The sequence below is a fragment of the Suillus discolor genome, assembly GCF_016758755.1.
Source record: "Suillus discolor strain FC423 chromosome Unknown F5147scaffold_2, whole genome shotgun sequence".
Classification (NCBI taxonomy): domain Eukaryota; kingdom Fungi; phylum Basidiomycota; class Agaricomycetes; order Boletales; family Suillaceae; genus Suillus; species Suillus discolor.
The window spans coordinates 317,350-804,701 of NW_024541249.1; the positions used below are offsets into that span (position 1 = coordinate 317,350).

The 487,352-nt window shown below is 46.4% G+C and overlaps 157 protein-coding genes across 157 annotated transcripts; 79 read left to right on the forward strand and 78 right to left on the reverse strand.

Annotated features, from left to right (window-relative positions):
• The first annotated feature begins 4,781 nt into the window (after window positions 1–4,781).
• On the forward strand, window positions 4,782–5,772 carry F5147DRAFT_117057 (uncharacterized protein). The gene is made up of 5 exons (XM_041428098.1): window positions 4,782–4,908; window positions 4,971–5,280; window positions 5,378–5,390; window positions 5,447–5,660; window positions 5,722–5,772. The coding sequence occupies exons 1-4, from the start codon at window positions 4,905–4,907 to the stop codon at window positions 5,612–5,614; spliced, it is 495 nt and encodes a 164-aa protein (XP_041299403.1). The 5' UTR covers window positions 4,782–4,904; the 3' UTR covers window positions 5,615–5,660; window positions 5,722–5,772.
• Window positions 5,751–8,168, reverse strand: F5147DRAFT_117066 (uncharacterized protein). Its single transcript, XM_041428099.1, has 2 exons — window positions 7,747–8,168; window positions 5,751–7,678 (listed from the first exon to the last, which is right to left on the reverse strand). Exons 1-2 carry the CDS (start codon window positions 8,033–8,035, stop codon window positions 6,216–6,218), a joined length of 1,752 nt encoding a protein of 583 aa, XP_041299404.1. The 5' UTR covers window positions 8,036–8,168; the 3' UTR covers window positions 5,751–6,215.
• Window positions 8,169–12,155: 3,987 nt separating this feature from the next.
• Window positions 12,156–13,153, forward strand: F5147DRAFT_563808 (glycoside hydrolase family 23 protein; the record flags this gene model as incomplete). Its single annotated transcript, XM_041430697.1, has 6 exons — window positions 12,156–12,252; window positions 12,310–12,516; window positions 12,570–12,712; window positions 12,774–12,887; window positions 12,944–13,002; window positions 13,057–13,153. Coding segments are annotated over 6 exons (717 nt in total), but the record flags the coding sequence as incomplete, so codon positions are not given.
• Window positions 13,154–13,507: 354 nt separating this feature from the next.
• F5147DRAFT_795461 (phosphoprotein phosphatase) lies at window positions 13,508–16,187 on the forward strand (the record flags this gene model as incomplete). Its single annotated transcript, XM_041443155.1, has 14 exons — window positions 13,508–13,667; window positions 13,729–13,863; window positions 13,917–13,962; window positions 14,014–14,161; window positions 14,209–14,269; window positions 14,317–14,562; window positions 14,620–14,757; window positions 14,808–14,923; window positions 14,977–15,001; window positions 15,054–15,249; window positions 15,330–15,399; window positions 15,453–15,546; window positions 15,601–15,689; window positions 15,741–16,187. 14 exons carry the CDS (start codon window positions 13,508–13,510, stop codon window positions 15,852–15,854), a joined length of 1,638 nt encoding a protein of 545 aa, XP_041299406.1. The 3' UTR covers window positions 15,855–16,187.
• On the forward strand, window positions 15,976–18,670 carry F5147DRAFT_664710 (uncharacterized protein; the record flags this gene model as incomplete). Its single annotated transcript, XM_041435034.1, has 10 exons — window positions 15,976–16,082; window positions 16,143–16,439; window positions 16,495–16,568; window positions 16,616–16,683; window positions 16,737–16,780; window positions 16,830–17,142; window positions 17,192–17,586; window positions 17,635–17,706; window positions 17,754–17,939; window positions 17,990–18,670. The coding sequence occupies exons 1-10, from the start codon at window positions 16,020–16,022 to the stop codon at window positions 18,665–18,667; spliced, it is 2,190 nt and encodes a 729-aa protein (XP_041299407.1). The 5' UTR covers window positions 15,976–16,019.
• Window positions 18,671–23,226, reverse strand: F5147DRAFT_664713 (uncharacterized protein). The gene is made up of 12 exons (XM_041435035.1): window positions 23,048–23,226; window positions 22,548–22,985; window positions 22,436–22,493; window positions 21,444–22,383; window positions 21,127–21,390; window positions 20,908–21,079; window positions 20,681–20,857; window positions 20,558–20,623; window positions 19,891–20,510; window positions 19,495–19,843; window positions 18,932–19,445; window positions 18,671–18,881 (listed from the first exon to the last, which is right to left on the reverse strand). The coding sequence occupies exons 1-12, from the start codon at window positions 23,072–23,074 to the stop codon at window positions 18,805–18,807; spliced, it is 3,702 nt and encodes a 1,233-aa protein (XP_041299408.1). The 5' UTR covers window positions 23,075–23,226; the 3' UTR covers window positions 18,671–18,804.
• A 102-nt stretch (window positions 23,227–23,328) lies between these two features.
• Window positions 23,329–26,127, reverse strand: F5147DRAFT_664718 (cytochrome P450). Its single transcript, XM_041435036.1, has 13 exons — window positions 25,956–26,127; window positions 25,804–25,898; window positions 25,654–25,742; window positions 25,556–25,599; window positions 25,363–25,500; window positions 25,161–25,296; window positions 24,796–25,097; window positions 24,682–24,748; window positions 24,352–24,627; window positions 23,989–24,300; window positions 23,903–23,935; window positions 23,825–23,853; window positions 23,329–23,767 (listed from the first exon to the last, which is right to left on the reverse strand). The coding sequence occupies exons 1-13, from the start codon at window positions 26,098–26,100 to the stop codon at window positions 23,568–23,570; spliced, it is 1,866 nt and encodes a 621-aa protein (XP_041299409.1). The 5' UTR covers window positions 26,101–26,127; the 3' UTR covers window positions 23,329–23,567.
• Window positions 26,128–27,218: 1,091 nt separating this feature from the next.
• Window positions 27,219–27,933, forward strand: F5147DRAFT_795481 (uncharacterized protein; the record flags this gene model as incomplete). Its single annotated transcript, XM_041443156.1, has 4 exons — window positions 27,219–27,271; window positions 27,359–27,421; window positions 27,472–27,497; window positions 27,550–27,933. 4 exons carry the CDS (start codon window positions 27,219–27,221, stop codon window positions 27,810–27,812), a joined length of 405 nt encoding a protein of 134 aa, XP_041299410.1. The 3' UTR covers window positions 27,813–27,933.
• Window positions 27,934–28,073: 140 nt separating this feature from the next.
• Window positions 28,074–28,747, reverse strand: F5147DRAFT_767068 (uncharacterized protein; the record flags this gene model as incomplete). Its single annotated transcript, XM_041440834.1, has 2 exons — window positions 28,074–28,407; window positions 28,467–28,747. 2 exons carry the CDS (start codon window positions 28,745–28,747, stop codon window positions 28,074–28,076), a joined length of 615 nt encoding a protein of 204 aa, XP_041299411.1.
• A 251-nt stretch (window positions 28,748–28,998) lies between these two features.
• On the forward strand, window positions 28,999–31,450 carry F5147DRAFT_117459 (uncharacterized protein). Its single transcript, XM_041428100.1, has 10 exons — window positions 28,999–29,314; window positions 29,371–29,487; window positions 29,537–29,620; window positions 29,675–29,740; window positions 29,788–29,851; window positions 29,903–30,222; window positions 30,270–30,557; window positions 30,613–30,767; window positions 30,818–30,995; window positions 31,044–31,450. The coding sequence occupies exons 1-10, from the start codon at window positions 29,147–29,149 to the stop codon at window positions 31,275–31,277; spliced, it is 1,674 nt and encodes a 557-aa protein (XP_041299412.1). The 5' UTR covers window positions 28,999–29,146; the 3' UTR covers window positions 31,278–31,450.
• A 985-nt stretch (window positions 31,451–32,435) lies between these two features.
• On the forward strand, window positions 32,436–34,896 carry F5147DRAFT_664733 (uncharacterized protein). Its single transcript, XM_041435037.1, has 4 exons — window positions 32,436–33,079; window positions 33,135–34,254; window positions 34,305–34,464; window positions 34,517–34,896. Exons 1-4 carry the CDS (start codon window positions 32,811–32,813, stop codon window positions 34,630–34,632), a joined length of 1,665 nt encoding a protein of 554 aa, XP_041299413.1. The 5' UTR covers window positions 32,436–32,810; the 3' UTR covers window positions 34,633–34,896.
• A 342-nt stretch (window positions 34,897–35,238) lies between these two features.
• On the forward strand, window positions 35,239–37,408 carry F5147DRAFT_625170 (uncharacterized protein). Its single transcript, XM_041432666.1, has 7 exons — window positions 35,239–35,609; window positions 35,657–35,844; window positions 35,894–36,122; window positions 36,172–36,369; window positions 36,421–36,518; window positions 36,570–36,650; window positions 36,705–37,408. Exons 1-7 carry the CDS (start codon window positions 35,316–35,318, stop codon window positions 37,144–37,146), a joined length of 1,530 nt encoding a protein of 509 aa, XP_041299414.1. The 5' UTR covers window positions 35,239–35,315; the 3' UTR covers window positions 37,147–37,408.
• F5147DRAFT_664735 (snRNA-activating protein of 50kDa MW C terminal-domain-containing protein) lies at window positions 37,409–39,027 on the reverse strand. The gene is made up of 5 exons (XM_041435038.1): window positions 38,814–39,027; window positions 38,532–38,762; window positions 38,023–38,484; window positions 37,798–37,971; window positions 37,409–37,746 (listed from the first exon to the last, which is right to left on the reverse strand). The coding sequence occupies exons 1-5, from the start codon at window positions 38,981–38,983 to the stop codon at window positions 37,506–37,508; spliced, it is 1,278 nt and encodes a 425-aa protein (XP_041299415.1). The 5' UTR covers window positions 38,984–39,027; the 3' UTR covers window positions 37,409–37,505.
• Window positions 39,028–39,555: 528 nt separating this feature from the next.
• On the forward strand, window positions 39,556–40,509 carry F5147DRAFT_117557 (uncharacterized protein). The gene is made up of 2 exons (XM_041428101.1): window positions 39,556–39,696; window positions 39,759–40,509. Exons 1-2 carry the CDS (start codon window positions 39,659–39,661, stop codon window positions 40,402–40,404), a joined length of 684 nt encoding a protein of 227 aa, XP_041299416.1. The 5' UTR covers window positions 39,556–39,658; the 3' UTR covers window positions 40,405–40,509.
• A 645-nt stretch (window positions 40,510–41,154) lies between these two features.
• F5147DRAFT_756946 (uncharacterized protein) lies at window positions 41,155–43,237 on the reverse strand. Its single transcript, XM_041440361.1, has 14 exons — window positions 43,107–43,237; window positions 42,859–43,043; window positions 42,760–42,794; window positions 42,546–42,711; window positions 42,372–42,433; window positions 42,228–42,325; window positions 42,097–42,176; window positions 42,039–42,046; window positions 41,835–41,978; window positions 41,768–41,783; window positions 41,668–41,710; window positions 41,604–41,612; window positions 41,514–41,551; window positions 41,155–41,463 (listed from the first exon to the last, which is right to left on the reverse strand). The coding sequence occupies exons 2-14, from the start codon at window positions 42,888–42,890 to the stop codon at window positions 41,307–41,309; spliced, it is 888 nt and encodes a 295-aa protein (XP_041299417.1). The 5' UTR covers window positions 42,891–43,043; window positions 43,107–43,237; the 3' UTR covers window positions 41,155–41,306.
• Window positions 43,238–43,406: 169 nt separating this feature from the next.
• Window positions 43,407–46,064, forward strand: F5147DRAFT_601846 (uncharacterized protein; the record flags this gene model as incomplete). The annotated part of the gene is made up of 3 exons (XM_041432239.1): window positions 43,407–44,088; window positions 44,134–44,218; window positions 44,264–46,064. 3 exons carry the CDS (start codon window positions 43,407–43,409, stop codon window positions 45,918–45,920), a joined length of 2,424 nt encoding a protein of 807 aa, XP_041299418.1. The 3' UTR covers window positions 45,921–46,064.
• On the reverse strand, window positions 46,065–48,208 carry F5147DRAFT_664753 (putative 2-methylcitrate dehydratase). The gene is made up of 7 exons (XM_041435039.1): window positions 47,746–48,208; window positions 47,583–47,693; window positions 47,244–47,460; window positions 46,966–47,194; window positions 46,669–46,913; window positions 46,274–46,612; window positions 46,065–46,219 (listed from the first exon to the last, which is right to left on the reverse strand). The coding sequence occupies exons 1-7, from the start codon at window positions 48,083–48,085 to the stop codon at window positions 46,138–46,140; spliced, it is 1,563 nt and encodes a 520-aa protein (XP_041299419.1). The 5' UTR covers window positions 48,086–48,208; the 3' UTR covers window positions 46,065–46,137.
• A 437-nt stretch (window positions 48,209–48,645) lies between these two features.
• Window positions 48,646–50,183, forward strand: F5147DRAFT_664758 (uncharacterized protein). The gene has a single exon (XM_041435040.1). The coding sequence runs from the start codon at window positions 48,944–48,946 to the stop codon at window positions 49,889–49,891; it is 948 nt and encodes a 315-aa protein (XP_041299420.1). The 5' UTR covers window positions 48,646–48,943; the 3' UTR covers window positions 49,892–50,183.
• An 813-nt stretch (window positions 50,184–50,996) lies between these two features.
• F5147DRAFT_117661 (uncharacterized protein) lies at window positions 50,997–51,871 on the forward strand. The gene is made up of 8 exons (XM_041428102.1): window positions 50,997–51,152; window positions 51,231–51,247; window positions 51,298–51,317; window positions 51,373–51,385; window positions 51,440–51,478; window positions 51,534–51,568; window positions 51,627–51,640; window positions 51,691–51,871. The coding sequence occupies exons 1-8, from the start codon at window positions 51,080–51,082 to the stop codon at window positions 51,732–51,734; spliced, it is 255 nt and encodes an 84-aa protein (XP_041299421.1). The 5' UTR covers window positions 50,997–51,079; the 3' UTR covers window positions 51,735–51,871.
• A 55-nt stretch (window positions 51,872–51,926) lies between these two features.
• Window positions 51,927–54,173, reverse strand: F5147DRAFT_625184 (uncharacterized protein). Its single transcript, XM_041432667.1, has 7 exons — window positions 54,094–54,173; window positions 53,958–54,038; window positions 53,824–53,906; window positions 53,442–53,773; window positions 52,779–53,388; window positions 52,181–52,728; window positions 51,927–52,131 (listed from the first exon to the last, which is right to left on the reverse strand). The coding sequence occupies exons 1-7, from the start codon at window positions 54,124–54,126 to the stop codon at window positions 52,094–52,096; spliced, it is 1,725 nt and encodes a 574-aa protein (XP_041299422.1). The 5' UTR covers window positions 54,127–54,173; the 3' UTR covers window positions 51,927–52,093.
• An 826-nt stretch (window positions 54,174–54,999) lies between these two features.
• Window positions 55,000–56,771, reverse strand: F5147DRAFT_664769 (ribonuclease H2, subunit B). The gene is made up of 8 exons (XM_041435041.1): window positions 56,669–56,771; window positions 56,515–56,607; window positions 56,332–56,466; window positions 56,199–56,272; window positions 55,956–56,145; window positions 55,731–55,904; window positions 55,602–55,683; window positions 55,000–55,554 (listed from the first exon to the last, which is right to left on the reverse strand). The coding sequence occupies exons 1-8, from the start codon at window positions 56,700–56,702 to the stop codon at window positions 55,254–55,256; spliced, it is 1,083 nt and encodes a 360-aa protein (XP_041299423.1). The 5' UTR covers window positions 56,703–56,771; the 3' UTR covers window positions 55,000–55,253.
• A 38-nt stretch (window positions 56,772–56,809) lies between these two features.
• On the reverse strand, window positions 56,810–58,590 carry F5147DRAFT_117783 (uncharacterized protein). The gene is made up of 3 exons (XM_041428103.1): window positions 58,470–58,590; window positions 58,169–58,412; window positions 56,810–58,109 (listed from the first exon to the last, which is right to left on the reverse strand). The coding sequence occupies exons 2-3, from the start codon at window positions 58,247–58,249 to the stop codon at window positions 56,964–56,966; spliced, it is 1,227 nt and encodes a 408-aa protein (XP_041299424.1). The 5' UTR covers window positions 58,250–58,412; window positions 58,470–58,590; the 3' UTR covers window positions 56,810–56,963.
• F5147DRAFT_117811 (uncharacterized protein) lies at window positions 58,380–59,194 on the reverse strand. The gene is made up of 3 exons (XM_041428104.1): window positions 58,951–59,194; window positions 58,470–58,888; window positions 58,380–58,412 (listed from the first exon to the last, which is right to left on the reverse strand). Exons 1-2 carry the CDS (start codon window positions 59,077–59,079, stop codon window positions 58,568–58,570), a joined length of 450 nt encoding a protein of 149 aa, XP_041299425.1. The 5' UTR covers window positions 59,080–59,194; the 3' UTR covers window positions 58,380–58,412; window positions 58,470–58,567.
• A 42-nt stretch (window positions 59,195–59,236) lies between these two features.
• Window positions 59,237–59,917, reverse strand: F5147DRAFT_117841 (uncharacterized protein). Its single transcript, XM_041428105.1, has 3 exons — window positions 59,758–59,917; window positions 59,661–59,706; window positions 59,237–59,608 (listed from the first exon to the last, which is right to left on the reverse strand). Exons 1-3 carry the CDS (start codon window positions 59,785–59,787, stop codon window positions 59,394–59,396), a joined length of 291 nt encoding a protein of 96 aa, XP_041299426.1. The 5' UTR covers window positions 59,788–59,917; the 3' UTR covers window positions 59,237–59,393.
• Window positions 59,715–61,765, reverse strand: F5147DRAFT_664775 (uncharacterized protein). The gene is made up of 4 exons (XM_041435042.1): window positions 60,447–61,765; window positions 60,294–60,385; window positions 60,052–60,238; window positions 59,715–59,999 (listed from the first exon to the last, which is right to left on the reverse strand). Exons 1-4 carry the CDS (start codon window positions 61,666–61,668, stop codon window positions 59,857–59,859), a joined length of 1,644 nt encoding a protein of 547 aa, XP_041299427.1. The 5' UTR covers window positions 61,669–61,765; the 3' UTR covers window positions 59,715–59,856.
• Window positions 61,766–62,554: 789 nt separating this feature from the next.
• F5147DRAFT_832307 (Pre-mRNA splicing Prp18-interacting factor-domain-containing protein) lies at window positions 62,555–64,645 on the forward strand. The gene is made up of 6 exons (XM_041443808.1): window positions 62,555–62,596; window positions 62,648–62,770; window positions 62,825–63,531; window positions 63,585–63,933; window positions 63,987–64,388; window positions 64,453–64,645. The coding sequence occupies exons 1-6, from the start codon at window positions 62,581–62,583 to the stop codon at window positions 64,530–64,532; spliced, it is 1,677 nt and encodes a 558-aa protein (XP_041299428.1). The 5' UTR covers window positions 62,555–62,580; the 3' UTR covers window positions 64,533–64,645.
• Window positions 64,646–65,984, forward strand: F5147DRAFT_664784 (uncharacterized protein). The gene is made up of 2 exons (XM_041435043.1): window positions 64,646–65,443; window positions 65,497–65,984. The coding sequence occupies exons 1-2, from the start codon at window positions 64,705–64,707 to the stop codon at window positions 65,721–65,723; spliced, it is 966 nt and encodes a 321-aa protein (XP_041299429.1). The 5' UTR covers window positions 64,646–64,704; the 3' UTR covers window positions 65,724–65,984.
• F5147DRAFT_117897 (heterokaryon incompatibility protein-domain-containing protein) lies at window positions 65,897–68,205 on the reverse strand. Its single transcript, XM_041428106.1, has 3 exons — window positions 68,188–68,205; window positions 67,987–68,131; window positions 65,897–67,932 (listed from the first exon to the last, which is right to left on the reverse strand). The coding sequence occupies exon 3, from the start codon at window positions 67,894–67,896 to the stop codon at window positions 66,298–66,300; it is 1,599 nt and encodes a 532-aa protein (XP_041299430.1). The 5' UTR covers window positions 67,897–67,932; window positions 67,987–68,131; window positions 68,188–68,205; the 3' UTR covers window positions 65,897–66,297.
• A 1,752-nt stretch (window positions 68,206–69,957) lies between these two features.
• On the reverse strand, window positions 69,958–75,595 carry F5147DRAFT_664795 (SNF2 family N-terminal domain-containing protein). The gene is given in 16 exon segments (XM_041435044.1): window positions 69,958–70,471; window positions 70,523–70,680; window positions 70,739–70,796; window positions 70,847–71,622; window positions 71,680–72,163; window positions 72,214–72,349; window positions 72,405–72,561; window positions 72,608–73,060; window positions 73,109–73,308; window positions 73,365–73,403; window positions 73,462–73,570; window positions 73,622–73,738; window positions 73,758–73,928; window positions 73,979–74,560; window positions 74,614–75,099; window positions 75,235–75,595. The coding sequence occupies 16 exon segments, from the start codon at window positions 75,448–75,450 to the stop codon at window positions 70,270–70,272; spliced, it is 4,344 nt and encodes a 1,447-aa protein (XP_041299431.1). The 5' UTR covers window positions 75,451–75,595; the 3' UTR covers window positions 69,958–70,269.
• A 3,367-nt stretch (window positions 75,596–78,962) lies between these two features.
• F5147DRAFT_601871 (HAD-like domain-containing protein) lies at window positions 78,963–80,826 on the forward strand. The gene is made up of 5 exons (XM_041432240.1): window positions 78,963–79,656; window positions 79,709–79,813; window positions 79,871–80,020; window positions 80,075–80,173; window positions 80,225–80,826. Exons 1-5 carry the CDS (start codon window positions 79,084–79,086, stop codon window positions 80,480–80,482), a joined length of 1,185 nt encoding a protein of 394 aa, XP_041299432.1. The 5' UTR covers window positions 78,963–79,083; the 3' UTR covers window positions 80,483–80,826.
• Window positions 80,827–80,924: 98 nt separating this feature from the next.
• Window positions 80,925–83,594, forward strand: F5147DRAFT_664809 (uncharacterized protein). Its single transcript, XM_041435045.1, has 6 exons — window positions 80,925–81,142; window positions 81,200–81,280; window positions 81,327–81,463; window positions 81,519–82,882; window positions 82,942–83,155; window positions 83,203–83,594. The coding sequence occupies exons 1-6, from the start codon at window positions 81,007–81,009 to the stop codon at window positions 83,473–83,475; spliced, it is 2,205 nt and encodes a 734-aa protein (XP_041299433.1). The 5' UTR covers window positions 80,925–81,006; the 3' UTR covers window positions 83,476–83,594.
• A 566-nt stretch (window positions 83,595–84,160) lies between these two features.
• On the reverse strand, window positions 84,161–86,586 carry F5147DRAFT_767086 (cytochrome P450; the record flags this gene model as incomplete). Its single annotated transcript, XM_041440835.1, has 13 exons — window positions 84,161–84,345; window positions 84,403–84,431; window positions 84,489–84,521; window positions 84,579–84,633; window positions 84,686–84,876; window positions 84,921–85,196; window positions 85,248–85,314; window positions 85,366–85,661; window positions 85,716–86,016; window positions 86,064–86,107; window positions 86,155–86,246; window positions 86,302–86,396; window positions 86,457–86,586. 13 exons carry the CDS (start codon window positions 86,584–86,586, stop codon window positions 84,161–84,163), a joined length of 1,794 nt encoding a protein of 597 aa, XP_041299434.1.
• Window positions 86,587–87,102: 516 nt separating this feature from the next.
• F5147DRAFT_664817 (nucleophile aminohydrolase) lies at window positions 87,103–88,939 on the forward strand. The gene is made up of 10 exons (XM_041435046.1): window positions 87,103–87,236; window positions 87,300–87,406; window positions 87,494–87,592; window positions 87,645–87,726; window positions 87,777–88,007; window positions 88,060–88,099; window positions 88,153–88,360; window positions 88,416–88,783; window positions 88,846–88,872; window positions 88,923–88,939. Exons 1-8 carry the CDS (start codon window positions 87,130–87,132, stop codon window positions 88,517–88,519), a joined length of 978 nt encoding a protein of 325 aa, XP_041299435.1. The 5' UTR covers window positions 87,103–87,129; the 3' UTR covers window positions 88,520–88,783; window positions 88,846–88,872; window positions 88,923–88,939.
• Window positions 88,918–89,168, reverse strand: F5147DRAFT_767088 (uncharacterized protein; the record flags this gene model as incomplete). Its single annotated transcript, XM_041440836.1, has 2 exons — window positions 88,918–88,964; window positions 89,006–89,168. 2 exons carry the CDS (start codon window positions 89,166–89,168, stop codon window positions 88,918–88,920), a joined length of 210 nt encoding a protein of 69 aa, XP_041299436.1.
• On the reverse strand, window positions 88,955–89,712 carry F5147DRAFT_664837 (uncharacterized protein). Its single transcript, XM_041435047.1, has one exon. The coding sequence runs from the start codon at window positions 89,493–89,495 to the stop codon at window positions 89,196–89,198; it is 300 nt and encodes a 99-aa protein (XP_041299437.1). The 5' UTR covers window positions 89,496–89,712; the 3' UTR covers window positions 88,955–89,195.
• Window positions 89,713–90,062: 350 nt separating this feature from the next.
• On the reverse strand, window positions 90,063–91,345 carry F5147DRAFT_741997 (TFIIH subunit Tfb4/p34; the record flags this gene model as incomplete). Its single annotated transcript, XM_041439519.1, has 7 exons — window positions 90,063–90,226; window positions 90,283–90,418; window positions 90,475–90,600; window positions 90,656–90,813; window positions 90,862–90,903; window positions 90,954–91,102; window positions 91,152–91,345. The coding sequence occupies 7 exons, from the start codon at window positions 91,343–91,345 to the stop codon at window positions 90,063–90,065; spliced, it is 969 nt and encodes a 322-aa protein (XP_041299438.1).
• A 128-nt stretch (window positions 91,346–91,473) lies between these two features.
• Window positions 91,474–93,343, reverse strand: F5147DRAFT_118261 (male sterility protein-domain-containing protein). Its single transcript, XM_041428108.1, has 8 exons — window positions 93,239–93,343; window positions 93,003–93,177; window positions 92,664–92,945; window positions 92,576–92,613; window positions 92,351–92,530; window positions 92,221–92,297; window positions 92,100–92,173; window positions 91,474–92,048 (listed from the first exon to the last, which is right to left on the reverse strand). The coding sequence occupies exons 2-8, from the start codon at window positions 93,153–93,155 to the stop codon at window positions 91,587–91,589; spliced, it is 1,266 nt and encodes a 421-aa protein (XP_041299439.1). The 5' UTR covers window positions 93,156–93,177; window positions 93,239–93,343; the 3' UTR covers window positions 91,474–91,586.
• A 385-nt stretch (window positions 93,344–93,728) lies between these two features.
• Window positions 93,729–95,470, reverse strand: F5147DRAFT_795582 (uncharacterized protein; the record flags this gene model as incomplete). The annotated part of the gene is given in 8 exon segments (XM_041443157.1): window positions 93,729–93,891; window positions 93,941–94,056; window positions 94,196–94,321; window positions 94,341–94,355; window positions 94,382–94,639; window positions 94,690–95,078; window positions 95,132–95,189; window positions 95,375–95,470. 8 exon segments carry the CDS (start codon window positions 95,468–95,470, stop codon window positions 93,729–93,731), a joined length of 1,221 nt encoding a protein of 406 aa, XP_041299440.1.
• Window positions 95,471–97,474: 2,004 nt separating this feature from the next.
• Window positions 97,475–100,192, forward strand: F5147DRAFT_664850 (phospholipase B). Its single transcript, XM_041435048.1, has 9 exons — window positions 97,475–97,963; window positions 98,028–98,232; window positions 98,293–98,533; window positions 98,586–98,753; window positions 98,811–98,945; window positions 98,995–99,173; window positions 99,222–99,446; window positions 99,499–99,876; window positions 99,926–100,192. Exons 1-9 carry the CDS (start codon window positions 97,507–97,509, stop codon window positions 100,056–100,058), a joined length of 2,121 nt encoding a protein of 706 aa, XP_041299441.1. The 5' UTR covers window positions 97,475–97,506; the 3' UTR covers window positions 100,059–100,192.
• Window positions 100,193–102,254: 2,062 nt separating this feature from the next.
• F5147DRAFT_625219 (kinase-like domain-containing protein) lies at window positions 102,255–103,621 on the forward strand. The gene is made up of 6 exons (XM_041432668.1): window positions 102,255–102,381; window positions 102,440–102,526; window positions 102,577–102,882; window positions 102,934–103,059; window positions 103,114–103,222; window positions 103,275–103,621. The coding sequence occupies exons 1-6, from the start codon at window positions 102,331–102,333 to the stop codon at window positions 103,415–103,417; spliced, it is 822 nt and encodes a 273-aa protein (XP_041299442.1). The 5' UTR covers window positions 102,255–102,330; the 3' UTR covers window positions 103,418–103,621.
• A 2,836-nt stretch (window positions 103,622–106,457) lies between these two features.
• On the forward strand, window positions 106,458–109,126 carry F5147DRAFT_601890 (amino acid/polyamine transporter I). The gene is made up of 16 exons (XM_041432241.1): window positions 106,458–106,485; window positions 106,514–106,755; window positions 106,809–106,855; window positions 106,919–106,973; window positions 107,036–107,116; window positions 107,174–107,240; window positions 107,290–107,322; window positions 107,374–107,467; window positions 107,518–107,619; window positions 107,670–107,761; window positions 107,809–107,871; window positions 107,925–107,995; window positions 108,042–108,078; window positions 108,133–108,280; window positions 108,329–108,641; window positions 108,690–109,126. The coding sequence occupies exons 2-16, from the start codon at window positions 106,636–106,638 to the stop codon at window positions 108,987–108,989; spliced, it is 1,623 nt and encodes a 540-aa protein (XP_041299443.1). The 5' UTR covers window positions 106,458–106,485; window positions 106,514–106,635; the 3' UTR covers window positions 108,990–109,126.
• F5147DRAFT_664889 (uncharacterized protein) lies at window positions 109,025–113,235 on the reverse strand. Its single transcript, XM_041435049.1, has 14 exons — window positions 112,606–113,235; window positions 112,408–112,557; window positions 112,225–112,357; window positions 111,833–112,076; window positions 111,668–111,754; window positions 111,571–111,611; window positions 111,434–111,512; window positions 111,081–111,234; window positions 110,790–110,950; window positions 110,390–110,751; window positions 110,070–110,319; window positions 109,794–110,014; window positions 109,582–109,705; window positions 109,025–109,529 (listed from the first exon to the last, which is right to left on the reverse strand). Exons 1-14 carry the CDS (start codon window positions 113,093–113,095, stop codon window positions 109,329–109,331), a joined length of 2,697 nt encoding a protein of 898 aa, XP_041299444.1. The 5' UTR covers window positions 113,096–113,235; the 3' UTR covers window positions 109,025–109,328.
• F5147DRAFT_118707 (uncharacterized protein) lies at window positions 113,236–114,401 on the forward strand. The gene is made up of 3 exons (XM_041428109.1): window positions 113,236–113,537; window positions 113,589–114,040; window positions 114,100–114,401. Exons 1-3 carry the CDS (start codon window positions 113,328–113,330, stop codon window positions 114,101–114,103), a joined length of 666 nt encoding a protein of 221 aa, XP_041299445.1. The 5' UTR covers window positions 113,236–113,327; the 3' UTR covers window positions 114,104–114,401.
• Window positions 114,402–115,909: 1,508 nt separating this feature from the next.
• On the reverse strand, window positions 115,910–117,757 carry F5147DRAFT_647544 (HAD-like domain-containing protein; the record flags this gene model as incomplete). The annotated part of the gene is made up of 5 exons (XM_041433210.1): window positions 115,910–116,116; window positions 116,168–116,266; window positions 116,324–116,473; window positions 116,536–116,640; window positions 116,696–117,757. The coding sequence occupies 5 exons, from the start codon at window positions 117,755–117,757 to the stop codon at window positions 115,910–115,912; spliced, it is 1,623 nt and encodes a 540-aa protein (XP_041299446.1).
• A 410-nt stretch (window positions 117,758–118,167) lies between these two features.
• F5147DRAFT_664903 (uncharacterized protein) lies at window positions 118,168–119,869 on the reverse strand. Its single transcript, XM_041435050.1, has 7 exons — window positions 119,750–119,869; window positions 119,605–119,701; window positions 119,473–119,552; window positions 119,100–119,423; window positions 118,897–119,049; window positions 118,513–118,845; window positions 118,168–118,459 (listed from the first exon to the last, which is right to left on the reverse strand). Exons 1-7 carry the CDS (start codon window positions 119,789–119,791, stop codon window positions 118,337–118,339), a joined length of 1,152 nt encoding a protein of 383 aa, XP_041299447.1. The 5' UTR covers window positions 119,792–119,869; the 3' UTR covers window positions 118,168–118,336.
• Window positions 119,870–119,983: 114 nt separating this feature from the next.
• Window positions 119,984–122,180, forward strand: F5147DRAFT_625233 (leucine rich repeat domain-containing protein). Its single transcript, XM_041432669.1, has 2 exons — window positions 119,984–121,688; window positions 121,740–122,180. The coding sequence occupies exons 1-2, from the start codon at window positions 120,032–120,034 to the stop codon at window positions 122,051–122,053; spliced, it is 1,971 nt and encodes a 656-aa protein (XP_041299448.1). The 5' UTR covers window positions 119,984–120,031; the 3' UTR covers window positions 122,054–122,180.
• A 212-nt stretch (window positions 122,181–122,392) lies between these two features.
• Window positions 122,393–123,721, forward strand: F5147DRAFT_664907 (ADP-ribosylation factor family-domain-containing protein). The gene is made up of 6 exons (XM_041435051.1): window positions 122,393–122,498; window positions 122,573–122,638; window positions 122,688–122,738; window positions 122,791–123,042; window positions 123,092–123,167; window positions 123,219–123,721. The coding sequence occupies exons 1-6, from the start codon at window positions 122,471–122,473 to the stop codon at window positions 123,292–123,294; spliced, it is 549 nt and encodes a 182-aa protein (XP_041299449.1). The 5' UTR covers window positions 122,393–122,470; the 3' UTR covers window positions 123,295–123,721.
• F5147DRAFT_664910 (pyridoxal phosphate-dependent enzyme beta subunit) lies at window positions 123,720–125,309 on the forward strand. The gene is made up of 6 exons (XM_041435052.1): window positions 123,720–123,924; window positions 123,977–124,107; window positions 124,162–124,276; window positions 124,334–124,733; window positions 124,793–124,984; window positions 125,045–125,309. Exons 1-6 carry the CDS (start codon window positions 123,820–123,822, stop codon window positions 125,179–125,181), a joined length of 1,080 nt encoding a protein of 359 aa, XP_041299450.1. The 5' UTR covers window positions 123,720–123,819; the 3' UTR covers window positions 125,182–125,309.
• Window positions 125,310–125,915: 606 nt separating this feature from the next.
• F5147DRAFT_118857 (uncharacterized protein) lies at window positions 125,916–126,930 on the reverse strand. Its single transcript, XM_041428110.1, has 3 exons — window positions 126,534–126,930; window positions 126,199–126,485; window positions 125,916–126,139 (listed from the first exon to the last, which is right to left on the reverse strand). The coding sequence occupies exons 1-3, from the start codon at window positions 126,589–126,591 to the stop codon at window positions 125,990–125,992; spliced, it is 495 nt and encodes a 164-aa protein (XP_041299451.1). The 5' UTR covers window positions 126,592–126,930; the 3' UTR covers window positions 125,916–125,989.
• Window positions 126,931–128,002: 1,072 nt separating this feature from the next.
• F5147DRAFT_118872 (uncharacterized protein) lies at window positions 128,003–130,942 on the forward strand. Its single transcript, XM_041428111.1, has 7 exons — window positions 128,003–128,206; window positions 128,253–128,356; window positions 128,408–128,662; window positions 128,710–128,902; window positions 128,953–129,031; window positions 129,080–129,142; window positions 129,204–130,942. Exons 1-7 carry the CDS (start codon window positions 128,072–128,074, stop codon window positions 130,820–130,822), a joined length of 2,448 nt encoding a protein of 815 aa, XP_041299452.1. The 5' UTR covers window positions 128,003–128,071; the 3' UTR covers window positions 130,823–130,942.
• A 1,528-nt stretch (window positions 130,943–132,470) lies between these two features.
• F5147DRAFT_795623 (uncharacterized protein) lies at window positions 132,471–141,280 on the forward strand (the record flags this gene model as incomplete). Its single annotated transcript, XM_041443158.1, has 10 exons — window positions 132,471–132,780; window positions 132,837–133,499; window positions 133,556–135,879; window positions 135,934–136,008; window positions 136,071–136,196; window positions 136,247–137,851; window positions 137,899–138,039; window positions 138,093–138,623; window positions 138,662–140,000; window positions 140,055–141,280. The coding sequence occupies 10 exons, from the start codon at window positions 132,471–132,473 to the stop codon at window positions 141,278–141,280; spliced, it is 8,340 nt and encodes a 2,779-aa protein (XP_041299453.1).
• Window positions 141,281–141,853: 573 nt separating this feature from the next.
• F5147DRAFT_832332 (uncharacterized protein) lies at window positions 141,854–143,439 on the reverse strand (the record flags this gene model as incomplete). The annotated part of the gene is made up of 2 exons (XM_041443809.1): window positions 143,193–143,439; window positions 141,854–143,134 (listed from the first exon to the last, which is right to left on the reverse strand). Exons 1-2 carry the CDS (start codon window positions 143,424–143,426, stop codon window positions 141,854–141,856), a joined length of 1,515 nt encoding a protein of 504 aa, XP_041299454.1. The 5' UTR covers window positions 143,427–143,439.
• An 84-nt stretch (window positions 143,440–143,523) lies between these two features.
• F5147DRAFT_564596 (uncharacterized protein) lies at window positions 143,524–143,970 on the reverse strand (the record flags this gene model as incomplete). Its single annotated transcript, XM_041430728.1, has 1 exon — window positions 143,524–143,970. A coding segment is annotated over one exon (447 nt), but the record flags the coding sequence as incomplete, so codon positions are not given.
• A 1,657-nt stretch (window positions 143,971–145,627) lies between these two features.
• Window positions 145,628–149,923, forward strand: F5147DRAFT_664938 (glycosyltransferase family 2 protein). Its single transcript, XM_041435053.1, has 21 exons — window positions 145,628–145,764; window positions 145,817–145,903; window positions 145,959–146,901; window positions 146,952–147,059; window positions 147,108–147,407; window positions 147,457–147,616; window positions 147,673–147,755; window positions 147,806–147,828; window positions 147,881–147,987; window positions 148,040–148,053; window positions 148,109–148,152; window positions 148,205–148,436; window positions 148,486–148,506; window positions 148,560–148,696; window positions 148,748–148,893; window positions 148,951–149,053; window positions 149,110–149,134; window positions 149,184–149,426; window positions 149,474–149,500; window positions 149,557–149,685; window positions 149,738–149,923. The coding sequence occupies exons 1-21, from the start codon at window positions 145,664–145,666 to the stop codon at window positions 149,786–149,788; spliced, it is 3,084 nt and encodes a 1,027-aa protein (XP_041299456.1). The 5' UTR covers window positions 145,628–145,663; the 3' UTR covers window positions 149,789–149,923.
• F5147DRAFT_664943 (uncharacterized protein) lies at window positions 149,924–151,291 on the forward strand. The gene is made up of 2 exons (XM_041435054.1): window positions 149,924–150,152; window positions 150,201–151,291. The coding sequence occupies exons 1-2, from the start codon at window positions 149,943–149,945 to the stop codon at window positions 150,804–150,806; spliced, it is 816 nt and encodes a 271-aa protein (XP_041299457.1). The 5' UTR covers window positions 149,924–149,942; the 3' UTR covers window positions 150,807–151,291.
• A 30-nt stretch (window positions 151,292–151,321) lies between these two features.
• Window positions 151,322–153,123, forward strand: F5147DRAFT_664950 (uncharacterized protein). The gene is made up of 3 exons (XM_041435055.1): window positions 151,322–151,853; window positions 151,908–152,378; window positions 152,434–153,123. The coding sequence occupies exons 1-3, from the start codon at window positions 151,529–151,531 to the stop codon at window positions 152,985–152,987; spliced, it is 1,350 nt and encodes a 449-aa protein (XP_041299458.1). The 5' UTR covers window positions 151,322–151,528; the 3' UTR covers window positions 152,988–153,123.
• A 536-nt stretch (window positions 153,124–153,659) lies between these two features.
• F5147DRAFT_664953 (major facilitator superfamily domain-containing protein) lies at window positions 153,660–156,381 on the forward strand. Its single transcript, XM_041435056.1, has 13 exons — window positions 153,660–154,006; window positions 154,058–154,118; window positions 154,168–154,292; window positions 154,344–154,451; window positions 154,516–154,624; window positions 154,679–154,743; window positions 154,797–154,875; window positions 154,935–155,085; window positions 155,137–155,173; window positions 155,226–155,409; window positions 155,585–155,726; window positions 155,791–155,822; window positions 155,883–156,381. The coding sequence occupies exons 1-13, from the start codon at window positions 153,794–153,796 to the stop codon at window positions 156,227–156,229; spliced, it is 1,653 nt and encodes a 550-aa protein (XP_041299459.1). The 5' UTR covers window positions 153,660–153,793; the 3' UTR covers window positions 156,230–156,381.
• A 21-nt stretch (window positions 156,382–156,402) lies between these two features.
• On the reverse strand, window positions 156,403–158,532 carry F5147DRAFT_664957 (tRNA guanosine-2'-O-methyltransferase). The gene is made up of 10 exons (XM_041435057.1): window positions 158,163–158,532; window positions 157,867–158,111; window positions 157,736–157,809; window positions 157,564–157,680; window positions 157,458–157,514; window positions 157,345–157,411; window positions 157,156–157,293; window positions 157,027–157,105; window positions 156,752–156,974; window positions 156,403–156,694 (listed from the first exon to the last, which is right to left on the reverse strand). Exons 1-10 carry the CDS (start codon window positions 158,366–158,368, stop codon window positions 156,539–156,541), a joined length of 1,362 nt encoding a protein of 453 aa, XP_041299460.1. The 5' UTR covers window positions 158,369–158,532; the 3' UTR covers window positions 156,403–156,538.
• Window positions 158,533–158,691: 159 nt separating this feature from the next.
• F5147DRAFT_832337 (uncharacterized protein) lies at window positions 158,692–161,037 on the reverse strand. The gene is made up of 2 exons (XM_041443810.1): window positions 160,435–161,037; window positions 158,692–160,379 (listed from the first exon to the last, which is right to left on the reverse strand). The coding sequence occupies exons 1-2, from the start codon at window positions 160,666–160,668 to the stop codon at window positions 158,736–158,738; spliced, it is 1,878 nt and encodes a 625-aa protein (XP_041299461.1). The 5' UTR covers window positions 160,669–161,037; the 3' UTR covers window positions 158,692–158,735.
• A 285-nt stretch (window positions 161,038–161,322) lies between these two features.
• Window positions 161,323–163,112, reverse strand: F5147DRAFT_119073 (uncharacterized protein). Its single transcript, XM_041428113.1, has 16 exons — window positions 163,100–163,112; window positions 162,831–163,047; window positions 162,758–162,767; window positions 162,685–162,704; window positions 162,600–162,632; window positions 162,448–162,544; window positions 162,366–162,394; window positions 162,278–162,308; window positions 162,193–162,225; window positions 162,065–162,141; window positions 161,957–162,011; window positions 161,809–161,901; window positions 161,647–161,757; window positions 161,555–161,595; window positions 161,476–161,492; window positions 161,323–161,417 (listed from the first exon to the last, which is right to left on the reverse strand). Exons 2-16 carry the CDS (start codon window positions 162,879–162,881, stop codon window positions 161,360–161,362), a joined length of 756 nt encoding a protein of 251 aa, XP_041299462.1. The 5' UTR covers window positions 162,882–163,047; window positions 163,100–163,112; the 3' UTR covers window positions 161,323–161,359.
• Window positions 163,113–163,750: 638 nt separating this feature from the next.
• F5147DRAFT_664986 (uncharacterized protein) lies at window positions 163,751–164,644 on the forward strand. The gene has a single exon (XM_041435058.1). It carries the CDS (start codon window positions 163,770–163,772, stop codon window positions 164,637–164,639), a length of 870 nt encoding a protein of 289 aa, XP_041299463.1. The 5' UTR covers window positions 163,751–163,769; the 3' UTR covers window positions 164,640–164,644.
• Window positions 164,645–164,751: 107 nt separating this feature from the next.
• On the forward strand, window positions 164,752–165,632 carry F5147DRAFT_119213 (uncharacterized protein). The gene is made up of 3 exons (XM_041428115.1): window positions 164,752–165,024; window positions 165,079–165,245; window positions 165,294–165,632. The coding sequence occupies exons 1-3, from the start codon at window positions 164,958–164,960 to the stop codon at window positions 165,402–165,404; spliced, it is 345 nt and encodes a 114-aa protein (XP_041299464.1). The 5' UTR covers window positions 164,752–164,957; the 3' UTR covers window positions 165,405–165,632.
• A 1,447-nt stretch (window positions 165,633–167,079) lies between these two features.
• F5147DRAFT_119174 (uncharacterized protein) lies at window positions 167,080–168,741 on the reverse strand. Its single transcript, XM_041428114.1, has 8 exons — window positions 168,511–168,741; window positions 168,410–168,455; window positions 168,231–168,353; window positions 168,136–168,177; window positions 168,045–168,081; window positions 167,794–167,990; window positions 167,538–167,734; window positions 167,080–167,486 (listed from the first exon to the last, which is right to left on the reverse strand). Exons 1-8 carry the CDS (start codon window positions 168,544–168,546, stop codon window positions 167,247–167,249), a joined length of 918 nt encoding a protein of 305 aa, XP_041299465.1. The 5' UTR covers window positions 168,547–168,741; the 3' UTR covers window positions 167,080–167,246.
• A 924-nt stretch (window positions 168,742–169,665) lies between these two features.
• On the reverse strand, window positions 169,666–172,902 carry F5147DRAFT_665006 (uncharacterized protein). Its single transcript, XM_041435059.1, has 5 exons — window positions 172,359–172,902; window positions 172,226–172,294; window positions 172,094–172,175; window positions 171,632–172,045; window positions 169,666–171,572 (listed from the first exon to the last, which is right to left on the reverse strand). The coding sequence occupies exons 1-5, from the start codon at window positions 172,877–172,879 to the stop codon at window positions 170,103–170,105; spliced, it is 2,556 nt and encodes an 851-aa protein (XP_041299466.1). The 5' UTR covers window positions 172,880–172,902; the 3' UTR covers window positions 169,666–170,102.
• Window positions 172,903–173,972: 1,070 nt separating this feature from the next.
• On the reverse strand, window positions 173,973–175,398 carry F5147DRAFT_665009 (uncharacterized protein). Its single transcript, XM_041435060.1, has 5 exons — window positions 175,283–175,398; window positions 174,979–175,225; window positions 174,478–174,930; window positions 174,205–174,421; window positions 173,973–174,154 (listed from the first exon to the last, which is right to left on the reverse strand). Exons 1-5 carry the CDS (start codon window positions 175,291–175,293, stop codon window positions 174,096–174,098), a joined length of 987 nt encoding a protein of 328 aa, XP_041299467.1. The 5' UTR covers window positions 175,294–175,398; the 3' UTR covers window positions 173,973–174,095.
• A 341-nt stretch (window positions 175,399–175,739) lies between these two features.
• F5147DRAFT_742013 (mitochondrial import inner membrane translocase subunit Tim17/22) lies at window positions 175,740–176,530 on the forward strand (the record flags this gene model as incomplete). The annotated part of the gene is made up of 5 exons (XM_041439520.1): window positions 175,740–175,771; window positions 175,822–175,921; window positions 176,003–176,189; window positions 176,251–176,373; window positions 176,493–176,530. The coding sequence occupies 5 exons, from the start codon at window positions 175,740–175,742 to the stop codon at window positions 176,528–176,530; spliced, it is 480 nt and encodes a 159-aa protein (XP_041299468.1).
• A 1,521-nt stretch (window positions 176,531–178,051) lies between these two features.
• On the forward strand, window positions 178,052–181,713 carry F5147DRAFT_625274 (uncharacterized protein). The gene is made up of 7 exons (XM_041432670.1): window positions 178,052–178,987; window positions 179,038–180,382; window positions 180,438–180,539; window positions 180,590–180,848; window positions 180,905–180,979; window positions 181,026–181,118; window positions 181,163–181,713. The coding sequence occupies exons 1-7, from the start codon at window positions 178,137–178,139 to the stop codon at window positions 181,339–181,341; spliced, it is 2,904 nt and encodes a 967-aa protein (XP_041299469.1). The 5' UTR covers window positions 178,052–178,136; the 3' UTR covers window positions 181,342–181,713.
• F5147DRAFT_742014 (uncharacterized protein) lies at window positions 181,681–183,207 on the reverse strand (the record flags this gene model as incomplete). The annotated part of the gene is made up of 2 exons (XM_041439521.1): window positions 181,681–182,967; window positions 183,016–183,207. 2 exons carry the CDS (start codon window positions 183,205–183,207, stop codon window positions 181,681–181,683), a joined length of 1,479 nt encoding a protein of 492 aa, XP_041299470.1.
• A 110-nt stretch (window positions 183,208–183,317) lies between these two features.
• Window positions 183,318–185,467, forward strand: F5147DRAFT_665025 (Rad9-domain-containing protein). The gene is made up of 7 exons (XM_041435061.1): window positions 183,318–183,410; window positions 183,460–183,671; window positions 183,727–183,886; window positions 183,937–184,167; window positions 184,221–184,327; window positions 184,386–185,222; window positions 185,276–185,467. Exons 1-7 carry the CDS (start codon window positions 183,377–183,379, stop codon window positions 185,300–185,302), a joined length of 1,608 nt encoding a protein of 535 aa, XP_041299471.1. The 5' UTR covers window positions 183,318–183,376; the 3' UTR covers window positions 185,303–185,467.
• Window positions 185,468–185,486: 19 nt separating this feature from the next.
• F5147DRAFT_119392 (ABC1 family-domain-containing protein) lies at window positions 185,487–188,257 on the forward strand. Its single transcript, XM_041428116.1, has 14 exons — window positions 185,487–185,852; window positions 185,907–186,047; window positions 186,110–186,146; window positions 186,201–186,420; window positions 186,470–186,533; window positions 186,584–186,906; window positions 186,961–186,973; window positions 187,021–187,235; window positions 187,293–187,320; window positions 187,369–187,585; window positions 187,637–187,673; window positions 187,725–187,837; window positions 187,889–188,129; window positions 188,231–188,257. Exons 1-13 carry the CDS (start codon window positions 185,579–185,581, stop codon window positions 188,034–188,036), a joined length of 1,830 nt encoding a protein of 609 aa, XP_041299472.1. The 5' UTR covers window positions 185,487–185,578; the 3' UTR covers window positions 188,037–188,129; window positions 188,231–188,257.
• On the reverse strand, window positions 187,653–188,836 carry F5147DRAFT_665030 (transcriptional Coactivator p15-domain-containing protein). Its single transcript, XM_041435062.1, has 5 exons — window positions 188,670–188,836; window positions 188,542–188,607; window positions 188,360–188,483; window positions 188,215–188,306; window positions 187,653–188,165 (listed from the first exon to the last, which is right to left on the reverse strand). Exons 1-5 carry the CDS (start codon window positions 188,751–188,753, stop codon window positions 188,106–188,108), a joined length of 426 nt encoding a protein of 141 aa, XP_041299473.1. The 5' UTR covers window positions 188,754–188,836; the 3' UTR covers window positions 187,653–188,105.
• Window positions 188,837–188,941: 105 nt separating this feature from the next.
• Window positions 188,942–201,058, forward strand: F5147DRAFT_119474 (uncharacterized protein). Its single transcript, XM_041428117.1, has 22 exons — window positions 188,942–189,047; window positions 189,115–189,411; window positions 189,476–190,579; window positions 190,638–190,704; window positions 190,756–190,935; window positions 190,990–191,111; window positions 191,160–191,639; window positions 191,697–191,988; window positions 192,043–192,519; window positions 192,576–192,695; window positions 192,747–192,815; window positions 192,864–195,522; window positions 195,573–195,746; window positions 195,807–195,816; window positions 195,865–196,155; window positions 196,206–196,296; window positions 196,343–196,406; window positions 196,455–196,588; window positions 196,637–198,778; window positions 198,830–200,202; window positions 200,255–200,437; window positions 200,490–201,058. Exons 1-22 carry the CDS (start codon window positions 189,009–189,011, stop codon window positions 200,940–200,942), a joined length of 10,821 nt encoding a protein of 3,606 aa, XP_041299474.1. The 5' UTR covers window positions 188,942–189,008; the 3' UTR covers window positions 200,943–201,058.
• Window positions 201,059–201,925: 867 nt separating this feature from the next.
• F5147DRAFT_119536 (uncharacterized protein) lies at window positions 201,926–203,699 on the forward strand. The gene is made up of 9 exons (XM_041428119.1): window positions 201,926–202,204; window positions 202,270–202,498; window positions 202,551–202,613; window positions 202,666–202,731; window positions 202,785–202,964; window positions 203,019–203,089; window positions 203,140–203,206; window positions 203,256–203,301; window positions 203,358–203,699. The coding sequence occupies exons 1-9, from the start codon at window positions 202,073–202,075 to the stop codon at window positions 203,515–203,517; spliced, it is 1,014 nt and encodes a 337-aa protein (XP_041299475.1). The 5' UTR covers window positions 201,926–202,072; the 3' UTR covers window positions 203,518–203,699.
• Window positions 203,493–205,317, forward strand: F5147DRAFT_119505 (DNA-directed RNA polymerase II, subunit 3). Its single transcript, XM_041428118.1, has 7 exons — window positions 203,493–203,770; window positions 203,820–203,869; window positions 203,922–204,043; window positions 204,094–204,286; window positions 204,340–204,419; window positions 204,468–204,722; window positions 204,802–205,317. Exons 1-7 carry the CDS (start codon window positions 203,679–203,681, stop codon window positions 205,258–205,260), a joined length of 1,251 nt encoding a protein of 416 aa, XP_041299476.1. The 5' UTR covers window positions 203,493–203,678; the 3' UTR covers window positions 205,261–205,317.
• Window positions 205,318–210,322: 5,005 nt separating this feature from the next.
• On the forward strand, window positions 210,323–212,297 carry F5147DRAFT_601961 (uncharacterized protein). Its single transcript, XM_041432242.1, has 5 exons — window positions 210,323–210,793; window positions 210,854–210,898; window positions 210,956–211,066; window positions 211,121–211,815; window positions 211,866–212,297. The coding sequence occupies exons 1-5, from the start codon at window positions 210,656–210,658 to the stop codon at window positions 212,119–212,121; spliced, it is 1,245 nt and encodes a 414-aa protein (XP_041299477.1). The 5' UTR covers window positions 210,323–210,655; the 3' UTR covers window positions 212,122–212,297.
• Window positions 212,298–213,231: 934 nt separating this feature from the next.
• Window positions 213,232–214,481, forward strand: F5147DRAFT_665058 (uncharacterized protein). The gene is made up of 5 exons (XM_041435063.1): window positions 213,232–213,423; window positions 213,475–213,528; window positions 213,583–213,792; window positions 213,843–213,951; window positions 214,006–214,481. Exons 1-5 carry the CDS (start codon window positions 213,409–213,411, stop codon window positions 214,308–214,310), a joined length of 693 nt encoding a protein of 230 aa, XP_041299478.1. The 5' UTR covers window positions 213,232–213,408; the 3' UTR covers window positions 214,311–214,481.
• Window positions 214,482–214,749: 268 nt separating this feature from the next.
• Window positions 214,750–215,688, reverse strand: F5147DRAFT_756991 (glycosyltransferase family 1 protein; the record flags this gene model as incomplete). Its single annotated transcript, XM_041440362.1, has 6 exons — window positions 214,750–214,819; window positions 214,869–214,969; window positions 215,044–215,271; window positions 215,325–215,479; window positions 215,538–215,608; window positions 215,636–215,688. 6 exons carry the CDS (start codon window positions 215,686–215,688, stop codon window positions 214,750–214,752), a joined length of 678 nt encoding a protein of 225 aa, XP_041299479.1.
• A 586-nt stretch (window positions 215,689–216,274) lies between these two features.
• Window positions 216,275–218,717, forward strand: F5147DRAFT_767127 (uncharacterized protein; the record flags this gene model as incomplete). The annotated part of the gene is made up of 11 exons (XM_041440837.1): window positions 216,275–216,375; window positions 216,436–216,805; window positions 216,856–216,898; window positions 216,953–217,046; window positions 217,110–217,242; window positions 217,289–217,487; window positions 217,543–217,722; window positions 217,778–217,942; window positions 218,000–218,108; window positions 218,163–218,219; window positions 218,282–218,717. 11 exons carry the CDS (start codon window positions 216,275–216,277, stop codon window positions 218,715–218,717), a joined length of 1,887 nt encoding a protein of 628 aa, XP_041299480.1.
• A 139-nt stretch (window positions 218,718–218,856) lies between these two features.
• F5147DRAFT_625300 (uncharacterized protein) lies at window positions 218,857–220,420 on the forward strand. The gene is made up of 4 exons (XM_041432671.1): window positions 218,857–219,125; window positions 219,174–219,379; window positions 219,439–219,521; window positions 219,581–220,420. Exons 1-4 carry the CDS (start codon window positions 218,872–218,874, stop codon window positions 220,253–220,255), a joined length of 1,218 nt encoding a protein of 405 aa, XP_041299481.1. The 5' UTR covers window positions 218,857–218,871; the 3' UTR covers window positions 220,256–220,420.
• Window positions 220,421–220,625: 205 nt separating this feature from the next.
• F5147DRAFT_625304 (mitochondrial carrier) lies at window positions 220,626–222,122 on the reverse strand. The gene is made up of 5 exons (XM_041432672.1): window positions 221,829–222,122; window positions 221,747–221,774; window positions 221,524–221,695; window positions 221,031–221,453; window positions 220,626–220,977 (listed from the first exon to the last, which is right to left on the reverse strand). Exons 1-5 carry the CDS (start codon window positions 222,036–222,038, stop codon window positions 220,842–220,844), a joined length of 969 nt encoding a protein of 322 aa, XP_041299482.1. The 5' UTR covers window positions 222,039–222,122; the 3' UTR covers window positions 220,626–220,841.
• A 1,192-nt stretch (window positions 222,123–223,314) lies between these two features.
• Window positions 223,315–227,791, forward strand: F5147DRAFT_119822 (SNF2 family N-terminal domain-containing protein). Its single transcript, XM_041428120.1, has 11 exons — window positions 223,315–223,431; window positions 223,492–224,758; window positions 224,813–225,292; window positions 225,343–225,427; window positions 225,482–225,713; window positions 225,764–225,898; window positions 225,950–226,117; window positions 226,172–226,609; window positions 226,663–226,782; window positions 226,842–227,044; window positions 227,099–227,791. Exons 1-11 carry the CDS (start codon window positions 223,387–223,389, stop codon window positions 227,415–227,417), a joined length of 3,492 nt encoding a protein of 1,163 aa, XP_041299483.1. The 5' UTR covers window positions 223,315–223,386; the 3' UTR covers window positions 227,418–227,791.
• Window positions 227,527–228,257, reverse strand: F5147DRAFT_563929 (snare-like protein; the record flags this gene model as incomplete). The annotated part of the gene is made up of 3 exons (XM_041430700.1): window positions 227,527–227,791; window positions 227,843–228,175; window positions 228,226–228,257. The coding sequence occupies 3 exons, from the start codon at window positions 228,255–228,257 to the stop codon at window positions 227,527–227,529; spliced, it is 630 nt and encodes a 209-aa protein (XP_041299484.1).
• A 74-nt stretch (window positions 228,258–228,331) lies between these two features.
• F5147DRAFT_601979 (uncharacterized protein) lies at window positions 228,332–229,750 on the reverse strand. The gene is made up of 7 exons (XM_041432243.1): window positions 229,366–229,750; window positions 229,262–229,315; window positions 229,105–229,208; window positions 228,877–229,054; window positions 228,698–228,820; window positions 228,573–228,632; window positions 228,332–228,523 (listed from the first exon to the last, which is right to left on the reverse strand). Exons 1-7 carry the CDS (start codon window positions 229,456–229,458, stop codon window positions 228,395–228,397), a joined length of 741 nt encoding a protein of 246 aa, XP_041299485.1. The 5' UTR covers window positions 229,459–229,750; the 3' UTR covers window positions 228,332–228,394.
• An 89-nt stretch (window positions 229,751–229,839) lies between these two features.
• F5147DRAFT_625311 (uncharacterized protein) lies at window positions 229,840–231,541 on the reverse strand. The gene is made up of 7 exons (XM_041432673.1): window positions 231,185–231,541; window positions 231,039–231,131; window positions 230,764–230,985; window positions 230,619–230,707; window positions 230,347–230,569; window positions 230,196–230,282; window positions 229,840–230,145 (listed from the first exon to the last, which is right to left on the reverse strand). The coding sequence occupies exons 1-7, from the start codon at window positions 231,447–231,449 to the stop codon at window positions 229,961–229,963; spliced, it is 1,164 nt and encodes a 387-aa protein (XP_041299486.1). The 5' UTR covers window positions 231,450–231,541; the 3' UTR covers window positions 229,840–229,960.
• Window positions 231,542–233,770: 2,229 nt separating this feature from the next.
• On the reverse strand, window positions 233,771–234,241 carry F5147DRAFT_767134 (uncharacterized protein; the record flags this gene model as incomplete). Its single annotated transcript, XM_041440838.1, has 3 exons — window positions 233,771–233,879; window positions 233,938–234,077; window positions 234,137–234,241. The coding sequence occupies 3 exons, from the start codon at window positions 234,239–234,241 to the stop codon at window positions 233,771–233,773; spliced, it is 354 nt and encodes a 117-aa protein (XP_041299487.1).
• Window positions 234,242–236,122: 1,881 nt separating this feature from the next.
• F5147DRAFT_564018 (uncharacterized protein) lies at window positions 236,123–236,281 on the forward strand (the record flags this gene model as incomplete). The annotated part of the gene is made up of 1 exon (XM_041430703.1): window positions 236,123–236,281. A coding segment is annotated over one exon (159 nt), but the record flags the coding sequence as incomplete, so codon positions are not given.
• Window positions 236,282–241,255: 4,974 nt separating this feature from the next.
• On the reverse strand, window positions 241,256–242,173 carry F5147DRAFT_665081 (uncharacterized protein). Its single transcript, XM_041435064.1, has 2 exons — window positions 241,663–242,173; window positions 241,256–241,637 (listed from the first exon to the last, which is right to left on the reverse strand). The coding sequence occupies exons 1-2, from the start codon at window positions 241,732–241,734 to the stop codon at window positions 241,461–241,463; spliced, it is 249 nt and encodes an 82-aa protein (XP_041299489.1). The 5' UTR covers window positions 241,735–242,173; the 3' UTR covers window positions 241,256–241,460.
• On the forward strand, window positions 242,129–243,423 carry F5147DRAFT_665084 (uncharacterized protein). Its single transcript, XM_041435065.1, has 3 exons — window positions 242,129–242,458; window positions 242,508–242,603; window positions 242,656–243,423. The coding sequence occupies exons 1-3, from the start codon at window positions 242,165–242,167 to the stop codon at window positions 243,151–243,153; spliced, it is 888 nt and encodes a 295-aa protein (XP_041299490.1). The 5' UTR covers window positions 242,129–242,164; the 3' UTR covers window positions 243,154–243,423.
• Window positions 243,424–244,841: 1,418 nt separating this feature from the next.
• On the reverse strand, window positions 244,842–245,564 carry F5147DRAFT_563939 (DUF1168-domain-containing protein; the record flags this gene model as incomplete). Its single annotated transcript, XM_041430701.1, has 2 exons — window positions 244,842–245,204; window positions 245,253–245,564. 2 exons carry the CDS (start codon window positions 245,562–245,564, stop codon window positions 244,842–244,844), a joined length of 675 nt encoding a protein of 224 aa, XP_041299491.1.
• Window positions 245,565–245,793: 229 nt separating this feature from the next.
• F5147DRAFT_665091 (ribosomal protein S8e/ribosomal biogenesis NSA2) lies at window positions 245,794–247,034 on the reverse strand. Its single transcript, XM_041435066.1, has 6 exons — window positions 246,965–247,034; window positions 246,899–246,904; window positions 246,781–246,842; window positions 246,244–246,728; window positions 245,973–246,191; window positions 245,794–245,920 (listed from the first exon to the last, which is right to left on the reverse strand). Exons 1-6 carry the CDS (start codon window positions 246,965–246,967, stop codon window positions 245,913–245,915), a joined length of 783 nt encoding a protein of 260 aa, XP_041299492.1. The 5' UTR covers window positions 246,968–247,034; the 3' UTR covers window positions 245,794–245,912.
• F5147DRAFT_665094 (Yip1-domain-containing protein) lies at window positions 247,018–248,168 on the forward strand. Its single transcript, XM_041435067.1, has 4 exons — window positions 247,018–247,425; window positions 247,480–247,625; window positions 247,679–247,860; window positions 247,925–248,168. The coding sequence occupies exons 1-4, from the start codon at window positions 247,137–247,139 to the stop codon at window positions 248,112–248,114; spliced, it is 807 nt and encodes a 268-aa protein (XP_041299493.1). The 5' UTR covers window positions 247,018–247,136; the 3' UTR covers window positions 248,115–248,168.
• F5147DRAFT_625322 (uncharacterized protein) lies at window positions 248,169–259,145 on the reverse strand (the record flags this gene model as incomplete). Its single annotated transcript, XM_041432674.1, has 22 exons — window positions 248,169–249,666; window positions 249,723–251,279; window positions 251,340–251,683; window positions 251,735–254,290; window positions 254,341–254,529; window positions 254,580–254,695; window positions 254,743–254,864; window positions 254,914–255,511; window positions 255,561–255,773; window positions 255,826–255,936; window positions 255,985–256,168; window positions 256,219–256,392; window positions 256,440–256,711; window positions 256,764–257,037; window positions 257,087–257,305; window positions 257,353–257,512; window positions 257,569–257,994; window positions 258,053–258,195; window positions 258,246–258,472; window positions 258,525–258,707; window positions 258,766–258,936; window positions 258,989–259,145. The coding sequence occupies 22 exons, from the start codon at window positions 259,143–259,145 to the stop codon at window positions 248,289–248,291; spliced, it is 9,774 nt and encodes a 3,257-aa protein (XP_041299494.1). The 3' UTR covers window positions 248,169–248,288.
• Window positions 259,146–259,431: 286 nt separating this feature from the next.
• On the forward strand, window positions 259,432–259,749 carry F5147DRAFT_120034 (uncharacterized protein). The gene is made up of 2 exons (XM_041428121.1): window positions 259,432–259,626; window positions 259,684–259,749. Exons 1-2 carry the CDS (start codon window positions 259,450–259,452, stop codon window positions 259,699–259,701), a joined length of 195 nt encoding a protein of 64 aa, XP_041299495.1. The 5' UTR covers window positions 259,432–259,449; the 3' UTR covers window positions 259,702–259,749.
• F5147DRAFT_601995 (uncharacterized protein) lies at window positions 259,447–260,794 on the reverse strand. The gene is made up of 4 exons (XM_041432244.1): window positions 260,627–260,794; window positions 260,328–260,571; window positions 259,684–260,269; window positions 259,447–259,626 (listed from the first exon to the last, which is right to left on the reverse strand). Exons 1-3 carry the CDS (start codon window positions 260,669–260,671, stop codon window positions 259,797–259,799), a joined length of 762 nt encoding a protein of 253 aa, XP_041299496.1. The 5' UTR covers window positions 260,672–260,794; the 3' UTR covers window positions 259,447–259,626; window positions 259,684–259,796.
• Window positions 260,795–260,802: 8 nt separating this feature from the next.
• On the reverse strand, window positions 260,803–262,686 carry F5147DRAFT_665105 (uncharacterized protein). The gene is made up of 6 exons (XM_041435068.1): window positions 262,590–262,686; window positions 262,431–262,510; window positions 262,192–262,360; window positions 262,048–262,135; window positions 261,729–261,985; window positions 260,803–261,671 (listed from the first exon to the last, which is right to left on the reverse strand). The coding sequence occupies exons 3-6, from the start codon at window positions 262,334–262,336 to the stop codon at window positions 260,959–260,961; spliced, it is 1,203 nt and encodes a 400-aa protein (XP_041299497.1). The 5' UTR covers window positions 262,337–262,360; window positions 262,431–262,510; window positions 262,590–262,686; the 3' UTR covers window positions 260,803–260,958.
• Window positions 262,687–262,698: 12 nt separating this feature from the next.
• F5147DRAFT_665107 (histone deacetylase clr3) lies at window positions 262,699–265,766 on the forward strand. Its single transcript, XM_041435069.1, has 17 exons — window positions 262,699–263,222; window positions 263,310–263,598; window positions 263,648–263,661; window positions 263,708–263,846; window positions 263,892–264,004; window positions 264,052–264,179; window positions 264,244–264,433; window positions 264,488–264,517; window positions 264,575–264,686; window positions 264,735–264,782; window positions 264,832–264,898; window positions 264,949–265,047; window positions 265,097–265,164; window positions 265,215–265,294; window positions 265,347–265,453; window positions 265,502–265,589; window positions 265,641–265,766. The coding sequence occupies exons 1-17, from the start codon at window positions 262,874–262,876 to the stop codon at window positions 265,727–265,729; spliced, it is 2,010 nt and encodes a 669-aa protein (XP_041299498.1). The 5' UTR covers window positions 262,699–262,873; the 3' UTR covers window positions 265,730–265,766.
• Window positions 265,767–269,711, reverse strand: F5147DRAFT_602002 (carbohydrate esterase family 9 protein). Its single transcript, XM_041432246.1, has 18 exons — window positions 269,114–269,711; window positions 268,981–269,060; window positions 268,805–268,927; window positions 268,623–268,755; window positions 268,547–268,569; window positions 268,442–268,493; window positions 268,247–268,388; window positions 268,137–268,184; window positions 267,989–268,076; window positions 267,819–267,937; window positions 267,608–267,761; window positions 267,542–267,553; window positions 267,080–267,488; window positions 266,851–267,024; window positions 266,535–266,790; window positions 266,257–266,477; window positions 266,085–266,208; window positions 265,767–266,034 (listed from the first exon to the last, which is right to left on the reverse strand). Exons 1-18 carry the CDS (start codon window positions 269,575–269,577, stop codon window positions 265,834–265,836), a joined length of 2,823 nt encoding a protein of 940 aa, XP_041299499.1. The 5' UTR covers window positions 269,578–269,711; the 3' UTR covers window positions 265,767–265,833.
• Window positions 269,712–269,789: 78 nt separating this feature from the next.
• F5147DRAFT_120127 (restriction endonuclease type II-like protein) lies at window positions 269,790–271,360 on the forward strand. The gene is made up of 7 exons (XM_041428122.1): window positions 269,790–269,901; window positions 269,954–270,057; window positions 270,119–270,218; window positions 270,270–270,305; window positions 270,358–270,398; window positions 270,455–270,626; window positions 270,680–271,360. Exons 1-7 carry the CDS (start codon window positions 269,797–269,799, stop codon window positions 271,169–271,171), a joined length of 1,050 nt encoding a protein of 349 aa, XP_041299500.1. The 5' UTR covers window positions 269,790–269,796; the 3' UTR covers window positions 271,172–271,360.
• Window positions 271,304–275,052, reverse strand: F5147DRAFT_795771 (uncharacterized protein; the record flags this gene model as incomplete). The annotated part of the gene is made up of 8 exons (XM_041443160.1): window positions 271,304–271,811; window positions 271,875–272,160; window positions 272,218–272,376; window positions 272,429–272,573; window positions 272,632–272,893; window positions 272,955–273,050; window positions 273,099–273,850; window positions 273,908–275,052. The coding sequence occupies 8 exons, from the start codon at window positions 275,050–275,052 to the stop codon at window positions 271,648–271,650; spliced, it is 3,009 nt and encodes a 1,002-aa protein (XP_041299501.1). The 3' UTR covers window positions 271,304–271,647.
• A 1,046-nt stretch (window positions 275,053–276,098) lies between these two features.
• Window positions 276,099–279,240, reverse strand: F5147DRAFT_665122 (uncharacterized protein). The gene is made up of 6 exons (XM_041435070.1): window positions 279,035–279,240; window positions 278,782–278,958; window positions 278,612–278,727; window positions 278,343–278,562; window positions 277,453–278,294; window positions 276,099–277,400 (listed from the first exon to the last, which is right to left on the reverse strand). Exons 2-6 carry the CDS (start codon window positions 278,861–278,863, stop codon window positions 276,357–276,359), a joined length of 2,304 nt encoding a protein of 767 aa, XP_041299502.1. The 5' UTR covers window positions 278,864–278,958; window positions 279,035–279,240; the 3' UTR covers window positions 276,099–276,356.
• A 204-nt stretch (window positions 279,241–279,444) lies between these two features.
• F5147DRAFT_625337 (OPT oligopeptide transporter protein-domain-containing protein) lies at window positions 279,445–282,963 on the reverse strand (the record flags this gene model as incomplete). The annotated part of the gene is made up of 22 exons (XM_041432675.1): window positions 279,445–279,702; window positions 279,754–279,890; window positions 279,942–280,209; window positions 280,264–280,338; window positions 280,397–280,447; window positions 280,500–280,532; window positions 280,581–280,624; window positions 280,675–280,770; window positions 280,819–280,916; window positions 280,972–281,166; window positions 281,204–281,371; window positions 281,424–281,481; window positions 281,535–281,566; window positions 281,621–281,668; window positions 281,724–281,886; window positions 281,937–282,066; window positions 282,121–282,146; window positions 282,196–282,264; window positions 282,314–282,408; window positions 282,459–282,566; window positions 282,620–282,642; window positions 282,702–282,963. The coding sequence occupies 22 exons, from the start codon at window positions 282,961–282,963 to the stop codon at window positions 279,563–279,565; spliced, it is 2,319 nt and encodes a 772-aa protein (XP_041299503.1). The 3' UTR covers window positions 279,445–279,562.
• A 709-nt stretch (window positions 282,964–283,672) lies between these two features.
• Window positions 283,673–286,035, reverse strand: F5147DRAFT_665132 (P-loop containing nucleoside triphosphate hydrolase protein). The gene is made up of 10 exons (XM_041435071.1): window positions 285,955–286,035; window positions 285,887–285,893; window positions 285,394–285,834; window positions 285,201–285,341; window positions 285,098–285,149; window positions 285,009–285,047; window positions 284,899–284,963; window positions 284,271–284,853; window positions 283,976–284,223; window positions 283,673–283,916 (listed from the first exon to the last, which is right to left on the reverse strand). The coding sequence occupies exons 1-10, from the start codon at window positions 285,962–285,964 to the stop codon at window positions 283,754–283,756; spliced, it is 1,749 nt and encodes a 582-aa protein (XP_041299504.1). The 5' UTR covers window positions 285,965–286,035; the 3' UTR covers window positions 283,673–283,753.
• Window positions 286,036–286,213: 178 nt separating this feature from the next.
• Window positions 286,214–287,476, forward strand: F5147DRAFT_665134 (uncharacterized protein). Its single transcript, XM_041435072.1, is given in 4 exon segments — window positions 286,214–286,323; window positions 286,392–286,796; window positions 286,816–287,031; window positions 287,084–287,476. The coding sequence occupies 4 exon segments, from the start codon at window positions 286,249–286,251 to the stop codon at window positions 287,318–287,320; spliced, it is 933 nt and encodes a 310-aa protein (XP_041299505.1). The 5' UTR covers window positions 286,214–286,248; the 3' UTR covers window positions 287,321–287,476.
• A 39-nt stretch (window positions 287,477–287,515) lies between these two features.
• On the forward strand, window positions 287,516–289,771 carry F5147DRAFT_665136 (chaperonin Cpn60/TCP-1 family). Its single transcript, XM_041435073.1, has 11 exons — window positions 287,516–287,587; window positions 287,644–288,041; window positions 288,116–288,242; window positions 288,290–288,365; window positions 288,420–288,497; window positions 288,553–288,641; window positions 288,693–288,950; window positions 288,999–289,365; window positions 289,387–289,388; window positions 289,421–289,524; window positions 289,580–289,771. The coding sequence occupies exons 1-11, from the start codon at window positions 287,561–287,563 to the stop codon at window positions 289,626–289,628; spliced, it is 1,575 nt and encodes a 524-aa protein (XP_041299506.1). The 5' UTR covers window positions 287,516–287,560; the 3' UTR covers window positions 289,629–289,771.
• A 185-nt stretch (window positions 289,772–289,956) lies between these two features.
• F5147DRAFT_564305 (adenylylsulfate kinase) lies at window positions 289,957–290,765 on the forward strand (the record flags this gene model as incomplete). The annotated part of the gene is made up of 5 exons (XM_041430718.1): window positions 289,957–289,984; window positions 290,036–290,121; window positions 290,169–290,318; window positions 290,371–290,575; window positions 290,632–290,765. The coding sequence occupies 5 exons, from the start codon at window positions 289,957–289,959 to the stop codon at window positions 290,763–290,765; spliced, it is 603 nt and encodes a 200-aa protein (XP_041299507.1).
• On the reverse strand, window positions 290,490–291,731 carry F5147DRAFT_120356 (uncharacterized protein). Its single transcript, XM_041428123.1, has 3 exons — window positions 291,469–291,731; window positions 290,617–291,421; window positions 290,490–290,566 (listed from the first exon to the last, which is right to left on the reverse strand). The coding sequence occupies exons 1-2, from the start codon at window positions 291,613–291,615 to the stop codon at window positions 290,873–290,875; spliced, it is 696 nt and encodes a 231-aa protein (XP_041299508.1). The 5' UTR covers window positions 291,616–291,731; the 3' UTR covers window positions 290,490–290,566; window positions 290,617–290,872.
• A 491-nt stretch (window positions 291,732–292,222) lies between these two features.
• Window positions 292,223–293,220, reverse strand: F5147DRAFT_564159 (kinase-like domain-containing protein; the record flags this gene model as incomplete). The annotated part of the gene is made up of 2 exons (XM_041430713.1): window positions 292,223–292,396; window positions 292,456–293,220. The coding sequence occupies 2 exons, from the start codon at window positions 293,218–293,220 to the stop codon at window positions 292,223–292,225; spliced, it is 939 nt and encodes a 312-aa protein (XP_041299509.1).
• A 102-nt stretch (window positions 293,221–293,322) lies between these two features.
• On the forward strand, window positions 293,323–295,339 carry F5147DRAFT_665145 (UDP-3-O-glucosamine N-acyltransferase). Its single transcript, XM_041435074.1, has 7 exons — window positions 293,323–293,466; window positions 293,512–293,630; window positions 293,690–294,161; window positions 294,209–294,476; window positions 294,534–294,682; window positions 294,731–294,834; window positions 294,891–295,339. The coding sequence occupies exons 1-7, from the start codon at window positions 293,387–293,389 to the stop codon at window positions 295,016–295,018; spliced, it is 1,320 nt and encodes a 439-aa protein (XP_041299510.1). The 5' UTR covers window positions 293,323–293,386; the 3' UTR covers window positions 295,019–295,339.
• F5147DRAFT_665148 (uncharacterized protein) lies at window positions 295,317–296,527 on the reverse strand. Its single transcript, XM_041435075.1, has 5 exons — window positions 296,436–296,527; window positions 296,083–296,380; window positions 295,768–296,028; window positions 295,589–295,712; window positions 295,317–295,536 (listed from the first exon to the last, which is right to left on the reverse strand). Exons 1-5 carry the CDS (start codon window positions 296,484–296,486, stop codon window positions 295,494–295,496), a joined length of 777 nt encoding a protein of 258 aa, XP_041299511.1. The 5' UTR covers window positions 296,487–296,527; the 3' UTR covers window positions 295,317–295,493.
• Window positions 296,528–296,614: 87 nt separating this feature from the next.
• Window positions 296,615–300,769, reverse strand: F5147DRAFT_665151 (uncharacterized protein). The gene is made up of 11 exons (XM_041435076.1): window positions 300,163–300,769; window positions 298,715–300,080; window positions 298,193–298,666; window positions 297,999–298,145; window positions 297,748–297,947; window positions 297,589–297,697; window positions 297,427–297,537; window positions 297,308–297,376; window positions 297,218–297,262; window positions 297,159–297,170; window positions 296,615–297,101 (listed from the first exon to the last, which is right to left on the reverse strand). The coding sequence occupies exons 1-11, from the start codon at window positions 300,720–300,722 to the stop codon at window positions 296,763–296,765; spliced, it is 3,432 nt and encodes a 1,143-aa protein (XP_041299512.1). The 5' UTR covers window positions 300,723–300,769; the 3' UTR covers window positions 296,615–296,762.
• Window positions 300,770–300,828: 59 nt separating this feature from the next.
• On the forward strand, window positions 300,829–301,187 carry F5147DRAFT_120453 (ribosomal protein L34-domain-containing protein). Its single transcript, XM_041428124.1, has one exon. It carries the CDS (start codon window positions 300,856–300,858, stop codon window positions 301,168–301,170), a length of 315 nt encoding a protein of 104 aa, XP_041299513.1. The 5' UTR covers window positions 300,829–300,855; the 3' UTR covers window positions 301,171–301,187.
• Window position 301,188: 1 nt separating this feature from the next.
• On the reverse strand, window positions 301,189–303,679 carry F5147DRAFT_120455 (clasp N terminal-domain-containing protein). Its single transcript, XM_041428125.1, has 3 exons — window positions 303,616–303,679; window positions 302,921–303,564; window positions 301,189–302,866 (listed from the first exon to the last, which is right to left on the reverse strand). The coding sequence occupies exons 1-3, from the start codon at window positions 303,628–303,630 to the stop codon at window positions 301,435–301,437; spliced, it is 2,091 nt and encodes a 696-aa protein (XP_041299514.1). The 5' UTR covers window positions 303,631–303,679; the 3' UTR covers window positions 301,189–301,434.
• Window positions 303,680–303,779: 100 nt separating this feature from the next.
• Window positions 303,780–304,801, forward strand: F5147DRAFT_625361 (ribosomal protein S13). Its single transcript, XM_041432676.1, has 4 exons — window positions 303,780–304,030; window positions 304,081–304,214; window positions 304,264–304,517; window positions 304,570–304,801. The coding sequence occupies exons 1-4, from the start codon at window positions 303,992–303,994 to the stop codon at window positions 304,611–304,613; spliced, it is 471 nt and encodes a 156-aa protein (XP_041299515.1). The 5' UTR covers window positions 303,780–303,991; the 3' UTR covers window positions 304,614–304,801.
• A 1,296-nt stretch (window positions 304,802–306,097) lies between these two features.
• Window positions 306,098–308,212, forward strand: F5147DRAFT_665155 (HMGL-like-domain-containing protein). Its single transcript, XM_041435077.1, has 6 exons — window positions 306,098–306,415; window positions 306,467–306,688; window positions 306,743–307,138; window positions 307,189–307,486; window positions 307,542–307,614; window positions 307,672–308,212. Exons 1-6 carry the CDS (start codon window positions 306,187–306,189, stop codon window positions 307,885–307,887), a joined length of 1,434 nt encoding a protein of 477 aa, XP_041299516.1. The 5' UTR covers window positions 306,098–306,186; the 3' UTR covers window positions 307,888–308,212.
• Window positions 308,213–309,031: 819 nt separating this feature from the next.
• On the reverse strand, window positions 309,032–310,939 carry F5147DRAFT_767160 (uncharacterized protein; the record flags this gene model as incomplete). Its single annotated transcript, XM_041440840.1, has 5 exons — window positions 309,032–309,304; window positions 309,421–309,670; window positions 309,729–310,090; window positions 310,143–310,532; window positions 310,595–310,939. The coding sequence occupies 5 exons, from the start codon at window positions 310,937–310,939 to the stop codon at window positions 309,032–309,034; spliced, it is 1,620 nt and encodes a 539-aa protein (XP_041299517.1).
• A 76-nt stretch (window positions 310,940–311,015) lies between these two features.
• On the reverse strand, window positions 311,016–311,492 carry F5147DRAFT_767161 (uncharacterized protein; the record flags this gene model as incomplete). Its single annotated transcript, XM_041440841.1, has 2 exons — window positions 311,016–311,237; window positions 311,262–311,492. The coding sequence occupies 2 exons, from the start codon at window positions 311,490–311,492 to the stop codon at window positions 311,016–311,018; spliced, it is 453 nt and encodes a 150-aa protein (XP_041299518.1).
• Window positions 311,493–311,741: 249 nt separating this feature from the next.
• Window positions 311,742–315,405, forward strand: F5147DRAFT_742048 (uncharacterized protein; the record flags this gene model as incomplete). Its single annotated transcript, XM_041439522.1, has 11 exons — window positions 311,742–312,287; window positions 312,317–312,718; window positions 312,782–312,850; window positions 312,905–313,106; window positions 313,159–313,387; window positions 313,441–313,573; window positions 313,630–313,805; window positions 313,869–313,965; window positions 314,017–314,473; window positions 314,528–314,637; window positions 314,746–315,405. The coding sequence occupies 11 exons, from the start codon at window positions 311,742–311,744 to the stop codon at window positions 315,403–315,405; spliced, it is 3,081 nt and encodes a 1,026-aa protein (XP_041299519.1).
• A 615-nt stretch (window positions 315,406–316,020) lies between these two features.
• On the reverse strand, window positions 316,021–317,660 carry F5147DRAFT_767164 (uncharacterized protein; the record flags this gene model as incomplete). The annotated part of the gene is made up of 9 exons (XM_041440842.1): window positions 316,021–316,090; window positions 316,182–316,324; window positions 316,373–316,519; window positions 316,567–316,752; window positions 316,811–316,848; window positions 316,898–317,075; window positions 317,309–317,365; window positions 317,417–317,518; window positions 317,649–317,660. The coding sequence occupies 9 exons, from the start codon at window positions 317,658–317,660 to the stop codon at window positions 316,021–316,023; spliced, it is 933 nt and encodes a 310-aa protein (XP_041299520.1).
• Window positions 317,661–317,692: 32 nt separating this feature from the next.
• On the reverse strand, window positions 317,693–318,554 carry F5147DRAFT_767165 (uncharacterized protein; the record flags this gene model as incomplete). The annotated part of the gene is made up of 2 exons (XM_041440843.1): window positions 317,693–318,145; window positions 318,195–318,554. The coding sequence occupies 2 exons, from the start codon at window positions 318,552–318,554 to the stop codon at window positions 317,693–317,695; spliced, it is 813 nt and encodes a 270-aa protein (XP_041299521.1).
• A 386-nt stretch (window positions 318,555–318,940) lies between these two features.
• On the reverse strand, window positions 318,941–324,974 carry F5147DRAFT_767166 (uncharacterized protein; the record flags this gene model as incomplete). The annotated part of the gene is made up of 15 exons (XM_041440844.1): window positions 318,941–319,431; window positions 319,460–319,583; window positions 319,643–319,683; window positions 319,777–319,806; window positions 319,860–320,357; window positions 320,438–321,718; window positions 321,990–322,160; window positions 322,213–322,274; window positions 322,309–322,555; window positions 322,806–323,810; window positions 323,884–324,064; window positions 324,116–324,139; window positions 324,193–324,209; window positions 324,257–324,410; window positions 324,465–324,974. The coding sequence occupies 15 exons, from the start codon at window positions 324,972–324,974 to the stop codon at window positions 318,941–318,943; spliced, it is 4,836 nt and encodes a 1,611-aa protein (XP_041299522.1).
• Window positions 324,975–325,320: 346 nt separating this feature from the next.
• F5147DRAFT_767167 (uncharacterized protein) lies at window positions 325,321–325,631 on the forward strand (the record flags this gene model as incomplete). The annotated part of the gene is made up of 3 exons (XM_041440845.1): window positions 325,321–325,472; window positions 325,534–325,541; window positions 325,594–325,631. 3 exons carry the CDS (start codon window positions 325,321–325,323, stop codon window positions 325,629–325,631), a joined length of 198 nt encoding a protein of 65 aa, XP_041299523.1.
• Window positions 325,632–328,028: 2,397 nt separating this feature from the next.
• F5147DRAFT_647595 (uncharacterized protein) lies at window positions 328,029–333,701 on the reverse strand (the record flags this gene model as incomplete). Its single annotated transcript, XM_041433211.1, has 25 exons — window positions 328,029–328,119; window positions 328,171–328,340; window positions 328,436–328,594; window positions 328,656–328,805; window positions 328,856–328,932; window positions 329,044–329,224; window positions 329,372–329,407; window positions 329,474–329,491; window positions 329,601–329,744; window positions 329,801–329,916; window positions 330,054–330,105; window positions 330,159–330,290; window positions 330,351–330,389; window positions 330,451–330,479; window positions 330,958–331,183; window positions 331,240–331,483; window positions 331,527–331,556; window positions 331,586–332,093; window positions 332,146–332,389; window positions 332,460–332,491; window positions 332,604–332,647; window positions 332,939–333,036; window positions 333,084–333,465; window positions 333,519–333,529; window positions 333,588–333,701. 25 exons carry the CDS (start codon window positions 333,699–333,701, stop codon window positions 328,029–328,031), a joined length of 3,327 nt encoding a protein of 1,108 aa, XP_041299524.1.
• An 829-nt stretch (window positions 333,702–334,530) lies between these two features.
• F5147DRAFT_742050 (uncharacterized protein) lies at window positions 334,531–337,092 on the forward strand (the record flags this gene model as incomplete). The annotated part of the gene is made up of 9 exons (XM_041439523.1): window positions 334,531–334,611; window positions 334,747–334,950; window positions 335,155–335,701; window positions 335,796–335,797; window positions 335,890–335,941; window positions 336,056–336,379; window positions 336,400–336,440; window positions 336,519–336,687; window positions 336,737–337,092. The coding sequence occupies 9 exons, from the start codon at window positions 334,531–334,533 to the stop codon at window positions 337,090–337,092; spliced, it is 1,776 nt and encodes a 591-aa protein (XP_041299525.1).
• Window positions 337,093–337,805: 713 nt separating this feature from the next.
• On the reverse strand, window positions 337,806–338,054 carry F5147DRAFT_528179 (uncharacterized protein; the record flags this gene model as incomplete). The annotated part of the gene is made up of 2 exons (XM_041430040.1): window positions 337,806–337,950; window positions 338,008–338,054. Coding segments are annotated over 2 exons (192 nt in total), but the record flags the coding sequence as incomplete, so codon positions are not given.
• Window positions 338,055–339,377: 1,323 nt separating this feature from the next.
• On the reverse strand, window positions 339,378–343,477 carry F5147DRAFT_742051 (uncharacterized protein; the record flags this gene model as incomplete). The annotated part of the gene is made up of 8 exons (XM_041439524.1): window positions 339,378–339,412; window positions 339,807–340,204; window positions 340,254–340,402; window positions 340,461–340,617; window positions 340,675–340,868; window positions 340,919–340,987; window positions 342,863–342,906; window positions 343,459–343,477. The coding sequence occupies 8 exons, from the start codon at window positions 343,475–343,477 to the stop codon at window positions 339,378–339,380; spliced, it is 1,065 nt and encodes a 354-aa protein (XP_041299527.1).
• A 978-nt stretch (window positions 343,478–344,455) lies between these two features.
• On the forward strand, window positions 344,456–346,493 carry F5147DRAFT_767172 (uncharacterized protein; the record flags this gene model as incomplete). Its single annotated transcript, XM_041440846.1, has 6 exons — window positions 344,456–344,770; window positions 344,824–345,191; window positions 345,249–345,380; window positions 345,437–346,292; window positions 346,338–346,426; window positions 346,481–346,493. 6 exons carry the CDS (start codon window positions 344,456–344,458, stop codon window positions 346,491–346,493), a joined length of 1,773 nt encoding a protein of 590 aa, XP_041299528.1.
• A 4,714-nt stretch (window positions 346,494–351,207) lies between these two features.
• On the forward strand, window positions 351,208–352,070 carry F5147DRAFT_647600 (uncharacterized protein; the record flags this gene model as incomplete). The annotated part of the gene is made up of 5 exons (XM_041433212.1): window positions 351,208–351,378; window positions 351,592–351,645; window positions 351,690–351,730; window positions 351,815–351,933; window positions 351,982–352,070. The coding sequence occupies 5 exons, from the start codon at window positions 351,208–351,210 to the stop codon at window positions 352,068–352,070; spliced, it is 474 nt and encodes a 157-aa protein (XP_041299529.1).
• Window positions 352,071–353,735: 1,665 nt separating this feature from the next.
• F5147DRAFT_647601 (uncharacterized protein) lies at window positions 353,736–355,327 on the forward strand (the record flags this gene model as incomplete). The annotated part of the gene is made up of 9 exons (XM_041433213.1): window positions 353,736–353,769; window positions 353,820–353,842; window positions 353,882–353,922; window positions 353,969–353,994; window positions 354,033–354,108; window positions 354,306–354,364; window positions 354,465–354,703; window positions 354,756–354,827; window positions 354,926–355,327. 9 exons carry the CDS (start codon window positions 353,736–353,738, stop codon window positions 355,325–355,327), a joined length of 972 nt encoding a protein of 323 aa, XP_041299530.1.
• A 5,475-nt stretch (window positions 355,328–360,802) lies between these two features.
• On the forward strand, window positions 360,803–361,009 carry F5147DRAFT_564460 (uncharacterized protein; the record flags this gene model as incomplete). Its single annotated transcript, XM_041430725.1, has 1 exon — window positions 360,803–361,009. A coding segment is annotated over one exon (207 nt), but the record flags the coding sequence as incomplete, so codon positions are not given.
• Window positions 361,010–361,068: 59 nt separating this feature from the next.
• F5147DRAFT_767177 (uncharacterized protein) lies at window positions 361,069–361,302 on the forward strand (the record flags this gene model as incomplete). The annotated part of the gene is made up of 2 exons (XM_041440847.1): window positions 361,069–361,121; window positions 361,170–361,302. The coding sequence occupies 2 exons, from the start codon at window positions 361,069–361,071 to the stop codon at window positions 361,300–361,302; spliced, it is 186 nt and encodes a 61-aa protein (XP_041299532.1).
• A 1,838-nt stretch (window positions 361,303–363,140) lies between these two features.
• F5147DRAFT_767178 (uncharacterized protein) lies at window positions 363,141–363,780 on the reverse strand (the record flags this gene model as incomplete). Its single annotated transcript, XM_041440848.1, has 3 exons — window positions 363,141–363,329; window positions 363,388–363,690; window positions 363,739–363,780. 3 exons carry the CDS (start codon window positions 363,778–363,780, stop codon window positions 363,141–363,143), a joined length of 534 nt encoding a protein of 177 aa, XP_041299533.1.
• A 9,206-nt stretch (window positions 363,781–372,986) lies between these two features.
• On the forward strand, window positions 372,987–373,643 carry F5147DRAFT_767179 (uncharacterized protein; the record flags this gene model as incomplete). The annotated part of the gene is made up of 1 exon (XM_041440849.1): window positions 372,987–373,643. One exon carries the CDS (start codon window positions 372,987–372,989, stop codon window positions 373,641–373,643), a length of 657 nt encoding a protein of 218 aa, XP_041299534.1.
• Window positions 373,644–384,217: 10,574 nt separating this feature from the next.
• Window positions 384,218–385,221, forward strand: F5147DRAFT_647606 (uncharacterized protein; the record flags this gene model as incomplete). The annotated part of the gene is made up of 6 exons (XM_041433214.1): window positions 384,218–384,385; window positions 384,459–384,500; window positions 384,553–384,774; window positions 384,827–384,918; window positions 384,946–385,145; window positions 385,196–385,221. The coding sequence occupies 6 exons, from the start codon at window positions 384,218–384,220 to the stop codon at window positions 385,219–385,221; spliced, it is 750 nt and encodes a 249-aa protein (XP_041299535.1).
• Window positions 385,222–386,561: 1,340 nt separating this feature from the next.
• F5147DRAFT_767183 (uncharacterized protein) lies at window positions 386,562–387,368 on the forward strand (the record flags this gene model as incomplete). The annotated part of the gene is made up of 1 exon (XM_041440850.1): window positions 386,562–387,368. The coding sequence occupies one exon, from the start codon at window positions 386,562–386,564 to the stop codon at window positions 387,366–387,368; it is 807 nt and encodes a 268-aa protein (XP_041299536.1).
• Window positions 387,369–388,753: 1,385 nt separating this feature from the next.
• F5147DRAFT_563758 (uncharacterized protein) lies at window positions 388,754–389,797 on the forward strand (the record flags this gene model as incomplete). Its single annotated transcript, XM_041430690.1, has 1 exon — window positions 388,754–389,797. The coding sequence occupies one exon, from the start codon at window positions 388,754–388,756 to the stop codon at window positions 389,795–389,797; it is 1,044 nt and encodes a 347-aa protein (XP_041299537.1).
• A 4,002-nt stretch (window positions 389,798–393,799) lies between these two features.
• Window positions 393,800–394,390, forward strand: F5147DRAFT_647609 (uncharacterized protein; the record flags this gene model as incomplete). Its single annotated transcript, XM_041433215.1, has 1 exon — window positions 393,800–394,390. One exon carries the CDS (start codon window positions 393,800–393,802, stop codon window positions 394,388–394,390), a length of 591 nt encoding a protein of 196 aa, XP_041299538.1.
• An 894-nt stretch (window positions 394,391–395,284) lies between these two features.
• F5147DRAFT_544209 (uncharacterized protein) lies at window positions 395,285–395,812 on the forward strand (the record flags this gene model as incomplete). The annotated part of the gene is made up of 1 exon (XM_041430296.1): window positions 395,285–395,812. A coding segment is annotated over one exon (528 nt), but the record flags the coding sequence as incomplete, so codon positions are not given.
• An 814-nt stretch (window positions 395,813–396,626) lies between these two features.
• On the forward strand, window positions 396,627–397,454 carry F5147DRAFT_647611 (uncharacterized protein; the record flags this gene model as incomplete). The annotated part of the gene is made up of 1 exon (XM_041433216.1): window positions 396,627–397,454. One exon carries the CDS (start codon window positions 396,627–396,629, stop codon window positions 397,452–397,454), a length of 828 nt encoding a protein of 275 aa, XP_041299540.1.
• A 3,639-nt stretch (window positions 397,455–401,093) lies between these two features.
• On the forward strand, window positions 401,094–402,477 carry F5147DRAFT_767189 (uncharacterized protein; the record flags this gene model as incomplete). The annotated part of the gene is made up of 2 exons (XM_041440851.1): window positions 401,094–401,780; window positions 401,830–402,477. 2 exons carry the CDS (start codon window positions 401,094–401,096, stop codon window positions 402,475–402,477), a joined length of 1,335 nt encoding a protein of 444 aa, XP_041299541.1.
• Window positions 402,478–403,357: 880 nt separating this feature from the next.
• On the forward strand, window positions 403,358–403,885 carry F5147DRAFT_564263 (uncharacterized protein; the record flags this gene model as incomplete). The annotated part of the gene is made up of 1 exon (XM_041430714.1): window positions 403,358–403,885. A coding segment is annotated over one exon (528 nt), but the record flags the coding sequence as incomplete, so codon positions are not given.
• A 3,625-nt stretch (window positions 403,886–407,510) lies between these two features.
• F5147DRAFT_767191 (uncharacterized protein) lies at window positions 407,511–408,122 on the forward strand (the record flags this gene model as incomplete). Its single annotated transcript, XM_041440852.1, has 1 exon — window positions 407,511–408,122. The coding sequence occupies one exon, from the start codon at window positions 407,511–407,513 to the stop codon at window positions 408,120–408,122; it is 612 nt and encodes a 203-aa protein (XP_041299543.1).
• A 2,944-nt stretch (window positions 408,123–411,066) lies between these two features.
• On the reverse strand, window positions 411,067–411,439 carry F5147DRAFT_767192 (uncharacterized protein; the record flags this gene model as incomplete). Its single annotated transcript, XM_041440853.1, has 2 exons — window positions 411,067–411,285; window positions 411,338–411,439. 2 exons carry the CDS (start codon window positions 411,437–411,439, stop codon window positions 411,067–411,069), a joined length of 321 nt encoding a protein of 106 aa, XP_041299544.1.
• Window positions 411,440–412,144: 705 nt separating this feature from the next.
• Window positions 412,145–414,690, reverse strand: F5147DRAFT_742053 (uncharacterized protein; the record flags this gene model as incomplete). Its single annotated transcript, XM_041439525.1, has 10 exons — window positions 412,145–412,530; window positions 412,584–412,695; window positions 412,834–412,889; window positions 412,970–413,101; window positions 413,160–413,428; window positions 413,459–413,536; window positions 413,589–413,701; window positions 413,749–414,093; window positions 414,174–414,304; window positions 414,642–414,690. The coding sequence occupies 10 exons, from the start codon at window positions 414,688–414,690 to the stop codon at window positions 412,145–412,147; spliced, it is 1,671 nt and encodes a 556-aa protein (XP_041299545.1).
• A 3,380-nt stretch (window positions 414,691–418,070) lies between these two features.
• On the forward strand, window positions 418,071–418,226 carry F5147DRAFT_547693 (uncharacterized protein; the record flags this gene model as incomplete). The annotated part of the gene is made up of 1 exon (XM_041430350.1): window positions 418,071–418,226. A coding segment is annotated over one exon (156 nt), but the record flags the coding sequence as incomplete, so codon positions are not given.
• A 573-nt stretch (window positions 418,227–418,799) lies between these two features.
• Window positions 418,800–419,731, reverse strand: F5147DRAFT_647616 (uncharacterized protein; the record flags this gene model as incomplete). The annotated part of the gene is made up of 4 exons (XM_041433217.1): window positions 418,800–419,173; window positions 419,226–419,400; window positions 419,435–419,464; window positions 419,621–419,731. 4 exons carry the CDS (start codon window positions 419,729–419,731, stop codon window positions 418,800–418,802), a joined length of 690 nt encoding a protein of 229 aa, XP_041299547.1.
• A 665-nt stretch (window positions 419,732–420,396) lies between these two features.
• Window positions 420,397–420,851, reverse strand: F5147DRAFT_564506 (uncharacterized protein; the record flags this gene model as incomplete). The annotated part of the gene is made up of 2 exons (XM_041430726.1): window positions 420,397–420,553; window positions 420,610–420,851. Coding segments are annotated over 2 exons (399 nt in total), but the record flags the coding sequence as incomplete, so codon positions are not given.
• Window positions 420,852–421,494: 643 nt separating this feature from the next.
• On the reverse strand, window positions 421,495–421,857 carry F5147DRAFT_564337 (uncharacterized protein; the record flags this gene model as incomplete). Its single annotated transcript, XM_041430721.1, has 1 exon — window positions 421,495–421,857. A coding segment is annotated over one exon (363 nt), but the record flags the coding sequence as incomplete, so codon positions are not given.
• Window positions 421,858–423,511: 1,654 nt separating this feature from the next.
• On the reverse strand, window positions 423,512–423,712 carry F5147DRAFT_545496 (uncharacterized protein; the record flags this gene model as incomplete). Its single annotated transcript, XM_041430319.1, has 1 exon — window positions 423,512–423,712. A coding segment is annotated over one exon (201 nt), but the record flags the coding sequence as incomplete, so codon positions are not given.
• An 8,460-nt stretch (window positions 423,713–432,172) lies between these two features.
• F5147DRAFT_767197 (uncharacterized protein) lies at window positions 432,173–432,714 on the reverse strand (the record flags this gene model as incomplete). The annotated part of the gene is made up of 2 exons (XM_041440854.1): window positions 432,173–432,348; window positions 432,606–432,714. The coding sequence occupies 2 exons, from the start codon at window positions 432,712–432,714 to the stop codon at window positions 432,173–432,175; spliced, it is 285 nt and encodes a 94-aa protein (XP_041299551.1).
• A 5,474-nt stretch (window positions 432,715–438,188) lies between these two features.
• F5147DRAFT_647618 (uncharacterized protein) lies at window positions 438,189–439,423 on the reverse strand (the record flags this gene model as incomplete). Its single annotated transcript, XM_041433218.1, has 6 exons — window positions 438,189–438,237; window positions 438,327–438,374; window positions 438,415–438,434; window positions 438,646–438,782; window positions 438,905–438,940; window positions 439,288–439,423. 6 exons carry the CDS (start codon window positions 439,421–439,423, stop codon window positions 438,189–438,191), a joined length of 426 nt encoding a protein of 141 aa, XP_041299552.1.
• A 1,126-nt stretch (window positions 439,424–440,549) lies between these two features.
• F5147DRAFT_767198 (uncharacterized protein) lies at window positions 440,550–440,928 on the reverse strand (the record flags this gene model as incomplete). Its single annotated transcript, XM_041440855.1, has 2 exons — window positions 440,550–440,737; window positions 440,781–440,928. The coding sequence occupies 2 exons, from the start codon at window positions 440,926–440,928 to the stop codon at window positions 440,550–440,552; spliced, it is 336 nt and encodes a 111-aa protein (XP_041299553.1).
• Window positions 440,929–448,946: 8,018 nt separating this feature from the next.
• On the reverse strand, window positions 448,947–449,108 carry F5147DRAFT_564411 (uncharacterized protein; the record flags this gene model as incomplete). Its single annotated transcript, XM_041430723.1, has 1 exon — window positions 448,947–449,108. A coding segment is annotated over one exon (162 nt), but the record flags the coding sequence as incomplete, so codon positions are not given.
• Window positions 449,109–451,695: 2,587 nt separating this feature from the next.
• F5147DRAFT_647619 (uncharacterized protein) lies at window positions 451,696–452,840 on the forward strand (the record flags this gene model as incomplete). Its single annotated transcript, XM_041433219.1, has 7 exons — window positions 451,696–451,841; window positions 451,862–451,904; window positions 451,954–452,049; window positions 452,084–452,105; window positions 452,143–452,201; window positions 452,431–452,553; window positions 452,607–452,840. The coding sequence occupies 7 exons, from the start codon at window positions 451,696–451,698 to the stop codon at window positions 452,838–452,840; spliced, it is 723 nt and encodes a 240-aa protein (XP_041299555.1).
• Window positions 452,841–458,405: 5,565 nt separating this feature from the next.
• Window positions 458,406–458,891, reverse strand: F5147DRAFT_563770 (uncharacterized protein; the record flags this gene model as incomplete). Its single annotated transcript, XM_041430691.1, has 2 exons — window positions 458,406–458,507; window positions 458,532–458,891. 2 exons carry the CDS (start codon window positions 458,889–458,891, stop codon window positions 458,406–458,408), a joined length of 462 nt encoding a protein of 153 aa, XP_041299556.1.
• Window positions 458,892–458,930: 39 nt separating this feature from the next.
• On the reverse strand, window positions 458,931–459,098 carry F5147DRAFT_536892 (uncharacterized protein; the record flags this gene model as incomplete). The annotated part of the gene is made up of 1 exon (XM_041430168.1): window positions 458,931–459,098. A coding segment is annotated over one exon (168 nt), but the record flags the coding sequence as incomplete, so codon positions are not given.
• A 6,270-nt stretch (window positions 459,099–465,368) lies between these two features.
• F5147DRAFT_742054 (kinase-like protein) lies at window positions 465,369–466,857 on the forward strand (the record flags this gene model as incomplete). The annotated part of the gene is made up of 4 exons (XM_041439526.1): window positions 465,369–465,438; window positions 465,492–465,763; window positions 465,820–466,299; window positions 466,783–466,857. The coding sequence occupies 4 exons, from the start codon at window positions 465,369–465,371 to the stop codon at window positions 466,855–466,857; spliced, it is 897 nt and encodes a 298-aa protein (XP_041299558.1).
• Window positions 466,858–474,993: 8,136 nt separating this feature from the next.
• On the forward strand, window positions 474,994–475,342 carry F5147DRAFT_564157 (uncharacterized protein; the record flags this gene model as incomplete). Its single annotated transcript, XM_041430712.1, has 2 exons — window positions 474,994–475,047; window positions 475,139–475,342. Coding segments are annotated over 2 exons (258 nt in total), but the record flags the coding sequence as incomplete, so codon positions are not given.
• Between the last annotated feature and the right edge of the window lie 12,010 nt (window positions 475,343–487,352).

Below are 487,352 nucleotides of genomic sequence, written 5' to 3' on the forward strand. Positions count from 1 at the left end.
TGGTGATGGGGTCTATGCTTCACTCACTCTTTACTCACTTAATTTCTCTACACTCACACTCTAGTCTCCGTACAACTTCCCCCTACTATACCGTAATGAGGAATTCCTACATGTGAATGACAACCCGTCCAACCACCTATAACTGTATGTAAGATTCCACACCTTATACTGTAAACGTCTGCCAGGTCCCCGTAAGTCGACGTTTTTGACCCTTCACGTACATGTGTTGTCTATTCTAGCATTTCCCGTCTAGTTTCTAATCTCCACCGCTCCCGCGGCTTTGAACCATGTCTCCGATGATCACTGCAGAACACCGGGCGCTCCCTCTCCCATTTGTTTTCTTGCAGACCAGGTTCCAAACTGCGCACTGTGACACTTATCTTGACACTTTCCTACGGCCCGTAAAGGGCAGCCTGTTGCTCTATTACTCAATAAAACCAAACGCTCAGAAAACGTGACGGCGTATCCGATCGCTACTTATAACACGTTTCAACAACACATGGCATGATTGACCGTCATCCATAGAACGGTAGTTAATACATGTGCTTCAGAATGTCATATATCACCTGGATGCATACGATACTCGATCAATGAACCAAACGCCGCTCAATTCCGGGCTCACTGAAAACCAATGGAAAACCATATATGATTGCATGATCTTCTAGCCTGATAATAATAATAATAAAGGCGCTGGAGCCTACTACTATCCAATTAAAAACTTGGCATCAGCATCAAAACGAGGCTGAATACCGATTTGGTCTCAAAATAAGGTACCGAGAAACTGAAGTCGAAGGTGCTGTTACTGCGCCTCCAAGTCTCCGCACCAGTCATGACGTGGAATGACAGTTGCCAAAGAACAGCACTGAGTGGTCAGGTCGCTAAAGATTCTCAGGCAAGGTACAGTCTTGCACTCTCCCTTCTCATAGATATACAGATCACGTACAATTAACAGCCATTTCTATGCTCCTATTGCCCACACTGTCACTTAGAGTCCGCTCAAAAAGACTCGGCATTCCGCAGAGGTTCTGTCTCCCAGGCTCTCAACTTTGATCGATTAGAATATCGAGTATTATTAGCCACCTCATCAACAGTAAAGACTCACGTCCAACATCAAGTTTGGGATCCCGGCGGTGACAACAGGCGTGGGGGAACGAGCTAACGAAAGAAGGTCGCGCCCATCGAAGCGGTTTGGATATACACACATGACAATCATTCGAACGTTTTCGTGATAGAGATACAATTGGCTTGCGTCCACGAGAACCCACAACAATACCTGTACCACAGCAGTCTCTTTGATGGATCCTGGACGAGCTGGGAATCTGATCCGCTATTTACATAAGCGTCAGACGTCGACGCTCGGAGTGTGGAAGAGTTCTGAAAGGATCAAATGTGTGCACAGTTTCTGTCACACGATATGAGATGACAGTAGTGACTGCGGATCATTCTTTACCTGAGGGCTTTCCGCACGCTCTCCGTAGCAATGATGTGTGCAACCGTTACCATTGGCGCTGAGTCTGGGAGAGCTGGCAACGTCTTTCACACCAGCACCGATATCTATCTGCAACTCCGCGGTCACGTCAGCGTCGTTGAGTGTAAAAGATGGGTCCTGGCGATCTGACAGGAACAGTCCCCTTCTTGATTTGCCTAGACGTCGCATGCCGACGGCGAGTAATTTGTCGTTACTGAATTCTACGGTTGAGTAGCGCACGATGAGTACTAATTGTAAAATTTTGACAGGGGGTATAGAGGTCGTGGATAAGGTGGGACATTTTGAAGTGTCAAGTTCATTGCTTGGCACACTGATCCAAAAACGGATTGCACCATCAGGACGGCGGTGACCGGATGACTACCTGATACAACTTGGGCTCGACAACAATATTTGTTGAATGTGGTCACTTCTAACGAAATATCTTCTTCGCGTTCGCGGAAAGCTTCAAGATGAATATGAGTGAACCTTGCCTCACATCCGCTTCTACTGTATAACATCATCATTTGAGTTTGCATGGGAAGAAGATTCGTACCTTGAAGTCTAAGTACCGTCATAGTATTACATACCTTTAACTCAACTATGTACAAGCGCTGAAGGAAAGGAGATGTGTGACATGGCAATCCCATGTTCGCCACAATGGTTTGTTGCAAAGTGGCGGTGGTCGGGTCCTGGCGGAGTTCAAAACTTTACTGGAGCCTTAATTTGTCTTTCACGGTGTTTGATCCATCACTATCAGGTTGTACTGAGTACTACTTTGCGACTCGCCGAGCTTCACTCTACAGAACTCAATTTTCAAACTTTGTTACTTATAAGCGAACGAGCGTTTATAAGAAGTCGTGCGATGGGCCTTTAATAGCGTTTGATATCTCTTTATCTTATCTCGTACTAGTACTCACTCACGCATCATCAGATTTTCAAATATCCAGTTCAAAAACTCTCAGGTAAATCTTCGTTATCTTTGTATCATCTACCGTCACACACTTGGCATTCACTACCATCTCAGCAGAACGTGATAAATGCATCAGGAATATACAGCATGTCTGCCAATTGTTTTGACGTCTGGTGGGAGTACCTTCTTCAAACTTACACCGTCGCTTCCTAGCATTTGATTTTCCTCAGAACGGTTAGTATCACTTGCAAAATCTTGTCCTAAAAGTGCCATACCGCTCAAGCCCGGGCTGACTCCTCGTGCATGAATAAGTTATTGGCGTCCCTGCCAGTCTTGACATCAGGTTGCAGAACTAGAAGTTCAACCCTTGGTCCTTTACGTCGACCCATAACGAAGTTATTTTATCTCAGCGATTCTTGAGGCTACTGCCGCGAGACTTGCCATACGGCACGTACCGGTTTTGGAAACTTATGACCAGACTTATCAGAAGCCTACACTCATGTTTTGCAGGGCCACGAACGTCAACGGCATATGTGTTGTCCTATGTCGAATACGTCTCTGAATGGAAATGGGACCCTCCGAAAAAACGGCATTCATGTCAGTCGCCGCACGGTCTCAATTCACCAAGGAAGATCTCCGTCGGTAGCGCAGTATTCCCAGAGAACAGCATGGGGTCCTGGTTCGATGCTCTCACTCGAGCCTTTGACTCGCTTCCCTCACCCACCAATTGCTTCCACTGCTAACCGCACTGGTTTCAGTCAGGAACCTCCCTCATTTCCTGTAGAAGAACAGCCCTTTTGTTTAGCGATATCCCTCTGCTTTGCGGCAGATTCGTTCGACCGAGAGGGTACTCCTTCTCAAGTTTAAAGATATCGAGGACACTTAACCGAGGACTTCAACGTGTGCTTCGCATTATCTGGTGGGAGAACAAATAATATGAATATGTGTATGTGCTTCACTATGCTACTGCTTTCTAACTATTAGAACAAACTAGCTGTTTGCCCGAGTCATTCAGACGAACTTACATACGAGATCGTGACGTCTGATTTGGCGGCTGGCTAGCGCCCATACAGGCGCCCAGTATGGGTTTCTGTTACGTCGCGGTCATCCCAAGAAGCTGGTCAAATGAAAGAAATTGTCGTATAGGGTTTTTTCAGTTCCCTGCATCCATGTCACAATTCGTCTAAGGAAAGAAGCTGTCGGGAGTACTCGTCGCACGGGCGGCTTTTGTCGCTAAGCTTCAAGCTCACACTCACTCCACACGACTCACACCCTCCCCCTCATTTGTATTACCACATAGAGAAGACACGATCGACGGTGCTCAACTCAAATGCTATCGCCTTCCGTAAGGTCAGGTTGCTATGGACTACGCTGCATGCATATGGCAAGAGACAGTTTACTGGCGATGAGTCTAGCGATATTTCACTTTGCACGGACGTGTCACTCTCGGTCACCTGTTGGGACTGCTATATCATTTTGATAGGCGAAGGTATTCCAGAAAATGTGATTATTTGTGTCGCTCTCTAATGTAGTCGCAGGGTGCCTTGTTAAACCCAATATTTGCCTCCATCTTTACTGTAAAAACTGAACAGGACTGTCGAGTTCTCAGTGAAAATGGCTATCTTCGAGTTCTCTCCAATCATGAAACAACACGATCTTGACAGTGAGATTCTGAAGTTAGCATCAAACTCAAAAAGCATCTACTGGGCAATGGTACGTCGTTTTCACAGGAGAGCGCGTGAGATTCGAATCATTGACAATCTTGTAGGGGAAGGTTGGAACCACTTATCGGAGGATGGTCCCCCGTTCCTAGAAGACTGATTATCCCCGCAATATTGGAAATCTGTTGGATACATGGTATAATTTTAGGAACTCCGAGTCTTCTCGGTTAGATTTCTTCAATATCCTGAGGAGCTGAAATCCTCCACAAGCTGTGGGAGGTAACCAGATAACTTGGCAGGGGGGTACTCCGCGGGCGCGACATGGCACAGCAAAGTTACATCAGTATGTTGCCTTGTAGCGCACTGCAATGAATCTGATAAGACTTGAATAGAGATTGAGGTCACATGCGATAAAACACTGCATGCAGCCAATACCTTTGACAGTTCGTGGCACTAAACTCCTTCTGTCAAGCGATTATCTTTCGGCTGGCTCACGATGAGTGCGGGGAAATCTTCAACTTTCTCGCGATAACAAGTACAGAATGATGCAATGAAACCTTGAAATGTTGACTAGAACGCTCTTGGGAGCAATCCCCGTCTTTCACCCGACTATCCTGATATTTTTAAGACACAACGAACAGACCATTGTACCTAATATACCCGAACAATCCAACGTTTGCCCACACTAGATGCAAGCGCCCTATTCCCTATGCAGGCATCGGCATCTTGATTAATGCGGCGAGCCCGGCCGAACATGTACCCCACCTCCGCCTCGTGGGAATTCTGCGCCCCACCACCGACTCGGTTCGAGTCCAAGCGAGTGCACCCCCTTTTCCGTTCCATCGACCGTTTCCTGTGATCATTCATGGGTATTTCAACCGAATATTCTCTCAGTATTAACCATTGAATGATCTTTCCATATATTTTTCAGCTTCAGAAGAACAAATCGTTCTAGACGACGCGCACGTCCCTGGCGAGGACGCGAAAGATGCATTCGATGGAAAAGTAGCCGAATCGATCAAAGAGTCGATCAAGAAGTCACGGCGCTCTTGGAAAATTCACCATGAGTCTTCAATGTGGGCCAGAGCAGCGGGTCTGAGCGACGATGAACTCACGAGCTTCTCTCGAGATGATCTCGTACAAATCCGAAACGGACAGGCGAGCTACGGACACGTTATCTTTGGGAAGTTGAGGCTTCCTGCTGTTAATGATAAGCTCGGTGAGGGATATATTCACGTCAGGTGCGGGTTCTTCCATTCGAATTTCTACTGCGAGGTCTTGGGGTTTTTTTTTTTTACGGTTGTTGTGAATATTGACTTATGAGTTGCTGTGGTCCAGGATCCACCACGAGGTGAGCATTTCATTCCGTCCGTGGTGATTTATTACTTCTCTCATGTTAATCGTCAGGGAGTTTCCGGATGGAAACTACATGCTATCCATCACCTCACAGCATCCTTTGACGAGGATGGTCATCCTCACTCTTGGCGTGCCATACATCCTGATAGCTACCCTTTGGAGTTCTTTGAGTATCACTCCGAGCTTCACGAGGCCCCACAACGTTCCTCTCATCGGTGAATTTCGGAGTTATCAGGGAAAGAAAGAAGGGTGTGATGGTTATTTTGTACGATATGTCGTTGTAACGTCCGCGGAGCGTGTTTTGTACTAATCTCTCCCTGCAATAGTTACGTGTGATTGATTTGATTGCTCGTCGCCCTCAGAGGGCGTTCACCCGCGAGTAAGTTGTCCCTGCTGTCTTATCGCCGAATGGGTAAAGTAGCTACTATAGACGGTCTCCGTCACATTAATATCTGCCTGGTACATGAAGCAAGATGACGAGACATGTCCAACCTAAGGTTAATGACTCTAGAAAATGGAGTCTAATGAAAAAAATTGGACTGGTCCCGCAGCGTCTACTCGCGCCTGTTGATGCTCAAAGCAAGTCTATAGGGTATGGTTATATACTAGTACACAAGACAGGAGGACCCAAAGTGTTCATGGTGAAGCAGATGCCGCTGCACTCCCAAAACAACAAGACATAAGCACATACTCGGACAGGCAACAAATAAACTATATGTACAGAAGGAATATGAACAAGACAGAAAAATAGAGACGCATAGGCATAATTGATCAAACTGGTTAGCACAGCAAACACGTAGGTGTCCATGGGCGATAGTAGTCAAAAAGCATATACCGATGGCCAGGATTCGTTGTGCGATACTGAAAGACCCGCTGCAAAATATGACTGATCCTCATCGTGACTCCGACACACATCGTTCGGCATCGAGTAGATGAACGGAATCGGTACCGGCTGCAACATCTTGTCGTTCTGCACGCTCGAAAAAGCGGCGAACTGACAGGATGGCGGCGGCGGCGTTGACATGTCCATGAAACTTGACATCTGAATAGTGCGATCCCCAAGCGATGAGTCTGTGGGCGTAGGCGAGTAGCTGAGACCAGGCGTCGGTGGACTGATCTCGGAGTCGTTCGGACTGTTATCCATTCCCAGACTCGATTCGGTTGGCATCCACCGCGAAGTCTCAACGGCAGACGAAATCGTCGCCGAACATGAGTCCTCGCGATAGGTGTGTGCGGGTAGCGTGGCGTGCCGCCTGAGACCCACACGAGGCCTTGCCACCAGAGGTGAGCCCACTGATATCGGTGATGATACAACGGGGCTAGTCTCCATAACCGACTGCGTTCTCGGACTGCTCCTGAGCAAAATGTTGCTTTCACTTTTGCACTTTGTGAGAGCGCGTCCAGTAGCAACCGGCGCTGTAGGCAGCTTGCCAACCCAGAGGCGCCACTCAAGCGCCTCACCCAGAGCACGTTCGCAACGGCCAATCTCCCGTGGCGGAAGGCCCGAAAGTTTAGCCCATGCACGATTCGAGTAACAACGATCTTGCATGAATTTCGATGCAAGAATGAGTGACGCGAGGAAAGTGCGGCGAGGACACAGAAGCGGCGAGGGAAGTGGAGGAAGCGGCGTTAAACAGCCACTACTCTGCTTAGGCTTGTGAGAAGACACCTTTTCTGCGTCGAATACCGGCTCTGCAAATACAGACTCGAGTGTAACAGGATTGATGCGAATAGTATCTAGCAAGCCATTGCCTGCCGATGTTTCCGAAGAAGAACTAGGACCATCAAGGCCAGCGCCAAATGCGCTGAACTCGCTTTGGACGATGCGTTCAATCGATTCCTTTTCGCAAGTGGACCCAGGGTAACCCTTCTCCTGCGAGACCAGCTCTGGGACCTTGGCGCGGATAGCTTCCAAGTAACAAAGGGCTGTCTGTAGAACGGTGCCTGACGTGCGAGAACGACGAAGAACCTCATGAACAAACCCTTTCATGGGCGCAATGTCACAACGCAGTGCCTGATCTCTCGAATCGGGCGTCAGGGGTGTCTCGGGGGATTGCAGGGAGTACGGATTTGGGATACATGGGGCGGGCGTGGGAGAAGACTGTGTCGTTGGAGATATGGGAGAGGGGAGCTGAGTATTACGTCCGTGGAGCGGAATACTGGGGATGGATGCAAGAACGGAGTCGGTAGAAGCGGTAGGCACAGTCGGACGAGACGATGTCAAAAAGACAAAAGGTATATCCTGAGGGTTCCATATTTCGCATATTGATCCTACAGCTTGATCTAATGGCGGATACAGATCCCGAATTTGAGATTGGAGGCCAAAAATGGCTAGTGAAGGTTGAACTTACCAACTAAACCAGTGACATATTTCGATTTCTGGGAGTCGCGGAGCTGATATTCTCGGGGATGAAATTGAGGATTTCGCTGTCGTTCTTGTTCATAGACTGATGCTGATAGAGGTGAAGGTGTGATGGATGATACAGATGAGGCGGGAGTGACGAGATATGAAGGAGATTGGCGTGAGGAAAGTGATGAAAGGGTGGCATAGTAGGGTTGCCAACGAACCCGAGTGTGCGAATGTGATGTTGTTGTTGGTGGCCCCCGATGGGCCAGAGAGTGAGCAGCGGCACGAGCCATAGAGATGAGCAGATTGAGAAAAATAAGGCGTGGAGAGACGAGAGAGTAAATATTAAGACGAGATAGACGAGCTTGAGCGGATTATCTAGAAAGACTTGACTGCAGCATTAATGGAGTTTACTTTGGTTACTTTGGAGCTGAACGTAAATTTGGAGGCTGGCTTGTAGACGGGTGTGGAGATTGAGTGAAAGAAACGGGGAATTACTGGGGAGCACATCGTGACTCCTTTGAGGAGGACTATCTAAAGTCTGAGACTTTAGACTATCCTAATAGTTATATAGCCTTGTCGAAAAGGCTATAATAACACAGAAATATACTGAGTGGGGAGGATCTGGAAGCAAGGATAGCAGATAAAGCCTAACTAAAGGACTTGTAGGGCAGGCGGTACCTTCAGGTTCACTGGCAGGCAGGGCGTTATATAAACTGAAGGAGTCACTGGGTACTCGAGGACCCTGATCACCTAAAATCCGGGGTCCGACTTGACTCATACTAACTATACCCACAGTGACCCACTCACAAACATATCAAATTAACTTGCTGTTCTCCCAACCTGTAGCCTTGCAATACGTCCTAGAAGATCATCAAGAGCTTTAGACTAGCTGTACGCACATCAATGGCTTCCTTGTACTACCTGTACTATTCCCACGGTCCTCAGGGCCCGCCTTCGGAAATCGGGATTGCGCCTTCCCGCGCACCGGTGGCAGTGTTACTTTCTGCTACTGCGCACAGGCAGTACATAGCTCCTTGGGCGTAAGTGAAATTCATGCGCTGCCTTGTAAATTTTATTGTTCTTGCTCTATCTGCCTTGTCCCTCCCACCCCACTCGTTTTGTTATGCCACGTCAAAGAATTCACACTCAACTGATGTATCACAGGGTTATTCTTAATAAGGGTGAAACACCTATTCGTCTCCTCTATCGGATCTCCAGTAGCCTGTCCCCTATGTGTCTTTTTGTCCATTCTTAATTCTAATTTCTGGCCTAGTGACTCTCCTTGACTCTGAGACCACGCAATTATGACGCCTGCCAGCCTGATCACCTGTGACGTCCGATCGGGGATATCCTCCGAGGAGCCCGTCCGAGTCACTTCCCCCCGTGTTCCTCTTTCCGTGAATGTCCATTTGCCGTCCGGAAGTCTCAGTAGATCTCGACGTAATCCTTCATCCGTCCCCCATGTGTTTTTTGACTCAGCTAGCGTATCATGAGCGTTTAAATTGGTACATACATGTCCTAGTAGTACTAGTATTGTGGTTTGCACGTGGAGGGGGCGTGCCAATAATCATAAACCTTGTTTCCGACCATATCGTAGTCGACTTCTTGTCCCGCGACCATCGCAGTGCAGTGCTGGGGATTCAAGTACTATCTCAGTTGACTTGGATAGCTGTATGTATACGTGATACGACCTTCTACAGCTAGACAATTCCTATCGTTGTGCATTGATCAACAGGTACTACATATCCTATTAATATGTAAAACATTACCTCAGAGGCAACTCGTTGACACCTCACGACATCATATTCACACCTCACCGGCCACCAACGGAGAGCGCAGCTTCCCATCTTCACGGAAAAAAACATCCATAATGGCCGACCAGTGAACGTCGGACTAACGGCTTACGTCGAAATTCACAATTTCAAACGTGTGGCACGTCCTTGTGGCTCCATAGAATTGCCCTCTGGACAGAGATCGGAACCGAAAAAAATTTGCCTCCTTGAACAGTGGATGATCCGGAATTCGGAGCTTGCACGGAAGGCTCGTTGTTTACCCAACGAATTCGAACCTGAAAATTTTGATGTTCCGGGGCCTGGTTCTTCTTGACGTTGACCTACTATGCCTGTCGAATTGTAACACGTATGTAGGATACTCGTACGACAAACATCTCCACAACTTTCTGGCGCCATATCTTGATTTTCAAACGTTGGCGCTCGGCAACTGCCATTGTTCAGTAAAGGTGTTTGCCTTGGTTGGTGTGCATTCTTGGCGCTGACCATTTAAATGCGTCTCAGCTATGGTGTTGCGTTTGAATTTTCGTCAAGCCTCTGCGCCCGAGGTTAAAAGTTGCCTGGAATGGTAGCTGCTCCAAACAACTTGTCAGGATCTTTCCGAGGTGCCGAGCAGCACGTGAAACCGGAGCGGAGCGCATGGAGCATTTGCACCACCTGTGGTAAAAATGTGGTGCGCTGGAAGATTGTGACTCACACTTCAAACATCCGAACAGAAAATAACCCAACCCGGGAGCCGTTCGGGCTCAGGAGGCTGTGGAATAACTTGAACTGGCCTGCCATACATGGTCATCACCTGTGCCTAAACCTATGCAGGTACCCGGTACCGCGTGAGCCCGCATGAAAGACAGTCCACCAGGAACTCTCAGCCTGAGAGTTAAGGTGCATGGACATGGGTGTACGCCGTACGGATCCGCTCAAAGTTGTAATCTCTCAGGCACATTAGGAGAAGAAGATCGCAGAAGAATGTAAAAACGGTGACAGAAAACTGTTTTATGCAGCATGCAGATAGGAAATAGGGTGTATGCGCCCGATGCAACCTAGGTCCCAGGACGAGTCAGACTGGCTCGGATCCGACGCGTGTGATGGCAGTGACTGAGTGGTTGTAGATACGTAGAAGGCTTACCATATATAGGCACCCGAACAAACAACTGCGACGGGTTGGCAAGAAGGAACAGGTGAGAACGTGGCGCAAGAAAACGCTCGACTCGATACGTACTATGCCGAAACCCGTATCTAAGAAGCATTCAGATAAGTAACTTGAGAGAGCGATTCGCCGTGATGTACATGATACGTATCGTGACGACTAGCAAAATCCCTCTCGTCAGTTGTCTTTGGTGACCGTTTGGTAAGCTACAATCGAATAACCGCTACACGCGACCACCCTTACCTGACGGTCCGAAGGCCTGACCTACTGAATATCACAACAAAAACAAAGTAACAAAGTCATAGGTGTCTACATACTCGCCAGTGAAGCGGCACCATGTTCCGGCTCGGCCGCAGCTTCGACTTGTCTTGCATGGGCCCCCTTGCCGTCTCCATTGCATAATTTAACATAATGGATGGTCTAATTTGTATCCAGGCAGAGCGCATTGTCATCATATCCGAGTCAATGTTTCCAATTCATTGTCTCAGAGCCACTTTCAAGTCTCCCGAGATAGTGTGGGCTGGAGACCTGTGGTACCGGCCGGTCTCAGACTTGAAGCTTGAAATGTGAGTTCTTGTTGGAACCGGGAGGATTCATGTCAGGCTGACACGGATACAGCTGTAGTGGGGTGGATGCAGACATTGTAGAGCCGTCAATTTTCACTCCGGACGACGATGACGATGACGGCCACCCCCGCTCACATGTGGACCTGCGCTTGAAGCACGCTAACATTTTGCTTGAATGCTACGTGACCCAATGGTCCCAACAACGCAGTCGCTATTTTGCCCTGAAGTTGGTCCAACTGTTCTTTATCTTCGCTCATCTTTTGAGCTCTACCCCTCTCTCTGCTTATCGTCCAACCAGTCCGCTCGTTTGTCATTATCTACTGGCTGCGATGAAGCTTACCGTATCGTTTCTTGCTGTGTTCACTATTGTCGCCGTTCAAGTTGTCGTCCAAGCAGGCCACAGCTTTGTAAAGCTTCCTGCGCAGCGGGCTGCGCCGTGGAGATATGCCGCTATTTCCGCTCGAAATGAGGGTGGCGATAGCACACCCAAACTGCTGCGGAGGAATTGTAAGGGGAGACCGGTTAGTGGTGTTTCAAATTCGAATGATGGCCGCGAAGAAGCTTATTGTGGTTTCTATGCTCTTGTGTAACTGTGCACTGGTGACTGTAGATTAGCTCGGGAAGTCCTGCACCATCGCCTTCTGTATCATTTGCAGGTTCACCCTTAGCTTCGGCTTCTGAATTAACTATAGTATTGACCAGCACATCAACCCTGACTGTGCCTGCAACATTGTCACTGGCTTCAGCGTCAACTCCAGGATCAACTACGGCTCTGCCTGCAGCATCGTCACCAGCTTCAGCTTCGAGCACAGCATCAACTACATCGACCAAGGCTCTGCCTTCCGCGTCGTCACTAACATCAGCACCAACACCTCCTGCAACTTCATCAGCCCCTCAGCCCTCGACATCAGACAATGGACCCACTAACAACTCTGGAGGTGGGCCAATTGATGGACTCGTCAACGTCATCTCTTCCAAAAGTTGTGGATCTAGCGGTGCAACCGGTACGACTTTCCCGTATTGTAAGCGAAGGGAGTATACTTGCTGATGCACTTTACCAGAGGAAGTCACTGCATTGAGTGGTCCCAATGGCCATATAAATTTTCTGACCTGCGGCATCAACGGGACCGGATGGAACCCACCCTTGATCAATATTAAGGGTATCGTCACTGTTGACCTGTCGGCGGTCGCGTACCAAAATGATTCGGCATTCGCAAACTGCCAGGACTTTGTCGCGACATTTGAGCATTATGGTAGCCAGTATGGAAGTCGGTGCCATTTTCCAAGTCTTGCTACTTTTCCATCTGACGTTGCGTGACAGTCCCTGCTATTCTCCTTGCGTCTTTTGCCATGCAGGAGAGTTCATGTATACCGAGCACCGTTGGTGGAGCTGGTGAGCAAGGTTTGATGCAGCTCACCAGCGACAAATGCGTTGGTGCTCCCAATGGTGATTGTATGGACGTTGTAAGCCATGCCGTCATCGTGTCAGACATGTCATCTTGATCACATCCATATTTCTCCCCAGGATTTCAATATCGGTGCTGGCGCCATGTTCTTCTCGCAACTGCTTGACGAAAATGATGGCAACCTTCTCTCCTCCATTGGTCATTACAACGGCTGGTTCCAGGGAATGACTTATGTATTTATTTTGTTGCCATAACTTTAGAGATACCGGTGCTGACTGTATGCGTACAGGCGAATGCAACTGCTGCCGCCCATGGTGGCAACTGCAGGGAGCAAAACAACCTCGACTAGTAAGCCTTTATTAATCTCCGTGTTGTGTGATTTAATTTTATATATTGAAATAGCTTGCACCAGTTCTTGAACGGTTGGTGCCAGAACATCAACACCTATGAGCACAACCCTCCTCTTGGCGAGTATTTCAACCTGAATGTCTGTAACTAAGCAACGTTCCATGGGGACTATTTTTGCTTTCGCTGGGACATTATCATGGACACCATTTATTAACATCAAGCAAGAGTTTAAATCTTATACCACTTATTACCGCATACACCCATACCCGCTTTATGGTGGCGTTGTCACCCCTTCCCCGTGATCTCACTTATTTTTTCTGGTTAATGCGAAGCTTTTTTTTCGCGAATCTCTAGCCCAAGCTCAAGATTCCGATAAATAGTTAATGTAAAGCCACCGATGCGAATTTCCTTTCTCAGAAAATTTCAGGTCGGGGGTGATTAATGAACTGGCCAGTACTTGCAGATCGCGACGTACGCTTCTTAACTAGTGAGCGTCTTTCATAACATGGGTGATTCATCGTCAACATCGTCTTCTGCGCCTGCATCGACTGTGCTATCTTCTCTTCCCTCCCCAGAAATTCAAACTTTGAGTCTAGGAGATGTAACCGACGAGGATCGGGCGAAGGCCGCTAAGATCAAGACAGAGGCAAATCAAGCGTTCGCAAGTGCGTGTTGAACATTGGCATTGCATTCGTGATGCTTAAGTTGTCGCGATCTGCTCAACAGGTCATAATTTCGTGGAGGCCGTTAGACTCTACACCCAAGCCATAGAACTAAACCCGTTAGATGCGACGTATTGGTGCAATCGCGCTGCAGCTCGGACAAAACTAGAAGAATATGGGTTCGCGCTCTTGGATGCTTGTAAGTCGCTGGATATGTCAGTCTAGGTGTTTTAGCATCTCACGCGACTGCAGCAAAAGCCATCGAAGTCGATCCCAAGTATGCCAAAGCCTTTTATCGGTATGTGATAGGTTGCGGGTGCAAATATCCGAAGTTAAGCGCTCGTATCAGCCGCGCGACGTGCTATCTACAGATTGTGAAACCTCAACTAGCGGTGGCGGACTTCAAGAGAGTCGTCGCGCTAGAGCCTAGAAACACGGTCGTCCAGTCACAGCTCACAGCTACTCAAAAGCTCGTGCGCAGAATAGAATTTGAGAAGGTGTGTTTGACGCTTCATGTTAATCTTGTCGCTGATCTTCCGGGTAGGCGATTGAGGTAGAAGGGGAGAAAGATCCAGTAGAAAGATGTCACGAAATCATTGCGGAAGGTCAGCTGTTCGATTCTCCGTGAATTCTGCGTTTTCATTATTTTCAGGCGGCTGTGAGGTCGAAAAAGCCTATGCTGGTCCACAATTGAGTACTGGGGCTGACGGGAAATATGTGATGACGGAGGAGTTCATCAAAGGAATGATCGAGTGGTTCAAGGCAGGCAAAAATCTTCCAAGGCGATACGCGTGGGAGGTTATTCTTGGAGCATACTCGCATTTTGTGAAAGAGGAAAGTCTGGTCGACTTGGAGCTACAAGAAGGCGTAACATGCGACGTCATTGGAGATGTTCACGGTCAGTCTAAGCGCTGTAGCGCCTGATATAGAGTTGTGCTTACTGTGACTATTCTAGGCCAATTCTACGATTTATTGAAACTATACTCGTTGACGGGTACTCCCACCGAGAATCATTGTCTTCTCATGAATGGCGATCTTGTTGATCGGGGATCGTGGTCCGTTGAGGTTATTCTTACTGCTTTTGCGTACAAATGTGAGTATGTGAACTATACGAAGGGCCTTGATACTGAAATTATGTATAAGGGTTATACCCCACACGCATGTTCATCAATAGAGGTAATCACGAAGCAAAAGACATGAACCGAACATATGGCTTTGAAGGCGAAGCAAAGCATAAACACGGAGAACAAACATATAAAGTCCATTCCCTTCGTTCTCCTTCTGTTTAAAGCACTCACAGCTTCTTCAACAGTTGTTCGCTCACGTTTTCACCACTTGTAAGTATTTATAGATCTGCTAAGTTCAGTCGATTGACCGTTGGCTCTGCAGTACCATTGGCAACACTTGTGAGCGCCACCAAAGCACCCACCAAAACAAGCACTACAACGATACTATCACCAAAAGGGCTCAAGAGATACTTTGTCGTGCATGGCGGGCTGTTCAGTAAAGATGGTGTTACCCTAGATGAAGTTCGCAAAATTCCTCGAATTGGACGGCAGCCAGGTCAAGACGGTTTAATGTGTGCGTACCCTCCCACTCTTCCAACTGTTACAACTGACACGCTTCCAGCTGATGTGTGCATTTATGCTGTACTCATGCTTACAGGCACTTATTTCCATTTCAGCTTCTCTGGACTGATCCTCAAACACTTCCTGGTCGCGGCCCAAGCAAACGTGTATGTGTCGGTTAGCTGCCCAATAGCTGTGAGGCTCATAACTTCCCTTCCAGGGTGTCGGCATTGCTTTCGGTCCTGACATCACGAAGAAGTGGTGTTCATTGAATGGCATTACTTCTATCATTCGGAGCCACGAAGTTCGCCAGGGTAAGTGTTCTTCGTCACTTTACTAAGGAACATGACTCCAATTTGGGTTTGCAGATGGGTACGCCGTAGAACATGATGGCCTCTGCACAACCGTCTTTTCAGCCCCAAATTATGTGGATCAAGTGGGTAATAAGGGAGCGTTTGTATGTCCATACACTGTTCATCCAAGGCTTCAAATACTCACATCTTGCTAGATACGAATAGATGCAGAAGGAGACCAAAAGTACTTCCAATTCGAAGCGACACCTCATCCGCCAATGAAGCCGATGGCATATGCGCAAGGAGGTCTGGCGAGCTTGATGATGTAGATTTTCATGGCGAATCTTACAGGGATTTATGGACATGGACTAGAACGATGTAATGGATGCGGGCGCGTGGGAATCTTACTTGTAGTTACCAGTCGCCTTTTTGGAGCTTCAAACTAGTAGTGCTTAACATACTCTTTCACTTGACTTTGAGATTTCTGAAGTGCAATGGACAAGACGAAATCAAGATTGGCTGCCTTCTTCGATGACGACGAAGAGTCTTCGTTCCCAGTGCGACGAATAGACATTATTTATGTCCTTGAAACACTTACCAATCGCTTCGTACATTAGCAAAAGACTCTCGATGACACGAAGTTGTCGCAGTACGCGCAAGGCACTGTTCGCAAGTCCCGTCGAGAAAAGGAGAAGGAAGCTGCGGAGGCCAAAAAACGAGAGGAGGAAGAGAGTGCTGCCAAGGCATATGCTGATTTCATTGACGCGTTTGAAGGGGAAAGTGCGGACAAGCGGAAGACTGGTTCAGGATTTGTTCGCGCATCCGATGGCACGAAAGTGTCTTATCAACCACCAGTCAAGGGTGTCGCGGAATCCTCGTCGCGCAGCAGGCCAGTTCGATCTAATGAAGATGAAGTATGTGAACTGCTTCATGCGAGCAACATCTACTTGTGCTTATATTCTTGACCAGTCTACCGCACCAGGTGGTGCACCGAAGCCGAAAGGCAAACGAGCCATGGATTCATTTCTCGAAGAGATCAAGAGGTACTCTAGTTCTTACTGTCATGTGCATTACTTCACCATCCCTTCAGAGAACAGGCAATGCGAGAGGCTAGGTATTCCCGTTCCTCCCATGGGCGGTCAGTGACTGCATTAGCAGGTGCGTTTTCATTTGCTTTTATTGCCTTTAAGCTCAAATGTATTGCATTGCAGCATATGAAGGGCAGAGTGGCAGCAAGGACCGCGGTGATCCTGAGGTGAGCGCGAACACCTTTTCGTTTGTTCGTCTTCCGATTTCTTTCGCAGACTTCCAATCTTTTTGTGGCCAATTTACCCTCCAATGTCACCGAGCAATCTCTTGGCACCTTTTTTGCGCGTCACGGTCCTGTTGGCTCCGTAAAAATTATGTGGCCACGAGGAGATATTGTTGCTGGTCCGGGTGGTGACATGACTGCTTCGCGCCGCAATAGAAATTCCGGATTGAGTGGGTTCGTATCCTTCATGAAGCGTAAAGATGCAGAAGCTGCTCTGAGGGAAGTTGACGGCCTTGATTGGGGAGGTTCGATTCTTCGTGTGGGATGGAGCAAAGCTGTGCCTATGGCTGCAAAAGCTCTCTACGGTAGAGGTCATAGCAATTGCCTTCAGCTTTTTTTTCACATACCTTACAGTACCGAGCAGGACATCAAGGTCGAGATCAAGATCGCGAGGACACGAACGTAGGGGCAGGAGTAAGTCACATTCGCCAAGGCGTCACTCCCGATCTCGCTCTACGGATCGCTATCGGTCCTCTAGACGTTCCCGCAGTCGTTCTTTGAGCGACAGTCGCTCACCTCGTCGGCGACGGCGCTCATACAGTCGTTCACGCTATGACAGCCGCAGTCCATGCAGACGGTCACCCAGCCTTTCGAGGAGGCACGAGTCTGAAGATGAGGCATCTGCCGTCACCGACACGTTCATTCGTGCTGTGGCTGCCGAGGTCAAAGGCCATGGATCTGAGTACGAGGAAAACCTTCGTGAATGGGAAAGGAACAATCCCAGGTACTCTTTCATGACGCAGCGCAAGGTATGTCAAGATATCTCCTTGGTGAGGGCGTTGACAGACTGCGAAAAGCACCGACGGCACGCATTCTATAAAGGTCTAGTTGAGCGAGACGATTTTACGGGTGCAGAATTTGACGACGAGGTGTGTGCGTTGCTTTCTCTCAGCGAACCATGCTAAACACGTGCCAGGGTTATAACTCAGCCTACTCTACTGATTCTGCGGAAGAGTCGGAGCAAGAACGAACTCGCAAGACTGTTCTAGGCAAGCTAGCTCGCAAACGATTCGAAGCAATGCTTCGTGGTGTCACTGGCAAGAGAGGCGAGCTCGCTCGTTGTATGACATTCAGCTTGGAGCACGCGGAAGCTGCTCGTGAGGTATAGTCACAATTTCCATCGGAAGAAGTGCTCTGTTCTAACTATGTTAGGTATCAGATATCATCATCTCTTCACTCTTGGTGGATGGTACACCTGTGCCACGCAAGATTGCTCGGTTGCATCTTATCTGTGACATTTTACACAACTCGGCAGCCCCAGTACCAAGCGCATGGAAGTTTCGGCAGGAATTCCAGTCTCGCTTGGGTATAGTGTTCGATCATTTCGCCGCCATTTATCATTCTTTTCCTGGTCGGATCACCGCGGAAACATTCAAGAAGCAGATCACAGCCGTAGTAGACATTTGGGAAGACTGGATAGTCTTTGCTCCAGACTTCACTGCAGAACTGCGTGCTAGGCTGGATGGCACCACGCAGGCTGATTTGAACAAGCCGAAGGCAGAAGACGATGCTAGCGTTGCTGCAGCCGAGGCGCAATCTTCGTATGTTTCCAAGTTCAAAGCGAAATCTTTCCAGCCTGCGCAGGAAATAACCGAGACAACCCCTGATGTCGCGGACGATACTAATGATCTCGATGGCGAACCGATCGAAGACATGGATGTAGATGGAGAGCCGTTGGATGTGGATGGTACACCTCTTGATGACGACGTTGACGGCGTTCCTCTTGATCACGGCGAGGACCCTGATGTCGACGGCGAGCCGATGGAAGACATTGATGGATCGCCCATTGATGCAGATGATGTCGATGACGTTGATGGTATCCCTCTTTGAGAGGTTTAATATTCCAATATCCGTCCCATTGTATTGCAGAGAATATCATAACAAGATAGTGTGTGGTTTGTCAATGGTTTAAACACAACAGCATGATGTACACCTAAAACCCAACATCAATGGACATGATTGACATCTCAGTGGCGTGGAGGACGCCCAGAAGATGTTTGCTTCAAGATAGCTTCTTTGGCAGCTTCGACAGCAGATTCAGACCCTACAGTACAATGTCAAACCAGTGATCTTGCATGGATAAACCCGACTTACCAATAATGATTATAGTACTGTTTTCCCTGCCAACTGTAATGTCAGCGCCTGTCTCATTTCGAAGGCGAGCGACGTTAGACCCCTTTGAGCCCACGATTCTCGGGAATGCAGAGCGATCAGGGAGAGTCAAAAAGCCCACACAGGTCATGGCAGCAGCCTGCGCAATAGCTTCCTGGATAAGGCTCTGGGCCCGCTCCAGACCAGCAGCATCGTTGCCCTTCAAAGTCCACTCCGAGTCACCTTCCTCAGCGTCCAAGTAGTTTTCGGCGACCTGCCAGTGGATTTCGATAGATGGCGCATCCTCAGAATCATCAATGCGGGCAGTCGTAGAGCCATTTTGAGGGGGAACAGCAGGGACTGCTGGCTTCTGAGGTTTGCCAGATTGCTCGACGGAAACCCCGAAGTTGCGCAAAGTACGGAAGAAGTGGCCCTGCTGTGAAATGGCGTGATGATACTTCAGTGGTACTGAGACAATCGCTGTCATGACCTCGGGAGCGGCAGGCTTCACGTTGGTCTGCGAGGAACATAAGAAGCAAAAAAATTATAAAAGAGGTGTTCTATACCTTGAGTTCTTCAAGCGCCGCCTCGCAGGCTTTGCGGGCACCAGAGACCTTGACGATATTGGCCGGATCGACGTCTGCCATCTCACTTGCATTTTCGGGGTCACCAAATTGATTGTATGAGCGTGACCCAGGGAACTGTACTTGAACTCCAGTGCGGTTCTGAAGATCATTCAAATGTTGGCCACCTCTGCCGATCAAGTTACGGTGCTGTGACGCAGGGACCTCCACAGCCAAAACAACACGGTCACGCAATGTGGCCACGATTTTCTCGAGTTCCTCTTTGACCTTGTTAACCAACTTGGGCTCTCCACGGAGGCGAACCTCATCAGAGGTTTCATCCTGGCGAGGGCTGGGAAGATGTTAGCAAACGCCAAGACACAAGTGGAACAAACATACAAACGGACAAGGCCAGCTTGGAGTTTAGTGTCAGACGGACCACCACACCTGCTGATGAGATCTTTCAAACCCTGCCCACCAGCACCTATGATGTTACGGTGGAACTTGCGCTCAATGACCAGGGATGTCGTGGTTTCCTCGCCCACTTGATCGGCTATAGCCAGGATGGCGGTCTTCGCAGCATTAATTGCGTCCTTTGTACCACGAACTGTAATTTGCGTGAGAGAACCGATCCCGTCGTTGGTTTTATCGACATCAATTTGAGCTCCGGTGACATCCTTGATCTCAAGGATGCTGGCACCACCTTTGCCAAGGATACGAGAGACTGAACGAGTGGGAACATCGAATGTGAGAACCTTGTTGTTTTCCTTCTCAAACTCCAGAGCGTCAAGCAATTCAGACTTTGCGCTAGCAACGCCCCTCTTGCCACCCTTAATGAGGACCTCATCAGGTTTGAGTTGCTCCCTGGTCTTGCCCTCCCCGTTCTCGCCGGATGAACGAGGGAATGTGATCTTGACACCATAATTTTCCTCCAGCCGAATAGCATACCTGCCACTCTGACCAATGAGCTGGGCGTGATACTGGTTGGGTATTTTTAAGACTTCAAAAGTCTCATCAGCCTGGGGGAGTGTCAGAAATGGGAATATCGAATGATGCCACGACTTACGAGCCTCTCAACTTGAGATAAAATCCGTTTTTTGGCTTCTTCTGCATTCTCCTTGCGACCTGTGATCTGTTTGCAAATACAGTGAGAAATAGGGAGAGGAAAGAAGGCAAGTGGAGCGACTACCTTGACCCTGGATTTCTGGTGAGTGGCCTTCTTCTTCTTGCCTGCCTCTTTTTCCTTTTCGTCTTCGTCCGAGAAATCAACCTTAACACCGAGAGAGTCGCGAAGTTTGTTGACGCCTGAACCCTGTGCGCCGACGACACGGCCAACATACTCCCGATCAATGTCGAATTCGATGGACTATGTGGAATGGATCAGCCAGAGCAATAACTACAACATCTAATACCCACATAACTGCTGACAATGGCATCATTCTTGGCATCCTCGACGACCTTGGAGATCTCGTTGACGGCACGATCGACGTCGACGCTGGCGCCTCGGACAAGGATGACATCCTCATCAGATGCGTCACCAACTTCTGCGCCAACCTTGATAGAGAGCGTTGTGTCTTCACCAATAATGCTGAAACACATTTGTAAATACAGTCACCCCATGTAAGGCGAACTCACGCATTCAAAGTGGTGCCTCCTTGACCGACGACGGCTTCGTGCCAACGCTTCTCGACCGAGATTTTCTGACTTTTCACATCGGCAAATTCCTTGGCCATCTTGAGGAGTTCTTCCACAACATAATCCAAATGCTTGCCTTTCTCCACGGGCGAGGGGGACGCCGAGGGAGAAACAGGATCGTAAACCAACAGGACCTCTGATTGCTCGCCGGACTCCGGAGGGAAGAAGACTTGGACATTGTGTGCCTCGTGGAATTGCTTCAATCTAGTCATATTGAATCAGCTTCGTACTTCAGCTATATCGCAAATTGAACGCACTTCTTGGCATTTTTACCCTGGATAACGCGGTGGATGAGCCAATCAATCGAAACTTCCCTCGTCGCACCGATGAGTTTCCCAATGAACTGAGAGATCTGTTTAATCACCGCGTCCACCGCGGATTTCTCGCCAGCAATGTCGATATTGAGAACTGATGCTTGGGCAATGGTGGCAGGAGACGGTGTAAAGATCGAGACATCAGGATGATCGTTAGCCAAGGTTGCCTCGTAGTCGACCCGTGTCATATACGTGAGAAGTTGCTTTGAAACCGCCACGGGACCAGGTAGAGGGAACTCGTGGATGAATTGCGAATTTGCCTTGACCATGACAGTACCCAGACCAGTGGGAAGATCAACTGCCGAACCCCACACCGTGACCTCGTCGCTAGGATCCTCCGGAGAAGCGACTTCAACCAAACATTTGGTCTGCGCCAAAATGTCATCGACCGCTTTACCAGTAAGAAGACGATGCTGGCGCTTGGGTAAAGAGATCTTCAGGTTGGTTATGCTTGTCTTGAATACTTCGATGGTAGCTTTGATGGTCTCGGCGACACGAACGACGCCCTCGCGATCTCCACTGACAGTGATCTCCCGCTCAGGTTTATTCAAAGCGAGATCGACATAATGACCTTGAGATTCCTCCATGAAGTGGTTGCGACAAGTAAGGATGAAAGGTAGAATGTGAGCCGGAATGTCTCGAACTTTTTGAGTACGTTGTGAAGGTCGAGAAGCGATGATCTCATTGAGCATTCCCTGAGCTTCCAAGGCAAGCGGTCGCGGGCCGATGATAGTGACGGGTACCATAACCTCCTCTTCCTCGTCGCCTGGGAGGGGGGTAGTAGTTCCGTTTGTTTCGCTTGCGTTTCCGTTGGGGGTACCGTCCTTGGGAGGAATGTCGACCTTGACACCTGTAGCGTCACGAACCTTCTTGAGAGTCGCGCCTATAATTATGAACAGTAAATACATGAAATGCTAACGAGTGTGAAGCCTTACCCTTGGGTCCGATTATAGCTGCAATAGTAGACGCGGGGGCATTCAAAATCAAAGTAACCTAATAAAGCGATTAGGATACAGGAAGAGGTAGCTCAAGATTTGTGTGATGTACCACAGGGCTCAAAGCAGCTAGCAAGTGACGCTTAGCCTTGTCGAGGTCCTTTTGAGTCTCACCCTTCATGTGAAAGGTAGTCTGCCGACTCTGATTTGTCGATGCCTCTATTCTAACCCTGTACTTTGCCATGACCTGCTTCATAGCTTCACCAACCGAAGTTTGTTTAACATCCTTGGCGGGAAGCTCGGCTTGAGTGACCGTGAAATAATCTGTGATGACTGGTGTGGATTTGACAGTAGCCTTGATGCGAGGGCCAGCATCAGAACCCCAGGCAGACTTTGCAGGTGCAGCAGCAGCAGGCGCGGAGGTGGCGAGAGTCGGGAAATCCGCTTGCGAGTCGGCATCAGTAGGGACCTGAACGACACGTTTGGGCTTGGATGTCGCCTCCCCAAGAGAGGGGAACGGGTCAGGAGCTCCTTCGAGTTCGTGTCTCTTCTAACATTACAAATAATATCCATCAGGCCAATACGTCGGTACACATGGATAAACTGACTGACCTGGAGTTCAGCTGCGGTGAGTTGCATGTTTCGAGGCTTACGGGTGTCCAAAGCACAGAACCTATGACGAGAAATACCTGCGTTGAACTAAACTCAACGCGTAAACAAAAATCCAAAAAATTAAGAGGGTAGGAAACAAGTAGGGAAATGTGTTGGTAAACCGGAAAACGACGGACAACGTGTCGAAGCCCGAATGGGTTTTCGCCTAATAGGAGGTTATATACGTGCGAAACATCACATCACTACTAATTTTGTTAAACTTAAGTAAAACGACTTACGGAATTGATTGTGACCTCGCACTGCAGGCTCGTATGCGATGAAGAGGTTCATAACCATGGCTTTCTCGATTCCCTTTGTATACACATTGATATCAATTTTAAATATATATACTGTAGTAGCGGTAGAGTTAAACCAACTAGTAACCAGTAAGCATGCACAATGTTTGAGAATAAATATTATACAGAGCGTCAGAGCATATACCAAAACACAGAGCATCCACACCACGAAGATAAATACAATCCTACCAGTTAAAGTCTTCCTCTTGCACCAGTCGAAAGTTGAGAGGAACCGCAGGAGATACCCCATCTCCAGCTGGTGGGTTAACGACAGGTGTATGAAATGCCTTCAACTTCCACTCAATTTCTTTGATATGTCCGTTGGCATCCGGATCAGTTGGGAGCAAAAAATGCAGACGAAGCACGACCGCGGCAATGATTTGCTCTGATGAGTCAAAGATTGGTTAGACTCGACAGCCATACGCAACGTGTAAGAGCTTACTCATTTCCATTTCGGCGAACTTGAACCCGCTGTAAATACGACGTTAGTACGCAGATGGATGTCATGGATTTGACTTACATGCAGGAACGACTGCCGCCGAGGAAAGTCATCCTGCGTATGGTCAGCGAACGCACTATGTTATGACCTAACAGATAAGAACTGACATGTTGGAATAAACACCAGGATACTTGATGCCATCTTTAACCCCAAGGATAGGTGCGGATAACTTCGATAACGGTACGTCGGCACTATCGGGGGGTATATCCGTGCCTAGCCCATCCTTTCTCCCCAGGGAAGAAAGCCATCGCTCAGGCTTCCACTCATTCGCATCATCACCCCACAAAGTTCGATTGCGGTTTGCAGCTAAAATAGAGATGACAATGAACATATTTTCATTTAGCGCAATGGAAGATATTTCTGCTCCGGATGACGAGCGAACAGGGAATTGAAGAGGAAGAGTAGTTGCCTTGACCACTCTGTCGATATATAAACTCAGCTAATAGTTCTGGTGATAATGAACGACATACTTTCGGCCCATGTGCGGTAGAGAAGGATAAAGCCGCAATGTCTCTCTGACAACTGCGTCGAGGAATGGGAGATTTATTAGCGCATCGTATGACAAGTGAAGGAGTGGATTGTCGTGCTCGGAAAACGAAGGACCTTCCTGTGCGTGAGACGCAGACTTGATGGCATCACGAATTTCACTTCTCAATCGAGCTTGGGCGAGTGGGTTCTTGGCGAGTAGGTAAACGCAACGAGACAGAGCGGAGGTAGTCGTATCTAGGCCAGCAAATACCATAACACTACAATTAGATGAATTAGAGCATTTTCATGTTTATGATGAGCGGGTGGCTTACTTCATTTGTCCCAATAGCTCGGCATCGGTGAGTTGCTCTGAACTGGAAGACGCAGAGTTTGCGTTGACTGTGCATACCTTAGTAACATATGGACCAGAACGTTTTGGAACTAACGCATGATGTCCATCATATCTTTCCTCCTACCCGATTTGAGATCATCGACTTCAGGCTGCACATTAGTCGGGGATAAAGTAACTGGTGTCTCTAGTGCTGCCTTTTTCCCCGCAAAAGCTTTCTTGCTACCACTGTCCATGAGTTCAATGATTCGTCGCATCTCTCGTACATCTTTCATCTTGTTAGTGGGAATCCAGGGCGCCGTGACCAAATTCACAAGCTTCCTTATCCAGTATGATGAGAAGTTGCGCATAACCATAGGCACAATTGGCCGGAAATACAATAGCTTTGATATCATGGGGCTGCATCATCAAGTCAAAAATCACTGCCGCCGTGAGAGGATTGCTGTATTCCATACCACATACCTTATCTTCCGGAGTGCTTCAGTATATTCGTCGTTTCCCGTATCTAAAGTATTGCTTGGATAACCAAGAATCGCCTGACAAACGCCATCAAGTGCACTGCGAGATAGCAAAGGGAGCACATCGATCTCTTTGTATGCTGTTTCAAAAGAGTTAAATAAAACCGCCCATGTCGATGTATAGTTTTGCATGTGAACGGACTTACATCCATCGTCCGGAAGTTTAGATGCGACGATAGAGGTCAGCTTGTGCGCAATAGGTTGCAATGTAGGTAGTAATTCTCGCATGTTCGAGGTCGAGAAGACAGGGTTGAGTAGCTTGCGCTGTTTTCGATGCTGCTCTCCTATACATGTTATTAGATACCTCTCATGGATCCCTGCCGTAATGTGATCTCGCACCGATAGTGGATATTAGACCATCTCCGAATATTGCCTTGTTGTTCCTTTACAATGCGAAGTCAATATACTAGGCTGTGAAAGAGCAATAGAATACTGACATGATAAATACATCAGGTTCTTCAAAGCTATGCTGATCTTTTATGATAACATGATACAATGCCAGTGGATCAGATAGATACACTACTTCCTGCGGAGAGCAGCATTCACAAGGATATTGCAGAGTAGCGGCATTTCACATCTGAACTTACCCCGTATAGACTTGATAGCTTGAGCGCACCGCCATACTGTTCAGCCAATTTCACGGAATAGTCAAGGCCACATTCGAACAATTTCCGGACGTTCCCTGCCAGCATCCCCAAGTCAGCCACATGATAAGAGGAGTGTAACCACGGTCAAGAACCTGTCAGCCAGTGGGCCTCCTTGGGGCCATCAAGGTCAACACTGTATTTTCTTGATGAGCCTCCAAACGTCTTCCAGAGAGCAAGCACTGAGAGGATTCCAATTCCGCCGCATGTCACAGTGACTTGCCAGTGGGACAGCGACATCTTAATGGAGGTGTGGGTATACAATTCAAAGCTGTACAAACATCATGATCGACTGCGAGGTATTTATGCACACGCGTCTGCAGGACCTTCTTCTTGTAATGAAGTTGAACGTTCCAGGAGCTGTCCCAAGCATATGGCAGCGCTCATTCTACTGGTATTAGACGTAATCATTTAGATCCGTTTTCATGTGACAGAAAATGATACCGATGAACAAGGAATTGAATTGAGACTTGACTTGAGCTCAATTTGAGCTTGAACATTTCGCATGGAATCGAGCACCAAGAGCTCAGAGTGACAAATTAAGAGTAGTGTCACGCTCTGCTATCTTCATCCTTCTCTCCTTATAATATTTGACAGAACGCCGTGACTAGCCTAAGTATACGTACTATCACGGTAGGTGTAGTCCAACCATGTATGGGTAATTGGGCCCTGACGGAGTTCAAAACCTAACCTCGTCCCGGTGACCGGGGCGGCAATTTTGTACTGCTTCGTGCACTGTTGACGACGACACACAGCTACCAATTCTCGAACCCATACATCTAACTGCCGGATTGGCTGTATATGGTTTTATTTTAGCTTCCAGTATTAGTTGCTTTCAGTGCAACTCGTCCACACAAACGGTCTGAATCAGAATGGCCATTTGCTTCTGATTTCCGCAGAATGATACATGTTAGCGCACCGGATGAGCAAATGAAATCTCTGTACGAGGTATTTATGTCCTTCTGTGATGCGATTGATGAATTCTGCCCCTTCAGTACTCCGCCACTGATGTAACGACCACATGAGTCAGATAGACCCACTACTTGCCCACCAAATATTGCCTCCACATGCTGTGCTAACTTGAAAGCACCTGACTTCAAACAGAACACTTCCACCGACCTCGTCTGTCAACAAGCTGTTAACTCTTCCATACATATTGTGTATTCTTTGCTATCATTGCCTTCGCTGATAGCGCTGACATCTCTCAAGGCACTGATCTCCATCACCCATTTGCGCGTGCAACACTAAGCGCTGACTCGGAGCACTCGACATCGGAAATACCGGAAAGCTGCGCCCAGAAACCCATACCGTTCATCGTCACGGTCCCCTTCACCCTCCACATTCTCTTTGACATAGCCATGCTTTTCCCAGATCCTCACAGTCTTGTCATCCTCCATTCTGTGAGGATGCTGTGAGCGAACGTTACAGTATGCGCTTCTTACTGGTACCTTCCGTCTAACCATACCGTCACTGCCGGTCGATTTCTGTTGTGGAACAGCAAGACTGGGCGCGCTGTTCAGCTTAAGGAGAAGAATGCTCACGTAGTCGAGATTATCCCTCCGTGAGTGACACTATTTGTTCCGTTGTCGTCGATCTCATTGCCGGTTAAAGACTCGTCGAGTCGGAGTTGCACGATTGTGAGTTCCCTTCCTGTTTTCCGTATCTACTGTCCCTTGACCTGCGCGTTAGTCGAAGGTACAACGCAACGTCTATCCAATTTCTGGCTTTCGCTCGAAGAATACACGAAGGTGATGATGGAGAGCCTTGTTCGGGGTGACCCATACATTCCAGCGGGGATGGTCATTGAACAGCACAAACAGTTTGAGGAAGGGAAGTCGGAGGCTGCAACGAAGATGCATGAGCATTTTCAGGTCAATGACTCAGAGATAAAGCACACGTATTGGAGCGTTTGGAACGTAGTTTTCCTCTGCAATCAAGCTCAGAGCGTATAGTGATTGCCATTCAGCTTCTTCCCTCAAGAAGAATTCTCTTGAATTTGGGAGTGCTGCACTGCTGGAATACAATGCAAAAATCTGAGTCCCAATTGGAAAAACTACGTTGCATATAGCCTGAGTGAAAGTACTCAGGGTCCTGTAAACCAGTCACTACAAATCTTCTGGATGCGTGATGAACAGTATTGCCTACTCAATGTAGTGTTCGTCAATTTGACGCATCTCAAGTAGATATATATATATGTATAGATGCCAAGATACTCAATCCAAACGGTTCAGCGAAAACTGCTCCGTCTTCTGGAACAGCTCGCTCATGTCTGGAACTGGTACAGGGACACCAGCGGATACGGGGTGGATTGGCTCCTGCTCGTCGTCACCAACCACTCTCATTGTAAACCCGTTCGGTACGTTCGGCAATCGCACTGAGCCCAAGTTTCTCTGTCCAGGACGCTGGAATGGATTAGATGCGATGGGGTATTCTTTGGGCCGCATAAGATTGTAAATCTCCGAGCCATTCATGCCTGCTGAGTGTAAGCGAGGGAGGGCATGGGCAATGATCTGGGAATTGCATCTCTTTGAAGTTCGGCGGATTGTTCTGCGTATTCGGTGACGGCAAAAGGCGTATTATCAGTGTGACAGCACAAGGTGACGAACTGCCAAGCTGGGTAACTAGTAAGCCCAGCATTCAGACCGACGATAGCGTCTGGTTTGCTTCCTAGGAGCAAAGGGAGCCGCGGGTCCCAATTTTCATGATCTCCATGAAGAAAAATGGATACAATGCTGGTTCCGCAAGATGCAGGGCTGGTGTAGGTGTAGAGGATTGTTATAAGTGTTGTGGCGGTGACTCCAATCGAAGTCCGTCGTGCTGAGCGCTGATGTCTGTAGGCTGTAGGAAGTGAAAGCGCGCAGATGGGTTGGAGGACATTCACAGGCATAAGTGTTGAAAAAATGGCAGATGATGTGCGCAAAGAACGTGAGCTCGACGAATGGGACAATGGAGCAGGACAATGAAGACGATAATACATAGAAGGAGCTTCGTACTTCTCTCCGACACAGTTTGTAGAGTCCAACCTTTACATACTAAATAACGTCAGTCGAATGGTAAACCGGTGACAGGTCACATGCACAGCATCACTCCGTATGTCTTTCCTGTTCACGTGACCTGTAGTGATATCCGACGTGGAACCTGCGATTACTTATTAGATATATGAAGGCATCACTTTCAGAGTCCCAGTTAACGACGAAGGCAATTTACAAACTCCAAAGCATACACACATTCTTTACTAGCCTCCCAGGAATCTTTCCCACCACTATACAGACTCCCAGCTCTTCACATGCTCTGTCTCTGGCGTAGAGCATATCTGGCTCTCGCATTCTCCGCGTTGGCCGCTGTAGGCGTCAGCCCAAGTTCATTTCTTGGAGACAGCCTTATACGACACAATCCAGTTCAGAATGTTCTTGAACACGAGTCTGTTCGTGGAGAACCACTGTGTCAACATTCGGTATGTGGTACTTATGTGTACGATTGGACATATCATTCATCCACGTGTCTCTGTAGACAACTGGTCCGATAGAAACTACCTTATGTGATTATGAGACGATAGAAAGTGTAAATGGGGAGCTATATAGTGTGCTCAGCGAGTTAGTGCAGATGCCATTCTTCAAGTATTTCCAGGTACGTTCTAGACTCGGACAGCTTCGAGCACCACTCAATCGTTCATCAGGCGGACCTCTATCGTGAATGCCCTTTCTGGCAAGAGAATGGGTTCTGTATGAATAGGGAATGTGGTATCACTACTGTAGATGAGGTATACCCAATTTGTCATCTCATTTAAGTTCACTCAGCTGAAGTCCTATTATAGAGTGAGATACCAGAGAAGTGGAGAGCGGCGGCTCTGAGTAAGATAGAATTGCCACCTTTGGAAGAGGTAGGTCTCGCGCATTCTGTTAGACGACGTTTTCATAATTTGTACAGCGTGTCCTTCTACCTGGATGCTATTATCGCGATTCTGATTTTTGTTTCCTTGATGATATGACAGGTGCGTATTTCACCATATTCTGGTTTTTGTGTGATGACGATTCTTTTGTAGAGGGTGAATACGTCGACCTGACACTAGTCCCCGAGCGTTATACGGGTTACGCAGGTCCTTCTGCGCATCGGGTCTGGAAATCGATATACGAGGAAAATTGCTTCGGCCTTTCAGAGCTGAACCTGTTGACTACTCGTTCTCCCGCACAAGTCACACTTCCTGATACCCTTACCGATGTCTTACGAGAGCCTATTAACGGAGAAAACGCAGATGGCGAATGTCTTGAGAAGAGAGTGTATTACAAGATTGTATCTGGGTTGCATGCATCCATCTCAACTCATATCTGCCTGGAATACCTTAATCAAACAACCGGAGAGATGGTATGCAGTCCAGTTGAATTTCACCCCTAGCTCATCATATGTGACAGGGCCCTAACCTCGAATGCTTCGTCACCCGCATCGCCTCTCATCCTGAGAGACTTCAATATATTTACTTCAACGCTGTGCTCCTCCTACGCGCCGTATCACGCATCGGTCCGTACCTACGTGACTATGACTATTGTTCAATGTCTATGCCCGCGCCTCACGACCACGTGCTCCCGGAAGACATCCAGGAGGAAGCCAAAACACTTGGGACTCTTAGCAAAGTCATCGATATTGCAGAGCATGTCGGTAAGTTTGACGAACGGGTGTTGTTCAGAGGCGAAAACGCGAACGTGAGCGATATTTTAAGATAATATTCATGCACTGAAATCTTATCTGTCTTTCTAGATCTTGAAAGAAGAGTTCAAAATGCATTTCCGAAATGTTTCGAGGATCATGGACTGCGTTGGATGTGACAAGTGCCGTTTATGGGGCAAAGTCCAAACTACCGGACTCGCAACCGCGCTCAAAATTCTCTTTGAGATGGACGAGACTGCTCTTGAGTAGGTAGTTGACGCATAACCCTTGCATAAGCTAACCTCCTTCAAATCAGTCCGCACATAAATCATCATCATCTACAGCGGTCGGAAGTTGTTGCCCTTATTAATACTCTACATCGCTTCAGCGAGAGCTTACAGGCCGTGGAAATCTTCCGAGATATGTGGAAGAAGACTGCCGAATCCGATGCCAACCACCTCATTGAAGAGGCTGAAAGGGCTGTTGTTGGCAATGTATGTTCTTCGTTATGTTCTTATTGCGGCACTCACAGGCCGCCTCAGCCACGGAAGTCGCCTACACACGAATCAACGCAGGCATCAACGCCTAGAAAATCGCATACTCTTCATTCACCCTCTCCTTCACCCTCATACACAATATCCCTGGAAACGATGCAGCGCTACCTCCGACGATTAATACGGAGGTGCAAAAAACACACTCTGTCTTGCTTTAGCATATTCTTGCAGGTATGGCAGCAGTTACATAATGCCATGTTTCCGTTGCGGACAGAGCTATGAACTATCCGGACTTATTTGTTTAATCTAATACAGAATCATTTACGAGATATAATATCTTTGTGATAAGCAATATCACGTATTGCTCCGCTTTCATTTGGTTGGAGATAACACTTCCTATTATCTTCATGGTTCCCACCAAGCTAGCTCCCGTTTGATATCGATACTTAGCAGCCACCACTCGTGGTAACTGTGTCTACTGGCGTGGAATCGTGCTCGATGTCCGGAAGTATTTCAATATCGACAGATGAGCCATCAATAAGACCTTGCGAATCGAATGCAGGCGCGGATGCTTATATCAGTGAGTGATTCTGTGGCATGCAGCACCCCATCTCAGATTACTAGCTAATGGAGGGGCTTCATCGACACTTGTGGATCGATAGTCAATGTGTTATCAGTATTGATCATTGCAGAGACGAGATGCCTACTCTTGCGGGCGGACCAAGGGAATTGGGGGACATGTCAGGATGGAGTTACCGTGCGATGCCAAGGACTCACATCTGCGCCCTGAACGTACAGTATAACAACCCTGGCGAGATGAGGAGGATCGCAACGGTTTCACCGAGCTTCACCAAGTGACCCTGCGCGGGGAACAGACACCTCAATCGAGCTCGCTGATACTTCGCCTGCGCACTAAGTGTTCAAAGTGGAAGTCGAGATCGCTAGTCTGGTCAAGGAGTGGAAATGATCTTCGCGAACTGAATGCTGAACTTTGAAATGTTTCACTCAGTTATATAACATCAAACGTTGAACGAACCGTATATGGGCGATGGTGACACATGACGATATTATCACCCTTAACATGCAGCCCTTAGCGTGCACTGAAACAAGTGAAAATAGATTTGCCTTCTGATCCTTAGTGCTACGAGTACTACACCAGTCGTCCCTCCAGTCTCCGAAATACCCAATTTATGCTCCGAGGGTTTATGCGTGCGTGTCCGTAACGTTATAATGATAATCCGAGCAGAACGTTGGTAAAGAACGAGTACTAAATTACTAAAACCATATTACAGGCTGTTGTGCTAGAACAACTTCGACTCCAAAACACATGTTTTTGGGCGTCCTTCGCCGTGATGGCGAAGATAAAACGTACAAGCTAAGATCCCATTTCAAGATAACGCGTAAATGTGCATGCTGTCATTCGGGATCAATGAGGTTTAACTACAATAAATTTGATGTCTGCCAGCCTAACTCGTCCCTGACCCTCTTTTTCTTTAACGGCCATATTCTAACCGTTGTGCTCATATAATCGTGACCTAACCCCATTTTTGCCTATATAAACCCCAAGTATCTACTGACTTTTTCCCCAGCTTCTCTGCTCTAGTCATCCACATAGTTGTCTTCATCGTAGCTTCTGGTGTCAGACACCTTCATACTCAAGAGTTTTCCGAGCTCTTTGCATGTACTCGAACCAACTTGGTAGTCCCCACAACCCCCACCGAGGCTCCAAGCACTCCTGCGCAGGCTTTTTAGCTGCTCATTGACTTCGTCTTCATCGTTTTTGGCCCAATTTCACTCGTATATATACTCACCGCAATGTCTACTCAACTTCCCGCCACAAACTCTTCGGGTTACAATACCCCCGATTCTGAATTGGAGTCGATCGTCCCAATTCATCCAACCGCCGTTCGTCGCCCTAACTACATCACTGTTCAGTCCGAAAATACCGTCTACACCGACGACCATATCATCGCAAAGTACCTCAACCGTGGTGCTGATGTCGTAGTCTCAGATGGCCAGTTCACTGTTTTGCCTACTGTCAAGCCTTATGAGTTCCAAACCACCCGCAAGGTTGGCAAGACTGGGTATGTCATTTATTGATTTACAAATATGCTACCATCTGACGTGGACGCACAACAGACTTATGATGATCGGTTTGGGTGGTAACAATGGCTCCACTCTCTGCGCGACCATCATCGCGAACAGGCACCAGATCGCTTGGCACACCAAGGAGGGAATTCAGCAGCCTAACTACATTGGCTCTGTCCTCCGTGCATCCACCGTTCGCATTGGTACTGAGCCGAGCACCGGTAAGGAAGTCCACGTCCCCGTCTCCGACGTGCTTCCCATGGTACACCCCAACGACCTTGTTCTTGGTGGCTGGGACATTTCCGGCCTGCCCATGGACAAGGCGATGGAACGTGCTAAGGTGCTCGATTATGATCTTCAGCGCCAGGTCAAGCCGCATATGGCTCTGCTCGGTCGTCCCCTTCCTTCCATCTACTATCCCGACTTCATTGCTGCCAACCAGGAAGCGCGTGCAGATAATGTCGTCCCCGGCACAGACAAGCAGGCTCATCTCGAGCACATTCGTGCTGACATTCGCCGCTTCAAAGCCGAGAACCAGCTTGACCGTGTAGTCGTATTCTGGACTGCGAATACGGAACGCTACAGCGACATCATCCCTGGCGTCAATGACACGGCCGACAATGTGCTTGCTGCGATTAAGACTTCCCACTCGGAGGTGTCTCCCTCTACACTCTTCGCTGTTGCTGCCATTCTCGAAGGCGAGCCGTTTGTTAACGGCGCTCCTCAGAACACGTTTGTGCCTGGTGTCATTGCCTTGGCTGAGCGTGAGAAGTCTTTCATTGGCGGTGATGACCTGAAGTCTGGTCAAACGAAGCTGAAATCGGTGCTTGCGGAGTTCCTCGTGAACGCTGGTATCAAGCCGCTCTCTATCGCGTCATACAACCATCTTGGCAACAATGATGGGCATAATTTGAGCGCGGAGCCTCAGTTCAAGAGTAAGGAAATCAGCAAGAGCAGTGTTGTGGATGATATGGTGGATGCCAACCGTTTACTCTACAAACCTCCTGTTGTGGGTGCAACGGGCAAGGCGGCCAAAGGCGAGCACCCTGATCACATTGTGGTGATTAAGTACGTGCCTGCAGTTGGTGACTCGAAGAGAGCAATCGACGAGTACTACTCTGAGATCTTCTGTGGCGGGAGACAAACCATCAACATCTTCAACGAGTGTGAGGTATGAAACGCGTTTTTTGATATGTCACCAGATACTTATTGCTGTTGCAGGACTCTTTACTTGCGACGCCTTTGATTCTCGACTTGACTATCCTCACTGAGCTGCTTACTCGTGTCAAGTACCGCGGAGAGGGTCAGAATGATTTTGCGCCCCTTCACTCTGTCTTGTCGCTGCTCTCATACATGTGCAAGGCGCCTCTCGTTAAGCCTGGTGGGCATAGGTTCCGCTTATAGTCCATCATCACGCTAATGCACGCTCCCAGGCACTGATGTCATCAACAGCCTCGGCAGACAGCGTAACGCGCTCGAGAGCTTCTTGAAGGCCTGCATTGGGCTCGAGGGTAACAGTGATCTGCTCTTGGAGACTCGTATCTGGTAAACGTCTACCGTCTTTTCCTTACTACCATTGAGTAGACCTGGTTTCAACAACCGAATCATGTTTTGTCTCGACTTCTCGGTCTTCAACTGACCTCCAGCGTCATTCTTCTCTATTAGTACGAGCGAATAGATCGTAGCGTTGCGTTCCAATATGATCTTAGCTTTTCATTTTATATGCCGATGTGCGACTCGTGACGTGGCTGGTATATATATATCGATGCACATCGATGTTGTGCAAGAAGCAATACAAAAGCAATAGCAGGGCGCTGTAGTGTGTGATTTGTAAGGATTCTCTGTAGTGGGCGTCTGGGCTTCGAAAACGTGCTAACGTGTCCAGCCTTCAGTTACCTTGATGATCAACAGAAAAACTGCATCTTGTTAGGTGACTCAAGCCGGGCCGTCTAAGATGGCGTCGCCATATCTACTAGGCTACGTCTTCGGGTTTGACGTATACTCCCAGCTCGAATATGACATATCCATTAGCCCATCAAAAATCCAGTGATGTCGGCGTCGCGATTCGCGCGATATTAGTCCTGGTGCCCTGAGATGGGCGGTGCTATTACGTAATAAGAAAGTCCTAGTGCCGTCAACTCTCACGCCCGAGTGAGTTACCACTACCTTTCGCATCGTTGTTCTTTTCGTCGCTTTCACCTTCGTTAACGGGCCATATGTGAATTCGAAGGGATGATAATACAGGACGAAGACGACCTCCTAAATTCAAAGGATCCTCCCGTCACAACTCCCGCCCTTCGTTATCCAGAGCGCGCGGCAGGCCGTCGTCCATTCAGTCCTCTGCCTGACTATGAAACCTCTCAGGCCTTGGCCTTCAATCATCTCAACAACGACTCCTTGATCTCCTTTTACAAATGTCCTCCAAAGCGGCGCTTTGTCGACTCCAGGTCCTGGAGGGCTGGCATAGCCGCTTTGGGCATGTATATTATCCTTTCAATCGTCATTGGCATACCCCTCATCGTTAAGGTCAGTATCTCTATTTTATGCGCTACCTGTCTTCTCAAACTACTCAGACCTCCCAGGAAAACACTAAACCATTCTCCTACACCTCTAACTATGCTGTTCCCTGGCTAGAGAAGATCACTACAACACACTACGTCACAAATATCAACAACCTCTCAACCTCCCTTGCAAATGGAAGTTGCAACGGATGGGCCACTATCGGAAAACTCGACGACGCGCAACATTCTATGGTTGGACAGTGCGTTTACGTTCAATCACTGGGGGAACAAACATGACTCTCTTTCTAGGCTTCTAAATACCGTATCACCTGACGGTCGATTCAGCATCACATCGAATGCATCGTACCCGAGTAGCATGAATATTGTCCTCGGTGATCTGTTTGTCGGCATAAACCCCAATACCTCCGTGACCGATACAACCATATCGGTCCAGATGCAAGCATCCAATGATGACCTCTTCGACCAGACACAGGTTTGCTTTGCATTGTCAAACAACGCCACTGGCCTCGCTATCTATGTATGTAGCGTTATTCTGCTGCAACGAATCCCATACTGACATGAAGCAGATACCAGATAACATGTCCTTCAACGATCAACTACTCTTTAACATCACACTGCTGTACCCACAAACATCCATAACTGCTCAAGTCGACTCTTTTGCTACTTACCTACCTTTCTTCACTCAAACGTTTGGCGATTTTGGCGGCTATGTCAATTTCGAGAAGGTTTTTATAGAAGGACCTGTTTCCAGAATTTTTGTCAGTGTAAGTGGTCATGTTTATACCTCATGCATTTATTTTTCATTTGCTTTGAAGTCTATCGAAGCCAGCGAAATACTGGTTGAAACATCTTTAGAGCCAATTTTTGGTCAGTTTGCAGCTTCACGTTCCCTTACTGTGAGCACGATACAGGCGTATGTATTCTCCTCATCTTTGAACGCATGCGGCTGATACATATTTTATAGACCTATCAATGTTAACGCCTCCCTCTTCAATGATCCAGACTCGAATTTCCCAACATATCTCGAAGTCAACACTGGCAATAGGTTCGTGGCTCATAAATTCAAAAAAATTCTTCTCGACCAAACACTTTTTTTTAGCAACCTGACGGCCAACGTCACGCTAAACGCGCCCAACAGAAGTCCTCCCCAGCGTCCGAACTTCATTGCAAATCTGCGTACTTTTTATGGCCAAGCTACAGCGAGCTTCGTACATGATCCGACATCACCACCAACGGCTATAAAGTTGCGCCTGGAGAATGACCTTGGTCCAGTCGATGCCATGTTTGATCAGTACTTTCAGGGCTTTTTTCAGGCCAACGCGAAACTAGGCACTGTGTTAGTGACTCAGGGTACTGCCTCTTCTTTGGATCCATTCGATGCGACTTTGGTCCGCAACTTCTTACCGAATTATGTTTCTGACACACGGACATATGGTTGGATAGGCTGGGGACTAGACTCAGGGGGCATTCTGGAGGAGCAAATTGGTGAAGTGGTCGTGGAGACCTCGATCGCAAATTGCACTTTGTTTTTTGACGGTTGAGGTCCGCACCGCTTTTATTCTCTTTAAGGCTCACTTGGGTTTTGTGGTTCGCATACACACAGACTATTCATCGATCTACAGGCTACCACACATTCATCGCTCGTTTGAGATGCTGTGATCTTTTTGCACTTCAGTGTACTATCATTTTACTTATCATACCTAGCAACGTACATAATAGAAGCAGCAAAAGCCGGACATGTGCATGAATCATGATCCTATCTGAATCATCGTTAATGGCCGTTTGTTCAGGAACATTGACTTTTGGGGTTATGGGGCTCAGCCCATTAATTTTCAGGGTCACTTTGTATATACTAGGACCTACATCATGTTCGGGTTTCGACTCTCGACCGGGTCGACCCTCATTGATTTATGAAAGGTATTACTAGGGGTACAACCATCACGCCTTCATCATTTTTGGGAGGACCCATCGTGCGCCAACAAGGTGCGCACAAGAGGCACGGACTTTCACCGAGACGCATGTCACCCACGATCGAATGTACAGCTGGGACTTTCGCACAAGCACGACAGAGATCTTGAACCGTTGGGGCGAGGTGGAGCATCAATGGATAGCCTGACGGCGGATCTGAAGCGTGGGCGAGTCTGTATATGATATTTAGGGATTTTATGGGGTTAAAACGGAACGGTGCATGCCTGATCTGATCGATGACGAAAAAGTGTTCGCAATTGCCTTGATGCAGTATCCAGTAAGGTTGGTGAATTCTCAACGTGAGCGCGTTGAAGGTGGTTTCACTGACAGAGGTCGAGGCTTTTTTGATTTGTAGCCGTTTGTCTTCAGGCGATTTTTGAATGTGAGCTATTAATTTTCTGTAGAAGGGGAGTTAGGAATCTGTTGACAACGGCGCTGTTCTAACATACTCCGCATAATCGGCAGTTGTTCTGCCATCTCCGTAGATAAGGTCCTCAATGCAGAACAAACACCCTGCATGCTCTCCTGTTTGGTTGGTGATATTATAGCCAGATACATCTCCTTCGGCGTCTAGCTCTTCCACTGGCATATCACTGGAGGCGCACGGAAGGATGCGCAGTAGATCACCCAATGTTTGCGTTGACAGTACAGCGTGTTGTGAGGAGCGCGTTAAAAAGCTTGGAAGATAAGATATACGGTTGTAAACTGTTAGCGAAATAACAGCGTTTGGATATGAAATTGAATCGGGGCTGGTGCTCCTGAGAGAGTCTGGTGTCGAGCTACGCGTCGCGCCGACATCCCCGTGATCAAGTATTTGGAGGACGCCTGTTCCTGTCTTCTTGGGTGCGTCGAGCGCGTTGTAGTCAGAATTTTTAGCAGCACGCATACAAAGCGCTGACTCCACGGTTAATCTGCGCAGAGGTAAGAAAATAGTGATAATACAGTGGAAGATACATACCGCCAACACCTGAGGTTGACAGCGTCAAGCTTCTCTTGGAGCTGTAGTGATTCTGGGGAAGATTCGCTACCTTCTGGAGCAACATGACGTTTGCGCTTTCTTCCTTTTGGCACCGGTACATCTGCTTGGCCGCGCACGGACGCTACTGTGGACTCATGCTGGCGCAGTACGTGCGCTGACAGTACAGGGTTATCCCATACTTGTTCAAGAGATGACTTGAGGTCTGAAATGCTACTCTGATATGCAATGAGCGCTAATATGGTGTAGTGGGGAGAGGGGCACCTTTCATTGATCTCTGCTTCGACAACATTTCTGTACTCGGGAGTTAGTTGCTCCCATGAGGCATTGGTAAAGGATCCTGATAGCACTGCAGAATTTGCTTGCTGTAAAAAATCTGCGACATTGATAGGCTGCGATGGTGGGCCAAAGGAAGAGTCGAAACCGCGACTCATATCAAGTATTAGGGACAGAGATTTAAAGTTGACTTGATGCTGCCAGCCTGCAATGATGCGGCTGCATTGCGGCAGTCTTTAACATTTAACTTCAGATCAACACGTGACCTAGACTCGGACGTCGCGTCGCGTCTGTCAGTCGTCATTGTCAACCTCCCCCGAGTGCCAACGATCTTTTATCGTCGCATCTGACCGTCATCTGCGTGTCACGGACGATTATATTTCGTTGTCTTGGTCACTGATCGTTTGTTGTTTCTTGCTCTCTTGCTATCCCGCTGTCTCGCTACCTCGCCGACTTGTTATCCCGTCTAGTTCTCTCGTCGTCTTTCTCTCGCTATTCTTCTCTCTCGCTGTTCTCGTTCACCCAATGTCGCGCGCCACTGGTAAAGCAGATATCTTCGCCAACAGAATCTCGTTTTTATTATCTCTCTTTCTAGATTATAGAAAAGCTCGATGTTGGCCACATTGATTAAAAAGATATCCTCTCACTCTCTCGAACCTCGTCCTCGCTGGCGTTGCCTCTATCTGAAATAGAGACCTGCGCACCCGCCGCTCCTCTACTACACCCGTCTTTCCCCTCCTGACCTCCTCTCAAGCTATTCGATACTCTTATACCCGCTCGTCTAGCTAATTTGCACATAGTGGACCCATTCCACGTCGGACACTTCAAGCATCATGAATGACCTGCATTCAAGCTTGATAGCGTGGCATCGGTAAGTCTCGTTTCTTCAACTTCTCTGAGCATTAGTTCAACTCTCACTCATCATTTCTTTAGTCTGACCACAGTCGCTGTTTCTACTGGATGGCGGATGCGCCACCATCTCCCCGTTCTTTTTCTATTTACGCCGCAGGACTGTCATCTGACGGCCGTCGTTCTTTCTACCGGATCGCGTATGTGCCTCCCGTTTCACTTTTTCTTTTTCCTCACATCTATCGTCCGATTCGTCCGACCAAAGTCACTCATTCATATGCTCCTTTCACCTTTCTCTTTCTTATTATCGTCCGACCCAAGTCACTCCTTCGTATATCCATTTCACCCTTCTCTTTCTTATTATAGACCGGCCCAAGTCACTCCTTCATATACCCTTCTCACCTTTCTCTTTCTTATTATCGTTCAACCAAGTCACTCCTTCGTATACCCCTTTCACCTTTTTCTTCATTTTCCGATGCCTATCTCTTCTTCCAAGCCTCGAGCCCGCCAGCTCACTCTTTCACTCTGTCCGGACCCTAGAAGGACCTGCCCCATTCACCTTCGCCCATTCGCGCACCGCGGTTTACACGCAGCTTCAGCCTATCATTATTTCTGCCCCAGACTTCGTTCATTCGCACACCACGATTTACATACAGCTCCAGCCTCTTATTATCTCTACCCCAAACTTCGCCCATTCGTGCACCACGGTTTACACGCAGCTTCGGCCTAAGTATTCCATTATGTCCTGGCTTCGCTAATACGCCCACTACGGTTTTTTTAGCTCCGGCCTATTTCATTATTTCTGCCCCGGACTTCGCTCAATCGCGCACCACGGTTTACACGCAGCTCAGCCTATTACGTTACGACTTCTTTTCCACACCGACGCTTCGCCTCGAACAGATCTCCATCCACAACATCGTTCACTCGAGGCTCATAACCATGCCTGGTCCGTTCACAACTCATCTTATACCTCTATGCATTATGACATTTCATGACTCACGACACTTTATGACGTACGACACTTATGACCTCCGATACTTTCTTATTCATTGTCCAACCCATGTCACTCCTTCATATACCCTTTTCTCCCTTCTCTCTATGCCACCTTTCCTTTATGTCCTATGCCTTATGCCACCTTTTTTCCTTTATGCCTTATGCCACCTCTTCCTCTATTCATGCCTTTATGTCACCACATGAAAACAAAACGCGATTTTCAAACTTCGCACTATGACATCAGGGCAGCTCAGTGGCCCGGGCAGTAAGCACTTCGGTCTTAATATGCGATGGCGAGACGAGAGACAATTCCTGCTACATACATCCGCCAGCCATCGAAATTTCAACATCACTGACAAAGGACAATGAATGTCTTCTCAACGACATACAAGAAACAACCCGTTTGTGTCAAGTCTACGAAAGATGAGCGATCAAAAGTTATGACGTTATGGATGAAAGCGTCCATAATTTAATTGGTCAATAATCAGCCAGAAGTAACATAGATTTTAGGCACGCATAGCCGCCAGCACGAGATGCAGCGTTGTCCACCACCCTGTCACACTGCGCTGCCTTCGAAAAAAGGTTTGGAAATAACTTTCACTCCCAGCTTGGCATCCAGATACAAGATTCAATACTAGCCTACCAATAGTGAGAGGATATAGCGGACTGTACATCTACCCTGGTGGTAAGGACATCGAGGCAGTAGTCGTCGTCCCGGACGTTGGTGGAGAAAATACCAGTGTGAATGGTCTTGTGCAGGTTAAGCATCAGCCGAGAAATGAGAGTAACGGATATACTGGAAGTAATATTTTAAATCGATCCGTATTTGTCGCATTGAGCACTCACCAGCTTGTGAAATTGCACAGACTGCCTCTGATAGCGACCTTGCTAATTGTCACGAAATAGTCAACAGAAGGTGCGAGTTTGCATGCTCACTGAACCAGACTGATTCAAGCTGTAAGCGCTGTGCAGCTCTATCGATATCAGTTTGTTGACTCACATAGTATGTCAGGATGTTTGGTATATGAATCAGTGCCATAGCTCTGAAGGCAGTATCCGGATCAAATTCGGTCGAATCATGAGTTCAGTAGCAACCTTACCCAAAATACATCGCACCTGTGTTCCATTAATTCAATGTTCACAATACAGATACAACGAATGATTCACCATCCTGAAATATGACATCCATGATATTTCTCGTAGTTGTCAGAGATAATCGTGGTAAACCCCTAGTTTTGCAGATTCTGTACACTGTGAGGACGAAGATAAGTAAATCAAAAACAAAGAAGGCCACCCATGCCAGCCCAATTCCTGTATTTGGATAAAGTCATGTTATCGAGTTGCATGAAATGGGACCTAGAATTCACTGACGGGCGGCTCTGCAACAACATTTAAGCAGGCGTGCAGAATGGCGAAGAGGATGACATACGTTTCTGCTGTATATACTTCATAACAGCCGATTCCTGGCAAGATTGCTGCATCACCTGAAACTTGTGCAAAAGTGACGGCCTAGAAACAATTAGTATGCTCCAGAGTCCAAAGTCCTATGCATGCACGTACACAAGCTACTCCCCCAAGAGCAATGATAATGATGGTCATCCAGGTAAGCAGATGTTGGCTACAGCCGTAGAGAGCATAAGTGCGCATAGCCATTATAACTGAACTTTTTAACATGTGAACTTCTCGCAATAAACTTTTGCTCACTGCAAATGATGATTCCTTGGAAGAAGATGTCCAGTTGTCTGGATATCGTATATTTCGAACAACTGGGTCTTTATTGAGCAAAACAACAGATATTCAAGGAACCAGAGAGAAACTAACGCCTGCAGAAAGAAGCCGTGAGCCCACAAGTCGAGTACATACATAACGAAATATAGAACCTCGTCTGAAACAAGAAAGAGTTCTACGACCATACTGCAGATAATGCCGAGAAGGGCGAGATAGCGATTGAGCAGAAATAACATTGCAGCTAGTCCTTTTGGGCGACGCCAAATGAAAGCGAATTCTTCTGGTAGAGTCAACACATGGTCGTATATCAGGATACCTACAATATCATGTCACGGTCCTAAAGCTAAGAGGCGCCAAAACTTACTGTTCCCTGCCAGGACGGCGTAAGTGCACAACGATCTGAAGGTACTTATTCAGTCACTAGCATCAGGATATATGGCAAATACATGCGTGTATCACTCACATCTGTTGTGCGTCCAAGTCAGTAGCAAACATTATGTTGAGGCAATATTCAACAGAAGGCGTTAAGAATTTGCGGCGACCCGTTAAATGTATCAGCCGGGATGATTTTGATGGTCCTTCCCACAATCTCAGGCCTCAAGTACTAGCCTGAGCTAACTGTAAGCTAGTGTCATGTATGCAGCCAGCCTGCAAGTAAAACACATGCGGTCAACTTCGCGAGTAAACGACTCCAAAACATTCTGGACATACTCATATAATGCTGCGCATGGCATACCGCTTATGTGCTCCGAGTCCAGTTCGGTCGGTGTATCACTGATCTGTGTGTGAATGGTGTATCAGCAAATTATGAGCCGCCATCATCGTTACGATGATCGCGCTCGCTCGGAGTCGATCCGAATTCGCAAAATGAATTTACGTAAATAACGATTATTATGCAAAGAATATATAAATTCGAACTTACCTTAGCTATCCCAGGTCGCGCCCTTTGCTTGCTACCTGAACAACCTCGGTCGTCCCTAGGCAGACGCAACGTCTTCGCGATCCTGAATCATGGGATATCTGAAGGAGTATATTGATCGAGGAGTGCAAACTTCATGTTCCTCACAATCAGCAACAGCACCAGACTTGGCAGCGGTTGGTGCTCCTCAAGCTCCCTTCGATGACTATGACTCTGGGCCGCTTTTACACGAGTTCACGATCGGGTTGCCATTAATCGACCCAGAATTATCTCCTTCACATTTTTCTGTTCATGATAACAACGCATATAGTCGGTCCAATCTCCAGCATAATAGCCCCGTTAGCCCCATGTGCGCACCCTTGATATCTCGTCGCGTTCCTAGGCGCAAACTATTCCTAGTCGAACGTCACCCAGAAGGAAAAACCGTCGAAAGACGCGTGATTTCTATGCCGGACGACATGTCGGCGCAGCATATCAAGTTGGACTCTCAAAATAGCATGCGGGTGGTTTCCATGCCCGAGTATCTCGCGGCTGCTGTTGACCTGTCTCTGGATTCGATTGAGTCTCCTTCCGCAGGCGCATCCTTCGGGTCCTCGTACATTGAGAAACGCCATCGAGTCAGAGTTTGTCCCCCGCCTTCAGATGTCCCGCACACGCCTTCTCCACCGTCATCTCCCGAGTCGATCCTCATCATCGACAGTCATGCCCAGCTTCCTGATGGATTCCTTCGACGAAGACTTTCCAAAAAGACAGCCTCACCCGGACATGGTTTGTGTTGACTAATAATTGCGACGCTGAGGTTCATTTTTCTCCATGTAGGCTGGGCGACATGGGCAAGTTCTCCTCCCCGCCCTATCCCAGCACTTCATGGTCCGCTTTCTCTTCCATATGCCCGCTGTCCATCGTAAGTGAAATATGTAATGAACGCAAAGTAGCTTACCATTTCTAGGGGAGCTGAAGGAACGATCATCGAAGAGCCAGGCAACGTCTCTCGAATGATATGGGGCTTAGGCCAAGACGAATCTTGTCAATATCGTGGTGATAGCGAACATACGGATGACGACATACGTCATAAGTCCGCCCCTCACTCCCAGGTCACACCTCAAACGCAAAAGAGACACGTACTCCAGAAACCTCATCAGGTACGAGCGGCTGCGAATAACAAGAAAACATTCAAAGGGGTCGCTAGCGGAGGAACTTCCACTGTTCATCATCGCCCTGACCATGAACGTCGCATTCATGGACACTCACAGACACCCCATCTGCGTGAGTCAAAAGCTGAACCAGCCATTAACGGACTTCCTTTCTCGGGTTCTTGGCGGTCCGAAACTGGTATACCGACTGTTCGCGAATCGGGGGCCCACAAAATAGGCTTTGGCTCATCGTTCAACGATCAAAAACTTCTCTTGGATTTGCAGCTCGCATTTGCCCAGCAGTCGCTTCAGAACACTGCACTCAGTCAAGCTTATCCTGAAGGTCTCAAGCCCGTTTTTCCGGTTTCGAATCATTCTCATGCCACTCCGGTTTACCCGAAAATCTTCGTGGAACCGCGTCTTAATGAGGTGGTCAATGCGGCACAACGTCAGTCCGCCATGGAGATTGCCCAGCAGTATCGTCAACGTCAGGAGTTCCGTCTCAAGCAACAGGCCGCTCTACCTACTCCGCCAAGTTCTTCCTCTCCCCAGTGGTCATCAAACTTCTCGCCTTATCAGTATCCTTCCGTATCTCCGGAGATGGACATGCAAAACACATTAGGTCTATCTCATCACACCCAGCAAGTACAATACCCCTTCTTGGATGCATCCCACCCAGCCAGGCACTTGTACGATCGCCAGGATAACAATGCCGAAACTCATTTCTTCGATGTAGATGGAAATGGCGGCTACGCTTCTGTGCTTTCGCGTCATGACAGGGACGTCCCTTCTGCAGTCCATCGGCATCCTTCGGATATCCCTGGTGGTCTTGCCAACTATTTGCGCGATATGCAGACATTGTCTTCTCAGCAGCCTCGTTATGCTGGTACCGCCGAACTTCCGCTGGCGGCAGCAGCTCGCCACCCCGTCAGTACTGGTCGTACTGTTGTTTCCGTTGCTCCTCCCTCACCTGAGTCGCCTGGGTCACGGTCTCGAAGTATTTCCTATCAGCAACCCAGGTCTGTCCCCCTTGCGCGGTTAATACAACGCCGACTGTCTTCTGTACCGGAAGAGGAGCTCAACGGTCCTGCGGACACCTCGTCTGTGTCTGCTTATCGATTCACCGATTATCGCCCGCGCAGTCTTTCCTCCTGTGATTATTCTGACGACAATATAACACCTCGCAGGTACCACCAAGAACAGCACCTTGGTGTTCCTGCTGTCAGTCATGCAAGCGTTCCTAGCCCGGACTCTGTTGACGAATATGAAGCCCAGCCGTACTCGTTCCTTCATGGAGCATCGCCCGCAAAAGTCCGTCTTCCTTCGGCGCAGGAACAGGAAGAGTACCTTGATCAAACCCGCGTACAATCGCGGTCCAAGGGAGGGGGAGTCGTGGACACATCACAGCAGCTCAAGAAAAAGTCGCGCGGGAGGAAAACAAGGAGCGACGTGTGTCCAATTTCCGCTCGATGACGTCTCTACTACTGGACTGCAGCTTTGGATTTGTTCTTTTCATCACGTTTGTCTCCTTCCAGCATCGTTTTCATGTCTTTTTTCGCGGATTCCTCAGGGACGGTCATAGATATTCATCTTGCACGCATACTGTTGATAGACGGACTTGGGCAGATCGCACATGTATTAATTTCATAGCCAATTGTTATTGAATCGCACTACAAGTACATGTACCATTTCACGGCTTAACGAATAGATCAGTGAACTTATCGACTGGCAACCTGGACAGCGACCGCGCATCAGTTACAGTTGCCAGGATCCTTGTGGGTCGGATCAGTACTCAGTACTAAATTGCATAAAGTACGCTGACTCACTTCTGTTGGTGGGCCTCATTGAAATGTGCGGAGATGTGCCTCTTGAACTTCTCCATGAGAAGAGGGATACCTTCCTCGCGGCGACGCTTATGTCCTACAGGGTACTCGACCTCAACCTCATCAAGAATTGTGCCGTCGTTCAATTCGACGAGGAGTGCATTTCCAATAGAGCGCTTTGATGGTTCATGATAGTTCACTGAGAATGTATTGTCCTCCACGCAGTGAATTTTGGCGCGTAGCACATCGATACGGAGATCCGCAGCAGATGAGTCAGTGTACGAGTTCGAGGTTAGTTCACCAAAGATAAGCGGGTATGCAACCATATAGCTGATTGCGTGGCTTTAGAGTGACACGTGAGCGGATTTGCACCGTCATGGATAGGTTGGGATACTTACTCTCGGTCAGCGAAGTTGTCCAAGGGACCTTGCTTGTCAATGATGCGAATGGCAGCCTCCTGTGTACGGATGCGCACGCTCTTAATGTCGTCTGAGGATTTGCCGAGTGCTTTGAGCTGCTTGTGGATGGTATGTGCGGCCTCGACTGCGGTTTGGGCATGGAATTCGGCGGGATACGAGATCTTGAACAGGACGTTTTCCATAATGTATGAGCTGAAGGGCATTTGGAACTCAAATGGCTTTCCCTGGAAGTCTAGTTCAGTGGGGTGGAACTGCTGTACTTTTGGGGTATCTTACTTTGAAGAGGACGTCGTAGAAACCCCAAGTCTTGGCGGTGAGGACTGAGGGGAGACCAAGCTCGCCCTTCTTGACGAGAAGAGCGAGGTTGACGGCACGGGAACAGGCATCACCTGCTGCCCACGACTTGCGAGGGCCAGTGTTTGGTGCATGACGGTAAGTACGGAGGGATTGACCATCGACCCATGCTTGCGAAACGGCGTCGATCGTTTGAGAGTGTGAAAGACCGCTGCGTGTACCATCTTAGTTGTTGCATTCAACTCCAAAGGTGCACTTACAGGAGTTTGGAGACAACAGCGGTACTGGCAACTTTGACGAGCACGACGTGATCGAGACCAACGCGGTTGAAAGAGTTGAGCAGGGCAAGGCCACCTTGAATCTCGTGTGCTTTGATCATGCCCTCGAGAATGTCGCGGACGGTCAGGGGTTGTCCCTGGCGAGCGAGGTGGTCCGCAACCGCAAGAATAGCACCCAAGTTGTCTGACGGATGGCCCCCTAGAATGTGGAGTGAGCTCATATGCAAGATTTATCACGCATTCGCACTGCTCGACATGAGAGTCGTGTACCGATCTATGCATCTGGCTTGATAGCGAGCGGTTCATTATTATCCTACTCACATTCAGCAGCGAGGAAGCAGTCATTGAAGTCCAACCAGCGGATGATTGTGCCAATATTGAATGCGCCACGAATAGGATCCAGCTGGTAATTCGTTCCGGGAACCTTGGTGCCTGTATCCAACAGTTCAGCAATTTATCATTCATTCATATACGGATGTCGCACCATTAGGCACGACGGTGCCTTCTACAACGGGTCCAAGGAGCTTGGTACACTCCGGGAAATTCAAACCCTCCAGTCCACATCCGATAGTGTCTATGAGACAGAGTCGTGCAGTTTCGAACGCAAGGTCTGAAGTGACCTGGTAGTTGTGAACATAGTCTGCAATGTCCTTCAGGACCTTGTCCGGCTCAGGTCGAATGGTAGATTCTCCGTGGTGAACAGACATTGGGCGTGCAGCAGCTCGAAGGATCAGGTTACTTGAGACCCCAAGTGATGATCGATAAGAGATGGAAGCACCGATCGACCGGTTGAAAGACCGTGGCACACGCCGAAATAACAACATCACTGAGCAAGGAAGAAAGGACGGTCCAAGTTGCAAGTCGGTTCAACGAATCCAAGTGCTCGCTTCCCGTGGGCAATAGATTCGGCTATACCGTGTAAACTAAAACACATGTTCGCATCATATGATCCCTGGGAGGCACTTTCATTGTCGCTTCCGAGACAAGTTGTCTATACATAAAACGAATGCACCGGAACTTGTACAGCGTATCAAAGTACTACTATGCACGTCGCTGCCGCATATTTTGCAAACGGATTGTAAGGTGAAGTGCGCATTTTAGTATGCAGTCTTCCTTGATCTTAGTAATATTTGTCCCTTTAGCAGCCCGCGTACTCTCATGTTATGGGCGACGCGAGGGCAATGGAATTATTGCTTCATGCCCTATCTGACTTTTGCGAGGTTGTCAAGCCCATCAAGTATGATATATATCTCCTCTGCAGGCTAGGACAAACAATCAATTAATCACTGGCAAGCACATTGCCATTTACACAACTTCAGTTCATGATCTCTGCCTGGCACGAAGGAACTACTAGATATCGATATATTCGCTCAACAAATCGAGCGGTATTTCACAGCGTTATACAAATTTTCGGAGAACCCCACTAGATGATCGTCCCTTCCTGGTAAGTGTATGTATTCTGCCAGCAATACTGCCGCATACGAAAACCCCACACATACGTTGCACAACAACATTGGTATGGAAATAATTGCGTTCGCGAACCGTGCACACGGATCATGATGCATAATGGTGTTGCCCCAATGCGTCGTGCTTATATTGCAGGGCCGCTTGGATATACTGAATCCTGATTTAAGCTTCTCCGTCGCGTTTTCCCTTTCGACGGTTTACTCAAAATTTTCTTCATGCCATTCTCTACCGCGGCATCGTCCACTGTCGCTCTCGAGCACCAACACATCCTTTTATCTCCAACTTCTCCCATCAACCTTCAAACTTTTTCAGATGTGCGTGACTCGGAGGAGGCTGCCCAGAGCATCGCACTCCGCATGATCACCAATGCGTGCACAGTGGACGGTGTCCGCATCGGTATCCACTATTCGAAGGAAGACAACAGTGACTGTTTTCGACTTGTCGCTTCCCATATATCCACCTGTCTACCTTTATCCCCATATCTCTTTATCATAGCAACCACCAGTGTGTCGCCAACAAGTGTTGGTAGTGATGCCTGTGTTTCAGACGCACTCATCATCTGCGGGTCAGATGAGGATGACATGCAGCGGGCTGTGCTTCTCGCGTCTTCCAAATTTCCAGGACGAGTAGATGCAGTCAACAACAAGGGCACTCTCATTGCTCAGGCTGCATCCATACGGCAAATTGGCTCCTCGACATACCACGAAGCCGCCTTGTGGGACATATTGTTCAACTCCGTGCAAACCCACAATCCTCATGCTCCTCCCCCCGGATCTCGCAGCATCGACCAAATTCTCTCCGACGCCCGGGCGAAGCTCGAGCGAATGACGCCCCAACAAGCTTACGACGCACTTCACGATCCCACATACCCGGTGCCCGTTTTTCTCGTGGATATCCGCCCTGCTGCAGAGCGCGGTCGTAAAGGCGAGATCCACGGATCTCTTATCGTCGAACGAAACGTTCTAGAGTGGCGTTTTGACCCACGCTGCGAAGCGCGATTAACAGTTGCAGATCGCTATGATTCGAAGATTATATTGTTTTGTCGTGAAGGGTACACCAGCTCATTGGCTGCGGCGTCCCTGCATGAGCTTGGGTTGTTGAATGCGACCGATATAGTGGGCGGTTATGATGCGTGGATCGCGGCTGGTCTTCCATGTCAATAGGCTATTGATGAGGAAAGCTATCAAGTCAGTCGGCCATCGTTTGAGTCTAGTGATGTAATTGATGGGACATGCCTAGATTCAATCAACAGAGGACTTTTATGAATTGTAACCAGCAGAGATGACACTGCAGATGCGGCGGCCAATACTGGGTGTAGGGTGGCTGGGGATCTGTGCATGACCGATATCATTGCTTGGCGAACTTGAAATAGCAAGCTTGAGAATGTTTTTTATTGTAACTTTATTGTGTACAAGACTCTCATCCGGGACACATCACATACACGTGATCGCGTCACTAATGTTAATGAATACCTTCGAAGGACCGAAAGACTTTACCAAGACATAGCATCACCAGCGCTATACTTCACAAGAGGTGATGTGACTGATCAGATCAATCAAGTACTGATTCATTGCCACAGCATGGCCAGAAATCATTAATCAGTACTCAATGATATTCGTGTTACAAAATGTGTTCACATTTGGTGCCAATACTACTGCACCCCTGGCTGGTACCTCCTGGACCAGATCAAGAAGAGGTTCAAGTACGCCGACTTCTACCGCACCACCTGGTCAGCTTGAGGACAGCATTAACGGTTCGTCTCTCTCTTCCGCCTCATGCTTTCGTACACATAGCTGACGAACGTCGAAGTCAGTGTCATCTTCTGCGACCTCTTCACCTCCACTATGCCCCCTCTCTTTAGTTCTCATTTGTCGACTGCGAATCATCCCCCATCCCACCTCCCTGACTGCGTTTCTTCCCCATTCCCAACTGTCCTTACTCTTGTTTCTTGACTCCCGGTTACGTTCTCGCTGTCGTTGGTGCATGCGCGTGTCTTGCTCGTTGGATCGCCGTTCAAGTTCGTTTCTTTCTTCCATCTCATCTTTTCGCAATGATCACCGACGACCTCAACCTCCAGGCCTTGGCGAACCTTTCACGCTTCGTCTGTTCCCTCGACTTTGTCTCGGTTCTCTACTCGTTATTTATCAGTTGGTTGTCAGTAACAACGGATGCTTTGATCGTTGAATCGTTGCCTCGATATGTTTCTCCCTGCGTTGTTCTTTCGTACATATGATTGAGAACGTTGACACCTAGGTCCTGGATGCGTGGACTTGTACGTACATATATAGCACGAATGTCACCGCTATACGTTTACCAAACTCACCTCTCACCCACACCCATTCTTCAACAATATGACCATTGTCTCAAATGATCCCACTTGGTGGCCGTCCATCCATGCATATCGTTTTTCCAGCTATTTTGGAGGTTCGTGGAGAGCAGTCGGATGTTGAAGCTGAGCGCTGACTCGGATGTCTCAATCTAACCTTGGCTCCGGTATCGCAGTTGCCGCTTTTGTTGGGGTGAGCACGATATGATTAAAGGATTACTGATATCTTACAAGTATTTTCAGCACTCACATTCGGACAAGAGGTATGTCGATGCCATGACCGGAGCAGCCATCTCGCTAAGAATCCTTTTATACTAGGTCGAACCCATCTGTGAGTAGACCCTCATGGCAGAGGGAACACACATGAAAATACGCTTATTTACAGAGACAACGCTGGTATCTAATGACAGTGCTGCATCTCACTGTATGTAGCTTGTTTGTCGTAGTTGCCATTGTGTGCTGACTTGAAAGTATCCTAGGTGCGCTACCTTGGAATCCTATCTGCTGGCACTGCGTATGTTCGGAAGGCTAAACATTTGGTATTGTGCTAATCGTATATCTCTTATAATCAGTTTGTCCATGGTTGGTATGTCTCCTTAGTACATTGGATATCTCTACTGTACAAACGAAGGAAAGCAGTGTACAGAACGGGAAAGTCGAGGAGCGAGATATGTATATAGGCGATGTCGCCGGAGCAAGTTTCAATTCGCTCCTGCTTCTAGATCTCATCTTTGAGACTCGTAAATTACCTCTCGTTGTATCAGAAGCACTATATGGGATATTGACTTTTGTCATATGATGTGACTGCCTTGTAGTAGTTGTGGGATCCAGTAGGTGAGGCGTCTTCAGGATAAAAAGCAGCGAACTCTGGCTACGCCGTGAAAAGAGCATGTTTGATTGAGACGAATACGACTCATGTATGTTCCAATACAATGCTAGACATAATTTACAAGTTGGCTTTTGTAGCACCAATCTATACCCGAAAATAATGATCTTGTAATGCGATGCTATACTCTAGTCGTCATGGTATTGTGAGCACTCATATCAGTGAAGTTGTCTCAAGTAAGAGAACGATACCTAAAAACACGGTAAGCACCATCAAGATCGAAATTATAGTTGAACTCACTGTGCACGATGGAAGGTATACTCTGTGTGGTCACGTCCACAACCAGATCTGCTTTCTTGGGTGCCTCATACTCGGTGTCAACACCAACGAAACCCCTTATCTCTCCGCGACGCGCTTGAGCATAAATGCCCTTGCGGTCAGTGCTCTCGCAATGTTCGAGAGGTGTCGCAACATGAATCAGGAAAAAGTTCCCTCCTGCGCCGCCATTTTGGAGAATAGTATCCTTCACTAACGCTCGTGACCGTTCTTCAGGGGCTATAGGTGAAGCAATGACAGCGGCCCCCGCGCGGGCCAGTTCGCCTGCTACAAAGGATATGCGTTGCAGGTTCTCGTGACGCTCGTCCGGTGTGAAACCTAACTTGACGTCATCATCTCGTATGGTCTCGCCAAGGAGAAGGGATACGCTGCGACCGCCCTGTTCGTTGAGTGCGACTTGGAGGGCCTTTGCAATGATGTTCTTTCCAGAGTTGTAGAAGCCAGTGAGGCAGAGAACAAAGCCCTGCTTGTTCCTTGGTGGGTAACTTTCTCGCAACCTCGTCACCACAGCCCTGATGCGCTTGTCAAATTGATGCGTAGTATTCCAAGAACGGGAACGTACTCGTAACTGAACCAGTCAGGGATATGCGCCCCTGACTTTAGTCGCCTCCGCAGCTCCGTGCCAGAGATATCCAGAGTCTGCGCTCCAGCAGGTATTTCGTCCACCGGCTGATACTCATCGGTAGAGGGGAGGTATGTCATCTGTTGGAATGGAACCATCTCTATTTCAATTTCATCTTTGTACTTCTCAACAAGTTCCTGTGCGTCATATGGGCCGTAGAAATCTTTACCCTGTGAGTTCTTGCCTGGTCCAGCATGGTCACGACCGACAATGAAATGCGTTGCACCAAAGTTCTTTCGGATAATTGCATGCCATACTGCCTCACGAGGACCTGCCATGCGCATTGCGAGAGGGAGGAGCGCAAGGTGACCCATTCCATTCGGATACTTGGCCATGATGGCTTCATATACGCGGACACGAGTATAGTGATCGACATCTCCTGGCTTTGTAAGACCGACGACAGGGTGGATTAGGACGTTCGCCTGATGTTGGCGAGCAGCACGGACAGTGAGCTCACGGTGAGCACGGTGCATCGGGTTTCGGGTCTGGAAAGCGACAACTCTGCGCCATGCAAGTTTTTTAAAGTGGGCACGGAGTTCAGTAGGGGTGTCTGCCAATCCTTTTTTTAGCAAGGTAAGTAACCCCAACACTGATATGACTTACATCGCAGAGCAACATAATCAAAGTGTGAGGGCGCCTGTATGGCTTGTACCTTCCCTCCTACATAGAAAGGTTTGACGCGGTTGCGGAGGTACGCGACGGAAGGGTGTGCTGGATCATCGGCACCAAAAACAAGAATAGACTCCTTGACGCGGTCATAGGTGTAAACGTCATCAACGGTGATAATTGCAAGTGCTTCGTCATCACGAGGATCTCGGAGAGTAATACGAGCGCCAGGCACTATGCTGAGACGCTCGATATCAGCAGAAGACACGTCAAGAGTGATAGGCATTGCAAATAGTGTGCCGTCAGATAGTCGTAATGTATCGACGACGCTGACAGGATATTTCAGTGTGACTTTCTGTGGCTTGGATATCTCTGCTACCTTGTATAATCAGCTTCGTTCATGAAGCCTTCTAATGGACTGAAGCCGCCATTTATGATTAGTTCGAGATCACAGAGTTGACGCTATTCAAGATTCACATTCAGCTTCAAGATAGTATCACTTGAGAGACGAACCTCTGTGAGCACAATGTCCTTGAGCTTCGCAGCCTCATCCTTGAGCTGCCCTGATATCGGCTCATCCCGTGAAACAAGGTCCTGTATTATGCATAGATGTTAGATCGCGTACGGCGCGTAGATACAAAAAACGTACCTTCAAAATTCCGCCATGAGGGGTGCTGGCCATTTCTAATATTGTAACTGGGTATCAAGCTATGCAAACCAATAATGAGAGTTTAAGAGCTTACATATGAGCGAAAACCTCGGTGATTAGTTATGCAGCCTGCTATCTGCGATGAGACGATATCACGCAATCGTGAGCTAGTGGCATGATGACGAATACTAGAAACGACTTAGTAACTTCGGAAGATGTAACGGCTTGCAGATTTACTGCCAGCTGAAGCCTTTCGCTGGTGCATATGACCGGTCATATGACGGATTGAACAGTTTGCAATAAATATACTCAGATACTACCAGGCTCTAAATTAAGTTGGTTACGACGATATACCTGTTACATAAGCCATGCCCGGTCGACTCGGAATCCCCTGGTCATCGACATCGATCACCGCTAACTATCTAATAGGTTTCTGCATTCTTCTGGGTGGTTCAAGCTTTACTTATATGTCAAAGATAGAACGGATAAATAGAAATCCGTGCACAGTGGGAGTCAGGCATTGAGCTACTCCGCGGGATACTCTGGCAGGCCTCCAAGGACTCGATCGCCGTTCCCATGCATCCGTCTCATGCTCGTCACCCGTCCACGTCGACTTGATCAACACCTGTGGTTTAGGCAAGCCTTACGAACGGAATGGTCTGTTCTGGTGACCCTCATGCGTATCTTGACACGTGTGCTGTGTTCGCAATGCAATATTTGTTCTACATACAGGTTCCAATTGGAGTCTGGAGTGTTCTATTTCTCACTGAATTAGGGTCGGAGCATTCCCCCCTCTGATGATACCTCAAATGACAGTGCCAAGTATTTGTCAAATGCCAGTCTCTCACCGATGCCAACATAATGTATTTGCTCATGGCATGTTAACAATGATTTTAATATATCATAGTTTGTAATGAAGACCTTGCTCGAGACAAACAAGGAAAGCAACACTCGTGGCAGCCTGATGGGTATTCACATATTTCCAAGAGCGTTCCCGAATAGTAATCGTCAGTGACTCAGTGTGAAAATGTACTTGCGGAGGCCATGAGATCGGAGGAAGAAAATAAATAACATATTATCTTCCTGAGCTAACAGATCCAACCGCGGCCTAAGCATCATGGCGTGTGGCCAAGCGTGAGGCGCATGACTCGAAGTTGCAATTATCCAGCTTTCTTCGTGAAAAATGTGGACAACTTTGACATCCCTGCTACATTGGCCTTCTTCAGCTTCTCTACACCGTGTGACGACTTGGCATCTTTTTTCTTCTTCTTATCTCCTTCGTCAGCTGCGTCAGCGTCAGCACTCGCAGTAGCCTTGGTATCTTTTTTCCTCTTCTGATTTTTATCGCCAGCTGCGACGGATTTTGCAGGCTTTGCTCTCTTCTTGGTGTCGGGAGCTACGGCGAGCAAAGCGAGTTCTTCATCTCTGACCATTTTCACATGAGCGTCCAGTTTGGAGAGACTAATGACCTATCAGTATCTGCTAGTCAGAGTAAACGAGACACATACTCGTAAGACGCAATCAAGTGCTGCAATATATCCCGGGGGAGGTATTGCGATAGCAACTCACAGGCTAACTTGATCCGTCCCACTGGATAGAATATGTCAGCTAGAGACAAACGGTGGAAAATAACGCACATTCAAGTAGTTCCTCTTTTCCATCATCCATCAGACCATCCTTCGCAAGGCTCCGTACCAGAGTGCGAGACATCTCAGCAACCCTGGGGTCGGATAAGCGTCCTACTTTTCCCTTGAGATTTTCCAGCACAACGTCATGAGAATATCTGTACACAGTAATCTCATCCGTTATGACTTGAGCACAGACATATTAATAAGTGGTTGTGCGACACTCTAAACACTTACTCTTCACGTCGCAAACACGCTTTATAGAGGACTGGACAAGATCCAGAGACAGAAAGGAAATGATGTCATCTGCGGAGACATTTAATGACGGATCCTTCTGAGCATCTTTCTCGGAAGCATCAGCAATCGTCGCAGAGACTTCCTCTATGATATCCTGCATGGGCCGGAAGTTGCCTTTCGATCCGTCGCGCTGTAAAACAAACATCGTCCTAGGGACTAGCACAACGTGTATGAACAACATACCGCTTGTGGAACACGCAAAAGATACATGAGCAAAAACATGGGGTCCATAGGCGTCATCACTATGAGCTTTCCATCTGAACACCTGTGCGTCAGGAATACATACGATTGGGACACCATGATCTGTACAACGCACCAGCAACAACTCCCTCTCCTATGAACCAGGTCCGCGCATTTGTCGGGGATATAGCTTGCACCTCTAATATGGAACTCTTCTTTGTGGTATCATCTTGTGCGTGTTGATCATGGAGAAAGAACAGTGAAGCGACACCTTGTCGTTGTAAGCGTCGAGAACGACATTAGTCGTATATCGACTAACCTGTACGCGGGTGTGGAAGTCTTAGAAATCGAGTCGCATGGCCGGGAGGGCGATTTTCTTGACTTAGTCGCGCAGTCAGTGTGTCAATAATGTCTGTACGGAATGGCAAGACACGTCGATATGGAAGCTGGTGTGGACAAGGCGAAGAGCTTACCAAGTGGCAGTATCGCAAGGTGAGTCGACATCATGAATGAGTCTTCGACGGTCTAGTATTGTATCAATGAGGCCTGGGTATATGTATAAAGTTGCAGTGGTATTCAGTGAAGACTCAGATTTGTTCGCGTTGTTTGCGTGTTGTTTTGCATGACTGCCATTTAGGGACACCCCCTTATTGGCGGTAGTAGTGGCAAGAAACACATCTGCATTACAATGCTACAGGAACTTATACGCTATCACAAGTCGCTGCGCTGCCCACGCTCACAGAAACAACGCCCGTAACGTCCAGAATATTAGATGGGCAACCCGTTCCAGTAATAGGGGGATCGGCCGCTGTTCCAGGGGTAGACGCCGTTGGGCTGGTAGGAGCGGCCGTACCATCCGGAGCAGCCTGTGGCGTCGTACCGCCGTTGATAGTAGCATCTGGGACGGTCTGTGGCGTCGTACCACCGTTGATAGTAGCATCTGGGACGGTCTGGGACGTCGTACCACCGTTGACAATGCCATTGGGAGCAGTCTGGGGCGTTGTACCACCGTTGATAGTAGCATCTGGAACAGTCTGGGGCGTCGTACCACCGTTGATAGTAGCATCTGGGACGGTCTGGGGCGTCGTACCACCGTTGACAGGTGCCATTGGGAGCAGTCTGGGGCGTCGTGCCACCGTTGGCGGTACCATCTGGGGTAGTCTGGGATGTTGCACCTGAGGGTGTGGATGACGCTGCTATTCCGCTCGCCTGTGTGCTATTAAGGCTGTCCGACGCGTTGATGTCCGCGACAGGGCTGGTGCCGTCGACAACTAGGATCGGAGATGCCGCAGTGGAGGGAGTGGTAGGTGGAGGTGGGTCGGACTGTGGTGTCGCAGGTGCACTCCCGTTGTCAGATGCGTTGCTATCCGCAGGACCGGTGGTTGCAGCTGCGTTTCCAGAGGGACTGCTTCCCGCAGGGTTGGCAGGAGTTCCGTTGGAAGCGTTGCTGTTGGCGGGACCATCGGTTGAAGTTCCAGATGTCGTGGACCCAGTTGCACCTCCAGGTGTCTCTGAAGGTGTATCCCCCGGAGATGCAGGACGAGCGACAGAGTTGGCAGGTGAAACGGCAGGTGTAAAAGCTGCAGGGGTCGTCGAAGACCCAGCAGCGGAAGAGCCTGTGTTCTGATCACCTGACGCTGAAGAATTCTGCGGAGGGCCTCCTGGATTGGTTGTACCAGCCATGCTATCACTCCCTGCTGGACCGCCGAAAGCTCCAGAGGAGCAGCCATCTTCCTTACGAGCAGCAAGTATACCAGAGTATGAACGACCAAACTCGTGGCACCAGACTAGGAGGTCGATGAAAGTGCGCTCGGATAGTCCGGCGGGAGGGTTGAGTTCTCGTCTGCCAAGGAGCACGAGGGCGTGCCGAGGGTCTGGATAAGTGACGTCTGCGATGACACAGGAGGAAGGTGACTGGTAGGGCGAAAAAGTCGAATCAACAGTGCATGAATAATGGAGGTTTAGGTACTTACATATTGGTGATGAGTGGTAACTTCAAGAGGCACTGCGAGCACGGCAGGGAGCACGAGAGCGAGCATTGAAAGGGAGCGCATTATGAACGAATGTGGGGTAGCAGATGCAAGCAACGAGTGTAAGAGAAGAAGTTGAAGTCGAAGAACAAAAATGGATTGGGTCGGAGAACGTGAAGAACAAGCTTTTTTATGTATCAAGCTCAGTGGCTGACACGGACTGCTCGATCATCGTTGGCTGACAGATCTATTTTGGAACGACGTCAACGCTACCCGTTGGTGTAAACAAACCAAAATACGTTACATGTAAATATCTTTTTAGGTTCGTTGTATTCTGTGTCAACAATCTACTTATAAGTCTGGGCCTCTGTCATGGATATGACTCTTCGCGTGGTGGTACGGCTATATCGACGTTCGCCTTGGTGCAGCAAGTAAGAGCTCTTGTGCAGCCTTTAGGAATGGTATCGAGTACGAGCCACGAGAGAGGTCAAAGGATTCGTGAAATAATCGTTGTGAATGAGTGGATATAGCCGACTCAAGAAGCCCCATAGCTCGACCAGATTGTTTTGCACACTGGGTGTGCCAGTAAGGACCAGCAGGACACGTCAGTGATATGAAAAAAGGAAACGCCTTACTAAGTTGGTACAGGGAACCTACTATACCCCGGACTTTGTTGAATCGTTCCTGACGCTGTTCTTGAGTCGATCTTATGACCATAGTATTCTAGAAGATCGATTATCATGGTGTCATCAGCACCAGCCTCGCAAGACAGCTATGAACCTTACCGCTTGTATCTTCTGCTTTTTTCTGAAAGTTTGTGCCATTGTCGATGCCAGAAAAGTATGTGTGATTGATTGCGTGACTAGTAAGTCTAAGCGGTACTTCAACATGTTGAATGCTCCGATCAAAAGCATTGTTAAATATTAAATAGATTAGATAGATGCGGCTCACTACTCCTAGCTGAGCTGAATATCATCGTCATCCAATGACGCTGAGGCCCTTCTTTGCGACAGCCCAAACGATGTACTTGGTTTTCCTCGCGAATTTATAAACATAGAAAGTGCGGGCCGCAAACGAGAGATGCAGACATATGTGGTACGATGATCTCCTTGTTTTATTTGGTGGCGAGCAATAAGTTTATATTATGAAGATGGGGCTCGACGGAGTCGACTTGGAGGACAAGATAGAGGACACGCTGTTCATCAAGTACAGCATCGACACAGTGTTTTCAAGCTACCTCGCGTCGCGGTATCGAGTTCGCCAGTACACCTATTTTTTGGAGATGCTGAAGCGTGAGGAAAACGCATGGGCGCAGAGAGTTAAGGAGGCCAGCCGTCTGATGCCGGATTACAACCCTGCCATGGAATGGGTAGTCTAGAGATGATCGATTATCGATATCCACGAACAGCATCGGGCCATTCTGAACCTTTCTGTGACTTCCTGCTGGTCAACTTTTATTTTAGTAACTCATTTCTGGTCATCTGTATCTACGTACCGGTTTTGACCATGGAAGTGTATGTCACTTTGCTCGTCACATTAGTCTACCTCTCAGGCTATTTAATATGACAAGAGGCTACACGCGTACTACGTACTGACAACGCCAACATGAGAACACGTGACATTCAGTTCATCCGATCATCATTTCCCCCTGAAGCCGGCCGTGCGCAGCATTAACGCACAGCCAGACTAGTTTAAATTTTCCCATGTAGATCTGTCGACAGAGATAAATGAATAACTTCAAAAATGGGGGAGATAGTAGATGCGGCGGACCGGACACTAGAACCAGCGTAATCACAATCCATCTTGACCTCCTGCAGTTCATGATCGCTCGTCCCTGTGTTGAAAACCATCAATACATCATCTATATGACCATACATTTACCCTACCAGCATGACAAACAGGTCCGTCCGCCTTGTGGCCCCACCACATTACGTGACTCAAAGGCGAGTCTACGAGGTTGGCGAGCGTCTGGAGGTGGCCGTATGCAGCTGGCTGGGGGCCGCGGGGTCGGCGCAGTGCGATTAGGGTAAAAAAACAGGCACATATAAACAGTGCTATACATAAGTTCCAGATCTGAACGAGTGCATGAGAATGTTGTAGTAGTCTCACAGGAGCAGTAAATGCGAACCTGGGCTTCAAACATGTAGACCTGTAATTGTCCATGCAATGTTCCATCAATAGCGTCGGTGTTTACGGTGATCGAAAGCCCAAACATCCAGTCTGTTATAATTGATGATGGTATTCAGCAACACCGAACAAAAGATATACACAGGTGACTCACGCAGGAAAGGCTTCACGACGAAAAGTATCAGACAAATTGGATAAGCAAAAATCGACTTCAGCGGGTTTATCGTCGGTCTAAGTCCTTTCTTCTTGGTAGCGCATCTCCACTGGCTTTCATCTCGAATGACGTTCGCGATGAGCTCTGAGCAATGCAGCGCCATTGTTAACGGTCCCTGGATAACTGCGATGTTGATAAAGAGCAGAATCCACACTAGAAGATCGGCACCCGGCATATTATACCAGATGGAAACCTCCTGTGGCTGCAAGAACGACCATGGTATTTGTGGGGAATGGTAGGAGATCTTGACATAGGAGACGAGTACGGCCCATCCAGCGCATGCTACAACGACCCCCCAAAGAGAAATGACAACTTTTCGGATGCTGGTGTGAGCACGCCATGCAGAGAGTTGTGTCTTTGACGGCTTCACAGGACATGCGTCAATGCCCTGGTCAGATACACAACACATGCACCGGGAATGAAACCGGGTCAATTTCTTGTCGTGGACCAGTGCAACGGTCACATCGAAAGGTGAGGAGCTCCATGTCAAGACTTCGACTCCCCATATCCCCCTAAATGCAATCACCACCTGAAGAAGGAGTGCGACACCCAGAACAAGGAGAGGCAACCCTGTGATGGCAGCAGATTCCGTAATCGAGAAGTTGACAAATACAACAAGTGAGGATGAGGAGTAGGATAAAATGAGAAGTAGGGCCATGGTACCATTGAGCAGGGCGCCATTAGGATTTCTTCTACCACGAGCTGCGGTCATAATGCGCAGATTGGTGTTGAAATGAAGCCGACCTTCTGAGGCTAGCGCAGAGCGCAGCGAGATGCTGTGGACAAAGCCAGTGGACTCGGTGCATAATGTAACAAGTGCATTTAGTATCAGCGACAATAACTCGACCTGCAGGGATTTCTGTAGTTCGGTGCCACCGAGTCTCATCAATGGAATCACCCCAGAAATTCCGCTAATTGTTAGAATGACAACCCCTGTAATAATACAACAGACGCTGATGATACTTGAGAGCACCAGTCCAGCAGTGGCATATGTACGACTTGTCAAACCGCGGTCATAGACATCAGTTCCCGTGACAGCAGTAAGCTCTGTGTCAGAGTTATCTGTGAGATTCAGGAGTGGTTCATAGGGAAGAAGACGTAATGGATACCAAATTTTCACGATGGGTTTAGAAGAAGCTGGCATGAAAGGAATGGAAAACATTGCGGCCAATCCGGATTCCGGACGCAGATTAAGTATGCACTCTTTGGCAAAGGGCCGCCCTTGTTGGAAATTCCCTAGCTAGCGCCATCAAAAATTCAAAATATGACAGCTGTCATATATTGATGTAACTGAGGCTCAGCACCGCGTCGCAGTCGTCACGGTCACTCCAATATGGAAAGAGGGTGACCGCGAGGCTATACTGTGATATCGAGTCTCGACAGCCCTCCGGGCATCCCAGGACCTCCATCAGTTGGAAAAGCAAGGATCAGAGGGAAGTCAACAGAATGCGAACCATGTAAAGATCACATTCGATGGCTTGTGAGATGATGATCCGCATCACGAGCTAAAAACTCAAGACGTTGCGGCTCGGACAGCCCCGCAAGTACGACACGATGTCACGATGAGAAGTTGCATCAGCCTCACGGAAAGATGAGGAAGAATTTGATTTCGGCATCACAAACATGTACGCATAACATGTCACGAATATAATCCCTGCAATGCACAGGGAATCCACAAACTGCATGCGCATGCGCGATCATAGCATATTGCTCTTTAGTAAAAAGAGAGAAATTAATTGCCGTAGATTGGGTACAGCAACCGACAACAAATGACCCACAGGATACTGCCTCAATGCTGATAGGCGGACTCGAGAAATCTCGAAAAACTTGCGTAGAACGCATGATGACACCACAGACATCCTGTCGTCGCAGAACTCTCGATCGGAGATGACAAGGGAAGCTGGAGGAAGCAACGATGAAGATGACGATGTTAATGACCATGAAGTCGAAAACGCTCTGCGGTCACCGCCATGAATAGCGTGAGACACTACTTCCATAATGAATTTGTAAGATATCGACGTACAGGGCACTTTCATTGAAGTATTCCTCACGAACCATTAAAGGTCGCAACAAAATGGCTTCATCTTCAGGTATGTAAAACTATTTGAGAAATAAGTTTGTCTCAAATTGTCTTGTTTCAGCTGTCGGAAAGCTTTCCCGTGAGGAGTTTCGACGCCAAAAGGACCTCGATGCTGCCAGAAAAGCAGGAACTGCTCCTGCAGCTCTGGACGAGGAGGGACGGCCTATCAACCCTCACATTCCTCGTGAGTTTATATTATATAGACTTATGTATCGAGTAATCTCATTCTCTATCACAGAATACATCTCGCAAGCTCCGTGGTATCTTGACACCGGCGCACCGTCACTAAGCCATCAACGTCGGCCATTCGACGATCGCTCTGCAGACAAACTCGACAACTGGTATGACCGTGGTGCGAAGGCAGGACCTGCTGCAAAGAAATACCGAAAAGGCGCATGCGAAAATTGCGGCGCAATGACCCACAAGAAGCAGGACTGTCTCGAGCGTCCTCGGAAGAAGGGGGCAAAGTTCACGAACAGGAATATCCAGGCGGACGAGATCATACATGACGTAGCGACGGGATTTGATGCGAAGAGGGATAGGTGGAACGGGTATGATCCTGCAGAGCACAAGAAAATCTATGAGGAGTACGAAGCTGTTGAGGCAGCACGTCAGAAACTGAGGGAGGAAGAGATTGACAACCAAACAACAACAGATTTGGCTGCGGTACGGAAGCTGGCGAAAGCTGGAAAGAAGGAGGGAAAGGAAGCTGATCCTGACTTTGGTTCGAGCGATGAGGAAGACGCCGACGACGACAAATATGCCGATGCTGCCGATGCCGTAGGACAAAAACTCGACACGAAGACTCGCATTACAGTTCGGAATCTGCGCATCCGAGAAGATACCGCTAAATATCTCATAAACTTGGACCCAGAGAGTGCATACTACGATCCAAAGACTCGCTCAATGCGTGACGCTCCCATGAAGAATGTGCCTGCAGAGGAGGTATGCGTTCACGCTTCCTTCCTTGATTCAGCCCTAATTGATCACTATGTCAGGCGAAATTTGCTGGGGATAATTTCTTTCGGTTCTCTGGCGAGGCTCCTGAAGTTCAAGAACTGCAGCTTTTCGCGTGGCAAGCGGCAGCTCGAGGGAATGATGTTCATCTCAACGCCAATCCCACTCAAGGTCAACTTCTTCATCACGAATTCAAGGAGAAGAAAGAGATGATGAAGGACGTCAACAAAGTCAGCATTCTGGCAAAGTATGGTGGCGAGGAGTACCTCGAACATGTGCCAAGGGAGCTCATCAATGGGCAAACGGAAAATTATGTCGAATATTCGCGGACTGGCCACGTTATCAAAGGGAAAGAACGTGCTAAAACGCGGTCAAAGTATCCAGAAGATGGTGAGCTTCTACTTTCTGATAGTTGCGAGATATGGTGTTAACACGAGTTTCAGTTTACGTTAATAATCATACGTATGTGTGGGGCTCGTGGTACGACCTTTCAAGCAGTACCTGGGGCTATGCATGCTGTCATTCGACCATCCACATCTCATATTGCGCTGGTGAAGCGGGCAAGGAAGCTACACAGGCTTCGACAGCCCAAGCCTTGCTTGCATCATCACAGGCTCAATCAGAGCCCTCTGCCCAGGACAACGAGGTGAGAGCCCGAATAGAGCAAAATTACTCGAAGAAGCGAGTAGGCGAAGGGGACGTCTCTCTAGATAAGGATCGGTTAGCGGAGGCCATCAGCGAGGAGAAGAAGCGGAAAGTCAGAGGAGACAAGGATGATGATCGATCTAGCAAGAAGATGAAAGGCTTGCAGAGCAGTAGCCACGATGTCACTGAGGAGGAGCTTGGTATGTGTTTAATTTTCCATACTTTGCGATTGGACGCCTTCTGATGTGGCCTATCATCTTGCAGAGGCTTATCGAATGACGCGCCGGAACGCTGAAGATCCCATGGCAAACTACGTGGACAGCGAAGATGTATATACGCGATAATGTATTTTACCTTGCTTTCTCCTTGCTCTCTCCTATTCTTTATAGCATATTCTTTGGAATTTTGTATTTGTCGAACGACGTTTGGGTCTATGTATTTCACACGAAGTCGAACAATAAGCGAATACTAAAGCTGTCGGGACGCCGTCATTCATATGAATGTTAAGTCTTTCCCATGACATTCTCAACAGCGCCTGCCCTATTATTTGGTCTGGGCGTACGCATTGTTCTCAACAAGTTCTCGAGCACTGCTGATGCCAGTGCTGACGAGGCTGTCATCAGCGATGTCATCCTTCTCGGCGTCGTCCAAGGCGTCGCACTATATTATACTTTAATGGAATATTCTGATCTCGCGTTCGTCGTTGCATTCGGCATCGCTGTCAAACTCGTCATCGAGTTTATGATGCTCCACGACGTCTCCAGGTGCGCGACCACCTTACTCGGTGTCGCCCTTGGCGTCCTAGTCACCGACATCCTATCGCAACTCATCGAGGACGGATACTTTTATGACTTTCACGGAGACTCTGTTCACGACAAAGAGAGCACATATACCTCAAAACGAAAGCGTCTCGTCAAATTCCAGTCTAGCACAGAATACCAAATGATACCCCCCAGTCGACCACCGCGCTCCCGCAAAACCGAACCAAGTCAACGATGGCGCGCACCACCTTCGCTGACATCCACTTCTAGCATCGATCCCAACCACACCATGAGCCCGCCTGAACGGGAGTTGGCGATGCTACGCGCAAAGGCGTCGTTAGCGGATAGTGAGCGGAGGCGGTTCAAGGAGGAAAAGAAGTGGGCTGAGTCGCAGGGGAACTTTGCGCGGGTATCTCAGATGAGTTGGCAAGTGAAACGATACACTGCTCTCACGCAGAGTTTCACTCGGGAAGCGGATGCAAAATTCCTTGAAGGTGAGACATCTATCCACCTTTTCGATTGCATGTTCAATGGAACGGCTTTCTAGTGACTGCGATGAAACAACAACTGCAGCTGCAGCCTGCCGCTGTTGACGCAATTGCTCCACAACCCTCAAACAGACATCAGGTCGATCGGCATACAAATCATTCTCGACAAACAACCCAGGAAGTTGTGATTGATAGGCAATCCACGGTTACAGTAGATGTTCCAAGGAGGCATCGGAGGCAGAGTTCTGGGACCTTGAAGTCCGCAATGCGTCTTCAAGTACGATAATGACATGACGAGTGCGAGTACGAGTAAGTAAGATACTCCTTCTTAGATGCTAGACCTGACGTTGTAAGGAGATCACATTACGATCCTGCAACCATCACCGCCTATTTACTTGAGGGCTTTTCTAGGACTTCTTTGTATCATTAGATCTGTTCTTTTTTGGCATAGTGCAGAGCCGTCTCAGAAAATCAAATGTCCTCTTGGTCGGAGATGTAGTTGCAATTTGGTTGCAATTCCAATTTGTCTGCATTTAAGTAACATGTATGCATACAGAAAGTTCCGCGTTAGCGTGCGCTAAATATAGACGTATATATTTCAGTGTATACGTGTAGGTGTGCAAGTCGCTCTCAGGCTAATCCGTAGTACAGGGTCCGTCGGGCCAGCAACACGAGCGAGCTCCTGTGGTGTTGGCCCCGTTTTTTTACGCTTGTGGGAAGCACTTCGAGGAAATCATTCATTCTCCCCCATTCAGCCTCAAATCGTGCTAATAGCGGCGGCATCCTAGTCGGCGGAGTAAGGAGAGATCAACTTAGACTCATTAACTTCAAATACTACCGACCACCTTCCATTCTTCCAACTACAGCATCTCTAGCATCCTGACATCCATCATATTCTCAATCGAAGCCATGTCCTTGACGCATGCCATGATACGGTGATCCGACGCAATCCTCTTGTACTCCCAACCACGCTGCTGCGCAACCAACAGTGCAGCAAAAGGTTGTCCGAGGCGAACGATTAACCTCAACGCTCGCGAATGAGCGTCCATCTCATTTGGTTCATTTTCTCCGAGAGACTCGTCGGGTGAATCTAACGACGATGGGTGTAGGGCCTCCAGCACACTCTGTGCATCGTCCGAGAAATCAGGCAGCCCGAGATCATGGCGGTCCCATGGACGGATGAGGAAGAATTTCTGTGGAGTGGGCTGTGCCGGCGAGAATTGAGTCAATGTGTTTTCTGTGGTGATCAACAGGTCTTGGAGCCCATCTGCCTCAATGTCATAAGTGAAATATATCCCGTGTTGACCGTGTCTCTGCCTGACTTTTGTGACAGGAAATGCGATGCAAGGCAGTAGCAATCTGTAGTTCGTGAAACGAGGGACACTGAGGTTGTCGAGCAGGGTATACAGTTTCGAAGCTAACTCCACAGCCACGGTATTTCGCAGCTTGGAGACAGATGTCCGCATCTCGTCCCCTGGTAGAGATGACAATGTGAATGGTGGAGCTTTGTACGAGGTAACATCAGCTGGGAGACAGCTATTGAAGTCGGATGCTTTTCCGACCCAGTCCAGGACGGTAATGTCGCCCGACCGACCGACAATCTCCTGCAAGAGCCGACCGAGCGCGTTTTGTTTCGTCTCGCCGTATATGACAGGTAAGTGGACACCGAAAATATCAAACAGCGAGTATACGATGTCTTCCTGTAACGTGGTGACACGCGTTGACACCCATTTCAGCTTCTCGCGGGCGTCTCTCATCCCCGGACGGAAGGCGACGAGGGCCCGTGTGTTTATGCCTGTTGAATTCTCTAACTCCTGCATAATAGTGGCAGACTTCTTGTGGTTACCAGAGTGGTCATTGAGATAGAGGGTCCAATCTGCACGGTAGAAGAGAATAACTCGAGGAGCAAGGAATTCTTGAACAGTCCATCCTCGTGTATTCCAATCACTGTTTGCCAGTGCGCCCCACTCCGCCGAAGGTGAGACATCTGACAGGTAGACGATCGTAAGAGCTGATTGGTGATACCAAACGAACATGGAGTTGACCGATCGTTGAAGTTCAACATTGTTGTTCTGGTCGATGCAGCACGTATCGCTCCAAGCCCAACGATAGCCCAGATCGCGAGCCTTTTTGCAGAACTTCTGCAGCTTCTCTATGCCGCCAACTCCATACAACTCGTATACGACCCTGCCTTGGATGTTGTGCAGCAACGGCTCCTTGCTGTCCCATCTATGCGATAACATGACCCAACTGAAGAACTTCGCGACCGCCTTATTGATGGGCTCCGTGTTGAGGGGCGCACGCATCATTGACGCATACAAAAGCTTCTTGTACTCCGTACTGTTCATGAAGATTCTTATTTGTGCCTCTCGGATCGCATAAATATCCGGTGGATGTCTCGAGTAGACGAAGTGGGGCACTTTCCAAACGAGTGTGAACGGCTCTTCGAATAGCATCATCTACTTTGGATTGCTTGACATACTTCTGATGAAGCTCTGCAAAACGAGTAAGCAATCTTCAATTCAGCGGGTGAGTTCTTCAGGGCTTACGTCGTATCTGTGGGTCGGGTGTATCATTCAGCTTGGAGAGCATGCTGTCCAAGGCCTCGATTGCTTCGTCATAGCGTTGTCCCGTGTGAAGCGCTTTATGCTTCATCTCGTACCCAAGATATGATGAGGGGTTGTTTTCAATGACCTGTGGATCAGCAGTGTCAGCACAGTTTCTAGAACAATGATAGGTGTCATCTGCACCTTTTCTGCGTCAGAAAGGGCCCCTCGATAAAGATTTCTTCCGAGCGCCCAGTGCGCAAAGTAGGAGTCGTATGAAGAATCTAGCTGTATCGCTGTGGAAAGTACGTTCTCGACCAGCCAGACCCGAACCTTTCCATCCTTGCTTCCGTTCATAAGCAGTTCTGCATTTGAAGAAATTGCAACGCAAGTAGCCACGACGGTGTGGTTAAGGGCCTCTCCTATCTGCTGGTGTGTTTTTGTGCACCACAGCCGCACGGTTTTGTCGTTCGAGGCAGTGGCAATGAAGGAGCCATCAGAAGATATGGCGAGCGAGTTAAAGCGCTTGCGACCGGAAGCTTGGCCGATCTGGTGTCCATTCGACGAGTTCCAGAACTGGAGTTTATTGTGTGATATGGAGACAAGTTGCTGGCCATCAGGTGACCACACGATGCCTCGAACTGGCGAGGATACTGTTAGTGGCTCAGCGTAAAACCGGAAAAGTCGCCTGAGGTTATCGGTGCGCCGAACATCAATGTAGCCGCTCGATGATGCACACGCCAGTTTGAGTCCATCTGGACTGAATGCTACTCCCAACACCGCAGGATCTGAAAGGTTGCGACGTCTTGGCCTCCGTCTACGGCTTGCCAAGACATCACAGGTCTTTGCATCCCATATATGGACCTCATCATCGCTCGGCCCGCCAGCTGCGAGTCTCTTGCCATCAGGCGAGAAGCACACCGACTTCACCGGCATTGACCACAGTTCATATAGCATCTGCATTCTCTTGACGTCCCAGACGACGATACCGTAAGATCCAGCACTGACGATTAGCCTGTCATCTGGGGAAACGGCGAGTGATCGCACACTGCCACCTATGATGCGTCCCTCTGGCTCGAATAGTCCTCCAATTGATGCTCCTGTTTCCGCATCCCAAATTTGCAGGGTGCTGACTGATGAACCAGTGACGACTCGTCGATTGTCATTGAAGACCGCGACTGCCTTCACTTTACTTGTGTGCCCTTCTATCGTACGCATCAGCGCCGGTTGTGTTGTCTGTGCACTGGCAGGCCGTGTAGGCCATACTTTGAGATACACTTTTTTGGCTATGTCAAGCAACCCCAACATATTGCGTTAGCCTATGAGGAGCGTGCTTAAGGGATGTTGGTGTTAGTAAATGGTTAGACTTCGGTAATCTAACCTATGCAGGCGCTCACCAGTCACCAGGGTTGCTGACTACTTGGCGCGTGAGGGACGTTCAAACGCGGATTTGAAAGTCTCCAATTTGGGGGTTTCAAACACTCTGCCCTAACGCCATGACTAACGACAGTATTTAAGCCAAATCGGAACGGTCGAAAACGGATAGGCTAAGGAACGGAGAGCGTAGCTGTGAACTTTGACAGGAATGAGATTGAACAGATGGGCCGCCTTGTAGGCAACACAACCGTTACATTAGCTGTGTAGTACTATTACCACGCTGTCATGCCAGCTATGGCACGGATCTCTTCCACACATCAGCGCCCTTTTTCATGCAGGCTCTTTCATTCTGCACGTACGATTGAATAGTAATGCGCATCCAGCGAGTGTAGGGACGGTCACCAATTCGAGTGTAACAGTATCAGCATGGCATACGTGGAGGCTCCAACGATAATGGCAGATGCGTAACAGCGCTAGCTTCCATGCCGAAAATAGACCCAGTCTTCGCAGGGGTTATGATACAGTGTATGCATTATTCCAAGAGCCCGAAACTTTGAGAAAGTTGGCGCAGTTCTGGAGGCTCGGACGGATGGACATCGAGAAAAGTTGACAAAGCAGAGTTGGCAAAAGAGGGAGGATAGTGAGACGTGGTCCCGTGGAGTTCAGTTTTATGAAATCAATTTTTGTACAGTTCATTTTGCTGTAATTGGGAGCCGCAGAAATCAAAATTTCATCGCGGTCGAGAATGTAATTGATAATTTGATACATGCATCATAAAGGATAAAGGAATCGTGGAATATTGCAACCTGACTTAAAAAAGTTAATTGTGATAGCCAGAGAGCGTGAAAGCAAAAACACGGGTAAGATCCAAAGCACAAGAGTGAGTATGAGTAAAATATTAATGAAGTACTATCGATGGGCTTTGCCATTGGCCTTCGTCGTGGTAGATGGTGTGCCATTGCTCTTGCCACCTGTAATGGGCCGAGGCTTCTTAGCAGACGTCGAGGCTTCCGCAGACGCTCGTGGTGCAGCTTCCTTCATCACCATTTTGGCATGAATGTCTTCCAATTTCGACGCCTTGACTTTCTTGGGCCAGAAAAGTGTCACGAAACTGTGGTCAAAGATGAACATCCATACAACTAGTCTAGGTTTTAGTACTCACGCCCAAAGATGTCGACGCCATCGTTCTCGGTCCTCTCCAGCGGCTTGTTTATTCTGAAGAACAATCTCGATGCGTCGTCCAATAGCGGCTAAAGAATCTTTGAGAATGGCAACTTTGTCGTCGCGAGGCATGTCCTCGCCGGACAACTTCAGTTGTTTCTACACAAAGAATTAACGGTGGTTCGAACATCACAAGGAACTACTTGGAACTACTTACCAACTGCTTCTTGACTGGTCTCAACTCTTCTTTCGTCGCAGCCTCATCCATCGATGGGCTAAAATTGTGTCAGGATCCATAATACTTATAGTCTAGCACGAGACTTACCATTCGTCCGACGATTCGGAGTCCGTGAAGGTGGGAGTAGGCCGTCTCTTGCGTCGCTTCGCTCCACCATCATCGATGGATGCCACGGCCTCGCTCTCCGCGCGCCGTTTCCGGCCGATCGGAGGTGATGATGACGACGATGCCACAGCTGTTGGGGGAGGAGTGGCCGAACCCTTCAAATGACCCTTATTCCGTAAAGAGCTCTCGTACGAACGTAGCTTCTCATCATGCTCGCGAAGTAGCCCAAGGAGGAAGTCACCTCGCCGGACGAGGTGAATAGCATTGGGAATTGGCCGAGTTGTCGCGTCTTCCCCCTTCTTGCCTTCCTCCAAAAAGAATTTGCCTTGGAGGCCTAGCCGCACATCCTTCGCCATGGCCTCCCAGTTGCCGAACCCATATATGAAGGCGCCAACAAGAAGCATCGCATCCTCTTGCGGTCCCCACCGCCCGGACCAGTTGAGAGTCGGTCTGATGTTCTCAATCGGAATGGACCAATTGTAGAGCTCCTCCGTACTCAACTCGCCCAAAATATTGTTCAGAATGCGAAGGTCGCGATACCGTGATAGCACGGTCTCCGCGTTGATGTTTCCGACATTGCGGAAAGTAACCAGGACGGCCTTGCTCTTCTGGGCATTAGTCAGGGTCTCCCCTGCCGCCATACGTTCCCGCTTTTCCTGGTTATTCTGCTCGACAGCTTGCGTGCAAACTTCGATAATCTCGTCGGAGACGTCCATGATCATGGCCTTGTGCTTGTCGCCAAGTTTAGATTCATTGACCTACAGAGGAAACGCGGCTCGTGAGTTCTGATTTGTGAGAAACGACAATCTACTCACAATAACATCGTAACGTTGACGAATGTCGCCCCAACGCTGCAAACTTCGAATAAGAACGCGGACGTCTCGCTCTTTAAGCTCCATGGCCTTTTGACTAGCAGTCTTTCTCTGGGGTCCTGGGATTTTGGGTTTCTTCGGAGCAGGCGCTGGTGCAGGATGATCGACATCCATGCCCTCATAGGATACAGGTGCATGGGTGCGCTTGCGATCCCTGAGTTCCGCCGCAACCACTTCGTCAGCCTTCCGTTCATCCTCCTCTTTCTCAAACTTGTGCCGCTCCTCAATGGGTATAATGTCCTCCCAACTCATGTCATTCTTTACGTCGCTCACGGCAGCGAATTGAGCGAGGAAGCCTTCACCACCAAGCGAGGCGCCGCCATCGCCGCCAGCGGCCATTGTCTCATGGTCCTCGGCGCGGTTGAGAATGTCATCAAGGTCCATCTCGTCAAGCTTCTGGTTCTGTTGCGAGTCGTCCTTGTCGAACCTGGAAATAGGGTTAGCGGAGCGCCTGACCAGGGGAACACCGTTACTCACATCTTCTGGGCACCATATTTCAAAACTGCAGTGAGCTCGTCTTTGCTAAGATTGTCAGGCTTCGTGGAATCCTTGACCTTCTCGCCTTTTGGGTTAGAGCTCAGATGTGCCTGTGAAGTGTCCATTTGATTGATGACTAGCATGATATAGGTGAGATCAAAAGTGGATTAGATCAAGATGTTACTACTCACTGGCATACTCCAACACCATCTTTTTCTTGGCCCTTTCGAGAACGTCCTCCTCCATCGTGTCCTTACTGACGAAACGGTAGACGCTGACATGGGACTTTTGCCCTATACGATGAGCACGTGCCATGGCTTGCAAGTCGTTTTGAGGATTCCAGTCGCTCTGGAAAGACGTCAATCATACGTATGTCACACAATGACCCACATACATCAAAAATAATGACAGTATCAGCAGTCTCCAAATTAATACCGAGACCGCCTGCACGGGTCGACAACAGGAAGGCAAAGTCGGGCGATCCGGGTGAATTAAAATGCGCAATTGATCTCTTCCTCGCATCTGAGGCGACCATGCCATCCAGACGTTGATGTGGGTACCCACGAAGACTCATGTAATCACTCAAGATGTCTAACATCCGGACCATTTGACTGAAGATGAGCACACGATGACCATCTTGCCGAAGGCGTACGAGGAGCTTGTCAAGGAGAACCATCTTTCCGCTGTTCATGACAAGGCCTTTGAGAGTGTCATCGTTAACATCAGTGCGCACTTCGGCACCGTCGAAGAGATAAGGGTGATTCGCAGCTTTCTTCAGCTCCATGGCAATGTTCAGAAGACTGATGTTGTTATTCCCATTCGCACTCTTCACCAACCCCTGGAAGTTCTGGACGAGGATTAGCGAGAGTTAATAGCCAGTCAAATATAAGCCTACCTTTGTCAGGATATTCTTGTAGAAATGCGTCTGCAAGGCAGACATTTCTACTCGAAGGATGCGCTCACTCTTTGTAGGCAAGGAAGTAAGGACATCACGTTTCAGTCGGCGGAGCATGAGTGACTCGAGTTGTTGATGCAGCTCCTTGATCTTGGCTTCGTGGTCCGCGTCGTTAAGGTCGAATTCGTTGGTCAAGGCGACTATAAACATCTCCTCAGCCACAGCGACAACAATAAAAATACGGCACAGAACGTACACTTCTCAGGCATCAGGAAGTGCATCAATGAAAGTAACTCTGCACACGATGCGACGTCAGCAAAAAATTGCCAAAACTCAGTCGTATCAACACGCACCCTTGACATTGTTTTGCAGTGGCGTGCCAGTGATCAATAGCTTCGACGCAGCGGGGAAGGACCTCAGAGCCTCATACAACTGGCTTTCTGAGTTCTTGAGCCGATGAGCCTGAAACGGCCATCAGTGACTATTCTAAGATATTCTGCATTTCTATCTCACCTCGTCGACAGCAAGCGCCTGCCACTTGATGTCCGCAAGCTCCTTTGCGTCCCTGAGAGTAAGCTCGTATGTCGTCAGCAGAACATTCATCTTCAGTCGTTTGTTGGAGGGACCGAACTTCGTACGTCCGAATGACCTCACGTGCAGGAGCGGTTCCTATGTAGGTGATGACATTCAGATCAGGTGCCCACGCCGCAAACTGCGATTGCCAGGCAGTGATAGTGGAAAGCGGAACGATTACAAGGAATGGTCCATATTGGTGCATTTCATGAAAGAGGTAGGACAGGAAAGAAACTGTCTGTACGGTCTGCGCACAACGTTTTAGCATTCTGAAAGGCAAAAAAAAATCCAATATACCTTTCCGAGACCCATTTCATCGGCAAGGATGCCGTTCTCGCCTTTACTCCACAGATACGCCAGCCAGTTCAGTCCAGTGAGCTGGAAGTCCTTCAACTCACCACCCGTCGAGGTGATGTAGTCAGGATCCTTCTCAATCTTCTGGAATGATGGCCGCTGGTTACGCGCGTAATTAATGCTCTTGTAAGGGAACTTTGCCTCAGCCTCTCGTTGTCGATACGCCTCAATTTGAGCCTTGGCGATAGGGCGCACTTCCTCCTGCGTTTCCCATGTACAATGCTCATAATTGAGCCCAGTCCATTTGCAAAAGTACTCTGTCATGCCCTCTGCACCATCGCGGTGCGAGACAATGCGTTCGACGACCTTATAGGTCTCGAGCTCCTCCTTTTCGCGTTCTTTTTCAAGAAGCAATGCCTCAGCATCTTCCTGAGAGATGCCTGGTGCACTGAGGCGAGACTGGTACATCTTGTAAGCTTTGATATAGTTGTCAACACGCTTGAGGCCCTTGAAGCGTTTGAGAAATTCGTAGGTCTCATCAGTGTTATGCAAATGCGAGAAATTTTTCCACTTGATGTGAAAACGCTTTGAGATATGTCAACAACAATCTGCTTGCCCAAGATGATTCTGGGACTTACAACATTATCAAACCAGATGTCCTCAGGATCGTCTTCGCGGCCCTCATCTCTGCAATGACTCAAGACAGACTCGATCTCATCTTCCTCTTTGAACTGCGCGGTAGGATCGACATAGTACCCTTGATCGACATCCTCTTCTGATAGCTCAGCGAGAGCTTGGACATCATCAGTATAATTGGGAATCTTGCCGCCTCGACTGGAGACGCGGATTTCGTCTCCAGAAACACGAGGCCGTTTCTTCTTCTTCGATCTAGACCCATAATCTGAATCTGAATCTGAGTCGTTGTTCCGGGAGATGGCTGTACAAAAGCTAAGCACGAGCTCCACCGTGGAAACAGGGTGCACACCTTTAGGTCTTGGTGCCGACGATGACGGCTGTGATTTCTTTTTTCTCTTCTTCGGAGCTTTCTTTTTGCCGTACTCGTCATCTGCATAGGAGCCATCGTCCTCGTCCTCCTCGTCCTCCTCGACGTTATCTTCGTACCCCTTGGGTACAATGGTCAACGAACTCGGAAGGAAAAGAGATGATAAAATAACATACCGACTCTTCGACATCCTTTGAAACATGTAGATGACCTTGAATAAAATTGGAATTACTAACATATGATATATGAGACTTACGGAGCCTTTTGGGGTGTAGGAGGATGGCCCAGCAATAGCGAGAGAGGTAGTGTCATCGATGTCCTCTGCATCGCCATCAGCATCTGCGTCTGGGTCTTGGTCTTGGACATTATCGACAGGAGTGTGATGATTGTTGACTTGTTCATTCTCAGAGTCAACCTGCATAGAGTCATCACTGTCGTAATTGAGGTTAAGAGCGTCGGGATTGAGCGCCATGGTGTCGACGCTGTGATGGACAGTGGAGGGAGAGGATGTGGTTGGGGGTAGAGAGGGGAGGGAAGAGGTCGTCAAGGATCTTGTTGACGAAAATGTTCACACGTGTGGCCATCGCTACGGACAACGCCGGGCAAGGCCCCATCGTCACCGCTCATGGCATTGGTGAAATCCGGGTTGGGGCATAACATTTTGGAGTAAATGTTGTCAAAAACTTAAATTTTGGATATAATTGTGTATAAAAGTTTATTGTTCTATATATATTTTATGAGCAGTTTATGGTTAAATTAATGCGCCATTGTCATCAAAATTTATCGTGTTGAGCATGGCGGTCTTCGGCCATCGAATACAGCATCATGCCACCCAGTTCACGGCTCCCACAAACCGCATCAAGCACAATATTAACAGCATCCTTGTTATCTGCCGCAGCCAACCTAACCTATATCGGCTGTTGCTCAACTACCTGGACTGGACTGTGTCATATCATCATCTCGAGCGTTGGATATTGTAGTTTCTCAGCTTGATTCACCTGATCATGAACCCTACCTTGTCCACATCGCCAGAAATACCCATGGCCAAGCCATCATTACCTCTAAATCTCCGCCAAATCCACGCTCCTCGGCCTGCAGTGCTCGCCGCCGAGGAATGTCCCCGAAAGTCTAAAGCCAGCAATCGAACATGGTAATCATATCTTGTTACACCCACGTCACGTCATGATCACTACAGGGCCTGTTGACCGCAGTCATTTTGTAATAAATAAATTGTATAACACGTTGCTCCCCACACCATGCCTTTCTCAGGCACCTCTATGCGTTCGTCGAAGCATATAATTCCAGTGCCAAGCCATCCAATGAACAATCATCTCGCCTTTTGCGCATGCCCCTTCATCGCCGCGTTGCGGAACCTATACCTCATCTTGGGTTACACTCACCACATCACCAGCGCTCATCACATAATATACACATGCGGCTGCTCGCTGTACGGCGACCAAACCATTGGTCTCTTCCCTCGAAGGACCATCAAGAACGAGACCCTGGCAGCTTTCCTACTAGATCCGGCAACGTCGTATCGAATGTTCCACCAGGGCCGAATTTCGATGGGACTGCCCACTGATCTGCAACGCCTTTTTGGGTCTTTCACGGCCGTCCGCCAGCGTTGCTGAACTATTTGCAATTCAATTCTTGGTCACGTGTGCTGTCGCCAATTTAGCTTGCTCGCTGACCCCAACGATGAACACATCAATTTTCGAGTTTTTTCTCGCCCCTTTAACTAGAGGACCCTCTAACACCCATGTTACGAACAATGTTTACGCGCCACGCTAATTTTGCGACGATACCCCTTCAGGTCGTCTAGATCGTCCCAAAGCTGGGCTTATCGCTCTAACGACGTGGCATGTTCAGCACTGCGTTCTTGTCCCAAGTAGCCCGTGATCACCTCCTTTGAGAGCCTTGATCATCACCTCCTATCACATCCCCTTCGCACGAATATGGTGGCACTGTGTGTTGAACTCTATGACCCTGGATAATTGATCATGAATATAGACCAAAGACACGCATGCCCTAGGCGAGATCCGAAATCTTCATGCTCCACAAAATAGATCCAATAACGTTGATTTCAAATCGGCGCTCCTCGCACGAGATCATAATCAAGCGCTTGTAGTACGAGAACACGAACCGCAAGATAAAGTAAGTGCATGTGGCCATTGACTAAATTCACAGATAGCATGTGAGAGTCAGCAGGCTCGCTGCGATACGTGTAGGGAGTCCGCCAAATTTCAGGAATGTGACATGGTGACATCGACATGTCGTGCTTGCTTCCCACTATCTGCACCTGACGGACAGACGTAATCTAGCTCGCTTGCTTTCTACCTCTTCTATAATTTCTCAGTCTAACCCTAGATTACACGATATAATCAGGCTCACAACGGATTGGTATTCAGCAAAGTAGAGAATCTGTGACAAGCAACAGCGCTGTTAACTGCTTCACCGGCTCCGTGGGAGACACCCCATTGGTGAGGAGATCCATCCGCGAAGGCAGTGAAATACCCCTCTAACAGCGATTATACATGCTTAGATCTATCTTAAGACACTTTCAGAGCAGACAGCTGGATTCTAAAGCCCCGCAGGCAGCGTCAAAGACGGTTGCCGCCAGTATAATTCAGGATGCGGAGAAGGGTTGGTGAGTGGGCATAAGGTACTTAATGACGCATTCAGTGTTGAGATTTACCCAGAATAAAACTCGGTGGAACCGTTGTCAAAGGTACCGCAGGCAACACTAGTATCGGCCTGCCTATGTTTGTAGAGCCAGGGGCTACAAGAGCATGCTTAACACTCAGGTAAACGCAATAATTTGGTTATTGTTTTTTTTTGCTGATGCTTTGTTCTCAGAGTCAAGCGAAGGTCGACCTTCTCCGGGATGCTCAATGCTGAAGTCTACAGTTCCCCACAAGACTCTGAACTATAATCACCAGGCGGAGGAGTGTGCCGAAAAGCTCAAGAATGTCATGGACAGACCAATTCGATAACACCACGAATGCACACGTCTCCTATATATCTACTGGGTCCGAAATATGGGAACCGAGGAAGGGTGAGATCGACTGCTTCGTTTGCGTGGTACTGGCGGCACTCTGGCCGGAGTTGGCAAGTATCTGAAGGAAAGGACGCAAATATGGCTCATCGATCCGCCTGGAAGTGTCTTATACGAACATGTCAAATCTGGTGGAAATCTCGTATTTTCTGAAAGTTCCATCACAGAAGGTTAGACTTATCCTGTGTATTATTGTGATCGTGATGGCTGGACGTTCTATCATGTCCAGTGATCGGTTAGGGCCGTGTCACAAGTAATTTGGCACTTTTGTAATGACCTCGCGGGGGCACCTCACATACGGACGAGAAGGTGATATTCATGTTGTGTCAATTTCTTAATACTGAAGGCTTGTATGTAGGCGTTTCCTCGGTGCTGAATGTCGTTGCAGCTGTGGAACTTGTACAAAAGTTGGGGAAGGGTAAGGACAGCAGTTAACCGTATTTCAATGCCCAAGCCGAAACTCAGTTTTGTCTACCAGGCTCTCAAGTTGTAATAATATTGTACAATGGGCCAGTGCTAGGGAACTGCATGGGTAGACCCTGGGGTATGAGTTGTGACACCTGCACCCACACCCCAGGGAATACTCATATCCACCAAGCAGGTGTGGGTGAGGCCTTCTAAGGGCTGATGCGCCCTTAGCATGCCAGTGCTGGAATAGGACATTTTGGTGATGTACATTGCAACACTGTTATAACATAGGTTGACTAAAGGTAAATGTGATTGTGGTGATGGCGAGTGCTTTCACTAGTTGGAAGTCGATTATGCGTGCTTGGCAAAATCCGGAGTTTTCCCTGATGGTAATCATATCAAATTGTGTCACCGACAAAGTTTTCGGGATTGGGGATGCCATCAGGAAATCGGGGAGTCAGTGGTATGACTAGGCGGAGTTTAGAAACCTTAGTCAGTTAGTCAGTTAGCGGAGTGTTACTAGTCAAACTTCATGTGGCATGTCGGGGAAGTGCCAAATAACTAACTGATAAGGTTGCTGATTCTACCAAGTACTCGAACGAGACTGAGTCTACAGGGAGTTCTCAGAAGAAGGAATCCTTCATGACGAAACTGGTCCGCAAGCTAATGCCATGCAATGCCCCTAGCGATCACGCGCATGCGACTGACGTCGATAGTCATGATTCCGTGCAATACAAGATCATTGACTCGGCAGCCAGCAACAGCTCAGCGCCACCGGCCGGCTCCAATGAAAAGCAGGATGAAGTTAAGAAGGAACGGGAAAGGCCAACTTTCCCAGTAATTATCGACTCGGAAGCGTCCCCTCTCTCAACGCAAACCACCCTCACAGAGGTTGACGTTGACTTTTCCCTCATGCCAACCAAGGCCTTCTTCCCCAGGTTTGAAACAGAGGGGATGACTAGCGGAGCAGTCAAACCTCCAGGATCGACAGGGACAGATACATTCTCGCCTTTACAATTTTCTCCATCATACACATCATCGAGGGGTACCAAATCACATGCTGAAGATATCTCACATACAGCGACAGATTCTGAAAACAGTGTCACAGACCTTAAAGAGGGCCACAGGGAAAAGCAAGTACCTGAAATCGAAGAAGTAGAACCGATGGAGGATGCTCTTATCCTGGATGGAGGTACTGGCATCCCGATAGGGCCCGTGAGCCTTACAATATTTTCATAGACTGCGGCTGATATTTGTTAATCGCTAGGATGGTGTACCACACCCACTTTTGCCCCCAATATCATCCCAACACAAGGGGCGTAAATGTCTCGTCCTTGACCTCGACGAGACCCTTGTTCATAGCAGTTTTGGGGTAAGTATTCCACCTTACATTGTATGCTATTTCTGACACATTCCTTTGGACTTTCAGTCTCTTCAACACGCGGATTATATTGTACCAGTGGAGATTGAGTGTCTTTGGCACGATGTGAACGTCATCAAGCGTCCGGGTGTGGATGACTTTCTGAAGAAGATGGGCGAAATATATGAGGTGGTGGTATTCACCGCCAGCGTGAGCAAGGTCTGAGGGTGTTGTTCTATGTGCATTAACGTTGTTATTCATTTTCATTTGCAGTTTGCGGACCCGGTCCTAGATAAGCTAGACATTCATCAAGCAGTGTCGCATCGACTATTCAGAGAGAGTTGCTATAGCCACAATGGAGACTATGTCAAGGTAATGGACACATGCTTCCTGCATGTTTCGCTGTTCGCTTACTCTATCTAGGATCTCTCCCAGCTGGGTCGCCCGCTTGCAAGTATCGTCATTCTGGACAATTCTCCGGCATCATATACTTTCCACCCCAATAATGCGATCCCTGTTTCTTCCTGGTTTAATGATCCACATGACACGGAGCTCACTGATCTCTGTCCTTTCCTTGTGGATCTTGGCGGCGTAAGAGATGTTCGTGGGGTCTTGGATGCTGATCTCAGTATGAGTGATGGAGTATTGGATCTAAGGAAGAAGAAATCAAGAAGGCTGTGAGCTGCGACTGCTTTGACCTCGCAATTTTAATGAGATATTATCTGGAACATCATATTGACATCTGGTTTGGGGCTGCGATTTTTCCAGTGTTGGGTGCATTCGTACGACGCCGATCGTTACCAGTAATTCTTGCCATCAAGAGCAGCTAACCATATTGCGATATATCTTCTACTTGCATAACTAGTATTAACATTGTAACATTTTCCTTCCTGGATCTTTATTTCTGTTTTCATTTCACACGTACGGCGATGCCTGTCTTATCTTGTTCGCACAAAATCACGATATATAACGAACTATCATAATTGTAGTGTTAACGCTACATACTCACGACTGTATCTGCTTGCTTTCCTCAGTCCTGCCAGGTTGCGCGAGACGCGTCTGTTTTCAATCACGTGAGTATCATAACCCGCGACGCGTTTATTGATCTATGTTTGAGCTATTGGACTGAACCTACATACTAACCAGCGGTCGTCGTGACATACCCCACTTTACGGGGACCGAACGTATCATAAAGTCTACGAGATATGTCATTTCCCAAGGGTTCACGTTTTGCGACAGAGAAAAGTACGTGTCTGGGTCCTTGTAACGACACGCAGTTCATCATTCCCATTCTTGCAGTTTCCAATGCTCCAGGACCAGATACCTACAGCCTGCAAGAAGGTACGTGAAATAATGAACGCACTTGTATTATTTCTCTTACATTAATGATACGATAAGACCCGCTAGACGCGAACAAACGAGGTTCATTTCTGAACAAAACCGATCGTTTCTCGAAGGAGAAGGTATGCAATGTCCCAGGTGAGCTTGACGATTCTGTGGCGGTACAGCACCAATATATTCACAGCACCAAATTTATACAATTCTGTGCCGAGAGCTGTGCAGAAAGCATTAGCTGCTAAACATGCAAGCGACGATCGATACACGATACTATTGAAGAAACTGGAAGACTTGGAAAAAGTACACGCTGATGGTAAGAAGGCGGTAAGATAGTATTTTGATCGCTTTCCAAACTCTGGACTCAAGCTGTGTTACACAGCATCAAACCGAAATCGAACGCTATAAATTCGAAGTTGCTCGTCTTTCGAAGACCAGCTTGGAGCAGGGTGAGAGACTGGACAAGCTCAAGAAACATAGCGAAATACTCGAATCGCGAATCCAGGAGTACAAGAAGAACAATGCTGCTGATCAAACCGAGCTGAAGGAGCTACGTGTCAAACTTCGCACGTCCGAACATGAGCGCACACAGCTCGTCAGCAAGCAAGGGGAGAGCAGCGAGACGAAGAAAGCACTGCAGAGTCTCGAGGCAAGGAGGAAAGACGAAATTCAGGAACGTGAGAGGAAGATTGCCGAGTTAGAAAAGGCTGTATCTGCAGAGAGGAAGAAGAGAGAGATTTTGGAAAGCTGTGTCAACGAGGCGAAAGGAAAGGCGGATGAAGAAGCACAGAAATCACGCGACATGATGATAACAATCCAAGCAAAGCTTGACACGGCTAATAAGGACTGCAAAGATGCTCGCCAAGCACTTACATCTCTGCGAGGGCGAACCGAGAACCAAGAGAACGATTTTGCAGCTCGACTGGACCAATGCCGTTCCATCCTTTCTCGTGTTGCGGAGGAGTATGGTCGCTTGGCCACAACAAGCGTCGCTGCATCAAGTCATGCCACACTTGTGAAGGACCATACCGCACTTCAATTACGTGCATTCCGGTTGGAACGAAAACTAGCAAACTCAGAAGGTCAAGTTGTTGAGCTCGCCAACCTCGTCCGCCACACTCAGGAAGAAAATACGCTCTTGTGTCAAGAACTGCGCGACACTCGGGAAGAAGCGGCTTTCCACTTGCAAACCTTGCAGGAGAACCAAGCTGTCTTCGGTTGCTGTTCCCACTGCACTGCGCTTCGTGAACTCCTTTGTCTGGAGGGAGACATCCACCAGGGCGAAACAGACATATCTAGAGAAACCATAGCGGTCCAGGAAAGTGCTCTGGCGTGCACTAGGACTATATCCGATTTCTATCGCTCTCATATTGACGAGCTACTTTCAGAGTGTTCTTGCCTTCAGGGCATTCTCGAGAAGCAGCATGAAATTGACCGTGCACTCATCGACCAACTTGGTCGTAACTCAGTCGAAGTGGATGTTGTACGGGCTGAGCTCACAAAAGCACAGGTTGAAATCACCACCGGACAGCGCGCTCTGACTGACGCCCAAAATTCTTTGACGGAAGGTCGTGCAGAACAACATATGTTGCAGCGTCGAGTAGAAGAATTCGAGAATAATATGCGAGACATGGCGACGAGCCACACACAAGCTTTACAGAGGGAGCGCGACACTTCTCAGAAGTTGTCGGTTGCACTCCACGTCAGCAAGACGGCTGAGGACGCTCTCAAGGCTGATATCGAGCAGTATGTACCCCGCCGCCTGTACTCAAACTACAGACAATTGACCTGAGAAACCTACACAGGTTGCAGGCAGAGCTGGCAGATTTGTCGCGTTTCCAGGAAGCATACTATAACTTGGTGGATGAGACTGAAGCACTAGTGGCGAGAAACAACCTTGCAGAGGAAGAGGCCGAAAATCTCAGCAAGTTTAATGCTGAAATTCTCGGCCATAAAAATCCTGTTCAGAGGATTCTATACGTCGACAGGATTCGTCGGGAGCTCTCCGAGGTCAAGCAGGTATGCATCTTCATCGTCTCGCCTTTTACTTGACTTACAGCTACCAGAAACTACTCATGTGTATCCGCGACCGGGACGCCATATCTGCAACGAACGAGGACTTGTTGCATGAAATCATGATGTACAAGTCCGTCGCGGTTCCAGGAGATAGCAAACCTCGGACGAATTTAACCCGTGTGACACGACCTCCCCTCATGAGCCAGAGCATGAATGTCGTGGCAGCGACTTCCATCCCGCCTTGTGTTGCGTCAGATGCATTAATTAAAGCGACCGTTCTAGAACACATACCAGGAGATATGACTTTGGATGAACTAATATAAGGTACCATATAATTTATCTACGATGTGTATGTAAGTGTGACTGATAGACACTCGTCTCAAACCCATCAAATATTCATCTGAGTCTATGCAAAGCTCCTGCGGTAGATCTATTCACAACAGCCAGCGTATCATGTAGAGTATGTAGTAAAGGCGCTAGTGCAACTAGCGGACGGAGACACGCTCAGTACGTTCGAGAACAATACTAAGTATATTTGACTGTATCTACCTAGCGGACAAAGACACGCTATAGATTAGCATCAGTAAGAGCAAGACGAACAAAAGAAGAGAGTCTGCATACCTCAGTACGTTCGAGAACAATACTGAGGTGTTGTATGGAGCGATTCGAACTAAATACGCAAGTCCAAGAGATTAGGTAAGGTTACTGGAGGAAGGACGAGCGGAAGGTCGATGCAGACGAGAAGCCAAGTGCTATGAGGATCCGAGAAGGAGATTGCGATACATGTGGTGTCGAAGATGATAAGATCAAGAAGGTAATGTCAACTCTAAAGGTAAATGAGAGAAACAAGGTCAAACGTCAACATACAGTACAGCAAGACATGTACCAGTATCGAACTCGAATATAATAATCATATAGACGAGAGCCTTACATCTCCTTCACCACCGTGAACTGCCATGCACTGAGCCACGACGTCCAGATCACTCATGGAATCAACTATTCAAATGATCATTCTCGGACAAGCTGCATGCTCAAAGGCAGGTGAGGAGTTTCGCCATCTCCTGCAGGTGCCTTCACTACCGGTATGTGGAAACCAGTCATTTTCCAGTGTATCTCCTTCACATTTCCGTTGTGGTCGGGTTCTGACGGCAGGGCAAAGTGAATGGCTGGCAGAAGAGTGGCCAACACGTCCTCTGAAATGCAAGCTCTTCAGTGCAAAGACCTAATTACCGACATGTCAGATATCTCACTTATTTCCATTTCGGCAAATTTGAAGCCTCTGTGGGAGTTACGCATAGTGAGAACATATTCAGGTTCAGGAAGATTGGCATCTTACATGCAGGAGCGATTGCCTGCGAGGAAGGTCATCCTGAAGGTCGTTTAGCGAGACGCACGTGACATTTTAAACCGACTTCTTGCGACACACATAGATGAATAAATACCCGGATATTTCACTCCGTCCTTGTCCCCAGGTGAGACCCCTAAAAGAATCTTGGTGAATAACTACGTCTCATGACGTGCGCAAAATGTAACCTTGAGAAGATTTGAGCCATCTATCAGGTTTCCATTCTGACGCATCTTCACCCCAGGCAGCTTGATTATGATTCGCAGCAAGGATGGATATGACGAGTCTCTGGTTCTTAGCCACATGGATTACATCGATCTCTTCACCAGATGCAGACCGAACTGGGAATTGTAATGGGACTGAGGCTGATTCTGTAGTTCTTCGAAAGCGTCAGCAGGTACCATCTCTCGACACTAAACTAACCTTCGAGTGAGAACAGGCAACGATGGATAGAGCCTTAATGTCTCTCGAACAACTGCATTTAGTAAAGGAAGATTCATCAATACATCATATGACAGCCTGGCGGATCCGCTTTCATCTTTGGCGTGCGAATGGTCAAGGTCAGGAACTTGAGATGCAGCCATAGCACCACAAATTTCTATCCTCAGTTGTTCCTGGACATGAGGGTGCTTAGCAAGCATGTACAGTGCACGAGCCACTGCTGCCGTCGTCGTCTCGAGACCAGCAAAAATCATGACGCTATCCAATTGAGAGGTCAGGTTTAGCCACAGGGAAGCAACTAGAACTGACTTCATCTGTCCCAAGAGCTCGGTATCACTTAGTCTATCTACCTCGGAAGATGAGGCGTTTGCCTTGACTGTACGTGTCCCACGTGAGAATCAATACTATATTGCCAATAATTACTCACCCATAATAGACATCATATCTTTCCCCGCTGTTCCTCCCAACGTGTCGTGGGCCCGTGATAGGGGAGGGGAGGGTAGCTGCAGCTGCAGCGCATCCTTCTTCTCTTGAAAGATGGCTCTACTGGCTGAGTCCATGATTTCGACTATGTGGCGTAGCTCTCTGAGATCCCTCATAATTTGCGTCGGCAGCCAACTTATCGTCAGCCAGTCTAATATCTTTTTTCGCCAGTAAAGAGAGCAATTGCGCATAACTATCGGAATGATAGGACGAAATATCAGGGTTTTAGCGATGAATGGACTGTGAGACAGAGCATGTTAAGGGATGATTTCACTGGCAGGTTAGCCTACGCACCCTAACATTCGTAGAGCATTTGTATACTCGTCCTCATTTCCTGTCTCTAGTGCAGCTGAATGGTAGCCCAGCACGCCCTCGCAAATACAATCCAGAGAACTGCGGGAGAGCCAGGGTAACGCATCGAGTTCTACGGACTCCCTGCATCGTGCATGATCATCCTCACTGCGGGAAGAAAGATTTGACACGAGGATAGATTTTAGCTGATGGGAGATGGTTTGAATAACGGGCAGGAGCTCCCGCATATTGACAGTGGAGAACACTGGATTGAGCTTTTTGCGCTGCTTTCGGTGCTGTTCCCCTGTACTAGCAATGAAAAAAACCACGATGTTTACCAACAAGATTTACCTAGTGTCGAAATAAGACCGTCGCCGAAGATAAGCTTATTGCAACTCGAGGAGGGTCAGTAAAGGAAGTTCGAGCAATACTTAACTCTTACGACAAAAAGCTGTCATTTTCTTCAAATGTATGCTGCTCCTTGACAAGGATATGATGGAGCGCGCGTGGGTCTGACACATATAGCCATTCCTCCTGGGGTCTTCACATCAATAATCATGTCTTATGCAGGGTAATGCATAACGCGTACTCCAAATAATGCATGGATCCTAACAGCTCCACCAAATTCTGCAGCAACGTCTAAGCAGCGTTGGAAACCGTCCACAAACATCCACTCCATGTTGCCTGCACCGATGAATGTGAGCATCCAATATGTCACTGGACTGGTCGCTAGAGAAAACTGACCTTTCCACCAATGTTGCTTTTCTGGGCCTGCAACATCTAGGGCGTTTGCCTTTCTGGAGGCATGTCTCCGAACAAGCTTCCATGCTGCAAAGGTAAGCACACTGTATCCAATAAGTTGAGCGAGAGTCATCCTGTGATAAGGTCAGTATGTAGTTGTACTACTACCACACGGCCACACTGGTTGGCGCGATGATGGAAGTTCAGAACACGATTGTCGAGTGCTTAAGAGACATAACAGTCGAGACCTGAATTCTCCGAGCCTACTCGGGGCAATAGTCGGTTCATTATTAGTTCATTATTGATTTGTTATCCGGTTTACGTACACGTCAAGCGAACCGTGACATTTCGAGGGTAGACTCCTGTCAAGCTTGATGTTGTTGCACTGGCTTTTCAGCCTTGCATGTTCTGTTGCCTGAGGATAGTCCAGAATGGTTGCGAATATACCGAGCTTCCCTGACGGCAACCTTGGCTTACGTCGTACGAGTACTAGTGCTATTAGTTTGTACTTTTCTTTCGGGAGAACGGAAGGTATCCGAAACTTTTCCGAGGGTCCAGGACAACTTGAATGTTTAATTGCTTTTCCTTTCTTCGGTAGCAACATCACGTGACGATATATGGAGAGGAGTCCTCTACCTTAGGCCTTAGAGTCACCTCATCGATCATCGATCGGGTAATGATGCAGGCGCCGATGAAGGAACGTTGTGTATATGTCGCAGTGCACGGAGGGGCAGGATATCATGGAGTTGCGTCAGAACAAGTTGTCAAGAGTGCTTTGAAACGGTAATGACAGAAAACTCCGCGATACTTATCATCTCAAACTCATCCGAGTCGTAACTGCGCTAGTGCTTGTGCTCGAGCTTTGCGGGGATCACCACTAGATGACTCCTCTGCCCTTTCGGTTGTAGAGCGAGCCATAGCTGTTCTTGAGGATGATGAATACCTCAACGCAGGTACGACTCGGAGTTCTCGTGGTCCTCACTTGCACTCATCACAATAACGTTCACTGTGTCCGATCTTCTGCAACCTTTTACTATCAGGTTATGGTTCCAATCTCACAATCGACGGCACTGTAGAATGTGATGCGGCTGTCATGGACGGCTTGTCGGGAGATTTTGGCAGCGTTGGTGCTGTTCCAGGTTTGGCGACCTCCGTGACGACTTATCTTGCTGGCTGACTTTAGAAAGGCAGGACTAAAAAATCCAATAAAACTGGCATCGGCATTGTTGAGGCACTCTAGAGAACCTGACCCTCTTGGGCGCATCCGCCCCATGTGAGTAAAGGTGCCCCTTTCATGGAATGAGAGTCCTGAGTCCTGACGAGGACTCTGGTCGCATCCGGAGCACACTCGTTTGCATTATCGCAAGGTATCCAAACCGTTGCTCCAAATGAAATGATATCACCGCGAGCGACACACGAGTGGCAGAAGTGGAAATCGCGACTGGATCACTCCGCTGATGGCGACCCAGGGAGTTTGCCTCAAGACGCTATGCAGGACACGGTTGGCGCGGTAGCCTGGGATGATGAAGGCAATCTCGCTGCTGGTGTTTCAAGGTATGTTCTCAGACACGCTTCTAATGATTGAAGAGTCACAAATGGTATTTAGTGGTGGGCTGCTTCTAAAATATTCTGGTCGTATCGGCGAAGTAAGTCTACGGGCAATCTGACACGATATGGTGTTCGGGACTGAACTGGACAGGCAGCTACCTTTGGAGCCGGGTGTTGGGCGCAGCAGTCGCGCACTGAACGTTCTGGGATGGCATGCAGTATTTCTGGAGCAGGGGAGCACATAATGCGAGGCGGACTGGCCCGTGTGCTTGGCGAAGCCTTACAGTCCCAGCAATCAGATGATGGCGAGCTTGACACCCACCACGTATTGCTTCGAATATTAAATCAGCAATTTACTGGTAAGCTTGCGTACTGCAGCAATCTGTGTTGCTCAACAAATCGTGGTCGTCATAGAACCATTGCATCAACGAGGGGAGCAGATGCCGAATGCAGGAGTTTTGCTGTTAACCAAAGAACAAGGCGAAGATGATGAAGTAGTGCGCAAGTCATCCGCATAGTATCTTATTTGTTCGCCAGACATATTTATTGCACAGCAAGGTTATGGTGCGCGTTCACTACAGAAAGCATGGCGGTCGCGTACGCAAACACCACCAAACGCTCACCTAAGGTAATACTGGCATACAAAAATGACGGGTTGCTGATTATGACCATGTGCAGGCATCCATTTTGCGTCGTCCAGCATTGACTGACTCTGCCGTAAATGCAGACAAGTCGTCAGTGTTCATAACTGCACTGTCCATTCACCGGTAGCATCGTCCAGTCTGCATACGGAGGGTAGCATTGTGTCAACGAATGCAATATATGATCTCAGTACATAACTCACGTGGTGCACTGTTTTTTAGAACTAAACGTTGAGTCAGACCTCTATCCCCAGATAACGGACTAGGGGCGCACATTAAGTAGCTATTGGATCTTCAGAATCTGTGCTATGGGCCCGAGCTTCTGGTGACGGGAGCGTAAGGTGGTCCACGCCCTGTGCGCACCGGTAATGACATCGAGGACACGCTTGTCGTCTAGGGAGACGCGGTTGCGCAGCGCTGGAACTATGCCTGCGTTGTTCAAGTCCCAGTTCCTGGCGGCCAGAGGCTCGCGTGTCGCATCAGGGCGAGCAACCGTACCTGGAGTGTAGCCCTCAAGGAGGTTCATGTGGAAAACCTCCAGCATGAGTTCGGATCACGAGGTCCAGTTGTTCTTCGCTCTGTCCAGGAGCTCAATCTTGTCGAGATCGGCTTTCGAGATACGACACGCCGTAATGGAGACAGCTGATGAGGTAGGATAGTACGCGTACGGTGTGTTAGGCGCAGGGGGAGCTGGAACCGACGGAGTGGCTTGTGGCATGAAGGGAGGCACTGCAGAAGGTGCTGCAACATTAAGCAGGGGCTGCGGGTTTGTGGTTCCACCAAGATCGGTCCTCGCACGAGTATGGGGGGCCATTATGATGAGGGAAGAGGTTAAGGTGAGTTGGGGTGTCATGGTACAAGCCGCGAGGTATATATATGCGCGACTTGAGGATGCCTCGAAGAAGCGCTCCCAATAAGGGAAGGATAATGGTCTGAGCGCGGGGTATCAGTACGCGCGCCTGCCAATGAAAACACGCGTTTGACACTTGTCAGAACGGCGCGTAGAGGAGGACTTGAGAGGCCTATAAGTAGTCTGACGCGTCTAGGGGTTCTGACTCCTTATGCGGAGTCAGGGCTCATAAACTTTTAGAACTAAACGTTAAGTCAGACCTCTATCCCCAGATAACGGACTGGTATTAATGTACCTAAATGTTAAGTCAGACTTAGGTACAAGTTAGTGCACGGCGGGCGAGAGACAAAGTAAGAGGCACACCCTCTATCCCCAGATAACGGACTGGGGAAAGAGGCTGGTTATATATAGTAGTAGTAACATTCCAAATGTTCAATCTCCGGCTTCGCGTCGACATCCAAGCTCCAACACTGTTATCTGCCCATTGTCATCGGAGACTGGACATCCCATTCGGTGGAGTGGAAGTTGGACGAGGCGATGCCGCGTTGTTCAAGTTGGCCAGCGGAAGTCCTATGCGTGAGTTTGCAGGAGTGAGAATGGGGCGAGCAGCATTGAGTCGTTTGAGTGTATTGATAGGGAACTTCGTTCTGTGTCCGTTAGGGTCAGAGTGGGCAGCCAGGGAACGAGGGTAGCTAACCTGCATGTGGAGCAAACTGGGAGTGGTTGACAGAAAACTGCAAGATCACAGGCTCCTTAGAATTCAGTGACAAAGCATAGAGGTGATGCGCACTAGATAAACAGACGGAGCAGACAAAACCTATGTCTACAATGTTCTTGTGACAGAAGCACGCAGCGCGGAAATCAATCTTGTCTTGCTTTGGTACAGCTAGAATCTTGCGAATGGATGTTGGTGACAGGAAAGACATCTATGACAATGATAGCTGATGAGCGACAGGATTGGCAGACGATGAGATAAAATTACAATCAAATATTGCAGGAGTGCATCTCGGCGTTCGAGGTAGATGTAGGACCCGTTCGTTAGGTGAGCTGCTTGCTGCAAAAATACGGTATCGGGTCCGTAGACTTTGCACACGTCAATTGTCACTTTCTGTTCCGTATCGCAGTCAGTCAAACAATGTGTTGCTAAAGGGCGTGAGACATGCCAGTTTTTGTGCGGAGAAGATAGCGTTCATAATCGGGATGTACGAAGAAGACAAGTCAGGGGAGACTGAAAGGATTAAGATGCGAGGGTCGTGGACGATCGATGGGTCCTCTGCGACACCGGCCGTCGTTGATGAGGGATGTGTGATGCGGTTGATGTCTGAATATGAGTTAGGTTGTTGGTAGCGACACATTCCCTTTCACGCACAACACAGCGCCTTCGTCACAGCGCCTACCAATGCACATGAAGCTGTGATGCAAATGAGACGACATAAGGCAGGTCAAATGTCCATCACTCACGTTCTTCCTCGAGCTCTCCGATGGCATCAAACTCATTCATGATCCTCTGTACAACTGTCGAGTCTACAAGCTTGAAAGGCAGATACGAGTTAGCATCCAATGAGGGCACGTCATCTGAGAGCAGCTCCGTGGATGAATAGAGCAACACACTGTTCGTCAGAAGTTCATAAAGCACTCGCTTCTGAAGATAGATCTCACCTCTTCCCAGGAAGCGCGCCAAAGACTACAAGTGAGTTCTCATGCTTGGACGCGATATGCGCATTCAGAAATGCGAGAAGCTGCGAGAGGAACGTCTCGATGGAGAGTGGATACTGGTTTGAAGTTTGCGCAGAGAGGTGCCATTGCGTTGGAGATAAGTCTACTATAACGGATAAGTGAGATGCTTTCTCCATGGCTGAAATAATGCATGTCAAGTATTTTGTCGAGTTTGGTGCATGGCTGGTACTACCTGGACCGTACAGCCACAACATGCAGCCATCAAGTTTGCTTAAACCCTAAGTACGTATCTAAGCGTACGATATCTGAATCTCTATCTGATGATCAACTGACGACTCGTGCGGTATACCAGTAATGCAAGGGCGAGGTGTTTATAACGAAGTTCATTTAGCATTCACGAGCTTGAACCGACCGCTCTCAAGCCAAAAAACCTGTCTCTCTCCAAGCAGCTACCCACTTCCCCACCAGTCCATCATCAGCAATAGGTGCACTCCTGAGACTCTTGCTTGCTTTCTCACTTTGCACTGTCAGTAATGGGTACCGCGTAACCAGTTCCTCTTGTCCGTATTTGTTCTCAAAGAAGGTCAACAGCTTCCGGCTTGGGTTATTCACTTCGTCAATAGGGCTAGCGCGCAAAGCCTTGATCCACTCGTGCCTCGGGAGGGCTTTAAATTTCAGGCCGGCGTGTTGGAGAGACGAGAGGACGGACGTCCACGGCACAAGCTTTGGGTGAATCACGTTCCAAACAGGGCACTCTCCCAAGGGCAAACGTTGAGGGGGAACGTTGACCAGATCGATGATAGCCTTTGCTGCGTAGTCCACTGGGAGCCATGAGACTGACTCATCGAGATCGGGAAGAATTCCGATTGTATCTGTGCACTGCCACGGAATATAACAATCACATATATCATCGATAACGGGTTTTCATACCTTGATGATGAGTGAAATAGCCTCCGTCTCGTTCCACACGCCATTCTGAGAGTCTCCCACCATTTGGCCAATTCCTGCACGCGCTTCAGTGACTATTTCTCCTATGGTGAACATGTCTCACGTAGCACGCCCGCCCGAATAGGTGTCTGCTGAGAGGCAACTTGACAGAGCTTCTCAGTGATCCACTTCGATTGCGCACTGACTGAAGTCAGAAATCTGAGTGTCAACTACGCGAGGCATGAGCTGCTCACTAGCCCAACCCCTGAGCGACAGAGGGATCGTCCGTAATGGCTTCTGGGATTGAGTCTGGTCCTTGCCAAGCTGCGACGGCACTGATCGAAGATGCGAAGTAAAAGTCTGCTGGTCGGGGATGAGGCGATGCCAGTGCAACATTAATTAAATTGACGGCTCCACGGATGTGGGGTTCGAAGCTATTGCTCTGTTAATTAATATTCATCGAATCGAGGTGGACTTGCCTAGAAATGCCAAGGTTGAAGTTGACCGCCCAAGCGTTCTGCACACAAGATCGACGAGAATGAACCAAGTAGTGTCTTTGATGCTTACATGAATGATCAGCGTTGCTCGTGTTACAATCTCATTGTACATGTCTGTCTTAAGTCCAAGCTTGTCGGTAGACAGGTCGGAAGCGAGAGCTTTGACACGCGTTTGAACCTGCTCATAGCGAGATAATAGCTTCCTTGTCTTCATAGAAGCTGTTATGCGACTAGACGCATCTGCATCGTCCTTTGCTCTGCACAGACAGTAAACAGTGGCCACAGAAGGGTCCGAGAGTAGTTCATCCAAAATATATGCTCCGAGAGACCCAGTCGCACCAGTCAACACAACCTACATTAATATCACAATCAGACGTAATTTTTTTGGAAAGTGCAACAGGGAACTTACAACGCGAGGGGTAACTGAGTTACTTGCGGTCCCATTTGTTCCGTTGGCATGAGCCTTTTGCGTATAAGCGAAAGAGCTGTACTTCTTAACAAGTTCCCGCACGATCTCGAGCGAGCTTCGTTGTGCTAGAGCACCTTCATTGCCAGAGGACATCGCAATCAGGAGTCGAGCGATCCTGTATGTTTACTTTAGCCAAGGCTATATACAGCGTCATGCACATGAAGGGATAAACGTACTGCGTGATGGAAGGATGTTCGAAAACAGTGTTGGGGGCCAGCTTCTTGCCACCTAGGTAGATCTCCTGCAGCGTTATTCAGCTTACAAGCAGCAATCAGCAGAATGTTTGAGCTGACTCTCTGGATAGGTGTTTCGTATTCTGCTAGACTGCAACGAGTCTAACCCGAAATCGAAGAGGTCAGTATCATCTTTAGGCTGTCGATAGGTCTATCGACCGTCTTGCCGATTACATCTCTAATGGCCGTCCTAGCATCTGCCTCAGTTGATCAGTCGTCTCTTCCCATCCTCGTCCATGTCAGCCCTCTAGTCGTTTATAGGCCTCATCGATGATGCCTTCGAACTCCTTGTACACCCGTGGTCTGATTATACTGCCCTTATCAGCACGAGGAATCACTGTGCCATGAAGGGAGAAATACAAGTGCTTCCGACGCAAGCTGTGAATGCGAAGGAGCCTCAGCATTAGCAAGGGCGACGATAGGCGCGACAAGCTTAGGCGAGCTCTGAAGCAGAGCAGTCTTTTGCAATTTCGGTTGGAAGAATCAAAGCTCCAATTTGAATGCGGCCGGCACCGAAGATGATGGCATCCGCAATATAGGGAGATGAACGAAGTGTGAGCTCCATCGGGACAGGATTCGTCTTCTCGCCAGTTAACCTGGGCATATTGTTAAATAAAAATCATCTTGATTTGGTTTGATATCCACACCATGACCAGGGTGTCATCGATTCGCCCCATGAACTTGTATGCATCTGGGATGGTGGGATGCTTGATAAATAGATCTTTCGTTGCGTACGACCCATCGGGTCGGTTGCTCATAACCTTCGCTGGCAATTAAGACGATATAATCCAATGGTAGTATATATACTTGCCTTATGGGGCCAGCCATCTAAAACGAGCAGCTCATAGGTATCCCCGCCTAGAGGTTCGAATCGCAGATAGTCGTTCACATTCGAATTACATGTGGTCCCTTAGCGCGCGTCCAATTCCAGCCCTTATCGGTCTCGAAGTCCCGGAAAGACGTCATGAGCTGACCCGTTTCAGCTGCATTGAAAAGAGGTATGCCGAATGTCAAGTTTCTCTCAACCTGTCGACATATCACTCACTAGAACCATAATGGCCTACCAAGCGGACATCCCTCGTTGACAAGGAAGTCGCCGAGCTCGTCGGGACATGGACTACCGCCGAACATGACAAGCTTAAGGCTCTTGAGGACTTGTAGACCTTCAGTGGTCTCAGCGAGGAGTTTCAATGCTAGAGGAACGCCAAATAGTGCCTCCACGTCCGGAGCTTGCTTGAGAAGCTTGATAACGTTGGTAGACGTCAATGGCATTGATCCAGTTGGGAAGAGGTACAGTGGTTTTGTAGCACAGATTGCACGATAAAGATTGGCGTGGCCGTGCGCCTGTTCAAGGCAAAATAAGTGAATTCTGGTAAGAAATACATACAACATACATGATATAATGGCAAAGTCGTTAAACTTGCAAGACCAAAATTCATGAGGGAGTTGCCGACGGCCGCTTTGTTGGTTGCAGTAATCGGCTTTGGGAAACCAGTGGACCCGCTCGAGTGGATGACCGTGACTGGAAGAAGATATTCATCCTCCCACTTTAATGCAGGGTCCCATCGCGTCTTCTCTGGATGCAAAGAACGAGCGGCTGAGCCGAAGACGTCAGATGAAGGCTGGTTGATGATCGTCACAGAACTGGGGTTACTGAGATGTGTAAGAGCTGCTGCCGCGGAAGGTAATAGCGCATCTTGCACTATCACGTGGGTTGCATTTGTCACAGTCAACAGGTGAGCAATTGCGGAAGGAGAGTTATTCGGCGATAAGAAAAGCACGCCTGTAGAAAGATTGGCAAAGTCAGAGCAAGACTTCCGTGTGTTGTGCACTGACAGTAGCCCATTCGATAAAGTGCCATCTCGGTGACTACATAACTGATGTTGCTGACTGCCTAGAAGTCCAACAGTCATCCTACTGGTGACATCCCCTTTGGAACGTCCATTCAACAGTCCATTGTCCCGTAGGTGGTGGGCAAACAAGGACGCTGAAGCATCAAGGTCGGCCAGAGTATACTTGACATACTTCACGGCTGCTGTGAGTTTCACACACAGAATTTAAACAGTATGTCGTACTTACATTGAGGTTCTTGTCTGGTATGCCTAAGATCTCAAGGTTTGGGTAATCGCGAGTGCGTTCAGCTATAAGGTGATTGAACGAATATATCGTGGACATGATACTCAGGTTTTTCGGTCACTGCTAAAGGGTATCTGAAAAGTATCGCCGTTATTGCGGCAACTTCAGACCTGTTTTAAAGAGTCAGCTCAGTAGATTGATTATGCAGTATTTGAACCGACGATTTCCGATGCTCTCCAGTATCGCGGACATGTCACATGGCGGCCGTAATGGGGGCCGGGCTGGCGGTCCGGCCAGGCAACGCACTTGACCACAACCACCTAGTTTAGTCCTCTCAAGGTCCTCTAACATTTTCCGAGCATTGTGCGCTCTCACGACAGCAGTCAAGATGTCAAAAATTGTGCGTCTACGGTCTATCATGATTGAAGACCAGGCACTCTTACAAAGCTTTGCTATACCTCAGAGGTACCGACATGCGTCCACTCCTCTCAGTCGACGAAGATTCGTGGTACGACAAAGGCTTTGTGAACACAACGCACGTTTGAGTTAGTCCACACTGGTCATAGTATACGAACTCACTTATTTCAGTGTGATTGCTTGAGTGCTACATTGGATTCGATCTGACTTATAAATAATCGGCCAATGATCTCTCCTGGCATTCGACATTGAAGTTGACAAGTCCCTCCTTTTTGAATAGCGGGTGCCTAATAAACTGACAAAGGTGAACGGAGGTCTTCCGATTGGACGTAAAGAAGTGAACCATCAGCAACTCGCAACTTGGATTGGTGAAGCAGTTCGATAGATGGGCTATTTCCACACCCTGCGGGAGAAATGCTGGAGAGTCATACATGGCGCTCGATTCTATCACCCGGCGCCATTTAAGCATTAGCGCATCTGTAACCGGAGCTGTACGTTTTGAATCGTCGGAGTGAGCCGTCGTGGGACGAACTATAGATCTGATAAAGGTCGGATTTGTCTCAGACTCGAGGATCAGCAATTGCTGGTCAATAGACAATGGTCATTTGGAGGAAAATGGATAGGGATGGATGTGACATACAAGTTGCTGTCTTGGCATGCTAGACAGCAGTGTCCCTGTCAGATAGAGCGTCGGTAGCTGTCGCAGTCATGGACTTGAAGCCCATCAGTTGAACTTTCAGAAGTAGTGGCACCAAGTTACCAAGCAACTAGTGGCGACCACTAGTATAGAAGGTCATTAGTCAGTAGCTCTCAATCGGTTCAAGGTAGTCCAAGGATCTGAGAGCTCTTCCGGGCCCTGGCAGGTGGGCGACTCATGATCATCGTTGTATCAACAGTCAAGTCTCGGGACAAAAGACCGTCGGAGAGTCCTCGGTTCCCAGAAGCTGCGTCACTTTAAGGTACGCGACTATCTCCTTCAATTCAGTTCAATTCCCTCGTTCAATAAAAACTTATATTTCTTCGTGTAGTCCTTATCGAAGCGCCCACCAGCTGCCAGGGTTCACACCGTTGGCATGGCCTCCACTCATTTACCCCTTTGGCTTTAAACATATGAACACTCTCGACGCCGCCCACTGTCGACCGTCATCAAAATATTATATTACATAACATATCACATGTATGTAGTAAGCCCCGGGGCCAAGTATCCGCAACACGCAACGATTAGCGAGTCATGATGCATGATGGTGGATTCAAGCCCGATGCTGTCCACCCATCTCCCCTTCGGACAATTACAGGATAGTGTGGTAATCGAAATAGGTCTCTGTGTGAGTATCTGGGACTGGGTGTAAGCACACTGACCTACTAGAGTCCCCATAATCTACATAATTAGTCTACTAGTACTGTCCGGCCAACTTGTGATACTCAAGTACTATTAGCTTTCAGTATCACTGCGTAACAGTTAAGCAGACTCGGAAGTCGGCTGTCGTGAAGTGTCGGGGGTTATTGTACACGCAGCGCAGCTTGAGCGGCGATTGCTCGTGAAACAATTAATTGCAGGGAACCAAAAAATTCCGACGAGGACGTGAAGATTGTGGCATCGCTTCGAGTGCATAGGCCACATTCTAGTGACACAGCCGGTCACTTCACATCTAACACCGCTTTCTTTCAAATAATTTTAACATTCTCGACAACAGCGCGATGCAGTGTAGTACACCTCCATGACTTATCCTGGGATATTCATATCTCTCCAGCTCGCTCTGCATATCATATTATCCTGTATCCTGAGTTTCACTGTCGCCCAGAACCCAGTCGATACATATGCTCCGACAGTCAATGTGAATTGTCCAGATACACCCAACTCGCTCGTGCGGACCTTCACATCACAGACTCAGATTCTGAACGCATCAGAAACGGATTATATTGCGTCCAGGGAGTCCTATATAATCTCAAACGCGTGGTCTAACTGGCTTGGCAACGCGTCAGATATTGGATACGACTTCGAAAGTTTGGAAGGAAAATTTCCCAGAATTGGCATCGCCGTCGGAGGCGAGGGATACCGCACGGCACAATATGGCGCAGCAGTATTGTCAGGGTTGGATTGGAGAAACACCACCGCCAGAGAGGTGGGGACCGGAGGACTGCTGCAAGTCGCGTCTTACCTCTCGGCTTCGTCTGGTAAGTATCCTATCGGACAAATGCCCATTGCCCACTTTGATGATGCTCACCACCGGTATCTTAGGTGGTTCATGGCTACTCGGATCACTTCTGATGAACGATTGGCCCTCAATCAATGAACTAGTTTATGGGAATGGAGAAAATCTTTCGTCATGGATGGTAGACATTGACTTGATTGTGCCATCGTCGCCATCAGTCAGCGATGGAAATAACCAAGAGTATTGGGGCAGTATCCTGGCGAGTGTCGAATCAAAGGCAAATAATGGACTGTACGTCACTTCATGGGAACATTGTCATCAATCATTACGCTGATCTCTCTGCCTTTTCAGTCCTACCAGTGCAACTGACTTATGGGGTCGGATGATTTCATATCACTTCTTGAACGAAACTACGCGAGGAAACTTCTACACCAATCAGACTGGCCACGGCGCTGGTCAACTATGGTCCCAAATGTCTCTCCTACCGAATTTTCAAAATTACACAATGCCGTTCCCGATAGTAGCCACTGACTCACGCAAAGCGGGCTCAGGGATAACCACGAATGTCCCCCTGAATTCAACTGTTTATGAGGTCAGTACTTAACACATAAGTGCAGGAACGCATCTAGACATGAATGGTGTAGATTACACCTTTTGAGTTCGGGTCGTGGGATCCCAGTCTTTCAGCCATGCTACAGCTGAAATTTGCTGGGACTTATTTGACAAACGGTCTTCCGGCGAACCCATCAGCTTGCGTTGCTGGTTTCGATCAGGCGAGCTTTGTTATGGGTACAAGTTCCAGTTTCTTCAATGTATGTCATGTTATTACCTGGGAATTCCTCTGTTTTCGACCTGACTTACTGTTGCAGGCGGTCTTAAATGTTACCGACGGCAACTTTGGGTTTGATACCTCTGATGGAGATGAACAAGGCATGAACTTTATTTTCAATCAGTTGTTATCGCATATGCCTTCCAATGCCATGAATGCAGCCAATTGGCCTAACGTTCGTATCATTATCTAGACTCGCAACATCCACCTGACTGTATCTATAGCCATTCAAAGGTGTCAATCCTGGGACTTTTCAAGACTCATCTGCAGACCAGCTCGAACTTCTTGACGGAGGTTCAAACTACGAGAAAGTTCCCCTTAGCAGCCTACTTGTTAAGGCTAGGGGACTGGATGTAGTAGTCGTCGTTGACGGTAGTGCGGATGATCAAAACTATTGGCCAAAGTGAGACCAGCCGGCAATGTACGATTAATAAATACTAACTCCCGCCAGTGGTACATCACTGCTAACTACCTTCGAGCGGATATCATCAGTGCTCTCGTCTTCGCATCAACCGATGCCACCCATACCTGGAACTGCTGCCCAGTTTGTTTCCACAGGCGTCAATATGCGCCCAACGTTTTTTGGCTGTAATCTCACTCAAGGTCAACCAGATTACCCCATCATCATATATCTCCCTAATGCGCCTCCGTTGTCTGGAATCGCGCCAGCCACGAAGTACGCCACACGTCTTACATCGTTCAAAGATAATGCTGATATCATCTTGCAGCACTGATGATACACAATTTTCCTACACATCCAAGTTCACGGCCGTGTTCATAAATCAAGCGTTCGGGAATGCCTTGGGTGGCTTCGAACCAAACGCAACTTCTCCGGATCCGTATTGGGGGCGATGCTTGCAATGCGCGGCAATTGATCGCGCAGTCACTCCACGATCAGATATCTGTTCGCAATGCTTTGCGCGGTATTGCTACGATCCAAACAATCTTCCAAGCCGATCAGAACTCCCAGACAGACAACTTGTATTCGTGAACCCTGATCCTAGCGGTCTGCAGAAAGTTGAACAATGGTTAGAAGGCGACAAGAGTTTATTGGCAGGATTCATTGTTGCCATCATAGTGGGTATTGCAGGGATTGTCGGTTTCATGTGAGTGATGACAGCTATCTGAACTTGATGACTTAGTGATTGTACGTAGTTTCTGGTGGCGGAGGAGGAGAGCACGCATGTCTAGGTATTCTCGTGTCGACGAGCTCCGAGAGGATGACGAACCTTGGAAGTACTATGATGGTAACTCGTTGGAATTGACGCGTCGAATGTCGATAACATGATACTCTGAGGTTATCACACCTGTATCACATATACTATGCTTCATGTTGTAGGCTACTACTGGACACTGGTACTGTTGTCATTATATACCCCGGAGTCGCACTAATAACACGTTAATTAACATGCTCGATGCGGCCGTCTATATATAGTACACATCGTAGACAAATCCCGATTGATATGATGTTGATGAGATCGATGGAGGGCGACGCGGTGGTCTTCCGACTCCGTGAGAACATTGTTTGTCAAGAACTTATTCATATCCACACTGCACTACTTAGCTACGCTGCAAGTGCTGTTTGCATATCAATTATCAATTATATTCCTTATTGACCGCCATCACGCGTCCGACCGCTTGACTCTTGCCTTCTAACGCCGTCATTCCGTCATGCGGCTGTCAAGAGTCGTTCGAAGGTACACCAGTTAACGTGAAGCACCTTCTGCTCAACATAAATTACACACTACCTCGAGCTGTGAACCGCGGATGGTTGGGGACTATCACCAGCAACCAACTTTACAGCTAGGGCATCAGCTTGAAATCCATGAAATTTGAGGATGCAAAAAGATTACATAGGACCTTCCGAAGACACTCCTTTGCAAGCCCTTACTCTGCGCCGACAACAGCGGCTTGGAGCCCCCTGTGTGGAAAAGGAGGGGAGAAATAGCGGACGTACCGTTGAACTTTGATGGCGGCTGGCGTATTAGTTACCTACTAGTGAGTCTAAAGTTTCTCCTTCTCCCCGTCCTGAGTCCTCATCATTGCATTGCGTTTACCTGTGAAACAGGTAGAGCACCAACATGGCGACCTATGGTGACCGCCGCAAGCAGATTGAGATACAATATTCATTCTCAAACTTCAAGGGCGTTTTGACCCCATAGTTCGACAACAATAATGATATCGTCCACTTAGGTGAAACAAGATCTGAACATGGTTTCACAAGCATACTTATAGTAAAGCTATGGAACATCTTCACGCAAATTCTTTTCCGCATGAAATTTTATTCGCTCGCCCTCGGTATCAACCTGCCCTCGAGTTTTGCTATGGCATCTCATTGAATTTTCTCTTCTCTTTCGTGTCCTCTGATTCATATTCGGCCACGTTGCACTTGCTCCTATGAAAATACAGGCGATAGAAGTTAGAACTTGCACCTCGAGCAATGACCGAACTCGTACACAAATCGGGAGTCGCCGACTCGGTGGACCATCGCCATTATCGCTGCACGGCTCCTGTCACAAGAGTACCCATTCTGAAAGGCCCGCGGCACGAATGAAGAAAAAAACAGAAGTCAAAAATATGTAACAGCTGCCATGCCTGACAACACTCAGTACTTGACCAGATAGTCATGCTATCGGTACTGAGAGCGCTTACATTATTTCGGATATGTTTCTGCGGCATCATGTTGTTTTGATGGCGTAAATCTCATGGGACGCCCTGCAACTGGTGAGGTGTGCCAATTTGCCGTCACACAATACGCTGATACTCAGTTGGGGTGGTGAACGATTCATTTGTGTGCCGATAATTGGCATCTAACTGTGGTAACAACGTGCTTTGATTGTTCCACATTGTACGCTTCCACAGATTCCCCCTTCATGCTAGTCACCCTCGTGATTGACACCACATGCCATGGTACAATTTGACCACCGCGATCAAGCTGTGGGTGCCTTAAGACAATCAGCCCATCCACAGCTCAACATTTCAAGATGCGCTGTGGTCCTGCCAGACAACTCTTTAAGTAGCACGTCTGCTCAATCCCTTCTTTCCATCGTTTTACCCTTTTCCTCATTACCAAGCTGCTTGGCGATTATTCCTGTCTAGGCTCAAAGGTCGCTCTGAATTTGATCACTCCTTCATCTCTATCAGCACCCCAATTATCGAGTGCTTTGCCCGAAGTGCCCGACGTCATGCCTCTCCCCGTGCCTCCCATCTCTCAGATTGTGGGGGGAATCAACATCAACACGGCATATTTGACTTCAGATCCTCTTCACCCTCCTTCTCACTTCGAGCCGGCCAATCCTCCAGGCGCAGAGGTATCCACCCCGCAACTCCCTCTACTGCCATCCGTGAACGGTCCCTTTCGTATCTGGCGCCTTCTGTCAGCGGGAGGTTTTGCCAAAGCTATCGGAGCTGAAGACGTAGCATCAGGTCGCTTGCTGTGCCTCAAGGTTTTTAGGAAGGACACACTCAAATATGGTACAGGAAAGGGTCTCCTGAAAGAGTTGGAGGTTTACAAGCGTCTTGCGTCCTCGAGGCAGTGCTGTCCTGCAACGATATTCTTGATGGAATTAGAGATGTCCTTTCAGACAAAGGAAAACGTTTGTTTCGTCATGGTATGTGCTTCTCCCCTGTGCGCCATTTGAGCTGTTTTAATCTGTTGCAAATACTTAGGATTTAATGGCGAATGATCTAACATATTATATGGACCTCGAGTCTGCACATTGCGTCAAGAATGCTCGCAGATGGAGCGCGCAACTAGTAAGTAGCTGTTGTTCTTGGTTTTCAATGTCTCACCACTCCCTCTGAAGGCGCTTGGCATCAATGCTTTACACAACATGGGCATCATCCATCGTGATATCAAGGCAGAGAACGTTCTGATCGATATACGACAGAACGTGCGTATTGCTGACTTCGGGCTCAGTTATATCGGCGAGCCAAAACCCCTGAATCCATGGTGGGATTATTCATCCAGCGTCAAGGGTACTGAACATTGTATGGCGCCTGAAATCCTGCGCAACATGGAAGAACCGGATTCTATAAAATACGGGACGCCCGTGGACTGGTGGGCATTCGGATGTGTCCTGTACCAGCTTGTTTTGCCGCCGGCCCATAAGGTACGTGTTGTGTCTTGCTTAGTCGCTATCTTACTGATATAACCCCGCCAGGAGCTCTTTGATGGGAAGGACTCTATAATGAAATATGTTGCTTGGCACTGTGAACATTACGGAACATTCGACTTGTTCCCTGCGTTTCATCAACTTGATTCCCTTGTAGCTGATTTGCTCGTAGGGGTAAGCTTTTTACTGTCTATGTTATAACGCTGCCACTTACCTATACCGTGATAGTTGCTCCATCCCCTTTCCATAATGCGGTACGGGTTCCGACAGATTACCAGTCACTGGTATTTCTTAAACGATGATGGCACATCGGAATTTCACGGGGCCTGCTCTCGCGGTAGGTTAAATTTGATTTATCTGCGGAACATAGTACTTACAACTTATTGCAGCTCTCCAGCGCGAAGAAGAACCAGAGATGCTACCGTACTTGTGGGATGAGGAGACTAGTGCCCAACCAGCAAATATCTGGTGCGCCCAACCTCCTGGGATGTTTATGCTTCCAAATGTGGATTGGAGAAAGCCCGGGCCGTGAATCATTTCTTTCCTATGATGCTTCCAGTTTGTGACGATTTCATCACGACTTTCTCTATATCAAGCTCTTGATTATACTGCGCCTCCCTTGCTACAAATTCACATTCATTTAGTACCTTAGTGTCCGTAGTTTCTATGTTTCTGTTTGCATACATCTTTGGCACTCTTTATTCTATTGTGTCTTTCTTTCTTATCCCAAGGGGTCGGTGGAATGGACTGAATGTTTTACTCTCTAACGATAGCTGATTCGGAAGATTGAGAGTAAAGCCTGGCGCGCATGATATTGCCAGAGTACGATGCTTGACTCAGGCTGTATCCCCATTAGAAGGTGTGTTGACCGTGGCTAGAATATTCATGTTATCTGTATGGCGGTAGTAATGACCCGCGCATTGATAAAATAGATACCATCCTCACACTGCGTGTTATCAAAATTTTCTGACGGTAGATACCTGGCTGGCATTAATGTGACCCCAGGGTCAAGTTTTAGCCATTTCTGGCGCCAGCTGCAGCTACCATGGGTCCAAACCGATCCACTTGAGCACACCACCAATCGTTCGAGCGCTCCAGATGAATCTCACATTCTCTATTCTTACATAGATGCGTCTGTGTCCCTCTACTCTCCCTTTGGGCATTCGATTTAATCTTTACTAATGTCTGCCACGGTCGTCCAAGAGCTTCACTTGCACTTACCGTCGTTCGAGTGCTCTTGCATTCCTTCAATTGCAGACTGTCCAGGCAGAGTGCCCTTTCCATTCAAGGGTAACATGAAAGTAGCTGTAAGCTTTCAAGCGGAGGTAGAACTTTTGAAGCGTTCGGAAGTCGACCGGAACCAACGTTGTCAGCCACAGACGCCGCCAGTAGAGATACTCAGGATATTGATTTAAACATTGATCACTTCACTAAATACTACGACGAAAACTTTTGTATGTCTCCTTGAAATAACACCAAATAAACTTAATCAACGCCACCACGAAAGCGCGAATAAATAAAAGCAAATTCCCCTGCTCCTTGGAGAGTACTACTAGAGAACCGTTAACTTCACCGAGCATCACACACTATTGCCAGTCGATATATGCACACGCTCTTGGAAAGCGATTGAGGTCATGCCGGTTGCTGCATCAGAGTTGGCCAGGAGCTCAGCGTGATATTTTCGAACGCTAAGAATCAGGCGTGGTCCCAGCACACACATTTGCCCGACTAAGAAAATTTGAACAGATCCAGAATCAATCTGAACTTCCAGGGAATTTTGGTCCTATAGAAATGATGAGCCATGGTCGCATGCAGAGGTCAGTAAAAGATTGACATACTACCGTTGAGAGTGCTGGAGAGAAATCATATACGAGCTGGAAGCAAGACGTAGCAACAAAGCTACCACCACCGAACCCTCAGTAAGAGGGATAATAATCACACCATGAGCTCACCTCACAAAGTAAACCACGTGAGCTTTCACCAATACCGTGAAACAGTCCCCGGTAATACTTCCTGTCGAATATTGTCGCAATTCGCTGAAGTATTTTACAGCAATCCAGATTGCGAGACATAGTGCGAGGACCTCCCACATAGCTCCGAGTATCCAAATAATGAGATCCAGATGCAAGTCATCTTCTCCAAAGTCAATCGAGCACTGATGAATGCCGGAGAGAATGAGTTCCTCTGGTATTCATCAATGAGCACTATGCACATTTATCTTTATCCACAATTAAGCGTACCTCCTGAAAGATGTAGAGTTATCATTACAACGGCCACTCCGTTAAAAATGTTGTCAGCCAGGAAGATGACACTGAGAAATATCAGGATCTTTCTGGATCGTTGATACATGGCATATAACCGAGTGATCACGACGACTTGCGGCATGTTTCAGTCAAGGAAATAACTGTCGCAAGTGCCAAGCTCACCCCCCAGTATTGAAAATACCAAACCACCGACACAATACTGTACGATGTACGAAATAATGCCTAACGAACCCAGTCAGTGACAAGCATCGGGTAGCACACACTCCAAATGGACTCACATCTGTGGCAGTATAATGTGACAGTCATTAATGAACTAAGAAGTAGTAAAGAATCACACTGACCCCTACAGGACACCACGGTCAATTGAAGGGGGATGGTAGGCATCTGTACAGAAAACTCACTGTATCTGTTAGCGAGATGGTTGGAAGACAGTCTGTATGCCGTTGGTTGGGAGAAGCGAAGGCAGCGAATATACTAAGGAGACATACTCAACATAGCCACACTGATTATGAGAGATAGACAATCAATACGACATTGATTATTTGACCTTGCGAACATACGCAGTACATAAGATTCCAAGGTAGCGCACCTAGGATACGTTCAAGTCAGCATAGCATGGAAACTACAACGAATAAGCCGCATACACCGAGATACAGAACTGTCATTAGGGACCAACGTTGCCCCTGGAATTAAATGTATATTCATGTGTGTTCCTCTGACATGATACTTCACTCACCCAGATTAGTTCGACCTAGTATAAGACCATTGTTAGCGAGATGGCCGCCCCAGCCATAGCATTGACATACCTCCTGTCCGAACAAAAGTGCTGAAATAGTTCCAGGATATCAGTAGTCCTTTAATATCGTCATGCTCACCCCAATCATATGTCACTCCAACAAAAGTGGCAACTGCAAAACCGCAAGGTTAGAATGAGTCAGCTTCAACATTCAACTGCTCTGCACGAACCTACAAGATAACTGGAGTAACGATATCCGTTTATGGTCGGCCACAAAGTGGGATCGTTTAAGACTATGGTCATATTGGTAGAGAATGAGTGTGGCCCGTGAGAGGCAAAGAGTCAAGTTGGTGGACGTACTATGGCAATGAGATATACCATGTGCTTTAAGTACCAAAACGAGGTCGAGAGATTATATCCGTTGCTGCAGTGCACATTACCCAAAGTAAGTATTTTCGTATGAAGAAAGATGAATTCAATCCAGGTGCGTAACATAAATGTTGGTCGTGAAGCAGTCAGTGTACTCTGCCTCCATCATCGGACTTTGTATCACATGCCAAAAATGGCAAGTACAGGTGTCCGAGGCTCCGCGGTCCGGACCGTAAGTGGGCATAAACTTCAGTTATCGCAGAACCACATGTATGCATCAGGGAATCTCAGTCGTTACGGCAATGTGGATACTGAGGGTGATTCCCCGTCGACTATTAATCTCAAGGCTGAGTCGAAATCACCTATTTGCAACCGTGCAATATGACAACTCCGAGAGCTTCAGCGGTTTCCAAGTTGCACTCGCAACCAAGTGCAGATGAGATGACCCTCGCCAAGCTAGGATACAAGCAGGAGTTTCACAGGGAATTCACTCCGCTAGAGGTGAGCTTGATTTCAGACTCTTCCGTGTACGCGACACAAGCTAACAATTGCAGGTGGCTGGACTTGCATTCAGCTTTGTTGGAGTGGTTCCTTCAATAGTGTAAGCCGTTACTATGACGCAAGCCAATTGAAATCCCATCGCTAATGATAACAATTCGTTCAGTTCTGTGCTCTTCTATACAATACCAAACGGTGGGCCTTTCGCGATGGTTTGGGGTGTAAGCTTTCATCATAGGTGAGGATTCCTGTTTCGTAAACATCTCACTTTTCCTCTGTGCAGTGGGCATTTGCTTGCCCCTTTATCATGTGCATTGGGATGGCGATGACGGAGCTCGCATCAGCAGCACCTACTTCTGGCGGCGTATGTCATTGACGCCGTCGCTGTTTCACACTTGACTCAACTGTTGACACAATCTAGCTATACTATTGGACTTACTCTCTTGCTTCTCCACGATGCCGCAATTTTCTGTCGTGGATAGTTGGCTGTAAGTTCTGCATTTTCATGCCACATGCAGCCAGTCCTGACATCTGCAGATTCGAATACCATAGCGATTATCACAGGAGTTGGTAAGACGGGTTCCATTTTTTCAACAGTCTCCCCCTGATCACGCGTGCTAGCTTCCGTAAATTGGGCTTGTACAATTCAAATCATCGCAGCAATCAGTATCGCCTCCTCTGACCAGGCGCATGCGACTACCAACCAGCAACTCTAGTAAGCTCGTCCTCATGCAGGCACGACACTCTTCATATTGGTTGCTATAGTGGTATATACGCAGCTTTGTTTTTGTCACAAGCTGTCATCGTGAGCCTCGGTACCAAAGTTTTGGCAAGGTTGCAAAGACTATTCACGTTGGTGAATGCATGGTAGGTGTTGCAGAGTTCGTCCATGATCATTGTTTCAAATCCTCCAATAGCCTTTGCTTCATAATCATTATCACGCTTCCGATCGCGACGCCACCGGATTATCGGAACAGCGCAAATTTTGCGCTACGGGAATTCACCAACTGTATGTTTCATCGTCAAATTACGCTCGCAGCTCACAATTAGTTGTAGTGGCTGGCTGGCCATCCGGATTCGCATTTATTTTGAGCTTAATGGCTCCTCTGTATACAATAGGTTAGACCATATTCTCTCGAATCATTGCTCCATGACCATCTTTAACCCACCAGGGGGTTATGATACTAGCGTTCACATTAGTGAGGAGGTCTCAAATGCCGCTATGGCAATACCATGGGCAATAGTAAGTGACACTAGAAATGATCGATTGTTGTATTTATCCCAGTCAGGTCGGTTCTATTGCCGTATCAGCTGTCCTTGGTTGCGGTATGTGAAACGAATGACATATCACTCTGATATTGATGACATATTCTAATCTAGGAGTCAACATCTCCCTTACCTTTTGCATGGGCACTGATGTCGGCAGCCTCCTCAATAGCCCTATTGGCCAGCCCATGGCACAAATCTTATTCAATTCGCTCGGGCAGCAAAAAGCCCTGGCTCTATGGTGTCTCATTATTATAGCAGAGTACGTTTTAGTGCCGTGTAGCATATTCCCAACCTAACCATAGAGCAGGTACATGGTGGCATCGAACTGCCTCCTGGTCGGCTCTCGCCAAACGTTTGCATTTGCTCGTGATGGAGCCCTCCCCTTTTCGCGGTATTTATACCGGATCAATCGCTACACAGGAACACCCGTCAATACGGTTTGGTTCGACACCGTCTGCGCTCTGGCAATTGGACTTTTGTCGTTCGTAAGCACCGAAGCCATCGATGCGGTATTCACAATTTCTGTTACCGCATCGTATATCGCATACATAACGCCGATCACAACCCGCTTTGCGTTCAAGAATGATTTTAAACCCGGTCCATTTCATCTGGGGAAACTTGTGAGTTGATCGGCAGCGATGTATTCTTGAACTTATATGTCTGTGCAGAGCTTTCCAGTCGCTGCGATCGCCGTGATATGGATGGCTTTCATGATGTTTGTTTTCTTCTTTCCCACAACCCCGCAAACGACAACACAGCAGATGAACTATACGGTTGTGGTACTTGGGGGGTTCATGTTTCTGGCGATTTTCTGGTATTATTGTCCGGTGTACGGAGGCGTGCATTGGTTTACGGGACCCATATCCAACGTCATCAGAGGTGAAAACAGATATGAAGATTCGATATTGGAGAAGAAGGAACAACATCATGATGATGCAGATATCTCTGTTCAACCGGTGGATGTATAGGTAGTGTTCGTATACCATCGTGAAATCATCTGTATGCCAAAATGTAATCGTAAGGCGCCAGTTCCCGACTTCGCCGACCGCCCATATTTGTCATCACGTGTCGTATCAGTGCCTTAGTTAACAATAGATCCAACTGAAGCTGCATTATTGGCAAGTCAGGTCAAATTTCCAGCCATATCCAAGGTATCCTTGAGCTTTGCTGATGTCGCGTCGTTTTCACGATTGTCTGACAGGGTGTGATAATGATCATCGTACCAATACACTCAGTATTGATTGTCAGTTGCTATACATTTGTACAAACATGAAGTTCAGACCCTACGAATGAAACTCTGACGCTGCTCACACGAACAAATCTGTCCGCCCCAACGTCTCCGATATAACCCCCACCACCTTGGCTTCAAACTCAAACACATCCCCACCACGGTACGCCACAAGGTCCTGAGGCATCTCCCTCTGCACTCCAAGCGCCTTCTCGAGGTTTGTCGTGGCGAGCGCGAGAGCTGTTGTGCGATCAATAGTACCATTAGACGTGAGGAGCGACTGGAATTAGTGTTAGGAAACATGTCATGAGAAGAGATCCAACACAACACACCCAACCGACTTCGAAACGTGTATTCCGGGCATTGTACTCATCAATGACTCCAATGGCTACATTGACACCTGCCTTCAAAAGCGCAGTGACCAGACTCTCCTGCGTGATCGGCGGGCCAGCAAGTCTATGTGATCGTCAGGTTAGCATCCTTAGTTGCAAACGAGAAAAAAAACGAAGATAGGACTAAGACGAAAGGGCACAAGGATACTTACAACCTTCGCTGCTCCCAAGTCGACGGGTATGGCTTGCTCTGCGTGACGATCACGCTCACACCTGCCCTTGCAATCTCATGCGCAAGGAGATGAGCCTCAGTTGCCCCTGCAAAGGTCAAATGAAGCTCCCTCCCGGAATGAGCCTCGTATTCATTCTTAAGTCGGAGCAGGGTCGCCATGATGTCTGCACTCTCAACGTCCAAAACGAGCGTCGTTTGACCCTTGACTCTAGACATCAGTGTTCATTCAACGTGGGAGGGGTAAAAACATGCCAACCTTTCTGACACTTCTGAGCACCTCATCTCCACTCTCCCCGAACAACATGTTCCTAAGTGCCGCTACCTGCGTGCTCACACCAATCCTTGAAGACATACTTATGCCCACATGCAATGCTACTTCACCAACAATGCTTGCACTCTCCACGCGCGCATGCACAGCTCCAGGTGAGAATGCAGTAGATATACCCCGCAGGAAGGTACCAGAGGGCGCAGTGATGGCCGTTGTAACGCCTCCGCGATAGGCTAGTCTGCAATCCAAGAGGTAAATTCAGGGTAAGAGCAGACGGATTGGATGTGAAGAATGGAAAGTGCACATACAACAAATTCTGGCCACCAAACATGAGCCCATCCTGGGCTCTCACGACCTTATCACCCAACACGGCAGGAAGATCCTCGTCGAGGAGGTTATAAACGCTTCCATCATTCGTGCTTGGCTCTAGCCTAATCTCCATGAGCCCCAGCGGCGTACCAAAGCTCGTCAGTCCAGGTGTGATCGTGCCGCCTTCAAGGTCCACGATATCGACGGCCCCTTCTGCAAAATCCGAGCATTGACCAACACACACCAGTCGGCCATCTTCCACGCCCACCGATCCCACCTTCTCAGAAACATGTACAACCCCAGTCGAGCCCCCACCTCTCATGTAAAGCCCCGAGACATTCACGAATAACGCCCCTTTTAGCTCCGAGGTTCAAGAGGGGGAATGCCTTCATGCGCGACGGCTGCCACCTTCTCAGAATCGAAATCGGACGTGCGTGGGGACGTGGTGGGCCCCTTGGCGACATGGCGGCCGGGAAGGGAGAGCTGAGGGATACCATCAATGTAGACCTGAGTGGGCGTTGCAGCAAGTGAAAGTGGATGGGAGGACCAAATCACAACATCTAGTTCCGATTAGACAATTAGACGGATCTTTCATATATCCAGACTGCGAGCATGACGTACCGGCATCATATCCTGCAATTCAACCGAAACTTAAATTCTTCATTGAACTTATATAGTAGTCTTACATACCTGCTTTGAGCATTCCAATCCGATGGCCCATCCCCATGGCAGTAGCAGGAGTATACGTAACGGAGAGGAGCGCGAGTGCGGGGTCAAGGCCATAATAGTGCGCTTGGGCGGCTTCGTGCAGGAGGTAGCGGGAGTTGACAACTGGGTGGTCAGACTGCAAGTACAAGTTAGATCGAAGTTTCATGATGGAAGTGAGTGAAAACAACATGCGTTAAGGATGGAGAGAAAGATGAGTAATTCATGATCATTATGTAAAATATACATACGAGTTGCGTGGCTCCAGACACGAGTACATGTATAGAAGAGCATAAATAAAGGAGGCGGGGTGAAGAAGTACTCAAGGCGACATTTACCTTCGTAACAACATTGATTCCATGCTCCGCCAGCACGCGTGGTGCGAACTCCGATCCTCGATATGCCTCGCGTTTCTTCCTTCATGCAAGATCAACCGCATCAGCAGATTTGCAGGAGTCAATCCATATATATGTACCGGAAGTTGGATGCAAAGAGTGCTATGGCAGGTGTGCCACCCTAGTGGAAATGAATGTCATTAGAGGAAGTTGAGAACGGGAAGAGGAAAGACTCACCCAGGTCTTCTTCAACAACTCCGGAACGAGGTACGTTTCTCCAGCATGATGGAACGATGCTACTGGGAACTCGAACTCGTTCGTAAGCTGTTCATGCCCATACATTGAGCAACCACATGCAAATATAAATTAGAAAAGAATTATTCTAAGAAGATTTGGACGCACACGGACGATTCCGTCGAGATCAACTGCCTCATAACAATGTACGGAAAGCTTCACGCGTCCTCGGAGCACATCGACAAGGGATTCCCATTGCAAGTCTTCAGGAAATGTCTTTCCTGCGACATCGTCCCAGGAACCAGACTCTGCTTTGGCGCAGAAGTCGTCTTGAATACCACGCAGCTTTCTGGCATGGTCGTAAGCAGCGCGAAAGTTCCACGCAGAGTCAAGGCGAGTTATGTCATAAGCACTGGAGGGGTTTTCACCTTATGAGCGAGTGAGCAAGGATTATGATAATATTCGTCAGAACATACTGCATGCATGTCTGTTAGATATTGTTAGAAGTGAATGGGATACATATAAGAAAAGAACGAGGAAGTAAAAGCAAGACAACATACTTCATGTGTCGCCAGCGGGGCGTGAGAGAGCGGTCAAAGTGAGAACCATTGAGGGTGTAAGGAGGCTCAAGGAGCATGGAAGAAGGTGACCGGTCAGCTGTGGGGCGCAATTTCATGATAAATGCCTGGCCGCCTAGTTTAAGATCAGTATTCAGACAAAGTATAGAGTGAAACAACGCTGACCGATATTGTCCGCGCTACCAGGGAGAATTTGCGCGGTGGTGACACCTCCAGCCATAGCGAGTTCGTATGACGCGTCATGGGTGTTCAGGGCATCGATACTGCGCAGCCAGGGCAAGATGGGGGCCTTGTAAGAGTTCGTATCATCTGTACCTGCAGGACATGAGATCCTATTTCTATGCGGATCGCAAATAAACTCACCATCTAGCTCGGGCGCACTGCCGACCCCAATATGGGAGTGCAAATCTACTATACCAGGGGTCACCCATGCTCCATGAGCATCGACAATCTCCAAGTTCACGTTCTCCGACTTGAGCTGTTGAATCATTGAAAGAGGAACATCACCGATGACAACACCGCGGTGCATGAGCAGGTCGCCAGTGAGGACTTCGTGCCCATCATTGGCGGCTGTCCAGATAGTAGCGTTGCGCACGAGAACAGGTTTCGTGTTCTCTGCGTAGCGGTCACTCTGTGTCCGTGCATGGAAATGGGGTGGAGGCCCGGGTTTTGCGTGTGTGTAGGCACATTTGGAAAGGATTTCGGAGCGATGGTCGAGCTTGTATGAATCGGATTGAGAGAACGCGGAAGACCGGAAGGTTAAGATTGATGAACGGAGAAAGATGAACAGGGCGAAGGTGATGGTGATGGTGAATAGGACTGGGCGAGCCCGGCGCCACTGTGAGCTACCCATTATGTGAGAGGGTGCCACTGGCAGGCAAACTTGACTCTGTCCATCGTGATCAACACTATTATGGGATGGTTAACATTGATCGTGGCCCGTGGGCAAAATCCTAAGGCCCGTCTCAATGCGGAGATCGAAATGAAAAGGAGCCTCAAGAACTTGTGCCAGGTGCGCGTACATGGCCTAGTCATGAAATCGCACCGTCCTTAAATATTAAATCGCAGGCCGTCCTTTACTCTCAATGTCAGAATATTGGGTGTCCCGCAAACGTCACCACTGTAAGTATTGTAATATCTATATCGCAGACGATGTTCCATCCAGGCAACACCACGAGAATGGAGTCCGTCACAAAGGCAATGTCGAACGGTTTGTACGCGGGCTGTACAAGGCTGGCGAGAAATCTGTAAAGGATAGGGACGAAGAGACGCGTGAGATGGAGAGGATTAACAAAGTGCGTTTGTATCCAATTCGCATATATATTCACTAATAAGTTACGCTTCAGGCCGCGACCGCCGCATATGCTCAAGACGTAGGTGCTGGACTTGGGGGGGTCGGGCCGTCCTCACGTGGTGCTCCTGTTGCAGCACCTGCGCAAAAGAAGCTTCAAACAAATCCATATGCTAACTACTCGACGCCTGCATCGCTAGGATACGCTGATCCTGATGCGGAGCGGGCTAAGGCAGCGGCGGATATCAGTCGAACGATGGGCTCCGCAGGAGACTGGCAATATGTCCAGAATCATACATCGGGATTTCCTGCACGGAATGAGGTTCCAAGCGTCAAGGGTAACAAGAAACGTGAAGCCCCGGTGGATGATATCGAGGGTGGGCATATTTTCAAGCTGAGGAAGAAGACGGTTAGTATAGGATTGGGGGAGTTGTATGACCCGGGAGTTATCAAGGTGAAAGTGAAGACGGAGTTTATGGTACCGCAGCCTGCTCCGTCGAAGACTCTGTGAGTTACCTTTGATTATATATGTGCATATAATTTTGACTAACCTGTTTACTACATAGTTGATTGATACCATCTCGTCCTTTGCTATGTTAATTACCGTGTTTCTCATCGATCGTGTTTGTTTCAAGATGAGGATACTACCTTTCACTGTTTCGTGGTCTCCGCTCATACTTCCCATCCGCGCTAGGACGCGATTCGTTGGAATTCCTGTTATAGGCTTTGGAGTATTCGGTGCCTGGACATAGGGAGGACGGGGTCACATTGCCTGCAAGTGTACTGAGGGCAATAGGGTTGACGGAGCTTCAGCAGAAGGCCGCACGCATACCAAAGGACCTCTGGAAGCCGTCATATCAGAATGCCGAGAAGGAGAACGTCGCAGTCTTGAATTCCCGTCGGTCCAAACGTCCTGCAATGGGTCCTGCTGCGTCTATGCCTGCCAAACGAGCTCGTGTAGCTACTCAACCACTTCACACTGCCCGTACATTAGTTGTTTGATCGCTCCGTTCATTTCGCTATCTCCGCCATTAGTTTCTGAACCGCTGATCGATGATTTCACGCAGCTTCTCAATTTTTTCATACTCGGCCTCGGCCTCGACTTCACGCTTTACAATTGTTTTCATGTAGTCTACAACCTGCTTGACTCGCTATCCTACGTACTTATGGTGCTTTGCATGTCCTCATTCAATTTACACGGTGCTACACCTCTTGATTCAACCTCTACTAACCCGGCCGAACATTTTGATCAGTGGTTATGCAAGCTACAAGTTTTGCGGTGGGTTTATGAACACGTTGAGGTGGTCTGCATTGGGAACTGATCCTAGACAACGCTGCTTTCCGCTTGCCATACATACCTGGATGATCGATTCGATGATCGACGATCAATAAACGCGTCCCGAGTCCTGATGCAGACAAAAACCAGTCACATCCCATGACTTCAACAGAGCAGAGAAAATATAATATATAATCGTGGATATGTAACATGATCATAGAAGTTCGTCAGGATTTCGTGCTTTTCTGTGTAAGGGAGATAGAAAGAAGGCTTGGGAAAAAAAGGAAAGAGTGGGAAGGAAGGAAGGAAAGTGGTGCGTCGCCGAGTGCAATAAACATTCAATAAAACAAGGAAAATGCTAAGCTACAGCGACGCGAGTAAAAAAAATGAGGTGTGTGTATCGCGATACTTTTAGCCGCAAGATGGAGATTGCCAGTGACGATCGACGTGTATGAATGCATCCATGAATGGGAGAAAAACCGCCTGTAGATGGTCAGATACGTGGTCGAGGTCTGAGATCAACAAAGGGACGCACCATAAAGGCATGCGACCATACCACGGAGGAATGGACAGGGAAGAGTACGAAAAGATGCGAGTAGCTACTTCATATAGAACCAGCCACAGAGCAAGAAATAATAGAACGAGGCAATAATGTCAAATGGTAACACAGAAGCGATTACGTGGAAGAGTTTCGATGCAAGAACATACGTGGAGTGAGATGGAAGAAAAGGGTATCGTCATCAAAGTTTTGCCAATACACTTGGGCATTGAAAGTCATGTTAGATATGTAGGGTATATTGGGCATGGGAAATCGTAACAGATGCAGGATGGGTGAAGGGGGTCATGATGAGGGCAATGCGGAGAGGGCGGAAGGAGAAAAGATCGCATAATCGGCCAAAGGCGCCATCGAGACGTAGAGCAAGGATGCGATAAAACTTGTGGGATAGTGCACAACATTGGGATATGAAGTGCGTTGCATTGACCTGTAATAAAAAACAGGAGAGCTTGACCAGCATCACAACACTCAAAGAATTTGTGCTCGCGAGCCTACTGCTCTCCTGTAATGTTCCTCTTCCTCGTATCTCATGTACCCACTACCCCTACAGACCGCCATCCAAGACACCCCGAACATCTCTCACTTCGGCAAGGTCCGAAAGGAAAGGACAAAGATCGGTGAGTTCCGTGTCATGCGGGTCATTGAACCACGATGAGACAGGGACCGCATTGTTAGGGTGAAAAATGTATGATGCTGGAGAGTTGTCCAGAATGATGGTGTCCGCAATAGGACGGCCCAATTGAGAAAGGTCCTACATAGAGCAAGTTAGCGACGAAACATACGGGAAATATGCTTCTATTACCTTAACATAGTTCCCCTTGTGATTATAACAACTCTCTCTGAATAATCGATGTGACACCACTTGATGAATGTCTAGCTTATCTAAAACTGGGTCTGCATACTGTACACGATAAAAATCAGTCAAAAATATCAAGGAAATAAAAACGACCCCTCGAACCTTGCTTAAGCTAGCAGTAAAGACCACCACCTCGTAAATTTCGCCCATCTTCTTCAGGAAATTGTCGACCCCCGGGCGCTTGATCACGTACACATTGTGCCAATGATACTCAATTTCCACTGGAACAACGTAATCCGCGTGTTGAATGGACTGTAGAGCGGCCGAAAAAACGTGTCAGAAGCAGCACTAGATCGAGAAGCCGAAAAATCCACCTTAAAACTGCTGTGTACAAGGGTCTCGTCCAAGTCAAGAACGAGGCACTTGCGCCCCACGTGGTGGGGGGCTATCGGTGGCAGGAGCGGGCGCAGTTCGCCATCCTTATTTTGAAACCAAATCAGTGTTAGCGTCATCAAGAGGAATTAAAAAACTCACAGGCCCTATCGGAATACCTGCACCTCCATTGAGGATCAGAGCATCTTCGTCGTCTTCCTCCATCGGTTCCCCTTCTTCCACTTCGGGCTCCTCCGGTTCCCCGTGACCCTCTTCGTCCGTGAAGCTACCCTCTGAATCGGTTGCTGTATGCGAGGTATCTCCAGCATGTGATGGGGTGCTTGCAGATGATGTGTGTGATACATCTACAGGAGTTGATAGTGAGGGGGAGAAAATGTCTGTACCAGTCGATCCTGGAGGTTGGACTGCCCCGCTGGTCACCCCCTCTGTTTCAGATATTGGGAGGAGAGCCTTGGTTGGCGTGGGGGGTACAATAACCTCGATTTCTGCGGGGTCGGTTTCCATTGCAGGAGGGGATACCTCTACCACAAGATTTGGCTTTTCCCGTTCCTGTTCCTTCACTTCAACCTGCTTTTCGCTGGGCGCACTGGTATCGGCTACGGGCGCTGAGGCACCGTTGACCGCGTCAGTGGCCTTGGGTCGCGTGGCGTCGTCGACATCGACCTCAATCGCATGTGTACGATCATTGGGAGCGACACATGGCACGAGTTTGCGCACGAGTTTGGCGATGAATGATTCCTTTTTCTGAGAACCTCTGACAGACTTATTTTCGTCTCTGGTATGATTATTGGAAGTAGTCTTCTCGCGTGCAGAGCTAGACGAAGCAGTTGAAGATTTAGTAGTTTTTGACGCAGGTTTGACCTTTCTGGAAAACCGACGAGCGGTGCTAGACGTAGCGCTGGTAGAAGTTGTATTGGGGTGGGTCTGGGTTGTCGTAGCTAAAGAACCCTTGTCCTTGTCTTTCTCCTTTTCACTGGGCTTCACGTTTTCGCGTTCGCCTGGTAAACCGAAGGTAGAAACGGTGTTAGAAGGGTTTGGGTTAATATCCTTGTCCGCTTCCGAAGACGATGTAGGTGACTGCTCGTGCGCTTGCGCACTAGTGTCTACGCCTGTAGAGCCATTCCCGATGGCTGGCGTTTGAGACGCCTGCTCGCGCGTCTGAACGTCCTTGTCGTCCGCTAGTGGCGAGTCTTGGGATGCCATGGGATGGAAGACTAGAACAAGCTGTGAAAATAATTGGTAACTTTTCAAACCGAGTAACAGTAATGATGCTTGCGGTATTGAAAAGCTTTTGGGTATGCTGGGGAAAAGGAAAGAGAGGAAGGATGAAGGACGAGAAGGCGGCCAAGCAACACACCACAACAACATGCGGATACTGTCTGCTTGTACGTTATAACATTCACACGCGGTAAAACACACGGCGCACGCTGTCTATACAATGTTTACATTCAAATTTTGATAGACTCCGCGGGCTGCAATTTATAATGCTCTCACTGAACTTTCATAGGTAGGGCCAGGGTACGTCGATTATACGAGAAACGCTTATTGATGACCTCTCTCCGATCACCCCGCGAGCATGTCAGGTCACGCAACTTGAGTCTAAGCCGAGGTGAGGTATTCCTTCAATAATAAATAAATCACAAACTAATCTTGGATCAACTATACACCGCTTTTCATTTTGATGCAGCTCCATCCAGTTGTAGCTTAGGTAGCTTGATTCAGCTTTGAATTACTACATGAACCATAACAATGCAAAGAACTCCACAAACACGTCACAGCCCATCATTGGTCCTCCTCGTCATCAAAACCTGTCTCAAACAAGTAATTGGCTGCCAGTTCCTCATTCTTATCACACGCTAGATATGCCTCAGCAGCTTTCTGGCGCGAGAAACCCAAAGCCTCCAACTGTAGCCACGTACAATAAGCGCAAGTTCAGGACGCGTGCGGAGGGAACTTACCCGACCAATCGCAGCCTGCTCCTCCGGCGTAATATGTATTACTTGTGCGCCGGGTGGCATAGCACCATCGCCTTCAGCATCGTCACCCCCATTCAGCAACTGCATTAATGCTTCAGGGTTATTTTCGAATATTTGTCCGAGTTGTGGATTTTGCTCCATAATTTGCTGAACCAACGGCGCAAGCAGATTTGGGTTGGTTTGGACTAACTGACGCAATTGCTGAAACTGGGGGTGGTTTCGAAGGGCCTCTAGATCAACTTCTCCAACCCCAGCTCCCGCACCAGCGGTTGCTGTACCTCTGCCACCAGGCTGTTGCTGTTGTTGCTGCGCAAGCTACGTTTGCGTTTATGAGTCCGGTTGAAAAAAAGAAATCAGGGTACTAACTTGAAACAAATTCTGGGGTTGACCAGTTGGGGCAGGTTGGACTGCAGGTGCGGTAGGTGCAGGTGCGGAGGGAGTAGTAGGTGCTACACCCCCCGTCTGCGCTGGTCGCGTAGCAGGGCCTGCTGCTTCATGCATGAGATGCGCAGGAATGCCCTGTGGTTTAGATGAGTATCAGACAAATAAAATGAGTGATATTGAACTACCGTCATCAAGTATTCGACAGCACGATCAGGGTTGTTAAAACTGGCTCTCAGAGCGCGAATGACTTGTTCACGTTCAAAACCCATCTCAACCATATTATTGATTGTCGACTGGAGCGCTTCTCCAGTCAAAAAGCTGCCGTCAGCCGTTATAGGTGCTGCCGCGGGGGCAGCAGGAGGTGCAGATGGCGCAACAGGTGCTGGTGCTGGTGTTTCAGGGGCTGGTGCTAGAACCTGAGGTGCTACTGGGGCAGGTGCGGCAGCCTCAGGCTGTGGCGTCGATGTCGAGGCAATTACCGGGGGAGGTTGAGCTGGCGTAGGTTTAGACTACGATCACGGTGAACTTGACATCTGACAGGTGGAAACCACTGCAAACCTTCGAAACCATCAATACCAAAAAGTCCTTTTCCTTGATCTCGCACGATGCAACTGTCTTGTCATCTGTAAGAATCTTGCCTGCGATGCCGGATGAACACTGTGATGCTGTGAAATGACTGCAAGGCCGTACCAGAAAAGATGAGCTTTTGGCTTTCTACAGAATGGCCCTGTGTGTTTGATATCTTCTGCTTCAAATCTGCGATGGTTTCTGACCCCTCGGCTTCGAGCTTTATTCGCGTAAGGGATTGTTGAAGACAATAGGTAACGTTACACACCTGGAACATCTTCTGCTGGAGCGTCTTTATCGTTAACTTCATGATGGGCAATTAATGATCTAATACGACTACGATCAAGATTTGGTCTTTGAGCTTGTCGATGTCTTACTGATGATGATGAGCTTCAAGAGCAGACTGACGCGTTTCAATCTTGTCACGATATGTTGTCACGACGTTATGTCACAGAATGGGGTATGCGGGGTCCTACTTAGACAGGTTTCCGCTCGGCTGCCTGGCTGCCTGCTGGTCATAAGGCCTATCTTTCTATTCACCGTAGTCATCATGGAACCACAGCCAGGCGACGATTATCTGCGCAGAATCGCAACATTCATCAGAAACAATGAGATGGGACTAGCAGAAGCTGGCTTCGTTCGACGAAGGCGTATACAGCGTCCCTCTACCAATAACACCTCTGTCTTCAATCTCGCTGGTTGGTTTTCTTATGATTCACAAATGCCATCACCTGTTCTTCCGAAACCTGTTACATTCAATATCGACACGCACAGACTATTTTACATTCTTATGCGCTTAGAGGCGCTTGGAATTGACATTGGCACATTAGATGTGAGGGTCGACAATCCCTCAAAGCCGATGCATTACACGCACATCGATCTGTACCCTGATTCTGACAATTCCGACACACTTTCTCTCGCGTCATTTCGCTCGTCCCTTTCCGCCGTATCTGGTTTGTCCCTTGGAGTAGGGTGGTGGGGAAGACAGGAGCCGCAAACCATAGATGCGGAGCTCAAGTATATTTACAGCTCTTTTACAAAGCTCCCTGCTCTATCCATCAGGGCACCAGGCCCGAAAGTCATCGCCGAGCTTGCAGGTGAACCACCCAATCAGAATGCACTCCCACTTGACGCATTCAAGAATATTCAGACCTTGGAGTGCGTTGATATAGACCCACGGACATTACTTGGGTGGGATAGGCTGGCGGAAAGTCTACGGAGTTTAACAGTTCAGCGCAGTGGCCTGGAGGACGTCACTGATATCTTTATTGGTGCCGTGCTGGATGACCAGGCTCGAAGAGATGGTACCACGAGCGACGTGAGAAGCAGACGCATACCTCGTTCACAACGCTCTTTCCAGAGTACTCGCCTACCCGAGTCCGTTCCCGAAGATGATGAAGACGATTTAACACCTCCTGTGCCTTCACCTGCTGCTCCCCTCTCGCCCTATAAATGGTCATTATTGAAGCACTTATCGCTGGCAGATAATGCTCTCGCTTTTCTTCCCACTGACCCCTTACCATACCTCACCTCGCTTAGCTATCTCGACCTATCATCTAACCTCCTCGTGTCTGTGCCGCATGGTCTTGCCACACTGCATAACCTCGTCTCCCTCAACCTCTCCGATAACATGATTGATTCGGTCCTTGGTATTTACACGCACCTTGGCCAAGTTCTCAATATCAATCTCTCCCGCAACCGGCTTGAATCTATTTGTGGCCTCGAGCGTCTAATGGCACTTGAGCGCGTCGACTTGCGCTCAAACCACATAGAGGAGAGCGCTGAGATTGGGCGACTGGCAACATTACCTAACATCATGGAGGTATGGATTGAAGGGAATCCGCTCACCGAGTACGAGGACAACTATCGCACCGCATGCTTTGACCTTTTCCTGAAGGAGGACAAGTACATCAAGCTCGATGGGGCATCACCAGGGTTTTATGAGAAGCGCAGTCTCAGTGCATCACTGTCTGACCAGCCGTTATCAGTAAACACGGTTGAGACTCTCCCCTCTCCGCCTGTCGTACCAGTAGGCAGTCCGAAGGCGATGGCACCCTTTTGTACAGGGACGCATAATGCCATGGACACTCCGCTATCTGGACCCTCGTCGCCATCTCATGGTTCTCCTATGCTAACAGGTGCTGTTGCAGGGAAGAGAAAGCGGAAAGTCAAGCGCATCGTCGACCTGGCCCCTGTGCATGGAACAGGTGAGGCACTTCTTTAAATATTTAGCATTCACTAGACTTACTGTGTTTTAGATGGTCAGTCTTATTCCTCAAATAAAGGAGGTACTATAGCGCCGCCAGGGATCTCTGTTGGCCCCGCGAGCTCGCTGCGCTCACCGTCGGCCACTGTTCGTATACTACGTCCACATTCACCGAATGGCAAATCAGGCTACCAAAGAGCGAGCACGGTGTTTGATTTACCAGACGAGGGTCAGAGTCAGAGTCAGATACGAGATGCAGAGCTCTATCGAGCGCGGATGCAAGCCCTGCGTTCTGACATGGGAGATGGTTGGCTAAAGGTGTTCAGCCAGAGTCAGACGCCATCACCAGGAGTTGCTGCGGGTTAGATTTCTTATCATGCTGGTAATTTAGTAGGATATACCCATCTTGCATGTATCCATTGGTCTGGACTCTTCCATTAATATTGTACTATCGATAATCTCATTACATATCACTACACTGGCCGTGGTCCTATCCCTGCTTGACTCTTATTTTAAGTTCTTCCGCATTTCCGGCGAGGAAGCACGAATAAAACTAGCAATATAACGTGTATCAGAAGCGGGTTTTCATTTCATCACTGGAAGCTGCTCGAAGCGATGGTCGTACATGGAAGGCATTGCAAGGAGGTGTTCGGGGTCTGAAATGGCGTGTGTTTACTTCCAGTGTTTCTTTTCCTGGTTTACCTGCTTTCAGTCTTTCGATACCATTGCTTGTGGCACTAAACCCGCCTCTGTCGCTCTTTACCTTTGAATCTATATATCATCATGGGAGCTAACTTGTCAAAGGCACTCGGTGAGTGTTTTGTCCCGGGCGTGGTCGAAATGATGTCTATCGTGTGTAATTCCACTGAACGGCATGTCTAACAGGCAGATTGTTCGGCAACAAGGAGATGAGGTTGCTGATGCTTGGCCTTGACGCTGCGGGGAAGACAAGTGAGCTGACTTTGTTCGTTTGCTTGCTGTGTTGAACATTTTGCCGCAGCTATTCTTTACAAACTCAAATTGAACCAGTCCGTGACCACCATACCTACGGGTAAGTACCCGTGTACTATGGGTCAGCTTGAAAACTTATGATGCGCATTTAGTTGGCTTCAACGTGGAGACCGTCACCTACAAGAATGTGAAATTCAATGTCTGGGATGTTGGAGGCCAGGACAAGATCCGACCGCTGTGGAGACATTATTACACAGGCACCCAAGGGCTTGTGTTCGTCGTCGACAGCCAAGACCGAGAGAGAATCGACGAAGCAAAGCAGGAACTGCATCGCATATTGAGCGATAGAGAGATGAAGGAATGTCTATTACTCGTGTTTTCGAACAAACAGGACCTTCCCGGAGGTACGGCGACCTTTTTGTACTATTGGATAAAGGCTAATTTCTTCTCTAGCTATGTCTCCTGCCGAGGTAACAGAAAAATTGGGTCTCCACCGCATGCGGGATCGCTCGTGGTATGTCCACCCAAGGTCAGTATTTCGTTCGCGCCGGGAGAACGTTGCTTACTCCATGTGCCGCAGTTGTGCCACGACGGGTGAAGGATTGTTCGAAGGCCTTCAGTGGCTGAACCAGAACGTGAAGAAACGCCAGCCATGAACGATACAGCAGAATACGCAAGACCTTGATACCCTCGTCCATACCACCTACTTCGATTCAGCTGTGTCTTCGCCTCTCGTTGACACCCACGTTATGCTCTCTATTATGGCCTGCACGACTCTGCATGTATGACAGACTACCTATTCTATGTCTGAGCTTCTTCATTCAGCCCTGCCCTTTTTTCTTGCTCTGTTCTAGATTCATCTGAGCGCTTTTCTGTTCTTCGGGTGTCTTTATCTCTACATCTTAATGGATAGTTTTGCTCTTTGATGTGACGATATATTCCTCTTCATACATGATTACCGTATAATTCGCCATATGGGCATAGCGAGCAATGAGGATATCGATAACCCGCATTATAATTAAATTCACTTGCCAAGTCTCACTGTAAATTATAATACCCAGGAATATAGACACATGATGACCTCTAAATGCCGTGCTCGCCATCAGGCCCGCTCCATTCTCTCATGGATGACTACTAGTGTGCGCCACCTCTTGCATAATTGTTCCTTTCTCTGAATTATCATGCTATCGGCTTTGCGACGGGCTATTATACAACAAACTAGAGGATTTGCGACCAACAACATCGCTGTTGACGGTTTTACCGGTGCAGTGGGAAATACACCATTGGTGAGGAATCACCGCGCAACGACAGTGGAATCCTTTTTAACACCATGATCAGATCTATCTCAAGACGCTGTCGGAGCAAACGGGAAGCAAGATATATGGAAAGGCTGAATTCCAAAATCCTGGAGGCAGCATTAAAGACCGTGCCGCTGTTGGTATAGTTCTGGATGCGGAGGAGAAGGGTCGGTGAGTGGGAGTAGCACGTAGTGCGATAAGTACTAACGTCGAGGATGTACGCAGCATAAAGCCCGGTGGAACCGTTGTCGAAGGTACCGCAGGCAACACTGGTATTGGTCTTGCCCATGTCTGTAGAGCCAGGGGTTACAAATGTGTTATATTCATGCCTAACACTCAGGTGAAGTACACCCAACTACCTGGTTACTATCTCCTTTACTGATGCTTTGGCACTCAGAGCCAAGAGAAGATTGACCTTCTCAGCATGCTCGGTGCCGAAGTGCACCCAGTACCTGCGGTGCCCTACGAGAATCCATTGAACTATAACCACCAGGCGAAGGAGTATGCTGAAAAGCTGGAGAATGCCATATGGACAGACCAATTTGACAATACCGCCAATACGTATGCACACTATATCTCTACTGGACCCGAAATATGGGAACAGACGAAGGGTGACATCGACGGTTTTGTATGCTCAACCGGTACTGGTGGCACTCTGGCTGGAGTTGGCAAGTATCTGAAGCAAAAGAACCCCAAGACGCAGATATGGCTCGCCGATCCGCCTGGCAGTGTCTTATACAAATATATCTCTAGCGGTGGAAAACTCGTTGAGCGTGGCGGAAGTTCCATCACAGAAGGTGAGACTTTTTCTATCTGGAGTCGTCATGGCTGAGCATTCTATTCTGCAACCACACAGGTATTGGTCAAGGCCGTGTCACAAATAACCTGGGCACATTTGTCAATGACCTGTCGGGAGCTTTGCACATATCGGATGAGAAGTCAATATCCATGGTGTACCAGCTTCTTGATAGCGAAGGTTTATACCTAGGTGCTTCCTCGGCCTTGAATGTCGTTGCAGCTGTTGAACTTGCTCAAAAGCTAGGCAAGGGTAAGTACAGAGGTCAACTACATCTCATTACCCATATTAAAGCTCGATTCTATCTATCAGGTTCCAAAGTTGTGACTGTACTGTGCGATGGCGCATATCGATACCAGAGTCGTTTGTTCTCCAAGAAGTGGCTAGAGTCGAAAGGGCTAGGAGATGCTATACCAGAATATCTGAGGAAGTACACAGTTCTAGATTGATCAAATTGTTGTTATTACATTGATCTATCATGGTCTTGGAATTCTGGGCATGCCGATCTGAACTCTGCCGAGGGGCTGAGAGATAAGTAACAAGGCCATTCCGTATCAGTCCGTTTAGGAGGTCTTTATCACGCAAGGTTGTCGATGCAGTGTTCACCTCACGTCCCCACCTGACTGGGCAACCATAATGGATACAGGCCATGCATTCACTGGCAGGCAGTATGAAATCACTAGTAGATTAATTCGCTGATCAAGTATTCAACATTGTTTGATTGTATTCATGTTCACTTCCAGTTAAGCGATTTTTACGAAGGGGCAGCAGGGGTCAGCCTTGAGGCTTTGAAAGCCATAAACTTATGCATGGCAACTGGCCACCTTATTTCTCGCGTTTCCTCGGAACTCGTCGGTTTTATAGCGCGGCGAATACTGTCAGATAACGTTGCGCATTATATCGTTGCACTCTGGACTTCTTCCATCTGATATCTGTAGAAGGGGCAACCTATGATTAAAATCCCATGGTTCACGATTGGTGCTCGTGTCTTGAAGAATCTGCGATCCATCAGCCGCAAACGCCCCACCTGTCGCTCATTTGTTGGCGTTTTCAGGGCGCACTTTCCAGCGTAGGTTACATCCATTTTGTCACCTGACAACGATACGCACCGCAAGAAGCACCACTGGTGAAAAAAAAACCCCTTTTGAGTTGGACATATCAAGCACGCAGCAAATAACACAACCTGATCTAATTTGCGTTGTGATATATCAACACCATGATTAAAAGAACGGCTAGACGTCGCATAAGTTTCCGGTACTACCCGGCCGTACTATGCACCCTCTGTGTTAGATACCTTCCCTTGTTGGATTCATAATTTCTTGACGAGTAATCTCTGAGATTTGAGAAGTGAGCCGCTACCTCATTCCCAAATGTCGTATTGATATCTTCAAGCGAAAGTCCCTTCGTCTATTTCAGTGTCGTCAAGAAATTCAAGCGATTAGGAAGTTCGAGCGCGTTAGGCTTACCTCTAGGAAATGTCGCCATAAAATCGTGACATGAACCTGCTTCAAGGAATACCACAGTCGAAAGCAACGGGCCGAACATCGAGAACGCCATTCCCTGCGAGCGGATGTGGGTGGGGAAGATCTCAGAGCAGTGCACATATAAAGTCGCTTCCATGCCTCCTGCGTAGAAGAAGATAAAGAACACGCCAAGAGATTTTCCGCTAAGCGATTATTGATGCCCATGTGTTCGGCGTATTCTAGGCCGAACGTGATCATGAGGATGACCATACGTCCAATCATTCCAATGACTATATCGGCGTATAACAAAATGATAGGCAAAAGTCAAACAAACGTACTGAGGAGATGCACTCGTCCAACGAAATCCATGACAAAGGATGCAAGGAATGTCGCCATTGTTGCAGCCGTAACATATAGTGCACTGAGGATCTAAACCAATTCCCCGTTAAAGCCCAAGTCGTTATACAAATTAACTATGTAGTCTGTTCCGGGTTTATCAGTGTGTCGACAAGACAGGGAAAAGCATGGGAGGTATACGAGATGACCATTACACCAAGTAGCTTGGGGAGAGTATTGCGTGAAGAACCCAATCATCATCCTTTCACGGTACGATGCCTTGCTATACATCTGGCGGGCGCCACCTACAGCGATGCATGCATGCAACTACATTTCTACGTGTTTGACCAGTTGATGGAAATCTTTTTGGGCATATGAAACCTTGTCGGCGTCCGCAATATTTCCGTCGACATGAAGGCGAGAGATAATATCCTGACTTTCTGCATGGCACCTTGCATAAGTACTTCATGAATTCATCAGCTGAGGAATCCTAAATACACAATAATACAACTTACACCAACGCGAGGACTCGGAAACCGATAGACTGCAGCAAAATAAGCCAAGGAGAAAGATACATCAGAGAGCAAGACAGAAGTGCCACTGAAAGCTGAGTGCGGAGGAAAAAAAATCCCGCACACTAGTCTAGATACCCTAAAACGACCCAAGCCCCTTGTATTGTATCATGGTCAGATCGTCGGTTCGGGTAATAAAACAACAAATGCCATGTTGGCTAACGAGAAGGGCCACGGGAGGGGAGATTTCTTCCTGGAAAATAGGTATGAGAAAAACGAGCATTCCAATCCTACATACAGTGATGAAATGTGCCACGAGAAGCATAGCAACATTAATTGAGTCTGCTTGAAGGGCTCCGCCACTGATGCAAATCAGAGCAGCAGTGTTCATAGTAATCTTACGACTGTGCTTGTCGTACATGTAACCAACTGTGAGGGCTACAAGGATGCCTCCAGCATCGCTTATTGTATAAATATTGAAGTGCTGAACAAAACCAGGCTATCCATGTATTGAAGATAGCACTGAAGCATAGCCGTATGTGAGACTTCCGAGGGTCAAAACCAAAATTATCCGGGTATTGATAGTGACCATCGTGCATGGTGAGCGGTTCAACGTGGGCTGAGGAGTAATAAAGGCAATCTGAATCACTCACGGTGACAAACTTCTTATGTTTTCAATAAAATGCCATTTTATGACATGCCAGTGAGGGCCCGGCGTAGAGCCAATCAGTGTCAGCTGAACAGCGGTGAAAGGTATTCTTGAATTATTAAACGCCTGGAAAGGAGGAATGTCCGAGTTACTGACCGCTGCTGCTTTCATGCCATGTCCGACACAAGACCAATGTTATACGGATGCCATTCCGAGGTAAACAAAGGAAAAGGTGTTAGATAATAGAGACCGGCCACCGCCGTCGTGACAAAATCACAACTGTGACAACACGCGTGACATACCGCGTTGTGTTTGTTCAGTCAATTAGGCCTTAGGAGCTCGCGCTCAAAGGACGTCCGCTTTCACCTTTCGCGTCGTGATGTCCGAGTCCATTCCTGTCCAATGGATATCGCAGTATATAATCAAAGTTGCCGAAACGTGTGGAAAGTCATTTACTGATGTCCCTCTCGAAGCCATATCACCTAGCAAGAAGAAGAGAGTTCAAATACTCGAAGTACGTACTTCTGCTCATTTTATGCTCTCAGCACTGACTGCTGCAGTTTTTAACATACAACCCAGACGCAGCAATATGGGGGAGAGTGTCCGATAAGGAATACAGTATTCCCGTGTGTTTCACTAAAGACGCCGTGTTGCAATATATGAAGTGAGTTGCATACTTGGCTCTTGTCAACTTCTATTTGACGTATTGCTACAGGGATTTGCAAGGTCGAAGGCTCACAGAAGCAAAGCATGCTATCTTCTTCATCGGGCAATTTCGCCCCATCTTCGTACGAATTCCTGTTGGGAACAATCGTTCGAATTTGAGCGAGGTCCCTCATATAGCTCTAGAAGCTGGTGTTGTTAAATTTGTTGGCTCTGGTTTGGGCGTTTTCGGTTCACCGCAGGACGTTGAAATGAACTCTCGAGTGAAGGCATGGGTCCGCGGACTCCGACAAGGCGGCAATGGCGGGTGAGTATCAATAAATCTTCGCATGAGCATTTTCTAAACTGCAACAGGGATGTCCTAATGCGTGTTCAACCAAATGCAGCAGATTCACAACTCCAGGAAATCTGTCCAGCCATAAACCATGTGGAAGCACCTCCCATAATGCTTCAGGCTCGGGAACCAGAACACAATTCACCCCATGTCTCGCCAGAACGTCCTGTCCGAAGGGCCGATCTAATGAGGGAATATCGCAAGCGCTGGGCAGTAAGTTTGTGGAATTCGTGAGAATTCGTTCGTTCAACCGTGTTTATCAGCGTATCGAGAACTTGAAAGATATCTGGACAGCTACAATAGATCCTGGTGATGGTGACGAAGTGCAAACGCTCGCTGGTGGTACGTGTGCAACTTATTACATACATCATAAGCTTGATTCACGCGTAGAACAACCTCAAATGGGCCAGCCTCCTGTCGAAGAGTGTGTACCTCCTGATAATGTGGTCGTTGGTAAGCCCCACGTCACAACCACAATGCATTAGCGGGAGCGTTGACTATAACCGAAATACAGTCGCAAGATCTCAACCCTGTACCCCACCGCGCACATGTACACGTACACCTGAGCAAGACATAAATGAGCAGACCACACCCAGAACCTCAGAATGGCCTTCATCTGCGCCTGGAAGCCCTACTGGAGTGCTGCCATCTCCAGCTCATGATGGAGACGACGATATTCCAAATCACTGTGTAAACGCAGGAGCTTCGCCGGAGGAAAATGGTCCTTTACACGAACCATCCACACCCCCTGCTACTTCGCCCCTTCGCCCGCCCACACCCGCGCAGCGCATTAGACGGTCAAGTCTTCATCCATCCCCTTCAGATTCGTCCCCCATACCTGCAACACCTTCCTCATTTCCTACCCACATTCGTAGAAACATAAAGCGAAGAGTTCCTCACCCTGGTGTACCGCTGTTACCAGCTGATCACTCAGGTCCAACTCAGATTCTCGTCCCCAATTCTGATACTTCGGGAACTCAATCTCAGTCTCAATCTCAACCACAGTCGGAACCTTCATCACAACTGTTCACTCAATCACAGTCATATCGACCCCCGTTTCCATCCCAGCTGACGCAAGAATTCAAGCCAGGACCAACATCGACACCCGCTGCTGTCAAACAGAGCCTCTCAGGCACAGATCGTGGAGCTTCGTTAATGCCTCCAGATGACCAACTCGGTCATTGGGGCGGTGATCGTGCTTCTTCTCCGGGTGTCATCAACTGGGACGTTCATGAGAATCTCGGTCATGGCGATCATCAACCATCCGACACCGACCCACATGCACATCAAGTCCTACAACAATTGACGACTGAAGATCCTGATACGATGGATGTTGACCCGGTTGATGGTATTGAGATTCCCGCTGTTGTGCATACCACTCCCTCACAAGCACCCGGAGACCCATTGGACAGACACAAACCCATGAGGGACACCTCACCGCAACCCTCCGATTCGTCTATGCATTCATTGTTCTCTGGTTCCCCTAGCTTTTCACTATCCCAGTCCGAAGTCATACCCCCCATTGTACCCCGAACAACCTCAGGCGAACCAACAAGCCAGGCCCCTTCACACGATGCAGAGGCTTGGAAGGCACCCAGTTTCATGAGCTCTCGGAAGGGTAAAGGCAAGGCTATAGAAGTGCTTGACAAGACATCCGGGATATACAAAAGAAGACGGGAGTCGCCCACATTTTCGTCTCCACTCGCTTCTCACAAGCGCAGAAAAAATGTGGCGGATGAAACGGAACCTGGGCCTGAGCCCGCAAGACCTGTCAATGAAGACGAAAGAGTAATATCCACCGTCCCAAACGGGAAGAGCAACCACGCCGTCACATTGGATATTAGGCAGTCACACGAAGAGACTCCAAACATCAAGCAATCATCTTCACGTAGGATATCCAAAGATTTAAGCCAAGTACGGGACGCGTTGCTCTCCCAGGGCATCGACAAGAAGCGTAGGATACGTTTGATGGGCTACCAGGTCGACTTTGATAATATCCCTGTCAAAGCTGAATCTCCCAGTCCAATGTTGAGCCTGGGACGTTTGCATGCCATCTTGCTACGAACCGGAAGAGTACGAACGCTTGGTGACGTGGTGACCAGAGATGGGAGTATATTTATGAAGTCTGATTAATTTGAATCATGTCCTGTTCAAAATCCACGTTGATTAGGCAATACATGGGGAGTTGGATGCTTTGATGCTACTAACAATTATCTTGTGATTGGTTCACTAAGTTCCAGGACCATCTGGTACCTTGTCATCCTCGGTTCATCCTCAATCCCTGAGCAAACAAAGTACCAGTATCGACGTTCTCACATCATTCACACCGATAAGACCCAACCGCTCGCATGATTATTCACGTTTCGTCTTCCCCCCCCCCGTCTCTTGCTTCACTGCATGTTAATCCGCATCTTGCTCAATTTTCTTTTGTTATTGTCTTTACTTCATCAGAGTTAATCCTTGGATAATATATTCATGCAATATTACTGAATAAATCTTAAAATGGTTGGGCTGGACTGAGCGTAGCTAAGTTATAATGTGCAGATGGAGCCGCTGGGTGGGCGGGACAACTGTTCGCGAATTCAATCGTGTCAAACTTGGAGAGGGAAAAGAGCAATTGATTTCTGCTAGAACGTTAAAATTAATCTACATGTGTATGCATGATTGATTGTGAACAAAAGAATGTTGAGAGCGAAAATGAGGTCGAGTAAGTTCGAGCTTGTCGTCAAAGCCACACACCTCCGAGTCAAGGAGTCGGAGATAATTTACCTTCACGTCCATGATGGGCGGGCGGCGCCATCAGATGTTACCCTACTTCGATCTCCACCTTGAAAGCTGCTTGGTTGCAACCTGAGGAGCGTTCCTTGGAGAACATGTATGCACCACGTAGTAAGTCCTAGCTAGGGTTTTTCGATCCAGACAAAGTGGGAAGGACTCGGATTCCTACTGGCCAGTAAGAGTGGAACGTATTTAGGCAGGCAAGACCCGATGCATCTAGAAAGACGTATAAGAAAATTTTCGGGGTAACAATGAGGCATTTCAGAGTAGACGGCCTGGAGCCATGTGTAGCGCTTAATTAATCCTCAGTTCCAAGGATAGTTCTCCGAACAAAATCCTTAGTGCGGTTCGTGAAGCTGACTTGGTTTGGATGAAGGTAAGGCTGTGGGGTATAAAGTTGCTGCGATGGACGGATGGGAGGAGTGCGGCTAAGAGTGAATTGGACTCGGCTGATCATAGTACACAGGTAATAAAGCTTCGCAAACTTAACGAGTTTCAATCGTTCTCTTGACTCCGTGTTACGGTTCAAGTCTGACAGCAGACTCTAGTTACTGTTCCCCAGTCCCATCATGATAGTCTATAGTATATATAGACGATCCAAATGGAAGGAAGTTCCTTATCAAACCCCTCAGGCCTGCATGATAGTTCAAACGTTCACGGCGCACGCCCACATGTGCACAGCCTTCAGGCCTCAAGGTTACCTCGTGACCAGGCTGGTCGAGTGGCCTACGGCAGAAATTACAACATGGCCGCCCCATATCAAAAAAATTTGCGTAGGCTGAATGGTTACGAGTCTAGCCTCGACGCCTCGACGCTCATATCGATGGCACTCCTCAGATCTCATGTGAAACTTCTGTGATGCATTGTACTACACAAGGCTTCTCGGATCCAACCCTAGTGACTCGGAGGCGCGAGGCGGATGAGCGCCTACTAGAGGTCCCTTATTAGAGTGGCCAAATTTCACTGTCAGTGGCGAATTTCTTTCTCTCATCCCATTGGTAATATGGCTCAATATACAACAGTAAATCGTCTTTCCAAGTCAAAAGATCATCCTGGTCTGGAATATATCATCAATCACATATTTCCTCCCCTCAAGTTACCGCAAGGGAGCAACCAATCCCTTGAGAATGACCTTGCCCTATCTCAGGCAGTACTTGATGCTGCTATCATCTTCAGTGACCAGCTGCCGTCCGATAAGCTGCTGCTTTGGACGAGCAGCTTGAAAATGCTTCACAATCTCAAAGATTCAATCAGATCCGACGTGATGTCTGCAAAAGAAGTCGAATCTCAAATCAACGCTATGAACGCTAAAGGTCTGTTATTTTCATCTCATTCGCATTCTTTTTCTGTATTGAATATCAATTTTCAGATGTCCTTGTATATATGATTCGCGCGCAAAACGCTGCGGTGGTCATGAGAAAACTCGAATCCGAGACCATATTCGAGTCATTTGAGGTCTCTCCTGACCCCACCGCAGTGATGGGCGCAAAGGGAAAGCTGATATGTTCTTATCCTGGACCTGCCATCAGAGTCCCAGACATGAACGTTGATAACGCTACCTTTCCCGCCGAGCTGGCGAATTTTCTCGTTCACATGGATCAAGATGTACTCGATGCAGCAGCGACGAGGACAAAGGCTAACTGTACTGTTCTCGAAGAGAGGGACACCACACATCCGCGATATATCACAGAGCTCCTGACCGGTATACTGCGTGGCCTCGGGAGCATCGCTGATATTCCTCGCATCCGCAAGCGCATCGGAGATGATGTGCTGTGGGACAGCGTGAAGTTGCCGTGGAGGCGGTCTCCACTTTGGCTTGTAATTCGTGTTGCCTTACAGACGACTCTGGAGCGCAGTGCTCTCGGACGAACAACGTATAAATCGTTCATACTGTTCTTCATGGCAAGGCTCATGACCCTTGCCCTCGACCATGACTTATCGAATGACATTCTACACTTCATGTCGACAAAGATTGCGCGCCGCCTTTTCAAGCTTGGACCCTCCTCATCTCTGGAGTTGTCGCAGATGGTCAGTAAGATTGCCGGTGATGTAAGGAGCGTCCTAGAGGAAAGATGGAGATCTGTTCAGAGCGTGCAACGGGCCTCGCCTCTTTGGGCTCCCAAGACCCTCCGAGTCTTACGAGATACTCATCTTTCCTTGAACACGAGCCGACAGTACATATACCATGCTTTGCAGAACCAGCATTCCTCCTCCCGAGCAACCCCAGCCACCACACACGCGGGACAATCAATAATTTCCTTGACACCGAAGCTAGCTTCCTGATAGCCGCCCATGCCGCAGAACCGTCTCTTACACTCGTAGACTTCGAGACCGCTATTGGATCAGGGATCGATGACTGGGTGGCGCGCATTCCACTCAGGAGTGTCGATTCCGCATGCGTCTCGATTGAGGCGTGTGCATCCGCGTACTCTTCGAGAGCGCTTACAGCTTATAAAGGAAACCCAGAGAATTTGTCTATCATGCTTCTCACCCTTTTTGAGCTCTGGGTAGCAATGGATAAACTCGTTGTTGAAAAAATTCCACTCCTGGCAGAATACTCCCCCGAAATCCCATTGACGCTTTTGGAGCGTCTTTTAATCCGCAAAGCCTCTGTCCTTGGTCGTTTGAAGAAATTGCACACCTACCTGAAAGCTCGTCATTGTCAGGCTTCCAGCTGTCTGTCGGTATTTACCGATGATGACGACGAATCGTTCGCGGCGCAATATTTTCACCGGTCATCCAAGCTGCAGAGTTTGAAGGCTCGTATCGAGGCGGATGGTCGGAAACAGCGGCAGGAGAAGTTAACCGAACTTCGGACCCTCCACAGAAGGTACCGTGACCTAACGACGCGCGCAGCAAGTTTAGAGCACGAATACGGTGTCAACTCCCGCGGCTGGGATTACCACAAGCACTGGCAATGTGAAAAGTGTTACGTGGAGAAGGAGATGAATTCCATGGAAATTACAGTCTACGAGTGGCCACTACCAGAGCCTGAACAGGAGGCGATTGTGGTGGTGTTTGAGTTAGCATGCCCCATTGCGTTCGACATGTGGAGATCCATGACAATTCATGTCTTCGTTGATATCTGCACTCCAGAAAAGATTTCCTCCACTTCCCCCTTCATGACACTGCCTGAATATAATGCCTTGAGGCAATATCGCACGTGTCATCCAAGACAAAGGCTCACTTTGGCGTCAGAGGCCAAACCTTTCTCCAGGTCTCATTACAGTGAGATTCGCATTTCTACGCTAAAAACCGAAGTCTGTGTGAACAACGGACTCAATTTTTGGCCTTTCGACACAACGACAGGCGCATGGGTGGCAGATATACCGCTAGAATGCGATGTCACCAAGTTGTGCACTTTCCTTCTTCCGAAGGGACCATATGATGGTTTGCAGCAGTACCTTGCAGGGACATCCCACACGTCAAACCAGGTCATGGCCAATCAGGCAGATTGTCACAAAGACGTGACCATCCACGAATTCATCGCGTTTGGAACCTTGCGGAGTGGACCGCATTTGCAATGGATGAATGTGCTGCGTGAACTCCATGCAAGGACGCTCAATTTTCGACGTGAGGAGATCCATCTACTGTTGGCCCAAGCTGTCTCACAGGCCGGCCCATTTTCGTCCGACGACAGCCTTATTTGGCATGAGGAGTTGAACAGCGTGCCCTTCCTTATTGCACTACTTGGAGAGCTGGAGGAGTTGATGGCGAGCGTCGAAGGAAATTGGTTGGAAGCTGTCACGATCGACACTATCATCATGCTTGTGTGCCGCGTCTTGTCCTCGACTCAGGAAGAGAGTGTGAAAAGTCGTGGACACACGCTCCTTCGAAGGATACGAACTGCGACTTTTACGTTGCTGATGCAACTATCAGGGAAAATGCAAGCCAGCAACGACGAGGCGGTCAGCCGGGATTTGCAAGGGCGTGTTCGGGATATGGCAGTCACCTGTCGTAGCACTTTCGATGTCGATGGGGACGCTTCACTCCTCCTGACGTCGAACGACGACATCAAGATATTTGTATATTGTGCGGTCATGCTTTATGACAACACTCCAAGCCAACTCGACAATCTTTCACAATATTCCAAGCTACTGCTAGAGCGAGACAATAGATGTTGCCACGCATTAGAACCCATTATCCGTCAATATGTAGAGCACCACAGGGAGGGCCTTGATTGCGCCATAGTCAAGATTTGGGACAGCTACAGACCAGGAACTCCTTGGAGGGCACTTACGGCTCCGAATTCTCGTTGGCTCATGACACAAACTGCGCCTTCACATTCCCAACTACCACAGGACGTACACATCGATTTGATCAGCGGATGCTTGCTTATCGACGGGAAACAGCTGGGGAGGCTTCCTTCAAAAATAGTGCAACATCCTACTTACCAATCGATCTTCGGCGGTGTGAGTCTTTGAAAGTTGTAGCTTTGTTGGCACAAGCTCACTTATCAACTACAGCAAGTTCTGGACATCATTCCAGCTGATATTCGTGGAATGGAATATGCGACGCGCGGGAACTTCTGTGACCATCAGGTCAGTGGTCAGTCTCGTTGCCATCACTCAGTAATTAAAGATGCACTCGCTTGTTCCTGAAGGTGTCTTTCGCTCTCCTTGACTCGAACGATCTCATCATCCGTGCGAAGCATATCAAACATGACTCACCTATCCTCCAACTCATTCCGAGCCACAAATTCGTGGAAGACCTGCCAACCCCCTTAGTCGTGGGCCATACTCATTGGCTTAACCTGCAGACGAACGAAAGTTTATGAAGCTTCGCTCTCGTGACACAGACCTTTTGCGCGAGATCAGTTCACTGTCAACTAGGCGCGTCTGGTACCCTATTCATCTTCAGAAGATGCAGACAATTTCGTGGTCATGCCTTGCGCCCCTTGCACAGCACCATGGTTTTCATCCAGCCGCAAAATCTATCATGGATTACGGAATGAAGCTTTCGACTTTCTCAGAAGGGTCTGCAAACCTTCAGGAACTTCCACGATTCACCAACCACCTTCTTGAGCGCGCCTCAGTTCGTGCCTCGGCAATCTATCCTGATCAGTTCTCTCTTTCACTTCCGCTCGGTGATACAGATGTCATCTATGCTTCACGTGATATTCCCGACAAGGTCGCAGAAGAGAGAGCATTCCAAATCACCTTCATGGTGCATCAGTGGTCATGCAAACTTCCAGTGCAACAGAATCTCCTTGATTTGTTGACTCAGTGGCAAGATGTCCAGGGTATTGGCGAGCCGCTCAGCTTGCAGTACTCCAAAGACTGGCTTCAACCAAGTTTCCCTGATGTCTTCCTTTCCGCGTACGATTGCTGTCGTAAGGCTACAAAGAAAGACATATCTCGGCTGGTATTCACCCTGGCTTCATTATCATACAGCTTGTCGGATGATCATGCTCTCGTGCCAACACTCCTAGCCTTCGCCACCGTTCCCAAAATTCGCAGCCTGGGAGGCCCTCCAAAGTTCACCTCCTATGATCTCTCGGATGGCTTCATGCTGTCCGATACGAGATTGGACGATATCATCAGTTCGTACTCCAAAGATTACGAAAACAGCCAGGAGAGACAACTGCCTGCAATGCCTGGCGAAGATGAAAAGACTCTGGGGAGGCGTCGTTATTCAGCTTTCGAAGACAGGTGTCGCTCTGAGAAACAAGTCATTCTCAGCAAAGTTCAGAATGCCTGGCCATGCGAAAATCCTCCGGCACTTGATACGCTGCAAGCGAAGTGCTACAATCTCAATGAATTGTCAGGGAAACTTTCCCCAGTATTTCGCAGCTGTTGGCGAAACCGTTGTCTGGAGCTACACCTGGATACCCTGCAGGAGACGCTCAGACCATTCTACACGCCAAATCCTCCTTCGAAACTACCCTCTCAATATGATCTCAATTCTTACCTTGAGGACTCGCATGTTGCATCACCGGCCTCATCTGTTGATGCCAAGTACCTGTTCAATAGAGATCCGCCTGTGACAAGCATGTGTGGGTCTTCGCAATTTCTGCCCAATGCCGATCGGAGAGATTTGGTATCTTCAGACTCCCGAGTCGCAGCAGGGTTGCAACAGCTGATCAACGATTTTCGCACACGAGGAAGTGACAAGTTTTGCCGCAAATATGCTGACGATCTGTACAAGAGCAGGTCGATTTACTGTCACGAAGAGATTGTTGCCCCACCAGATTCTACGCCATATACAATGGAACTACTGCTCGAGAACCATCATCTCCATAGCCGGCAATTCCAAGACCACTTGCATCTATCACACACACCCTCTCCCCCGCCTCTGCTGCTGAGAACACGTTATATAATGCTGGATTATGGCCTCGAGTTACACCAAGTTTCCTTTTCACACGCATGGCTTCTACAGCAGGAAGTCATTTGGGGAAGGCTTGGCGTGCTGCTCTTATCCAGCTGTCACAGATACTTTTGCAACTGCAACGCTCGCGAAGGCTGTTGGTGTTTGCTGCCAACACAAATTGGGTCGAGTTCTTCAAGGAGTTGGAGAGCGAAGGATGTGTAGGATTTGATCCAGAGCTGTACCCTGATTGGCTCTTAATACAGGTACGCTATAAAAAAAATCGATCATGGATGGTAACTGATAGTGTCATCCTCAGATTGAAAGTCAGTTCTTGGCACGGCCGGTCCAGGTCAAGGTCGCGCTGGAGATGATGTCACCATGCACAGGAGGAAATACTTCTCTCCAACTGAACATGGGCGAAGGCAAATCCTACGTTATCGTTCCCCTCATAGCAGCCGCACTTTCTGATGGCCACAAACTGGTCCGAGTAATAGTGCTGAAGTCGTTGTCGGCTCAGATGTTTCAACTCTTGGTCGAACGACTAAGCGGCCTCGCACAAAGGCGCATTTTCTATATCCCATTCTCCCGCGCACTCTCTATCAACTCATCGAAGGTGCAAATATATCGTGACTTGATGCAGGAGTGCATGGATACCAAGGGAATCTTGGTTGTGCAACCGGACCATATTCTCTCATCCCAGCTGATGGCTGTCGACCGTCAGCTTTCCCCTCAGATTGAAGCTGCTGAAGACATGCTGCAGACTCAGTTTTGGCTCCACAATCACACATGCGACATCCTGGATGAAAGCGATGAAATTCTGCATGTCCGCTACCAGCTGGTGTACACTGTGGGTCTCCAAAGGCCACTTGAAGGTCATCCTGAAAGGTGGACGACAACGCAACAAGTGTTGAGTCTTGTTGGAAGCATGCCGCTCGGCTCATGAGCGAATTTCCGTCTCATTCAGAAGTGTTCACTCCTGAGCATGGAGGGCTCCCCTTCGTTCGCGTCCTGCACTCGACAGCAGGTGAAGCATTAGTCCAATGGATTGCAGAGGATGTCATCAATAGCGCGCTTGAAAACATCAACTTCGATCAAGCATCTCCCTATGTGAAAGAAGCTGTTTGCCGCTTTGTCGCAACTGAGAAGATATCCAGCGCTTGTGTTAGCACAGTGAAGAATTGCTATGGAGACACTACGGTCTGGCCAGGCCTCCTAGTCCTGCGTGGATTGCTGGCATGTGGTATCTTGGTGTACGCCCTCAAAGAACGTCGCTGGCGCGTGGACTATGGCCTCACCCAAAAACGAACGAAGCTAGCTGTGCCATTTCGCGCAAAAGACATGCCCTCGCTACGGGCGGAGTTTGGCCACCCAGACGTTGCTGTGACCCTCACGTGCCTGTCATACTATTATGGGGGTCTCACGCTCCAGCAGTTGATGTTGTGCTTCGAGCTCCTGCTCAAGCAGGATAATCCTACCCTCGAGTATGAATCTTGGGTTGCTAGACTTCAGTGCATCCCAGAAAGTCTGCGTCAACTTAGCGGAATCAATACAGAATCCGCAGAGCAGCTCTGTGACCTTCAACGACTGTTCGAATTCAACAAGGCGGTCATAGATTTCTACCTGTCCCGAGTAGTCTTTCCCAAGGAAGCGAAGGCATTCCCCAGCAAGCTCACCTGCTCCGGGTGGGATCTCGCTCAAGAGAAGAGACATATCACCACTGGCTTTTCCGGTACCAATGACAATCGTTATCTTTTACCAAGCTCGATGGTGCAGCATGACCTCGATTACCAACGCAGCACGAATGCCCGCGTCCTGGCATTCCTTTTGTGCCCAGAAAACAATTGCTACAGACCCATACCGTCTGGCCAGAAGATACAACATTTCATTGATACCTTAATCGCACAAATCCCCGAGGTCCGCGTGCTCCTGGATGTTGGTGCGCAGATGCTGGAATTGAAGAATCAGGAATTGGCCGAGACATGGCTTCGAGGCAAATGCGATGCCCAAGCCGCAGTCTTTGTGAACGATGACGATGAAATCGTTGTTGTCAGTCGGGATGGGACAGTGGAGCCCCTTGTGTCGTCCCCCTTTGCCCAACAGCTTGACCAGTGTGTGGTCTATCTGGACGACGCGCATACCAGAGGAACAGATGTTAAGCTGCCTTCTGGCTTCCGAGCTGCTGTCACACTTGGTCCAAAAGTCACCAAAGACCGCCTGACGCAAGGTCTGTGATTCCAGAGTTCATGCGTATCAATTTTGACAATAACCAACGACACAGGATGTATGCGAATGCGGAAGTTGGGCAATGGTCACTCGGTGATGTTCTTCGCTCCGACGGAAGTTGACCGAAGCATTCGCTCGGCGACTCAGAAGGCTGATACAGACCGTGTCGACATTGCGGATATCCTGCACTGGGCAATGCTCGAAACCTGTCTTGATATCCAGGTGCGTGCATCACACTGGGTTCAACAGGGATCAGATTTCAGTATACGACATTCCGCATGGGCTAAATTATCACGTACCTCCACTTCGATCTCCACCCTGAAGACCGCCTGGTTGCAGTCTGAGGCGCGTTCATTAGAGGATATGTACGCACCACGTAGTCCTTTGCAGATATCCCACGTTTGGGCTGCAGACATTCAAAGAAAGTGCAAGGAGCTTGGAGTTCTGACGGGACCAAAAATGAACATGGATGAGGAACAAGAAAGGGAAGTAGTCCATGAGGTGGAGAGAGAACATCAAGTTCAAAGACCATCCAAAGTGCAATCTGCAGCTCAGGACTTGCATGCGCACGTTCGCCAATTTGTCAGGACCGGTCGAATTCCTAGAAAGTCCCCTGCATTCATTCCGGCGCTATCTAGCCTCATCAACACTACTGCTGAATTTCACGAGGCCAATCAGTGGGCGCACAATTTTTTAGTCACCCGTGACTTCGCTCGTACGGTGGAGACTGTCCTTACCATGCAGAAAGCAGATGAATACCTGCGGCCCGTCAATTGGATCGTGCTCGGTGACGTTGGAGTGCTGGTAATCATGAGCCCGAACGAAGTGGATGCACTGCTGCCTGATATCCGCAACAGCAAGGCAGTTCAGTTATGCGTATATACCCCTCGGACCACAAACACGATGAAGGCATGCGATGATCTTCGACTCTACCGTGTTCCTTCGACGTCACATCTGACATCATCGGAACCGCTGATTTGCCAGCTCAACCTTTTTGCGGGTCAACTCTATTTCTCCAGTTACGAGATGTATCTCCGCACTTGCAACTTCTTAGGGCTCAACGCGCCGGATTTGAGGGACAAGGACTTGATAGCCGATAGTGATGGATTCATTAGGAAGAATCGCCCTTCTGCCCGAGCATCGTGTTCGTTCAAGCGATCCCAAGTTCCTCCGCTGAAGGAGTTGTTTGGAATGAGAAGGAAAGGCATGGGGTATTTGCCAACTCACCTCGGAAAGATGTTCAATGGCCGCATTCTGACCGAGGGGGATTTTCTCGACTGAGTGCCAGGTCTGTTTAACGTAAGTTTTAGCGCCTTTCTGCCAGGGCCTTACTGATTGCAATTCTTCAACAGCAATCGTGTCAACACTGGTCTTCATCATGATGTAATTTTGTGGTGAATGTATTTGTAGTCGAATTCGTAGTGGATCTGAAACACTATACATCTTGCTGCGTCATGTACCTCCATGTCAATCAGAATGTATGAAACAAGATTGACTCATTCAAAGCACAAAACAAAGCAGGAAATACGATACAGTACGATGATGAAGTGCAGACAGCCACCGGAACGATATGAGACGAGAGAAAGTGTCCATTCATCAGACCCACAGTGATCCTGAGTATCCATGAAGTCCAGCATCCGGCCCGTATTGCAGTGATAGTACGTCGCGACGTCGTTCCAATAGCCGGTGGAATAATTACGACTGCATCTCTATGGCTGACCATTTGTATGAATCGGCACGCAGCAAAGCCAGTCACCATACGACATATGAGCGAATCCTTATGTACTTCGGTGCAAGGTAAAACATAGCGCATTTGGGGCAAAAGACGATTCTCCGAATGAGCAAATCCCACACTCAGGACTCCGCATCTGTTCCTATGATATCGCCGCCAAATGTAGAAAATTTGAGATATCCAAGATGCTTGTTGACCTCGGCCCATTCCTTGTAGAAGGCTACGGGGGCGGCCCAACAAACTCGTTGGGTTGGAATTCGGTCGATGCAAGGGAGGACAGAATAAATGATGCGAGCGACAGTTTCCGCATCCTTTATATCAGACTGGCACAAGTCCAATTTTTGTAGGGTGGTATGCTGAAATGACTCAGCTGCAGGATCGATATCGATATTCACGGTGTCCATTAATATGTGCAGCGTATGCAGGTGGGGACATAGACGGAGAGCTGCGAATAGTCCGCGGAATGTGACTGTAGGTGGCATCTGCGAGTCCACTAATTCCAGCGAGCGGATGTGTGGCCAACTTGACATGACTTCCAAAAGAAGGTTGTTGTCAATGTGGATGCAATGATGTAGATAAAGCCGCACAGTCCGGAGACGGGTGAAACAGAGAAGTTGTGTAACCGCTGCTGAAGAGTCAAACGAGTGCTCCTGGACCTTTGAAAGACGGGCGGATATGCTAATATGTTCAAGAGTTTGATTTGCTTTGCACTTGGATAGCGCACGAAAGAGCTGCTCAGCCTCTGCGCAAGGCAAAACATCGGCAACCATCTCAAACTCTCTGAGCGAGGGGAATTCCGAGTGTTGCATGACTGTGATAGCGTACGCAGCCGTGTTTACATCGAAAGAAAGATTCGTGACATTGAGGAAATGTGCGAAATTGACAATATCTCGGTCCAATGACCAACGAGAGGCATTGCGCGGTTCATAGACTGACACTTTAAGAAGGCTAGGGAGGTCGGAGAGGTGCTTCCATGCTGCCCAGTCGAGAGGTGGACAGGACAGAGTTACAAGCCGCTTGCACAAACGGACACTGTCAGATAGAAGGGTCCGATTATCTGCTGACTGCCGTTCCCATTCAGGCATCTGGAGAGATAAGTGCTCCAAAGCGACACAACGGGTTGCAAGAGATTTAAAATCCGGATTAATGACAGATAGGACACAACGGCTCAGCGTAGGGGACAGAAAGAGATACAAGTATTTATGTCGAAGACGTTGGACTATAAAGGCCAGTGACAGCAGTCTCGGGAACATGCATGTCTCAATGGGGAGGATTGCGAAAAGGTGAAGATCCGCGCTGCATGATATACGTAATGAGCGCACACGGGCGGTGTGATGCAGAAATTGATGGGTTTCTTGCTCAGATAATGGGTCCACGCCTTTAGACCAATCCAAGGAAAGCAGCTTTTTGGAAGCTCAGTGAGCCAGTAAACAGGAATAAGTGCGACTAGTCCGGACTGACCTTCGACCCAGTCTGATATATCAATTGATGTAGCCTCGGTACACAGCCTAGCAGTGGTGTTATGCCATCCAAATCAGCCCAAAGCAGATCCATTGCGGGCTCGTGAAAGGCTTTGCATGTCCTGGCAAGCGCTTCAAGGGATGATTTCTTGCCAACATTTTGTGAGCCTATATTTTCATTCACATGCGCGAATATCGCCGAGAGGACTTCGGAAATAAGTAGAGCTCGATGCATGCGTTGTGCTTTGCAACGTTACCAGTAAACCGTCGATGCCAAGCGAGTTCCTCTTATGCAATGGCACGTGACAAAACATATATGTACAAACAATGTTTCAAAAAACAACCTTTGCTAGCTCCGAGAAATGGATCTGATCACATGCGAAGTCTCTGGAGTAGACATGTATACAAAGGAATTGCAATAATAGACAGCTAAAAGCACACAACACTAGGTGACCAAAACAACATGGAACCACACACCGGTATAACGAAACCGATTCCGAATCGGTCTCTTGAGTGCCAAGGATGCCCTCCGAGAGTCCGAGTACCGTCCATAATACCGTCCTCCAGATCCTTGAACATTTTCTCATAGAGACGGCGTTTTTGTGACAACATCGTCGACCTTCCAGAGTGCCGATGACGTTCTTGAACCCAGAAAACTGCAGGTCAGCTGCGAGGTGGATAACCTCATCGAGTGTCCGCTCATCACCGACAGCGGTATGACACGCCGATAAGAATGTGAAATCAGCTTGTGGTGCACTGTTCTCCATGAGATCAAAAATAACGGGAGAGCTTTGTCCCTTATGGTGAAGCGCAAATCGTATGGTTACTCGCGGTCCTGCTTTCTATGGCAAGCGAGATGTACCTAGGTGTTACAGCTTCCAGTGAACTTGGCTTCGTCATCGGACATATTGATGAACTTGACGTTGGAGGAAACAAGTTATGTACAAGCTCTAGTAGGCTCGCTGTTGACAGCAGCGAGCGTCGTGCCTTGCCCTGCGCCCGGTTGACCTTGCCCGAATTCTGCAAAGGACGGCGGAGTCACACGCGTCTTTTTGCACTCTGATCAGAGCCGAGAGTATGGGCGTGTAAGAGCAGACATAATAATTGTCCTCTAGGCATAATTTCCGCCCAGAGCATGCATGGAGCGGAATGGAAGTGAAGGACAACCTTCGCAACTTTCAGATCACGCTGGAGTATGTTGACGATGGGTAGCATGAACTCATCCCATATAATCTGCAAGAGTGCTATCAGCTTCCTCCTTGGCTCCGTTGAAATTATGATAGTTGCGTGATGTATTGCCTTTACAAAGTCGTCTTTGAGCGTCCCGAGATCTGCGAGAGTAAGAGATACTAGAGGGGGACGTGACGAGGCTCTCCTGATGCCAGGACGATAATGGTATTGCACGAGTACCGACTCGCGATGAGGATGGTGGCATGCCACTTATAACTTGATACAATGGTGAAAGGAAGAATCGCAAAAAACCTCGAAGATTGCAGATTTTAGTTACCGTGTCGTTTCATCGCGTTATAAGTGTCCGGTATTCTTGTTGCTTCATTAACAGCAGCTCGGTCTGTGCTAATAACGAACCTTTGGGCGTCAGACAGGCTCTTGCTAAACTCTGAGAACTTGTGAGTTAGACTTGGACTCGTAGACTCGAGGTGTCAGTGACCACTGCTGGTCACAGCCCTGTTCCAGGAGCCTGACAGCCTTGCATGGATTATTGCGCAAGGTAGGAGATGTTGCATCCTGAGGGATTTCTCCTATATCATGAAAGGCAGAAGCAGCTTTGTGCTGTGTCGGACGATCTCGTCATCAAATATCTGTCAAAAAAAAACCCCAGGTATCGATAGAAGTCTGCGTAGAGAGCCCATTGATTAGCCCGCATACGCACAGGAAATACTCGAGTAGGCTGGCTTGATGACAGTCTGAAGTTCTCCACTCCGAGTGCTAGATGAGCAGGAAGGTCAGCAATTCACTTACACAAGTAAGTTGGGTGATGTCTGTCAAGCAGAATCCTGAAAAGCTGAGTGCTCATAATGAATCGAGAAGCAAGTTAGCCCCTTTGAAGTGGCCCTGAGCAAGGATTTACATCCCATCGTGACGGAGCACAGAGAGAATAGAAAAGCACGTATGACTCGGGGACAACACAATTTAGTCGTGCGGCAACTGGGATAAGCATTATAATCTGACGACAACAAAAGCACGGTATTTGTTGTCGAGTCGCAAGCAGCGGGGTAACCGACGATGGTTCGTTTGGATTCAAATTAGTAGTTGCTTTTCAAGAAGTCCATAGCTATGGTGTGATTCAAACTTCAATGAAGTTGGAATGCCATTAATGAAGTGACTATTTTATATAATGCTGCGCTTACTTGCAAGCACGTGACCAAGACGCGACATGAACCTGTCACAGCCGCGTTACATCGTCCTTGAACATTTGCACCGCAGCCCACATTTCGGTTTAACAGCTCAACGATGCCAGGAATGAAGCGCGCAAGAAAACCAGTGCCAAGCATATCAGAAGAGGTCAGCGAGGATACAGATTATCAACGACCATCCATAAGTTCAAACAACTCGTGAGTACTCTGTGCACTGACAAATGAAGAATGTATTGATGCATATGTGTAGTGTGGACGCGTCATATGTATCCATCAATCAACAAGTAGACGAAACGCTCATTCGCAATTCAGTTGGTTCGCACGAGTATACAAATAGGTAATGTCCTGGCGGCGTACTACGCGAATCACATTCTGACCGTGCGCGAAATCAGTGAAGCATACTTCGAGCAAAGTGCTGCAACAAACAGATCTATTTCCTCTAATCCTCGTCCGCCTCCGGAAAGGTATCAACCGGGGCAGCTACTTCCAACGATCATGACCGGGGAAACATTGGATCTTGAGGACTCGTACACAACTGACGGACCTACGTCTTCGCAGGGTCATGACCCTTTCTCAGACCACCACATACCCACGCAACCCTACCAGCAAGCCCCATGCACTCAACTGTCTCCTGCACGAGGACTCCCTCAACCACAATCGAATACATCACATGAACATCTCGTCGCCACTCCTTTCAGTTCTACCCCAACTATCTATTCAAATTATGGTACAGGGCCATCGAGCAGCTCTGTCGATCATTTCCAGCATGATACAGAAGCATATGCATCGGGTAACTTCACCCGCTCCTCCTACCTGCCCCCCAGATCACGGTCGCCCACACCGTTCATGGATGAAGACTACAAACTTGATTCCGACAACAATACTCATTATACGGGATATTCCCAGGCTCGCGAGTTTAATCCTTATGAAGACGAGAAGACAGCGTACAATGACGAGTATGATATCTCGCGGTATGCTGACGTTCCCGGCACCGTAGAGTACTACGACGATGGTGAAAAGACCCCTGATGCTTCAGTTGGATATCAAGAACCAGAGACGCCTGTCGAAACTCGTCACTTTGGACCTGCACCCGTCGGGCGCGTTCGTAGACGCCTGAAAAAGAAACGGGTGCAACTGACAAACGGCAATCTCGTCGTAGACCTCAATGTGCCTCCAAAGCTCGTCCTCCCTTACAGAGGGGAGCCAGAGATGACCAAGACGCGGTACACAGCGGTCACTTGCGATCCCGACGATTTCGAGAAAGAAAAGTTCTTTCTACGGCAGAACGAGAACGGCCGCACAACTGAATTATTTATTGTTATCACTATGTATAATGTGAGTTCAAGGGTGGTTGAGACATCTACTTTTCAAACCCGTTATTGCAGGAAGATGAGGTCCTCTTTTGTAGGACCTTGTATGGAGTGATGCGCAATATAGCACATCTTGGCTCGCGCAAGAATTCCCAGACATGGGGACCGGATGCCTGGAAAAAGGTGATCACTTCGCTATCCACGCTGCTCTACCCTTCTCATACCCTCCAGGTTGTCGTTTGTATTGTGGCGGATGGCCGCAAAAAGGTTCACCCGCGTGTGCTTGACTGTTTGACGCTTCTTGGAGTTTACCAGCCTGGAGATCACATGAAGAACAAAGTTAACGACAAGGAAGTCACTGCGCATCTTTTTGAGTATACGACTTCCTTTGCATTGGATCCGAACCTTCACTTCAAGTATCCAGATAAGGGTATCGTACCAACGCAAATTATGTTTTGCATGAAGGAGAAGAACCAGAAAAAGATCAATAGTCACCGATGGTTCTTCAATGCCTTTGCGCCCATGTTACAGGTAAGCGGAAATGTCATTAAAGACAGTGTAAAGCTCACTGTATACTTAGCCCAATATCTGTGTGTTGCTCGACGTCGGAACACGCCCTGGCAATAATAGCATATATCGGCTGTGGAAAACATTCGACGTCAACTCAAACGTTGGTGGCGCTTGTGGTGAGATCGCAGTATACAAAGGCAAGAATTGGCAGTACCTGCTGAATCCCCTAGGTTCGATAGTTCTTTCGTTCGATAATGTCGCTTCTTGACATCTAGTGTCTTCCCAGTCGCAGCTCAAAATTTTGAGTACAAGCTTAGCAATATTTTGGATAAGCCAACCGAAAGCATGTTCGGTTACATCAGTGTCCTGGTATGCTGATGTGCTGAGTCTACCGTGAATGATCTAACTGATGACCACAGCCTGGGGCTTTTTCTGCTTATAGGTATACTGGAGTTACCAGTTATCAGCAATGCCCATCTTATAGCTTTACACAGGTATATCGCTTTGGCAAATAACAAGGACGGAACAGGTCCTTTAGCTTCTTATTTCAAAGGCGAAGTTCTTCACGGCCACGACACCGACATATTCACATCAAACATGTGTAGGTCTTTGCATCAGGCTTCTTTTGCAACTTCCCTAATGTTTGAGCGCAGATCTGGCAGAAGATGTATGCCTCCTTGCTTCCGGATGATGCTGTGTGCTGAGATTATTTCAACCCCCAGCGCATCCTTTGTTTCGAGCTCATAGCGAAAGCAAATTCGAATTGGTAACGCTCAACCTGTCATGAATTTGCACTCCTAACTGGGTGGTTTCAACAGGGTGTTGAAGTATGTTAAGGGTGCCATTGGTGAAACCGACGTGCCAGATGCGCTACCAGAGTTTATCAGCCAGCGCCGACGATGGCTAAATGGCTCGTTTTTTGCAGCGGTATATGCTGTGGCACACGTAGGGCAAATTATGCAGTCTGGGCACAGTTTTAGTCGAAAGGTGACCCTCATGATCGAGACCGTTTATAATATTATCAACATAGTATTTTCATGGTTTGGAATTGTAAGTGTTTCATAGTTGTCCAGATGAAATGCTGACGGACAAGTGCCAGGGAAATTTTTACCTTTTTTTCGTCAGTTTCAAGGTCATTTATGAATCGGAGCAGAGATTGAGTCGTTCTCACAGGTCGTCCTGAGTTCGTCATTAGAAGACAAGTCTTTTGGCGTGCCCTCCATCAGGTATTTCAATGCCGTAGTTCAGTATTTTTTGGCTTCGATAATCATCGCCTGCTTCCTCTTGTCCATGGGGAACAAGCCTAAAGCGTAGACATTTCCTTCGACGTCCAAGCCGCGTTGATGTTGACATCTAGACAGGGCTCATCGTAAATACCTGCTAGCCTCGCTGTTCCTTGCGGTCCTGATGGTTTACCTCATCATTGCATCTGTGCTATGTGGTATGGCTGCATATAGCCAGGCTGGTGGAGGTGTGGTCCTTCTGAGCGTGGCAGTAACCTACGGAGGTGAGTATCATTTGCTACGTTGTCCTTTCGCCTTGTGATTAACTTCGATTTGCGTAGTGTATATCCTTAGCAGCCTCCTGGCGTTCGACCCATGGCACATGTTTACCAGCTTCGTGCAATACCTTCTACTGAGCCCGACATACATGAACATCTTAAGCATGTATGTCGTTTCATCGACTCGGTTGTGAGCGTAATAATCACTAACACATTCAAAAGATACGCGTTTTCGAACCTCGATGATGTAGGTTAGAGCCTGCACTAGTCGGACATCTAATCTGACGGCGTCCTAGATATCATGGGGCACTAAACAAGATGCAATTCCAGACGCGGACCTCGGTGCCGCAGTACAAGACTCTCATTCTCAAGTCGATATTGCTATGCTTGCCGAAGCTGCAGACGTGAACGGTATTTACGAGGAGTCAATCGATAACCTGAAATACCGGAAACCTACAAATAACGACAAGGGCAAGGTAATTACGGAGCGAGAACGAGAGATGGCAGCTATCGACTACTACGCCAACGTCAGAACCAATGTGCGTTGGTTTCATCGATTCAAGAACTGGAGGCTAACATTTCATAGGTGCTGTTGGCTTGGGTGTTGTCGAATGTGAGTCCGTCGAATCGGAATTTAGACCATGTGTTGATGAGATGTCTTCCTGGCAGGGCGTACTCTTGCTTATCATTCTCTCCGGTTCTGATCTATCAAGTACTTTCAATCCAGACGCAGGCGTATCACGGACGAAGGCATATTTGATATTTATCCTTTCGTTTGCGGCAATCACTAATTCAGTGGTGTGTATTCCATGTTAGCCTGGTCGGACGAGAACTCAAAGTTGGATTTTAGCGCCTCGTCGGCTCAACCTTATATCTGCTGACAAGGATATTCACCGCATGACGAAGCGGATCTCAGTCTTACAGAAAGTAGAAATCGCACCATCCTTACATATGTAGAATATCATTATGTTAAATCCTGTTCAGGCATGTGTGCAATGGTTCGTCACACGGTGTCACGCGGTGTCTTATCACTTCGACTTTAGTCTCTGACCGCGATGTCGGAATATTGGGTATCACATAAACGTTACCACTGCAAGTATTGTAACATCTATATAGCAGACGATGTCCCATCTAGGCAGCACCACGAGAATGGAATGCGTCATAAAGGCAATGTCGAACGTTTTGTACGCGGGCTGTACAAGGCTGGCGAGAAAGCTGTGAAGGATAGGGACGAGGAGAAGCGTGAGATGGAGAGGGTCAACAAAGTGCGTTTACATCCAATTTGCATATACATTCACTAAGTTACACTTCAGGCCGCAGCTGCCGCATATGCTCAAGATGTAGGTGCTGGACTTGGGGGAGTCGGATCATCGTCTTCACGTGGTGCTCCTGCTGCAGCACCTGCACCAAAGAAGCCTCCAACAAAACCAAGCAATCCGTACGCTAACTACTCAACGGCTGCATCGCTGGGATATGCTGATCCTGATGCGGAGCGAGCTAAGGCAGAGGCGGATGTGAGGCAAAAAATGGGTGTCGCAGGAGAGTGGCAGTACGTTCAGAACTATACATCGGGATCTCGTGCACCGATACGGAATGAGGTTCCAAGCGTGTCCGAAGATGCCAATGGAGAGACGACAGGGTCTTCTGAGGGTAACAGGAAACGTGAAGCACCGGTGGACGATATCGAGGACGAGCGTGTTTTCAAGCTGAGGAGGAAGACAGTTGGCATTGGATTGGGAGACTTGTATGACCCGGGCATTATTCCTATCAAGCTTAAGGTGAAGAAAGAGGAATCGACGGAACCGCAGCCTGCTTCATCGAAGACTGTTATCGAAAATATCAAGGCGGACGACATACTACCTACTGATTCAAAGGTGAAGATAGGATGGAAACGTGCAGCATTTCAACCGGCCGCCTAAGTACCATAGTGTTTGCTCCCGTTGAGAACTGACTTGCTGCTGAAATCAATCACATAGTCGTTCTCCGAACCTTGAAACTATCTTCGGTCGACCGTTTTGGACAAGTGATATTACTCTCGAATTCCAAGTGACAGCGAACTGAAAGATCTTGCTTACCACGCTGATCATGGCAATGCTGGCGAGTTTCCTGTTGCTGGAGATCATCGTGCCCAAAATACACCTGTCTAAATCAAGCGACATCATTTTTGATCTTCTCAGTCCCTTCCAGAACTCCCTCCTGTTGTCCACCAGCGCGCAGGCAGTTCCGGTATCAAACACTTCGTAGGCTATGCACATGTGGCAGTGTACAAGGTTGGGATGAAAACCGCCCAACAGTTGTGATCATTCGTCCAGATGGGACCTTTTGTTACTAGTGCTCGGTGGGATTGATAGGCGAGGGACCGACTTTAAAATATAGTATTCGTGTGTATAGCAGCCTGAGCAGGTACTAATGATCACGGCATGTTTGCTTGACCGTCTTAGCTGCGAGCGTGCAATTGCACCCGAGGCCAATACACAATCTTATCTTTGTGACTCGCCACGTACGGTTCCGGGTTGCAGTTGAATTCCGTCTCTGAAGTTACAAATAGTGAGTCGAAAACAAATATCATTCTCCAGCGTATGTATTCTGCAGGCTCAGTTCTTAACCCAACAAACACAGATAACAATCTAGTACTGGCGGTATGGCTGAAGCGCCGAGCACCACAGTCCCACTCCCTATCGTAGCCTGTGACTCGGAGCCTGCAGCTTCAGAGTCATCCATTCCGTCAATGGCCGTACCATCACTTGTACTGCCAGGTGCAAAGCAAATAGGCGACGTTTCGTCTCAGGTGCCAGACGACGGCCCCGTTCCGCTCTCGTTTCCTGCAATCTTGCGCAACCCAAAGCTCGTGGATCGATATGCCCACCTCCGCGAGCACTCGGTCGCTGCGCCCCCCAAGGCCTCAATTTCTAAGGCACGCCGGGACGAACACGAAGGGAAGCGCTGGATACGGAGGAGGGAAAATGGTCCGTCGTGCCACTATTCACATGCAAGTCACACATTGACATTTCTCCTTCTAGCTAAATTTACGAACAACCCTCATGTCGTGCCACCGTCGCGCGGTGATCATGCGGTACCGGTACCCTCAAAGCTCTCCACCTTTCCCATCCCCTTACCTCCGTATCTTCCTCGGTCAATTGTGCTACCGTCTAGTGTTCCAGGCTCTCGGGATCCTGCGAGTGCTTCCGCTGGACTGTTTTCCCTCTCGCTGAAGGGCGCCCGACGAGCATTGAGAGCCAGACCAGGCGCCCGGAATATAGTAGACGCGATTGAAGGTCATTTGTGCGCCTGGCTCGAGGGAGGGACGTACCCGGGAGAGGACCAGGGCATTGTTTTTCCGGGGGAGAAAGTGGGAGGGAGGGAAGATGTACTAGAGGTAAGCAGACGGCCGCTCGATCTTGTGTGGGTTGTTGGGAAGGATGGTGCGGATGGTGCGTTTGAGAGGTATGTAGTACATTGTCTGGCTCGGTGGTATGGTGTTGTTAGCTTTAGTAAGTGATCGACTGGACTCTGAATATTTTGGTCAGCTGAATCATTTTTACGTAGGTAAAGAGGTGAACGGCAAACGCCTGACATATCTACTGCGACCCCAAGTTACGCAAGTCACAGCCTCAATAATCGACACACCCCCTGCAACAGACATTTCCCAAGTCGATACCGAATCAGATTTCGTATCTGACATTCACACGTCTGACCTGGAGTCCGACTTTGCATCCGACATAGAACATGAAGCACACGCCGGAGAGCTCTCGGCTATTTCGGAGGCACCTTCATCACCCACGGCATGGTCTGTGATTGGTGGATCAGACTTTGAATTTGACGAAGGGTTCGCAGCGTCTGTGGAGTCGCTCTCCATAGACGCGGAAACTAATGATTTGGAGAGGACCCCACGCGCAGCTGACGTACGAGGCAGTGGCGGTGTATACGTACGGAATGCGCGTACCCGATTTAGTGCGTGGAACGAGCCTCGGAGTGGGTCATCACCATCAAGGTCCCCTGCGAGGAGACTGCCGCCTACGCGAAGGGTCATGAAGCAACAGGGGAAGAAATTAGGGAAGAAATCAGGGAAGGGAACGTTTTATGATTATTTATTTGCCTAATGTACTAGTGTTGAGGATCCTTGTTCCCTGTGATGATGTATATCGAGCTTGATTTCAGCTGGAATACTTTGGAGATCAACCCAGTCGGTACCGGTTGACTTTTGAAGCATGTGAAATGGCTTGTGGACCTGGTGTACAACAACCGACTGAACCTGTGACCTGTGAGCGATATCCGATTGCGGTATGTTCACCATGCGGCTGTGTCATGAATTTCACTCAAACACAAGAACCATTGGAATTGTTGCACAGGAGGGACTCCGGAGCCTCCGCAGAACACGCGGAGAAAAGCAAGTCCGTCACTAATGGTAACACCATTTAGTCTCAAAGGTGCCATGCCCCTCTTCATCTACAAATTTGCTATCCCGAACTATGCATGCGCAGTCTATTAATTCTCACACTAGGATTCGATTTCGCTGGCGGTTTGCAGCCACTCTGCTTTCCGCGGGTGCATTTTTAAAATCTCATCGTGTACTACTGAGACAAAGGGACTAGCTTTGAAGCAACCCAGCTGAATATCGGTGGTATAAAAAAGACCCAGAAGTAACGGAAGGTTACAAGATATAGTTTCGGGTCCGGTATATGTACCTAGCTTTAGCTTGATTTAGAAGCAAAGATGATACTGTCATAGATACCGAGTTATTGCACAATTAAATAATAATTACATAGTAGTGTCCTGGCAGTGTACCCCAGTGTTCGGGTCTACAATACATGTTTCAGGTACTCTTATCAATTCATACTTATAGTCCATCGTATCATAGACTGCCCTCCCTCAAGCTGTATTCCATCACAGCGACTAGTCAACTCCTATGGCCATAGAGGATATATCCACTCTCCCGTCGCACCGCGCAATCTCCATATCAAGTCTTCATTCTCAATTATACCCCGATGCCAAAGTCATCGATACCAGCCAGCCAACTCGGCCTATCACCCTCAGTCATGTCCAAGAGATAAAAGAGGAGAACGATCAACCCCCCGTTTACCGCCTATACAGGCGTCGCTTCACTGGTCTTCTTGGTTTCGTGAGTCTGGATTTCGTCTTGTTACACCTTGTGATACTTATTGTGCCCTAGATTCTACTGGGCCTCGTGACCGGTATGCCTTGGGTATGGTTTGGCCCCATATCGACTGATAGTGCGTACTCAGCTTCAGCGTTGATATTTTACTTAACAGTCTCCAATAGCTGCTCAGGACTTCGACATTTCCATCGACCAGGTGAACTGGCTTGGTAACATCATGTCCTGTGTCTTCCTCCCCGTCTCCCTCCTCATCCCTATTTTCTGCGCGCGCTTCGGCATCCGCCGCTGTGTGAGTTCCTTCTAGTTATCGTGCTTCAACTAATATTGAACTTTTCCAAAGTCGGAAGTCGGTGTAGTGATGCTCCTCATATCAGGCTGGGTGCGCTATGCGGGCACCATCGAGTCCTTGTCCCCTGAGAGTGCTTACACTCTACTCATCTTCGGCCAGGTGCGCACTACTTTCTCATCTAATCCCATGTCACTCAATCGTTCCTATTTGCCATCACATGCAGTTGTTCTCGGCAATATCTCAACCTATCTTCCAAGTCCTCGGTCCAAAATATTCCGAGATGTGGTTTGATCTTAAAGGACGAACCACAGCAACAATGGTGATCGCCATCTGTGAGCCTCTTTCATTCATCTTTGAAACCATAGTCTTCAACTGGGATCCGCCAGCCAACCCTATAGGTGGTGCGATTAGTCAATTGCTTAGTCCTCTAGTCGGTACTCCAAGGCAATCTGTGGGTCCCCAAAAATTTTCTATTGTTGTGTGGCTCATAGTTTTCTGGGACAGATACTGGTCCTAGCGATCATATCTACTGTTGTTGTTCCAGCCATTTTTCTCATCGAGAATGCACCACCAAGCCCACCTAGTACGTCCGGCGTGCTCCACATTGTTTCCCATGTACCTCTTACTAAGTTTCCCGAACAGCATATTCAGGCTCCAAGGCCTCACAATCACTCTACTCACTCCTATGTGCGATGGTCGGGCGAGTTCGCCGCGACGACCCTGCTTACATGACTCCTCACGAACGGCTGGACTTCACTCTCAATACGCTAATTTTTGGTGTACTCGCTGGCGCGTGAGTTTTTTTTTACCTCACTGTATGAACGCGCATACGAAACTTGCACAGGGCAAACGCGCTCAGCATCCTTTCGGCACAATATTTCGTAAGTTTTTCTTCTCAACACACAACATCATTATCAAACGTGTCACCCACAGGAACCTGAGGGGTACAGCGACTCCATAGCAGGTCTTTTTGGCGCAACCCTCCTACTTAGTGGGGTTTTAGCCGGTGTCGTCACTGCTCCTCTGTTCGATCGGGTATTGACCCACCATCTGGGCATAACAATAAAAATTCTCGTCCCAATTGCTGCAGGAGCGTGGTTGAGTCTAATCTGGGCTAGTGAGTGCGGTTCTATTCGCTTCGTAGACAATTTCCCGTTTTGCGCAGTGTTGTACATTGGTCCACAGCGAATCGATGACGTGGCAGTTTCTTTGTGATTCGCTGTCGATCATTTTCTGATGATCATGCCAATCACCTTCTATACATCCCTTCACGCGAGCTGATCTTTTCCCAGTCAAACCAAATAACACCGGCGGTATCTTCGCGATCATGGCCATCATTGGTATCTGCTCCCTGATCATGCTCCCAGTTGGCCTTGAGTTGGCAGTCGAGGTTACCCGAAATGCAGGCAGCAGTGCCGCGATTTTGTGGTGTTCGTAAGTCTCATTTCTTTGTATATTATCCCTCATACCTTCATACTCACTCGCTGCCTTCCATAAGTGGCAACGCATTCGGCATCATATTCATTCTCGGTATGTCACACCCACCCCAATTCAGCGATGAGTTGCATTCCTGACATCCTTTGTGTGTAGCGGAAGGTGCCCTCCGCGCATCGGCGACCGCATCCCCACCATATAACATGCACACAGCGTTGGTGCTGCACGGCGTGATAGTGATGGTGGTGGGCTCGAGCGTTGTGTTTGTACGCGCGAAGCAGGCGCGGCGGGAGATGGATGAGCGCATGGCGCAGCAGCTTGATTCAAACCGGCATGTGGAGGGGGTGCCGATGGATACATTAGGCACGAGCTCTTCAGGTCAGTCGATCCAGTCGATAGACAAGGAGGAGAACGGATGGATACAGGATGGAAATAAATCGATACCATTACCTGATGAAAGAGATGATACCAGGGCGGAGGTGATCGGGACTGTTGCACGATAAGATTCATGATACCTGATCCTCGAGTGTGTAGACTTACATTTCTAGTATTAATATTGTTGAGACTGAACATAGTCTAGTTCGCACAACCTAACTTATAACTTATAACTATATTATCAGCGGATTCCCACGGGTCTGAACTTGTGCAGAACTACTTAATATTTACGAGAATTCCTCTATTATGTAATATTGATCAGTGTCGGATCTTAACATCGTTCATCCCACGGGACCTGCAGCTTCAGAAGTTTCATTGCATTAGTAGCAGTTGTTTCAAGGGTTTGACTTTAGCGAATGGAAATTCACTAGCAAAGCTCATCTCTCGTTGTCCCTCTTGAAACCCTGGAAATACTTCTCTCTGAAATCTTTATGCGCCGGAACGTGCGTGTCCCTGCTCTCCTCTGCTTCCCTTACGGAATCAAAAGATGGAGGTGGGTACTCGGCATGCGCGGTCTTCTTTATCGTGATCAACTATTCAAGCATATCAATACCACAGGCATTCCGAATATAATGAGGCCCATAACTTACCCTCCGCCCCCAGCTTCCAAAATCCTGCAAACTGTTCGCTACAAGTTCCATCCCCTCGCACAATACCGTATTGATATCGGGTGGGGCGTATTCGGCGCTTACCGTAGGCAGGAAGAACACGAGACGTCCGCCTGGGCGGAGGAGATGCCGTGCAAGAAGAACAAGATCTGTGACGAGTTGAGAAAGCTCGTAGGGCTTCGTTGGGGGTATGTAAGGTTCATTTCTACATCAAAATGTTCCGGTAAACCAGAGGAATTTGGGGGTCAAGAACTTACGGTCGTGGAATGACGGATTGAAGCCGATCTTCCCGGATTTTTTTGCGCCCGAGGCGTTTTGCTCCTGCACGAACACCATCTGCAATAAGCCGTTGTTAGACCGACATCATCGATCAAAAAGGTGCATACATGGTGGGTCGGTTATGATGGCGTCAAAGAAGCTGCCACAACGCCACGGGTGGTTTGTGACGTCAAATGTGCAAAGATCCATGATACGGGAGGCTACGCCGTATTGTGAGGCAGCCCGAATGATGCCTGGAGTTTTATCTGTGGGACAGTGTTAGTGCACAGAAATACTTGCAACGCTAAATTACATGCCCTTTCCACGCATTTGTCTCCCGTCGATATCCGAACCATAGACAAAAGCGCCGAAGTAAGCTGTGGTCTGATGAAATTATCAGGCTGAGATGGGTAAAGTACAGTTGACCAACATATGCCATGCTACCAGTGCCAATGAATGGGTCGTAGATCAATTTGCCAGAGGAGGCCTAGTGGCCGTGTAAGTTCGATCACAAGCAAGCGCAGGACAAAACACACTAGTGTCTGATTCGCCATCAAGAGGGAAATCTCTGCCTCCATGCTGGTGTTTCCGAAGTACTGGCGTTTCTTAACGTCAAAGGTTCCCATCAATGAGCGTGCAGTTCCATGTACGACCTAAAGATGAGTGACAATTCAGCTAACGAACAAGTAGAAGGTGTGCGAAACGCACCAACCTGCCGAAGTAGACTTGGGTGAATTCCCCATCCTTGTGCAGTCCACCATCGGGTGCTCGGCCACTCTCGTCTGGTGATTTATGAGTTTAGATTGCATGAAAACACTACAAAGGCATGGGGAACATACACTCCTCAAAAACTGTGAGAGTAACTTCTGGGTTCTTCATCTCGATCTTACCCAAGAAGTCCATGTATGCGAAGCTTTCGATGATCTGACGCTGGCGACGTTGGCTGATGGTAGAATTGTACCCTAGGACAAAAAATTTGAATGATGTGTCTGGGATATATCGTTCCCATTGCGGGCGAGCTCGACTGTTTTGTTCATGCAGCATCTCGTAAGATGCGCCTTCGGCGTAGAACTCATGAACAGACCTGATTAAATATCTTTTGAGCAGACAGTTAGTGAATATAATAAACACACACTTTATCAGGATGCATCTCTGAGCTAAAATATGTGCATGCTCTTCCTTGTCTAGCATCAGGATCATGAATGGTCGTTGGATGGCATTGTCGAGGACGTTGGCGTAGCGATCAAAGCCTATCGTAAAACCATGAAGCTCAGATATCGAGAGGAGCTCTGGCACACGGAATTCCTCGTGTGATTGAGCGAATACGAAGAGGTACTCCATTATTTGATGATCTGTCGGGAAGGCGTCATTTTCAAAACAGGTTTATCTTTGAGGTGTTGTTTGGCAAGAGCTTTTGATCCAAACATCATGTCCCTGATCAGAACATACTTAAGCAAAATATAAGGCAAGTATGTACTAGTAACCTGTATAAAGGTACAAGGGTGATTCTGACGATGTTTCATATGCCGTGATGATTAGTCCGTATTACCACCCATTGACGCCAACACGTATGGCCCTATAACCAAGTCATAGGCCATCAGAGTGGTGAGCCGCAGATACTGTCATGTATGCCTGATTATGATATATAGAAAAGATTTTCGTTATAAAGTCATATAAAGCCATGTATAACGTCGGAAAACCACCGCAATCAACGTAAAGCACCCTGAGGAGACTCACGAGTTCTGAACCTCTGGCGGGTATACATCGTAAAGAAAGTATCGTTTACAAGGCTCCACTCTTGCGTCTCCCAACCACTCAGAGCAGAAATTGCTCGTGAATAATCCCATCCAAACCCAGGAACATGAGGGAATCGGCTGTGAGCAAAGCTGCACACACGTTGGCTTGCCGCAACTGAAACCAGGGACCATCCAACCCAGAGTTCACGAAGCGTACTAGATGACGGTCCTTCGTTCGAGTGGTCCAAATGTGCGCTAGTGGCAGCAGCTTGAGACAATACACCCTGGGTGTTGGTGCGTCTTTCTTGATTTTCGTATAACGTTTCCAGATCTTCCGCTTCTACTCCCTCTCTACTGGAATCCATTTTCGGATCATCACCAAACCAGTCCTGGGCGTTGAACCACATTCCTAGTGAAGAGAGTTTCTCACACCGGCTGGCTAGGAGCGCAACTTCGGCCAGAGTAGGTCCCTCTGATTCCCATGTTTTGCTGTCGTCGTCGATACGTGTGTCTGTCTCTGTGCCACTTCTCAACCACTGCAACCCTAGTTCCTCGATATCCTTCCATGCCTGAGGAATAGTCTCCAGGTCATCTCTACAAAGCGCCGGCAGCCGTCCGCCAATGGCACGATCTGCAGCCACTGTATCCATGACATCGATCTTGAAGCTACGCAAGGCATGGAGTGCGAATAAAGGAGATATCATAGAGACTGGAGCCTCTTGGCTGAGTGGTACGGACTTGAATGGGTCTGAAAAAAAATATTCTGCTATGAACTTGAAGTTTTTGATATTGATGAACTTCAGCCGATCTTCGTCGGTCCGGTTGGGAGACAATAACTCCGCAATTGAGTAGAAGGCAAAGACTGACACGGGTCTATCCACCCACAGCGTAAGGTCCTCTATTGAATGGGACCCAATCATTTCCAAAATCGCAGTGGTATGTTTCACAGTTGCCACGCGCAGCCTAAGTTTCTTGAGGGAGCCGAATATCCTAGAATACGGGTTATCCGAAACAAAACCCTGCGAAATTATCTCGAATATCTCGAATGGCTCGTCAAGACCCAAAACCAAATGGAAACCTGCGTCTTCAAGGCAAGGCATCCTCCCAAGTTCTCTGACAATTTCTGCAGACACCGTCAGCCCTGGATTATGAGTATTCCAGGGTTCATGTTCCGATAGCATGTCCACAGCCTTAAGGAATGTATAATTCTGCCCATTAGAGAATACCGGCGCGTGCAGTCCAGAGGTGACACCAGTACTATAGAACGGGGAGAAGATGTGGACTTTCTCCAGCGTAGAGCACTTTGCCATGAGGCAGCCTAGTGCAGCACCTAAAACTGATGCTGGAATTTCCCTGGGACAAAATTTTACCGTCAAGGATTGCAGGCCCTGAGATCCTTCAACTAGCAGTTGAAGGCACACTAGTAAATCGGATTCCGTGTCATTGAATGCATGAACTTCAAGGTGGGCGAGATTTGGAAGAAGAGGCGAGGGACTCTCTGTCAGCAGCTTATAGTATGCCATGCGATGGGTCCTACTGAGGCAGAGCCGCCGAATGCGAGAGCTGTAATAAAACATCCTATCCCACGACGAGCAGTGGGAAGCGTGGGTAAGAAACTAAGACAACAACATTTAATGAACGTTTCAGGACTGGACATGATAATATACTTACTGTGACCCATGACGGAAGCTTTCGATTGACAAGTGAAGCTCGTTCGATCACAGATGATGGCAACAGAAGAACAAGTGGCCAGATCGTTTGTTGATTTTCCCAAAGGAGGTCAATAGCAAGTTCGTGAATTGAGTGACTAGTACGCGCGAGAGCCGACAAACTGTCCAAATCGTGTTGCTGTAGAAAAGAGAAAATGTGACGAAGGACATCGTAAGGAAAGCGTTCGAGCACCATTTTCAATACGAGAACTTAGAGTCTGGTTGAAGGCCAAATTGGAGATTACCAACGCCCGTAGCTTGCGGCCGAATTTAGGCAGAACCGACGGTTCTCCGCCTCAAACTTGCAGAATGAACATTTGACTTACGGTAGGAAGACAACGAAGTGGGTTATGTACCGGACCAGTAGGATAATTAAAGAATATCACTGAAGCACATACATCAGCCTCTAGTAAAGATGAGGCCCTGCTAGAATTTCAACTCAACGTACGTGCGATTTTATTTCTCCAGCGGTCGCGGTCATCGCCTTTCCCAGTCTTTTTTGTCGTAAGAGCGCATGCGAAGTTAGAGTCCTTGATTGAGGTGACAGTCTGCATTTGCAATGCTCCTTGATGTACTTGCTTGTTTGGTTTGAAATTCTCCCGTTTCTCTAACGTTGCTTTCAGTATCTAAGTTTTTGTTGTCGTTGTTCGAGTCGCGCTCCAATTCTGAGACGTCTGATATTTTTCGACTGAGAGACCTCGTTCGTAAACTCCAGCAATGTTATGCACCTATACTACCCTGTATCTGTCACTTTTTCCTGATGACCCAACAACAGCTTGGATTCGTTGCAACACAACAGAAAAAAAACGTCTGAATGAAAATGAAACGCACAGTTCCATTGAATCATCATGCATCCGAATGCGAATACGTCTGAAGTTCAATATTTGTCAATTGAGAGTGTGATGTGGTTCCGGGCTCAGGGGAGTCGCAAACGGTGTTGCAAACCTGTAGGTGCATCCGAGTGACGAGGACCGTATGCATGACGATTTGAAATGTTACAAACATATTTGAGGAGTTGAACTGCGTAAAAAAAGTATCAGGACCCCCAGCCAACATCGAGTTAGATTCGGGTTTCTACACACCGGCAGCCATTGAATGAATAAAAGATTGAGCACAGATAGTGCTAGGATTGAAAAATTAACTCCGTTTTGACAGTCATGAAGGGACTACTTGCTTAGCCCAGTTCCGAAGTAAAAAATGTTGTGTTGTAGAAGGATATTGAGCAGCAGACACCTTCTTTCGCGGTATGCCCAATATACACGAATCATGGTGAGTACCATGACCTCTGAGGCAAAAAAGTGAGCACTCGACTACATTGATGGCTTCGGGATCTCACCAAGCTCGAATACTGCTAGAAGTGACCAATTATATGCAACCTTCGTGCCATGGGATAGCGAGTAACAACCGCCACCTATGTCTGATAGTTGAACTTGTCGTCGACCTACACTGAGTGATTTACATGTGGCTCTCTTCAAGACACTCACTTTGCGACTGATTCCAAGCCTTCAGCGCTATTACCACGTCCAAGATCGCCAGGCACTGAAGTGAGGTATGTCAGAGTACAGAATGTGGGAACGCAACTGTATGCGCACGAGTACCGTTGACAACATAAGGCCCAGAATGGATTTCTTTTGTCCCCATAATGCATAGGTACGAAGGATGAAGATACCTGGAGATCCTGTGAGTATTCTGCGTGAATACACTATAAGCATCGTAATACCTTCTGCACCAGCTATGCACAATGCAGCAGTACCTAGGGACGAACTTGAAGCGGGACTGGTAGATTCTATTGTTACGATACTTACAATACCACATTGACTGTAAAATTTTACAAGTCTAATACATCGGCAAATCCTCAGGATGGCAGGTGACATTTTTCCGACTAATGCTCACCACAATTTTTTCATTCGGGAGATAGTTCACTTCAGTATCCTGATTAGGCAAGTCGACGTTAGAGCATGCGATTTGGACTCACTGCATAAGTGTACAGAGAGCATCAAGGCTGGCATGTATCTCGTCATGATATAAAGAATACTTCCTTTCCTCCACCGTGGCCAATGAATCAAAGATACCTATACACAACAATCAGCCTGTCGATCGACATGCTATCATATCTTGCAAAATCACCTCCTGATCCAAGGTTAGGAAACAATCGTAGACCTGTGACAAGATGTTTATGAATGACGACTGGATAAATGGCAAGAGCGCGCACCCAAGAAACCACTAGTGATGCTAGCGCGAACCCTGTTAGCTATGAGAGATTATTATGGTCGAAATGATAGCACCGAAAAAATACTGTCAGTGCCAAGATTATAGATATGAGTGAAACGAAGATGTCAACAAATATCAGCCACTTACATTCTGGAACTGGAGGATGGTTGAGAGATGAATGAAGGTTTGTGAATCCATGTTTAAGAGAGAGTCGGATAGAGGCGCTAGTATCGAGCACGGCGAACAATTCCAATCAGGGTCAAGCGTAACTCATTAGGCCTTACTAGTCCTCAGGACTTCAGCAAGAGCACCATGATAAAGTAACATGCCAATCAAGGTTCGACCGGTTAAAAATCTTTGACTGCTTCAAGGCACCTCAGCACGATAGAACGCAGAGTATCAAACGTGCCACGAACCTTATAGGTACTCAGGGTCCTCAGCACCCCGCGTAATGATACGGTACTACATCTCAAATCCTGCGGGTCGATTTCCTATCATTCCACGTAATGTGTACGATTGCCGCTAATAAGCAAAAAGTTCAAAGTTCAACGGCATGCTCACCTGACACTGAAAAAAATCCAGGCATACTATGCAGAGCGCCTAGAAATGATGTTGGGTTCAAGTAGAATAAAAGATGTGACTTCTGGACGGGAGGAGGGAGCGTTGGATTATGAATGCGAAGGTAGGGGAGTGGAGTCTTGATCTTGTGGTGAGGAGGTGAAGGAGACGAAGGTACATACCCTGTCACGTCTGTACGTGTGTCTGAGACTCTGAGCCTGAGCCTGTGAATGTTGTTTCCAAAGCTGGGACTAATGAAAGCTATTCAACTTCCAATAGCAGACTTTCATTTCTCACTTTCGTTGCAACAACCCACAACGAGAGTCGAGACGTCGACAGATCACGAGAGTTTGTAGTGGAATAACATAACTGTGCGCACTGCGAATGAAAAGCAACGATCGCTTGTAATTTCTACACCCGACGAGATACCGCCGGGATCGGGTGCAATTGCGTCGTGCTCGTTTGTAGTTCTGTCTCTTCTTTATTGTTCTTTGTTGTTAACTACCATGGCGACTTCTGCTTCGTTTCATGGTGCCGTTGGTCTTCAAAACGGAAGCAGCTATCAGATTGATAAAAAGAACTTTTGGCGATACGCCGGATTTATTGCCACTCCAGAAATTCGTGTCAAGTGACCCAACTTTCATAGATCACATTGGAGAAGACAGTTCCGGAAGTCGGCAGACTCTCGCACTCATAACAGCAACTACAGACTTCGATGACACCATTGACTTCCTATTTCCGTTAGATGTTCTCGATGAATTCAATGACAGAATCTTAGACAAGTTACCGGGCGATTTTCGTAAGTACTGCAAAAAGACATTGACCATGGACTCTATTCACGAAGCAAACAGACTCTTATTTCAGTTCAGACAACCTCAAAGAAGCAGAGCACACTCAGTTCAATGCACCAGAAAACACTCCCGACTATCTCGCGATGTAACTCATCCTAGAGTTCCTCATCGCCTTGATCTAAAACCAAACTGCATTTGCGCGATTCAACGAAATCTCTCGGTGAAAAAGGTGTTGGTGAGAAACGGGCGCGTGCGCATGATTGCACTGCATCGTCGAATCATCGAAGTCCAATTTCTCAATACGTTTGAGAGCCACTGCATCTCGCGCATAACCTTTTCGTTCCATCCAAACTGTTCGTCATGGACAGTAAATCTCAGACAATTTCCACTCAGACCCGCATATGCAACTACATTCAGTGGTTGTAAAGGTTTGACGTTAGCGCGGACCGTCCTTGACCTGCGAAAAGACCCGTTTGCTCACGGTCAATTGTATACAGCTTTGTCGAGGGTCAGATCTTCAGAACGCGAAGAGACACGCTGTGTCTATTTGCGGAGACGCACGAAGGATAAGACTGCAAACATTGTATTCAGTGACCTGCTACTGTAGACACCGTTGAATAGAAAACAGACGACCGAAGGCGTGTCCTCGTATAAATTATACTTACCACGCGTTGTTTGGCAACGGTTTTGGATCCAAACAACCACATTGATTCAGTATAGTATGCAAGTAATCACCTGGCTATGGATCACTCTAGTTAATGATGCCCATTGAAGCACTTCAAGATTCACTACACCTTAGGCATGTCCTACAAGCAAGCATTCAGGCGTTCAACTCGGACGAAGAGAGCTGTATGCCCTTTCAGATCTCTCCTCCCCCACAACAGGATGCTCACAAACCCGGCATGTAGTCGAAGAAGGCATTGAAATGCTTCGCGCTCTTCTCCCAGACACGATGATTATAGCTGCTTTGGATATTATTGATCGCGAAGGTGGTGAGTAATACTTCCATACGCTACAATTTTTGCAGTTGAATGAGGGGCCTTTAGTCGTAAAGTACAAGACCTCTTGGGGCCGGCACCACTACGAAGTTATGGGCACCACTTCAACATATACCGTCTTTCCGCACCTCGATGTTGCATCTACAGCCGTGTCTAGTTACTGTACCTGCCCATCATTCGCATTCGCAGTGTTAATATCCGAGAACCATCTTATGGTGCGAACTTACATCTCAATGGTAATAGCTGAATGACACCCCTAGTAGTGCAAACATGTTTTGGCGGTATGCCTTGCAGATAGGTGGTCTCGTTGTGTCGTGCGTCCCATCGAAGATGATGACTTACTGTTGAAATTTGCGGGGCATGTCTCTCCCTAGACATTCTGCTTGCAATTCTTGGTCGCAGGCATGTCTTCATTTCCATCAGAAGCCTTGTATAAATAAGGAGCACCTGATCGAACAATGTGTCAGATTGCCCTAGTTCTTTGCTTCTTTATCGCACGATCGTCTTCGTGAAGACCTCGTCATGACACCGTAGCACAACAACACGACATTCAATTCGGTTCCATCTGCACATGAAAAAATGCCTTCATCGATCTTTGGTTGCTCTAGAAGTATTTGCAGCGTGAAGTTGCACCATCCACAACACCACAGTTTATATCGGTCAGGCCATTAGGTTCTCTAACTGGGAGGTGTAGATGGATCCTTGATCATCCAGTCAAGCACGCAATTCTCGATCGCACATACCAAGCACAAATACTATCCATGATGTGTAGTAGTCCAACGACACTGCAAATGCAGAGTCGTTGAGGGGTCGCGACATCGGCTCCTTTCTATTGAGAAGTCCGTCGGCACTCAGAACACCAGCTGTCGCAGCAACTTATTGCAGAAATTATTGGACGTGTGAGGAATTGACGGGCCATCAATTTGGAAGAAATGCGACTGCGTCCTCCGAAGAGGTAGGACGCTCCGCTCATAATCAGCTCCTCTACAGTACTACTGACATTTGTGTTCCGTTTTCTCATTTAATTATTCCTCGCCCCCTTCAAAGGCCTGAGCAAGCCTCAAGACGAAATAGCCACCGATTTGCGTAACAGTCAAAGTGAGTCAAGACTGTCGGGAAGAGCCCTTCGATGGCGAAATTTGATGATGATTCCCCCGACTCAGACAAGCTCAGATACCGTCACAGCAACATCATTCAATATTCATCCTCCAAAACTGGGCGATCGCTCTCGCGGTTTTAGTGAGTATCATACAGCTAAATACATTTTCCCCTCAGACCGGATCTAATCAGTGCAGTACTGCAGATCTAGGTACATATCACTCTTCCCCCCAAAAAAAAAGAATTTCATATGTACACTGCCAGATATGAATGACTGTGGGGATGAAATGTATTGTGAAAAACGAGCGCGTGAACTGCCACGCTGGAGGAAAGAGATGTTTGAATTCAAGTCCCAGAACGGGCGAAAGAGATTTCAAATGAATAGGTTCTTTCTGCGTCATCCGGGGTATGCAGAATGATATTTAGCACGTAGTATAAGAAGCTGTTTTCCTACTGTCTCTCAATCAGATCGATATCACATCCCCACAAACAATGCGTATCTTCTCTGTCCTCGCTGTTGCTTCCGCCTTGACAGCGTCAATATCTGCCAGTCCTACTAACATTGATAGTACAGGAGAGTGTCCTATATTTTGCCCAGGTCGGGCTCGCAATTGCTGCGCAGGGCAGACATGCTTGGCAGAGGGCACAGTTGTGAGTATAAGTATTTTGCGTCTTGGATTTAAACACAGGACTCACTGCTGGCATGGTAGCCCATCTGGGTGTGTGTGAGTCATGTTTCTACTTCAATGCATCGGTGCAGATGATGACTGATGGCACGACATAAGAATTACAACTAGTTTGATGTTGAGGTGATCAATGTCTTGCTTCTGAGACAAAATTCACTGCTGCTCGGGCATTGGGGATCTTGGAATAAGAAAAGTCTCAAATACTCGAATACATAGGATATGACCGAAGTTTTGTATGCGGTACGCTTGAACATAGAAGCCTTCGATGACACCACAACTTCTCCCCTCATAGACGCTGTTTTCTATATGTACATGGAAACATGGGAATGCGGGCTGCCATCATGTTTCGTAACTTTCCTCTCGATCGATCATTGCCTGCTCATCCCTCAGTGCTCAGTATCAGTGCCCTCTTCGGCATATATATTTGCATCTTCACCCTTCGGTTTCGTCGCTCCGGTCTGTATCGCAATTCTCTATCCCGAGGTTGTCTCCTCTTGTACAGAGAATAACGTCTCGGGGGGTTGTGCTACTGGGCATCGGCGTGAGGGTGACGCTCGTGAAAACTTGATTAGATGCAAATGATTGGTCGAGATCGACCGTTTTCTTTGAGCACATGCGGTATAAGAAGGTCACGATCACCAGGATATTGCATATGAATAGATTGAGGGCGGCCTAATTTCCGTCAGATTTCACAGAGTAGTGCAAGGACGGGAGCGTGCTTACTCTGACATACGCGAAGATAAGCGTGGTCGACGTGTGGCCCATGGAGAGGTTTATGGAGTGGATGATTGTGACGATGGTGGTTAGAAGAGATGCGCTGAACACAGATTGGATTGATATTTGTCTGCTACGCGAGAGTCCTACGTTATGCCAGAGATACAGTGGCGCAACAACGAGGGAAATATCCGCGAAGCAGTCCGCTGCAAAGACAAAAAAGTGAGGACCATCCTGGCCACAGAAAGTACAAAGAGGCACTGACTGATCAGTTCCAAGAGCGCCACCGACGGCAGCGTTATGCACGAGCGAAGTTCGCATACGGTCATCTTCTGGGCGATCAGCGCTGCCCACATACATGCAAAGGACACTGAAATGATATACGTGATCTGTTTAAGGAACTTGTGACCCGAGTGGTTGGCGATGCGGATGACGGAAAAAATGATGCTCATGCGCGCAGCCCTGGACCAACGAGTAAGATTTAAACGTGACTGAATGAGCAGTGATGCGGCGTACCACAGGACGAAGGTGAACGTTACCGGTAGGATCCAGGCTGGGAATATCATGAACACACGATTAATATTGGAGTGGGAAGTCAAATACTCACAAGTTATTCTTTGGTCGAGCCAGAGACACATCAGGCAGAGAACTGGGAATATGTGGTTGGTCTACCGGACAAGGCAGCGCACAAAAAAAATTCACCGTCTGCTATCAGTGCAACTGCCGCCCATGCATCTTCCCACCAGAAGTGACGCGTCCAGGCTCTGTAAACAAGTCTGGCAATGGTGCACAGTATAGCAATACTATTTGACACCAACACCGCGACTTTGCATATGATACACATAAAAACACGACATATGTACTAGCTCCCTTCCACTCACCGATCAGGTTGGTTGAGTAGTAGAATAATGCTGCCATCGGATATGTCTGGTGGACAAGAAAAGGGTGAGCTTCAGATGCACATTTTGAATACTAACCTTACATGTGATGCAGGAAGACCCTTTGTACATGTCTCCATATCAAAATTTTATACGACATTTCTAGACAGTGAAGATGACCTGCAGGGTTAGGCAGACTGATTTCTCATGACCTGTATAATGCCCTGTGGCACCTGTTATGCAGATGGGACGTTATGTCACTTTTCAGTCAAAAAAATCAAAATTTCTGTCCTTTAGACTCTATGTCGAACGGACTTCGCCCTATTCGATTTGCGGGGGCTTACTCCCGATATCACATCGCCTATCCATACTTGCTGGTACGTTGTATCAAAACTGTCACTGATCAGAAATGACGGAAATGGATAAGTTCGGGCAGGGATGTTCTGTGGTGATGTCTGGCCTTCATAAAGCTATGACATTTGGCGAACCTGCACTCAGGCTGCGTCACGCGTTGAATTAGTGATCAAATGGTCAATTGATATGATCCTAGAACTTACTGAAGCCTGTCAAGTTGAATAAATTGTAGGTTCAATTGATCCCAGTGAAGCTTGCCAAGAGTACGTCTGAAACAATCAGGGGTGTCCAATTAAACAACCTACTCCAGTATGCGCCCCAGATATCGGTCTTCGGATCGTAATCTTTGAATAGCATTTGATGATACGCCAATAATGCAGGTAGTCCAATAATCCGACTGTCATGCATGGGAAGGCCTACGATAAAGTTGTGCTTGCTGGATACTTGCAAGTTGCCATGGAGTGACGTCACTGAGTGAGTCGATACAGCAATAACTGTTCTCAGTATTTCAGATATTCGAGTCGTCCGTGGCACACAACCCATAGTCAAAGCTCTCCACGAGTTTGACATTCTTGAGTCACTGTCCAGTAACGGTCAAATGCCAATAAGTATTCGGCGGGTAGTAATTGTTTGAGGTAATAAGTGCTGCAAGTAGGCATTTGATCGCACACTCTATCCAATCAGCGCGCAGCGTAAAACCATGTCCGTCGCCGAACAGGTACTATGGCAGTCAGTATGTCACCTTGTCTTGCAAGGTTATGCCAGGTCACGGGAAGAAACAATTTTACTTACATAATTTTAGGCTTTTCGCCTTGATTATTAATTGGTTCCTGTAGTCAAGCCCTGAGTACATGATTTTTCCTGTACGCCTCAGGCCTCAATATTCCAAGCTCGCAATTCAAGTTCCCAAGCAAGGTATTATACGTCAACGACACTCGACACTACCAGGATAGCTATTGATATTCTATGTCTATGTAAACGTGAACAGAAAAAATTGAGTCTACCGATCAACACCCCCAAGTCTCTGCAATGTAAACTATAATCAGGTATACCGCTGTCTATGCGAGGTGATACAAAGATAACTAAAAGACGATAAGCGGTGGAAAGAGGGTACCAGATGCGGAATATTGTAAGATACGAGGAATGGGGACAAATGGTTGAGCAAGGCCATGAAGAGTCGATTAAGTAGCTGTAAGGTAAAGGTAAGACGCCGACCACTTATAGGACGGAGATGAACGAAGCATGTTAGGAGGGAGATGAAGCGACGGTGGTTGTGCAAGTCAGGCAGGCGAAACAGTGCGTGCGCAGTGTGCAAAGTCCAAGAAAACGCCCCAGGCTATGCCTACGCTCGTTTCTTCAATAGCACAGCATACGCCCGAAGTTCACGGATGAGGGACTGGAGCTGGGGCGTACGGGGCGTGTCATCGAAGTCTATGGGTGAATCCACATCCATGTCATCACCCCGCTTGTCACCACCATCCCCGCTCTGGTCTTCATTGCTGGACTCAGACTCGTCGGCCTCGGACGACGAAACCATTTCCTCATCAGCTAAGAGCGAAGCAGCAAATTTCGAGCCTTTGCTAAGTTTATTGGAGGACGAATGGAATGATGAAGCTGGAGTTAAAGTAGATGTTGACGTGTGGGTGTTTGAAGAGGAGACCGCATGGGACGTCGATGCGGATGCTGTACGAGAAGGTAAGGCTGATGCAAGCCGCAGTTTTGACTTTTTTGAGGAACTGGAACGCGAATCAAGTCCAGCTTTCCGCTCGACCCACTCCGCAAGCTTAAAGATTTCTCCAGGATTTGAGAAGGCGTACCATCTGGGACGTTCGGTCTTCGTCTTCTGTGGCTTGTCTTTATCCTCATCCGATTCAGAATCAAGGTCGGACTCAGACTCGAAATCGTCTTCTGAGCAGTCATCATCCTTTGGCGGATCTATTCTCTCTTCGACGCCTGGTCGCACGCCCCACACAGCTATGAACCAGCTCCATCGTTTGTGTGACGCACGTTCTGAAAGGGAGGGGGGAGTCCACGGTGATCTTGACTTGGCTTTATGGCTCTTAGTCTTGGTACCTTCATCCCGTTCCCCAACTTCGATATTAGAGGTAAGATACTCGCGTGAAGTGTCTCTCTCTCCTCGTCCTGGCGTCAGAGCCCAGTATACCCTGCCTTCCGAGTCCCGACCTAGTGGTATGATGCGCTGGGCGCAGGAGGATAAAGCAAGGGCCAGGGCCGTCTGGGGGGTCAGTGTATGCGTTGGTGTGTCCTCTAGGTCCTTTGCAGCCTTCCCTTTCTCCTGGACATTGACGCCGTCTTTCTCCTTTTCCTTCTCCTTGGCACCGCCTCCTTTCCCCTTCGCCTTCTTGTCTTTGACCTGCGCCTTCATATCCTTGGTCTTCTGCTCCATCTCCGCCTTTTCCTTTTCCTTTCTCTCTTTTTCAGCCCGATCAAAAGCTTTCTTCATTTCTAAACTTTGCCTCGTTAATTCTTTCGCATCTTTGGCGCCTTCCTCTAATGCATCCCTGACTGCCTTTCCTTGTAATGCATGGTCTACGAGGACACTGACAGCAGGTACGAGTTGTGAGGTGCGGACTACTTCGGGCCAGTCTGTCTCCTTGCCCATTTCTTTGGTATGAGACGAAGTGCGGGCGGAACGGGTTCTAATGATCGGCGCGTTCTGAAGGAGGTGCTCAGGGGCAGGGGTGGGAGATGGCAGAGCAAGGGAAGGGAGTGTGCTCAAGGTGCTTAGAGTATTAACAATCTTGAAGAGGAACACCTGCTGATGGAGCGCGTTGGCTGTTGTGGAGAGGATCTGTTGGGGCAACCAGAATAGTGAGAGGAGAAGAGGGGACGGAGAAGACTGGAAAACACCTTGACGTCTACTTCTATCATGCCTAACAATGCAATTAGTAGTGCTTTCATGCACCCCTCTGAGACCCAAGGTTCTAAATCACCATCCTCCCCATCGTCGTCAAAATCTCGTCGAGAGCGGGAGAGAACCTCGAGTTCATCGTGGTGTGAACGTGACAGAGGGAGGAAACGAAGTGCAAATTCACGGATATAGATGCGGGCTTCTGCTCCCTGCAGAGAGAGATGAGTGCGGACCGGTGTCCAGAGAGCTTTGGGAAGGGGTCTCTGGGTTGGAACTGGTGCAGAAGTAGATATATGCGCGGGATTCTTGGTGGATCTAGACTTGGAGCGACTAGTTGCACTTGCAGTTTGCTGGAGCGTGGATTTGACTGTTCTCGACTTCTTCTCAGCGACAGGTTTACCTGCTATTGGGCCCTGTGCACTTGTCAACATTAGGAGGTTAGGACTGATATGGATACATACGGCCGCAGCTGGATCTTGCAGGAGAAGGTCTGCGGCTGACTGGAGCCCTGATTTACGCGTTGCAACAGTGAGATTTCCATGCCTATGTAGGGATCGAATTAGTGAAGTCGTGGCATGACGCGTGGTACGAACCCCGTGGACTGAAGGCCCTTTGCCTTTCTGCAGCGAACGCAATTACAGGTCTCCTCGCATCGAGGGCACCTAAACAAAGACGGAAACCGCGCATACAGTCAGTGCCAAGCGCATCATTAGAGTCACTACGAACTTGAAAAAGTACCCCTCGCTAGATGCATGTCGTTTTTTCTCGGCTGCTGGGACAATACTGGTGGACAAGATGCCCTGAAGCACGAGTCCATAGCGATTTTTGAGACAGGGGCCGCAGTACTTGGTGTTGCACTGCCGCTTAGATTTCGTGTCTTCGCGTGTGCACTGGACGGCAAGAGCTGCGTCACGCTTCTGGCTACATTGATGACAATAAACAAAGCCGTTTGGGAAGTCGGAGGTAGCGTTCGGGAGGGGACGGCGCGCAGTGGTTGGCTTGATAACTGTAGTTTCAAGTTTTGACCTCTTTGCTGGCTTGTCGAGGGTTTCGTCTGTTTTGCGTTTGGACGATTTGCTCATGGTGTTTTGAGATATGGATGCACGCAATGCGTTTTCTTTGCGGTTGGACACAGTGCGCGTGGGGTCGCTAGAAGCTGGTATACTAGGCTTATGCAACGCGGAAGAAGGAATTTCGACGAAGACTTGAGATAGACGCCTTGCGATGCCTTTTGGCTGGCCTGCCATTGATGATGATGATTGTAGTTCTATCGGAAAAGGCGCGTACAATTTGCGTACAATAAACAAATGTCTTTATTGCTTTGATCACATGATTACACCCTTACGGGTTTCTTATTCGGCTCAATCAATCTGCTTGGAATGTGCAAACAACATACTTAATGTGATTTATAACCAATTAAGTTGCTCTTGAGCTCACATCTCAAGTGATCTACTGGAGCCTGCCATCGCTGATTAGGCCCAGATATCAGGGTCAAGCGGTAGACATCCTAGATGGACCTGCGTCATTATTTTCTCTCCATGTTGATGGGAATTGGGATACTGGTATGGTAAGTAGAGGATGCAATCCCAAGCCCAGACACAGTATTGGGGGCACAAAAATGAAATTGGCGCTTTGAGACTTGGACGAAGCTTACCAGTCTGAAGCTGGTGACTGAATGAACGATGGACTGCTGCGGGGCTACGAGATGAGAAACCCGGGCGACGGACTGATGATTTGTACCGCTAGGGATTCTCAACGGGGTGCGAATCTATATGCGAGGAAGCATATGGTCCCTATATTGGCTTAGCAAAGCGAGGCGCTCACTGGCACAGAGTTTTGACTGCGCTCTTGACTCTCTGAATTGAGCGAAGATCAGAGTTCAAATCCAGCGTGGCAAAGCTCCACTTGACCCTCGTGCGACCCATTAAGTCTGCAGCTCACAGCATCATACCCGTCCATCAAGCCTTGACAATGTTGAATCCCAGCGCCTGCGGTAACCCAGCGCCTACGGTAAGCCACCGCATCCGATTATGCTGCCAAGTTACCATCACTGGATAAGCCGGCTTACCACGTTGTACACGTCTGAGAGCAACGTCGATGACAGGCGCTGCGAACAGAGTGGGCAGGCAAGGTTGTATAGAAAAGGAGGAAGAGAAAAGAGATGCGAAGTAAATCTTTGGACCGGCGCCTTTATAGGGCGGCTCATAGGCCTGTGCTTCTCTAGCATAGAAGCGCAGGGGAAAATCTCCAAGTGCACGTTGACACAAGGCTCAGACTATACGCGTCGACGATGCATGTTACCTATTGGCATCATTCTGAAGTGAACCGAGGCTTGAAGTATGAGCTGGTGACAAGACATATATTCCACCTACAGTGAGTCGATTTACAGTTAATCAAATAAAAATGCATTTTTAGTTCTTTCGATGCTTTATGTAAAGCGTTTTGCCGCATTGATCGTCATTTTTATACCTCCAACCAGTCCAAGAAGTCTGGCGTGAAGTAAGACAGGATCAAAGTAGCACCTTCACAGAATTATGTCAAAACATCAAAAAGCCAATACATGTGTACTCACCTGCCCGGACCATACTCTCCGTGGTCTCGAATGCCATGGTTTTGAGATCATAGACGCCCGCAGCAGCACCAGCATGAATCATCGCGAATTCACCGCTGACTTGATAGCAAGCGATAGGATGGTCTGATGCGAGCTGTGTAGCATCCGAGATGATGTCGAGATACGGAAGCGCGGGTTTCACCATAATGATGTCTGCGCCTTCTACGATGTCTCGTTGCTAGAAAACATGACAATTAGTAGCGTGTTGTGTAAGAGACGGAGGGCAGGAGTTACTATTGCACGCCGTGCGAGTCCCTTGGCAGTAGGAGGGAGTTGGTAACATTTGCGGTCGCCGAATGATGGGGCGCTTCCGGCAGCATCGCGGAAGGGGCCGTACAATGCGCTCGCGAACTTGGCTGAGTAACTCATAAGGGTGCATTTGCTGGCTAAGTCAGCGGCAATGAGTGCCTGCTTAATGGCCTTGATGCGCCCATCCATCATATCGCTGGGAGCCACACAATGGGCGCCGGCCTTGGCGTAGTTGACAGACACTTCTGCGAGACGTAGGACGGATGGCTTGGTGTTGATGGTGCCGTCAGCATGCAGCAGACCGCAGTGCCCATGTGAAGTGTACTCGCATAGACACACATCACAGGCAATATACAATGATGGGAATAAGAGTCTGATCTTTTTGATAGCTTGGATGACGGGTCCAGATGGATCGTCTGCTGGGGTGCCACGGCCGTCCTGCAAGGTCTATAACACCGCACGCAGTTTCACCAGAAGGAAGCTCACCTTTTCGCAAGTCAAAGGCACACCGAAGAGGATGACGCTTTTTAGTCCTTTCTTCACTAATGGGCTGAGGAAGGTTTCGAGCTGGTTGACACCCCAGCGGCGTTGACCGGGTAGTGAGGGTATGATGACGCTAGCATCTGGATCATCTGTGATGAAGATGGGATACATGAACATTGACTTTGTGAGCTGCCTACGACCCTGCCATGAGCGTGACAGGGGGTGCTGATATCCACCCTGGAGGATTGAACTGAGCGGAATCGGCGTTTTAGATGTGAAACCATTAAACATGAACGTAAGTACTCACGAGATATCCATGTCGTTCTGGTCGACGTCAAACGTTAGCAGTTAATTCAACTAGCGTGTCTGTCGTCTACGTCGTGGTACGATATCAAGACTGGCAATGCCTGGCATAGGTCACCGGTCGCATGGGAATTTTGATCTCAACAGTTTCAGCACAGTATGTGGTCATTCACTAGAATGTACTAGACCTTCCTATATATGCTTCACAAATCACGGGCGATGTATTTGCGCATAAGATAGCTGGATCCTTCATCTTTGGCGCCGTTTTCTCATCAATTTCGGTCAAGAGTCACAGCGAACCATAGCCTGAGCAATGAGCATAGCCTAATATTTTGAAGTCTGTTGGTGGCTGTGACGAATGTCGTGGGAATGAAATTTATCCTGCTGTCACGCCCTCCCCTCAGCTAGCTCACTACTTTCATTTACTCCCTTCCCCCTCCGCTCCCTTTTGACTCTTCACCATGTCTCATGCTGACCACACAAGAGATCCATGGTGCGTAGTAAACCAATTATCTGGCCAGTCCAGGTGATAATTTTGTAAAGTCCATGGGTCATATTAAATGACTTTGGAGGCGCATTTGCTATGGGCGCTGTCGGCGGCGGTATATGGCACGGTATCAAGGGCGCACGAAACTCCCCTAGGGTAAGTTCTCTTTCTCTTTCTCTCATCTTATTTGCTTCCTAGTCAAACCGGAACAAACATCACTGACCTGAACACTCACAGGGTGAACGTTTGGTTGGTGCCATATCTACCATCAAAGCACGTGCCCCAGTTACAGGTGGCAACTTCGGCGTTTGGGGAGGCATGTTCTCCACTTTCGATTGTGCTGTGAAAGGTTGGCGGCAAAAGGAGGATGCTTGGAATGCCATTATTTCGGGGTTCATGACGGGTGGATGTTTGGCTGCACGAAGTGAATTTCTCCTCATCTTTACTCGTTTCCATATTTCTGATTTCAATGCGTCGGATGTCAGGTGGCCCAAAATCAGCACTAGGATCTGCAATTGCGTGTGGTATCCTCTTGGGTGTATTCGAGGGTGTCGGTGTCCTTCTCTCCCGTGTGTTCAGCGAGGGCACACGACCACAGCTTCCGCAACGTACGTCACGTTGTCCGACTTTATTTCGTTGACTGACCGTTTTTATCTGCATCACTTGTTTCACCTCCCCGCCACACCCTCTCTTTGCTTCCCATACGCTTTCGGTGCCACGCCCACAGTACCAGACACTATTCAGCCACAGCCCTCAGGACACTAGCTCCATACCTGCCTTGCAATCTATATTACAATAGATGTCTCTCTTCGCCTTACGGCCCACTTACCCTCTTCATTGTATATTCGCGCTGCAATGCAATGCATAGTACTGAATCTACTCATCATCAGACCTGATTTGATCTGTTGCCATTGGGCTCTTCCAGTCTCGAGACTCTTCGAATCTTGTGACGGCTATATCAATATTGCAAATTCGTATAGGAAACTCGTATACAGGAAGGACAATTACTATATGAATCGCGCTCTTGGCCAAGCTCAGTGAGTTGACGTATATATATCGTCAAGACGCTGACCCGGATTCCACTCTGCCAAGTGCTACTAACTCGAGCGATGTAACTTCTTGGTTCAGGCACCTGTCACAGCAGCCGTTCGCTACGACCGAAAACCGTCAAACTATGCGCGACGTCTGACTTCGCTTTCCGTGGGCTCACACTACATTATCTTGTCCCTATCATCTCCCTTCATCCCCTCACCTCACTCTGCAGTAATACGAAGATTGGCGCATGCTAATCTAAGGGACACCAGTTCCTGATGTACTTCAAGTCCGCGAATACCCTGATCTCGTGAACTCGGAAGTATGAAGATTTTCAGTGACAATTGATCTTCGCATATTGGCAGCTTTGTATTCATTGCGTCAGGATACTTAGATTTTTTTGTGAGTGGCTGCAGTGACATCAATGAATCCATGAATCCTAGGTACTGCAGTCGTGGAGGATATCATATTCCTTGTCCCTAACACGCCCATCTATATCGACATATTATAAGAACGGAGCGTTTGATTCCGCAGAACCAATTCGCGTTGATACCACGTGCGCGCTCCACTCGAACTCCTTTCATATATACAAGAGATAGCCTAGACATTTCAATATACTTCGAAACCCTATATGTTAAATAAATACCACGACGGATCCTCTCCACCAACTTGAAATTTCTCTTCCCCGCAGACCACTCGGATGATCTATGCTTTCGATGAGCGGTGGCTACCTGGGAGTAGCGAACAGAAATGTATTCGGTGGGAGCACGAATATACATGGAGATTCTAATGATTAGGGAGGACGGGGAAAGGTTTGGGTAAAAGTCCGAAGGGCTTTTCGGCCAAGCGTATGTGTCTGAACCTAAGGGTTTCAATGTGAGCTGTGATGGGCGGGAGGGCACCGATCAGGCTGCCCTGTGTGAAGCTTGGAACCTTAGGAAGCGGAACGCAGTACATCGGACGAAGGTTGATGCGAAACGATGAGTCAAACTAACTTCGTTCGAGCTCTGAGAGAGGGAGAGGCGGGTAGGTGCAAATAAACGACAGAAAAGGTAAAGAAGACAATGAGGGACTACTACTGACGTAGTGATTAGAGAATTGGCTACTGACGTGGGTCAGAATAAGGTGCGTTAGCGCCACCTTACTTACTCACGCGTAGATTAAATTCTGTGACACGAGGCTGTCACAGAATACTAGTTGTGCGTGTCACCCATGCTGTAAGCTTAATTATGAAACGGCCTGGATTTGTTTCGCGTCACGGTTTGCAATGTATCACTAGTGTCGGCGCCCTTTTGAATTCTCAATACACATACCAGCAGTGGCCTGGACTAGCACAACTATGGAATATACAAACCCGGCATCGATGAGGCGCAGCTTCGGGACGACTGTCGCTGGTCCAAGGAGAATGGACCTGGCTAGCCGGCCTGTTCTCAATCATGATCAATCATACCGCGCTGATGCAGGATCAGATTACTTCTCTCATAACCATCCGACTGTTCAGCGACGTCAGTCAGCCAAGCAACTCATCGACAGATACGAGTCCATTTTGCAGGAACCATCAATTGCTCGTAGGCCACCAAGCGCAGCCCGTTTTCATGGTGTATTGTCGTCTCGCTCCATTGGCAAGGGTAAGAGAAGGTCTTTGAGTGCCTCGCTGCGCAATTTCCTGTCCGTCTTCCAGAAGGGGAGGAAAGGAAAGGACGGAGATGATCAAGAAGAAGACATTCCTACAGTTGTGGTCGACGCACCGAGCATGGCTCAGATCCCTTCAATGTACACTGAGAGCGCTCCCCTTCCTCATGATACAGGTAGCGTGGCCCTTTCAGCGGGTAAAGTCTCTGCACTTCACTCCGGTGCGCTGTTATATCTTTCCATGCCATCATCTTCCACTACTTCGCCTATCCTGCCCACCTGGACATCCTGCGATGTCACCTTGCATACCCTGCATATACTCATAACATGGTATACTACTCACAGCAATGCTTCGACTCATGTCCTTCCACTAGATGGCTGCACCGACGTCCGTTCTATGTCTATGAACCGACTGGATCCTGACGAGAAGGCTCTCCTTCCGACCTCAACAGACCAGTCTGAGCCAAAGGTGTTCGAGCTTGTGTTCGAGGGCCGCCGAAGAGAAAAATTTGCGGCATCATCGAGTCAAGAACGGGCACGATGGGTCAGCGCTATATGGTATGATAATGCACAATTAGCGATGCAGATTGATGCGACAACTTTCACAGGGATACATTACTCCAAAGGCGGTCGCAGGGAACAACACGAGTACAGGCGTTAACGATACGGACAAATTTGGAGCGTAAAGGTCAAGAATACTTGCAGCCTCCGTCAGCATCAGAGTATCCTTCCTCCGAATACACTTCGTCTAGTGGTGTTGAATCCGAGACCTCGCTGACGACGGAGCAGTCTCTTCCTCCGACACCAAGCAGCAAATCACCTCTGTCCACTCAGTCTCCGGCTCGTTTCAGTCTACATGATTCGCCACGGAATCGTTCTCCCATGTCTCTCTTGCCTCCGCGACCTCCGTCACAAATATCACCATGGAGTCCTAGTCCCAAAAGTCCCTCAATTGCCAAACTTGGAAATCTTTCCGTCGTCACACAACGGTTGGCACAGATTGATCAAACGAGCTCCCCAGGATCAGCGAGTAGTGACTCTATCATGCCGCACTTACAGGGTGCTCAGACCATCCGGCCCATGCGTGCTCGCCGGGCGTTTGCGGAAATCCACAAAATCAAAGACGAAAGCTTTTCGAGCGACTCGCCATTGAGCAGTGGTGGACCCAGCCCGCAACCGAGATCGCCGGCATCGATCGAGACATACTCTTCGCGGTCAAGAAGTGCTTTCGCTCGTAGTGGGACATCTCTAACGCCTGCTCCGACTCTTCCTGAGACACTGCGAGTTCTCGTGGAAGGTTTACCGATTCAATCTCCCTCGCCATCTACAGTAGATAAGGGTCTGCAGGTGGTGCCCATTACGGACTCGATCAAAGAGGGCGCAGCAATGACTTTAGATCAAACGATAGGTATTAGCGAACAAATAACTGTGTTACAACACGATATTCGGCACCTTCCCAGTGAGCTGGCACCCTTGTTGGCTAACACCACACGTCAGTCTTCTACCGAAGCTAAGGAGGCCATCACTTCTGCGATACAAGAATTGGTTGCCAGGGTAGAGGAGATTCAGCAGCAGGGCTCCTTCAGTACTGTCCAGCTGCAGGGAAATTCCATTATGAAGATCCTGGACGTCATGCAGACGCAGTTGAAATCGAGTCTTCCTCGCATTCTCGAAAAACTCGATACGATCCATGACAATCAAGAGCGAGATATGTCGACGTCACACCCGAACATCACCATGAAGAATCTGAGGCCTCCTTTTTCTACACCGACTTCACCGGCGGATGGTTCCAAAGCCTGTTTGAACGTGGATATCTCGGATATATATGCGAAGCTGAATGAGCTCGCCTCACTTTACAAGACTGGTAATACCCCGTCGAGCCCCACTGTAGGAAGCCTTCGAGAAAATGCAGAACCCCCAGAGAAGCTAGCACATGACCTGTTAGACGACAAGGTTCGTTTATTTTTAATCATGCGGTTTCATGTTTCATTGGCTGAAATTTCACAAGCTGAAAGCCGTCCTGGATTACCTGAATGCGGATGAAGAACAAAAAAAAGTGCAGCTCGAACAGCAGGCCGATAGTGTCCGCTACCTGAACGAACTAAATTCGGTTAGCTCAAGAGCGTAAAGTGTGCATTGCTACTGACAATTTTTCATCAGTGGCTGGATGCGTTTGTCAGCACAGGCACCGCGCAGATACAGGTTGTCGCAACTGGTGTTGAACAAATTTGTAAACAACTAGGTATCAGCACATCCGAAGAGCTTTCAAGCACCAACCTGAGTGGACAGGTGCAGCAACTGCTGGAGGCGGCGCGGAGTCAAGTGCACAATGAAGAAGACTTGCGATCAACAGTCCACGAGTTGATCCAGGTCGTTCAAGAACATCTCACTCATGGAGATGAGCGACGCAAAGCACTTGGTTTGTTTGTCGGATCATCTCTGTGTTGTCAGTGGTTAAATGCCGATATATTTCAGTGACGGACTCGGTCATGGAAATTATCAATCGCCAAAGAGCAGACCAGGAGCAAATGCTGCGAGCATTGTCGAGTGGTAAGTAGTTTCCTTTATCCAGAAGAACTTGTCTGACATATGCTAGAACTCACGGAGGAGATCCGAGGGGAACGACTGCGATTCGTGGAAGCGATGAAAGAGGCCACGGCAATTAATGTACAAGGCATGTTTTCCCTTTGTCCTCACGGTCCTTCATTGACGATGTTCTGTTCTGATGAGCAGCTCACGTTGAACATTTTAAGGCTGAATTGGGTCGTGAAGTCGCAGTAATGACACAAGATGTTGGGAGGCTGCACAAAGAGAAGCAGGCGATCGAACAGCAAATTGCGGACCTATTCGCATTCTACTCCAAGCAAAAGCAGGAATCCGAGGTGTGTCCCGCCGATCTCCTTTTGGCTTGATGATTTCTTGTTCTTGAAATTGCAGGCCCCCTATCGGCGTGTACTTCCACGGTCTTCAGGTCACAAAAATGTTCAGAATATAGCTGCCTCAGAATCACCACAACGGCGTCCGTTACCTAACCCTGAAAACCACGGTGCTGATGCTGTTAGGTTTCAGAGGCGCGATCCTCGGAGTAGAATCAGAGCTGAGTAAGTGGGGCATTGAGATGGAAGTGGAGAACGACGATCTATGTAGAACAATGATCTATGTAGAGACAAGCGAACGTTTGATGAATATGTCAATATGAATTAGTAATGTTGAGTCCCACCTGCATAGACACCACCGACACGATTATCGTATCACGGCCGTGCGCGTGAGAGAGCGATAAACGACAAGGCCTCGTCCCAGCCCATTCTTTCCCGCTCCTTTCCCAGGGCTCCGCCCCTGCGAACTTCCTCAGCATCAATGACTTTCCAGTCATCGTATTGGGTGACCATGCCATCTTTGATTCCATGGACAATTTCTGGTGGTAATGCATCAAGATCTGGACGACAATCGAGCAGTTCGTCTGGTGCCATCTCCATTTCTGGAGGGGGTGGTGCGGCAGCTGTTACCGCTTCTGATGAAGGTGCTATGTCAGAGAGAATAGTGCCTGCGACCGCATATGCATCGATCATAGTTGACGCAAGCACACCCTTAGCACCATTGGCTGCCCATCCGGAAGCATACATATTTTTCAAGGCTGAACCATCGGAAGAAGTAATACGCCCTGCGGATGAACGCAGGTGACGCAGAGCAGGATCGAAGAAAGTCGTCTCTGGATCTGCATGAAATCCGAGGGAGGTTACGACAAGAGAAGTAAGAAGAGTGGATGTCTCGCCAGTAGACACTGCACGGTGAGTGGCAGGATCAAGGCAGGTGTGAGCAAGGGTAAGATTCGCCATATCTAATGCTGAAGCACTTGATGGAAGAGTAAGACTAGCGGGAGAGCGGTAAAAATGGAGTGACCAGGATTTGGGCGTCGATCCTGGTCGATTCTTGGATCCTTTCTGGAGTAGCTCGAGCGTGCGCCGCTGCTGGCGTGTTAATGTGACACCTGATGGGGGTGTAAGTAAAGTGGGTTCGATAGGAACCATCGATGCCTCTGGAAGATTGATCATCTCCCGAAGCTCTTTAGTGGTGAATGCAGCCTCCAGAGGTCCCCGCCTTCCAACTATGGAGACATGCTTGACGGTAGAGCGGGAGAGAACTTCGAGAACATGCTCTGGTACATCATATTGACGAAGTACAGAGGAGGAAGTCAGAAGAATACGTGCAATGTCCAGTGACACGTTTCCCTGTCCAATTAATGTGAGGTGTGATATCTTGTCAAGCGCGGGGGGTGGCGGCTGGGATGGGTGTTGTGTATACCAATGGACCAGGGACAATGCAGGTATGCAGTAAACAGACGGAGGGATTGCAGGGTGCAAGGTGGGCATAGTACATCCTGTCGCGAACAGTAAGTGGGAGTAGTTATTGAGTATGGAGGTCAGGGGTAGATGAAGCGCGTGAGGAATAGAATGAAGGGGCGTGCTCCCGACATTCACGTTTCCGAAGAAACGAAAACGCGGGTCAGTTGCAGTAGTATCGAATTTGTTCGTGCAATTCTAAGGGTCTCCTCAGTGATTAGTGAGACATGAAGAAGTCCAACTCACCTTGACCTCTGGATGATCTGGTGCAACGCCATAGCGGACAAGACCGTGAGGTGCCCACAGTCGATCATACATGTGCACCCTTAGTGGTGGAGACATTGGATCCTTCAGTGGAAGGAGAGAGAGCAGGCGCGAGGCTACATAAAAAGCAGATGGCCCTCCACCGATTATAGCTAATTTCACCGGAGGTGGCATGGTCCAAAGGACCAGGAAGGATTAAAAGAGCCTGTAAGAAAAAGATAATGAGCGTTTGATGAACGTGAGTGCGAATGACACCGACCGTGACCGACGCGGCGGCCGCCAGTAGCGCCTCAAATTGGCCGTACTTACATAGGACTTCTTGACTCATCAGTCGCGAATATCCATGCAGGCGACACTCAGTGTTGCTGCTCTCAAACGTTTGCTCCAACCTTAATATTGCATTTTACAGAGCTCACTCGGTTCCAGCATTCATCAGGGCACTAACATGTCTGTCGAGATATGGCGACGATGTTGTCATATCTGCAAATCCAGAACACCTCTCATTAACCGCAACTAATTCTTCACTCTCTGCATACTGTTGCTTCAAGTATGGGCGCAGGTTCTTTTCCAGATATAAATTCAGAGATGGCGTGGCACAAGACGATGTCCAGGACGTGAAAGGACAGTTGCTCGCTAAGGTATGTCTCTTTTATTGCCCAACTGCGCTCCGCGACAGACTGTTTAGAAACATAGACGTTTCTTTCCATTATTAAACATAGAACTATCGAGAAGACATTGGAACGCTGCGAATTCATAATCGTTGAAGCAGCGGATCTATATGACCAGAATGAGCCAGACGAGGACCAGGACACATTAGAGAGCAGATTGATTATTCGATTGCACTGTAAACATGGTATGTACGAAATCTACTCCACGTGCACAGACATGTAAAAGTCTCCGCAGGCATCGTAAAGACCCACCGACTGCCACTCTTGATCCCTACATCATTGCTTTTACCGGGTACCTCAGACCCTTCGACTGAATCCCATCTTACAATAGGTCCACGCGCAATAAAAGACATAACGGAGCATTTCCCAAATGCTCGAGGGGCGAAAGGTGATCCTCAACTTGTATGGACCTTTGGAGACACCGACGTTGAGGTTAAGAGCCTCGAGTCCTCTATTGACACTAGAGGTAGGAATGCCTAATCCAGACGGTGGACTGCTCATATCTATCTCCCAAATCAGGTAAAGCTCAACTATCAACAGAGCTGACAATCAGCGCGGATGAGTTCGATGTCTATGACGTCTATGCAACCCCAACCATCATCTCTTTTCACTTGCGAGAGTTCAATGTGTGTTACCACGGTTAACGTCCACTTCTTACAGTCTCTGACTTTTCTTATCTGACAGGCCACAATTGCTTTCGCGGAATCCATGGGTCTCTGCCTAGATCTACGGTTCACGGATTCTGTGGCCCCTCTCTTCATCGACGTCGAAAGCGAAGAGTCAGAGTGTCTTTTTGTCATATCTACCTCGCAATACGGTGGTTCAGTCGCACCTCCATCGTCAAACTCTACTCAACACAACACACACAAACGTCCTTCTCCAAGCGATGATGGTAAAAGCAGTTCGAGACAGCGAAGCGAAACACCGAGAATAAAGAAACCAATGAAAGCCGTGCAGCGTATGGATGTGCGTACACCTGATATAACTTCTACTTCGAAAGCACAAAACGATGCACGATCAATGCCACCGCCATCTTATATTCCTCAGCACACGTCAGGCTCTCCACTGAATCAGATGCCGCCTCTTCCCTCGCCGTCTTGGAATCTTCCGCCTGATCCATCCCATGGAGTTACGGTGCAACTCGAGCCTCTTTTCTACCCTCAGTCTTCTCAATTGTTATCGGATGAGCCAAGCGGGAGCCCTGAAGTGGGTCGAGCTAAAGCACGGGATCGGACTCCATTATTTTATCCCCTTTCACAACTTTCTCAGGCAGACAAGGAGGTGATACGCGCATCTGGTTTGGGTATCGAAGACATGAACCAGGATGAACTAACGGCAATGCTCGAAGGAGAGGGCGAAGAAGTTGGCTTTGAGTTCGCTGCGTCTCAGAGTCTTACCAACATGGAAGATGCAGATTCAACTATGCTTTCTGCGGATGATGATCCTGAAAGCTTTGAACTTGTTGAAGACATTGGCACTGAACTTGGGCCAACGCAGGACGACGTTGGAGGCAGGAAGAAGGTATGTTTTATCATCCTATGGAGGGCTGGGTGCTAACCCGTTGTCTACCTCAGGTGTTTCAGCCTCTGTTTGAAGATTAATTTCGACACACATAACATGTTAGGATTTTGTTCATCCTTTGTTGTTGTGTTTACTACTTATGATTTTCCTGACACACTGTAGTGGGAGAGGGTTTTGTAGAAAATAAATGTCATATGCTGTGCATGCTTAAGATTCGGTTTATAATACAGTTACGTAATTAACCCGATAAGCAGGGCCCGAACTCAAACCGAACCGAACGTAATTGCGAAAAGTTTTATGTAGCTTTGCTGCCCGAGCCCGATGATGAGGCCTCAGGCTGCCACTAGACCATCAACATGCACAGAGTCATCCTGAAGTTCCGTGCTCCACCTAGCTGGCGCAGCTCACGTTCCTTCCTTCGCTCCCAAAAGCCGTTCGTTCGTCATAATAACACTGACCTGCATAAGCGCCTGGCCTCATCTGACGCGCCCCAGCGTCCTCAGGAAAAGTCTTGGCTTTGGTATCCGGGGACTCTTCTAGCGCTCACTGGTGTAGGGTACTATGCATATGAGAATCACCAGCCTTCCCGACATGCTGTATTGGCGACTTTACGGTGCTCACGACTTGCGCGTAAGGTTTTGCCGCGACAAATTGATATTCAAAACACTCAGTAGTAATGCACAGGGGCTGCAATATCCGGAGCAATTGATTACAAGCTTACTCTTGCGCGCACCTTTACTTCTGAGGAAGAGAGGCTTGAAGCGGTCTCACAATGTCATGTTCGGAGCGCTACGAAGGTGCTGAATGCTCTGTTGGCTAATGGAGGTTTGTTCCAATACGCTGGTCGCGCAATGGACCTCGTAGCTGAAATGATAAATTTCAACCAGGCATCTACATCAAATTGGGACAACATATCGCGTCGCTGTACGTTCGGATTTATGTCGATATACCTTGCAGATTTTAATCACTTGAGAACAGAATTGTACTACCAAAAGAATGGACCAGTACCATGGCCCCGCTTCAAGATAGGTGCGACGCCACTCCATACGAGGGTATCGCAGCACTATTTTTGTCAGATATGGGACAAACTATAGGCGAGCTTTTCGACGATTTCGACCCGATTCCTATTGGTGTTGCAAGTTTGGCTCAGGTTCATGTGGGACATCACAAAGCATCGGGTAGAAAGGTTGCAGTGAAGGTGTGTGCCGACAAGTTGTGCTGGTTTGAGGCGCTTACCTTGGTTGAAGGTTCAACATCCTCATCTGGTTGAATTCTTCAACATTGACATCAATATGGTCCAGTCTACTTTGGGTATGAGTGTTCGTTCTTTAGGGCCCAACTTCACTTACAGTTTTCCATAGGCTGGATCAAATACTGGTTCCCGGAATTCGAATTTACCTGGTTAGGTGAGGAAATGGGGGAGAACCTCCCGAGAGAAATGGATTTTGTGCACGAAGCTCGCAATACAGCTCGTGTGGTCGCTGATTTTGAAAATATCAAGACGTCATTACACATACCCGAGGTCATATCTGCGAACAAACGAGTTCTCATCATGGAGTATATTCAGGGAGGCCGCGTAGATGACCTTGCATACCTTTCACAGCACAACATTGACAGGAATAAAGTCGCGCTGGAGCTTACGCGAATCTTCAATCGAATGGTGTTTATGAATGGGTGGTTCCATGCGGTGAGGTGTTTTACAAACAGTTGAGCCAGGTCTGACTCGGGTTTCCTACAGGATCCTCACCCTGGTAAATGGATTTCTTTCTATGTGTTTAGCTTGACTGACGTAGTGCAGGTAACTTGTTGATACGGCCTGCTTCTAAATCATCCAAGTCGCCCTATAACTTTGAGATCGCGCTTCTGGACCATGGATTGTACTTTGATCTTGAACGAGAACTTCGTGTCAACTACAGCAGGTTTTGGTTATCGCTCATTGCTCGCTCGTCGCCGACTGTCGACGCTGACCGTCGGAAGTATGCAGCATTGGTCGGGGACATCACGTCTGATTTGGTAAGGGTTTGATTTTTTTTGGTAGAGCAAAGCATGTCCTGATGTATTTATCAACAGTATCCTGTTTTCGAGGCAGCAATCACTGGCAAGCCCCTACGCTGATAGATGTCCCTCCATTGACTGTTTTCATTAGGCCGCCTGTCACCCGATGGTATAATTGAAGCAGATGACGGACCCAAGAGCGACACCCAGCGAGCCACAGGCATGCTCGACATGGCTTCTCAGATTGAGGAAATGGAACTAGCTCGCAATATTGTTGCCCCAGGGGACATATTGGTATCCGTACTCGATGTCCTGCGCAGATTGCCTAGGCGCGTGCTGATGGTCATGAAACTCAACGACCTGGCGAGGTAGGTTCTATCACATTCTCGAAAATTGCCACCAATCAACCACTTTCGTAGACACTTGGATCATTCACTGGCAACGACTCATTCAAGCGTTGGTATCATTTGTTTACTTCATGGTTATATCTTAACACAGACATAATAGGTCAGGATATTTCTCATCACGTCAAAGTACTGCATGAAGGCAGTATGGCAAGATGAGAAGAACCGCTTCCGCGAGGGTGGACTTGGGCTTGGATCCTTCTTGGGTAGCGCTTGGTGCGTTGAATCTTCTGCGTTGACCACACACTTGATTGCATCCACCTGCAGGGCATTCGCAACTGAGTATTCCAAAATCACATTCATTGAATTGATGATGGATTGGCAAGCTTCGCTGGTAAAGTCGAGCGCGTGGTTACGTGGGTTTTATTCAAGAGGACTAGCGGGAGCGCACGATGCGGCAGCTGGCCTTTACTAGTTAAATTTATGATACATATGCAATTAGAAGGTTGTTACTGTCGTGACAGATAGAGTTTTAGACGTAATGTTATTTCTTGATATCAAAGAAAGAGTCGATGGTGTTGATGCTCTTTTTCAGACAAGCCCACTGCAAGGTGTTACTTGGGACAGCTTAGAGATACAAACGGTGGACTAACCTGATCCGCATTCAAGCTAATGCCTTTCTTTCCTGGCTTTTCGTCCTCCTTGTCCTTACCATAAAATTCACGAATGTCAACAAGAATTTTGCCTGCTTTTTGTGAGCAACATCGTTGTATGTAGACGCAAACTATTGCAGTTCACCTTTGAACTCACGGACAGTTACGCGTTTCTTTTGACCCAGCTGAACATATCTGTCACCTTCAGAACTGGTAAAGATCTCCACATCATTGTCATGGGTCGACTTTTTCTTCGAGCCTGTTGGGGACTGACGACCAGTGGCGGAATCAGGGGTTCAAGTACAGCGGTTATAAAAAAGCGCGTACTTGGCTGTCTGAAGAACCAATTTTTGGCTTCTTGATAGTCAAAGGTTGAACAGTTGCCTTTGAAGCCTGCTTTGCCTTCGTTGAAATCATCGACGAGCATGATATCACAAACACGGTACTTGGCTTGCCTTAGTTTTGGTTTGTAGCTGGTCGTCTTCAGAGTGCTCATAGTCTTTGTCTTCGTCATCGCTTGAGCTCTTTCGCTTGGGCATGAACGTGTTAGAGGATGTTAAAGTGTTGGATATGTATTGGAAAATATTCGGCTTAACCGTTTTGCTAGAACGCGTCGTTGAACTTATTAACGAGGATGTGGCTGAAGACGCGTTCGTGGGAAACACCTTCCTGGTATATTGTTAGACATGTTACGTCGTCAACTCCCCTCCATTTAGTTTCCTATCATCTACAGTCGAGCCTTTTAATTCAGAACTGAAGCCTCAACTTCATCTTCCCGCATTCGCTGCGGATCAATGAAGATATCTCAGAAATCAAAGAGGGCGGTCTCCCCGGTCAGTAGTCTAGATCTTATTCTCACGCGAAACAATTGGTATCTGACTAGGGTCGTGGCGTTTTCAGCACCCTCAAGTAGCAGAGCTTGTCACAAAGCTCGTAAACACCCCAAACGATGATCTCGCAGACGTTTTGGCCGATATTGACACCTGGAAATGGCCGCGATCTGATCTCAACGCTTGGACTAAGGTCCTTGATAAGTTCGATGTCATCCTAGAGGAAGCCATCCGGGATTACGATGTGGACAAGTTGCAGATAAATGTGTTCACTCCAGCGATGAAGAAAACTATAAGCCATATTCTTAGGTTTGAGAGGCTTCTGTTGGAGAACTCCACCAATCGCAAAACCTTCAACTCCTATGATGTGCGTCCTTTTCATTCAATCGTCGACCTGTGTTTAATCATTGCTATCATGCACTCAATCTCAGAGGCTTAATTCTCTGCTGTTCACATCAGATCTTGACGTGCTTACGCTGGCACTAAGCCTTCTCCTTCGTCCCGCACAACAATACTCCGCTCAGCCCGCGGTATCGACAGCTCTTAGCATATCCACACCCCGTTTGCTCTCCCTCTCCAAGCGGTGGCCTCATATCCACGAACATGGAATAAGCTTGCTGGATCTTGTCAGTGCAAACGGTCTGTCGCAGGTTGATGTTCTGCCTGCCGAAGCTCGTGATGTAAGTTTCGTTTGTTACCGAACTGACCCGAAGGAGAAGGGACATGGGAAGGAAACCGATCACAGTGAAGCCATACCGTCCAGTCCTCGCAAACTCTCCGTTCCGCCCTCGACTTCACATTCATATGCGTCTACCATTCATATTGACGAAGAGACCCTGAAGAACAAGACAGTCATGGAGATCATGGCGGATGTATTGGAGACGCATCCGCTGAATAACGATGACAAGTTTGAACTCCTTTGTCGTGTTCGATCTGCCAAGGCACTTACCAGCGGCAACGAAATTATGAGAGAGGAGCTTGTCATCATACGACTGATTTGCATCGCCATCTATGGCCATACACACAACGAGACTCAAGCATCATCGACACTTTTCCTGTATGAGCCGGATCTCACTACCCACATCGCTGAACTACTCCAGTTGGATCGTGGGGTTTCGATACCTGTGCAGACAGCGGCTATCTCAGCACTGGACTCGATCGCTAGGTACCGAGGCAAGGTGACCGAGGTGTTGGGTGCCGTAAATGCTGCCGTCAACCATGGGATCATCATGACGCTTCTGCGAAAGACTATCTTGGAGGTTAGCAGTCCGGAGAGCAGAATCTCAGCTACCTTCGTCGAGTCTCTTCTTTCATTTGTGACCTACCTTGCGCAGCATGTCAACGGGGGAAATATGCTTGTTAGCGCAGGCTTGGTTCCCTTATTGGTTCAGATCATGGAGAATAAGTTGGCTCAGAGACTCCAGATGGTCTCGAAGGCTATGCAATTGGTGGATAACATCCTCTACGCTTTTTCAAATGCGTTCCAGGTATTTTCAAACTCCCGTGGGGTCGAAGTCTTGGTAGCCAGGATCCAGGTAAGCACAGGATGGATCGCCCTTCAGCCAATCATCTCACTTCTCAAAATCTGATCAGCACGAGGTCGACTTTGATATCACGATGTACGGCAACGAGCGCTCCAGGGACTTATTTGGTTCGTACGGTGAGTGACTTTGTGAGTTAGGATCAGAACAAAGTAAGATAATGGCCACAGGACAACTTCCGGTTCCAAGGGCCGCTGTCCTCAAACACACGTTGCGCTCCATACATCGCATGATGCAGTCAACCGGTACATCTGAAGGGCTGCGCGGCCTCATTGATTCCACTCTGCCACAATCAATCAAGAAGATCATGGAGTATCGTGGCTTGTTTGGTCCCAATCTTCTGCCTCTTGGTGAGCATTCTGTATGTTATGCAGGTTTGATTGATTAATCAATGCCGATGAAAGCCATGAACATAATGGCCACATTTATTCATAACGAGCCGACGTCGCTTGCGACGATTCAAGAAGCAGGCTTGCCTCAGGTGTTTTATAAGGTGATCGAAGCAGGTTTGGAACCTGTCATTGAAGTGAGTACTATCTTTCTACGATTTGCACTAACTCACACCTTCCTTCAGCTCATACAGGCTATTCCCAATGCAATCGGGGCGCTTTGCCTCAATCAAGTTGGTCAGGATCAGCTTGCAACTCGCCCAAGCGTCATACCTGGCATTATCTCGATCTTCACTTCTGAGAGCCATATCAAGGTCCTTCGTGAAAAGGAAAACGCCGTACTAATGGGCACCGCCATTGACGAGTTGATCCGCCACCATCCGACACTCAAAACTCCTATTTTTGATGCTGTCAAGTCTGCGTTGAGTAAAATCGAGGATCTTGGGAATACTTTCGTGATTCCTGAGGACAAGAAAGAGTGGTATGGTCTCATGCTTGCGTCGCAAACTACGGACAAGGACGACAAGGACGACAAAAGCGATATCATTCTGATGGATGTTGTGGAAAGTGACGTTCGTTCTGATGCTCAAGGGGACGCATCTGACGACGACTCGCTGAGGAGTCATGATAACAACATAGTTCTTTATGTAGATGTCTTGTGCCGAGTGAGTTGTGCATACTTCTTTCTCAAACTAGCATTCACGGTATTTTGTACTTGGCAGTTTCTTGAGGGTCTGTTTCAACATACGCAGCATTGCAGAGATTTCATCAAGAATGTCGAGGGTCTCGAGCGTATTGGCAGGCTCACTGCCTTGCCGTGCCTTCCATATGATTATGCGAATAGTGTTGCTTCAGACTCGCTAGTACAAGTTATTCGGACGATGGCGGACGTAGAACCCAATCAGGCACTTCGCCATCTTTCAAAACTTGTTGAGAATTCCCTTTCCGACTCTCGAAGTTTCTGGGCGACTCCTCAGTCCCACTCCAAGTTGGCGCCTTTCGTTGATCTTTCAGGTAATCTTTTACCCGCGATGTGATAGTGAGAGCTTGCTCAAACATGTCTTAAAGAGGAACAGGAAGGTGCAGCAAATCAACAGTTCCGGAGCCTGGTGGCCCTTCATATCCGCATCACTGTCTTGGCTGATGTTTTCTCTACTGCTGGCTATGCACACGGAAGGTCTGCAATCGGACTTCTTCAGATTCTCATGAGCGATCCGCCAAAAGTCGTCAAAGAGCTAGGTGCTCTCCACCGTGCATCAGTGTGGGAAAATATCGTGTTCAAAGCCGACATGGTGGCCAAGGGGATGGAAGTGGGTCCGAGCAGTCAGGGATCTCCCTTAGGGAGATCGCCTAGCCATGGTTCGATACCTCTCCCTGAGCCCAATATTGGCGTTATTGCCAACGGTGTTCAGCCTGGATTGGTGTTACCCGCACCGTCATCGTCGCCTACATCACCGCAGATGGACACACCGCGAGAGAAGAATGCCAAGGCTCTCAAGCACCTAACGCATGGTCTTCCAAGCGCTTTGGCTCCTTTTTTCCAAGGTTCGTTTTACGGTTCCACCTAACTCTCAAGGCAATGACTGGATGTATTCTTTCAGCTATCGTAAAGTTGTTCTATGCGAGGCGAAATCCCGATGCAACTCAGAAGAAACAGATTCTATCTGCCTCAGTAACTATTGCAGAGATCATGGTGGAGCATCTGAAGTACGAGGTCGAAGGTATTAATGTGCCCCAAAAAGTTGATTGCCTGCTCACTGTAACCTTCGTAGGCGATCGAGTCTGTTGCCTAGACTATCACAGTGTCATGTTGGGACTTGCGACGATCTTAGTTGTCGACGGTATGTACTCGTTGCTTCTCCTCTCGTACTCGAACTGATGCTCTACAGAGCGGACGATGAATCCCACTCTTCATACCGTGTTGCTCCTTGCTTTTCAGCGTGCAAAGGGCTTGGAAGCCATCTTCAGAATCTGCAGATACTTCACTGACTTGGTCGATGGCGTAACGGCAGTGAAACCTGAAGATCGAACAGAGACTATGCAGCAGGAACTTGCTCATGCGCAGGGAGGACTGAAGGTTGCATTAAATCTTTTGCACCCATTACTTTCTTCAAAGCCACTGATCGAGTCTGGCCAAACGTCACTAGTCACAACTCGGGAGAAGAAAGATACGGAATCCGGTTATTTTGAGCCTCACCATTTCCTTGTCGAACTTCGCCTCGAGAGCATACCCCTGCTGCGTAGTATCTGGGAGGCTTCTTGGCTTCGTTCATCCCCTTTGACATTGGTCAGGTCGGTCGTTCAGATCATGCTCGAGGTGACGGCAGGTGAGAATGAAGAGCTCAAGGGGGATGCTTCCCCAGAGGGTCTCAATAGCGGAACTGGCCCTCCTGTTGGTAACGGCTTTCATATTAGGGCCGCTGGGCCAGATGAAAATCGTATCCGTCAGCTCACTGATATGGGATTCCCTCGCTCTGCTGCCGAACGTGCTCTTGCCCGCACTCATAATAATGTCAATGCCGCGACCGAACTACTCCTGAGCCAGCCTTACCCATTTCCCCCTGACCCGCAGCCAAACGGATCTGCTGCGGAGCAAGATGAGACAGGTGATGCCCTTGCGGATAGAGGCGACGAGGATCCCTCTGATGAAGAGATGGATGTCGAGGACGCTGCGCCGCCGGCTCTTCCAGCTGAGTCTACCCCGCCTCCCCAATCGACTAGCGAAGAGCAAGGGAAGGGCCTGGAGGAATTACGGAAAGATCTCGACGAGGCAAGGGAGAATTTGAAGAAAGAGCTACCTCGAAAGGCCTTGCAACTGGTTGATGAACACCCTTCGTTGATTTTCGAGGTTCATCGGGCATTCACGCACCCAACTGATGAGCTCCAGGAGCAGTCGATTCGCACGTTGATTGACGACATACAATCATTCTCACCTGCAGCTTATGACGTTCATGAACAACCGCTGGCTGCTAGATGTCGGTTACTTGCGATAGTTCTCTCAGAATCCCCAACGCTCCCGCAAGCCCTTGGACAAAGCTTGATGGACACCCTTTTAGCTCTGCTTCTGTCAAATTCTGTCCGCGAAGCTTCATCTCATCCAAAGTGGTTGGCTTCTCACCTCCTTGTGACGGAAGCTGTGTTCACCATAGGCGAGCAGCCCTTTACTGCTGCTGTGCCGAAAGAGAATGAACCCGTGACCACTCCTAACATTTCTGCTGGCCCAGCATATGCTGATGCCCGACCCATTATATTCGATTTCTGCCTCCGGTTACTAGCTGATCCCGACCTCCCTAGGGATGAGCTATTGTCTACGCTGCGTCTCCTGGTCTTGCTCACAAGAGACCACGGTACAGCATCTGAACTCATCAAGCGCGATGGACTTCCGCATATTTTTTCACATCTCAAAGGATCTGCTGTTCCTGGTGGTCAATCTTATGCGGTGATCATACTTCGCCACATCGCTGAGGGGTTATCTGTGCTTCAACACATCATGAAGCAAGAAATCAAACGGCTATTCTCTCAGCCACGCACAAGGATAATTGACATCTCAGGATACATGCGCAATTGCAGTTCAATGGTTCTCAGAGATCCATCTGCATTTATCCAGGCAACTCAGGACCTTTGCCAGCTTCAGCAGCCTTTCTCCGCAGTCCATCATGTTACCCTCAAGCCTGGAACTCCGCAGCCGAGTACCAACATTGAAACCGCAGAGCGTAATGACATGCAGATCGACCAACAAGCGCCGCCGGATGTTCATGGGCCTGACACAGAGGCTTTGGAGACAATGGTACATTTCCTTATAAGCGAGTTGATGAAGAATGTGCGCTCTTCTTCTGATAATGATGTCACAACGAAGCGCGAAGATGCAACACAGAGCCCATCCGAGAGCGTTGATGCAAGCATGGATGATCTAAACGATCAAGACCGGCATTCGTACTGCTGCTTTATTATGCAATGCCTCACAGAATTGCTTTTTTCCTACGACGCCTGCAAACTCGCGTTCTTATCCTACTCTCCAAAAAAGAAAATGTCCACTCCTGCCAAGGATCCCACTACCAAACATCGCGCAGCTGTCCTCCAGTTCTTCCTTTCTGACCTCATAAGCTTCAAAACCATTGCTTCCCAGCCATATGCGAAAGCGAACCAAGCGTTCTCTCTTTGTACTTGTGCAATGTCCGTACTTGTGGCTCTCTGCGTCGACAGCTCTGCAGGGGTGGAATCCAAGGATGTTTCCGCGGACTTGATCTCAGTCCGCAAATTCACCCTAGAAGCCATTAGTCGCGCCATCAAGGAGTTCACATTACAGGACACTGTGGATGCGAGATACGGGCACCTTCTCGCTTTGGCGGATCTATGCAACCGACTTCTTACTGTACGCTTCAACAACGGCAGCCGCAAATCGCAGGACGAGAGTACAACGCACATTGCGAAGATCATGTTGGAAAAAAACTTTGTTTCAATCTTGACCAGCGCACTAGCTGAAGTTGACCTGAACTACCCGAATGTTCGTGGTCTTGTGGCATCGATTCTTAGACCAATGGAAAATCTGTGAGTGTAATCGTGCACGGTACGATCAGGCGCTTATCATTCAAATAAAGCACACGGATTGCCATCAAGATGAGTCGCGCAACTGAAAAGGCCAAAGACGGTGGCGATGGAAAGGTTTCCCACAGCGTAGTCTCCGAGGACGAGGATGAAGATGAGAACATTGATGTAGATGACGACGATCGAGAAGAGACTCCCGATCTGTATAGAACTTCTGCTCTAGGCATGTAAGTCGGAACCCTTATTCACCGCTCAGCCCCCGCTCACTTTGGTTATGCCGTCTATAGGTTCGGAGGCGTGAGTGAGTTCTAAGTCATTCTTAATATCCAATAACGGTGATTACAGGAGATGGAAGATATCAATTATGCACAAGAGGATGAAATGGCTGAAGGAGACGAGGACGAGGATGAAGACGTTGAAATGGAGTATGGCGACGAGACTGATAGTGCAGCGACGTCAGATTCTGAGGATGAATTGGAAGGTGGCGGGGATGATGACGACGAAGACAGCAACGGAGGTGAATGGCACGACGAAGACGAAGAGTACGAGGAAGATGACTTGGTCGAGAATGAGGACGGCGAGGATGACGATGAGCCTGCAGCTGGTGAAGAGGTTGATGAAGAAATCATGTGGCAGGTATGTCTACGACAGTTGAGACGTTTTCACTTCTCTTACGGATTTCATAGGATATCCGGGGAGGAGATGACGAAGATGATGAAGTTGCTGATGAAGAAGAGGAGGAAGAGGAGGAGGAAGAGGAAGAGGACGAACACGGAGGTAATTCATCTATACTTCTACAAAACCTCTTGCTGAGCATTGGTAGAACCAGTTGCTGTCATTCATGCAGATCAAGGAGAAGAACCTGATATATTATCAGACGATGAAGAGCAAGTCATGTTGTGTCGCTATGATGCTATTACTCACCCGTCGTTCAGTTTCCATGATGAAATGGGTGTCATTGATGTGCAAGGCATCATCCAAGACGGGGGATTCAGATTCACCGGTGCTGTTGACCTTGAGGGGGAAGAGCTTGATGACCGGGATCCCTTCATTCGCAGGCGCCGTAACAGTAAGTCAAGGAACTTTTTTTCATTCGCAAACTAAGTCGTGCTTAAAGCGGGCGAGGACGTTCAAGTATTCGGTCGTCCTCGACATGTATCAGCTGCGCTACCAGAAGCTACTGTCCACCCCCTTCTTTTGGACGCCTCTACAGGGACGAACCGTCCTGTTGGCTTAACTCGCGTGGCTCGCCGCTCCCACAGGGGCGCAGCTGGGGGCGTTCAACATGACCTCATACACTCCATCGAAGACATCATTGGGGGTGATGGAGGTCAGATCTTTCAAACCATCATAGACCGTCATGGTCCGGAAGCCATAAGAGTGGATGTCACTCCTGGTGCCATGGTGGATGGCCGAGGATTCCTTGGCCGAAGGGGCGCTACTCTATTCACCGGGGTCAGAGTCGACGGTGTGCGGGTGGATCGCGTGTCTCGACCAAGCGATTCCCGTGGCGATTCTCGCGCGTTTGATCCCCTGTTGACAATACAAAGGTGGACCGAAGAAGCCAAGACGTTGAATGGCAAGCACGTTTCCGAAAGAGCAAATAGGCTGGGCAGCCATGTCATCATAGCGTTACTCCCAGCCGCTATCGAGGCCTCACAACAGAGGGAACAGCAGAAGCGTCAAGCTCAGATCAAAGCAGAAGAAGCGGAAGCACGCCAATTGGAAGCTGATCGCACTGGGGTTGAAGAGGCTGCAACTTCTGGCATGGTAGCCTCTCATACAAGTCCGGAAACCATTGCGAATGCACAGCCCGAGCCTATCACATCTGATCCACCACCTCTGACCACCATTGCTTCGAACTCTGACGTAGAAATGGGTGATATAACCTCCCTTGCTCCGCATTCTGACGAGCATGTCGCAGCTCGAGCTCCAGAAGCCTCAGAAGAAGAAGAAATCTCCGCTGTAGGAGAAGTACCAGGGCCTTCTCAACCTGCTCCCTCTGAGCGTGTTATTGTGATGATCCATGGTAGCGAGGTGGATATCACTGACATGGGCATTGATCCGACTTTCCTTGAAGCCTTACCTGACGATATACGAGAAGAGGTCATCAACCAACATGTACGGGACCAACGCGCAGCAAGGGTCGAGCGCCCTGCCGACTCCCAGATCAGTCCAGAGTTTCTTGATGCCTTACCGCCGGAAATTAGAGCCGAACTCATCCAACAAGAAAGGATAGAGCAGTCCAGACATGCTCCAGTGCCTGCACCCACACAAGGCCCTCCAGGAGTTGCAGCGGATATTGATCCGGCAAGCTTTATTGCTAGTTTGGATCCACAGCTCCGACAAGTCGTTCTGATGGATTCTGATGATGGTTTGTTGCAAACTCTACCGTCTTACATGATTGCGGAGGCTGGTGTTTACCGCGATGAGGTAAATGGATCTCGAGGCGGTATCGCTGCTCGCGCTCTCAGAACTACTGCTACTGCTCAACGCCCTCTCCCACCTCGCAAAGTCCCCGCCCCGCGCGATGCTATTCAGCTTCTCGATAAGGCTGGGGTAGCGACGCTCGTTCGCCTACTCTTCTTCCCTCACGTTCTAAAGAAGAATCTGCTTTTCAAGATCTTGGTCAACATCTGCGAAAATAGCAAGACCCGTTCTGAACTATTCAATCTTCTTCTCAGTATTCTCCAAAGTGGCCCAGGGGACCTGGCTGCAGTGGACAAGAGCTTCGCGCAAATGACAACTCGTACTCCAAAATCTGCGGTGCTTCAAACACCTAAAGCCACTGCCAAGGTGAAAACAGCAGCGGACCTCAGCACACCAGTGGCGATTGGCGGCTTTCAGATCGAGACAGTCCCAGACCTCGTCGTGCAGCGTTGCCTAGAAGCCATGACCTATATCGTCAGTTCAAATGAACAGTCGTCGCTATTCTTCTTGACCGAACATGAACTCCCGGCCGGTTTGAGGAAGATGCCCTCTAGGAAAGGCAAAGGCAAGGAAAAACCAATGCCCCAGACGCATTTCCCAATTGTATTACTTCTTGGCCTTCTTGATCGACAATCACTCCTCAAAACACCCTCGACAATGGATTCCGTCGTGACGCTCTTATCGACGGTCACCAAACCTCTGACAAGTCTTAAATCGGATAAGAATGAGCAGTCAAATGACGTTGCGCCAGAGACTTCCACTTCTGTGGCACCTGCTGGTGCACCTGCAACGACTACCTCTGAGGATGCCGGGGCCCACGAATCAACTGGTCAGTTTTCAATTATGGGTCCACATCAAATCTGATGTCCATTGACAGCAGCGTCAGTTGAACCTCTTAAGCCTGATGTCCCAGTAGAAACTCAGACAGATGTGAAACCCTTACTTGCTGTTCCCCCACAAATCCCCCATTCGGTGTTGCGTTTGATCGTAAACATTCTTGCGGTCGGAGAATGCTCATCACGCACCTTCCAGCAGTCTCTTGCCTTGATACAAAATCTCTCACACATTCCTGACGCGCGCGATATAATCGCGCAGGAGCTTAAAACAAAGGCGCAGGACTGTGGACATACCATCCTTGCTGACCTGGGCGATCTCGTGAATGCCTTGACGAGCTCACGCGATGATGTCTTGGCATCCTCCGTCGCACCGAAATTCTCGTCGCCATCCTCAGATCAGACGAAGCTTCTACGGGTTCTCAAAACCATTGACTACATGTATACGCCCCGCGTGGTTGGTCCCGTGACAGACGAAACTCGGAAAAGTGAAGATGCTGAAAAGGTGCAGACTATCTACGAATCCTTCCATTTCGCACCTCTTTGGAGACGCTTAGGAGATTGTCTGTCTACGATTGAAGAGAAGCCAGAGCTGGAGCACATGGCAATTGTACTGCTCCCTCTGATCGAGGCACTGATGGTAGTCTGCAAATACGTAGGATCAAAGTCGGCCGGGGCTCGTGCCCTTCGAGCAGCAGCATCTCCTCGCTCTCCAACGACTTCTCGGGAGAGTATGGAGGACCTCTTCGTGTCCTTTACGGATGCGCACCGCAAGGTGCTGAATCTCATGGTCCGCAATAATCCGTCTTTGATGAGCGGCTCGTTCTCCTTGCTGGTACACAACCCCCGTGTCCTCGACTTTGACAACAAACGAAATTATTTCACTCAGCAACTTCACCGTCGCCCGCACCCCCGTGAACACCAGGGCACGCTCCAGTTAAACGTACGCCGAGCCAGAGTGTTCGAGGATAGTTTCCAGTACCTTCAGCGCAAGACGGGAGAACAGATCAAACATGGCAAACTTAGCGTACGCTTCTATGACGAGGAGGGCGTGGATGCTGGTGGCGTTACCCGAGAATGGTTTCAGATCCTGGCACGTCAGATGTTCGATCCTAATAACGCTCTCTTCCAACCTTGCGCGGCCGACCGTCTCACTTACCAGCCTAACAAGAACTCATGGGTCAATCCCGAGCATTTGTCTTTCTTCAAATTTGTAGGACGCATCATTGGAAAGGCGATCTATGATGGCCGTCTCCTAGACGCCTACTTTGCGAAAAGTATATACAGACAGCTCTTGGGGAAACCCGTGGACTACCGGGACGTCGAGTGGGTTGATCCTGCGTACTATAACTCGTTGTGCTGGATTTTGGATAATGATCCAACGCCCCTGGACTTGACATTCAGCGTGGAAGCGGATGAGGTCTGATAAATAAACTTCCTTGCATTCTATTCGTGGCTAATTTTCTCAACAGTTTGGTGTAAATCGTATCTTTGCTTTAAAGGAGGGCGGAGAGTCAATACCCGTAACGCAGGAGAACAAGCGAGAGTTTGTGCAGCTCTCTGCAAATTTCCGACTATATTCGTCAATCAGCAAGCAAATTGAGAATCTTGTAGCAGGCTTCCAGGAGATCATTCCAAATGAGCTTATCACAATCGTAAGTGCGTTTCATGACCAACTATGGCATGCATGCTCACGTATTCTATTAGTTCAATGAGCAAGAGCTTGAGCTACTCATCTCCGGCACTCCTGATATCGACGTGGACGAATGGCGCGCAGCTACTGAGTACAGTGGCTACACAAGCTCTGACCCCGTGATAGTTTGGTGGTGGAGAGCTCTGAAATCCTTTAATCGAGAGGAGCGAGCCAAGGTCCTCAGTTTCGCTACTGGTACTTCACGGGTACCGCTTGGTGGATTCGTGGATCTGCAAGGTGTTCAGGGCGTTCAGAGATTCTCCATTCATCGCGCATATGGAGACCCAGATCGATTGCCACAGGCCCACACTTGTAAGGCCCCCGTATGCGATTATATTTCATTTTCTGACTTTGTTCTTTCAGGCTTCAATCAGATTGACTTGCCGCAATATTCTTCGTACGAGATGTTGCGACAACAATTACTACTCGCCATTAACGAGGGCGGGGAAGGATTCGGATTTGCATGATGCAGAGTATCTCAATGGAGAATAGACTATTTGATATTGATCACCGACATGTACTAGAAACACGCATTGTATATATAAGCAATTGCATATTCCTCAGCACTTTTGTTCTTGTGCCCATTAATACTACCAAAGGTTTGCTTCTGTCCTATCATCGACCCGGATCGTTAGTGGACCTGGAGCTAGCGCTCACCCTGCGGGACAGAAAAGCCAACATCGATGCAGATCTGAGGGGCTATATCATCATGCTGGTGAATAATCGAACACGCTGAACTGGTCGCCTACCAGTGGCAAGCAAGGCTACTGGCCGACCAGGGTTCAGACAGTGTAGGAGGCAGAACTACTTGGAGTTAGTTGTAACTTGTAAGCGGCAGAACTGAAAACTCTAGACTATTAAACAAGGTTATGACTCGGACATTCCTAGTAATAATGATAACATCAATGTTACCTCGTCCTATCCATTATCTTGTAATTAGCCTCCACCTCCACCTCATCTTGAATAGCCTGTGGTATATTCCTTGTTCGACACCTCGTCAAAACCAAAAGCATTTCCCTCGAGCACGCGAACTTCATCAATGCTTTGAACTTCTTCGGTCCTCTTCAACTCTTCGAGAACTGCAAATTCAACAGCAACATCATCAGGCGAGATACTCTCTGGACCAGTAAGAAGGTCATTTGCATCATGAGGCTCGGTCAAGAGAGAGGAGATGCTTCAAGGTCTTGTGCGATCTCGGCGGTGATAGTATTTGTTGGCAACCTCTTCACGAGTGTGCATCATGTATGGCGCGTAGCCTCCGGTTTTTATGGTGCGCTGTGTCAATTAAGAGAATACACCATTGCATGGATTGTGTTGTGCCGAGATCAGTGAGAGAATATGCCAGAGGCAAAGAACTGCAATGCTACGTGCGTGGGTGTGACGCGAGGGGGGCTTCGTTCAGCAACATCTTACTTTAGAAAGAATTCAACCAGATCATCTCTAGGCGAATCTCGGAGTTCTGTCAGGGAGCACACAGTTTTGCCAGACCTAGGTCTAGACCTCCGGCAACCTTGCCAGACCACGTGAAAGGACAACCGGTTATTGTGAGTTGACAATGCCTTGAACTTAAGTGTTTCTGTCCAATCGTCATCACAACATGCGAGCGTATGTGGTGAACAAGTGGGTCCACCCGTCTGAACTCAAGCTTGTCGACAATGTGCCAGAGCCGAAAGCCGCAGGCGACGAGATAATTGTGGATGTATATTCGTCAGGGCTGAATTTCTTCGATGTGAGATGCATCGTTTCCACAGCATCTCCAGTTGTTCTCTGACGCAGTTTCTTATACGTTAATAGATATTGCAATCTCAAGGAAAATACCAAGTCAAACCTCCATTTCCTTTCACTCTCGGTGCGGAGTTCGCAGGCAAAGTTGCCGAAGACTCTCCGATTCCAAAGGGTTGTCCGTACAAGCCTGGCGACAGAGTTTTTGGTCAAGCACAAGGATGTTTCGCAGATAAAGTCGCTGTCAGATGGCAGGCTGCGAACAGGCTTCCGGATAACATGACTTACGATCAGGGTGCAGGTGTGTTGAGCCCAGAACTATGGTCACTCGCCCGAATTTCCACATGTGCTAGGACTATTCATTACATGGCCGACTAGCTACGAGGCTCTGGTTGGTCGTGCAGAGCTCAAGCCAGGTGAATCCAGTCATCAAGCATGTCTCGTTCGTGTGTTAACAATCCATTCCAGGCGAATCTATCCTCGTCCATGCGGCTGCCGGCGGTGTTGGCATTGTTGCTGTTCAATTGGCCAAAGGTTTGTCCTCTTCTGAAATGGATTTCCGTCCTTGAACTTACTGTATACATCAGCACTAGGTGCTACAGTCATTGCTGCAGCTGGATCACAGTCTAAACTTGATATTTGTAAGACGTACGGGGGAGCCGATTATACGATAAACTACACAGAGAAGGACTGGCAGAAAGAAGTATTGCGAATCACCAATGGTAAAGGCGTAGATGTAGTCTATGATCCAGTTGGGCGAATTGCTGGTGAGTGCTATTATCGCGGGTGGGATCTGGAGCTACAACTCTCATTTCCGCCAGAATCACTAAAATGCATCGCATTCAAAGGGAGAGCCCTCGTAGTCGGCTTCGCTGCGGGCCAGATAGAGAAGGTATGCACTGTCTGCTTTGCATTCATTACTGCTTATCGAACACGTTGCAGCTTCCACTAAACATGGTACTACTAAAGAATATTAGTGTCATGGGCATCTTCTGGGGCTTGTATACCTGTAGGTCTTATATTGCCTCAAGGTTAGACAGAGCCTGATATCTGTACAGCCAAGGAGCCATCTCGCATTCCCATAGTATGGGAGGAACTGCTAGGGTGAGCAACATATGCGTTGGCCGAGGTCGCTCGCCTGCTAATAATATCGACTTGAGGTTATTCGCTTCTGGTCGCATTAAACCTATAATATATGAGAAGGTCTTCTCCCTGGACGAGGTCACAGTAGGGTTGGATGCACTAGAGAGACGACAAACGTGGGGCAAGGTGATTGTGCGCGTCAAGGACGAGGGGCAGAGGATCGTAGCGAAGCTTTAAGCCTTTAAGCATCTGCTAGTAGTAGTAGTAATCTGCTTATCATTGGTTGTTGGGTGCACGGGGTCCTCTTTACACCGAGCATTGGGTTTTACTCAGATGCCGCTTACCTCCAAACCACGACTGTAATACTTGATTGAAGTCCTTCCATTCTACAACTAGTCATGCAGACATATGAGGACAACGAGCCTATTGTTCGAATACGCGATTACAAGCCAGACCGAGTGGATTTTGTACTTGAGAATGTCGACCTCGGGTACGCGTAGCAGCTGCATGCGATGAACCTTGCTGAAACAAACACGCAGATTCGCAAATTCTTTTCGACGTGTAGTACAGGCAGACATACCAACCATCGGTCGGTGTCCTTAAAACATGTGATACCGTGCATCTTGACTAATTTCCCCTAGCGGTCGACATGGTTGAGGTAGAAGCAAATACAACAGTGCTACCCGATGAATTCATAGCACATCGCATTGGAATGGTCCCGTTGGTGAGCGCAAACTGCGATGAAGGCATAAGATACACTCGAGTACGTTGCGCGCTTTCACACATATAGTCTACCTCACGATGCTCGTACAGGACTGCCTGTGTTTGTCTGGTTGTCAGTATTGCTCAATAGAGCTAAGACTGGACGTCTCGTGTAATGATAATCGCACAATGGACGTCACGAGCAATCATCTTGAGGTCATACCGCCCACCTATACTGATGGAGAAACTCCTGGCGACGAGCTCACGAAAAGGGGAGAGGATTTCGGGCAACCAGTGGGGAAAAGTATGACCTACCTCTCTCGATGGATCCATGTACTTACTTTTGCGGCTATTCAGATAAGGCTGACGTACCACCAGTCCTCATTTGCAAGATACGGAAGGGTCAAGAGCTCAAGTTACGATGCGTCGCCAAAAAGGTGAGCGGCCACCTTTATGTAGTTCTCGTGATCTCACAGTTTCAACAGGGTATAGCAAAGGAGCACGCAAAGTGGTCACCATGCTCAGCAGTCGCGTTTGAATACGATCCCTACAATAAATTGCGGCACACGACATATTGGCATGAAACAGATCCACGGACGGAGTGGCCCGTCGGTGAAAACGCGAAGGAAGAAGAGACTCCAAGAGACGACGAAGTTTTCGACTTCAATGCGAAGCCAAGAAAATTTTATTTCGATGTTGAGACGGACGGGAGTCTTGGGCCTCAGGAAGTGATCATGAAGGTGCGGGCCCCATTATATGTCTTTCAGTACGATCAACAAACTCACTTGCCTTTACTCTTCCCCCGCTCCTATGGTATAGGGTCTTGCGGAGTTACAGACAAAACTTGCAAATCTAATACTTGGTTTGAAGGAAGGAGTGGACCTGCCGACTGGCGGGGATGGAGCGGAGGCTGGGGTGAATGGTCATGTCTCTGCTGGTGATTGGGCGCACCAACCAGGTGGTGGCGGTTGGGGTCAGAATGCCGCTTCTGGTGCTGGATATGCAAGTCCCGCTGGTGGTGGCGGCTGGAGCACTAGTGGCGGTAGCGGTGGGTGGGGCACTACTAGCCCAGCACCAAATACTGGGGGAAATACGGGTGCATGGGCAACAAGTCCTGCGCAAAATGCGGGAGGAGCTCCCAATACTACTTGGGGGACGAGTCCAGCTCAAGCATGGGGAGCTTCAAGTCCGAATGCAGCATCTGGGAGCGGTTGGGGGACGTCTACTCAACAGGGTTGGGGTAGCCCTACTCAACAAGCCAGTGGTTGGAACCTATGATGAGTGTTTACTTTACATATAGTTTTCAATGGCACGCATTTGATTTGGACGGCCATATTTGCGTGAGGGTGATTTGAACTACTCCATGGTAGGTGTGTCTTGACGTTTGCTCTCATTTGCCGATTATCAGTACCAGACGAGGCCCTGCTGATCTGTTAGCAAAAGATGTCTCGACTTGCATGGGTCTAGTGTAAAGTACTGCATGATTTATTTTCCAACTCGTTGATATATCGCGAGGGAGTCCCGGGAAGACTCGGAGTAGTGGGCGGGGAAATGACAGGTCTTCCTGTCTAGAGCTAGAACTAGACTATTTCAATAGAGCGAGTAATCGTTATTGTCAAGCAAACTTGGAAGTGTTTTCGAAAGACCTGTGCGCGCAGTCGACTGCTGTCGAGACCCGATTGAGAAGGAATCACGGAGAGATAAGAATTCCGGACAAACCTTAATACACAGCCACTTGAACTTACCAGCAGATCGTTCCGAGTTCCGAGTTCCTCGATAGGGGGGATTAGTACGTAGGCCCGGGTGAAATAGGGGGAACTCATCCAGCGCTAGAATACTCACCGGGCGTTGGTCAGAGCTACCTTTGTACTGCACGTTTAATCAATACGACATTCATGAGATGGAAGTTGCCGGAAACCTTGCAATTGTCATTTACATAATTTATCATTCTGATTATCCATTTAATCTATTAATCTATTAGGCATGTACACCTGCACCCAAACCTGTTCTAGTACCACCTTATACCAACACTTGGTGTAGTCTTGGACCACTCTCCATTCGCATCCCCTAACCCTTAGGCGACCCTTTTCCTGATTTTTTCAATACAGTATATTATATGCAGTGATTCATGAATATATATAATATAATCATATTAGAAATGACTGTGGAGGTTCTCACTATGTAATGGGTCATCTACTCGCACGAACCCGAGTCACATCTCGGTGTTACTGAAACAGTTTTATCAAAGTACCTCATGGTGTGCGAGCCTTGTGGTTGGATCTTACGACAAAACTCTGTCCCTCTGTCCGCCCAACCATACACTCAGGCTACCCTTATGAGTACTGATGCGTCTGGTTGGCCCTAAAGAGGGTTAGTTGCAGCGCCGCATAGACCATTACATAGGCTCAGTAATAGTAGTCCTAGTAAACGTACGAGCGATAGGGGTAGTGACAACTCCCTGACGAGAGGCTCAAAATCGCCCCCGCTCTACTAGCCTCCCTCTGGCCCACCAATATCCTAAGGAGGGGTTCAGACTCGATGGCGCTCTGCTGGCAGCTTCTGATATTATGTGCTTCGCTTCACTGTCAGTTCGTTTAAGATGTTTCAACGGGACCGAACGTCCGCTTGCTGGCGGGATTAGTACGAACAGTAGGATGATGAAACACTACGATATATATACAGGATGAACCACGCAGTACTCGGTGAGATATGTCCTACGTTAATGATGAGCGAGCGCGATGCATTCTTCTTTTACGTACAATAGAGTCGGCGAGAACGAGAACTTGCCGCCCAGATGCCAGTGTCCATGTGCTGCTGGTTTCTTCCATGCGGCCAGGTTCACTTTTGCTACTACACGGCCGCGGCCCCTTTAACCCAGCGTGTTAGCGATTATCGATTAATCTCAAGAACTCTGCCGTTTCTGTTCTAGTGCCCGTTCCTCTATATCTAGAAATATTCAGTGAGAAGCTGAATCGATTTCGAAGACTCCTTGAGAACGGTCATCTTTTCCCGTTCACCCAAGTTCTAGCTACTAGCTATGAGCTCAGACTAAACTTCTAGCTGGGACTTGAGGAGGTAAGTGGAGCCGATGGGGTTGCAGCGATGACACTAAAGATATCGATTACTAGCAGCTGTCATTTTACTGACGGTGAGGTGTCGATAGAGATAACGGTGAATACGCCGCTCTAATCGTGCCTCCCATATAGGATTAGTTCGACTAGTCAAAGATAACGTTCTCATGCACCTGTGTGTCCACTTGAGGTCCTACTTCGAAAGTGATGTTGGTATGAATTCTGTTTGAAATTGGTTGAAAATGGCTATATGTGAGTACAGCCATGAGGAAAGTAGCCACTTGTCGGAAGTGATGACAGTTTGTTTTGTCACTATCGTACCCCTGCCACGGCAGATATTAGCACGGTCACTAAATCAAGGGGGTGCATGAATCAGACATCTGCAGCCTGTCGCACTGGAACATAAAGTACTTGTGAGCGGCAGAAAATTTACAAGAGAGAGCTATACCGATCGAAACAGTGACTCTCGCTCATCTTCACCACTACCTGCAGCGCAGGGCAGAATTCTGGGACATATTTCAGATGTGTGAGATTCCCAGACTGAATGGACAAAACGTTATCAGAGTATCGGGTCGCAGAACTCTATTACCCCTGATGCCCAGCAATTACAAGTCCGCATTACACAAAAAGACGTAGATAACAAGTTTTTTAAAATGTATACCAAGATTTCTTCAGACGGGTAGCATCGACAGCGCATCACTGGACTACAGTATCCTGAGCTGGAAAGCAAGGTAAGCACTCGACAATAAGGACATGTTAGTACATGCCTGTGAAGCTCCAGTGTGCCGACGAACATCGCCGAGTCACAATAAGTATGCATGGATATCAGTTGGCGAGTAATGTTTGCCGTTTGAACCCGTGATAACGCACTTTCAAGGATGTATTATCGCGTGCATGACTCCGAACAACAGGGCAGTGGCACATAGGATTGTTGTAATTGATATTCTGCAGGACCTGAAAGGTAACAGTGAATGCCAGCTTTCCAGAACATGCGAAACGCAGATAGTTACCTACAAAATAGTTACTAGCAGCATCGAGGAGTGGATACGGGTGAAATTTTTTAGTCTTGGGGGGAGGAGGCTATGAGCACACGGTCGGACTGCCGAGCCACCGAGCCGCCAAGTTTCAAGTTCCATCAGGACCTGGTAAGTTTTAGTTGTTTTCGGGAATGCCACAGGTGACGGTGTTTGATTAAAATAGCGATTGATACGGAGGTAGTCCATATCTGACATTGGATGCCAAGCTGATACTGTGTGATAAGGTCTATTCCGAATTTAGCCAACGGGGATTCAGCAATACTTGGTCTATTGAAATATCAAGTTAATAGTACTGAGTTGAGGTACTCAGGAGGCCGCATTTCGGTCCGGCGGAAAAACAGAGCCTCCTTCTTGCCACTGCTTGGAGTACTTGTGCGTGTGAGGCGTGCACAATTCGTGACATCTGACTGGTTGCAAAACCTTCAATAAATAGGGGCGTACTGCAAGTGACAGCATTGTGCCAGGTTGCATGATTGTACATAGTCAGATGAGAAAATGCAAAAAGGCACCCATAGGCTTCGCAGAGCATGCAGATGTTGGTATCATTTGAACAGCATCAACACGCCAAGGCGGTACTCACAGAGTCTGGACCGCGAAACAGAGCGCGAGACCGGTGATCATAAACGAAACGCGATGCTATGCGTGGCTGCGCATTCAATCGCGGTCTCCTCGCACCACTACGGATCATCGATGTGGGGTTTCACTGAAAATCGAACGGCATTCATTCTTTCAGTTTAATGGCAACACAGAGAGGAAATCACTGGAAATAGGTAGGCGTATGGCGCAGCGCGTCGGAACCTGGTGAAAGCATCCTATCCATAAATTTACTAGCCTTCGACTTGAAAGATCACGATGACGCACATGTTCCAGTCGCGTGATGTCTCCCGATTCAAAACTAGTTGAGGACTCGCTGATCGCAATATCGTGTCAAAAGGCGTGCTGGGCGATGCGTCTGTTATAATACTGTTCATAAAAATGGCGAGTGAGCAGCTGAAAGTGTTACACATAGATTTCTGAATTGTTGGCTGCAACAACAGACACAATATGATTGCCAACTTACGTACGTGCGAGTGGGCCTTGAGCTTGAAGCTTGACGTTCGTTCGGAGTTCTTGCGCGACAACCCCTCGCGAGCTCAATACCCCGGCGGAAGATTCATCAATTTCCTTTTTTAAATTCAGTACCTTGCTAAGTCCAATTTTAATCATATCTAAAAACTGTTAGCTGACATATTTTTAAAGCCATTTTGGCTCCAAGGCGATACAAATGAACTCGTAGAATAAGATATGCTTATACGATAGAAAGCCGGGAGTAAGCCCCCCGCACTCGAATAGGGCTATATCCGACATAGGGTCTCCGACCCCCAAGAACAATAAAATTGAAAGGTATGGGTGGAAACCTGGACGAGCGTGTAGCAATGGAGATTATTGTCAAAGTACGCCGGCGAGTCTGCGGGATCAATCGATCATCTGCATAAGACTATACAGACCCAGTACAAGGTAGACAGGGTAGCGATATCGAAGGAACACGATCCAGCATTATCACAGCATGTCATAGACCTGATTGATCGATCTATCGACATATCTTATGTCAGTTTATGTCGCCTGAAAATAGGTTGGGTGCCCTCGATTCCGCCGGGGAGGCATTCAAGTTCGTAGTACCCTACAAGATAAAAAATTGAGCCTCTGAATCAACAGTATTCGCAACATGTGTCTGGCCTTTCACATCTAACACGCTGTGAGGGTGTCATACATGATGCATGATGCACGAGCCCGCGGTAGGTTATCTGAACCTAGAAAACAATTCTCACGTCAGACCGAGACGCTGTCTGTCGTCGCCGTAAGTACCAGACTCACCACGATTCTGTAGAAACACTATTTTCAGGTACCCTGTGGTGATTGGCCTACGCATGAGGTCGTGAGTGATATTCTTGATATGGTTTTTCGACAGCCGAACCAATTAACGTCGACACACAAACAAGGTGCAAGAGCACACCAGACCTAATCTGAGGACCCTGAACACTGTGTCGAAGCCCACTGCCAGATGAGAACATAATAGTAAGCGGAACTTACGAGGGGGCGCAGACGGGATACCGTAGTAGGCTGTGCTGGCGTGTGTAAAGAATTTGTCATTGAAGCGCACAAGCGTGCAATTGGAGAAGTTACGTAATAAGATCCAATCCTGGGTATTACTATTAATGAATGAATTGTTTCGTCTTCTTCTTCGGAGGTCATTTTCTCTGCTCAAAGCAGTAACCAGTGGTTAACGTTATACTCGGATATCAACACAACCGCAGTCATTCTGAATGCGGCTCTCACGTCCTTTTATGGCCATTTGTATTCTGATCTTTCCATCTTGATGGGAAGATTGGCGCGGCGCCACCCCGTTTATTCTCCCTGACCTTATCAGATTTAGCGTCTCGCTCGTATCATTGTGACGGGTTTCTATTACGATCTGCGCCAACGGCTAAGGTTTCCGGGACGCCAAGCCAAGGCGCTGGAGAGCAACTACAAATATCTCCCATCTCATCATTTTCATGGAACTAGAGCTGCCCCCCAAATTTTAGCATGACCACAGAACCCCAGCCTATCCGCAAAAAGCGGACTACCTCAGAGTCTAACTCTACTTCTGACGGAGACCATCGCAAGCGTCGACGCAATCGTACAACTCAGTCATGTCTTAATTGCCACACATCCAAGAGAATGGTATGTACCTAGCTTGGTACATCCTCCCCGGAGCAATCCTGAAATACATTTTTACAATAGTGCGACCGGAAGCGTCCTTGTGGCCGCTGCACACAACTAGGCCTGGTGAGGGACTTTACATGAAGCATGTACTACCATTGTCTGACAGAAAGTGTCACATAGACCGGCCTCTGTGTCTACGAAGTGGATGATCCTTCCCAGCGAACTGACGTTCAAGACGAGGGTTCGCGCCTTCGTCAACGAGTTGCCGAGCTTGAGGGAGTAATACGCGAGGTTTGTATGCTCATAGCACAGGAAAGAAGTATTAAGCTCAAATATTCATAACAGTTGAAGAACAAGCCCCATCCCCGCTGGGTTCAAGCAGGTTCTACTCCAGAAGTAGAATTCGAGAAGTGGCATGCCCGTTCTCAGTCTCGTTCGGCTGCCGAGCAGCAACAGACTGAACAACAAACCGAGCCACAAAGCACCTCTCCGTCTCGCGCAGACCATTCGGCATCAGGCCCTATGGATGAGTCACATTCGTCCCCTCGGCTTCTATCTCCTACACACGCACGTTCTGTCCTGACTTTTCCCCAACCACCTGTCGACTTGACAAACACATCTGCATCATACTCTCCTTACTTCAGTAGCATATCATCTCCATTGAGCACACCCTCTCCCTCTATAATGACGCCGACCGACGAGTACGCGCAAAATCGAGCTCTTATTGTGGGAGAGCAACCGCCCGCCGGAGAATTCGATTTTGCTTCTATGTTCATGTCGTATCCTTTGGCTGGATATGAAGACAACCTGGGACAGAACAATATTGCCGATGATACCTGCAGGTCTAAGCACTGCTACGATACTTTTGCACACGGTCATTGTAACTGTCTGACTGAAGGACCGAGCTACAATGTAGTGCTCGAGCTTTCTCTCCGCTTACGAAAAGCCGCGGACATCCTAAGCCGGTCGGCTTATCATCATCTCGGGTCTAATGATTGTGCCCTTAACCAGCGAATTATGGAACTTGATGCTATTGCTACGTGAGTTCACTCGTGCTTACACTTTACGTCAACTTATCATTATTCAACAGGACGACACTAGGCAATATTGCTACACCACCCAACGATGTCGATCAAATATATCCTCAACAACATCCGTTCTCTCATAAATCCATTCCACCATCGTCTACTTTTGATACAACATCTGGTCGCACTATGCCTGTTTCGACAGTCTCTCCGCACACTTTGCAAGGAATTCGTTCGTGGGACATTATGTCATCCGTATCGGATTCATCATCTATCTGCGAAGACTCTTTTATGTCATGGGACCCTTCACGACGTGGCTGACTATGTAACACGGACATTTGGATTGTAGTCACGATTATTTGTATTTGTTCTCTTCAGCTATTCTTGCGTGTGTGTAGAATTGTGAGCTGCCCCTGACATACTGCGATTAATACTACTAGAGCAGTAAGCATTGTACAACATACTGACGAGCAATATGATCTCTGTAATTGTATTAAATATCCGTATCAAGGCCGTCACACCCCGATGCATCCATGTTCCACATGAGTTACACGCCTCCCATACATTCGTCTCCTGAAACCCCCTCCCTAGCAACAAAGCAACATTTCTCAAACCGAACAATAGATTCTGAGAGCCTCCTGATAAGCGATCTAGTTGTGAACGCCTTGTAATTTGTCCTTTCTAAAGGGGCAGCCGTCGGTTACATTTTATTCAAGCAATAACTACAGTCTTGCATATGCTTAGTGGTCACTGAACGGTCACTCCCACACACCAATTAATCAGGTCGCGAGCCGCAAGGAAGTTGACAGACCCCGCACATTTTCTGGGGGTGGAATGATCTCAAATGCGGCTGTGAGGCCGTGCGAGGAGACAACGATGATAATCACCTTTCTCAAGTACAAGGTTTGAAATTGGGCGTTATCTTCCGATGTCAGAATATCTTTATTAGCCTAGCCAGAGACACTCGGAGCTCCATTCAACATAACTTTTCCATCAGTAAGGCAAATGCCAAGGAATCAAGAAGCCTACTTTTATCTCGAAGCTCTATAGATTCCCTTGGATTGGAGAGCACAAGTTCCAATCAGAAAGGATGAAACACTTGGGCTAGAATTAGAAAATGTATCACAGATCATCTGAGCAAAGTCAACTGGCTCCTGGTATCGAGTCTGGTGCAGATGTTTGGTGATATCTTTGGATGTATCTGGTAACACAAATAGCCGAAGCGGAAAAGGGCTACACCGTCTTGAGCCGCAACATCGCCCAGAAAGGTCTGGAGAACAATATTTACCGATGCGGCAGTCACGCACTCACGATGAGAATTGCACCGGGTTGGAACGGATGACTACGTACTGCACGGATTGAGCGCAAATATGAACAGTTGTGCAACATTGATGTGTTTGTGTTGAGTATTGCTCTTCCTACTAGTAGTCTGACCTCGAGAGCCTACTACCTATTGCTTGCTTAAAAGCTTACCGGGTATATTACCTAACATAGTGAATATCATAATGCTTACTCATCAGGAAGTTTTGGGACTCCGCGATCACTGTTCGAGTTCGTGTTGCACTCGTCGTTCCTTCCAACGAACCAAGCAGTATCGTATCATCAAACATGGCATCTCACTTGGTAAGTGTCAATAATTTATCATTATGAGTTATATCTTTTAACACCGTCCAGGCAAATATCTTCGGAACGGAGCAAGATCGTGTAAATTGCTCTTTCTACTACAAGGTACGTTGTGATTTACTGTCGCTTACAGTCGTACTGATCACAACCAATGGTTAGATTGGTGCTTGCAGACATGGCGACAGATGCTCAAGAAAGCACATAAGGCCACCATTTTCGCAAACGATTTTACTTCCAAACGTATACCACAATCCCGCCCACGATCCTGTTTGTAAGCTCACCGAGGCTGAGCTACAAGAAGGGTTTGATGCCGTGTATGAAGATTTGTATTGCGAATTAGCAAAGTTTGGACATTTGTTGGAATTACATGTAAGTAACTACCCTCAATCTGAACTTCACGGTAGTTTTAACTCCATCAGGTTTGCGACAATGTCGGGGACCATTTAATTGGGAATGTTTACGCTCGGTATGAGTGGGAAACTGAGGCACAAGCAGCGGTAGACAATCTAAATGATCGGTGGTATGCAGGTCGGTTACGAGATTCTTCATGGCCGGGATACCCATCTAACTTGTGCCTATCAGGACGCCCGCTGTATGCGGAACTATCTCCTGTAACGGATTTCCGGGAAGCGTGTTGTCGCCAAAATGAGAACGGTGAATGTAACCGTGGGGGTTTTTGTAATTTCATGCATCTCCGCCTTGCCTCGAAAGAATTAGTTTCGTCTCTCCGCGCAGGACAAAGACTAGAGAGGAGGCTCCACCCTGCCAAGACGGAAGGTGGAGGAGGTGGGTGGGAACCGAGCAGAAGGGAGGGCGGCCGTGGCAGAAGTGCTAGCCCATCTAGAAGAGGCGGAAGCAATGGGGAAGATCGTTGGACAAGAAAATAGTTCTATGTAAATCTGGGCTTGTCCTCATGCCTTAAACGTGGCTCGGCTAGGCGTAGCTTAATTGTTCATCTTGTGGACACTGAGTCTAGTTGTCCTGCATTTCATTATTGCGGCACCGAATGCTTCTCACCGAAACACTTTTGAAACGATTGGAGGTCGATGTGGTGAGCAACAGATTAATGACGTGTATATCAACGCTGCCAAGAAGCAATAGTTTTCTTCGGCGATGTCGTTACACCGTTGTCCAAGAATCGAACGTAAAAAACCGGTGTTTGGGAAAGTCGTAATGGAACAGACGCCATAAATTAGGCCTAGCCTCAGAGCCGAGTAGCTTAGCAGTACCTGTCAATGATGACTACATGACAACTACATGTGACTCCACAGTTGAATACAATGAGCTCCGTCGATTAAATAACAATTATTATATTCCGTGTAAAAATCATACAAGGCACCCGCGGTAAATTTCTCGACCGCCGGGCTGCACCAGACCAGGCCACTGGACTACGAAACTAGAAGGCGAATAAGTTATTTTCGCTGGAGATAACACGACGATCTCACCGATCGGTAAAATGATACAGCAGCTTTCCAGAAAGCGACAGAGATTTGACACGGGCGAAAGACTCAACGTACATAACCCGTGGGCTAGGTAGTCCGATAAGCTGATTTGGGTCAATTTTTCCAAATCACGAATCAACATTATGCAAGCATGCTTTAAAAGAAATCTAGAACTTACCCTATTCAGAAAAATCGTTATGCATAAAATGACACACGTTCCCGGGCCATTGAGGATCAGAAGGTCCACAAATGGTTGCCGGAATGCTCCTTTCTTGAACAATGGGCGGACTGCGACAATACGCATGCAAGCCAGTAGTGATTTGACTGCATCTGGTGGTGTACTAAGCAGTGACTGATGCACGCGACGCGCACGGGGTATAAACAAGAGCTTATATTGCGGTTGATCCTGTTTTGAATGGATCAGATCCGAAGGCTTTGAAATGTTTCGACATTCCGTACATCGGAGAAAGCATGATCAGCGGCTTTAATGTGCTCCAAGGCAAGAGCTTTTTGTGCGCTAAACGTATCGCCTTTGCTGACTATGTAAGTCCGTGGGGAGTAACGACCAAAATCAAGCGCAGAAACCAACTTCAGTGCTTCAGTAGTATGCCCCCCTACAAACGACAGGATCAAGCTGTCCTGGAGGGCCAGTAAATAAATGCTCGACTTTACCTGAACCAAGAAAAATAGCAATGCTGCAGGTCTGTGGAGGCCTGGGGTTTGCCGAGGCGAGCCTGGTGTGTCTGTAAGAAAATACGGCAAGAAATAACCTGATACAGAAGAACAGGGAGAGTAACACGAGGATTGTTGTGCAGGTGGACATGGTACGCCGAACGTTCGAATGTTGACCTTCGACTCGGAACTGGAGGTAAGTTCGAATATATTTCCGCCAGGCCGAGGAGCAGGTTCTTTCAAGTTGGAAAGATCTCGTAGATTGTTGAGCCTGAAGCAACTATTCGGCTTCAACTTGAAGTTGACAACGTTGACGGAGGCGTTGACTCGGCACGTAAATTACTACAAGCCCCAAGGCCAAACGATTACTTACCGGTAAAAGCGTGGGAGCGGCGTGGAGTACTATTAACATTAACAAGTTGCTACATAGTCACCGACTATGCCACAAGTGGGAGCAGCGGGAAGACCGTATTTCGGTATCTGATCCTTCAAAGTTCTCATCTTCGCATTCCAGAATTCATCTCTACACGGCGCTCCGATTATCTCCAGCTTGCATTTTGAGTTTGCTCTTGGCTTTCTTTCAGATTTTCTCGAACCTTACCTCTTCCCGTATATCCGATTCTGTTCCGTAAGGAGCTCGCAGACAAACTTGGCATAGCTATCTTTTCCCTGACGGTCGGTTCGGCTCAGATATCTCTTCAGGCTCTCTAACCGAGTTGACATCGGCCGGCGCCATCATGACACCTCCAGTACCTCTGATGGATGCCAGACTTGTTGCCGAATTGCGGCAGTCAATTCAGGACTGCACAGAAAGAGGGCTATCAGTTGCATCCAAATGGTGTTTTTTTTTGAAGCTGATAGTTGGATGGGGCTGACTTCAGATCTTTGTATTTCTTAGGTCCTCTGAATTATATTACGCCATCCCTTCAAACAAACGTGACACTTTGATTTCTGAGGAATTTACCACCTTTTCAACATCTACTCCTGCGTGCTCTCGGTCTCCTAGACCATCGCTATCCTTTGCAGATCCATCGCCTGCTTCCAGTGCTGCACTATGCATGCCTGTTACTCCTGGAAACAAGTCCCATCTTCCGTCACACTTCCCTGCCGTCCGTGCCCAAGAAACTGAGTTGGAAATACAGGATGAAGCTGCCTTACTTGCTGCTCGAGCTTTCATGACAGCAAAAGAGTTCACAAGAGTCGAATTCACCGTGAAGAATTGCAAAAGTGCCAAAGCACAATTTATTTATGTGTATAGTTGTTTCTTGGTTTGTCACCGAGCCCTGAACTCCGATAACAGCTAATATGTTCATTGAAGGCTGCAGAACGAAAAGCGCAACGAGACTGGTACAGACAAAATAGTGGGTTTATATTCATGGCATTCTCTATTACCTTTCGAAACCTATGATTGGTAGATACTCGAGGACAACCCCCCGTCCCCATAAATCGTTTGCTTGCAACTCTTCTGGACATGGTCAAGAACGCTACAGATCCCTGGCTTCTTTTCCTGTAAGTTCACGGCCTCAGGCTCCTCGTGCCATCTCCACAGAATCTTTGTTTTCATTTTTCTAGGAAAGCTGTTTTCTTATCACGACTCAACCGTCGAGAGGAAGCCATTGAAAGCATCATACGGTCCATCAGCGGCTACCACTGGAACTGGTCGGTATGGACCCTCTTGTGCAGTTGTGTGGGCGATGGTGACGAGGTTGGTTGAGAGCATGTCAAAGCTTACCTTTTTTGATGGCCGTTAGTTGACAGCACTTCTTCCGCTGTTACCCCTTCCTGCAACTCATCCCCTCATTCTCATGTTTCAAATTCGAACGATGAACGAGCTTCACGGTCCATCAGAAAATGAGCTGGCCATGTGCGATCGTCTTCTTGGGGATGACTGTTTCCGTGACAGTGCGTGGGTCATGAGTCTACGGGCATGTGCCTTGTACCATTTGCATGGTCGGTCCTTTGCTTATGAACCAGTGCTTTATATGATCGTGATATATATCAAAAGACTTTGGACAGGCAGAAAAACAATTTGAAAAAATCCTGGCGATTGCTCCGCACCGTATCGATGATATTGACATCTACTCCAATATACTCTATGTTACCGACAATCGGCTGAAGCTTTCTAGGCTAGCGCACGAGTTTCTTGAACTCGACAAAGATCGACCGGAAGTGTGTTGCTTGGTTGGTCAGTCATGATATGAAGCCGCAATCATTCGCGTGTGTTGACCTTTGGAATGCAGGGAATCATTACTCTCTTCGCGCAGAACACGAGAAAGCGGTCAAATACTTCAGACGGGCGACCGAGCTGGACCGAACCTATTTGTCTGCGTGGACGTTGATGGGCCATGAGTACGTCGAGATGAAAAACTCACATGCTGCCATCGAAGCATATCGTCGAGCAGTTGGTATGCAATTCACTAATACTGGAACCAGTTGAATGCTAATTATATGTTATTTTTGAGATGTAAGCCGGAAGGATTACAGGGCGTGGTATGGTCTTGGCCAAGCTTATGAATTGCTAAGCATGCACCGATATGCGTTGTATTACTATCAACATGCCACTGCCCTCAGGTTAGTTTTTGAGACTGCCCTATTTATGTTATAGGAAATTGACATTTCACCAAGGCCATATGATGTCCGTCTGTGGCAGGCCCAAGGTGCTTGTTACGAAGAAATCGGAAGGTCCGTTTTTGTCCTCGTTCCTTGGAAAAAGGGCCGCTGATAGAGAGCTATCATACCCACAGACTGAAGGAGGCCGTTGAATGTCTGAAGCGTGCTTTACTTGGTGCCGATCCCCGTGAGACTACCATCCATATGAAACTTGCCAAATTACACGAGGAACTGGATGACCAATCGGAGGCCGCGGCATATCACCGACGAGTTGTGGAAATCTGTCGTATCGAAGGTTTGGTTTTTTTTTCCTTGGCTAAGCTTCCGTCAAGTTACCTTGGTCCTGTAGAGCGGCCTGTCCAAGACTATGCCAAGTCAAGTATATTCGTCGCGCGCCATCACATGGTCATTGTAGGAGGGGATCTATTGCTTGCTAAGGATTACCTGGAACGTGTCGCAAATAGCAATGCTGAGGAAGTTGGTCAAGCATCTGATTGGCTGAAGAAGCTCAAATCTGTCCTCATCACACGACCAGCCATCCCGATTACGGAGGAGACTTCTGGTCATTGAGCTAATCGACGATTAAGTAGTGTACCTACTCTCTAATGTTTTTATTACACAAAAAATATGCCCCTTTGGAGAGGCTTGCCCTAAATTCTGCTGTTCGCGCGGTCACGGGGATTGTCACAAGGCAAAGCATCACAAACACGACAAAGTCAAGAAAATGTTGAATGCGCCGAGCTCTAGCTCCTCTCTGAAACCAGTCGAGGACTCGTCTAACGCAGTTACTTCATCATCAAATGATACGTCACCTCAAAGTTTTTCTTCCTCTTCATCGCAGGACCTTGTCACAGGTCTATCATCTCTACACATTCCCATTGTAAACGGATCTACCAGCAATGCGGCATCTGGTCTGCTGAGCTATTTGAACAATCGGACTACCGAGGACATATGCATAATCAAGGAAACCGCAGAAGGGTATGTCTCGGAGATTCATAAAATGGCCTTTACTCATGCCCCGGACAGTTTTGCGTCGTGCCTTGCTGCTGATCACGCAGCAGTGCTAAATCCTGACGTGGATTCTCCTTTTGTTGACGCAGTAGACGTTGTCCATCGGCTTCTTCCCTATCACGTCTTTCAACAACCTGAAGAAGATCTGAAGATCGTTACAGAAAGGAGACGTGCGAAAGGAAAGGGGAAGGCCCGCGATACGATCCGGGATGAAATTGAAGGTAGGAAAACACTGTCACTTACTTCATGGTGGCAGAGTTTCTTATTTTGCTTGTCATAGACACTGAATTTGCCCTGGAATGTCACCGTCGACTGAGGAAACTTGAGTCGCGATTTCGACGCGCCAAAATGAAGTCCGGCATGGTTTGTTCTTTCTGTCTAGCGGGCTTTCATTCCCTGACTCTTGACTATGTAATCCTTAGCGCCCTTCTCCAGATGATCAAGGATACGTGCTAGCTCAAGCTGTGGTGGAGTACGAACGGGCAGAGACATCATCTGTCAGCACAGAGTTACGCAACGCACGGAACGAACTAGACGCGTCACAGCGTGAAAAACGCATCGCAGCCAATGTTACTGTCAGTTCCTTTCGTTCAACCTATTATCCTCAAGCCTCGCAAACCCAATACTATCGCACGTACCCATACGCATTCACGCAACCATATACCAATACCTCTCAAGGGACTACAAATTCGAGTTTTTACTCGACGCCCATATCAGCTCCTTCGGCTGCTCCCACTACAACCTCGGCTTCTACTGCAATTCCGGTACAACTTCCCGTCAGTTCGTTGCCTGCCCTACACGCTCTCGGAATAGTGCCGATTCCTGCTACTTCTCTCCCGCCCGCAGATCAGCCGCAGCCGCCAGCTGTGCTACGAGGGTCTACTTCCAATGGAACAATTTTGAGTCTAGAGATAAATGTGTCACTACTACAGTCGCCGCAAGTGAGCGGGCTGGCATATTTATTGAATACTATGATGTCGAGGGGTACAACTTCTGGGCAAGGGAACGCTAGTTCGACGACAGGGGGACAGCCTTCGTCTGTAGTTACGTCCGACACCGCGGCTCCATCACATACGGATGGCTCGCCTGGAGAATAATTAAGCAGGGAGATGGGCCAGCATAATGGGGGGCTGGCAGTAGGACAATCGTTGTTCCTACCCTGGGGTAATACCAATTATAGTAATAGCTTGTTGTACGCCGTGTTAGCAAAGGTAGTCTCTGGCCTATAGTACATAATTCGTGAAACAGTATTATTCCAGCTTCTGTGTGCAAATAGGTTGCTGGCAAACTCGAGGTGTGCACGAGATGGACGTTGACAGCCGTGAAGTGTCAGGTAGCACTTATTTTTACATCTATGTACATCTGCCTCAAGCTTAGTGCATCAGATCTAGCTATGACCTGTACACTCCTAGGTTGCGTCCTAATCAATAGCTCTTCCTCGTTCGCTGTCAGTCAACAGTGTTGTATGCAACATGAGATCAATCGGATCATGCCGCACCCATCGAATACATGATTCAAGCATAATGCGGGCAGCCGACAAATGAAATTAACAGGAGGTGACCGAGTACAACGGTAATACAATATGCATAGTGTGTTTCCGGTTTGAAAGGCGCATTCGCGAATGGAAATGTGGTTCATTGAGGAGAAGGGGGGGGGGGGGGGGAGTTCGGCATGGAGCAATGTTTATGACAATGCACCGCCCAGACTGCCCAATGTCGTCAACCACCATGCACGATACAACGCGCCCCAGCCTTCCTCTTCGATAATCCTCTTTCCACAATCAATCAAGCTGACATATGGCTCCCTCTCGGTTCTCAGGCTAGAATTGTGAATTGTTATATCAGGGAACAAAAACGAGGTAACATTACATACCCGATGACATCCTCTTCCACACCAGCGTACTCCGTTGCTTCATCGGCATCGCCTTCCTCCTCTTGTGAGATAGAGTTGAATTCAGGGGCTGCGTGGTTCCGTTGGATAGAAAGTCTGATGGAAATAACTTCCAATGGGGTGAGGATGGTTGTGCTCAGAAGCGAGATGACGAGGAATATGACGAGTTTGACGGGGGAAATTTCTTCTATGCGAGGTATGCCTGGGTTCGCGAGTTCTGGGAGAAGAAGCTGCCGCATTGATCGCAGACCAAGAACAATGTAAGCGATGTGGGTGACTTGGGCAGCAAGGAGACCGGGAGTGAGATAGAGAATCCAGGGTCTCCGACGTTCCGTGGGCGTCAATAGAACACGGAGTGAATAAATTGGATTGAAGTACGGTAACTTGTGTGGCGTTGTAATTGCGCTAAGAAGCCGGGTCATTGTAAATTAGTTCAAAATGTTAGTGTCAAACGAGCCAAATAGAATGAACTAACCGGTTTGTGATGATTACTTGAGGAAGAGAAACAAGCATGGCGAAAATGCTATAGACAAGTATGCCGACAACGCCTGCATCAGGGGCACTGTATGTTCCATGGCGAAGATTACTGTCGCTCAAAAACATCATCAAGAAGAAGGTGATGACGAGAGTTGACAACAACGAGGGCACTAGGCAACATGCGTCAGACGTGGCATGATAATATTATGTTAAGCTCATACTTAATCCCTTGTATAGTCCTGGCCAACCCTACAAGATGTCAGACTCAGAATGCCGGTTATCTGAATATGCGGGAATGCCTACCTCGATTCTATGTACCCTTTTCAGCATTGAAAAGAAGGATGAGATGACTGGGCCAGTATGGGGCTGCACACCGCCCTCTGCATCAAGTTGCAGACCCTTTGGGTTGTAGTGTGCTCTAAAGCGCACCAATGCGCCAGCTAATGGGACCAAGATGGCCAGTGACAAGGCCACTGACCCTAACAGCATCATCATATCGAAAAATCCAAGCATGATAGGTGCAGTAAGGAGGGAAATAAAGCGAGAAATAAGAAGAGAACACTTGGGCGCCGGTGCTGAGGCGTGCGCAGTCCTGGGAGTTCGGCAAGTGCCTTGACACAGCCAAAGTGGTAATTTGGGTGATAACCATCTTGAACTCGAACCACCACCATCTCTTACCGTCCCTCTACCTTCAATAAAGGCATCCACAGTTCACTTGCCCCTCTTAATTTTATGTTTTTTCTTCTTCTTTGAAACGTATTTTGAGTGGCTCATGTTAACTTGTTGGTGATCTTTCGAATTTTTCAGACACTTCAACGAGTTCCTAGGTTCAACCCGTTTTCTATGTTGTCTGATTTTCCCCCCGGAAGTTCCCAGGTTTTGCTGCCATTGTTGTAACTTCCAAATGGGCCTATTTTGAGTCCTATAGCAGGACTGTCTCTCTCGTGGGCTTTTTTATGGTATCTGATCACAAACTGTTTGGGCTTTTCATGAGTGTGACCGCCGGGCTGCATCCCTCCTCCATCTGTATACTGAGTCTCGCTGGGTCTCGCTAGATCCCATCTCTTGATAAATGATCATTTGGATGTTGGTTATTCAATACTGATGCGCGTTATCATCCCTCGGTTGAAGTGAGTAGATCCTTCGTTTCTTTCAATCAAACTTACAGTTCGAAGCAGATATTCCTTTGCAAGGAACTTGATATGATCAAGTTCAAAGTTTAATTGGCACTTGGTGTTCGGGACATGGAACTGTGCGATCTTGATCTACTCATGATGCGTTGATCGATTCTGAGTATTTGTGCCACACATCACTATGTGCTAAACTCTTCTCTATGTGCGTCGTCACCTCTACGTGCAGGCTCTTACATCTTCATGTGTAGTTCATATCTGATAATAAATCATTCAAATTTGTTTTCCATCGTCGACCTCTAGTTTCTGAATACCAGAGACGAGTGTTACTATTTACCTCCCCGCTACGTCTGTGGAGAAGCCGGCGTGCCCACGGTATCACCACATCTTACTCCGGTCCTTTTGACAGGATCGACGGTGGACACGTTTGCTCTATGTGCATGCACCTTCTACCGACGCAGCATGTGTTCCGTGACCGTGCAAGTCTTTACTCCCCATCCACGCGACGGCTTCAGTGTCCTTACATACCATGCACCTGTCTATTGTACAGCCTTTGGCTTTTCATGTCTATTATCTAGTGGAAATATAGTTTTCTTGTGCCACATCCATTGACTCTCCGACGTTACGGGTAAATGGCGTACATCCGATTTGCCTCCCACCAACTTGTAGGCAACAACTTTAGAGTCCTCTGGGTTCTTCTCATCCTCTCTCGAAAATTTATATAACTCAGTATGTCGTCGTCGTCGATGTCTGTCGACGACGTCGCAAGCAGTAGAGTTAGTTGAGAGCTCAGCTTTTTGTATCTTTTTCTCACAAAGCGCCCGTCGTTTCTACAGAAGACGACTGCAGTTGGCGGACTAAGGTTCCAGAAGAAGCCCAACAAAGATGGATCTGAAGCTACTAACTCCTCAGCAGCCACCAGCAACGTCGCTTATCCTTCCTTCGTCCCTCCTCCGCAGTCCCGAGATGCTACGGCACCAGCGCGATACCATCCTCCAGCGACTCCGTCACGAGGCATAGTCCTCGTCCCCAATTCTAGCCCTCTACCTCAAGATGCAAGTTATCATCAGCCTTACCGACCACATCATCTCCAGTACGCTCAAGGTAGTTCCTCAACGACTGGCCCTAATCACCCCAATCTGTGGAGTCAGTCCGGTCCCTCAGTCGTGCCCGACGTCCTGTCCTCATCAAGTGGGTTTGTCCACGGTGGTGCTTCTGCTCACGCGTCATTCACGCGTCAGTCGCGTCCATGGGCTGGAGATGTGAGACCGTTATCGGAAGTTGAGAGTTTTGGGGATGAAGGTCCACCGAGAAAGCGTATAAATCGCGGAACACCCTCTGACTCTCTACCGCTTGGGATGGTAACCCCTGGCTCTCCAGATATCCAACATCCAGGGCAAAGGCGAAAACAGAATGTGAACGCAGAAAGGCAATCGCATTCGTCAGATGAATCGATGCTGGATGTCAGGTCGTCACTGGAAGGTCCCTCGAAGCGGATCGTTCGTGGCCAGCGCCCAGACCACACTGACTCATATGTGTTCACTGTATTCCAGCTTTCGCACCCTGGTCATGACCTAGCTACCCTCAAGGCTGCTTGGAATGAAGCTAATGGGAATGACAACAAGGCATCCTTGCTCCTCTCTGATTCGTCATGGAAGCCCCAATCCACATCTACTCCATCTAATTCTGCCATCGCCATGAAAGCACCGTCTATGCCAGCGCCAGAACCACTCACTGTCGAGAATACCGGGAGAGTGGAAGAGGTCGATGAAGCTACCAAAACTCAGCGCGCTGCTCTTCGGGAGAAGGCCAAGAAATCATCCATCTATGCTAACAGAGCTACATTAGATACCACACGGTCCCCTGCGATTCCCAACATCCCTATATCCAGAGCTATGTCGCCTGCATCCCCATCCACACCTGCCATCATGGCCCCACGCCGCAAGCGACCAAAGAAGTTGATCCTCTCCGACGACGAGGCCGAGGCCAGTGAAAGCGAGGAGGAGCTTCCACGAACCCGGCAGAATGGAGAAATTTCTCGGGAGAGGGCAGCGTTTGAGTATTTCAACCAGGCCAATGCAGACGCTATTCAGGAATTAACTGGTAAATCTTTTCCACTGCTATCTCTATCAAGTGCAGCTGCTAAGATCACAAAAGGTTGCACCCCAGAACAAGCACAGAAGATCATCGAGCTTCGGCCTTACTCTTCAATAGCGGATCTCAACACCAAACTTAACCAAGGCAAGAAAAAGGCAGGACCATCTGGAATCAGCCCCCGCATGTTCGAAGACTGCCAGGAGATCCTTCAAGGCTATGACACTGTTGATGGCATCCTTGAAGAGTGCGAGAGAATTGGTTCGACTTTGCGCGCCGCTATTGCGACTTGGACTACGGAAGATTCGTTAAGCAAAGGCAAAGGGAAGGAAGCGTCACTAGCTCTGGACCAAATTGAGGAAGGCTCGTTGAGTCTACGTGCATTGAAAATATCAAACGATGCTGCATCCAAGGGCTTCATCTCATCTCAACCCTCAATGATTGCGGAAGGCATAACGCTTAAGGACTATCAACTTCTTGGGATCAATTGGCTGTTTTTGCTCTATCGGAAAAGACATAGCTGTATTCTGGCCGATGAAATGGGTTTGTGCTCCCTCGGTTTGAACAGCAAGGACGCTCACGAGAGTACCCAGGTCTCGGAAAGACCATACAAGTCATCAGTTTCTTCGCTCTGCTCAAGGAACGTGGAAACTTTGGCCCGCATCTCGTCATTGTGCCGTATGCTTAATCGTTCCTTGACGGCGTACTAGCTTTGATAGCATTTCCTTGCAGATCGTCAACGCTGGAAAACTGGTGTCGAGAGTTCGCTCGGTTCGCACCTTCGATATCAGTGCAAACTTTCTATGCCGGCAAAGAGGAGCGAGCAAACTTGCGACAGATGCTGATAGACACACGGCGGGGATCAAGCAAGAATGGGACGGGGTGGGAGGTGCTAATCACCACTTACAACCTTGCACAAGGTGATGACAAGGACCGCAAGTTTTTCAGGAAAATGGAGTGGGACGTAAGTCAAAATATTCGCTCTATATCACCCGAGTTTTTACATGTGACCAGACTATCGTTTTCGACGAGGGACACGTCTTGAAGAATTTCCAGTCCCAGCGTTATCAGGCATTACTCAAATTTGAAGCAAAATGGCGACTCCTTTTAACGGGCACTCCTTTGCAGAACAACCTTCAAGAGTTAGTGGTGAGCCTAGCCTTTCGACCTGCTCAGTTCAACTTCACATCAACTGTCCAGTCATTGATGAACTTCATCCTTCCGGGTATGCTCTCGGAAAAGCTAGAGATATTGCGAGCGATCTTCAAAACGAAAGGCGATGCCAAGGTTACATTACTTTCTCAGGAGCGTATTTCAAGAGCTAAGAAGATGATGACGCCGTTTGTCCTTCGACGGCGCAAGGATCAGGTAGGTTTATGACACTATCATCATGCTTGATGTGTAACCTTCATTTTATTACAGGTTCTAAAGGACCTCCCACTAAAGACCGAGCGGATAGAATGGTGCGATATGACCGATATACAGCGATCGATATACCACGACGCTCTGCAACGGTCGCGAAAAACGATATTGGATGCAGAAGGTGCTACTCCCGATGCATCAGGTACAACGACGCCAGTCACGAATGGCAAAGCTGTCAAAAAGAAGGCGAAAGCCAATCATCGTGCCAAGGACAAATACCTGGAAAACAGCTCCAACGTGCTCATGGATTTACGCAAGGCAGCCTCACATCCTATGTTATTCCGCAAGCTGTTTGATGATCAGGCGTTGACTTCAATAGCAAAACAACTACTCAAGGAGCCAGAATTCAAGAAGCGAGGCGCAGTCTTCGAGTACATCAAGGAGGATATGGAAGTCATGACCGACGCAGAGCTTCAGTTCTTCTGCCAGGGCTATAAGGTTGGGGTTCATCTACTTTGTTGATGCGGATGTGCCGTACTCACGCTGCGCAGTCGACGCGAAAATTTCTCCAGGATCAAAACTGCTATCTTAACGCTGGAAAGATATCGGTTTTATTGCGGTTGCTCGAGGACTATAGGAAGGCGGAACGAAAGATTTTAATATTCTCTCAGGTTCGTTCCTACTGCTTCAATAATCGATGAGAGGTACCATGCTGATAAGCCCCGTATAGTTCACACAGATACTAGACATTCTTCAAGCGATTTTGAAGCTGAAGGACATTAAATATCTAATTCTGACTGGCTCCACTGCCGTAGATGTGCGGCAAACGCTTGTGGATGAGTTCACCGAAGATGCGTCGATACCTGTATTCCTCCTGTCAACGAAGGCGGGTGGTATGGGCATTAACTTGACAGCTGCAAGTGTTGTTGTCATGTAAGTGATCTACATCATCAGTGTATACGCGACGAGTTGCTCATCCTCCCAAAGGTTCGACCAGGACTTTAATCCCCACAATGATCGGCAGGCACAAGACCGCGCTTATCGCATTGGCCAAAAGCGGGATGTAGATGTTGTGAAGCTCATCAGTCGCGGGACGATTGAAGAAGATATGCTTAGACTTGGGGAGACTAAACTGGCTCTCGACGAAGCGGTGGCAGGAGAAAGTGAGGAAGGCGACGGTGACAAGGGGGCCAGCAAACAGGAAAAGGAGGTTAAGAAGTCACTCATGGGCCAGTTAAGGAGGCAATTGGAAAGACAAGATGGTGCTTCCATCGGACCTGGACAAATACCCGCACCATCCTCTTAATGATTATCAATATGCTCCGTTGCCTTTGCATTTGTTAGTGCTTTTTTGCTTATCGTTTACCATCTTGATTATGGTGTGGTATGTAGATATTGGTAGAGTTTTCGAGTAGTCAATTGAAAACTGATAATCCACGAACGAGACGGTCGACACTAGCACGGAAATAATCGTTGTCGACGCCCTGAGAACGAGAGTCCATGGGGACGAGAGGGTTGCGGACAACGTATTCGAGAAAAGGGCCATTATAGATTTGACGGAGTATGAAGCGAAGACCGTCAGTAGCCGCATCGCTCAACATGATGAACTTGTAGCCAGATACGGTTTCGTACAAGTGAAGCCTGTATGACGATGTGCGGTAGCTGGTAAACTGTTCATCTCTTTATATGCTGTCAGGTGAGGATTAGATGGAATAAGCAGGTGATGCACACCTTCCCGAAATCTTTTTGACCATGTTCCTGAGCGACAGGACGACACCATATACTAGCTTTGCCTCTTCATCAAAGGGAAGGGTATTCGACCTTGCATGCTCAGTTGGATTTGGTAGAGGTGTTACAGGATCCTCGCCCACAGCGACAACCAATCCTGATGTCGAAGATAATGTATTTCGGGGACTGCTAAATCCTGACGGGGTAGGAGCGGCATTGTCTGTTGCAAGCGGAGAGACAGCTTGGGAGACAGCATTCAAGATGCCTCCTCCTTCTCCAGCTCGCTTTGGCTGCTTGGTTCGGTGCCAGTCCTGATAGTAAACACATGCACAATGTCTGGCTCAACGGTTGGGCATCATGATCTACTGACCAACCAATTTGCTCACCTATCGTAGATGTATAAGCTATAGATCGTCATTGTGCGAGCTATTGTACATTGCTCGCTCTCCCAGACAACTCTAGGAATAGAAATATCATATTTCCCACGATCCATCTCATCGAGAATGACCTGCATTCTATTGTTTAAGTCCTATCTACGGTATCTGGTGCGGCCATCTACACTACTATCTCCTTTGCATCATTGTAAAGCGGAATCTCGCCAAATTTACCATACCCCTGGAGACCCGAGAACCGTTTGGAAGCCTCGTAGGACGGCGCAGCCTGATCAGCGGGAGGCGCGACATACTAGCACATCGTCAGATATATATAATGAATATTTGACATGCATACTTACCGGAGGTAAAGTCTCAAGTTCAAAGCTGCTGGGTGGTGCGGGGAAGGAGACAGCCAGGACCTAAAGAACCCAGGTGTATGAAACTGGCGTTGAGTATCTTGAATGTACTAGTTGAGAAGACTTACAATCCCGTCCTTAAACATGCCGGGCATGATGACTTTCCAGGTGGGAATAGCCGCATAGGACGAAGCAGATCGGAGATCGTCCTTGGCCCAGCGATCAATCATATTGTTTACTCGCACACGTCCCTTTCCAGAACTCGTTTCAGTACACCGAACTGATAAAGAAACCAGATTAAAATCACCATGTATTTCCATATGGTAATTGGCAGGAACATGACGATCCAAAGACCAACTACGACCACGAAGGCTACGAGCCTAGCCTGCCAGACGATCTGGATTTGACCATTCTCGTCAATTTGTTCATCATCGAATTGATGAAGGTAGTCGTAGTAAGCCACGATCGGAGCGATAAATGTCAAGCTATGGTAGGAGATCAGAGAAAAATAGGGCCATAAAAGAGACGAGTTTACATCACAGCTACGGACATCCAAGATCTTTCAAGCGCAGGTTTGGAAAAGTGGGAAGCCATGCGCGTGATAGCACGTACACGAGTCTCCCACATATGGAGAGAAACCTAGATGCAAGTGATAAGCACCTACGAAGGTTCTTACATATGAAAGGACCCACATAGTTTTGCAACCCGATGGGAAGTAGGGGAGGAGGCTGAGTATGGGATAGTTCCTGGAAGAGACGCGTTAACTATGTTTGAGAGCAGGGAATAAACTACACACCACTACCACCTCATTCTTCCTGGTCTTGGGGCTGGACCAAAGGGGCAAAGTAGGTCGCATCATGCCATCATACTTGGGAGGACTCAATGCCATTTCAACGGAAGTCAGGACGAATAAGTAAGAGCGACGTTCAGGTAGACGCGATAGATCCCGCAACAACTTGAATCAAGACTAGCTTGCGATCAATGAGACGGAAGATGAATAGCAAGACTGAGCCTGTCAATCCTGTTACAAGGCCTGCTTGTATGTGAAAAAGGGAGAGAAAGAAATCAGATCCAGCTCTAGGGTTAGAGTGGATTTTGAAGAGCTATGTAAATGAGGCGGCGTGTGTGGCATGTTTGCAACGGGCTGGGCATTGTACCTCAGTGCCTTGTCACGAATAAACTGGCATAGCAACGTCGAACAATTATCACGAGGATTCCACAAAAGGTGATTCTTGCTGATTACATCAACTCACAAGCCAGGGCAAAAGATAGGCAACGTTCCACACTCCACTATTAGGCTGTGGCGGGTCTTTTAGAGCCCATGGCACATTATATTAGCTTACATTGACTACCTTTTGCTACACTATCAAAATGATGGTTGATGACATGTTTTAGATTTGCTTGGGCTTCGCTATGGGTAAACGATAGATTGGTAAAGAGAAGTACTTCCGTGTTTCACCCCATCTTTCTTCGTCATTCTGAGCGCTCACATCCACATCACTCCAAACAACATCTGCTCCGGCATCGGCAAGGTGTAGTTCCGACAACCGAGTATACACATCATAAAATAGCGCGTCTGTAGATATGTTAAGTTCGTAGAAATATATAATTAAAGCACAAACGCACTGGTTGCGCCTAGGCCATTGAAGAAGCTGAACCTCGATTCAGGACTCGCTAGAAGTTCTCGCAAATGTTTGAAAAATTTATGAAGTTCTTAACGAGAAATCATCAACACATATCCCGTTTTCTAGTGATTTACTAGTAGGAAATAACTCACCGCTATAGTTTTCTGAGAAGGTGTCTGTATAGATGACATCGAATTTTCCGAATCCTTGGAGGGCCTCACTGGCAATGCAGTCTTGCCACTTGCCCTCCAATATGCTCACTCCCTTTTTGTCGTACCACCCTTGTTCTTTCATATGAGCGAGAACGTCACGGTGGGGCTCTACAATCACATGCAATGCAGGGGGTGTGCTGAGATTTTGGAACAAATTGTCGATCTGTGTCATCGTCAGAAGAATGCGCTATTTGACTCAACGAGGTCCTCACTATACCAAGACCAAACCCGACATTAAGAACTTTCAGCCCTTGATCTTTCTTTTCATGATCGATGCATAATTTCTCCACGGTTTTCTGCACTATTTCGGGAATCACCTCGTTTGAGGTCATACATCACTCAAAGGGCTGCACTTACTGATCTCCCGTTCCCATCCCATCATAACGCCCACTTCTTGGCCGTCGTCAAGGACAAGCAAGCAAATATCCTGGCCATGGGAATCTTGAGTGTAGCGCAACTTAGACGACAAAAAGGCGTCTGTGGATGCAACTGCGGAGTTATCCACGCCCCGAAGCACGAGTGATGACTCGGACGGGGTAGGATTAAAGGATGTCTGGGAAAGTAAGGTCAAAAGCAACTCTGGGGGACATCTATGAGCAATCGTCCAAAGTGAAGACTAAGATACTTAGTACCTGATCGGATGCCTGCGTCACGGATTAGGTTGTAACATGCTACATTGTTGAGCGACAATGCAATATCACCAGCAGTATTCTGCAAGTTGTCGACTACATTCTCTACTTAGTCCACGAAGGCATTCCTTGAGTGGCATCTGTCGCACCTGCGTTCCAGACGGCGCCTTCCTCGATGAGTAACTTCACAAGCTGCTCGTTTTCGACGTAGGCAGCAGCATGCAGAGCTGAAGTACCATCTTCATCTTGATACCACAGTGGTGCCCCTGCGTCTATTAAGTCTTGCACGTTCGAAATAGGTTCCTTCTCCAGAATAGCCTGGATGAGTGTCGTTCCCAACTCAGTCAACGCGATGATCTCGGGATCGTCGATATCGTCAATGATCTCAAAGTCGTCCTCGAATGTCTCACTCATCGAGATGAAGTATGCTTCCAGACTCTTCGTGATAAGGCTCAGCGAAGCCAATGAGGCAAACCGCTTGCAAGATGATGTGGTAGCAAAGCAGTATTGATGCAGATGCCATGGGACGATCAGATCAAATATTTAGTAGATAAGATTAATATTGATCAGAACAATCAAAGGCAAATACACCTAAATGCTTACGTAGTCGAGACCCGGATTTATCTGTCTCTTACCCCCAGACATTTACATTTTCGCTATCTGTCAGGAAGACTTTGGATTGACTCGGAGCTCTCGCGCTACACTTGCATGTCTGGCAAGCACCTGTAAGAGCCTGCGCTCGACATTCTTTGGCAAGACTTGGATGGATTGGAGCCACTCCTTTCATGCCTCGTTACGCTAAGCTAGACACCATAGACGATCGGGTCGTACGAGCTCTTAACTCTGCGCCATCACTGCTGTTGCCGAACCTACGTGGTTTGTCCTGGCATGATGTCCAAGAGCGCTTTATTCCATTCTTGTGCACCCTCCTTGGGTCGACTATCACGTTGCAGATGCACAGTCGTCTTTCAGGCCACCCCTCTTTTGCCCGAGGTTGCTTTGTTAGCTTCCCTTGAAGCTCGGTATCCATACATTCGGGTTCTTGAATGTTTTTATGACGATGCAATATGCACAGCCCTATGTAGCTTGAAGGAGCTCCTCCGTCTTAAAACATAATTTTTTAATACGCAGGCACTTCTTCACTTGGCTTTTTTTTTATTACCGTCGTTGGAGTATCTGCATCTCGTCTTGTTGGCATACAACGCCGACCAGGCGCCACATAATTGCATCTCAACATTCTCCTCTCCTTCGATCAAATGTGCTTCACTACACCTACACTTTTCGTTCTCAGTCAATATCTCAACAGCGTCCGGTTTCTCTCCTGTCGATCAGTGTCGGTGTGCATGGATTACGATCATCATCCGTACGATCCACTGGATGTTACAGACCTCACAAGCTCCTTCCTGAAGTGCCTCGATTGCCCCATTGCTATCACTTAGTTGCTTAACAGGCTTAGACCTTGATTGGATTTGCGCTTCGAACATCAATGATGCTGCACTCAAGACACGTAATCATGGCCACAACTCGAGGATTTCTGGTTTGGAAGTTTGGCTCGTGCCGCCATCTCTCAGATCTCAGCTTTGTAGGACTCGTCTACTTCATACATCATTAAATCATTCCCGGCGCTTGCGTAGTATTGCAATGCCCTTTTGTGCATGTCCGATAGACGCCGCCGATAGCCAGCCTTTTTCTGAAACCATTCCCGACGAGAAGATCACGACACTTTGTGGGGGTTTCTCCAATCGTTGATTTTATCTCCGTGGCTTCTCAACTGCATGCATTGCTGCTTAAATTGGCCTTCGTGGGATTGCGCCACCGATTTGGTCCTTGACACCATACACCTGCCAGGCAAACAACAAATTATGACTTGTTCTAATGATAGCTCGTTGCGAGTATATAATTTAAAGAGTGGAAAACAGATCGGAGACGATTGGCGGGATGGCCCGGGAGATAGTCCAGTGTGGACCATAGCGTTGTCTCCGGACGGGAAGAAATTGGTCAGCGGGAGTCTCGATGGTGGAGTAAGGTTGTGGGATACCGAAACAAGAAAAGTCATTGCCAAATGGATGGGGCATACAGAGGGAGTGACGACTGTCTGCTGGAGTGGAGATGGTCTACGAGTCTTGAGTGGATCCGAAGACGGGACTGCAAGGCAATGGGACGTGGAGAATGGAAAGACGATCCTCGCACCGACCAAGGCAAGGTACAAACACGTGTGGGCAGTCGTCTACTCGCCAGACATGTCCATGTTTGCAATTGGTGGATACGAATTGGATGACAAGTACCCAGTCAAAATCTGGGATACAAAGACAGGCGAGTTTGTCGCTACTCTTCAAGGACGTACAAATTGGGTGTGGTGCCTGGCTTGGACTCCGGATGGAAAAATGCTTATGTCTGGTAGGACATCAGACTCCTACCCAGCCAACCCGTGGGGAGAAGTCCTCTGAACCTAGAACCAATACAAATAAAACCATACATTAGTCATCATACTATAGCCGAAATTTTGGAGGACAACTCCCCACGAGCGACTGGCAAAACTTGTTGTGGCGTGAAAGTTGAACACTGTTTGTCTCACCTAAAAAATTCAGACTTAAGTATGAGTCAGCAACGAGCTCCCGCCCCGCTGCTCCCATATATGGTCATGTTCTTTCGTAGTACGTATGCATACACATTGAACTTGTAATAGAGCACGCAGCATTACATTTAAAATAGTATCCCTACGAGACAATGAGAAGTTAGCTGTAACCCCCTTCCTCTTGTGGCAGGATGCCCGCCATTCCTCCAGACAATGCTGTGGACAGTGTCCTCCGGCTTATGCTTGCAAATGAAGTATCGCTCTCGGACCTTACAAAAAAAAAAATATTAACACCACAGCAAAACTATTAGCCAATAAAGGACTCACTTCAGCAACATGCGGCTGAAATCTGCCGTCTTCTCTTCTTGTCCACTGGATGCCGCGAGGTTGTCTTTGGTTGGGCGTCTGAAGTCATTGTCCGGGTTCTTTGTGACGAGATGGTCGATCTGTCGAGTGAATGCAATGGACTGCATTTCAAAGCATCAAAAACAACATCTACGCAAGTTGAAGATTCATTCATCCGCACACTTGCACTGAAAATCAAAAAGATCACACCAAATATGTTTAAAATGTTGCTCGCACTTCTGGATGCAAACCCAGGGTGAAGGCGAGAATTTTCAGCAGCGGACATAGAAGAGATGCTGTGAGAGTATGAGGAGGATGGACATGAGGATGTGTGATGAAAATGACGGACCGCCTTTCTCTGGGACTAGCGGACCTCGAATATATGATGACTATGTACTTGTTTACGGTTTTACTCCTTGCTTTCGTTCTTATCTGTTCTACCACTGCAGTAATATCTATTTGGTTTCTTCCTTTTGGAACTTTGCCGGAGCCTTCAGATTTGTCTTAGGGTGTCGCTGACAATAGAATGAAAGCACTTGCAACCACAGAATCGTTTTTATCTATCGACCCCTATCATGTCGTCCACCACCAACTCACTTTAAACCGACCAGAATATGGCCACTCCTAACAATGGAGAAGCACCAGCCTTGTTCCAACTACTTGCGCAGCTGGTACAAGGACAGCAGGATTTTGGACAAGCGGTGACTCAAATTTTGAATCAGCCGGCACCAGCGCCACGAACACAACCTGCAGCACCTCCCAAAGCATCAGTCGCAGAACCTGACGTCTATGACGGAAAATATGACACCTTTGATCCCTTTATGAGCCAGCTCTATCTATTGTTCTCTGCCAAACCGGCCGTCTATGTTAATGATCAGATGAAGATTGTCACGGCCTTATCCTTTATGAAGAAAGGCTTTGCAGGAACTTGGGCAACCAACGTTATGAAGCAGCTGAGAGAGGGAACTGTTACGTTTGCAAGCTGGACAGCGTTCAAGAGGAAGTTGAAAGAAGTATTTGATGATCCGAATAAGAAACGAGCCGCTCAAGTCAAGTTACATGCGTTGAAGAAGAATCCCAAACAATCTGCCGATGAATACTTCGCAGAGTTTGACCAGCTTGCAACTCTTGCAGGATTCAATGACGAAGCCCTGCTCGATGTCTTGCAGCAAAATCTTGATAGAGCAACGTTCGACGCAATTGTAGCAGCGCCACAGGTTGATCGAACTCTGACGGCCTGGAGGGATTATGCCAAGAGGTATGATAGGAATAAGAGAGCGAACGAGAGAGGTGAGGGAGAAGTCCAAAGTGGAAGGAGGTTTGGAGAAGGACGAGCGGGGCCAGGATGGATTAGACCTGGCAATATGATGGGAGGACGGGGTAATCCAAATATGGGGACCACTGGGACGACTGGCATGGGCACGAACACTGGGGGTCAAACGGGCATCGGGGGCACTGGCAATGGGGGTACACGCACCTTTCCTGGATGAGGCGAACCTATGGATCTGGATCGGGCACGTGGACGCGCAGGACCAATCAAATGCTATAATTGTGGAGAGATGGGCCATATCTCTCGCAACTGTTCCAAGCCGAAGGGATGGCAGACTGCGAGGGCGATGTTTGAAAGTTTGGCGGATGAGCAGAAGAAAGAAGTTGCAGAGATATTTGGGATTAAAAGCGATCAAGCTGGAGATGAGGGTTTTCAGGAAAGCCGGGAGTAATGGGTGCTACCTCACCGGCAGAGTGTACGATAAGTTGCGATTCTATCAATAAGAAATCTTGTGACTGCGATCTACCAGCACCTGGAGAAACCACCAAAAGAAAAGAAAAGTATCAAAAAAAGAAAAGGAACAAAAGAAAGAGAAAAGACGAGAAAAGAGAGAAAGAACGTACTGAAGAAGAAGAAAAGAATAGAAAAGGATCCCTCCTATGGGTTCAGGAAAGATTAACGGACATTGATGGAGTAGCGCTCAAGGTGTTATGACGATGGGCTAACCGCCAATGGTCCTCGGAAGTTCATGCAGAACTACTCTTTCAGCTTCGAGAAATGAATAAAGAGATGCAGAAAGAAGTATTGAGAGAATTAAAACGACCATGCACCTGGATCCGCAAAATCAATCAGAATGCAGTTATCACCCCAATCCTTATCAGCACTCTAAATGACTGACGTACCTTCGATCTCAAAGCCCTCCTCGATAGTGGCGCTACTGGTTGCTATATTGATGAAGGTTTTGCACGAGCAAAAGGACTTACTCTTGAGTCCCTTCCGCGCCCAATTCCAGTGTATAACGCTGATGGTTCACACAATGAAGGAGGCCCTATTTGAACAGTTATCAGACTGCGCCTTCAAATCGCAGATCATACTGAAGTTTTCACCTTCGCTGTCACCAACACTGGAAAGACTAACATTATTATTGGATACGATTGGCTCCGCAAGCACAACCCATCCATCGATTGGCGCTCGGGTCACCTTACTTTTAATCGTTGTCCATTGACATGCTATCATAATACTCCCAGCTCATATGACTCAGAGCCAGAAGATGACACAAGGAGGACGCAAACGAGCTCGGAGAGGATTGGTCTTGAAGAAGGTGACTGTCTTTTTGTCACCAAAATGGAACCAGAGCCAGCGATGGATGCCTATTGGGAGAGAGTGTCTGAACGAATGGAATTGCATGCGACGACGACACAGTCTCAACAATTAGCGGAGGAGGCACTTAAGAAGGGGGAGAAGATGTCATTGGAAGAGTTACTCCCGAAATATCTTGAAGATTTCATGCCAGTCTTCGAGAAAGCATCTTTCGACCGCTTGCCAGAACGACGCCAATGGGACCATGCAATCGAGCTGAAGCCAGGAATCGAACCCTTCAATAGCAAAATTTATCCCTTGAGTCTCGCGGAGCAAGTGGAGCTTGATAAATTCATTGAAGAACATCTACGTACTGGACGAATACAACCTTCAAAGTCCTCAATAGCGTCTCCTTTCTTCTTTGTCAAGAAAAAGGATGGGACACTTTGTGTTACAGTAACATGGCACGAGTCCCCCGCCAGCAGAGAGCCCTCTGCCACCCGCACGGCTATAGATGATAGCGGAGTCTCACCAGCTCTGTGACGACAGATGACGACGACGACGATAGATGACGATAGACGATAAGCGGCAACTGCCGGCTTAGATAAGCGGTCTGGACCGCACGTGACGATACATGACGACATAGGTCTAGAAGACCTATTAATGTTATCAAGATAGAAGGCAAGCCTTGTGTTGCCTCATGAACAGATAGAAGATAGAAGGCAAGCCTCGCGCTGCCTCATGTACTGATAGAAGGATACCACGTGGATCCTATCTACGATAGAAGCCCACCTCATGGACGCTATCTCTGACACATGTAGATAAGCAGATTAGAACCCAGCTTTAGGCTGAGCTTAGATACGACGAGTAGCCTTATATAAGGTCGAAGATTAAAGTAGACGTTCCTTACTTTAATCTTACTAGGTTTACCCTTGAACTCCTTGTCCCGCTAAAGCTACCTGCTCGACATCGACTTGTACCTTCAGTGACGCCTCTCACTGTCTGTAAACCCTGCTATCATCTCAGCGTAACCCCTCATTAACCACCACGAGCTACGTTCGAGTACGCAACCTTTGCTTGTCTGTAAAGGCCGACGACTCTCAGCACTCAGTACCACTGTCGTGGTTGTCGCTGTTTAGATCATCCTAGTCGCACACGACCGTTTGTCGTAACACTTTGTCCGGTTCAAGATTACCACAAACTGAATGCAGCCACTATTAGAAATCGTTATCCTCTTCCTCTCATTTCGGAGGTCATACACAAACTTCGAGATGCACAGTATTTTACCAAACTCGATGTTCGGTGGGGCTATAACAACATTTGCATCAAGGAGGGAGATGAGTGGAAAGCGGCATTCACGACTAACCGCGGTCTTTATGAACCGTTAGTAATGTTCTTTGGGCTCACAAACTCGCCCGCCACCTTCCAGACCATGATGAACGACCTATTTCATGATCTTATTAGTCGTGGAGTCGTAATCGTATACATGGACGACATCCTTATCTTTACCAATTCCTTGGAAGAACATCGACGAGTTACTCGAGAAATCCTCCAGATCCTATGCGACAATCATCTTTATCTCAAGGCCGAGAAATGTGCTTTTGAACGTACCAAGATTGAATATTTAGGGCTTATTATTCGTCACGGCGAGGTCTCCATGGATCCCGTGAAAGTACGAGGAGTACAAGAGTGGCCTCGTCCTACCACGAAGCGAGAACTTCAGCAATTCCTTGGCTTTGTGAACTACTATCGTCGTTTTATCCGTGGCTTTGCGCAAATCGCCCATCCTCTACATCGTTTGACAGGCAAAGAGCAGTGGCATTGGGGAGTAGAAGAAGAGAAAGTGTTCCAAGAACTCAAGAGAGCGGTCAGCACAGCGCCTGTGCTTATCATGCCAAGAGACGACGCACCATTTCGTGTTGAAGCAGACAGTTCCAACTATGCCACCGGAGCCGTCCTATCTCAACTAAATGACGACGGTAAATGGCACCCAATTGCATTTTCATCGCGTGCACTTTCCGATGTGGAACGCAACTACGACATCCATGATAAAGAACTTCTCGCTGTCATGCGTTCTCTCAACGAATGGCGCCACTACCTCATGGGAGCACAACACACATTCGAAATCTTGACCAACCATAAGAACCTTGAATACTTCACGTCAGCCAAAAAGCTTAACCGTCGTCAGGCACGTTGGGCATTGGAACTTGCTGAGTATGACTTTCACCTTATACATAAGCCTGGCCGTTCGCACGGAAAACCAGATGCTCTCTCGAGACGAGGCGACCATGGGAAGGGGGAGGAAGACAATGAAGATCGAGTCCTGTTAAAAGAAGAATGGTTTAGAGCAGTTGCAACAGAGGTAGAAATGGAAGGAGACGAAATTTTATCGAAAATCTGAGCATCGAAAAGGGTAGAAAGATTTGTGAAAGAAGCTGTACGAAGAGGTGAGAAAGACTGGAAAGCTGAAGGGGGGTTGAATTTGTGGAAGAATCGCATCTATGTCCCAAACGACCGATCCCTCCGAGATCAGATTATCCATGACCACCATGACCTCCCTATATCAGGTCATCCGGGACGATTCAAAACAGTTGAACTCATACTACGGACCTATTGGTGGCCACGAATCCACGCAGATGTGAAACGTTATGTGAGTGGCTGTGAAAAGTGTCAATGCACTAAAACCTTCCCTGCTAAGCCATTCGGACTACTCTCACCTAATCCAATACCAGAACATAACTGGCAGTTCGTATCAGTAGACCTCATAACCCAACTTCCCATGAGCAGGGGAAATGACGCCATACTTGTGGTTGTGGACCGGTTATCCAAAATGATTCGGCTCGCGCCAACAAATGGGGAGCTCTCCTCAGAAGGGTTAGCGTGATTGTATCGAGATCGAGTGTGGCAAGATTTTGGTGTCCCAGAACGAGTTATTAGCGACCGAGGCTCTCAATTTGCATCCAACTTCATGCGCGACCTTAATCGACTCCTTGGAATCAAAGCCAACCTATCGACTGCATATCATCCACAGACAGATGGTCAGACAGAACGAATTAACCAGGAAATTGAACAGTACCTTCGTTTATTCACCAACTATCGTCAAGATGACTGGGCAGAATGGTTACCGCTCGCCCAGTTTAGTTATAACGACAAGGTCCATTCCTCCACTGGATATTCTCCATTTTTCCTCAATTACAGTCGCCATCCCCGTAAAGGCATTGAACCTCGGACAAGCGTCAAGACAGAATCTGCAGACGTCTTTGCCTCGCGCATGGGTAAACTCGCCGAAGAAGCAGCTATAGCCCTGAGACGAGCAGCAGAGAGCATGAAACAGTATTATGATAAACATCGTCAAGATGCCCCAGAATATCAACCCGGAGACTTAGTATATTTGGAAGGCACTCACCTGAAATCAGACCGTCCGTCAAAGAAACTCGATGATCACCGTTTTGGACCCTTTAAGATCCTTCAAAAGGTCGGAGAACGTGCCTACAAATTAAGTCTTCCCCGTACGTGGAAACGAATCCATCCTACCTTCCATACTGTTCTTCTCCACCCCTATACACCACCAAAATCTTCGCTACAACAACAGCCGCCGCCACCACCACCAGTAGATCTCGGAGGGACGCCAGAGTTTGAGGTTGAGGAAGTATTAGATAGCCAAATGAGACGAGGAAGAAGAGAATTTCTAGTCAAATGGAGAGGTCAGCCGCGAGAAGAAAATACTTGGGAGCCAGAAAGGAATTTGAAGAACGAACATGGGACGAACGAAGCCTTCCAGACGTTTCTAAAACGTGAAGGCAGTCATCAGTCAATCAAAATTCGTATCCCACAACGAGAAGATTGGATATATTCCGTGCCGGAAATTCAGGGAGTGTATGACTGGAGAATAGGAAGTTTCAGAAAGGTTCGATGAGGACATCGATCTTGGAAGGGGGGTATTGTGATGAAAACGACGGACCGCCTTTCTCCGGGACTAGCGGACCTCGAATATATGATGACTATGTACTTGTTTACGGTTTTACTCCTCGCTTTCGTTCTTATCTGTTCTACCACCGCAGTAATATCTATTTGGTTTCTTCCTTTTGGAACTTTGCCGGAGCCTTCAGATTTGTCTTAGGGTGTCGCTGACAGGATGAAGGAGATGGACTTAGGCGAGTTTGGAGGGGATGATTCCACCATGATCGACAATTCGAATAAAAAGTAACACTAACAGTGTCTTCAATCATTAATGAAGCATCTGGGATTGTATATTGTAGAGCAGACATTGATCGCATAATAGATTGTCGAGATAGATGAAGATACCATATATGGGAGCAGCGGGGCGGGAGCTCGTTGCTGACTCATACTTAAGTCTGAATTTTTTAGGTGAGACAAACAGTGTTCAACTTTCACGCCACAACAAGTTTTGCCAGTCGCTCGTGGGGAGTTGTCCTCCAAAATTTCGGCTATAGTATGATGACTAATGTATGGTTTTATTTGTATTGGTTCTAGGTTCAGAGGACTTCTCCCCACGGGTTGGCTGGGTAGGAGTCTGGTAGGACATGGAGTTAGTGCTGGGGGCAGAATTGTTTGCGAGCAATTGTGCCAGCATAACCGGCAGAAGCGGCAAAACCACCACTTCTGCCGCTTGGCAAAAATTTCAAAGCGCTACCAGGCTATGTGTATGACAATGTATACTAAGTGTCACTAGGAAACACCATTAGAAGACATCAGCGCGTCCACATCCCACTGTCCGTTGTCGCGTGAGGTGTGATCAACTACCATGATCTCGTCGTCAACAGATTTCGGTACAAGACTATCAACATGCTCCAATTCCGCAAAATAAACTTGGCCCTCTAGCACTTCATTTCCGTCAACCAGCTCTCGTTCCATGGCTTCTTTCTCGCGTTCCAGTAGCGCAAATGCAGCGTCAATCTCGTCGAGTGATATGGATTCAGGAATCAGGACCCACAAGATCATCATCGATGTTCTGAGTCTGAGGTGCGAGTGGTGGCGCCCATGCAAAATTGGCTTCTAGGTCAGTAGCTATATCGATGTTGATGCCTGGCTCGGCATTGGTGTGCATGTGTGCGTGACGTCGACGAATTGGCTTGCCATTAACCACGGCCTTCTGATGACTGGTAGCGAAGATTTACTCGAATCTTGGCCAGCGCTTCAAACGTGTCTACTGAGAGATTGCAGCGCTTCGGAGACTGAGTGCTACCCATATCCGAGAAGAGGCGTTCGACGTCAGCAGCATGGGGAACAATGGATAAGAGGGTGATTGCAAGTGCCTTCAAAAGATGTCCGTCAGCACTGACTGCAAGACTCTCCCACCATGCTAATCCATCAGCGTGTCCACCTGAAAATGGTGCGCGACAGAGGAGTACAGGCTGTACAATTGAAAATTTCTTCTACTCTACAGGTAAGGAAGTGCAGTTGCTCTGAGTCGTTCGAAAAAGGCTACTATGGCCAAGTAAGGTGAAGAAAGCTATTGCACTGTGATCCCTGTAGTTTGACATTCTGCCGGATTCTGCCCGCAGAATTCTGCCATCTGCCGGGCAGAACCGGTTTGGCAGAACCAGTTGGCAGAATGGCGGACTTCTGCCCACAACACTACATGGAGTACTTCAACTTGGAAACGGACCGCAGTGGTGGATGGGCACACTTGGGTCTGTCGAATCCATTGCAATATCTCCGAATGGCCGCATCCTCGCAAGCGCATCGCGGGACAAGACAGCACGATTATGGAACCTCGACCGGCCCATCGGTTCACCCCTCCACCATGCGAATTCCGTGCTTTCTGTGTCTTTTTCGGCAAATGGAAAGGTACTAGCCACCAGCTGCATGGACAGCAATGCGTATACATGGGACCTTTCTGCGATAATAAAAGAGGCTGGTCTCAACGAACTTTTGTTGAGTCAGCCCGACAACTTGAAGTTGGTTCCCACCGTACGTGACACTTATAATGAAATCTCATTGATTATTTAAACATATGTAGGCTGATGCTACACGACGTCCAGTCCGTCAGCCGATCATCGTCCCCCAGCGCCAGGTACCTCAAGGTTTTTTTGACGACTTACCAAATCGCGCTCATGTACGTCGTTAATGTCTCATCCAGTGCTGTTTTTGACCTCGATGTTCTCAAGTTTCTGCACATTACCGCCTCCACCCTCGATCATGGGCATCGCATGTCACCATACTTCGTGGCCGATTTTCCTCTTTATTCCGCCCTATACACCCCGATGTCCACGATGCGTCATCCGCACCCCACCCTTTTCACTGGGTTCGAAATCGTGGAAGACCAAAGGATGAAGATAACGAGCTACGCGAGCATCCCTCAGCAGTCGTCGACGTTCCGTATGCCAAGGGCAAACGTGTATGTCATCGTCCTTCTCGAATATTCAAACCCCATCTCATACCACACAGATGAATGCATCAGCAAGAGAAAGACGGATGAAAATAATTCCATTGAAACTAGGAACCCTGCTGCAAGCACCTCGCGCCCTCCCAATAGCAACGCCGCGCAATCCAGCGGCACGGCTCAGCCTCAGTCATCTTCGCAACCACAGGCTGCTGTCTCACGTCATCCATCACACCTCCCGCTGTCGCTAACACAACTCCAAGCACCGATCCTCATATCATAATCAAACACGCCGGGCGCTGGACCCGTTTTTGGGTCTCTATATGTTGTGCCTCCTCTGAGTATATCGACGGTCATAATTGATCTACCCGGTCTATTTTCCTGTCTGTTACAAAGATCTCCTTTGTCCTTTGAAATTCTATGACATTCGATACAACGCTGTTTCTTATAATATCATAAACCCGTACATTAAACCATTGTCGACTGATATATTGCATTGTATCGCGCAAACCGTACTCACTTTCAGACTTGAACAATCTTTAGATGATTTGAATCGCATTGCGAGATGTTTGATTGCTTTCTTTGGCAACGTCATCCAAGTCGGGATCCATCATGTTCCAGACAGGAAGAAATAATCTAACCTGGAGAATGCTCGTCGCTAGCGCTGACCGGTTAACCGGTCTATCTGCACACTGTAAAGTTTCAGTAATCGAACAGTGTACCTTAATGACTGCAAAGTATGTTCAAATTCAAACACAAACTGCTCACGCAGCCGACGCAGCCGTAGCCTAGCAGTCCTTCTGTTTTAGGCAGAGCGTACTAGCACTGGACATTTCTGAGTATTAACCTCACGCAGGTATGGATGTATCAGCAATAGAAGACATCAAATATTGATACTGTCGTCAAAGCAGCAGCAGCAACAGTGAGGACAAAGGACATAGGCATTATTTGAGGATGTATAGAAGGGAATCAAATGAATCTGAAGGGGATATTGGGAAGACGCCAGCTTCATAACCACTTGAAATTCCCTTTCGAACAGTCGATATCTACATCGTGTCTGTGTGAGGGCTATGGAAAGGATAAACTGCGGTTCGGGCCCAAATCGTTAATTGGAAGGTCGAGTCGGTAACTAGCCCCAGAAGGATAAAAATATTCAAATTGGACTAGAGGATGAATGATAGATGCTGGTTTGTTGATAGCTAGTTGCATAAGCTTGCAACGGCTCTGATACCACAGGACTTCTCGACCTCCAGCTCCTCTCCAAAGACAGCAGATAACGTCTCGCTGCCTGATCACACAAACATCGCCTCCGCCGCCACCAAAGTCCTTATATCCTACCCCCAATGGTCGAGCACCCGATGGAGGCTTCCGCGTCTCGCCATCGATCATATACTCACTACGTACACACTAACCGGTGCAAAAAAAGACATACTATCACGCCGGTGAGTCAGGTGGTGAAATCCAGGACGCGAACTACTCACGCAGTTGGTCGTGGTGCAGCCAAAGCAGTCGATATCTTTTAGGCAAAAGACAGGGCAACTCTCAGTGCCTTCACTGGTAGATATCGATCTGTCAGTGACAGAAGGCATAGCGGATATTGGTGCTGTCAAAGCAGCAACGACAGCAAGGACAAAGGAGAAACGCATTGTGTGTGAGGATGTCAAAGAGGATCAAATCAATCTGAAGGGGACAGTAGGAAGAGGCTTTGCTTTATATGCTGATGATTGGCGAAGCGACCTGAAACCCCAATGCTAGCAGTCTGTCGACGTAGAACAACCTTGCAAATTACCATGCGAAGCAGATTCAAAATAAGAACAGCAATTAATCAGTTAAGAGCATACGACCGACCCCTAGTAACGGTTTCTGCCAAAAGAACGGTAGAACATCAATTGATTGAAATTTGCGTGCGTTGTTTGCTCTGGAGATCAGGTTTGAGCAGGAAGACACGATGCAGGTGAGTGGAAAGCAAGCCTAGTCATCCTCGTGAAAAATTATTCGTTGCTCCTGTGCAATTCGGGGTGCTTCCTCGGATGGAACCTGCTCTGTTTCCAAGTCATTCGGTAAACCGAGTTTATCGTGTTCCTCAGCGTCATCCACCTCTTCCTCGTCGCTCTCCTCCCCAGGTTTCCTAAACACGAGCTCTTTTCCATTCACCAATCGTCTCTTCTTCAATGGAGCTTCTTGCGTGCCATCCTTCCCGTCGCCTTTCTCTGATGGCTTGACTTTCGCTCTTTCCTTCTTCTTTTGACGCTTGGCTCGGTTTTTGGCTGTCTTGGTTTCAGCTATATCCTCCGCTTCTTTCCGCTTTCTCTCAAACTCTGCTGTTTCAGTTTCCTGCCAAACCTTCAGAATATGTTATTTTCATGGAGCTCGACCACGTACTAATCTTGCTTCATCTTCCATCATTTTTAGTCGTTCGTATTCTCTGCGTCTACTGGCCTTGTATACGTGAAACTCGCCACTCCCAGCACCAGCGCTTGATCCCTGTACATTCTTCATCATCTCGCGAGCCGGGCGAATAGTCTTCTCCTTCGGTGCAGGAGGTACATAGGCAGGCTTCGAGGGATCCTTGAGGAGTCGTTCAAGTTGTGAGCGCTGGCGTTCGACAGCGGTGAGCACATGACGCCTCTTAGCCTGATCAGGAGCTGGCGAGGCAGAATGTGAAGCCGAGGCAGGAGTGTTTGAGGTTGACATGGACGACTACACAAGAGCTTTGGTAAACAGACCACAACAATTAAAGGCCCTCCCAAGGCTTGTTTACACCACAACTAACTTAACTTAACGCTATTTGAACTACCAATGATCGGAGACACTGAGACCGACTTGGGTACCGCCAAAACAACATCATCATAATAACAAGACACCGACCAATTACATTGTTTCTCGCGGCGTTACGTGTTAACGCGTATAGAGGGTGACCTGAGGCCTGAACAAACGTATGCACCTTTTGCAGTACATGTAATAGTGAATTGAACACTACTTTTGAAACATCGAGGAGACCTCTCGATAGATTCGAATACAACATATCGCAATTGTCGACGGTCATACAACTGCAAGATTTGAGTTAGGGCAGCGGACTTGCAATCAAGTGGAATAACTTACGAAGAACAGCATTTATGCAACCATCGTTCTCAGGATTATTGGTGATCTGAGCATACTTCCCGAATACTACCTTGCCGCCTGTCGTAACCATTCCAAGTTCTGAAACGTTGACCTCGATGACAGTGCCTTTCGTCAAAACTCCGAGTTGAGTATACATCGGTGACTGTGGATTCTTCTTGACCCCAAGAATTTGAAGCTGGAAGGTGGCCTTCAAGTCCGCTGCAAGACGATGAGGTCTTAGTTTCGTATACGACAAGACAACGAGACTTACGATGGGTAACGTTGGCTTTCTTATATCGAAGTGCCATTGGCCGAACAAATCTCTCCATTTTGACAGGTTTTCTAGTAAATCCTTCCCCAACGAACGTCGCTTTTGTAACCATCCGCTTCCATGATTTGCTTTTGCTCTTCCCTGTCTTCATCACCTTGAACATTTCATCCTCAGCGATCCCTCGAACTTTAGGTAATGGAACCGCGAATTTAGCCGCCTTGTCCTTTCTCTTTTGTTTGATTGCAGATGATAGAGCTTTTGCATCCTTCTGGCCTTCACGGTCGAGCAAATATGTAGGTAATGCCCCATCTGGAACGGCAGATGTGTCGGCCTGCTTGACATTGCGCTCATCGTGAGCTTTGAGGGTCTTTTTGAGTTGAACCTTTTCTGCGTGACGTTTCGCATGCAGGATCTTAGCCTTGAGACCGAAGGCTTTCTGGGCTACTGCTGATGATTTATGAGCAGCGCGAGCCTCCTTTTTACGTCTTAACTCGAGAGTGTTAGCACGGACAGGTAAGGTAGAAACTAATCACGCACTTGCGTTCGTAGTAATCTAATCGTCTACCATGTCGTTTTATATGTTCCTCGATATACTCGTTCTAAAATTGAACATTGGCATATGAGAGCCAAACATTGTTTACAAAATATGAATTACCTGCGGCTGTTAGCAGAACGGGAGGATGTTAGCAGAGGAATGAGAAATTCTGGTAGGGATACTTACCATGACTGTGATAGACGAAAGGAACTTGGGGACACGCCGGCAATTGCCGTCGGAGCGCTTCGAAGTTGGCCGCAGGCAAGAGAACACGAGTGCCAGACAAGTGCAGAAACGTGGCACGTCACTTCCATCCAGTCTTTTTTATCTTCCATTTTTCTTTACGACTTAAATCTTTATGTGGCAGGACACTGCAAGTCAGTACGGCGCGTCGTCGTCGCATAGCCAATACTATGGTCAGACTCCTCAACAAGGCGTACCCCTTCAATTTTACGCGCCTGGACCAGACCAAGGGCAGTTCTATCCAGGGTCTCGTTCCAGTCTGGAGGGAAATATGGGTGCACAGGTGCCAATAGGGCAAGGAGGCGCCGCTCCAGCATTTGGAGGGAATATTCAGCAACAACCGGGAGGGTGGTGGACCGCTTTTGGGACCGGTGGTTTTGAAGGAGAACCACCGTTGCTGGAGGGTATGTAATTCTATGAAGACATATTTCCGGGTGACAGAACCATGCGCGCGACAGAATTGGGGATCAACTTTTCTCACATACGTGCCAAGTCTATGACAGTTCTCAATCCCCTACGCCGTGTTGATGAGCGGATAATGGATGATGCAGACCTCGCCGGCCCGCTCTTGTTCTTTTTCTGTTTTGGAGTCCTTTTACTGCTGGTGAGTGTTTATTCTTTGACACAGTAATAACGCGTCTCATCTGGCATTGATAGTCAGGGAAGCCTCAGTTCGGATACATATATGGCTTCGGATTGCTTGGCTCCATCTCAATTTACACCTTACTAAATCTTATGTCGGAAAATGGCATCGATGCATATCGTGTAGTATCTGTGCTAGGCTATTGCTTATTGCCAATGGTAGGTGTCGGTGCAATCAGCGTGGTGGTTACATTAGAGTGCGTGATTCATTGCTTTGCTTCCAATACTCAGTTGTCTCATGATTACCTATTTTCGTTGTAGCGGCATCCTTGGCTATGTCCTGTCCTTGCTTTCCATCATATGGTGCACTTTCGCTGCTTCCGGAATATTTGTAGCTGTGTTGAGGATGTCGGACCAACGTCTTCTCGTTGCATATCCAGTCGCACTTCTCTACGGGTGCTTTGGCTTACTGAGTGTATTTAATGTTGGTGCAGGAAGTACAGCTAGATAGACACTTGCATCACATTTTTTCCCCTGCCATAATCATGACATTCTTGGGAAAACTGAGATGCCCATTATAAGTAAATGAGAGAACTAAGAGCTGGTCTTAAAGTACGGTTTGTAGTTTATCTACATTATGTCCTAACTACTATGTATAGTATAATCGTCACCATCATAACCTGTTTTAATCTTGACCTATCCCTTTATCGGTTTTTAGTTGTTTTGAATATAACTTTAGCAGGGCCTCCATGATTTCCTCCAGAGGAATCGTGGCATATTCATGAACGTATTGCGGAAGAGAATCCTCAAGGTTGAAACCAGCTGTCTTCATGAAGAATGGGTGCATAACATCCGGAGTCGCTTCGCCAAGTTGTCGCATGGTCAGTCGCTCTATCACGCGATCACGAGCCCTGTACACAACGGGTGAAGTTTTCGTGGCGACAGGGGGTGGAAGCTGTACAGAAGGATCGAGTAGATCTGGTAAGGAACGGGCTTGGGAAGTTGGCAGTGGCGGGTGTACGAAGAGTTCTGAGGGCAGCTGAGGCGAAACTGCGACAGTTGATCTGAGACCCAGTGACGGGGCTTTTTCGGGCAATAATGGGCTAGATGTGGAGCTATTTGGACTTGATGCATCCATCTGAGCAACGTCCATGCCCGGAGCTGGTTCTGTAGCCCCTGTTCTTTTGCGAGATGATGGACCTGCTGTCGCATTGCGTGAGTCTTGGGGTCCCTGAACTTGTTCCAGTTCCCTGGTCAAATTCTTGCGAAGACCAGTGAGCCATGAATATAGTGCTACGTTGAGCGAGATGTAGATGTCCTCGTGCTCCTTGGTGCCCTTGCCTCGCACGAATGAGCTATAGAACTTGTAGTCGATGTACTTGGCGGGTTCTTCGACCACCTCGTCGGTGAGCATTAGCATGTTCATCGTGGGCAGACCAACGATGTTTGCTTCTGTTGGATGCTTGAACAATTGATCCACCCAAGCTTTGTCGTCAGACACTACTATAGTTGACGGGAGAAGTGGCTGAGGCTGGCTGAACTTGGAAATAGTCAAGGCCGTGAAGGATAAACGGATCTCCCTGTGAGGTGGGCTTTCGCCTATCACCACACGCTCCAGGCTCGCATGAACATCACGTCCAATGAACTGCGCGAGCTCGGTGTCCCCCATGGTACGAGGGAAGAGGACAAGCCGAAGAGTCTGTAAGCGGAAGCTCAACTGCTGGCGAATTCTGTGGGACAGCTCCGTGTCTGCTTCCTTGAACCGGTTACGAGCAGAATAAAAGAATGCCGAAGCGACTTCGGTGAGTGGATTGTCAGGCTTGGGCGATTGCGTAGCACGGAATGCGGCTGATTCATGACTTGCACCCTCACGCTGCGCGGCAATATTGGCCTGGAATTTGTTGGTATACATCAACAACTTTGGTATAGTTGCGATGGTAGCAAGAGCAATGATTTCCTCGCCATTGACCGTGAATGTAAGCAGCAAAGGCCGGTCTTGTCCTCTGTCTGCGGAGGAAACAAGTGACCAATCATCGTGGATATCCACTTGCACGGGATCAGCCCTGAGGATACTCGAGGATCAGACAAAGATAAGGCGGAACATAATAATAATAATTACCTGTAAATCAACAGCCGTTGATGATCTGACTCGAGCTCGGCACTTAAAGGACCACTAGTCATGCTGAGCTCGAGCATCCTAACTGTGCGTGAATCATCGGACAAGGCGCCTTCGTTCCTGCGGATCGTCTGAAAGACACAGTCCGGTACATTTATGTGACCCGCGACGTTTCCCCTAGCAAAGATGGAGACGTTTGCTACTGAGAGCGACACCTCAGTTAACATTTCAGATAAACGCATTCGCGTAATTGTACTCTGGAGATTCAGAGTCACACTGCTAATGGACTGTCCTAAATCTACCTCCAAGCGGATTTGGCGAATGCGAATTATGAGCGCAGTAGTGACCTCTTGTTTCACAACAGGAGTGGTGACCGAGGAGGAAGAGGCTGTCGGCGGACGTGATCTATCAGAGTTTGCATGCTCTGCGACGAACAAAGGGATACGATCGAGCCAAACCGCCTTGAAACACAAAACGTCTTGCAGGCGGGAGAAACGCACACCACCAGTAATATCTGTATCCACCACCAAGGAAATCATGCTGTCAATATTTCCAGAATGGTCCTCGTTCTTGGAAAAAGCAAGGAAAAATGCGAGATTGCGAGCTGCAATATTGACGCAGTCGTCGCTCAAAAACCCGTGCTTAAGGCCAATTGTGAGACCACCCACAGTGCCCGTCAATGTCACTTTGTGAGCACCCGGCGAGATGTTCATAAGGAAACCGCCACTTTCCCAGCGTAAAGCAGCTGCTACATTGACATCCGGCTGACAAGTTAATTCGAGTGTCGACTTGTCTATGCGGAGACTGAAGGTGATTTGCAAACTCGATGATGCCTCGGATAAATTGTCCAGGCGGCTCGAGGTCAGCAACGGGGGTGGTTCGTCTTCTGTAGGAGATGGCGCAATGAGTAGCGTATTTCCTCGGCTAGTCTTGCGCAAGCGCATCTGCACGTAATCGATGATCTCGGTCATGAAAGGCAGAAGACTCGGTCTCAAAGTGTTTTGGCTGGAATGAATAGTGGTTTTGAATATCAGGGCTGCTGGACCGGCTCGTATACCTGAAGCACGATATTCAACCAAAGCAGAGACTATAGGAAGCCTCAGTGTCTCCTGCTCTGGATGCAGCTGTCCATCCAACAATTGGTGAGTACCCGGAGGCGAGGCCTGTGTACTTTTTGCATCGCTATGAACGTGCACTTCTCCGCTCTGGAAGACCATATTTGCAAATATACTCGACGCCGGAACATCTTGCTGTCCGCCTCGCGGTGAGACATCGTCCCTCCCAAGGTCAGCATTCGATGTAGTAGCCCGGGGGAGGCTTGCAGCGATGCGGATCATTCGTTCTCGTCCTTGACGGTACACATCAATGAGCGAGAATATGTAATCAGGGATGTTTGAGTCCAAGTCCAGAATGAACCCACTGACGTTTCCAAAAAACCAGATATGACGACTGAGCAAAGAAGTATCGGATCGTAGCCGCGCAGTCATGTAGGGGTACACCAGTCGATTTCGGCTTCTATGCTTGTCTGCTGCGAAGTCTTCGGACGAACATTGCCTGAAACTAGGGCGCCATGATCAGGGCTAAGTGTGATGAGCTCACTGGAGCGCCATCAAGTCTTACCTGGGCACGAATAGGAAGGATAAGTCTTTAGTTGACATCTCGCCCGCTTCTCCTCTCTGAGCGCTAAACTTGATGCGTCGAACAGTGAACAGGAAAGCCCTGACTGAAGGACCGTTACGGGAATTCGTCCCGGGAAGCTCCAACGTTTGTTCAAGACTGAGGGGGAAGGCCACTCCAATCTTCTGAATGACTACATCTAGGGTATGTTCGCTAAACCAAGGGGGCTTTTGGTCGCGAGTGGCCTCGTTCGTTCTCATATCGAACGTTTTCAAAATACTGCGGGTCTTTTCCTTGAACGCTGCTAACTCCGCAGCCCGCTGATCCCTCCGAATAAGCAATTCGGCCTGAAAAAAAAACGTTGAGTAACAAGGCTAATGCTGAAGATGATGTCGTACTTGTTGATGGTCTAAGAAATCACCAATCTCTCCTATAGAACTAGGTTGCATCACAGCATGGATCTTTGGGATGCGGAATTCCAATCTGTGGACATCTCCCCTAGCACGAAGATCTACGATGAGAAACGCAGATCGATGATTTCGATTGAAGGTGGTTTCTCGTGACACAATGCCTGCTCTAGGCGCAAGCGACAATGCCAAGTCACGCAGCCTGATTCGCCATGCAATACCTAAATCGCTGCTGGATATGTCTCCACCAACATCTTCGCATTCTAGATAGGAGGTGGAGGAACGACCTTCAAGCCCAAGTCGAAATCCCTTCACGTCGACATGTCCACTGAATGATAAAGAGGATCGCGATGCATTTGACGTTGATTCAGACGGATTAGACCTTCGTTGGCGAGTTTGGTGTATCAGGTCCATCAAGTCAGCAAAATCTTGGCCAAACTTCTGTTGGACGACGAGAAGTGTATCCCAATGCGAGGGCTTGATTAAAACGTCAAAGAAGTCCACAGAAGCAAGAATTTTGACAAAAGCACGGCCTTGGCGTCCTGTTAACGAGAGCGAAGGGAGCTTGACTTTGATGTGCGGCGTATCCGTATAATCTTCAGTGGACTGTTGTTTGTATGAGACGCCCAACGTCTGCGAGCCAAATTGGATGCCAAAGGACGTGGACTGCTTATGTCCTGGTCCACTTGGCGAGGAAAGGAATATAGTCAAATCGTGTATGTTCCATGATAACCACGTTCCTCGCATGACCTGAAGGAACACGCCAAGTTCCGAGATACGCCCCGTAACATGGGCCACTAGTGCGTTCCTCTTGGCAGCACGAGGGCGAGTCGGTGCTATTTGTGCATCATTTCCCGTTCCTTCCTTCAACTCTGCTAGAAAGGCTCGTGTGGCGGCTTCAATGCCTGGAAAGAAGTCCGCTTGCCACTCTTCCATGAAACGGTAAAGACGAAGGGCGCTACGAGGCACGGAAATAGCAGTACTGTGTAAGAGGAATGCGAGACGGATAGTATTCGTTGATGACTCCTGGCGCCAAAGCAGGTTGAGCTTGCCAGAGGAAAAGGTCAAGGAAGCAAGAACATCCTGATCCCGGACCCAAATTCCTGGGACAATGCCGGTAGCCCTCGCGCGTATGAAAGCGTTGCTGAAGCTAGCAGTGTAACCGACAGAGTGGACCTCATTGTACATCAACGGATCGACTCGTTTGAGTGATGTGAAAAAAATATCCGTATTCGTGGCCCCGATCTCGAATGCAAGTTTTTCAGCTGCAGCACGAATGTTAGCGCGGCGAAGGGCGACCGTGAAAATGAGGTGAGACGGCCCAGAGTTTGAAAGTGCTTGGCCGGAGACTGGCTTCCATTTACTTGATACCCTCCGTAGGCGAAGTACAGATTGTGCGAAGACCATCAGGTGAGGGGAAACAGTGACATTAACGTCGCTGACAGCGAGAGTGCATGCAGTCTGCGGGATGGCAGCAATATCATGGTTTACCAGGGAAGGGTTCTGTGACTGTAATTGGACTCCTTCCAAAGGGACCAGCTTTGAAGAGCGAAAACGTAGAGCACAAGAGCTGATGTCCAGACGACTGGTAGATGCTGGCAACTCATCTGCGATGATGATGCTAACAAGGTCGGCAGTGAAGTTGAAGGAGTCAATGATAAGTCGCGCGCCGTTCATGGACTTCGGAGAGGTAGGAGGATAAATCATTTCCAACGGACTAGGTATACCTTCCTTGGAGGAGTCCAGGTCCAGCATGAGTTCTGCGAGACACGAATTTACCAAAGCCTTCACATCATGTACTGCAATGGATTGGCCCGTGCTATTTGTGCCAATATCTCCCTGAAGGCGGGCAAACTGGAGTGCGGTTCGTAGATGGAATAGAAACTTATAGGTAGGATGTGTCCGGAGAGCTTGAGGGTGACCCCGTTGGACGAGGAAAGAAGGTTGGATAATCGAAAGTGGATCGACAGCTGCCCTATTCTGAGTGAGATCCAGAGTATAGTAGACAATCTCAGCAAAACGAGTAGTTGAGTCAAACTGCACAGAGGGGTCGAGCAAGAGGTCTCGCAAATCCTGTTCCAGCATCTGAAACGTGGCGACAGCGTACTCGAGGCTAGTAGGCTGAAGTTCCAATGCAAAGCGGCCAACAGACATGCTAGCATGACCCTGCGTGGCATCTAGTTGGAGGCGACGAAGTGATAATATTGGGCTACTTCCAGGCAAAAAAATGGAACCCAGAGCAACTCCGGAGTTATCCATTACTCCTACAGACGTTTCGGATATTTCTAGATGGCAAGCCAATTTCTGAGTCCCTTGGGACATGGCGAGGTGGCATCCGGAAGCCAGGCAGTTGACTGTAACCATGGAGTCTCTTTGAGCTGATGCTTCCTTGGAGGAAGTTGGGCAGGATATGTGTTCTAGTACCTGAAGACGTGCTGATCCTATGGTAATATCGAAGGCCGTCAAGAGGGGGGAACCTGGTGAGTCACCGAGCTTTGCCATATGGCTCGACATCACTGAGTCCAATGTCAATTCTGGACTGAGCCGCTGCAGCAAACCGTTAAGGCAACGCGACACATTGGAAAGATAATACGAACTTGCGACTGCAGGTCTTCAATCATATCTCGGATTCCCATGAGAGCCAAGGGGGTTAATCGAACCGCGATCTCCCTTTTGCACTGTATGCGAAAAGTTGTAGAGTGGACAGAGCTTGTTGTTTCATTGGCTCGTGCCATCGGTCGTATTCTGGGTGAAGGCTTGTCCGTTGGAGTTGTAATTCTGGGTTCCTGGTTTCTAATTGAGGGATATTCGGGAAAAATGGGTTTGCCTACTTTACCTTAGTTATAACGAAGGGCGAGTCCTCCCAGCTGTTGATGTCGTCCAAGTTGATACTCTGGTACCATCTAGTGACACGACGGTAGCGCTGGATCAGCGAGTGCCTTTGAGTTGCGGCTGTCTAAACTCAACAGTTGTAACGTCTGCATTTGGAAACGACTCACATCTAGTCGAGGACCAGCCGCTCACTGAGGATTCGGTATCTGTTAGGTCCTCGTCATCTGACTCCTCCCCTGACACAGAGATGTCGTCATCGACGGCGGTCGGTGGCGCAAGTCGACTTCTCCTGCAAAAACTGTTAATCTAGCGGGTGAACTAGAAGATGGACAACATACGCCAGACGTGCATCACGATCTGCCTCGGATATATTCTCCTCTCCGTCGGATTCTGAGAGATAGGAAAGCCGAGGCCACCAAGCAGCCGTGCCCTTGGAGTGTGCAGCGCTTGTGGGCGGTGCTGGAGGGTGTGGTTTGGCTCTGCAGAAATGTGGGAGGCGTGGAGGAGGAAGATAGAGTCCATTGCGATGGTGACTAGAACGCGTGCGCTGCAGCGCCTGTCGGTTATCGGGAAAAGAGACTTTCCGAACCCTCTCTACTTCATCAAGTAGATGTTGTGCCCGACGTGTCAGCTCATCTTGTCCCTTCATGAAATCCATCTGTGATGGATTGCGGATCTTTGGGGATCTGTACATATCCAAGTTGATGTCTGTAGACAGGTCAGCCGCCTCACACCAGGTTGTCTTCGAATCCCTCGATGACAGCAGAATCTTCAGTAACGCGAGGGGAAGTCTGATGCTTGTGAGCTTGCCGCAAAATTGGCCTTCCAGATCGTTGGTATGCACACTGAAGCCCGAAGGAATTGACAGGTTTACGGCTGTTGCACCAGCAGACCAAGTGACGTCGACATGGGCAGCTGAGAATCTGATGAAAGTGACTGAATAATTGGGTCAGCGAATGCTCTCGTGCAAGGACAGTTCCTTTACCATCCGGATCTACAGGTACTCCGAACTCGGTCGCGGGAGCGTTGGCAAGGTCCGTGTAATTAAGACGGACCGCATCCATAGATGCCAACATGATTCGAGCATCATGAGATGTTAATAGAGCCTTCACTGGTCCGACTGCAATTTCCCAAACACATACATATGTACGAGTACGCGGCTGTGGCCCGAAAAGTCTGTTAGCGGTGATATTCAGACCTTGGAATCGAATGAGTTATGTGCTGTTAAGATCAAGCGGAATCAACAGTACCATCAATTAGGAATGAGTCTTTGTAACGTTGATGTCCCTGGGCAAAGAAAGCATGCTCGGAACAAGCGCCAAGGATAGAACCTTTGATTGCATTCAGATTCAGGGACACATCTGTTGCACAGTTAATTGATTACGATTCATCGTCTGACGCTAACCCACCCATGAAATAGTCATGCAGTCGTAAGTCCAGTTGAAGCACTGAACACGCCATGACTGTAGATGCGCCAATATCATCGCATGATCTGTCGCTTACAACACGTACTTCGTAGCCAGGTAAACCCGCAGGTAAAAGCATTATCCCGGACTGCAATTGTATCGATACCTGAACCTGTAGGGAGTTTGACTATATCTCGTCCGTTAAGTGACTCAAAGATACACAGGCGCTTCACTGACTTTGCCTGGCCGATGCTTCATCTCCAGTGGATCTCCAACCAAATTAAATCTGTTCCGTTTTTCAAGATACTCCACAAGCGTAGAGAAGTGGGTGAAAGATCCAAAATAATTGTCCCGAAGTACCATCAAGTACCTGACAGACCATCCGAGGGCCTTATAGGCGACCTTACCAGTCTTAGCGACAATGAGCCAGGGACACAATCGGGGAATGCTAGACATACCTCGACAGTGAGTTTTAACTGATCAATGTTGTCAGCTTGAACATCAGCCCAGAAGTAATACGATGCCGTGATGCGAAAGGTTGCTGCGTGGATTATACGATGTTCTTTCCCTGAGTTGTAGAGACACTGTGTATTCCACCTCGGCAAAGAGAGAAAAACGTTTACATCTGGAACATCGACAGCGAATGGAATAGACGTCGCCTCGGGTCGATATTTATTTGACGGGAAGCTAACTTGAATGTTGAAACGCGGTGCACGGATCGTCACCAACGCTGAATTTTTATGAATAATGATGTTTCCAACCAAGTGATAGAATCCACATACTGTTCTCCCCCTTAACTAGAGGCTTATCAATGATGTTCTGGTCGTTGGCATATAGATTCAGCTCAAAGTGGTGCAGATCAAGCTCGAGCATATAGATAGTCGGCACAAAAAGATTCCATTCGGTAGGCGGCCCAAAGGTCCAGTCCCGCGTCAAATCAGTGAACATATTGACGTGGTCTCGCAAGAGATATATAACCGGTTGACGAAGAGATATGGAGAATGGCCAATGACGCTCGGCATTCCATACAAGGGGTGATGGAAATGACGCATGAACCTGAACGGTTTTAGCATGATCTCCATGGGATAGTAAGACATGTACGAACGCGACATGACTCGGCCGCAATGAGCTTGATATCGTTGAGGCTTGACGTTACAGAAACTGTATCAAGATGAACCTCCAAACGAGGTTCATATCCGTCGGGTCCTGTAACCATAGGCAGAAGGTAGCTAATTGAGGAACTGTCGCCTGCCGTGCAATGAAGAGCTGCGTGGTCGCGTTTCCTTGGACGCGGATAGTCGTTGACACCGTCCCATTGCCAGTTCTAAGAGAGTATGAACAAAGAGATACAAGCCTCTTGCCATTATTTACCTTTGAAGGCTCTCGGAAAGGAACATACAGTACTGTCTTATCACGAAGTTCGATAAACACTTTCATTGCAGTCCAAGTACGTTTATCTCCTGGCTTAAGGTGTTTTGACACCTCCAAGTCGTGATACGTTGATGGGAAAAATGTCCGTTGCAGATGAACACTGGAAATAGAATTTAAATCATGAGCGCGCTTCCCGAATAAGAACATGACCGTTACCGTTGACGATCAGCCCATGGTCCATAGCGAATGGTTCCTTTTCTTATTACCAGATCTACACCCCACTCAGGAGGCAGGTCACCATTGCCGATGTCGTAGGATTCCAATCCCATACCCCTTGGACCATCCTGCGCAACAGGCACATCGCCGACGACGTCTGTGTAATATGATAGCTCCAGAATGGGGGCTTCGATAATCCGCCGTTCAACAACATACTCTAGAGCAGTAAAGTCAGCGCCAACGGGTGTTTCCTCATCAATGCTCTTGGCTGATTTTCTGCTTGGCATAGGTCCAGGACTCTTCTCAGCTGCGCGGCGGTCGTGAACGGACGAGCCATGGCCAGACGTATATAACTTCAGTCCTTTCCAAACCCTAGAGAATGCCCGGAATGGAAGATAACCCAAAGGAATTAATTCTAGGAACCGACTTGAATACGGCACAGCAATGTCATCAGTCGAAACCATTAATCACAAACGCGACGAACCTCGATGATTCTGCATTCTCGCGAATATGATGCCCTATCATGGGCATGCTACCCTGGTAGTTGTCATTCTCAACAAGTTGTACAAGCACTTTCTGGAATTTCAGATTCAAAAGTTGTTTATAGAGGTCGCACTTCGACCTCGCCTGTCCAAGGTGTCAGTACCCATATGCGTACCAAAGATGAACAGGCCGACCTGGACAATCCCAAACGTGCCTTCAACTCTATGACACTCTGCGACCAGCAGACTTGGTGTCGAAGGATTACCGCAAGTCATGGCAACCTTGGACATTTCGAGTGCAATCGGTAAAATGTCATTCGGATCCAGGTAAGGCGTCTGACGTTTAATCCACGCAAGTGCAGCATGAATGACGGGAAGGGCTTTGACATTTGCCAGTGCAGGAGGTGGGTAGAAACCCAGCCCTACGATCAAACAAGTGGGTTAGATGGATAACAAGTAAATGTAATGACATACCTTCAGCTCCTGAAGTACGAGAAAACATTCTGCGAGGTTCCGAGACCTCCGGACTTCTGGATGCCTTGGCCTGCATTTGGGAAATGATATGATCATATGCTGCAGTCTTGTTGTATAGGAGCCACTCAAATCCTTGAACAGAGACTTTAATCCGGCAGGAAGGGAACGGTGACGTATGGTTGACTATCGGAGCGGGGACTTGTTATTCGATGCACAAAGGCCAAATAAATGTCAGTCTTACATTCTTCTCCACCAACATGAGCGTGATTCAGATCATCCTCAGTGGCTGGGACGCGCAACCAATATCTCCAAGATATTTGAGCTGTCACAATTTTGATGGTCATATTGCTGGAATGATATTTGACATCTTTAAGCAGTATGCGTCCCGCAAGGATTGAGAGGTGTATGGATCCTGAGTTATACCTTAAGTGGTGCCAATGAGTCGAGTGCAATGAAAAACTGACCGATATGTACCCATATACTGGAACCTCCTTGTCGCCAGTACTTGATTCGGAGGAGAAGACTAATAAATCCAGAAATAATGCGGTTCCAGTAGAAAGTATAGAAGACTGCGACTATGAGCACGCAGATGCAAGAAACTAGGAGGTAAATTTTGAGCATGTTGCAGCGACGCTGACAGATTTAGGTTCGACGGTACGACTAGGACTTTGAAAGATTGTCGTATACCGCGCTTTTGAGCGTCGGATAACTTGAAGCCCTTGGTGGTATGTAGTGGTGGTGTGTGGGTTAAAGCTGCATCATGTATTCGGTTTTGTCAGTGCAGTGTGCACTGTGATCAGTGGAAGTACTTTCCGAAGCCGCTATTCGCCGTTTAAAGTATAATTTACGGCATTCAAATTCAAAGCCGTCGCTGATTATATAATCAGCGATTCAAATTGCCGGAGGTGTGCTGCTCCTCCCAGCCATGCAGACAGCGAAGACAAGCACCACGCCTCTCAGGCAATTAGCACTGCATTCAACTACCACATGCTCGTCACACGCAACAACGTACGGAAAATGCATACTTGCTGCTTATACAGATGTTCGCAAAGATTCGTGCAAACAGGAATTTGAAAAGTTCGGGCAGTGTTTGCGTGAAGCTGTATGTCTTCCTCGTGGTGATAAAGAAAGTATCTTCTGACCCTGTTTATTTCTTAAGATGAAACGCAAATGGTGATGCCTAGTTAAATACATGCGAAGATGAGACGTCCGGGAGATGACATAGTTTTGGGTCCTTGTGGAAAGCCATGCCATTAAAATACATACACTAAACTAGTCGACATCCTCGGTTCCCATACTCCCTGGTAACCTCTGCTCCATCTCAGTTTGTGCCTGTCCATTTGAAGCTGTGGAACCATGTTCGGGCTGCGATGGACGCCCTCTCGTCCTCATGAATGCCTGAATACGGAGGGGTATCACGGGGATGTTGGTGGTATTAGGAAGTGGAAGTGCCTCGATAGGTTGCTCTACTACCTCTGGAGCCGGCTGTCGTATGCGATTTATCAGGGGCGCGAGGCGCAGGTCTACTATGTATGTTCGTTGACTACGGGAAGGTTTCGGTTGTTCATCCTCGATCGAGTATGAGAGTGGCGGTGTGGGGACGAGAGGGTGTCGAAGGAGAACCTCGGAGGTGATAGAGGATGATTGCTGTAGCGACGTCTCGTACGCGAGTGTTTCCAACAGTAATAGGAAAGCCAAGATGAGGACGTCGAGTAGAAGGAGGTGCATTTTAGAGGGTGCATACTCTGTGAGATCATTGTTATGGTTTCAATGAAAAGCTAGTGGAATAATAAATAAACGCACCCATTCCGACAAAATCCAGCACGACCGTCCGCCCCTCAACCGTGCCTTCCCGTGCGTGTAACCAGAAGCTTGGGAAATTGAGAAAGAAAGTGAGCAGGAACCACGATCGCAGAGAGACTTTGGGGTCGATATCCCTCGGCTTGTAGCACAGGATTTGACAACACATAGCTCTGGTAACCAGTGGTACGAGTGAAGGCGCGAGGAAGAAGGAGACGGCATGCAAGTGGAACAATAGGTCATGTAACTGTGTGACCCAGTGTGAGTTTCATACACGACGTTCAGGAAGACATGAAACGTACAGAGTCGATGATGTGCTGGCGTTGGGCGTCATGACGCTTGTGCATGTCATCTAGTATGTCTCGCCGTGTAGATATAGTCGTTCTGCTCGTCCCTGCCAAATATTGTCTCTGCTGTTAAGTCTAGAGGTTGGCATCAAGCTCGATGTTTGGACCTGTTGTCCGACAGCCTCAAAACAGCATTTGGATGTCTGTCGATTATAGATAAATAAATATACATTGGCCTAAAAAGTCCATCGAAATGCAATAGAACAAAACTACAGTGTGTCGTAGCGATAAAAAGTATGAATAATAAAAGTCTAAGCAAATCGAGGAATTATTCCATCGAGTCCATGCTATCTCCCAGACTGACGATATGGTGGTGGCAACTCCGGAACTAGAGGAGCATTAGATGGTGGAGAGAATCTTGGCCACATAAATGAAGCATGTTCCAGTAATGCTGCATGTGCGCTTGTGGAAACAGAATACGTTGACCGTCGATCAACGTCACCATTCGGATGCGTTGATGAATCATAGCTCTCGTACGAGAAGCTCGACGGGGGGTCAGAGGTTGCTGGCGCACGTGGCGTTTGATCCGATACTTGTGGTGATATATGTGTTACTGGGATTTTAGTAACTACACTACTCGACGGTCGAGGGGGGAGTGCACGGAAGCTTCGTGAAGGTGAAGGAGTATTGGATGGAGGGTATGCGCTTGAGTAGGATGGCTGCTGATGATGGGCGGGAGTGCTCGACGACTGTGATGGCTGTTGGTTATGGGAAAGCATATTGGGGTGATGTGTCGGAACAGGCTCATAGCTTGTAGGTGTATGCGTTATGTCAAGAATGTCGTCACCATAATCATACGGACCTCCAAGCGACGAAAAAGTGGTGCCAGAACTATCCCGAGGATGAAGCAATTCTATGTCATCAGACATGCTGCTTGGATCACGAGGATAACTGCGAGGGATGATGGCAACTGAATGGTATAATCCCAATCTGCGACTGTGCTCGACCTTCTTCTGCTTTGTGAGTGTGTTTAAATATCTAGTAGCGATGAGAGCACCATCTAAAATGACGATAGACGCCCATCAGTATTGAGCAGAGGGGCATGGGTTGGACGCACATAATTCAAGAAGCAATACAGATGATACAACAACGATGAAAACGTATGTCGGGACATTCATGAGGCTCTGACAGTTGGATTCAGATGCATTGTCGACGAGCATATGATAGCATTCATCAACTTTCTGTTGTCGGTTGCTCTGGCGGATGGTAACGAGGAAGTAGATGCCGACAATGACATTGAGGAAAAGATGAATATAGACGAAATACGCGTAGATCCCGACAAATCGTTGTTTGCGTGCAACTGCGCCAATGAACCTATGTGAAAGCCACCAGTAAGTGAAAATCAGTCCAGAATATGAGGTGTGTATGACACGCACCCAATGATGGACACAGCAAGCAATACAGTTTCTACAATACCCACAGACCAAAAGAAATATTTTTCCTTGCTAGTTAGTGAATACGAATCTAACAACATCGTCAGTGTTATATCATGATAATGTGATAGACCTGAGTACACGCACGAGACAGTTCAAACCACACCAAAACAGATAGCACACCCGAAAACAAGAAGGACAGACAAGTCAATAGCACGAATCCCAATCGCACTGGTATGCAGAAACAAAAATATGGGGAATACAACAGGTAATTTTTGAGGCTGAAGGCCATGGCGCTAACGGAGCCTGACAAGATCTGAGAAGGCACATTGTAAGTAAATAGGCGATGGTGTGTGGACAAAAATGAAATAAAGCACAGTACTGACCTTGAAGCGTAGTCGTGGCGGGACTTAATTCATTAGCAAACACAACGGATACCGTACGGTCTACGCAGGGCTCGGGGTAGCTGGCAAGAATACATCATGATAATTTGACTTAGCCGTTCGTGATCACTATGGTGACATCCAAAGCCAAAAAAAACTCACCTAATAGCGCTAGCTTGGTCCTGGGATCTTGATGCGGAAATCAGGTTAGCGGTGCTGATGGCACATGGTACATGTTGTTTGTAGTTCAGTCATGTGCCTCGCCGACGAGGCATAGTATCCCTCTTTTTGGTATGGCAGGAGTCGCTGGTGTTTGGTCTTGCTTTGTCCACTTGCCCTCCTTGTCTATAAACTAAGGTTTTGGATCTACAGTGATTTTATCTCTTTCATTCTTCTTTCAAACAAGTCTCCGAGCTCTATCGAGCGCGGCTGGCACTGAGCTTACCATGAACGGACAGGTTGCAGGAACTTCAATGGACGTGGATGGAGAAGTATATCACCAAAATCAAGTATCCATCCAACGTTCATCGAGTCCTGTCCAACGTGCCTCCTCCGTGCCGCACCGTCTGCCACATTTCACGGTCGGTTATGTCTATTCTCAGGACATGATGCTCCATTCATCGGCAACTGGGGAGCATCCGGAGCAGCCAGAACGAATATCAAGAATTCGAACGGCAATTCGCGACGCGAATTTATTGCAGAAAATGAAACAAATCCCGATTCGACCTGTAAAGCGAGATGAAGCCCTTCTTGTCCATTCTCAAGAACATTGGCACAAGGTCCTTGCAATTCAATGTGAGTGGCGGCCCGTAAATCGTATCCGCACTAGTGTTTCACGCATAAGATATATTGCTTACTTCGAGAATTTACCTGCTTCTTCAGCAATGACACCGTCCGAAATTTTTGAATCAGAAGCTTATTATGAGTCCCTATCTCTGTATGTTACAAGCGGTACTACCCGAGCTGCGCGCTTGAGTTGTGGAGGCGTGATTGAGGCATGTCTCGCTGTGGCTCGTGGTGAGCTGAAGAAGACCTTTGCAATAGTGCGACCCCCCGGGCACCATGCTGAGCCTGAGGAGCACATGGGTTTTTGTTTTTTCAACAATGTCGCTGTCGCTGCCAAAGTTACACAGTTTCTGACACCCGTCAGAAAGATCTTGATACTCGATTGGTAGGTCTTCAAGATCTTTCTTTTATTCGTATTCTCACTCTTTATGAAGGGATGTACATCATGGTACGTCAATTACTGAATGGATTTCATCATACAAATGCTTGTGTAGGTAATGGAACACAGCGTGCTTTCAATGATGACCCCTCTGTTCTGTACATCTCGTTGCATCGCTATGAGCGAGGGCAATTTTACCCATGCGGACCGTTTGGCAGCCTTGAATCGTGTGGTGAAGGGGCTGGTCTTGGCTAGTAAGTGAATACCCCGTCCAGCTTCACAGATATTGATGAATGCAGCTCTGTCAATATACCTTGGCCGAAGAAGGGCATGACAGATGCGGATTATATCCATGCCTTCCAACAAATTGTGATGCCAATAGGAATGGAATTTGCTCCAGATTTAGTGATTAGTGTGTTCTTTTATTTTTCACGTCACCCGTGGGCTAATATTACGAAGTCTCTGCTGGCTTTGACGCTGCTGTTGGGGATGATCTTGGCGAATGTTTTGTTTCTCCGGCGGGATACGCACATATGACACACATGTTATCGGGGCTTGCCGGTGGAAATTTAGTCGTCGCCTTAGAGGTAAGTTTACTGATGACGCTACTTAATTTGTGACATTCTGAGATTCCGATTCAAATTTCCACAGGGTGGCTATAACCTTGATTCCATATCTAACTCTTCTCTCGCAGTTGCTCGCGTACTTCTTGGCGAGGCTCCTCCTGAGCTCCCCCCTATGGTTGCGTCTGAGGCAGGAACAGAAACGGTTTGGCAGGTCGCTATGGAGCAGAGCAAATACTGGAAGAGCGTGAACCCCAAGGCCTGTGAACCACGCGAAGGTTTGTCTTCTCACATCCGAAAATAATCGACTGCTCATACAAGCTTACTCGCAGAGGTCGATGAAATATCATTCTCAATCCCAGGTAAGCATTTCCTTCCATGCCATGTCGTGTATCTCGTGTTTCATAGATTCCTTGCAGAAATTCTTAAGGGCCACAGACAACACTTTCTCTATACGCAATACCAAATGCTCCAGGTTCCATTAATGACCAAGATGTTTGAAGAGCGTTTCGGCTCTCAAGTTATGTGCACGTGCGTAGTCTGATTTATTACTACTTTGTTAGACTGAGCAAAATGTAGGAGTGACTTTCTACAAAATCCTACAATTATTGTATTTGTCCATGAATTGTGAACATCTTTCGAGTGATCTCGTTGTTTATTGCTGACTCTATTAAAGCGGAAATCTGCGCATAGAACTAGACGGAAAGCCTACGTGCGACGTGCAGATGGAGAATTCTTACCTAGTCAGCTGCCCATCATTAATGGCACATTTATCCAACTCATGCTGTCCCAGATCGACTTTTCGAAGGAACTTATTTCATGGGTTACGAAGGAAAAATATGCTCTGCTTGATGTCAATGTCTTTCCGAGACCGTTTACCTCGCCTCTGCCGGTACGTATGCTAGTGATCATGTTATAGTATTGACCATGAAGCCTATCAGCGCGGCCACAAACACGTAGAGTCATGGTCAAGGGACGTTCTCACTTACCTATGGGATAACTATATACAGTTGGCTGTCTCCATGAATTTCCTAGTTCTAAAAGCTAAGTTTTCTTCAGGCTTTCGGGAGCGAAGAACATAATCTTCATTGGACATGGCCCCGGTTGTCATGCACTTATGGAGCTTATGGAGAGCCGTCGTACGTATCTTGTACTCTAAGCATACTTGAAGACAGCTCACTCCTGCTATAGCGGTCGGCATGATTCGCTATGTCAATACGGTGATACAGGTTGTGGGAAACATGAACATCCCGTCAATACCCAAGGACGCAGATGAGCTCCGAGCATGGTACTCCAAGGTTTGCTTTGTAATTCGTTTCAGCTGGCATATCTCATATGCCACAAAGAACTCGCTCGTAATTGTCCATCCAGAGCACCCAGCATTTGCTCCCGAAGCGAGGATTCTCAAGAGACATGGCAGAGTCCTTCAGATTGGTTCGTGTCTCTTAGAAGCGACCATGCTTAGATCTGATTTGATCAATGTAGAGGAGAGCAAACCCATCAAGCTCATTATGAAAGGGCTCCCTTTGATCCAGGATCACATCAGACAGTCCCTCGTAGGAAAGCCGCGATAAGCACTTCTCATAAGTATCAAAGTCGCGTCACGCTGCGCTTCGTGGTATCATCCTTACCGTGTATTGCTATCTTGAATGCTGTCTTGCTGCTATCCTATCTCTATCTAGATTAGGTCGACGATGCCTCTGCGAGCTGAGATGATGCCGACAACTTTCGCTTCGGAGTCGAGGACTGTGCCGCCACGAGTTACGACCAGATCGCCGAGCGCTCCAGAGGGCTTGACTCCCAACAGCTTCTCAAGATTGACTGACGCAAGTGCGAGAGCTTGTTCCTTTGAGATCCTGTCAAAACTCTCAAGGGCAGCCTGATAGCCATATGATGAGCCAGAGACTTGATGAAAGAGAATCTACACACCCATGCTATATCGAAGCGTGTGTTGCGAGCACTCCACTGCTCCGCGACACCAATACCAACAGTAACACCATGAGCTAGGAGGGTGGTAATAGCACTCTCATTGGTCAATGGCGGACCAGGCAATCTGGTAGATAATGAGTTTGTGGACACGGTATAATGTATAATCACTGACATCCTCTTTGACTCCCAGACATCAGGGAAGGGACGGGATGGTGTGAGGATGACACCAACTCCCGCCTCACCAAGTTCCTTGGCAAGAAGGTGGGCCTCAGCAGCACCTGAGATAGTGAGCTGAATATCAGTCCCGGTGCGCGTGCGGATCTCTTTCTTCAGCTCGATAAGCGAAGCAATGATATCCGCATTCTGGACTTGCACAACCAGGGGTATGGTGCCCTATGAGATGTACATCAAGATACATTACAACACATAGAAAGACAGATAGAAATGCACCTTTGCAACCTCAGCAAGTGTGGTGCTACTCTTATCACCTAGCAGTATATTCCTTAGCGCTGCAATTTGCGTGCTAACACTCGGTCCCCGGGTTGAGTGACCAATTTGCACATGCAGTGCTGCAACATCTTGGATGACAGCCCCGTCCTCGAGTTTGTGGGCTGCGCCAGTGCTAAACGCCGTACTCAGTCCCGCAATGAGGCCACCTGAGCTTGGCGCAGTAACACCTGCAGTGACGCCTGCGCGGTAGGCGAGGCTTTATTTAGCGTGGATGTGAGCTAGAGCAGAAATGGTGGCAATTGTAGAGATGGCTTACAGCGTGTCGCGCCCAGCAAACTGGAGACCATCCGAAGCCTTAATGAGCTCGCTTCCCGCAAGGATGCTTGGGATAGAGCCGGTGAGAGGGTCGAAAACAGTGCCGTCGTGCGTGGAGCTCTCGCCCTGAATCTCATCCAAACCAAGTGGGGAGCCGTAGGAGATAAGTCCAGGACTACGTAAGTAACGGTGAAATGGGAAAATAGGGTTGAAAGTTGGTGATAACGCACGCGATGGACCCGCCCTCCAGGTCGATCCATTCGGCATCTTGCGAGGCGAGTTCGCTCCCACAAGCTGCAGCACCCCAGCATTGCACCACACCCTTCCTGAGGGCTACCACACCCCGCTCTCCTATGTCAGCCACACTCATCACACCACCCACTCCATCCGGCACATACATGCTACTGACATTCGCAAACACCACTACATCTTTTGCCTTTTTCGGCATCAGGGGTGGGAGTCCTTCATACTTGATAGCCGCGGCAGCCTCGAGATCGAAGTTTGGTGCGCGTGGAACCTGTTGGAAGGACACGGGTTTGGAGGCGACAGCGGGCTCAGAAAGTTGGGGGATGCCGTCAATCCAGACTTGTTGCGGCGTTGTACCTAGTGCAAGAGGGTGGCTATCCCAGACGACAAGATCTGTGGTTAGAATTAGTCACGATCCGCGACAGAGATGCCGTGAGTAGACAGACCAGCATCATATCCTGGTATTGAAAATATGTCAGCGTGTGCTCAATTGTGCAAAAATAGCAGCAAACCTTCACGCACGAATCCAATCCGATGGTCCTGCCCCATAATACGTGCGGGCGTCGACGTCACAGATGCGAGAGCAAGGTTCGCCGGAAGGCCATACAAGTATGCTTGCTGCGCCTCGTATAACAAGAAGCGAGAGTTGAGGACAGGATGGTCACTCTGTACGATATATCAAATCAGGATGGGAGTCAGAGGGGGGAACACAAATGTGCGGACCTTCATCACGACATCGATCCCATTCTCGGCCAGAATACGCGGAGCGAATTCCGACCCGCGATAAGCCTCACGCTTGTACCGGGCATTCGTAGCGAACAAGGCTGCCGCCGGGGTCTGGCCTGCAAAACACATCAACACAACGAGATGTCAGCAAAGCGAGATCACTATACCATATGCCTGCTTGAGAGTCCCTGGGACGAGGTATGTCTCATGAGCATGGTGGAATGCAGCGATCGGGAATTGGAATTCGTTGGTAAGCTATGGTTCATACCTCATCAGCACCCATAGTAGCACCACACCCAATTCAACATTACGCACACGGACAAAGTCATCTAGATCAACTGTCTCATAGCAATGCGTGTGAACCTTATGTCAAGGAGGGAGATATCAGAATATTCTCTTACACGACAGGAGACACTGAAACATACCTTGACACGCCCGCGCAATACATCGACAAGCGCTTCCCACTGTAGGTTGTCCGGGAACTCGCCGAGGTCTACCCATTCACCTGCTAGCGCACGAGTGCAATACGCGTCCTGTTGCTCTTTAATTTGCCGAGCAGTGTCATATCTGTGTGTATGAGTCATGAGAAGGAAGCCAAGGAGAGAGGCTGTAGAACGCACGCCTGTCGGAAAGCCCAAAAAGTATCCATACGCGTGTTACCGTATACACGACCTCAAATTCGTATTTGATAAGGACATGTGAGATAAGGAAGAATAAAAACTTACTGGGATTCTCGCCGCACGCGTGTCTGCGATTGAATGGATCAGTGCATGTGCTTCAAGAAAGAAAAAGGAGACTCACTTCATTTGTCTCCATCTTGGTGGCAAGGTCGGATCAACATGCGTGCCATTAAGAGTATAGGGTGGTTCCAGGAGCATAGATGAGGGAGAACGTTCTGCAGTGGGACGAAGCTTGATAACGAAGGCCTGGCCACCTGTGGGATATGTTAATAGCACCGTACAGAGGAATCAAGGTGACCGCACCAATGGCATTAGCAGAGCCAGGGAGAACATTTGCGGTAGTTACGCCACCGGATATGCTGAGCCTGTAGGCGTCGTCGTGGGTATTAAGCCCATCAAGGCTGCGGAGCCAGGGTAAGACAGGACCTGCGAAGAAGATGGATCTTTATGCATTATTGAAACGTGAGACGATGTAATACCCTTCAATGAATTAGTATCGTCTGCGCCACTTAGGTATGGGGCACTGCTGACACCCAGGTGGGAATGAAGGTCGACTATCCTGGGTGTAGGATTAGAGAAGAGTGAGATATGTTTGATCATGTGCGCGCCTACCCAGGTGTGACCCAACTTCCACCTGCATCCAATGTGACCAAGTCCTTAAACTTGTTGAACATACTTGGGCTTGCATGCCCAACAAATTTGATGATACCCTTGTCGAGCAAAATGTCCCCCTGCGTGATCTCTTGATCGCCAGTCCAGATGGACGCATTTCTAATCAGAGTCGCGTGGGTTCCTTGGACGAAACGGTCTGACTCGGTGCGTTGGTGAAAGTTAGAAGGTGGGCCAGGCTTTGCGTGTAGCATGTAGCATTTCTGCAGTATCTGCTCAGCATGAAGGGGAAGCTGAACGGATTGTTTTCCTAGAAACGCAAGCTGGGACAGAGATAAGAGTAAGCTTGCTACAGATATAAAACATAACGTGAGTGCTATTGATGCCATTCTGTGCTTCAGCCTCCATCTTGCCAGCCGCGGAAGGTCGACTGGTGGGGACTCGAAGTAAGTAGGTAGCTTGTCCATCTCGAACAAGGAGATAAACAAGAGTCACGTAATGACAGACGCTAGTTCTTATATTTATATGCTTGCAGTGGATGATAGCGAAGTAAGATTAGCTCGGAAGTCACTAGGTCAGACGGTCCTTGTCCGAAGTGGTCATACGGAATCTCGGAAGCACGCGGTTGCGTGTCACGGGTCCTACGACATCTGATCATTATGTAATACTGATTTTCAGTCGTTAGAATGACGAGCGTGTCAGCAGCAGCAGGGGGATCTGCTGCTCAAAAAGCCAAACCTCCCGTAGTACAGCCTGGCACAGGCAACAATATTATCATAAATCCCAACCAGGTCAGTGTCTCTTTCAATCCCTTTGACTCAATTTTGATGTAGACAACCTCAGCGCTTGAATCCTGTTCTTGAATGTATTCGCAATGTTGGCAAAGAATTTGGTGATATTGTCCCCGACTTCCAAGTGGGGCGTACTTCCGGCGTGCTCTTCCTCAGGTGCGCAGTCTCGCGTTGCTTATCAATGTCATTGAATTACACCCTTCACATTGGAATGAAGTCTGAAATATCACCGCCTGCACCCAGAGTACATTCATACTCGCATAGAGAAACTTGGGCATGCATATAATCTCAGGATTCTGCTTATCATGTGCGATGTTGTAGGTAGCTCTTGAACTTCCACCCAGAGCTCTCTAAATTCCTTCACCTAGAGCGAGCATCAGGAGCCAATCCGGGAGCTTACCAAGGTCTTCCCCCTTCCATGACCGTCAATTCTCAACTTCACAACAATCCATGTAGGTCTGTCTCATCAATAATATCACCATCATCGTTGCATGGAGGTATTCGTTCGTAGCTCGCGTGATTAATCAGACGACTGAACGCCTCGCTTTTGCAGCATCGAAGAAGCAGGGCAGTACATCTCTACACTCAAGCAATTTGAGCACAAGCCACCAGATCTTATCAAAGAGCGCGTGGATAAGGACTACGATGCCGTCCTCCGCACCGCACTCACCAGCATCAATAAGGTGAACAAAACCGACGTCGAGACGTTGCGCTCATCACTTGGGGTGTGTCATCTCTGCACCATTTGTATTTGAAACGTACTTAGCTGGCGGGCCAGAGCTTCGCCGACATGGCTCGCGCCCCATCTGATCGCCTCCAGACCTTACCAGGCTTTGGCCCTGTAAAAGTCCGTCGCATCAAAGACGCCTTCGACAAACCATTTCGAAATCGTGCTACCAGCGCTGTATTTTCTGTGGGCTCGCAAGTCACACGGGGCGCTGGCGACGAGGTCGTGTCTACGTCTAATCACGTGACAGAACCTAATGCTGCCTCAGGTTCGAAAACGATATCTGACTCGGCACCTGCACAAAGTGGCAAAGGAAAAGGACCAGCGCAACGCAGCCCAAGCCCAGTGTGGGACATAGAACTCGACCTCGACACTCCTCCGCCTGTCGCATCTTCCGGGCCTCCACTTCCACGTGGGCCGTCACCAGCATGGGATATCGAGCTTGACCTCAACGATGACTCGGATGACCTGTATGTGGATCCACGGCTGGCTGCTAAGAAGGGATTCGGGCAGGCTGGGAGCTCATTGGGCTCAGATGAATGAGGCTCATACGTTGTGGAAAATGCGGTGGATGCGGCCTCGGTATTGTTTGTATGCGCATTTACCACCCATACGATAAAGATTAGAGTAATTGACGTGTCACAAACCGAAAAGAAGACATTAAGAGCAGACTACAAATACCAAGGAAGATAGAGGGTACAGAGCATACACGATTTAAAGCTGGTTGACAGCAGATTCATCTACAATAGGCATGCTATAATGGACATAATATGTTACTGCAGCAGGCGAGGAGACGCGGAGTAGCATTGTCGGTAGCTACATACAGTTGAAAGAAAGCATCACCTCAGTGGAAAACATGACGACGCAAGGGGCATTATGCAGAAGAAGTGGATACGTATAGAATAGGTTTAACATTCCACATGAAGTCGCATGGTGGAAAAGAGAGGCGTGCACGGAACATGTTGGAAAGAAAACAGCAAAGAGAAAGAAAACAAGAGAGTAAACCTAGAATGCGTGACTTAGGTATACTCCGACTTGGGACCGAAGTAATGCTGGATGGTAGCCATCTTTGTCCACCCTGCGGCGGGCTTGAGCGCCTGGCGTTGATAATACACGCGCATCTGAAGGCGATGCATCTCTGCCTTCGTGCGTGAGCGATCTAGGTGCGCCGCACGCGTGTCAACTGCATAAAACCACCGTCAATACTGCATGAGACTGACTACATACAAAGAATACTCGCCAATACGCCCCTGCGTGACTTCTAACACCCGCAGAAGTAGTTCGAGGGGAGCAAGCGGCTTCTGGCTCTTCCGGGGGCTGTCGTCTATAGATGATTGACGAGAAAGCGACTGGGAAGACGAGTTCTCTTCATGGACGTAGGGTTCGATGTTTGCGAGCGCGACACTGATGATAGCGAAGTAATGCCTGAGGTCCTCGAAGTCTGCGTTTGCACTTGTTACGTCGAAGAGCTCATCAGAGCCAGGTACAGGTGAAAGTAGAAGGATGAGCGGCTCGAGGGGAGGGAGCGCATCCTATGAGTCACGTGGGTCAGTGAAACAAAACCCAGACATGGTAGAAGAGATGCGTACAGAGGGCATGCTGTTTGGAAGGAACAGCGCATATGCTAGCCATTGTGCGATGTGACGAGTGCGGCCACTGCCGCTACTAAAGGACGAAACAAAATGGGCTTTGTTAGCTGGCGTAAGCGTAGACGCATGGCTGAGAAGTCGTTGATGGATGGAAAGGTGCTACAAGATGCCCAGATGAATAACGTGCTGGACTTTTGGAATGCGAACTCACAGCTGAGGCATTGATGGTCCAGCAAATGGTGTCAATGGCGAGATGCAAGTTGGCCCTCAGCTCGTTGGAAGTGGTTCTGTCAAGGCCAATAACAACGAGGCTCAATAGCACGTTCGGGATATCTTCTGCGACAAGATTTTCCGTCCTGTGAATCATCATGCGTGAGTATGTTATTATCTGTGAAAAAAATAATTGATACCTACCGAGCAGCAATACCCACTAGCGCTACTAGCTTACTCAAAACACGTGAACGATTTTCAGAACTGATGCGCAACGGATGTACATCCTCACGGATAGTCCAGCGAAGGTCTTCTGCTACATGGCGACATGCACCGAGGTTTACAAGTGCAGTAGCGATGTCGGTGAAGCGAAGCGTAGATTTAGATGTGTAGGATGTTGCACTCCACAAACTATGCAGAGCACTGTATGCTGCGCTAGAGAGGCGGGACTCAGCAAAGCTGATGGCTAGCGACGCAAAACGTGGGTAAGTAAAGACATGAATCATTGGATCAGTGGCAAAACATACCCAGCGCAAAAAGAGGAGAGATAACAAGAGATTTCTCCTCAGGACCTAGAGCGCCGAGCACTCCTGAAGACAGAGTCAAAGCCAGCTGATCGGCAGCTACCCGGAAGATAAGTCTCTAAGTCCGGCTTCGATATATGCACGCACCTCCGATCCCACTTAAGTGTTGCAAAAGTGCCAATACGGGATGGTTACTAGCATCCCCAAAGCTCACATTACATTCATCATCAACAACCATCTCATCATCACTCGCGCCCTCCTGCCAGAGCGGCACACCCACAACTTTTTCCTTCGACTTTTTGTTCTCGGTGCTCTTGTCGTTGACAAGGATCTTTCCGATCTTTTCGCCTGCCTCACGGCCAAGAATTTTTGTGTCGTATTCGCCCATGAACACATCATCTTCCAGTGGTTCAAGAATGGGGCTGCTCGACTTGCGTTGAGCGTGTTCTTGAATCGCCTGCCATGCGGCACCCTCATCTGCCAAGTTCAGATCATCTTCCAGATCCGCATCCGAATAGATGTGGGCCTGTAAAGCGTCCTCGGCGCGCAGGAATGCGGCACTCCCATTCCCGCGCTTCTCCGCGGCCTTTTTCTCGCGAAGGAGCGCTTCAAGCGGATTGAAGGACTTCTTGAGCTTTGAGGGTCCAGGTGCATTCTTGGTGACGACGATGCTAGGAAGGTGTAGGGGCGGCGCAGGCTTGCTTGTACGGCCAGAGCGGGTGTGTACTTGGGTTCGGGACATCCTGTGGGTGTGAACAGGGGGGCGCGTGGGGGAGGGAGAAGGAGAACGGCGATTACGGAGATTATAGGAGGTGGATGGTTTGGGTGCCGAAGATGGGACACTTGATAGCGGCGAGTCGAATATGCCATCCGTACCATCCAGGACAGGAAGATGCAAGCTAAAGAGAATTCGGATTCAAAATATGGTACATTGGAGTGTATAGAATGAGACAGACTTCTTTCCCTTGCCCTTCTTATCGGGAATGAGAGTCATATTTTCGAGGTCGTCGTCGCTACTCTCATCGAGCTCGCGGAACTTGTAGGTTTTCTCCTCATCGCTCAGGGGGCTTTCGGCAAATGTTTTTGCTTTGATACTTGCAATGAGCTGCACAGCCTTGCCTGCTTTATCAGACACGGGCGTGGCGGGAAGTTGCGGGACACCTGCGGTGTCAGGCGGGGAGGGCAATGAAGCAGAGGGTTGAAGGGGTGTCTCTGGAGGTGCACTATGCAAGGGCGTGACAGAACGCAAGTACGCGTCGTCATTTGATGGGGAAGTAACAGGTACCGGCAGGCCTGTGTCCATTGCACTTGAGTCACAGGGGCTACCGTCATTAACGACAGATGAGGATGGTGATACTAAAGTAGTTTGGCGCCATTTGTGGACTTGTTCATTGACTTGACAGAGAACGCGGGTGTCTAGTACAGGGACGACGAGTTCCATCTCGTCAGATTGGCTACTGTGTATGAGAAGCTTACTAGATGAAGGGGTGTGAGGCCCTGTGAGTGGAGGGGCTTGTATGGATGGTTTCAAAGGAGAGCCTGGTTTCTGGACATAGATAACACCGCTTGGACGTTCACCCTCGGAGTCGCTCTCGAATTTCTTCTTGCGCTTATGAGGCAACCTGGCCTTGGCGGACGAAGACGCGCTCAGGAGGTGAGAAGCGCCAAAATACTGGTCTGGGGAACGAGGACGCTTTTGAGAGGCCCTCCTAGGGATGTGCTGTGCTACTTGGCTGCGTGTAATACGAGGCGATGCCATAGGACCCTTCGGAGTTTGACAAGTAGAAGAACGGGTTCTAGATGCTGTGTGGGGTGGGGAAAGAAGTGTACCGGAACCACTAGAAGTGGACGTGCGCGAAGCAGAGAGCATAGGAGTAGTTATGGTCTGTTTGTTAGAGACTGCCATGGATGTCTCAGGTGATGACTTTGAAGCGTTGCTTTGACGCGAACGTGTGGCCAACGCGACTGGACTAGGCTGAGACGATACAACCGACGAACTCGGCGCTTGGGCTAGTTTTCGGGTAAAAAAGTCAGTTACCCTCAAATTTCTATTAGGGATCTTCGCTTTCGCGGCTTTTTTCGAAGAATTTTTTGAGCTCATCGTTGTCGTGTCGCGGTGAACTGTAAAGAACGTTTATTGCCCATGCGTATCGGTCACGTGATCTATTCAAAACTAAACTTATCTTAACCTTCTTTCAATTCAATTGTGGACCCGAACACGCCGAGAGACTCTAATGCGCGATAACAATTAGCGTGTATCTTTGCCCAAAACGCTCAGGCTTGAACCTGAGAGACCTCGAGGTTCCTACAGTCCAGTGGTGCGAAATATCAATATATCACTCAGGATTGTGTACTGATGGGGCTCCAGCTTGCTGTAAATAAATTGTTCATCGATGGCATCCCCCATCCAATTTTGGTTCGGTGCTGCAGGCTGCAGCAGTTCAGCGCAACAAAATAAAGATCACCAAGGCATGTGGCGCACGGTGGTTTGACCCAGCAGCTTGCCGTTGTGCTAGCTTTCATCGAAAAGTGCCAGTGCTTCAGTTCCAACGCACGGAAGGAGTATATTAGGGGTGCGTGCCATTAATGATGTCGAAGCTTGCTGCCTAGTACTCCGGCAGGGTCACTGCTGTCCATGTCCGTTCATGTGCCTAAGGGAAGTCGAACGACGTCGAACACGGGCTTGGCTCTCTTCGGTCCCACGACGAAGTTGTCGATCTACACAGTGAACGTTAACGTCATCGTGACGTGATAATAGTTTGTGTTGTGAATTTGCGCTGATTATGTGGCGGAGCCATCGTTTTCCTTCCTCAGCGCTCAGACTCATTGGTCATGATGCATGATGTCATAGTCTTCAAGGGGTATTGCCGTCATGATGCATGAGGAGCGCAATGTGCGGTTCGGGCAAGCTTGATCTGCAGATCTGATCAATCACAACTTGATCGAACGACGTTTTTGTTTACAAGTGGGGTTTGCAAAACCAACAGAAGGAATGGAGCTTTGGCGCTGACGTCACGACCAGGAAACTGTTCTATTGGTTGTTGGAATCTCACTGGTAGTGCACCAATGATCCACGCCTAGGTCCAATGGCGATGCATGCTAGAAGGAACGTTTGTCTTCATTCGTCTAGTCTAAGACTAAATTACATGGAGATATATACTACTAGGTCGACACCAAATATTCACCCATAAGGCTATAACAAAAGCAACATTAACAAAATAAGGATAAGTAAGGTGACAGTGAATCATGATTCATATCATGAACTATCTACATGCATTACCAGATTTGTCCAAATGAGTGAGTGAATGCGAGTGAAACGAGATGAAGAATGATCATTATATGCAATGCGAGAAGGCGAAAGTGCTTGAACTCTATGGAACATGATCTAAAGGGGGAAAAGAACGTCTATGGAAATGGAGGGTGCTCGTCTATAGTGGGCTGTCTGCTATGTGATGGTGATTGTGTGTATAGCGGCGAAGGCGGTATGGACTGCCGCGGTGATGATGCATTTGATATATAATTGGACCGAGAGGGTGAATAATTCGATTGACTCGTCGAGTATTGCGATTGAGAGTTGGACCGCGAGCGATTTGAAGGTTGAGATTGTTGGATTGACCACCGCCGTGGGAGCAGTGAACCTAACGTTGTTGACCCTGATTCTTCTGAATACACACTTTGATGGTCCGTCAAAGTCTGGGAAGGACTATCTGGATATGGTTGGTTGACATCAGGATCCAGAGGAATGTTCCGCTCTGGCGTGGGATTCCGCGGCCGCCAGTCTTTCTCGTCATTTTCAGCACCCTTCTCCGCATCCAAACTACCAGGTGTGGCACCCGGCCGCCGTCTACAGTGTGCCGGGACAAGTCTCATGATGCCCATGTTCACGAGCGTGTTGATAAACATGACGATGACCGCAACCGAAATGATAACAGCTATCACAATGCCGATCACAACGCGAGGTATTGCCCCTAGGTTTAGGCTCTCCAAAAAAGCGATCATGAGACCAGTGCAAAGTACTCTGGTAATCGCCAGGTAAGTTGCGAGGACATCAGCACCTCTTGATTTGTGTGGCCGAAGAACTAATAGAGAGGCAAGGACCATGCATTCTACAACGAGGATTGCGACGATTTGCACGACACCGTTGACTTGAGAAAAGGCGATAAAAAGAGCCTTCACGAAAATCGCCAATATCAAGGGAGTAGTCGCGTAAAATCGCTCCGAGCGGTATATGGCGTACAGAGGACCATGAGAAGCTAGGAGATCAGGTTGCGTATACAGTTCAGGAGGTGCTGAACGAAGGGCCAGGCGATGTACGAGGATGATAGAATATAAGATGTAGCCAACCACCGCAAGGAACAAAATTACTGAAAGGAATATAGACAACCATGAATCCTTGAGCGTCCACTGATAGAGCGCAAATATTGTCACTGGAGTAAATACTATCAGGCACTAGGGCAATGAGTAAGCGGATATGATGAAATGGAAGCCGAGCCTTACTCACAACGCGCAACAGCCAGGCACGGGCAAATGAAAAATACCGATGATGCCAGTCAGCAATGTACCCTCCTGTCCGTCGTCTATACCGAGATGTTGCGACGAGGATGCAATAACCGATGGAGAGGACTGCAAGCAATGTCGCGGCAATCATCAGGACGACCAGGAAGACAGTCATGAAAGAGTTAGCCGTGGCAATGCCAACAGAGTTGACATAGATAGGTACACCGGCCTGCAGGACATTGGCAGATGACGGTGTCACAAGTTGTACATCGCCAGCGGCGGAGAGCTCTTGAACAGAGGCGACGGAGATGTCCGACACGTAATTGGCCGATCTCGTATTAAAAGATGCCCAAAGGTTCTCTGTGCCGATGCCCGCATATTGATCCGAAGAAGCAGAAAAAGTTGACGAAGACATGGCATTGTATGGGCTAAGTTTGCGGTTCACGAGAGCGACCGCAGAACCTCCAGTGGCATCGGCCATGTTGCCTCCGGTGAGGTGACGCATGTTGTTGATGGAAGTCTGAATGGGAGAGGTCGCGGACGCGGGGAATAAACACATCGCCCATGCAAAGTTGGTTGTAAATGCCCGATAGACTGAGGAATAGTTAAGATCCAGGAGTGCTGTTGATGCAGTCCATTGATATAGATAGAGAAGATCGAAAAGACGGAAGGGTGCCAGGGTGCCTGGTGTAAACGAGTAGAAAAACGCAGACAGAAGAGCAAGTAGTGCTAGTGCACCAGTCGCCCATTCCACGGCTACTTGATGTGTTGACCAGCCATTAGAAAGGGTTGCCTGAACACAAGCCTTAAGGACTCCAGTGTTCACTTCCGTGAGGGACAATTGTGCTAACAAGACATGAGCACAACGTCTAGTCTAATATGGCGAGAACATACCATATGCCTCAAGATCTGGAATTTGGAAAGCGATGCCAGGGATCTTGTCGGAAACGCCAAGGGAAGATGGTATAGGGATGGAGTCGGAACCGGTAAAGTTATACATCGGCAATGGGCACAGGGCACCACTGAACAACGAGCATAAATCGACAGTGAAGTTCACAGGATGCATTCCATAGACGTTCAGCATTACATTGGCAGTCACATTGACGTTGGGATCCTTGAGAGAAAAATGAGGTAAAGCTGTACTGAAGGAGAGAGCCACGTACGACACTCGCTGCGGAGATGTTGAACCATATGGACTGATTCTTTGCGAAGTATGCGATGTCAAACTGCTGAATGAGCAGAGTCTCTGGTGGTGAGCAATAAGTCACGGAAGAAGTGACTGTACGAATCATCAGGTATAATTCCAATTGCAATGCCGTAAGTGAAGACGTACACAGAGAGTCATCTCTAGCAGCTGTCAATGAGGAGAATGTAAGGAGTGCTAGGAATCGCAACCTGGCGATACGGGCGAACATGAGAGACGACGAAAGCACCAACCAGCCAGTGGTGGTAGAGGTAGAAGTGAGGATAGATACACGGGCTGTCGATCCTGTCCAGTCTGTATTTTCAGCTGCGGATCATGATAAAGGATACTCCAAATGAGTTGCATGTTGAAGGCGTGTTGTTTATTGTTCCATTGTACTAACCGTTATTATTGTTGTTAAAAGCTGTGACTACAAATTCTTTTGTTCTCCGTTTGCAACGGAGTTGTGTAGCGAGGTACCTATAGCTTAGCTTGCCGAAAACCAGCGTTAAATGAAAGACAGGGAGAGGTGCTTGTGCAATGGGGGTAGAGAACGTTGTAGAGGCTGCAGCCGCATAAATATTTCCATTGAAATAAATAAAAGTGATTTGGAACGAGTGCCGCTCGGCTTGGCCAAAAGGAAATATAGGGCCACAGCCGAAATCGGGTGAGAAGCGTTAGTGGCAGTGCAGCAATTCACACTTACTTCTTAGCGGCCTCATGTTTCCACAGCCGCGGCACGCATCTAATGAGGCGTTTTCCTGTGTTCCTCGTCTCTTGAAGGTGTGGAAAGAGCGCTGCACCATGCGTATATATGTTAGAACAGCAGTCTTAAATGATAAATTCTTATATAATAAACATGCTTATATACACGTGTCACTTAGTAATGATACGTGCGATAAGCTCCACCATCACCCCATGTTCACTAATTTCAGTTCAACATGGCACAGTGGTCATAATTACCTGATTGATTCGCGCCCCACCATGCAGGGAACAGGTGAGCGTTCCCACCAGCGCCTTGCACGGCAAATGAGAGGATGAACACCATGACTTGAGTGCCTCCGTCAAGGGCTGCATCACTTGATTAGTCGAGGGTCCCGAATGACGTTCCAGAATACTCACCAGCTCCGATAATGTAGTTGTATTTGGCAAACCAGCGAGGGTGGCGTGTACGCAGCCACCATTGCGAGAAGAATGCGACAGCGAAGTAAGAAAGAATGGAGGAATTGATTCCAACACAAAGCCATCCGATAAAGTAGCTGTGAAATATGTGAACATGCTGTTAGTAATTCAGGAAACACTGAACGTACGCGATAACTGGAGTATAAAGATAATCTGCGCGAAGTTTTGGCCAGTACCTGTGGATGACCCAGAACGGAACAGGGATGAAAAGTCCAACTAGGTACGCCCAAGGAACCCATTGGTATCTTTGGCCTGCGGAAAAGAGCTCGTGACTGAGTCCACCCCACGCAATTGCCTGAGAGTTGTATTGCTGAGGTTGTTGGCCGGACCAGATATTGGTTCCTTGGACAGACAACAAGATTTCACGTTGGTTATCTATGATTGAATTCATCATGACTACATGTGCAATATCAGTTAGTTTTTATGTCATGTAACAAGTGATGTACGCACAGAAGTTCAAGATGGCACCAAGCAGCGTGCCAATAATCTGAGCAGTGAATGCAGCACGAGGTGGCAGCTTTGCATCTGTAAATTACGGTCAACACAGATTGCCATGTTCGCCTACGGCGTGAAATATACACACACTGAGCAATCTTGAGGTCGCGGAGTAGTAGTTGGGCTTGGCTGACAGTGTCTGTAACATTGGGTTAGCCGACCTGTTCTCGGACCGCAAGACTGATACATACTGTATCCGTATAGAACGAAGTACATATTTGCCACTGTAGCATTTGTCAATCAAACATATTAACGGCGAGCAAGGCAATCACCTGGCATCCCGCTGTGAAGGTAACCACCAATCATCTGGATAAACCTGAATGCGAATTGTGATATCGAGGATCAAAATTGAATTCAAGGACATACGGCTGGATGATGAGTCCAAATCCTGTAATAGCGGCGAGTGCACCGAAGAACAGAATGGAAATCGTCGCCAGCAAGAGCGAGATAATGAAGCCCCACCTTCACTGCCAATCAGCCTGGACCACATTTCCGATAACAGCTACTCACCATGGCAAAGTCGAATTGCTCTTGTATATAACCACCAGGGAAACAATGAAAGACAGGAGGAAAACGACGAAGTACCAGCTATTGGGAGCATCGGGGTACTATTACAGAGATGTTCATGTTTGAAAGCTGAATGCACAGAAATGCAAAACTAACCTTCAGCATTTGCTTGTAGTGGGGATCGATATTTTCATCATCGACATCTTGCTTCCGCATTCCGTCTGCTTTCCAGAACTTCCAGTCAAAATTCGCCCACATTTGTTTGAGGCTTGACGGTGTCATCCAGCTCCATGCAGAGCGCAAGTCATCCCGGTTCCAGAGGAGAAGATGGGTAAACGTGGCTGCCAAACCCTAGGATTTCAAACTATCAGTCCGCAGTGTTACCGACATTTGGTGAACTTGCCAAATTTGAGGCGAGCAAGTAGACTATCCAAGTGCTGGAATAGTAAGGTAGACCTTGTTCAGCAAGGAGTGTGGGGTCGACTTCATAGTTGGCATTGAGAATAAGTGTTTGATCGTACTGTGTTCCGTTTTCGTAGAACAAGAGTTGAGAAAGCTGTGGGGAGTTGGCGTCAATGTTCTGCCGTTAAATGTGAATATAGACTAACGAATGGGAAACTCTGGGCCATCCAGATGTTCTTGTAATACACAGCAACAAACACAACCCTGGACAGATGTAAGTCAATGCAAGGTCTTGAATCAGGGCGGAGGGATCGCACATGCAAAGAATGTAGCCCAGGAGATTCGAGAACTGTTCAAGAAATATGTAAGTCGTCCGGCTCGCGGACTTGGAAAAAGGTCATACCTGTGCTTTGAGCGGGATAGTCATAGGGTTCACCCCGCCAGAGATATACTGTGGCAGATCCCGTCAGTAACACAATCCACTTTCAAAGTTCGTATTCACTCACTTGCCAGTCAAAGCAGATAGACAGGAGTCCCAGACCCTCGTTTCCGTTGCTGCCACCAAACACTCGCGAGACGGCAGCATTGTTTGGAGCTGCAAGACAGATGATGGAGAACCCGGTCAGAAGCGGGAATATCCATTCTGGGAAAAGCTCCCAAATGAAGATACTGAGTCGATCAGCATGTTTGATCATTGTCGGTTTTAATATTAAACTTACGCAGCAAACACCATGTAAAAGACTCTAAGCTTCTTCCGCGCTTCCATCCCGCCCTCGTAGAGAGCATCGAACATGGACAACAATGGTAGCACAGTAGGATATAACATCTTTGATGGATACAACAGGACGCCTGGTAGAGGTATGTAAACACCGAGTTCAATAAGAGATTTAATTGTGGACATACCTCTCATCATGCCACCAATTCCATAACTAAGAACCTAGTTAGCGCCCGCTTGAGCTTTAAGACACATTCTCGTACCCAAGAAGTTGAGAAGAGAAGAGCAGGAAAATCGAAGCAGCAGGATTGGGCGTGATGTTGTAATACAATCTTTAGCAAAGATAAGTAAATTCTGTCAATATGAGTAATGCTCACTGACCGCTGGACAGCAAGAACTTCGGTACCTAAGGCGGAGTTGGCAGAAGCGCTTGCCATGATCACAATGAAAGCATTTTCTTTCTTGTTGAATGGTCCCTGGGAAAGATATTTAGAAAAAAGCAACGGACGTGGGTAAATTGCTTTACAGGGTTCAGGTAGCGCAGGAATCCGCGGCGAGGAATAAAAGTCTCCATGAAGACGCCCATGACATAAGATACGACCGCAAGGAACATCAATGACACTAAAACCGTTTGCTGTGACAATGATGTTGAGCACATAAAGTTGACATGCTTGTTCTACTACGCACGGGCTTGAAATAATATATTTCCGCTATAAATTGACATTGATGAGTATCACAGTGGATAAAAAACAAATTCAAAGAAGCTCACCGAGTACTCCACCAAAGGCTGAGAGGCCAAGACCAATAAAGAAGGAACGGAATGTCCACGGGTTCAGAGAAGGATCGTCGTCCACCGAGATGACGTGCGTAGCAATATCACGTTCATCGGAGAGCACGCCTTCCTCGCTGTTAGCATCGACTGTTGCGGTTTCGACGTCGCCTTTGTCGTCGAACGATTTGTCACTAGTGCTAAGAGCTTTCTCGCTGGGCACATCGTGCCCGCTGATCGCTTCTGTAGCGGTCAAGCTCATCGTAACAAGACAGTACTGCACAAACTGCACGAGAAGTTTTAGCACGACTATATGTATTTACCTGATATGCAGATAAGCGACTATTCTCGTAACTGGAAGTCCAACTGTTCGGTACGGTCATGGCTATGGGACCCGTGTACGGACATGTAGTACGCGTGGAGTCCTGAGTGTGTCTCGTGTGAGATAAGAGGGTGCCCCTTGGAGTATAACAGAAATAAACTTTTTCGGCATTTTACACCTCCAAAAGTACAGGCCTGGGGGAACTTACCATTGAGCAGCTACTAAATTGGCTTCATAGTGGCAGAGCATTGCGTTTTGATGTCTTTCCGGCAGGATTGCCCTGGCTCATGCACTGTGAGTGAGTCGGTAATACCGGCGGCCGGACCATGCTATCTCGCACGGAACCAATTAAATCATTCTCACTTCAGGAGGTGACGCATGTGCATAGCGGGGTTGTATCGAGGTGAGTGCACATTGTATTTGTCATTCAATGTCACAAGCCGCATGCTCCAGCAATATTTCAAATTTTTAGGTAACAGTACCTTTTCTCTTGCCGTCTTTGCGCAGCTTTGCACCTGCTCAAAAATGGTTTCCACGCTCGCATACGCGTGGACAGTTGTGCTGAGGACATGAAACGTGTGAACGAGTTGACGGTTCAGGCATGTTATTCTTTTGAGCGTGCTCACCCGAGACACTTATTTTCAGTTACTAAATGTTACCCGCAATGCGGTGGCATAGCAACAAAGAAGGGATCGACAACAGTCAAACGATACAGAGTTCAATCACGGTGTTAAGCAGAAGAACGACCTTTCCATAACCGTCCGCCATTCTCTTCTTGCTCCCAACGCAATAACTCCTGCTCATCCCAAACCTTGTCCGACAGATCTCCAACCTCCTTTAAAAAATTATCGCCGCGAAACGCAATCGGGAGGAACTCATTGTGCACGGGGTGCCTGTGGATATAGGAGAGTTAAACGATACTTCATCGAGCATTCCCGAAGTGCTGACGCACCGAAAACTTGGGTTATAATTATAGCCTTCTGCATAGCCAAGCTCCTTCATGAGGGCTGTCGGAGCATTACGGGCCACCATGGGTACAGGCATTGTCGGGTCTAACTTTGCCGCTACCTCCGCTCGGTTGTATGCCTCGTACGCGCGAGTACATTTCGGCGCTTCTGATAAATAACCTACGCAGTGTGCTAGATTGATTCGGCACTCGGGCATACCGATAACCTGGCAAGCTTGAAGAGCTGCCATTGCCTGGAAATGTTCGATTGGGATCTGCCTTGAGTTATTTGTTGACATACCAAAGGAAGGGCATGCGCATCAGCCAGCCCAATATCTTCGCTTGCACAGACCACCAATCTTCTCGCGATATACAACGGGTCCTCTCCTCCTGTCAGCATCCGTGCTAACCAGTACATAGCAGCACTACCCTGGCTACCGCGAATGCTCTTGTGAAGCGCTGAAATCATGTCGTAGTGGCTCTCCCCTACACGATCGTAAGAAGCAGAGACACTTCGGCGTAATGATGCGAGAAGGGCATGTTCATCTCTATCTGGTTTAGAAGCCAGAACAAGCTCTAATAAAGATAACGCAGTCCGGGCATCTCCCATAGAAAGAGATACGATGGAAGAGATGACACGGTCTGTGAGTTGAGCGTACGGCAGAGGTGGACCATTGCAACTCATAGGCGCCTGCGAGGATTGAGACTGAGATCGAGACAGCGAATTTTGCGATGTCATGGGTTCTGTACCCACCGGCGGGCTAGCCGCTCTTTCAGTTTCTGGCTGTTCACAGTCACGAGGGGAGGATGCCAAGACTCGCTCTACAGCACTGGAGATAATACCTCGGATATCATCATCTGTTAAACGCTCAAGTACTAACACTCTGCAAAAGTTGGTGCTTGAAATGAAACATAACATCTTTACTCACCTGCAACGACTCAGCAAGGCGCCTGTCAGCCTGAATGACGGGTTCTCGGTTGTCGCTCCGATCATCTTCCATTTTGTTAATAGTCAAGAAGTCTTCATTGTATTACATACTTGTATTTGGCCTTGCTCAATACATGGAAGGAAGACATCCTATTTATTCGCTTCAGAATCATCAGCGAATGTATTCAGAAGAATAGTACCTGTTGTGCCTTATTGAATCGATGGACCTCGTCCAGAAACAGTATTGTTTTTCTGGGATAAGCCAAGTCAACGAAGTAAAATGCGAGGGAAGTTCTGCCTTACCTTCCAGTCAATGAAAGAGTTGCTTTAGCCTCTTCGAGCACTGTGCGAACATCGTTCGTACCAGAAGAAGTAGCGCTTAGCTCCCTGAAATTGCAGTCCACGTGCCGTGCCAATAATCTTGCCAAAGTGGTCTTCCCACAGCTCGAGGCGTGTCAATAATAAATTCAATGATGACATAGTTGGATTCCTTCACCCAGGTGGTCCCCATAATATAAGACTACCAATAATACCACTGTCCAACATACTCATCAGAAGAGACTCAGGGCCAGTTAAGTGCTTCTGCCCGAAAAATTCATCCAGGCATTTTGGGCGAAGCCTTTCCGCAAGAGGCACGGAAGACTTGAAGTTAGAGGGCGTGTCCTTGAAGCGTTTGCTCGACACTGATGACACTTGAAACTTTCGTTTCTTGGAAGTTGTGGGCGTGTCTTGGGTCATCGATGGAGGTACTAAAGGGTCGTCAGCTAGAGTGCTGGTGTGCTTGTCACGAGTCTGGCTGAATATCGGTGCCAACTTCTTAAGTGCCGTGTTTTTGGGCCGAGATGAGGGTTCTCCTTGAGGTGCCACATGAATACTACAGCCGCTGTCCAGATGTTTATTGATGTTCTCCTCCAGAACAGGCTGCAGACATATTGGACTTGCAATAAAGTGTCAGTAGTATGATGCTTAGGGTAAATCAAATGACTGACCAAGATACTGAAGACGGAAGCCTTGGTCGTCGGTGTGAGCACAGGGGATGTCAAATACGGTGGCGTACCTGAAGGCATGTGATCGTTCAGAGCAGGGGTAAGTCAAATCTATCAGCTTTGATACGCTAATCAAAATTTTGACAGAGTCCTACACGTACGAAAATATTGAAGCTGAATAACAAGATTTTGTCAAGTGCGTGTTAGTAATAGGTCTGTTTATGTAACATGTAGTCAGCCGTTTATTGTTTATCAACGGTGTCCCGGGTCCCAGCTCTCGCGCGAGGCATTGCAATATTTGTTCTAGATCATGGGCTATTATGCAACTCATTCTTGTTGGTTGATTTGCATATCTCAAGCTAACGATGCCAGCCATCGATGCCAACGGTATTCCTGCATCAGAAGTGCGACCTTATCATGTTCTCATAACTGGCTTTGGTGTGAGTTGCCTTGGAGCCTTACTTGCTCTCACCCTTTCAAACGCGCGCCTAACTGTCAGCGAACCTAGCCGTTCTCTCGCTATGCGGTCAATCCATCATGGCTGGCCGTCAAGCCACTTCACAACACCATTTTGACCATCGATTCGCTTGATGAAACCGTTATATTTGATGATCAAAACCCTATGGCCGAAGCAAATAGCTTTACCCAGGAAACACGCGAGATTTATCTATCTACTCTTCAAGTCCCCGTAACATACGAGGATGTTCTTGCCATTGTACCCGGACTGCACGCGCGACCACCTGTTCTTCCTCCTTCTGCAGATCCTGACCTCCCAGACATCATATTGCCAGCAGATGGATTCGATCTCATCTTTCACGTAGGTGTCGCTGGGAGAGGACCACTGCGAATGGAGAGGGTTGGACATAAGTTTGGCTACAACATGAAGGATGCCACTGGTAGCCATGCGCCGATCGTAGCGCGTGACGCGTGAGGAAACCTCTAATTCCAATCGCGGTCAATCAGAACCTTCGGAGATGGAGAGGATGGAAAGAGCACGCTTAAGTGAATACCTCATTGAACCACCTGTTGATGGTACAGAACCACCTAAGCGTGGATTTGGAAAGGGATACGAGTCCTTCTCCGAGGAGATTTTCACAGAAATTGATGTCGAGAAGCTCGTGCATCACCTCAAAAAGTCGGGTGTCGAGGTGAGAGTGATCTGCTTGTATCTTGTCAGGAATATTGACATGGTTTGGGAAGCAAATATATTCGTCCCTGGATGCAGGACACTATCTTTGCGACTTCATATATTACTGCTCACTAGCCGAGAGTAAACGAGCAAGCGGGAAGGCTGATAAATCGACCACTAAAGTCATTTTCCTGCATTGTCCACCTGTTGATCAACCTCTGAGCACAGAAGAGGTAACGGAAGCCATCAAGAAGTCTGTCATCTGGTTGTGTGGGACTGCAGCAAAGTCTGTGATTCCATCTACTTAATTAACATACCGTAACAGCAGTACCAGGGAACTCGGCAACGTTACATAGTTGACATGGGACTTTGGAGTACTGTGTAAATACCGAGGATGTATATGATCTCTGCACCAGTACATGTGGAATGTAGAAAATGATCACTGGACAGGGGTGTTGTTCGCATCGGGGACAATTAGAAATCATGATTGTAATCTGGTGGAGCACGATTGACTGTGATCTTATACCGCAATCTCCAAAACTGTAGCCATGTCCATGCATATTTTCGGTCAACAGGTAGGCTCTGGCAGCTTGATGCTTTTGCACATCGTGTGATATCTAATGTTCTGCAGGCAACAGAGGAGAAAGCTGAAAATGCTCGTCTATCTTCTTTCGTCGGCGCCCTCGCTCTCGGCGACCTCGTGAAATCAACGCTTGGGCCAAAAGGCATGAATAAGATTCTGCAGTCGGCATCCTCAGGAGATATTCAGGTGACCAATGACGGTGCAACGATCCTGAAGTCCATCCAGCTCGACAACGCAGCCGCCAAGATCCTCGTCAACATCTCAAAAGTCCAAGACGACGAAGTCGGAGATGGAACAACGAGCGTGTGTGTGCTAGCAGCAGAGCTGCTGAGGGAAGCAGAGAAGTTGATTGCAATCAAAATACATCCTCAGACGATTGTGGAGGGATACCGGGTCGCAAGCATTGCTGCGCTTGCGGCACTGGAGAACGCAGCGGTCGATCACGCGTATGTTTTCGCGTTTTTTTTGGTGTTGCCCTCGGATTGCTTACGCGTACGACTTGGTTTGCTCCCTCAAATAGCTCCGATGTTGCTCAGTTCCGCCAGGATCTTTTCAACATCGCCCGCACGACCTTGTCATCAAAAGTCTTATCACAAGAAAAAGATTACTTTGCAAACCTAGCTGTAGATGCTGTGCTTCGATTAAAGGTATATTGTAAACGCTGTATATGACACTAGCTCTGACTGTCTTCTAGGGGTCAACAGATCTGGAGCACATCCAGGTCATCAAAAAGGTCGGAGGCAAACTCACAGACTCATACCTTGACGAAGGTCTGCCGAAAGACGCAATGAATCTTACTCATCTCACGACCGTAACTCATACAGGTTTCATTCTCGACAAAACCATTGCTGTGAACTCCCCTAAACGGATGGAGAACGCAAAAATTCTAATTTCCAATACTTGTATGTGTGGGTTCAACTCGCATTGATCTGGAACTGAAGCCTAGTTCCTCAAAAGCAATGGATACTGATAAGATCAAGATCTTTGGAGCCAGAGTAAAAGTTGACTCCACCGGAAAACTTGCTGAGCTTGAACGGGCTGAACGGGTACAAACACACTTTTATGGCCTTTTCAATTTTCCTAATGACGCATTATAGGAAAAAATGAAAGCTAAAGTCGACGCGATCGCCGCACATGGTATTAATTGCTTTGTCAATCGACAGCTCATCTACAATTACCCCGAGTCTCTCTTGGCAGAGAAAGGTATCATGGTGATTGAGCACGCCGATTTTGAGGGTGTTGAGCGGCTATCACTCGTCACTGGTGGTGAAATCGCAAGCACGTTCGAAAAACCAGATCTTGTGAAGCTTGGGAAGTGCGATTTGATCGAGGAAATCATCATCGGCGAGGATAAGGTTGGCGTCATTATCTCATTGATGATTTGAGCTGATCAGGATTTGCAGCTTATAAAATTCTCTGGTGTTGCTGCGGGCGAAGCTTGCACTGTTGTGCTTCGTGGTTCAACCAATCAGATGGTTGACGAGGCCGAGCGCTCGTTACATGATGCACTTTCTGTCTTATCGCAAACAGTCAAAGAGACCCGCATTGTCTTGGGCGGTGGATGTTCCGAGATGTTAATGAGTTGCGCTGTGGAGGAGGCCGCGCGGAAGGTCAAGGGCAAGAAGGCAATAGCTGCCGAGGCATTCAGCCGTGCTCTGAGGCAAATACCGACTATCCTCGCGGACAATGCTGGCTATGATTCGAGCGATCTCGTTGCCAGGCTGAGAGCCGCACATTATGAGGGACAGTCAGATGCCGGGCTCGGTATGATCGTGTACTTTTCAGGCGTGGATTTCGAACTTAATAGGATCTTCAGATATGAATCCAGGGCACCATTGGCTCGATGAGACAATTAGGTGTTACGGAGAGCTATAAGCTGAAGCGGCAGGTTGTGCTCAGCGCAAGCGAGGCAGCAGAGATGATAATAAGGTATGTAATGTACTATCCGGACCATGATCTGTTATTTAACTTTGAATGTCAACAGGGTGGATGATATTCTACGTGCATCGCCTCGGAGGCGTGAAGCAGTATGAGTAGAGTGATATTATTAGTATCACATTTGATAACTCTAGCAGCAATACCTTAGTATACTTCAAGAAACCCTTTTCCAAGTTGTTGTGAATATGATGCAGCGCAGCTATACCTGTAGAAACAATCTTCCCAATGAACTGCTGCCACATGAATATTTGAATAGTCAGCGACCCTAGTACTATATATATCACTCAGTCATGCCGTCATACTGAGCCTAGATTGCGACATCAGTCATTTATACATGGGGAATCGGGAGTCCGGTCACGGAGAGCTGGATATAACACAGTGAGTCACTGAAGCTATTCTACTTATTCCTCCAATAGTACTGATATGTCAACGAACATTACTTTCCATCCAGGTGTGTTCTTGGAACGCCTTTTATCCATAAGTAAAATACTAAGGTTTATAGGATCCGTTGATGCCCAAGAACGCGTTGACTTGCTTCAACAGACGGGCGTCACTATTTGGCTGACTGGACTCAGTGCTAGTGGGAAGGTCTGCTACTGTCTCATCTTACAACTGGTGCTCTGATTCCTTCGCAGTCGACGATAGCATGTGCTCTCGAGCAACATCTACTCCACCTACACAAATTCACCTATCGGTTAGATGGAGACAACGTTCGCTTAGGGCTCAATAAGGACCTTGGTTTCGATGAGAAGTCTCGGGTAGAAAATATCAGGCGCATAGGCGAGGTACTACATCAGGAGTCCAGGACTATGAGCACGTCCTTACCTTTCTTTGAAGGTCTCCAAACTATTCGCGGATTCTGCTTGCATCGCGATCACAGCTTTTATATCGCCCTACAGAACAGATCGACAAGTAGCCCGCGAACTTCATGAGAAAGGAGGCCTCGGGTTCATTGAAGTGTTTGTTGATGCCCCTCTCAGTGTAGTTGAACAGCGTGATCCGAAAGGGCTCTATAAAGCAGCTCGTGCAGGAACAATAAAGGGTAAGTCACGACATCCATCTCTGTTAGACGAAGGCACTTACAAAATTTATATATAGACTTCACTGGCATATCTGCACCGTACGAAGCTCCCGAGAAACCTGATATACACATCAAGACAGACGAATGTGGTGTAACTAAAGCAGTCGAGGTCATCATTGAATACCTCACCAAGCATAATTATATTTCGTAGTTACCAAGGATAGCAAAAAGGCATCCATACCAAGTCCGTATAGTCCGTGTATACCTACTTATTACTGGCTATAATTTGAGGATATCTAGATGATCAAATTCTGAAAACTAGCTGGACTCTAGGACGATATCAGTTACAGAATCCCATTTCCATGCGTCCATGTCTTGCGTAAAAGAATCTCTTTCAATAGCACCTTCTTCCTGCTCTTCCGCTATAGAGTCCCCTGCGGCTTGTTCGAGCATCGTTGTAAAACCAACTTCGATTATAGACAGCCATTTTGTTAAATCATTGACAGACCGTACTAACTGCACATTCGTGGCGTCATGGCTCATGATATTACAGAGATCCAGTGGCAATACTTGAGGCCCGACAGTCGACAATTGTGCTGATAGACCAGAGTGAGATAATGAGGCAGAGTGAGAAAGGTTAGAAGGCCCGGAGGGAGAATAGCTTCGTGCAAGTGTAAGGGAAGCGCTGGAAGCATTCGCGGCAGGAAGGGAGCCAAGACTGGCGGCGCTCTTTTCACTTGTCGTCGCGGGTGATCCAAGTCCGCTAGGAGAATGTATATAAGAGCTTTTATTGTGGATAAGGGCCATGGGCGAAGGCGGGAGCAAATCTGTTAGACCCAACTGGTGCTCCGACGTAATGGTAGGCACCTAGAACGACATGAGCGAACAGTTAGATAATATGCTGTCGTTGCTACCTTCACTGCGTCTTTGAGTCCTGGCAGAATTAAACTTGCTGCAGAGCTGCCACCATCGCTGCCTTTGCTTGACGAGCTACCGCTCCTCTCTCGGGCCGCAAAAGGCCTAACAGGTGGCAAAAGAGGAGAGGTCGGAGTAGCCTCCATGACGGTAACAGAAGCTTGTGTTTCAAAAAGGATAATTCGTCAACAGTTGATGTCAATTACAACGTATATACCTTCAGCCTTCTCCTCTGGAGGTGTGTTTTCCTCTTTCATTTCCACGCCCATAGCAGTTGGAACATTGTTGGAGAGTTTCGATTTAGCTCGAGAACCTGTCCTGGGAGGAAACGCGAAATCGTTGTATTTGACCATCTGAACATCATCTGTGCTGTCTGCAATGGCTAATGTACGTTTGAATGGCGGACGATCACGTGATGGTGATGAAGAAGGAGGTGCTAGAGGTGTTGGGCTCGGAGTATCACGTAGTGGTGGAGGTGGCATTGGAGCCCGCAAGGTTTCGATTCCAAGATGCGCAAACTCATCATCAAAAAGGCCACGCAATGATGTAGGTAACCGTGCTGAAGGCTTGATAGTAGGGACTGATGGTGACGAGTCAGCTGGAAAGGTGTCCGGTAATAAATCTTCCTTCAATGCAGCTTGAAACGTCCGACGTCTTATTGTGTCGAATTCCCAAAGGTCTGTCTCTTCATCTACCACGCCTTGCAAGCTAAGAAATAACTTTAGTCAGTAAGGAGTGCTGGACAAATGATACTCACTCTCTTTTCTCCTCATTCTCCCAGTCAAGTGGTTCTGCTAAGCTATTGCGAGTACCCCCATTTTTCATCCAAGCATCGTACCGGAGTATCAGCTCCCGTAAAGTAGACACGTTTGCCTTTGACACCGATTTCATCCACTTCGTTCTTAGTAATTCATCAGCAGAAAATCGCTTGTTCCTCGAATTAATTATGCTATCAATCACGGTGACATCAAAATCCAAAAACTCACCTCATTTGGAGAGACTTTGAGACAGTGCCATACGAACTCTCGCATTTCTTTGCTACCATCCGCTTCGGCCAATTGAGGGGGTTGTACTTTGGTTATTAACTGCATGACCTTGATTGCATCCCTCAAATCTGAGTGAGGAGGTGCGCCCTTCACCATCTCATAAATCATGATGCCCAAACTCCAAATATCGGCTTTGCTATCGTACGTTGGCACTGGTTGTGCTACTTCGGGAGCCATCCAATTCGGGGTGCCCATCAGAGTGTTTCGTTTGCTCGTAGTTGTGGCAGAGAGTGCGGAGACACCAAAGTCGCAAATCATAACTTTACCGGTGGCAGTGATGAGGATGTTAGCGGCTTTGATGTCTCTATGGATGATGGCAGATTTATGTAGGTAATTGAGCCCAATGACAACCTCACGGGTGATGAGTACAATGAACCGCTCCTCAAGAACACGGTCCTTGGAAGTCTGCATGAGAGTACGGACACTTCCGCCCTGGGCGAATTCCATAGCGATCCAAACGCGCGGGCCGTCAAGATAACATCCATAATACTTGGTGACGTTGGGGGCATCGCGAAGCTGGGTTAATAGAGCTACTTCGCGTTGAATGGCTTCCACGTCGTCGTCAGCAGTGTCTAAGTTGATGATTTTTAAGGCCACGATATTTCCGGTGGGTATATGGACGCCTTTATGGACGGAACCATAGGCACCCTTGCCTACAGTTTCCAGGCGTCTGAATAGTTGATGTACGGTTGGCTGAGCAGCCATTGCGGCAAGCACAGTGCTGACAGAGGCGTCCTGGAGATTATCGATGAAGCTACACAAAGTCCCGTTAACGCAATTGTACGTGACTGTCACGATGTCACAGTAGGAGGGTATGACTCTGATCATAATGAATCGATAAAATCCAAGTCAGAAACTATCCCTGCGCGCGATGATGAACTTTGACGTTACTCCAGTTGAAGTAGTCACTCGTGAATTCGTAGCAGTCATCCTAGCGGGATTTGGGAACGAGTAAGTCCTGACACTCGGATTGACTATATCATCATTAATTTGTAGACTGCTTCCTTTGACTGGTGAACATGGTGATGAGCCCTGTCCAAAGGCGTTGCTCCCGATTTCAAATAAACCTATGCTCGACTATCCCTTGTCATGGGTCGAGCAGTCTGGTATCAAAGGTGGACTTGATAACTTCATACAACTTGTTTGGATCAAGGATGTGCTTATCAAGTATCAGATGTCCTTTTGATCTGTCCTTCATCACACCGCTCTGCAATATCACATTATATCCACTCACAGTCTTCGTCTGCATCCTTCTCTTCCGTTCACATTGACCTCCAGACTTTCGATGAATCACAGGAACTAAGTGCAGGGACGTGCTCCGTACTTCGCCATTTCGCCAACCGCATCAAGGAAGATTTCATTCTCATCCCTTGCGACTTCATACCGCCACCTTCCCTACCTTTATCAAAGCTGCTCAACAAGTTCCGCACGGACACGATGTCGGATGGTTCCATTGTGACTTCGTGTTGGTATGAACACAAATCAGACAAGCAAGCCACTCAAGACGAGTGGGGTTGGGGTTCTCCAGCAAAACCAACTCCGATCGTATGGGATCATCTCAGTGGCACCCTGTTATATGTAGATAGTCCTTATGAAACTGATAAAAACAGGCACGAACTGGAGTTGCGCATGACCTTACTCTCAAGGTGATTTATATCGTTCCGCAGTTGTGTGTGGTGACTCAATTCTTTAGATATCCACAGGCAAAGTTGTCTTCGATGCTGCTAGACTCGCATGTTTACGTTTGTAAACGTGCTGTGCTCGACTTGTTGGCCCGGAAGACTCGGTTTGACTCTCTCAGAGACGACTTCTTTCCTTGGTTATGCAAATTGCAATACCAATCGACTAAGCAGGAAAAATATGCTACGAGCATTCGAATAGGAATCATAATTCATCGAGCGGATGACGGGTTCGCTATTCGCGTCAACAATCTACCAGCGTACCTCGAAGCAAATCGTCATGTTTGTCTTCTTCTTGTCCTAATCAGATTGATTATCACTGAAAATGAGATACATCAGTTCGTAGCTGACACCTCCATCGGAGACTTCACACGTGTCGAAGAGAAGTCAACCATTAAAAATTCTACAATAGGAAAACATTGTGTTATCGGAAAGATGGTGAAGATTGTGGGATGCGTTCTCATGGATCATTGTGTGATTTCTGATGGGTGTGTAATCTTCAATTTATTATCTGACAATGACATACCCTACTCCAGGGCAAAGCTGGATGCATGCATCTTGGGCAACAGTACTACTGTAGGAACGAAAGCGGAGTTGGTAAAATGCGTTACCCAGGCTGGGTACGAAGTAAAAGATAATGGTGAGCCAACTATCCTGCTCGCTTACTTCAGCAGCACAACTAATCATTCTTGACAGAATCAGTGCGACATGAAAAGCTTGACATTTCAGACTGGGCCGCGCAGCCGGAAGACAGCGAAGACGATGATGAAGACAGTATAGGAGAGGAAGAAAGCGACGAAGACGAAGATGAAGACGAAGCCTAACCAGCTAGAATCACGTACTTTCTGTGGAAGGCTTGTATACAGTGCATAGACAACGCAAGACAGAAGTACACCGTTCACTCAGAAGACAACATGAACATCATGCTGTCATCTAATTTCCAAGATCTTATGCAGATTGGGATCCTTGCGCAGGCTTCTTCGTGTCCTGTCTTCCCTCTGCCAATGTTCTGTGGTGACTCACCACTTTTACTTTGTCACCGGCCGTCACCCCAGCCTACCGTCAAGTTTGATACCATGGAACTTTCAATTCTTTTTTTTCGTGCGATATGAAATGTTACGTGTGCCATTCCTTGCTCTTTAACATACACTCAGTGGTAAATTGTGAGAGCGATGTATAGAAAATCTCTTCAAGTGACTTGTCTAGTCTGGCAACACACTTGGCGCTCAGTAAAAAAATTCGTCATCGAAGTAAGCTGACATAGTGTACAAGTGTTCTTCCAAATACAGCCTACTGACATCACTGTCTCCGCCGTTCTGCACGATAGCGCTCTGCAAGATATCTGCAAGCGAATCTTAGCATCAGCAGACGCAGAGCAGTACCATCTTACTCACCCTTCGCCACCCCAAAGCGTGAGCAGGCCAAATGCAACAGCGGTGACGACATCCCGGTTCCACTTAGGTTTGTGCCAGTTTGCATAGCTGTAATACCCCACTGCTCCAAGGATTGTTGTGTTTACTAATAAAAGGGGGGATGAACATTTCAAGAAATTGGCAAATGGTTTTTCGCTGACCTAGTCCGACCAAACCGCCCAAGACACCCGGACGAAAAACGTGTTCTCGAAGCTGCTTGTAGATGAGGGTGCCCTCCTCACGCGCGCGTCGTTCTTCCTGGCGGCCGATAGGGGTTTGTCGATACTTCTGTACTGCGTAACCTTCAGTCCCGATCAATAGCAGTGCTCCTGCCGCTGCCGAGCTGATGGCAGTGAAATTCTGACGAAGACTGGGTTTCGTGTAGAATCCGTAGCCCACACGAGATAGAAGGCCGATATTCACTTTGGGATAACATTGTCAGTCAATACAAGAGATTGAAGGAAATCGGACCGTACCTAAGCCAATGAGACCACCAGCAACGCCTGGACGAAACAAATAGTGCTTTGTGACCTCCCACAAATAAATACCTTCCGCTTGGGCCTCCTGAAGGCGCTTATGACCTTTACCTGTCACCGCTTTCCTGCCTGGGTCGACAAGATCATCATCAATGTCTTCTGGAACATATTTTTTGGAGGTGTATGTCGCAGGGTTCTCTTTAAAATCGCTTGAAACGACATTTACTTTAGAAGTGTCGTCAATAACATTACTTGCAGAGGAGCGTTCGGTCGTGAGGAGCGCAGGATCCGGACGAGGCTGAGGGGCATAGTGAGCACGACCCAGTAGTATTCCAATTTTCGCAAGTACATACCTGCTCAGACGAAGGAGGAGCATCGTGAGCAGCAACAGAGGCGTAGGACATATTACGAGATTCGAGGTTTGGTTCAGAGACTAGAACGTTCAATGTGAAGGTGTGGCACGTCTCATGTTTTTGGAACAGTATGACATGACGTCACTTTACTGCGTCATAGGAGACACTTGCCTTTCTCGTCATTTTGGGAAAGTGTATATGATGGCAGATTTATGTGCTACTAACTGAAAATACGTTATGTAGGTGATCCATGTGTGCATGAAGGTGTATCCTGTAAGAGGGAGTACGGAAACGACAGTGGTGTAAAAAAAAAAGGTTCAACAAAATTCAGAAGACATCCAATGAGTGTGGACAATCAGCAGCTACATGCCCGTGCCCCTCACAGTCAACGCAAAACAAGTCTGACGGATCTCCATTTGTCTTCCTGACTACGTTTTGTTCACGAGCAGGGGGCGTCTCGTCCCGCAAAAGGTCACAAGTGAAGATGTCGTGCCCCGGTCTCTCACAGATCTCACAGACGTCTTCGCTAGAAATTTGACTAATGTTTGGGGTGGATGAACGCTTGCGAGGAGGCAAATCTGTTGGTTCGAGGTAATTCTTTGACGGCTTCTTGTTGTTCCGCGACAACTTCTCTTTAAGGCGCTCGAGTTCTTGTTCGAGTTCATCCTGTAAGAAGTCAGATAAGTATGACAGCGTACCTATGAGTTGTGGGATGAAACTTACTTCGCGATAGATCTATAAATCGAATCAGAATCTGCGCCACATGCATTGATGACACATACCTTTGATTCCACGAGCGCCTCTAGCTCACCAATCTCTTTATTCAGCTGCATACTGGTTAGGAGGGTATAACAAGAGAGACTGGCACGTACATCATGTGTAACACGGGCGGTCTTCATTTCAGCTTCAGTTAGGCGCTTACGCAACTGTTCCAGTTCGTTCTGCGACACAAGTCAGTTTGACAAGCTGAATACATTACGCATTGACATACTTCCAACCTAGACATCTGCTCGTCACCAGATGCCGTTGTATTCTGCGTTCCAAGAGCAGCCTCTTCACGTAACAAACTCTGTTCGATGTTCTCCTCCAGTAATTTCAGTTCCTGCAATAGATGGTAAATGATAGTTCGTCGGTTGCTTCACGTGAGTCGTACCTGGCGAAGTTGATCGGTCTCTGACATCAAGAGTCTGTTCTCAGACTCTAGTAACTTATTTCGCTGAGTCACTGCTGAAGTCTCTTGTTGCAAGTCTTGGATAATGTGTCTGTAATGATATATGAGCGCGAGAAGGAGAATTCTAGAAACAAAACCAACTTGAGACCTGTCAGTTCCGCGGATTCCTGCTTAGACGAGGTTGGTGTCCTTGGTGGCTCTTGGATGCCGTTGACAGGAATGTCGCGGTTAAGTCTCTTCTTCATAGTGTCAAGCTCCAAAGCACGCTCCTCGAGACTCTTGTGCAAAACAAGAACCTCCTTTTGCACTTGCTCGTGCTTCGCTTGCCAATTGGTATCGTCCTACATTCGTGATTGTCAATGTCCATATATGAAATCAGGGTAGCTTCTTACATCAGCTGTTGAAGAGGCCGATGCTGCAGATGATCGCAATTGATTGAGTTCGTCACGCAGCTCTTGAATTTCCTCTATGAGGTGCGTGCGCTCATCAGCTTTGAGTTTCTGCGAGTCGGGGATGCCGTCTATTTCCAGCTTAGCAACCTGATGGACTAGTTAAGATGTGAAGTGACTTGAAACAAGCTACTCACAGCAACATCGGATCTCAGATTTTCGATTTCGGCCTGGGCGTTTTCGAGTGCAAGAGTACTTTCTCGCAAGGCCTCCTCGACCTCTTCGACGCGACCTTTAGCGAGAGCCTCAGCTTTGAGAACCTGTTCAACTGTCTTGCGCCCCTCGTTGAGTTCGCTTCGCATCACATCCTCCTTGTCCTTGAACCGTTTGATTCGCTCACGGACGGCAGCTTCCTCTCGTTCAGATACCGCATGAGCATCTTCGAGAGAGTCCTCTAGCATTGCAAGCTTGCGTTGCAAGTGTTGCACTTGCTCGCGAAGATTCTCATTGTCAATTTCAGCAGCAGAAGTGGCGCGTTGGAGAGCGGCGCTTGGAGAGAGAGGAGTTGAGGCTTTCTTGACCTGGTCCTCCAGAGACACGACGCGGTCCTCAAGCTCATATCGACGCGAATCTGCTGTGCTGAGACGTTCTTCGTACAACGCGATTGTTTCCTAAAATAATGGTCAAGTTTATGTCAGTTCAAATGTAATATAGCTGACCTGGCCAGCTTGACGAAGTTCATCAATCTGTGCGTTTAATTCTTTTCTGTCCGCCTCTAACTCGCCTGACACCTTCTCCAATCGACCTTCTAAAAGCCCGATTTCATCATTCTTAGCCTTAAGGAGCGCATCCCTATCATGCTCCACGCCCTCTTTCGCTGCGATTGCTTCTTTCAGACTCTTGACGAGTGACTCGCTCGTGTCAAGTTTGGCCTGCAAGTCTGTGATACGAGCCTCATTCTCGTTCTTGATGCGTTCTAATTCAGACGTTGTTTTCAGCGCGGCGCGTTCGAGGGATTCAGCCTTCGACTCTCGTTCGGCGAGTTTACGCTCGAGAGTCCGGAGCTGGTTTTCTGTAGAGGAAACAGAGGCGAGGGCTGCATCGCGCTCAGATTCGAGTGTTTGGATTAGCGCGACGTCTGCACGAGCCGCGTCAGCAGCATTACGGAGAGAATTATTCTCGCGCTCGAGAGATTCTAGGCGAGCATGTAGAGCGTCCTTTTGCAAGTCATTGTCGGGAAAAGCAGATCGAAGGGAGGTGACTGAGGACGGTCGAGATGGACTGGTGCCACTTGTCTTGGGTGACGATATAGATTGCCCTAAAAGGAGTTGGTTGATCTTATCCTGCAAAGCCTGCGAAGAAGCAGTCAGATCCGTTGAAGAACGCAGCTGAACACGCGACGTCGGATCCTCATGTGTGAGGTCGGGGCCATCATTCAAAGAATAAGCAGACGTAAAGGATGCTGATCGTGCAGGTGAGGCTGGAGGTGGCATAGCAATTGCGCTAGGTATCCTTGGGCGTGGGGTATTTAGAGAAGTGCGGCCTTTGAGGCCGGGGGTGAGTGCGCCGCTGTACACATTGGGGGCACGAGGAGCAGCACCAGCCTTTGGTGTAGTAAATGGAGAATCCGAAGGGTGTAAATTCAAATCAACAACTGGAGGTCCACGTGATGGCGAAGATGGAGAACGAAGAGTATACTCTGAGGTACCATCACCATTGGCTTTCAATTGTTTCGCTGTGAGACCGATATATTTGGAGGCCCTCGAACCTGAGGTAATTTGAGTGTCTAATCCGGGTCTTCTTGGGGATTGCGACAAGCCTAACTGTGGAATTGGCTTTGTCTTACGGGCTGCAGGAGTTGTGCCAGCATTGGAGCGGCTAAAAAGGTTGGACGGGGTGATGCGTCCACTTCCAAAAGATAGTGAATGTGAGGGAGTGACTCTGCCAGAAAAGGATGGTGTTATGCGACCTCCGCGAGAGGAGGCCACTGAGGGAGGCCGGTAGCTAGAAGGCATGGTGGGAGCAGAAAGCTTCGCGGTAGCAACGAATACACCACAATTTGGAGGACACACAAAGTATTGTTTCCTGCAGAAATACTTTCAGCAAGATACTCTGCAGCTGTTATTGTACACGGACACTAGCAGTCAACACGGAACAGAAAACTCACCCTCCGACAGATCCATCATTCTTTCCTTTGCCTGAAAAACCTCCACTAAGTTCGACTCCCGCCCACAGGCCGGATTTGCCGTCTATCTCTCCAATATACCGTAGGCAGCCCTCGAACCCCAAAGACTCTATCCTGACATTGTCTCCCACTTCGAATGTTTTCCCGGCTCGACTTACGCTACGGGTAAAAACATCTGATTGTCTGCTTGGAGCGCGTGGTCCCGGAGTCTTTGTTCTACTCTGTGCAAATGCCGAGGTTGAGGCGACCGAGGAAGGACGACCGGTTACAGAACGACGGCCTGATTGCAATGTCGCTAAACTTGACTTTGGAGAAGATGACGAAGGGGAATTATTCGAAGTGGTGCTGGTGCGATGTTGTGCGGGATCATTGGCCTTGATCGCGTTTACGAATGCACGCGACATGAATTCCACATCAGAGTCAAAGGTGGGTTGAGAATTGGCAGACGATGAAGAACGAAATCTGCCTGGAGTAGGGATGCCGCTAGACTTTCCAGGAGTCGGAATACCTGATATCCTGGGTTTTCCTGGCGTTATCGACATCCTGAAGGATCCCCAAGTCGCTTGTAAGTACTTGTTGAGTACAACCCTGAACTTCTTAAATGGTCACATGACTTGGATGAGCATGATCGCGCGTGAGTCTAAATTTTGACACTTCTTTTCAGAAGTCTTCAACATGTTTCTTCAACTGCTGGGAGCGCTTCGTAGACCGTTGCTCAGTATACCATCGTTCACTGCGGTGAATCCAATTATTTCGGCATCTCGCTCTATTCTAATCAACCGCGCGCTACTTGTACCACAAACACTCTCACTACCTTCACTATGTGACGCGCTCGGTCAGAGGCGTTTTGCCTCCCGTGGTACCGAGTACCAACCTTCACAGCGAAAGCGCAAAAGAAAGCACGGCTTTCTTGCTCGGAAAAAGACCGCAACTGGTAGAAAGATTATAGCCAGGCGACTACTCAAGGGACGCAGGTTCTTGAGTCATTGATGGATGGCATGTGCTCACTTCTGGTCTCTGATACACTGATTGACCATAAATTCAAGTTCGTGCACCGGGAAACTTGCAGGATTCACAGTGGTCTCTCGTAGGCAGACCCAATACAAGGAAGCCGATCCTTCCGCATTACGGATGATGCTCAAAGTTCCACACTGTGCTCTAGTATACGGATGTCATTAATCCTAAGTCAATTACTACGATAGGCATATAGTCTAGTTGGCATCCATAACTTTCAATCTGTCGTGCCGTGCTGTCCTAAATGACACCAACGCAGGCTATGTCTTTGTGAGCTGTCGGGCTGTTCGGGCGGTATGTATGAGCAATGATTTCAGTTACATAAGCTTGGGGAGGTGAGAGCGGCGATGAGGGTGTAAACAAGAATCCACGTTGAATGGATGAAAGGAGAGCTGTTATGGGTGTTTTGGATGGGGACTCTTGAAGGTTCACGTTGCGCAGAGGCGTAGCTTCAATGGAGGTGGAGGGAGGACGAACATCTTTTGCGACATGTGTATCATCGATAGTAACTTGCACGGATTGCCCTCCTGACGCTGGTGGCTCGAGCTGAGGTGACTGACGGGGACTACAAGGTGGGGAAGATGGCAGAGGTACTGCAGTAGGACATACAGTGGGACTGGGAGGCAATGGTACGTGTTCCGGTGCGGGCTTGCGAGTGTCAGAACTCTTCACCCCGCCCTGCTTGGGACGTATCGAAAGTCCCTTGACGACAGGCTTGGTCGGTTTGCCCGACGACCGTCCTCCCCACACAGGCTTCCTCTGAATTGCGGCTTGCTGGCTAGAACGACTTGGTTCAACAACCTGCTTACGGGAAGTCTGCTGTTGCTCAACCTCCGTGGTCGGTGACCGTGACCTACCAGGCCGAGAACTTGTACTCTTGGTCGGCGGATTGTCTAATTTTGTCACTGGCCGTGGTCCTGTTCGAGATGGCGGTCTGGTGGTAGCAGTGACCGCTGACGACGCAGCGCGAGCTGGGGCAGTTGAGCTGATCTTTGTGGTTACTGGATCATTCTGTGAATCTCGTTTCGGAACAGATTGTGCGAGTGAGTTAACCGAAGTTGGCTTGGTTGAAGGAGGACCGGTCTTTGAAACCGGCCGTATTGTCGTGGTGTCATTGGTTTCTGGTAAAGGAGCTGTAGGAATGAGAACTCTTCGAGCTCCTCCTCCAACACGAGGCTTCTCGTCGTGTGACTTCATGAGCACAGTGCCTACTCGCTGAGGGCCCTGCATAGTGGGAACTGGAGGACGTGAGATGTCCTTCCGTCGATTTGTGCTTTGCATAGTGGATGGACCTGTTTCCACCGATGGGGGACGGAGTGCACCTTGACGAGATGTTTCCCTCACTGATGGCCCCGCAATTGCACTAGATGTTGCTTGACTTGACACAGCACGTGACCTTGCTGCAGGTACCTCTCGCGGCAGCTCAGAGCTAGGAGGACGTATGGGTCTCTCTGCATGTTTCCCGGAAGCACGAGTGGAGGTAGTGCTCTGCGTAGATGGAGCTCTAGAATGAGAACTCGTCTTCTGAGCCTGGAGGGACCCGATTGGCTTTGAGGTCACTCTTCCTGTCGCTGCGGGACCACGGGAAACTGCTTGTGCAGCCAACCGTGAAGCAACTGTCCCCTTCACGTCTAAATACTTCTTGATGACAGGGGTTAAAGGCGCAATGAAACTGAATCATGTATGTCAGGCATGGATGTCACGAGTGGAAGCTTTAGGAACCAACCTATCTACGCGATCAGGTAAAAGGGCTTTATATGCCTCAAAAATCAACTTTCCCACTCTTCTAACGTCTGCGCTGGCATCCCGGGCAGTCAACTTGATGACGTCTTCGATAAGTCGAGCACGCGTGTCCTTCTCAATATCAGGAGGATTGAAGCAGTTTAGGCAAGCAAGGACACCCTCTGCAGCTACTAAACGCAGGGAAACCGACTTTTGGGTTAAAGAGTCTGCGAAATACGGCAGAATGGAAGTCGATTGAGTGTTTTCAATTGCAGCGAGAATGCACGCCTTTGCTCGGTTTGTGAACACCTTGTTGGTCCGGCCACAAAGCCCGAGAAGAGTCGGCATAAACAGCGAGACGAGGGGCTCGAATGAGGAGCCCAGACCGGTTGACAGAGCCTTCACAAGTTCGATCGTGGAACCTGACAGCCTACTACGCTCCGAATTCATAGCATGGTTGATAGGTCTAGAAAGCGAGCGTATACCAGCAACCATTTCCGTGGCGAAGTCGCATCCACCATTATTACAACATTGGGTGAGCTGCACGATGCCCTGCTCGATCTTGTCCCACGACTCCTCTGTCTCTTCAAGGGAGACCTTCCCGCGGACAGCTTCAAGTTCTGCGTTCAAAATTGCTGGAGAGTTACACTGTTGGAAATATAAGAGGGTGGCAATGATGATGGTTAATGCATCTCCTACCTTTCTCTTGGACATGTATTAGATCTTTGTAATGAGGATGTGGTTAGAAAATGAAGTGACGAGCAAGTTCAAATCAGTACTAGTACTGTCACGGCCACACTGGCAACACGCGACTGTACCACAGGTCACGTGATCGCGGATAGCGGAATTTGCCGAGAAATTGTGTCTCACCATTCACCCACCGGTCGCTGTCATACCCAGCGTCAAGGCTATCGATTGAACGAAGGTGAGCCCATTTTCATGCACGCACCAATCCGTTAGGCCGCACTTTACTTGTCTGGGAAGAATCAGAAGATTTTGAGACAGGTTTTCGCTGGATGGGAGGATTCCTCTCTGGATAACAGGCTTATGGAATCTTTACCTGCAGATCACTACCATGTCCCTCGTCGTTCCTGAAGCACATCAACAGTTCCAGGTCTGTTTGCCTTGGGCTTTGTATCTGCTTTCGATTTACGCCATCCACAGCACATTCTGCGTTTGCTCAACACTAATGTTGACGGAAAGCGCAAGATTATGTACGCTCTGACGGAGATCAAGGGTGTTGGACGTCGTTACTCCAACCTTGTTTGCAAGAAGGCAGATGTTGACCTCAACAAGCGGTATGTGTTTCCATTCTGTGGTACGCAATTCGCTCATATACTTGTATAGTGCTGGTGAATTGAACTCTGACGAGCTTGAGCGTATTGTTACGATTATCCAAAATCCCACTCAATTCAAAATCCCCACATGGTTTTTGAACAGACAGAAGGACATTGTAGACGGCAAGGACTCGCAGATCCTTTCCAACGGTGTCGATTCGAAGTTGCGTGATGACCTCGAGCGATTGAAGAAGATTCGGGCCCACCGTGGTCTCAGGCACTTCTGGGGCCTGCGGGTGCGCGGTCAACACACAAAAACTACTGGTAAGCAACTCGTTCCCGCTGTTAGGAAAAACTTTTCTGAAATGTGGTGCAGGCCGTCGCGGGAAAACGGTCGGTGTGTCGAAGAAACGGGGTTAGACAGGTGTTATTACATTATTCATGTCCTCTCTATGTTTGCTCTCATATGATACTACCCACACAATCACTCGGGAAACTAGGCGATCTGCAAACACGCTGGAATGAAACCTACTCTCGCTTTACCACTACGCCAAACGTGTAACGAGTACGGACCAGGTATGTCTATGAGAGTCGAGCATTGCAAATGAGAGCTAGAGTGGTTATATGTGTATGCAGCGGTGTGTAGTCGTTGCAGTGACTCTGTGCCCCACTCTGAGTACTGAATCCTTGCAACCGAAGGACAGACTTTATTCCTCATATTCATACATCACACAAGGACTAACATTTTATTACATCCTTTATCATCTCGCACGCAGACATGCGTTAAGTAGTATTTGTCGTTGCGCTGCGTGGAGTCAACGCCCTTCTCAGATACCACAACCGGAGCCTGGAGCTGAGATGAGGAAAATAGTCGAGTCTGTGATCCTCAAGAGAGAAACTCAATGCACACGTTGATATCTGATGCAGGAAATCGTTGATGTTCTTCATGAATTCTACGATGACTTGCGGGGGATTGGGATTAGATGCCTATCTGGACGTCGAGCGTTAGAACACCTTAAGTTTAGAATTGCATTGAAATCCATGATTCAACCTGATTTCGTCTCATCGCCGACTTTTGGGACATCCATGCTGCAGGCACATTCACGACATTAATTGCAAATCTCGCACCGTAGTCGATACTCCCATGCCAGCTGGATTTCGAAGCCTGGCATATCTTTCGAAGACAGCCACCTGAGGCGGTTATTCGTTGTACAAGTAATCGTAAAAGCGAGCCCGCGACAGTCCCAATCGCGTGTCATATGGATGAGATACACTACTAGCATGCATTCAATGAGTTTCCACCCTCGAGCTCAAATTTCGCTCATATCGTTCTTTCCGTGCCTCTGTAGTATAAGCTACTATTTTAATTGGGCCGGTGCACCTAGATTTTAATCACTTTCTGGCGCCAACTGTGCTTTATCGTCTCCTGTGCCATGAGAAATTCCCCCTGGCATCCCTCGCTAGTGATGTTTATCGCTTGACATGTACACTCCGACTGTATTTGCAGGTGAGCTGCTCAGCGCTCAGGCACTAGATAATGAGATTGCCTTGACCCTTGCGAGCGTGTTCAACTGCTACAGTACCAGAATGTCTGAAACTCACTCATACGGAACGGTGATAACAGACAATCGATTTAAATAGCCATATATATGCAAAAGATACTATGCAATGGTGTGATTTTGCGGGTGGCCATAGTATAGGGGTTTATGTATGTCAGTGGTGCTCGGACAGTGGCGCGGACGGAACCACGGCAAGCTTCAGGGAACCTATCATTGACCGTCCATTTGAGACTTGCCCAACGTCCGATGTCGCAATCCTATCAGTATTGGTGACGATTACTTATTGTTAATTAAATTATTTGTCATTCCCAGGCTTGTAAGTGTGTCAACCTAATTTTATAATCTTATGATCGATCGTGACTCGTTCTGACTGTCCTAGGCATTATCCTTTAGATCTCTCCTTGATTTATTCATCATCCTCTCAAAACTATAAAATGCCGTGCTCCTGCTCACATCAAAATACAGATTCCCTATCGATGCCTGACAAGACCCAGATGATCCAGGTCAACGGTGCAAACGGCCTGAATGGTGCCAAGTCCAGCGGCGCGAATGGTGCCAATGGACACCCCAGTGAAGCACAGCGCAGGAATCCGTATGCACCACGCGCATCAGACTTTCTAAGCAACATATCAAATTTCTCCATCATCGAGAGTACTCTTCGAGGTACGTCTTGCAAGTTTTTTGCACTTTGGCCTAGTTTGATTGGTGATCCAGAGGGTGAGCAGTTTGCCAACGCCTTCTTCGATACCAAAACAAAAATCGCCATCGCCAAGGCCCTTGATGCATTCGGTGTCGAGTACATCGAGCTGACCTCTCCCGCTGCATCTGAGCAATCGCGTGCTGACTGCGAGGCCATCTGCAAGCTCGGTCTCAAGGCCAAGATTCTCACCCACATTCGTTGCCACATGGACGATGCACGAATCGCTGTCGAAACTGGTGAGCTTCATAGCGCTTTCACCTTATCTTTTCACTCATTTGCACCATCCGTAGGCGTCGATGGCGTCGATGTTGTGATTGGAACATCTTCGTTCCTCCGCGAATTCTCCCACGGCAAGGACATGACTTACATCACTAAGACCGCCATCGAAGTCATCACATTCGTCAAGTCCAAGGGCATCGAAGTTCGCTTCTCCTCAGAAGATTCCTTCCGTTCCGACCTCGTCGATCTACTTTCCATATACCAGACTGTCGACAAGGTTGGTGTCAACCGTGTGGGCATAGCTGACACCGTTGGATGCGCAAACCCTAGACAAGTCTATGACCTTGTTCGTACCCTCCGCGGCGTCGTTGGTTGTGATATCGAGATCCACTTACACAATGACACCGGAATGGCAATCGCTAACGCTTATTGCGCATTGGAGGCTGGCGCAACACACATCGATACCTGTACGTATATTTGTTTTTTCCTCACTGGTACATGGCTGAATCTCTCTTAGCGGTCCTTGGTATCGGTGAGCGTGTCGGTATCACGCCTCTCGGTGGTCTCGTGGCATGCCTGTACGCTGCCAACCCTGAATACGTCAAGGCCAAGTACAATCTACCCATGCTGCGCGAGATTGAAAACCTCGTCGCAGAGGCAGTAGAGGTCAACGTGCCTTTCATGAACCCGATCACCGGCTACTGTGCTTTTACGCACAAGGCTGGTATTCATGCCAAGGCGATCTTGAACAACCCTAGCACATACGAGATTTTAAAGCCCGAAGACTTTGGGCTTACCCGATACGTGTCGATTGGGTGTGTACCTTTCCTAGCCGTTCATGGCTCGTGATAGGCTGATGTTTGCCATCAGACACCGTCTCACTGGCTGGAACGCCGTCAAGTCAAGAGTTGAGCAGCTTGGACTCAATCTCACCGACGATGAGGTCTGCTATATTATCTTTGCATCGCCCTTCCACAATTTACTAATACAATTATAACAGGTCAAGGATGCAACTGCCAAGATCAAGGAGCTCGCTGATGTCCGCACTCAATCCATGGACGATGTTGACTCCCTGCTGCGTATATATCACTCCGGCATCCAGTCTGGAGAGCTCGCAGTCGGTCAAAAGGAGGCACTCGACCGATTGCTCCAGCAGCACCACGAGACCTCGAGAGAACGTCAGCAGCTAGATGATGTTGCTACTGCTGCTGCATAAAATTCAAAAATTGTTATTTGTATAAAGTCGTCTTTCTTGGCGAGGAAAGAGTTGGCCGGTTGGTCCCTCTGTATCATGATGGAATTGTAGATGTGTCTATCCCTCTAACGCTTTTTGTGAATCACAATGCATCATGTGTGAGACTCTTCGGATTGTTAGACCTTGCAACCTTGCAACCTCATGTAACGAGACTCTAGACACGTTCACAGTGTGTTGCATATCAAATTGCAGTAGTACGACTTTTCAAAATTCTGTTTTGCTACTTTCAAAGTTGTCGCTAAGTGCGGCATGTGCACTGTGCACTGCACCGTGCACTCGAACTGTACATGATGAGAAATTGATTTGAATTAGAGGGAGAACATCAGTAAACTCCTATGCACTGTACCATCAGACATTCAATGACGAAATTGTATAGGCCATCAGGAAATTCTCACATTTCCTTTATGTACTTAAATGACTTAATAAGCGCAAATAAGTAGGAGCGCTGAATAAGTAAACGTTGACTTATTCAGACCAGTCGATCTCTTATTTTCATCTTAATTTCATTTATCCCTCTGGTAGTAAGATGAAAAACATCAGGAAAATCACGGATGTCTTAATCGGACTTTTTTGACTTTTTCAGGGACCTTAAGGAAAAAAAGAGCAAGAGCGCCACAAGACGCGCTAAGGCCATGCCTCATCTTGTAGCGACTTAAACACAATTGAATCAACTTATCACACACGATTTAAGGCATGAAAACTCGATAAATTCCATTGCAAGTAGCTGTAAAATGTGTCATAGAATCACTAAAAAGCGCTGCAAAAGGGTGATTAAGTCAAAAAATGAGCGAGACACACAAAGCATTAAGAGCACTAAAGGGCAGCTAATGAGTGCTAAGAGGTGACAAAAGACCAGAAAACCGGGATAAAATGCATTAGTGAGGAGCAAAGAAATGGTTCCAAATGGTGAAAAGTGCAGGCGGAGGGCACAAAACGATGGATTGAAAAGCTGCATGAAGGAGATGTTGACCGGAGGCGTGAGGCTCACATATCTGTAGATAGTACAAAATGTACTAGTCAAAACCTGGGAATGATGAAAGACACTATAACTTACCAAACATCTGCACAATCATCCTCATCCTTGAATGAGTCATTGCTGGTGTACTTATCGAAGCCAGGGTTTCTTCAGAAGCTTCCATGCCATTGAGACAGTGAGCTCTGTTGCTGCCTCCCCCTTCTTAGCTGCCGCACGTATAAATGTGTCAGTCTTGGATTTCCACTTGGCAATTGAAAATGCATGCTCTGAGACCTGTCTCCTTGTGTTGAGGGTCTTCGGTGTCTTGAGACGAGCTCTCTGTGCAGTAATCGGCAGCCCCAAGTGATCCTCATGGTCGATAGTAACAGTATTATCAGCAAGAAGAGAGAAAGCGCGTTCAAGCTACAAATACAGAAATTAGTAGGTGAAAATCCACTTAGGATTGACTTACCGAAACTGGCACACAACCCCAATGCCCCGAAAAGACCATGTTTAATTAAGTTGTGAGTGTTGAGAACAGGGACATCAGCATGTCCTAGAATTCGAGACAGATGCGCCATTGCGAGAAGTTCCTGCACAAATGCAGAGCGAAATGTTTCTGTCTTGTCAATGTTGTCAGGGTTAGGGTATAGGAAGCCATAGTGGACAAGGAGGAGTTCTGCGAGTTCTGCTGGAGCTGAATCTTGATTGGAGGCACAAAAATCAATTGCAATAGCAAGTGCTGTAGACCCTGAAGTTGCTATGCCATTCGCCAACACGTTGTGTGACCTGTAATATATCAGTAGTGTCCCCCAAATAAAGTGGTAACATGGACAACACCAAAAACAGACCCAGACTGTGGTGACGTTGTAGCGAATATCTGGATAGACTGACCTTGAAAATTTCTTTGCACGCCATGAGCAACTTAGCATCAGCAATAACCCAGAGTTCCTCTTGTGCACTGAGCCACAGAAAGACTGTTGGTAAAAAGACTTGAACCCATTTTCCATCCTCATGACAGCCTGATGGGAGGTCTGTGTTCAAATATGATGAACACACCTTTGATACTGGTTCTACCCAGGTGCCAGGCAACACAGTCGATGTTCCCTCGGATTTGATGGTGCCCTCAAGTTTGGTATTTTTCTCGAGTTTCACCTTCTTTGAGGGAGGAGGAGCAGGAGCCTTGTGAGTGGTGGTAGTCACTGACGTCTGAGACTGAAGTTAGTAGTGAAAAAATAAAAGAAATAGCGGAGGGAGATACAGAAGTTGTAGTGCGTGTAGCCTTAGCACTGTTCTGAACCACTGGCTCAGGCTTGATATCAGCATCAAATTCGTCATTCGGGCCATCAACCTCCATAAGGTCATTGTCTGTGTCCAAAAACTCAGAGATCTCACTCTCAGAGAACTCAATGACCTCAGCAAGCTTCTTCCTCTTTGTGCTGGATACGGCTCGGGGTTGTGTTGAAGGTGGTGGCATCAAGGCGCGGTTCTTCAAGCAGGGTTGAGTGCTTGATGGTGGTTTGAGGTCATGTATGGCTCGGGGTTGCATTGAAGGCGGTGGCATCAAGGTGTGCTTCTTCAAGCAGGGTTGAGTGCTGGATGGTGGCTCGAGGTCATGATCAGTGCTAGTAGATACAATACTGATGGTAGACTAGATTCAAATCAGCCTGAGAGGCACAAACTCGCAAATCACAATTTAAAAAATTCACTCACCATCGCTGGTTGTTTACCCTGACTCTTTGTCATAAGTGCCGCTGCCTCCCATTCGAGTGTTTCATTTAAGTCCTCATCTCCAAAAGCTCCAACAAGGTCCTCAATATCGTCCGCTTTGCTGCTAGGAGGGGGAGGTGCATATGAACTGACGGAGGTCCTCTTCAATGCATTGGAAAAAATTGAAGGCGGCGGTTGAGTGGCAGTAGTAAGCGATTCTTGCTGGGAATTTGATTTCGGGGGAACATTTGTCCTCCAGTTTTGAATGCGACCAGGTAGACCAGATTTTGTTCTAGACGCCCAGATGAAATTGAGAAAATATAGAGTAGATTCAGTAAGCATAAACATGGCAGTTTGAGGAAAACACGCACACGGAGTTGCCTTTCTCGTTGTTTGCATGCGCATCATTGACATCTGCATCAATCTAGAACCTAACACTTGAGATCGCTGCCTTAAGTGTTTGTTTCTTTGACTTCTGCTTTGTACCGCCTGGAATTTCAATATTGCTACCACCCAATGACTCATCTTCATCGAAAATCTGATCCTTCAAGTTTGACGTCTCACCAGGACCATCCATATTGTTGGCATACTGGCGACCTGCTTTAGAAAAAGGTTCCTCTGATTGGCTGGCATGTGGTTGGCGACCCTTTGGAACCGGTCATGGTCTGACTGCCTTGGGCTTGTCAGCAGCTTGAGCCTGTGTAGCCTCTATCTGGACCTGCATTTCTGCCAGTCTGGTGAGCCCTGCTAGGGCATCTGCTTCCTTTTCTGCCCTGGCTGCTGTCAAGTGGTCATCGTCTGCTTGTTTTTCGGCTTTGGTGCATCGTTTCCGTTGTGCATCAAGAACAATCTGACCCGGATGGGTGGTAGCATTTTTAGCACGTGTGTGATGAGGAGGCATGACAAGTGGTGGCTCAATGAAAAGAAGGGTGGGACCAGGATGCACAGGCTGAGTTGTACTAGTATGTGAGTGGTAGAAAGGAAGACAACTGCATGGAATGAAAGGGAATTTGTAAGTGGCACCCTGTTTTGTCTGGGATGCATGAACCCTTAGTGCTAAGCGCTTATTTGAACCTTAGTCTTTGAACATCTCAGCTTCACTCCAGGCCACCGCATCCTCACCACACCGAAAATCCACCGTGTCCTCACCATGCCAAAAATCCACTACATCAATCCTCCCCACGCCAAAAATCCATTACATCCTCCCCACACCAAAAATCCACTACATCAATCCTCACCACGCCAAAAATCCATTACATCCTCCCCACACCAAAAATCCATTACATCAATCATCTTACCTGACGCTGAAACTACGCCTGATACTATCCCTCGCTCTCAGGTTCATCGCAGAGACTTCAGTGTCTTGCAACTCCCATGTGGAGATGCAGGATGCAAGCGGTTTTTCAAGACAGGTGCAGGGCGCACAAAACATATCTTGTCAGCCCATCCTGTGATATCTTCCCCGCCACCAGAGCAGGACATGGACATCGATGTCCCAGATGTCCTGTTGCAACAACTTGAAGATCGGTATAATGGTCAGGATTTCCCCTTCTCACCTGATAACGAGGAACACGACCTTGGGTACAATCATGATCACTGTGCTGATGTGCTGAGGTCTTCCCCCCGCTGGATGTTGATACTGAGTTTTTCGGGCCCGGGAACCATCTTTTTCGCAACTATCACACCCAACTCAATGGTTTGTTTTCATGTCTCTCATTAATGTAGCTGCTGACATGGCTTACAGGACGTCCATGTGACATTCATGGTTGTTTTTTTGACGATGATGCATTGCCACCAACTCATGAACCTCAATCTCTGAATGACTGGACGCCATTCTGTAACCGCACTGAATTCAAAACTGCCGATTTTTTCTACACTCAGAACCCAATGCCTGCCCGGAAAATTGATGCACACCTTGCCCTATGGGCATCTACCTTGCTCAAACATAGTGATGCACCACCATTTGCAGACCATCAAGATCTCTATGTGATGATTGATGCAATACCATTGGGAGAGGTCAAGTGGGAGTGCTTCTCATGCTCGTATACAGGTGAGAAGCCTGAAGGTAGTTATCCGCCCTGGATGGACAGCGCCTTTGATGTATGGTACCGAGATCCACATCAAGTAGTCCGCAACATGCTTGCAAACCCCAATTTCACACACGAGATGGACTTTTGACCTTACCGAGAGTACTTGACCTTAGGCGAGGAGCACCATTATAGAGACTTCATGTCTGCTGACTGGGCATGGGATCAAGCAGTATGTACATGACCATCGCTATGAATACTCCAGGGAACTAACATATCATACTAGGACATCATTTCTAAGGATCCAGATTCAATTGGCGCCACCTTTGTTCCTGTCATTCTTGGAAGTGACAAAACAACTGTCTCTGTAGGAACCGGGAACAATGAGTATTACCCACTCTATCTGTCCATTGGGAATGTCCACAACAATGTCCAGTGTGCACACCGGAATGCAGTCGCAGTCATTGGCTTTCTTGCGATGCCAAAGAGTGAGTGAAATAACTTCTTGTAGTATTATGCAATGTACTGATGACCTAGTAGCTACAAAGGAACATGCAAGTGACCCACACTTCCGAAAATTCCGCCACCAGTTGTTTCATGCTTCGCTTTCCAAGATTCTCGAAAGACTTAGGCCCAGAATGATGAAACCTGAGGTCGCAGAATTTGGTGATGGGCATTTCCATCGCGTCATCTATGGCCTTGGACCTTACATTGCCGACTATGAAGAAGAAGTTCTGCTGGCATGTATTGTGCGCCGCTGGTGTCCACGGTAATTGGTTGTTTTTTGTTTCTATATCTTTGACTTATGGTATACTACTCAAGATATATGTCACCAAATTATGATCTTGATGCAGCTGGCACACTTCCTCAATGTCAAGAGTATACAGAAGAACTTGTTAGTGTGGGGACATATTTGGAACTATGGGACGAGTTTGGAGTTGTAGCAGATCTTGTCGTACGTCTTCTCATTTTTATCTTCATTCTTGTTCTCACTACAATTTATATCCACAGCCGTTCACTAATGATTTTCCTCGCGCTGATATTTGCCAGCTGATAGCACCCGACATCTTACATCAGCTCATTAAAGGCACGTTCAAGGACCATCTCGTGGACTGGGTCCATAAGTATCTCCTACAAACACATGGAGCACGCAACGCGCAACACATCTTGGATGACATTGATCATAGGTATGTTGATTTTGTATCTCATTTCTAATTTCTAATATCTAATTCTGGCTCTACCTTCAATAGAATCACTAGTGTCGCCCCTTTCGCAGGCCTGAGGCATTTCCCGCAAGGGCATGGCTTCAAACAATGGACCGGAGATGATTCAAAAGCACTTATGAAGGTACGTGTCCCATTACTTTTCACTATGATCTTGCTTGCTAAACCCCATCAGGTTTATATAGCGGCCATTGAGGGACACGTCCCAGTGGAAATTGTATGCACATTCTGTGTGTTTCTTGAATTTTGTTACATTGTACGAAAGAATACTATACCCGAGCGCATGCTGGAGAAACTGCAAGATGCTATTTCCCGTTTCCATCATTATCGCAAGATTTTCCTGGAAAGTGACACTGTATCCACGTTCTCTCTACCGCGACAACACTCTATCTCTCATTATTTGCAGCTCATCCAACTCTTTGGCACTCCAAATGGACTCTGCTCGTCCATTACAGAGAGCAAACACATCAAGGCTGTTAAAGATCCATGGAGGCGATCAAGCAAATATAATGTGCTTGGTCAAATGCTTGTCATGAATCAACGGCTCGATAAACTCGCTGCTGCACGAGTCGACTTCACCAGCCATGGGATGTTGGATGGAACTTGCCTTTCAGCAGCCCTTGATGCCCTTTGTAAGTTCTAAACATATTTTCAGCCGCTTGAAAGCTGATTTTTAATCCCATAAGCACAACAAGACAAACCAAGGCATCATGCACTTGCTACTACTAATGATGCAATCCGCAACGCTCACGACAAAGACTTTGACATGTCTGTTCCTGAAGATGACATCGATGGGGTAGATCCTGGCCCAACAGTTCTGCCAGTGCATACGTGATTAGCGCGAACTGCATGCAAGTATATTCCCTCATTGTTGTGTGTCAAATGTCTGATTTGGCATGCAGAGACAAAATGTGCACGCACCGTGCTCGCTCTCACTGAAGAGTTGAATATCCCTCGTCTACCTGAGATGGTCCACCACTTTCTCTTCCAGCAGACACATCCAGATGATCCACGAGATGTGTCGGAAATTCCTATTGCAGGATGCCCTCGATATGAGGGCAAAATATCAGTATTCAACTCTGCATGCTCACGGTTCTATGCCCCGAGCGATATAAGTGGAATCGGTGGGATGCGGATTGAGCACATTCGTGCTTGTCCCATGTGGCGGAATGAGGCCCCTCATTATGACTGTGTTTTCGTCAATATTGGGTCAGAAGATGTGAGCATTCGAGGACTCGAAGTCGTGAGGATTCGTGTGTTCTTCTCATTCAATTATGGAGGAAAGACTTACCCGTGTGCCATCATGCGCTGGTTTAATATCATTGGAGACTTACCCGATGAAGATACTGGCATGTGGATGGTCCGTCCGGCCTGTGGCACCAACAATGCACCTCTCTACAACATTATACATGTCGATTCAATCTATCGTGCGGCTCACCTCATTCCCGTTTATGGCAGACATTTTCTCTGCCACAATATTAATCTACACAATTCATATGACAGTTTTCGAACATTCTATGTCAATAAATATGCTGATCATCATGCTTTTGAGCTCGCATCATAGACATTCGCACTTATCTTTTTCACTTTAATACAATTAATCGCATTTTTGAGCCTTATCATCTTTGTTCCCTTGGACGACTTGAAACAGCTTAAGCTAGGTACTCTTTGACTGACTTGTTGTGCCTTGGCGCGCATTTGCGAAGTTGCCTGAAAAGTAAAGCTCAAATAAGCCGCTAAAAGTCAAATAAGGAATCTTGGATTTTGCTGATGAGTGATCATCATCTGCAAACCAGAATGATCTGTACAGAGCTGTACAGAGCTGTACAGCGCACAAGCTCTACAGCTTGGTCCCTACTAGCCAGTTTGTCACAGTAGCTCCTTACTTTGTAGATATCTGTACAGATACTCACAGACCACCCAGTGAATAACAACTACCTGTAAAATTGCACATTTTTTCACTGTCTATGTATGTACAGACACTCACAGAGCACTCGGAGAGCAATCATTGTGCACACATTCATTTATGTACAGTCCACCCAAGGTGTTTAGGAACGATGGCAATATATTCAATCACATGGTATGGAAACATCAGTATACTAGTAGTAGCAAAATACGAAACAAAAAATGGCTCCCAAACTATGGTAGTACTGTAACTCGGACACAGGAATGTGAAGACTTAGTCAAGGACGATTTGTAGATGGGTGTGTTTGGTCTCCTCAGCGCCATCGAGTTTTAGACATGCGGCCCTGGGTGAAAATAATCAGCATCTGAAATTTCAAAGAAAAAGGTTGTTCTTGTCATCCTGCTTCAGCCCATTCCTGAAGTTGCGCTACTAACCTGGGACCGTGATATGGATGTTGAAGAATTTGATCGATCATTCTGACCATCTGGCGGTATATTGGGCTGTATTCCTTGGCGGAGAACTTGGGATAAGATTTGCCGTGACCATTTTTGATGAGACCGTCGAGGACACAGTTGTACTATAAAAATGTCAATACATGATGTCAAGGCAGAAAGTAAGAAAGTACCGCAGCGGAAACCAAAGCCAAACATGAGATGGGCAATTGCTTGCAAAAGATATCTGGCCTCTTCCGGGCAATTCGGTACAGCCCCATGTAAAAGAATCTAATAACTGCATCACAAAGGCCAGGATGAGCGAAATTCCTTGTTTTGCCCTAGTGATTTTAATGTATGTCATCGGAGTCAGTGCACAATCACTCACCAATGCATCCAATCCAAACCATAAAAACTCGGATTCTGAAAGTAATTGCGAAGCAGCATTCTGGACCCACATTGCACGTTCTTGAGCAGGGACTGACGCGGGGGGAACAAGTGAGTATGCAAGAGGTGCTAAGCCTATGGCAGTTTTCTTGAGTTCTGATCGCCAGGTTGAAAGATTGTCATATAACTTCAATAAAGACCTATTGTATCAGCGAGACTGTAAATTAAGAGAGCGAAACATGTACCAATCGAGCTATGTTACACTTTTGCTCCGGCCAAACCCCTGGATTGCAACATGAAACAAATTAGCGCAAGAAGAAGCAAACACGCACCAGCTTCAAATTGTTTTCCTTCCTTGTCCCAAATGACTAAAGTTGCGATGAGAACTTCAGTTACTGACCCTGGAAGATCATCAACAAAACTCAGGAACAGATTGTCAAGTGCGTGTTCCACACGACATTCTCCCTTGGTGTGCTCAAGGAAGCTTTTCCAGCAGCGGCCCGTACCAAGCTAATAGAGTAGGTTTGGGCCCGTCTTCTGACTATTTTGTCTTTCTGTTTCTCTGGAAAGCCTGTTGGTCATCAGCGTGCTCAGGCTATTTGATAAAGCAGCTCAAGAGTTTCAGGGTCGGGAAGGTGGGGCTGGCCATTTTTCTTGTGGTGGGACTCCAATACAGTCGCTAGGCTTCGAGGTATGCAAATGATAACTGTGAGCCTCATTCAGAATAAAAACCATTTGCTCACCTCAGAACGTTGTGTCTGTTGTTGCTGTTGCACTCCTACCGAAGGATCCAGAGAGCCCTTGAAAGCAAAAAGAATAAGTGCAATGCCAGTAAATCTATGTCAGCATACCTGGGAGTCACTGTTCTGGTGGACAGTCGAGGATTGAGAGTTTGCTACAGTGTTTTTATTGAGGCTTGTCTGAGCAGCCACGTCATCCTCATCGTGGGAGTACTGAAAATTGAATTCAGGTGTGAGATGATGAATGACTCGAGGCTGCGAAGGTAGCGATTCATTTGAAAAGCCTGTAAGATTGAAACAGGGAACAACATCAGGTGGATCTCAGTATGATAAAGGAAATTACCTGGATGGCCATTGTGACATTGGTACCCATTCTTATTGGTGTGCTCATCCTCTTCCCATCCTCTCCTCCCCATCCTCGTCCTCATCCCCATCCTGGTCCTGGTCCTGGTCCTCGTCTTCATCATTGCTGTCATTGGTGCTGCTGACTTTGGGTCTGCTGTTCAACAGCTGGAATTCTCGCAGTATAGATTGATGCCTGACATTGTTGTCCTCCTCAAAAAGGGCCGGATCCAAGTTTTGTTCTACGAAGGTGGTGAGTGGCGGTACAATATTGCATGGGTTTGGATCATGAGCTACTTTCGTAGCACACTTCTTGACAGCCTTCGAGCCAACAGTGACATGTGGATTGTTAGCCTTGTGAAGACTGCGGCCAGCACTGGGAGGAGCAACCAAACCAAACCTTCCGCCAGGTTGGTGCATTGAAAGACCAGGACCTGTGTTATCAATGCTTGCAGGACCATTGGTAACAGTGAGTGAACTATAAGGCAGAGGAACTGCCTGAATGCAAACATCAGCATTAGTAAGAACAAATACTTACATGCCTGACCTTTGAACAACCCTTCCATCCTTTACGAGCTGGTTCCGGAGCCTGAGGGTTCACTGGGATATTAGGACTGAGGGATGTGGAGCCCTTGGGAGGACGACTTCGAGACTGAGACTCAAGGACTGCACCAATCTTTTCTAGCTGGCTGTTCCTACCTCTGGTCCCTGCGTTGGGGCAGCCAGAACATCGTGGAGCACCATCTTCAGCTTCAGCAAGGCCAAGGGAAACAAGTGGTACACTGAGTGTTTCAGTGAGGTCCATAGTCTGGTGAGATTTTTTGGGTACACCTGCCCTGCCAGAAGCATCTGAGCCTTTGCGCTTCGACCTCTTCTTCTTGGGGCTGTTAATAGCACGAGGAGGCATGATTGCAACTACACAGAGGATAGAGAAAGAGGTGAAGCCTGAGTCTAGTGATTCATCAAGTCGCAAACTCACCAGTCTTTTATATAATAATATCATGTCTCGGCGCTGGGTGGGCCAATAGAACGGCCTTGATGCGAGTAATGGACAGTATTACATTTAAAAAATGTGTGCAACATCACACTGAAGCGCGTACCATGTAATAATCAATGCTGCATGTTTCGAGTGACTCAACTTGATGAGAATAAATGTGTGAAGAAACATAATTTATAAGTCATACAAGTCACAACAACCAAAAATGCAGTACATTGGGTCAACGTGAGAATGAGAGTACAACAAAGTAGCAATGAAAAATGATGTTTATGTTGAATAATTAGCCTGTATGTATGCTAACCATCTAACTCATTGTCAGTCTCCGAAATACCATCAGACTTCCGACACTTGGGTAATTCCATGGGGAAAGATTGCAAAGCGGCATGCTTCTCGACATGGTCTGTGAGAATAGCAGCAGATTGTTTGAGCGTCTTGACAGTGGAAATGAGCTCCTCGTCATCCGGAAGGCGGTCAAGATGAGTGTTCAATAGTGTAAGGATGGTGCCGAAGGAAACAGGGTTCTCCATGTTGTCCTTCAAAGCCGTACACCACTCCTTGGCGAGAGGGATTAAGTCTTTGAAGTAAGGATGGATCTCGTCTACAAGACGGCATTCCTCCTTCTTGGTTGCGAAAAAATTGCCCTTGAAGGCCGCGCAGGATTCAAGGTCCATGTTGTTCCAGCGATCAGGTATTGAGTTTCCTATGGTATCCTGGCGTACCTGGCCATGGGGGCCACAGAATTTGATGCAAATCCAGATGAATACGAAGAAAAGTGATTCAAGGTCGTCTGAAAAGCATTGAATGACATGCAATACAGGCAACTGCCAAAGTGTTTGAAGATGTTTTGGGGATATATTTCGGTTTCTTTCTGCCCAGCGCTGCCTGTTGTGCATCTGAGAGTTGGGTGAGAAGCCCGCGAGACATGAACGGGATTGTTCCCTGTAGATTGGATGAACAGATCAGTACTAGATGTACTGTAATTAACTGAATGCACTTACCGTACCACCGATGGCATACTTCAGATCTGGGTTGATGCGCACTGCAACTCCCAGTCGATTAGAAACCCTTTACTACCACCTCCTAACAGATCTACAATCATTGCATTATTTAAGCTGCAGTCGCGGTGTAGAACCTTGCGTTCCTCCACCGCCGTGCAGTTGAACTGAAATTAGATTTGTCAGTTCAAAGATTGCCAATCAAAAAAAAACACTTTACTGATGATGATGTCCCTCAGCGCTTTCATGAACTCTTTAAGAGTTCGGAACATATGCAGGGGGTGAGCGCAGGGCGTCAAGACAAGTCGAACATGTGAGCGACTGGTCCCTGCAATACTTAGGCACTGCGGTTGTTTTCGATATTTGCTGGTCACATCGGGTTCTCCATTCGACCTTTCAACCACCCACCAATCCACCAACTCAGGAATGCCAGGGACACCAGACATGCGCTTCAACATTTCAATCTCATTCAAGATCACCTGATCCTCCTTACCCTGAACCCAATGGTCTTTGATGATGAATTCCTTATCATCCAAAGAGACCAAGTAGCAGACAGTTCCGTGACTAACAAGGCCGCAACTCGCAAACAGGATCATTGTGATCGTGTAGATTGTGTCCCTGACACGAATTTTGCCACACAGTTCAGGTGACTGAGCTGAATATGGGAAATGTGAAGGATGGGGTGTAGCAGAATAGATACTGTCAGGCTCCTCAGGTGCTTGGGATGTGAGGTTGAGAAGGGGGGGCTGGAGATGGCAGTGGCTTGTACCAGGTGGGGATCCTCCACATTCTTCATACCATAGTCAGCATGCGACTCTGACTCTGACTCTGACTCAGACTCGGACTCTGGCTTGGACTCGGGCTCTGAGTTGGGAGATATTGTCTCGATGACAGCGCTTGGTGCACCCTCAACATCACTGGGTGGTGGATAAGGGGGCTCAGACGTGGCTGCAGCCATGACGTGATCTGCAGGTTGCCATTTGGCAGGGAGGTTCTTGATCGGATGATAGCCATTGGCGTGGCGTTGGGGAGGAGAAATGTGTTTTGTGAAGGAGACTGTCAAGTCATAGCCTATGCACTCGAGGCTGCCGAAACGAAGGGCAGCAATAATGTGAGCAACAATGCTTGGTTTTTGGTAGATATTGAAGGCAGGGGACACGACACCACTGGCATGATTGTAGAAAAGGACTCTGAGCTCCTGGTACTCGTTGGTGAGTGATAGTACAAGAGCAAAGCGCCTCCAGGGCTGCTCACTCAGCATGAGGTATGCATGACTATCAGCAGCTTTCACGAGTTGCAATGCAGGTTGATATGAACTGTGCATCAGCTCAGCCGATACCCTGATATTCCCCCAATTTGCCGTGATCTCGTCTGATAAGAGGAGATTGGGTTTCTGCTTCACCTCACTACCAGGTAATGCTTTATGTGCATGGGCCGCAGTCCACATGCGCGTCGCAGTGGGATTGGCTAGTAGTTTGGGCTCTGCCTTCGCTAAGCAGATAGCCAAAGCATTGAAGAATGATGAGAAAATTTCTTCGTGAGTTGCTTTTGTGGTTTCACCAGTCCCTGCATTGCCCTCCGAATCTAAGCTTTCAGATGGTTGAGAGTGAGTTGTTGATTCAGATTCGTTTGTGGGAGCAAAAGTTGGAAGGTTCCAGTTCCATAGCTGCCCATCAGTATCGTACAATGGCACCAGGTCATCTGGTGAATTTTTGCTGAATTTTGCTTTGGTACATTCATTGTGATGAAGGATGTTTTTGAGTGGGATCTGGAGCGTAGATAAATCCGGTAGAGGTATGCTGAAAGACTGAAAGATATGAGAGAGCATGTGTCCCAGCGATTGCGAATCAGAGGATGCTGGTTCATCTTCCTGTGTAACTAGACGATTTAGTTCCTCGGCCGTGTACTTGTTCATTGTAAGGGCATCGCCTGAAACAGCGGCAGGGAGCGAAACCAATGACGACAACTTTATTCTGTAGCCGCCCATCCTGAAAAAGAACTGAGGTGGCATTTGTTCGGTATACTCTAAGCTATAATATGACAACGGTGGGAGCAACAAGATGCCCTTATCGCGCGTCACTACATCCATCAATGCTCATTGAACTAAGAATATATCAGAAAGAAGCTCGTTGACAACCAATAGCACGAAAGTTAAAAATACAGGCAGGAAGCTACATAGAGAGCGGAAAGAATGTGTTCTTGTCCCAAAATTTATTTACCCAAAACTCTGACGCGTGCTCCATGCTGTTCTGTGAGGTAAAACGGCTGTCTGCACTGGCTCCAAAGCGAGGAATGAGATTAACAGGAGCCTTGATCTGTGTCAGTGGTATAATATTGCCCACTAACGTACCATTGGAACATTTCGCCCTTCTGATCGAGTGCAACTGTGTGGCAGGATCACGAGCGCTCATTGTACCATCAAACCAGTACATATAGACAAGGAAATGGTCCTCCCATGACCAATCCGTGTTGATTCTTCCAACTGGACACATGATAAGCCTAATTTGACCAATTGTATGACCTGAAAGATAATAGTGAGAATGTATTCAGCATGATAGAAGGTTGTAACATACCATAAAGACCATGAGCAGGCCAAAGGCACCCTAACTCGTTGTTCACAATAGCTGAGTCGTACCTACCAGAGTTCCAGACATCAGAAGGCGGCACACAATTCAGGGTCTGCAGCGGGCCGTATGATGCTACTGTCGTGGAACTCTGTGTCCTGTAGGCAAAGTTTGAACCAGATTTGAATTTTATCAAATGGCAGGGAAGCAGTAGGTCCAGCCCTCCTGGCTCCCCCAATTGTGTGGACATAACTCTGTCCGTGGGTAGCTTCGTGACGAAGAAAATCAGCAATGGCCAGCCGTAAGTCAGGAAGGCCGAATTTGATAGCAGCATCAGTTGATGGAGATGGATCTGATGGATGGGGAATACGTGAGATGATAGGCCGTGCATCCAATGATGAATGTGCGCAATGGCAGAGGGACAGTCCCAACCTCCTTATGCTGGAGGATCTTCGCAATCGCAAAGTAATTGGTGATTGGGCGCGAATGTCCAGGTCATTTTATAGTGGCCGTAAATTCCGTGGGGAGGTCATCATCATCATCCACATCAAAGTCAACATCATCACCAATATTGTCATCCTGTAGCCTCGAGCTTGCCATACCATCCACGAGACTCATTGCAAGGTCAAAGCGATGGCACTTATCAACCCAGTCGAGATGTCGACAAATCTGAGGATCATAGTTGTTGTTGTTGCTTGATCGTGTGGGGTCTTTAATCTCTGTAATGTGCGCATGCTCTGTTGTGTCTGCAGTCCATTGCATGGCGACACCAGTGTTGCGGATGCTGGGAACTATACTCTGCATGAGCTCCAATTTGGGAATGTACCAGTTATCGATAACTTTGTTCTTGTTGCCTCGACAAAATCCTCCAGCTGTGATAGCATGTTTATTGGCGTGAAATTCATCGAGGGCTCCAGAAATGCGCTTGATGTCGTCTTCATCAATACGCGGTGACTGGATGAGATACCGAAATTCCATCAATGCTCGGACAGCAGTGATCACGGCACTAGGTGCTGCGTCCGCACTGACTGCAACAATCGAACACTGAATGTCACGTTGAGTTCGACCTGTAACCTGTTTTAGCTTGGAGATACCACCGTAAAAATGACGAAAGCCAGTGACGGGCTGCAACACAGAAAACTGGAAATCAATTTCCATGTCCCTGACCACACAAATAATCCACTTGACGTTGTGATCGTAGAATTCTCGGTGAATGAGATGCAGAAATTCTGGAGTGAGGAAATGAGATGGTTCACCAAGGGTCCAGTCCTGCCAGAAAGGTTTAGAGACACCGTTCAGGCGAAATTTCTGTGCTTCGCGAAAGAAGGCTTCAATATCATTGGGATCCGCCCTTGTTTGAACGACAGCCAGCTGTGCAAGTGTGGTTGATTTCATGCGAGGTTCGTGATGGAAAGGGTCTCCGAACTGCTTGAACATGGCCATGGTGACCGGAGATGTTTTCCCACCGACAGTAGCTAGCATCATAGCCTCTGGAGTGTCGACAATATAGCTTGCCAGGGGGGTAAAACAATAGCGGCTATGTCCAACAGGGTCTGATAACATGACTCCTTCATGTGCAGCCTGCTTGAGCGGATGCAGGACAATATCTAAACATTCATGAATTAAGCGATCCTTGAGTACACCTCACATGCGTTTATTCTTATGTATAAATTTAGGTACGGGGAGCAAGGTGGTGAGTACAAAGGAGTTGGACGATGTCTTGAGTCGTGTGGACATGTTGATATTCGCAAGGCTGACTGAGAAGCAGGTGCACAACTTTGTCACCCGTCATCGTGGATATATTTGTTTTGTCAGATGATAGAATGGTTCCAAGGAGTGTTGCACCTTTGGGTAGGGCAGACTGTTGAGAAACCAATAAGTTCAGCGACTGGTGCAAAACATGAATATATACCTGCATATTCCATGTGTCATCAGCCTGTCATCCATTCTGAATATACACAGCACAAGCAGTTGTGCAGTTGTATAGACCCTGCGAGGCGTGAAGTCTAACCGATCAGTGAAAAACAGGGATGATTCAGAATGGCTGAAATACAGTCCAAGGGATCACGCCAGTACAAAACGACGGGTGATTTGGTGGGATGACTTGTAGAGAGCACTTGGGACATCCAGTGTGGACCACTGGGCAACATTTCTGCTCTGCCTCGCAGTTCCTTGGCCGAGGAAAAAGATATTGGAAGACCCTTGATCTTGACAAAAGACTTATCATCGGAATTGTAATGAAAATGAAACAATTTGCTTACTATCTCGAGTGACAAAAAACTGTCTATCTTCCCCATGCTCAATCCTGAGCACAGTAACCACAATGCAATCTCCCAGTCCTTCCGGCCACTGAATGGGTAATAGGGATTCTTGGCACGGTACATGCTATTCTCATCAGAATTGAATAAGTCAAGGAAGGTGTACCCCTTGCCATATGTCTGAGAAGATTCGGGATACCAGTCGATGAAATCTGAGGCACCATTCGGAAGTAATCCCTCCCCAGAGGCCTGGCCACCACTCTCACCGCTACCTTCAAATGACTCATCTCTATCTCCAAATGTGAACTCAACCTCAGCCTGAGGCCCACCACCGGGAATATTCGGTTCGTCCAAGTCATCTGTATTCATAGAATCATCAGATAGGTCCCGCAGACGTATTAAATCCTGTAGCCAGGTGCTACATCCTGAGCGAGGCTGGCTCATGTGATGAGCAACAGCAACCTGATCTCTGAAACCAGCTTTACCACATGAAGGACACTGGAAATTGGACATGATGTCCTCGCAAAGTCCGACACTCGTGAGTCGTGAGAAGCCCAATTCATAATCAATAACTTACTCTTTGTTTCTCCAAAATGTCAGCCCCACCAATCAGTCTTAATCTCAGCAATGTTATCCCATCATCATCTTCGCACCTGATGCCTTGTATGTGCACACACCCTGTTCAGCAACGTCCAAGTTGTCACTCGTGTTGTCACGATTCCAGTGGTATTTCTGACCTGTACGATATAGCTGATGGTATTGGGTCAATGGTAAGTCAATCATATTGTATCGCATTCACTCTAAGTAACATGGTACTTACAGAATCAACGACACCGATGAACTTGAAGCCAACCTCATCATGGACCTAGCGAGGGCGAGGCGGGACATATTTAGGGCAGAGAAGGCGCTAGCGGATTGTGTAGTGCGAGAACACGAAATCATGGTGAATCTTTCCAAGCACCAGTCTGACATTTCGAAGAAAAAGCTCGACAAAGCAGATACAGGATTAGGGTATATGCGAAATTACTTTTAAAAAATACGGTCTTTCTCACCGTTCACTTGCGCCATGCAGATTGCAAGGTAAGTCATATCTGTTCACATTCGCCACTGCAAACTTCATGTCTTATCACAGAACAATCCAACCGTCACATATCAGTAATTTTAGACTGATGACTCGAGCTATTCTTATTCTTTTGTGTTCAAGTTCGGTGCACGCATTAGTAGTACTAGTATGTACAGTACTACTACTATATATTGGTATTTTGTTGAATATAATGTTTGTATCGTAATTGGGGACAATGTGCAAATTCAAGCTACTAGTAGACTTCAACACTTTAAAAAGATTGAGGCCGTTGAGCTGGAAATCATTGAATTTATTTTGAACAGTCTGACCCGGTTGTGAGCTCTGTGACCACTTTGGCGTCTGGGGCTGTACGTTCTGTGAGCTCTGTCGCCACTTTGGGTGGCTGTGGTAAACTGTCGAAAATTACCATATCTGTGAAGAAATTTCTAGTTTGCAGATGATTCAGTATGATAAGCAAAGTAATGAAACACCACAAAAAGTCAATTAATAGGATTTAGAAAACAAGCGAATACTGTTAGACAAAGCGGTCGAAATTCTGAGTGAACAAAACTTCAACTGTAATACTATGATGAAGAGCAATATAAAGGTGGCAGCGGTACAAAGTTGAATGGTACAAATGCTGCGATGCTGACAGATCCAAGTTTTCATTGTTGCCTCACTGGCAAAGTGGAAGGTAAGCTGCAAGCCTGCGACTGGTGGGCAACGACTGTGATTAGCATGGCTTGAGCTCGAAAGAGGATCAGCACACTCACAGTCTGTGAACGGTGGGCAATGACTTCTGAGAGGTGAGTATCAGCATGGCTTGAATTTGAAGGAGGATCGGCACACTCACAGTCTGCTAATGGTGGGCAATGACTTCTGAGAGGTGGGCAATGACTCTGATCAGCATGGCTTGAGCTCAAAAGAGGATCGGCACACTCACAGTCTGCACCCGCACGAAGTGTATTAATCTTTTATTGTTACTAATCACATACTAATATATTTGTCAAAAAAAATGTCTTATCGCACTTAATTCACTTTCGCGTCTTATACTACAATATTGATTTGAACCAAGTTTGCAAAAAGTGGAATCAGTAGAATAAGTAACATCAGAGGTTTCCTTTTTTTTACTTAGCGACTTTTTTCAGAGCAATAATATGAATCAGACCAAAAAGTAAATGTGAGATTTTGCTGATGTAGGTATATAAAGAATTATCATCAGTAAAATTGCTGCAATAAGTGCAATAATGATAGGTCCCATTGTCAAGCTTTACATGGTAGGTGTTAAGAACGTGCTCAAGGGTTGAATCCGAAGGGCTTGGCTTCAGCTTGTGCGCTGCGCCCCTTACCCGAGTATGTGCCCCTAACTTCCGAGGGCTGTTGGAAGATGTCCGAAGGTTGTCGGACGAGTCCGGAGTCTGATGTCCGATGCGCAGGAATTCTGGCGGACATTCGGGAACGAAGGATAAGACTAATCCAAACAATGTCCGAACTAGAAAGGAAACAGCGGAGGACTACCAGAGGTAGAGGCAGAGGTGAGAAGTCTATAGGAATCGATCCTAAGACTAGCGGAGGACGACGAGAGGAGAAACTCAAGTCGGACGGAGAAGGGAATGAGCAGAGTCTAAGATAATATTCGAACTGAGGAAGTACAAAGATTCTACAGGGTTTATATACTACTGAGGACTTAACAGAGAATCAGTCAGCGCAGTCCGAGGCTATGCGAGGCTGTGGACGGAGCATATAGAAAAGTCAAACACTAGTCTATCAGAAAATAGTAAATGAAGACGGAGATGAGAACATAGGAAAATAAAGGCGGAAATGAAACGAGGTATGGAAAATGAGTATAGTCTAACTGGAGAAGGAACGTACAAAGGGATAAGGCACGGAAGATAGACGCAGGTCGGATCTGGACGATAGATAGAAGTCGTCCGGATCCAGAAGTCTGGAAATGATGTGTGTGATAGGTCCGGGTCCGGAACGTGGGATATGACAGTAGGATGGACATGGCAGAACTCACAAGATATGCAGGGATGAAACTTCACTGTCAAGCTTGATACACCGGCTGCCATATATGTGCATTAGGCAGTCATTGTGCAATTGTGATGCAGTCACCAACACTCATCAGGAAAACCCTCCGCTACAAATTTAGGCTAAGTATGTAAAACTTTCTCTAATTTATGATAATTTCGATAAAATAGACAACTTAGCGGTTTAGAGAGACTTTTTTACTGCCCCACAAGGAATTCTTTATGCATGATAAATTAGTGATAATTATGTTCAACATCAGGCAAACTTACAACCAAGAATGCTTGCAATTGACTATCAGTACGAACACTTTGCAGGAATTTGAGTTTTACAAGAACAAATTAGAGTTTGATTAAACAGGGGTATACAAACATATTTATAGTAACAGATAAATGAGAAGGGAGCATATTTATAGCAATACCAATAAACGAATTGTAAAGGTAATCAATGTGAGACCATGACTAGGACGTCCAGAACTACTCGTTGTCATCCATGCCATCAAGGTCAAGGAAAGCCATAGCATCTTTGTGTGACGCTACAGCAGCAGCACCATTAGAGCAGAGTTTCCTTTTGAGATGAATTAGTCAATGCGGCACATTCACAGCACAATGAACTTACTGGACAGCTGAGAAAATGTCGGCCATCAACTTGTGAAACTTGCTCGGCACATTCTCCTCCATTTCGTTGAGAAAGTTCACATGGAAAGCATAGACCTCGCTGAACTGGTTGGCTGTGAAATTGAACTTGGGGGGAGATTTGTTGGACTTCCACAAGAGTGCAGCATACACCTAGTAGTATATGCTCATTAATACATGGACCGAGAGTAGATCAAGAACAAAAAATGTACTGAAGTGCTGGTCAAAGCAACCATCAGAATTGTTACCTCAGGCTGTTGGGCCTTGTTTCCTGCAATCTCCTTAAAACGGTCTGCGAATTTCATGCCAACTGACTTGGACCCATTGAAGTAACATCCCTTCATTAGGTAAGGCAATATATCCGCAGAGTAAGGTTTTTTCGCCTGCGGAACAGGGTTGTTTTTCTCCTGAAGTGCATCCACACACGATGCTGAGAAATTCATATACAAAATAGAATATAAAACCTACATCAAAATGCTGCGCATAATGGTAAACATGGCTCGCCAGCAGAGCCTTAGCAGTATCAACGCAATCAGGACCAAGATGGTAGTACACCGTGACTTGTGCACAAGCATCATCTTTTAATTCACTACGAAATAGCGGCACTCGAGCATCAACCTGCATGCAATGTTATAGTACTAAGCACCCCATGAAAAGTGACGACTTACCAGAGTTGCAAGTGCAGACACATACGACTCGTTAGTCTTGAGGTGATCATAGACGGGTGTGACGCTGCAGATGTGAGCTGCAGTTAAGAGGGCATCTCATGTGAATTGATTTTTCATGGTGATGTCTGGATAGCTATTGACAAAGGTCATATGAAACTTTGCTTCCAGTATCGCTCGTTGGACAACACAATGGGTCTTGCTATCCTGGTCTGTGAGTTTTAACTTTCCGGTGTTTGCATTCCATACAAGTTTGGGCCCCTGAGAATCACCATGATGGTCGTTGTCGTTTGGAGACTTCGGATCGGCATAGTCATTTGACGCAGCCTCGAGTTCCTCCACATCATTGGAATCATCTACCCAAACAGGTGTCTGCAGTGCATAACATTAATCAAAACAGGAACCATCAGAGAAGTGAATTTGCCTCATTTTCTCATTTAAGATCATGCACAGACTAAGCCTTTGCCTGTTGAAGGTGTCAGTCAATGGGTGTCATTTTCAGCACAGATGGCAACTTACACTTGTATGGCCGCGTGTGTTGAACTCATATTTTGTCTGTCGAGGGGCAGCAATCAAATGCCAGTTATTTTCAGTACGGATGGCATCGAGGCAAAAACTTACCCTGGAAGCCATGGGAGCCTTTGGCCATGGGAGATGGTTCAGCTGTCTGCCTCAACTATGAGGTATAAGTTTTGTTAGCATAAATAGCAGAGTGTACTTCAAGTTGCAAGATAAAGAATCGGCTGACCTTGGTAGCCATGGTTGATTTAGACCGAAACGATTCAGTTTTCTGTGTCAGCTTTGGTGTGGACTCAGATGGACGAGGCCAGGTTGGTTGGGTAAGCAGGAAGTCATGCCTTTCGGCCTCTGACATTGAGACAAACTTTGGTATCTGAGTGATATTGATTGAATATGCAGTCAGCGATCTGGAACAGTAGTAGTACTTACTTCAGCTGACAGGAACTTTACGGCGGACTCCGGTTCCTCTAAGTCATCATCAGTTTCTGCATCAGTATCCAACCCTGAGTCGCCACTAGGTTTATAATCAGATATATCTTGTTCATCTGCTAAAAACGTGTCATCAATCATGCAAGACACATCTTGAGAGGTTCGAGCTGGAGTTAGCTGCTGTTCAGTTTCTTTTCGTGCTGCAAGTACAGATGCATCACGCTGAACTGACTCGAGGTAATAAAAGGTGTACCTTTCTTTTGTGGTGGCCCCTGCCTCCCAATACCCATGCTGCCTTCATTGGACTTTGCAGATGCGTTTGGTGAGCGCATACCAGTGCGTAGAACACTGCACTTACCTTTACACTTGCTAGCCCAAGGGATTGCTGAATGACTGACTCCCTTTGATGCAAGTGAGTTGCATGCTTTCTTGGCCCGCTGTTGTGGTATGAGAGGGTGCTGTCTTTTTGACGCATGTCGAGTCCTCCAGACTAGTACAGTGTGCAGTAAGTGAGTTGATTCTGGGCCCATTCAATTTTTAACAAACTTACCAGCATTCTCCATCGCCCTTTTTTTTGTGGGTCGAATGCCTGCAAAAATATGCAATTTGTTATCTGGATTCGCAAATGGTGGTGCACAGTGAGCACTTACTTCGGCCAGATGTGATATCGCTAGGCATGCTAAAATATATCAATGAGTGAACAATTTTAAAAGAATGTAGATGCGGGAATACTTCCCTGTCTGCCAGCCGAAATTGATTTATAGCTACTAGGCATCCATACTTTTGAGGGTCCCTTTTGGATTAGTTCAGGTAGTACGTACGATATCTGTTCTTCAAGTCAAATATGGTAGCAAGTCCCAAGTATTGATACCAAGTGAGGCAACATGTTACGGGATAAGACGGACCGCACATGAGGACTCAATCAGCGATGCTGTCATATCATCAGAGGAATGGAAGAACCAACTCAGAGGTCTAAGTACAGTAAAGCAATCCCAGAAGCTACTATGTGAAAAAAATGTCAAGTGGTGCTAATACAGTTGTTGACGGTCGCTGAGAGTGTCCAATTCTGCAAGTGTAAGATTTGTAATTATCGAATGTGACCTTCTGTGCACCTCGGAGACTGTGAATGTACGCAAAAATGACATGGAACATCTCACTCGCCTCAAGTTGTGTGTGCGTGATAACGACCGGAGGGTGTGACAATTGCTCAAATAATATCAGCTTTGCGATTGCTCCAATAGCGGCAAAGAGGTAGTTGAACTCTTCAAGGGGGTCGTCGATGAATTCTGATAGTCTGGTACCACTGTGCCACACAAAATGAATTATCATTTGCAATATGAAGGGCTGGTCAAGGACTCCGTCCAAGATTGTGACATCCCTGGCCTAAATACATAAATGTGAACATTAATTTTTGAAAATATGAAGGGAATACGACGTACAGCATTGACAGTAAATTGATGCATGAAAGCTAACGGTTGAGTGGGATCATTGATCAATGCATTTATGACACGCCTCTGGAATTCATCGGGGAGAATGTTGGAGTCCACAGGGGGATAGATGTCAAAAGCGAATGGAAGACAGGTCCAGACATCCTTAATGAGGTTGCTGAAAATGGAGGTCCATGTCCCGATCAGCTGTTGACGTTGACTTGATGTCATAGGGTTTGAAACATGAACTGCGGAACTAAATGTTAGAATTAGGAACTTATACATACAAAAAAACTTACTATTCATGCCATTCACCAATGGAGTCGACTCTGCAATTGCAAGATCAATGACTTCTCACTTCTGCATGTCACTACCAGCCATTGCGTGCAAAGTGAGCAAGTATCGTATGAGTTGGGTTTTCGCAGTCTGCGTGATCTGCTTTTGGACATCAGCTGATACCTGGATGGAGACGGGTGCGCTGAGTTGTTGAGGGGCAGGGTCGATAGAGATGACTATGGGGGCGACAGGGACAATGGGGGAAACAGTGACAATGGGAGCAGCAAGGTCGGTAGGTGCAATTATTGTGGGGGTGACGGGAAAGTCCACACTTGTCGTATGCTGCAGGGTTTGTGGGGTCGATGTAGTAGTTGTGCTGAGGGGGATAACTTTGGGTTCTGGCAGAGGATATGGCGCAGGGATGCGACAAGAGCGCTGTGTTCTCTCAACAGTCCCCTGCAGTGCCTGGGGAGGTGGTAATGGATAGAGCGCATCAATCTCCGCTGACCGAGGGATCAGCCTAGAGGCAGTGGTGCTGGCATGACTTGTTGATGTTCCGCTGGCATTAGCTCCAGACTCTTCAAGGAATGCTTCAAGTACAGTATCAGTCGTTTAAGTAAATGTGATCCTAATAACACTCACTGCCAAAGGCGAGTGCATCGAAATCAATGGTGTCCTGATCTCCAGAGACTCCGCCAAACAATGCTGAGCCTCTATATGACGATGAACTAGAAGGATATGCCTGACTGGTTTGAGGTTGGTTGATGGAGTCGAATGGGCCATGGTGTGAAGCCTCAGGTTGGTCGATGAAGTCGAATAGACCCTGGTTTGGGTCACTTTCAGCATTGTCGAGGGAATTGAATGAAATCGTCAATTCGCGATGTGGCTGCATGTTGTGGAGAGACCAAAATCTGTAGGAGGTGATGGTGGTGGCACAAAGGGAAGGGGGCATGCACCATGAGCACTCCCATCTTGCGCACGCCTATACCTACAAACACGTGCAAATTAATAAATACCCGACTGAATTGAGCCCAGTCACTGGGCCAAACTGAAGCTGATCAATCAATAGAGTGATGTTCAATTTGACAATTTTCACGCACTGATGGAGAAGTTCGTTGAGATAGTCACATCAAGCACAGCAAGGCTGAAATCAATGTAAGATCACCAAAAATGATCACTTTTGACCATTCCAGTGACCGCAACGTGTGATGAGAATTTGAGAAGTCGGGGACTAGAGAAGTTTAAGTCATTGGGGGGAGAAAGGATGATGCGGTGATAGGGCTGACACGAGGATTTCGAGAACTGCGAATGATGGATGTCCAAAGCGGGCTCAAAAAATACGGATGAGAAACTTGGTACAAGCTTAGTCAGGGCAGCAATCATATGGGAAGTGAAGATACCTACTGCGATATCAAATGCATCTCCCATGCCTCACTCATCAGAGCCAAGATCCGACAAGCTAAGGTGTTCATTCTCGATGTCGTCTGATCCATCAGGTGTAACATCAGAGTCCTCATGGAAGGGTTCAGTGGTCTGAACCTCATTGCAGAAGCGGTGACACATGGGGAAGTATCCAGTACAGTCCGTAAGAGATTGTGCGATATGTTTGTCCAATATTTTCGCAACTTGATCAGTCTGGATGTTGACAGTGCGAAGAATCCGACATTCATCTTCATAAACAGCTTGAAGATAGTTCCTGTCATCATCAGCTTCCAGGCGCCCACGCTGAGAAAATGCTTCCTATAATGTTGCAACTCCTCCTCAGCAGAACCAAAGTGTTCTTGATTTTCAGCATGGATGGCATCAGCATAGGATGCAGTAAGATCAGCTTCTTCAGCCTCCAAAGTTGAGAGAAAGAGACATTGACGTGCAACTTCGCGGGTCAGGAGTTTGGCTTTGTACCCTTTGTACAAAGTCGCAGTTTTCATTTGCGAGAGACCATTCTCCAGCTGTTCTTCCAACCTTTTAAAGATGATTTTAGCACAAAGGAAAGATATGTGACAAACATAGCTTACCTTCTGCATTGCTTCAGGTGAAAAATCTGGCTGATATCCTCGGCTCATGAACCAGCCCACATAACGAACCTCCAGAGGAAGTGGATCCTGAGGATATGGCAGGTACTTCCTGGACTTTCTATTGCCCGTGGACCGCTGATGAGCGGTACTTGTAGGTACGAGTGATTTGGCAGGAAGACACATTAGGGATTCCTTCAAACCAGGAGGCTCAGCCTATGCATCCCCTGAGACAGGTCATAAACTCAGAGTTGAGGCACTTATGGATACCTGCATCATGCTCGGAGAGGATATTGGGCTAGAATTTATGAGAGTTTCAGGACTGTGAGAGACAGGAGAGGGACTGCAAGATTGAGGAGGATCTAAGGGTGGGCTGCTTGCTTGAGCAGGAGAAGGAAACGAACTCTCAGAGACTGTTGTCATCCTACACAGAGGGATACCAGCATACCAATTCGGAGCTTATGATGTATATGGCAACATGTGTTGGGATATTGATGTATCAGCGGAGTCCAAAAGGACTCCGTTGGATGGGAAACAGCGTACCATCTCAACAGATCTCAATTCTCAATACAGACAAAATGGTCAGCTGTTCTGGATGTCAAGAATCATTCTCAGTGACAGGCTACAGTCAACATTTAGCCAAGACTAGACAGGGATCTTGCATGGCTGTTCTCGCAGCTTCTCACACTGCCAACACCTAGCCGAGGAGTCCACGGTCACCTTCACTGGCTCCCACAGAGGATCAACTTGAACCCATATTTGAGGACGACTTTTTCAGTACTTACGGAGAAGATGATATAGAGTGGCTAGGTGATGATAGAAATGATTCTACCGATGAGGAGGAGGGCCTGTATGACTCGGGCGAGTGGGAACCTCCCACACAGGATGGAAATGAATGGGAGCCGATGCACGCGCAGGTAAACCCATAACTGGACGACCTACTCGCTGTGCAAATGCCACATATGGACTTGATGCTGGCAGCACTGTGAACATTTATGCCCCCTTTTCCTCCCAAATGGACTGGGATATCGCTAAATGGGCGAAGCTACATGGTTCTAGCTCAACAGCATTTACTGACTTGCTTAAAATTGACGGAGTAAGTGCTGGTGCACAGGTACACATTCTTGACTGACATCTATGTATGTAGCTCAGTGATTGTCTCGGCCTCTCATATAAGAATTCAAAAGAGCTAGACAAGATCATCGACAATGACCTTCCTGGATGACCAAAGTTCAAGCGTGAACAAATCATTGTTGCGGGGGAAGCATTCAATGTCTTCTACAGAGACATTATTGAATGTATCAAAGTGTTGTACAGTGACCCTGACTTCACTGATTTTCTGGTATTTGCACCCGAGCGTCACTACGCTGATGAAGATCAAACCATACGGTTGTTTCATGACATGCATACCGGCCAGTGGTGGTGGGACACGCAAGTAAGCAAACTATCATAAATCAGCATCTACCTGTTTTATTGATATGATACTTTTTAGAGAGCGCTTGATCAATGACGTCTGGGCGCCACAATTATTCCCATTATTATATCGAGCTATAAAACCCAGATGACGATGTTCAGGAATAAAAGTGCCTATCCCGTCTATCTCACCATTGGTAACATTCCAAAAGAAATTAGCTGAAAGCCATCCCGTCGCGCCCATATCCTCTTGGCATACTTGCCCACTACCCACCTTGAGCACATTGCAAATAAAGCTTCGAGATGCTGTACTATTTCAAACCTTTATCATGCCTGTATGAGTTGCATACTGGCTCCGCTTAAGACTGCTGGTACTGATGGGCTGGTAATGAGTAGTGGTGATGGCGTGGAACATCATTGTCATCCTCTGTTTGCGTGTTTTGTGGGTGACTATCCCGAGCAATTGCTCACTACTGGAGTGAAGGCAATGGAATGCCCGAAATGTAACATTCCTACAGAGGAACTCGGGAGTAACACGGCACCATTTGAAATACGTGACCTTCACACTGTTTTGGATGCTCTTTCCAGGATTGACGATGGTGACCTGGTGTTTGTACAGGCATGTTGCGAAGCTGGAATCAAACCCATCATACACCCATACTGGGAGGGCCTCCCTCATGCAAACATTTTTCAGGCAGTCACACCTGACGTACTACACCAATTGTATCAAGGTCTTATCAAACATCTGCTTGGATGGCTCGCACAAGCATGTGGTGCAGCAGAAATTGATGCATGATGTCGTCGCTTACCTCCCAATCATCATATTTGAATATTTATGAAGGGTATCACCAGCCTCTCGCGTCTCAGCGGTACTGAACGCAGTCAAATATGCTGATTTCTCCTTGGTATCATCATCGATATTCGACTTCCTGGAAACCTTGCTTCGTCTCGCCTCCTCAAGGCTGTGCACGGTCTTCTTGACTTCCTTTACCTCGCGCAGTACCCATGTCATAGTTCTGAGACACTGCTTTTACTGGATGAAGCTCATGCTCTCTTTCACGACAACAAGGAGATATTCATTGACCTCGGAATCTGAAACAATTTCAACCTCCCGAAGCTCCACTCAGCATGCCACTACTCAACTATGATTCGAACTTTTGGGACGACAAATAATTATAATACAGAGTACACGGAGCGGCTACATATCATCGATCTTGCCAAGGATGCCTACCGTGCGACCAATCATAAGGACAAATTTATACAGATGACGAAGTGGCTAGAGCGGAAGGAGAAGATCGCTCATCATCAGCAGTTCATAAAATGGCGTCTTGACGGGGATTGTGCTCCTCATCATCTGCATCCACCTGACTTACACTTTGATCGCACCCAGCAATTGACAAAGCATCCAAACGCTAAAGCCGTCCCCATTCAACAATTGATCACTGACTATGGTGCAACCTACTTTTGACAGGCCCTGCTCGTTACATTGCACAACAACAGAATCCAAATGAGGTGATTACTTGCCAGCGCCTGTAAAACCTTGCTGCAGGTATTCATCTGCCTTTCCACACTGTTCCTGTGTATCACAAGATAAAGTGGTTGTTGACCGATGCTCGGGGACACGGCGATCCACTTGTCACAGTGGATAGTATACATGCTAGACCCCATCGCAATGCCCAACACGAAAATGATGTGGTACCAGCACACTTTGATACTGCACTTATCAATGATGGTACTGGTAGTTTTGTTGGGGTTAAAGGTATAACTTAAAGGCTTGTGTCGTCATGCTTGGATAATAATGTTTTTAGGCTTCCGTGTAGGTCAAATTCGTCTCGTTTTCTCAATTCCAGCATCAGCAACACAGTTTTTGTTCCCTTCAACAAACCAACCCCCAAAGCATCTCATGTATGTGGAGTGGTTTACCCCCTTTCCTGCAACACCGGATCCAAGACATGGCATGTACAAAATTAGTCGGTTAATCAAGTCTGGTGAGAGAGTCGCGAGTATCATTCTGGTGTCAAATATTACCCGCAGCATCCATCTCATGCCAAGGTTTGGAGCCATTGCACCGCGACACTGGACAATCAACAATGTTCTTGAAGAATGTGACACCTTCTTCGTTAATTGTTATATTGATAGGCATAGTTTTGTGATGCTTAGATGATGCACAAATTTTTTAGTTACATTATTCTACATTACTTCATATTTCATATAATTTGTCTATTTTAGCGAAATTATCATAAATTAGAGAAAGTTTTACATACTTAGCCTAAATTTGTAGCAGAGGGTTTTCCTGATGCTAGTATTTACATATATCTACATATATAATGGATGGCTTCATTAGTAAACTACAAACTTCTCCATAGACATTGACATTTTTGACAGTTTCCCACAGTGTGACGGTGGTGAGAAGCGATAAGCTTTCAGAGATGTCACAAGAGTAAGGAATTCAGATGTTCAAGTAACCAGATACAAGATAGGATTCAAAAGCGCCAACTGTTACAATACTAAGTAAGGTACTTATATACAGTAAGGTAATCAGAGGCTCGTGATTATTCTAACAGACATATGATTCTTTCATGTTTCAGATAATGTACATGGCAGGGGGCTTAGTAGCTAGGGAATGACATGGGTGTATCCGTGGGTGTCGCAAGCATCACCCGCACCTGCACCCGCAGGTATACCCACACCCCCATGGCGGGTGCGGGTCTCATGGTGGGTTGGTGGGTAGTATAGTGGCGGGTGTGGCACAACAGTGCCTGTGTCGACTGTGTGGACAGATGAGTCCATGCTGCTGTGCTGCGAAGACGAAGAAGTAAGTACCTGCGCTTGTTGTACTAGAACCCATTCTGAAACTGTCTCCTCCATAACGGAAGGAGTGCCAGGCGTGTTAGATGCACTTGGGGGCTTGGTGAGGGAGAAGCGCTGCGCACGAGCGTCGTGTTGAGAGCGCTTCCGAATAATATCGGATTTCATACTAATGGGACGAGCAGAGCCATGAAGCTTATAGTAGAGGCCGCATCTGTATGTATATAAGAGATTGGTACAAATATAGAAGGAACAACAGATGAGAACTTACACATTGCAAACGGTCTTGCCTTCATTGTCCTTCCTCCACAAAGGAGTTGCAACCAGGACTCGCCACCTCCACGACTCAGCACTACATCCTGGTGGTATAATATATCAATCCTTTCCATCAGTGCATGGCCATGATATATCAGTGCCTTTGGTTTACAATAGTGATATATTACTCTGTACACTGCGCGTTATACCACTGCCCACTTACAGACATGATTGTGATCCGTTTCACAATCGAGATCATATGTACCTGGTCTTCTCTTCATTTCATGCCCGCATCTTTTTGAGTGACTTCTTGTATGAACCTTACAGCCCAATGCAGATATGTTTGAAATTCAAAGAAACGGATTGTATTGAAATAAAAACATAGCAAGAGTAAGTTACGAGGATGGAATAGCCTCCCACATAGATCTAAAATGGGAAGCCATGCTTTGCCGCAGTGAAGCCTGGCGACATGCATATGCAGCTCCACCTTCCACTGCCTCTGGTGACCTGAAAGTACGCCGTGAGCTCTGTGCATCCCACCAGACAGCTTGCCATTGTAAAAAGCCAGCACCCACTGCATTTCTTCACATAGTAATTGAATCTCTTCTTCCCAATGATGTGCTCATGCTCTGGCCCTGCACCATTCAACATGCAAAGCTGTGACGAATTCAGTGAGTGAGAAACAGTCATCACACATACTACTCACAGTCCTGTAGGCCATGTTCTTTGTTGGTTGAGATGCCATGTGTTTTCCAGATCCACGACACTGTTTGCTGGCTAATAGATGTCCTGTCATCTTGTCTCAGTGGGACAGCATCCTTTGCGCGATCGAGCGGCTTGAAAGTGAGCTTCCAGTCATCATCCTTCTGCAACCTTGACACTAGCTTGACAAGCGCATTCCATGCTGCATTGTACTTGGCAGCAAGGGTGTCGATTCGGTTGTCCACGTTGTTGATGATTCCAGTTGCACGAGTATTTGTGCGTTGTCCTCAGATGAACGTGTCCTTGTGCTTGTACAGATGATACTTCATATTAAGGACATGGTGGATGTCATGTAGAGCATCGTTAGCTTGCGCCTTGCGTAAGTCCCACTCGCAATTCAACAAGCAGTCCTCGCAGGGTAGACCACTGGGTATAGCAGACGGGAGAAGCAGATTAATTTTCTGGACCTTGGGTTCGGCAGCGATGTCGTCGGATGAACACAGTTGTGATACACATGGCATGTAGAGTAGTTGCACATGCGACCATGTATCAATACGTCGACGGAGGGAATTGATGTGTTGCCAAAGTGTTGAGTGCTGAGAATCCATAGCGTGTTTCCGATCTTTTTGCTCTCGAACTCAAGACATTGCCTGAGAGAAGTTTAGAAAGATCAGACAAATAAAATTAATTGACATACTGTTGATCTTCAAGTTCGAGCCCTGATGAAATGAGCATTGATGGAGATATGTCGTCATGAAAAGACATGCTCATGCCACGTTCCAGTTTGTCGGCTTCTGCCTTGGACAATGCCAATCGGATGGATGCTTGGCTGACGGCTTATGGTAATCGATTAGATAGTTCCAATCACATATGCACAAACAAACTTACTGGTGACCTTGAGCTCGAATGGATTCGGTTTAGAACGATCGGACTCCCAGGCCTCAATTCCTCCTTCCAACAAGCTAGCTGGCTGGAATTGAGCGCAGCCTCAAAGTCACACAAGTTGTGTGTGTGTTCGAAATGCTCTGAAAATGCAGCCTTGAGCTTACGTGCAAGGGTTTTACCTAAATCAAATCAGTTGCAAAAATGATTGTTCCAGCTGACACGACATACCCATCAAGCATACTTTTTTCCAGTTCCAGTCATTGAAATGGTCGTCAAGAGTGTCGTGCCTTGAGCCAGGACCCATCTCATGAGTGCTAGTTGCAACAGGATTAATGTCGGCCCATCCATGTTCTGGCACTTCGCTGTCTGTTCTCCCGACCCCCTTGATGAAGTTGAACGAGTACATCGTCTGACAGCTCAAGACATGTGCGGGAAGATGGAACTTAGGGACCAGAAAAGTGATGGTTTTCGTGTTGTGATCCAGGTGGTACTGCTGAGGGAATGTGGACATGCGTGTCCACAGGTTCTTGCTCCATTGACACGTGATGTCGTAGGAAATATTGATAACTTGAAGTGTAGATGCCGATTGCATGCTCGAAAAGAACATGTAATCCATATTGACATACCTGTGAATTTGTTTAAAACAGATACAACACGTAGAAAGCAAAAGCTTACCTTTCACCTTTTTGTAGGTCACCAACCAAATTCGGCCGCTTGAAGTTATGTCGCGCGCAATCTATTGTACCTGTGCCTGTTGCTGCAAGACCGCGGGACGCCTTCGTATCAGCCAGGTTGACTGCATTGTGACTTGAACATGTACTCCTCTAAATAAATTATGTTAATAGCCATCTTTGTTCAATAATTTCGACTTGCCTCTTGAACTGTTCGTTCGTGTGAATTCAAGAAAGATTTGTATGCTGTTTCCTCCATGAAAAACGCATAGCCATGGTTGAGTCCAGGATTGATAGCGTCTGAAGAAACATTGCGCCGAGCAAGTCGAAAATTGGCGTCAATTGCAAGGAACAGTGCATATAAGAATCTGCATTCAATAACTTATAAGACACAAAAACAATGAACTACAGACATTAAAACTCACTTTGACTCAGGCGGAACACTTGCCCAATCATCAGGTAAATTCTTTCCTGGATGGGGGCAGGCTGGACACATCACCGCACATGCACCAGGTTGCGTGGCAGCAATAGTTCCAGGATGATGGCCCTGGCCAGACCATTTGATTTGCTTCAAAAAGTGCCACTCTCGCATCATGCGTAGAAGTGACTCGTAGCGATCCTGAATTCACTTGTCAGTTTGCTAGCAGATAAGTTTAAAAAACCATGTACCTTTGGTGTGTGAATGCCTGTATTGTCAGTCAATCGTACAACAGTGTGATAAAACTCGAGGGCTGGATGCTTTGGACTCAAAGGATAGGATCTGGAAGTATTCAAGCACTTGGAATGTTGCAGTGGTCTTGGGTTTGACTGTCATCGCAGGGAATAAGCGGACTTGTAGAAGTTGAGTAATGTGAAGTTGAGCAGTTTCGCAACCGCAGAAATCAAGCCCAATGGTATGAATGCCATTGACGTCAATGACAACAAAATCATTCGTTGAGAGCTGGAGTTGGTTTGCTGCATCAAAGACCAAAGCAATGTCCAAGTTGAATGCGTAAGCCGAGGGATTTGAGTGACATTGTTTGGAAAAAATGACTGTTCCAATACTGCAACAAAAAGTAAATATGATATCAGTGGGATTTGAATCGCGAATTGTCATACCTCGATCTGGTGATATGGTTGCCGCTAATGTATATGTAGGATACATTGATGACATACTAGTTCAGCACCATGACAATCCTTGCATCTATACAGTGGTGATTCATTGCTGCCACAGAAACAGCGATCTTGAGTGTAACTTCCACAGCCCTCCAAATGAATGAATTCTTCAAGGAAAAGTTCAGCATCGGAGTGCCATACACGGAGAGGATCATCCTATGAGAACAAACAATTAGATTGAAAGAAGATCTAGATTGGCATCTGGCAAACATACCCCTGCAGCTTGTTTCCATCTGATGGGTTCCTCTGATATTTCACTCAGATAGTCATTGGCGATCATTTGGATATCTGAAAAATCAAACTCGTCAATCAAATCATTGGGTGGGTCATCTACTGCGTCTCCTTCGAGTTGGCCTCGTTTGGATGGATCAGGAAATGTGTAATAGGCAGTAGACATGGAAAGATGGCCAGCCGTGGAACCCAGCTCAAAGCTAGCATGCTTGTGCTGTTGCTTGTTGCAATGATCTTGTGAGATTTCATTTGCTAGACGATGTGCCACCCTCTGGTGAGTATGGATGTCATTTTCTAGACGACGTGCTGCCCTGTTGTGAGCATAGAATTCCTGACGGTATCGTTCGAGCTCTGTGCAGTGTTTGTTGCTCCTTGCCATGTAGTAGTGAAAATATTGCTTGGTGCCTAACGCCTGCCACCAGCTGTCATAGCTTACTAATTTTTTAAAAAAATGCCAACCAACACCTGTGACCACCACATTAAAAAAGACTGGGGCTTGATGTTATTTTATGATACAGTATATATGTCCACCAAACATTATTTAAATCCTGCTGCATTTCTGGTACAGCAGCTCACCCAAAAACTCTGCCTCAGCAAGGCCAGACACCCCTTCAAACATTACCAGACTTAAGATATCCTCTAAATAGGCAAGTACGGTCCTTAAGAAATGTGTCACCGAGTCCGTGGCAGTGCCACTCTGGCGAAATACCACAGAAATTCAGTATTTGGTCTTGCGCGGGAATTGCATCGTTCAGAAGCTTCTGAATCTTCGTCATTGCATTTTCAATGATGGTGATATCCCCTTTGGTGGAGCAGTCGTCCACAAGCAAACTCTGGACATGGAGATATACAATATCCTTAGTGAATGTGCAAGGGTCATCGCCGACTATCTCCATCATTTGATCCTTGACATTTTTGATGACGAGTAGGCATTCTGGAAGATCACATCTGTAGAACATTAATATCATGTTTCATTTTATATCTATTAATAGCTAAAACATACGGCTTATTTTCATTGTCTGATGAGTGATCAGAATCATTGTCAGACTCCAACATAGACTCATCACTGTCACTGACTGGCAATGCTTTTTTGAGAGCTTTGCAGAGGTCATTTGAGAACTTGGCCTCTGCTCATGCTTCCTTGCTGTTGGAGCTATGGAGCTCTCTGTGTCTCTTAAGAATAGCATCTCTGTGTCTTACCGTGATTGGTTAGGAACTGTCAGAAACAATTAATGAAAAGGTTAAACATACTTGGCGTAATACCGGGCTCGCTTTTCATGTGTGGCAACTCTTTTTGCCTCAGTTGTTGTATGAATAAGAGGTCGAGCCATTTGAACTAGAGAGTAGTCGTAGTATAGGTTGAAAATTTATTTGAAGTTTGAATTGGGCATGGCAAAACAGCTGCAATGAAGGAGTTGGTAGGACCAAAACTCCTGTGCTGAATTGATAGTATTGATATCACAACTCTGTAATAGATCTTGGATTGTCCATTTAAACAATCAGGAGGTTGTTTTTCATATTGACATATTAATCATGAATACACACTCTTTCTACACGAGACGCATTGAGTTAGTACATTACGGTCCTACCACCATTGAGCTATTGAGCACTGAATTAGTCCCTCAGTGCAACACTATCATGGTCAGGACCTAAACCAACACCAATAGAAATCAACCATTCAACTCGAGAGAATCTCAACCACGCAACATATTCACTATAGATCAGATTTAGATGCATCATCTAAATTATAATCCTACTACCATTAAACTATTGAACTAGTCAACAGCATGTTGCAACACTCTGGCGGTCAGACTGAAACCCACACCAATGAAAATCAATCATGTATTCTGAATTAATCACATTCACTGCAGATCTCAACACATTCTTGAACACATCATGATTGATTGACAGTATATATATGACATGAGAAGGTAACGAGATATGAGATACCTTTGGAATGCTAATTAAATATTGTCCACCTCGCATTCAGGAGCCTCTTGGACATCATTGTCAGGCGCTTCCTCACTGGTCCATTGATTTTCCTCCGGAACGCCTTCTCCTTGTGGAGATGAAGGTTCATCATCGCTGCTGTCCTCGTAGTATGTGCGAATTTGGGGGGTGTCTGGGTGGCTGATGTCATCACTCTCTGATGCCCAATTGATCGCATCAGCGGCAGGCAGGTCTTCCTCGGGTGTTTACTTGTGATCCGGTATCATGAGGTCGTTGGGCTGTGCAGCATGGTCAACATTGAGTCCGTGATATGGAGTCTAAATTTAAATGACTAACCGTAAATGCAGCACCTACAATGAAAAGCATGAACTAAACAATCAGCACCGTCAGTGTTGCGTTCCCAACCAATGGGTTGTGGTGAGGTCATTGGTCCAACTGTTGAAGTCCATTATGATTAGAGCCACAGTGATGTCGCAAAAGTGAACTTGCCTTGTCTGCTTTGCACAAGATAGATGGCCTGTAGAAATTGCTCAATTGTAAAACATGGGTGCGGTAGCATTTGCATGCAGCGCCCATGACACTCGCATCTGATGGTGCCATTGTCTTGGTTCATGTCTGTGAAAAAACAGCTATAGTTGGATGGTAGTAAGGGTGGTGAGAGACTGAGAAACTTTACGTGGTCTAGACGCTTCGGAAAAATCCATTAAGATCGTGATTGGCTGGAGAAAAATGAAGGTCTCAGTTGAATTTTGGCTCGCTCCCAATAACTCACCAATTGACTGAAAGGGACGAACTCAAACATAAAAATTTCTTGTGCGTCATATTTTTATCATGAAAGGGTGGTGTGGACTCACGGACTTAATTTAGGAGATGGCTCCTCCGAGATGGACCACATCAGAAGAGCTTGAGTGGCTTCAGAATGAGCTACCCGAGTTTCTGAAAATGCAAAAAGATCAAAAACTTACTCGTTTCTATGAGCTCCTATTTCCGAGGTGGTTTAGTCAGTTTCCAGAATGCTTGAAATATTGGAAACCAACCAGTAACCCTCCTCCGTGCGAAGGGGAGGCAGTTGTTCATCAGAATGATGACAGCAGTGACGCTAATATTAGTGACAAGAGCCGCCTGCTACCACTCACCCCAGAACAAGAAGCTGAGCTTGAAGAGGAAAAAGAGATCCGGTGGAAGGTAAGTTCATATAACAGGTGTTCTGGAAGAGTAGCCACTAAAGGCATAAGCAGAAATTGAGAGAATGGTTCTGGAATCACGCCAAAAGCAAAACAACACTTGGCAACACATCAACAAGCAAAGCATTTGCTCAACTACTGGGCCAGCGTTCTCACGGAGTTCGTGACCTGAAGGCTATTGAGGTCTACTCAAAAACACACTACAAAATGAAGATACAATCACTGGTCGAGGACGACATCCAGCAAAACCAGCTTGATTCCAAGAAGAGGATTGGTGTTGTGCAGAAGTACATAAACAGTTGTTTTGCAGCTGAATCGGAAGACGTGAAGGCAGTGATTTGTGAGGAGACCGTGCAGATCAATGCTTCCAGGAGATTAGGAGGCATTGGGTCAGGTGAGCACACTAAAGAGGAAATTTATCAGTTTGTTTGTTTTTTGTTGTGTTTTCCATTTTGCGGATGTTGATCAATGTCGATCAGTGCTATTCAGGAGCTGCCCATTGTCCTGGGACAGATCTGTGAAGACCTGGCGGTACTGACGGGGGGCTGGCATTATACCATTGTTATGGAGGGTCCTGACCCCATGTGCCAAGGGGATATCATGACTCTAAGGTATGTCTATGGACAATGATATCAGTGCTAAACTTGTTCTCATCTTACTCCTACAGTTTCCACCATGGCAAAGGTCAAGATGGTCTCAGCTTCAAGGCTTCTAGACTGAATTTCCATGAGCAGTACCTTGTGCCATTTGAACAGCATCTCAGAACTGTATTTGGTCGACCTTTGGTGGAGTCATCTTTGTCTTCATCAATTCTCAAGCCACATTTGCCGGTACCTTCTAACTCCACATCACCAAATGCCCAGAACAACTCAGCAGTTGAACCACCTTCCTCTGTTCAAGCCAACAGTAACCTCAATGCAGGTCCCAATTTTTCTGAAATGTATACCTTCCCTCAGGGCTCTCTAATGGACCCCAATTTTCCAGTCGCTGTGGCTGAGATTGAGAAGTTCATTTCTTCGATTCCTCCACTGATAGTTGATAGCCCAGATAATCAATGGTGGAACAGCCAAAGCCAGGACATGCAAATGGCTGCGCCACCACTCATAAACCCTCCTCTGACTGTGCCTGGATCGCCTATTGAGTTGCCCATGCAGGGCCAGAACAACTCATTGGTAAGCTATTCATCCACCCCACCCTGTATTTGCAGACCGCACTTGAATGACTTCGCATCACCTTTGTCCATGTCTCCTCGACTCCCTCCTGTTGACTCCCTTCACACAGCCAACAATGAAGGACATAGTCTACCAGCTGCTGCGTCTCCTCGACTCCCTCCTGCCGACTCCCTTCACACAGCCAACAATGAAGGATATAGTCTACCAGCCGCCACCAACTCTGATTCTCTTCCATCTGTTTGCGGCATACCTGCACCTCTTAAAGACGCCACTGCTATTCCCACTGTGCCAGACGTCTTGCTTAATGCAGGAAGTGTTCCTCCAACTTCTGGCGCTCCTGGAAGACGCTCTGTACGCATGACATGACCATCAACATGTGCTGAGTATGCTAACAAGATTGGCGATAACACCAAACCCCTCACTTCCAAATGCAAGCGCAAAGGTGCGGCGTCAGGTTCCACAGCCCATCCAGTCGCTGTGAAAAAGTACGTGTTCCAATGTTCTAGCCGTTTTATCATGCTAAACTTCAATCTGTGCAGGTCTAAAAAATAATCACATTTCTTGCAGTACATATGCCTCGGCACTTTAATGCCTTCGTGTCCTATTTTACAATTGAAAACATGTAGTTATTGTGATAACAATTATTTACTCTATGCTCAATGTCAAGTTAATGTTACCTTGCGAACTTTGGAAGAATTTGCCTTGAGCATACAAAGTTGAATGAAAGATCACATGAGTTGGACACACTGCGACAGACTGAACTCAATGAAGTTGAACAAAAAATCATGTGAGTAGCACAGATTGAAATCAACGAAGTTGAACAAAAGATCATGTGAGTTGGACATGCTGCGACAGACTGAAATCAATGAAGTTGAACGAAAGATCATGTGTGTTGGACACATGCGCTTTGCTGAAAGACTGAAGTCCAACGAAAGATCGCGTGATTTTTAAACAAAATCGAAAGCAAAATACATTTTGATACAGGGCTACAAAGTGGAGAGTACAGAGAATATTAATGACGAAGTGCTTTCTAGCCCTATTCCTCACATGAATCTAGGTAGGGAGATTATGTTGGTCAGGTCTACAGGAGCAGCATGGGCATAATACAAGGCACACCACAAAACGTGGTAGGTCGGAGGAGCGGAAACAAGAGACACCTGGCTCATGCCTTACTATATCATATATGAGTAAAGTAATTGAGTACGCAGTGCATGGCTATGCAGAGACAAGATGGAGATCTAGATTTCCACAAAAACAAAGCAGCGCAATACCCAAATCAGACCTGACCAGCATCTCTGTTCTTAGATATGGGCAACGGCCCCACAAAATCTATTCCTATTGCCTCCCAAGGGTGGGAGGGCACTGTTAGTGAGTTCAACAGCCCATAGGGCTGTTGATTGGATGACTTACTCCATTGACAGGTTGTGCAGGACTCGCAATAGGTGTGGACATCCTGCACCATCATTTTCCACCATATGTGGTCACAAAGATAACTGAGCATCTTACGTGCTCCCAAGTGAGCTAACAAGGAGTGTGCCTGGCTGATGACTGTCTCTTGTAGCCTTCATTCCTCAACTTTGAGATCTGGTACGCACGTAACCGTTCTGTCTTTAAGTTTGATTCATATAATTCCGTCTTTTACTTCAAAGTTTTTGAATGCCTTAGGTGAGTCCAATATGTTCTTCAAAAACAGATCCAGATGGTACTGATGTCTTATGTCTCCCATCAGCTCCTCTTGTGGATATACCAGTAATGGTATCCCTACTAATGAATGCTCGGTAAGTCCATCCTCTAGGGTGATATTAGAGCCACTGCTAATGGGTTCCAAAGGGTCAGGTTGGTGAGCGTCTACACTCTTCCCCCCCTTCTTTCATTCTCCTGGGCCCAGGAGGACGAAACGATCTTTCACATGTCAGGCAAACTCAGCCCCAGTCTCAGGGCGCCCAGGCTCCGCTGGCGCTACCTTCGGGTGTCCCTTCCTGGGCGCTGGTGCGATGGCCACTTCCTCTGGCACTGCCAGGACCCCCTTTCTAACGGCCATTCTCTTCACGCTGTCAGACCCCATGACATACAGATCCAGCATCACCAGCTGGTCTTGCGTGCTCGCAACGCGTTGGGCCACACATGCACTCCTTCGAGGCTTGGTTGCCAGTGCCTCCTCGCCCACGAGGAAAGGCATCGATGCCAGGTGGGCCACTTTGGTGAAGGCATTACCAATGTCATGTTCCGTGTACTCACAAGGAGTTCGCACAGTTCCAGGCGCGTCAAACGCATACATTCTCAACAGCGTGTCTGGCAACAGGTTCTCGACACCTGGTAAGTACTTTACTTCGAAATCAAATTCACTTATCTTCTCAATCCACCTTGCTTGTCTGCCAGATAGATTACGCTGGTTCAGCAGGTGAACCAGCCCCTTGTGGTCTGTAAGCCACACAAACCTCGCACCCTGTAAGATGTCCCTATGCCTTAACATCATTTCAACCCCCGCTAACATTTCCTGTTCATGCACAGGGTAGTTGCGCTGGGCCGGGTTCAGCTTGGCTGAATAAAAGGCGGCCACCTTGGCCGTACACCAGTCTGCGCCCTGGGCAACCACACCTCCTATTCCTCCCAAACAACTGTCCGTCATCATGTAGATGGTAGGCGCCTCTGGACTGTACACCAAGGGCATGCGACAGTGTGGCGCACAAGTCGCCACATACTGCTTAATCGTTTCAAAGGCGTGTTGCTGGGCATAGTCCCACTTAAAAGGTACAGCATCCCCAGTTACTTCCGACAGCACACCTAACAGGATACAGACTCGATAGATGTCATCCGCCAAGTACCCTATGGAACCGATGAACCTTGATGATATCATAATCTATTCGGACACCCTACATGAGCACATTGAGCATGTCAAGACCATTCTAAAAATATTGGACTGGGAGAAACTGTACCTAAGTCAAAAGAAGATTCAGTTCCTGTGCAACGATGTCAAGATCCTGGGTAGGATAGTCAGAAGGGATGGCATACGGATGGACCTGGAGAAGGTCGACAACGTCCTGAACTGGAAAACGCTGACAAACCGTGACCTTTGTCGTGGGTACACATCCATCCAAGTGCCAAGGTACTCGCCAAACAGGTAATTCATCAATGCCTGGTAAGTTGTGGGCGCGTTACAGTCACCCTGCTGAAGAACATGACTAACCATATTTCCATCAGGCGTAGTCATAGCAGTGTGGTGCACGTGCTCCGGCACCACCCTTATCTGCTCATATGCATCCTGTCCGTCTAGGACGGACTTGAATTTCTTCCCAGCAACTCAGCGCAGGATGCCCTCCATGTTCGGCAGAGGTGACATCAACTTCCTAGTGTTCTTATTTCGCTCACGCAAGTCCACCACAGTACGTAGTTTGTCTGATCCTGGCTTACGGATAAACAGCATGGGAATAGTGTTCCCGGCGCTGGTGACTTGCCAGTGACCTGAGGCCAGGTACAATCTCCGCTTGTCCGCCCACTGTGGTCTCAAAGGTTCTGGGCAGTGTGATGGTCGCCACAGGTAGATCTTCCCCTCATCAATGAGGGGGATTGTGTGATTGATTGCACACAAAGGAGGTAGGTTCGTTTCGCTCACTTTAGCACATAAAGGCTGAGCTAACTCGTTTAATTGAGCACGAACTTTATCCAGGTTCTCTTTGTAGACCTCGGACATGCGGGACTCCAGCATGGTGACTTGTTCGCCCTTCATGGGCTGCTGATCGACACTTCCAATTACGATTCTTGGTGGGTTCATATGGGAAGCTGTATATGGCATTGTCATGAGTGAAAAGGCTCATGGTTGGTATAAGCATAGCAAATATATTGCATTGTAATGGGGTCATTATGGAGCATGTTGAAAATGCCAGCAGTGCTATGTTACTAAGTGATTAATTAATGTGTATCAGGTCAGGAATTCCTTGTGACCCTCAGTCTCATCATTGCTTGTGTACTCGTTGCATCCACCACTTCCATACCTATCAATCCATGATTCTCCTTCCTCCCACATGTCATCCTCGGCCTCAACAGCATGTTCCTTGCCTTTATTATGAGTCCCTGGGCTGGGTATCTCTGATTCCTTGTAGGAATTGAGGAGTCCAAGGAGTGGTAGAACAGTCCATTTAGTGTAATTGCGAAGGATTCTGGCTCGCCTTTGTCCCATATTGCCAATAACACTCAGCACATCCTCTAGTAGATGTATTACTTGGCTCAATGAAACTACCCTCACATCTAGCAGGGGCATTTTGAGTTTGCCAAGTTGTGTTCTGGTCTTTTGGCATCAATCAGTCCAAGCAGCACCCTGACTTTTGGATAGTCTGGAAGTGATGCGCTAGGGATCTAGCATGCAGATTTAAAGTGGTGTGGCTGTGAAAGTGGTGGAGGACTAGGAGTCTTTGACCTAGCTACAGTAGGATCTGCTGTTATATTCTGTATAGTAACATGGACTTCAGGTGATGATCCTGATGTAGGACTGGAAGTCCTTACAGCCTCATGGAGGCTATTTGTGCAGTATCCCTCAGCATCCTATTGCTTTACTATATGAAGTGCAGCTTTCCTGCAAGCCACGCTTAGCAGCCACTACTTTCCTGTGATGGCTGCAGCATTCCTGCGCACATGCACAGCTGTGCTGAGCTGCGCTTTTCTCGTGCTTCATCAGCTGACATTTCACATCCATCCATAGTCCAAAACCAATCCAATGGTACATTACTCCATGATTATAGCATCATCATCATCCGAGTAGAGGAGAATCGTCTCCAACACTTAGGGGTCAAACCCAATATTTTGTAGTTCTTAGTTGACATTGCGAATATCATCGTTCTTTCACCATCTGTATCCATCATTGTTATTATTGTGCACATCGCTCGCTTTTCCGACACTCGCTATAGCATTACTATTAGTTTCTGATAACCCAAACCCAAACCCGATAACCCAAACCCAAAAAACATCGGACCCGACACTTTTGCATCGGACATCGTAATTATACCTTCGGACATTGTTTCCCGCGCTCAGATTATTGACCTCACATCACCCACTGACCCCCAAAACTATTCCCAGACTGCAGACCCCTGGGTCGAACGCACTTGTCTGCAAGTATAGCAGATAGACCACAACATAAAGATATCAGTTTGGAGCCATCTTTGTATAGCCCCACTCTGTGTTGTATACCTACAGCGCAGTTCAGGATTTGGTCACAACCTCGATGATGCTTGGGATGATGCCAGTATGTTTGATGATGCAGGCACTTTCGATGATGCCAGCACTGGTGCTACTGGAACTTCCAAGTTTGGTTGCATCATTGACAATGCTGGGCTTATTTCGGTATTCAGTCACATTGGAGGGTACTGTGGGTACTGAGGCTGGCCAGCATATTGCTGGACAAAATGTGGTGGAGCATAATGGTGCGCATAGTGGTGCAGTATTGGTGGGTAATGCTGCATGAAAGGTTGAGGACAATGTGGTGGCTGCAGCAGTGATAGTGACGAGGATGCAGATACATATTGGGTGTGCCAGAACCCAGAGAGGTGGTGATATGGTTGGAAAGATGGGCTTCAAACTCATGTCCCGAGGAGGCTCTTATAGTTTTTTTTTACTGTATTGTACCATAATTTGAATTGATGTATCTGTGAACCTGCAGCATATACTGTTAGGACAGAAAATGATTACTATATTTTATAAGTCAATTTTACTGGTGAGTGTCAAGTGTGTGCATGGACCATATTTGCTTATATATAGCATGATTACAAATTACACAACCTCTCACTTCCTGCAACAATGTCATCACCTGTAACTCCCTCAAATAGATCTCTTACCCTCCCCATTCATCCCACTTCTCCCTCTGACACTTCCTTCTTTTATAGAATCACAGTGGGTAATAAGGTCTCAGATGATACACTGAAGTCATGTGCCAATCTCTTCAGCTCCAGCTACAGTATTTGGGGTGATCAAGCAAGTACAATTTCTAAGTTCACCAAAGCCAGTTAGTAATCAAGATACATCCTTGGCCATTACTGAGTCCTTTACATAGGGCAAAAGGTGAAGATGACTGGTGCAAGACTACAAGCCCAATGTTTGTCTCACCTAGAGAATACTGTCCTGGTGACCTGCCACCTCTAGGTTGATCCGCTTGAAAGTGAAAGTCCCAAACTTTGTGGTCATGCATTTGCTTCCATGTGAGATTATGGTGAAAATAAAGGTAGGCATCCAACAGACATAGTTTCAATGCCAATGTTCAAGAACTCAATTGCAAGCCTCTCATGGCTTGATCTAGCCTACAACTATGATAAAATATTATGTCCTGTGCTATCTTGCTGCAAACTGGGATTAATTTTACTGAAATATTGCCTTGGATTTCAGGCAACTAGTATCACTGTGACACTGGAGGTGCAAATTTTCTTTAAGCCATAACATGCTTCTCATCAACATATGCCTGGACTACCAAGAATACTGCCTGATAATGGGCCAGATAAGCCCACTGTCCTCATCATCACATGAAAAGTTGCTCCTTTGGAAACCATGCAATGGCAATTGAACAACATGAATCTAGATCCGACGATGGACTAACTAAAGGAGATTTTTTCTTCCTTGATTATAACAGGGTCTACAAGACTGATTTTGATAGTAGTTGAAAAAGTCACCTAGCACTTCAGGTACATGTCTCAAACTTTTGTAATTTATGTCAAACTCTGAATTTTTTTTCAAAGTTTTACTCAAAACAACATCTTCCAGGATGGAAGTCATGCTTTACTACCATTTTCTCCCCTTCCTGCAGTTATTCAAGAGTCTCATACTCCTGTTGTGACTCATCAAAATATATCAACAACTACAAGATGTACCACTTCACAACCTGCACCAACTTTAGCTCAAGTTTTATAGTGTCCAGACTTTGAGACTTAGTATCTAGGACAGTGTACTTGTTGGCAGCCCATGCCCATGACTCTATCTAAAGGACTAGACTACTTCATCACAAGTTCTGCAGCTACTCAGCAGCAGCCCACACCCACTGTGACTACTCATTGTCATTGACCTATGGCCAGTACCTATCAGTACACTACATCTTCGGCTGGTCAGCAACCCACACCAGCACAACCAAATATTGCAGCCACTTAAAATCCTCCTCGCAATCTCTTGGAGTCTATCTCTTTAGAGTCATCTGTTGAGGTTAGTATTTTGTGTGACCTTTCAGCAGCTCTTTGCTGAACTTATTTTAAGACCAATGTAGTTATGGCTGTGCAGGAAGCACCTCATAATTCCACATCTTGCTTTAATTCCAAACAAGAAGCCAGTGATTGGTGCTATGGGCCAATATGGAGCCAACCCTACTCAAACTTTCCATTATCATTTTCTGTGTATGATGGTGGTCTTCAGAGTCTAGGTGCTGAACAATCTGGGTTACCCCCACCATACAATGCTGTAGTGAATAACCAGCCAGTTATTTCCATACAAAATGTAAATTATTCACTCAATGCTGGGCTTAATGTCTCATTAACTTTATTCAGGAAATCATGATAAGAATCAACTAGGAAGATTCATATATAGACTGTTGTTATCAGTAGTATAGCTGTAGTATATCAGTGCCTAAAATTTGATTGGTTTTGTGGATGCCTGATCAAGTGTTTTTATATGAAATATGAATTCCCGCTCTGAATTTTTTGGCTTAAGTGTTTCCAAGTGAAATAAAATTTACAATTGCAAAGTATAATTAAATGTCCTTTAAACACAAGGTACCCCATTCTTAACACACACTAACCATGGTCACTGTGTCAACATCCAAATCCAAACATGTCCACACCAAGCTATCAGATGGTATCCAAAAGTTTGTACATTGTGAATAACTAGTGAAGCTCACCAATGCTATCACAACAGCGCAAAATGTGTATCAAGAGGAGGTCTGTACTATTGAGTTCATAGTACTCATTATTGAACAGAACTTTGAAATAGACATGAAGGCAACTCCATGCCAGCAAAAGTGTTTTCAACAAACACCATGCTGATCCCTGGAATGCATTTGTCAGACAAAAACTGAACAACAAGAACATAGGTACTTACCAAGTCCTGACTTGGAATTTTTTACACCAGGACTGATGCAAATGAAAGGATGTGCACTAGGGGATGAACTAAAACCTCCTGCATTTATCAAGGCCAACAGGTCATAGTTAGTGTCCAGTTATTTGTGCTTGATGCTGGCTGACAAGAACCTGCCTTTGGGAGAATATTAATGCACTTTGCATGTTATGTGTGAAGGTTACATGTGCAAACCCTAAGGCATTACAAAGGGACGTCAATGCAACATTCAAAACAATGCAGACTAAGATACCTATATCAAATAATATACATATATGTTAGGTGCAGTCTGGACAGCGAGTCTGGGTTCAGAATTCGCGGTTCAAAACTGCATGTGATGCTCATACGTGAGCAGGATCAGCCGACCAAATCTCTACCATCACCATCACCTCGCTGACATGTCTGATAAATTTAGTATCAGCTCTTCACATTTCCTGTGATCTCGAGGCGCCATTAATGTGGCCTTGGCTGCTGCCTCTGGAACGATCCACAAGGCTCCTGCGGTCTGGTCAAAGGCGGAGGAAAGTATCTTCCTCAACTTCCTTCTGCTCGCCCTGCCTTCATCAGGTGATGGAGGCTTCAAGATGGCAACTTTCAATCAAGCATCTGTGGACCTCAAACTCAAATACCCACATCAAAGGGGCACAGAGAAGACTGGTGTGGTGTGCAAGAATAAATTCACAGCGGTATGTTTCTATTGAATGTTTCAGTCAGCAATGTCATCTCATGTTTTTATAGCTCAAGAAAGCATATTACACTGTTGTCGAAATCAAGTGCACATCGGGTTTTATGTTGAGTAATGAGCATGGGGTGGGTATAATGGATTGAAAAGATGATGTATGGGCACACTTTACCAAGGTACGCATCATCATAGATTGCACGCCACCCTTTCATAACATTACTTTCAGACACACCCTTACGCAAAGCCCTTCATCATGAAGGGCTTCAATCACTTCAAGACCATGGAACAATTGGTACCAAGTAAGGCCAAAGGTTTGCATGTCTTCCAACCCACCGCCACGAGCAATGCAACTCCTCAAGATTCTACCACCTCTACGTCACCTTTGATCCCCACTGCAATAGATAATGCCCTTCAAGGGCCACCATCATCGGTAGATCCCGACTCCCTTGAAGTACCTGCTCCCTCTACATTTCTCTGTCCCTCCACCGAAGGTTCTACCAACTCGGTATGGACAAGTATGCCGTGGAAAGCGCAAATTCAGCATGGTTTCTCCTGCATCAATTATGAGTTCCCAGAAGCGCAGTCATCCGTCATCTGCCATGTTGTTAGTGCAGCAGGAGGGTACTGAAATGATGAAGAGCCTCGTTGAAGTCGTGCGTGAGATGCAGAAGAACATCATGTTAGTGCCACCACAGCTGCCGGTGCAATCACAGCCTTCCATGCACATTGGGAGTGCTATTTCTTTACTCAATAAGTACACAGACCTAAGTGGTAAAGAACGCTTAGCCATCACAAACTTTTTAGCTGAACATGAAAACCAAGCAATTATTTTTTATTCATTGGACGAGGTGACGAGGCTCGAGTGGTTGGAAGAGAAACGAGTGCTTTGCAGTGGTGCGCCATGGGCGGCAGTTCATTCACAGGACCATATGATTGTGTAGCGTGCTGATCATTTTTTGTTACAAAATTTGTACAATATCTACAACTATGGCAATGGGAGTCCCCTTCGTTCATGTTCCTCAAGATAGTCAGCCCACATCGCTAGTGCTATTGCCTCCTGACGAGCATCTGCTCGTCTCCATTCATGAGTATCCGTGGGTCCTTCAGAAAGTGTCCCGTATCCTACAGTGTCATGGTCAAGAGCGAGATCAAAACTTTTGGGATTATACCTTTGCATAAAATTGTGAATAGCGCATAGTGCTGCTGGGATCCGGGCCTGGATATCCATGTTGTATTTGGGCACGATTGTCAAAACACGCCATTGCCGCTTCAATACACCAAATATACGTTCAACGATGTTGCATAGTGCCACGTGTCGTAGATTAAATAGTTCTTTTGAGTCCTGTGGCCTATATAATTATTTAATAGCAAAACAGATGTAAAACAAATCAACTTACACAAGGTTTGCTTGGTGCCATTCTTTTAAGTGATATCGCACCCCCCAATAAGGTACTAGAAGCACATCACAAGTACTGAAGCCCACATCAGCGAGAAGGTGCTTGTGTGGAGGCATATGCAGATCGTGAGAGCGCGCGTCATTCCAAAGGGTTGCATCAGCAGCCAAGCTGTCCCAGCCTGTGAGCGAATATGTGAAATAGAAATCTAAGTCGCATACAAACAGGCAGTTTTGCGAGAGAAATCCCTTCCGGTTACATAGGTTAATGTGCTCTTCAAGTGGTGCGAAGACATGGATGTGAGTACCGTTAACAGCACCAATACACTCATCAAAGAATCTGAATTGTGGGTCCATGTAGACTGCTGCCAAAATGGGGGTGTTGTGGTTGGGAAACTGGACATATGAGGTGTAGAACGGAGGTGATGAGAAGAACATAAGGATGTGCTTGAAACATCTGCAAAAATCAGCACACTACTAGTCTCAGATAATTAATGTACATACCTAGTAATTGTGTCAGGAGAGCGCTGGAATCTTTCTCCAATGTGACAAGATGAAACTCCCATAACGCATGTATACAAGAAAATACCGAGTTGTTCCGCAATGGTGACACTGTTGCAGGATTGAATGAACCCATGTTGGTGAAGAGCCTCTATCAATTGCTCAAATGTGTGAAGATCAACACCGAAGTTATGTCTGATCCAGTCTGGATGACCACTGATCAGTTCAAATACCCAAGCTTGGCCGGTGAGGATAGAGGTGTGATACGGAATCCTTTCGGTGCAGGAAAAGAACAGAAGATTGTATAGGTATGTGATCTGAGTGACAGTAATAGTTATGATAATCATAATTTGGTGCCATTGACACTGTGTTTGTGCCTCAAGGTCCATGTGCACTGTGACATTGTGGACGCAGCAATCGATACTGCGGCGTTGTAGATGCAGCAATCGATAAGATTCATAGGCAGGAAGAAGCTGATTCATGTATCATGTGTGAGCATCACATGCAGTTTTGAACTGCGAATTCTGAACCCAGACTCGCTGTCCAGACTGCACCTAAGTTACTTACTGGTAGTCAAACAGTGGACTAGCATCCAAGCACATACAGGCCTCAAGGAAATGTATATTGCAGTTCAGGGTGATGTCAAACAATACCACAAGCCAAAACTTTTTACACAGCCAAGGGCAGGTCATTCATCAAAGATGTTCTCAGCATGGAGCTGAAGCACTTTGTGCTCAAAGTTGAGTCTTGGGTAGTTAAAAATTTTGGTAAGCAAAGAACACATAATGAACATGACTTACTCAACTTTCATGTAGATAGTGCTGGCACAGCCAGCCAACAACTGTCATTAACAAAACATATTAGCCTATACTGCCAGCACATCCAAGACAGACTTGACAGGTTGAGCTGTAAGTCTTCATAGGGCCATTTCCCAACATTAGTTATATAGACATTATTTTTCCTACTTTAAGTCATTCACCAAAAAAGAAGGTCAAAATGAATTATGATAATAATAAAGGCAAGATTGTGAAAACTTATGGTGTTGCACTGGAAAATTTTCCTGTCACTATTTAAAATCCTGGAAAGATTGGGCATCACAAAGACTTGATTGAGCTGTATAACTTACTTTTAAAAGGAACATGCTCATGGATAAAGCTCACAAGTGACAAGCTTATGGAATGTGTTGCTAAGAACAAGGAATGCCAGGCACATGGCAAACAAATCTACAAGGCATGTAATGTTGAGATGTGAATGAAGTGGGCTGCTTCTAGAGGCTACTGAGAGACTAGAAGAGATCAGACTAGAGTCCAGAGTAAGCTGTAGAGGTGAATGATCATATAACTAACATGTAAGCACTAGGAAAAGGCTTATATGGTAAAGAGCACAGAAGTAGTAGAAGACATAGAAGTAGAGGAGGAGGAGGCAGAGGCAGAGGCAGCAGCAGCGGAGGAGGAGATGAGTTCATTGGTGGCTTGATCAACAGATCATTTTAGTACATTACCTGTAGATATGATAAGCAGCCATCCACCTGATCAAAAGAAACTCACTGTTATCAACAATGGACCACACAATCCATATGAAGATAATATTCTTCTGCTCTAGGTGAACATGTAGCCAAGTTCCAATCACCTCTTTCATGACACAAGCACAAGGGTATGGAAATCGTGACAATGATATTCTGAAGCCATCCATTTGCAAGACCTCCCAAGGTGTAGTGATCATGCCTGACAGCAAGATTGGAGATACTGGGCCCAGCAAGCTGCACAATCCATATTGTCCTAGTTATAGAATCCACTGTACTCAATATGCTGAGCCTCAGCATGGGGTTTTTGGGGGGGGGGGGATATGGGTGCAGAATGTATGTGAGGTGGAACCAGACCAGCACAAGAATGAAGGATGGTGAGAGGGTAAATGCTAGTATGTATATTATATTTCTTGAGGTTCTTCTTGGTAGATGAGAATAAGGAGACATCTTCCAGAAGAGTGGCAAAATGGTGCTCAAGCACATCAAGTACACTGTTGAAAATCATTTGTATCTCCTGCTGTCCTTTAACAATGTACATCACTCTTTTGTCAGGGGGATCAGGTCAGCAAAATCTAGGTGAAATTAATTGATGATATGAGCTTCCTTTGATGAAACTGCCAAAAAATAGACTATTTTTAACTTGTAGGCATTTAGGTCAAGGGTCATCCAGCTATCTAATAACATCTCATGTAGTGAGTCCTTTGCAGGCTCTTGATGCTCCTTACCATGAGGGCTGCTGTATTTGATGCAAATGTAAATGAACACGTAAAAGAGAGACTCAAGGTCATCTGCATAGCTTTGTGAGATGCAAGATATTGGCAGTATGGGTGTGTTGGAGGATGATTTCTAGATTGTTGCTTTGTAGCTTGCACCTGCAACAACCTGCACAAGAAGCCTGCACAAGAAGCCTGCACAAAAAGGGAGTACTAGTAGCTTCAAGGGGTGGAAGTGGAAGATGAGGGGAAGAGAAGGAAGGAAAAGAAATGAGATGTTCTTCTCTTGAGTTGTGAGAAAAGTCACAAAGAGGTATTAGTTTGTGCTTAAGGGTGCCACTAGAAGGTCCTTCCTGGAGATCCTTAGGGAATGCATCAAGAGATGGCATGATCAACATGTCACAAGTAGTATTAGCTTGAGCAGGATGGTTTTTAAATAGATGGTAGCCAGGCATATGTGCACCCTGGGAGTGGAGGAAGCAGAATGTTTTTCTAGGAAGTAATTGTGGCATTATATCCAATACATTCTGGACTACCTAAAACAATAATAGCAATAATTTGGGCAAATGTATTAGGCTAGTGGTTGATGTTGCAGTAGGGAGACATGATACTACCAAAATGGTTATACAATAAGACTCTAAGGTCATTATGGCCACTAGTGAAAGATCAAGATGAGATCCAGTTCATACCTGATTTCAGTGCCTTCCATAAGAGTCATTGAATGAGCTGCATTCTATATTCAAATTGCAGATGGTGCAGTTTTGGCTATGTTCCAGCCATGGAGGTGCCTGCATTGGTATCATACAATAACATGATATTATGTGGGCTGTTTAGGCAAATGTGTTATTAATGTGTTTGTTGCAATATATGTTTTTACTAACTTTGATTATGAGTTTGGCTACCAATGGAATAGGGACTGTGAAAGGTTTGAAAATGAGAGGGAGTAGGTGGCCTAGCGAGTCCTCCTCAGGTTGAGGTTCAGTTGTAACTGATCAATCAAGTTCAACAGAGGTCAATTGTTCATAGTAGGGGTGTTGATTTTGGGGAGTGATATTAGTGATGCTAGTTTGATTCCATCACCAACCATTCTATAAAAGTATGCCATATTGACAGGTAGGCACTCAGTGCTTCAGCAAAAAAAAGTGAGACAGCAGAGGGCTTATTGCTGCCACATAGTAACTAAAAATATCCTAGACTGATACAAAAGTAGAAAAAAAAGTGCATAAAAGATCTATAACAGAACATTGGGCCTCTTGTGTTACATTTAGAATTCTAATGAGTATTTGATGATGTTATATTGGGTGAGATAATTTTCTGTACTTGCGCCAAAGCGAGGGACAACATTAATGGGTCTCTTAAACTGAGTGACTGGAATGATATCACTAATATGAGTCCTGTTTGATCACTTCCTTGAGCAAATGTTGTTAGTTATATGATTATTCACCTCTACAGTATGCATTTCTATGTCTTTTATTTGTCTAACTATGCCATTACACTTATGGTATCATTCCTTACACTTTTCTACCTATTTACATGACTTCCTGATCTCCTTAGGTCGTCCCTAGGTCGAGTTATTACTTACCCTTTGATTGTGGCTTGTCTGTTTACATTTGTTTACCATATGTTGCCCATATCCCAGAGTCCAGTGCTTACTGCCTCTTTGCCCACTTACTCTGGACTCATACGTCGCCCATATCCCAGAGTCCAGTGTTTCCTGCCTCTTTACCAACTTACTCTGGACTCTAGGTACTGTACAACTTCACTACACCATTCAATAGATTGGCAACTTACTCTGGACTCTAGTCTGATCTCTTCTGGTCTTTCAGTAGCCTCTAGAAGCGGCCCACTTCATTCCCATCTCAACAAAAATTTCCCTTGCTGTCCACTATTTCCTCAGGCAACACTAAGACCATTGTCCATCAAGATACACAGAGAGAGCTCTTGTCCGATGACTTTGATGAATTTACTTTCTATGATGTTGATTGTCAGTATAACAAATACTTTCAGAGATGGGTAGATGACAGCATGCACATGAACATTTCTTTGGGGATGGACATCATCCTGGGAATTGGATTATGGCATGTTCATAGGAATCAGGATAAATGCTTTGTTTGGTATGCATCCAACTTTATCCCAGGGACAGCCAGGATCAACAGAGAGATCATGGAAATGCTATAGGTACCCCTGAACATTGTATCTTCATCATGTTGGGGTATGTCTACTCTGCATAGACAAGAATGCCTGGACTATCAGATGAACAACTGCAACTTCATGAAGATAATTCAGATGGGTTGGTCCTATCTACATTTCACACATGGAGTTAATTCACTTGTATTAGGGGTGTTTTGTCATGGAAGTACAAAGAGGCCAAACAAGGGGCAGCTGAAAGTGCCAAAGCATTTGCAAAATTGCATAATTCAGCAGATCCAGACATAGTTTACCAATGGGAAGCTCAAGTGGAACTATCATAGGCCAGTTTTCATTCATACAGACACCAGAGAATTCCATTAAGGTAGCTAAATAGTAAGGTGTTAACTATGTGAGATTCTTCAATAGGTGTGGAGTCTTTGGCAGACTGTATTTCAGATTGCATGCTGCAGAGAAGCCCGTTGAAGGTTCAACGATACAGCGAGGCACGAACAGTGCTCCTGACTGTATCTATAATTGTTGTAAGGTCGCGCGTTGCCTAGTCTGCTATACTTGAGACGACAAGTGCGTTCGACCCTAAAGGGGAAGCGAGTGCAGCAAGGATCTAGAGGTATGCGCTGAAAGCGCTACTGGTTGGCCAATGCGAAGCGCGAGAAAGCGCAGGTGCGCGCAAGGCGCGGGAATGCGCGCTTGTATGGCGCGGAGCGTGGGAAGGCGTGCGCGTGTGTACAGATACGAGAGAGAGTAAGAGTGAGTTTGCTTAAGTGATGGTATGATGTAAGACAAGAGAAGAGAGATGCGAGGTGTAAACAAATAGATTTCTACTATGTTCTGCTAGGTAAATAGTGGGTAGTAACCAGTAAGTCCTCTGTTGTTCTGGTGGGAGAGTCAGTTTGTCCTGGTGGGTCCGTAAGTCATAGTATGTACTGCTGGCGCTTAAGTATGGCGCCTAAGCGCTGTCATGCGGAGCCGAAGCGCTACCGAGTAAGGTATGTAAAGATATATGTAAGTAAGGGTCCATGATAAAAATAAAGATGGAACGATAAGCAAATGTGAGAAATGGAAATATACGCACTAGGGAACTTGGTGGACAGTGGATGGATGCTTCCGGATGGCTGGCGCTATAGGGCGCTCAAGCGCGGGAAAGCGCGCGCGCATATACATCGTGAAGCGCGGGAAAGGTACGCGCGCATGGCGCGCGTTGCGCGGGAAAGCTGCACCTCATATAGAGATAGCTGCAGGTAGCACACAGAGTGATGCTACAAGTTCGTGCCATGTACTCCCCAGTGAAAACTGCCATATTGCACAATGAGAGGCATGAGTCTCTACACCGTAGTGGCTGTATAGAACATCTGTGAGCAAGGTGCCAAATAATATGTTCTGCCCAAATAGGTCCTTGGTGTCCAGGACCATTGTGCTTTCCAACTCATTGTGGTCAAACAAAAGGGTAGGAGGTTGGTGTAGTTGAGGAGTTAGAATGATACTACTATCTTGTAGCAGATGGTCATTAAAGACATTTTCATCTTGTGTGGGACCTTGATTTTTGTCAAATAAAGAACAAATGTCTCATTGGTTAGAAATTTTGTTATATATGAAATGTTTTGTTATATACTCTCAAACTCCTTGTTTGCATCTTTTTAGTCAAGCTCTCCTCAGAGCCTGTTAAGATGAGAGTGAAGTAGGCCACTTCTAGAGGCTACCAGCTGAGAGACCAGAAGAGATCAGACTAGAGTCCAGAGTAAGTTGCCTATCTATTGAATGACATAGTGAAGTTATACAGTACCTAGAGCCCAAAGTAAGTTGCCAAAGAGGTAGGAAGCACTAGACTTTAGGATATGGGTGACATATGGTAAACAAATGTAAATAGACAAGTCACAATCCAAAGGTAAGTAATAACTTGACCTAGGGACATCCTAGAGAGATTAGGAAGTCATATAAATAGGTAGCAAAGTGCAAGGAATGATACTGTAAGTATAATGGTACAATTAGACATATAAAAGACATAGAAATGTGTACTGTAGAGGTGAATGATCATATAACTAACATAACCTCCCTTTGTTCGAGCCATACCACATGAAGAATCTTGTTAGAACTTCATGACCATATCCTACTCCGACAAAAGCGAACTTAACAATCACAAGCGTTAAGTACAATAGTAGACTCAAGAAGGTAGGTCTTTTGCCAGCAGACCTTTCGCAACCTTTACAATGTCCTCCACGGTAGTCTGAATGCTGCGGGCCTTCCTATTTGCAAGAGCATCCTTGAGCTTGTCCCAGTTGCAACTGCAGAGGGTTTCCTTTTTGTAGATAACATATTGCGCAGCCTTGATGTAAGCCTCCCCGATCTGGTACTGCTTCACAGCATGTATCAATAATGGGCCTTTCCTTGGACCCACTATATCCAGACACCTGGGAAGGGTTTAGCATTCCATGACCACGTTGAAAGGAAATGGTACTTGCCTTGATGACGAGGGGCACTAATGTGTCATGTATGGTGGTGAAGTGTTCCCACACTGGCTGCGCCACCTTAGTGGTGAGGACAAGTGCACTCCGCCGTTTTGTAATGTTGGGATCCTCCATCATCCATTTCTGTACATCCAACAGGATAGCCCTCTCCAGAGCCTTGCGATCTGTATTCTGTGAAGCCAGCAAACCAGGCTTTTCTGTGGCAACCCACTCACTGTCGCCGACCTTGCCAAGCTTGTGTACTGACTGTCATATCATGAGCAGCAAGATTGAAAAAAGAAATGTAGAACTTACCCCACAAGTCACGCGGAACCTCACCAAGGGCTTTAAAGCCATGCTTACTTCTTTGAGCGCCTCCTTTAGGCAAAATTCCTTAGAGGCATTGGGTCACATGAGGGTGATGACTCCGTGTGAAAAGTGAAGCAAGAGATTGTGCTGATACTCTGTGAGTTGTGGACAGACATTGATTTTTAGGAGTAGCATGGGCACCAGCTCTCCTATGGTGGTCATTCCTTCTCTGTCTGTGGTGAGGGTTCCTGCATCCAGAGTGGTGATGGAGGCACTTTCGCCCATTTCGTTTAAACATAATTCCACCATAAATTAGAAAAAAAAAACACAAAAGAAATATAGACAAGTATTGGGACTATGAGACTGTGGAATGCCATTCTTGATCTCTTGGTACATTGAAGAGCATAATATTGCTTCTTGTGGTTGTTAAGGTAATCATAGGAAGAAGGTAGGAATAGCATAGAGAATTCTATCAGGAGTAGAGCTGGTACTGAAAGTAGAGTCAGTGTGATATAAGGTATGCTTGATTTTTGTTCAGCAGAGGGTAAGTAAGATGCTTCAGAAGGCACTATCCAAATGATGGCAATATGCTAGAAGGGTGGGCCTGTATGTGTAGGTGCATGTGAAGAATGATACTAGTACAAACTAAGTGGAATTTCCAAGTAGAAGCCCAAGAAAGATATGGTGTTGAAATAAAGGTGAGCTTCTGATTCAGATGAGTACTATTCAGTTGTCTTGCCAAGAGTTATGTGCTTCCAAAAGTGCATCTTTGGAGTGTTCCAATGGTGTCTTAGATCATTGATAGGGGACATTAAAGGACATCCAATGTAGTTTTGGAATGAGCAATTAATGATGTAGTTATTAGTATAGCTGAAAAAGACCTGAATTACCTTAAGCATTAAATTGAAAATAAGTAGTTTAGCATTGAGTGTTGCTAGCGTGTGCTTATCATTTACACATCAAGACCAATATATTAGTTATATATAATTATTTACCTCTATAGTACACATTTCTTTATAGTATTATTCCTTGCACTTTGCTACCTATCTATATGACTTCTTGATCTTCCTAGGTCGAGTTATTGCTTACTATTAGATTGTGACTTGTCTGTTTACATTTGTTTACCATATGTCATCTATATCCCAGAGTCCAGTGCTTCCTGCCTCTTTTGCAACTTATGGTACTATATAACTTCACTATATTATTCAATACATTAGCAACTTAGATACTGATAACACAGAGGAGTCAACTTATTTGTTATGCAACAATTTTGAATATAAGCAATTTCTAACTATAAATTTAGTTAAAATATTTGAGTTATTATAGAATTTGCATGCTGGATTACCTGACTCATTGGAGCCCATGGCTTCTGTATAGTTAATTAACTTATTGACAATGTTATGAATAGAAGATCTTGCTAAGTTGGAGCACAGCTGGCCTGTCAAAGAGCTTCTTTAATAATATCTGCAAACCATTATAACTATGAAACAGGCACTTGCCTTCAGTTAGGAATATGCCAATCTGAGGGAAACACTTTGGTTCATATTCATTATTAAATATGTCACATTCTGAGTCAATAGAATCTTGATGACTTATCAAGCTTCCAACAGGAAGCCAAATCACAAGATATAATAGATATGGTGTTTCATAAAATATCAGTGTTCTGTTATTAATTAGAGGAGAAAGGCTTGTATGCAATACTAGCACTAGCACTTAGGACTGACTACCTGCCTTAGGATTGGTACAGATAACTATTAGTTATATGATCATTCACCTCTACAGTACACATTTTGATGTCTTTTATATGTCTACCTGTGCTATTACACTTATAGTATCATTCCTTGCACTTTGTTACCTACTTACATAACTTCCTGACCTCTCTAGGACATTCCTAGGTCAAGTTATTACTTACCTCTTAATTGTAGCTTGTGCATTTACATGTATTTATTATACATCACCCATATTTCAGAGTCCAGTACTCCCTGTCTCTTTGGCAACTTACTCTGGACTCTAGGTACTGTACAACTTCATTATACCATTTAATAGATTGGCAACTTACTTTGGACTCTTGGTTTTGGCTTTTATAACTACATATATGTAGTTATATGGCTACCTTTTGTTAAGATGAGAGTGAAGTAGGCCGCTTCTAGAGACTACTAAGAGCCAGAAGAGATCAGACTAGAGTCCAGAGTAAGTTGCCAAAGAGGCAGGAAGTACTGGACTCTGGGATATGGGTGATGTATGGTAAACAAATATAAACAGACAAGCTACAATCAAAAGATAAGTAATAACTCAACCTAGGTATGTGCTAGAGAGGTCAGGAAGTCATGTAAGTAGGTAGCAAAGTACAAGAAATAATACTACAAGTATAATAGCACAGTTAGACACATAAAAGATACAGAAATGTGTACTGTAGAGGTGAATAATCAGGTCAATTTGAGAAATTGAAGGATATTATAATGTCAGTATAGCAGTCCCGGTTTGAAGTCTGATATTGGAGCTTAAATCAATCTTTGACCACGTCTTGTTGTATGCTTCAACCTCAATACATGACTAAAGATCTACAAGATCAGAATAATATCTGGATTGGTGTAGTATTTATAGTATTATTAACTCAGGTACACATTCGGTCCATGCCCAGGAATTATCATCTCATATAGACAGGGCTAAGGTTGCCTTCAAGATACATGAGCTTCCATATATGCCAATACTTGTGATCATGTTCTGATGTCTGGTATAGCAACACATGTTCTGTATCCTCCAGTCAAGATGTGGATTAATTCAAAATGTGCTGCTCAGGCACTGAGTGTGTTACTTAAGCAGGAAGAACACCAGTGTGTTATTTATGGGTGTGCATATAGGCATGACAATGACGAGTAGACTTATCAGCTTTGGTAGCTTTTTTGTTACAACAGATTGCAGCACTTTGTAGACTGTGTAGTTTTGAGATCTAAAAAAAATTGTTTGACATCTTTAGCATGTCCAACAATTGAGTGGATCATGATCACAAAGGCTTTCAGTACAATAACATAAGTGTCAATGGTGCATGTTTACTCTACTCAGTTTTGGTATGGTAATAATTACTGATGCACTCATAATTAAATTGAGTCAATTAATGTCACAATTCTAGGCTGTTGTATGTGGTTGGTCCTGGTGTCAGTTTAGACTTTATAATTTATATACAGCTACATGTGGGCTCTGGTATGATTGTTGCCTAAGTTTAAATACTTTGGAATAGAACTTCTGGCAGTGGGGCTATCTCCTACATCTGCACTAGCCATCATAATATTTGCAATGATAGATATCATTGAAGATACCCAATAGCACCTTTTTTCTCTCTCAATGATCAAAAATATGCTAATAATACTATAGTGCCCAACAATAACCTTAGAGTCATTGAAGTGACTTTCAATTCTACAGCAAGCTTTATGAATCAGTATAATCGTGGTCACTGATAACAATACAGTCAAAGCTTCTGTCAAAATCCTTAGCAGGAAACTCATAAGCTGGTAGTAACAGCCTGCCCTCCACAAGTTAAACCAATTCCATGGCCGCCTGCACTCCAACCATGACCTTTCTTAAGGTCATCCTTTCTGCAGATTTTACCTCCATCTTCTCTGCTATCACCACCCCCATCCCTCCACCACTATTCCTTCCACAATCTACTCCATCATCCTTGCAGTTACATCAACTAGCATCAGTTGAAACTGTAACACATTGTGAGAAGGAACTTGCATACATATTAGCCCAACTCAGTCAACTCAAAGGTCTTAGACTCAGTGTTTTCACCCAATTGTCCAATTTGGAGTAGGACTTGATGCAATTTGGATTTGGAATAATATATATTTCTTAGGATTATTGATATATGTAAAGAAAGTCTATTTCTACAGAACAACTCCTCATGGTGTTGAGGCAAGAAGGAAGGTCACTGCCTCTCAAATTACATACTCTTGAGACTCTGACTTGGTTACAGTCATCCAAAATATACTACCATGCCACAACCTGAGACTCTCTTTTGTGAGTAAATGGAATTCTCATTAATATCTGGGATTTAAACAAAATACATTTACACCATAGAACATTGCTTATGACTATAATGATTCAGAATTTAGCCTCACTCAATCTTCCTTGTATGTTGACTGCAACAATAATCACAGAAGAAGTTATATTATGTGACTATGTTATTAACGGGTCCATAGCACTGCTTTGACAATGGCCATGCATTCTTGGAAATGCCCATAACCGAAGTATGAGTATAAATCCTAAGACTTATGAAAAATAATCAAAGTTATCTTTCTTTGTGTATACCATCACCTGTTGCTCACTAAATTCTATATACCATTATGACACCTTCGGAAATTGCAAATAACACTCTCCAGGCTACACTCAAGACTATACAATTGTTGATGAAGCATTGTATGAAATTAAAGGAAAGTGATCCAGGCACACTGACATTATTAGATGAGATTGCCAGATGATGAGTTTCGCTCCACCAGATCTGTACCATATTTTTGGATAACTAACTCAATTTGGTGCAGGCAAAAGATTTGAAGCTTTATGGGGGGAGTGCTACATTGTTCTCTCCTCAGCTGCTATCCTGTGCCGCCATAGTACGGGAGCACTCCAAGGCTGGCATCTTTGTGTCATTGCCCGATTGGAAGACCATCATAGACAATGACCTGTGCATTAAGAGTCATCTGCAGTTCCACAAGACTGTGGACTACTGCCCCTCCACCTTTGCCGAACCCCAACTCACCACAGCGGTGGTGGTAGTCCTGACAGTGGTGGACTCCATAGTAAAGACTCTTGTGGAATCAATTAGACCCCCTTAGCTCAGCTTATGGAAGGTGACACAATCAGTTTCATCAGCTGGTTAATGAAGTGCTACCAAGTACACCCAGGTTACAAACTCTGAGTGAAGTTAGAGCACTTGGCTTTAGAGAGGGAGATGTCTCATCAGGGTAAATAACAGTCTTACATCATTCAGTATTTTTCATCCCTGCTGTGCAATTTCTCACAAATTCATACTGCATTCTAGGGCCAGCTTTTTTCATTGTAGCTAATCATGTATATATGTATTTGAATTGAGCTTCACTTTTGTTGCATTGCTCATTCAGATCTGCACAATAAGTGGCTCATCAGCTATTACACAAAATTTTCCTCTCTGAACCAATGAAGCTCTCATCTCCAGCATCGTCCTCACTGTCCTCGCCATTCTCGCCACCTTCTTCCTTACCACCATCTTTATGTCTACCCCACTGTCTCACTACATGAGCAAAGTGCTGAAATGAGTCATTGGTGGTGAGTTTTTCCTCAATTTCAATGATCAAGTTATGGAGAATTATACAGCACCTCATCCATATATGTGCTTCATCTAGGTCTCACTGTGTCTGGATTTGGATCTACAGTTCACGAAGGAACTGGAAGCATCCCTTCAGTGAACCATAGCCATGTTCAGAGCGAACACAGACCTGGAAACGTTGGAGTTAGTTGATGTGGCAAGAATAGTTTGTCCTACCTTTGACAAATGATAGTTGAACATTTTCTGATATGGGTCAACCCACCAGCTGCTGGTTGCTTGAAGGGCACAACACACCACAGATGGAAGCCATAGGCCATGTCAGCCCAAATCCACTTGTTTCCACCCAAAAAGGTCTGAGGATGGCACGCAATTTAGGCCTTTGAAAATGCAATTAGAGTCATGCACACTACCAGGAACACCAATGACATATTCGACAATGCACAGGTTGTGCGGCATGATTACGACCTTTGGGAGATGTGAGTCATTTGATTTGCGGTCATAGAAACCCTCTCCGTGCCATCCAGGCTTTTGAAACAGTTTAATCAGTGTGCTGTTGACACAGAGAAACCTGTCCCTCCACTCCAGACATGTTTGATCTTCAATCCATGTCTTTGCCCTCTCCCTCTTAATCTAATCGTCCTCATAAAGTGAGTTGAAATGAATCATGACATCATGATGCTGAAGAAGTGCGATCATTACATGCCGGTGACAATTGTAACTGTCCCTATTGAGATGCCTGCCCAATCTGCTATGTCTTCTGCATTTCCATAATGACCTGCACTATTAAGGAATATCGCAAGTTGCACAGGGACAGGTAATCACGGGTTATTTGAGTAGTTGTAGAAAACTGGGTGACCAAGGATTGTATCAACAAGGTGCTTGAAAACGGGAGGATCCATGTGGGGTTTATGTTGAAACTTGTCAGGATGATCCAGTGCCCACTCCTTGAGCAGATGGAGCTGCAATGCATGGCTCAATTTCGGACATCAAGAAAAGCAACTCAGTGAGGGAGGAGCCAGATGATATATATGGATGACATGTCTACATCTGAGTCTCTAGACTCAGATGAAGAACCTGAACTACTATCATTGCAGAATTCTGATACCAGATCTCAGAGAAGCAGCTCAAATGAAAATATATATATATAGAGATTCTGATGCTGACACTCGAAAGAATATTGCAGAGAAGAAGGGTGTCCGTACTTCAATCCTTGATAGGTTTCCAACCTGGAATGGAGCTCTGAGCATTCTATCAGACATTATATACCTTTCCAGTTGGTTGTGAGCATCATTAGAACTTTTTACAGGTACTTCTGATCAGATTCACAAAGTCATCCTCATTGAAGGTTCCATTTCATAGGGACTAGAAAACAAGGAGAAATCATGCCCATAGATAGACTTACTGAGTTTCTGGAATCACTATGATGGGTGAGTCATTCTGGACAGTTTCAAATAGAGGTAAGAGTCTTAAACCTATGGCTGATCATGATGCTAAATCATGATGACAAGATTGCTAGTGGAGGAGAGCATTTAAAAGCAGATCAATGGCATAATTTTATATGAGTTTATCCAGTTGCACTTGCAGTTGCTTGGCAGATGTGGATACATCAGCAGGATGAAGATGCACCTGCTCCGTGCATGCATACTAAGGTACACCAAGCTGTCATTAAATTAAAAGAGCTGCTGCACAAGTGTCACATCAAAAATCTCACTCATGATGAATTGTTCCCAACAGGTTCTCTCATTGGTAGATAGACAAAGTGCCATACAGGTCAGGATTGGCAACTCTTTGGCAACTTACTCTGAACTCTAGGTACTGTACAACTTCACTACACTATTTAATAGATTGGCAACTTACTCTGGACTCTAGTCTGATCTCTTCTAGTCTCTCTCAGTAGCCTCTAGAACTGGCCCACTTTATTCCCATCTCAACAGAGACAGGTGACATTGCTGGCTGCAAATGGATATTGGACGCAGATACAGGAGGCTGCTGTGGAACAAACACTCGAACCTCTTGCTCTTGTTTCTGTGTACTCCCCTGACCAGACCCTCTTGCAAAAGTCAAATGACACATTCTACACCTGCAGGCATCAAGGGGAAGCAGGGCTAAGAGTGTTAAGATGGGAGTGAAGTGGGCCGCTTCTAGAGGCTACTGAGAGACCAGAAGAGATCAGACTAGAGTCCAGAGTAAGTTGCCAATCTATTGAATGGTATAGTGAAGTTGTACTGTACCTAGAGTCCAGAGTAAGTTGGCCAAAGAGGCAGTAAGCACTGGACTCTGGGATATGGGCGACGTATGGTAAACAAATGTAAACAGACAAGCCACAATCAAAGGGTAAGTAATAACTCGACCTAGGGACGTCCTAGGGAGATTAGGAAGTCATGTAAATAGGTAGCAAAGTGTATGGAATGATACCGTAAGTGAAATGGCAAGGTTAGACACATAAAAGACATAGAAATGCATACTGTAGAGGTGAATGATCATATAACTAACAAAGAGTAGTTCAGGTGACAACTTTCTTGTCTGTTGTGTCAATGATTCCACATGTGCTGGCAGGAGAGGAGAATTTTTATATGTTCGAGAAGCCTGGGATGGATCTTGCAAACCTAGGAGGCATCCTTTGGGATGAGGATGATGAGGACAATCAACCTACCAGTTAGTTAGCATCACATCAAGTTTTTTGCATGCATCAATCAAAGTTCATTCAGCAACAAAGTAGTATGATTCCATTAGAAAAAAACAAAGTGACTATGCTATGCCAACAGTGCCTGTAGCTCTTGTTTCATCTTTCGTACAGCTTGAAAACCTTTATCTGTGCCAGAATGGTCATACCATGTTGCATCTTCCTCCTTCATGAAATAATTCCAGTAGATCGAGCCTGGAGGTGGTGGACTTGGAGTCGCAAACATATAGTGATGTCCAGACAAGTTGTTGACTCAGAGACAGATGACATGGTATTAGGCCCAGGGTCTGTAGATGTAGCAAAGTCATCTGATTCAGGTTCTGTGACACTGCCATCTGATTTGGGTCTAGGAGGGACACAGGTGACTGGTGGGTTGTCCGATTTGGGTTCCGTGATGCTGCCAGTGCTGGGGGGGCCTTCAAAGTAGGAACTGGGATGGTTTTCTGTTTACACCTTGGTGTTGCGAAGCTTATATAGTATATAGCCCAAGAGTGAATAAACCAACTACTAGCAGAGATGTACTCACAGGTCCGCTACCCAGTCAGAGATGTCTTCAATCTGCTGTGGGCTTGGATGGCCAGAAATGTGGTACTTGAGAGGGTCAAGTCAGACAGGATTTGTAAGCCAATAGGCTCCATCAAGGAGTTCTAAATCTGAGTGATTTAGATGTGGGCTATCAATATCATCAGAATCTGACAGCAAGTTGAAAAATTCTAGCACTAGAAGAGGGATATCCATGGCCAGACAAGTTGCCAGTGAATTGCGTTCACTAACTTTGGACTTAGAAGAATTATCGGGCACTTACAAATAAAGGTAAACAGACTTTTTGCTGTGCACGACAATGAGCACACCACACAACTGACAACCCATACCAAACTCATCTCCCAATTCACCCATATGATTTGAACCACCACCAGCACAATCCACATGGTCAGTTCCACAATTTACACCACCACCACTAGTGGCAAAGGCTCTATGCCTTCACTGAGTCGATTCTCCCATCTCCAGAGTCAATGCACCTCAGGTTACATGAAGATGACTCAAGGGAACATTTCTCTTGTAGAGATCTGTGTCTCATGGATTTGATGGCTATTATCCAAGTGTGCTGTGTTTCTGTTGATTTACAGATTTAATGGTATCCTCTAACTAGTAGTACTATAGGATACTACATCTCACAGTGGAAAATCATTTGCAGACAGCTCATCTTCATTATCATGTCATCCTCCTGGCTTCTAGTCGCATGCATATAGCCAGTGAGGCAGTGCATATATGCATGCCAACTCCAGCAAAAATGAGGTGTCTATGCTAATGAAGAAGAATCGTGCCCTCGAGCAGAAGGTTATCATTATGCTTTTTTCTAGTTCTAGATATGAGCAACTCCTGGAACACATTGGTTCTCTCAGTATCGGCACTCCCACAGACCCATTTACTGAAATATTAAAGGTGGCACATGAGGCCAACAGACAGATCCCAGTATATTGCGAAGACAACTATGATGGTGTGTACTACTGGTTCAAGAGTGACTGGACGAAGGAATATCTTAGTCATGGTGTCCTCGAAGTCAAGTGCCCTGATGGTGCTGGCTCCATATCATATCTTGTTGATGAAGATGGTTTTGTTGTGTCTGAGGCCATCCAGCAGAAAATGCGCGAGACTCTCCACATACTCTGGTTTATATTGCTCAGATTTGGGTGTGCACCCACCTCATGGACAAAGATTGACATCCTGGCCCTTGAATTTGTTCAGCTTCCGCAATCCATCACCATATCACCATTCATAAGACATCCAAAGAAGAAGAAGGAGGACCATGTCAAGGTTGTCCAGCCCATTACTGTTGTGAACGCTATTGCAAAAGCTACAAGACCCAAAATTAGTGGCCTGACTCTTGTAGTAGAGACACCTGACAATAATGACAAACCACCCTAACACCTGACCTGACCTAAAAGTATCTGATCTGATGTTTTTGTCTTCAGACTATCTTCCTTTTTGTACAACTGATTATTACACTTCCAAACAGCTAACCCCTCATGTCGAATGCACTTGTCTCACAAGTATTGCAGACTAGGCTGTGCAACACAACATTATATTTGGCTGGGTGCTTACTTTGTGTAGTGTACTTTGGCTGTCATTCGAGTAGATTTCATAATAGTTGCATTGATTGATGCACTGAAGACATTATCAAGTAAGATTGATATTGAGTGGAGCATAGGTACAGAGCATAGGATCAATAAGACTGGCATGCTTCCAGCACAGACTGGAAATTTTGTTGTACTTGAAGTAATGGATTGCCATTTCATCAACCATGAGATTGACACCACAGGATGATGTTACACCGATGCAGGTGTTAATAATAATTGAACAGATATTATTGTCAAAATTCTGACCAATTGTCAGAGTGATCAAGGTGAAGATGGAACGAGTCTGGAGAGTATGAAGGGATGGGAGACTGATTGTCTTATTGAGGGCAAAAAGGTGTTAGTTATATGATTATTCACCTCTACAGTATATATTTCTATGTCTTTTATGTGTCTAATTGTACCATTATACTTACAGTATCATTCCTTGCACTTTGCTACCTATTTACATGACTTCCTAATCTCCTTAGGACATCCCTAGGTCGAGTTATTACTTACCCTTTGATTGTGGCTTGTCTGTTTACATTTGTTTACCATATGTCCCCCATATCCCAGAGTCCAGTGCTCCCTGCCTCTTTGGCAACTTACTCTGGACTCTAGGTACTGTACAACTTCACTATACCATTCAATAGATTGGCAACTTACTCTGGACTCTAGTCTGATCTCTTCTGGTCTCTCAGCAGCCTCTAGAAGCGGCCCACTTTACTCCCATCTTAACAGGTTATGAGCCCTGCGCTGTAACCGCTTCAAAATCGCTATAGCTCAAGATCTACTGAAGATATTGACTTCATTCCTTTACCATTCAATTCCCTGACATCAAAAACCCCCATCTGCGTCTTCCCTGCCCTAATCAGCTCACAGGAGGTCGAGTTAATCTCCCTTCTTGAGACCTGACTCATATCCACACATATCTCCTATCAACTTCGACTTTTTGCATCCATATCTCGCTCCCCTGTGACTCGCCGCCTTATCCATCTTCACCATCGTCTTCTACGACCTTGAAAATCCTCTGGAGCATGTTAGAGTTGTTGTAGAGCATCTGGATTATCAGTGATAAGGAGATCAGTGGGAGATCAGTCAATTTTGGGCCCATAGTGCGCCCCTTTCTACACTTTTGCCTCATATCGAGGTCTATTCATCACACATAAGACTATGCCCAATTTGCATCTAGCCTGATCCTCCTCAAGTCCTTGGACAAGAAGGAGCTCAAGGCCACCTTCCTTGCTGAGGAAACCCAGCGCTGTCGACATGCTGATGCCCTTGGAGCGTCCTCCAGTGATTCTGCCCTTGCCTCTGCCGCTGGGGTGCCGCAAAGTAGCTGTAAGTGGAGTGCTAATGCTGTCTGCGACTTCTGTGAGAAGGCAGGCCATTGTGTGCACAAGTGCTTTGCCATGCAGTGCGCCAGATAGCTGGTGTCAGGACGCTTGTTGACCATAATCTGATCACTGGACTTAGGCTGGACTCAAGGGCGTCACCAGACCCCATCTGCGAGCCTTGCCTTGCTGATAAGATGGATGCCCCCTTCTGTCCAATGCCTTCATTGACTTCACTACCCAGTGTGGCATTGTGCGCCAGCACATAGTCAGGGCTCGTCCTCAGCAGAATGGTATCGCTGAGCGAGCCAACAGGCTTCTAGCTGAGTGCATCACCACCATGTTGGATGAGTCTGGCCTTGCAAAGGCCTTCTGGGGTGAGTCTCTTGCAGCTTTGGTTCATGTATGGAACAGGTGCCCCACTGCTGCAGTGGATGATGCCACGCCCTACAAACTGTGGCATGGGCGGAAACCTGACATCTCCCACCTGAGAGTGTGGAGGTGCACTGCCTATGTGCATGTGCAGAAGAACAAGCGCTCTGCGCTCGAGTCCCATATGGAAAGTGCATATTCATTGATTGTCCATATGGCTATAAGGGCTGGAAGTTCTACAACCACCTCCAAGCACACTGTTATTTCAGAACACGCTGATTTCGATGAGAGGCATCTGCTTCTTTCTAAAAGGCCTGCTAGTGTGCTTCTGCCCTCCCCTTCTTTGCCTACTGTCGAGTCTAGGGTGATTCCAGACTCTGATGATGATGATGATGCTGACTCTGATGAGACACTGATTTATGGGGGGGTGAGGCATCCACCAGGTCCACCAGTTCCACCTGCCATCGCTCCAGCACCCTCTGTATTGCCTCTTAAGCATGCAGTCAACCCAGCTGTCCCAGATGTCCAACCTGGCGATAGACATGGCGTCTTAGGGCCTGATCTAGTGCCTCCTCAGCCTCTTGCACACGCACCAGTTGTGCCAGCAATCCCAGCCCCAGCTCCTCCTGCGCCTGCCTCTCCAGTTGGCATTGGTGCCAGACTGCTAACACGAGCACGTCGCCCTCCTCACGAGTGGTGGAAGCTCTCTAATGTGCAGTTAGATGATGAGGTAGATGATGATGTGGAGGATGGTGATATAGGCTTTGAGGTGTGCTACTCTGTGGCTGCCCCAGCTGAGCCAATGTCATTTGCAGAGGCCCTGCATTATTCTGATGCAAAGCAATGGCACCAAGCTGTGCTTGAGGAGTTGGCTGCTCACCAGAGCAATGGGACTTGGAGATTAGTTGAAAGGCCAAAAGATTGCAAGGTCATAGGCTCAAGGTGGGTGTTTAAAGTCAAGCGCAACGCTGATCGCTCCATAGAGCGCCACAAGGGACACCTTGTGGCCAAGGGCTATAATCAGCGCCCTGGCTTTGATTACCTCGAGATATTTGCTCCGTATGTATGCCCACCATCCATATTGTCCTTACTTTAGCTGCCATTCATGACCTCCATCTTCGCTCTGTCGACATCTCTCATGCTTATCTCAATAGAGAGATGGACTGCGAGGTCTACATGGAGCAACCCGAAGGCTTTGCTGAGGGCGACCCTAAGAGACTTGTCTGTCTTCTGGACAAGTCCATCTATGGCACCAAGCAAGGGGGCAATCGCTGGAACAAGAAGATAAGAGTTGTGCTCGAGTCTCTTGGATTCAAGCAGATGTACTTGGACACACCAATCTATGTCTATTCTCGAGGCAAAGATCGCATCATTCTGCCTGTCTTTGTGGACGACATGACCTTTGCATCCAAATCCCTCACTGCCATCGACCAAATCATCTCTCAGCTCTCTCAGCACTTCAAACTTTGCGACCTTAGTTCCACCACTCAACTTCTTGGTATCAAGATAGACAGAGACCCTCCTAGTCATGCCATATCACTCTCCCAGCATCAGTACTCACTAGACATCCTCAAACACTTTGGCATGGCTGATTGCAAGCCTGTCACCACTCCTATGGAGCCCAATCTTTGTCTTTCTTGATCCCAATCGCCTCAATCTGATGAGGAGGTGTCATTCATGCACTCACTGCACCAACTCAAGGTCACTCTGAATGACATTTACTTAGAACTTGGGCTACTAGATAAAGGCTCTAAAATTGTTGTAATATATGAAGAGGCATGGAGGAACACATAGGTACCTTACAACCAGTAGATCTAAATGAGACTGCAGACTGCAAATGGAAAAGCACAAGACATGGGCAGATGCATTGAAATGCTAGAGATCAATATCAATAGTATCAAGACATGGACCCACACATATGTAGTACCTGACACCCCTAATCAACTCCTTTTAGAAAGGCCATAATAGTTAGATATGGATAGGGATAAATCTATGGGTATCCTGAGCTCAACTTACACCCCTATCTCCAGAGAGTCTTACCCTTAGACCAATAGTAGGGGTAACTCAAGGATATTATAAGGGTACAAGGATATCACAATGGGATAGGTATATTGTCACCATCTGGGCCAGAAAAAACATAGATTTCACTTATATCTTACTCTGTCTTATTTAGATAATAACCAGCTCACAATATAAGATCACAATAAGCCTGATAACCATTGTACTATTGACAATTTGACAATTCCATACTTATTCATCACTCCTATGGTAGATACATTATGCTTAGGCCTAGAGGTACTATCATTTTCTAGGGGTACATGGTCTTCAGATTGAAACCTACACTCCTATCTTTAAGTGCCCTGATGTTTGAAGCATGTGATATATAGGGCAAAGTCATACCTTACATAAAGTAGAACACAGAATCAGAACATATCTGTAACAGATAGTACAACCTCCAATACACTTTGTGTTATAACTAACAAAACAAAAACCAAGTCCCTATAATTAGGGAACTGTAAAGGTAAACTGATAAGTGTAATTAGGCTAAGACAAATACAGATGAATATATAACATTTATTATTATCAAACACTTAGTGTTTGACATCATTAACTGCATGTTTATCATGATCATATTATTGACCCTAGACACTATGAACTTGACTTAGATATTGCATGCCAACTATCATCAACTGCATATCCAGTTCTTTGAGTATTCTGCATCTTTTTCTCAAAATTTCATTTGCTTTGACCTTTTATTCAGCGAGACATCAAACATGTAGGTGAGGTAGCCAGCCCATGTTAATTAGCATGCTCTTTGAGTGCTGCAGCCATTGCAATAGTGTTTTAATGCACTCTTCCCTTCTTCTCTTAGCCTCTCATCTGCATTTAATTTCCCTTAGGATTTTTCCCTGAGAGTAGGGGCACTAAATTCATACAATCCCTTATATCTTTAGTAAAAAAAAATTCAATTTCTCTTTTCTGCCCTCTGAGTCACTCACAACTTTTTAGCTTTGTCATAACTAAATTCATAGGCATTGCAGACCTTTCCCTCCATAGTTCTCCTAGCCCAAAGCAGTGGCTTTTTCTCCAATGAATCTAAACTGGATTGGAGAGAAAAGAAGATAGTACTTACTCACCTTGCAGAGATGCCTTTCAGCAACATTTCTTCAGTGACCAGAGCTGAATGTTATTGACTAATACAATGATATAAAGTACCTAACATCAATATCAATACATTGCCAGGTTGGTGTTACAACAGCCTCTGTTTCCTCCTATCTTTTTGTTTTATCAATATCTAAGCAGGCTGTCTGCACTGTTCTATTCTTGCTATCTCTTATTAATGTGGGCTGTCCACATCATGCCTTCTATCTCTATCTTTTACACTGCCTTCTTTCTTCTATCTTGATAACCCATTTCCAACTTCGTCTGAATACTCTTTCTTGATCGCTTATATACTGTAACATTACCACTTGTATACAGCACTTGAATCTACTAGGTTTACCTGGAACATTCCTTTAGTAAGGCCTCTAACCTTACTATCTCAGAAATACTACTCTAAGGAAGTCGCCGCCGCTTGCTTAGCCAGAACTCTTGAAACTGAACTCTCATTCTGAGAGAAGAACCTCATTTGTCCCTCCAGCCTTCAGCTAGTTAGATTGTCCCATTGGACTAGGACACCTCGACTAATCCTAGTCGTAATAGTTAGTATCTTAAAAGCAAATTAACCAGTCCTTCTGTGCTAGCCAGAAAACCACCTATACCAATTTGGCTTGTATATCTGGAGTCCAACAATCCTTAGCTTCCTATTCCTATCTAGCTCACTATTTTCCTGAATTATGCAGGCCACCATAGCAATGTAATTACTCTTGAGGTTGTTGCTCAATGGACAGGTATGAGTGTTAGCTCGGTAGTTAATTACACTTATTATATGATGATCGTAGTACTTAATGCTTATGACTAATTGATTTGCTTTCTAGCAGCTGACTCTGAAAACCTTAACCTGGCTTGTAAATTTGCCTAGTTATGTACTTGAAAAGATGGCTTTCTAGCTATTAATGATTTAATTATAAATCTTTTCATAAAATCTGGTTATTATAAGGAGACATTTTATGATAGGAAATCCAGGTATTCCTTATGCTGTCAAGTAACTTTTTCCTTTTATTTTTATGTATATAAATTTAATTTTTTAATTTTAGGCTATCATCTTGCCCTATAACTTCTTGATTGTTGACTATTCCTGAGAGTGTCTATTATGTATTTGCTTTTGATTTACTTGCCTCTATGAAGAATATACTCACTTTTTCCCTAATGATCATTGAGTTTGGGCAGACAGTGTATATACATTGGAGTCATGGTGTATTACTCCATTTAAGAAGCCTTACAACAGACAGTTAACAAAGAATCAGAAAATATTCAATTACCATCTCTCTAAGATTGGTATTTTTTAATAAATTTAAATTATTTAAATTTATGTTCATATTAAATACATATTTGCCATCTTAAACGGACATTTTCAGTTCCTTTAAGAAATCTACTTCCATATTCTGTCTAGAAAAAAACCTTAATTTTGCTGTGTGGTAGATCAAGTATTATATCATTCTGCATAATATAATAATTCAGTTTGAAATATATTATTATAAGCAAAATAGAACTTATAAGAGCTCTCTCAAGTGGATTTATAATAAGGATAAAGACTTTATTGATCAGGTGTTTGAGAATCCAGATGGTAATGAAGTAGTTGGTGATAGAAATTGTAAGGGTACTCCAGGTTATGCTGCTTATGTAAAACTGATGCATGATCTTTTCAAATATACTTTATATACTTATATATCTACTTCATGAATGCAGATCTCAGCATCTTTATTCTTCTGTTGGTGCCAATAATTAAGGACACTTCATACTCCTAGGTTAAGTGAAGCCACTCCTATTTCTTTGTCTCAAAATGATGCTCAGACTTTATCTTAAGCTTTGCAAGAAACTATTCCAAGTCTCATGTTAGTGTCAGATAATTAAGCTCCTGATATATCATTTATCATGAAGCTTAACAAACTCACCTACCATTAATATTATTAAACATGCTATCAAAGAGAAGCTGCATTGTATGATATAGGAAAGAAGTAGTATTTCACTACCTCAAAAATGAGAGGCTATTATCAAGAAGGCCTGAATTTCTACCATCAGTTAAGGTGAGTTCTTAATACATTATGCTGCCTACTGACACTTTTTGAGGTTCAATATAAATTATTTGAAAAAACGAAAGCTCTTTACAAAAACTAGTAATCTGCATGTTGAACATGTAGTAGATATTCAGAGATTATGCTGAAATTATAGTTCAGATAGCTCTTGACCTATAGCTACTCATCACTAAAGAATATGGAGAGGGGGTAGTATACAAAATTGCAGGAGTTCCCATCCTACTGAAAAATCTCAATTTTTTTGTCTAAGTTTGAATTAGTGCATTTTAATTTGATTTTCACCTATTGTAGGCACTTATTTTACTTCACTAAACTTGGGATAATATGTACTAGTATGCGGTTGTGTCTTCGGGTTTGTCATATAGCATGAAGTTATAAGTAGATTAGTCTGTATGACAACAATAATGAGGATATTACTTCTATATTACTTTAAAAATCTGTAGATAATCTCACTATCACTATGTATTACTAGATTATTTTTGTGATTTTTGACCAACATCATGAATAAACCTATTTTTGGTGCAATAATAACTAAAATATCATATTATTAACTAAAAGTATACACTAACTAAATCTAACTTAAGTTAGGAGCCTCAAATCATATTATAGCCAATATGAGGCACAAGCATATCATCTAAATAAGTTCAAAGACTTCTAGGGTCTCTAGCAGGTATTCATTTATTTTATTTTATCATAGGCTTTTCTTGGTCCAATGCTATGAGTGCTCCATTGTCTTCAGTAATATTTGTGTAGTTCATTATTATCTTGGCTAGCCTACTTAATAGGATTGAAAATTGAGCATTAAGGGATGAAGCTGCTTTACATATGCACTACATGCACTGCATGCCATGCATGGTAGCATACATGTTATATCTGTGATTCTACTGAGGACTCACTACAGTAAAAACATGCATAACTATAGTACTACAATCCTAGCCTATCACAAAAATTACTTAATTGAGATGTTACCCAATTTACAGAGGCAGTCTGTTAAGACTATGCACAAAGGATAGGACTGATTCTGAGGGGCTTGGCTTCAGCTCATACACTGCACCCCTTACCCAAGTATATACCCTAAATTTCAGATAAAGTCCAGAGGAAGTCCAATGAAGTCCAAAGGACTTCTGGAGGAGTATGGAAAAGTTCTGGAGGACGGTCTGGGAAAGTTCTGGAGAAACTTCCAGAAATTACAATGTAGTTTTGTCCACTTAGTAAGGATATATATAGGCTACTCAGGACAAATCCTGAGTAGAAGCAACAGAGGAAAGGCTGCAGAGACAAAGTCTAAAGCAGAGTAGATCCAGAGGAGTTTAGGATCAGAGGAGCAGAGGAGTGGAGGAGCGGAGCTTCAACCTAGTGAATTCCTTCCTAGGCCTAAGGTGGATATTGACTAAGATGGAGGAATAAGAACTAGTATGAAGACTTAGTGTAAAATCTAGTGCAAGGCAGAGCCTTAATCAATAGGTAAACATGTGATAGTATAAGATGTCATATTACAACTAACATATAATGTTAGTCCCATTATAGATACTGCTGTCCTAAATGAAAACCTGTTTGGAGAGCACTAGGAAGATTAGTGTGACTTGATGGTTACTCAGTGTCTCATAAGACTTATCAAACTTAGAAGTATTAAAGACCTTAATTTTGACTAATCTGTTATGATCGATGGTGATGTCCATCTGAATAACTTTAATCAGTCTTAAGCTATGGAAACCATTGATTGATTAAGCTAAGAAATCTTTTCTCTGGTTTTTTTGTTGTAGTACTTTGGTCAATAATGGCAATTTCATGGGAGTGCCAACTGGAAAGGCAAATTGCTACTGATATTTTAATTGTCAATCTAAAGCAAATGATATATGTAAGTAAGTTTAATTGAACAGGAACTTACAAATCTCATAGGTACTCCTCCAATAATTATGATAAACTTCTCTAAGGCTGAAATTATTGGTAGCAGTGATCAAATTACTTTATATTGATGTTTTATAGATTCCTAGGCTGCTCCAAGATACCAGCTTCTCTTGATTAAAGAATTTCCTGAATCAAAAAAGGATCCTCAACTTTCTACTCATGATTCAAAGATTATCAGCAATGTGTAAGATAGCTATATAAGTAAGTCATAGAATTAAGAGATTAAGATCTGATGCAGAGCGATGGCCTTGCAAGTATCACACAATGTAAAGCTCAACAATATCAAAAGTCCAAAAATAAACATTTTAATAAATGCTACCAAATTATAGGAAAAAATCTAACAAAACTCTCACTCACAAAAAACATAGTCATTAACCTTTGAATTTAATTGTGTTTTGTTGAGTCCTACAGTAATGGAGGGTCAGATGACCTCATTTATGAAGCAAATGAATAGGAGGGTACATTACTGCTAGTTCCCTATTCTTCTTCATTCTATTAACAACACATGTTTAGTCAATCTAACACTGAACAATTCAATTCCTATCCCCTCCTATTGCCCCAATTTCATTCTGTATTGCCTATATTGTCTCCCATCCAATCCCGATGCCTTCCAATCTAATCATTGTGCAGCATTTTATATCTTTACCTCGGCCCATCACCACGACTTATCCATATTTCTGCTTATGTCAAATGCACTATAGATTATGTATGATCTTTCCAATTTATACTCAACATATACAGTTCTTTATGTTTGAATATATGCTACATTGGGTAAGTAAATGGTTGGAAATCAGTAAGATCCCATGGCCCCTTGATGAACAGACTCTCAATCTTGAAGGACATCCGCCAAACAAAAGATGAGTCCCCTCTATTGAACACTTGAACATTTCTGACATAATTTAGACACTGCCATGACCAAAAAAGAACTTGTCGCTCAATGCCTCAGGGCATGACATCACAAGCCAACTCAGTTTGCCTCAAGATTGCCCACAAACACCCAAATCTGTATATTGCCCCCCCAGCATGGATCCAAATCAACTCCCTCCCTTCCAATCAGATCCTCAGTTCTAGCCCCAACACCATTTCCCACCCTCATTTGACCCACAGGATTACCAAATGGGGGGCAGCTATGAGCTGCCCCAAGACCAATATCACCTGTCTCAAGACCACTACCATCCACAGGACAACTATCAGCTGCAGAACCACTATCATCAATAGGATGACTACCATCTGCAGGACAACTTCCGGCATGAGAGGTTTGAGCAGGGAGGGTTTGAGCAGGAGGGGGAACACTTCCAGGAGGAGGGGTTCAAGCAGGGAGGGTCTGAACAGCAGAGATTCCAGCTGCCACCTTAAGACCAACCACACAAAGGCGATGATGCTCGATCTGTGTCCTCAGGTCACCAGTGTCACAATTTCTTACAAAAGTGAATCTGAATGCAAGGAGTTGACTTAAAGGGTCATTCATGTAAGTTGTTTCTTTCCTTTTCTAATATATGATAATATATAACATTACTATAGAAACTACATACATCACAAACTGTTAGCTAGCTCAGAACACATTCAGTCAACCTCCAATGCCAGCATTGGTGCCAGCACCTGCATCCGCACCTGTGCCTCAACCAGCACCACCCCCACCACTCAAAACCACCACACAAGTGCCAATTGTGTCTAATAATGAGGTTCCCAATTCGGTTTTCACTGTAGAACTCAATAAACCCACCATCGATTCCATCAAACACTCTGTGAATACATTGCATGATGATGCAAGGGAGGGATGCTGTGTCACCAACACAAAAAAATGAGGGGCTGTCTTAGACAAAGCCCTCAAGAAGGCATGCATTTCTATCATTGGTCAAGGTAAGTTTTTGTTGAATTCATTCATGATGTCACTAACACTTTTTTTCTGAAGTTTGATATAAAACAATTTGAAAAAAAGTCTGTTTATGAAGAGCTCATGACGTATATGTTGAATGTATGGTGGGTATTTAGAGACTACGCCACCAACATTGTTCAAACGGCACTCAATCTACGACTGCCTATATCCTCAGAACCTGACAAGGAGGTCACCCATAAGGCAGTGCTAGTCCTAGAGCTATTGAAGAATCTGAACTTCTTGCACAAGTTGGAACTGGTATGTCTTTTCTAATGTTTGTGTACTGATTTTTGATTCACAAACTTACTAGGGTGAGGACAGCATTGAATGGTACCTGCTTCTGGAGGCTGAATATTTTGTCGATGTCATTGTAGACATCATCTGGCAGAAAAGACTTTATGAGTATATTGATCTGCTCTGACTTAACAGCACAATTGCCCTCACTGAGGCTGCATTGCAGAATGCACTGAAAGCTTATTGGATAGGCAGGTTTGAGTCCATCAATGCTTCGGCAGAACAGTTCTATGATACATACAAGGTGATCCTAGTGCTGATTGACAGTATTCGAGCAGATTCTGCTCTGAAAGTAAGGCATGAAAGGCTTCAGGAACTCATTGTGACATGGGGTTGTGAGCACATGTGTCTTGATCTCACTGATTTGAATGACAACAACAAATAGATAACATTTGCTTTGGTAATATGTAGATAATCTTCACTATCACTATGTACTGCTTGATGATCTTTTCAATTTTTGTTACCAACACATCAATAAAATTATTTTGGGTGTAATAACAACTAAAACAGTGTATTATGAACTATAAGCAATGAAAACAAACTATAAGCACACACTAACCAAATACAACTTGAGGTGGGAGCCTCAAAGGATACTCAAAGGTCCATTTTGGGTTTTTCAACTTTCAGATATATGTTGTAGGTTCAGCCAATAATATCATGTCTTCCTTGACAGCAGAGGCCAAGGTGACAAAGGTTAGAATAGTTTTGAGTGAGAGTCCATGAATATTCAAAAGTGCTTGGCCTATACATGTGAACTTGACCATTGTAAGAACTGAAGCTTAAGAACTAATTAATATGCATTAGTAAATCCCTGCACCCTAGACAGACCCACACAGAACTAGACAGCATTTCAGATATATACAGTGACTCACAAAAGTATCCCAATGTTTATAGCTTTTCATGTAATTGCTATATCATGTATCAGAATGTGGGAATATGACTAAGCTATAGGGAGGTGTCAGAGAGGTCTGCTTTTCAGCTCTATTTTGGTTCCCTATACCATGGGAAAGTAATAATATTGTGTGAAGGTATGATTATTTTAAGTTGATGACTCATTGGGACACTTTTTGACTTTGAGTTTGAGTAATGTAATCTCTACAATTCTAGTACTTTGTGTGACCTTCTTTTGTCCTAATCACTTCTGCCACTCTTCTAGACATATTCTCTATCAATTTTGGGTATTCCTCTTTGGTATTTTCATCACCCTCTGCTGTAACACTGTCTCATAGTTAAAATAGCCCCTATGGTGGATCTTGATATGCTACAAGCAATTTCTTGAGTGATTCTTAGGAATATTCTATAGGGTTGGTGTAACGGTCGCTCAGTTGACGCACCGTCACTAACTTCCTCTCACCCTTGTCTAAAGCGTATTGGACTCATTTATTCCTATAGCTACAGCTACTCTACTATATGCTCGGCCAACGTACTTACTACCCGTTTCTACCCCCACTGTCTTGCTTCACCATTATCTCCCGAGCCTCAGTAGTATAAAACCAGAGTCAATTCATAGTCGTACAGTAGTGTTTTCTGGACCCAAATATCAGACTTTTATCCTGTTATTTCCTGAGAGCATTCTTCTCTTGTGCCATTGACTTCGAGCTTCGCGAGCTAAATAGTCACTGTCACATCTTTTTTAACATCCAAAAGTCTACCCACTTTCTCATAACAAACCTTCGTTAAAAACCCCTCGTCACTGGAACGACTTCGGTTAGGCCCACCGAATAGTACCCACGACAAACCAAAAACATACCATGTCTTCGCATTACAACCTTCGATCCCAACGTTCTGCCATGCTGAGCGTTGAACAAGCAATCCCGGGGACATTAGTTGAGTCCCCTTTAACTGAAAATAGCACTAACGATGCAACCCCAACCCCATCCCCTACCGAGAGATCCTTCTTGCGTACGGGTGACTCTGTTCTCAGACCCGCTCGCTCATACAGTGACGTGGTACGAACAAGGTCCGACACGCCCCAGCCAGAGGCTGGAGCGCGTTCGGCTAGCGTTGATAGCGCTATGACCGGTCAACGTCAGTCGACTGGAGTAATAGAAAATTTGGATGACGAACCTGTACATAACCCGTTCGTCACCACCAGTGAATCATCGGCTGAGTCAGAGAATGGCACACCATGGAAAACGGTTAAAGAATGCCGAATTAAGTCTAGAAGAGCAGCTAAGAGCAAGCCTAAGACAAAGGATCAGATAGAACCTGACCTGGTGAGAGAGGCTGAGAAGCACCTCACCCAAGAAGAGAAGCAACGCATCTCTGATAGGAGACACGTTGAAGAAAGGGCTCGCGTAAGCGAGCAAACGTCGTCGTCACACGACGAAGGACCTTCAAAGGGAAAAGGTGTGGACCCCCGGAATTGGGGGGATGCTGACCTTGAAGAGTCTGAAATTGACCCAGATGCCCAGCGAGAAGCCTTGGCTACCTGGGCCAGGTCAAGGACCTGGGCCAATGAGGAACCCGTGAGACCGGCTGAATCAGATGACGAGCCCACTGATCCCGTTGAGGCAGCCATCAAGGCTACAGAACAGCGGATGACTGAGCGGTTTTAAAACCGGATACGTCAGCTGGAGGAACGGTTGAATAAGGCAGATGGACTTACGAAACCAGACGCTAGAAAGCATACTCGGGTCCGAATCGCTGAGGAAGCCGAAACTCACCATCCCATGAGGAAAATGGTCGAGACAGCCGTTAGTCAGCCATCTAGGAAGCATGGTCTGAGGGAGACTCCTCCCACTATGGACACTACAGGTCAGATAGCACCTAAGAGCTACCTGGGTTGAGCTTTTGAGAAAATGACCCATAAGAAGGGGAGGGACTCCAAACCTACCCGAGCACGTTCTCCAGACGACTCTTCCAGCAGTTCCTCCGAATCCTCTCCGTCGTCCTCAAGCGAGTCGTCGACTGAGAGTAAGAGCAGTTCATCCAGCTCTAGCGATGAAGGAAGACGTGCGTCTAGGAAGCGTCGTAAGAACAAGAAACGTAAATCCAAACGCAAAAGCACCTTAAAACCCATTCCCCCAAAGGAGTATGATGGATCCGTTGATCCTAGGGCATTCCACCGTTTCATAACGGAGGGAACCGCATATGTAGAAGATGGAAACGTACCTCAAGGAAGACAAGTCTTCGTCCTGTCTTATTATCTAAAGGGGAAAGCACATGATTTCTATGTCAGACAAGTATCAGATCGACCGGGTGAATGGAGGGTGAAGGACTTTTTCACCGAATTGTTCAACTACTGTTTCCCGCTCAACTTTCGCACCAAGCAGTGAAAGAAGCTCTATCGATGCTACCAGGGCGACAAGAGAGTCCGAGATTACCTGTCCGAGTTAAACGAACTCTGGATGATGATAGGGAACGTACCTGAGCGGGAGAAGGTCGTCAAGTTCTGGTTTGGTCTGAATACAACCATCCAGAATGAGCTATATAAAATGCAACTAAACCCCGAAATCTCCACCTTGAGCGAGGTTCAGCGCATCGCCGAAATCGTCGAACTGGCGGAATCAGCCATGACCAGCAGCCGCGGCCGCGAAGAAGAGTCTAGACCACCTAGAAAACAGGGCAAGGATTCTAAAGGTCACAAGCAGCCGAAGGGCGAAAGAGGCGACGCACCTCGAGAACACCCTAAGGAGAACCATGGGCAGAAGGACCGGCAGTCGTCTGGCCCGAGTCGCCGGGATTGAGGACATCGACCTGTACAGAATAGGCGACCAGAGTGTCCTAAAGACGAAAAGATGAGTTGCGAAGAGCACGACGTCTCGTGTCCGAAGGACGATGCTTCATCTGTAAAGAGGCGGGACACATGTCCTGTCAGTGCCCCAAACGGACTACCGTAACTTCATCAAACAAGGACAGACCCCCAGGGGTGCCCAACTACGCTATGCACATCGAAACGGGGCTTGACAGTGAGCGTCAAGCCCTCGAGGACAGCACTGAAATGATCACCGAGATCCCTCTGAACGTCGCACTCCTGGAGTACGAAATACCTAAGAAACTGGTATACCGAACATGGGGAGTGGCCGATGAGCCTATAGGTGATCCATTAGCGCGTCGTGCCGAGGAACTACTGAGACGAGACGCACCTTATCCTGGGGATGATTTGACGAATGAAGAGACCTTCTCAGATGAGAGGTTCCTGATCTATCGGATATCAGACACCCGTCACGTCATAATGGACCATGCTTCTTACCTAGAGGATGAGGTGGAGATCCCTTCATACCTGCTACGAAACCCGGCGTTTTTCGTGAGTGACTGGTATTCCAATCGTCTGGCAGCGGGATATGACATACCTAAGTCCCTGAGACGCTGCATGCAGCGTCATAGGCCAATGGGGGATGCCTTGGCTGATCGGGTCACCAAAATGTTGAACAGGGAGACTCGACTCCCTGGAGAACCCCGGGCTGCGGAAGATCGGTTCACTTGTGACCGGTTGATCTACGATGATGGAATTGTCTACGAGATCGTGGACCACAAGTTGGACTACATACTGAAAGCGGATGATCTGTTTCTGTGCAACGAAAGATTAAACGTAGCTCACTGGTATGCCAAGCACTTACTGAAGGGCTACAAGCGGCTGAACACGCTGATGCTAAGCAAGGAATTGGAGTGGGAGAATCACCACTTCCGGTCATTGGATTCCGGTGATCTCAGCCCAATGGAGTGTGCACTGGAAGACGTAGTGCATCAGCTCTATGCAATCCCAGACATGCAGTTTGAAGGAACGGCTCACCGATTTCAGCTAATTGAACTGAACGGCCAGCAGGTGGTGCCAGGAAGATACCCGGCCATACAACGTAACTCGGCGATAGCCCGAGATTTTAAACGGCTCATCCCCAAGCCTGTCGTGGTGGTGGCGCATGTGAATGGCTGTCCAGTCAGAGCCCTCATCGACATGGGATCGCTGGCAGACTTCATGTCGTCTACACTAGCAGATCAGCTAAAGGTAAAGCAGATACCGCTAGAGAAGCCACTCACCATCTAACTGGCCGTGCAAGGGTCGTGATCCAAGGTGAACTTTGGAGTAAAGGTGCAGTTAGCCTATCAGCACATCAAGGAGGAAAGGTTCTTTGATATCATAAACTTACAGAATTATGATTTGATCCTGGGGACGCCATTCCTCTTCCAGCACCAAGTCATGGTTGGCTTGAACCCGTCTCGGGTGATGGTAGGTAGCGATCATGCCCTACCTGTCAAGGGCGAGCAGGTCTCCATCCTGGAGTCGAGAGTGGCAGGAGCCGTCGAGGAGGATCTGACTCACGCACGCCAACTCCTTTGCGAACTGGCCCGGCCACTCTGCGCCAAGGCCAGCGCCACCGGTTTGCCCCCTCTAAGGGCAATCAATCATATGATCCCCCTGATCGATACAGAGAAGACTTACCGATGGAGGCCTTCTCGTTGCCCAGAGCCCCTGCGTCCACAGTGGAGAGAGAAGAGGCAGGCATACCTGGCATCTGGACGGTGGCGCATGACGAGCACCGGTAACACTGTGCCCATGTTGTTCATCAGAAAACCGGGCACAGACAAACTACGCATGGTATTTGACTTGCGGGAACGCAATGCTAACACATGCAAGCTATCCTCCCCGCTACCGGACATTGATGGAATCCTTCGTCGAGTGGCGAGGAGGAAGTACCGATCCATCATAGATGGACAAGATGCCTACGAGCAAATAAGAATAGTGCCCGAGCACGTCGAACGCACCACAGTCACCACCCCCGACGGAAACATGGTTAGTACTGTGTTGCAGCAGGGGGACTGTAATGCACCTGCAACATACCAGGCCCTTATGAACCATCTATTTGGTGAGTTCATAGGCCGGTGGATGGACGTCTACCTTGACGACATCATTATCTATTCTGAAACGTTAGCCGAGCACCTGGAGCACGTCAAAACCATCCTTGCGATATTGGAAAGGGAAAAACTATACCTTAGCGAGGGCAAGTTGCAGTTCCTATGCAAGGACCTCAAAATCCTGGGCAGGGTCATGGACGACAATGGGATCCATATGGACCTGGCCAAGGTGGACAAGATCCTGGCCTGGAAGACGCCCACCAACCGCGACGCACTCAGGAGTTTCCTGGGTGCCATTGGGTTTCTGTTGGATGACATCCACAGGGTCAGAGTTCCGATGGGAACTCTGGCAGAGGTCACAGGCGACACGGTGCCGTTTCGCTGGGACTTCACCCAACAGCGAGCCTTCAATGAGGTTAAGCAATATGTCGCGACTTGCGCGACACACTCGCGTATTCCACTGGACTACTCTGCCGGCGCTGACCCCATCTGGCTGATGTCGGATGCGAGTGGTAAGGGCATCGCTTGCGTGATCACCCAGGGCACAGAATGGAAGACAGCCAGGGTGGCTGCTTTCTACAGCGCAAAACTTAATCCGGCGCAGCAGAACTACCCGGTTCACGAGCAGGAGATGCTGGCAGGCGTTGAGGGCATGCTGAGACACTGGGACATTCTGCAGGGTGCACGGTTCACATGGTTAACTGATCATAAAGGGCTGATTCACTTACTGAACCAGCGAGATTTGTCAGGCCGGCAGGCCAGGTGGTTGGAGAAACTGGGGGAGTTCGACTTCACCGTCAGCTACCTACCCGGAGTTGAAAATGTCTTACCAGATGCGTTATCGAGGATGTACTCCTTCGACGCACCGGGTACAGTGCGTGCACCCAGTGAGTTCACCTCCTACGACGAGGGTGACACAGGAGCAACAGGTGAGGCACTGCCCAGCCTGATTTCTATGCCCGTACTTGTGGGCACGGAAGCACGGGCGTTGGATCCTCCCAGACGAAGTTCACGTCTGGCAGATTCTGGTGCCCATCAGGAGGCAGACGTGGTCCCAACTGGTCAGGTCAGTAGCGACCGACAAGGAAGCGGTATTATCAGTACCAGGACTGTCCAACGAGGACACGGTATTATCAGTACCGGCCAATGAGGACGTGGTGCTATCAGTACCAGCCAACAAGGACGCGGTATTATCAGTATCGGCCAACAAGGACGCGGTACTATTAGTACTGGCCAATGAGGGCGCGGTACTATCGGTATTGGGCAACAGGGCCGCGATACCAGGCAGTGGGAAGTACCCTTGCCTGCGGAATCTGGGTGACCTGAAACGGCGGCCGAATTCGCGAGACGGATGGCTCCACATTTCGTCCTTAGAGGCCCTAAGGAACGAAAGGAAGGGGGGGATGCTGGACAGACCACCAATCAGCAGTCACCTACGAGCGACGATAACATCATCGAGCATGGTGAAGATGCACCAGAAGTAACGAGGTTCCCAGCAGTATACCCAGATGAGGATGAGCTGATAATTGGTATCAGGCATCAGTATTCCGAGGACCCATTCTTTAAACAAATCTTGGACTCACCAACAGAATACCAGAACTTCCATGTGAACGAAGGTCTCATCCATCTGAACCTGAAGGACAAGACATTATTATGCATACCAGACGTAAAGATTAAGGGACGCACGGTTCGAGAAACGGTGATCTCCCAAGCACACTCGCTGCTAGCACATCTGGGAGCCTCGAAGACGTTGACTTACTTGCGGGACCATGTCTGGTGGAAGACAATGGTGAACGACGTCAACGCGTACTGCGCTTCCTGCATGACCTGCAAAAGGAGCAAACTGTCAAATCAAAAGCCGTTCGGATTACTGAACCCCTTACCGGTACCATCCAGGCCTTGGGAATCCATTGGGATGGACTTCATAGGTCCCCTCCCCATGTCTAAGAACCAGGACGGTGAATACGACGCGATAACAGTGATTATCGAACTACTCACTGGAATGGTACACTTGGTACCCAGCAGAGTCAACTACACTGCGAAGGATGTCACAGAGCTGGTGTTCGCCGAAGTATACAAACACCATGGGCTACCAAGGGCAATCATCAGTGACCGGGATGTGCTGTTCACCAGCACCTTTTGGACTCACATGAACGAGCTGCTGGGCATCAACCAGTGCATGTCGAGCATGTACCACCCTGAGTCCGACGGATCCACAGAGCGTGTTAATCGGACCATCGGTCAGATGGTCAGAGCCATCATATCACCCACCCAGATGGACTGGGTGACAAAGCTACCGGCTATAGAATTCGCCATTAATACCTCAAGCTCCGAGTCAACTAAGGAATCACCTTTCCTGTTGAACATGGGCCGAATACCCCGCACGATGGTCTGGAACAACCCATCAAAAGACGAGTATCCAAGTGTGCGCGTCTACCTGCAGAAGATGAAGAGCGCGACAATGAAGGCGCATGACTCCATCATAGAAGCGCGTGTGAAACAAACCTGGAACGCGAACCGACAGCGTCAGTTGTGTCCGTTTAAGGAAGGTGATATTGCTTACGTGTCAACAAGGAACATGTCACTTCCAAAGGGAGTGGCACGCAAGTTCTCCCCCAAGTATATTGGGCCATATAAACTGACCCGCGACTATGGTAACAATTCCTTCATGCTTGACTTACCAAGCAGGTTGCGTCAACGAGGAATCCACTCAGTTTTCCACGCATCGTTGCTATGGATTCATGTGCCCAACGATGATTGATTGTTCCCTGGTCGAACGGACTCCCAGTTATTCAATTTCGGAGACTTACCTGAACGTGAGTGGTCAGTGGACAAGATTATCTCCCACTCCGGCACCCACGAAGGTGCACTATTTGAGGTTAGATGGCGGGCTGGGGACGTCACTTGGCTACCATATGAGCAAGTGTCCCACCTGGCCGCTCTGACTGAATACTTAGACCTCGTTGGAGTACGCGAGATTCGGGACTTGATGGACGGCAACGGGACACCCCCTCGCGACGATCCGCGATCATATTTGGGGTACGTCTTGCTAGAAGACCAGGCCAACTTAAATACAGGGTCAGCCTCCCCAATCCAAACCAACCACCTTGAACCCCACTTTGACCCATCTCCATCCAACACCAACCACACCCATCTATCCTGGTTTGAGGACGGTGAAATCAGCTTATTCGCTATGTCCCACACCCCCGATGAGTCCCATCTACTCTTCTTCTCGGCCCATGGCCGAGACGTTCTCGTTGGCAACCCCGAAAACAAGGACGACTCTCACCTTGTGACGCGCGATCAGCTCAAGCTCTTCGTCGCGTATTCCCATGCTCTACGCAACAAACCTCCCCACGCTCGACCCCCTAGCCCCCTAGGCTACGAATTCTTCGCCCACACTTTTAATAGCGAAGGGCTGCCTTCAACCGCGTCGTACATCGACGAGTCTGGCACGGTGGTGAGCACCGGGTCTGCGATTGAGATCACGGACGTTATCAGCGACGAAGAAGATAGTGAGATCACCGTGTCATCCGCCCGCATGGCACAGGTAGAGCAGATGGTATGGCACACTGCGCTGAGCGCATCTCACCAACAGGAAAAGATAGAGCAGAGACGCGCCGGTCAGAGGAAGGAGCGCAACTTTGGGCGTAAGCAGACGCAGAAGCTCAACAAAAGGGGACTAGGGAAGATTCGAAAAGAAACCGACCTGCCCACTACATATCTGGTGGCAGGTTCTTCCTCCGCAGCGCCCCCCGAGGAGGTTATGACCGAGATGGACTAACGTCCATGGGCAGAAGAAGGCGAGGGAGATGTAGGTCACCCTGGAGGGGGAGATGTAACAGTCGCTCAGTTGACGCACCGTCACTAACTTCCTCTCACCCTTGTCTAAAGCGTATTGGACTCATTTATTCCTATAGCTACAGCTACTCTACTATATGCTTGGCCGACGTACTTACTACCCGTTTCTACCCCCACTGTCTTGCTTCACCGTTATCTCCCGAGCCTCAGTAGTATAAAACCAGAGTCAATTCATAGTCGTACAGTAGTGTTTTCTGGACCCAAATATCAGACTTTTATCCTGTTATTTCCTGAGAGCATTCTTCTCTTGTGCCATTGACTTCGAGCTTCGCGAGCTAAATAGTCACTGTCACAGTTGGTGTCTTGGATCTATGCTAAACATGATAAAATAGTAATATCATAGTCTTTAAGTTATTTGATAGCCAATCTGAAAGGTTGCTCTACATGACTCAAGATCTCTTAATCACTATATTCTAATTGGGTAGGCTGCTAATGCTATCAAGGTGACTAAATTGACTATTTCCATCATCTCTATAACTATTTCCACTCAAACAGTCGATCAGACTCTTAAGACAACCTATCTTACAGCTGGAATCAAGAAAAAAATAGTCTTCTGTCTCTAACCTATAGAAAGAAAAGACAAGATGCTGCTTTGAAGTACAAATACTAGACTACTGATAGCTGAAAGAGTTTTATCTAATTAGATGAGGCTAAACTCAACAGGATGAGATCATATGGCTAGAAATTTATATTAAAATTGATAGGAGAACCATTAATCTTGTCTTTTCTTTCTATAGGTTGGAGACAGAAGAATCTTTTTTTCTTGATTCTAGCTTTAAGATGGGCTGTCTTGAGAGTCTGATTGACTATTTGAGTGGAAATGATGAATGAACAACAAGCTGCTGAAATATTAGCTAATCTATGGGACATTCAGAATAATACAGACAAGCATTGGTGGGCTGTCAGAATTCAAGAAGCTCAGGCAGCAGAAGCAGAGCAAAGACAAGCTGCAAAAACGGAAGCCCAAAGACAGCAAGCCCTCCTTGCAGAACAAGAAGCTGCCATCTCTGGAGAACGAAAAAAGAACAAATCCAAATACACACCAATCTGCAATATAGACATCCCTTCCAACTCAATAATCCTCCCATGCCAATACACCGTCTGGAAAATGAAATCAAGAGATTACTGTGAACTGTTCTACTTCACTAACAGCAGTCTAGAAGAAGCATCCCATACCATGTTCACGGCTGATGAAGACACGCTCGTTATGCTTCCCACATCTGATGGGTTACACAAATGGATACCTGCAGACGCTGCTCAAGACCCCAAAGCTCATATAGTGAAAGACGAGAATCTAATCTGGGAGCAATTCAATGAAGCAGCCCCTCACATGGTAACTTTAATGAAAGACAATGATTGGCCAGATGATAGGATAGACATGCATATTGCATTTTGGTCAGCATTGAAGACCCATCGCTGGCATCATGACTGTGACGTTCACAAGCAATGAGCTTTGCTACTTTACCAAGCTCAACAACAGCGAAGGTGGCATCTTGCCATAGGCAGCTCTAACAGCTGGAGTCTAGCCAAGATCAATCAAGATCCCCTAGATGAAGCCCGTGGAACAATCTTCAATCAATTCAGAATGCACCAAATCTCTCTCCAGGTATGTTAAACAACCTTTCTTTGATGACACACATCGCACCTACAGATCACTCCCCCCCAGCACTCGCATGTCATGTCCATTACTCCATAAGCAGAAACCAGCAACAGCATACTCGCTCCTTTAGCTCTCAGAAATGCTCTCCCCCAACCTCACCAGACTCCAGATATAGCAAGAAGCCTAGGATGTTTTGTGACCCCAGCTCGCCACTTCCATGTTGCGCCATATGCCTTGGATGTAACACCCACCGTGTTATTGAATGTTCTGCCACACTCATGTGGGATGGAAAACATGATACCAGAAAAACGCTCCTTGGTCCCACACCAATTGGCACCCCGACCAGGACCCCAAAAAAATCCTAGTCAACACAGCGCCTAAAGGCGCTGCTGCCACCCAACGGCATCAAAACCCAACTCACTCTCAAACAAAGAATTCCAAATCTATCTAGAACCTTGTCTCTTGATACTGAATCAGAACAAAAAAGATGGTAATAGGGAAAACACGTAGCATGAGCTTCGGCTCCAAATCACCAGTCTCTCAAAACCCCTCCCCAACAATGCCAGGTGGACCCTCTGCAAAAAGAATAATGAGATCTACAAATGTAATATTGACCCCAACAGAAATTGAAGCACAACCCAGCACTGTCACAGATGCTGCCAGTGCACACCTATACCTCAAAAAAAAGAGCCTATGCCATGCGACCAAACCATACACTATTACTCACTTAATTTTGGTCCTTTTACAGATCACGCAAATATCCGGTTCCATTCCTCTACCAGTACTAACAGCCATTAGATCAGTTGTATTCCTCCTCAAACAACATGTAATAGACGAAATATCAATGGCAGCAGCTCAACAAATTGCCCAGACAGTAGCCAGACAAGTCTCGGACTCGGTTACCACAAAACTGGTTGACCACATCGTTGCCACAATAGCCCCGCAAGTGGCTCATTTACTGACGGCCTCCGAAAAACTAGAAAACTTGATTGAAAAAACTGAAAACCCCAAAACCCTAATAAATGAAGTAGACCAGGATACAGACACTAACCCAGTAACCCCCAAAATCATAGATCATATCACAACTGCCATGGCCCCACAGCTAGAACGACTATCCTCCACCTCAAGTTCGCTATCCAAATCCCTAGAAGAAGCCACCAAGATATACTGGAAATTAGACGAACAAGTAGACCTAGACCACGACATTAATGCGGCAGCGGAGCGCATCACTAACACAACAGACACCATTTGCAGTGCTATCAAAGATTGCCACAACTCCATCAACCTCCTCTCCGCCTCCCTCAAATTGACACAGGAATCCATCAACACAACTATCGACCCAACTGGCCACCTCCCCACCTGCCACATCAAAACCGCCATTATTTAGAGAGGTAACCTCGACCCATGCCCCAAACCAGACTATGCGACTACAACACAACTCACGAGGTGGGCCCCCAAATATTCAAGTATTCACTCGCCAAGTCACACCGCACACAAAGTCAATCAGCAAAACCCAGAACCAAATCCAATTGATAGACAAAGCCTTGGCCAGATCCGCTATATGCGCCAGACAGATCCTCCTAGACCCAACACCTGGCAACATGGTCTTTCCTCCCGTCATCAACCATGAGGATGCCCTAAAAAGAATTCAGACTGCCATCCACTCGGCACTTGCCCCAGGCAGCTACAAGGGCACCATCAAAGCCCTGCTATAAATGCACAACGGGGGATTAATAGTAGAATTGGACAGTGAAGAGATGGTGAACAAACTAAAGGAAAACTCTACCCAAAAGAGATTCCTTCAAGGTCTCGACTTCTCAGTCACTCTTAAAGACAGAACCTATACTTTAATAGTGCAATATGTCCCCGTCAACCTACTCATTGAACGTCCAGGGCTCCTCCAACTGGTAGAAGGCAAGAACCACCTAGACGACAACTCACTAGTCTCCATGCGATGGATCAAACCACCACACAAACACTCGCCCACTCAAATGATGGCCTTCGCAATACTCCAAGTCAACAACGCGACAACTGCCAACAAACTGATTAAAAGCGGGTTATACATTGACCAACAACTGATCCGAGTCAAAAAGGACCAGAAGGAGCCCACCCAATGCGCAAAATGCCAACGTTATGGTCATATTGCCTACAACTGTAGTGCAAACAGGGATGTATGCGGTACATGCGCTGACAATCACAGAACAATTGACTGCAATGCCTACAAAACATTCAGATGTGTCAGCTGTCGCAACAACGATCATGCCAGCTGGAGCAGAAATTGCCCAGAATTTGAATGAAGATGCTCCGAACTACGCACCAAATATCCAGAAAACTCTCTACCTTACTTCCCTACAACCAAATCCTGGACCCACACCGCCCTCCCCCCCTAAAGCTACACCCTACAAGAAGACAGTTGAACCTCCACCATCATCATCAAGTAATGCAAAGGAACCCCAGTGCCTCCACCAAACCACCCTATAATCCATCACCAAGTCTGGAATGCAACCCACACCCCCACCCAAGACCCAGGATACCAAGACCCCTTGCATGCTAGCTCCTCACCCACTAACACTAACCCCTACCAACAAATTCGCTTCACTCCCAGCAGACAACCAGACACTGACACCGACATCAACCTCAACCTCAACCTCTGCATCCTCAACCCCGACCCAATCATACACGCCTCTGTGGTTCCTTCCATCATCGCTATTGTCCCCTCCAGCCAAGGAACCCTCCAACCCACCCATAGTCCATGTCTGAACACCCGGACCCAGCACCTGCTCAACTACACATATGGCAACAAAACCTCAACAATTCACATGCCGCACAAGAATCCATCCTCAATGGTCCGACAGCCCAGAAATGGGACATCCTCGCCTTTCAGGAAGCCTGTGAGGATCGCCTCCGCAACACCAAATTCAACAGACAATGGCATACTCTATACCCTATGCAGCACTATACTCACCCTGAACAGAAAACCTGTGCCGTCACACTAGTCAGTACCTCACTGAATACTAACGACTGGAAACAAATATCCTTCCCCTCCTCTGACGTGGTCATCATCCAATTTCCCAGAACCTTCGGCAACTGCACAATATTCAATATTTACAACAACGGCAAAGGACAGCACACAATTCAAGCCATGGACACGTATCTATCAGCCAACATTGCCACAATACACCCTACCATCAGTGATCACATGATCTGGCTTGGGGACTTTAACTGCCATCATCCACTATGGGAAGAAGAACGAAATGAGCACCTGATCGATTACAACGCAGCACAACCTCTCATAGACCTTATCGCAGAATATGGGATGAATCAGCCGCTACCCAAAGGACAGCCCACCCTCCAAGCCTCGAACAGTGGTAATTGGACCCACCCTGACAACGTCTTCTGTACAGACCACTCCACGGAAATATTTAATGAACAAACCCAGCCTTGCGAGGACCCAAAACGGACCATGTACCTATTCTTAGCATCTTAGAACTAACTGTACCCAGGATTACACAGGATCAAACATGTAACTACCGAGGAACAGACTGGGACAAATTCAAGGAAACCCTAACCAAATGTCTAGACACATGACCAGCCCCGGCACCCCTTCGCACAGACGCAGAATTTCAGCTTGCTGTGCAAAACCTGGCAACCATGCTTGAAGAAGTTATCTCAGAAGTAGTTCCCCTATCTAAACCTTGTCCCCACTTCGAAAAGGTGGTGGACACATGAACTCACCATGCTATGTCGACAGGTCAACAAAGCCACCCATACCGCACACAAGATAAGAGCTCTCCCCCTGCACCCATGTCACTGCTAAATTCAAGCGCCTCCGAAATCACTATGCGAAAGAAATTTTCAAAACCAAAAAACAACACTGGGTCAACTGGCTCGAAGGAATCTCAGGTAATGACATTTGGATCGCTAACAAATACATTTCAGCCGAACCGACCAATGGCAGCAAAACTTGAATCCCCACTCTCTCCATCCAACAGGCCGATGGATCCACACTCAAGGCCACCAGCAATGCTGAGAAAAGCATCGAACTAGCTAAATCGTCTTTCCCGCAATGCCCCAACACATCATCTGTCCCAATAGATTATGAATACCCTGACCCCATTGCCCCCATGGTACCAATCATGGCCGATGAGATCAAACACAATATCCAAAAACTCAGTCCCTTCAAAGCCCCTGGACCCGACAGCATATGTAATGTGGTGTTCAAGCAATGCGCAGACCTGCTCACCCCCTTCCTTCTCCCACTCTTTAACACCACCATCGACCTTCGCACCTACTACCAACCCTGGCGTCAATTCATGACAGTAGTACTATGAAAACTAGGCAAGCCAGATTACACAGTAACCAAAGTGTATCGTCCCATTGCCCTCCTCAATACCATGTGTAAACTACCAATGGCAGTCATAGCAGATCAAATGACCTTTTACCTCGAACACCATCAACTTCTACCAGCAACTCACTTTGGAGGCCGCCCAGGCCGATCCACCACCGACTCGCTCCACCTCCTAGAAGAAACAATCAGGAACGCCTGAAGGGTGAAGAAAGTAGCATCAGTACTCTTTCTCAATATCGAAGGAACATTTCCGAACACAGTTATGGACTGCCTACTACACAACATGAAAACCCACTGCCTCCCAAAGGCCATGATCGATTTTACAGAACGACAGACACACCTTCAATTCAATGACTTCAAATCTGATTGGTTCCCGGTAACAAATGGCATTGGCCAAGGCGACCCCCTCTCAATGATATTGTACATTATATATAACACTGATTTAGTAGATGTGGCCAAACACAGCGGCAAACAGGAATCGACTCTCACCTTCGTCGACAACACAGTGTTCATTGCCATCAGCGCATCCTTCCACAAAACACACCGCACCCTTGAATGAATGCTTGAAAGAGAAGGCTGGTGGCTATGACTGGTCAAGAGACCATAATTCAAAATTCGAAAACAAGTAAATTCGCCTTAATTGATTTCTCCAAGAACAGAACAAAGACACGCCCACCCATGATCATCAGAGGAAGTACCATTCACCCGTCTGCCACTCACAAGTTTTTAGGTGTCATTTTAGATCAAGAACTAAGGTGGAAAGCTTACATCGCCTACGCCATCACTAAAGGTACCAAGTATGCACTGCAATTACGACGTCTCTCCTCAACCGCTAATGGGATGCCAATGAAACTAACTCGCCAACTCTATCAAGCAGTCGCCATCCCAAAAATGTTATATGTGGCAGATGTATGGTTTACACCGGCCTATCACACTGATGTTCCTTCACAGGACGCCCTTTTCCACCAAGCCTTGATCGTCAAGACTTGGCTGGTCGCCCTGGAGAAAAGTTCTACTACACTCAGCAGACCTGGACGTGATGCACATGTCGCGGATGACGTATCGTCCGACGGCGAGCTCATCGAGATGAACGAGACCTCCTCGTCCTGTGCCGACAACGAGGAGAGTCTTGCTCCCATTCCTAACTCCACCCGTCCCAGCTCACGCATCGTGCAGCTGCACCTCTTGCACATTCACAAACTCGCGGAGGACATCGCGGACCCATGGACCCATAAGTACATCCCGCAACTTATCCCGTCACTTATCTTCACCTGCACCACCGACGCACTTGAGGAGCCGGACGACAATGGCCTCTTCGACAAACTTACCCCTTCCCCTTTTCGGCCTTCGCCAGTGCAAACTCACGTATGAAACCCTTCCTTTCCATGGCCACTACGACAACTCACCTGTCCAGCGCCTTACTGCGCTCACCAGGTTCCTTACAGGTGCCATGGCCTCTCAATCCATCAGGGAGCTCGGAATAGAGAAGGCGGCCTTCCATACCACTCGGCCGAGTGCTATTTTTCATTATGATACTTCTACTTACAATCTGCACGTTCCCCGAGGCACTTCGCGCCTTCACACCCGTATGTACGAACTCAAAAATATGCGCACCACAGCGCGCAACATCCTTCAGCAAACTCATGCAACTCTGACCCCATTCCAATCGCAGGATTGCTCGCAGGAGCAACTCCTGCTCATCGTTGTCGACGGTGTCCGCTGCATCCCTGCCAGCGTGAACCGTGCCACCTTCTTTCATCAACTTTGTCCCTCCGCTAACCCTCTCTTCTCATACGAAGAAGTCGCATTCTTGCGATTGGCCGCAGGACTTTTCCGTTTCTTCAGGTACTTCATACTCGCGGATGCTATTGACGACCTCTTGCAATGTTCTCTCCCTGACAAGGACATTATTTTTATTTTGTTACAGAACTACCTACTCGACGATCTCCGTGGTACTAACGTCGTTCCCACTACTAGTACTAAGTTTGTCTTGTCTCTCGCTGAAGCTAAGTACAATCGGGACTACGATGCCAAGCGCGTTGGTCCTTACTACTTAGAATAGATACATTTGTTTTTGTTTTTTTACAATGTTTTTGTTTTTTTGTACACATACATACATATGACGTGTTTGAGTTTTTCAAATATTCCGATCGAATCTTGTACTTATATCACACGATCGTTTTCATTTTTAAACTTCTGTTGCTTCTGACGTGTGAAATCAAAGTTCTTGATAGAAGTTTCATTTTTTTTCTAAGTACCTGATGTCAACCCCTATACATGTATGTAATGAATCTAAAATTGATTCATTGAAAGACTAAGAAGCTTGGGACTGTTAGTACGAAATTTTTTACTAAATCTTTGAATATTCTGGTTCAATAACAAGTACCCAAAGTCAATATCCCCTATAAGCCTATTAAAACAACTGTAATACCAAATATTTCAACAAACCAAAGAATTTCAACTGAGTTCAGAACATACTGGGAGCCTCCCTAGCAGTTTTTGGCATTCAAAATTCACAAATAATTCAACGTATCTCTTATCAACATATCCCCTAGTAAAGAACGTGCCACTTAGTCTGACAAGTGTCAGTCAAATATAAATTTGACAAGCACCGGTCCACAAGCCAAAGACCCTTAACAACCTTTGTCAATTTAAATTTGACAAGCCAAGCCCCACAATTGAATTGTAGACAGACGTCAGAATATACACAACCTTCCGTCTAGATTATACCCTTAGCAACAATACATTCAGCAGATATGCACCATTTAGAAACTGATAACCCATACTACGGACTTTATGTACGAGCCGAAAACATCTATACAGATTCCGAAGAAGATAGGGAAGAAACTTGTAAAACAGAATATTCAGAAGAAAAGGATGAAATAGTTATACGAACCGATAGTATTTCAGAACATTTTGAGCCGGGAGATTCAATATGGATAATGACTAATGATGAAGAAGAAAGTGAGGGAATATTCTGGACTCCTCCTAATAATGGTTCAGATTATGAGCAAGATAGCCAGAGCAAAGCAAGCTCATTTACAATGTACAAGAAAGTGGATAAGAAAGTACGACCAGTTCCGGGAGTATTTCCCCAGGAAGCTCAAGTAGTGAGGCAAATTCCAAATGACCCTTTAGAAACACTCGCACCACTATCTCCTAACCCTCCTAATGTAATTCCTACCAAGAAACTTACTGCAGAACGGCTTGAAGCTTTGAATATCAATTCTAAGGGATTCTTACGCCCAGAAGAAGAGAGATTATTTCGACATATTATGTGGCTACACCAGGATGCACTAGCATTTGAAGATACAGATAGAGGTACTTTGAAAGAATCTTACTTTTCACCTTATATTATTCCTACTGTTCCACATATCCCATGGGAATACAAGAATATTCCAATTCCACCAGGGATACGAAGCAAAGTTATAGAAGTACTCAAGCTCAAAATTGATGCAGGAGTCTATGAATCAAGTCAGTCTGCATACCGATCACGATGGTTTTGTGTGGTTAAAAAGAATGGAAAGCTAAGAATAGTCCATGATTTGCAGCCTTTGAATAAAGTTACAATTCGTGATGCTGGATTACCCCCTATTCTTGATGATTTTGTAGAACCCTTTGCAGGAGCGCAATGTTACACGGTGTTTGATTTATTCTGGGGATTTGATGCTAGAAAACTTCACCCAATAAGTAGAGATCTTACTGCATTCCTAACTCCCCTAGGACTACTTCGTATTACTTCACTGCCCACCGGATTCACCAACTCTCCTGCAGAATTTCAGAAATGCATGACCTTTGTTCTTAAAGATGAAATTCCTGACAAAGCCAACATATTTATAGATGACCTTCCAATCAAAGGCCCTACAACTATATTTCCTGATGAGCAAGGAGAACCTGCAGTATTGGCCGAAAACTCAGGAATACGAAAGTTTATTTGGTCACACGCCCTGGATGTTCATCGAATTATGCATCGTATCAAGGAAGCTGGTGCTACATTTTCAGCACTTAAGATTCAATTGTGTCTCCCAGAAGTTCTGATTGTTGGACAAACCTGTACCCCTGAAGGACGTATACCTGACAAAACTAAGGTGGACAAGATTCTAAATTGGCCTGACTTAACAACTCCAAAGGAAGCTCGAGCATTCCTAGGATTATGTGGTACTGTTCGTATTTGGATTCCTGGATACTCTACATTAGCAAGACCCTTAAGCGAACTATGGAGAAAGGACATAGAGTTTATTTGGGATGAAAGACGGAAGGAAGCTTTTGAAACATTGAAGAAATTGGTTGCTTCAGCACCAGCCCTAAGGTCAATTAACTATACTTCAGACTTACCAGTAATACTATCAGTAGACTCCAGCTATATGGCAGCAGGAATTATCTTATCTCAGATCGATGAGAATGGACGTAAGCGACCTGCGAGATACGGATCATTACCATTTAATGAAGTAGAAGCCCGTTATTCCCAGCCAAAACTGGAACTATATGGACTTTACCGAGCACTTCGTCATTTCCGTCTATATATCATTGGTGTGAAAGTTCTTCATGTAGAAGTTGATGCCAAGTATATCAAAGGGATGTTAAATGAGCCTGACCTTCAACCAAATGCAGCTATTAATCGGTGGATTCAAGGAATCCTGTTATTTGATTTCACACTTATTCACGTACCTGCCACCAAATTCAAAGGACCAGATGCATTATCAAGAAGAGGTTTAGGAGAAGGAGAAAGTATTGATTTGCAAGATGATTCATGGTTAGATGAGTTAGCATTATATAGTGGAGTTTCCCAAGCCTGTTTCCGAGCCACAGTATCACCACAACGAAAAGTGACATCTTTTCCTGTAGTATTCATGGGAACCAGTGTTCAGGAACAAAACCTAAAGGATATTTTCAAGTTTCTGACTACCCTAGAAACACCGCCCTTCAAAAGTATTTCAGCAAAGAAAAGATTTCTGAAGAAAGCTGTCAGGTTCTTTGTGCAGAATGGAAGAATGTATAAGAGAATGCAGGCTAGACCGCCCCTATTAGTAGTTTTTGATCCAGAAAAGCGTGCGACTATCCTGAATCAGGCACATGAAGAACTTGGACATAGAGGAGAAGCTGCCACCTGGGAGACAATTCGGCTTAGGTTTTTCTGGCCCTACTTATTTTCAGATGTACGGCATCATGTACAATCATGTCACCCCTGTCAGATACGAAGCACTACAAAGATGCACATTCCTATCACAGTATCTACTCCATCCACAATCTTTGTGAAAGTATACATTGATATCATGCACATGCCTCCAGCTCAAGGATTCAAGTATATTGTACTAGCTAGAGATGATTTATCACGCTATGTAGAAGGACGACCTCTTAAGGCACCTACTGCCAAGGCCCTTAGCAAGTTTTTCTGGGAAGATCTTTATTGTAGATACGGTGCCCTCGGACAAGTTACCACAGATAATGGACCAGAAGTACAGGGAGCATTTTCAGCCCTTATGAAGAGAGTAAATATCCCACATATCACCATCTCGCCCTATAATTCTCAGGCTAACGGAGTAGTTGAAAGAGGTCATTTCATATTTAGAGAAGCACTAGTGAAAGCATGTAATGACAACCTCACACAATGGCCTCAGAAGATTCCCCAAACCTTATTTGCAGATCGTGTCACCACAAGCCGAGTAACTGGATTCTCTGCTTTCTATCTAGTTCATGGAGTTCACCCAGTATTGCCCTTTGACTTAGCAGAAGCTACATTCATGGTTGATGGATTTACAAGCGGAATGACATCAGTTGAGTTACTAGCACTGAGAATAAGACAGTTGGAAAGACGACCCGAGGACTTAGAACAAGCAGCTGAAACACTGAAGAATGCTCGGTTCAAATCAAAAGAGCAGTTTGAAAGGAGATACTCAAAGCGATTAAGACGGGAGGCATATCAGACAGGAGATCTAGTACTTGTACGTAACACCCGAATAGAAAAGGAACTGAACCGAAAGACAAAACCCCGCTATCTCGGCCCATATAAAGTAGAACGGAGAACTCAGGGAGGATCATATGTACTAAGTGAAATGGACGGAACAATATCCCGCCGCGGAGTTGCTGCATTTAGACTTTTACCATATATAACAAGAAACTCCCAGCAACTGCGAACACTTTCCCAGGGAATTGAAGAAGCTGAGGAAGAACATTTTACCCCTGACCCTTGATGGAAGCCAATTATTCCCTACAGCAGCTAAAAACTTGGCATCGCCAAGCTCGTATTAACCTACGTCAAATTACAGTCATATGGGTAGGCCATGTACTGGAAAAACATACACAACTAGAAGGAAGTGGGGACATTTTGTTGGAACCTGGAAATGCATATCTTACAGACCCATTAAACTCGGAAGAACGGGATACATTACCAAATTACCCTAACTGGATTTGCTCAATTTGCGCTACCTTAGAACAACGGGCCCAGAACGCCGAAGCCCATCTAAAAGAAATTGATAGGATAGAAGTTCAGTCGTGGGTAACATTCCCACTAGATTAGTTTTTTTCTTAAGCTTCCCCAAAGTTTTTTTTGTAATAAACCATATACCCGCAGAAGAACGCTTATTGCGTGAAACGCAGTCGGCCTGCTTAGTTTTGTTTATACATCATGTACACTGTTCACACTCGGCCTTATTTTCTGGGTATTTACTGACTACACTTGTACTATGGGATTTGGGATACCAGCGGCTTGTAAGGAGACACTGCACCACATGTTACCTATTATTTCATTGGTTACTGCGCGCTGAGAGGCAATTAATTGAGCCGGAACCTAAATTAATGATGGAACCTTAATTTCGGCAACAGAGAGAATGTGTACTTTAAAAACTTAAAACCCTAGCGGCATTAATTAGACAAACAGCGCATTTTTCATTTACAATTCATTAGGGGCCGGATCGCGGAACTTTCAAATTTTACTTGATTAAGTAATATTTTTCAATCCCTGAGGACCCTGTCCAGCTCTCATATAAAGGACGCCAAAATTTGAAGTCATTTCTCAGTTTTCCGCTGGCATCCAACAGCGCTACTCAATATCACTCTTTTGCTCACAAATCATTTTTCTTCTCTTTCTTTAAAATCATGTTATTCCGCCGCCGCCGCCCCACATTTGTGGACCCCTCCCATAAATATCCCCTCATCCACACCAAGCCAGACCGAGGCACTAGCGTGTTGGATCGTGAATGGACGTATACGCACATGTGCCACAGCCACTGCGCCCATATCGCATTCGGCTCACTCATACACTTGGAAGATTCATCCTCCTGCCATCAGTTCCACATTGGGCGAATTTCGGAAGTAGTGGCGCAATACAAGAACGTCCTCATCGTCAATGTCACTACATTTAACCATGATGCTAGGGATCCATATAACCCGCCACCTGTCCGCCTTACCCTGCCTACTGGCATCATTTCCCTTCCCAAACACCTTCGCTTTATACGCTGGTGCAAGAAGCGTACTAATCGCCTCCCAGCATATGAGATCAAGCCGCTCATGCAGTCTCTTAAGGACCTGAGTCAGTTGTTTGAGGGAAATGAGAGTTTTGAGAACAGCAGAGTTGATCTTGGAGGTGCATTTTTGGTACGAAATTCTCAGGACCGCTACCAAGATGATCTATTGAGACATGTTAGGAATTTAGACCCATTGTCTGACTCTAGCTTGACACACACATCCCTTTTCTCAGCTACTAGCTAATCCCTTCCAGTAGAAATACATCATTCTTTTGTTACCTGTGTTTCCGCATACCTACGTAAAGTAGACTTTTTCCAAACAAACACGTATCGCAACAACGGGAGCTACCTATGTCAATCCTGAATCTCATTCTGTACACTATTTACGCACTTGCACTATACATCCTAGCAAGTAAAAATACAAACTACCTGGAAATTATTGAAAACGACAGATATTCAAGTACCGCTATCCTTCTTGGAGAACAATGAATCACGCAACACGAATCGAACAGGGCCTGGAAATGAATCCTCACCCTGAACCTGGTTGTCTTCCTACCCAATTTCTTCGTCTTGGCAAAATTTATTCGGATGAGGAGCACCTTCGGAGCCAGTTGACTATAGTGGAAAGTCAAATAGATAGGTTAGGAAGTTCACTTACGTGGCATGCTAAAGAAATGCATCCACATGGAGACCCACATTATCAGGTAGACTTGAGACCTTATCGAGGTGATAGAATGAGGGGCGCATATCTTTTTAGATGGCGATGTCCTACATGCAACTACATCTTCAATCTTGCGCAACAACTGAATGAAACATTGGATGAAGTAGAAAGGGAGATACGGGAATCCCAACAAGTAGATATCCTTGAGGAGCTCCCTCCACTACCAAGTAACAATCTGATGACCAACCCATTACGATACCCATTCCCCAATACCACAGATGAGCTAAACCCAGCCAGCTCCTAGACACCCACCCCCTGCAAATTCACAATCGGGGACGATTGATTTCTCAGTTTCCACCAGATGACCTGCACCAAACCGGTTCGGTGCATGGATGACTAATGCTCTCTCACGAGCCCGATACCCTAGAAATCATTATGAACAATCTTCCTTTACTTTATGGTTCAGACTGCAGTTCAGATAGTATTTTCATTTCTCAGACAGACTCAGATAGGCTGAATATTCTTGTATATTTAATTTTGCGGTAAATTCTGCTTAGTCAGCAATAACAATGACTCAGACTGAATCCCACACATGTCAAGTAACAGTGTAAAATAGTTCTTGCATAATTTGCCTTGTGGGAACTTTCTTAACACTCTAAATACACGGCTCGCGTCATTTCTACGGTCAATAAAGTAACATCATAACAAGACACCAACAAATAACATAATCAGTCTGTTACTTAATATTTGTCACATGATACTAAGTTATATGACTCTAACAGTCAGGTGACCTATGACCCTAAACCAAATCATGACAAAGCAACCTTTTTGAGATGACTAAAGCTTGATGACACAAATTATAAAGCACATGACTACAGTAAATAGTATTGGTACAATCTGACTAAGCCTATTCCCCTTAGAACGTGGGAAATAGTAACACAGCCACCATAATTTATCTATATAAGACCCCACTTTTTGCCAATAAAAAAAGCATATAGGGAACTTTTAAGCCCCACAAAATAAATTTGAGTGTGAAGTGTGATCAGTATCAACAACAGTGACAAGAGCTGTTAAGCAACTAACTGAGAGGTCATTGTAAGCAACATCCAGCAATACCTTTAGCTCATCGTCAACAACTGTGAAATATCTTGAGCTCACTGTGCTCAACAGTGAGCAAACTTTTTCTTTGATTTTCTACTGGTGAACCTCTAGTCTCTTTCTTTTCTTTTCTTTCTTCTTTCTCTCTTTCTTTTTCTGTTTCTTTCTTTGTTTCTTTCTTTTCATTTGTCTCTTTTTCTGTTCAGTTCGTTCACGTCTCAGTGTTATTGTCTGAATTTGTTTCAAGATCTTTGTGTTGTCTTTACGTCCATCTAAGCACCGGCTTAGTGGGAAGACTTCAGAAGTTGATAGTGACGCTTGACCTCACTCATCTGAGTAGTGATACTGAGCCAGGGTTTTCTTTGTCTGCTAGACTTTAGTTGTTGAATAGGGGACTTGGTACTGAAATCCAAGGACGTCCGTTCCTGATTCTGTTTAATACTCATCGTGAGTTCCTTGGCAGCAGGTTCAATAGTGAACTAAGAGTTCTACTGATCACTGATTAGTCCTGACCTTTGATTCTACCTGTTTGTGCTGAGGGGGTGATTGCTATAATTTCGCACGACTTTCTGTAGTAAATTTATTACAAGAAGCATTGTTACTGAAGGAAGGGTTTCTCTTATCAATCTATTTCTTTTTTTATCAGTACCATACTGTTGGGCTGACTTTTCTCTGTTCTCTAAACACTGCCATACCGTTAGAGTGAATCAATTTCTTTTTTGTTATCACCATACTGTTGGGCTGACTACATTCTGTCTATTTTATTTTCTATTGCGTCCATACTGTTGGATTGACTGGTATTGCTACTGACCTCACAGGAAGTACTTTTGTCTGAACATAGCTTAGTAAAGTGAAAACAGCCACCCACGAACAACCACATTATCAGTCATTGGTATTTGTCTGAATCACTGACCGTGGAGATTTTTGATTTTGTAGGTGTTTATCTATAGATCATCTATCTAAGAAGACAGTGCACTTGCAGCAGGCCAAGAAGCCCTACAGGCTTTTGCCCAAATATACCATTGCTTTTTGTATAGATTAGTTCACATCAAAGTTTCCTGTATTCAGATAACCTCCTAGTCACCTTTTTTCTTCTTCCACAAACACCTAGCATCAAAAGGCATAGAACTAGAATTATAGAGATCACCTGAGGCTCCCACACTGTTAGGCCTGTTAGATATACTACTGTGTCGGTGTGTCATGTCTAAGTCGAGTGGCTTCCAGCAATTCCTTGCCAGTACAAATAAATGTGAATATTTATGTGCCTTTGCAAGCTTACCTGGCAATAACCTAACACATTCGGACATAGTGCCAATGTTCCTGATCTATTCATAAATGCTGGTGGCTAGGAAAGCCCTGTGCTTATGTCAGACTAGGAAACCATCTATTGTAGCCTGAAATGCTTACATAGTGAAGTATAGAATATACATCAATCGTGACCTGAGACCTCTAGGATATCTTGCAAGGTGTGAGACTCCTCTTCTGCCAATTGCTCATTGTCTTCTTCCTCCTCCAGGTCCTCAAGCCTGTCCTCATCCTCACTTAAAGTCCCCAAGGCCAATGACTCATTAACAGTAGCAGGACATAGTTTATGAGGCACCTGAACTGATGGAGACAATGCACACTCTCTTGGACCATTGTGCAGGGCCTGCCCAGGGATCAGTGTCCTGGAAAACCCAGGTAGCCCCACAATGTCTCACAGCTGCTGGCAGTGATGATCCAGGAAGCAGCCATGTGTGTTCCAGAGGATCTGTACTTGATGGGCCAACCCTGGGTGCAGCATGTGCAATAGCATCTTGCATTCCTCCAGGTAATGTCTCTCATCCACCTGTGACTCCCACGTAAGGACTCTAATTAGAGGTGCTAATACATAATGTCATCACATCTAAAATGATACAAACACATCAATGGCAAGCCTCCCTCTATATCTCCTCAATAATTAAGGATTTATAATGAGAAAGAGTAGTTGTAGCCTAGGGGGACGTTGGCACTGACGTACTTAATGTTCCTGATGTTTGACTGAGCCCGCCTGCCGCCCAAACTTTCATGCCCAACGTGTCACACAGTGAGCTCAAATATCTTGCGTTAAACTGTACGTATCAAGGGCACATTTTGATAGTAAACATAATGACAATTTGTACAGTTCATTACGACACTACAGTGGGTAATCTATGCTACTCCTCCAAGTCAGTATGGTCAAGAAGTTTGAGCCGCAAAAGGTCTTCAGTGATGATCAAGACATCCTGCAACATTTTTGAGGCCTCCTCTGCAATCTCATCATCCTCCTCCTCCTCCTCCAGCTCTTCTTAACTATCGACACCTACATGAGATGCATGGTTATGTGTGGGGATTTGCACATTAGGTACACTTGCATTCTCCCCAAGACCTGTGTGTGTACTTACACCAGGGGTGAGTGTTCCACTGAAGCCAGTGAGTTGAGATATATCTTGAAGCTGCTTCAGATGGCATGAGTTGAACCGGCCTCGAATATTGCACAGAATGGAAATTTAATGAGTGAGGGCTGGGCTAGTAGCCCTCAGCTGCTCCTTGGACACCTGTAGATAATTATCTTCATCTTGAATATATGTCATGAGACGATGGATCTTGACATTCAGACGAGAGATTTCCTCTTGTGCGCAACAGATCTTGAAGTGAAGGTCCATTACACTGTGTGCCACAGGTGAAGACCAAGGGGATTGAGAAATATCTGCACATGTGTTGCATAGCAGATCAAAGTCTGCAAGAAATGTGTAATCGACAATCTCCTCCCACTTGAGGGTTTTCTGAGGAGGGGACATTGTACTGGCAACAGTGTTATAAGTGCTGAGAGTGGATTTGATGGCAGCAGAGTGTGTCTGCAATGCCTTCGCAATATGTTTGCGCAGCTTGTAACCTTAACAAACATCATAATTAGCATTCAAAGGAAATAGTGTCACCAAAACTCACCTGTCCCTGCCCTATTAATCTTTGTAAGTTCGAAAATACACATGACTATCAACCCTTCCAAACAATTCAGCATGTGCTGATACTTTCTGTTAGCCACGAGCCTTCCCACCCTCTACCACTCTGCATCCTCCGGAACCTAATGTGTGATGATATCAAGCTTGATCTCTAATGCTTGAACCATTTTAATATCCTTCTCGTAGTCCTCAAGAGCATGGCATCATGCACTCTCAGCTTTGCACGTGTTTCAAACCTGCATGTCATATGAGGCAGCAGTGGCATCATGGTGAAGGGCTTGGCTGTTGCAGCCTGAAGTGTAAGACTGTGTGAATGGTGTGTCAGCAACAAAAGGTATATATAATAACAATCAAAGACTCACTCATTCACACTGAGGTTAACTAACTTCTGCCAGTATTCCATTTGGAAGGTTTCTTCATCAGACTCTCTTGTGAGACCTTTGAGATAGACTTTCTCCTCTTCCATGTCAAGAGCTTGTCTATAGTTACTATATAAAAAGTTCACTAGCCGCATAATCATTATGTCACCCATTGTTCGCATGTTCAAATTAAAGACACTCACAAAGATTCGTGTATACCTTGAAGTCGTCATTATGTTCAAAATACAAGTCAATGGCCTGCTGATGATGAAATAGACTGGCATAACGGAGAGATGATGCAAGAGAATTTGACTTTGAGAATGTGCGTTCGCATGTCTCCAAGTCCTCAATTCCAAGACCTTTGATGTACGTTGTCAGTGAAACGAGCTGACATAAATGTCTGTAGGCATGTCTATGGAATGCACCAACAAGACAAGTGTAATGTAGTGAGTGTGCAAGAGGTCCGAGGGAGCTATTGTCGAGTGTAGTCTTAAGCTAACACCTGATATCACACCCACCCCCCAAATTGCCACCAAACATGTCGAGTAACTTGGAAACGACTACTAAAGGGTATTTTGCACTGTAAGAACATCTGTTATGAATTACAAAAGTAGACAGAATATATGACTCACAGTTCCCCACTCTGCACCATGTCTACAATGAGTAGACAAAAACCATGGCGGCGGATGGCCACGAAAATACCTGTTTTATCGCGGCCTTCGCATGAATCATCTGCAGGTGCGTTCTAATAGACATTCAGTTATTGCTACCTAAGTTTTGTTAAGTACTTACCTTGTCACTCAAAATGCTCGCTAAGTCCTGTGAAAACTTGTCCACAAAGTTGCAAGACAAGTAACGGCTGCTGGTGAGTAACTGGCCAGTAGGAACTTCTGAAGATGCACCGAGAGTGTCATCTTTGTCGTCCAAAGATCGTTGAAGGACTCGCTTCAGGGAATCATTGCCGTCCATGGCATAGAGCATTGCAAAGGTTAAGTCTTCTTCGTTTATCAGCATGTAGGTGCATGTGGGACAAGAATGTCGAAGGCGCCAGTCAGGTGAGTTGCAGCTGATTGATTCCATTACTATTGCTTCTATGCTCTGTCTAATTTGTAGATATAAGTCGCACACAATTGAAAACTGGTGTGATAAATGTCTGTGAAATTCAGCCTGCATGTATTAAGCACTGAGTAGAAAGTCTGAACAAATGAGAAACATACCCCATGTAAGTCACACATTGTTTTTACAAATGCCTGGATAGATAGACACCGGAGGTGTGCCACACAATATATTTCAAGGGCTTCAATGGTTATGCCCACTACAGGCGATATTGGAGAGCAAGGTAAAATGCCTTGACATACGAGTGCAGATGCGATGGTGCGGTCCTTCAATGATATTTTGAGTATGGCTTTCTCAGCAGCTAAACAATCAATGAGTAAGCAAACATCAAAGCCACTGATCAATAACCAATCATCATTCACAAAATGCATCAACTATGGTCATCAACCATTTGTTGGAGTCAACCACTTCATTACTAGTACTAGTCTCCTCACTGTGCAATCAATCAAAGAAACTGTGGAAGCTCATCATTGACTTTTCTAGGCACCACACAAGGTAAGCTTCGCTCATAGCTGGGATCTGCTCACTGAAGGAAATATTCCTTCAAAGAACATGGTCCCAACGCATACAATTATTGACTTTCCGAACACCATGAAAACCATCCTGTGTGTACTGCATGTTAGTGACTGACTGTCCAGTAGTGCTGAAACATACACTCTCCAGACATCACTGAGAACTTCTCTTGCTTAGGTCATTGAACTCCCCACCAGCATGACTGGTGGGGAGTAAATCAGAGCTGCTCCAGATCTCACCAAAACTGATATTGTCTGAGTCTTCCTCAATTCCAGAGATGAAAGCAGGGCTGGCTCTAAGTCTTTTGAGAGCTCATTGCTCATTGGCCATCATCACTTTACATAACATTAGTATTCTCATTTTACACTACACTGAGACTTGCCTTTTAAACAGATTTCCCACCGCTCTTTGCAAGTAGCTGCCTGTTGAACCAATGCCCTATGCTTCAGCACCTTCAATGCATGGCTGACAGGCAGACCATGCTTATCCCGTGATAATCCTACATGTCGAATGGAATGCAAGGAGAGCTTGCTGTGAACTTGCACAGTGTTGGATTTTGGCATTTTTTGCAGGTATGATACAGAGGTACACATTTCCACTAGGCCAATAACAGCCATACTGAATGACTAATCAATACTATGCCTGCAAGCCTTCATCTCTCTCCCTGCCTTCTAGTATCAGCATCAAATGTTCATTCAAGATGTCCTCACGCCATCCCTTATCATCTACTAACTCCCACAATAATTATATCCAGGACTGACACATTTTATTTGAAGGTATGACACTATCAGGTATGTAAATGTCTTGTTCAAAGTTAGCTACATACTAATACTCGACTTAGAGTACAGGTTTATTGCCAGGTACTGTCACTTGGAGGCAGAAGACTGTTGACAAGTCAATCACATTGTCCAGTCCATGCCACCACACTTTGCACCCCACTAATGGTTCTTGCCCCAATCAAACAACTTCAGTGAGCTCTTTACTGGCCCAAAGCCCTTTCCCATCGCAAACATGACCTTCCATGGTCACACCTCCTTCCATTCCAGCTGCACAGCTCCCCTTCGATAGTATTGTGGTCCCCACACCCAGCAAGATCCAAGTACCACATGCCGGTCTTGAACTGGAAGGTTTCTGAGTAATTACAGTTGGACAAGAAGTCAGAATCTTCTACTGCTAGTAAGTATTCTCACTATTTCACCTCAAATATCACTAACTGTTGTTTAAGGGCAGATGTTGCTGAACAGACCAATTTCATTAGTGGCAATATTCAAAAATCATATCCTTCATTCCAGAAGGCACTTGAAGCATACACCACAAAATACAATGAAGGAAGAGTTTGAGCAGTCCCGATCCCTGGCGGGCCTTTCTGGCCATCTCCACCTTCACCTACTTTGTCCACTACATCAGATGACCTATGGTCACAGGTGGAGGACTTGTCAGATACCATGAGCCACTGTGGAATATAGATACCTTTAGAGTTCTCTTTATTCATAGTACCTTGACTCACCATAGTTTGGGCTAAATGAAATTGTAAGAGGGGGATTGTCTGATGTCAGGCTGCAGCTAATTCAGCTTGGTCATGGTTGGTTAGAAGAATGATAGAGAAGTTGGTGACCAATCTTGATGAAATAACTGTGATACTGGCACAGTGCAACCAGGTCAACATTGTTGCGATGGCCGATCCTTCCCAGCACCTAATACAAGGTTAGTAGTATCATACAAAGTTTTGACCTGAATTTGCAGCATTCAATTGGGTATATCACTTGGTTTTGCTGCAGAACAAACTACTTTGTATGGTGAGTACTCCATGATTTACCTATTTGCCATGCCCACCAAGCTGTGTCATATGCAGCTTACTACCTCTCATCAAGTTCCATTATTTCTGCCCATTTAAACAAATTTCAGTGCATGTGAGTGATTTCATTTTCGCACTGCACTCTAACAAGTTTTCATTTTTTTTTCACTCTATCCTAATAGGATGGTGCCATACTTAATATTGATACCGATTTGGCTTTCAGAAGGTTTGAAATTATTTTCCATTGAACTTTGAAGGTCACAGTTCTTTGAAGCTATTTTCTCTCTGAACTATTTCTTAGTCATGTCTCCTCCTTCCTGTGCTGACAAGTATGAGCTACGGTGTGTGCGAGGAATGATAGCTAGATGAGAAGGGGTGAAAATGGGGAGAAAGGGGGAAGTGGGGTAAAACTCAAATAGACTTCTGGATGTGAGTATAGATTCGGCCCAAGGGGATTGCTACTGAGAATGATTTCTCTAAGTAAAAGTGTGAGGGGAAACATAGAAACTAGTAAGAATGACTGAGACTAAAGAGAACACAAAAGCCAAAGCCAAAGCCAAAGCAATGCGAGCGAGCTGCCGAAAATGCAATGTGATATATGCATAGGTGAAGCACCAATAAGATGCAAGCGCGAGCGGCCGTGATGTGACAAAACGCAAAAGTGCACAGTTAAGCCAAAGGTGAGATGCAAAAGAGGCACCAAAAATGCAAGGGCGGGGCCAAGTGATGACAAGTGCCGAGAGCATTGGATATTATAGATACGTGAATACAAGACAATTGCTGCCGGTAGGAGTGCGTGCACGAGAGAGTACCAAAGATTTTAGATTCTTAGTCAAGACTTGTAGTTTTGTGTGTGAACAGGTGATGAATTCTGATGGGAGAGAGAAGTTACATGAAAATTCTAAGTATCCAATATATGTATGTGCACCTAAGCGATATTCGGAGCCGAGTAGGTAGCGAGATGTATGTAAATAGGGTCCATGACACATTTAATAAAAATATAAATGGAATAGCTTGGGAATTGTTGTTAGTCTAGTGTGAATCAAGTAATATATGCACCAATGAACCAGCGGAGGATATGGGTCTAGTGTGAATCAAGTAATATATGCACCAATGAACCAGCGGAGGATATGGATAGGACAGACAGAGGACAGGTGACAGATCTGAAGAGAAGCTGATGCTAGCCAAAGCGTGCATGAGAGCCGTGGCCATCGGCCAACAATGGAAGGCTTGTGCACTATACCAAGGGTAGCGTGCACTGCATTAGAACCAGAGGGACAACACAAAAAGGCCTATATGAGGCCGCAAAGACCATAGGTCTTACAATGGTTTCTCAGAAGTTGACTTTGATACCAGTGGAAACTTCATTGGTAGCGGTGGACCTCAATATTGCACAGGATCACTCAACATGAACGAGAGGATGTATACAATCTTCTAATGGCTGACTTCCTCCAACAGTATGAGCAGTAGGCTTGTACGCAAAATCAAAGTAAGTACTCATCTCTTCACATATCCACTGCTGTTATTGAATGTCCTGCAGATCTTATCCAGTACAAGTCATTGGAAGCTGTGTGGAAACAAGTTCGAAGATTCATTGTCCATGGACTTAGTATGAGGCTTCATAACTTGGACATGTGATACCCATCTAATGTCTTTGACAGTCACAGTAACTGGGAAAAAGGATATCACAATGAATTATAACAACTACAACACGGCAGTTGTTGAAATGCACACATTTCAGCTTGTAGGATGGCCCACAGGTGTCAACTTCACCAGTCCCTCGAACATTGGGACAGTCAGTGACATCCAGAAGCTTCATGATGTATTGAAGGGCCGGTCATGCTACTGGACTGCTCTGATACCCGCAGAAGTCAAAGCCCACACTGCAAAACTCAATGCACATTGTTCGGCGGGCGAAGTTGTTCAGCAGCCACGCAAGAAATGTTCGGATGTCGGGAAGTCTTGCAAGTGCAAGGCTCTGTCAACCATGGGTTATATGGGCAAGAAGAACAAACAGTCATCAAAGAAGGCCAAAAAGAATCCTTCCCAGGATTGCAAGGCTCCCAAAAGCACAGAGTTCATTGTCTTATCTGATGAGGAAGAGGACTTGGAGGAGTAGCATAGATCACCCGCTGTAGTGTTGTAATGAACTGTACAAATTGTCATTATGTTTACTGTCAAAATGTACCCTCAATATGTGCAGTGTAATGTGAGATATTCGAGCTCACTGTGTGACATGTTGGGCACAAAAGTTTGGGTGGCGGGCAGGCTCAGCCAAACATCAGGAACATTAAGTATGTCAGTGCTGACGTCCCCCTAGGCTACAGCTACTCTTTCTCATTATAAGTCCTTAATTATTAAGGAGATATAGAGGGAGGCTTGCCATTGATGTGTTTGTGTTATTTTAGACATGATGACACTATGTATTAGCACCTCTAATTAGAGTCCTTACGTGGGAGTCACAGGTGCTCTCGTCTTGCAGATAAGTGGCCACACACCTGATCTCCACATTCAGATGCTCAATTTCTTCCCTTGTACGACACATCTTGAAATATAAGTCCATTGCATGGCAACCGGATGGAGTAGCCCACAGGCATTGCAAAATATCCTCACATGCATCACGGAGGAGCTCAAAATCTGCAAGGAATGCATATTCAACAATGTCTTCCCACTTCAGTGCTGGATGTGGTGGAGATAATGCATGAGCAGTGAGGTTATAGCAATTGAGAGCTGTACAAATGGCTGCAGACCAGACTTGAAGGGCCTTGCCAATGTGTTTTTGCATTTTATAGCCTAGTTACAATGTACACTGAGTGTATATTTCAAACAGAAATCAATGACATACCTGTTCCTGCCCTATTCATCTTGGAGAGTTTGAAGATTCTAGCAACAATTAGTCCTTCAAGTGTGTCCAATGCCAGCTGGAACTTCCTGTTGGCAATGAGCCATCCAGTGTTTTGCCACTCGATATCTTCAGGTTGCCAATGTTTGTCCATGCCAAGCTTCATCTCTAGTTCATCCTGTCCAAAGGATTATCCTGGCATAGTCATAGACCATGTCATCCCATCTAATTCCTTCCTGACACTAGAGATAAGTGTCTTTGCAGGGATCAAAGAAAATAGATATGCACTTGCTTGCAGATAAGTTCACAAGCTTCTGCCAATATTCCATTTGAAGAGTTTTCTGCTCTGGCTCATGAATACAGCTTAGGAGATACGCACATTCGTTCTTGAGCCACACCTCGAGTTCTGTCTCATCTGTGACACTGAGTTCCCACATCAGACATGGAAGAACAGTTTGGCCATCATACAGAATGTCAAGCACCTGTTTGTAGTTGTTGTATAGGAACATAGCTACTAATGAAATCATCAGACAAAACCTAATAAAAGGCACCATGCAACTCACTTAAATTATGATATATTTTAAATTCATCATTGTGCTCAAAATAACCTAAGATTACTTGATGATGGTGAAATACACTAGCATAACAAGTGGCAGGAGTGAGCACATTTGACTTTGAAAATGTCCATTCACAACCCTTGAGGTCTTCTAAGCTGAGATCAGTGACATATGTTGTGAGATGATCTAGTTGACATAAACAGTGGTGGGCATGACCATAAAAGCTCTGACAAGCAAGGTGTGATTCAGGGTACAAGCACAAGGACCAAGAGAACTGCGAGAGAGTGTGGTCTTGAACCTACATCCAATGTCATACTCCCTGCCAAGGTTGTGTCTGAATGTATTGAGTAGCCTTGAGACAACAGTGAGCAGATATTTTGCACTGGAATGCTGTTAAGGTAGAAACCATGCAAAACTGACCAACCTCACATGAGGTGACAAAGTGTGACACTGTGCAGAACAGTTGATACTGAAGTCTGCTGAACATGCCAGTAGTTGGAGTGTCTATAGTACTTTGCAAGATGCAGGACCTAAGTATGTATGTAGTATATGTGAAAAGTAGGACTATACTATGATGGAAATAGTGTATATAAAGTGGAGAAAATAAATGGTTAGACTCAGGCTTGGGCAGTCGAGTAAGCATCATCAAATTCTTGCATGATGCTGGGAGGAAGGACACAATGCCCTCGGTACCTCTTGATAGCCCATGCAGCTTTCACACCATTTAATCCCTTTTGATAAGCATTAATGAAACGTGCAGAACAAGTTGCGAAGCTGAGATTTACTTGTCAGCTGATGTCATTGGATCTGATTATCAATAAAAAACATACTGTCGCATGGATGACAAAGGGACTGCATCCAGTGAATGAATCACATTTTGCTCGAGCACAGATTCAGATGATGATGGATCCTTCATCTGATAAATTCTCTTTGCATACCCCCAACACTGTTCAATAAAATTTAGTTCACAGTGGAACTTCGGGAGGAAGATCACATCAATGCCTCGTGCTTGACATGAGGCCTCGAGAAATGATCTGACTGATGCAAAATCTGCTTGAGAGTACATAAAATGTCAGCAGCAGCGAGTCATCTGTCCAGCTGGACACTTGAAATCTTTACACTCGGCCCTAAGCCTTGGTGCATCTGTGTACCCCCTTTCAACCAGAATCTGAGCCATCCCTTTAAACCATCCAGCTTTCTCATGTCCTTCGGGAAAATAAAGTGACTGTGGGTCCCCATTTGGAAGCTCTGCATTGGCCATATGGATCTTCTCCTTGAGAGGCTTTCCATCCAGGACAAATACTACCTTGTCATTACTGTCTTTCATCTTGACAGTGATCCCCCATGTTTTGGATGGACCCTTTGGCAACTTCCGAGCAGATAGTGCATCGTCCGCACATTTGAGGTGAGTGGTAGCATTATCAAAGATAAGGACATGATCTTCATGTGGATAATATTTTTCTAGGATATCCATAGCCTTCTCGGCATGAGCCACAATATTTTCATTGGCAAAATATCCATTACATGCTTTGCCAGCTCGAAAAAGAATGCGGGCACTCTCCTTGCTATTGGGGGAATGTAGCCATCCATAATCAGCTGAGACAAAATCTACAACCATTAACAAAGCTCCTTCTCCTTTGGGCTGAGGTACAGCCCCTTCTGAGATGTGCACCCAGCACTGTTTGTGGCGATCATTTGCATAGAAGGTCGATTCATCATGAAACTAAACAATAACTTAATCCTTTATATAAGAAAATTCTGTCGCTCAATTTCCAATCGGAAAGAGCCGAGCAGAGTGGAGGCAGAGTTTCGGGGTCTGTGAGCGCCTTGAGTGCAGTATGTACTACTGGATCAATGGAAGAGAAAATCTGTAATCTGTCCATAAGGGAAGTGTTAATGGTTTTAACAAATAATGAGTCGGGAAGAAGTTGGATTGCGACATTGTCCTTTTCGTCAGTATCAACTGGAAGGTGATCTGTTCTATGAGATAATAGGTCTGGGACAATTATGTCTTTGCCTGGTACATGTTGGATACATAGTTTGAATTGAGAGAGGAAAGTTTGCCAGTGTGCTTGGCGTCAGTTTAAGTCTTGTATGTCTCTAAAGTATTGGAGGTTTTTATGGTCCGTGTGTACCGTAACTGGGAATGGTGAGCCTAAAAGATAGTGTCGCCAGGCTTTTAGGGCTCTGACTATTGCTAAAAGTTCTCTGTCATAGATTTGGTAGTTTCATTCAGCGGGGTTAAATGATTGAGAAAGAAAGGAACATGGTAACCAATCTCCATTATAATCTTTTTGGAGGAGTACCGCTCCAGTAGCATAAAGGGAGGCATCAATTGCGATAGCAAAGGGAGCGTTTTTGTTTGGAATCTGTAAGATAGGTGCAGTGGTGAATGTGGATTTGAGTTTATTAAATGTGCTATCTTGTTCTTCTGTCCAGTCAAAGATGATATCTTTTTTGGTTAGATTGATTAAGGGTTGGGCTATCATGGAATAATCGGCAATAAATTGTCTGTAAAAGTTAGTGAATCCGAGGAATGATCGAACTTCTTTCACTTTTGTGGGAGTTCTCCATTCGGATATACCTTTGAGTTTGGCCAGGTCCATGGTTACTGAGCCGGGGCGGATAATCATACTGAGGTATTTGATTTTGTCGACGTTGAAGGTGCATTTTTCTGGTTTTAGGTAAAGGCAGTGCTGACAGAGTCATTCTACTATCCTGTGGGTGAGTTTTTGGTGAGTTTTGTAATCATTAGAGAATATGAGAATATGGTCCATGTAAATAATTACCCATCCTTCTTGTAACATGTCTCCAAAGATATTGTTCATCATCGATTGGAAAGTAGCCAGTGAATTACACATGCCAAAGAACATTACCATAGGTTCGAAGAGTCCTCGGGAAGTGGCAAATGCCTCTTTCCATTGATCAGAGGGTTTCATATGTACATTGTTATATCCCCATCTGATGTCCATTTTCGTGAATATTTTTGCGTCTTTGAGTTTATCTATAAGGTCGGAGATTAGTGGTAATGGGAAGTTATTCTTAACCGTGTGATCATTCAAATAGCGGTAATCTTGGCATGGTTGGAGAGATCCGTCTTTCTTACCCACAAAGAAGAATGGTGACGATTGAGGAGATTCGGATGGTACAATAGTTCCTTTGGCTAGGTGTTTGTCGATAAAGTCGTTCATGGCCTTCTCTTCTGCCAGGTTCAGCAGATAGATTTTGCATTTGCGCAGCTCAAAGGAGTCCTTTAGTTAGGGTACTGTTAGCAACTTCTCTGAATATGTCCTTATACTTTTGAAATGACTCAGAGACGAGTTCTTCGAAAGTCTTCTTGACTGGTTTCATGAATTCTTGGGCGAGGATTTGTGACATGTTATGTGCTTTCTGGATGAGTGTTCCATAGGTTGAGTAATATTGGTGATCTGATGGGATATGTTCATCAGTAAGGGGTGATTTGGATACTTCTGTAGCAAATGTTCTGAAAATGTGTTCGCCTTTGATATAGGTGATGAGAACGTCATCGGGATCTATAATATTGTTTTCGTCAGTGTCGTCATCGGTGGGAGTAAGGTCAGGGATGTCAGAGAAAGAATTTGAAATTGCTTCTTCAGCTGGATCCCATTCTTTGTCAAGATTTTCCTGTGCATTGTAAAAGATGTCTTCTTCTTCGATTTCTTCAATCAAGGGTTTGATGCTTTGTTCTTTAAGATGGACTTCTTCCTTGGTCCAATCAATATCTGGGTTTTCTTTCTTTAGCCAGGACATCCCCAAGATTGTGTCTTCTCCTCCCAAGGAGGTAATTAAGAAGCGTGTTCGCATAGGTAGTCCGTGGACAAGGAATGAGAGATTACAGTACCATGTGATTTTTCCATTTTTGTCAAGCATACCATCCACATTTTGTATGGGTATGGGTTTATTGAGATTATGACATTTGATGGAGTTTCAGCAGATGAACATCCAGTTAATAAACTTGCCTTCAGCACCTGAGTCGATAAGGCGGCTGCTTCGATGGTTTTCCAATTTTTAGAAGAGTTAATGGTGAGTGAGTTACACATAGAATTACGATCGCCAATACTCTGTACTAAAAGTCCTACTCTGGGAGACTCTGACATCAGTGCAGGTTCCCATTCTAAAAATCCTCACTATCGGATTCTTCCTTCTTCTTACCCTTATCCTTCTTCATCTGGCAGGCTTTGAACACCTTTCATTCTAAGAATTCCTTATCGGAGTTAGACCTGGAGTTAGTAGTGGTCTTCCTAGTGGCAGTTACTGTGGGATGATTTGGGCAATCTTTGATAAGCCCCTTCTTTCCGCATTTGAAGCAGAGTCCTCCTTTCTTCCTGCGTTCTTGTTCTTGAGGGGTTAGGTACGTCTTCTTCATACTTTTCTCACCATCATCGTCTTCTCCTGCCTCCATCCTATCAATATCCATGGCATAGGGATCTTTGGTTCGTCCTGTTGCTGGAGGGTTAAGAAACGTCCTCCTTACCTCAACATCTAAGGCTTTGTCGAGCCAGCTTTCGATCATGTTGGGGATGTTTTCGAAGGCAAGGATTGCGGAGACTAGCTCACGCTTCAGGCCGTTTCTAAAGAACAGGATTTTGGTGGTTTCTTCCTTGATACCTGTGTCGGAAAGGATGGTGCGGAATAGGGAAGTGTATGCTGTGACACTGCTGGTCTGTTTGATGGTAGAGATCCATCTCATGGCAGTTCTGGCGATGTTCTTTGGGTAAAAGGTGCTCTTGAACTTCTTAGTGAAGTTGGCATACGTCCTGAAGCTGTTAGCGTTGGTGGTCGCCTTCTTCAGTTCTCCTTCTGCCCACTTAGCTGCTTCTCCTTTCATCATATTACTCAACATAAGGATAATCTTCTTCTTATCTTCGTTATATACCTCGCTGTTGAGGACGAAGTACACTTCCATCTGCAAGGACCAGGTGGTCGCTTTGCGGGTGTCTCCATTGAAGATCTCAGGTAACGATCCTATTTCTTTAGGCATGTCTTCGTCGTCTGAGTCAGGTGTCTGGGATAGGTTCGATGGGTTTGTATTGTTGGGTCCAAAAGTTCCAATGTTCTCCTTGTGGTGCTAGGTCATCATAGTACTTCCTCCACTCAGCGAGAGTTCAAGTGTCATCGTCTTCTGTCTTTACAAAGCTTTGTCTAGCGTCGCTCCAGGTAAATCCCAGGAGGGCAGATGGCTGAGTGAGATGTGGTGTCTGGTTTCGTGCGCAAGTTCTGAGGAACTGCATGTGTGAGAATTAACTTGACCTTTTGTTATGCTCGGTGTTGGTTAGATGTCTTAACATTCAAAGGTTCCAAGTAAAGTCAATGTTCTGATGAAGATGAAGCTAGATTGCAGGCCCTGGTCTGCATAGGTCAAGTTAAAGATACAAAGCATAGAAAGTAAGGTATGTATAAGAGTATTGAAGTGGAGCTTGAATATGAACAGTGAATAGGAAAAGGTAAGTAGGAATCATATGATAGAACATTATAGAATACTGTTGAATGATGAGTAAGTGAATAAGTGATAGAGTGAAAAGATAAAACTGTGACATTAGGACTAACACGTGCAGAATCGGACTGGGGTGTGTTCTACAAACACATTGGCCCTGATATTCTCATACTTACTGCCCACATCGATGACTGCACCATCACCAGCAGCAACTGCACTCTAATTGTCAAGTTCAAGCAGCAAGTAGCTGCACACTACAAGCTCATGGACCTAGGGCCAGTCACATCCCTCCTCGGAATGAAGGTCACGTGCGACTGTGTCGCGCGGACAATCTCCTTCTCACATGAAACTTATGTTGACGCAATCATCATGAAGTACAACTTCTTAGACATGAAGCCCAGCTTCATTCCCATGGACCCCAATCTCCCACTCTCGCAATCTCAAAGTCCCAAGACCCCTGCAGAATCCTCTTGAATGAGAAACATCCCCTACTGCAAGGCTGTCGGGTCACTAATGCATTTAGCTGTTGGAATGTGTCTAGATATCGTGTTTGCAGTTTTAACTATCATGCAGTATGGCATGAATCCCAGACTGCTGCATTGGGAAGCTGTGAAGAAGATTTATCAGTACTTGGCTGGCACGAAAAAGTTTGCACTCACCTTTGGTGATGGGAAATGTGGCCTTGAGGGCTTTGCGGATGCAGACAGCACCTCACAAGAGCATAGGCACAGTCTCTGGGTACATGTTCATTCTAGATGGAGGGGCCATCAGCTGGAGCTCGAAAATGCAAGAACTAGTCACCCTTTACACGACAGAAGCAGAGTACATTGCAGCTATGCATGCTGCTAAAGAAGCAATTTGGCTTCGTCATTTCATCACTGAGATCTTCTGCTTGCTCATGCAGCCAACCACACTCCACTCAGACAATCAATCCGCTATCGCACTTGTCAATTCTGGCATGTTTCATGCATGCACAAAACATATTGACATACATTATCATTTTATTTGTTTTTCTGTTGAAAAAGGCTCTATTTCTCTCATTTACTGCCCTACTGATAGTATGGTTGCAGATACACTTACAAAGCCCCTTCCTAGCTTAAAAGCTAAACACTTCATATCTGCCCTTGTACTCTGCTCAGTTTGAGGGGGAGTGTTGGAGATCAAACACTCACTATTGTTGTTCTCGGTGCCACGTACTTACCTAAGCACATACAAAATACTTGTTTCCTTAGCACTTGTTCACTTTCATCAGTTGACTCCATCTGTCGCTGAGGTTATATGCTGCCAGAGTATAGGATAGTGTACCAGTCACCTGATGACCCACTCGCTGGGTTACCAGAATTACTGACTCACTCCCCAGATTTTCAACCAGGTACCCGCTGGAGAGGTGGCACACAGACCAAGCAGATGGGACAAGGTGATGGAATGAGCAAGGAGGTGACTACTGACATGCTCTAGCTATATGTACCTATGGACCTTGGGGCTTGGGCAGGACCCCTGACACCTTGGACAGACCCTGATAGACCCTGGAGGCCAAACCCCCTAACACACTACTTCATGTGCAAGCACACTGAAAAGTTAGACCTAGACCCAGCCAATTGGCTATGGCCTGAAGAGCTCAAGCTAGTACATTGGCTTGTTAGGGTTCATGAACTCGCATTCACTTGGGGCACCTCAGAATGGGGATGCCTCAATGAAACATATTTCCCACCATATAAGATTCTGACAGTACCACACACCCCATGGTTGCAGCGCAATATTCTGATACCACCTGCAATCACTGGCAAAGTAGTTCACATAATCAAGGAAAAGATTTCTTCAGGTGTATATGAGCCATTGACAGCTGCTTATTGTTCACACTGGTTTTGCATCATCAAGAAGGATGGCCATTCATTGCACTTAGTGCACAACCTACAACTGCTCAATGAGATCACTATTCATGATACATTGGTCCTGCCTTTCTCTGACTTCTTAGCTGAAATGTTCGCTGGATACGCAGTGTATGTCAGTTATGATCAGTGCGCACTCCATGTAGACTCACACGACATGACTACCTTCGGAACAGTATTAGGGCTGCATCATTTAATGACACTTCTGCAAGGACATGCTAATACCATACAGGTTTATCAAGGCAATACTGCATTTATATTGCAGGATGAGATACCCCAATTCATGTCGCCATTCATAGATTACATGCTGATAAAGTCAGTAAAGACCCTGTATCAGAATGCAGATGGTTCTTACAAGGCCATACCTGACAATCTGGTGTCTTCTTAGATAGATGATCTATAGATAAACACCTATAAAATCAAATATTTCCATGGTCAGTGATTCAGACAAATACCAATGACTGATAATGTGGTTGTTCATGGGTGGCTGTTTACACTTCCTCAAGCTATATCAGACAAAAGTACTTCTGTGAGGTCAGCAACAATACCAGCCAATCCAACAGTATGGATGCAATAGAAAATAAACAGAATATAGTCAGCCCAATAGTATGGTGATGACAAAAGAAAAATGAATCACTCCAACAGTATGGCAGTGATTAGAGAAGAACAGAAAAGTCAGCCTGGCAGTATGGTGCTGATAAAAAAGAAATAGAATGATAAGAGAAATCCTTCCTTCAGTAACAATGCTTCTCATAATAAATTTACTACAGAAAGTTGTGCGAAATTATAACAATCACCCCCTCAGCACAAACAGGTAGAACCAAAGGTCAGAACTAGTTAGTGCTCAGTAGAACTTTTAGCTCACTATTGAACCTGCTGCCAAGGAACTCACAATGAGTATTAAACAGAATCAGGAACGGACATCCTTGGATTTCAGTACCAAGTCCCCTATTCAACAACCAAAGTCTAGCAGGCAAAGAAAACCCTAGGTCAGTATCACTACTCAAATGAGTGAGGTCAAGTGTCACTATCAACTTCTGAAGTCTTTCCACTAAGCCTTTGCCTAGATGGATGTAAAGACAACACCAAGATCCTGAAACAAATTTAGAACAATAACACTAATACATGAATGAACTGAACCAAAAAAAAAAGACAGATGAAAAAAGAAACAAAAAAGAAACAGAAAAGAAGAAACAAAAGAAAAGAAAGAAACTAGAGGTTCACCAGTAGAAAATCAAAGAAAAAGTTTGCTCACTGTTGAGCACAGTGAGCTCAAGATATTTCACAGTTGTTAACAATGAGCTAAAGGTATTGCCGAAAGTTGCTCACAATGACCTCTCAGTTAGTTGCTTAACAGCTCTTGTCACTGTTGTTGACACTGATCACACTTCACACTCAATTTTATTCTTGTGGGGTAAAAGTTTCCTCTGGGCTTATATTTTATGGGCAAAAAGTGAGGTCTTATATAGATAAATTATGGTGGCTGTGCTACTATTTCCCATGTTCTGAGGGAAATGGGCTTAGTAAGATTGTACCAATAACCATTTGTTGCGAGTCATGTGCATTATAATTTGTGTCATTAGGCTTTAGTCATCTCAAGAGGTTGCTTTGTCATGACTTGGGTTGGGTCATAGGTCACCTGACTGTTAGAATCATATGACTTAGTATGATGTGACCAAGTTGTGTAATAAGCTGATTATGTTATGTAAAAGAAATATTCATGATTTGTTGGTACTTTGTTCTGATGTTACTTTATTGGCCATAGGAATGACATGAGCCGTGTATTTAGAGTTTTTAAAAAAGTTTCCATAATACAACTCATGCAAGAACTATTTTTCACAGTTACCTGACATGCATGGGATTTAGTCTGAGTAATTGTTGTTGATGACTAAGCAATATTTATCGCAGAATTAAATATACAAAATTATTCAGCCTATCTGAGTCTATCTGAGAAATGAAATGAAAGTATTATCTGGACTGCAGTCTGAACCAAAAAGTAAAGGAAGATTGTTTCATAATAGTTTCTAGAGTATCAGGCTCATGGGAGAGCATTAGTCATCCATGCACCGAACCAGTTTGGTGCAGGTCATCTGGTGGAAACTGAGAAATCAATCGTCTCCGATTGTGAATTTGCAGAGGGTAGGTGTCTATGAGCTGGCTGGGTTTGGCTCATCTGCAGTGTTTGGGAATAGGTATCGTAATGGGTTGGTCATCAGGTTGTTCTTTGGTAGTGGAGGGAGTTCCTCAAGGATGTCTGCTTGTTGGGATTCCTGTATTTCCCTTTCTACCTCATCCAATGTTTCATTCAGTTGTTGCACAAGATTGAAGATATAGTTGCATGTAGGACATCACCATCTAAAAAGATAGGCACCCCTCATTCTATCACCTTGATAGGGTCTCAAGTCTACCTGGTAATGCGGGTCTCCATGTGGATGCATTTCTCTAGCATGCCACATAAGTGAACTTCCAAACTGATCTATTTGACTTTCCACTATAGTTAACTGACTCCGAAGGTGCTCCTCATTTGAATAAATTTGCCAAGATGAAGAAATTGGGTAGGAAGACAACCAGGTTCAGGGTGAAAATTTGTTTCCAGGCCCTATTTGATTCTTGTTGCACGATTCATTATTCTCCAAGAAGAATAGTGGTGCTTGAATATCTATTGTTCTCGATAATCTCCAGGTAATTTGTATTTTTGCTTGCTAGGATGTATAGTGCAAGTGCATAAATAGTGTACAAAATGAGTTCCAGGATTGGCATAGTTAGTTTCCATTGTTGTGATACGTGTTTAGTTGGAAAAAAAGTCTACTTTATGTAGGTATGCAGAAATACAGGTAATGAAAGAATGATGTATTTCTACTGGAAAGGATTAGCTAGTAAGTGAGAAAAGGTATGTGTGTGTCAAGCTAGAGTCAGACAATGGGTCTAAATTCCTAACATGTCTCAATAGATCATCATAGTGGCAGTCCCAAGAATTTCATACCAAAATTTCACCTCCAAGATAAACTCTGCTGTTCTCAAAACTCTCATTTCCCTCAAACAACTGACTCAGGTCCTTGAGAGACTGCATGAGCATGTCAGCCTTAAATGTTGAGAGGCGATTAGTACACTTCTTGTACCAGCGTATAAAGTGAAGGCATTTGGGAAGAGAAATGATGCCAGTAGGCAGAGTAAGGCAGTGTGTGTGAGGAATGATAGCTAGATGAGAAGGGGTGAAAGGAGAAGAGGGGGTGAAGTGGGGTAAAACTCAAATAGACCTCTGGACATGAGTATATTATTCGGCCCAAGGGGATTGCTACTGAGAATGATTCCTCTAAGTGAAAATATGAGGGGAAATTTTGAAACTAATAAGAGTAACTGAGAATGGAAGAAGCGCATGAAGTTGCACCAATGCCATGCGAGTGTGAGCGAGCCACCAAAGGTACGATACGATGCGTGACCAAGTGGCCGAAAGTTTGACGAAGCGCGAAGGTGCAGAGAAAAGCTGAAGGATATATGAGTGAGCTTAGTGAAAACGCGAAGGCGATGCGATGCGACAGTGAAACAGGAGGAGAGTTTGACGATAAGTGCGATGTGTGAAGTGTGAACGTTAGTGCGGTAGTAGGCCAAAGGTTTAGATTCTTAGTCTGAGTGTTGCGTGCAAATGGATGATAATTTTGATGGAGGGAAAAGAAGATACATGAAAAATCTAAAGTACTAAGTATATATGATAGTGTGTGAAGTGCTGTTCAGAGCCAAGAAGATAGAGGTAATACATATCAAGGGTCCATAACGCAAATAATGAGAACATAAGCAATATAGCTTCAGAAATATGGTCAGTCTAACACAAACAAGATAAGATACACACCAATGGACAAGCAGAGGACATGGATAGGACAGAGGAAGGATGCGCGACAGAGCCGAAGAAAAGTGGATGCAAGCTGATGTGCGTGTGTGAGCCGCGGCCATCGGCTGATGATGGAAAAGATGCACGCCATGGTAGTGATAGTGCGCACTGTGTTATGGCCTGAAGGACACTGCAAGAATAGCCTCTATGAGGCTACAAGGACTCCAAGTCCTACAGCAGATGGGCAGTGGGTTGTATGGATTGCTAGTGTCGTGGTTAAGTGTAACGTGTATGTCCATTCGCAATCCAACACACTAGTGCCGTAGTCTGGCTTGGTGTGGATGATAGGATATTTATGGGAGGGATCCACAAATGTGGGGCAGTGGCGGCGGAATAGCATGATTAAAGAAAGAGAAAAAATGATTTGTGAGCAAAAGAGTGATATTGAGTAGCACTGTTAGATGCCAGTGGAAAACTAAGAAATGACTTCAAATTTTGGCATCCTTTATATGAAAGCTAGACAGGGTCCTCAGGGATTGAAAAATATTACTTAATTGAGTAAAATTTGAAAGTTCCGTGATCCAGCCCCTAATGAATTGTAAATGAAAAGGGCACTGTCTGTCTAATCAATGCCGCTAGGGTTTTAAGTTTTAAAGTATACATTCTTTCTGTTGCTGAAATTAAGGTTCCAGCTCAATCAATTGCCTCTCAGCACACAGTAACCAATGAAATAATAGGTAACATGTGGTGCAGTGTCTTCTTACAAGCTGCTGGTATCCCAAATCCCATAGTACAATTGTAGTCAGTAAATATCCAGAAAATAAGGCTGAGTGTGAACAGTATACATGATGTATGAACAAAAATAAGCAGGCCGCCTGTGTTTCATGCAATAAGTGTTCTTCTGTGGGTATATGGTTCATTGCCAAACAAAAAAAAAAAAACCTTTGGGGGAGCTAAGAAAACTAATCCATTGGGAATGTTACCCATGACTGAACTTCTATCCTTTCAATTTCTTTCAGATGGGCTTCTGCGTTCTGGGCCCATTGTTCTAAGGTAGCGCAAATTGGGTAAATCCAGTTAGGGTAATTTGGTAATGTGTCCTGCTGTAGGTTTACAACTCAGAGTGGTGCTATAGGCTCCAAACTGATATCTTTATGTTGTAGGTTGTGCACTGCCTATCTGCTATACTTGTGGGACAAGTGCGTTTGACCCTAAAGGGGAAGCTAGTGCAGCAAAGGTCTAGAAATGGACGCAGAAGGTGCTGCTTGTTGGCCAATGCGAAGCGCGGGAACGTAGCGGCGGGCAAAAGCTGAAGGCGTGGGAAGAAACGCGGCTGTGAAGCGGCCGATGCGCGAGGGGTTCGGATGATAATAGAGATAGATGTAGAGCAAAGTGATAACTGATATGATGCGAGCAGTAAACGGATACTGATTACCAATAGCTACCAACTGTAGGCTAATGGGAGTTTGCTACTGGAACATCCGGAAAACAATCTACTGAATGATATGTACTGCTAGTGCATAAGTATTGTGCTAAGCGCTGTCATGTGGAACCGAGCCGATGCGCTACTGAGCTATGTATGTAAAGCGATATGTAATAAAGGTGGTCTGATGCGAAAATGGTCTGATATGTAAATATAATTATGAAACAATGTACCATTGGGTTGGTTTTGGACTATGGATGGGTGCGGAATGTCGGCCAATGAAGTGTGAAAAAAGCAGCTGCTAAGCGCGGCTGTGCGCACGTGCGGGAATGTTGCGGCCATTGCAGGAAAGCTGCACTTCATGTAGGAAAGTAATAGGGTGCTGAGGGATACCACAAAAATAGCCTCTACGAGGCTACAAGGACTCCAAGTCCTACACCGCTCTTCCAAGTTTAATGGGTCTGTAAGATATGCATTCCTAGGCTCCAATAAAATGACCCCACTTCCTTCTGATTGTGTATGTTTTTCCAGTACGTGGCCTATCCATGCAACTGTAATTTGAAGTAGGTTAATGCAAGCTTGGTGACACCAGGCTTTTAGCTGCTGTGGGGAATAATTGGCTTCCATCAAGAGTCAGGGGTAAAATGTTCTTCCTCAGCTTCTTCAATTCCTTGGGTATCCGCAGTTGCTGGGAGTTTCTTGATATATATGGCAAAAGTCTAAAGGCAGCAACTCCGTGGTGGGTTATTGTTCCATCCATTTCACTTAGTACATATGATCCTCCCTGAGTTCTCTGCTCCACTTTATATGGGCCTAGATAGCAGGGTTTTGTCTTTCAGTTCAGTTCCTTTTCTATTTGGGTATTACATACAAGTACCAGATCTCCTGTCTGATATGTCTCCCATCTTAATCGCTTTGAGTACCTCCTTTCAAACTGTTCCTTTGATTTGAACTGAGCATTCTTCAATGTGTCTGCTGCTTGTTCACAGGTCTTCAGGTCGTCTTTCCAGCTGACGTATCCTTAGTGCTAGTAACTCAACTGATGTCATTCCACTTGTAAATCCATCAACCATGAATGTAGCTTCTGCTAAGTCAAATGGCAATACTGGGTGAACTCCATGAACTAGATAGAAAGCAGAAAATCCAGTTACTCGGCTTGTGGTGACTCAATCTACAAATATGGTTTGGGAAATTTTCTGAGGCCATTGTGTGAGGTTGTCACCACATGCTTTCACCAGTGCTTCTCTTCATATGAAATGACCTCTTTCAACTACTCCATTAGCCTGTGAGTTATAGGGCGAAATGGTGACATGTGGGATATTTACTTTCTTTATAAGGGCTGAAAATGCTCCCTGTACTTCTGGTCCATTATCTGTGGTTGCTTATCCAATGGCACTATATCTGCAATAAAGATTTTCCCAGAAAAACTTGCTAAGGGCCTTGGCAGTAGGTGCCTTAAGGGGTCGTCCTTCTACATAGTGTGATAAATCATCTCTAGCTAGTATAATATACTTGAATCCTTGAGCTGGAGGTATATGCATGATATCAATGTATACTTTCCATCTTTTGTTATGGTGATACTGTGGCTTGGAAACAGGCTTAGGAAACTCCACTGTATAATGCTAATTTATCTAACCATGAATCATCTTGCAAATCAATACTTTATCCTTCTCCTAAACACTTCAACACTGCATAAATACTACAGTAGTCATCTAATGTATTATTATGTCTGTCTTTGTATAGATTAATCTATGTCTTATTTCAATAGCCCTTTTGAGGTTGCAACTATCACATAAATATCAAAGCCATTGACAAGTAGACTTCAAGTTGTACTGTAAGCTGAGTGTTGAATAGTGTTACTTAAGCTTTGATTACTTATGTTATATCATATTTCTAGGTAGTACCAGTTGTAATATTATTTTTTAATCTTGCAATCAACCCTTTGTCAATCAAACTAAAGCCTTACATTATCTAGAAGCATCCATCTATTATCCAACTAACCCCAATGATATATTTTCCATGATTATATTTGCATATTGGACCATCTTTGCATTACATCATTCTTATTGGGTCATAAACCCTTACTTACATATAGCTTTACATACCCTATTCAGTAGCACTTTAGCTCAGCTTTGCATGAGAGTGTTTAGCACAATACTTAAGTAGCAATAGTATATATCTTTTAGGAGTTTTATTTTCTGGATATTCTAATAGCAACTCCCATTAGCCTACAGTTGGTAGCTATTGGCAATACCAAGATCCATTTACTGCTCGCATTACATCTATTATTATTCTGTTCTACATCTACATCTATCATTTCTTATCTCTATTATCATTTAAACTGTTTGTGCATCAGCTACTTTGTAACCATGTTTTTCTCTTACTTTCGGCTTTCAACTACAGCTCTTTCCCACACATGCATCACCCACTTTTCCATACTTCATATTGGCTGACAAGTAACACCTCCTGCACTAATTTCTAGACCTTTGCTACACTTACTTCCCCTTTAGGGTCAAATACACTTATCACCAAGTAGAGCAGACTAGGCAGTGTAAAACCACAACATAAATATGTGTCAGTTTAGAGCCACATAACACCACTCTATGTTATATACCTATATTATTTCACAATTCTGATAGTCCCACTAAATTAAATTCACTGATAAGTTTACTGATTGTTCTATATCACACTTATTTTTTTGTCCTATACAAAAATTTCACATGTTATTGAGTTATACTAGCTTAGACCTTTTTTCTTAGATAGGGTCAAATTTCCAGTCTCCTTCTACTATTTAATCACTTATCATTGAACTCTACCCTTTACCTTGCTGTCTATCTCTTACATGAATTACCTGCTCACCTATAGCTATGAAAACTGCAATATCTTTCTCTAGGATAATAATTATGCAAACAAGCACTGCCATAAATATCACACTGCACCTAGCCCTCTCATAATAGGGGGAGTGATGTACAATATGATGTGGGAAGGTAAATATATATGTCATTACATTTATAGTATTATCTCTTGTACTTTGCTACCTATCTATATGACTTCCTGACCTCCCTAGGACATCCTTAAATTAAGTTATTACTTATCTTTGTACTGTGACTTGTCTGTTTATATTTATTTACTATATGTTGCTCATATCCCAGAGTCAGTACTCTCTACCTCTTTAGTAACTTACTCTAGACTCTAGACACTATATGACTTCACTATATCATTCAATATATTAGCAACTTATTTTGAACTCTAGTTTAATCTCTTCTAGTTTCTCAGTAGCCTCTTAAAGTGGCCTACTTTACTTTTATTTTAACAAAAGGTATATATAGCATTCTAAGTGTTATCCAAGGATTTAGCTACCAAGGAAAAGTCTCCTGAGCAGTGGAACATAATTGTAACAATAATGTTGGCCAACAGTGATATTATGGTTACTCTCAAAACTAGTGGCAGAAAAGCAATTTATGGATGTTCGCTCCTCTCATATGTCCTGACCAGCAGTATATCATAATCTATTTATTGATAGCTCCTCTGAAAGAATAAGTTAAAAGATGTCAAGAACATAGAGACATCCTGAATATATCCTGAGAATGATGTAGTCAGCCAATGGTGGGCACACAGAATTCATTAATAATGTGCATGAGTATATATTCTGGCAGCAGGCCAATCAGATGTGAGTCTTTCACCTCTCAAACTTTATCTTGACAAAGCATAAATACATTTCCAGATCTCCACTTATTGTTATCTTCCTCTGTTCCCGTTCTCACTAGATATTACTTGTTTTCATCAATTATTTTCCTCTGTTGTGATACTTATATCAATCTTTGATTATTACATCATATTCTGCCATCATGGCTGACAGCCCTTGTCCGGAATGAACTGTCACCTGTAATACTTGTCATCAAACCTTGGAGTAGTTTGTTTGAAAGACCAACCCTTTGATTAGTGAATAGTGGTAGTTGAACTAGGCCAGATAATGTATTTTGTACTGTATATATACTACACTCATTCACTCTTTTATTTTTATTTTTTAATTCCATTTCTGTCCTATATCAGAGTGAACTCTATGAAGAACAATACATTCTAGTCTACTGGACCCTCTATGTCCATATGTATCTCCTGATCTATGAATGTGAGGCAAACCTCCACCAGTACACTGTTCCTGCTAGCCATTTTAGACATGAGATTAGTGTTAAGATAAGATGACTTTAGTTCTGATAAGATAAATAATGGTGCTTGGTATATGTGAACACATACTTAGCTTACCTTGGCAAGCTAGTACAGGAATCAAACAGTTTGCAGTGAGAGTATGATACATTAGTGATTCCTGGGTTATAGAGCCAACTCTTGCTGTCTTATAACCATTAGGGGCTGTAGATTTTGGATGGCAAGTGGATTGTAAGATAGGTTTGAAGGTGGGTATAACTAGTAATTAATTAGTTCTAGAGTATATGTTTTTGTTAGTTTTTGCATTTATTATAGGTGGAGATTTTATCGAATGTAGCTTTGAGATGTTTTATTAAGTTTACATTTTTTATAAGTTGTAGGATAGCTTTATTTTTTGTCAATAGATATGAGAGAAATGTAGCTTTGTAGCCTAGGGCTGACTCATTCACTTTATATAATATAGCACCAAGGTAAAGATTATTATGTACAGATTATGTATCTATACTCAGTAATATAGATCTCAAAATTCCCAGCACCTGCACTATAACCACCTTCAACTTCTGTGATGTTAACTGGGACAAATTCTAAGGCTATCTCAATTGCTACATCAGAAGCCTCCCAGGACTAAGACCTATAACAACAGAAGATGAGTTTCAAGAAAGCAACTGCTAATCTCAACATCACCATCAAATGAGTCATCTAAGAGAAAGTCCCACAGTTAAAACTAAGCCTCCATATGAAACAATGATGGACATGAGAACTCTCACAGATGATAATGATAATGAAGAAGAAGCTAAATAGTCTATTATATAAGTTCAGAGCACAATCCAAGCATCCCATCCATGAAGAATACCACAAATTCTGTAACTATCTTACTGAAGAAATTCTTAGGATTAAGCAAGAACATTGAGTTGCATATCTAGAGAAGCTTAATCACCCAAGTATGGTAGCGACTTAGAATTAGACTATAAGAACTAGCATACATACTGATAAGAGAGCACATGTTTTAACATAAAAGTTGATCAATAGTGTTTTAGCAGTGCAATTGGTTATGAATAATGCTGAGGGCATAATTTAGTCAGGTTTATTTTCTTGATAACACCTCCAATGGCATGGTGACAGACTAACTCAGTACACTATAAGTATCAATGACACCATTGACTCGTCTTGAACAGAATGTCTGTATTTGTTCTACTTCATAACACACATGGCTTGAGCCATAACCACTATATTTATAACATATTGAATGACTTGGTGCTCCCTTCCTCTGTGAGCTGTTTTCTTATCTTATTTGCCAAGTGAATCTAACTAGCACTTCATTCAGAGTGAGCCAGTGACAAGTTTGAACTTCATAGAGTATCTAGCAGTAGGATTACTGCCTACAGTGTATGTGCTATATGTAAGTACTACATGAGGTCTTAAAGATGTGATCTGATTATGTATGTAGTGCCCGATGTAGAGACTCATGCCTCTCCTTGTGCAATATTGCAGTTTTCACCAAGGAGTATACAGCACGAACTTGTAGCATCACTCTGTATGCTTCCTACAGCTATTCCTACATGAGGCGCAGCTTTCCCGCGCATCGTGCAATGTGCGTGCAACTTCCCACGCTTCACGATGTATATGCGCGCACTTTCCCACGCTTGAGCGCCCTATAGCGCCAGCCATCCGGAAGCATCTATCCACTGTCCACCAAGTTCCCTAGTGCATATATTTCCATTTCTCACATTTGCATATTGTTCCATCTTTATTTTTATCATGGACCCTTACTTAGATATATCCTTACATACCTTACTCGGTAGCGCTTTGGCTCCGCATGACAGCGCTTAGGCGCCATACTTAAGCGCCAGCAGTACATACTATTACTCACTTACTCACCCACCAAGGATGACAGAGGACTGAACCACAACAATACCCATTTACCACCTAGCAGAGCATAGTTGAAATCTATTCCTTGGCACCTCGCATATAACATCTCTCAGCTTGCATCTCTCACCTCTTGTCTAGTGTCTAATCATCACTTAAGCAAACTCACTCTTACTCTCTCTTGTTTCCGCATACACGCGCGCGCATTCCCGCGCTTCGCGCATTCTCGCGCCTCGCGCGCACCTGCGCTTTCCCGCGCTTTGCATTCGCCAACCAGTAGCACCTTCGGCGCCTACTACTAGATCCTTGCTGCACTCGCTTCCCCTTTAGGGTCAAACGCACTTGTCGTCTCAAGTATAGCAGACTAGGCAACACACGACCTTACAACATTTATAGATACAGTCAGGAGCATTGTTCATGCCTCGCTGTATAGTTGAACCTTCACCGACAAACACCTAATTGAATATAAGGTATCTTACTTTCTACATGCTGTAAAACTAACCATCATAAAGCTTAGAGAGCACTTGTGTCTTGTGAGCTATATTTGGATGTCCATGCTAGTATGTTGATTAGCGACTGCATCCTGCCTTCCCACTGATTGAATTCTTAGCTTAACTTCTCTGCCCTACTATTGAATTTGCCTTGTCTGATGATAGTAAGCTACAAGAATACTATATATAATTTATACCACTATATAAGTCCTACCTTCTAATGGAAATCTATCTTACTTGACATCCTTGTAGGTCAATGAGACAAACTCTTTTTGAGGAATTGTTGTTCATCTTACACAATACCCTACTGGGTATCATAAAATCACTAATAAGGACCTGATTGCATTTTCAGATATCTGGACTGCATTTGGTTAGGAAACATCAATCTACTCACAGTCTTGGAATTTCTCCAAGTCTATGAATGGCAATGCAGCAAGTATAAGCAGTGCTGTTGGATTGTACCAAAATGTAGCCATATCTGCCAAACCCCAAGCAAGTAATTTTGCAGACCATACTATTGGTAGGATCATGCAGGCAAATGATCAGTGGGAATATCCACTTGCCTATATTTAAATACTAATCAGAATTGCTGTCTGCTATGGTGCAACACCCAATCTCCACCTATTGGTCCTTACAAGTGAATGTGGTCAGAGAGTTAAGATGATTTACCAACTCTAGTCCCTTAGCCTGATAAGGTTCAAGGTTGATCCTTCGACCTTGGAGACTAGTAAGAACTCATTTTTCCAATACCTCCTACATGTGTTGATTTATTTCCAGTTCTTTCTAAAGTTATGAAGAAACCTCTTTCTGAAAGTGGCATATTAGACCTTGTACATATTCTTCTTGCTTTTATGTACCCAACTTATTATAGAATAGGCTGTTCCATAGTTCTTGCAATTTTTCTACGATGTGAGGCACAAGCTGTATGACACCCTCAAAAACTCTTATGTAGGTTTTGACCTTGAGAATAGTGCCTACAGTGATGTTCTGATAGAAAAGATTTCACACTGCACTTGGATGTTCTCATCTGTATGTGACCTCACAGTCTCCAGGTTTTTGATTGACTTCAATTATTACATTAGTATTATGAGGTCTTACTAAAAAGACTCTCTGTCATATCCCATACTCCGGACCAACATCCGACAATGTTCCCACACCTCATCTGGACCTCTGGACCCCCTGTCCATGTCCTTTATCTGTCCAGATGCCTGTACACCCGGATCCCTGTACCTTTGCATATCCACACACCCAGATCCGAAACCCAGACACTCAATCTGATATCCACTTGCCAGGATCTCCAGATCTGACCTATGCTTCATATCCAAACCCAAACCTTAAATCAGTGCTCATTCCCTTATGGTAATCACCTGTTTCTGGACATCCGATTATTCCTATAACCGACTGTGCTTTATTTTCTGTATCTGATTTATTTCTGTCTTCATTTTATTATGTTCCGATACACTAGTGTTAGGTGTTCCACATGCTCCGTCCATAGCCTCACATAGCCTTGCACTGTGCTGACTGATTCTCTGTTATGTCCTCCATAGTATATAAACCCTGTAGAAACTCCTGTATTTCCTTAGTCTGAATATTACACATATTAGTCCTTGCACTAGACCTCACACTAAGACCTCATACTAGTTCTAGTCCTCCGACTTAGTCAATATCCATCTTAGGCCAGAGCTCCGCTCCTCCGCTCCTCCGCTCCTCCGCTCCTCCGATCCTTCGCTCCTCTGATCCTACACTCCTCCAAGTTTCCGGAAGTTCCTCCGGAACTTTCCCACGGTCCTCCAGACCTATTCTGCTTTGGACTTTGTCCCTGCAGCCTTTCCTCTGTCTCCATTCTACTCAGGATTCATCCTGAGTAGCCATTACACATATCTGTACCAGGATGAAACCTCATAGTAATTTCCGGAACTTTCCCGCACCCCTCCGGAAGTTTCTCGCACTCATCCGGATCCGGACAGTCTTTCCGGACTTTCCCGTGCTCCTTCGGAAGTCCTACGGACTTCCTTGGACTTCCTCCAGATGTCATCTGAGTTAAGGGCACATACTCGGGTAAGGGGCACAGTGCATGAGCTGAAGCCAAGCCCTTCGGAACCAGTCCTACCCTTTGTGCACGGTCTTAACACTCACATTCTATTACATTTTTTAGGCTTGATGAAATCATATTAAATGATGTATATGTTGTCTAGACATAAGGTACAGGGAATATCATTGAGGCTGATTTTATTGTTATATTTTTGATAGAGAAGCCTTATCTTATATTTATGATATAGGAACTGATTCTTAGCTAGGCTTATAGAGACTGTTCTTACTTTAGTATTATGTTTGCACTTTTGTAGCTTACATAATTAAGTTAGCTTTTCACCAGTTTCCACTACAAGTCTAAGGCTTCAGCAGTTTTCATAACATTTTCTCTTTCTTGAGCCTTAAGCCTGGTTCAGAAATCTTTTAGAGTCAAATAGCAGCTAGGTTTTGTAAGACCCAGGTTGACCATCATCTAGGTTTATCATGCAAGGTCTGCGTAAGATTGCATAGCAGATGTCAGAGATGAAAGGAGCAAAGTGAGAAAGAATAGTGTCCCATGGTTTAGAGGAATACCAGAGAGAAGATAGCAATTAACAATATGAAGCTCTGTTCTTCTGTGTATGCATCTTAATCCTTGACTATGTCTCCATGATCAGGAATGTAGGAGGAAAATAACTCTGAGATGATGGTCTCTAAGTTTACTAGAAATCCACATAGTTTTTCACTATAACACATCTTGCCATGCAGCCAAGGAATGCAATGTTTGTCCTTATCAGAAACATTGTTTTCATGATGCATGATGGGATCATAATGGAGATCTTTGAGGTCTATCTCTTCATGAATATCTGAGTCAGTAGAGTTGTACACTATGCTATACTGTTGAATTATCTTTTTGTTTAGCACCTCCAACTACTATTTGACTATAATGCATCTATCTGTGCATGCAGTAACATGAGATGCAAGAAAATAGAAAGAACATACATGATGTCTATGGTGATAGCAACCAATATATATCTTATGTCAGCATAAGATCTTTCTGCATGCCAATTCTTAGCTTCTATGATATAAGTATAGTTGAGTCATCCTAATCAGAAGTAATGATGTTATAGAGTTAGTTAATTATTAATCACCAGTGTCACAGTGGTGAAAGTAGTTCTAATAGAATATATCATGCTTGGAGTGGGGAGGTCATTGAGACCTGGATATAGGGGTGAATATGTGGTAACAAATAAAGAAGAACAAGGCAGACATTGTGGAATGCAAAACAGAATATTAAGAAAGAAACACTCATCATATATTAAACATATCCTTGATCCTTCATGCACTAAGGTTATTGTCCATACCATAATAATGCATAATACAGATAGGATAGGAAGGATTTTTTGATAGGGCCTAAAAAAATAACATGATGGTCATATGAAAGTGAGATAGTAAGAGTCTGATGTCCTCATGTAGTCTTTTGCTTAGAAGGAAAACATCAATGTCTTCTAAGTTCTTCTGGGAGAAAAAAGCCAGTCAAAATTGAAATGAAGGACTGGTCCTAAGAGCCATCATGTAACTTATTAGATTAAACCTAACTTGCTGAATTTAGATTAAAAGAAACAAGTAGGAAGATAAAGATCAAGAATGGGATCAAGGATGGTAGAAAAGATATGATTGACTATTTTCTTTAGAAGCAATACATGCAAATCAATGAAGCCTCCCACAATAAGGCAAAAATCAAGGTAATGCTGGGAGGTATCCCAAGCCAACATCTTATTGTTATTATTATAGTATAAGTTGTCATTAAGAGAAAGAACAGAATAATGATACAACAAATTTATCACAGTTGCTTTGTCACCCTTTTTGAAGGTTTGTGTAAGGCTGGACAAGTTAATAGGCTAGATCTTGGTCTGAGGCAAAACTTTTTCTGTCTTAACAGAGAAAAACATGTCTGTAAGATTGAATGGACAGGGCTTGCCCTAATTGCTTTATTATGCAGCACTTTGAAAAGTGATGGTTGCAAGATTATTGATATTGCTGTTGAAACTTGGAGGGATGAGTGAGTGAGTAGCCTTTGAATATTAGAAGTGAATGAATGAATACTCATATATGGTCTTCTGGGTCTGACATGCTAAAATCAAACTTGAAGATAAAATATGGTGAAACTGAGAAGATTTTTGACACAAGGGCATATGGAAACAGGTGAGACAGACAGCACTAAAATGCAGTAAAGCAAAAAGAAGAAAAACTAGAAGTGAAGAAGAGGTTAATCAGAAAATCCAGCTTTGTTGAAATTTTTTTGTGTATGATCTGAATGCAATTAATTTAAACAAAGATTTAGATATATTAGAGGTATGCCAGCAATGGATATGAGTTTAAAATTCACATCAGCAAGCAACTAATTGAGGCACCCAAAGGAATCATTAAAAGCAAAAAGATAAAGAAACTAAAGGAAACACATAAGGATAGGATAAACAAAAGAGATGAAGCACTCATTATTAAAAACATTTCTCAGAGGATTGGGCATGAGTAAGAGTTCCACACTCAAAGGATCATCTCATGGGCAGGGGCAGGACTTTAGAGACAACAGATGATCAAGGGAAGTGAGCAAGGGTTAAAAATATAAGTTATGAATGGAATGGACAGAATATCTCAAATGGATTGATGATTAAGAGAGAAAGATCTGAGTTTAGTGACAAGGGACATTCTAGCTCTGAACTTTGTTTCAAAAGAATTAGTGCAATAGGGCACCAGCAGCATAGAGACCAGTAGGCAAAACAAGAAAGGACTTATTAGGTAGATAATAAGAAAAGATGATATTCACAGGGAGTTAGTCACATCATGGATATAATCAGGAAGGAAAAGAGATGAAAATGATAGAATATGTAAGAGCTCATTAGCAAAATAGAAAGACAAGGCAAAAATATAGCTACTCACATGCACAACTCAGCAGAAGGTAGTAAAGTGAGAGAGACTCACTCACATAAGTCTTATTGAATGGTTCTAAAGTCAATTATTATTTAAGTATTAGCATAAGTACTGGTTTATATAGCAATAAAAAACAGAATTCATTAGCGATGAGTAATAAGGCAAGGTACAAATGAGTGAGAAAGAAAGGACAAACAAAAGAAGCAGAAGAACTCAACACCATATCATCCATATTTTAACATTCTGGACCCTATCTATAAAGTTCTTTAGAGCAAAATAGTTTTTTCTGATGTGTTAGTTCCATTAATGACATAATAACTTTCAGTACTAATGTACACACCAGCGTACTAGAGTCTAATACATTTGTTTTGTATCCTATATTCAGGAACTTTGATTCTTCTAATGTATCTCATCTTGTGTTCTCTGACTCTAGAGTTTCAATGCCTATGTCCTCAAAGAACCAATGGATTAACATGCACCAATCTATTCATCTAGGATCTACCAAGGATAGCACACACACATCATTCTTACCTCCAGCTCCATATGTCTCAAATGATGCTCATTTTTCTGAAAGTAAGAACTCAAACACTATTGTCAAAATAGAAGACCTAGTCCAACACTACCTTTATTTTTATCTACTTAGGATTAATGATACTTATATGATATTTATTTCAGATGCTATGCAAGCTATGTATATATTCACACATTATCAAAATGAGCTTATTATAAACAACTAGGACTCAGATTTAGATATTCTTTCAGAGGACTCTAATAGTCCATCCAACTCTACCTGCCTTATCCAATGATTAGGCCAAAGTCTAAATGAAACTAGTCCAAGCATGTTTTAGAGCTTATCAATCATTGAGCAAATGCTTAAGATACTATTACTATGGTTAAAAATGCTCTTCCTGCTTACATTCTAACTGAAGTAGTATGACAGTTCTCTATTCTCACATGTAAAGGGCACTATCACATATGGACTCATATTCCAGTCTTATACTATCAGTCTTCATATCATCCTATCAATCTTTTTTTCTCTGATGATAAAATGGAGCACCTATATGCTATTATTACTATTACAGAGTCCATAGTGAGCACCAGCTCATATCTACTATTAATGATGCACTGTACATACCCTATTCTGATGCCAATATTATACATGCTCTAACCCAATAGAATATACTCAATGAGTAGCAGGATTCAGATATCATTGCATTTGTATATGCTCATAATCACAACCTTAGTATTTAATGAGCTAAAGTCATTATAGTGTCCTTTCAGACCAAGAAAGGTATTAGACCCATTTGTTTTGAGATCTTTTTTAGCTGAATTTTTGAACAACAATAATGATAATCCTGATGACAAGACATTTGACTGAAAGGGCCAAGATTGAGATGACAAGAAACCTAAGGATAGTTATGTTTTCTTTCTCTAGTTTCGAGGTATTCAATCACCATAGTGGCTTATATATACATTCTTTGATGTCATTGACAAGCTACAGCCTATTTGTGACTGTATTTTTTATGTTTGTATTTGATTCTGCTCATTCCTGCCTTCATTTAACTTGAGTCTGTCTTTTGTCAATCTCCAAGTCTTAGGATTGATTTCTATTGATTATATATCTTCACCTTTACCTTTAGTAGTCTACCTCTGTTTTGTTTCTACTCCAGACTTTGTCCATAAGCCTTACCTCTAGTTTCTAAACATCTGTTGGACTTTTCATACTTACTATATCCAATGTTTTAGACCTGGACTTATAACATAATCTTCTTCAGATTTCTAGATCTGACTAGCTTCACTTTTCCATGTCTTTCCCCTTTTGCACATCCCCTTTTAGTTAGCCCCTATTTCTGGTCATCTGGTTATATTTATATCTGACTGTACTTACTTATCTGGACTTTGTTCATTTCTAACTTCATTTTATTATGTTCCATTATAGTATTAATAAGCTTTCCACATGCTTTATACATAGCCTTGTACTATGCTGACTAATCTTCTATTATGTCTTCTATAGTATATAAACATCATTATACATTCTTAGTTTGAATCTTATTAATACCTCGGCCTCTACTTTTGGTAGTCTTCTGCTATTTTGTTTCTACTCTGGACTTTGTCTGTAGTAGCCTTGCCTCTAGTTTCCAAATATTTATCAGATTTTCTACACTTCTAGATTCTGGACTTCTGGACTTTGTCCTTAAACTCTCATAAGCTAAGGGTACATACTATACATTAGTTGTATAATTATCAAATAGCAGGAAAAAATGATAATACTTAACAGAAAAAACAACAAGACTGAAATATAATAAAATATAACAAAAGGAAAAAGAAAATAACAAGGATATTATTGTTTCTGGTTAAGCTTAGCATATTCAACTCATAAAATTATTACCTTCCTTTCAATTCAAAGGCCTTTACATTTACTTTCTATAAATTAATCTTCTAGATCTTATTATCTCTCACATAAGAAAAGTTACATTACAGAAAGAAGCCTATATTGCTAACTCTATTAATATAGTAAGGGAAAAGATAAATTGAAGAATAGCTAGAACATTTTGAAAAAGAAGTATATAAGCTATTTGCATAGTGGCCTGGTCAAGCTGTCTCTAACACCAAGAGGAGAACAACATAGTCTATTTATTGTAAATTAACATAATTGTGAGATAATAGAAAAATATGATTATGCTCTTATTAATATATAAACATGTATGTTTACAAATTCAGAGTAATCTAAAGTATTCATAGTAAGCACATAACACAGCAATGTGATAGCTTGTAAGTAATTATGTTATATATAGTTCTGCTCTGTTCCTATGTATTATGCCATATTTACTAATTCTTACTCATTTCTTCTATTATATTCCTAGATATTCTATTATATAATTTATTTTCCTTTTGTATCATTAGCTAATTACTTTCAAACTCTGCTTTAACCTTATTTTCATTCATTACTTATATCACAGCTGTATTATTGTATTTCTTTAACTTCATCTATACAGACTAGAGCCTGCAATCTACTTATTCTTTTTGACTTGTCATAATAGAATATTAGCTATTGAACTTTCATTTAGACATCTATTATAACATTAAATGTAACAAAAGTTAGGTGTATCTCTATCCGCACCATTCTCTAGAATAGGCACCTAAAACTAGAATATTATTTCAAATTAAGATATTTCTAGGTTTACCTGGAACAATAATAAGAATGAATGGCTAAGCAAAGCCTTAGACATATAAGTATAAAACAACATTGATTGCTCCACTAGTATTCTCGAATTTTAAGTATTTGTATGTAAACTATATAGATGTAGAAGAAGGACAAGAAAATGAAGACTCACTAATCTCCTCAAAAACAGAATCATAGGTATAAGAATGGCCTTTGCTTCAAATGTGCTAAGAAGGGTCTGGCTAAAAATCATATGAATCATTTAATTATTATCATGACGAAAATATGTTTACTTCTAACTTTAGTAAAAGAAAATCATGAATATAAAAAGTTTTTTAAATAGAAGGTATTTGATATCTCATTGACAATTATATGATACTATAATTTGTTTTTTTTTATCTATGAAATTCTTATGTGAATGTGCTTTTTTATTATCTTCTCAGGAGGGAAAGATACAATCCTAAGGATGTCTAACTAAAGAAAAAAAAATATCTATTGGACCAAAGAAGAAGTTCACTGACAAAAGCAAGACATCAAATTAATTATTGAAGAAGATGAAGAAGGTATCTTTTATAATGCATAAGAAAAGTTAGATGGGGAATAAAATCCTACAGATTAAACTATTTCAAAATAGAACCCCTTAAAACTGAAGAAGTTTTAGATTCAGAAGATATTTTTATCACTTATTACACATAAGATCATATATTAGGCATATAATAAACAGAAAATTTTGATACTCTATTTACTGACAAACATATTCTCAGAGCATTTATTTATTCTTCTGATAATAGCAATGTGGGATTGCTATACTGTATATCCATTTTAAAGGAGTATGAGCCAAAGTTGCTCTAACAGCATGACTTCACTTTTTCTCCCAATAGTCAAGTAATCATATTCTAAACAATAGTAGCGTCTTTCATGTTATCTAATTCTTTCAGTTAAGTTTACTTGCTAGGACCCTGATTGATACTTTCACTGACAACTCTCCCTTGCTCACTCTATGAAGAACTTATCAAGCAGAATCTTATGGATGATCTTGGGTACCAGGAATTAATTTGCTAGCAACCTACCAACTAGCTCTAGCTCCAACCAATAATTATGACTGTGTATAACTAGCTAGTACTACTAGGCTAGCTGTCAATTTTCAATAAAAATGGAACTGTTAATGTAAAAGTGATCAAGGCATTTCTGAACAAAAAGCAGAATATCTCATCACTGCTCAATGTCTTATTTCAGCTATCATATGAGATTCCTCCCCAAGCTTTTTAGATGAAATTTCTGCAGTATAATTCTTGTTAGAAGGGGTTGGTGTACCAGAAGTTTACTCCTACTGATCCTAAGCATAATGAGATTTCATAAGTATATAGTTATTAATGGTGAAATACGAGTTCTCACTACCAGATTAAAATCTCCTTGACCTATCTTGCCATACAGTCAGCTCATGTCATAGATCTCAAGTCTATTCTCAGCATGGTTGGTATAGTCCTACACCAGCCAACTCTTCCTTCTGGTTTCACTGAGAATCAGTTTTTTATGGTGGAAAAGCCAGGCCTTGATATTACAACATTTGGTGTTCTATATGAAGGAGATGCAACTCAAAATAACCAGTATGATGAATAAGAAGCAAATGCAGGTAGGATAACGGTGGTACTTAGTGGACAAAGTCATAGTTATATTCACAATATAACAGCTCCTTTGATTCATATTGAGTCCTATATCATCTGAAATTGTTCATATCAATTAGAAATTATAATACAGTGGTAAGGTATTTCTCATTTATTATAGGCATGGTGGGACAACTGTTGGAGCTGATGTGCTGGCAGCTGTAGATAGAGTGATCTCAATGTCAGATTCAGACTTATTCATTAAGCCAGTGTCTGTTGGTATGGTGGTTAATAGTATTAAATATGCACCTTGCTCATCTGCTCTGAGAGATCCTTAATATAAGACTAAAGATCTTCCTTATCTGAGGACATAGACTGTGATTTGATTGGCCAGAATGGAGAACCAGGGATTGGAATTGCATGAAGCTCACCATTTTCATAGGCATGAATATACTGCATAAGGACTTCCTGGAATGTATCATATTTATAGTAGATATTCCCACTAACATGATTGACCCACTGTGTGACATCATTCCTGAAAGCATGGTAAAATAGAAGTGGCTGAGTTTTGATGAACTACATACCAATGAAAGAAAAGTTTAACTTGTTACCCTACAGTAATGATATAGACCTTGCTGTTATGCCCTTCTGAGGGCAAATTGAATGCACTTGGGTGGGGAATTGATGGGCTATAGAGTGGCATGTGTGGGGATGCCAAAATACTTGTTTGAGTGGATGAGGGTGAGGCTTGGGTGTGGGACCGTGCAGATGGTGCCACTTAAGATCGAACAGAGCTAGGTGTATTTTGGGAGGGTGAAGCAAATGGTTGATTGATTTCTATGGTATGGGTCCTCGATATTTTCATGGTGCTGGTTTTTGTCCATGTCTTGGCAGTACTAGATGCCGAAGTCTCAGTGGTCACTATAGTCATTGTTTCATACACTTCAAGTGACATGACTTTGTGGGAATATGTGAGAGGCACTGTCAGTGTCAACCAGTTAGATGTATATGTAATATTTAGTATATGTATATGTCTTACCATCTGCTATATGATCTTCAGATGAACTGTAACACATGACACTTGCTCAATTGACAAGTAAGTGGCCTAGAAATGCAAGATCAGTATGTACTATGTTAGATTATGAATACTTATCATGTATCATGTGAATCTGTTGAATGGTGCATCAGTCACTGACAAATTCAGAATAATTGAGAATCAAAACATTGGAAAATGATGACAAACCATAGTTCACACAGATGCCATTGCACTGGACTAGCATCTACAAAAACTCGACATATTGTGTCCTCATGTGATCCTCGTCATCGGGGCTCAGGGCCTACTCAGGAGGTACTCAGGCCAAGAAAAATTGCTGAATGAGCAGCAAGTGCTATAGAACGGCAAAGGGTTCGACTACAAGGTACGTAGTGGCTATTGCTACTTGATAATGATTATATGATTCTAATGACTTACCTCAGAAACGTCTCTTGATGAATGACATGCCCTAGAGGCACTGCGTGACCATGGCAATGCCATGGCTGATAATGCCTAGGTGGACAACAACTCCTATGGTGCCTGGGACATTCTTATTGGAACCCAGCCGCTTGATATAAGTCATGGAGGAGGTGAACTGCAGGAACTCACCTGTGAGATTGCTGTTGATTTTTGGAATGTGTAATTTCAATTTGAAATCATCAAGATAGCTTACTGCATACCTTGAGGCCATAGTAGACAGTGAGTTTGTCATAAAGACTACTGGACATGACGTGATCGAACACAATGTCAGATTGAGGCATTTAACTACCAAATGCCAGCACTAATTACAACATACTGTCATATCCCATATATCCACGCTTCTTGTCTGGACCTCGGACCTTAGATCTAATCTGATTCGATGTAGAGATCTACTTCCAATCCAATATACAATAAGCTTCTTAATTCATTTCCTGTTCATATAACATTAACATAGTCTATTCCTTTATTCATTATTCCTTGTTCCTGGTATCTTGGTTATACTTACTACCGGTATGCTTACTGATCTGTTAACCTATGCTTCATTTCCGACTTGCGCTTGATAAACTTTGCTTATGCTTCGTACATAGCCTCGGACTCTTGCTCACTGATCTTTCTGTTATTCCCTTAGTATATAAACCCTTGTATATGTCCTGTAGTACCTCAGTTTGAATATCAACTTAGTTTGTCCTCTTTCCGCCCTCCGGACTTGAGTCTAAATAACTCTCGTCAATCTCTGAGACTTAGGATCGATTCCTTTAGTCTATATCTCCAACTCTATCTTTGGATAGTCTATCCTCTGTTTGTTTCTAGTTCAGACTTGTCCAGATTAGCCTTATGCACATTTCTGATATCCGGAAGTCTTTTGGATTACTATGAGACTCATCCGACCCTCCGGACGTGTTATCATCAGTCTCTGAAATAAGGGACAGTACTTGGGAAAGGAGCACAGCGTACAGCTGAGGCCAAAGTCCTTCAGGCCTGATCCTCCAAGAGTACGACCTTAACACATACCTTGCATGGAGTCTGGAGAGAGATGAGAAATGTGTGATGGGATTTTTTGAGAGGCAGAAAGATGTTGATGTCAATGACATCAATGCTGGCCAAGTGTTTATTGATGTTGTTGATATCCATCATGAGTATTGAATGTTTACTTACTTTGCTTCGATTACAAAGTTCTACAAACACTGAGAAAATGCATCTTTTGATTCTCTCATCCGACACATATCTTACTTCAGCACTTGTCCATCAGGGTGTCATTCCATGTTCCTCAATTAATCATTAATCCTTCAGTTGGCATGACCATTGAATGTCTGGAGTTTTATTGTATTATACACCAGTGCTGCCTGAACTTCTCTATTCAAGGATTTATGAAGACACTCTGTGACTTGCAAGGCATGAGTTATAATATCATTACTGATACAACAATGTTTTATCATTTACCTAGAAATGTTTCCATAGCTACCTTTCATGTCAGTTGTCGATCACTTTGGATCTCTACTTGCTCATTTGCATGCAGATTCGTTCACTGGTCCAGGAGGCAATAGGATAAGGTGCTATTGACTGTTTAGTCTGTTTTACACGATGGATGGAAAAAATTCACTCAAGCAAGTCCTCAAGCAAGTCCCCAATGAGGACCATGATGAAGATTCAGTATTATGGAACAGTCTCCAATCATCAGAGCTCCCAACCTCTCAATCCATTGTAGATTATTGTTACTTGACCAGGGTGTATGTTGATTCTTTCACAGACACATTAAATCCGAAGTTGATTTGTTCAACAATGACGACAAGGTAAGTTTCAACTACTATAATTTGACTCTAGTGACTAATGCTTTGATAGGATAACAACCCTTGTGTGGGTCGATGGAAAAATATGAAAGACGACAAAACAAAATGGATGTGGAGAGTTTTTGACAAGTCAGAGATCTTTATGGCAGTGTGTCGACATGGTTTTACACTTATTGTTGCAGACATGGTGCAGAGCGGTGAATGGTATGTTCAATTCTTTATTGCAATGTATTTGAGTTAGCGACTAAGGTAGAAATCGCACAAAAGAGACCAATGTCACATGATAAACATTACAGAAAGGTGACAGAATGTAAATTAATGATTAACATACCATAGAGCTCAGCATTACAGAATTTGAAAAGATGGCATTGACAAGAATTATGCTACAGAAAAACTTATCTTTTCAGAACTATGATAAATGAGCTAACAAGTGAGATAATTGATGTTCTTGAAAATGTGCCGCCAGCAGAGTGTGAAGCTGAAAGTCCAACACATCGTGCCGCAAAGCCATGGCACTGCTGATCTGTAGTGTGGTATGGGCAACAACAAGACCTGGCAAAAACAGCATGGTGACAGCCTTGCTGCATGGCAAGCATCCAAGAAAGCAAAGGTTCTACCAGCAACAGGTTCTAATCTACAGAATGATGAAAATGTGAGTAGTTTTTGCAAGTTTCACTGTAAACACTCACTGATATGTCTATACAGTTCAAAAATACTGTGTCAGCGCCCATTTTTACTGCGGAGGATTGTACGGACACACCAGAATCGACTACACAAGTACAGATCCCCTTGGCAGACACGGCCAACTCTTTGGACATCATCTTGTCGAACAATGTGTTCCTGCATGATACATTGCACTACAAGACCATTTGTGAGGAGGTGGAAGATGAAGAAGATATCATTGCTATATGTGGAGTGCAGTGGCATGAAAGAGATTAACTGGTAACCCTTCTCGAAGAAATCAATGACTCACCTGTGATGCCTTCTTATGAGTTTGACGGCACTTATCAAAATGAACCCGGGGAGGATGATGAGACCGATGCCAAGAGTGAAGGGGATAATGAGGAGGAAGCTATGGAAGGAAGTCAAAGAGATTACTGGTTCAAGCTGCGGAAGCCTCCTACAGTTACAGAGGCACGAAAAGCATTAGAGGATTTGTGGACATTGCTAAAGTCACTGTGCAGTGACAAAGGTCGCAACTCTGAATCAGAAACACTCTTGCCTGCACTGAAAGAGAGACTCACACACATCAAAAACTTCCTTTGGTTATATGTCGATGTTGGCAGTGATGGACAGAAACATCCAGCAAATCCTGTGGGGGTCAATGGATGCAAGCCGCAAATCAAGCAGCTCGAAATGCACATGCAGGCAAAAAACATGGAGATTACCTTTCCCATTATCTGCAACGCTGGTCAAAGGCATATATTAAGGACCGCACAGCTTTTCCTCATCGAGCACCACAGTGAACTGCTTTGTGCATTGATGATGAAGAACTGGCTGGGGAACTGAAGCTGCACCTGCAAAGTGTTGGGAAGTATGTTCAAGCTCAGGACCTTGTTGATTACCTGAGTGTGTGGAAAAATCAGACTCGCCTCAGCTTTAAGAAGCCAATTTCACTCAGCACTGCTCAGTGATGGATGGGAAGATTAGGTTTCCATTGGCACAAGGAGCCAACTGGGCAGTATTGTGATGGACATGAACGTGATGATGTTGTTTACTACTGCCATGTCGTCATGGGATCGATATGAATCACGAATGCAGGAATGAGACCAGCACAATGCAAATACTCGCATTGAGGATCTGCAAGCTGCATCTGCTATATCAGGCCAGCCACATACGTACCCCCAGGCAAAATTTGCCACAAACTCACTTCCCTCCACCACGACTCTCCCACCGCCAGTCATCCTGGTCGATTCAAAACCCAGGAACTGCTATCTCGCGATTATTGGTGGCCAGGACTAGCCACTTATGTCAAGAACTATGTAGAAGGATGCAGTATATGCCAATAGTACAAAGTCAATACGCACCCTTCAAATCCTTCCCTTTCCCTGATACCCCCACATAGTTCCAATCGACCCTTCACTCACTGCTCCATTGACCTTATTACCGACCTTCCTATCTCTGATGGCTTCGACTCTATTATGGTCGTGGTTGACCATGGACTTTCTAAGGGGGTAGTTTTCACCCCTTGTCTCAAGATGATCGACTCTGAAGGAGTCGCGAACATTTTCTTTTCTAAAGTCTTCTCTAGATATGGACTATATGATAAACTTATATCTGACTGCAGACCCCAATTTGCCTCTCATTTCCAGCTCAAACTCAGAAAACTCCTCAGATACAAGAACTCCCTTTCCACTGCTTTCCATCCCCAAAGTGATGGAGAGACTGAACGAGTCAACCAAGAACTCAAAGTTTATCTTTGGATCTTTTGCGCCAATGACCAAACCAGATGGGCATCCATGCTACCTCTCACCGAATTTGTCCATAACTCCAGACATCACTCTGCTCGAGGCACTTCTCCATTCTTCCTCATGATGGGATACCATCCGAAACATCTTCCCGATTCTCACCCTAAGACCAACATTCCTAATATCGAACAACACCTCCTATTACTTAATAAAGTGCTAGCCACTCACGAACTCGCTCGCAACACCATGCGACAAAGAATAACATCCAAATTCATACCATTCTCTATAGGCGACAAGGTCTGGCTAGAAGCCAAAAACCTTCATCTTGGATACCCTAATTGGAAGCTCACTCCTAAATGCAAAGGACCATTCACCATCATTCAAGTATTATCTCCCATCATGTATAAATTAAAACTACCTGATCAATGGCACATTCACCCAGTATTCCACGCCACCCTACTCTCCCCTTACAAAGAAAACGACACGCATGGTCCAAATTATATTCCCCCTCCACCAGACATTGTAGATGGCAAAGAAGAATATGAAGTAGAGGCAATTATCGGTCACAGAGGATCATTGTCAAGAAGGACATATCATGTCAAATGGAAAGGATTCCCGAGTTCCGAGAATGAGTGGCTGACGGAAGGACAGTTGGGTAATGCTTCTGACATTCTTATTTCTTATAAACGAGCACATCGACTTTGACATTTTAGTAATCTGGGCTTACTTCCCTTAAAATGGGGGTAATGTTACAGTTCTATCTTTTCATTCTATCACTTATTCACTTACTCATCATTCGACAGTATTCTATAATGTTCTATCATATGATTCTACTTACCTTTTTCCTATTCACTGTTCATATTCAAGCTCCGCTTCAATACTCTTATATATACCTTACTTTCTATGCTTTGTATATTTAACTTGACCTATGCAGACCAGGGCCTGAAATCTAGCTTCATCTTCATCAGAACATTGAGTTTACTTGAAACCTTTGAACGTTAAGACGTCTAACCAATGCCGAGCATAACACCTAAGTCTTTGAGGAGACGACATAGCTGTTGGTACCATTTGAGAGCTCCCTGCTTGGAGCCGTAAAGTGCCACATGTAGGCGCACCACCGGATGCTTAAACTGTGAGTTGACATTGAGTCTGGGTGAGAGTTGCATGAATATGACTTCGTTAGAGTCAAGTTTTCCATTGAGGAAAGCACTGTGGAAGTCGAAGATGTCAATGTCTCAGTCATTTTGGGTGGCAATTGCTGTGATTGTTCGGAGAGAAGCGAGGTGTGTGACTGGTGCATACATATCATAATAGTCAATGCCATGCACCTGTGAGTAGCTGTTTGCCACTAATCAAGCTTTGTACTTATCAATTTCCCTGTCCACATTTCTCTTAATGCAGAAGACCCATTTACACCCAACTATGTTTGCTCCCACTGGCTTCTCTACAATTGACCACATGTTTGCATCTTTGAGTGCAGTGAGTTTTTTTTTCACTGCATCATCCCATTTTAGCCAGTCCATTCTAATGCAGGCATCTTCCAGCATTGTGGGATCCATTCCCTCTACTTCTTCCACTCTAGCCACCATCGCAAAAACCTCTTCATTGTTGTCGTCAAGCTCGCCGTACTCTCCACCTACTCCTAGCTCAATAGCTAGGTGACTATACTCCCCTGCAGGTCGCATATCTCAAGGTAAGTCTGTGCTTTTGCCATCCGTGGTGCCGGTACCATCTCTCAAACTCTTAATGTAGGCAGATTCTACTCTTGCACATCCATTGTAGAGACTGACATCTCTGTGGCCTTGTAGAGAGCTAATTCTCCAATGCTCTAACCACTTCCAAAACATAGCACAACTCATATCTTGTTTCCGTGCACTTGGCACTTCATCGGCTGATCGCATGTGCAAGCACTTCGGCCACACATCGGCGCATACATCCTTGGTTCCATCGCTCATCTTCCGTCCATCCATTCCATGTCCATTCGGTTCATTGGTGCATGTTCCTATTTTACTCTCATGTATTCTGACATATCTCCGGTGCTTGCGCACACATTCTGTATGTTTCATCACGAACCCTTATTACATGTAATCATGTACTCGCTTCGCTTTCCAGCTCACTTTAGTGCTTGACAGCACTTAATGCTACTTAGAATATATATACTCCTGCCTCTCTATATAATGATCATCTTTCTTCCCGCACATCATTGGACTCTAAGTCTAAATCTCTGTCGTAGCTGCCGACTGACACTAAGCACATAAGTATAAACGAGTGCCAGCCGCTGCGCTCTCCAAGGACTTCTGTCTATTGCCTTCTGACTCATTTAGAGTCGCTTCGCTCCAACCACCCATGCATGCACCTCATGTTCACTCCACATGCATTATTGCACTTATTGCTCAGTAGCGCTTTGCAGCGCTTTCACTTACAGCACTTCACTTGTCATCATGCGCCTAACCAGGCTTATCCGACAGCCCAGTTCAGTGTTTCCCTCCACTATTATACATAGAGGAACCTTCTCAATAGCAATCCCCTTGGGCTGACATTAGCTCACGCACAGAGGACCATCTGAGTATATCTCATACCACCCACTTTCCATCATTCTACATTCCTCACCTACACTGTATTGTCGTGGTGGTACTGGGGCTTCAAAGTGTGAACCCAGGTGGTCTGTTGGAGGTGGATTGGTGTTTGGGGGTGATGGTTCTCCGGTACATGTTGAACCAACATCATCAATTCATACTGTGCAGTCTGCCAGTGCATTGCCCCCTACTATAGGTACTTCAACCTCTGCTGTGTCAAACACGACACTTCTTTCGACAGCAAATCTCCTGGACTCGGGGAGGTAGACATGATGCCCATTGCTGTCATGGTCAAATCCCATCCACCTTCCATCAACTGCTCGCATGTCGAGCTTTGAGCCCATGGTTGAGTGGACTTTAACGCGGCTGCCCCATTCTGGTAAGTTCTCCAGGTTGAGTTTCTTCTTGAATAACGCTGTAGGTAAGGAATGTGAAGGGTAGGAAAAGGGTGGTGTGAGATATACTTAGAGGGTCCTCTGTGCATGAGCCCAAGGGGATTGCTACTGAGAAGGTTCCTCTATATATATAACGGAGGGAAAAACACCAAACCGGGCGCTTAGTCAAGCCTGATAAGACGTGCTGAGCAGATGTGACACACACATCGGGTGGTTGGAGTGCAACGAGTCGGAAGATAGAATAGAGAAAGGTTCTAGTAGAACACGACAACTTGGCACTTGTATAGACTTTAGGTGCTTCAGCACTAGTTGGCAGTTACAATGGAGATTTAGACTTAGAGTCCAATGATGTGTAGGAAGAAAAGATAATCCTTTGTTCAGAGAGTCAGGAATATATATATATATATCTAAGTAGCGCTAAAGTGAGCCGGAAAGCAAAGCGAGTACATAATAACATGTAATAAGGGTCCATAACACAACATACAGAATGTGTGTGCAAGCACTGGAGATATGTCAGAATACAGAGATATGATAGGAATACATACTGGTGAACCGAATGGACATGGAATGGATGGACAGAGGACAAGTGACAGAACTGAGGATGCGCGACCAAACAGCGCTAATGCGTGCGGGGGGCTGATGGAGTGCCGGTGCACGAGGATGAGATATGAGTTGCATGACATTAGGAAAGTGATTAGAGCATTGGAGGATTAGACCTCTACAAGGCTACAGAGATGTGACTCTCTACAACACTTCATAGGGCATCATCCCATTTAGTGCCTGGGTGATGGTTCTGTTTTTCAGCCAGGTTATATGTATTATTGCCTCTCCCCACAAGAACTTGGGGAGTCCGCTGGCATGTAGGAGCGCATGTGTGCACTCTACAAGCATACGGTTCTGACATTCGGCTAAGCCATTATGCTCTGGGGTGTTGTGAATGGTGAGTTTTCTCTCAGTGCCTTTGCTTCACAGATGATGTGTAAACTGATCTCCAGTGAATTCTTCCCCTTGATCCGAACACAATTTATTTATCTTGGCGTCAAACTGCATGTTTGCCCAAGACTCAAATGCTTTGTAGGCGTCGAACATCTCATCCTTTGTTCATAAGAGGTACAGGTGCATGAATCAAGTATGGTCATCTGTAAATGACACAAAGTACTCTTTGTGTCCAGGTGTTTGTACTGGCGAAGGTCCCCAAAGGTCCATATGCACCTCATCACCGAATTTCTCTCATCACGGAGGATTGCGAACCTTCCCAATGGCTTTTTGAGTGGCCTTTGCATACTCGCATGAGTCGCATTTGTCTAAGGTGAGTTCCGAAGGATCTAGCGCAATTCCAGTAATGATGCCATCCTTTAGCCTGCATTTGATGCTATTGGGAGCAATGTGGCTGAATCTGGTGTGGACATCTCGCATAGTAAGTGCTTCTTTTGCATTCATTACTCCGGCAAATGGTCTCTTTGGACCTCTAATGCAGTATAGGCCTTTGTCTACTGGTATCTCCCCCATCATCATCTTCTTCTCATTGAAGATTTTGGATAAGTTCTCATGGAACAACACTGTGTACCCAGCGGATGTGAGGCAGCTAATTGAAACTAACGTCAACCCCATTTGAGGTAAGTAGAGCACATCTTTTAGCAATATACAAGTTTTTGATTGGCTGTTTGGTAGGAATATCTCTATGTTTCCTTTCCCAGTGGCTTGGAAGGTGTGTTTATCGGCCATTGTGATTGGTTTTGGCATGATGCTGACAAAGTCCTGGAATAGACCCTTATACAATGACATATGGTGTGAAGCACCTGAGTTGAACAATTCAATTCGAGCATCTTGTTTTCTGCTCAAGTCTGTAAGTGTGGCAAAGGTGAATGATGTTTTCTCATCTGATGCACTTGTTTTGTGCACTAACCACACTCCTTCAAATTTGTTGTCTTTCTCTTCCTCTTTGGTGCTGGCTACAGTCTTGGGCTTCTTATCCTTGCCCTTCCCATCAGGCCTTCCTTTCCCTCTGTTTCCTCCACCTCCAGGACCACGGCAGTCTCTTTGCATATGCCCATATTTACCGCAATTATGGCAGTTCCCTTTGATCCTTCGAGTATGCTGACTTGAATTTGCATTATAGGCCACATCATCGCTCGAAGATCCTGTCTTTTTTGACTTTGATACCCGACAATTGTATTCATCAACAATTGTTGACATCAGTGTGTCAGAGGTAAGTTTGACACTGGAGACTTTGGCTGACACTTTTAATGCTGATAGGTTGGGATCATAACTGCTTGGTAACGAGCTCATGATCATTGTGGCAAAGCTTTTGTCTATTGGCACGTGGTCCAATGAGGACAACTGTTCCTTCACGGTGCACATCTTGTTGAAGTGCTCGTGAACGTTGCCCTTCTCAGGGCATTTTAGGTCCTGTAACTTGCACAGTAGTTCAATGGAGACTACGCACAAACACTGCTCGAATAGGTTGGAAAGGTGAGTGAATATTTCTTTTGCCGTGTCAAGATTTTGATCTGGATGAACAGGGAGTTGGGTATTGTCCCTGCTATTTCTTGTTTTGTTATGGCCTGGCCCATGCACCATTCTTTAAGTTCAGTCTTATGTGTGCTAACTTCCTTTACTTCGTCAGGTGTCACTGGTACTGTCATATACCAGATTCTACACCCCACTTCCACTATGATATCTTGTCCAAATCCTGATATATCCGGACATATCCATATGATCCCCACCCGATCCAGTTCACACATCCAATCCATACTCCATCCAATCCTCATCTGATCCTCATCCATGTCCTATCTGAACCCCTGGCTTTCAGACCTTCAGATCTCATTCGTGGTCCTATCCAAAACTATTCCTGTGCACCTACGCATTATCCCATTTAGGATATACCTGTGTCTTCGGCTCTCAGTTATCTCTGCTTCCATCTTGATAATGTATTCCATATGAGTTTCATCTCCGAGTTCATTTCCTTATGTTCCGTTTCACTTACTAATACATTTCCACGTGCTCGTACATAGCCTTACCCCTCTGCTTACTGATCTGCACAGACTTGCCTCCAGTATATAAACTCCTGTATTTCCTTAGTCTGAATATTACACATATTAGTCCTTGCACTAGACCTCACACTAAGTCCTCATAGTAGTCCTAGTCCTCTGACTTAGTCAATATCCATCTCAGACCTAGGGAGGAATTCCCTAGGCCGGACCTCCAATCCTCCAATCCTCCAATCCTCCTATCCTAAATTCCTTCAAGTTTCCGAAATTCCTCCAGAACTTTCCTGCGGTCCTCTGGACCTATTCTGCTTCGGACTTTGTCCCTGCAGCCTTTCCTCTGTTTGTTTCTACTCAGGACAAGTCCTGAGTAGCCATTACACATATCCGTATCAGGACGAAACCTCATTGTAATTTCCGGAAGTTTCCCATACTCATCCAGAAGTTACTTGCACTCGTCCAGAAAGTCTTTCCGAACTTTCCTGTGCTCCTTCGGAAGCCCTTCAGACTCCCTTGGACTTTCTCTGGACATCATCTAAAATTACGGGCATGTACCCGGGCAAGGGGCGCAGCACATGAGCTGAAGCCAAGCCCCTCAGAATCAGTCCTACCCTTTGTGCACAGTCTTAACAGGTACCCACAATGGTCCTCTGTTAGGCAGCGTCTGGGGATCTATGGGCTTTGTCTTGGTGTCATCCAAATGGCCGAGCAGCCCTCGAGCATCTATTGACTACTGAAGCCTTTCTTTATACATCATCCAATTCTCACCATCAATGACAAGCTTTGGGATGTGAAGGAAGTCCTCTCCCAACTTTCCGTTCAAGGTGGACATACTTGTGAGTCTGTTCTCCAAGTGCTAATTTAAAATTTTCACTGTAGGTGCGCAGGGCTCATAACCTGTAGCAATCACAGCTCAGCGACAGATGGAGTCAACTAGATATATTGGGTTTACCTGTAGCAATCACAGCCACAGAGGTAGTCAGTTACATAGTCCTATATACAAGAATGATACTAACCTCAGTGACAGATGGAGTCAACTGAGGAAAGTGAACAAGTGCTAAGGAAACGAGTATTTTGTATGTGCTCAGGTAAGTATGCGGCACCAAGAACAACAATAGTGAGTGTTTGATCTCCAACACAGCACTCACAGTGCTTCACCCAAGGTAATGTCGGGATGTGCAACTCCTTGTGCATATTAGGGTCGGTAACCAAAATATCCTGCTCTCCATCAGGGAGACCAAATGTGTGACATGCTGTCAACTTGAAGAATGGGAGAATCTCGAAGCTTGTGCAAGGTATGACTTGTACTTGGAAGTACAGCGGTCCTCCTCCAAAATCGAGCAGTACATTCTCAATAATGCCCAGTGTTGTGTCCTTGTTATTATTAATCAATTCCATGTTTAAGCAATGGTCTGACTGCAGACCAATGCTGAGCGATTTCCATGCTGTGGCCAACATCATGACTACCTCAGCACCTTGATCAAGGATGCAGGTGACTACCCGTCCTCCAATCATGGTTGCATGGATGCAGTGCAAAGGTGCGAAATGGTCTGCTACTACCTGGCTGTCATTGCTTCGCATGCAGCTGGCATCGTAGTCATGCATCCATTCATCTGATACTGGATGTCTCATTAGCTCATTAACCAATACTGTGCTGACTGTGACACACTTGGTGGTGGTGAGGTCACAGAATTGTTTGCGAATGTCGGGCAACATCACAAATAGTTCCCTTGTCAAAATGCTGATGCTGGTATCCAGGAGGCGCTCAAAAATGTGCTTGTCAGTGTCCTTGTCCTCTAGTTCGTGCAAATACCAGTATGATGCTGTCTTTGCCATTGGTGGTGCCAATGATGATGGTGTCAAGTCTGTAGGTTCAGTGTGTGATATGCTGGGTGATAATGAGGATGAAGATGAAGTTGCAGGAGCAGCAGTTGCTTTCCGCACATCCTTTGTTTGTGACACAGTTGTTGCAGGTGCAGTGATTGCCTTTGCCTGATGAAGCTTGGATGGCAGGAGAGACAATCTCCTCTGCTTCAGTGGCTTGCCTAGATGCAGGTTCTGGCCTTGCACGGTTCTCGCTGATGAGTTCTATGCCATCAAACTGGACACTCTTTACCTTACCTTCACCTTTTGCTGTCCCTCGCTTGGTGTCGCATCTAGTGGTCGCAAGTGCAAGTGCTTGCACTGCATGTAACATGTCTACTTCCTCCTCATTTATATTAGACTTGGGATCTGCAATGGTGTGGATGAATGCGGATGAGTCTACATCCAGTATGACATCAACTTCAGATGATGCACGGACATATAGTGCCGCTGTTACACTTGCACTAGGAAGCACTTCATTCACCTGCTTGTTAGAATGATACCTTTCAAGATGTTCTTTCAAGGTACCATCGCTTATGCAACCAGGAATCCAATTGCTGCTTGGTAAGACGAGTTTCAGCAACATTTTGTGGATCTTACACTTGCCCACGGTGATGTACTTTTCCTTTTCTTGGCAGCAGCTTAGGAAGTGATCGTTCTGTCCACAGAACATACAACTGCCTGACGGGGAGTTGCCAGGGCATTGCACTTGGTACTCCTGTTTGACAACTGTTCCTTGCACCAGCTGCTGTGGCACTTGGACTGCCAGGTTGACCGCATTTAGGTATGGTGTTAGTACTGGCATACTGATGGTTTCCAGGGTTGCCACTCCCATCCCTGGGATTATAAACTTAGTGGCCGCATCTACACCTGCAAAGGGATAGGGGTTGCACAGGTGATAATCCAAAAATTTGATCATTAAGCGCGTGCGGAGGAGCGCTTGGATGTCGCTAGGAAAACCTTCTAGCCACATGTAGTTCCTTTTGGACTTTCCTATGTGGTCTTTCATGATCAGAGCATCAAGAACTTTTTGGAAAGCATAATGGTAATTGCTGAGCTCCATGAGTGAGGGCATCAGCAGCCTTGCATACTTGTGCGTTACTGACTGGAGGTCAGATACTGTGTACTGTCTCTCTTCTTCGCAGCCAGGGTACATTTCTTTTACCTCCTCAATGAATGTGTCATAGTCACTTAATTTTGCTTCAGGCATGCTGGCCCAAAGCATGCACTTGCTGTTAGGCAAGTAGCAAATGATACCTTTAATGTGGTCACCTGCAAGCAGATCTGCGTCATCAGCACACAATTCATAATTCTCAATGAAAGCAAGGAGGTTCTCTGCAGTGCTGTCAAACTTCGGTGCTTTGTCTGAGCTACAGATCGGCATCTTAATAGTTGTTGACATTTTTGTGGGCTGGGGGGTGTTGATACTAGGTGCAGGTTGTATGATTCTTGTTGGGGCTGTTTGAGGGACTGACAGAATATATATAGCAGTGCGGTTCCAAACTGAATTTGGCAGGATAAGGGGCTCTGTTTCCTCCTTCTTAACAACTGGTGCTTCAATTGATAGGGGCGTGCATGACTGAGACAAGGGTTCTTCTTTGATTGTTGCGCTAGAAATGGTTAGTGGAGTAAGTGGAGAAAGAGGAATAAAATTAGGTTCCGATTGATTTCTTGATGTTTCTACAAATGTGCCAGGTGGCAATAAGCACAATAAGTACTAGATGCCAAACTAGCATATCTCCAGCACACACAAAAAACTCTCCTACTACAGGAAGTAGTGGGCTAGATAGTTGGAAAGAGTAGAATAATCTATAATTGGTAAGTATTGAGTTTTGTTATATGGATGGGCAGATGATATATATGTGGGATGAGTAGAGAGAGAAAGAAAGAGGAAGAAAGACACAAAAGTAAATCAACCTTAGACCTAAAAGCAAATACAATACATACATGGGAGTCTGATGAATCATGATCTGCCACAAGTTCATCAGGGGAAAGTTCCATGTCACTGCTATTCATGAATGGAACAACATGCTTCCTTGCATGAGCCATGAACTGTCTGTACTGCTCGTTGGTGACATCAAGATCATCCAATTCTTCCCCAAAAATTGCCTCCAAAAATTGTTAGTCATCTTGCAAAGCAGGAAGTCCTTGACCACAGACCAACTACCTGAAGAACTCCATTTCAGTCTCTGCAATCTTAAGCTCCTCTTCCTGCTCTTTCTAATGTAGGTGAGGAATGTAAAGAGATGAAAGGTGGGTGATGTGAGATGTACTCAGATGGTTCTCTGTACATGAGCTAATGTCAGCCCAAGAGGATTGCTACTGAGAAGTGTAAAAAGGGTCCATGATATGATGGTGAGCAAATAATTAAAGTGTAATATGGTCTGATATGTATATAACAGCATGAAAATGTACCAGTAAGGTTAGTTTGGACAATGGATGGATGTGCGACATAGGGCACTTAGGCGCACACATGAGAATGCAGCACTTGGTATAGGAAAGCAGTGCATGCTTTGTGCTTAGCACAGGAGAGTTGCACTTTGCATAGGGAATGATTGGAGAGGTATTTAGCATGAGTTGTACATCAAACTGCACCTTAAGGCATGTCATAGATATGGCCTCTATGAGGCTACAGAGATGTCAGTCTTTACAGCAGCTTATACTGAGAGTGGATCTTCTCCCAAAAATGCTCAAGATGGTCTTGCCTTACCAAAGGGCCTAAATGATTGAGGATGTGGCCAAAGGAGGGATGGCGTATGCATTAAGATTTCTTCCAAGAAAGCAAAATTATGTCAGACTTGGCTGATCCAAAGGATGTAAGAGGGAACATAGGGGATGCCAACTTGGAACTAGAGAATGTTGATGCTATGTCAACTCGAGTTGAAGTTGTAGTCTTGTAGTCAGACAAAGAAGAGGTAGTTATACGAGTATTAGGTGCATCCATATTAGTAGTGCCACGGCTCGGCTATGGTCCACTCTGGTTCGGTATTCACCGGTTTGCCAGAAGTTCGGCAATCACTCTGAGCCAAGCCACTGATTACTGACTCAGTCCAACTTGTTGGCCATGTGAATCAGTTTCAACCAAAAATGTATGAACCTTGGCTTGAACCGCTCTAAGCTGGCTTAAACCAGTTCAGGCTGAAATGCAAATGCGGCGGTTGGGTGGCACAAAGCTTTTCTTGTTGCCTCTCAGTTGGTTGAATTCACATTTTTTTCTACTTAGGCTATTGTATACACCATGGATAAGGTCCCCATTCAAGTTGATGGAAGATTTAGGCTGGGAGATGTTTTGGGGTCTGGCCCATACGGTATGTCATTCCAATATTACTGACTACATGTTCAACATTTGGACCCCGTTTAGCTGTCGTGTATCGCGCACGGAATATCATTAAGGATGATGCAGTCGCCATCAAACTTGAACCCATTGACCACTCATCTTCCATGCAGTGCGAATACTGCATTTTGAAAAACCTTGAGGGTGGTGTTGGGATTCCCTGTGCCCTTTGGTTCGGTAGGGAGTTGACATATCACGCTCTGGTCCTCAACCTCCTTGGGCCATCACTGCACCATATCTTCTGCACTCACAACCGAAAATTCAGCCTGGACACTGTTGTGAATCTAGGAGACCAGCTGGTCAGTTGGTGTGTGGGTTATCATTGTATGTGCAGATCGCTAACCCCTTTTCCCAGCTCTCATGCCTCGAATACATTTACTCCCATAACTATATCCATGGTGATATCAAACCACAGAATGTTGTGGTGGGTCTTGGCGATTTGAAGCACACCGCCTTCATTATTGATTTTGGTACCGCAAAGGAATTCTGGAATACATCGACTGGAGTCCATATACCATTTTGCCAAGGTCAATGTCTTACCGGCACTCCTGCATTTGCATCAATCAACAATCATTTGGGAGTTGAACTGGGTCGTCATGACAATATTGAGTCACTCACATATATGTTAATATACTGTTTGCAGGGCTCTCTTCCTTGGTTAACCAGTAACCAAGAGAAGCTTTCCAGCTCTTCCATACTCGAGCGTAAAGTAAACACTACTATTGAAGTTTTATGTCACAGAATTCCTGTCGAGTTTGCAGGAATTCTTATTTACATGTGCGCCCTCGCATTCTCAGAGGACCCCGACTACAACCACATTTGTTCATTGCTTCGTGTACTTCATTCCACATCACCTGCTCCAGCAAGCGCGCAGCTGGATTTTGGCCAGCCTGATGTACCTGTCACACATCCCCTTCCATTATCCGATGGACCCTGGGCAATCGAGGCAGTGCCTCCATGCCTGCCACTTCATAGATTGTCTCGTGTGTCAGTAGTCCGTTTTATCTCCCCACTTTTGAACTGACATTATCGCAAGTTTACGCCCACATAATAACACCTCCCCATTGCGTGCAACTGCTTCAACTCCACGCCAAAAAAAGATTTAGTTCCTATATCATGACGCTGTCGCATAGTATTACTTATTATTTGTACATACAACTGTATATGCATACTATGTTTCATAGTAGCGGCAGGATTGAGTCTATTACTAATATCAACCTGATTTCTCGAACTCCCACGCAGTGCCTTCTTATCTTTCAACATGCTCCAGGCTGCAGCGCAACTCAGCAATGAGACGACTTTCTGAAGAGTAATCCAGCCTTACAACAGAGATTTGATTTTTGATTCCCTCAATCATTCAGCTACACGGTCACCCACAGTCACCCAAAGTTGAAAGGGCTGTCTGCATGAGGACCTTTGCCCAATGTGCCATCTATTTCATTGTGATCTAGAGAGCTTCTGGGCCCTCTGAAGTCTGGAGTGTCAAGTTGGAGTCAATTCCCTCCAGTATCTACTATCTCAAAATCGCGTAAGTTTTTTTCACCCCTCAGTGCCAAATGAGATCTGACTTGCGTAAAGCATTAAAACATCGAGGCTCTAGCAACTTCACTAGCGACACCTTTCGGCTTGTTGTAACTCGCGACTCATGATAACCGTCCTTTGGGTTTTTCCATCAGGGACTTGCGATCACTGCACATTGGCATGTTCTGGGGTTTCCCCAGACAAAGATCTATATAGACAGGTAATTCTGTCGTTGGATCATCTTCACCACCACCACCACCACCACCACCACCATGCCTCCTCGACGGAAGAACACCTCCCGGGTTGCTCCCAGAGCCACTGCTGCTGCTCCCATTACTACTGCTCCCATCGCAGCTGCTCCCATTACTGCTGCTCCTGTTCCTGCTATTCCCACTGCCACTCCTGTTGCTGCTGTTACAGTCATCTGCAACATCTACAAGAGCCCCCGCTCTGCTAGACTCCCGACATGACGGCACGCCGCCAGCACTTAGAAGATCAGTGGTCTGGACTGCTGTGACACCACCCCTGGCCTAGACGGCCATGTACCTGACCCATGGAGGCTGTACGCCTCATGGTCACCCTAGATCAGCGCATGTATACCACATGCCGCTTCATGAAGATCCAGAGCGCCCTTGGCGCCTCATGTATATGCGCAGCAAGCTCTTGGCACCGCATGCTTGATCAGAGGTCATGCCTCATGTATCTTACCTGTCCTCATGGTTGACCTCATGGTCTCTTATCATAGATCCCAGATATACTATTAGATACAGACTGAGCTTGAACACTTGTATATTGACATATATAAGTAGACAGATTATTGTACTTAGACTTTACTTTAATCTACTTGGTACAACCCCAGAACTAGCCTTGTCTAATCAACTTGGTTTTCCCTTGAAACCTGTTCAACTAAGCCTCCCAGCTTAGCTGTCTAGACTGCACTTCTAAGTCGCTCCCCGCGCCTTAGCCATATCCACTATCCCTGTATCTCGACGAGCGCCGTCTTACTGAGATAACCAGAGGAACCCTTGACATTCCGTCAAGTCGCCGAACACCCTCAGCCTCGGTGGACTCATTTGAGTCGTCGCTGAGAAGACCTATCCAAGTTCCTATGCCAACCCAACGGTTAGCATAACAGCTGCCACTCCCGCTACTGCTACTCCTGCTGCTGCTTCCATTGCTGCTGCAGTGAATGTGACCATGCTTCAAAATCCCCCAAGACGTCGTCAGCCTCCTGTCAGATTCAGAGACAATGGTGCAGGTCCAAGTTGCACTGCAGATGAAGGGGAATCATTCCACTTTGAGAACATCTCCAGGGATGAGGAAGATGAAGTGGCCAACCCTCCTGTACTCACAGTTATGCCTGTTGCGGGCCCTACCCCACTCCAGACTGCAATGAATACCGCTAGAACTGACCCTCTGGCCACTGGTGGCTGAGCAAAATCACCTAAATCCTCTGCTGACGTTCATTTCTTCTTCAGACAGGACCCTGTCACTCAGTCTAGGATCTGCAAAGCCTGCGAGTGAGTATCGTGTCTGCAGTCTATTGTTCTTTCTAACATCATTTGCAAGAGAAATCCACACTCACGACGATGCTCACGCTGTTGTATCATACCTTCCTACTACAGGCACTACAGGTCGTCGTACACACACATTCAATGAGCATACCAACATTTACTTGGAAGAGGCTGAACGTCAGCACTGGCATGTCCATACTTCATCGTGTTTGAAGATGTTTTTGGATGATGGCTGGACGATCGCGACCTTGCATCAAAGGCTGAAGGATCCGGCTTACACATTGGACTCGCTTGGTACTCCCCCTAGTCCTAGCTTACTCCCCGGAACCAGCTTGTCAGCTCCAGATGATGTACTGCCTGATTTTACTCTGGACAAAATGCACAAACAGATTGTGAATTTATTGTTGCTGACGATCAGGTGAGTTGATGTGCACTTTCTACGTGCTATGGTTAGTAATTGTCTTCAGGCAATTAGCATTATCGAATGCCCAGAATTTCGCCGCCTGATCCGTCTTCTGTGGCCATTGCTAAACGAGACCGATCTCTTTCATTGAACCAAAGTTCGTGAATTGGTCATCGACACTTTCCACAAGTACTTCAATGCTTTGAAGAAGGATCTTGCGGTAGGTCTACAGTTGTTGAGAGCCCCGCAAAACATCTTATATCCTTCAGGCCGCCCTGGGAAAGGTCTTGTTCACATCTGACCTCTGGTCAGATTCTAACCTTTGCCCGTTCATGGCTGTTACTGCCCACTGGATTGCTAGGGCAGACCATAGTTCAGTCCTCGTCTTGAACGCAGCGTTAATAGCCTTCCATCACGTCCCAGGAAGTCACACTGGAGAATTACTAGTGACAGTAATATTGCATCTTCTGGATCGGGCCGGCATGGCCAAGAAGGTTAGCGTTTAATTGTACCATGTAACATGCTCTAACTTTGTTTAGACCAGTCATTTTACCTTGGACAATGCCTCCAACAACCAGGTTGCCATGTGAGAGCTTTCGCAAAAACTCAAGTCCTGTGGGATTGATTTCCCTGCCGTCGACCGCAGAATCCCGTGCTTCCCCCACATCATTAATATATGTGTGAAGCACATCATTGACAATTACCATACAGGACTTTCGCTCGTGGCCGACCATTGGGCAATTGGCAATCGCATTATTATCAAAGCGGAGTATGTCAAAGCTGTGACAGGGAAAGCTATCGGCAGAGCTAGGGACGTCTATATCATGCTCAACTGTTTGCGAACCCTTCGCCAGGTAAGGCATCACCCACTTAACATCTGCCATGACTAATAGTTGCCCAGGCAATAAATTTATTCTTCGACTCTCCCACTCAACGCTCCATCAGCAAATTCAAATTGAGTTCGATGGAGTGGCAGTTCCTACAGGATGTCAAAATAATCCTAGAGGTCAGTTTCAGTATATTCGAAATTTATGTTTCATCTTATTGTGTTATATTAGGCGCCCCATGCTGCTCAACAATGCATGTCAGGCAAACGCACTCCCAAGTTGAGTGGTGCATTTCTGGCGTTCGAAACATTGATTGAGCGCTGGAAGCTCTTGGCCCAGCATGTCCCACACTGTGAACCTCTTGTCCAGATAGGTTTGACTTGGGTTGACAAGTATGACAAGAGGATGGGCGCCACAAATGCCTATGCAGTCGCTATGTGTGAGTCTGTCAGTATCTTCTAGTAATGTATAGTTGCTCACGATTGCGTCTATAGTCATTGATCCTGTGATTCGAATGTCGTGGGTTCGGAGTCATTGGGGGGAACAAATGATTAAGGATGTAGAGAAGCATATAATAAATCTGGTACATCTATCAGACCAATAGCCATGCAACTTCGAAGTTCAAACTGATATTATCACACGGAGATGCATCAAAAGTGAGCTGAAAATGGCTCAGCATATGTAGAGTCTCTAGCCAATGAAGTAGCACTTCGACAACAACCACGCATGCTAGGCTCACGCCTTTATGGACTACCTGATGTCAACATCCTGCCGCGTCACGACAGCAGTGCACAAATGGTCGAGCAAGAGTTCGAGGCCTACACCACGGCTAATCTCAGCCTCAAGACAATAGACATACTTGCATTCTGGGAGCTGAGTGTCTTGCATCTCCACAAGTTATACCTTTTGTCGTTGACCATGAGCTGTTAACCAGGTCTCAGAGACCTCATTTCTGACCATTTATGGCATTGCAATGGACTATCTTCCGATACAAGCCTCCGCTGTTCCATGCGAGCTGACTTTTTTCATCTAGTAGTGAAACTGACACAAAGAAACGTAATCGCACGAGCCCGGTCCTGATGGAGGCTCTGCAGGTGGTAAAGTTCCTCCTGAAAAAAGAGCGACTCAACTTTACCAAAGGTTGGGTGGCATCACAGAAGGATATGGAGTACAAGATGTTGGATGAAAGAGAGGAGTCTAACAATCTTTTGACATTATCTAGCAGTGGGATTACAGGTGACATATGCGACACTCTTCTCAGAGCTATCGCAGAGGAGGAGTGTGACGACATCAATGATGCTCCTACTACCTACGACTTGTGATGTTTGCTTTCCCTACTCGTTTTTTGTTTCTTGTTTCCCCTACCTTCACTTGTTCTGGCTGCCTGGCATCTTGCAATGCTTCTGTTGCCGTATTATGTTCTCAATTGCGAACTTGTTTATTCGCTCTTCCTTGACAGTCTGCTTTTCACTTTGACCTGTTTGGAGTCTCCCCTTGAGTCATCAACTACTCCTACACCCAGCACCGACAAATAATAGCTGATCTAGTTTTGCAGTGAAAGAGACATCTACACCACTGTGCCCAACCCATCCTCCCCCCCCCCCTCCAATGAACAAGAGCATGACCATTGTTCGTACATTCTTTATTTCAGGCTAAATATGGCACTGACTTAGCTTCAGCACTGGCATGGAATCACCCAGTATTGGTCAGCCGAGATGGATGGAGTGGCTATATTGACACAGTGTCCCATAGCGTCAGGCAATTCCTTCATGTACGACTTCATGCTGGCCAACCAGAGCAGGGTCATTTTGGTGTGAAATTTCGTCGTACCTCGCAAATCATTGTTTACTGTTATAACAGATATCATTCACATTTACATTTCCAGCTCCAGTACTGCTGGTGATTTCATTCTTCACTGGAGCAAAAAGATCTCGCCCTTGATGCAAGCAAAGGTCTGAGAGGAGCCTTGGTTATTTATGACGCCTGCCAACAAAACCATCAAGCTGTCCATACCCAGCAGCTGATGGTCCAGTAAGTAATGTTACTCTTCTTCACCATACGATTCTCATGTACCATCGTAGCATCATTTCCACTTGCACGGAGTGGGTGTCACTTGTTATATCAATTCGGACTCTCGCTCATGTATCGCACAGCATGTTCTTCTGGGTTCATATCCCAGTCAGCCTTGAGCATACATGTATTCCTCGACAGGCCGAATGCTCCGTAAGTACCTTTCCATTTCTACGATCCTTAATATTATTACTCTAGGTATGCACACATCTTGTTGTACCTAGCTAGGTGTGGGGTTTGCCCCTAGGTTGGTCATGCCAGGTGTGGAGTGATTCCAACCCGCCCTAGGTTGATCATGCCAGGTGTGGGGTGATTCCCACCCGCCCTAGGTTGATCATGCCAGGTGTAGGGTGAGACCTACCTGGCCCTAGGTTGATCATGCCAGGTGTGGGGTGATTCCAACCCGCCCTAGGTTGATCATGCTGGGTGTAGGGTGAGACCTACCCGGCAAGACTCCAGGCGCTACTCGAGCTTCGTGATGAAGCCAATTATCTTGGTTTGAAGGAGCTGCAACGATGAGATATGCAGTGGGCGCAGTATGGTGATCTATGCACACGCTGGAAGCATGAACAGTGCAGCTTCCATCCACTCCCTACATATCATCCAGGAAAACGGCAAACCACGCAAAATAGGCTGTTCATCTTCGTTCAAGCGGGAAATCAATGTGACCTCTGTGCACTAAACGCAGCAGGAGTAGAGGAGAAACCCAAGAAAAAATGATAACATTTTCATGTTAAAGTCTCACTGGCACAATCGTGTAGTAGCGTGACTAGACAGATATCAGACATTGACGAATCTTCTCTAATGCACACAGCTCTCCCTACAACAGCCCACTTCTAATCCTGCCTCTCATCGCGACCCAACATCCTCAACAACCAACATCGCCACTTCGATCTCCACAGCATCTGACCTCCTCTTTCCCCTCCTCTCTCCCTTGCTCTTTCCCCTCCTCTCTCCCCTACTCTTTCTCCTGCTCTCTCCCCTACTCTCTCCCCTACTCTTTCTCCTGCTCTCTCCCCTGCTCTCTCCCTTCCTCTTCCCCCTCTCTGTCTTGCGGCTTGTCTTTTGGCTCTGCGCTGTCCCTCAGTCGTCCGTATAGTACGTTGCTCTCGCAATTTTCGCGCGCAAGCAGCACTGCCGTATAGCTAACATTCACTTTAGCATTTGATCGAACATCAATCGGACCACGTACATTATCTTGGGGACCCATAGGTGCTTGACTAGTTATGTGTTGATTGACAATGATTGTAGATCTGGTAGTAGTAGGGTGCTATGATAGCTACTTTCCTTATTGGCTGTGAAGTCTTTGAATATTATTCTAATCTATTTTTTTAACTTACTATCGGTTGCCACTCGCTCGTGCAGACTACATTTCACGTGCATCCCTCAAATATCATACTTTTCCTACTACAAAATCTTCAAACTATTCACACTTCGTGTCGTCCGCTGCTGCCACGGAGTTTCAATTTTTTTCATATTCCTCCAACACACCGACCTATCCTCCCTCACTACCACTGCCTCTAAGTTCAGTTTCTCTTGTGGTGCTCTGGCTACTTTGGACCACAACCTCCCTGGTAACTGTGGCTCGATCATGGGTTGGATCGGTGCTCATGCTACCCATGGTATCTCTGAGACTGGTGAGACCCATGTCCTTCATCACGTCTCCAGCAAGATCTCTCACTATAATGCTTGGGTAGGGCCTCACATGGGTAGAGAGTGCCCGAGTACCCGCCTGTGTGGAACCTACGGGGTAGCGTGCGGGTCACTCAGTCATTGAGTCGTCTGCCAGCGGTGTGTACAGCAATGTTTCTTTTTGGCTTTAGGATTAATGTTAATACTATTTTGCAGAGAAAACACTCGAAATGTGACCTTAATGGCTCTGATGACGAGTCTTTACACAATCTGCCCTCATTGGACTCGCTCGAAACTTATCTCAATTCTCCGCGTGTCTCCAGGCCTGAAATTATCAGTATTGGTGGAGTTCTGAAGTATTGGGAGAATGCTCATGCTACGAGACCCCGTCTGGCTCAAATGGCATTGGACTTCTTATCTGCCCCAGGTACGTGATCTGGATGTTTAGGTTTGATATCTTCTGACTGCAGCATGGACTATCTTCTGTAGATGCCGAACAAGCATTTTCCTGCAGTCATTTGCAGGTCAATCACCTACAACACGGCATTACTTCACAGGCCTTCAAAGCTCAGATGGCTATCGGTTCATGGTACAAGACTTGCGAGAATGCTGGGAGTGACTATGATTGAGACATTGCAGAGTTCAATAGCTGACTAACCCTACTAAGTGTCTTTGTACTACTCACCCAATGCTAAGATATATCATGTACCCGCGGGTGACCCGCACACCCACAGGTACAACCCGTGAGTCGACCCGTACCCGTACCACTTGACCCGGGACGGGTACAGGCATGACTCTATTGACCCGTAGTCATTGTATTAGGAGCTGGCTTGAGCTGACTTGAAGACTGTAAATGCGGCTCCATTGACCGGACCGGGCTACTAATTACATAAGCCATAACTACATACACGGCTTGGCTACCCACAGCTCCGCCCACAGCTAAAGCTGGTCATAAGCCAGAGCCAGCGGCAACACTAATCCATATGCAGCTAGAGATCAGGACTAGAGACTTTCCAAAGCTTAAGGACAGAAAGTATACTACAGTTGAGGGATATTGCTATGAATAACAGAGTGCCAAGTGGAGTTTGAAGGACTTTGCAACTTTTTCTCTGCATTGGCTGTGTAGCACCCTAGGCTCATTGGCTCAAGCAGGTGTAAGTCTGTATTCTTCCAGTGATTATGGATGCCAGCAACCATCATTCTGGGCCATTCATTGTAGATGGAAACTTGTAAGTTTCTATTCTATTCTAGAATTGATACTTCAGTAACCACATCAGATCATCTATTGCAAAATACCCCCAGTGTCAAATTTATTTGCCTTCTGCTGAGGCAGTGTTAGAACACCTCCAGACAACAAATGGTTGCTGGCCTTTGGTACAAGATTGCTGTATTCCTGTCCCACCCGCATTCCTTCAATCTACTTCTGAAGCAGGAAAAGACCATGTCTTTGGGCAGTACCACCCATCTTCTGGCTATATATTTGGAAAGGTGCCAAACACCTTCGAGGCAATGGAAAATGACCAGTATTTCAAGACTAGGTAGAGTTTGACCTTGCAAAATTCCTTTGTGAATGCTTAACACAAAGTGATATGGAGCAATTTCTCAAGCTGGAATGGGTTTGTCTGGAGCTGTGGAGTATGGGCTAGTGTACTGACCTTGAGTTTACAGGTATGCCAAGCTGGTCCATTGTTCAGCTCCAAAGATTAGCTACTTGCATGGGTAGCTTCTCTTCCAACCAGACCAAAATGGTGTTCAACAACCCTTGAAATGACTGGGTACCCAACTATCCAACCAATAAACCTCATCTGGCGCAATGGCTTAGAGATAGTGCAACATCTCTTTGCAAATCCAATTTTTGTGAACCACATGACATATGACCTGCACATTGTGGTTGATGGTGATGAGTGCTGACCTGTACCAAACTGGTTCGGTGCATGGACAACTAATACTTTCCTATGAGTCTTATACCTCAGAAATCACTATGAACATTTTTTTTCTTTTGATCTGAAGTCAAACTGAGGCTAAGGGTATTTTTTTTGTATTTTTTTTTTGCATTTTATAAGTTTGTACACAAGTGGACTGAATATTTTTGTACATTTAATTCTGCGATGAGTTTTGCTTAGTCAGCCATGAAGATGACTCAGACAGATTCTCACACATATCAAGTGACTGTGAAAAATATGTTTGCATAAGGTTACCCTGTGGGAAAGCTTACAAATCGCTAAATACACGCCCTATGTCATTATGCTACCAAACAACTTATCAGCCATAGATGTCAAACATATATGCACACATTATGTAATCATTTCTCACTCTTTTCTAGTGGAGTCATCAAGGGATCACCTGACCCATGGGCCATACACAGCTCTTGCTGACTCATCATTATACCAACTAGAGTTATAAATATTTACTTTTTAACTCAAAGATACCATGTAACTTGGTACTATCAAACTAAAGTTACAACTTTAAATGCAAGAAACTAGTAGTACAGCCACTAATTTGTCTATATAAGGAGCTGCTTTTTGCCCAATAAAACAAGCAATTCCCTCACTACTTTTTACTCTCAGAATAAAATTGTAAGTAAAGTGTAAATCAGCATTCAGCAAGTGCAGTTTAAGGTTGGAGCTCACTATGCTCAACAACTAGCACAACACTTCTGAGCTCACTGTGCTGAACATCTAGCACATACCTTGGGCTCACTGTGTCTGATGACTAGCAAGATTAGTTTTCTTGTTTTTCGTTTCTCCTGATTCTCTCTCTGATTCTCTCTGTTTCTGTGTGTCTGTAATTGTCTTTCTCTCTCTGTCTGTGTGTCTGTGTGTTGTGTGTTTGTTTTTCTCTCTGTCTCTCTGAGATTGTGTTTGATATTCATGACTGTGAAACTCATATTTCTTTTTTCTTTTTGTTGTTCTGTTTGTTTCTGTCTAAAGTGTGTATGGAGTGTTGGTGACTGTCTGTGCTGACCATCTCTGTGATCGCTGTCTCTGTGTATTGTGACCATTGTTGCTAACAGTTCACGATCGTGTTAGTGTTTCTGTTTTAGTGGTCTCCTTTTGTTGTTGTTTCTTTCTATCAACTTTCTCTCAAGTACCAAAGTTTCAGTCTCATTCTTACTCAGAAGTTTGGTTTTGTCTCTTTTGTCCACTGAAGACTTAGGATAGTCTTGTGGGGAGACTTTAGGTGTTAATAGTGATATCTGACCTCATACATCTGTGTGTTATACTGGGCTAAGGTAGAGTTAGACTTTAGCTATTGAAGTCCAAGGTCACCTGTTCCTGAGTCTGTTTAATACTCATTATGAGTTCCTTGGCAGCAGGTTCAATATTAGGCTAAGAGTGCTACAGAGACTTGACTAGGCCTGACAGTAGTTTCACCTGTTTTTGTATTGAGGGGGACTCTCATTGTAACTCCACACAACTTGCTATACTAAGTTTGTGTATGAATCATTGTTGCTGTGTGAAGTGTTAGGAAGAGTATCTGTGTTTTTGTTGTTATCTCTATATTGTAGAGTGACTGTATCTCATGATATTTTTGTTGTTGCTTTGTTGTTTTGTTGTTGTTGTTGTTGTCGACCACTGACTGACTGTATGCTGTTTCTCTGATTGCTGTGTTTCATATCCATACTGTTGGATTGACTATTGATTGCTGACTCTTGTGCAGAACGTATTGTACCGACTGTACCTTAGGAGCATAAGAAAGCCACCCACAAATAACCACATTATCAGCCATTGGTATCTGTCTAAATCGCTGACTGTGGAGATATTTGGTTTTATAGGTGTTCATCTATAGATTATCTATCTAAGAAGACAGCATGAATACAGTGAATATTTTATGGCCCAACAAGCATTTGAAATTCAGGTAAGTTTGATGTATCATTCACAGTAGTCTCCTGATGGCTTTGGTACAGGATCAACTTCCTGAAGGCGCTACTATCATTCCAATGATTGTTGCATCTGATAAGACACCTGTGACCCAGTGTAGAGACTGACATCTCTGTGGCCTTGTAGAGAGCTAATTCTACAACACCCTAATCACCTTCCAAACACAGCACGACCCATATCTCATTTCTGCGCACTTGGCGCTTCATCGGCCGCTCGCACGTACAGGCGCTTCGGTCGCGCATTGGCACATGCATCCTCGGTTCCATCGCTCATCCTCTGTTCATCCATTCCATGTCCGTTCGGTTTGTCGGTGCGTATTCCTATTTTATTCCCATGTATTCTGACATATCTCCGGCGCTTGTGCACATATTTCGTATGTTTCGTCACAGACCCTTATTACATATCATCACGTACTCGCTTCGCTTTCCGGCTCACTTTAGCGCTTGACAGCGCTTAACGCTACTTAGAATATATATACTCCTGCCTCTATGTAGAATGATTATCTTCTTCCCACATAACGTTGGACTCTAAGTCTAATCTCCATCATATCCGCCGACCAACACTAAGCACCAGAACTCATACGAGCGCCAGTCCTCATATTCTTATATATGAACATTGTCTTACCCATTCCCCGACTCACTTAAGAGTCACTGCACTCCACCACCCGCATGCACGCCATCGCACTTGTCGCTCAGTAGCGCTCCGTAGCGCTCTCGCTTATCACACTTTGCTCATTGTTGTGCACCTCCCCAGGCTTATCCGACAGCCCGGTTCAGTGTTTCCCTCCACTATTACATATAGAGGAACATTCTCAGTAGCAATCCCCTTGGGCCGACATTAGATTCGCGCACAGAGGACCATCTGAGTATATCTCATACCACCCACTATTCACCATTCTACATTCCTCACCTACACTGGCATATGGGAGGACTTGAAATGCACCCCATTTTTGTCACTATTGGCAATATTCAATCTGATGTGCAGATGAGAGCAACATGTCATGCTTGGCGATGCATTGCATATATGCTGATTCCCAAATTCATTGATGTTCATCCTGACTACCAAACCATTCTCAGCCAACATCTATTCCATAAGTGCATGAACATCATCTTCACAGATGCTAAGGTCACAGCCATGGTGGGCAAGTTCATGTCTGATTCAGCCAGACATCTATGACACTGCTTCACACCTTTGGTTGTATACACTGTGGATCTGCCAGAACAGCAAGCTATAGCATGTGTCTTGAAGGTCACTTCTCCTATCACATTGGCCATGTTTCAATCTTTTGGTGACACTTATGGCAATATACAATATCTGTCAATGAATCAATCCATGGAGGTTGCAAGAATTCCAGGAGGAAGCCAAGGCTCATTCATTAAGTGGCATTTACTAGCCTTTTTGGTGGAATTGGCGGCACTCAGATCCTTCTTGCTTTCTGGTAGGAGAGATTCTCCATATCTGTCACAAATTTTTCTGTGACCACCCATTTAAGTGGTGCAAAGAATTGGTGGAAAAGGACAAACTCAATTTCTGTTTCTGAAGTCACTACAAGAGAGTAGGAACACACCATTTTTCATCCAGAGTATGTCAGATGAAACAAATGACCAGTCGGGAACATCAGGACTTGCAATGCACCTTGGTTCCTTCTATTACTGGGGTCGTGCCCCCCATTTGTTCATGTGATTTGCACTTTGATCAACTTCATCTATCAGGCCAAAAGCCCTGTTTATTCTGACACCTCTGTTAATTCCATAGTCGCCTCACTCAAAGAGTTTCATGATCATAAACATGTAAGATGAGGCACCAAAAGAACACTCAACAACTTTATCATCCCAAAGCTCAAGCTTTTGCAAAGTTTTGCTTCATTCACCAAGGACACTGGTGCCCTCATCCAATGGACTGCTGACATCACTGAGCGTCTTCTTATTACTTATTGTAAACTCCCTTTTGAGAGGACATCATGCCAGTCATGTACCTTCACAGAACAAATCGTTGACATTGTCAACCGCAAGGACTCGATGTGGTGATTCCAATTGTACCTCTTCCTATGGATGCACAATTCTCTCCTCATTGATGTCATAGTTACAGAAGAGCAAGAGGTCACTAAAACTGACTCTGCTCTTGTGTGGATCGCCCACATCACAACTAATGATCCAAATCAACAGTGTTTTGTTAGGCCACACCCAGTTTGAAACTACTTTTTGAAGGGTATCCTGTCTTCTACTGCTGCCTTTCATGTTACCATTACTTCTGATTGAGCCAAGATGTCTCTCAATGAAATCCAGCAGCTTTACACACTGCCACATTCTGGATGAGCACTTTCTGATTATATTACAAAGGCTTCCAGCAGTCAATTCACGACAGTATGGAGCAATGACTGTGGTCACCTCAAGACATGGAATAAGTTTCAATTACAACTGCATTCCATTTTTCACTTGTGGATGATCATGCCTAGTCAAGTTGTGCAGGCTGCCCCACCATCAGAACAGTTTCCTCTAGGAAATTGTGATGCTGTGATTATACAGTCAATACATGGCAACCAGACAGGTAAATAATGTTTATCTTATCTTGGCTGCATATTACCGATTATCATTACACAGTTAATTGTATTGCTCAAGTGCGGGCAGTCTTCCAGCCCATTGCACCTTGCCACATCATACTTCCCCATACCTTGTGGACCAACTGCTCCTCTATGTCCAGTACTACAAGATTGTCAAGGATCCAGGCAGTCAGCCTGCCATCAGTATGTATATGGTGGCCTAAAAATATTGGGAAGGGCCCACAGGCCAGCAGATAAGATTGGGTGCAGTCATTTCTCTCACAGATGTCATGCATGCAGTAGACCTTACCCCTATGTACGGCCAAGGTACTAACCATACGGTGGGTGCAGTGATGAGTATGGAGGTATATGAGCATTTTTATCTGAACAATTTCTTAGACAAGGAGGTGTATCACTCATTGTGCTCAGATTTGCATTAGTTACATTTAGCCACATTCTTTGTTATGTTCTGATCATGCAATTTAACTGTGTTGTTTCATCTGTTTTTTTATCTATTTGATCTCAGATTACATCAAGCCCATCTTTTTTATCTTCAGTGAGATGTGACAGATTATCATTGATCAGAACATTCAGCTCTCCATTTCTCGTAAGTTCAACCAGTGAAATGAAATAATAACAGCAAAAGCATCTCCACCAATTGCATGAGTGCGCTACTGAGGTCATAAGTGTTCATAAGTGTCCATAATGCATGTAAGTTAAGTGTTTATTTCAGTGGTTTTGCAGATGTATGATGTATCTACACTCCAGACTTCATGCTTCCTAGTGTCTTTATTTTGGGGCTCTGCATATTAGGAAAAACCTCACATGCTAACTTAGATATAAATAGACAAAATTAGCAATAATTATGTAGTTTAGTGGATTATGAGAAGCCTTCTAACTATTTCATAATTATCACAAGTTTTTTGCAAATTATTGCAAATTTTATATAAATTTCTGGTCCCTTATGTGAGTTAGCTGATCCTTAGTTCAAACTTATATACACAAAAACAATTAGATTTGATTAAAAGAGTGTGGATAATGGCATACCACTATAGGTCACAAAGAACAAGTAATAAGGGTTGACAAAGAATTGTTAACAGTGAAACTAGAAACAAGATCTCAGTGTTGTGGATAAAGACATTAATATTCCAAGTACCTAGAAACAAGATCTAAAGATGAAATAATGTGAGATGAGAGCAGCATGCAGGATACATCAAACATACCTCAGTGTTGTGGATAAAGACGCTGAGGTACAAACAAACGAAGACAAAGAAACTATAAGCCATACATAAAGAGTCCGATATGAAAAAGGAAATCTAATTATGGTGTCAAAGTTGAATGCTAACACACCCCCTTCAATAAGATACCAAAGACAAGCCGGAGCAATGATGAATGAAGGCTGGGTGCAGAAGAACCTTGGTGAAAATGTCTGTGGTGTTTTTGTGCATCGAGAGCCAGATGGGTACAAAGGAGTTCTTTTCAATGTGCCATCTGATGAAGTGATAGTGTAAGTCAATATGCTTCATGTGGATATGATTGGCTGCCTCCTTGGAGAGCGCAATAGCACCAGCGTTGTCAGCGAAGAGTTGTAGTGGCAGGGAAAGAGCAAATTTAAAACAATTGAAGAGTGACTTCAGCCAGAGGCCATCTTAGACAGCTGCAGTAAGTACCATATATTCTGCCTCAGTGGATAACAGCGCCTGAGTTGTCTGTTTCTTAGTGGAGTGTGAGATTGGGCCACCATTGAGAAACCAAATGTAGCCTGATACCGACACACAGTCCTTGGGACAAGAGGCCCAGTCTGAATCAGAAAAGCCATGGAGATTGGGATTGATCCCAGCACCCCCATAGTGCATATGCACGGTGACTGTCCCGGCCAAATAACAAAGTACATGCTTGGATTCGGAGAACACGTTGTGTTGGGAGAGCTGCATGACGGCAAGAGTGACATCGGGGTGCGTGTACATGGCAAGGTAGAGAAGTTCACCAACCAGCTTCCTGTACTCCATTGGGAGGTCTTCAATGTGCAGGAACACATACATTGGTCACCCAAATGGAAATGTGGGGTCCATTGGGAGGGACACAGTGTTGCAGCTGGTCATCCCATGCTCATCAAGTAAGTACAGAATGTAGTCCTCCTGGTGCATCCAAAGCTCATGTGTCTTATGATCGCGAATGAACTGGATCCCCAGATATTTTGTCATGGCGCCAAGATCAGTAATCCCAAAACATTCCACAATCTGTGACTTGGTGCAATCAAGAAATGCGTGATTGTTGGAACCTGCAAGCCCACTGTCGACATGCCAGGCAATAATGCATATAACTTGTGTTCCCTCTCCATCAACATGGTCGAAGATAAAAACAGTGTAGTCCACCTCACACCAAAGGAACCCAAGGTGTTGAAGAACCTCTTGCAGTAACTCATACCAATTGTACGCAGCTTGCTTCAGCCCGTTGTAGCACTCGAGCTCACACTAGGCTTGTATTCAGCTATTTTCCCATGCATGTCAAACACACAAATCACTTCCAATGTTATCCGACACTCATCCACTCAAATCCAATGTTTATCTGCTAAACCTGACGCTAACCCACTAAACCTGACGCTAATCCGATGGACCCGACGTTTCCCACGCATCGGACCTGATATTTTCCCGCGCACTTGTTCTCCCTATGTCTTGTCCTGTCATATCTATCCCCACTAGGTGCACAGTTATTCATTTTCATGTCGCTAACATTGTAAAACACATTATTACATGTCCGCAGTACATCGTGTCTTATTACATAGGACATCGGACCTGAAAATCAGTGCTACTACTTTCGCCTATAGCACTCCAAAATTCTACATAGATACTATATATTTCGCATACCTCCTACCTATTTACTTTACCTTTCTACCTCCGAGTAGGAGGAGGTCATCCAATATTTGTAGTTCTTAGTTGGATTCTGCAATATCATCCTTTCTTTATCCGAAACATCTGACAGTAACCCACCATTCGCTATCCCTGACATTCGCTATATTCCCAACACAAACCCAACACAAACCCAACACTAACCCAACGCAACCTGACACAAACCCACTAATCCAAAACCCAAAAACATCGGACCCAACATTTTTGACATCGGACTCATAATTATACCTTCGGACTTTGTTTCCCGCGCTTCGGACTATCTTCCTTTTGTTATAACTGATTATTCTAATACCATACAGCAAATCCCTCGGGTCAAATGCACTTGTCTTGCAAGTATAGCAGACTAGGCTGTGCACGACCACAACACATTTTTATATTGCTGGTTACTTACTTCATGTAGTATCCAGCAATTGTTGTATCTCTACACCGTAGAGTGAGGAGAGAACATGAGCAATGAGATGCGCACTATCAGAGCTGGAATGTTCAAAGCCTGGCAGCTGGCACATGTAGACATCCTCCTGGAGTTTCCCCCAGAGGAAGGCACACTTTGCATCAAAACAATCCATCTCCCAGTCATTGGCTGCTGCATAGGCTGCCAGGACGCGAATGGATGCGGATTTCACGATGGGAGCAAAGGTTCAGCCAAAGTCAACACTGGGGATCTGTGAGAAGCCCTGTGCTACCAACCTGGCCTTGAAGACAGGTCCTCCCTTCAGGTCCTCCTTGAATTCAAGGACCCAACGGCAGCCAATGGCTCTTTGATTCACAGGTAGAGGTATGAGTTTGTACATGTTCATTTCCAACATCAAATTCATTTCTTTCTGCATGGCTGCCAGCCAGTGGTTGCAGTCCAGTCACCTCAATGCCTTGTCATATGTTGCCAGTGGGATGCACAAGTTGTAGTTAGGTGCCAGAGGGTTTTGACAAATGTCGCTGCGCATTGTCATATCCCATGTTCTGGACCTGGACCGATCATGCACTCATTTCCAGATGTCCGGATCTGACCCGCTTCTTACTTTTGCTTCCTTCTCCTTTCATATGTCCCGTTTTGGTTAGTCCCTGTTACTGGCCTTCCGGTTATTTACATATCCGACTGTACTGGTTCATCTGGACCTTGTTTCATTTCCAACTGCATTCTATTATGTTCTGTTATACTATTGATAAGCTTTCCACATACTTCGTACATAGCCTTGCACCACACTGACTGACCTTCCATTATGTTTCCGTAGTATATAAACCCTGTAAAATCTCTGTACATCCTCAGTTCGAATATCATATTAGATTCTGCTTATTCCTGCCTCCATCTGACTTGAGTTTCTCCTCTTGTTGTCTTCCGATAGTCTTAGGATTGATTCCTATAGACTTAACATCTCCGCCTCTACCTCTGGTAGTCTTTCACTGTTTCTTTCTAGTTCGGACTTTGTCCGGATTAGTCTTCTATCTTGTTTCCAAACATCCGCCAGAATTCCTGTGCATCGGATGATGTCCTATAGCCTTTGGAAGTTAAGAGCATGCACTCAGGTAAGGGGCGCAGCATACAAGCTGAAGCCGAGCCCTTTGGATCCGAACCTTTGAGGATGTTCTTAACACGCATGGACAGTAGCATGACCTCAATGACAATGAGATTGGTGATGACTTGCAGGAAGTGGACTTCATTGTTGTCAGGGATGATTGCATCTGGATCAGGTGCCTCTGGGATGGGAGGATCAGGCATTGGCATTGGTGCGTCGATGATGGGAGGATTAATGGGATCAATATTGCTGATAGGAGGCAGAATCTTTGTACGATTGGCCCTTCTCCATGTGCACAGGAATGCATCCAGACCAATGAATGATGGCAGCATGAGAGGGGTCCATAGGTGGAGGAGCGACAGCAGGTATATGCGCAGGACAGGATGGGTTGATGGGAGCATGACCATTGTCTTCATTGTCGCTGTCTGGGAAGGGGCAGTTTGTCAGACTCTCGTCAAAGATGATATCTCAAGAGTTAAAGAACACGCCCATGGCAGTGTCACAACATCTCCAGGCCTTAAGTCCAGGAGGGTAACCTATAAAAATGGCCTCCTGCGACTGAGGACCTAATTTCTGTTGCAGTTCTGGCAGGATATGGGCAAAGCAGCATGCACCGAACACACAAAGGTGAGCAAGATTCAGTTGAATGCCATGCAACATCTCATAGGGAGTTTTACCCGAGGGGAGGGCATGAGACTCGGTTTGGTTGAACAGATAACACACAGTAAGAGCAGCCTCCCCCCAGAGTCCTGGAGGCAAATGTGCAAAGTCCAGCATCGCATACATACAACCTTCAATTGTATATATCACCCTCTCTACTGTCCCATTCTGCTGATGAGCATAGGGGGTAGAGTGTTGACACTGGACTCCAGTTTCCTCCAGGTGCGCCATGAAAGTGTCATTAATGAATTCCCCACTGTTGACACTACAAAAAACCTTCACCTGTGAGCCTGACATATTCTTCCAGCGAGCATGTAAGGACCGCCAAGCATTGAGTGCTTGATTCTCTGAGGCCAATAGTTGCAGGTCAAGGGCATGTATATGGTCATTGAGAAAAATGATGAAGTAGTGCTTGCCGTAGGGGGTGATGGTGGGGATTGGTCCAGAGATGTCGCTATGAATGAGATCCAGAAAGGTGGAGGCTCGTTTCATCTCAGAGGAAGTGAAAGGCTGTCGTGGATGTTTTCCCATGATGCATGACTCGCAGTGCGATAGAGGGGCTGCAGAATTGATTGTAACACCTTTTGCAATGTGACCAAGGCACATAATGGCCTCTTTGCTGATGTGGCCTATACGCGCATGCCATAAGTCAAGGGTGAGAGGGATGTGAGCGAATGCAGACAATTCAGGTTCTTGAGAGGGGATGGACAATGGTGCAATCGGAGATATGAATTTGAGATCCAACATGTACAGTTTCCTCATTGCCGGGATAGCACCAAGATGATTTCCCTTGTGTGTGAGCTCACAGGTCATATTTGCCTTGAAGTTCATGTCCCACCCTTTTGCATTCATGCAGCTGACAGAGAGTAAGTTGAGCATCACATTCGGTGCATGCAAACAGTTTGACAATTTGATGCCAAACCAACACTGTCTGATGGTCAGCCAAGCCATGCAGGTACCTCGTCCGGTCATCTCAAGTATCCCATGGTTTGCAGTGCAAACGGAGACCGATCCCTCTATTGAGTAGGTATGAAAGAACCATCTATCCTTGATGAGAGTCATGGTCGTTCTGGAGTCAAGTATGGTAGAGAATGGGAGGGAGGTGAGGCAGGATACATCGTCAAGAACTTCAGAGACTGATGTGAAGGACATGTCAGCCATGAGACTGCTGAGTCCGGTCACTGCTGCTGCAATAGCTGGTATTGCAGGGGCAGGAGTGGGAGCAGGAGTGTGTGTGGGGGCAGAGGTGGTCGTAACCACTGCAATGGCTGTCTTTCTCTTTTTATTCTTTATCCAAGGTGCTTGTCCCTCCATCCCACCCCCCTTACCATAACAATGTGCATGATCATGGTCACCTTTATGGCAGCCCAGCATGGTACAAAAGACACCATCTGGATTGTGTCAGTGCTTGCAAAGGCTGGTGATCAGATTGGTACCAGGGTTGGTTGAATTGGAGGAGGCTGTGTTAGCATACTCAGAACCTGGTCTTGAATGAATAGCCTTAGTGTGCACATGCCATGCAGCCTCAGTTGTGATGTGAGAGACACAGCTTTTGACTGTGAATAGTGAGGGTGTACCCGCCGCTGCCATCATGACTTCATCATGCATATGCTGTTTAAGCATTAACTTAAACTGTTGCCATATAGGTGTTTGCAGAAGCCCAATTAATAAGCTGTAAATGGCATCACCATTGTGCAGAGCAGCTCCAGAGTCATGAAGGTGCTCGCAAAGTACTGCATGTTGACCGACATAGTCAGTGGCATCAGCTGAGTCCTTCATGTGTAAGCCATCAAGCCGTTGACAAAGTTGATATTGGGCACTGATGTCTGTGCAGTTGAAATGCTCCACCAGCATTTGCCATGCTTTACGGGATGTGATCGCAACACTAACGCTCTGACAGATGGGCTGACACGACATGTAATGAGGTCCTTAGCTTTAATATTGTTCAGGAGCCATTCACACACGAGGGTCTGCTCATTGGCAGTGATATTTAACAGATCAGCGGGGACAGACATGAAAGAAGGAATTCCGAGAATGTCCATAGGATCAGGATTCGCATTGATGTGGCACCCAGGCTATAGTGTCATATTAATGCATTAATTGAATGGTAGTTACAAGACTCATGTTGTGCATTAAGTGTTGTAACTATCAGTGCACCAGCCTTTAATTTACTTTTAATTTCACTTTTCACTTTCCAAAACAGAATATAATCATAGCTGATGTTAAGACCATGCACAAAGGGTAGGACTGATTCCAAGGGGCTTGGCTTCAGCTCGTGCGCTGTGCCCCTTACCTGAGTACATGCCCTTAATTTCAGATGACATCCAGAGGAAGTCCAAGGAAGTCCATAGGACTTCCGAAGGAGCGCAGGAAAGTCCAGAAGGACTGTCCAGATCCAGATGAGTGCGAGAAACTTCCAGA

Excerpts from the sequence above, each read along its gene's own strand:
- F5147DRAFT_117066 (XM_041428099.1), bottom strand. The coding sequence starts at position 8,035 with ATGGCTCGTGCCGCTGCTCACTCTCTGGCCCATCGGGGGCCACCAACA. Across the intron at positions 7,679-7,746 it reads ATATGTCACTGGTTTAGTTG|ATCAAGCTGTAGGATCAATA; the intron begins GTAAGTTCAACC and ends ATCCGCCATTAG.
- F5147DRAFT_664713 (XM_041435035.1), bottom strand. The coding sequence starts at position 23,074 with ATGCAACTCACCGCAGCTGAACTCCAG. Across the intron at positions 22,494-22,547 it reads TAGCTGCTTTGAGCCCTGTG|GTTACTTTGATTTTGAATGC; the intron begins GTACATCACACA and ends TCGCTTTATTAG. Across the intron at positions 19,844-19,890 it reads CAAGCTGGCCTTGTCCGTTT|CCCTCGCCAGGATGAAACCT; the intron begins GTATGTTTGTTC and ends ACATCTTCCCAG.
- F5147DRAFT_664718 (XM_041435036.1), bottom strand. The coding sequence starts at position 26,100 with ATGTCGCTGTCCCACTGGCAAGTCACTGTGACATGCGGCGGAATTGGA. Across the intron at positions 25,297-25,362 it reads TAAACTTCCGGACGATGGAT|CATACAAAGAGATCGATGTG; the intron begins GTAAGTCCGTTC and ends CTTTTGAAACAG. Across the intron at positions 24,628-24,681 it reads GAGCTATTGGGACAAATGAA|TGTTATGGTATTTGCTGGCC; the intron begins GTAAGCCACCCG and ends ATCTAATTGTAG.
- F5147DRAFT_117459 (XM_041428100.1), top strand. The coding sequence starts at position 29,147 with ATGCTCTGTCTCTGGCGTAGAGCATATCTGGCTCTCGCATTCTCCGCG. Across the intron at positions 30,768-30,817 it reads ATGGACGAGACTGCTCTTGA|TCCGCACATAAATCATCATC; the intron begins GTAGGTAGTTGA and ends CCTTCAAATCAG. Across the intron at positions 30,996-31,043 it reads AAAGGGCTGTTGTTGGCAAT|CCACGGAAGTCGCCTACACA; the intron begins GTATGTTCTTCG and ends AGGCCGCCTCAG.
- F5147DRAFT_664733 (XM_041435037.1), top strand. The coding sequence starts at position 32,811 with ATGTCTACTCAACTTCCCGCCACAAACTCTTCGGGTTACAATACCCCC. Across the intron at positions 33,080-33,134 it reads CGCAAGGTTGGCAAGACTGG|ACTTATGATGATCGGTTTGG; the intron begins GTATGTCATTTA and ends GACGCACAACAG. Across the intron at positions 34,255-34,304 it reads ACATCTTCAACGAGTGTGAG|GACTCTTTACTTGCGACGCC; the intron begins GTATGAAACGCG and ends TTGCTGTTGCAG.
- F5147DRAFT_625170 (XM_041432666.1), top strand. The coding sequence starts at position 35,316 with ATGATAATACAGGACGAAGACGACCTCCTAAATTCAAAGGATCCTCCC. Across the intron at positions 36,370-36,420 it reads TTTCCAGAATTTTTGTCAGT|TCTATCGAAGCCAGCGAAAT; the intron begins GTAAGTGGTCAT and ends TTTGCTTTGAAG. Across the intron at positions 36,519-36,569 it reads ACTGTGAGCACGATACAGGC|ACCTATCAATGTTAACGCCT; the intron begins GTATGTATTCTC and ends CATATTTTATAG.
- F5147DRAFT_664735 (XM_041435038.1), bottom strand. The coding sequence starts at position 38,983 with ATGAGTCGCGGTTTCGACTCTTCCTTTGGCCCACCATCGCAGCCTATC. Across the intron at positions 37,972-38,022 it reads ACAACTGCCGATTATGCGGA|AAAATTAATAGCTCACATTC; the intron begins GTATGTTAGAAC and ends CCCCTTCTACAG. Across the intron at positions 37,747-37,797 it reads TTCGTCATCGATCAGATCAG|ACTCGCCCACGCTTCAGATC; the intron begins GCATGCACCGTT and ends TATCATATACAG.
- F5147DRAFT_117557 (XM_041428101.1), top strand. The coding sequence starts at position 39,659 with ATGAATGACCTGCATTCAAGCTTGATAGCGTGGCATCG. Across the intron at positions 39,697-39,758 it reads AGCTTGATAGCGTGGCATCG|TCTGACCACAGTCGCTGTTT; the intron begins GTAAGTCTCGTT and ends TCATTTCTTTAG.
- F5147DRAFT_756946 (XM_041440361.1), bottom strand. The coding sequence starts at position 42,890 with ATGTTTGCTACTGACTTGGACGCACAACAGAT. Across the intron at positions 42,795-42,858 it reads GACTTGGACGCACAACAGAT|ATCGTTGTGCACTTACGCCG; the intron begins GTGAGTGATACA and ends AAGTACCTTCAG. Across the intron at positions 42,177-42,227 it reads CTCTTGGGGGAGTAGCTTGT|GCCGTCACTTTTGCACAAGT; the intron begins GTACGTGCATGC and ends AATTGTTTCTAG.
- F5147DRAFT_664753 (XM_041435039.1), bottom strand. The coding sequence starts at position 48,085 with ATGTTGTTATTTCGGCGTGTGCCACGGTCTTTCAACCGGTCGATCGGT. Across the intron at positions 47,461-47,582 it reads CTGCTTCCTCGCTGCTGAAT|GGGGCCATCCGTCAGACAAC; the intron begins GTGAGTAGGATA and ends TCCACATTCTAG. Across the intron at positions 46,613-46,668 it reads GACAACTTCGCTGACCGAGA|CCACGCAATCAGCTATATGG; the intron begins GTAAGTATCCCA and ends GTCACTCTAAAG.
- F5147DRAFT_664758 (XM_041435040.1), top strand. The coding sequence starts at position 48,944 with ATGCCATTCTCTACCGCGGCATCGTCCACTGTCGCTCTCGAGCACCAA.
- F5147DRAFT_117661 (XM_041428102.1), top strand. The coding sequence starts at position 51,080 with ATGACCATTGTCTCAAATGATCCCACTTGGTGGCCGTCCATCCATGCA. Across the intron at positions 51,479-51,533 it reads TGACAGTGCTGCATCTCACT|GTGCGCTACCTTGGAATCCT; the intron begins GTATGTAGCTTG and ends AAAGTATCCTAG.
- F5147DRAFT_625184 (XM_041432667.1), bottom strand. The coding sequence starts at position 54,126 with ATGGCCAGCACCCCTCATGGCGGAATTTTGAAG. Across the intron at positions 54,039-54,093 it reads CTCATGGCGGAATTTTGAAG|GACCTTGTTTCACGGGATGA; the intron begins GTACGTTTTTTG and ends TGCATAATACAG. Across the intron at positions 53,907-53,957 it reads AGGACATTGTGCTCACAGAG|CGTCAACTCTGTGATCTCGA; the intron begins GTTCGTCTCTCA and ends AATCTTGAATAG.
- F5147DRAFT_664769 (XM_041435041.1), bottom strand. The coding sequence starts at position 56,702 with ATGATGTCGACTCACCTTGCGATACTGCCACTTG. Across the intron at positions 56,273-56,331 it reads AGGAGAGGGAGTTGTTGCTG|ATGGAAAGCTCATAGTGATG; the intron begins GTGCGTTGTACA and ends ACAGGTGTTCAG. Across the intron at positions 55,905-55,955 it reads GCGTGTTTGCGACGTGAAGA|TCATAACGGATGAGATTACT; the intron begins GTAAGTGTTTAG and ends TCTGTGCTCAAG.
- F5147DRAFT_117783 (XM_041428103.1), bottom strand. The coding sequence starts at position 58,249 with ATGCGCTCCCTTTCAATGCTCGCTCTCGTGCTCCCTGCCGTGCTCGCA. Across the intron at positions 58,110-58,168 it reads TTACCACTCATCACCAATAT|TCACCTTCCTCCTGTGTCAT; the intron begins GTAAGTACCTAA and ends TCGCCCTACCAG.
- F5147DRAFT_117811 (XM_041428104.1), bottom strand. The coding sequence starts at position 59,079 with ATGCTTTTGATCGGAGCATTCAACATGTTGAAGTACCGCTTAGACTTA. Across the intron at positions 58,889-58,950 it reads AAAAGCAGAAGATACAAGCG|AATACTATGGTCATAAGATC; the intron begins GTAAGGTTCATA and ends TCGATCTTCTAG.
- F5147DRAFT_117841 (XM_041428105.1), bottom strand. The coding sequence starts at position 59,787 with ATGTCACGTGTTCTCATGTTGGCGTTGTCA. Across the intron at positions 59,707-59,757 it reads TTCTCATGTTGGCGTTGTCA|ACTAATGTGACGAGCAAAGT; the intron begins GTACGTAGTACG and ends CCTGAGAGGTAG. Across the intron at positions 59,609-59,660 it reads CACTTCCATGGTCAAAACCG|CAGGAAGTCACAGAAAGGTT; the intron begins GTACGTAGATAC and ends AAAGTTGACCAG.
- F5147DRAFT_664775 (XM_041435042.1), bottom strand. The coding sequence starts at position 61,668 with ATGTTTTCCATTCCTTTCATGCCAGCTTCTTCTAAACCCATCGTGAAA. Across the intron at positions 60,239-60,293 it reads TCTACATGTTTGAAGCCCAG|ATCTGGAACTTATGTATAGC; the intron begins GTTCGCATTTAC and ends GCACTCGTTCAG. Across the intron at positions 60,000-60,051 it reads CGGACCTGTTTGTCATGCTG|GGACGAGCGATCATGAACTG; the intron begins GTAGGGTAAATG and ends TTTTCAACACAG.
- F5147DRAFT_832307 (XM_041443808.1), top strand. Across the intron at positions 62,771-62,824 it reads TATCAACCCTCACATTCCTC|AATACATCTCGCAAGCTCCG; the intron begins GTGAGTTTATAT and ends TCTCTATCACAG. Across the intron at positions 64,389-64,452 it reads TGTCACTGAGGAGGAGCTTG|AGGCTTATCGAATGACGCGC; the intron begins GTATGTGTTTAA and ends ATCATCTTGCAG.
- F5147DRAFT_664784 (XM_041435043.1), top strand. The coding sequence starts at position 64,705 with ATGACATTCTCAACAGCGCCTGCCCTATTATTTGGTCTGGGCGTACGC. Across the intron at positions 65,444-65,496 it reads GGATGCAAAATTCCTTGAAG|TGACTGCGATGAAACAACAA; the intron begins GTGAGACATCTA and ends ACGGCTTTCTAG.
- F5147DRAFT_117897 (XM_041428106.1), bottom strand. The coding sequence starts at position 67,896 with ATGATGCTATTCGAAGAGCCGTTCACACTCGTTTGGAAAGTGCCCCAC.
- F5147DRAFT_664795 (XM_041435044.1), bottom strand. The coding sequence starts at position 75,450 with ATGGCGCTCAATCCCGACGCTCTTAACCTCAATTACGACAGTGATGAC. Across the intron at positions 73,571-73,621 it reads AGGCGCTTGCTGTCGACGAG|GCTCATCGGCTCAAGAACTC; the intron begins GTGAGATAGAAA and ends TGGCCGTTTCAG. Across the intron at positions 72,562-72,607 it reads ATACTGTCATTATTTTTGAT|AGCGACTGGAATCCTCAAAA; the intron begins GTATGTGGGTCA and ends ACGTCTTTCCAG.
- F5147DRAFT_601871 (XM_041432240.1), top strand. The coding sequence starts at position 79,084 with ATGACGAAACTGGTCCGCAAGCTAATGCCATGCAATGCCCCTAGCGAT. Across the intron at positions 79,657-79,708 it reads CTGGCATCCCGATAGGGCCC|GATGGTGTACCACACCCACT; the intron begins GTGAGCCTTACA and ends GTTAATCGCTAG. Across the intron at positions 80,174-80,224 it reads ACAATGGAGACTATGTCAAG|GATCTCTCCCAGCTGGGTCG; the intron begins GTAATGGACACA and ends TACTCTATCTAG.
- F5147DRAFT_664809 (XM_041435045.1), top strand. The coding sequence starts at position 81,007 with ATGTCATTTCCCAAGGGTTCACGTTTTGCGACAGAGAAAAGTACGTGT. Across the intron at positions 81,464-81,518 it reads ACGCTGATGGTAAGAAGGCG|CATCAAACCGAAATCGAACG; the intron begins GTAAGATAGTAT and ends TGTGTTACACAG. Across the intron at positions 82,883-82,941 it reads CTCAAGGCTGATATCGAGCA|GTTGCAGGCAGAGCTGGCAG; the intron begins GTATGTACCCCG and ends AAACCTACACAG.
- F5147DRAFT_664817 (XM_041435046.1), top strand. The coding sequence starts at position 87,130 with ATGATGCAGGCGCCGATGAAGGAACGTTGTGTATATGTCGCAGTGCAC. Across the intron at positions 87,407-87,493 it reads TGATGAATACCTCAACGCAG|GTTATGGTTCCAATCTCACA; the intron begins GTACGACTCGGA and ends TTTTACTATCAG. Across the intron at positions 88,008-88,059 it reads CTCGCTGCTGGTGTTTCAAG|TGGTGGGCTGCTTCTAAAAT; the intron begins GTATGTTCTCAG and ends AATGGTATTTAG.
- F5147DRAFT_664837 (XM_041435047.1), bottom strand. The coding sequence starts at position 89,495 with ATGACACCCCAACTCACCTTAACCTCTTCCCTCATCATAATGGCCCCC.
- F5147DRAFT_118261 (XM_041428108.1), bottom strand. The coding sequence starts at position 93,155 with ATGTCCTCTGGCAATGAAGGTGCTCTAGCACAACGAAGCTCGCTCGAG. Across the intron at positions 92,946-93,002 it reads ACTCAGTTACCCCTCGCGTT|GTTGTGTTGACTGGTGCGAC; the intron begins GTAAGTTCCCTG and ends ATATTAATGTAG. Across the intron at positions 92,174-92,220 it reads TATTCGGGCGGGCGTGCTAC|GAATTGGCCAAATGGTGGGA; the intron begins GTGAGACATGTT and ends AAGCGCGTGCAG.
- F5147DRAFT_664850 (XM_041435048.1), top strand. The coding sequence starts at position 97,507 with ATGACTTATCCTGGGATATTCATATCTCTCCAGCTCGCTCTGCATATC. Across the intron at positions 98,946-98,994 it reads ATGCAGCCAATTGGCCTAAC|CCATTCAAAGGTGTCAATCC; the intron begins GTTCGTATCATT and ends CTGTATCTATAG. Across the intron at positions 99,447-99,498 it reads GGAATCGCGCCAGCCACGAA|CACTGATGATACACAATTTT; the intron begins GTACGCCACACG and ends ATCATCTTGCAG.
- F5147DRAFT_625219 (XM_041432668.1), top strand. The coding sequence starts at position 102,331 with ATGGAATTAGAGATGTCCTTTCAGACAAAGGAAAACGTTTGTTTCGTC. Across the intron at positions 102,527-102,576 it reads GCAGATGGAGCGCGCAACTA|GCGCTTGGCATCAATGCTTT; the intron begins GTAAGTAGCTGT and ends CTCCCTCTGAAG. Across the intron at positions 102,883-102,933 it reads TTTTGCCGCCGGCCCATAAG|GAGCTCTTTGATGGGAAGGA; the intron begins GTACGTGTTGTG and ends TAACCCCGCCAG.
- F5147DRAFT_601890 (XM_041432241.1), top strand. The coding sequence starts at position 106,636 with ATGACAACTCCGAGAGCTTCAGCGGTTTCCAAGTTGCACTCGCAACCA. Across the intron at positions 107,996-108,041 it reads TGGCAATACCATGGGCAATA|GTCGGTTCTATTGCCGTATC; the intron begins GTAAGTGACACT and ends TATCCCAGTCAG. Across the intron at positions 108,079-108,132 it reads ATCAGCTGTCCTTGGTTGCG|GAGTCAACATCTCCCTTACC; the intron begins GTATGTGAAACG and ends ATTCTAATCTAG.
- F5147DRAFT_664889 (XM_041435049.1), bottom strand. The coding sequence starts at position 113,095 with ATGGGTAGCTCACAGTGGCGCCGGGCTCGCCCAGTCCTATTCACCATC. Across the intron at positions 112,077-112,224 it reads CCCCGCTGGCGACACATGAA|TGCTTATGACATAACTCGCC; the intron begins GTATGTTGTCTT and ends AAACCCCTCCAG. Across the intron at positions 111,513-111,570 it reads CTCTTTGCATCCAACTTCCG|GAAGAAACGCGAGGCATATC; the intron begins GTACATATATAT and ends TCTTGCATGAAG.
- F5147DRAFT_118707 (XM_041428109.1), top strand. The coding sequence starts at position 113,328 with ATGTCAGAATATTGGGTGTCCCGCAAACGTCACCACTGTAAGTATTGT. Across the intron at positions 113,538-113,588 it reads AGATGGAGAGGATTAACAAA|GCCGCGACCGCCGCATATGC; the intron begins GTGCGTTTGTAT and ends GTTACGCTTCAG.
- F5147DRAFT_664903 (XM_041435050.1), bottom strand. The coding sequence starts at position 119,791 with ATGAAGTTAACGATAAAGACGCTCCAGCAGAAGATGTTCCAG. Across the intron at positions 119,553-119,604 it reads CCAAAAGCTCATCTTTTCTG|GCAAGATTCTTACAGATGAC; the intron begins GTACGGCCTTGC and ends CCGGCATCGCAG. Across the intron at positions 119,050-119,099 it reads CTGTCGAATACTTGATGACG|GGCATTCCTGCGCATCTCAT; the intron begins GTAGTTCAATAT and ends TCTAAACCACAG.
- F5147DRAFT_625233 (XM_041432669.1), top strand. The coding sequence starts at position 120,032 with ATGGAACCACAGCCAGGCGACGATTATCTGCGCAGAATCGCAACATTC. Across the intron at positions 121,689-121,739 it reads GGCCCCTGTGCATGGAACAG|ATGGTCAGTCTTATTCCTCA; the intron begins GTGAGGCACTTC and ends ACTGTGTTTTAG.
- F5147DRAFT_664907 (XM_041435051.1), top strand. The coding sequence starts at position 122,471 with ATGGGAGCTAACTTGTCAAAGGCACTCG. Across the intron at positions 122,499-122,572 it reads TAACTTGTCAAAGGCACTCG|GCAGATTGTTCGGCAACAAG; the intron begins GTGAGTGTTTTG and ends CATGTCTAACAG. Across the intron at positions 122,739-122,790 it reads CGTGACCACCATACCTACGG|TTGGCTTCAACGTGGAGACC; the intron begins GTAAGTACCCGT and ends ATGCGCATTTAG.
- F5147DRAFT_664910 (XM_041435052.1), top strand. The coding sequence starts at position 123,820 with ATGCTATCGGCTTTGCGACGGGCTATTATACAACAAACTAGAGGATTT. Across the intron at positions 123,925-123,976 it reads CAGTGGGAAATACACCATTG|ATCTATCTCAAGACGCTGTC; the intron begins GTGAGGAATCAC and ends CACCATGATCAG. Across the intron at positions 124,277-124,333 it reads TATTCATGCCTAACACTCAG|AGCCAAGAGAAGATTGACCT; the intron begins GTGAAGTACACC and ends TTTGGCACTCAG.
- F5147DRAFT_118857 (XM_041428110.1), bottom strand. The coding sequence starts at position 126,591 with ATGGCGACATTCCTTGCATCCTTTGTCATGGATTTCGTTGGACGAGTG. Across the intron at positions 126,486-126,533 it reads TGGACGAGTGCATCTCCTCA|TCATTGGAATGATTGGACGT; the intron begins GTACGTTTGTTT and ends ACGCCGATATAG. Across the intron at positions 126,140-126,198 it reads TATGGCGACATTTCCTAGAG|ACGAAGGGACTTTCGCTTGA; the intron begins GTAAGCCTAACG and ends ACACTGAAATAG.
- F5147DRAFT_118872 (XM_041428111.1), top strand. The coding sequence starts at position 128,072 with ATGTCCGAGTCCATTCCTGTCCAATGGATATCGCAGTATATAATCAAA. Across the intron at positions 128,663-128,709 it reads CGACAAGGCGGCAATGGCGG|GGATGTCCTAATGCGTGTTC; the intron begins GTGAGTATCAAT and ends AAACTGCAACAG. Across the intron at positions 128,903-128,952 it reads AATATCGCAAGCGCTGGGCA|CGTATCGAGAACTTGAAAGA; the intron begins GTAAGTTTGTGG and ends CGTGTTTATCAG.
- F5147DRAFT_664938 (XM_041435053.1), top strand. The coding sequence starts at position 145,664 with ATGCCAGGAATGAAGCGCGCAAGAAAACCAGTGCCAAGCATATCAGAA. Across the intron at positions 147,829-147,880 it reads GGGGCTTTTTCTGCTTATAG|GTATATCGCTTTGGCAAATA; the intron begins GTATACTGGAGT and ends AGCTTTACACAG. Across the intron at positions 148,437-148,485 it reads TATTTTCATGGTTTGGAATT|GGAAATTTTTACCTTTTTTT; the intron begins GTAAGTGTTTCA and ends GACAAGTGCCAG.
- F5147DRAFT_664943 (XM_041435054.1), top strand. The coding sequence starts at position 149,943 with ATGTCGGAATATTGGGTATCACATAAACGTTACCACTGCAAGTATTGT. Across the intron at positions 150,153-150,200 it reads AGATGGAGAGGGTCAACAAA|GCCGCAGCTGCCGCATATGC; the intron begins GTGCGTTTACAT and ends GTTACACTTCAG.
- F5147DRAFT_664950 (XM_041435055.1), top strand. The coding sequence starts at position 151,529 with ATGGCTGAAGCGCCGAGCACCACAGTCCCACTCCCTATCGTAGCCTGT. Across the intron at positions 151,854-151,907 it reads GATACGGAGGAGGGAAAATG|CTAAATTTACGAACAACCCT; the intron begins GTCCGTCGTGCC and ends TTCTCCTTCTAG. Across the intron at positions 152,379-152,433 it reads GTATGGTGTTGTTAGCTTTA|GTAAAGAGGTGAACGGCAAA; the intron begins GTAAGTGATCGA and ends ATTTTTACGTAG.
- F5147DRAFT_664953 (XM_041435056.1), top strand. The coding sequence starts at position 153,794 with ATGGCCATAGAGGATATATCCACTCTCCCGTCGCACCGCGCAATCTCC. Across the intron at positions 154,293-154,343 it reads GCTTCGGCATCCGCCGCTGT|TCGGAAGTCGGTGTAGTGAT; the intron begins GTGAGTTCCTTC and ends ACTTTTCCAAAG. Across the intron at positions 155,410-155,584 it reads GTTGAGTCTAATCTGGGCTA|TCAAACCAAATAACACCGGC; the intron begins GTGAGTGCGGTT and ends ATCTTTTCCCAG.
- F5147DRAFT_664957 (XM_041435057.1), bottom strand. The coding sequence starts at position 158,368 with ATGGAGTACCTCTTCGTATTCGCTCAATCACACGAGGAATTCCGTGTG. Across the intron at positions 158,112-158,162 it reads CAGAGATGCATCCTGATAAA|GTCTGTTCATGAGTTCTACG; the intron begins GTGTGTGTTTAT and ends ATATTTAATCAG. Across the intron at positions 157,515-157,563 it reads TGATGGCGAATCAGACACTA|GCCTCCTCTGGCAAATTGAT; the intron begins GTGTGTTTTGTC and ends CACGGCCACTAG.
- F5147DRAFT_832337 (XM_041443810.1), bottom strand. The coding sequence starts at position 160,668 with ATGGTGCTCGAACGCTTTCCTTACGATGTCCTTCGTCACATTTTCTCT. Across the intron at positions 160,380-160,434 it reads AGCTTCCGTCATGGGTCACA|TTTCTTACCCACGCTTCCCA; the intron begins GTAAGTATATTA and ends TTGTTGTCTTAG.
- F5147DRAFT_119073 (XM_041428113.1), bottom strand. The coding sequence starts at position 162,881 with ATGGATTCACAAACCTTCATTCATCTCTCAACCATCCTCCAGTTCCAG. Across the intron at positions 162,309-162,365 it reads TCCCGAATGAAAAAATTGTG|ACTTGTAAAATTTTACAGTC; the intron begins GTGAGCATTAGT and ends CCGATGTATTAG. Across the intron at positions 162,226-162,277 it reads TTTACAGTCAATGTGGTATT|GTACTGCTGCATTGTGCATA; the intron begins GTAAGTATCGTA and ends GTTCGTCCCTAG.
- F5147DRAFT_664986 (XM_041435058.1), top strand. The coding sequence starts at position 163,770 with ATGGTGCCGTTGGTCTTCAAAACGGAAGCAGCTATCAGATTGATAAAA.
- F5147DRAFT_119213 (XM_041428115.1), top strand. The coding sequence starts at position 164,958 with ATGCTTCGCGCTCTTCTCCCAGACACGATGATTATAGCTGCTTTGGAT. Across the intron at positions 165,025-165,078 it reads TATTATTGATCGCGAAGGTG|TCGTAAAGTACAAGACCTCT; the intron begins GTGAGTAATACT and ends AGGGGCCTTTAG. Across the intron at positions 165,246-165,293 it reads TATCCGAGAACCATCTTATG|TGCAAACATGTTTTGGCGGT; the intron begins GTGCGAACTTAC and ends CACCCCTAGTAG.
- F5147DRAFT_119174 (XM_041428114.1), bottom strand. The coding sequence starts at position 168,546 with ATGGAGACATGTACAAAGGGTCTTCCTGCATCACAT. Across the intron at positions 168,354-168,409 it reads CTACTCAACCAACCTGATCG|TCGCGGTGTTGGTGTCAAAT; the intron begins GTGAGTGGAAGG and ends TCATATGCAAAG. Across the intron at positions 168,082-168,135 it reads GCTCGACCAAAGAATAACTT|CCTGGATCCTACCGGTAACG; the intron begins GTGAGTATTTGA and ends TGATATTCCCAG.
- F5147DRAFT_665006 (XM_041435059.1), bottom strand. The coding sequence starts at position 172,879 with ATGGCAGGCCAGCCAAAAGGCATCGCAAGGCGTCTATCTCAAGTCTTC. Across the intron at positions 172,176-172,225 it reads AAGGGCCTTCAGTCCACGGG|GCATGGAAATCTCACTGTTG; the intron begins GTTCGTACCACG and ends ATCCCTACATAG. Across the intron at positions 171,573-171,631 it reads TGATAGAAGTAGACGTCAAG|ATCCTCTCCACAACAGCCAA; the intron begins GTGTTTTCCAGT and ends TTGCCCCAACAG.
- F5147DRAFT_665009 (XM_041435060.1), bottom strand. Across the intron at positions 174,422-174,477 it reads GACTCGCACGGCGTGCAATA|CAACGAGACATCGTAGAAGG; the intron begins GTAACTCCTGCC and ends CATGTTTTCTAG. Across the intron at positions 174,155-174,204 it reads GGAGAGTATGGTCCGGGCAG|GTGCTACTTTGATCCTGTCT; the intron begins GTGAGTACACAT and ends AATTCTGTGAAG.
- F5147DRAFT_625274 (XM_041432670.1), top strand. The coding sequence starts at position 178,137 with ATGGAATATACAAACCCGGCATCGATGAGGCGCAGCTTCGGGACGACT. Across the intron at positions 180,383-180,437 it reads ATGACCTGTTAGACGACAAG|CTGAAAGCCGTCCTGGATTA; the intron begins GTTCGTTTATTT and ends AAATTTCACAAG. Across the intron at positions 180,980-181,025 it reads GCTGCGAGCATTGTCGAGTG|AACTCACGGAGGAGATCCGA; the intron begins GTAAGTAGTTTC and ends GACATATGCTAG.
- F5147DRAFT_665025 (XM_041435061.1), top strand. The coding sequence starts at position 183,377 with ATGCAGGCGACACTCAGTGTTGCTGCTCTCAAAC. Across the intron at positions 183,411-183,459 it reads CAGTGTTGCTGCTCTCAAAC|CATTCATCAGGGCACTAACA; the intron begins GTTTGCTCCAAC and ends ACTCGGTTCCAG. Across the intron at positions 185,223-185,275 it reads ACGTTGGAGGCAGGAAGAAG|GTGTTTCAGCCTCTGTTTGA; the intron begins GTATGTTTTATC and ends TGTCTACCTCAG.
- F5147DRAFT_119392 (XM_041428116.1), top strand. The coding sequence starts at position 185,579 with ATGCACAGAGTCATCCTGAAGTTCCGTGCTCCACCTAGCTGGCGCAGC. Across the intron at positions 186,048-186,109 it reads TGCTCTGTTGGCTAATGGAG|GCATCTACATCAAATTGGGA; the intron begins GTTTGTTCCAAT and ends AATTTCAACCAG. Across the intron at positions 187,321-187,368 it reads TTTCGAGGCAGCAATCACTG|GCCGCCTGTCACCCGATGGT; the intron begins GCAAGCCCCTAC and ends TGTTTTCATTAG.
- F5147DRAFT_665030 (XM_041435062.1), bottom strand. The coding sequence starts at position 188,753 with ATGCCCAAGCGAAAGAGCTCAAGCGATGACGAAGACAAAGACTATGAG. Across the intron at positions 188,307-188,359 it reads AACTGTCCGTGAGTTCAAAG|GCAAAATTCTTGTTGACATT; the intron begins GTGAACTGCAAT and ends CACAAAAAGCAG. Across the intron at positions 188,166-188,214 it reads TTAGCTTGAATGCGGATCAG|TGGGCTTGTCTGAAAAAGAG; the intron begins GTTAGTCCACCG and ends AACACCTTGCAG.
- F5147DRAFT_119474 (XM_041428117.1), top strand. The coding sequence starts at position 189,009 with ATGAAGATATCTCAGAAATCAAAGAGGGCGGTCTCCCCG. Across the intron at positions 189,412-189,475 it reads AAACCTTCAACTCCTATGAT|AGGCTTAATTCTCTGCTGTT; the intron begins GTGCGTCCTTTT and ends ACTCAATCTCAG. Across the intron at positions 190,936-190,989 it reads TCCCAATCTTCTGCCTCTTG|CCATGAACATAATGGCCACA; the intron begins GTGAGCATTCTG and ends TGCCGATGAAAG.
- F5147DRAFT_119536 (XM_041428119.1), top strand. The coding sequence starts at position 202,073 with ATGCGAGCGTATGTGGTGAACAAGTGGGTCCACCCGTCTGAACTCAAG. Across the intron at positions 202,205-202,269 it reads CAGGGCTGAATTTCTTCGAT|ATATTGCAATCTCAAGGAAA; the intron begins GTGAGATGCATC and ends ATACGTTAATAG. Across the intron at positions 202,499-202,550 it reads GACTTACGATCAGGGTGCAG|GACTATTCATTACATGGCCG; the intron begins GTGTGTTGAGCC and ends CACATGTGCTAG.
- F5147DRAFT_119505 (XM_041428118.1), top strand. The coding sequence starts at position 203,679 with ATGCAGACATATGAGGACAACGAGCCTATTGTTCGAATACGCGATTAC. Across the intron at positions 204,044-204,093 it reads AAGGCATAAGATACACTCGA|GACTGCCTGTGTTTGTCTGG; the intron begins GTACGTTGCGCG and ends ATGCTCGTACAG. Across the intron at positions 204,420-204,467 it reads TACGATGCGTCGCCAAAAAG|GGTATAGCAAAGGAGCACGC; the intron begins GTGAGCGGCCAC and ends CAGTTTCAACAG.
- F5147DRAFT_601961 (XM_041432242.1), top strand. The coding sequence starts at position 210,656 with ATGACCACAGAACCCCAGCCTATCCGCAAAAAGCGGACTACCTCAGAG. Across the intron at positions 210,899-210,955 it reads GCTGCACACAACTAGGCCTG|ACCGGCCTCTGTGTCTACGA; the intron begins GTGAGGGACTTT and ends AGTGTCACATAG. Across the intron at positions 211,067-211,120 it reads TTGAGGGAGTAATACGCGAG|TTGAAGAACAAGCCCCATCC; the intron begins GTTTGTATGCTC and ends TATTCATAACAG.
- F5147DRAFT_665058 (XM_041435063.1), top strand. Across the intron at positions 213,529-213,582 it reads ATTGCTCTTTCTACTACAAG|ATTGGTGCTTGCAGACATGG; the intron begins GTACGTTGTGAT and ends ACCAATGGTTAG. Across the intron at positions 213,793-213,842 it reads GACATTTGTTGGAATTACAT|GTTTGCGACAATGTCGGGGA; the intron begins GTAAGTAACTAC and ends TAACTCCATCAG.
- F5147DRAFT_625300 (XM_041432671.1), top strand. The coding sequence starts at position 218,872 with ATGTTGAATGCGCCGAGCTCTAGCTCCTCTCTGAAACCAGTCGAGGAC. Across the intron at positions 219,126-219,173 it reads ATCAAGGAAACCGCAGAAGG|TTTTGCGTCGTGCCTTGCTG; the intron begins GTATGTCTCGGA and ends TGCCCCGGACAG. Across the intron at positions 219,522-219,580 it reads CCAAAATGAAGTCCGGCATG|CGCCCTTCTCCAGATGATCA; the intron begins GTTTGTTCTTTC and ends TGTAATCCTTAG.
- F5147DRAFT_625304 (XM_041432672.1), bottom strand. The coding sequence starts at position 222,038 with ATGCTTGGATTTTTCGATATGATGATGCTGTTAGGGTCAGTGGCCTTG. Across the intron at positions 221,775-221,828 it reads AAAGGGTACATAGAATCGAG|GGTTGGCCAGGACTATACAA; the intron begins GTAGGCATTCCC and ends GACATCTTGTAG. Across the intron at positions 221,454-221,523 it reads CAAGTAATCATCACAAACCG|CGCAATTACAACGCCACACA; the intron begins GTTAGTTCATTC and ends CCGGCTTCTTAG.
- F5147DRAFT_119822 (XM_041428120.1), top strand. The coding sequence starts at position 223,387 with ATGTCGTCGTCGTCGATGTCTGTCGACGACGTCGCAAGCAGTAGA. Across the intron at positions 225,293-225,342 it reads TATTCTGGCCGATGAAATGG|GTCTCGGAAAGACCATACAA; the intron begins GTTTGTGCTCCC and ends GAGAGTACCCAG. Across the intron at positions 227,045-227,098 it reads GCTGCAAGTGTTGTTGTCAT|GTTCGACCAGGACTTTAATC; the intron begins GTAAGTGATCTA and ends ATCCTCCCAAAG.
- F5147DRAFT_601979 (XM_041432243.1), bottom strand. The coding sequence starts at position 229,458 with ATGGCATTGAGTCCTCCCAAGTATGATGGCATGATGCGACCTACTTTG. Across the intron at positions 229,055-229,104 it reads TGGATGTCCGTAGCTGTGAT|CTTGACATTTATCGCTCCGA; the intron begins GTAAACTCGTCT and ends CTCCTACCATAG. Across the intron at positions 228,524-228,572 it reads AACTTGAGACTTTACCTCCG|TATGTCGCGCCTCCCGCTGA; the intron begins GTAAGTATGCAT and ends ACGATGTGCTAG.
- F5147DRAFT_625311 (XM_041432673.1), bottom strand. The coding sequence starts at position 231,449 with ATGAGTGAGACATTCGAGGACGACTTTGAGATCATTGACGATATCGAC. Across the intron at positions 231,132-231,184 it reads AGGCGCCGTCTGGAACGCAG|TCGACAACTTGCAGAATACT; the intron begins GTGCGACAGATG and ends TAGAGAATGTAG. Across the intron at positions 230,570-230,618 it reads TCGGGTTTGGTCTTGGTATA|ATCGACAATTTGTTCCAAAA; the intron begins GTGAGGACCTCG and ends ACGATGACACAG.
- F5147DRAFT_665081 (XM_041435064.1), bottom strand. The coding sequence starts at position 241,734 with ATGGGTAGCACTCAGTCTCCGAAGCGCTGCAATCTCTCAGTAGACACG. Across the intron at positions 241,638-241,662 it reads AAGCGCTGGCCAAGATTCGA|AAGGCCGTGGTTAATGGCAA; the intron begins GTAAATCTTCGC and ends ACCAGTCATCAG.
- F5147DRAFT_665084 (XM_041435065.1), top strand. The coding sequence starts at position 242,165 with ATGGGCACACTTGGGTCTGTCGAATCCATTGCAATATCTCCGAATGGC. Across the intron at positions 242,459-242,507 it reads ACTTGAAGTTGGTTCCCACC|GCTGATGCTACACGACGTCC; the intron begins GTACGTGACACT and ends AAACATATGTAG. Across the intron at positions 242,604-242,655 it reads ACTTACCAAATCGCGCTCAT|TTTCTGCACATTACCGCCTC; the intron begins GTACGTCGTTAA and ends GATGTTCTCAAG.
- F5147DRAFT_665091 (XM_041435066.1), bottom strand. Across the intron at positions 246,729-246,780 it reads TTAGATTACTACGAACGCAA|ACGTAAAAAGGAGGCTCGCG; the intron begins GTGCGTGATTAG and ends TCTCGAGTTAAG. Across the intron at positions 246,192-246,243 it reads GAAAGCCAACGTTACCCATC|CGGACTTGAAGGCCACCTTC; the intron begins GTAAGTCTCGTT and ends ATCGTCTTGCAG.
- F5147DRAFT_665094 (XM_041435067.1), top strand. The coding sequence starts at position 247,137 with ATGTGGCAGGACACTGCAAGTCAGTACGGCGCGTCGTCGTCGCATAGC. Across the intron at positions 247,426-247,479 it reads AGAACCACCGTTGCTGGAGG|AATTGGGGATCAACTTTTCT; the intron begins GTATGTAATTCT and ends TGCGCGCGACAG. Across the intron at positions 247,861-247,924 it reads AGCGTGGTGGTTACATTAGA|CGGCATCCTTGGCTATGTCC; the intron begins GTGCGTGATTCA and ends TTTTCGTTGTAG.
- F5147DRAFT_120034 (XM_041428121.1), top strand. The coding sequence starts at position 259,450 with ATGCAGACAGCGAAGACAAGCACCACGCCTCTCAGGCAATTAGCACTG.
- F5147DRAFT_601995 (XM_041432244.1), bottom strand. The coding sequence starts at position 260,671 with ATGCACAAGCGTCATGACGCCCAACGCCAGCACATCATCGACTCT. Across the intron at positions 260,572-260,626 it reads GCCAGCACATCATCGACTCT|TTACATGACCTATTGTTCCA; the intron begins GTACGTTTCATG and ends TGGGTCACACAG. Across the intron at positions 260,270-260,327 it reads GCTGGATTTTGTCGGAATGG|AGTATGCACCCTCTAAAATG; the intron begins GTGCGTTTATTT and ends ATGATCTCACAG.
- F5147DRAFT_665105 (XM_041435068.1), bottom strand. The coding sequence starts at position 262,336 with ATGGCCTTCAGCCTCAAAAATTACCTGTTGTATTCCCCATATTTTTGT. Across the intron at positions 261,986-262,047 it reads CTTGCTGTGTCCATCATTGG|GTTCATTGGCGCAGTTGCAC; the intron begins GTGCGTGTCATA and ends GCTTTCACATAG. Across the intron at positions 261,672-261,728 it reads TGTATTGCTTCTTGAATTAT|ATGGTGCTCTCATCGCTACT; the intron begins GTGCGTCCAACC and ends TCGTCATTTTAG.
- F5147DRAFT_665107 (XM_041435069.1), top strand. The coding sequence starts at position 262,874 with ATGAACGGACAGGTTGCAGGAACTTCAATGGACGTGGATGGAGAAGTA. Across the intron at positions 264,518-264,574 it reads AATATCATTCTCAATCCCAG|AAATTCTTAAGGGCCACAGA; the intron begins GTAAGCATTTCC and ends GATTCCTTGCAG. Across the intron at positions 265,048-265,096 it reads CGTTTACCTCGCCTCTGCCG|CGCGGCCACAAACACGTAGA; the intron begins GTACGTATGCTA and ends GAAGCCTATCAG.
- F5147DRAFT_602002 (XM_041432246.1), bottom strand. The coding sequence starts at position 269,577 with ATGGACAAGCTACCTACTTACTTCGAGTCCCCACCAGTCGACCTTCCG. Across the intron at positions 269,061-269,113 it reads GGAAGTTGGGTCACACCTGG|GATAGTCGACCTTCATTCCC; the intron begins GTAGGCGCGCAC and ends TCCTACACCCAG. Across the intron at positions 267,762-267,818 it reads GGATCGATGTCGTGATGAAG|AGTGACCATCCTGTCCTCAA; the intron begins GTCCGCACATTT and ends TATATCGTACAG.
- F5147DRAFT_120127 (XM_041428122.1), top strand. The coding sequence starts at position 269,797 with ATGACGAGCGTGTCAGCAGCAGCAGGGGGATCTGCTGCTCAAAAAGCC. Across the intron at positions 270,306-270,357 it reads CAATCCGGGAGCTTACCAAG|GTCTGTCTCATCAATAATAT; the intron begins GTCTTCCCCCTT and ends CAATCCATGTAG. Across the intron at positions 270,627-270,679 it reads CGTTGCGCTCATCACTTGGG|AGCTTCGCCGACATGGCTCG; the intron begins GTGTGTCATCTC and ends CTGGCGGGCCAG.
- F5147DRAFT_665122 (XM_041435070.1), bottom strand. The coding sequence starts at position 278,863 with ATGTTCGCCCGTATCGCCAGGTTGCGATTCCTAGCACTCCTTACATTC. Across the intron at positions 278,728-278,781 it reads TGCTAGAGATGACTCTCTGT|TCACTTCTTCCGTGACTTAT; the intron begins GTACGTCTTCAC and ends TGATTCGTACAG. Across the intron at positions 277,401-277,452 it reads GTGCCTGGCTGTTGCGCGTT|TGCCTGATAGTATTTACTCC; the intron begins GTGAGTAAGGCT and ends TCATTGCCCTAG.
- F5147DRAFT_665132 (XM_041435071.1), bottom strand. Across the intron at positions 284,224-284,270 it reads ATGCGCATGCCCTTCCTTTG|GCAATGGCAGCTCTTCAAGC; the intron begins GTATGTCAACAA and ends GAACATTTCCAG. Across the intron at positions 283,917-283,975 it reads AATTATAACCCAAGTTTTCG|GCACCCCGTGCACAATGAGT; the intron begins GTGCGTCAGCAC and ends CTATATCCACAG.
- F5147DRAFT_665134 (XM_041435072.1), top strand. The coding sequence starts at position 286,249 with ATGCCAGCCATCGATGCCAACGGTATTCCTGCATCAGAAGTGCGACCT. Across the intron at positions 286,324-286,391 it reads TTCTCATAACTGGCTTTGGT|CCGTTCTCTCGCTATGCGGT; the intron begins GTGAGTTGCCTT and ends CAGCGAACCTAG. Across the intron at positions 287,032-287,083 it reads TCAAAAAGTCGGGTGTCGAG|CAAATATATTCGTCCCTGGA; the intron begins GTGAGAGTGATC and ends TGGTTTGGGAAG.
- F5147DRAFT_665136 (XM_041435073.1), top strand. The coding sequence starts at position 287,561 with ATGTCCATGCATATTTTCGGTCAACAG. Across the intron at positions 288,042-288,115 it reads AACGCAGCGGTCGATCACGC|CTCCGATGTTGCTCAGTTCC; the intron begins GTATGTTTTCGC and ends TCCCTCAAATAG. Across the intron at positions 288,243-288,289 it reads ATGCTGTGCTTCGATTAAAG|GGGTCAACAGATCTGGAGCA; the intron begins GTATATTGTAAA and ends ACTGTCTTCTAG.
- F5147DRAFT_120356 (XM_041428123.1), bottom strand. The coding sequence starts at position 291,615 with ATGGAGGCTACTCCGACCTCTCCTCTTTTGCCACCTGTTAGGCCTTTT. Across the intron at positions 291,422-291,468 it reads GACTCAAAGACGCAGTGAAG|GTGCCTACCATTACGTCGGA; the intron begins GTAGCAACGACA and ends ATGTCGTTCTAG.
- F5147DRAFT_665145 (XM_041435074.1), top strand. The coding sequence starts at position 293,387 with ATGATGAACTTTGACGTTACTCCAGTTGAAGTAGTCACTCGTGAATTC. Across the intron at positions 293,631-293,689 it reads CGAGCAGTCTGGTATCAAAG|ATGTCCTTTTGATCTGTCCT; the intron begins GTGGACTTGATA and ends ATCAAGTATCAG. Across the intron at positions 294,162-294,208 it reads CGCATGACCTTACTCTCAAG|ATATCCACAGGCAAAGTTGT; the intron begins GTGATTTATATC and ends TCAATTCTTTAG.
- F5147DRAFT_665148 (XM_041435075.1), bottom strand. The coding sequence starts at position 296,486 with ATGTCCTACGCCTCTGTTGCTGCTCACGATGCTCCTCCTTCGTCTGAG. Across the intron at positions 296,381-296,435 it reads CTCCTCCTTCGTCTGAGCAG|CCTCGTCCGGATCCTGCGCT; the intron begins GTATGTACTTGC and ends TATGCCCCTCAG. Across the intron at positions 296,029-296,082 it reads TGGTGGTCTCATTGGCTTAG|TGAATATCGGCCTTCTATCT; the intron begins GTACGGTCCGAT and ends GTTATCCCAAAG.
- F5147DRAFT_665151 (XM_041435076.1), bottom strand. The coding sequence starts at position 300,722 with ATGTCGATAACGCCAGGAAAACCCAGGATATCAGGTATTCCGACTCCT. Across the intron at positions 297,698-297,747 it reads GCGGAACTGACAGGTCTCAA|ACACATTATCCAAGACTTGC; the intron begins GTTGGTTTTGTT and ends ATATCATTACAG. Across the intron at positions 297,538-297,588 it reads AGACCGATCAACTTCGCCAG|GAACTGAAATTACTGGAGGA; the intron begins GTACGACTCACG and ends CATCTATTGCAG.
- F5147DRAFT_120453 (XM_041428124.1), top strand. The coding sequence starts at position 300,856 with ATGTTTCTTCAACTGCTGGGAGCGCTTCGTAGACCGTTGCTCAGTATA.
- F5147DRAFT_120455 (XM_041428125.1), bottom strand. Across the intron at positions 302,867-302,920 it reads TTACCTGATCGCGTAGATAG|TTTCATTGCGCCTTTAACCC; the intron begins GTTGGTTCCTAA and ends TACATGATTCAG.
- F5147DRAFT_625361 (XM_041432676.1), top strand. The coding sequence starts at position 303,992 with ATGTCCCTCGTCGTTCCTGAAGCACATCAACAGTTCCAG. Across the intron at positions 304,031-304,080 it reads AAGCACATCAACAGTTCCAG|CACATTCTGCGTTTGCTCAA; the intron begins GTCTGTTTGCCT and ends CGCCATCCACAG. Across the intron at positions 304,215-304,263 it reads GATGTTGACCTCAACAAGCG|TGCTGGTGAATTGAACTCTG; the intron begins GTATGTGTTTCC and ends ATACTTGTATAG.
- F5147DRAFT_665155 (XM_041435077.1), top strand. The coding sequence starts at position 306,187 with ATGCCGTGCTCCTGCTCACATCAAAATACAGATTCCCTATCGATGCCT. Across the intron at positions 307,487-307,541 it reads ACCCGATACGTGTCGATTGG|ACACCGTCTCACTGGCTGGA; the intron begins GTGTGTACCTTT and ends GTTTGCCATCAG. Across the intron at positions 307,615-307,671 it reads TCAATCTCACCGACGATGAG|GTCAAGGATGCAACTGCCAA; the intron begins GTCTGCTATATT and ends CAATTATAACAG.